Here is a 552,961-nt window from a genome sequence, read left to right on the forward strand (position 1 = left end):
TTAAATGTCACTATGTTTTCATATTTTAACAAGACCAAGGACCTTGGCAATACATAGTACATACACCCCTATACTGCTTCATTCAGCTCTGAATCAGGGTATCAAACAGCAACAACAGACAGCCATTGTTGCTCAATAGCCTAACTCAGAATTGATAATGCTGACAAGACATACGTCTATGGTCCCCAGTCTGAACATCAGCCATTGTTGTTCCTGAGAGAACGAGACTTAAATGACATTGAGAGGGTAGTAAATGAGAAATAGTGAAAAGGAGATATTTAAATGTAATGAGTGTGGCAGTGATAAGCTGATCCAGACACTGGGGGGCCCGTACCCAGAGATGAGGGCTCCTCCTGGGGTTGAATATCGACCTGTAAGGCCCCTCCTGAATCTGGATTCTGGATCTCCATGTTGTACGTTTATCTATATTGGAGAATGTGGATAACGAGTCATGTTGTGCGTTGGTGGGAGAAACAGGTACAGTAGATGTCTGTATGAGATTGGGAGATGGGGGAGGGGGGAGGGGTGCAAAACTACTGTGGGAGTTGATACAGTAAGAAGTTGGGGAATGGGGGATATCTTCTCCTCCTTCATATCTCGGAATGTCGCTGATATTAAAAAAAGTATCAAAAGTCAATTTACGATGTGAAAGGCACCCTCATTAAATATTGGCAGAGAGAAAACCAAATGGTTGGTTACACTTTTTCTCAATTGCTTCGACACAATTCCTGGAACAATTCACCATTTTCTCAAATCTTCGCACACAATTAAAAAAACTCACACCCAACGATACAAACATTTAACTTCTGGGTCCCAATTCAAACTTTGCCCTCAGACAACACACACAAAAGGTCAAAAACACAGACTACATGACTGTTCGTTACATACTGGAGGGATTCATTCAAAACACTGCTACCAAAATGTTTAGAATAGGTTTCAAATAAAATAATTTGAAACTGTAAAATCACAGCACTGACTCTCCAGATAACCCTTTCAGGATCACCCTGGCGAGAGAACTTAAACAGTACTGTAATAAATACCTCTTACATTAGTGGATAAGGGAATGCTACTGTATATGCTGTTTTGGTCAAAAACCTGACCTTTGAAATGTCCATGCACAGTAAAATACCCAATTTCCAACAGCTTTATTTCCGAATGCAGCAAATGTACAGGTTACTCAGCTTCAGCTTTCTCATCATCTCGTCTCAGGTCTGGGTCAGGCCACAATATCTCATCAACGTCACACATTATGTTTGCTCTTGCCAGGCAGCGTGGGAAGAATGCCCTTGTGTGCCTTAGAAAACCCTGGATAGACTCCACAGACACATCACCACAGGCATCCACCATTGCCTCCAGGAGGTTTTGCTGTGTGTAGGGGTTTCAGTCATACACTCTCCAGCGCCATGCTGAGAAAACTTCTTCAATCGGATTCAGAAATGGGGAATATGCTGGCAAAAAAATAACGGTGAACCTGGGGTGGTCATTGAACCAGGCGCGAACCAGAGCAGCTCGATGCGAACTCACGTTATCCCAAATGACAACATCTTGGGCTTGCTCTGGTTGCCCTGGCTCCCCTTCCTGTTGAAGAATGTTATTGTGCAGCTGATCTAGAAATTGAAGGAGTTGTGTCGTGTTGTATGGACCCACTTTGACATGGCGGTGGAGGACGCCACGATTGCTGATGGCTGCACATAGGGTGACTCCTCTCTGGCCAGGAGCTTGTATGATGACACGGTGACCAATGATGTTGCACCCTCTTTTGCGCCTTTTTGTCAGGTTGAACCCTGCCTTGTCGATGAAGATGTACTCCTGTAGGTCAGCCACGGCATCCAGCTCAAAGATTCTCTACAGAAGTAAAGAAAACTAAAAATGTACTGTACTACAAATATAGTACTGTATTGTACTACTGTACTGAAATTAAAGATTGTGTACTGCAGTTACTGTATCACATTACTATACAGTACTGTATTGATATGCTGGAGAGATAGGCCATACTCTACAAATTGTAAAAATTCTGTACAATAAAGCAGTTACCTGCACATATTGGAATCGTTGCTCCTTAACTCTGTTTGAATTCCTTTCAAAAGATACACGGTACAGCTGCTTTGTCCTTGTGGTTCTTCTGAACGATCCGGTCAATGATGGAAATGCTGATGCTGTCAATTCCTTGGAAGTCTACCCTGTCTTCAGCTATTTTGGGGTTTGAATTTACCATTACTGGTCATCCATTACTGTGGTAAAAACTACCCTGAGAACAAAGTGGAGATTCAGTCTATATGCACTACAACATTACATGTATCACAGTAACAACAAGGCAAATGACCTGTTTTCCTTTCTGAAAGTACGGACAATGGATGCAACCGTGTAGCGACTTAGGTTGGGTTCCACTAGCTGTCCAGCTTCTCTCATAGTCCTCCCATGTATGAGCACATGATGAACTAGGGTGGCACGGATTTCATCTTTTGTTGTTGTTGTCGTCCTCTTCCTCTCTGTTGTCTTGCAACTTCGGCATTGTTAGGATCCATTGTTCCAAAGCGCATGGACATGCCTCTAGGCCCTATTTATTGATCCTGCAAATCTGATTGGTGTGTTAACAATTTTGAGGCTTAGTGTGTACACCTGGAGAAAGGTGTGCTCTTTGAGTTTAGGTTGTGATGACTTCAGTTAATTATATTTAGAGCATGTGTTTGCTGAATGAATATATAGTGCAATTAATGATTTATTTGGCCACTTTTTTGTAAGGTTTTGCAGAAAGAGTTTTGAATATTGAAACATGTGGAAACAGGTGAATAGTGTTGACGGTTATGGGAAACGTGTGTTTTTGGGAATGACGTAAGGGTATGGGTTTTTGTTCTATTACAGGAACCAGTTTTTGTGTTTAAGCAATTGAGAAAAACTGTAATCGTGTCAAACAACTTGTTGGTGAGTGACGGTGTTATATTTTATGTCTTGTTATTTCCTCTTTTAGTATCTCTGTGTGTGTTTGTTCTTTGCTTGTTAATCCACCAGTCAACACAGTCTAATCCCAGTGATGAAGATTTATAGTCGGCCAGGCATCCCTCGTTGTGTTTGATCACAGCACCGCCACCTGCACCACCCATAGCCCCTATAGTGTGTGTGTGTGTGTGTGTGTGTGTGTGTGTGTGTGTGTGTGTCTCTGTGACTGCACTTTACATACACATTATATACTACTAAGGCACACACATATGCATGAAGACACAAACCCACACAGATACATACACACCAGTGGAGCCCTACCCCCCCTTTGCCCTCAGAACAGCCTCAATTCGTCAGGGCATGAACTCTACAAGGTGTCAAAAGCGTTCCACAGGGATGCTGGCCCATGTTGACTCCAATGCTTTCCACAGTTGTGCCAAGTTGGCTGGATGTCCTTTTGGTGCTGGACCGTTCTTGATACACACGGAAAACTGATGAGCATGAAAAACTCAGCACCGTTGCCGTTCTTGACACAAACCGGTGTGCGTGGCGCTTACTACCATACCCCAGTAAAAGGCACTTCAATCTTTAGTCTTGCCCATTCACCCTCTGAATGGCACACATACACAATCCATGTCTCGTTCATCTCAAGGCTTAAAAATCTGTATTTAATCCATTCTTCCCTTCCTCTACACTGATTGAAGTATATTTAACAGGTGACATCAATAAGGGATCATAGCTTTCACCTGGACTCACCTGGTCTGTCTGTCATGGACTGAGCAGGTGTTCATAATGTTGTGTACATGCACATGTGAAGGCTCTCACATAGAGACACATTCTCTGACACAGGCAAGCAACCCCCCCCCCCCCCCCCACACACACACACACACACACACACTGGAGCCCACTCCCTGACACAGACGTAGAGCCTCCATGGGCCTGGGGGAGCACTAATGGCCTTGTACAGTGCAGTCAGGGAGAGTGAGGGTGAAGAGCAGAGCAAGGTGAAGGCATGCAGCTTCCCCAGTTAATCACTCCCACACATACACACACACACACATACTAAAACGCACAAACACACACAGACTCACTCATACACACACACACATACTAAAACGCACAAACACACACAGACTCACTCATACACACACACACTTACTAAAACGCACAAACACACACAGACTCACTCATACACACACACACTTACTAAAATGCACAAACACACACAGATTGACACCCCCCCCCCCCCCCCCCACACACACACACACACACACACAGAGCATATCTCCAGTCAAATAGGCCTATCCTGATGAAGCTGCCGTTTCTAAAAGGAGCAGAGCATGAATTATGCAGTTCAGTCTTCACATGAGGCTTTTTTCTTCCTCTCCACTGCGTTTCTCTTAGCCAGCTGTTTTCTCTCTCATCTTTCTCTCTATCCTCCCCACTCTTAACCTCTTCTTCATCTTACTGTCCTGTAACTTAACCATCGCTGCTCTGCTCACTACTGTACCTTGTACACTTGACTTTACCTCTCTCTCTCTCTCTCGCTCTCTCTCTCTCTCTCACTCGCTCTCTCTCTCGCTCTCTCTCTCTCTCTCTCTCTCTCTCTCTCTCTCTCTCTCTCTCTCTCTCTCTTTCTTTCCATCCCCATCTCCTCTTTCTCTTTCTCTCTCTCTCTCTCTCTCCCCATATCTCCCTCCACTCCCTCTCTCTTTCGTTCTCTCGCTCCCTATCTTTATCTCTTCCTCTCTCTCTTTCTACCCCCCTCCCCCTCTCTCTCTCTCTATTTCCCTCTCTCTGTTGCTGGATGGAGTACTGGGTAGATGAAGGTGAAGGAGACTCACTGCTCTTGTCTGCTGTTGATAGTGTGTAAGAGGAAAAGTGAAAGCTTCACGTCATATAATATAATCTGCTCTGTCATCATATAATATAATCTGCTCTGTCATCATATTATATAATCTGCTCTGTCATCATATAATATAATCTGCTCTGTCATCATATAATATAATCTGCTCTGTCATCATATAATATAATCTTCTCTGTCATCATATAATATAATCTGCTCTGTCATCATATAATATAATCTGCTCTGTCATCATATAATATAATCTGCTCTGTCATCATATAATATAATCTTCTCTGTCATCATATAATCTGTTCTGTTATCATATAATATAGAGAGGAGGTCAGAGACCTGGCAGTGTGGTACCAGAACAACAACCTCTCCCTCAACGTCAGCAAGACAAAGGAGCTGAACGTGGACTACAGGAAATAGAGGGCCAAGAACTCTACCGTTCACATTGACAGGGCTGTAGTGAAGTATCTATCATGCTCCACACAAATTAACACAGTTGTGAAGAGGGCACGCCAATGCCTCTTCCCCTCACGAGGATGAAAAGATTTGGCATGGGTCCTCAGATCCTAAAAAAGTCATACAGAAGCACCATTGAGTGCATCTTGACTGGCTGCATCACCGCTTGGTATAGCAACTGCTTGGCATCCGACCGCAAGGCGTTACAGAGGGTAGTGCGTACAGCCCAGTACATCATTGGGGCTGAGCTCCCTGCCGTCCAGGATCTTTATACCAGACGTGTCAGAGGAAGGCCCTAAAAATTGCCAAAGACTAGCCACCCAAGTCATAAACTGTTCTCTCTGCTACCGCATGGTAAGTGATACCAATGCATCAAGTCTGGAACCAACAGGACCCTGAACAGTTTCTACCCTCAAGCCATATTACTACTAAAAATGTTTCCTAAATAGTTCACCTAATAGCTTAGTTCCCGGGGTTATTGTCATACTCAAAAACAACTACATCTCAAAAACAACTTTTTATTCAAACATGCTCACGTTCATCTGCCATGCCCTAGCAAAACCAGAACCTACTTGACTAGTTAAATAAAGGTTAAGAAAATGACCCATACGAACTGCACCAAAGGATGTACTACTGTACGCCTGTGTGTGTGTCACAGAAAGTAAGAGAGAGGGAGAGAAATAGTGACGCGAGAGAGAGAGATAGAGTGTCATAGCTGGAAACACACCAAGCACAACAAGGTCACCTCCTCCAGATCAGAAACATGGTGGGAAGTCTCAGTTAAGCCAATCAGAGAGTCCATCTCTCTTTGAGCTTTACTGTGTCCTTGAGGACTGGATCCAGAGTAACCTTGCTGTCCTGTTCTGTCATGTCACTACTGCCATGTTCCTGTCACCAAGGAAGCCAGGCATGGATAACTATAGAAACCCTTTAGGGCTGGTTCTAACGGTGGAACTTTGGAACCCATTGCCATTCATAGGCTATGCTGTACTATCAGCATGTCTGTAATGATTGGGCTACGGTGTGTGTGTGTGTGTGTGTGTGTGTGTGTGTGTGTGTGTGTGTGTGTGTGTGTGTGTGTGTGTGTGTGTGTGTGTGTGTGTGTGTGTGTGTGTGTGTGTGTGTGTCTCAGTCAAAAGTTTGGACACACCTACTCATTCAAGGGTTTTTCTTTATTTGTACTATTTTCTAAATCATTGAAAAATAGTGAAGACATCAATATTATGAAATAGCACATATGGAATTATGTAGTAACCAAAAAAGTGTTAAACAAGTCAAAATATATTTTATTCAGATTCTTCAAAGTAGCCACCCTTTGCCTTCATGACAGCTTTGCACACTCTTGGCATTCTTTCAAACAGTTTCACCTGGAATGCTTTTCCAACAGTCTTGAAGGACTTCCCACATATGCTGAGCACTTGTTGGCTGCTTTTCCTTCACTCTGGTGTCCAACTCATTCCAAACCATCTCAATTAGGTTGAGGTCGGGTGATTGTGGAGGCCAGGTCATCTGATGCAGCAATCCATCACTCTCCTTTTTGGTCAAATAGCCCTTACACAGCCTGGAGGTGTGTTGGGTCATTGTCCTGTTGAAAAACAAATGATAGTCCCACTAAGCGCAAACCAGATGGGATGGTGTATCGCTGCAGAATGCTGTGCTGGTTAAGTGTGCCTTGAACTCTAAATAAATCACAGACAATGTCACCAGCAAAGCACCTCCACAGCATCACACCTCCTCCTCCATGCTTCACGGTGGGAACCACACATGCAGAGATCATCCGTTCACCAACTCTGCGTCTCATAAAGACACGGCGGTTGCAACCAAAAATCTCACATTTGGACTCATTAGACCAAAGGACAGATTTCCACCGGTCTAATGTCCATTGCTTGTGTTTCTTGGCCCAAGCAAGTCTCTTCTTCTTATTGGTGTCCTTTAGTAGTGGTTTGTTTGCAGCAATTTAACCATGAAGGCCTGATTCACGCAGTCTCCTCTGAACAGTTGATGTTGAGATGTCTGTTACTTGAACTCTGTGAAGCATTTATTTGGGCTGCAATTTCTGAGGCTGGTAACTCTAATGAACTTATTTTCTGCAGCAGAGGTAACTCTGGGTCTTCCATTCCTGTGGCCATCCTCATGAGAGACAGTTTCATCATAGCGCTTGATGGTTTTTGCGAATTCACTTCAAGAAACTTTACAAGTTCTTGAAATTTTCCAGCTTGACTGACCTTCTTGTCTTAAAGTAATGATGGATTGTCGTTTCTCTATGCTTTTTTGAGCTGTTCTTGCCATAGCATGGACTTGGTATTTTACCAAATAGGGCTATCTTCTGTATACCACCCCTAACTTGTCACAACACAACTGATTGTGAAACTCATCAAGAAGGAAAGAAATTCCACAAATTAACTTTTAACAAGGCACACCAGTTAAATTAAAGGCATTCCAGGTGACTACCTCATGAATCTGGTTGAGAGAATGCCAAGAGTGTTCAAAGCTGTCATCAAGGCAATGGGTGTCTACTTTGACGAATCTCAAGAATCAAATGTATTTAGATTTGTTCAGCACTTTTTTGGTTACTACATGATTCCTCATGTTATTTCATGGTTTTGATGATCTTCACTATTATTCTACAATGTAGAAAATAGTAAAATAAAGAAAAACCTTGAATGAGTAGGTGTGTCCAAACTTTTGACTGGTACTGTATGTGTGCGTGCGTGTGTTCGTGACAAGGGACTGAGGGTGGGCACTCTGACCTTGTTCTTACCTGTAGAGAAACAGAAGGCTCTCACAAGAGGTGGCTGAACCATCGCAATTGAGGGGAACAAAGTTTGTCATTCTTTTTAAAACTCAGCATCTGTGACATTATGGTCCAGGATAGAATGTTGTTCAATGTGTTGAGGTTGTTTTGCTCTCACACAACCTCCACATAACCTCAAAATAAACATCTGATCACGGCAAAACAAAGGATCCATGTCAAATCAAATCAAATTGTGAAATGCTTACTTACCAACAATGCAGTTAAAATGCAGTTAAAAAATGCGGTTAAAAAAGAAAAATGGATAAGTATGAGAAATAACAGTAACAAGTAATTAAAGAGCAGCAGTAAAATAACAATAGCGAGACTATATACAGGGGGTACCGGTACAGAGTCAATGTGCAGGGGCACCGGTTAGTTGAGGTAATATGTACTGTACATGTAGGTAGAGTTATTAAAGTGACTATGCATAGATGATAACAACAGAGAGTAGCAGCGGTGTAAAAGAGGGCAGGGGGGCAATGCAAATAGTCTGGGGAGCCATTTGATTAGATGTTCAGGAGTCTTATTGCTTGGGGGTAGAAGCTGTTTAGAAGCCTCTTAGACCTAGACTTGGCGCTCCCATATCGCTTGCCGTGTGGTAGCAGAAGGAACAGTCTATGACTAGGGTTGCTGGAGTCTTTGACAATTTTTAGGGCCTTCGTCTGACACCGCCTGGTATAAAGGTCCTGGATGGCAGGAAGCTTGGCCCCAGTGATGTACTTGGCTGTACGCACTACCCTCTGTAGTGCCTTGCGGTTGGAGGCCGAGCAGTTGCCATACCAGGCAGTGATGCAACCAGTCAGGATGCTCTCGATGTTGCAGCTTTTGAGGATCTGAGGACCCATGCCAAATCTTTTCAGTCTCCTGAGGGGGAAAAGGTTTTGTTGTGCCCTCTTCACAACTGTCTTGGTGTGTTTGGACCATGTTAGTTTGTTGGGGATGTGGACACCAAGGAACTTGAAGCTCTCAGCCTGATCCACTGCAGCCCCGTCCATTAGAATGGGGCCGTGCTTTGTCCTCTTTTTCAAGTAGTCCACAATGATTTCCTTTGTCTTGACGGAGACTAAGGTTATTACGACTTAACAATGACAATCCATTCCATAGAACAGGCATGGAAGAACTATGTAATTAATTGTATTTCTATGGGATGAAGTACAGAACAGATATGAAGGTGTCTTAAACCTCTGATAAACCCATAACCCATCATTCTGCAAAAAATATCTATTAATTCTCCTTTTCTTTAGTTAATATTTTTATTTTTCTCCTTGTCCTCTTTCTGCTCCTCAACCTACAACCTCCCTACCCCTCCCATCAGAGTAGAATGTACACTGTGGGGCTGGCCTGTTGCATAACCTCTGTGCTGTTTCCAGCTCTTGTTAGGGACATCTTTTTGTGTTTAATCGTGGGAGATTTAGAAGATTAGATTATGTACGGACGGATTACACTGACCCCGATATCAGGAGGGTTGGCGGATGGGTGAGATGGGGGAAGAGACAGGGGAGGGAGAGTAGGGTGGGGGAGCCCAGGGGGAGGGGGTGAGAGGGTAGAGCTGTGGAAGGTTGGAAAAGAATGGAGGGGTGGGGGGGCAATGGTGCAAGGCTAATAAAGAGAAAGGGGGGAGGATGGGTGGAGGACAGAGCGCTGGGCTGGGCGAATGATGGATGGAGGACAGAAGGAGGGCTGGGCTGGGGGAATGATGGATGGAGGACAGAAGGAGGGCTGGGGGAATGATGGATGGAGGACAGAAGGAGGGCTGGGGGAAGGATGGGTGGAGGACAGAAGGAGGGCTGGGGGAAGGATGGGTGGAGGACAGAGGGAGGGCTGGGGGAATGATGGATGGAGGACAGAAGGAGGGCTGGGGGAAGGATGGGTGGAGGACAGAGGGAGGACTGGGCTGGGGGAATGATGGATGGAGGACAGAAGGAGGGCTGGGGGAATGATGGATGGAGGACAGAAGGAGGGCTGGGGGAAGGATGGGTGGAGGACAGAGGGGGGGCTGGGGGAAGGATGGGTGGAGGGCTGGGGGAAGGATGGGTGGAGGACAGAGGGAGGGCTGGGTGGAGGACAGAGGGAGGGCTGGGGGAAGGATGGGTGGAGGACAGAGGGGGGGCTGGGGGAGGACAGAGGGAGGGCTGGGCTGGGGGAAGGATGGGTGGAGGACAGAGGAAGGGCTGGGGGAAGGATGGGTGGAGGACAGAGGGGGGGCTGGGGGAATGATGGGTGGAGGACAGAGGGGGGGCTGGGGGAATGATGGATGGAGGACAGAGGGAGGGCTGGGGGAGGACAGAGGGAGGGCTGGGCTGGGGGAATGATGGGTGGAGGACAGAGGGGGGGCTGGGGGAATGATGGATGGAGAACAGAGGAAGGGCTGGGGGAAGGATGGGTGGAGGACAGAGGGGGGGCTGGGGGAATGATGGGTGGAGGACAGAGGGGGGGCTGGGTGAATGATGGATGGAGGACAGAGGGAGGGCTGGGGGAGGACAGAGGGAGGGCTGGGCTGGGGGAATGATGGGTGGAGGACAGAGGGGGGGCTGGGGGAATGATGGATGGAGGACAGAGGGGGATCTGGGGGAAGGATGGGTGGAGGACAGAGGGGGGGCTGGGGGAATGATGGATGGAGGGCAGAGGGAGGGCTGGGGGAAGGATGGGTGGAGGACAGAGGGGGAGCTGGGGGAAGGATGGGTGGAGGACAGAGGGGGGCCTGGGGGAATGATGGATGGAGGGCAGAGGGAGGGCTGGGGGAAGGATGGGTGGAGGACAGAGGGAGGGCTGGGCTGGGGGAAGGATGGGTGGAGGACAGAGGGAGGGCTGGGCTGGGGGAAGGATGGGTGGAGGACAGAGGGAGGGCTGGGGGAAGGATGGGTGGAGGACAGAGGGAGGGCTGGGGGAAGGATGGGTGGAGGACAGAGGGAGGGCTGGGGGAAGGATGGATGGAGGACAGAGGGAGGGCTGGGGGAAGGATGGGTGGAGGACAGAGGGAGGGCTGGGCTGGGGGAAGGATGGGAGGAGGACAGAGGGAGGGCTGGGCTGGGGGAAGGATGGGAGGAGGACAGAGGGAGGGCTGGGGGAAGGACAGAGGGAGGGCTGGGGGAAGGATGGGTGGGCAAAGGGAAAGGTTGTTGTCAGACCAACAAGCAGACCGTGAGATCTACTGGTTCCTCTACTTTGCCTGCAACCTATAGTGCTTGTTTTATTAACCACATGTTGTTCTCTAAATGTTTTGGTGTAGCATGTCTTTTCCTCCCCCAATACAAGGGGACTTCAGTAGTGGTCAACTGAATGCAACTGAGGAAGATTTAAAGCCACAATTTGTAATTTCTGAGCATTTCGATGAAGCCCTTCTGGGATGTAACATCAATGTTGTTATAATAATGAACTGATCTCTGCCACTTTTCTGCGATGCAGGATTTTGTCTGTTATAGCGGAAAGCCAATTGACCACAAGTCACCTTTATGTCCTGTAACGCAGTGAGTCACACACACACACACACACACACACACACACACACACACACACACACACACACACACACACACACACACACACACACACACACACACACACACACACACACACACACACACACACACACACACACACACACACACAGGTTTATTCAGTAGATTTGTGTATTTTTATTCAGTGTAATGTCCTCTTTTCCATGTTTTATTATATTAACAATGTCATGTTAATATCATGTCATGTCATGTTTAGACATGGCTGAGTCATGGTGAGAGAGGAGGTGGGAGGGAGGGAGGACAAAGAGTAAGAACGAGAGAGGAGTGAACGAGAGAGGAGTGAACAAGGGAGAGCGGGAGAGAAGGGGAGAGGAAAAGAGGGAGAGAGAGAAACTCAGAAGAGAGAGGGTTGTGTGTGAAAAGTGAGAAGGGAAGTCCTTAAAGTTAGTGCCTCTAGGGCGGGTCTCTCCAACCCTGTTCCCGAAGACCTACCATCCTGTAGGTTTTTGCTCAAACCCTAATCTAGCGCACCTGATTTGAATAAACAGCTGGTTGATAAGCTGAATCAGGTTAGTTACAACTGGGGTTGGAGTGAAAACCTCCAGGAGGATAGCTCTCCAGGAACACGGTTGGTGAGTCCTGCTCTAGGCAATGCAGGAAGAGGTTAGAGGGCCTTTTCCCTGAATGTTGGTTTCATATGATGGTGTTTTGCTTTTCGTATTTTGTGTTTTCTTTTCATGTATTGTGTAATTGATATGGATATAGATATGAATAGTGTAATTGATATGCATATAGATATGTATAGTGTAATTGATATGTATAGTGTAATTGATATGCATATAGATATGTATAGTGTAATTGATATGTATAGTGTAATTGATATGCATATTGATATGTATAATGTAATTGATATGTATAATGTAATTGATATGCATATTGATATGTATAATGTAATTGGTATGTATATTGATATGTATAATGTAATTGATATGTATATTGATATGTATAGTGTAATTGATATGCATATTGATATGTATAGTGTAATTGATATGCATATAGATATGTATAGTGTAAGTGTTGTTTATTGATGTGTTTGTGCAGGGCTCAACTGCAAAAGAGTCTGTGTCTGACAAACCACAACCACGAGACTTACAACATGAAAAAAACAACTTTTGTCTGAAAGTATGAAAAAGTGAAATTAATAAAAATACAGTCGATTTTTAGTAGATACAGTAGATTCAGTACATACCAGGAAATACAGGAGATACCATTAAATACAGTAGATACCAGGAAATACAGTAGATACCAGGAAATACAGTGGATATCAGGAAATACAGTAGATACCAGGAAATACAGTGGATATCAGGAAATACAGTAGATACCAGTATATACCAGTAAATACAGGAGATACCAGTAAATACAGTAGATACCAGGAAATACAGGAGATGCCAGGAAATACAGTAGATACCAGTAAAAAACAGTAGATACCACTAATGACAGGAGTTACCAGTACATTTCAGTAGATACCAGGAAATACAGGCGATACCAGAAAATACAGGAGATACCTGGAAATACAGGAGATTCAAATAAAATGTTATTTATCACAAGCGCCAAATAGAACTGGTGTAGACTTTACTGTGAAATGCTTGCTTACAAAGCTTTCCCAACGATGCAGAGAAAAAAATTATAATAATACAAAATAAAATAGCAACTAACACAGAAGGAACAAATACACTAGAATGGAGCCATATACAGGGAGTACCAGTACCAGGTAGATATGTACAGGAGATACCAGGATATACAGGAAATACCAGGAAATGCAGTAGAAACCAGGAAATACAGAAGATACCAGGAAATACAGTACCACAGATAGACGTCCCACTTCCCCTTCCATCCTCATCTCCGTCTTCTTCCTCCTCCCCTTTAATTCCAATGCTTTTCTCTCTCCTGCATTGGCTATGATACCTTGATGTGGCTCATCAATTGTCAGCACTTAGAGCCACGAAGCACCAAGGCCCTGATTAGCATACAATTAGGATTGTCCTGCAGCCCCTGGGAGAGGGATGGGCTGGAGGATGGAGAGACAGCACGGCTGACACGGTGGCTCCTCTTTCTGCTGACGCGAACTGGCCGGGACAGAGGTGGGGTCTCAGAGGGCACAGGCGGGACGAAGCATGTGCCAAGCTCGTATTGACTTCTGGGGGGAGGGGGGGGGGGTGTCGTCTCTGGCGCTGACAGTGGCGCTGACGGAGCCACTGTCACCCGCCTTAATGACCGGAGTGGGAGAGAGGGGGGAGAGGTGTCGTCTCATAATGACGGGAGTGGGAGAGAGAGGGGGGAGAGGTGTCGTCTCATAATGACTGGAGTGGGAGAGAGGGGGGAGAGGTGTCGTCTCATAATGACTGGAGTGGGAGAGAGGGGGGAGAGGTGTCGTCTCATAATGACTGGAGTGGGAGAGAGAGGGGAGAGGTGTCGTCTCATAATGACCGGAGTGAGAGAGAGGGGGGAGAGGTGTCGTCTCATAATGACCAGAGTGAGAGAGAGGGGGGAGAGGTGTCGTCTCATAATGGCCGGAGTGAGAGAGAGGGGGGGAGAGGTGTCGTCTCATAATGACCGGAGTGGGAGAGAGAGGGGAGAGGTGTCGTCTCATAATAACCGGAGTGGGAGAGAGGGGGGGGAGGTGTCGTCTCATAATGACCGGAGTGGGAGAGAGGGGGGGAGGTGTCGTCTCATAATGACCGGAGTGGGAGAGAGGGGGGGAGAGGTGTCGTCTCATAATGACTGGAGTGGGAGAGGGGGGGGAGGTGTCGTCTCATAATGACTGGAGTGGGAGAGAGGGGGGGAGAGGTGTCGTCTCATAATGACTGGAGTGGGAGAGGGGGGGAGAGGTGTCGTCTCATAATGACCGGAGTGAGACAGAGGGGGGGAGAGGTGTCGTCTCATAATGACTGGAGGGGGGGAGAGGTGTCGTCTCATAATGACTGGAGTGGGAGAGAGGGGGGGAGGTGTCGTCTCATAATGACTGGAGTGGGAGAGAGGGGGGGAGAGGTGTCGTCTCATAATGACTGGAGTGGGAGAGAGGGGGGAGAGGTGTCGTCTCATAATGACCGGAGTGGGAGAGAGGGGGGGGAGAGGTGTCGTCTCATAATGACCGGAGTGGGAGAGAGAGGGGGGAGAGGTGTCGTCTCATAATGACCGGAGTGGGAGAGAGAGGGGGGAGAGGTGTCGTCTCATAATGACCGGAGTGGGAGAGAGAGGGGGGAGAGGTGTCGTCTCATAATGACCGGAGTGGGAGAGAGGGGGGAGAGGTGTCGTCTCATAATGACCGGAGTGAGAGACAGGGGGAGAGGTGTCGTCTCATAATGACCGGAGTGGGAGAGAGGGGAGAGGTGTCGTCTCATAATGACCGGAGTGGGAGAGAGGGGGGAGAGGTGTCGTCTCATAATGACTGGAGTGGGAGAGAGGGGGGGAGAGGTGTCGTCTCATAATGACCGGAGTGGGAGAGAGGGGGGAGAGGTGTCGTCTCATAATGACCGGAGTGGGAGAGAGGGGGGAGAGGTGTCGTCTCATAATGACTGGAGTGGGAGAGAGGGGGGGAGAGGTGTCGTCTCATAATGACCGGAGTGAGAGAGAGGGGGGAGAGGTGTCGTCTCATAATGACTGGAGTGGGAGAGAGGGGGGAGAGGTGTCGTCTCATAATGACCGGAGTGAGAGAGAGAGGGGGGAGAGGTGTCGTCTCATAATGACCGGAGTGAGAGAGGGGGGGAGAGGTGTCGTCTCATAATGACCGGAGTGGGAGAGAGGGGGGAGAGGTGTCGTCTCATAATGACCGGAATGGGAGAGAGGGGGGGAGAGGTGTGAGGACCTTTTCACACCGCCACCTTGGTTTTCAACTCTCCCCTGCTCTCTAACCATATATACGAGAGGAAGCACACACACACACACACACACACACACACACACACACACACACACACACACACACACACACACACACACACACACACACACACACACACACACACACACACACACACACACACACACACACACACACACACACACAGATGCTTGCTAATACACACACATATAAGCTTGAACAAACCTATGCGTATAACTACACCCCTCCTCATTCACACATAGACAAACAGAGACACATAGACAAACAGAGACACAGGCAAACAGAGACACAGAGGCAAACAGAGACACAGAGGCAAACAGAGACACAGAGGCAAACAGAGACACAGAGGCAAACAGAGACACAGAGGCAAACAGAGACACAGAGGCAAACAGAGACACAGAGGCAAACAGAGACACAGAGGCAAACAGAGACACAGAGGCAAACAGAGACACAGAGGCAAACAGAGACACAGAGGCAAACAGAGACACAGAGGCAAACAGAGGCAAACAGAGACAGAGGCAAACAGAGGCAAACAGAGGCAAACAGAGGCAAACAGAGGCAAACAGAGACACAGAGGCAAACAGAGGCAAACAGAGACACAGAGGCAAACAGAGGCAAACAGAGGCAAACAGAGACACAGAGGCAAACAGAGGCAAACAGAGGCAAACAGAGGCAAACAGAGGCAAACAGAGGCAAACAGAGGCAAACAGAGGCAAACAGAGGCAAACAGAGGCAAACAGAGACACAGAGGCAAACAGAGACACAGAGGCAAACAGAGACACAGAGGCAAACAGAGACACAGAGGCAAACAGAGACACAGAGGCAAACAGAGACACAGAGGCAAACAGAGACACAGAGGCAAACAGAGGCACAGAGGCAAACAGAGACAAACAGAGGCAAACAGAGACAAACAGAGGCAAACAGAGACACAGAGGCAAACAGAGACACAGAGGCAAACAGAGACACAGAGGCAAACAGAGACAAACTCATGTATCTTGTGTACAGGGTGTTTTCTCCTTCAGGTCTGCTGAGGACAAACAGTACAGTGCTACGCTACTGGACTTCAAGTGGAACTGACAGTATTTTAGCAACATTAAATATGATTCAAATCTGTTAATATAGACCATAGACCCCCAGGAAGAATATTACACTTTTAAAAACATTTTTTGACAAGCGAGCACTTAGATATGGTCATTGTCACGTTTTCATAAATTCTTAGAATGTTTGGGAATGACGTATACTAGTGATGTGCAGTTGACTCATGAATTAACAATGTACATATTGCCAAAGCTCACTTTGGAGAGTTACAATATTAACATAATTAATATAATAATGATCAATATTGTCAATGCGACAACAATAACTACAATAATCAAGGGTCAAAATAACCATACATTGAACAATAACAATAAGCATAGAGGATATGTCAGGCAGTAATATAGTGCGCTGCCAACCCACAGCTCTCTGCGTCCTCCCCCAACAGGATGGGTAGCCTACTCTCATCAGAGAGGTCTTTAACCTTGAATAAGGGTTTCAAATTTGGGGAAATTACATACTAAATTATTTTTTATTTTTTACAGTTGTTCAGGAAATGCAGCTCCGTCTCAGGTTCTGCTGTGGTGCAGTGGTTGCACAGCCTTTCCTCTACAGGGAGCCAGGTTTTCCTGTGTCTACCCTTCTCAATAGCAAGGCTGTGCTTACTGAGCCTGTACTTTGTCAAGGTTTTGATCAGCAATCATGGTCAAATAGTTTGCCATGGTGTACTGTCGATTTAGGGCCAGATAGCACTACTTTGTGCTTGTGTTTCCCAATAGGTAATGGTAATGGTAATGGTAATCTATCTATCTATCTATCTATCTATCTATCTCTCTCTCTCTCTCTCTCTCTCTCTCTCTCTCTCTTTCTCTCTTTCTCTCTTTCTCTGTCTCTTTCTCTCTCGTCGGGAGAAGGAGAAGAGGACCAAGGTAAGTATTCATAATACTTTTAATAAATATGAACGCTTGAACAAAAACGACAAACGAACAGTTCTGCAAGGTGTAATACACAAAACAGAAAACAACTACCCACCAACACAGGTGGGAACAGGATACCTAAGTATGGTTCTCAATCAGAGACAACGATAGACAGCTGCCTCTGATTGAAAACCACACAAGGCCAAACACCTAGAAATACAAAACATAGAACAAAACAGAATGCCCACCCCAACTCACGCCCTGACCAAACCAAAATAGAGACATAAACAAGGAACTAAGGTCAGGGCGTGACACTCTCTTGCTATCTCTCTCGCTCTCTCTCTCTCTTCCTCCCACCCTTCCTGTCCCTCTCCCCCTCTCCCTCTCTGCAGTAAGACCCAGATAGAGGCAACATACCAGCAGAATCCAAGGCCTGGCCTTAATCAGTAAACACCTATCAATGCTATTGAGTCCTGGCACCCTTCTGGGGGCCTGTACATTTGTTCTGATGCATTGACGCGCTATTGACGAGAAGCGGGACGGGGAACAGTGACAAATTAAAATGTCAACGGTGGCAAAGGTGAGTCCCCTCTCCTCCCCTTGCTTCCTCTCTCTGCGTCCTTAAGGTGGGGTGATGGGCCAACGGTTCCAACGATTGCAGATGAAAATGCTGACACCAGAAACAACAAGGACATCAGAAAGAGAGAGACAGGGAGAGAGAGAGAGACAGGGAGAGAGAGAGAGAGAGAGAGAGAGAGAGAGACAGGGAGAAAGAGAGAGACAGGGAGAGAGAGAGAGACAGGGAGAGAGAGAGACAGGGAGAAAGAGAGAGACAGGGAGAGAGAGAGAGACAGGGAGAGAGAGAGACAGAGAGAGAGAGAGACAGAGAAAGAAAACAGTGTTAGAAAAGGGGGGAGCGAGATATAGACAGATGAAAGAGAGATGGAGAGAGAGCGAGAAATGGGGAGAGAGAGCGAGAGAGAGATAAACAGACGAAAGAGAGATGGAGAAAGAGAAATGCGGAGAGAGAAAGTGAGAGAGAGAGAGAGAGAAAGAGAGAGAGAGTGAGAGAGAGAAAGAGAGCAGAGCTAGAGGTGCGTTTTACATTTACCCTTCCTGCTGTATACGTCACCTTCTCTGACTAGAGGATAAGACATTACAGTAATACAGCATCTGAGAAACAAAACTCTTCTAACCAGGACACCTTCTCAGTGTCTTCTGGCCAGGACACCATCTCAGTGTCTTCTAGCCAGGACACCTTCTCAGTGTCTTCTGGCCAGGACACCATCTGCGTGTCTTCTAGCCAGGACACCTTCTCAGTGTCTTCTGGCCAGGACACCATCTGCGTGTCTTCTAGCCAGGACACCTTCTCAGTGTCTTCTAAACAGGACACTGTCTGGGTGTCTTCTAACCAGGACAATTTCTGAGTATCTTTTAGTCAAGACACCTTTGGAGTGGCTTCTAGCCAGGACACCTTCTGTGTGTCTTCTAGCCAGGATATAGATTCAGGAAGTTGACGGGTGGATCGTTGACAGCCGCCTGGCCTACCCGAGCGCAGCGGCATAGGAAGTCTGGCCACAGAGGAACCCCTGTCAGCCAACCAGAGTTAAGGGGAGCCTGTGATTGACAGCTCTGTCTCGGTTGCCTCAGTTACATCTACATTAAGTCATTTCTGTTTGCATGACATGCATTTTAATACTAGCGATATATCATTATTATGGGAACCGCTATAATTGGGTATTCAATAGTTTTTATCTGGCCTGGCATGGTATCGTTTTGTTTTAAGTAGTAGAATGTTAGCAGTAGTTTAATTTGTGGACGGTATTGATACAGCGTCTCAGAGTAGGAGTGCTGACCTACAGTGGGACCACTTTTGAATGAATGGATAGGGGGTATGATTCTAGATCAGCATTCCTACTCTGAGATATGTACCCTGATGTCAGATACAGATGTACCACAGTTGTTTGTTATATCTAGTCAGCTTCACCTGTACTGTAATGTTGTGAGTGGCAGTGTTAAGTCCAGTAGCTTCACCTGTACTGTAAATGTCACGCCCTGATCTGTCCCACCTGTCTTTGTGATTATCTCCACCCACCTCCAGGTGCCACCAGTTTTCCCCATTAGTCACTGGATATTTATTCCGGTGTTCCCTGTTTGTCTGTTGCCAGTTCATCTTGTCATGTCAAGTCAACCAGCGTGTTTTTCTGTGCTCCTGCTTTTTCTTATCTCTCTTGTCCTCCCGGTTTTGCCCCTTGCCTGCCTTGACTCACAGCTGGCCTGGTACGTGGTTTGCTGCCTCCATTCGGGATGCACTGTTTCAGTTTCAATGACTCAATATTTTGTACAAAAACAGAGGAATGTAACTAAGGCTGTGAATGTCAACATAATCTAACTAGCAAGGCAATGATCACAAGTCAGTCATAACGTAGCTAATAGGCTAGCGTATTTTTTTAGCAAGCTAAAAACACAGAGCCTAATGTTAGATGGCTACAGTAGCTAGCTAGCGGAGGATGACATGTCTTTGGAGGTGTGAGTGAGGGACTTTTTCCCCTCATATACAGTTTCAGTGGCTACCCTTACAAAACAAAATTGCAGTCAGAGTACACTATAACTGCAGTACACTAAAGGATAATTAATAAATAAGACGGTGTGGTATGTGGCCAATATACCACGTCTAAGAGCTGTTCTTAGGCACAACGCAATGTAGCCTACAGCATATAAATTGCACAATAATTATACGTCCTTCAGCCACACAATATACTGTATAATGATCCTAAACCAGTCCGGATATAACCGCTGATATAACCGCTGGGACTGCAGGTTATGAGTCAACTGCACATCACTAGTATATGTCATTCCCAAACATTCTAAGAATTTATGAAAACGTGACAATGACCATATCTAAGTGCTCGCTTGTCAAAAAATGTTTTAAAAAGTGTAATATTCTTCCTGGGGGTCTATGGTCTATATTAACAGATTTGAATCATATTTAATGTTGCTAAAATACTGTCAGTTCCACTTGAAGTCCAGTAGCCTAGCACTGTACTGTTTGTCCTCAGCAGACCTGAAGGAGAAAACACCCTGTACACAAGCCACAACTGATACAGCTGCCTCAGGAAAATAGTTGTTTTATCCCTCCCTCCCTCCCTCCCTCCCTCCCTCCCTCCCTCTCTCCTTCCCCCTCCCTCTCTCTTCCGGTGGTGGATGATTGGCCCAGACCCGTGAGCTAAAGTCTTCCAGATGGCCGGACTGGCACACCGACCACAACAACTGACTCAAGAACAGCTGATCTCCTATCCCACACACAACTTAATGGGTGTTACTCCAAGACACTGATCTAAGGTCCGTTGTATTCCCTCCCTAATGGTTAGGGGTTGGATTATGGAGGGGATGATGGCTCTAGGTCAGTGTCAATGGTCACAGAGGAGAGAGATTCACAAGAGGAGAGAGACTGAAACAGGGACTTTATGAATATTTGAGTCTACATTATCCCTAAAATGCGTTGTTTTTTAAAAGTGAAAATAGAGATGTACAGCCTATGTGTGTGTGTCCCAAATGGCACCCTATCTCCTATATAGTGCACTACTTTAGACCAGGGCTCCTAAGAACACACCCTATCACTCCAGGGTTGTTTAAGGTCAGGAGACCTGTGAAGAGAGAGAGAAAGAGATGGAGAGAAGGAGAGGAGACCGATAGAGTGCTCACCAGAGCACAGCTGACAGCTTGTGATGCCACATTAGTCATGGGTTGCGTCTCAAATGACACTCTCTGCTCTCACCCTATTCCCTATATATATAGTGCATTACTTCTGACCAGAGCCATATAAGTCTAGGTCAAAAGTAGTGAACTAAATAAGGAATAGGATGTGATTTGGGATGCACACATTGTGTGAGGAGTGGTGAAGAGACGTCTGGGGTGTCTGTCTGTCTGTGTGTACGGCCTGTTTAGCGGCCATCTACACTGTCCGTCTTTCTTAATGAACGTGTTGGAGCAGGAGCAGAGCTGATGGCCCGTGTCGTGTTACTTCACACACACACACACACACACACACACACACACACACACACACACACACACACACACACACACACACACACACACACACACACACACACACACACACACACACACACACACACACACACACTTACATAATGAGTGTGTTGGAGGAATAGAGCGGATGGCCATGTTCCTTCACGCCTCTCTCTGTGTTTAGAGTCTGTTTAGTAAATGGTTAGAGGGGGAAGGGGAGAGAGAGATCTGGTAGAGGGGGAAGGGGAGAGAGAGATCTGGTAGAAGGGGAGAGAGAGATCTGGTAGAGGGGGAAGGGGAGAGAGAGAGAGATCTGGTAGAGGGGGAAGGGGAGAGAGAGATCTGGTAGAGGGGGAAGGGGAGAGAGAGATCTGGTAGAGGGGGAAGGGGAGAGAGAGATCTGGTAGAGGGGGAAGGGGAGAGAGAGATCTGGTAGAGGGGGAAGGGGAGAGAGAGATCTGGTAGAGGGGGAAGGGGAGAGAGAGATCTGGTAGAGGGGGAAGGGGAGAGTAAGATCTGGTAGAGGGGGAAGGGGAGAGAGAGATCTGGTAGAGGGGGAAGGGGAGAGAGAGATCTGGTAGAGGGGGAAGGGGAGAGAGAGATCTGGTAGAGGGGGAAGGGGAGAGAGAGAGATCTGGTAGAGGGGGAAGGGGAGAGAGAGATCTGGTAGAGGGGGAAGATGAGAGAGAGCAGTAAAAGATGGAGAGAGGGAGGGAAAGAGAGTGAGACAGTGGAAGGGTGAGTAAAAGATGGAGAGAAAGGGAGCAGGGCAATGCTAATTGGGCCAGAAGAGGCCAGGATCAAGAGAAGGAGAGAATGAAGGAGAGAGGAGTCCTCTCCTCATCGTTTTGCTTAATGACGCGTCTCCGAGGTAATTAGCAGACTGTAATTAACGCCTGGATGACCCAGGTCTCTCTGGCTCTGGTCTCTCTCTCTCTCTATTTATTTCTCTCTTTCTTTATCTCTCTCTCTCTTTCTTTATCTCTCTCTCTCTCTTTCTTTATCTCTCTCTCTGACACTCTGCCTCCACCTCGGACTGGCATGGACACCACAAACAAACCCAGGTGCCAACCTATGGTTTAACAGCATTGTTCTCTTAGGAGTGTGTGTTAGGGATGTGTGTTGTGCGTGTGTGTGTGTGTGTGTGGGTGTGTGTGTATACGTGCATGTGTGTGTATGGCAGGCAGGCAACCAGTGTTTGGTACACATGGTCTATTATTGGCGTGTTGAAGTGGGTCTGACTCCAGGCTATTTTAAATATTAAGACTGAGTGGTGTCTCCACATGTATATTTAACACACAGGCTTTTGTGCTGATGGAGAAGTAGCAACGGCCCTTTGTGCAGATGGAGAAGTAGCACCGGCCCTTTGTGCTGATGGAGAAGTAGCACCGGCCCTTTGTGCTGATGGAGAAGTAGCACCGGCCCTTTGTGCAGATGGAGAAGTAGCACCGGCCCTTTGTGCAGATGGAGAAGTAGCACAGGCCCTTTGTGCTGATGGAGAAGTAGCACCGGCCCTTTGTGCAGATGGAGAAGTAGCACCGGCCCTTTGTGCTGATGGAGAAGTAGCACCGGCCCTTTGTGCAGATGGAGAAGTAGCACCGGCCCTTTGTGCAGATGGAGAAGTAGCACAGGCCCTTTGTGCTGATGGAGAAGTAGCACAGGCCCTTTGTGCTGATGGAGAAGTAGCACCGGCCCTTTGTGCTGATGGAGAGTAGCACCGGCCCTTTGTGCAGATGGAGAAGTAGCACAGGCCCTTTGTGCTGATGGAGAAGTAGCACCGGCCCTTTGTGCAGATGGAGAAGTAGCACCGGCCCTTTGTGCTGATGGAGAAGTAGCATCGGCCCTTTGTGCTGATGGAGAAGTAGCACCGGCCCTTTGTGCAGATGGAGAAGTAGCACCGGCCCTTTGTGCTGATGGAGAAGTAGCACCGGCCCTTTGTGCTGATAGAGAAGTAGCATCGGCCCTTTGTGCAGATGGAGAAGTAGCACCGGCCCTTTGTGCAGATGGAGAAGTAGCACAGGCCCTTTGTGCTGATGGAGAAGTAGCACCGGCCCTTTGTGCAGATGGAGAAGTAGCACCGGCCCTTTGTGCAGATGGAGAAGTAGCACCGGCCCTTTGTGCTGATGGAGAAGTAGCACCGGCCCTTTGTGCTGATGGAGAAGTAGCACAGGCCCTTTGTGCTGATGGAGAAGTAGCACAGGCCCTTTGTGCTGATGGAGAAGTAGCACAGGCCCTTTGTGCTGATGGAGAAGTAGCACAGGCCCCTTGTGCTGATGGAGAAGTAGCACCGGCCCTTTGTGCAGATGGAGAAGTAGCACAGGCCCTTTGTGCTGATGGAGAAGTAGCACAGGCCCTTTGTGCTGATGGAGAAGTAGCACAGGCCCTTTGTGCTGATGGAGAAGTAGCACAGGCCCTTTGTGCTGATGGAGAAGTAGCACAGGCCCTTTGTGCTGATGGAGAAGTAGCACAGGCCCTTTGTGCAGATGGAGAAGTAGCACAGGCCCTTTGTGCTGATGGAGAAGTAGCACAGGCCCTTTGTGCTGATGGAGAAGTAGCACAGGCCCTTTGTGCTGATGGAGAAGTAGCACAGGCCCTTTGTGCTGATGGAGAAGTAGCACAGGCCCTTTGTGCTGATGGAGAAGTAGCACAGGCCCTTTGTGCTGATGGAGAAGTAGCACCGGCCCTTTGTGCAGATGGAGAAGTAGCACAGGCCCTTTGTGCTGATGGAGAAGTAGCACAGGCCCTTTGTGCTGATTGAGAAGTAGCACAGGCCCTTTGTGCTGATGGAGAAGTAGCACAGGCCCTTTGTGCTGATGGAGAAGTAGCACAGGTTCCAAACACAACTAACTTACCATCTAGCGCTCACAGTCTCACGTCAGAATTAGATGTTCATCCATGTTTCTCAGACGTCAAATGTCAAAGTTGTTGCGAACATCAAATTAAAAATGTTTAAGGTTGTTAAGTCATTAACTCAACATTTTTAAAGGTTTGGGTTAAGTTTAGGCATTAACTCGGAATGGTAAAGGTTAAGGTTTGGGATAGGGTTAAAACAAACAACAACAAAACAGGACTTTCTATTGCTGGATTCAAACTGGCAACCTTTGAAATCAGAGGCAGATGCTTACGCCTATCCGCCATCCCTCTCCACAATGCCCTAGCAAAACCGAAACCTATTTGAAGGTAACAGCGCTCACTGTTGCCCCTAGTGGCCGGTTTCCACATCATCTACCGACATGCTCAGACATGGATGGACATTGAATACTGACTTGTATCACGGGTGACCTGGAGAGACTTACAGCCTCAACATATGTCATACTCTACAGTATCTTTCTCTCTTTTTCTTTCTCTAAACACAATACATTACATTTTAGATACAGTATAAGCTTGTTAAACTTAACATTTCTGTATGCTGTTGTATGCAGTGTACACTTTATAGGACACATATTGAGGAAAAAATTATCGGAGGACACACACACACATAGACTCACACAAACACAAACAACCCCCCCCCCCCCCCCCCCCCCCAATACTGTAGAAATACACATACAGATGGTGATACCAAATACAAATATGCCTTTGTTGGATCCCCCGTCTATTTAGCATTAATAAACCATGGTGTGTTGGGGAGACATTCATTTCAGACAAAACTCATCTCCAAACACACACTTTGTCGTTAATAATACAGGTAGGAATCTATCTATCCCCTCGCCTTCTCTCATTCCGTCTGTTTCTGTACCCCTCTTTATCCCCCTCTCCTCCTCTTGTCCTGTCTGTTTCTGTCCCCTTCTTCCTCTCTCCTCTTTATCCCCCTCTCCTCCTCTTCTCCTGTCTGTTTCTGTCCCCTTCTTCCTCTCTCCTCTCTATACCCCTCTCCTCCTCTTGTCCTGTCTGTTTCTGTCCCCTTCTTCCTCTCTCCTCTCTATACCCCTCTCCTCCTCTTCTCCTGTCTGTATCTGTCCCCTTCTTCCTCTCTCCTCTCTATTCCCCTCTCCTCCTCTTCTCCTGTCTGTTTCTGTCCCCTTCTTCCTCTCTCCTCTCTATCCCCCTCTCCTCCTCTTCTCCTGTCTGTTTCTGTCCCCTTCTTCCTCTCTCCTCTCTATCTCCCTCTCCTCCTCTTCTCCTGTCTGTTTCTGTCCCCTTCTTCCTCTCTCCTCTCTATACCCCTCTACTCCTCTTGTCCTGTCTGTGCTGTCCCCTTCTTCCTCTCTCCTCTCTCTCCTCTCTATCCCCCTCTCCTCCTCTTGTCCTGTCTGTTTCTGTACCCCTCTTTATCCCCCTCTCCTCCTCTTGTCCTGTCTGTTTCTGTCCCCTTCTTCCTCTCTCCTCTCTCTCCTCTCTATCCCCCTCTCCTCCTCTTGTCCTGTCTGTTTCTGTACCCCTCTTTATCCCCCTCTCCTCCTCTTGTCCTGTCTGTTTCTGTCCCCTTCTTCCTCTCTCCTCTCTATCCCCCTCTCCTCCTCTTCTCCTGTCTGTTTCTGTCCCCTTCTTCCTCTCTCCTCTCTATCCCCCTCTCCTCCTCTTGTCCTGTCTGTTTCTGTCCCCTTCTTCCTCTCTCCTCTCTATACCCCTCTCCTCCTCTTCTCCTGTCTGTTTCTGTCCCCTTCTTCCTCTCTATCTCCCTCTCCTGCAGTGAGATTGGGTTATGTAGGGGCGGCTCCATTACCCGTTCTAGTAATTCTATGTATTTGGCCTGCTCCTTCAGGGGTGATGAGGGGCACTGGGGATGTAATGTTGATCACTACTTAGTTATTAATTGAATTTTAAAGTGACCTTGCGCTGCTATTGATCTGCATTCATAAAAATATGACAAACACACACACACCCTCCACAGACTCAAGGTTACCGCATTAGCCAAGTAGCTAAGCGCAGTATCAGAATGCTTGGTTCTGTGGCAATGCTGTTGGGGTTTGGTGACGGCTGAAGTTTTAGAGTTTTGCTGAGCAGAGCAGTTAGGTAAGGGAGGGGAGAGGAGAGGAGAGGAGAGGAGAGAAGAGGAGAGGAGAGAGGAAAGAAGGGGAGAAGAGGAGAGGAGAAAACAAAGAGCAGAAAGGTGTAAACAGAGAGGAAGTGGAATGGTATTAATGAAGGCTGGAAAAGGGGGATAAAGAGATGGAAAAGAGTGTGTATGCGTGTGTGTGTGTGTGTGTGTGTGTGTGTGTGTGTGTGTGTGTGTGTGTGTGTGTGTGTGTGTGTGTGTGTGTGTGTGTGTGTGTGTGTGTGTGTGTGCGCGTGCGCGTGTGTGTGTGTGCCTGCCTGCCTGCGTGCGTGCGTGCGTGCGTGCGTGTGTGTCTGTGTGTAGGCAAAAGTGCCTGATAGTTCTCTGACCTATTTTACTGAAGTGGGAATGTATCTGGCCTGAAGACACACACTGAGACGCTCCCTCTGCTGTTTCACACTAGCACTGCAGCACAAACTGTCTCCCTCGTCAAACTCAACTCCTGGGCTCTGACTGAAAACGTTATGTAGCACTATATTAGATCACTCCAATATGGTATCCTTCAGCACGGCAGGATACATTCCGAGTAAGGTTTTCAGATTGGTCCTGTGTAACGGGTAGTGCTTAGGCTGTGGCTGAACCCGCACTACTTCCACCTCTTCCTTTTCTTTGCTCATTCCAGATAGGATTCGCTTGATAAGAGCTCTATTAGAGTGTACAAGAGCAGAAGTATACCCACAGCTATTCAATAGCTTGTAGCAGCTAGCTAGCTAGCTAGCCTCTCCATCAGAAGAGTCTATCAGAAGTAAACCTGCAGCTATTCAATAGCTTGTAGCAGTTAGCTAGCCTCTCCATCAGGGTGCTCTACTGTCCCCCCACTCAGTTTGGCTTGTGCCATTTCGTTTGGGTTTTGTCCTTGTTTTAATTGCTTGTTACAGTCTACCAACCTGGGTGGTATTGGTTTGGTGGCGCTGAGGGTTTGTCCTAGTTGTCTGTGTAACTTGTCTGTCCGCCGGAACCCTCCCAGTTTAACCTTCGGGCTCTGGCACCGTGCCTACCCCGCAAGATCGGGAAACTGTGTATGCTTCGCTGTGTTTTTGCCATTCTTTTTGCAGTTCTCCCCTAGGAGTAAGCTAGGTGTTGCGAGGCGCACCACGTTTCATCTCTCATAGGGCACAGCCATCTTGCCTAGACTCTTGTGTGTTCCACGGTGAATGAGCTATGCTGGACTAAGCACAGTTATTAATACTTCCCCTTAAGTCCTGCCAACCTGAACCCCCACCTATATAGCGGAGATAAGCTATAAACGTATGTGAGGTATAATGCCCTGTCCCTTCACCGTCAGGCAGTTCACACTCCACGTCTCCTTACTAAAAATACAGTATTGTGCAGTGTACACTATAGACACAGCAATATTACACTTTTGGCGTCATTTTCCACTATTGGGTTGAGTTTATGCTAGCCCCGCCATAGTGAGATTACACAGCTGATCTCCGATCCCAGTTGCTGGGTTGCAATACTTTCTATTACACTACTTTACAGTGCAGACAGTAACTATCATAGTTTCCCATGGAAACACATCTCAGCTCTATTACACTGGGTTTACTGTAGTTCTGTTGCACTACTTTACAGTACAGGCAGACACGGTCCTAGCTAGTTTCCCTTAGAAACTCACAACTCAGCTCTATTACACTGGGTTTACTGTAGTTCTGTTGCACCACTTTACAGTACAGGCAGACACGATCCTAGCTAGTTTCCCTTGGAAACTCACAACTCAGCTCTGTGACACTGAAGGTTTCAGGTTATAGCTGGGTTAACTACAGTTCTGTTACAATACTTTACAATACAGACAGTAACTATCCTAGTTTCCCTTCAGTGCCAACAGTTACTCGGCCTACTGACGGTGACTTCACTGTTGGTTTGGCTGGGCATTCTCCATCAGGCCACTCCAGCGATGGTTCAACTCCCACAACCGACACACAACATAACACAGACACCGTCAACTGTTGGTGATGAGTGCATGTTTGAGGACCCTATCGAAGTGACTATCCCACTCCTTGCTATTAAAGGGGGTGAGCCTTTATCAGAGTCCACCACAGAAAGCTGGTGTGTTCTGAAGCTTATCTCAGTGTAACAGTATAACTTTAAACCGTCCCCTCGCCCCGACAAGGGCGCGAACCAGGGACCCTCTGCACACATCAACAACGGTCGCCCACAAAGCATCATTACCCATCGCTCCACAAAGGCCACGGCCCTTGCAGAGCAAGGGGAAACCCTACTTCAGGTCTCAGAGCAAGTGACGTAGCTGATTGAAATGCTACTAGCGCGTACCCGCTAACTAGCTAGCCATTTCACATCCGTTACATCAGCACTACCCGGAACACAGGACCAATCTAAAATCCTTACTCGGAATGTATCCTGCCGTGCTGAGGGATACCATATTGGAGTGATCCAATAGCTCACATAACCATGGTTACATACGTAACCTTTGTTACTAGCTATCAAATCCTTGCTTCCTCTGTCCTTATATCCTTAATTCCTGTCAAAGCCAATTGAAGTCCAGGGGAGGGTTCTTGGATCCTCTCCTTCAATGAGTTTTGAGAGGAGTGGAGGAAACAAGGACAGAAGAAATAAGGATATTCTGTCTAGAAAACATTTAAATGTGTTAACCCTCGCAAGGCTGCCGGCCCAGACGGCATCCCTAGCCTCGTCCTCAGTGCATGCGCAGACATGCTGGCTGGTGTGTTCACGGGCATATTCAATCAATCCCTATCCCAGTCTGTTGTCCCCACATGCTTCAAGATGGCCACCATTGTTCCTGTTCCCAAGAAAGCTAAGGTAACTGAACTAAATGACTATCGCCCCGTAGCACTCACTTCTGTCATCATGAAGTGCTTTGAGAGACTAGTCAAGGATCATATCACCTCCACCCTATCTGTCACCCTAGACCCACTTCAATTTTCTTACCTCCCCAGTAGGTCCAGAGACGATGCAATCGCCATCATACTGCACACTGCCCTATCACATCTGGGCAAGTGGACAAGAATGCTGTTCATTGACTACAGCTCAGCAATCAACACCATAGCACCCATCATTAAGCTGGAGGCCCTGGGTCTCGACCCTGCCCAGTGCAACTGGGTCCTGGACTTCCTGACAGGCCGCCCCCAGGCGGTGAAGGTAGAAAACAACATCTCCATTCCGCTGATTCTCAACACTGGGGCCGCACAAGGGTGCGTTCTCAGCCCCTTCCTGTACTCCCTGTTCACTCATGACTGTGTGGCCGTACACGCTTCCAACTCAATCCTCAAGTTTGCAGACGACACAACAGTGGTAGGACAGCGGACGCCAGGACAGTGGAGTCAATCACCACCTTCCGGAGACACCTGAAACCCCACCTCTTTAAGGAATACCTAGGATAGGATAAAGTAATCCTTCTGACCCCCCCTTAAAAGATTTAGATGCACTATTGTAAAGTGGCTGTTCCACTGGATGTCATAAGGTGAATGCACCAATTTGTAAGTCGCTCTGGATAAGAGCGTCTGCTAAATGACTTAAATGTAAATGTAAGTGGTAGGCTTGATTACCACCAATGACGAGACGGCCTACAGGGAGGAGGTGAGGGCTCTCAGAGTGTGGTGTCAGGAAAATAATCTCCCACTCAATGTCAGCAAAACAAAAGAGATGATCGTGGACTTCAGTAAACAGCAAAGGGAGCACCCACCTATCCACATCAACGGGACAGCAGTGGAGAAGATGGAAAGTATTAAGTTCCTTGGTGTACACATCACAGACAAACTGAAATTGTCCAGTGTGGTGAAGAAGGCACAACAGTGCCTCTTCAACCTCAGGAGGCTGAAAAAATGGGGCTTGTCATCGTAAACCCTCACTACCTTTTACAGATGCACTACTGAGAGCATCCTGTCGGGCTGTATCACTGCCTGGTACGGCAACTGCACCGCCCACAACCGCAGGGCTCTCCAGAGGGTGGTGAGGTCTGCACAAAGGATCACCGGGGGCAAACTACCTGCCCTCCAGGACACCTACAGCACCCGATGTCACAGGAAGGAAAAAAAGATCATCAAGGACAACAACCACCCGAGCCACTGCCTGTTCACCCCGCTTCCATCCAGAAGGCGAGGTCAGTACAGGTGTATCAAAGCTGGGACCGAGAGATTAAAAAACAGCTTCTATCTCAAGGTCATCAGATTGTTTAACAGACATCACTAACACAGAGAGGCGGCTAACTACTTACAGACTTGGCCACTTTAATAAATGGAACACTAGACACTTTAATAACGCCACTTTAATAATGTTTACATATCTTGCATTACTCATCTCATATGTATGTATTGTATACTGTATCCTACACTATTCTATACTATCTATTGCATCTTATCCGCTCTGTCACTGCTCATCCATATATTTGTACATTTATATATTCTTATCCCATTCCATTACTAGATTGTGTGCATTAGGTTTTGTTGTGGAATTGTTAGATTACTTGTTAGATATTGCTGCACTGTCAGATCTAGAAGCACAAGCATTTCGCTACACTCGCAATAACATCTGCTAACCATGTGCATGTGACCAATAACATTTGATTTGATTTTAGAAACATTGTCAGACAGCCCTGAATGATTTGATTTTAGAAACATTGTCAGACAGCCCTGAATGATTTGATTTTAGAAACGTTGTCAGACAGCCCTGAATGATTTGATTTTAGAAACGTTGTCAGACAGCCCTGAATGATTTGATTTTGGAAACGTTGTCAGACAGCCCTGAATGATTTGATTTTGGAAACGTTGTCAGACAGCCCTGAATGATTTGATTTTAGAAACGTTGTCAGACAGCCCTGAATGATTTGATTTTGGAAACGTTGTCAGACAGCCCTGAATGATTTGATTTTGGAAACGTTGTCAGACAGCCCTGAATGATTTGATTTTGGAAACGCTGTCAGACAGCCCTGAATGATTTGATTTTGGAAACGTTGTCAGACAGCCCTGAATGATTTGATTTTGGAAACGTTGTCAGACAGCCCTGAATGATTTGATTTTGGAAACGCTGTCAGACAGCCCTGAATGATTTGATTTTGGAAACGTTGTCAGACAGCCCTGAATGATTTGATTTTGGAAACGTTGTCAGACAGCCCTGAATGATTTGATTTTGGAAACGTTGTCAGACAGCCCTGAATGATTTGATTTTAGAAACGTTGTCAGACAGCCCTGAATGATTTGATTTTGGAAACGTTGTCAGACAGCCCTGAATGGCTACAGTCTTTCTTTATGATTAGTTTCTAATTTAAACCTTTAAAACCAGCCAATCAGCAATGTGCATTGCCAGGGGGGAGATGAAAACCCACCTGCAGTCCTCGATGAGTATAGTCCGAGACGGAAGAGGAAGCGAGACATCTCCTTCGCTCCTTTCTTCTGGTTTATATCAGTCATTGAAGTTGACCAGACCAAGCTGCTATCACATTGGTGTCTACCGGAGACCCACCCCTTAAGTATACCGGAACGGTCTGAGTAAGACATCTTAATTTATCCACCATCTTTGGTACAGTTTGATACCCCCCACCCCCCATCTTTAGGATATATTATTTTGGCAAGTTATTGCAATGCAAAATTCACTCTAATGTGTGGAGCCCGTCTCTCTACTCAGTCAACTTGATTCCCCAACTGTGTATCCCTCCCTATGCATCTGTGCCAGAGGGCTCTGGTTAAAAATATATAATGTATGCTGTGCATACTCACGCAATTTCCCTCCTCTACCTCTCTCAGAGCAGTCACAAGCTTGCCGGGGACCACATGAAGTGAGACACATGATCAAGAGAAAGTGGGGGAATGACCTCCCAATCTCTGGTGTGTCTCACTACAGTATTTTTCTCTCTTTTTCTTTCTTTCTTTCTTTTCTACCCAGCAGCCTGCCACCTCCCCATCTTGCTCCTTGTCTACTAAAACTTAGCAGTAGAGTATTGTTTGACTATTTGTCGTCCATTTTGAATCAATAGCCTATATTTGCCTTGCGGTTTACTAAGCACTTTTTAAACGGATAAGGGAACTCACCAACTGATAATTAACTCAAATGTTTGAGGATTATATTAACAGTGGACTAATTACCGAAATACCTAAATATAGTTTTTGAGTAAAGTTATACTTTAAGTAGGCTGATTTCACATGAGTTGCCTGAAATCTGTTGGCTGTCATGTTTTACATAATCTATTAACTGTAGAAACGCTGGGCATCGATGGATCCCCCCTTCAAGATAATGAGTAGTGATTCTGACTGCAACATTCTAACAGGGTAATAAATATATGTAATATATGGTATCGCAAAAATTATGATTTTATTGTGTTTATGAAGGTCTTGGGTAACATTAGAATACGATTTGTATATTATTTCAAATAAAATAATAGCATTTTCATTCGTTTTTGTTACTGTAGGCTATATGTACAACAAACAAAAAAACACAAAAAACACCAAAATGCAAGTGTTCAATCAATTTAATTTGTGGTGTGCCTTTGTTACAACTATGAAACAGAAAGCATAAGTGTTGTAACATGGTAACAGCTTATTTTTTATAATCAAATCAAATCAAAAACAACCCCCAGGGCCCGGCCTGGTCATCAGGCAGGATTATGCAGCTGCCCAAGCCGGCAGATTGATGAGAGCAGCATTTTCTGAGCTAAACTGACAAAGACACACCTCCAACAACACATCAAATCTCACATAATTCTGCCCAAAAACAATGACAATTTCTCTCCACCAGTGACATATGGGCTTTTAAGGTGAGCACTGATGCCACCCTGTGATAAGCAGTGCCAACATTGTTAAAGGTACAGTGGTTGCTCAACTAAAAGTTTTGCGATTATGCTGTGGAATTTAGAGGTCATTTGTGGTTAGTATGGTACCCTGCGTCACTACTTCATTGCTCCAGACCAGCACAAGGGGGAGTAAGAGCACTGATTATGCTTTTGGGTCCCAAGGCGTTACCGTTTCTCTAACTGACAATAAATGGGCGACATAAACTATATAGAAACTGATAATTGTCCACGACTTCAAAATTGAATGTCATTGAACTGAATGATGAGGATGAAGAAGGTGATTGAATTTAGAATAATAGTGTAAGAATTTCATCACCCTGAAAAATACACATATTTTTTTGTTTCTACTCATCAGTATTACTTACTAAAACTGTTGTTACTCTAAGGGTTTTATTCTAATAGAAAATAAATGTTCAATTATAGTCCATGATATTCTTAAGATATATGTGTTGACTGAATATAAGCAATTGATGTCTGCTAAATAATCAAGTTGATGGTGCAGTCATATAGTCATATAGTCATCAGTCATATAGCCTCGGCACCTACATAAAGCTGAGTGACTCAGTCATATAGCCTCGGCATCTCCATAAAGCTGAGTGACTCAGTCATATAGCCTCGGCACCTACATAAAGCTGAGTGACTCAGTCATATACCACAGGGTACCACAGGGTTCAATTCTCGGGCCGACTCTTTTCTCTGTATACATCAATGATGTTGCTCTTGCTGCGGGAGATTCCCTGATCCACCTCTATGCAGACGACACCATTCTGTACACTTCCGGCCCTTCCTTGGACACTGTGCTATCTAACCTCCAAACGAGCTTCAATGCCATACAACACTCCTTCCGTGGCCTCCAACTGCTCTTAAACGCTAGTAAAACCAAATGCATGCTTTTCAACCGTTCGCTGCCTGCACCCGCACGCCCGACTAGCATCACCACCCTGGACGGTTCCGACCTAGAATATGTGGACATCTATAAGTACCTAGGTGTCTGGACCGCAAAGACTAGACCGCAAACTCTCCTTCCAGAGTCATATCAAACATCTCCAATCCAAAATCAAATCTAGAGTCGGCTTTCTATTCCGCAACAAAGCCTCCTTCACTCACGCCGCCAAACTTACCCTAGTAAAACTGACTATCCTACCGGTCCTCGACTTCGGCGATGTCATCTACAAAATAGCTTCCAATACTCTACTCAGCAAACTGGATGCAGTCTATCACAGTGCCATCCGTTTTGTTACTAAAGCACCTTATACGACCCACCACTGCGACCTGTATGCCCTAGTCGGCTGGCCCTCGCTACATGTTCGTCGTCAGACCCACTGGCTCCAGGTCATCTACAAGGCTATGCTAGGTAAAGTGCCGCCTTATCTCAGTTCACTGGTCACGATGGCTACACCCACCCGTAGCACGCGCTCCAGCAGGTGTATCTCATTGATCATCCCTAAAGCCAAAACCTCATTTGGACGCCTTTCCTTCCAGTTCTCTGCTGCCTGCGACTGGAACGAATTGCAAAAATCTCTGAAGTTGGAGACTTTTATCTCCCTCAACAACTTTAAAAATCTGCTATCCGAGCAGCTAACCGATCGCTGCAGCTGTACATAGTCCATCTGTAAACTACCCACCCAATTTACCTACCTCACCCCCCATACTGCTTTTATTTATTTACTTTTCTGCTCTTTTGCACACCAGTATCTCTTCTTGCACATGATCATCTGATGATATATCACTCCAGTGTTAATCTGCTAAATTGTAATTACTCGATTTATTGCCTACCTCATGCCTTTTGCACACATTGTATATAGATTCTCTTTTTTCTACCATGTTATTGACTTGTTTATTGTTTACTCCATGTGTAACTCTGTGTTGTTGTCTGTTCACACTGCTATGCTTTATCTTGGCCAGGTCGCAGTTGCAAATGAGAACTTGTTCTCAACTAGCCTACCTGGTTAAATAAAGGTGAAATAAAAATAAATAAATAAAAATATAGCCTCGGCATCTCCATAAAGCTGAGTGACTCAGTCATATAGCCTCGGCACCTACATAAAGCTGAGTGACTCAGTCATATAGCCTCGGCACCTACATAAAGCTGAGTGACTCAGTCATATAGCCTCGGCATCTCCATAAAGCTGAGTGACTCAGTCATATAGCCTCGGCACCTACATAAAGCTGAGTGACTCAGTCATATAGCCTCGGCACCTACATAAAGCTGAGTGACTCAGTCATATAGCCTCGGCACCTACATAAAGCTGAGTGACTCAGTCATATAGCCTCGGCACCTACATAAAGCTGAGTGACTCAGTCATATAGCCTCGGCACCTACATAAAGCTGAGTGACTCAGTCATATAGCCTCGGCATCTCCATAAAGCTGAGTGACTCAGTCATATAGCCTCGGCACCTACATAAAGCTGAGTGACTCAGTCATATAGCCTCGGCATCTCCATAAAGCTGAGTGACTCAGTCATATAGCCTCGGCACCTACATAAAGCTGAGTGACTCAGTCATATAGCCTCGGCACCTACATAAAGCTGAGTGACTCAGTCATATAGCCTCGGCATCTCCATAAAGCTGAGTGACTCAGTCATATAGCCTCGGCACCTACATAAAGCTGAGTGACTCAGTCATATAGCCTCGGCACCTACATAAAGCTGAGTGACTCAGTCATATAGCCTCGGCACCTACATAAAGCTGAGTGACTCAGTCATATAGCCTCGGCACCTACATAAAGCTGAGTGACTCAGTCATATAGCCTCGGCACCTCCATAAAGCTGAGTGACTCAGTCATATAGCCTCGGCATCTACATAAAGCTGAGTGACTCAGTCATATAGCCTCGGCACCTACATAAAGCTGAGTGACTCACTCATTCATGGCTTTGAATCAAAATAAATAAGTACCAACATTTTTTCTGATGGTCTTTAATAAAGAACTGTTTTGGTTATCCTGACCTGGACACCATGTATTATAATAGTCCATTATGGGCTATTAGCAGGACAATAGACTCTTGCCAACACCTCTCTGTATTTTCATATTTTGTGCAAGGCAATTGACCAGCATTAAAAACTTTGTGGATGGGGACTCCCGAGTGGTGCAGCGGTCTAAGACACAAACTGCGCTGCTACAGATGCTGGTTCGATACCCGTGCCGGCAGTGTGGGGTCTAGCTTGTATGCCTCCCTGGGCAACCCCCCCCCCCCCCCAACAACAACAAAAAAAAGGCACCATTCTACACTAATTGTAATTTTTATTCAGACATTTGGAACAACACAAATAAATAATCATAACTTTTAAAAACTATATAAATATAAAAATATGTTTTAAAAATAAGAAGTAAAGAAGTAACGAAGATGTCACGATCATCATAAGGAGTGGACCAAAATGCAGCGTGGTATGTTTCCATCCTTTTTATTAGGAAGAGAACATTCAAATAACAAAAACAGTAAAGCGAACAAACGAAACGTGAAGCTCAGAGTAGTGCTCACAGGCAACTATACCTAGACAAGATCCCACAAAGCACAAAGGGGAAATGGCTGCCTAAATATGATCCCCAATCAGAGACAACGCTAAACAGCTGCCTCTGATTGGGAATCATACCAGGCCAACATAGATATATAATTACCTAGATGACCCACCCTTGTCACACCCGACCTAACCAACATAGAGAGTAACAGGCCCTCTATGGTCAGGGCGTGACAGTACCCCCCCCCCCCCCTCCCCAAGGTGCGTACTCCGGCCGCAAAACCTGACTCAATAGGGGAGGTTCTGGGTGGGCATCTACCATCGGGGGCGGCTCCGGTGCGGGGCGCGTCGCCGGATGCTCTGGACCGTGGATCGTCGCCGGGGGAACCGGACCGTGGATCGTCGCCGGAGGAACCGGACCATAGATCGTCGCCGGAGGAACCGGACCGTGGATCGTCGCCGGTAGCACCGGACAGTGGATCGTCGCCGGAGGAACTGGACAGTGGGTCGTCGCCGGGGACTCCGGACCGTAGGTTGTCGCCGGAGGCTCCGGACCGCAGACCATCTCAGGAGGTTCCGGACCGCGGACCGTGTCAGGAGGTTCCCGACCGCGGACCGTCTCAGGAGGTTTCGGACCGCAGACCGTCTCAGGAGGTTCCGGACCGTAGTTGGAGGTTCCGGACCGTGGACCGTTGTTGGAGGTTCCAGACCGTGGATCGTCGCCGGAGGCACCGGACCGTGGATCGTCGCCGGAGGACCTGGACAGTGGGTCGTCGCCGGGGACTCCGGACCAGAGCTTGTCGCCAGAGGCTCCGGACCGCAGACCATCTCAGGAGGTTCCGGACCGCGGACCGTGTCAGGAGGTTCCGGACCGCGGACCGTCTCAGGAGGTTCTGGACCGTCGTTGGAGGTTCCGGACCGTGGACCGTTGTTGGAGGTTCCAGACCGTGAAACGTCACCGGAAGCTCTGGACTGGGAACTGTCGCCGGAAGCTCTGGACTGGGAACTGTCGCCGGAAGCTCTGGACTGGGAACTGTCGCTGGAAGCTCTGTGCATCGGGCCGGCACTGGTGGCACCGGGCTGATGACACGCACCTCAGGGCGAGTGCGGGGAGGAGGCACAGGACGTACTGGACTGGGGAGGCGCACTGGAGGCCTGATGCATGGGACCGGTACAGGTGGCACCGGGCTGATGACATGCACCTCAGGGCGAGTGCGGGGAGGAGCCACAGGACGTATTGGACTGTGGAAGTGCACTGGAGACCTGATGCGTGGGACCGGTACAGGTGGCACCGGGCTGATGACACGCACCTCAGGGCGAATGCGGTGAGGAGGTACAGGACGTACCTGACTGGGGACACGCACTTCAGGGAGAGTGTGAGGAGCAGGCACAGGACGTACTGGGCTGTGGAGGCGCACTGGAGACCTAGTGCGTAGAACCGGCCCACATGGCATCGGAGGGCTAACACGCTCCTCAGAACGAATGCCGTAATACTACGCCAAACCAATAGCTCTCTCGCTTCACTCTCCTCCAATGTGTCCAACAACTCCTCGAAGGTCTCTAACTCTCCCCTCCGTTCACTCTCCTCTAATTTGTCCAATAACTCCTCGGTCTCTGACTCACGCCTCAACTTCACCGACCACCCGTGTACCCCCCCCCCCCCAAAAAAAAGTTTTGAGGCGGCTTCTTTGGCTTGCGTCGTTGCTGCGAACCCCGGCGTTGTCGCTGTCCTTCCTTCACCGCTTGCACCTGCTTCCATTGAAGGCTTTCATCTCCTGCCATTATCTCCTCCCAAGTCCAGGATGTCTTTACCTCCTGGATATCCTCCCAGGCCCAGGATACCCTCTCCTCCTGTGCACGCTGCTTGGTCCGTGAGTGGTGGGATCTTCTGTCACAATCGTCATAAGTAGTGGACCAAAATGCAGCGTGGTATGTTTCCATCCTTTTTATTAGGAAGAGAAAATTCAAATAACAAAAACAATAAAGAGAACAAACAAAACGTGAAGCTCAGTAGTGCTCACAGGCAACTATACCTAGACAAGATCCCACGAAGCACAAAGGGGAAATGGCTGCCTAAATATGATCCCCAATCAGAGACAACGATAAATAGCTGCCTCTGATTGGGAATCATACAAGGCCAACATAGATATATAATTACCTAGAAGACCCACCCTAGTCACACCCCGACCTAACCAACATAGAGAATAACAGGCTCTCTATGGTCTGACAGCACTCCAAACTTCTCTCCCACATTTTCCAATGTGGAACATCTTTCCTAATGGGCTGAGGTTGCAGCATCAACAATGACATTGAAAAATGTCCCCTCCAGCTTCCTCAGGGCATCACTCAAAGGCTCATCAAATGATTCGTATGAAAAGTGCCGCTTTGTGGACCTCCGCCTTTTTTGTTGTAGAACGGCCTCTACATTCATGCCCTCACAAATATCGTTGGCTGACGTTTGTTCAGTCATAAAGCCTGTTGCCCTGTAGTTGCTGAGACCTCTCTCTGTCTTTCTGAGAAGACTGACTGCAACATCCACATGCATACTGGGAGACTGCATCAGCTTGCTCACATGTTGGATCTGGCTCAAGATGTCATACCACACCACTGTACAGATGCTGAAGCGGTATGATCCCACCTCCTCTGACAAGGACTGGGCCTCAGTCTTTATCACAGGGTCTTTGGTTTGATCCCTCACCTCAATCAGTGCCTCTCTCCGCTGCTGCCTGATACCTCAGTGGCTCGACACTCTTAACTTTACTCTCCCACCTCGTCTCAATCCACATCTTCAAAGTGATGTCCACATGTTTTTTTAGGATGGTCACCAAAGCCCCGACTTGTATACTCTAGTCGGCTGGCCCTCGCAACATATTCGTCGCCATACCCACTGGCTCCAGGTCATCTATAAGTCTACGCTGAAGTCTTCGCTGAAGTCTTATATCCCCCTCACTAACTTTAAGCATCAGCTATCTGAGAAACTTACTGATTGCTGCAGCTGTACACAGCCCATCTGTAAATAGCCCATCCAATCTACCTACCTCATCCCCATATTGTTTTTATTTACTTTTTTGCTCTTTTGCACACCAGTATTTCTACTTGCACATCATCATCTGCACATCTATCACTCCAGTGTTCATTTACTAAATTGTAAATACTTCACTACTATGGCCTATTTATTGCCTTACCTCCTTACTCCATTTGAACACACTGTATATAGATTTTTCTATTGTTATTGACTGTACTTTTGTTTATCCCATGTGTAACTCTGTGTTGTTGTTTTTTGTTGCACTGCTTTGCTTTATCTTGGCCATGTCGCAGTTGTTATATGAGAACTTGTTCTCAACTGGCCGACCTGTTTAAAAAAGGATGAAATAAAAAATAAAAAAATCCAATTGAGAATCTGTGGTATGACTTAAAGATTGCTGTACACCAGCGGAACCCATCCAACTTGAAGGAGCTGGAGAAGTTTTGCCTTGAATAATGGGCAAAAATCCATCCCAGTGGCTAGATGTGCCAAGCTTATAGAGACATACCCCAAGAGACCTGCAGCTGTAAAAGGTGGCTCTACAAAGTATTGACTCTGGGGGGGGGGGGGGGGGTGAATAGTTAGGCACGCTCAAGTTTTCAGTTTTTTTGTCTAATTTCTTGTTTGTTTCACAATAAAAATATTTTGCATCTTCAAAGTGGTAGGCATGTTGTGTAAATCAAATGATACAAACCCCCCAAAAATCTATTTTAATTCCAGGTTGTAAGGCAACAAAATAGGAAAAATGCCAAGGGGGTTGAATACTTTCGCAAGCCACTGTACATCACATTTACATAAATTAATTATATCTAACAAGCTTTCAACATTGTCTCCCATTGTTCCCTATCTTGGACATTTATCATGCACATCGCTCCCAACTGTCTGCTTAAACATGCAGGCACGCACGCACTCAAACACACACACACACACATACACACACACATACACACACACACACACACACACACACACACACACACACACACACACACACACACACACACACACACACACACACACACACACACACACACACACACACACACACACACACACACAGAAACACACACTTGTCCAGCGAGAGGTTAATGGTGGATTGATCAGCTGTTGTTAATCACCAAGCTTTGTGATTACCTGGCAGGGTACTATTGATCCTACATCGATCGGCCATCTTTGCTCCATCTCCCTGTCCCTTAGCTCACTGTCATTTAGCACTTCGCAGGCACAATATTGTAATTATGTCACCACAGGCGTCTGCTCTTGGTCAATGACTCCCTGGCTGATAGTTGTGTTATTATGCGCTCTGTCCACTCAGCTAAAGTCAGATTTGCAGAGCCGTGTCAGAGGGTTGAGTGTGAGTTGTAAATATTGGAATGAGGTAACTTTCTGTCTCTTAGGGAAACCTTGGAAATCTTTTTGTCTTTCAGACCTTACTGTTACTGAGAATGGTGTGGTTTTGCACACCCAATTGTAGAAAAGAGGCTGGACAAGAAAAGTGCCAATGTTGCCATCCCAGAAGTTTCCTTCCACCACATTCAGACAGGCCAGGTAAGAGGCACAATGTGGTGTCCAGCAGTTAAGTCATTTTCATGCTTTCTTATTGCTCCTGTGATCTTTCTCTGTCTCTTTATCCATGCCCCCCTTCCCTCTCTCTTTCTCTACCTCTCTGTCTCCCTCTCTCTTTCTCTATCTCTCTTTCTCCCTCTCTCTTTCTCTACCTCTCTGTCTCCCTCTCTTTCTCTATCTCTCTGTCTCCCTCTCTCTTTCTCTACCTCTCTGTCTCCCTCTCTCTTTCTCTACCTCTCTGTCCCCCTCTCTCTTTCTCTACCTCTCTGTCTCCCTCTCTCTTTCTCTATCTCTCTGTCTCCCTCTCTCTTTCTCTACCTCTCTGTCTCCCTCTCTCTTTCTCTACCTCTCTGTCCCCCTATCTCTTTCTCTATCTCTCTGTCTCCCTCTCTCTTTCTGGGCCCTGGTGGTGCTTTGGCTCCAGCCTCCATTAAAAGTCTGTCTGGAGTAATGAGTTTAAACTCAGAGCACCTGTCTCAGGACAGGAGGGAGAGATAGAGGTGTGTGTGTGTGTGTGTGTTTGTGTGTGTGTGTGTGTGTGTGCACATACATGTATGTGCATGTCTGTGTGTGTGTGTGTCAGAGCTTTAAGTGTGTTTGCGTGTGGGTGTGCAGCAAGGCTTTGAGGTATGCTTTGACAGCTGTGAATTTAATAAGCAAACGTTAAAGGTAGAAGGGAGGGAAAGAGGGAGGGAGGGAGGGATGCATGGGGTCTTGCATATGAAATATTAATGACTTGTTCTGCATTTTCCTCAACGCTGCTTGATAATGTCTCTACTTTCCAATTCTCCTGTTTGACCTGAGCAGGATATACTTTAGAGATATCTTTCTTTTGTTGTGTCAGTTTAAACTGTTCAGCTGTTAAGTGTGTGTGTATTCTTGGTAGCTTTGTATGGCATAAGGACTGATGTTTTGGTGCCTTTTCAGGTGACTGTGTCTATGATCATTTGTGTTTGAAAGAAGTATGTCAACATCAGCCTATGATGTAAAATAGAGAAAATACTGACTCCAAATCCAGCATAAGGGATATTCAATATTAGGAACAGTTGAATATATGTTTTTTAAGATGTTTTTTAAGATATTTAAATATGTACACATTGTGTTGGTGCTATCTCAGTGCTCTATCTATCTCTATGGTGCTATCTCGGTACTCTTATCTTATTGAGGGGATGTTCACTCAGAGGAAAAGTCTAATTTGTTTGCGATCACAGAAATCATTTTCCTGGCTAATTTATTGGGCACTTAAGCACTATGACGCTAAACTCTATCTCTCCCTCTATCCTTCACTCCATTCCTCCTTTCCCTCTATCCCTCCCTGCTCTCCCTCCATATCCATCTCATTCTTTATCTATTTTTCTCATCCTAGTGAGAGAGAGAGAGTGAAAGAAAGAGCGAAAGAGAGAGACAGAGAGAGAGCGAGAGAGAGAGAGAGAGAGAGAGAGAGAGAGGAATATTGTATTTTCTCTCACTTCATCTGCCAGTCATCTTCATCCCTTTAGAGTGTGTTCAGTTATCATCTCTCCAGTTATCTTGAGACAAGATAGGCCCTTTCATAGCTTCTGACCAGCTAGTGTGTTTCCAGCACCAGTTATACAGGACTAAATCACGTGTGTGGAACAGCAAGATGCTCCTCCTTTTAGGATCTGCTGGATCTATTGCATATGCATACGTTCTGCATCAGCATTGAATAGTCCCTGTGATATGCAACTTTTCAGGGAAGTTAGGAACCAATATACACAGGCAGTTAGGAAAGCTAAGGCTAGCTTTTTCAAACAGAAATTTGCATCCTGTAGCACAAAATCAAAAATGTTCTGGGACACTGTAAAGTCCATGGAGAATAAGAGCACCTCCTCCCAGCTGCCCACTGCACTGAGGCTAGGAAACACTGTCACCACCGATAAATCCACTATAATTGAGAATTTCAATGAGCATTTTTCTACGGCTGGCCATGCTTTCCACCTGGCTACCCCTACCCCGATCAACAGCCCTCCACCCCCCACAGCAACTCGCCCAAGCCTCCCCCATTTCTCCTTCACCCAAATCCAGATAGCTGATGTTTTGAAAGAGCTGCAAAATCTGGACCCCTACAAATTGTTCGGGCTAGACAATCTGGACCCTCTCTTTCTAAAATGATGTGCCGAAATTGTTGGAACCCCTATTACTAGCCAGTTCAACCTCTCTTTCGTATTGTCTGAGATTCCCAAAGATTGGACAGCTCACGCGGTCATCTCCCTCTTCAAAGGGGGAGACACTCTAGACCCAAACTGCTACAGACCTATATCTATCCTACCCTGCCTTTCTAAGGTCTTCGAAGGCCAAGTTAACAAACAGATTACCGACCATTTCGAATCCCACCGTACCTTCTCTGCTATGCAATCTGGTTTCAGAGCTGGTCATGGGTGCACCTCAGCCACGCTCAAGGTCCTAAACGATATCATAACCGCCATCGATAAGAGACATTACTGTGCAGCCGTGTTCATCGACCTGGCCAAGGCTTTCGGCTTTGTCAATCACCACATTCTTATCGGCAGACTCAAAAGCCTTGGTTTCTCAAATGATTGCCTCGCCTGGTTCAGCAATTACTTCTCTGATAGAGTTCAGTGTGTCAAATCGGAGGGCCTGTTGTCCGGACCTCTGCCAGTCTCTATGGGAGTGCCACAGGGTTCAATTCTTGGGCCGACTCTCTTCTCTGTATACATCAATGATGCATGCTCTTCAACCGATCGCTGCCTGCACCTACCCACCCGTCCAGCATCACTACTATGGACGGTTCTGACTTAGAATATGTGGACAACTACAAATACCTAGATGGTTGGTTAGACTGTAAACTCTCCTTCCAGACTCACATTAAGCATCTCCAATCCAAAATTAAATCTAGAATCGGCATCCTATTTTGCAACAAAGCATCCCTCACTCATGCTGCCAAACATACCCTCGTAAAACTGACCATCCTACCGATCCTCGACTTCGGCGATGTCATTTACAAAATAGCCTCCAACACTCTACTCAGCAAATTGGATGCAGTCTATCACAGTGCCATCCATTTTGTCACCAAAGCCCCATATACTACCCACCACTGTGACCTGTACGCTCTCGTTGGCAGGCCCTCGCTTAATACTCGTCGCCAAACCCACTGGCTCCAGGTCATCTACAAGTCTCTTCTAGGTAAAGCCCCGCCTTATCTCAGCTCACTGGTCACCATAGCAGCACCCACCCGTAGCATGCGCTCCAGCAGGTATATCTCACTGGTCACCCCCAAAGCCAATTCTTCCTTTGGCCGCCTTTCCTTCCAGTTCTCTGCTGCCAATGACTGGAACGAACTGCAAAATCACTGAAGCTGGAGACCCATATCTCCCTCACTAGCTTTAAGCACCAGCTGTCAGAGCAGCTCACAGATCACTGTACTTGTACATAGCCCATCCAACCACCTCATCCCCATTCTGTATTTATTTATTTATCTTGCTCCTTTGCACCCCAGTATCTCTACTTGCACATTCAACTTCTGCATATCTACCATTCCAGTGTTTAATTGCTATATTGTAATTACTTCGCCACCATGGCCTATTTATTGCCTTACCTCCCTTTTCCTACCTCATTTACACACACTGTATATAGACTTTTTTTCTACTGTATTGTTGCCTGTATGTTTGTTTATTCCATGTGTAACTCTGTGTTGTTGTATGTGTCGAACTGCTTTGCTTAATCTTATCTCATTTGCAGTTGCAAATGAAAACTTGTTCTCAACTAGCCTCCTTGGTTAAATAAAGTTGAAATAATTAAAATATATATATATATCAATATGATAATAATAGAATTGTAAATAATGTAGTACTTTTGTAATTGCTTTGTATTTCCATAGTAATGGAATTCATTGATGTTAATACAATTTTGTGACTGTAGTACAGCGTAACTAAACAGATATAAGATCAACATGATATAATATGTGACTGGATCACATTTACTAATAGGAAACTATGACATTGCTAAATTGTAGGCTTATACACACTGACACAGCAACATTTCAGAGGACCACAAAGCTTTAAAGCTGCAGTAGCGATGCGTGGGTACAATCACTGGAGAAGCCAAGCCAGAAAAAAGCGATATTACAACCTATGTGTTGTGATAATTGCATTGTTTGCTCTATAACCTGTTAGTTCATATGCCACCGTGATGTATAGGCCTAAGGCTGAGACAATAAGAAGACACAGTGGTAGAATAAATTTAACCACACCTTTGTTTCATCACAAAACCGGAGAGCAACCTCTGTCCAGTGAAGTCCACAAAACATATTACATGTTACAAACTGTTACATGACCTACAGCATGGTCAAGCTAGTTAATGTTTTTGTCATTTTCGGACTACTAAACAACTATTGATTTAGAACTACCAAAAGTTACTGCAAGTTGCAAAGAAAACAGGAGCTGCCTCCTATTCCAGCACCATTTCAACTTCAACATCATCAAATCACCACTGCTTTGTCTAATACAGTAACAACTAAAAGATACCAAAAACGATTTAGTGTGTGTGTGTGTGTGTGTGTGTGTGTGTGTGTGTGTGTGTGTGTGTGTGTGTGTGTGTGTGTGTGTGTGCGTGCGTGCGTGCGTGCGTGCGTGCGTGCGTGCGTGCGTGCGTGCGTGCGTGCGTGCGTGCGTGCGAGTGTGTGTGTGTATCTGTGCAAATGGGAAAAAATACGTGTTGATCCCCCTACTTGTGTAGAAATGCCATCCTTCTCTATCATGTTTGAAGAAACAGCCTATGACTGTAATAATGTACATGCTTTTAGTTTTTGTTGTCCTGGCCTACCTGGCTAAAATGCTTTCTCCCTTGCCTAACTTCCTTTCATGGGCAACGATGAGCCAGCTAGTTAACATTAGCCTACTACATCTAGCTACATATTGAACTTCCATCCTCTCAAACCAGGGGCACAATGTAGGAATTTATGGTTGGATGAGAATCGCTGTTTTAATCATTGGTCAGTTCGGAGAATTAAGTAAAACCACAAGTCCAAATCCCATTCTCCATCCATGGCTAATTTAGGAAAGGACCAGTTTTAGCTAGCTAGCCACCTTACCACCGCTCACAGTTTCACGTCAGAATTAGATGTTCATCCATGTTTCTCAAACGTCAAATTTCGAAGTGTTTAAGGTTAAGTTTAGGCATTAACTCTAATTTTTAAGGTTAGGGTTAAGGTGCGTGAGTGAGTGTATGCGTGAGTGTTACTAAAGTTATCTGTCCCCATCTAAGAATCAAATCAAATCAAATGTTATTAGTCACATGTGCCGAATACAACAGGTGTAGACCTTACAGTGAAATGCTTACTTACGAACCCCTAACCGACAGTTAAAAAAAATATGGATAAGAATAAGAGATAAAAGTAACAAGTAATTAAAGAGGAGCAGTAAAAAATAACAATATATACAGGGGGTGCCGGTACAGAGTCAATGTGCGGGGGCACCAGTTAGTTGAGGTAGTATGTACATATAGGTTGAGTTAGCTAAAGTGACTATGCATAGATGACAACAGAGAGTGGCAGTGGTGTGGAGAGGGGAGGGGGGGGGGGCAATGTGAATAGTCTGGGTAGCCATTTGACTAGATGGTCAGGAGTCTTATGGCTTGAGGGTAGAAGCTGTTTAGAAGCCTCTTGGACCTAGACTTGGTGCTCCGGTACCGCTTGCCGTGTGGTAGCAGAGAGAACAGTCAATGACTATGGGGGCTGGTCTTTGACAATTTTCAGGGCCTTCCCCCGACAACGCCTGGTATAGAGGTCCTGGATGGCAGGAAGCTTTGCCCCAGTGATGTACTGGATCATTCGCACTACCCTCTGTGGTGACTTGCGGTTGGAGGCCGAGCAGTTGCCATGCCAGGCAGTGATGCAACCAATCAGGATGCCCTCAATGGTGCAGTTGTAGAACCTTTTGAGGATCTGAGGACCCATGACAAATCTTTTCAGTCTCCTGAGGGGGAATAGGTTTTGTCGTGCCCGCTTCACGACTGTCATGGTGTGCTTGGACCATGTTAGTTTGTTGGGGATGTGGACACCAAGGAACTTGAAGCTCTCAACCTGCTCCACTGCAGACCCGTTGATGAGAATGGGGGGCGTGCTCGGTCCTCTTTTTCCTGTAGTCCACAATCATCTCCTTTGTCTTGATCACGTTGAGGGAGAGGTTGTTGTCCTGGCACCACACGGCCAGGTCTCTGACCTCCTCCCTATAGGCTGTCTCGTTGTTTTCGGTGATCAGGCCTACCACTGTTGTGTTATCGGCAAAGTTAATGATGGTGTTGGAGTCGTGCCTGGCTGTGCAGTCATGAGTAAACAGGGAGTACAGGAGGGGACTGAGCACACACCCCTGAAGGGCCCCTGTCTTGAGAATCAGCGTGGCGGATGTGTTGTTATCTACCCTCACCACCTGGAGGCGGCCCGTCAGGAAGTCCAGGAACCAGTTGCAGAGGGAGGTGTTTAGTCGCAGGGTTCTTAGCTTAGTGATGAGCTTTGAGGGCACTATGGTGTTGAACGCTGAGCTGTAGTCAATGAACAGCATTCTCACATTGGTGTTCCTTCTGTCCAGGTGGGAAAGGGCAGTGTGGAGTGCAATAGAGACTGCATCATCTGTGGATCTGTTGGGGCGTTATGCAAATTGGAGTGGGTCTAGGGTTTCTGGGATGATGATATTGATGTGAGCCATTACCAGCCTTTCAAAGCACTTCATGGCTACAGATGTGAGTGCTACGGGTCGGTAGTCATTTAGGCAGGTTACCTTAGTGTTCTTGGGCACTATGGTGGTCTACTTAAAACATGTTGGTATTACAGACACAGAAAGGGTTGAAAATGTCAGTGAAGAGACTTGCTAGTTGGTCAGTGCATGCTCGCAGTACACGTTCTGGTAATCCGTCTGGCCCTGCAGCCTTTTTAATGTTGACCTGTCTAAAGGTCTTGCTCACATCGGCTACGGAGAGCGTGATCACACAGTCTTCCGGTACAGCTGGTGCTCTCATGCATGTTTCAGTGTTATTTGCCTTGAAACGAGCATAGAAGTAGTTTAGCTCGTCGGGGAGGCTCGTGTCACTGGGCAGCTCTCGGCTGTGCTTCCCTTTGTAGTCTGTAGTGGTTTGCAGGCCCTGCCACATCCGACGAGCGTCAGAGCCGGTGTAGTACAACTCGATCTTATTCCTGTATTGACGCTTTGGTTGTATGATGGTTCGTCGGAGGGCATAGCAGCATTTCTTATAAGCTTCCTCGGTTAGAGCCCCGCTCCTTGAAAGCGGCAGCTCTAGCCTTTAGCTCAGTGCGAATGTTGCCTGTAATCCATGGTTTCTGGTTTCGGTATGTACGTACAGTCAATGTGGGGACGACGTCATCGATGCACTTATTGATGAAGCCAATGACAGATGTGGTGTACTCCTCAATGCCATCGGAAGAATCCCGGAACATATTCCATTCTGTGCTAGCAAAACAGTCCTGTAGCTTAACATCTGCTTCATCTGACCACTTTTTTATTGATCTAGTCACTGGTGCTTCCTGGTGCAGATTTGCCAAATGGAGCTGTCACGGCCGTCGTCGGAAGGAGACCAAGGTGCAGCGTGGTGAGCGTACATTTTACTTTTATTTTAATGTCGCCAACAAAACAAGAAACAAAGAAATGACTGTGAAGCTTAACAGGCCTAAGTGCCACTAACAAAGATAACTACCCACACTGAAAGGAGGGAAAAAGGGCTACCTAAGTATGATTCCCAATCAGAGACAACGATAGATAGCTGTCCCTGATTGAGAACCATACCCGGCCAAAACATAGAAATAAAGAAACATAGAAAACAAAGCATAGAATGCCCACCCCAAATGACAACCTGACCAAACCAAATAGAGACATAAAAAGGCTCTCTAAGGTCAGGGCGTGACAGGAGCGTGAGGGAGAGTTTTGTCTGTGTGGGGTGTATAGGTGGTCCAGAGTTCTTTTCTCTCTGGTTGCACATTTAACATGCTGATAGAAATTTGGTAAAACGGATGTACGTTTCCCTGCATTAAAGTCCCCGGCTACTAGGAGCGCCGCCTCTGGGTGAGCGTTTTCTTGTTTGCTTATGGCAGAATACAGCTCATTCAATGCTATCTTGGTGCCAGCCTCTGATTGTGATGGTATGTAAACAGCTACAAAGAATATAGATGAAAACTCTCTCGGTATGTAATGCAGCTTATCATAAGAAACTCCTGCCTCTCTTTCTCCGCCTCCTCTTCACGCAGATCACTGGGGTCGGACATGTTCCAGAGGGAGCCATATATCCTCCGCCTCGGGTTCGTCAGAGTCGTGAAAGAAGAAAAAGGATTCTGCTAGTCCGTGGTGGGTAATCACAGTCCTGATGTCTAGAAGTTATTTTCGGTCATAAGAGACGGTAGTGGCAACGTTGTGTACAAAAATAGTAAAAAAATAAGTTACAAACAATGCAGATAAACAAACAAAAACGTTGGGGGCACGTAAAACGGTGCCATTTTTACATCACTGTCACCAATGCATTCTTGTTGGCCGAGCTCACATACAGGTTGTTGTGTTCACTACGTTGTATCTACATACAGGTTGTTGTGTTCACTACGTTGTATCTACATACAGGTTGTTGTGTTCACTACGTTGTATCTACATACAGGTTGTTGTGTTCACTACGTTGTATCTACATACAGGTTGTTGTGTTCACTACGTTGTATCTACATACAGGTTGTTGTGTTCACTACGTTGTATCTACATACAGGTTGTTGTGTTCACTACGTTGTATCTACATACTCAAGTGTTGTGTTCACTACGTTGTATCTACATACAGGTTGTTGTGTTCACTACGTTGTATCTACATACTCAAGTGTTGTGTTCACTACGTTGTATCGACATACAGGTTGTTGTGTTCACTACGTTGTATCTACATACTCAAGTGTTGTGTTCACTACGTTGTATCTACATACAGGTTGTTGTGTTCACTACGTTGTATCGACATACAGGTTGTTGTGTTCACTACGTTGTATCTACATACAGGTTGTTGTGTTCACTACGTTGTATCGACATACAGATTGTTGTGTTCACTACGTTGTATCTACATACAGGTTGTTGTGTTCACTACGTTGTATCTACATACAGATTGTTGTGTTCACTACGTTGTATCTACATACAGGTTGTTGTGTTCACTACGTTGTATCTACATACTCAAGTGTTGTGTTCACTACGTTGTATCTACATACAGGTTGTTGTGTTCACTACGTTGTATCTACATACAGGTTGTTGTGTTCACTACGTTGTATCTACATACAGGTTGTTGTGTTCACTACGTTGTATCTACATACAGGTTGTTGTGTTCACTACGTTGTATCTACATACAGGTTGTTGTGTTCACTACGTTGTATCTACATACAGGTTGTTGTGTTCACTACGTTGTATCTACATACAGGTTGTTGTGTTCACTACATTGTATCTACATACAGGTTGTTGTGTTCACTACGTTGTATCTACATACAGGTTGTTGTGTTCACTACGTTGTATCTACATACAGGTTGTTGTGTTCACTACGTTGTATCTACATACAGGTTGTTGTGTTCACTACGTTGTATCTACATACAGGTTGTTATGTTCACTACGTTGTATCTACATACAGGTTGTTGTGTTCACTACGTTGTATCTACATACAGGTTGTTGTGTTCACTACGTTGTATCTACATACAGGTTGTTGTGTTCACTACGTTGTATCTACATACAGGTTGTTGTGTTCACTACGTTGTATCGACATACAGGTTGTTGTGTTCACTACGTTGTATCTACATACAGGTTGTTGTGTTCACTACGTTGTATCTACATACAGGTTGTTGTGTTCACTACGTTGTATCGACATACAGGTTGTTGTGTTCACTACGTTGTATCTACATACAGGTTGTTATGTTCACTACGTTGTATCTACATACAGGTTGTTATGTTCACTACGTTGTATCTACATACAGGTTGTTGTGTTCACTACGTTGTATCTACATACAGGTTGTTGTGTTCACTACGTTGTATCTACATACAGGTTGTTGTGTTCACTACGTTGTATCTACATACAGGTTGTTGTGTTCACTACGTTGTATCTACATACAGATTGTTGTGTTCACTACGTTGTATCTACATACAGGTTGTTGTGTTCACTACGTTGTATCTACATACAGGTTGTTGTGTTCACTACGTTGTATCTACATACTCAAGTGTTGTGTTCACTACGTTGTATCTATATACAGGTTGTTGTGTTCACTACGTTGTATCTACATACAGGTTGTTGTGTTCACTACGTTGTATCTACATACAGGTTGTTGTGTTCACTACGTTGTATCTACTTACAGATTGTTGTGTTCACTACGTTGTATCTACATACAGGTTGTTGTGTTCACTACGTTGTATCTACATACAGGTTGTTGTGTTCACTACGTTGTATCTACATACAGGTTGTTGTGTTCACTACGTTGTATCTACATACAGGTTGTTGTGTTCACTACGTTGTATCTACATACAGGTTGTTGTGTTCACTACGTTGTATCTACATACAGGTTGTTGTGTTCACTACGTTGTATCTACATACAGGTTGTTGTGTTCACTACGTTGTATCTACATACAGGTTGTTGTGTTCACTACGTTGTATCGACATACAGGTTGTTGTGTTCACTACGTTGTATCTACATACAGGTTGTTGTGTTCACTACGTTGTATCTACATACAGGTTGTTGTGTTCACTACGTTGTATCTACATACAGGTTGTTGTGTTCACTACGTTGTATCTACATACTCAAGTGTTGTGTTCACTACGTTGTATCTACATACTCAAGTGTTGTGTTCACTACGTTGTATCGACATACAGGTTGTTGTGTTCACTACGTTGTATCTACATACAGGTTGTTGTGTTCACTACGTTGTATCTACATACAGGTTGTGTTCACTACGTTGTATCTACATACAGGTTGTTGTGTTCACTACGTTGTATCTACATACAGGTTGTTATGTTCACTACGTTGTATCTACATACAGGTTGTTGTGTTCACTACGTTGTATCTACATACAGGTTGTTGTGTTCACTACGTTGTATCTACATACAGGTTGTTGTGTTCACTACGTTGTATCTACATACAGGTTGTTGTGTTCACTACGTTGTATCTACATACAGGTTGTTGTGTTCACTACGTTGTATCTACATACAGATTGTTGTGTTCACTACGTTGTATCTACATACAGGTTGTTGTGTTCACTACGTTGTATCTACATACAGGTTGTTGTGTTCACTACGTTGTATCTACATACAGGTTGTGTTCACTACGTTGTATCTACATACAGGTTGTTATGTTCACTACGTTGTATCTACATACAGGTTGTTGTGTTCACTACGTTGTATCTACATACAGGTTGTTGTGTTCACTACGTTGTATCTACATACAGGTTGTTGTGTTCACTACGTTGTATCTACATACAGGTTGTTGTGTTCACTACGTTGTATCGACATACAGGTTGTTGTGTTCACTACGTTGTATCGACATACAGGTTGTTGTGTTCACTACGTTGTATCTACATACAGGTTGTTGTGTTCACTACGTTGTATCTACATACAGGTTGTTGTGTTCACTACGTTGTATCTACATACAGGTTGTTGTGTTCACTACGTTGTATCTACATACTCAAGTGTTGTGTTCACTACGTTGTATCTACATACAGGTTGTTGTGTTCACTACGTTGTATCTACATACAGGTTGTTGTGTTCACTACGTTGTATCTACATACAGGTTGTTGTGTTCACTACGTTGTATCTACATACAGGTTGTTGTGTTCACTACGTTGTATCTACATACAGGTTGTTGTGTTCACTACGTTGTATCTACATACAGGTTGTTGTGTTCACTACGTTGTATCTACATACAGGTTGTTGTGTTCACTACGTTGTATCTACATACAGGTTGTTGTGTTCACTACGTTGTATCTACATACAGGTTGTTGTGTTCACTACGTTGTATCTACATACAGGTTGTTGTGTTCACTACGTTGTATCTACATACAGGTTGTTGTGTTCACTACGTTGTATCAACATACAGGTTGTTGTGTTCACTACGTTGTATCTACATACAGGTTGTTGTGTTCACTACGTTGTATCTACATACAGGTTGTTGTGTTCACTACGTTGTATCGACATACAGGTTGTTGTGTTCACTACGTTGTATCTACATACAGGTTGTTGTGTTCACTACGTTGTATCTACATACAGGTTGTTGTGTTCACTACGTTGTATCGACATACAGGTTGTTGTGTTCACTACGTTGTATCTACATACAGGTTGTTATGTTCACTACGTTGTATCTACATACAGGTTGTTGTGTTCACTACGTTGTATCTACATACAGATTGTTGTGTTCACTACGTTGTATCTACATACAGGTTGTTGTGTTCACTACGTTGTATCGACATACAGGTTGTTATGTTCACTACGTTGTATCTACATACAGGTTGTTGTGTTCACTACGTTGTATCTACATACAGGTTGTTGTGTTCACTACGTTGTATCTACATACAGATTGTTGTGTTCACTACGTTGTATCTACATACAGGTTGTTGTGTTCACTACGTTGTATCTACATACAGGTTGTTGTGTTCACTACGTTGTATCTACATACTCAAGTGTTGTGTTCACTACGTTGTATCTACATACAGGTTGTTGTGTTCACTACGTTGTATCTACATACAGGTTGTTGTGTTCACTACGTTGTATCTACATACAGGTTGTTGTGTTCACTACGTTGTATCTACTTACAGATTGTTGTGTTCACTACGTTGTATCTACATACAGGTTGTTGTGTTCACTACGTTGTATCTACATACAGGTTGTTGTGTTCACTACGTTGTATCTACATACAGGTTGTTGTGTTCACTACGTTGTATCTACATACAGGTTGTTGTGTTCACTACGTTGTATCTACATACAGGTTGTTGTGTTCACTACGTTGTATCTACATACAGGTTGTTGTGTTCACTACGTTGTATCTACATACAGGTTGTTGTGTTCACTACGTTGTATCTACATACAGGTTGTTGTGTTCACTACGTTGTATCGACATACAGGTTGTTGTGTTCACTACGTTGTATCTACATACAGGTTGTTGTGTTCACTACGTTGTATCGACATACAGGTTGTTGTGTTCACTACGTTGTATCGACATACAGGTTGTTGTGTTCACTACGTTGTATCTACATACAGGTTGTTATGTTCACTACGTTGTATCTACATACAGGTTGTTGTGTTCACTACGTTGTATCTACATACAGGTTGTTGTGTTCACTACGTTGTATCTACATACAGGTTGTTATGTTCACTACGTTGTATCGACATACAGGTTGTTGTGTTCACTACGTTGTATCTACATACAGGTTGTTGTGTTCACTACGTTGTATCTACATACAGGTTGTTGTGTTCACTACGTTGTATCTACATACAGGTTGTTGTGTTCACTACGTTGTATCTACATACAGGTTGTTGTGTTCACTACGTTGTATCTACATACAGGTTGTTGTGTTCACTACGTTGTATCTACATACAGGTTGTTGTGTTCACTACGTTGTATCAACATACAGGTTGTTGTGTTCACTACGTTGTATCGACATACAGGTTGTTGTGTTCACTACGTTGTATCGACATACAGGTTGTTGTGTTCACTACGTTGTATCTACATACTCAAGTGTTGTGTTCACTACGTTGTATCTACATACAGGTTGTTGTGTTCACTATGTTGTATCTACATACAGGTTGTTGTGTTCACTACGTTGTATCTACATACAGGTTGTGTTCACTACGTTGTATCTACATACAGGTTGTTGTGTTCACTACGTTGTATCTACATACAGGTTGTTGTGTTCACTACGTTGTATCTACATACAGGTTGTGTTCACTACGTTGTATCTACATACAGGTTGTTGTGTTCACTACGTTGTATCTACATACAGGTTGTTGTGTTCACTACGTTGTATCTACATACAGATTGTTGTGTTCACTACGTTGTATCTACATACAGGTTGTTGTGTTCACTACGTTGTATCTACATACAGGTTGTTGTGTTCACTACGTTGTATCTACATACAGATTGTTGTGTTCACTACGTTGTATCTACATACAGGTTGTTGTGTTCACTACGTTGTATCTACATACAGGTTGTTGTGTTCACTACGTTGTATCTACATACAGGTTGTTGTGTTCACTACGTTGTATCTACATACAGGTTGTTATGTTCACTACGTTGTATCTACATACAGGTTGTTGTGTTCACTACGTTGTATCTACATACAGGTTGTTGTGTTCACTACGTTGTATCGACATACAGGTTGTTGTGTTCACTACGTTGTATCTACATACAGGTTGTTGTGTTCACTACGTTGTATCTACATACAGGTTGTTGTGTTCACTACGTTGTATCTACATACAGGTTGTTGTGTTCACTACGTTGTATCTACATACAGGTTGTTGTGTTCACTACGTTGTATCTACATACAGGTTGTTGTGTTCACTACGTTGTATCTACATACAGGTTGTTGTGTTCACTACGTTGTATCTACATACAGGTTGTTGTGTTCACTACGTTGTATCTACATACAGGTTGTTGTGTTCACTACGTTGTATCTACATACAGGTTGTTGTGTTCACTACGTTGTATCTACATACAGGTTGTTGTGTTCACTACGTTGTATCTACATACAGGTTGTGTTCACTACGTTGTATCTACATACAGGTTGTTGTGTTCACTACGTTGTATCTACATACAGGTTGTTATGTTCACTACGTTGTATCTACATACAGGTTGTTGTGTTCACTACGTTGTATCTACATACAGGTTGTTGTGTTCACTACGTTGTATCTACATACAGGTTGTTGTGTTCACTACGTTGTATCTACATACAGGTTGTTGTGTTCACTACGTTGTATCTACATACAGATTGTTGTGTTCACTACGTTGTATCTACATACAGGTTGTTGTGTTCACTACGTTGTATCTACATACAGGTTGTTGTGTTCACTACGTTGTATCTACATACAGGTTGTTGTGTTCACTACGTTGTATCTACATACAGGTTGTTGTGTTCACTACGTTGTATCTACATACAGGTTGTTGTGTTCACTACGTTGTATCTACATACAGGTTGTTGTGTTCACTACGTTGTATCTACATACAGGTTGTTGTGTTCACTACGTTGTATCTACATACAGGTTGTTGTGTTCACTACGTTGTATCTACATACAGGTTGTTGTGTTCACTACGTTGTATCTACATACAGGTTGTTATGTTCACTACGTTGTATCTACATACAGGTTGTTGTGTTCACTACGTTGTATCTACATACAGGTTGTTATGTTCACTACGTTGTATCTACATACAGGTTGTTGTGTTCACTACGTTGTATCTACATACAGGTTGTTGTGTTCACTACGTTGTATCTACATACAGGTTGTTGTGTTCACTACGTTGTATCTACATACAGGTTGTTGTGTTCACTACGTTGTATCGACATACTCAAGTGTTGTGTGGTGCTGCAACTGTTCAATGATATACTACTGTTCATTGAAACAGGATTGTACAGTGAAATAGGGTATGTAGATGATTGTTTGATTTGGGATCTGTGGAAAACCATTCCATAGATGCGGGGAATGGGAGGCACACTTTATCTTCCTTTGTTTATATTAAATAAGTCAGATTCCAGGCCCCACTGCGCATACCTACACTACTCCTGATTGGATGTGATATGAGTGCGTGTGTGTGTAGCTTTCCTTTCGACTCAGGCCAGGGAGTTTGAGTCCTTTTGAATAGACGATAATGTTTGAGTCCTTTTGAATAGACGATAATAGGCAATAAACTATGACAGCCAGGACGGCCCTTGATCATTGTGCATTACGGGAGGGGACGTAAGGCCCTGAAACTACCAGAGTATGGTAATGTGTGAGGAGGGGAGAGGGGAGAATGTGTGGGAGGGGGTGTGGGAGGGAAGAATGTGTAGGAGAGGGAAAGTGGGGGGGGTGTGGTAGGGGGGAATGTGTGGGAATGTGTGTACGTGCATTTTATTATTAGGCATCAACTCCAGATGGTTAAGATAAGGGTTAAGGTTTGGGATAGGCTTAAAAAAATATATAAAACAACTTTCTATTGCTGGATTCGAACAAGCAACATTGACAACGCCAGAGCAAAACTTCCCAAGCAACAGCGTTCACTGTTGCCCCTAGTGGCTGGTTTCCACTTCATCTCCCGACGACCAGGGACATGGATGGACATTGAATACTGACTTGTATCACGGGTGACCTGGCTGAGCCACCGGAGGGCAACACCGGAGGGCAACTGTATATAGACTTTATTTTTTTTCTATTGTGTTATTGACTGTACGCTTGTTTATTCCATGTGTAACACTGTATTGTTTTTTCTGTCGCACTGCTTTGGTTTATCTTGGCCAGTTCGCAGTTGTACATTTTTACATTTACATTTTAGTCATTTAGCAGACGCTCTTATCCAGAGCGACTTACAGTAGAGTGCATACATTTTATTACATTTACATACTGAGACAAGGATATCCCTACCGGCCAAACCCTCCCTAACCCGGACGACGCTATGCCAATTGTGCGTCGCCCCACGGACCTCCCGGTTGCGGCCGGCTGCGACAGAGCCTGCGCGCGAACCCAGAGACTCTGGTGGCGCAGCTAGCACTGCGATGCAGTGCCCTAGACCACTGCGCCACCCGGGAGGTTGTAAATGAGAACTTGTTTTAAACTAGCTTACCTGGTTAAATAAAGGTAAAAAACAACACAACGAGATGCAACAATTCAATTTTTTTCAGTCAATGACGTTTTGCTTTTGATGTGATGTGATTGGTGTGAAGCCAAATCCATACTGGCTTCCCTTGACACTTTTTTGGGGTGTGCCAGGACCATTCAGAGTTGAGCTCACTCAGTTTAGCTCAATGCTGATTGGCCATTATTTTATACATTTTTTTACTAAGGGAGATAGATCAGATAGATGGGGTACACATACAGAGAGAGAGCGGCGCTGTTTCGCTTGCTGGGATGTTTTCTCCGGTGAGATACATTCAGCCTCTTGCGAATTGAAAGACAGTTAGCGAACACAGAGACGAAAGATGAATTATTTTATATATTTTTTTCTTTGTAAATTGTTGGGGGAAGCCTGGCTTCCCTTGGCATCCATGAATACACGCCACTATAAAACTAAGCATCCAACTTTAAATTAATAAATAAATAAAACACTTTCTGCACACAAGTAAAAGGAAGGCTAACAAGGTCATAAGACAATTAACTTTGTTTGTTTTCCCATCCTATTCCCCCATTCCTAATGTACATTAGGCATTAATTCCACCCCCTCAACCCTAAGATTAGACTTCCCAACACGTCCCAGTAGGGGCGCCCACCCCCTTTCCCACTTCCCGCCTCGCACTGCATCACACCACAATAATCATTTAAAAAATCCACTGTCCTTCTCTCTCATTTCCCAGATGCCCCAGTGCAGTCCCCCATAGTGTCCGTGTGTACCGTCTCTCTCCTCTATTTGTATAATAGCGAAAACTGGCAGTGAGCCTAATAATATTATAAGGCAGTGAATAGACGGTTCCACTCAAACACAAAAGCCCTCATTAGTAATCTCACAGCACTAAGACAGCAGATAAAAAGCTCTGGTGTGCCTGTGTGTATTTAGTATTGTTTTATGATGAGCTTACGCTATGCATTACACCACTCATCATCTCATCACAGTTAGGAGGCGTTGTGTGTGTTGTTGAAGCGCTGTTCGTAGAGACAATGTGACGTGGAGCAGAGGGGAGGATGGGAGGGTGTGTGTGTGCATTAGTGATGGGGGAAAAAAATTGATACGGTAACATATAAAAATATAATTTTTGATGATATATCATAGTCTTATAGTTTTGGGAATACTGCAATATCATTGTTGTCTGTACCAAAACTCCAGTATTTTCCTTCATAGCTTGTTCTCCATCTTCTTTTTAAACAGGGAGCCAATGTAATAGCTGTCGCTTTCCTCATCCTCAGATGAGGTGAGGAGAGAAGGATCTTCGGACCAAAATGCGGAGTCAGGGAAATATGCCATCTTTATTTATTAATAACGAAAACTGATGGCAACACGAAACAAAACAAACACTTTCAAAATTTACAAAATAACAAAACGATGTTGACGCAACCTGAACATAAACTTACATAGACAAACGTAAACTCACGAACAGGAACGTACATCGAAACAGACGAACAGCCAAACAGCTCCGAAAGTGAATATATCGAACACAACGACGAAAGACATCACAGGAGACAATCACCCACAAACACACAGTGATAATGCCCTACCTAAATATGACTCTTGATTAGAGGAAAATGCAAACCACCTGCCTCTAATCAAGAGCCATACCAGGCAAACCGAAACCAACATAGAAACAGGTAACATAGACTGCCCACCCAAAACACATGCCCTGACCATAAACACATAAAAACTAACATAAATAGGTCAGGACTGTTACAGTACCCCCCCCCCCAAGGTGCGAACGCCGGGCGCACCAGCACAAAGTCCAGGGGGGGGTCCGGGTGGGCAGTTGACCACGGTGGTGGTTCCGGTTCAGGACGCTGTCCCCGTACCACCATAGTCACTCCCCTCTTCTTTCTACCCCTTCCACTGACCACCCAAACATTACCTTCCCCTAAATAAACAGCTAGCACCGGAACAAGGGGCAGCACCGGGACAAGGGGTAGCACCGGGACAAGGGGCAGCACAACAACAAGGGGCAGCACCAGGATAAGGACCATCACCGGAATAAGGGGCAGCACCGGGACAAGGGGCAGCACCGGAATAAGGGGCAGCACCGGGACAAGGGGCAGCACCGGGACAAGGGGCAGCACCGGGACAAGGGGCAGCACCGGGACAAGGGGCAGCACCGGGACAAGGGGCAGCACCGGGACAAGGGGCAGCACCGGGACAAGGGGCAGCACCGGGACAAGAGGCAGCACCGGGACAAGGGGCAACACCGGGACAAGGGGCAGATCCCGGCTGAAGGACTCTGGCAGGTCCTGTTTGGACGGCTCTGGCAGGTCCATGCAGGCTGACGGCTCTCGACGCTCATGGCAGGCTGACGGCTCTCGACGCTCATGGCAGGCTGACGGCTCTCGACGCTCATGGCAGGCTGACGGCTCTCGACGCTCATGGCAGGCTGACGGCTCTCGACGCTCATGGCGCTCTGACGGCTCTGGCTGCTCATGGCTCTCTGACGGCTCTGGCTGCTCATGGCTCACTGACGGCTCTGGCTGCTCATGGCTCTTTGACGGCTCTGGCTGCTCATGGCTCTCTGGCGGCTCTGGCAGATCCTGTCTGATTGGCGGCTCTGGCAGATCCTGTCTGATTGGCGGCTCTGGCAGATCCTGTCTGGTAGGCGGCTCTGGCAGATCCTGTCTGGTTGGCGGCTCTGGCAGATCCTGTCTGGTTGGCGGCTCTGGCAGATCCTGTCTGGCGGGCGGCTCTAGCGGCTCCTGTCTGGCGGGCGGCTCTAGCGGCTCCTGTCTGGCGGATGGCTCTGTAGGCTCATGGCAGACGGGCGGCTTTGCAGGCTCATGGCAGACGGGCGGCTTTGCAGGCTCCTGGCAGACGGATGGCTCAGATGGCGCTGGGGAGACGGATGGCTCAGATGGCGCTGGGGAGACGGATGGCTCAGATGGCGCTGGGGAGACGGATGGCTCAGATGGCGCTGGGGAGACGGATGGCTCAGATGGCGCTGGGGAGACGGATGGCTCTGGCCGGATACGGCGCACTGTAGACCTGGTGCGTGGTGCCGGAACTGGAGGCACCGGGCTAATGATAAGCACCCTCCTACTAGTGCGTGGAGCAGGGACAGGGCACACTGAACTCTCAAAGCGTACTCTATACCTGGTGCGTGGTACCGGCACTGGTGGCACCTGGCTGAGGGCACGCACCTCAGGACTAGTACGGGGAGAAGTGACAGTGTGTACAGGACTTAGGAGACGCACAGGTGGCTTAGTGCGTGGGGCCGGAACTGGAGGCACTGAACTGGATACACGCACTATAGGGAGAGTGCGTGGAGGAGGAACAGGGCTCTGGAAATGCACTGGTAGCCTAGTGCGTAATATAGGCACTGTAGGTACTAGGCTGGGGCGGGGAGGTGGCACCGGAAATACCGGACCGTGCAGGCGTACTGGCTCTCTTGAGCATTGAGCCTGCCCAACCTTACCTGGTTGAATGCTCCCGGTCGCCCTGCCAGTGCGGCAAGGTGGAATAGCCCGCACTGGGCTATGCAGGCGAACCGGGGAAACCATGCGTAAGGCAGGTGCCATGTATGCCGGCCCGAGGAGACGCACTGGAGACCAGACGCGTTGAGCCGGCCTCATGACACCTGGCTCAATGCCCAATCTAGCCCTACCAGTGCGGGGAGGTGGAATAACCCGCACTGGGCTATGCACACGTACAGGAGACACCGTGCGCTCTACTGCGTAACACGGTGTCTGCCCGTACTCCCGCTCTCCACGGTTAGCCTGGGAAGTGGGCGCAGGTCTCCTACCTGCCCTTGGCCCACTACCCTTTAGCCCCCCCCCAAGAAATTTTTGGGAGTTACTCACGGGCTTTTTCGGCTTCCGTGCCAGACGCGTTCCCTCATAATTCCGGTTCCTCTCTCCGGTAGCCTCCGCTCTCCTAAGTGCCTCCAGCTGTTCCCATGGAAGGCGATCTCTACCTGCTAGGATCTCCTCCCATGTGTAGACACCTTTTCTATTCAATACATCGTCCCATGTCCATTGCTCCTTCTTCTGTCCCTTACTCCGTTTAGCATTCCCATACCGCTTGGTCTCTGTATTTTGGTGGGTGATTCTGTAATAGCTGTCGCTTTCCTCATCCTCAGATGAGGTGAGGAGAGAAGGATCTTCGGACCAAAATGCGGAGTCAGGGAAATATGCCATCTTTATTTATTAATAACGAAAACTGATGGCAACACGAAACAAAACAAACACTTTCAAAATTTACAAAATAACAAAACGATGTTGACGCAACCTGAACATAAACTTACATAGACAAACGTAAACTCACGAACAGGAACGTACATCGAAACAGACGAACAGCCAAACAGCTCCGAAAGTGAATATATCGAACACAACGACGAAAGACATCACAGGAGACAATCACCCACAAACACACAGTGATAATGCCCTACCTAAATATGACTCTTGATTAGAGGAAAATGCAAACCACCTGCCTCTAATCAAGAGCCATACCAGGCAAACCGAAACCAACATAGAAACAGGTAACATAGACTGCCCACCCAAAACACATGCCCTGACCATAAACACATAAAAACTAACATAAATAGGTCAGGACTGTTACAGCCAATTTGTTTTCAGCACTTTTATGTCCATGACTGATCAAAACTTGTGTTCTCATGGTTCCCTCTTGTCACTGTGCAGCAGATATATGATGAGCAATATGTTTGGAACCTCGAATCGAAATAAAATCACAGAATCGAATTGCAATACAGTGATCCCTCGCCACTTCGCGGTTCACTTATCGCGGATTCGCTATTTCGCGGATTTTCATAATGCATTTTTTTTTTTTTTTTGGTGCATTGTGCTCTGCATTCTGATTCGCTAAAAACTCACTCCCGCTTCTTGTATCAAAACATGCTACGAATTGTGCTATCATTTTGTCGTCTCGTGCAGTTATGTGTACGTACATAAAACAGCTTGGCAAATTTACATTAAGTTGTCCAAATTATCTTGTAATTTCGAACATCTCCTAAACCCATAATGTCGACGAAACGGCCTGGACCGACAAAAGCACCTGCGGATGGGCCCAAACGGCGGAAGATGCTACCTATCTCAGATAAAGTTAAACTTCTGGACATGCTAAGGGAAGGTAAAAGCTATGCAGCCGTTGCTCGCCATTACGGAAGTTGCTAATTGTAAAAAAAAAAAAAGTTTTCTATTTCGCGGATTTCACTTATCGCGGATCATTTTCGGAACGTAACCCCCGCGATAAACGAGGGATTACTGTACATATTGTATCGACACCAGAGGAGGCTGGCTGGAGGAGCTTTAGGAGGACGGGCTCATTGTAATGACTGGAATGGAATGAATGGAACAGTATCAAACACATCAAACATATGGAAACCACATGTTTAACTCTGTTCCATTTATACTATTACAGACATTACACTGAGCCATCCTCCTATAGCTCCTCCCAACAGCCTCCTCTGATCGGCACCAAAGTATCGTGATAACATTGTATCGTGAGCGTGCTGGCAATTCCCAGCCCTAGCTTGTGTGTGTGTGCGTGTGTGCGTGCATGTGTGTGTGAGAGAGAGCACAGTGAGGATGGGAAGGCCCACTGAGAGGCTTTTGTCTCTGAAATGTATGTGACGAAGAGAATGTATGAATGAAAAGAGGGAAGAAAGGATAAATGAAGTAAAGAAATAAAGATTAATTTGCAGGTGTCTAGGGCTCAGTGAACATTCCAGAAGACAAAGTTTGTGTAGTTAGTGATTGACACTGTAACAGTCTATCTGCATCAGATCATAGTCCTACACCTGTATCCACAGAAACCTGAAAGTTAACAATCTGCAGTATGTCATTTTCATATTTTGTTAATTGGATTGCCACAATCTTCCAGAAACTGAGTACATCCTTTTTGATCTATCAGTAAGTAGATTCTTGTGGAAACCAACCCCAGAAATGTGAGTAAATGTTTTTCCTCATTTACTCTTTCTATCTGTCTGTTTGTGACTGTTTTACTCCCTTTCTCTCACTCACACACGTGCACGAACACACACACTCAGACAAACATGTACACACACCTCTTTAGAGGTGTTAAAAGCCATTGTGGTGATTGGGTGGCTGTTGATCAAGCGGCTGATCAGAAGACCATACGTTGTACCCTCGTACTGGGGTCTGGTCATACTGTATGGTTGTGGTAAAATAGATAGATAGATAGATAGATAGATAGATAGATAGATAGATAGATAGATAGATAGATAGATAGATAGATAGATAGATAGATAGATAGATAGATAGATAGATAGAGAGAGAGAGAGAGATACTAAAGTTATCTGTCCCCATCTAAGAATCACTAAACTAATCACTAAAGAATCACTAAACCCATCTAAACTGTTCAATGATATACTACTGTTCATTGAAACAGGATTGTACAGTGAAATAGGGATGTAGATGATTGTTTGATTTGGGATCTGTGGAAAACCATTCCATAGATGCGGGGAATGGGAGGCACACTTTATCTTCCTTTGTTTATATTAAATAAGTCAGATTCCAGGCCCCACTGCGCATACCTACACTACTCCTGATTGGATGTGATATGAGTGCGTGTGTGTGTAGCTTTCCTTTCGACTCAGGCCAGGGAGTTTGAGTCCTTTTGAATAGACGATAAGAGAGGTAACTATGACAGCAGGGACGGCCCTTGATCATTGTGCATTACGGGAGCGGACGTGAGGCCCCGAAACTACCAGAGTATGGTAATGTGTGATTGTGAGGAAGGGAGAGGGGGGAATGTGTGGGAGGGAAGAATGTGTGGGAGGGGGGAATGTGTGGGAGGGAAGAATGTGTGGTAGGGAAGAATGTGTGGGAGGGGGGAATGTGTGGGAGGGGGTGTGGTAGGGAAGAATGTGTGGGAGGGGGGAATGTGTGGGAGGGGGTGTGGTAGGGAAGAATGTGTGGGAGGGGGGAATGTGTGGGAGGGGGTGTGGTAGGGAAGAATGTGTGGGAGGGGGGAATGTGTGGGAGGGGGTGTGGTAGGGAAGAATGTGTGGGAGGGGGGAATGTGTGGGAGAGGGTGTACGTGCATTTGTGCATGTAATTATCAGCAAATAAACCAGGTTTTCCCATTCACCACTTCATACACACAGATTATACACACAAATGCAAACATACTCGTACAGCAACACACACATTTAAATAAGCACATAAGCTGTCACATACATGCAGTATGCTCACGCAAAAAACAACAGGGTTTTAACGATACAAAATATACTAGGTGAATAATGAAAGAGTTTAATATTCAAAGTACAACAGAGAATTACACTGAGATTTAAAGTGGTTGCATCATCTACAACAGGGATGTCAAACTCATTCCATGGAGGCCCTCGTGTCTGTGGGTTTTGGGTTTTTCTTTTCATTTAAGATCTAGACAACCAGGTGAGAGAAGTTCTTTACTGATTAGTGACCTTAATTCATCAATCAAGTATAAGGGAGGAGCAAAAAGCCACAGACACTTGGTCCTCTGTGGAATGAGTTTGACACGTGATCTACAAGGAGCTGAACAGTGTTTGGAATGAGAAACTGAAACTTTACTGAAACTGAAGAAGAGGAAGACTATCAACTAGACCATCAACTAGATTATCAAATATTGTGTTTGCCTTTCAAACTTTTTGTCAGCGTTTTGTCACCTGTCTTTGTTTCTCGTGAATCAATGGTACATTAGTATGCGTTCAAATAGTGTTCAGTGATAACAATCAAAGTAAACTATACACTCCAGGCCAAGGATCAGAACATGGATCAGTATGTCGATGGTCATTACATCGATGGGCTCAGGTGTCCTTGGGACTCGGACGTCGATGAACGTGACAGATTATTAATTTAAATCTATCTTAATTTTCAACACATGGGGAGAATGTAGCTGTGCACCTTCCTTCCTTCCTCCCTCCCTTACTTCCTTCCTTCCGTCTTTCCTTTCATACTTCATTTTGTACTTATTTTCTTACTTCTTTCTTATTCCTTCCTTCATTGATCTGGCATGACTGAATAGGTGAAAGCTATGTTGTGAAACCTTTCCATTCATCCAGTGTTGTATAAAATAATATTCAGGAAGAGGTTTCAACATCTGTAGCATAAGCTGGGGCAACTTAAATCTGTACTACGTAACTAAGTGTGTACAGGTGTTTTTTGGAGACCCGTCTGGCGAGAAGTTCTAGATTTGAACATGATATCCCAGAAACAAAAGAGCTGTAATTGAAAACTCATACCAACATACTGTACACCACTAGTATACTACATACTACAGTTGAAGTCGGAAGTTTACATAAACTTAGGTTGGAGTCATTAAAACTTGTTTGTCAACCACTCCAAAAAATGTCTTGTTAACAAATTATAGTTTTGGCAAGTCGGTTAGGACATCTACTTTGTGCATGACACAAGTCCTTTTTCCAACAATTGTTTACAAATAGATTATTTCACTTTCACTGTATCACAATTCCAGTGGGTCAGAAGTTTACATACACTAAGTTGACTGTGCCTTTAAACAGCTTGGAAAATTCCAGAAAATTATGTCATGGCTTTAGAAGCTTCTGATAGGCTAATTTACATAATTTGTGTCAATTGTAGGTGTACCTGTGGATGTATTTCAAGGACTTCCTTCAAACTCAGTGCCTCTTTGCTTGACATCATGTGGAAATCAAAAGTAATCAGCCAAGACCTCGGAAAATAAATTGTAGACCTCCACAAGTCTGGTTTATCCTTGGGAGCAATTTCCGAACACCTGAAGGTACCACGTTCCGCTTAGGAAGGAGATGCCTTCTGTCTCCTAGAGATGAACGTACTCTGGTGTGAAAAGTGTAAATCAATCCCAGAACAATAGCAAAGGACCTTGTGAAGATGCTGGAGGAAACAGGTACAAAAGTATCTATATCCACAGTAAAACGAGTTCTATATCGACATAACCTGAAAGGCCACTCAGCAAGGAAGAAGCCACTGCTCCAAAACCACCATAAAAAAGCCAGACTACGGTTTGCAACTGCACATGGGGACAAAGATCATACTTTTTGGAGAAATGTCCTCTGGTCTGATGAAACAAAAATAGAACTGTTTGGCCATAATGACCATCAATATGTTTGGAGGAAAAAGGGGAGGCTTGCAAGCCGAAGAACTCCATCCCAACCGTGAAGCACAGGGGTGGCAGCATTGTGTTGTGGGGGTGCTTTGCTGCAGGAGGGACTGGTGCACTTAACAAAATAGATGGCATCATGAGGGAGCAGAATTATGTGGATATATTGAAGCAACATCTCAAGACAGTCAGGAAGTTAAAGCTTGGTCGCAAATGGATCTTCCAAATGGACAATGACCCCAAGCATACTTCCAAAGTTGTGGCAACACTACTTAAGGACAACAAAGTCAAGGTATTGGAGTGGCCATCACAAAGCCCTGACCTCAATCCTATAGAAAATTTGTGGGCAGAACTGAAAAAGCATGTGCGAGCAAGGAGGCCTACAAACCTGACTCAGTTACACCAGCTCTGACAGGAGGAATGTGTCAAAATTCTCCCAACTTATTGTGGGAAGCTTGTGGAAGGCTACCTGAAACAATTTAAAGGCAATGCTACCAAATACTAATTAAGTGTATGTAAACTTCTGACCCACTGGGAATGTGATGAAAGAAAGCTGAAATAATTCTCTCTACTACTATTCTGACATTTCACATTCTTGAAATAAAGTGGTGATCCTAACTGACCTAAGACAGGGAATTTTTACTATGATGAAATATCAGGAATTGTGAAAAACTGAGTTTAAATGTGTATGTAAACTTCCGACTTCAACTGTATATACTATTAGTTCATTTTAGTATACTGTAAACGAATGGTATCCTTTCAGTTGAGTGTACTAGCACTACGCCTGTCCACCAGAAGTTGATGCTGTTGCTATGTAACATTTTACGACTTCATTAACAATGCCCACTGAGAACACACAAAGGGATGTGTGGGATGGAGAACACACAATGACTATACCCACTAAATGTTGGGTAGTTAGTTAGATAGCATATAGTCAATATACTGGCAAGGTTGATGTATTAGTAGCCAACTAACGTTAGGTAGCTAGCTGACATACCGGTACATACTTCTGTAATGATATGCTATGCGGTTCCTAAGGATTGCGTAGCTAACAAATTGTCAGCCAACATAACATGTAATGTAATTTAATTAAAAGTCATGACTTTACTACATTGTTCAACATTTTCTTAACATTTGTCTTAATTAGCTAAAGCAATTAATTTGTATCTGCTCTCCTTGTACTTTGGCTGCATATTTTCCTCCATTTTCTTCAAATTTGAAAAAGTTGTGAAGCCACGCCCATTTCCGGAAGAATTGCATTATGGGCCCTAAAAGCACAGAAATAGTGTCCACTGCTTGTACACTTTGTATTTCAGCGAATGTAGTATGACAAACGGGAACTTTTGGCATACTAACTATATCCATACTATGACCAATAAGCATACTATATGTCACAAATAGTATTGTTAGTGTGGTTAAAATGAGTATTCGAACACAGCTCACGGCTGCATTCCAAACACTTAAAAGACATTCTCCCTCCCCTCAGCCCTCAAATTAAGTGGATACTTCTGATGACATATCATGACGTCTGACGAGTTGACACTTGCAGGGCAAGGGGCGAGGGAAGAATGAATTCAATTGAAATGGATCGCTCTTGCCCAGAAATGTGTCACTCGTTCGTTCCGCGGTTGTGTTTTCAGTCATCATGCAACAACCGGTAACTGTTGTGTGTGCATTATATGCGCTACAGTCAATTATGATTGCATTTCATATCTTGGCTAGAAGACAATGCATCCGCAGTCATCAAATGTTAACCATCTGACTATATGTAAATTGAAAATCACAATGTATAAGTGTGATGTCAGGGAAAATTGTATGCCAAGCTAATGTTTCCAAAAGCTAACCAAACAAAAACACAATTACTTACTCTGTCACGTTCCTGACCTATTTCTGTTAGTTTGTTATATGTGTTAGTTGGTCAGGACGTGAGTTTGGGTGGGCATTCTATGTTTTCTGTTTCTATGTTGGTTTTTGGGTTGCCTGGTATGGCTCTTAATTAGAGGCAGGTGTTTGGCGTTCCTCTAATTAAGAGTCATATTTAGGTAGGCGTTGTCACAGTGTTCGTTGTGGGTGATTGTCTTCCGTGCCTGTGTCTGTACACCACGTGGGACTGTTTACGGTTTGTTCGGTTTGTGTAGTCTATGTTCTCCTATTCGTGCGTTCTTCTTGTTTTATGTAAGTTCGTCGTTTAGGTCTGTCTACACCGTTTGTTGTTTTTGTTAGTTTAGTCAAGTTCGTGTTTTCGTTAATAAAATATGTCATTTCACTACGCTGCGCCTTGGTTCCCTCAATACTCCTCCTCTTCAGATGAAGAGGAGGAGGACTGCCGTTACAGAATCACCCACCAAATCTCCAGAACCAAGCAGCGGAGTAAACGGAGTAAGGGACAGAAAGAGAAGGAGGAATGGACTTGGGACGATGTATTGGACGGGAAAGGTTGCTACACATGGGAGGAGATCCTGGCTGGTAGGGATCGCCTCCCATGGGAACAGCTGGAGGCACTGAGGAGAGCAGAGGCTACCGGAGAAGGGAACCGGAGTTATGAGGGGACGCGTCTTGCACAGAAGCCCAAAAAGCCCGTGAGTAGCACCCAAAAATTTCTTGGGGGGGGGCTAAGAGGTTGTGGGCCAAGGGCAGGTAGGAGACCTGCGCCCACTTCCCAGGCTTACCGTGGATAGCGGGAGTACGGGCAGGCGCTGTGTTACGCAGTAGAGCGCACGGTGTCTCCTGTACGAGTGCATAGCCCAGTGCGGGTTATTCCACCTCCCCGCACTGGTAGGGCTAGATTGGGCATTGAGCCAGGTGTCATGAGGCCGGCTCAACGCGTCTGGTCTCCAGTGCGTCTCCTCGGGCCGGCATACATGGCACCTGCCTTACGCATGGTTTCCCCGGTTCGCCTACATAGCCCGGTGCGGGTTATTCCACCTCCCCGCACTGGTCGGGCGACCGGGAGCATTCAACCAGGTAAGGTTGGGCAGGCTCAATGCTCAAGAGAGCCAGTACGCCTGCACGGTCCGGTATTTCAGGCGCCACCTCCCCGCCCCAGCCTAGTACCTACAGTGCCTACACTACGCACTAGGCTACCAGTGCGTCTCCTGAGCCCTGTTCCTCCTCCACGCACTCTCCCTGTAGTGTGTGTATCCAGTTCGGTGCCTCCAGTTCCGGCACCACGCACTAAGCCTCCTGTGCGTTTCCAGAGCCCTGTACACACTGTTTCTTCTCCCCCTACTAATCCTGATGTGCTTGCCCTCAGCCCGGTGCCACCAGTGCCGGTACCACGCACCAGGTATAGAGTAGGCTTTGAGAGTCCTGTGTGCCCTGTCCCTGCTCCCCGCACTAGCACGAAGGTGCGTGTCCTTAGCCCGGTGCCTCCAGTTCCGGCACCACGCACCAGGTCTACAGTGCGCCTTATCCGGCCAGAGCCATCCGTCTCCCCAGCGCCATCTGAGCCATCCGTCTCCCCAGCGCCATCTGAGCCATCCGTCTCCCCAGCGCCATCTGAGCCATCCGTCTCCCCAGCGCCGTCTGAGCCATCCGTCTGCAATGAGCCTGCAAAGCCGCCCGTCTGCCATGAGCCTGCAAAGCCGCCCGTCTGCCATGAGCCTACAGAGCCATCCGCCAGACAGGAGCCGCTAGAGCCGCCCGCCAGACAGGAGCCGCTAGAGCCGTCCGTCAGACAGGATCTGCCAGAGCCGTCCGTCAGACAGGATCTGCCAGAGCCGCCAACCAGACAGGATCTGCCAGAGCCGCCAACCAGACAGGATCTGCCAGAGCCGCCAACCAGACAGGATCTGCCAGAGCCGCCAGCCAGACAGGATCTGCCAGAGCCGCCAGCGAGCCATGAGCAGCCAGAGCCGTCAGAGAGCCATGAGCGTCCAGAGCCGTCAGCCTGCCATGAGCGTCGAGAGCCGTCAGCCTGCCATGAGCGTCGAGAGCCGTCAGCCTGCCATGAGCGTCGAGAGCCGTCAACCTGCCATGAGCGTCGAGAGCCGTCAGCCAGCCATGAGCGTCGAGAGCCGTCAGCCAGCCATGAGCGTCGAGAGCCGTCAGTCAGCCATGAGCGTCGAGAGCCGTCAGCCAGCCATGAGCGTCGAGAGCCGTCAGCCAGCCATGAGCGTCGAGAGCCGTCAGCCAGCCATGAGCGTCGAGAGCCGTCAGCCTGCCATGAGCGTCGAGAGCCGTCAGCCTGCTATGAGCGTCCAGATTCGTCAGTCAGCCATGAGCTGCCCTTCAGCCAGAAACGGCTATATACCCAGAACTGCCCCTCAGTCCAGAGCTGTCTCTCTGTCCGGAGCTGCCCTTCAGTCCGGAGTTGCCCCTCTATCCTGATCTCCCTCTCTATCTTGAGCTACCTCTATATTCTGATCTATCCCTCTGTCTGGTGCTATCCCTCTGTCTTGATTTATCTCTCTGTCCCGGTGCTGTCCCTGTCATTGATGTTACTAAGAGGATTTTGTGGGGGTAAATTGAGGGTGGACATTTTTAGGGGGAGAGGGAGGCTAGGATTGATTATGGTGGGGTGGGGACCTCGCCCGGAGCCTGAGCCACCACCGTGGTCAGATGCCCACCCAGACCCTCCCCTAGACTTTGTGCTGGTGCGCCCGGAGTTCGCACCTTATGGGGAGGGGTTATGTCACGTTCCTGACCTATTTCTGTTAGTTTGTTATATGTGTTAGTTGGTCAGGACGTGAGTTTGGGTGGGCATTCTATGTTTTCTGTTTCTATGTTGGTTTTTGGGTTGCCTGGTATGGCTCTTAATTAGAGGCAGGTGTTTGGCGTTCCTCTAATTAAGAGTCATATTTAGGTAGGCGTTGTCACAGTGTTCGTTGTGGGTGATTGTCTTCCGTGTCTGTGTCTGTACACCACGCGGGACTGTTTACGGTTTGTTCGGTTTGTGTAGTCTATGTTCTCCTATTCGTGCGTTCTTCTTGTGTTATGTAAGTTCGTCGTTTAGGTCTGTCTACACCGTTTGTTGTTTTTGTTAGTTTAGTCAAGTTCGTGTTTTCGTTAATAAAATATGTCATTTCACTACGCTGCGCCTTGGTTCCCTCAATACTCCTCCTCTTCAGATGAAGAGGAGGAGGACTGCCGTTACATACTCAAACATAATGATACGTGTTTGAGCCGTCATGTGCATTAGTAGCACAATTTCTAACTTATTTACATTTGTTTTTACTTACACTGAAATGTTGACTTCTGAATATTAATGTTGGTTTTAAGTTTTGGCTGACTTTTCTTAGCGGATGTACAATCATTGCGAATTGAAATACGAGGCGTTTCAGGCCCGAAGTGAACATAACTGTAGACTCGCAAACTCGATCGAAAACGAGGGCTTATGTTGTCAACTTCTCTTGCTTGGCTAATCATTTGGACTGATGACAAAGATGGCCACGGGAATTCCCCCAAGGGCATAAGGCGAGGGTAAGTGGAGGAGGGTATGTCTTTTATGTGTTTGAAATGCAGCCCAGGTCTCAAGTTCCAGGAAGATGACAATGAGTGCAGACAGGATTTTATCTTGCTCCCAGTAACCTTAACTTTTATACCTCTCAAACTCACTTAAATGTAACAAAACTCGATTTATAGTAAACACAACAGAAAATAACACTCAGCAGACTGCTAATTTGATCTAAAAAAAATGTGCGAAAGAGCAAAGGGAGGAGAAGGCAGTTGCTAGCTGACCACTCATACACCAGAGAGAAACCGCCACCTGACTCATCAGGAGAAGAAATGGAGGAATCTGGACATTCAGTTGATTCAGAAACTCCAGTCAATAGTACTGCACCCCAAAAGACACAGAAAGAATTGCCTCCAGGTCAATATAATCGATGATGTCACTGCAAAGATAAACGAAAGAGCCGATGGTCTGGAGAAAATGATATGCGAAAACATATAAAAATAATTGACCTAGAGACATCTCTGAATCATGCATACGAGAGTATCAAAGAGCTTAAACGTGCAAACATTGCAACCTCTGATAAATGCACTGCACAGGAGAAGACCATCGCTTGTCCGAAGCAGAGCGATACCAGAGAAGGTGGAGGCTGCGACTTTATGGTGTCCCCGAGGACCAGGGTGAGAATGTGAAGTGCATAGTAAGTGACATCTTTAACTGCCATCAGTTAAAGATCAGCAGGCGCTCAATCATCATCCAGTTCGCTTTCCCACAGCGAGAGATACAGTTTGGAAGAAAGCAAAGGAAAGCGCCTTTCTGAAAGAGAGAAAATGTTGATTCGTGGAGAACCTGACTGCAGCAGACAAGGAAGCAAATGCAAAGTTGTGGCCTCTCATCCAACAGACCCGAAATCAAGGAAAGGGTGGCTACTACAGGGGAATCAGAGCCTTTTTCACCGATGGAAAATACATTTGACCGGGGTGATATACTCTGCTGGTAGGCTTACAAGGTAGCCCCTTACACACAACAAACTGAGCATTCTAGTTTTGAATTGTGGTCTTATGGTTTACAAGATAAGACTTCTGTTAATACATATATGAAGCACCTTTTTATAATGAGGGTAGAGTTGAGATTGCATAGAATTTTTCTTTCTATTTTGTATATATGGACTTGAAGTGTATGTCAATCAATGCCAAATCAAATCAAATAAGTTTATTTGTCACGTGCGCTGAATACAACAGGTGTAGACCTTACAGTGAAATGCTTACTTACAGGCTCCAACCAACAGTGCAATTTTTAAAAAAGGTATTAGGTGAACAATAGGTAAGTAAAGAAATAAAAACAACAGTAAAAAGACAGTGAAAAATAACAGTAGCAAGGCTTTATACAGTAGTGAGGCTATATACAGGCACCAGTTAGTCGGGCTGATTGAGGTAGTATGTACATGTAGATATGGTTAAAGTGACTATGCATGTATGATAACCAGAGAGTAGTTGTAGCGTAAAAGAGGGGTTGGTGGGTGACGGGTGACGGGTGACGGGACACAATGCAGATAGCCTGGTTAGCCAATGTGCGGGGGACTGGTTGGTCGGGCTAATTGAGGTAGTATGTACATGAATGTATAATTAAAGTGACTATGGGGGGAGGGCGGGGGGGCACACAATGCAAATATTCCAGGTAGCCATTTGATTACCTGTTCAGGAATCTTATGACTTGGGGGTAAAAACTTTTGAGAAGCCTTTTTGCTCTAGACTTGGCACTCCGGTACCGTTTGCCATGTGGTAGTAGAGAGAACAGTCTATGACAGGGGTGGCTGGGGTCTTTGACAATTTTTAGGGCCTTCCTCTGACACTGCCTGGTGTAGAGGTCCTGGATGGCAGGATGCTTAGCCTGTACTGGGCCGTACGCACTACCCTCTGTAGTGACTTGCGGTCGGAGGCCGAGCAGTTGCCAAACCAGGCAGTGATGCAACCAGTCAGGATGCTTTCAATGTTGCAGCTGTAGAACCCAGAGGATCTGAGGACCCATGCCAAATCTTTTTAGTTTCCTGAGGGGGAATAGGCTTTGTCGTGCCCTCATCACGACTGTCTTGGTGTGCTTGGACCATTCTAGTTTGTTGGTGATGTGGACGCCAAGGAACTTGAAGCTCTCAACCTGCTCTACTACAACCCCGTTGATGAGAATGGGGGCATGCTCGCTCCTCCTTTTCCTCTAGTCCACAATCATCTCCTCTGTCCTGGTTACGTTGAGGGATAGGTTGTTGTTCTGGCACCACCCGGCCAGGTCTCTGACCTCCTCCCTATAGGCTGTCTCGTCGTTGTCGGTGATCAGGCGACACTGTTGTGTCGTCTGCAAACCTAATGATGTTGTTGGAGTCGTGACTGGCCATGCAGTCGTGGGTGAATAAGGAGTACATGAGGGGACTGAGCATGCACCCTTGAGGGGCTCCAGTGTTGAGGATCAGCTTGGCAGATATGTTGCGACCTACCCTCACCACTTGGGGGCGGCCAGTCAGGAAGTCCAGGATCCAATTGCAGAGGGATGTGTTTAGTCCCAGGATCCTTAGCTTAGTGATGAGCTTTGAGGGTACTATGGTGTTGAACACTGAGCTGTAGTCAATGAATAGCATTCTCACAGGTGTTCCTTTTGTCCAGGTGGGAAAGGGCAGTGTGGAGTGCAATAGTGACTGCGTCATCTGTGGATTTGTTTGGGCGGTATGCAAATTGTAGTGGGTCTAGGGTTTCTGGGATAATGGTGTTGATGTGAGCCATGACCAGCCTTTCAATGCACTTCATGGCTACGGACGTGAGTACTATGGGTCTGTAGTCATTTAGGCAGGTTGCTTTCATGTTCTTGCTACAGGGACTATGGTGGTCTGCTTGAAACATGTTGGTATTACAGACTAGGAAACCTGTTGAAGAGGAAAGCTTTTTTTGTTTGTTTTGTAAGGCCTGCAATGCAGATCTTGTATTTGTTCAAGAAACACATTAATGCAAAGGAGTATAGAAGAATCTGTGGGGCAGTGACATTTTCTTGGCCCGCGGGACAAATCATTCAGCTGGGGATGCAAATTTTAGCACACAATTTCAAAGGGGCATTTTTGTTTAATCAAATGGACACTAATGGACAATGGCTAGTAGCGGTCATCAACCACATTAATAGATTATTTGTGTTGTGTAATGTATATTGATACTGTTCTAGTCCTCCAAAATACTTTCTTCTGGAGGAAGTTGAGGAAAATCTTCTGAGAAAATATCCATCCAGTCAGAATATAGTTGGATGTGTCATGACTCTCCTGTGACGATCTGATGGATCAGGTTACAGCAGGTCCGCTCTACAGCGTGCTCTCTCTCGTAGAGGGGGAGAGCGGGAAGTCGGCTGTTTTATGGCGGTCGTAAAATACGCTGCCTGAATGCTTTGTAGTGTTTGAGATTGTAATGTCAACTGTGGAACAGAGAGAGACACTTGGACATCAAAAGTTTGAATAATTAAACTATATTTCTATTTTTGAGAATGTGGGAGTGGTCCGTGGACACTTAAGGGGCAGTCATTTCGAGTGTGTTTTATTTGGTGATCTCATGAAGGACAGAAAACACACATTACGGTACACATTACGGTGCACTTCTCAATTTGGGGGTTTGCATCTGAATGTGGTATAAAGTATATGATTACATATGAAACTATTTGTGAGAATATATAATGTGATGTTGGCCTGCTAAACGAGATACAGTACTTGTTTAGATATAAAGTTTTAACTAGTCAGTGGCCACACCCCGTGAGTACAGACATTTACATCGGCGTCATGGAACCGCCCCTTCTTCCACAGAGTATAAAACCACCCGTGACAAAATGTACATTAGACCAGAAAATAAGGAGCTGTCGCTACATGGTAAAATGTTTGGCATCTCTACAAAAGGACTAGACTAGAGAATGTGGAGATCATTCTACAAACTAAAGAACAATTATTCAGGCTGCAGCTATTAAACTTCTTTGGGGTAGGGGGCAGTATTTTCACGTCTGGATGAAAAGCGTGCCCAGAGTAAATGGCCTGCTACTCAGCCATAAAAGCTAGAATGTGCATACTACAAGTAGATTTGGATAGAAAACACTCTGACGTTTCTAAAACTGTTTGAATGATGTCTGTGTGTATAACAGAACTCATATGGCAGGCAAAAAAACGGAGAAAAAATCCAACCAGGAAGTGGGAAATCTGAGGTTGGTCGATTTTCAACTCAGCTCCTATTGAAGATACAGTGGGATATTGGTAATGTTGCACTTCCTAAGACTTCCACTAGATGTCAACAGTCTTTAGAACCTTGTCTGATGCTTCTACTGTGTAGTGGGGCCGAATGAGAGGGGATTGAGTAGCTGAACCTGAACCATGACCTGAACATGCGCTGAACATGCACGTTCTTGTGAGAGCGAGCTCTGTTCCATCGCACTTCTGAAGACAAAGGAATTCTCCGGTTGGAACATTTTTCAAGAATTATGTTAAAAACATCCTAAAGATTGATTGAATACTTCGTTTGTCATGTTTTTACGGACTGTAATATAACTTTTTTAACTTTTCGTCTGTACTTTCCGCTGGACTTGCCCGCGCGTCGTGAGTTTGGAAAGTGTACTGAACGCTAGAACAACAAGGAGGAATTTGGACATAAATGATGGATATTATCGAACAAAACAAACATTTATTGTGGATCTGGGATTACTGGGAGTGCATTCTGATGAAGATCATCAAAGGTAAGTGAATGTTTATAATGTTATTTCTGACTTCTGTTGACTGCACAATATGGCGGATATATTTTTGTCTTGATTGGGCTCTGAGCGCCAACCTCAGATTATTGCATGGTTTGCTTTTTCTGTAAAGCTTTTTGAAATCTGACACTGCGGTTGCATTAAGGAGAAGTGCATCTACAATTCCATGCATAACACTTGTATTTTCATCAACATTTATAATGAGTATTTCTGTAAATTGATGTGGCTCTCCGCAAAATTACCGGATGTTTTGGAACTTCTGAACGTAACGCGCCAATGTAAACTCAGATTTTGGGATATAAATATGAACTTTACCGAACAAAACATACATGTATTGTGTAACATGAAGTCCTATGAGTGTCATCTGATGAAGATCATCAAAGGTTAGTGATTCATTTGATCTATATTTCTGCTTTTTGTGAATCCTCTCTTTGGCTGAAAAAATGGCTGTGTTACTCTGTGAATAGGCACTTACCTAACATAATCGTTTGGTTTGCTTTCATCGTAAAGCCTTTTAGAAATCGGACACTGTGGATGGATTTACAACAAGTGTATCTTTAAAATGCTGTAAATACATGTATGTTTGAGGAATTTTAATTATGGGATTTTTGTTGTTTTGAATTTGGCGCCCTGCAGTTTCACTGGCTGTTGAAGAAGTGGGATGCTACCGTCCCACGTACCCTAGAGAGGTTAAATGCTTTAGTCTGTTAAACGCATCTAATCTAAGAACATTTCCAAGTGGTACTCTGACGTATCCATTATAACAACCTACACCTCCGACAGACTTTGATCTCTGGTGGATAAACCAGACAACCTACACCTCCGACAGACTTTGATCTCTGGTGGATAAACCAGAGGCTTTCTGATGACTAACTATCCAGCAGAAGGACAGAAGGCCCACAGAGAGGGACAACAACGGCATACACTCGTAAAATATGTAAATTGCCATTTATTTTCGATTGAGCAGTTGTTCATGTTCAAGGTATAGGCATTTCCATGAGTGTAGTGTAGTCAACTGTATGTACTTAAATCCACTCTGAGTTCCCCACCCCCTTTCCTTTGTCTGCCAAGCCGTCATATCGGTTTAGTCCACCACTTTTTCTTTGTATAATGTAGTAACCAATGTATGACCTATTGTGTGTGTTTATGTAATTCTGTGATTGACAAAGTTAGTTAGTAAATAAATAATTAAGCCAATTTGTATATCGCTGATTCATGATTCTATGCTAGGGTTCGTGCAGATATCCAAGGGTTTGTGACGTTCAATAATGAGACTGATGAGGTCAAATTCATTAATAAGCGACTGTTTTGATAAGATTAAAATATCGGAAGAGTTCATTTGGGAAATAAAGAGTCTTTAAACATTTTTCCATGGTGCCCCGACTTCCTAGTTAATTAACGTTACATGATTAGTTTAATCGCATAATTAAATTACACATAGAGAATTGATTTGATAATAAATAGTCTTCACATTTAATGATAGTCAACGACAGTGGGAATTTTAATATGGTTTATTAAAATGAGACTGATACTTTAGATTGCCACATAGGCCTAACATTGGTGTGAACAAATTGGTGAATTTCTGCCAAAGCCTGGACTTAATTGACATATGGAGAGATAAAAATCCTGGAGAGAAACAGTACACATTCAGTAATAGAGATCATTCACTACAATCAAGAATTGACTTGTGGGTGATAACCTCTAGTCTTGAGCCCAACACTGTAGAGGTAAAAATACTGCCTGCAGTCCTTACAGATCATAAAGTCATATGGCTGACTGTAAGAATATGCAGTAATGATGATAAGACATATTCTGGTGCTTATTGGAAATTAAATAACTCATTGTTATTGCATGATTTAAAAAAAATGTGATTAAGAATATTTTTTCTGTTTACTGGAATTTAGCTACCTCTAATGCAGAATATGGGAAATATTGGGAACTGCTGACATTTAAAATCCACTCAACCTGCATTACTTATGGAAAACGGCTTGTTTTAAGAAGGAACGGGAGACAGCTAGTCAGTTGCACAACTGAATGCATTCAACTGAAATGTGTCTTCCACTTTTAACCCAACCCCTCTGAATCAGAGATGTGCGGGGGGCTGCCATAATCAACATCCGCGTTTTCGGCGCCTGGGGAACAGTGGCTTAACTGCCTTGCTCAGGGACAGAATGACAGATTTTTACCTTGTCAGCTCGGAGATTCAATCTAGAAACCTTTCGGTTACTGGCCCAACGCTCTAACCACTAGGCTACCTGCCACCGAGCTGTGAGGTAGCTGAAATCTCTAAGAACATTTCTGAAATCACAGAGATTTAGCATCTTGGTCTTATTGAGAAAGCTAAATTGAATGATTTACAGAATCAACTAGATACATTGTATGAGGAAGCGTCTAGAGGAGCTTTCATAAGATCCAGAAAACAATGGCTTGAAAAAGTCAAAAAGAACAGTAGATACTTTTTTAATTTGGAAAAGATGAGAGGGGAACTCAACACACTTCGGAAACTTAAGATTAATGAGTTAACCTCTGTGGATAGAGAGTTGTAATCAGACTTTACCAACAAGTTTTATGTGAATCTTCACTCCTTAGATAACAGTTTGAGTGACTCTAAGGATCTCCTTGATTCTATAGAGAATAACTGGCTTAGTGAAGAATTAAAATCGGTCTTGCTGTCAAGATTTATCCATTATGGACTTCCAATATGGGATTGCTAAATAAAAAAATAACAACAAATCTCCAGGTTGTGATGGATTAACTTCTGAATTTTACAAAACCTCTGAAGAAATAGCAACATTTTTACTTAAAACTTTAAGGAGGCTATAAAGAAGGGAGAACTACCTGCCTCTCTGAAGCAAGGGGTTATTACTCTTATACCTAAACCACACAAGGATCTCTTAATTATTGATAATTGCCATCCAATCACACTCCTAAATAACGACTAGAAAATTAAGCCTCAATCTTTGCAAAAAGGTTAAAGTCATGCTTGAAATGATCTAATTAATGAATGTCAATCAAGGTTTATGAAAGGGTGCCATATACTGTATATAAAAATCTGAGGCTGGTGTTAGATTTTGGTTGAGTATCTTGAATTTTCAGAAAGCATTTGATACCGTAAGTCACAATTTTATTTTTGATTGTTTAAAGCATTTGAAGTTTGCTAGTTTTTTTGTCGATGCTATTAGAACTCTGTATAATGGTGGCAATAGCTGTATCAAACTCTGTCCTGGAATATCCTCAAGGTTTAACGTTTACAAAGGAATACGGCAAGGTTATCCATTCTCACCTTCTTTATTTTTGTTAGTATCTCAAACCTTATGCTCATTAGTTTTTCAAAGTCAATTTGAAGGCACTACATGCCAGGCCAGAGAACAAGATATCCCAACTGGGGGATGACACCTCACTTTTTTTAAATAATGTGTCACAAACTAGATTAGCATTGGATATCGTGAAGCAGTTCTCCAAATGCTCAGGTCTGGTATTAAATCTTTCCAAATGTGAGATGTTTGTTCTGAAAGGAGCTGTCAATCCAGCAGATTGTAACATCTCTGAAAAAGATACTATATCCTACCTCGGTGTAAAGATCATCAAAAATCTTAAGGCTGTGAATGATCTTAATTTGAATCCTGTAACTGAATCTATGAATCTATCAAAAAATAAACGATCCTCGTGGTTAGGGAGGGATTTAAGTCTTCTAAGGAGGGCGCTTATATCCAAAAATGAGGGGCTATCTCGTGCATCCTATATTTTTTAATCTATTGATATTCCCAAATCCACTTGCTGTACCTTAGATATTGTAGAAAGCCACATAAGATAAAAATAGATGTTATCACCAACAGGGTTTGTGACAGCGGTCTAAATGTCTTAGTCTTCACTCTCTTTATTCAGACATCAAAGTCAACTGGGTTTAAAGGTACTTAAAAAATCCTCATAGTTTCTGGAATATTATACCTCATTTTATTTTTCAGAAGCTCGGAGGGCTTAATTATTTACTACAATGTCTCTATTTTGTGGGTAAACCTCCTGTGAAATTGGTGGCTTTTCACAAGCAGGCTTTAATGTGGTGTGCTTTGCTGTATAAACACAACTGTTCACCTCATAAATGTTTTATATGGAATAATGGGTCGATATTACAATATTACATATATGGTATTTTACCATAACTGGTCTCGAAAAACATTGTCCTTGTCAGCCAATTAGTTAGTATTAGTGGGAATCCATATACTTGGAGAGGATTTATAGAAGGAATATGACACTGTTATAAAAGCTATACCTAGTGGGTTACAATCTTTACTTCAGAATAATGCATATTTTGGAACATCTCCTATTGTAAGCGACATCCAGGTGAATGGCATAGGTTTACTAGATCAGAAATTCAACAATCGTTTATTAAGGGATATTTTCTACAGGAATTATATTCCTTCTGCTATATATTGTTGGTCTTCATCATTTAATGCAAACTGGCGCCATGCATGGCTCCCTCCACACACATATATGGTGACCAATAAAGTAAAGGAGATCTCCTTTAAGATTATCCATAGATTCTACTTGTGTAATAGCTTGATTTATACATATATACCCGATGTTAACATTGAATGCAGTTTTTGTGAACTAGAAACTGAATATATTGAACACTTATTTTGTAATTGTTTAAATAGTGAGGTTTTCTGGACTGATGTAAAACTATATCTTGGCATCAAAATGCATACAACCATTGAAATATCTAAGTTTGAAATATTATTTTACTACACCACAATTGAATGTCAGTATGTCATCAATCTCTTTATTTTATTGGGAACGTTTTTCATACACAAATCATCATTTATGAAGAAAAGCCAATTATTTAGTTTTTTTTATCTGATTTGGAAAACTATTTAGAATCATTAAAACGTATACAAAACAAAATATCATTGTTTTTTAATTCGCTACATGTTTGTATTTGATTTGATATAATGTGGATTTGTATTTTATTTTTAATTTTAGGATTTCTTTGTGTAATCTCTCTGGCTGTTCTGTTTTTTGTGTTTTGCATGTTACTGTTTAATATATAAAAAAAAAGTATCATAGTCGCCGCTGGGTTGACATTGCATCAACAGCCGCTCTGAGACTTTGTGGCTGACTTATCAAGTGGAAACCCAGTGTGTAGCCAATTTTGAATTTGTGGCTGTGGTAACTAGTGACAACCCAACAGAGTTGGGAAATTTGAGAATGTTGGATGCCAATGCAATAACAGTTACATGCTGACCAGACCGCACGCGTGCGTCTGCGTGCGCCATCACAAGCTTGCTGATTTTGTCCCCCTACACCAGATCAGCAATCAGGACACATAGGTTGAAATATCAAAACAAACTCAGAACCAATTATATTAATTTGGGGTCAGGTCGAAAAGCATTAAACATTTATGGCAATTTAGCTAGCTAGCTTGCTTTTGCTAGCTAATTTGTCCTGGGATATAAACATTGGGTCCACACAACCTAACGGAGGTCCACACAACCGACCGGAGTGTGGACCTCAGTTCATCTTTCAATCGCCCACATGGGTATGTGGTCCTAAAACCAATGAGGAGATGGGAGAGGTAGGACTTGCAGCGCATCGAGCGGCACAAATAGAACCAAGTTCTGTTTTAGCGCCTGGCCACACTGACGCGCGTGAGCAATTATTGAATAACATGTATGTGTACATTTTATTTTGCAATGCTCACAAACGCGACGTGTTCTGTCTGGTCAGCATGTTATGGACAAGATTTAAGATAACTTGATTCCATTTTGGCTGTAACAATGTGCGCTGAGAGTCGGGAAGCAAGTTCAGGGAGTGAGTGTTTGAAATAAATAAAAGGAAGATAATACAAAACAAGAAACAGAAACAGATTAGGTCTGCTAATTTGAAGTGTAAACCGTCAAGAGCAGAGATATCCAGGAAAAGAGAACAGTTTAGTAAATCCTTCTAAAAAATATTCTAAAAGTACAATAATGATAACTATATGCTAGATAAAAAATGCACAAATATTGTTTCTTACACAAGTTTATTGTTGCCCACAAAAACTTCCCTTATGTATATGATTCATATATTTGGTTGTAGGCCCACCTCATTCAACAACAGTATTCTGTAGGTTCTCACACTTCCCGAGAACCACCAAATCTGTCAACCGGAAAAGCTCTGGTCCTTCCTATTTCAAAGGTGTACTTACTGCACCCTGTGTTGCGTCTCTCCTGGAAGTTGTAGCATTACTATCAGTGCAGAACTGTAGTGTTGACATATAACAGCGATAACATGTATAATATTGTAATGAGTTCTAATAAACTTTTTTGTTTTACATTATTCAAATATTTTTCACAAACGAGAGGACAACTAACACTTACATCTTGTTGCCCTACGCATTCTCCAAGGCTGGACGATGGTTACAAAGGTTGTAGTCAAGTGCTACCAGGTCAACTCCAATCCTCGGGGGGGGGGGGGGGGGGGGGGGGGGGGCTTGATTGGTGGCATACCTTTGCCCCAGACCCAACTAACACATGACACCAATAATCAACTAATCATGGGCTTCAGTGTAGAATGCAATTAGTTTAATCAGGTGTGATAGTTATGGGTCTGGGGGAAAGTGTGACACCAGGTGTATGAGTACTTTCCGAATGCACTGTATATCTAGCAAGATATATTACCTAGATAACTATGTCTTACCTTTCCAGCAGAAAAAAAGCTAATTCTGGTTCGGTTTTGAATCCCTTCAATTGTCTTAGTTCTCTCCACTGTGTGAACACAAATCCGAGGTGTACTCTCTTCTTCACCCGGGCTCTATAGCTTTTCCCTTTTGCCTGTCTGCTTCCAAAAAATGTTTCAGTTTCTTTGGCTTAGATGGAAGAGTAACGCTAGTTGCTGCTAGGTCAGGTCATTTGCCCCTCGCGTCTGCCATGTCTGTAAGCTAGCTATCTCTGCTAGTCTTTAGCCAAGTGTTGGCCATGGACTGAAGGAAAACACATCACTCATTTTGCGCCCCATAAAATCTGGCGGGAAAATCCGACCTGACAGAGAAAATGAAAACCAATTAATAAAGTGGTTCTTAGGCAGACTAGAGGCGCAATATTGTTACTGTTGCATCACATTGGTTGACCACTAGCGAATTATTGGAGCTTTTGAACATAAAAAAATGCCAAAAGTTACATATTGTAACTTTAAATTAATAGTACTAATGGGTAGTGAGAATGATGTAATGGGCATTTCAATGTACAATACTCCAGAGAGACTTCTGCCCACTCCTCCCCATGCTACAGGCTGTGTTCAATGGATCATAATTCCCAGTTTCCCTGAGTATTCCCTGGTTCATCACTGTCAGTGGGTTTACTAATGCTGCGCTTGGAGGGCTGCTCCGGCACCCCACTATGTCCATATCCCTAGGGTCATATTTAGTACACTGATTAAAAAGCTAGTGTGTGTGAGTGTCTGTTCACATGACTACATGGGTGTGTGTTTGGAAACCTCGTTGTGTATGGAGAGAGGGAGCGAGGGAAAGAGAGAGGGAGATGGAGAGGGAGCAGAGAAAAGAGCGCTATCAAATGAGGACTTCAAAGACTATCAGCCGTGTCTCCAGGGTAATTTGAGATCCTGCATTCTTTCGAACTTCAAAGGGTCCACTGCGCGTTGGAATACTGCGAAGGGGGGGGGGGGGGGGGGGGGCGAGGGGGGGGGGGTGAGAGAATCTGATTTCTCTAATAAATGCTGACACCAGGCCTGTTTGATATTAGGTTCAGGGAACAGTTTGATTTGTTACAGCCTTTTGAAAGTGTTCGGATGTCCTTCAGAGAAACAATCTGACTAGTAGAGTACAACCGAGCTGCCGTGGAGGAAGGAAAGGCAGGTAGGGAGAGAGAGAGAGAGAGTGGATAAACTGATCCATTACGATACCCAGAACAAAAATGACTAGTAAATACATTTGATCAACCGATCAGTGTAACTCATTTATTGAATAATTAGCACAAAATCAATTGACCAAATTGACAGTAGTCTTGATAAATCTTTGTCTGGAGTCCTTGATGAGGAAAAAGCACAAGAAACACACATGCAAGCAAGCAAGCAAGCAAGCACCCACACACACACACACACACACACACACACACACACACACACACACACACACACACACACACACACACACACACACACACACACACACACACACACACACACACACACACACACACACACCTAATCTTGCAGTCTCATTAGTGTTACAATGTGAACACAGAGCCATATGGATGCTGCTACCTGCCAGCTCAGGTGGGTCTTTACAGGGGGGAAAGGCTGTGTTTTCCTCAACATCTGTTTCAACTGGATCAAAGAACCTTCTGTTTACTTCTCCGTCCCCCTCCCTCTGTCACCACTAAAACCTCCCTCATAGACACTTACAGACTAAACCTGTGTGTGTGTGTGTGTGTGTGTGTGTGTGTGTGTGTGTGTGTGTGTGTGTGTGTGTGTGTGTGTGTGTGTGTGTGTGTGTGTGTGTGTGTGTGAATGTCTGTCTCCTCCCCTCTGTCACTTTCTCGTTCCTTTCTTCCCTTCAGGATGTCACAAGCACTCTTCTACTCTAGTTTGTTTTGGTTCGTTTCTTTGTAGTGAATGTGTTTGACGTGATTTGGTAATTTATCTCCTTTTTCGTACCTCAGCTGTCATTTGAAGTCTAAATCTTCAAATGTTTGTCTTCTGTTTTGTGTTGGTGCAGATCTTCAAGTGGGAGAAAACCGATTTTTCTTCCAATTACAGTACATTTGCATTGTGTGTGTGTGTGTGTGTGTGTGTGTGTGTGTGTGTGTGTGTGTGTGTGTGTGTGTGTGTGTGTGTGTGTGTGTGCATGTGGGTATTTCTATGTCTCTGTAGGCACGTGTGTGTCTCATGATTGTCATATCAGTCTGTGAGCACATAGGTGTGTTTTCTCTGTCCAAACCACCCATGTCTACTTTGCGATTACTACACATGAAACCCTGAGCCTTACTGTCTACTTAGCGATTACTACCAGTGGAGGCTGCTGAGGGGAGAACGGCTCATAATAACGTCCGGAACTTAGCAAATGGAATGGCATCAAACACCTGGAAACCATGTGTTTGATGTGTTTGATACCATTCCACTGACTCCGCTCCAGTCATTACCACAATTAAGGTGCCACCAATCTCCTGTGATTACTACACATATGAAACCCTGAGCCTTACTGTCCAGCCAGCGCGGAATCATCCTCCAGATGTACAGCTTGTAATCAGATGCAAATGGCTCCCTTGCTGCTCTGCGAGACCCTAGTAAAACAGGACTATTGATATCAATCAATCAATCAATTTTATTTTATATAGCCCTTCGTACATCAAATAATATCTCGAAGTGCTGTACAGAAACCCAGCCTAAAACCCCAAACAGCTAGAATGCAGGTGTAGAAGCACGGTGGCTAGGAAAAACTCCCTAGAAAGGCCAAAACCTAGGAAGAAACCTAGAGAGGAACCAGGCTATGAGGGGTGGCCAGTCCTCTTCTGGCTGTGCCGGGTGGAGATTATAACAGAACTATGCCAAGATGTTCAAAAATGTTCATAAGTGACAAGCATGGTCAAATAATAATCATGAATAATTTTCAGTTGGCTTTTCATAGCTGATCATTAAGAGTTGAAAAACAACAGGTCTGGGACAGGTGGCGGTTCCATAACCGCAGGCAGAACAGCTGAAACTGGAATAGCAGCAAGGCCAGGCGGACTGGGGACAGCAAGGAGTCACCACGGGCGGCAGTCCCGACGCATGGTCCTAGGGCCCAGGTCCTCCGAGAGAAAGAAAGAGAGAAGGAGAAAATTAGAGAGAGCCAAGATTTTCAAAATGTTCATAAATGACAAGCATGGTCAAATAATAATCAGGAATAAATCTCAGTTGGCTTTTCATAGCCGATCATTAAGAGTTGAAAACAGCAGGTCTGGGACAGGTAGGGGTTCCATAACCGCAGGCAGAAGAGTTGAAACTGGAATAGCAGCAAGGCCAGGCGGACTGGGGGCAGCAAGGAGTCACCACGGCCGGTAGTCCCGACGTATGGTCCTAGGGCTCAGGTCCTCCGAGAGAAAGAGAGAAGGAGAAAATTAGAGAGAGCCAAGATTTTCAAAATGTTCATAAATGACAAGCATGGTCAAATAATAATCAGGAATAAATCTCAGTTGGCTTTTCATAGCCGATCATTAAGAGTTGAAAACAGCAGGTCTGGGACAGGTAGGGGTTTCGTAACCGCAGGCAGAAACAGTTGAAACTGGAATAGCAGCAAGGCCGGGCGGACTGGGGACAGCAAGGTGTCAGCATGCCCGGTAGTCCTGACGTATGGTCCTAGGGCTCAGGTTCTCAGAGAGAAAGAGAGAACGAGAGAATTAGAGAGAGCATACTTAAATTCACACAGGACACTGGATAAGACAGGAGAAGTACTCCAGGTATAACCAACTGACCCTAGCCCCCCGACACATAAACTACTGCAGCATAAATACTGGAGGCTGAGACAGGAGCGGTCAGGAGACACTGTGGCCCCATCCGAAGAAACCCCCGGACAGGGCCAAACAGGAAGGATATAACCCCACCCACTCTGCCAAAGCACAGCCCCCACACCACTAGAGGGATATCCTCAACCACCAACTTACAATCCTGAGACAAGGCCGAGTATAGCCCACAAAGGTCTCCACCACAGCACAACCAAGGGGGAGCGCCAACCCAGACAGGAAGTTCACGTCAGTAACTCAACCCACTCAAGTGACGCACCCCTCCTAGGGACGGCATGAAAGAGCACCAGCAAGCCAGTGACTCAGCCCCAGTAACAGGGTTAGAGGCAGAGAATCCCAGTGGAGAGAGGGGAACCGGCCCTGGAGAGACAGCAAGGGCGGTTCGTTGCTCCAGAGCCTTTCCGTTCACCTTCACACTCCTGGGCCAGACTACACTCAATCATATGACCTACTGAAGAGATAAGTCTTCAGTAAAGACTTAAAGGTTGAGACCGAGTCTGCGTCTCTCACATGGGTAGGCAGACTGTTCCATAAAAATGGAGATCTATAGGAGAAAGCCCTGCCTCCAGCTGTTTGCTTAGAAATTTTAGGGACAATTAGGAGGCCTGCGTCTTGTGACCGTAGCGTACGTGTAGGTATGTACGGCAGGACCAACTCGGAAAGATAGGTAGGAGCAAGCCCATGTAACGCTTTATAGGTTAACAGTAAAACCTTGAAATCAGCCCTTGCCTTAACGGGAAGCCAGTGTAGGGAAGCTAGCACTGGAGTAATATGATCAAATTTCTTGGTTCTAGTCAGGATTCTAGCAGCCGTATTTAGCACTAACTGAAGTTTATTTAGTGCTTTATCCGGGTAGCCGGAAAGTAGAGCATTGCAGTAGTCTAACCTAGAAGTAACAAATGCATGGATTAATTTTTCTGCATCATTTTTGGACAGAAAATTTCTGATTTTTGCAATGTTACGTAGATGGAAAAAAGCTGTCCTTGAAACAGTCTTGATATGTTCGTCAAAAGAGAGATCAGGGTCAAGAGTAACGCCGAGGTCCTTCACAGTTTTATTTGAGACGACTTTACAACCATCAAGATGAATTGTCAGATTTAACAGAAGATCTCTTTGTTTCTTGGGACCTAGAACAAGCATCTCTGTTTTGTCCGAGTTTAAAAGTAGAAAGTTTTCAGCCATCCACTTCCTTATGTCTGAAACACAGGCTTCTAGCGAGGGCAATTTTGGGCCTTCGCCATGTTTCATTGAAATGTACAGCTGTGTGTCATCCGCATAGCAGTGAAAGTTAACATTATGTTTTCGAATAACATCCCCAAGAGGTAAAATATATAGTGAAAACAATAGTGGTCCTAAAACGGAACCTTGAGGAACACCGAAATGTACAGTTGATTTGTCAGAGGACAGACCATTCACAGAGACAAACTGATATCTTTCCGACAGGTAAGATCTAAACCAGGCCAGAACTTGTCCGTGTAGACCAATTTGGGTTTCCAGTCTCTCCAAAAGAATGTGTTGATCGATAGTGTCAAAGGCAGCACTAAGGTCTAGTAGCACGAGGACAGATGCAGAGCCTCGGTCTGACGCCATTAAAAGGTCATTTACCACCTTCACAAGTGCAGTCTCAGTGCTATGATGGGGTCTAAAACCAGACTGAAGCATTTCGTATACATTGTTTGTCTTCAGGAAGGCAGTGAGTTGCTGCGCAACAGCTTTTTCAAAAATTTTTGAGAGGAATGGAAGATTCGATATAGGCCGATAGTTTGTTATATTTTCCGGGTCAAGGTTTGGCTTTTTCAAGAGAGGCTTTATTACTGCCACTTTTAGTGAGTTTGGTACACATCCGGTGGATAGAGAGCCGTTTATTATGTTCAACATAGGAGGGCCAAGCACACGAAGCAGCTCTTTCAGGAGTTTAGTAGGAATAGGATCCAGTATGCAGCTTGAAGGTTTAGAGGCCATGATTATTTTCATCATTGTGTCAAGAGATATAGTACTAAAACACTTAAGTGTCTCTCCCGATCCCAGGCCCTCGCAGAGCTGTGCAGATCCAGGACAGCTAAGCCCTGGAGGAATACGCAGATTCAAAGAGGAGTCCGTAATTTGCTTTCTAATGGTCATGATCTTTTCCTCAAAGAAGTTCATGAATTTATTACTGCTGAAGTGAAAGCCATCCTCTCTTGGGGAATGCTGCTTTTTAGTTAGCTTTGCAACAGTATCAAAAAGAAATTTTGGATTGTTCTTATTTTCCTCGATTAAGTTGGAAAAGTAGGATGATCGAGCAGCAGTGAGGGCTCTTCGGTACTGCACGGTACTGTCTTTCCAAGCTAGTCGGAAGACTTCCAGTTTTGTGTGGCGCCATTTCCGTTCCAATTTCCTGGAAGCTTGCTTCAAAGCTCGGGTATTTTCTGTATACCAGGGAGCTAGTTTCTTATGACAAATGTTTTTCGTTTTTAGGGGTGCAACTGCATCTAGGGTATTGCGCAAGGTTAAATTGAGTTCCTCAGTTAAGTGGTTAACTGATTTTTGTCCTCTGACGTCCTTGGGTAGGCAGAAGGAGTCTGGAAGGGCATCAAGGAATTTTTGTGTTGTCTGAGAATTTATAGCACGACTTTTGATGCTCCTTGGTTGGGGTCTGAGCAGATTATTTGTTGCGATTGCAAACGTAATAAAATGGTGGTCCGATAGTCCAGGATTATGTGGAAAAACATTAAGATCTACAACATTTATTCCATGGGACAAAACTAGGTCCAGAGTATGACTGTGGCAGTGAGTAGGTCCAGAGACATGTTGGACAAAACCCACTGAGTCGATGATGGCTCCGAAAGACTTTTGGAGTGGGTCTGTGGACTTCTCCATGTGAATATTAAAATCACTAAAAATTAGAATATGATCTGCTATGACTACAAGGTCTGATAGGAATTCAGGAAACTCAGAGAGGAACGCTGTATATGGCCCAGGAGGCCTGTAAACAGTAGCTATAAAAAGTGATTGAGTAGGCTGCATAGATTTCATGACTAGAAGCTCAAAAGACGAAAACGCCATTTATTTTTTTTGTAAATTTAAATTTGCTATCGTAGATGTTAGCAACACCTCCGCCTTTGCGGGATGCACGGGGGATATGGTCACTAGTGTAACCAGGAGGTGAGGCCTCATTTAACACAGTAAATTCATCAGGCTTAAGCCATGTTTCAGTCAGGCCAATCACATCAAGATTATGATCAGTGATTAGTTCATTGACTATGACTGCCTTTGAAGTGAGGGATCTAACATTAAGTAACCCTATTTTGAGATGTGAGGTATCACGATCTCTTTCAATAATGGCAGGAATGGAGGAGGTCTTTATCCTAATAAGATTGCTAAGGCGAACACCGCCATGTTTAGTTTTGCCCAACCTAGGTCGAGGCACAGACACAGTCTCAATGGGTATGGCTGAGCTGACTACACTGACTGTGCTATTGGCAGACTCCACTAAGCTGGCAGGTTGGCTAACAGCCTGCTGCCTGGCCTGCACCCTATTTCATTGTGGGGCTAAAGGAGTTAGAGCCCTATCTATGTTGGTAGATAAGATGAGAGCACCCCTCCAGGTAGGATGGAGTCCGTCACTCCTTAGCAGGTCAGGCTTGGTCCTGTTTGTGGGTGAGTCCCAGAAAGAGGGCCAATTATCTACAAATTCTATCTTTTGGGAGGGGCAGAAAACAGTTTTCAACCAGCGATTGAGTGCTGAGACTCTGCTGTAGAGCTCGTCACTCCCCCTAACTGGGAGGGGGCCAGAGACAATTACTCGATGCCGACACATCTTTCTAGCTGATTTACACGCTGAAGCTATGTTGCACTTGGTGACCTCTGACTGTTTCATCCTAACATCATTGGTGCCGACGTGGATAACAATATCTCTATACTCTCTACACTCGCCAGATTTAGCTTTAGCCAGCACCATCTTAAGATTAGCCTTAACGTCGGTAGCCCTGCCCCCTGGTAAACAGTGTATGATCGCTGGGTGATTCGTTTTAAGTCTAATACTGCGGGTAATGGAGTCGCCAATGACTAGGGTTTTCAATTTGTCAGAGCTAACGGTGGGAGCCTTCGGCGTCTCAGACCCCGTAACGGGAGGAGTAGAGACAAGAGAAGACTCAGACTCAGACTCCGACTCGCTACATAATGGGGAAAACCGGTTGAAAGTTTCTGTCGGCTGAATGAGCGACACCGGTTGAGCATTCCAACAGCATTTCCCTCCAGAAGCCATGAGAAAGTTGTCCGGCTGCGGGGACTGTGCGGGGGGATTTATACTAACGTTACTATCTGTACTTACTGGTGGCACAGACGCTGTTTCTTCCTTTCCTACACTGAAAATACCCTTGCCTAACGATTGCGTCTGAAGCTGGGCTTGCAGCACAGCTATTTTCGCCGTAAGGCGATCGTTCTGTATATTATGAGTACAGCGACTGCAATTAGAAGACATCATGTTAATGTTACTACTTAGCTTCGGCTGTTGAAGGTGTTGACGAACCATGTCCAGATAAAGCGTCCGGAGTGAAAAAGTTGAATGAGGGAAAAAGTTGCGATGGAAAAACTAAAAATATAAACGGTAATTAAAAACAGAAACAAAACAAAAAACGTAAAGTTGTCAGCTAGCAAAGTAAAGTAAAGTTGGCAGCAAAACGCACAGCAACAAAACGCACAGCAACACGTCTCATAATCCTTGTAATCCTTGTTATCTCAGGCTCTATCATCCACTTTTAGAAAATGGTCACGTTTGCTTTCGACTCGGTAACATAGCTGTTACCACATAGTGGTATTCAGCTCCTGTAATCTCTCCCTGGAGCCCAGTAGCATAACCTTTAAGCCAGGTGCTGTTGTTCAACAAGCTCTGATCCCGCTGACGGAAGGTTTTCCTTGCATGAAAACTCTGTTTACACAGTACACTGTTAGCACATGTATCCGACTTGGTAGAGGAGCTAAAGACTGTAGATAAAGCTTTAAATAAAGCTTTAGTGACATAGTAATCTCCTGGAGTGATAAATATACTTTTTGTCTTAATCTGTTGTTGTCTAGTACTGTCTTTTTGCTAGCTAAGACCATCTACTTTAAGTGATGCCTGTCGTCCCTGCTGTCTACTCATAACTTGCAGATGATTGATGACGCATCAACCAGGATTAAGGAGTGGGGCAATTTGGGATTGTTGTGGTTTTGGTAATCAGTGTCAGCCTTTCCCAGTTCACATTCAAGAACTGCTCTTCAGACCCTAGATGTTTTGGCCCTGACGGAGACATGAATCACCCCAGAGATCACTGCTACTCCAGCTGCTCTCTCTTCATCTGACAACGTTTTCTGAGAGCATCTGGTCGTCGCGGTGGTGGCACAGGGCTGCTCATTTCTCATAAATGGAGATTTTCTCTTTTGTCTCTCACTCACCTGTTCATCTCCTCATTTGAATTCCATGCTGTCACTGTCACTGTCACTTGTCCACTCAAGCTTAACATTGTTGTCATTTATCGCCCGCCAGTTGCCCTTAGAGAGTTCCTCAAGGAGCTTGACACCTTGATAAGATCATTTCCTGACGATGGTTAACGACTCTTTGTACTGCGCGACTTCAACCTCCTGACGTCTGCCTTCGATTAATTTCTTTCCAACTCTTTCTTTCCCCTCCTTTCCTATTTTGACCTCACCCTTTCCCAGTCCCCTCCCATGCACAAGGCAGGTAATACGCTTGACCTCATCTTTACTAGAGGCTGGATGAAATGCATGCTTCTCGGGCGCAGAAGATATGATATGCATATAACTGGTAGATTGGATAGAAAACACTCTAAAGTTTCCAAAACTGTTCAAATAGTGTCTGTGAGTATAACAGAACTGATTTGGCAGGCGAAAACCTGAGAAAAATCCATTCAGGAAGTATTTTTCTTTTGGTTTTGTAGTTTTCTATTCAATGCCATTACAGTATCCATTGACTTAGGACTCAAATTGCAGTTTCTATGCCTTCCACGAGATGTCAACAGTCTTTAGAAATTGTTTCAAGCTTGTATCCTAAAAATGAGGAAGTAAGAGCAGTCTGAATGAGTGGACCCTAAAGTGTCACAGAGCTTTTTCATGCACGAGATGGAGAGAGTGCGTTTCTTGTTTACCTTTTAAATTGACGACGTTATTGTCCGGTTGAAATATTATCGATTATTTAGGCTAAAAAGGATTGAATATAAACATTGTTTGACATGTTTCTATGAACTTTACGGATACAATTTGCTTTTTTTTGTCTTCCTGTTTTGACTGCGTTTGAGCCTGTGGATTACTGAAGAAAACGGGCAAACAAAACTGAGGTTTTTGGATATAAAGAGACTTTATCGAACAAAAGGAACATTTATTGAGTAAATGAATGTCTGCTGAGTGCAACCATATGAAGATCATCAAAGGTACGGGATTAAATGTATCTCTATTTCTGACTTGTGTAACTCTTCTACTTGGCTGGTTACTGTTTGTAATGATTTGTCTAGTGGGCTATGTTCTCAAATAATCGTAAGGTATGCTTTCGCCGTAAAGCATTTTTAAAATCTGACCTATGTAAAATATGTTTTGTTTTCTGAATTTTTATAATGAGTATTTCTGTATTTGAATTTGGCGCCCAGCAGTTTCACTGGCTGTTGAAGAGGTGGGACGCTAACGTCTCACGTACCCAAGACAGGTTAATCTTCCACCCCCTCCATCTCCGCCAACGATTTTGACAACCACTTGAAAAGAAGGTTGATGACATCCGCTCCTCATTCACTCAGCCTATTGAGTCCACTGGTCCCACTCACACAGAACTACCCTACGCCTTGACCTCTTTCTCCCCTCTCTCTACAGATGACATCCTGTGACTAATGAGGTCTGGCTGCCTGACAACCTGCCCATCTCAACCCCATTCCCTTCTCCAGACAATCTCTGGAGATCTTCTCCCACTCCTCACTTCCCTCATCAACTCATCCCTGACCACTGACTACGTCCCCTCTGACTTCAAAATGGCCAGAGTTGCTCCCTTCCTTGGGAAACCAACACTCCACACCCCTGATGTAAAACACTATAGACCGGTAACCCTTCTTTCTTTTCTTTCCAAAACACTTGATCATGGTGTCTCTGATCAACTCTATCTTTTTCTCTCACAGAACGATCTTTTTGACCCTAAGCAGTCAGGCTTCAAAACGGGTCACTCAACTGAGACTGCTCTTCTCTGTGTCATGGAGGCTCTCCACACTGTCAAAGCTGACCCTCTCTGTTCTCATCCTCCTAGATCTATCCGCTGCCTTCAACAATGTGAACCATCAGATCCTCTGCACACTCTTGGATTGCATCCTACCTGGCAGGCCGCTCCTACCAGGTGACGTGGAGAGGATCTGTGTCTGCGTCACGTACTCACACTACTGGTGTCCCCCAGGGCTAGGTTCTATGCCCTCTTCTCTCTATACACCAAGTCACTTGGCTCTGTCATATAATCACCTGGTCGCTCCTATAATTGCTATGCAGATGACATTCAACTACTTTTCTTCTTCCACCCTTCTCAAACCCAGCTCTGCGTGACTGGCAGATATCTCAGCTTGGATGTCAGCCCACCACCTCAAGCTCAACCTCGACAAGGTGGAGCTGCTCTTCATCCCGGTCAAGGCCTGCCTGCTCCAAGACCTCTCCATCACGGTTGGCCACCTCTGGCCTCTTGGGATCTCACAGCCCTAAATAAAAAAAGCCTTTCGTGAACTACCACTCGCACTTGACTCTTTTCCCCCTTACTAGCTGACTTTATTGAGGAAAAATGTACTTACTATGACTATGATTTGTGGTTGTCCCACCTACCTATCTTAAGATGAATGAACTAACTGTAAGTCGCTCTGGATAAGATTGTCTCCTAAATGACGAAAATGTAAATGATCCACTACAAGGGTTTATACATCTGTGTCTTCCTGTCTCTCTGTCTCTCCGTCTCTCTCTCTCTCTCTCTCTCTCTCTCTCTCTCTCTCTCTCTCTTTCTCTCTCGCTCTCTCTCGCTGTGTCTCTGTCTGTCTGTCTCTCTCTCTCTCTCAATTCACTTTCAATTTAAGGGGCTTTATTGACATGGGAAACATACAGTTGAAGTTGGAAGTTTACATACACTTAGGTTGGAGTCATTAAAACTCGTTTTTCAACCACTCCACAAATTTCTTGTTAACAAACTATAGTTTTGGCAAGTCGGTTAGGACATCTACTGTGTGCATGACACAAGTAATTTTTCCAACAATTGTTTACATACATATTATTTCACTTATAATTCACTGTATCACAATTCCAGTGGGTCAGAAGTTTACATACACTAAATTGGCTGTGCCTTTAAACAGCTTAGAAAATTCCAGAAAATTATTTCATGGCATTATAAGCTTCTGATAAGCTAATTGACATAATTTGAGTAAATTGGGGGTGTACCTGTGGATGTATTTCAAGGCCTACCTTCAAACTCTGTGCCTCTTTGCTTGACATCATGGGAAAATCCAAAGAAATCAGCCAAGACCAAAAAATTGTAGACCTCCACAAGTCTGGTTCATCCTTGGGAGCAATTTCTAAATGCCTGAAGGTACCACGTTCATCAGTACAAACAATCGTACGCAAGTATAAACACAATGGGACCACGCAACCGTCATACCGCTAAGGAAAGAGACGCATTCTGTCTCCTAGAGATGAGCGTACTTTGGTGCGAAAAGTGCAAATCAATCCCAGAACAACAGCAAAGGACCTTGTGAACATGCTGGAGGAAACAGGTACAAAAGTATCTATATCCACAGTAAAACAAGTCCTATATCGACATAACAAGTCCTATATCGACCGCTCAGTAAGGAAGAAGCCACTACTCCTAAACCGCCCTAAAAAAAGCCAGACTATGGTTTGCAACTGCACATGGGGACAAAGATCATACTTTTTGGAGAAATGTCCTCTGGTCTGATGAAACAAAAATAGAACTGTTTGGCTATAATGACCATCGTTATTTTTGGAGGAAAAAGGGGGAGGCTTGCAAGCCGAAGAACACCATCCCAACCGTGAAGCACAGGGGTGGCAGCATCATGTTGTGGGAGTGCTTTGCTGCAGGAGGGACTGGTGCACTTCACAAAATAGATGGCATCATGAGGAGGCAAAATTATGTGGATATATTGAAGCAACATCTCAAGACATCAGTGAGGAAGTTAAAGATTGGTCGCAAATGGGTCTTCCAAATGGACAATGACCCCAAGCATACTTCCAAAGTTGTGACAAAATAGCTTAAGGACAACAAAGTCAAGGTATTGGAGTGGCCATCACAAAGCCCTGACCTCAATCCTGTAGAAAATTTGTGGGCAGAACTGAAAAAGCGTGCGCGAGCAAGGTGGCCTACAAACCTGACTCAGTTACACCAGCACTGTCAGGAGGAATCGGTCAAAATTCACCCAACTTATTGTGGGAAGCTTGTGGAAGGCTACCTGAAATGTTTGAAGGCAATGCTACCAAATACTAATTGAGTGTATGTAAACTTCTGACCCACTGGGAATGTGATGAAAGAAATAAAAGCTGAAATAAATAATTCTCTCTCCTACTCTTCCGACATTTCACATTCTTTAAATTAAGTGGTGATCCTAACTGACCTAAGACACAGAATTTTTATTATGATTAAATGTCAGAAATTGTGAAACCCTGAGTTTAACCTGTCTAGGATGAGGGTGCCACTAGCGGCACACCCCCCCCACCCCCACTGAAAAACCAGTGCCGCGAAATTCAAAAAAAATATTTTTTAAAAATATTTAACTTTCACACATTAAAGTCCAATACAGCTAATGAAAGACACAGATCTTGTGAATCTAGCCAACATGTCCGATTTTTAAAATGTTTTACAGGGAAGACACAATATGTAAAGATGTACATCTATTACCTAAAAACACATTAGCATAATCCACCATCTTTTATTTGTCCACCAACACCAGTAGCTATCACCAATTCGGCTAAACTAAGATATTTATAGCCCCTAACCAAGAAAAAAACTCATCAGATGACAGTCTGATAACATATTTATGGTATGGGATAGGTTTTGTTAGAAAAAAGTGCATATTTCAGGTAGATGGCATAGGTTACAATTGCACCCACCGTCACAAATGGACTAGAAAAACTACATAGAGCAACGTGTTTACCTACTTACTAATCATCAAACATTTCGTAAAAATACACAGCATACACTAATCGAAAGACACAGATCCTGTGAATACAGACAATATTTCAGATTTTCTAAGTGTCTTACAGCGAAAACACAATAAATCGTTATATTAGCATAGCACATAGCACATAGCAGCCCAGCATTGATTCTAGCCAAAGTGGGCGATAACGTCAACATCGCCAAAATGTATTAATTTTTTCACTAACCTTCTCAGAATTCTTCAGATGACACTCCTGTAACATCATATTACACAATCCATATAGAGTTTGATCGAAAATGTTTATATTTAGCCACCAAAATCATGGTTAGACAATGTGAAATGTAGCCCAGCTGGTGAGAAAATGTCCGTGCGCCATATTAGACAGTGATCTACTCTTATACATAAATACTCATAAACGTGACTAAAAAATATAGGGTGAACAGGGATTGATAGACAATTTAATTCTTAATACAATCGCGGAATTACATTTTTTAAATTATCCTTACTTTTCAATACAGTTTGCGCCAAGCGAAGCTACGTCAAAAAACATGGCGTCCTAAGCCACTAACATTTTTCGACAGAAACACGATTTATCATAATAAAAATGTCCTACTTTGAGCTGTTCTTCCATCAGTATCTTGGGCAAAGGATCCTTTCTTGGGTCTAATCGTCTTTTGGTGGAAAGCTGTCCTCTTGCCATGTGGAAATGCCAACTGCGTTCGGGATGAACTGGAAGCGTGCCCAGCAATTCACAGCGTTTCAGAAATAAATGTCCCAAAATTGCACTAAACGGATATAAATTGCTATAAAACGCTTTAAATTAACTACCTTATGATGTTTTTAACTCCCATAACGAGTAGAAACATGACCAGAGTAATATTACTGCCTCCACTAATGCTTGGAACAAGTGCGGGTCGATGTCCTCCAGGCGCATTACGCAGCAAGAAAAGACTTGCTAGCTACAGGGTTTTTTAATTTATAGTGCCTGTGAACGCGCAATCGACCCCATTCAAATCGTCATCACGTAAAGGCATCCAGGGGAAGACGTAAGCAGTGTCCGTATACTCATAGCAATAACAGTGCCCTTTTAACTGACTCCAGATCAGGGGCCAAAATTTCTGAAATCTGACTCCATGTCAGGGAAATTGCTGTAGAATGACTTCTGTTCCACTTAGAGACAAAATTTCAACTCCTATAGAAACTATAGACTGTTTTCTATCCAATAATAATAATAATATGCATATTGTACGATCAAGAATTTTGTGGGAAGCCGTTTCAAAAATTACACGATTAGCATAAATAGTGACAACAGCGCCCCCATCCTCAACAGGTTAAATGTATTTGGCTATGGTGTATGTAAACTTCCGACTTCAACTGTATATATATACAGAGATAGATTGAAAATGTCAGTGAAGACACTTGCCAGTTAGTCCTAGTATGTATGTGTGATTGTATGCATGTTTATATTGCAAATTATTTTGGAAAGATGGCGCCGAAAGAGGATCACTGATGTTTTTTATACTCCTAACTAACTGTGCTATTTTGTTTGTTTTTTTTACGTTGTTTTTAACTTATTTTGGACATAATGTTGCTGCTACTGTCTCTTATGATCAAAAATAACTTCTGGACATCAGAACAGAGATTACTCACCACGAACTAGAAGAAGATTTTTCCTTTAACGAGTCCGACGAGACGAATATACTGCTTTCCTGGGAACAGGCCCAAATCCCCGTCATTTGTGTGAAGAAAAGACAGAGGAAAAGGGAGCGCCGGTCGGGCTGCCTTCTGAGAATCCGTAGGCGAGCCAGTAAACTCCCACTACCATCGCCTGAGGAAGAGTACCTTATGATAAGCTGTAGACCACACTATCTACCAAGAGAGTTCTCAAATATATTATTTGTAGCCGTCTATTTACTTCCACAGACCGATGCTGGCACTAAGACCGCACTCAACCAACTCTGCATTGCTTGCTGTTTGGGGTTTTAGGCTGGGTTTCTGTACATCACTTTGTGACATCAGCTGATGTAAGAGGGCTTTATAAATACATTTGATTGATATAAGGCCATAAGCAAACAAGAAAATGCTCATTCAGAAGTGGCGCTTCTAGTGGCCGGGGACTTTAATGCAGGCAAACAAATCAGTTTTATCACATTTTTACCATAATTTCACATGTGCAACCAGAGGAAAAATAACTCTAGACCACCTTTACTCCACGCACAGAGATGCAGACAAAGCTCTCCCCCACCCTCCATTTGGCAACTCTGACCATAATTCTATCCTCCTGATTCTTGCTTACAAGCTAAAACTAAAGCTGGAAGTACCAGTGACTCGCTCAATACGGAAGTGGTTTGATGACGCTACAGGACTGTTTTGCTAGCACAGACTGGAATGTGTACTGGGATTCATCCAATGGCATTGAGGAGTATACCACCTCAGTCATCGGTTTCATCAATAAGTGCATCGACAACGTCGTCCCCACAGTGACTGTACGTACATATCCCAACCTTCTCGTTTCTCCTCGTCAGATGAGGAGGACGAAGACAGTCGTTACAGAATTACCCACCAACCAAGGACCAAGCAGCGTGGTATCGGGCAGCAGCGATCGCAGGACTCCTGGACCTGGGAGGAGATTCTGGATGGGAAAGGACCCTGGGTACAGGCTGGGGAATATCGCCGCCCCAAAGCAGAGCTGGAGGCAGCGAAAGCTGAGCGGCGGCGATATGAGGAGGCAGCAAGGCAGCACGACAGGTACGAGAGGCAGGATTTTTGGGGGGGGCACACGGGGGGTGCGGCTAAGCCAGGTAGCGGACCTGAGCTCACTCCTCGTGCTTATTATAAGCAGCGCGTTACTGGTCAGGCACCGTGTTATGCGGTTAAGCGCACGGTGTCGCCAGTACGTGCCCATAGCCCGGTGCGCTATAGGGCAGCCCCCCGAAAGTGTCATGTGAGTGTGGGCATCCAGCCAGGGCGTATTGTGCCTGTTCAGCGTGTCTGGTCTCCGGTACACCGTTTCGGTCCAGAGTATCCTGCGCCGGCTCTGCGTGCTGTGTCTCGGGGGCGCTGGGAGGGTGCAGTGCGTCCTATGCCTGCGCTCCGCTCGTGTCGGGCAAATGTGGGAGTGGAGCCTAAGGGAGAGGTGCGTGTAGTAGGAACTCGATCTCCAGTGCTCACCCACAGCCCGGTTCAACCTGTGCCTGCACTCTGGAGGGTCCGGGCTAGAGTAGTATTCCAGCCTGGGGGAGTGGTGCCAAGGCTGCGCACAAGAGCGCCAGTGCTCCCCCAAAGCCCGTCCTTCAGGTGCCTCCTCCTAACACCAAGCCTCCTGTAGGTCTCCCCAGCCTGGTGGGTCCTGTGGCAGCCCCACGCACCAGGCTGTCTCTCTGTCTCCTCCCTACAGGTGTGCCCGTCTGTCCAGCGCCGTCTGAGCTGCCCGTCTGCTCAGCGCCGTCTGAGCTGCCCGTCTGCCCAGCGCCGTCTGAGCTGCCCGTCTGCCCAGCGCCGTCTGAGCTGCCCGTCTGCCCAGCGCCATCTGAGCTGCCCGTCTGCCCAGCGCCATCCTCCCGTCTGTCCTGAGCCGTCCGTTCTGTCACGTTCTGACCATAGTTCTTTTGGTTTTTCTTTGTTTTAGTATGGTCAGGGCGTGAGTTGGGGTGGGCAATCTATGTTTTCTGTTTCTACGTGGGGTTTCCTGTTTGGCCTGATATAGTTCTCAATCAGAGGCAGGTGTTAGTCTTTGTCTCTGATTGGGAACCATATTTAGGTAGCCTGTTTTGTAGTGTGTTTTGTGGGTGATTGTTCCTGTTCGTGTGTTCCTGGTTTTTTCTGTGTTCACTAGTTCGGGACTGTAGCGTCTTCGTTGGTTTTCATCAGTTTATTGTTTTTGTTCATTCCTGAAAAGTATTCTAATAAACATGGAGACGTACCACGCTGCGCATTGGTCCTCCGATCCTTCTCGTTTCTCCTCGTCAGATGAGGAGGACGAAGACAGTCGTTACAGAAATGCTCGTGCTTCTACAGTGCCTTGCAAAAGTATTCATCCCCCTTGGTGTTTTTCCTAATTTGTTGCATTACAACCTGTAATTTAAATGGATTTTATTTGGATTTCATGTAATGGACATACACAAAATAGTCAAAATTGGTGAAGTGAAATAAAAAAAAATACTTGTTTCCAAAAATTATAAAAAATAAAAAACTGAAAAGTGGTGCGTTCATATGTATTCACCCCCTTTGCTATGAAGCCCCTAAATAAGATCTTGTGCAACCAATTACCTTCAGAAGTCACATTATTAGTAAAATAAAATCCACCTGGGTTCAATCTAAGTGTCACATGATCTCAGTATATATACACATGTTCTGAAAGGCCCCAGAGTCTGCAACACCACTAAGCAAGCGTCACCACCAAGCAAGCGGCACCATGAAGACCAAGGAGCTTTCAAACAGGTCAGGGACAAAGTTGTGAAGAAGTACAGATCAGGGTTGGGTTATAAAAAAATATCTGAAACTTTGAACATCCCACGGAGCACCATTAAATCCATTATTAAAAAATGGAAAGAATATGGCACCACAACAAACCTGCCAATAGAGGGCCGTCCACCAAAACCCACAGACCAGGCAAGGAGGGCATTAATCAGAGAGGCAACAAAGAGACCATAGTTAACCCTGAAGGAGCTGCAAAGCTCCACAGCGGAGATTGGAGTATCTGACCATAGGACCACTTTAAGCCATACACTCCACAGAGCTGGGATTTACGGAAGAGTGGCCAGAAGAAAGCCATTGCTTAAAGAAAAAAATAAGCAAGCACATTTGGTGTTTGACAAAAGGCATGTGGGAGACTCCCCAAGAATATGGAAGAAGGTACTCGGGTCAGATGAGACTAAAATTTAGCTTTTTGGCCACAAAGGAAAACGCTATGTCTGGCGCAAACCCAACACCTCTCATCACCCAGAGAACACCATCCCCATAGTGAAGCATGGTGGCAGCAGCATCATGCTGTGGGGATGTTTTTCATTGGCAGGGACTGGGAAACTGGTCAGAATTGAAGGAATGATGGATGGCGCTAAATACAGGGATATTTTTGCAGGAAACCTGTTTCAGTCTGCCAGAGATTTGAGATTGGGACGGAGGTTCACCTTCCAGCAGGACAATGACCCCAAGCATACTGCTAAAGCAACACTTGAGCAACACCTAAGCATACTGCTAAAGCAACACTTGATTTAAGGGGAAACATTTAAATGTCTTGGAATGGCCTAGTCAAAGCCCAGAACTCAATCCAATTGAGAATCTGTGGTATGACTTAAAGATTGTTGTACATCAGTGGAACCCATCCAACTTGAAGGAGCTGGAGCAGTTTTGCCTTGAAGAATGGCCAAAAATCCCAGTGGCTAGATGTGCCAAGCTTACAGAGACATACCCTAAGAAACTGGCAGCTGTAATTGCTGTAATTGTTGTGTCTCTACAAAGTATTGACTTTGGGGGGGTGAATAGTTATGCACGCTCAAGTTTTCAGTTTTTTTGTCTTACTTCTTGTTAATTCCAGGTTGGGGCCACAGTGTCTCCTGACCCCTCCTGTCTCAGCCTCCAGTATTTATGCTGCAGTAGTTTATGTGTCGGGGGGCTAGGGTCAGTCTTTTATATTTGGAGTACTTCTCCTGTCTTATCCGGTGTCCTGTGTGAATTTATGTATGCTCTCTCCAATTCTCTCTTTCTCTCTTTCATTCTCTCACTCGGAGGACCTGAGCCCTAGGACCATGCCTCAGGACTACATGGCATGATGACTCCTTGCTGTCCCCAGTCCACCTGGCCGTGCTGCTGCTCCAGTTTCAACTGTTCTGCCTGCGGCTATGGAACCCTGACCTGTTCACCGGATGTGCTACCTGTCCCAGACCTGCTGTTTTCAACTCTCTAGAGGCAGCAGGAGCGATAGAGATACTCTTAATGATCGGCTATGAAAAGCCAACTGACATTTACTCCTGAGGTGCTGGATTGCTGCACCCTCGACAACTACTGTGATTATTATTATTTGACCATGCTGGTCATTTATAAACATTTGAACATCTTGGCCATGTTCTGTTATAATCTCCACCCGGCACAGCCAGAAGAGGACTGGCAACCCCTCATAGCCTGGTTCCTCTCTAGGTTTCTTCCTAATTTTTGGCCTTTCTAGGGAGTTTTTCCTAGCCACCGTGTTTCTTCACCTGCATTGCTTGCTGTTTGGAATTTTAGGCTGGGTTTCTGTACAGCACTTTTTCAAGCAGAAATTTGCATCCTGTATCTCTAACTCCAAAAAGTTCTGGGATACTGTAAAGTCCATGGAAAACAAGAGCACCTCCTCCCAGCTGCCCACTGCACTGAGGCTAGGTAACACGGTCACCACTGATAAGTCCGTGATAATCGAAAACTTCAACAAACATTTCTCAATGGCTGGCCATGCCTTCCTCCTGGCGACTCCAACCTTGGCCAACAGCCCCGCCCCCCCCGCTGCTACTCGCCCAAGCCTCCCCAGCTTCTCCTTTACCCATATCCAGATAGCAGATGTTCTGAAAGAGCTGGAAAACCTGGACCCATACAAATCAGCTGGGCTTGACAATCTGGATCCCCTATTTCTGAAACTGTCCGCCGCCATTGTCGCACCCCCTATTACCAGCCTGTTCAACCTCTCCTTCGTATCATCTGAGATCCCCAAGGATTGGAAAGCTGCCGCGGTCATCCCCCTCTTCAAAGTGGGAGACACCCTGGACCCAAACTGTTACAGACCTATATCCATCCTGCCCTGCCTATCTAAGGTCTTCGAAAGCCAAGTCAACAAACAGATCACTGACCATCTCGAATCCCACCGTACCTTCTCCGCTGTGCAATCCGGTTTCCGAGCCGGTCACGGGTGCACCTCAGCCACGCTCAAGGTACTAAACGATGTCATAACCGCCATCGATAAAAGACATTACTGTGCAGCCGTCTTCATCGACCTGGCCAAGGCTTTCGACTCTGTCAATCACCATATTCTTATCGGCAGACTCAGTAGCCTCGGTTTTTCTAATGACTGCCTTGCCTGGTTCACCAACTACTTTGCAGACAGAGTTCAGTGTGTCAAATCGGAGGGCATGTTGTCCGGTCCTCTGGCAGTCTCTCTGGGGGTACCACAGGGTTCAATTCTCGGGCCGACTCTTTTCTCTGTATACATCAATGATGTTGCTCTTGCTGCGGGCGATTCCCTGATCCACCTCTACGCAGACGACACCATTCTGTATACTTCCGGCCCTTCCTTGGACACTGTGCTATCTAACCTCCAAACGAGCTTCAATGCCATACAACACTCCTTCCGTGGCCTCCAACTGCTCTTAAACGCTAGTAAATCCAAATGCATGCTTTTCAACCGTTCGCTGCCTGCACCCGCACGCCCGACTAGCATCACCACCCTGGACGGTTCCGACCTAGAATATGTGGACATCTATAAGTACCTAGGTGTCTGGCTAGACTGCAAACTCTCCTTCCAGACTCATATCAAACATCTCCAATCCAAAATCAAATCTAGAGTCGGCTTTCTATTCCGCAACAAAGCCTCCTTCACTCACGCCGCCAAACTTACCCTAGTAAAACTGACTATCCTACCGATCCTCGACTTCGGCGATGTCATCTACAAAATAGCTTCCAATACTCTACTCAGCAAACTGGATGCAGTTTATCACAGTGCCATCCGTTTTGTTACTAAAGCACCTTATACGACCCACCACTGCGACCTGTATGCCCTAGTCGGCTGGCCCTCGCTACATGTTCGTCGTCAGACCCACTGGCTCCAGGTCATCTACAAGGCTATGCTAGGTAAAGTGCCGCCTTATCTCAGTTCACTGGTCACGATGGCTACACCCACCCGTAGCACGCGCTCCAGCAGGTGTATCTCACTGATCATCCCTAAAGCCAAAACCTCATTTGGACGCCTTTCCTTCCAGTTCTCTGCTGCCTGCGACTGGAACGAATTGCAAAAATCTCTGAAGTTGGAGACTTTTATCTCCCTCAACAACTTTAAAAATCTGCTATCCGAGCAGCTAACCGATCGCTGCAGCTGTACATAGTCCATCTTTAAACTACCCACCCAATTTACCTATCTCACCCCCCATACTGCTTTTATTTATTTACTTTTCTGCTCTTTTGCACACCAGTATCTCTTCTTGCACATGATCATCTGATGATTTATCACTCCAGTGTTAATCTGCTAAATTGTAATTATTCGATTTATTGCCTACCTCATGCCTTTTGCACACATTGTATATAGATTCTCTTTTTTTTCTACCATGTTATTGACTTGTTTATTGTTTACTCCATGTGTAACTCTGTGTTGTTGTCTGTTCACACTGCTATGATTTATCTTGGCCAGGTCGCAGTTGCAAATGAGAACTTGTTCTCAACTAGCCTACCTGGTTAAATAAAGGTGAAAAAAAAGAAGAAAAAAAAAGAAATATCAGCTGATGTAAGAAGGGCTATATAAATACATTTGATTTGATTTGTAAGACAACAAAATAGGAAAAATACCAAGGGGGTGAATACTTTCACAAGCCACTGTAGTTCCGACAGTGCAGTAATATCTAACAAGTAATCTAACATCCACAACAACTACCTAATACACACAAATCTAAAGGATGGAATACGAATATTAAGCTAACAAGGTGTAGGCCTGTGCAATTTTCTTTAATTAAAGGTAGGCCTATGGCATACCTTCTCATAACCCCCTCAATTCGAGTCTTGGTTTTAACTTAACAGCCCTTCACTGACACAGAGGTAGGCTATATAAAGAGTGCATTGTGTGTGGAGGAATTGGCTGACAAATCTATGGATATAGCAGCCTAAAGTCTAATTTATTTGGTCAAACATGTAGGCCTACTTCTTATTTCTTAAATGGAAGAAATAGGCTCCAATACAAAGCCCTCTTGTTGTTAGTAAAGTTAAATTAAAATGAAGATGGTTTAAATGAATTATGCCCACTCGAATTTGCCTACTTTCAGCATTTTTTAGCTCTCCTTCTCAAACTGAACAGAACATAGGTTATCTTCTTGAGAATACAGGGGGTGCTGTTTCGCATTAGCATAATTGCCTCTACAGATTAAACTGCCTCTTATTCAATTATTGCTGTTACTATATGCATATAACCATATGCCATTGGATAGAAAACAAGCTATGGTTTCTAAAACCGTTCCAATTTTGTCTCTGAGTCAAACACAGGTCATTTCACAGCACTTTCCCTGAGCCAGAAGAAGATTGCAAGATGTGTATGCTCGCTTCAAAGCTCTGCCTATATATGGTCACGCGACCTATGACCCGAAACACACTTCCTTCTTCTTCCTCTGGGTGTCTGGAAGACGTCAGAGGAGAAATTTTTTGTTTATCTTGTACTGACGTGAAATAAGACCTATTTCTTTAGCGTGACCGACAACTTCCGGTTTCTGAGATGCGCGTTTTCAGAGGTGCCATTGTCTTTTGTTATGCTGACGTTACGGATGAAAACTATCTCCGTGTCGAAGTTTGTTTGATACATGTGACCATATCACCGTAATGTATGTTTTTTCAATATAGTTTAATCAGATTATTAGAATTTTTTCGGGAGTTTTGCCGTGTTCCGTTCTTTGAGTTTTTTAACTTTGGACATGGACCGTGCCAGTCGACCAGTACCCAGGCTAAATGAAGAGGGGAGGTTGCCATTGTGAATGGATTGAACGACTCATCAGGACTAAGGACACCTTGATCAACATTCTGATGAAAGACCAGCAATAGTAAGACCCAATTTACGATGTTATTTCATGTATCTGTCGTGCATGTGAACTGGTCGGGCGCGTCCAGCCGGTTCTGGCTGGCCTGGTTATGCTAATTTAGCGATACATTTTGTTTTCGCTATAAAACATTTAAAAAATCTGAAATATTGTTTGGATTCACCAGATGTTGGGCTTTCAATGTCTGTACGCTGTGTATTTTTTCTGAAATGTTTTAAGACAAGTAATTAGTTATATAACGTTGGTCTCTGTAATTGTTCTAGCTGCATCAGCACTATATCAGATTGCAGCTGCAATGTAGAACTGTGATTTATACCTGAAAAATGCACATTTAAAAAAAACAAACTATGCTATACCATAAATATGTTATCAGACTGTCATCTTATAAATTTGTTTGTTAGTTAGTGCCTATCAATATCTTAGTTTAGCCGAATTGGTGATAGCACCTGATGGAGTAAGAAACTGTTGGAGTAAGAAAATGGTGTCATTTTGCTAACGTGTTTAGCTAATAGATTTACATATTGTGTCTTCCCTGTAAAACATTTAAAAAATCTGAAATGGTGGTTTTATTCACAAGATCTGTGTCTTTCATTGGGTGTCTTGGACTTGTGATTTAATGATATTTAGATGCTACTATTTAATTGTGACGCTATGCTAGCGATGCTAATCAGTGTGGGGGGTGTGGGGGGTGCTCCCGGATCCGGGTTAGGTACTCTGTAGAGGTTATAGGCTAGTCCGCACGCAAGATAGTGCATTTTTTGGAACAGGCCTGATCCTAAAAATAATCGGAAGAAGCTTTTGACTCTCCCCCTGAACTACCACTGTAGGCCTTACACAGCACAGTCATTGGTTAGGCAGCACACCAAAACGTTTTTGATTAGCAAGAGCAGAGCAGTCCGGGGCTCAGGGTTGGAATATTCATTGCAGTATGTAATGCAGACTAGTTTTATTTAAACCCTCCCAGCAGCTATCTTAGAAATATAATTTTGCTATGTGCTTCTCTTCATAGTTTATAGCCTATAGATCATGTGATTGAGACCATGCTAAATAGCCTATAGGCACACTTGATATTGCACACCTAGCAGAGAATCAGAGATGAGGGGCAGCATCGGGCACACATCGATATATAGCCTAATAAGCAACTAATTCTATAACTCTGAGAAATATAGAAATTTAATCTATTACAAATTATAATACCCTTCCCTCGACTAGATTTTAAAAATGCTAGCCCCTCCCTGTGACTGAAATTGAAAAAGCATGACACTCGCCCATTTTCCTCCAGGTACCCATTATGTCAATTTCCATGTTAATTTCGATCCATCCCTTAATCTCTGGGCCCAACCACACCCTAGCCGCCTTGCCCCCTGGAGCCCACCCAGGCTCTAGCCTCTTTAAGCCCTGGGGTCCACCCATACCTTACCCTCTTTAGCCCTGACAGCCCACCCTACTTTCTTTAGCTCTCAGGGACAACCCCTCTTTAACCTCCGGTGACCACGCACAACCTAGCCTCCTTAACCCGCCCCCTAGCCTTCTTAACCTGCCCCCTAGCCTTCTTAACCTGCCCCCTAGGCTCTTTAACCCACACCCTAGCCTCTTTAACCCGCCCCTTAGACTTCTTAATCCACACACTCCTTAACCCGCCCCCAAACTCCTTAATCCACACCCTCCTTAATAACCCGCCCCCTAGCCTCCTTAATCCACCCCCTAGCCTCCCTAACCTACACCATAGTCTTTTTACTACACTAGTGGACCCATCCGCTCATTGTTCAGTTGCCTCAGCATCATGCAGGAGACAGACAGCTGAAGTATAAAACTAGGCTGTGGTGTCCAGTCTGCAGTCTGGAGCTGCTACCCACCACCTCCGTCTGAGCTCACCTGCCAGTAAATTCACTGTGACAGGTGCGATCACAGCATCTCGGCAGGTGGCTGTAGGCTGTATTCTCCCGACAGGGAGGGAAAAGGAAGGTTGGAGTCATAGCTATGAGAGAGGAGCTCCCACAGCTGTAACTTGGAGGTATATTCTACCCAGCCAATGGAATAGGACAGTGAACATTGACTTTTGCCTGCTGTTGAATGTCTTTAGTCAGGTCTGTCTGGCTTGGGCTGCTATCTTAGGAGTTGGGATAACGCTCCCTTGGAAAGGGATTATTATAAATATGCTTATTTTTTCTTTTTTGGGGGGGGTAGATCAGCTTTAATTTGCAGATGAATTGTAGTTTCCATCAATGTAATTATCTGCGTCATTTCCAATCCCCCATATATTTCTTTGTAATATAGAGATATATATACTGTAGATGTGTCACGCCCTGACCATAGAGAGCCTTTTTATTCTCGATTTCGATTAGGTCGGGGTGTGACTATGTTGGGTGATCTAGTGTGTTTATTTCTATATTGGCCTGGTATGGTTCCCAATCAGAGGCAACTGTTTATTGTTGTCTCTGATTGGGGATCATATTTAGGCAGCCATTTCCCTACTGTGTTTTGTGGGATCTTGTTTTGAGTTAGTGCATGTAGCACCTCTTATGTTACGGTTTGTTGTTTGTTTCCTTTTGTTTTTGTAAGTTTCACAAAAATAAAGATGTGGAACTCAGACCACGCTGCGCCTTGGTCCGTCTCTACACACAACCGTGACAAGATGTCTCCTTTAAACATATTTTCCTTTATTATTTTCCCCAAACACTACCACCCCTCCCCTAATTGGAGTAAACTAATAGACAACAACACTTAGGCGTCTACTTCCAGCTTATACATGCTATATACATTTTATGACACAATGTATTTTACAATAGTTATCTTGTCACACTCGTCGTAACGTTGAAGAGAGGAGGACCAAGGCGCAGCGTGAAATGAATACATTCTTGATTTATTTAACGAAGACGAAAATTGAGAACACTTGACAAACTAATACAAAACAATAAACGACGAACATGAAGCTAATGAAAACTAGTGCTGACACAAACACTACACATAGACATAGACAATAACCCACAACCCACAATACAAAATAGGCTACCTAAATATGGTTCCCAATCAGAGACAACGCAAAACACCTGTCTCTGATTGAGAACCATATCAGGCCAAACACAGAAATAGACAAACCAGACAAACAACATAGAATGCCCACACAGATCACACCCTGACCAACCAAAACATAAAACATACAAAGCAAACTCTGGTCAGGGCGTGACATATCTTTTGTTTGTTTTTAATCCCATCCTCAACCCCTGCCATACATCTCTGAAGACCATCCAGTTTGAGTTTATTTTCCATATATTTTTTAATGTGCTGTTTCACAAAAGTTCTGGACCTATATACATTTTACAGACATAGCATATTTTACATTAGTAATCTTGTTGTTTTTAGTCCCATCCTTCAGCTCCACTCAACCCCTCCCATCTATCTCTTAACACCATGCATTTGTTTTATTTCTATTTGTCATATGTTTTTCAACTGTGCTGTGATGTTTCACAAAAGTTCTCAACCTTTCTATTCTCATAGTTTCTACAGATTGTAAATTAAAGATAAACCTTTTTAGTAAAAGTATTATTAAGCTATGGATCAATTGACTATGACTTTTTAAATCACCCAGCAGTGCTATTTGTAGAGTTAACTCCAGGTAAATGTTGCAATTCTTCAGCCATTCCTGGACCTGCGACCAAAAACAAGCTACATATGGACAGTACCAAAACAAATTATCTAATGATTCTGTCTCTTCGCAGCAAAATCTGCAGAGCTGGGATGGTTGTATCCCCCATACTCCGTAAATAACATTCTATTGGTTGCAATCATTTTGTATAATAATTTCAAGTCAAAGTCTCAGTCTTAGCCTCAGTCTCACTTGTATGGATAAAGGACAAAAAAAGAACAGTCAAAACCTAATTACCTACAATAAGGTAACCTGATGAGAAGTGGGGTCAAGGGGTCATATTGAATGTTGTCCCACTGCCATTTCATGACTATAGATCTCAAGCGTCGACTATCAGTAAAAACTCACTGAGGGGATTATCAGAATAGATTGTTTTGGTCAATCTCCCTTTCCTCTCTAGAATTTTAAACAATGCCACTTAATATAATGTTTACATACCCTACATTACTCATCTCATATGTATATGTATATACTGTACTCTATATCATCTACTGCATCTTGCCATCTTTATGTAATACATGTATCACTCGCCACTTTAAACTATGCCACTTTATGTTTACATACCCTACATTACTCATCTCATATGTATATACTGTACTCTATGCCATCTACTGCATCTTGCCTATGCCGTTCTGTACCATCACTCATTCATATATCTTTATGCACATATTCTTTATCCCTTTACACTTGTGTGTTTAAGGTAGTAGTTGTGGAATTGTTAGGTTAGATTACTTGTTGGTTATTACTGCATTGTCGGAACTAGAAGCACAAGCATTTCGCTACACTCGCATTAACATCTGCTAACCATGTGTATGTGACAAATAAAATTTGATTTGATTTGAGAATTACAAATGCAACTCTGAATGAGAGACTGAAGAGGACTTCAATCTGTGATGTTACTGCTGAGTGAACAGTTGCATTGGACAGTTTGTTCTTATTAAAATACACTTTGTGGTTGAATCAAACTGGTGCTTCGTTGCTACAACCATATACAGGTCTCAAATGGGATATAAGTCTCATGTGAAATACTGTTGAAGTAATATGCTACAGGTTCATCTGCCTCACCTAAAGCCCATTCTGGTGGGAAGCTGCTATAGACCACCAAGTGCTAACAGTCAGTATCTGGATAATATGTGTGAAATGCTTGATAATGTATGTGATATTAACAGAGAGGTATATTTTCTGGGTGATTTAAATATTGACTGGCTTTCATCAAGCTGCCCACTCAAGAAAAAGCTTCAAACTGTAACCAGTGCCTGCAACCTGGTTCAGGTTATCAGTCAACCTACTACGGTAGTTACAAACAGCACAGGAATGAAATCATCAACATGTATTGATCACATGTTTACTAATGCTGCAGAAATTTGCTTGAAAGCAGTATCCAGATGCATCAGATGTAGTGATCAAAATATAGTAGCCATGTCTAGGAAAACAAAAGTTCCAAATGCTGGGCTTCTACTTCCATACAATAAGTTTTGTAGTGATTCCTATGTTGTTCATGTAAAGAATATTTGTTGGTCCGTGGTTGTAATGAGGAGGCTGCACTTGACACATTTATGAAATTGCTTATTCCAGTCACTAATAAGCATAAACCAATTAAGACAAAGACTGTAAAAACTGTTAAATCCCTGTGGATTGATGAGGAATTTAAAAATTGTATGGTTGAGAGGGATGAGGCTAAAGGAATGGCAAAGAAGTCTGGCTGCACAACCGATTGGCAAACATATTGCAAATTGAGAAATTATGTCACTATACTGAATAATAATAATAAGAAACTACACTATGAAACACATATAAATGACATAAAGTAAAAAGCTTTGGAGCACCTTAAATGACATTTTGGGAAAAAAGGCAAACTCAGCTCAGCTCATTCATCACAAAACTACGTTCATCATTTTTTCATTGGCAAGGTTAGCAAATTAGGCATGACATGCCAGCAACAAACGCTGACACTACACATCCAAGTATATCTGACCAAATTATGAAAGACAAGAATTGTCATTTTGAATTCAGTAAAGTGAGTGTGGAAGAGATAAACATTTTTTTTGTTGTCTATCAGGATAATAGCGGACGATATTGCCACTCTAGTAGGCTTCAATTTAAGCCTACTAGAAACTGTGTGCCCTCAGGCCTGGAGCGATGCAAAAGTCATTCCGCCAAAAGCCCCCTTTACTGGCTCAAATTTCCAACCAATCAGCCTGTTACCAACCCTTAGTGAGCGTTTGATACAATGCTATTTTACAGTAAACAAATTGACAACAGACTTTTAGCATGCTTATGGGGAAGGTCATTCAACAAGAACTTACACAAATGACTGATGATTGGCTGAGAGAAATTTTAGGATAAAAATATTGTGGGGGCTGTTTTGTTAGACTTTTTACATGTCTAACAAACATATTTAGCAGGTGTGGCTTTTTACATGATCTATTTTAATCTGCTGCTGCTGTGTTATGGCTTTACACCCCCTGCTATATTGGGGATAAAGAAATACCTGATCACGGCCGGTTGTGATACAGCGCGGGATCGAACCCAGGTCTGTAGTGACACCTCTAGCACTGCGATGTAGTGGCTTAGACCACTGCGCCACTCGGGAGGCCCGCAGAGGGTGTTCTTTAATGGAAGCCTCACCAACATAATCCAGGTAGAATCAGGAATTCCCCAGGGCAGCTGTCTAGGCACCGTACTTTTTTCAATCTTTACTAACGACATGCCACTAGCTTTGAATAAAGCCAGTGTGTCTATGTATGCGGATGACTCGACACTATACACGTCAGCTACTACAGCGACTGAAATGACTGCAACACTTAACAAAGAGCTGCAGTTAGTTTCAGAGTGGGTAGCAAGGAATAAGTTAGTCCTAAATATTTCTAAAACTAAAAGCATTGTATTTGGGACAAATCATTCACTAAACCGTGAACCTCAACTAAATCTTGTAATAAATAATGTGGAAATTGAGCAAGTAAACTGCTTGGAGTAACACTGGATTATAAACTGTCATGGTCAAAACATGTTGATAGTAGCTAAGATAGGGAGAGGTCGGTCCATAATAAAGCGCTGGTCTACCTTTTTAACAGCACTATCAACAAGGCAGGTCCTACAGGCCCTTGTTTTGTTGCACCTGGATAACTGTTCAGTCGTGTGGTCAGGCGCCAAAAAGAGGAACTTTGGAAAATTGCAATTGGCTCAGAGCAAGGCAGCACGGCTGGCCCTTGGATGTACAGAGAGAGCTAACATTAATAATATGCATGTCAAAGTGAAGGAGAGATTGACTTCATCACTACTTCTATTTGGACATACCACTGTTGGCTTGCTTCTGAAGCTAAGCAGGGTTGGTCCTGGTCAGTCCCTGGATGGGAGACCAGATGCTGCTGGAAGTGGTGTTGGAGGGCCAGTAGGAGGCACTCTTTCCTCTGGTCTAAAAAATATCCCAATGCCCCAGGGCAGTGATTGGGGACACTGCCCTGTGTAGGGTGCCGTCTTTCGGATGGGACGTTAAACGGGTGTCCTGACTCTCTGAGGTCATTAAAGATCCCATGTCACTTATCGTAAGAGTAGGGGTGTTAACCCCGGTGTCCTGGCTAAATTCCCAATCTGGCCCTCAAACCATCATGGTCACCTAATAATCCCCAGTTTACAATTGGCTCATTCATCCCCCTCCTCTCCCCTGTAACTATTCCCCAGGTCGTTGCTGCAAATGAGAACGTGTTCTCAGTCAACTTACCTGGTAAAATAATGGTAAAATAAAATAAAATAAATAAATATTTGTGAGAGGTATTGACATGTTGAATGCACCGAGCTGTCTGTTTGAACTACTGGCTCAGACACCCATGCATACCCCACAGGACATGCCACAAGAGGTCTCTTCACAGTCCCCAAGTTCAGAACAGACTATGGGAGGCGCACAGTAGTACATAGAGCAATGACTACATGGAACTCTATTCCACATCAAGTAACTGATGCAAGCAGTAAAATGTGATTTAAGAAATAGATAAAAATACACCTTATGGAACTGCGAAGACGGTGATGCAACACCGTGGAATAGAGCATGTCCTGTGGGGTATAGACACAGACACATGCATACACACACACGATAACATACGCACTATACACACACATACACATGGATTTAGTACTGTAGATATGTGGTAGTGGTGTAGTAGGGGCCTGAGGGCACACAGTGTGTTTATGAAATCTGTGAATGTATTGTAATGTTTTTAAAATTGTATAACTGCCTTAATTTTGCTGGACCCCAGGAAAAGTAGCTCCTGCCTTGGCAGCCGCTAATGGGGATCCATAATCAATACAAATACAAACATTCTGACCTCAATAATGGCACTTCCTAGTTAAATAAAGGTTCATTTTAAAAAAAAGTTAATATTTAGCAGGTTTGTTGGAGTGTAAACATGTATTTTGATGCTTTATTTCATACAGGAGTGGTTCTTAAATATGTCATGACCCAGTGGGATGGAGGGGAGGAGTTCTGGTCTTTGCAGGGAGGGAATTAAGAGTAGGTTTCTAAAAATAGAGCCTGGAGCTCGGGGTCAGTCCAAATGTTTGGACGCTGGTGGTGGGGGAGGGGGGGGGGGGACGTGTGTGTGTGTGTTTGTGTGGAGGGGACATAACTAGGCTTATGGCTGGGGTTTATATCTCATCAACCGGGTACCAAAGTCAGTGGCCCAAAAACGACAAAACCCATTGCTCCCACTGCTTAGTGTTATACTCTTTCCCCAAATGAAAAAGTAAAGGAATAATCCCTTTGTTTATAATTATTCCCTTTTTTTCTGCCTCTGGCCTGCTTTTCCAGATCGAAATGAGGATGATGATGATGATGATGACGAAGAGAGACTGAAATGAAACAAGAGGAAAGTTGAGCATTGCATTCCATTACACCATTGTGTTCCTCTGTTAAACTTTGTTGTGCAGAGTTACTTCTCTCAGCTTTCCTTCCCGTTGCCAATGGAAGTGTTTTTTACTTCACTCAGGTACAAACACACTGGGGAGGGAAACCGCTTATCCCCTCCCACTCCACCCTCCCCACTTCCCCACCCCATCTCAGCTCCACCACCATTGCAACTCAGCAAATGTAGCAGAGATTGGTTTCATTTTCTGGCCCCGGCCTCAGCTCACAGACTCATGCATGTTTCATCACATCACCCAAGCCCCACCCCACCTCCTCACCCCTCCCACTCCCCACCCCCCATACCCTAAAGCCGCTGCTGCACAATGCTATTGAATGGTGTGATTAAGCTATCAAACTGTTATAGAGTTTAATATTTTAAAGGTGTTACCACTTTTTCCTCATTTACGGTAGGGTAACCTGCTAGAAGGGTTTGTTAGTTTCCACTTCGACTTCCAGTCCCATAGGAACATGATGCAGACTGACATCTTCTTATGCAATCATATGCCTATTGCAAGAGCTGTACTTAGTTTGATCAGCCAATCAGCTGACTTTGCCAAAGGTTCAAACTCATTAGCAAGAACGAGAGGTTCATATAGGTAACCACCTAAAACTGGGATGTCTGGGATGTCTGATTAGTTGACCTATTTGTTGACGGTAATTTTCATAGATCTCTGGAGACCGGCAGTATTGATAGTTCAGCTGTAATTGTAAGGAGTGCAGCTTGGAATCTGGAGTTTCCATTTGTAATGGATTTACTTTTTAGAAGTTAACCCCTGAGATGGATTCCTCTCTTCTCTTATCCTCCCCAGTGTGATACGTCTTCAGTTAATGGAATGGTATTCACAATAAATTACATTTTCCATAATTTTTTAATATTTATTTTTAAGTATTTTCTGACTTAGAGGATGACTGTGGAGAAAGATAGAGATAAATTGGGTCAAAGCGCAGTAGAGCAGATTCGAACTGTTTCTCTATTCAACTTCAAGTGTGTGTGTGTGTGTGTGCATGCATGTGTTACACATTAGTAAAGGCTATAAAGGAATACAGGACATACAGAATTATTTCAGGTCACATACATTGTAATAATAGTAAGGAAATGCCCATCCACCAGCTGAATGGCTTAGGATAGTACAGAGAGGTGATGCATATAATAAGACTGTTCTACGTTAGTACCAGACCATTGGCCTTGATTCAGTTATTCTGGTGTTCTACTTCAGGGCAGAAACACACACACACACCTGGTTAACACGCTTGAGCAGTGCCCCGATCACTGTGATCACATGTGACAAACCGCAGCGGCACCCAATCACTATACTACTGTTCTGGGGTAGAGGGATTAATGCTCTACCGGAGTGTGTGTGTGTGTGTGTGTGTGTGTGTGTGTGTGTGTGTGTGTGTGTGTGTGTGTGTGTGTGTGTGTGTGTGTGTGTGTGTGTGTGTGTGTGTGTGTGTGTGTGTGTGTGTGTGTGTGTGTGTGTGTGTGTGTGTGTGTGCATGCGCGTGCGTGCGTCCCTCTGGACCCGTTTATACCTTGCACTGTATCCTGATTTGGTCCACATTAGGATTGTGTCTATATTTTATGTACACAATAAAACGATTCTGATACATTGTATCTGGATAGATAAAGACAGGCTCTGGAGGTTCCACTCCCAGTTGCCATGGGGTACTGTGTGTTCCAGAGGCTCAACCCCCCGTTGCTATGGGGTACTGTGTGGTCCGGAGGCTCAACCCCCCGTTGCTATGGGGTACTGTGTGGTCCGGAGGCTCAACCCCCCGTTGCCATGGGGTACTGTGTGGTCCGGAAGCTCAACCCCTTGTTGCTATGGGGTAATGTGTGGTCTGGAGTCAAAAGCATTACCACTGCACCAGACTTCTTCAAATGGTTCCTGTCCACATCTGTCCTCCATAGTTCCTGTCCCCATCTATCCTCAAAAACAAATCCAAGATGTGGTAGCAGTCAGGCGTCTTTTGTCTTCGTCTTGTCGTGTCCCGTGTATACAGTTGAAGTCGGAAGTTTACATACACTTAGGTTGGAGTCATTAAAACTCACATTTTTCAACCACTCCACAAATTTCTTGCCAACAAACTATGGTTTTGGTAGGTCAGGTTAGGACATCTACTTTGTGCATGACACAAGTCATTTTTCCAACAATTGTTTACAGACAGATTATTTCACTTATAATTCACTGTATCACAATTCCAATGGATCAGAAGTTCACATACACTAAGTCGACTGTGCTTTTAAACAGCTTGGAAAATTCCAGAAAATCATGTCATGGATTTAGAAGCTTCTGATAGGCAAATTGACATAATTTGAGTCAGTTGGAGGTGTACCTGTGGATGTATTTCAAGGCCTACCTTCAAACTCAGTGCCTCTTTGCTTGACATCATGGGAAAATCAAAAGAAATAAGCCAAGACCTCAGAAAACAGAATTGTAGACCTCCATAAGTCTGGTTCATCCTTGGGAGCAATTTCCAAACACCTGAAGGTACCATGTTCATCTGTACAAACAATAGTATGCAAGTATAAACACCATGGGACCATGCAGCCGTCATACCGCTCAGGAAGGAGACACGTTCTGTCTCCTAGAGATGAACATACTTTGGTTCGAAAAGTGCAAATCAATCGCAGAACAACAGCAAAGGACCTTGTGAAGATGCTGGAGGAAACAGGTACAAAAGTATCTATAGCCCTGTCCGGGGGTTTCTTCGGATGGGGCCACAGTGTCTCCTGACCGCTCCTGACCGCTCCTGTCTCAGCCTCCAGTATTTATGCTGCAGTAGTTTATGTGTCGGGGGGCTAGGGTCAGTTGGTTATACCTGGAATACTTCTCCTGTCTTATCCAGTGTCCTGTGTGAATTTAAGTATGCTCTCTCTAATTCTCTCGTTCTCTCTTTCTCTCTGAGAACCTGAGCCCTAGGACCATACGTCAGGACTACCGGGCATGCTGACACCTTGCTGTCCCCAGTCCGCCCGGCATTGCTGCTATTCCAGTTTCAACTGTTTCTGCCTGCGGTTACGAAACCCCTACCTGTCCCAGACCTGCTGTTTTTCAACTCTTAATGATCGGCTATGAAAAGCCAACTGAGATTTATTCCTGATTATTATTTGACCATGCTTGTCATTTATGAACATTTTGAAAATCTTGGCTCTCTCTAATTTTCTCCTTCTCTCTTTCTCTCGGAGGACCTGAGCCCTAGGGGACCATACGTCGGGACTACCGGCCGTGGTGACTCCTTGCTGCCCCCAGTCCGCCTGGCCTTGCTGCTATTCCAGTTTCAACTCTTCTGCCTGTGGTTATGGAACCCAGACCTGCTGTTTTCAACTCTTAATGATCGGCTATGAAAAGCCAACTGAGATTTATTCCTGATTATTATTTGACCATGCTTGTCATTTATGAACATTTTGAAAATCTTGGCTCTCTCTAATTTTCTCCTTCTCTCTTTCTTTCTCTCGGAGGACCTGGGCCCTAGGACCATGCGTCGGGACTGCCGCCCGTGGTGACTCCTTGCTGTCCCCAGTCCGCCTGGCCTTGCTGCTATTCCAGTTTCAGCTGTTCTGCCTGCGGTTATGGAACCGCCACCTGTCCCAGACCTGTTGTTTTTCAACTCTTAATGATCAGCTATGAAAAGCCAACTGAAAATTATTCATGATTATTATTTGACCATGCTTGTCACTTATGAACATTTTTGAACATCTTGGCATAGTTCTGTTATAATCTCCACCCGGCACAGCCAGAAGAGGACTGGCCACCCCTCATAGCCTGGTTCCTCTCTAGGTTTCTTCCTAGGTTTTGGCCTTTCTAGGGAGTTTTTCCTAGCCACCGTGCTTCTACACCTGCATTCTAGCTGTTTGGGGTTTTAGGCTGGGTTTCTGTACAGCACTTCGAGATATTATCTGATGTACGAAGGGCTATATAAAATAAAATTGATTGAAAAAATTGATCCATAGTAAAACGAGTCCTATATCGACATAACCTGAAAGGCCTCTCAGCAAGGAAGAAGCCACTGCTCCAAAACTGCCATAAAAAAGCCAGACTACGGTTTGTAACTGCACATGGGGACAAAGATCATACTTTTTGGAGAAATGTCCTCTGGTCTGATGAAACAAAAATAGAACTGTTTGGCCATAATGACCATCGTTATTTTTGGAGGAAAAAGGGGGAGGCTTGCAAGCCGAAGAACACCATCCCAACCATGAAGCACGGGGATGCAGCATCATGTTGTGGGAGTGCTTTGCTGCAGGAGGGACTGGTGAAGGAAAATCATTTGGATATATTGAAGCAACATCAAGACATCAGTCAGGAAGTTAAAGCTTGGTCGCAAATGAGTCTTCCAAATGGACAATGACCCCAAGCATACTTCCAAAGTTTTCACAAAATGGCTTAAGGACAACAAAGTCAAGGTATTGGAGTGGCCATCACAAAGCCCTGATCTCAATGTTAGAGAACATTTGTGGGCAGAACTGAAAAAGCATGTGCAAGCAAGGAAACCTACTACCCTGACTCAGTTATTCCAGCTCTGTCAGCAGGAATGGGCCAAAATTCCCCCAACTTATTGTGGGAAGTTTGTGGAAGGCTACTTGTAACGTTTGACCAAAGTTAAACAATTTAAAGGCAATGTTATCAAATACTAATTGAGTGTATGTAAACTTTTGACCCACTGGGAATGTGATGAAAGAAATAAAAGCTGAAATAAATCATTCTCTCCACAATTATTTTGACATTTCACATTCTTAAAATAAAGTGGTGATCCCAACTGACGTTAAACAGGGAATTTTTACTATGATTAAATGTCAGGAATTGTGAAAACCTGAGTTTAAATGTATTTGGCTAAGATGTATGTAATCTTACGACTTCAACAGTATATCTTTATATATATATTTTTATATATGTTTTCTTTGCATATCTTTTTTATACTTTTCTTAATCCCAACTTCAACATACTCTCCTGCAATCCGCCTCACCCAATGTGGTATGGATCTTCTATTTTCTTTACTTTAGAACTGGAACCCCCAACAGCAGCTAGCCAGCTAACTAGCTACTAGTAGTCAGCTAGTCACTGCTAGTGGTCAGCTAGCCACTGCTAGTGGTCATCAGCTAACCTTTAGCCCGGACTACTCCTGCCAGTCTGCACAGTGCGATTCAGCCCAGAGCTTATCGGACTTCTTTTTTCCATATCTCCGTATTCCTACCGCAAGCTCTGAACCTCTTCATCTGGATAATCGCAGCTAGCTAGCTGCTATCCGATTGGCTTCTCCTGGCTAACGTCTCTGTCCAGAAGCAAGTACCAATTAGCCTGGAGCTAGCCTATGCTAGGCCCATCTCCCAGCTAGCTGAAGAGGTCCATCAGCCACTCCTTGGGCTACAATACCTATTTTGCCAATTGGCCTGGACCCCTTTTATTGCCGATACGGAGCCCTGCCGATCATCACGACTGGACTACCAACGTAATCCGCCCGAGGGGATTTTTCAACAGACTCCTCCGTCCCCTGAATGCCCATCTGTTAGCCTGCAAGACGCGGCCCGCTTGTTGTAAAAAGCATACCGGACTGTTAGCTGAAGAGGTCCATCAGCCAATTTCTTGAGCTACTATACCTATTTTGCCAATTGGCCTGGACCCTTTTACTACACGACCCCTGCTGACCAATAACAGCTGGTTTTCCGACATAACCGCGCGAGGGGGCAACAACAGACTTCTTCCATCGCGACGTCCCTCTAAGGCCCTTCTGCTAGCCTGCTAGCCCCGGCCTGCTGGCAGTCTGAATTGTAGTGTCTCCAGCCCGCCCAGCTACTCACTGTACCCTGTGATCACTCGGCTACGCATGTCTCTCCCTAATATCAATATACCTTGTCCATTGCTGTTTTGGTTAGTGATTATTGTCTTATTTCACTGTAGAGCCTCCAGCTCTGCTCAGTATGCCTCAGCTAACCCTCTTGTCCCACCTCCCACACATGCATTGACCTCACCTGGTTTAATTGATGTCTCTAGAGACAATACCTCTCTCATCGTCACTCTATGCCTAGGTTTACCTCCACTGTAATCACATACTACCATACCTTTGTCTGTACATTATGCATTGAATCTATTCTACCACGCCCAGAAACCTGCTCCTTTTATTCTCTGTTCAGAACGTACTGGCAACCAGTTCTTATAGCCTTTAGCCGTACCCTTATCCTACTCCTCCTCTGCTCCTCTGGTGATGTACAGGTTAATCCAGGCCCTGCAGTGCCTAGCTCAACTCCCATTTTCCAGGCGCTCTCATTTGTTGACCTCTGTAACCGTAAAAGCCTTGGTGTCATGCATGTTAACATTAGAAGCCTCCTCCCTAAGTTTGTTTTATTCACTGCTTTAGAATACCTTGCCAACCCGGATGTCCTAGCCGTGTCTGAATCCTGGCTTAGGATTGCAAACAAAAACCCTGAAATGTCCATCCCTAACTATAACATTTTACGACAAGATAGAACTGCCAAAGGGGGCGGTATTGCAATCTACTGCAGAGAGCAATCACTGCCCCATTGCTTGCGTCCGTAATGGGTCTGCGGTCAAGCGACCACCCCTCATCACTGTCAAACGCTCCCTAAAACACTTCTGCGAGCAGGCCTTTCTAATCGACCTGGCCCGGGTATCCTGGAAGGATATTGACCTCATTCCGTCAGTAGAAGATGCCTGGTTATTCTTTAAAAGTGCCTTCCTCACAATCTTAAATAAGCATGCCCCATTCAATAAAAAAAAACAGGAACAGATATAGCCCGTGGTTCACTACAGACCTGACTGCCCTTGACCAGCACAAAAACATCCTGTGGCCCACTGCATTAGCATCGAATAGCCCCCGCGACATGCAACTTTTCAGGGATGTTAGGAACCAAAATACAGTACCCAGGCAGTTAGGAAAGCAAAGGCTAGCTTTATCAAACAGAAATTTGCATCCTGCAGCACAAACTCCCAAAATTCTGTGACACCGTAAAGTCCATGGAGAATAAGAGCACCTCCTTCCAGCTGCCCACTGCACTGAGGCTAGGAAACACTGTCACCACCAATAAATCCACGATAATTGAGAATTTCAATAAGCATTTTTCTACGGCTAACCATGCTTTCCACCTGGCCACCCCTACCCTGGTCAACAGCCCTGCACCCCCAACAGCAACTTGCCCAAGCCTCCCCCATTTCTCCTTCACCCAAATCCAGATAGCTGATGTTCTGAAAGAGCTGCAACAGGTGCTGGGTCCCGGTGGAGGACGTGTTGAACCCTTCAATGCTGCGGGAGTTCCACCGTCTCCGGCCGGATCGCTCTGCGCCTCGCCCTCTGGGTCGTCCCCGAGGCCGGTGCCGGCGCGCTGCTGGAGCCGCGCGTCACGAGGGGGGTACTGTTACGACTTCCGCCAAGGTCGGTCCCTCTTCTTGTTCGGGCGGCGTTCGGCGGTCGACGTCACCGGTCTTCTAGCCATTGCCGATCCACCTTTAATTTTCCATTTGTTTTGTCTTGTTTTCCCGCACAACTGGTTTGCATTCCCTCATTACTCGTCTTGCATATAACCCTCTGTTTTCCCCCATATCTGTGTGTGGAATTGTTATATGTAAATGTATGTGTACTCCAGGCTGGTTTGCACCGGGTTATTGTAACCCGTGTGTGTTTAGTTTTCTGAGTGCCGTGTTTTGTTCGCCACAATAAAGGGCTCCGTTTGCTACCCATTACTGCTCTCCTGCGCCTGACTTCCTTGCAGCCAGTTACGCACTCCATTACAAAAGCATCCTTCACTCATGCTGCCAAACATACCCTCGTAAAACTGACTATCCTACCGATCCTTGACTTCGGTGATGTCATTTACAAAATAGCCTCCAACACTCTACTCAGCAAATTGGATGCAGTCTATCACAGTGCCATCTGTTTTGTCACCAAAGCCCCATATACTACCCACCACTGCGACATGTATGTCCTCGTTGGCTGGCCCTCGCTTCATATTCGTCGCCAAACCCACTGGCTCCAGTCATCTATAAGTCTGCTCGGTAAAGCCCCACCTTATCTCAGCTCACTGGTCACCATAGCAGCACCCACCCGTAGCACGTGCTCCAGCAGGTATATTTCACTGGTCATCCCCAAAGCCAATTCCTCCTTTGGCCACCTTTCCTTCCAGTTCTCTGCTGCCAATGACTGGAATGAATTGCAACATCACTGAAGCTGGAGACTCATATCTCCCGCACTAACTTTAAGCACCAGCTGTCAGAGCAGCTCACAGATCACTGCACCTGTACATAGCCCATCTGTAAATGGCCCATCCAACTACCTCATCCCCGTACTGTTATTTTTTTGCTCCTTTGCATCCCAGTATCTCTACTTGCACATTCATCTTCTGCACATCTATCACTCCAGTGTTTAATTGCTACATTTTAATTATTTCGCCACTGTGGCATATTTATTGCCTTACCTCCCTTATCTTACCTCATTTGCACAAACTGTATATAGACTTTTTTCTATTGTGTTATTGTTATGTTTGTTTATTCCATGTGTAACTCTGTGTTGTTGTTTGTGTGCACTGCTTTGCTTATCTTGGCCAGGTCGCAGTTGTAAATGAGAACTTGTTCTCAACTAGCCTACCTGGTTAAATAGAGGTGAAACAAAAAATAGAAAATTGGCACAGGGTGATCCTGTGCCAATAAACAACTCAGACTGCCTTTGACAGTTTTCCTTAAAGCATCATTTCAAGGAAGGTGTCAGAAGGGAAATACATTCCAATCAACCTGTCAACCTGCTTTATATCTTACAGATGAATCAGTTTCCTTTTACACAAAAAAACACAACTATGGCTTCTGATTACAGTATTGTCCTAATCAGTGAAATCCTCCTGGAAGGTTAGATTGGGAGATTTAGGCCTACAGTAGAAAGAAAAAAAGAAAAGAAAAAAAACATGGAAACTAAGACCAAAAGAATGAAGAAAATAAAAAAAGAAAGAAATAGGAGAGAAGGTAGGAGAGGTGGGTAGTCTTGGTAGAGAAAGTTAGAGATCTTAAGTGAGAGAGTGTGTGGGAGACATACTGTATACCGCTTGGTTCGGGCAGGGGGGAGTTGCAGAACTCAGCCGGTTTCTCCTGAGGGAGAATGTTCACAGCTATATTCACACAACTCAGAGGGAAGATTTAGTTAGAGATGGCTTTGTTTGTCTTGGGCTAACTCCCCCTCGCCACGATAATAGTTTTGTCAATATGGGAGAAGAAGAAGCTTGGAGAGGTTTTATTTCATGAGTTTTAATGAGAGTGTATCTACCAGATATTCTGTACAGTTGTGTTGTGATTGGGGTAGTATATTTGGATCATGTTGTTTTTGTTTATGACTTTCATTTTTCATTTTTATTTTATTAATGAGGGTTTTATTCAATGTAACCATCAGATATTATATTTTAAAGTAATAATAAAAACTAATTCTAGTGTATTCAGTCTAGTACAAACTGTCTAGTACAGTCAGTCTAGTACAGTCAGTCTAGTACAGTCAGTCTAGTACAATCAGTCTAGTACAGTCAGTCTAGTACAGTCAGTCTAGTACAATCAGTCTAGTACAATCAGTCTAGTACAGTCAGTCTAGTACAATCAGTCTAGTACAGTCAGTCTAGTAAAATCAGTCTGGTACAGTCAGTCTAGTACAAACTGTCTAGTAAAATCAGTCTAGTACAATCAGTCTAGTACAATCAGTCTAGTACAGTCAGTCTAGTACAGTCAGTCTAGTACAGTCAGTCTAGTACAATCAGTCTAGTACAGTCAGTCTAGTAAAATCAGTCTAGTACAGTCAGTCTAGTACAAACTATCTAGTAAAATCAGTCTAGTACAGTCAGTCTAGTGCAAACTGTCTAGTACAGTCAGTCTAGTAAAATCAGTCTAGTACAGTCAGTACAGTCAACAGCACAAAGGGCAAGAAGGTAGAGACAACAATATATCACGTAAAGCAGCCACAACTGTCAGTAAGAGTCCATGACTGAGTCTTTGAATGGAGAGATGGAGATTTCCTTCTGCGTAGATTTGACTCTTCCTCTGTTTCTTCTTCTTCCTCCTCACTGCTCTTTCAATAATCTGCTCTTTGCTGTTTAATCTTTCTCTCTCTTTCTCTATCTCTCTTCTCCCTCCATCTCTTTACCATTCTGTTTAAGCCATCCCGATGCAGTCGCCTCGACCCTCCCCTCCCACTCCTCTACCCCTTCCAAGAGTTTGTCCCTCATTATAAGATGATCCAATCCCTTATACGCTCCCTACTACCCCCCCTGCCAGCATGGTGTCATCACTACCGTACTGTAAAGTCTCAGTAGAATCATTCATGGACACCACTGCTGCGAGCTAGATAGACACAGTAGATGCAGTGCCTTGCAAAAGTATTCACCCCTTTGGCGTTTTTCCTATTTTGTTGCATTACAACCTGTAATTTAAATGGATTTGTATTTGTATTTCATGTAATGGACATACACAAAATAGTCCAAATTGGTGAAGTGAAAATAAAAATGATAAAAAATAAAAACAGAAAAGTGGTGCGTGCATATGTATTCACATCCTTTGCTATGACGCCCCTAAATAAGATCTGGTGCAACCAATTACCTTTAGAAGTCCCATAATTAGTTAAATAAAATCCACCTGTGTTCAATCTAAGTTTCACATGAGCTGTCACATGATCTCAGTATATATACACCTGTTTTGAAAGGCCCCAGAGTCTGCAACACCACTAAGCAAGGGGCACCACCAAGCAAGCGACACTATGAAGACCAAGGAGCTCTCCAAACAGGTCAGGGACAAAGTTGTGGAGAAGTACAGATCAGGGTAGGGTTATACAAATATCTGAAACTTTGAACATCCACGGAGCACCATTAAATCCATTATTAAAAAATTTTAAGAATATGACACCACAACAAACCTGCCAAGAGAGGGCCTCCCACCAAAACTCACGGACCAGGCAAAGAGGGCATTAATCAGAGAGGCAACAAAGAGACCAAAGATAACGCCACAGCGGAGATTGGAGTATCTGTCCATAGGACCACTTTAAGGCTGTTTTACGGAAGAGTGGCCAGAGAAAAATAAGCAAACATGTTTGGTATTCGCCAAAAGGCATGTGGGAGACTCCCAAAACATATGGAAGAAGGTACTCTGGTCAGATGAGACTAAAATTGAGCTTTTTGGCAGGAAAACACTATGTCTGGCGTAAACTCAACACCTCTCATCACCCTGAGAACACCATCCCCACAGTGAAGCATGGTGGCGGCAGCATCATGCTGTGTGGATGTTTTTCATTGGCAGGGACTGGGAAACTGGTCAGAATTGAAGGAATGATGGATGGTGCTAAATACAGGGATATTCTTGAGGGAAACCTGTTTGTCTTCCAGAGATTTGACACTGGGACAGAGGTTCACCTTCCAGCAGGACAATGACCATAAGCATACTGCTAAAGCAACACTCGAGTGATTTAAGGGGTAACATTTAAATGTCTTGGAATGGCCTAGTCAAAGTCCAGACCGCAATCCAATTGAGAATCTGTGGTATGACTTAAAGATTGCTGTACACCAGCGGAACCCATCCAACTTGAATGACATGGAGCAGTTTTGCCTTGAAGAATGGGAAACAATCCCAGTGTCTAGATGTGCCAAGCTTATAGAGACATACCCCAAGAGACTTGCAGATGTAATTGCTGCAAAAGGTGGTTCTACAAAGTATTGACTTTGGGAGGGTGAATAGTTATGCACGCTCAAGTTACCCGTTTTTTTGTCTTATTTCTTGTTTGTTTCACAATAAAAAATATTTTGCATGTTCAAAGTGGTAGGCATGTTGTGTAAATCAAATGATACAAACCCCCCAAAATCTATTTTAATTGATTGTAATTAAGTTGTAAGGCAACAAAATTGGAAAAATGCCAAGGGGCGTGAACACTTTCACTAGCCACTGTATAATGGGATGTGAGACACTCCCTCTTTGTGACAGAGATGCAGGACAGAGCCAACAGGTGATCAAATCAAATCAAATCTTATCACATACACATAGCAGATGTTAATGTGAGTGTAGCGAAATGCTTGTGCTTCTAGTTCCGACCATGCAGTAATATCTAACAAGTAATCTAACAATTTCACAACTACCGTTTACACACAAGTGTAAAGGAATGAATAAGAATATGTACATATAAATATATGGATGAGCGATGGCCGAACGGTATAGGCAAGATGCAGTAGATGGTATAGAGTACAGTATATACATATGAGATGAGTAATGTAGGGTCTGTAAACATTCTATAAAGTGGCAATGTTTAAAGTGACTAGTGATACATTTATTACATCCAATTTTTAATTGTTAAGTGGCTAGAGATTTGAGTCAGTATGTTGGCAGCAGCCACTCAATGTTAGTGGTGGCTGTTTAACAGTCTGATGGCCTTAAGATAGAAGCTGTTTTTCATTCTCTCGGTCCCTGCTTTGATGCACCTGTACTGACCTCGCCTTCTGGATGATTGCGGGGTGAACAGGCAGTGGCTCGGGTGGTTGTTGTCCTTGATGATCTTTTTGGCCTTCCTGTGACATCGGGTGGTGTAGGTGTCCTGGAGGGCAGGTAGTTTGCCCCCGGTGATGCGTTGTGCATACCTCACTACCCGATTAGTACAGGTCACGGGTCAGATGCCCATTGTCTTCAGACATGTGATGACGTTCCTATTTCTTAGTAGAATGTATTAACACGGATGTGATTCCACCACGAAACTAGTTAATTATTGCCAGAGTTGGATATATCTGGAGTAAATCAATGGGGTAGGTGTATGGTTTTTATCAAGTTCGTGAAGTTTTCTCTCTAATCATGAGGCTCAAGGGTATTGGGTTGAGCCCTATGTTTTTCCTGGCCCCACCATCTGACCAGGGGGAAATTCTGAACCCAGATGATTTTCTGGGTTCAGGGCCGTAGTAACGGGGGCCGTAGTAACGATGGCATTATGTGCCTGTGTTTAGTGTGGGAAGCTACAGTAGTGTGACACTGCCATTGGCTTACGCCTCATTATAACAGGAAGCTATTGACTCTGCTTAACAGACAATAAATTAGTCAAGTCCATGTGTTGTGAGGATTTAGGAACTAATCAGTGACTGACTGGAGCATAAACTGGTGTCATTGGTGTCAGTGACATACGATCTGTTGGACTGAGAAAGAGGTGAGAGATTAGGAGGTTGGATACAGTCAGAGATACACCATTTGTGAGTCAGATCTTGACATTGACATCACTGAGCCACCTGTTGCATGGGAAGGAGTTTACAGGGACAGGAGAAGTTCATGTCCTGGGAAGTTCATGTCAGCAGGAAAAACTCAGGGCACTAACTATAATAGTATTGAATCAAAGTAACAGTAACAAGTCAAATTAGAGAAAGTATCTTTATGTCTACGAGATAATATCCGTCTCCTCACTGAGTCATAGTCATCACTCTACTCCAACATGATCCTGAGTCCCCTCTGTTCACCAAACTAACACGCACCATCACATAACTGTTGCTCTGCTCCGTGCGTCTTCGCTCCTCACCATGGAAGGAGGCGGGCGGCGGGCGGCAGGGGAGAGGGTTGGTGGAAGGGGGGGTTGGAGTCTGTCCCTGGGAGACAGATGGCATAGGGCTCCTATCTGTGCCAGGCTGTGGAAGGTTCTGGAAGCGCTCCACGTGCTGGAAAGCGGGTAACTGGTGCCCGGGGCGGCCGTGGGCGTCACTCTGCTCCGCAGCTCCACAGTACAGCTCCTCAGGCGCAGGAGCCCTGCCTCCCCCGCCCCATCTGTTCCCCAAGTGTGTCCACACACACACACACACACACACACACACACACACACACACACACACACACACACACACACACACACACACACACACACACACACACACACACACACACACACACACACACACACACACACACACACACATGAACATACCCATGCACACACACGCATGCACACACACACACACACGTCAAAGACCGCTCCCTACTAATAAACAAGACAGTGCTGAGTTCAGTCACAGTGCAGCCGGAATCCCCCCTCCACCACATCCCTTCTGATGGCATCATATCCCCCACTTGTTTTGTAGCCTTAAACTTCAGTCTAGAAAGCTATCCTCACAGAATAATTTACCCACGAAATGATCATCAAAGAATCCCACTACGACCAGAGCAGCCTAATCCAAATGTCAGGACCTTAATTGGATTGTTTGCATCTGGGTAGTGTTCAGTAGAAATGTAACATTTTGAAATCGAGTGAAACGGAAAGGTTCTACCTGAATTTGTCTAATCCATGGTAACAGTCTAGTAAAATGTGTACCCTACTGAACACGACCCTGGACCCAGATTTCAGATGAGCTACTTCTCCCTCTGTGGAAGTGATGGATGATATGTAGCATAGGGACTTCCAGTAAATAGGGTGGGGGGAGGGGGAGAAACTGGAGGCTCCAGGGCCCTGATGGAGTCAGAGGAGAAACAGGAAGTCTCCATGTGTTTGGATCTGAACAGCAGACCAGAATGGCCGCCATAAGGCAGACACGTCTGAGGATGACAAGGCTCTATCTGTCACAGTCACAGTGACGATCATCTCAAGATCATGGGCCAACAAAAGTTTATCAAAATGACATTTTTAGACTGACTCATATTTATGATTATACATATACAAAACAGGATTGTTACATTAAAGACGATGAGACGATGGACGCAACTCATGTTCTAAAATCGGGTCATTGTAATGATTTCTAGTCAGAGATTTCATGACACTTCACTAGAACAATCAAACTGGATAGTGGCATTGAGTTGTACAAATTGTATTTAAAATGTTGCACCCCTTTTGCCCTCAGATCAGCCTCAATTCATCGGGGCATGAACTCTACAAGGTGTCAAAAGCGTACCACAGGGATGGGGGCCCATGTTGACTCCAATGCTTTCCACAGTTGTGTCAAATGGGCTGGATGTCCTTTGGGTGCTGGACCATTCTTGATACCCACAGGAAACTGTTGAGCGTGAAAATCCCAGCAGCATTGCAGTTCTTGGCACACTCAAACTGGTGCACCTGACACCTACAACCATACCCCATTCAAAGGCACTTAAATATTTTGTCTTGCCCATTCACCCTCTGAATGGCATATATACACAATCCATGTCTCAATTGTCTCAAGGCTTAAAAATCCTTCATTAACATGTCTCCTCCCCCTCATCTACACCGATTGAAGTGGATTTAACAAGTGACATCGATAAGGGATCATAGCTTTCACATGGTCAGTCTATGTCATGAAAAAAGCAGGTGTTCCTAATGTTTTGTACACTCAGTGTATGCACTGTATGTACATATCTACTTCAATGACCTCGTACCCCTGCACATCGACTCAGTACTTGTACCCCGTGTGTATAGCCAAGTTACTATTACTCATTGTGTATTCATTCATTGTGTTATTATTTTTCTCTCTGCAATGTTATGGAACGTCGTAAGTCAGCTTTCACTGTTAGTCTACACCTGTAGTTTACGAAGCATGTGACAAATATGGTTCTGAGCGAGCACTGCTGGTCTGTGTCCTAAAGTTGCTGGTCCGGGTCCTAACGTTGCTGGTCCAGGTCCTAACGTTGCTGGTCCGGGTCCTAACATTGCTGGTCCAGGTCCTAACGTTGCTGGTCCAGGTCCTAATGTTGCTGGTCCAGGTCCTAATGTTGCTGGTCCAGGTCCTAACGTTGCTGGTCCGGGTCCTAATGTTGCTGGTCCAGGTCCTAATGTTGCTGCTCCAGGTCCTAATGTTGCTGGTCCAGGTCCTAACGTTGCTGGTCCGGGTCCTAACGTTGCTGGTCCGGGTCCTAACGTTTCTGGTCCAGGTCCTAATGTTGCTGGTCCAGGTCCTAACGTTGCTGGTCCAGGTCCTAACGTTGCTAGTCCGGGTCCTAACGTTGCTGGTCCAGGTCCTAATGTTGCTGGTCCGGGTCCTAACGTTGCTGGTCCAGATCCTAACGTTGCTGGTCCGGGTACTAACGTTGCTGGTCCGGGTCCTAACGTTGCTGGTCCAGATCCTAACGTTGCTGGTCCAGGTCCTAACATTGCTGGTCCGAGTCATAATGTTGCTGGTCCGGGTCCTAACGTTGCTGGTCCAGATCCTAACGTTGCTGGTCCAGGTCATAACATTGCTGGTCCGAGTCATAATGTTGCTGGTCCGAGTCCTAACGTTGCTGGTCCGAGTCCTAACGTTGCTGGTCCGGGTCCTAACGTTGCTGGTCCGGGTCCTAACGTTGCTGGTCCGAGTCCTAACGTTGCTGGTCCAGGTCCTAATGTTGCTGGTCCGAGTCATAACGTTGCTGGTCCGAGTCATAATGTTGCTGGTCCGAGTCCTAACGTTGCTGGTCCGAGTCCTAACGTTGCTGGTCCAGGTCCTAACATTGCTGGTCCGAGTCATAATGTTGCTGGTCCGAGTCCTAACGTTGCTGGTCCGGGTCATACGTTGCTGGTCCGAGTCCTAACGTTGCTGGTCCGGGTCCTAACGTTGCTGGTCCGGCTCCTAACGTTGCTGGTCCAGATCCTAACGTTGCTGGTCCAGGTCCTAACATTGCTGGTCCGAGTCATAATGTTGCTGGTCCGAGTCCTAACGTTGCTGGTCCGGGTCATACGTTGCTGGTCCAGGTCCTAACGTTACTGGTTCGAGTCCTAACGTTGCTGGTCCGGGTCCTAACGTTGCTGGTCCGAGTCCTAACGTTGCTGGTCCGAGTCCTAACGTTGCTGGTCCAGGTCCTAATGTTGCTGGTTCGAGTCATAACGTTGCTGGTCCGAGTCATAATGTTGCTGGTCCGAGTCCTAACGTTGCTGGTCCAAGTCCTAACGTTGCTGGTCCAGGTCCTAACATTGCTGGTCCGAGTCATAATGTTGCTGGTCCGAGTCCTAACGTTGCTGATCCGGGTCATACGTTGCTGGTCCGAGTCCTAACGTTGCTGGTCCGGGTCCTAACGTTGCTGGTCCGGGTCCTAACGCTGCTAGTCCAGGTCCTAATGTTGCTGGTCCAGGTCCTAACGTTGCTAGTCCAGGTCCTAAGGTTGCTGGTCCGGGTCCTAACGTTGCTGGTTCGGGTCCTAACATTGTTTTTGCGCTGTCTGTCTGAACGGCAGTTAGAAAAACATCAGACCTGAAATATGAACGTTGCAACATGACATTGGACTGCAGCCTAAGCTGTGGTCTCCAGGCCTACTGGCAACGTGACATTGGACTTCTCACTGAGCTGTGGTCTCCAGGCCTACTGGCAACGTCACATTGAACTGCTCACTGAGCTGTGGTCTCCAGGCCTACTGGCAACGTGACATTGGACTGCTCACTGAGCTGTGGTCTCCAGGCCTACTGGCAACGTGACATTGGACTTCTCACTGAGCTGTGGTCTCCAGGCCTACTGGCAACGTCACATTGGACTGCTCACTGAGCTGTGGTCTCCAGGCCTACTGGCAACGTGACATTGGACTGCACCCTGAGCTGTGGTCTCCAGGCCTACTGGTAACATGACATTGGACTGCTCACTGAGCTGTGGTCTCCAGGCCTACTGGTAACGTGACATTGGACTGCTCACTGAGCTGTGGTCTCCAGGCCTACTGGCAACGTGACATTGGACTGCTCACTGAGCTGTGGTCTCCAGGCCTACTGGTAACGTGACATTGGACTGCTCACTGAGCTGTGGTCTCCAGGCCTACTGGCAACGTGACATTGGACTGCTCACTGAGCTGTGGTCTCCAGGCCTACTGGCAACGTGACATTGGACTGCACCCTGAGCTGTGGTCTCCAGGCCTACTGGTAACGTGACATTGGACTGCAGCCTGAGCTGTGGTCTCCAGGCCTACTGGCAACGTGACATTGGACTGCTCACTGAGCTGTGGTCTCCAGGCCTACTGGCAACGTGACATTGGACTGCACCCTGAGCTGTGGTCTCCAGGCCTACTGGCAACGTGACATTGGACTGCACCCTGAGCTGTGGTCTCCAGGCCTACTGGCAACGTGACATTGGACTGCTCACTGAGCTGTGGTCTCCAGGCCTACTGGTAACATGACATTGGACTGCACCCTGAGCTGTGGTCTCCAGGTCTCGTTTATTAGAGAGGTCTCAGCTATTAGAGAGGTCACGGCCATTAGAGAGGTCTCGTCCATTAGAGAGGTCTCGTCCATTAGAGAGGACACGGCCATTAGAGAGGTCTCGTCCATTAGAGAGGTCTCATCCATTAGAGAGGTCACGGCCATTAGAGAGGTCACGGCTATTAGAGAGGTCTCGGCCATTAGAGAGGTCTCGGCTATTAGAGAGGTCTCAGCTATTAGAGAGGTCACGGCCATTAGAGAGGTCTCGGCCATAAGAGAGGTCTCGGCTATTAGAGAGGTCACGGCCATTAGAGAGGTCACGGTCATTAGAGAGGTCACAGCCATTAGAGAGGTCTCGTCCATTAGAGAAGTCACGGCTATTAGAGAGGTCACGTCCATTAGAGAGGTCACGGCTATTAGAGAGGTCACGGCCATTAGAGAGGTCTCGTCCATTAGAGAGGTCTCGTCTATTAGAGAGGTCACGGCCATTAGAGAGGTCTCGGCTATTAGAGAGGTCTCGCTATTAGAGAGGTCTCATCCATTAGAGAGGTCACGGCCATTAGAGAGGTCTCGTCCATTAGAGAGCTCACGGCCATTAGAGAGCTCACGGCCATTAGAGAGGTCTCGTCCACTAGAGAGGTCTCGTCCATTTGAGAGGTCTCGTCCATTTGAGAGGTCTCGTCCATTTGAGAGGTCACGGCCATTAGAGAGGTCTCAGCTATTAGAGAGGTCTCGCTATTAGAGAGATCACGGCCATTAGAGAGGTCACGGCCATTAGAGAGGTCACGGCCATTAGAGAGGTCTCAGCCATTATAGAGGTCACGGCCATTAGAGAGGTCTCGGCCATAAGAGAGGTCTCGGCTATTAGAGAGGTCACGGCCATTAGAGAGGTCTCGTCCATTAGAGAGGTCTCGTCCATTAGAGAGGTCTCGGCTATTAAAGAGGACACGGCCATTAGAGAGGTCTCGGCAATTCCAAGATGGCGTAGCAGTGTAGACGTCTTTGTCCTGTCGTGTCCCGTGTCCCTTGTATATATCTTTTTACATATTTTTCTTCGCATATCTTTTAAAAATACTTTCTTAAACCTCAACTTCTAAATACTCTCCTGCAACCCGCCTCACCCAATGTGGCGTGGATCTGCTTTTTTCTAAAGTATTTCTATTTACTTCTGATCTGGAATCCATCTACTGAAGATAGCCAGCTAACTGCCTACCAGCTATCAGTTAGCAAACCATTGCTAGCGGTCATCAGCTAACCTTTAGCTCGGAAAGCTCTCGCTAGTTCGAACAACGTGACTAAAACCAGAGCATAACTGACCTATTTCTCTCCATATCCCCGGATTCCTACCGCAAACTCTGAACATTTTCATCTGGATCTTCGCAACTAGCTAACCACAATCCCGGGTGACCACTCCTGGCTAGCGTTTCCATCCCGGAGCAAGCACCAATTAGCCTGAAGCTAGCCCGGCTAGGGCTCCTGTGCTACCACTGAAGCCCACTCCTGGGCTACAATATCCGGACCCCTTTACTGCCGGTACGGAGCATGGAACCCCGCCGATCCTCTACGACTGGAATACCGACATAATCTGCCCGAGGACTTCAACAGGCCCCTCAGGCGTGACGCCCGCTGAAGGCCCATTCTGCTAACCTACTAGGCCTGTTAGCTACCTAGAGCTACCTGGAACCCTACTAATTCCACGACTGGTCTATCGACATCACCGCACGAAGAGGCAAAAACAGACTTCCCCCCCCATCGCGACGTTCCCCAAAGGCTAACTTGCCTGCCCCGGTCTGCTAACTGCTAGCTTATCTTGCAGCTAGCGCAGCCAGGAAGCTAGCACCAGTTAGCAAACACAATTCACAACCTCTCTTTCGCCATCGCTATCCGGCTTGGATTCTCTGTCGACACGACCACGTCTGGTCTGCAGACGTGCCCTCAACCCCCCGGGCTACTAACTTTAAACGCGTGCTAGCTTAGTGGAGGCCTCACTGCTCCATCTACGGCTGCCCCCTGGACACTATGATCACTTGGCTACATAGCTGATGCCTGCTTGATTGTCCATTAATTCATGGTACTCCATTCTGTTTATTTGTGTTTTATCTGTCGGCTCTGTGCCTTAACTCAGGATCTGTGTGTAGTTAATCCGACCCTCTCTGCCCAGTCGTCGCCATTTTTACCTTCTGTTGCTGTGTTAGCTGACTAGCTGCTGTTATCTCACCTTTGTTTTAGCTAGCTCTCCCAATCATGACCTGCAATCACTTTATGCCTTATTGTATGTCTCTCTCAAATATCAATATGCCTTGCATACTGTTGTTCAGGCTAGTTATCATTGTTTTGGTTTGCAATGGACCCCGTAGTTCCACTCTCCGTACCTCTGATACCTCCTTTGTCCCACCACCCACACATGCGGTGACCTCACCCATTGAGACCAGCATGTCCAGAGATACAACCTCTCTTATCATCACCCAGTGCCTGGGCTTGCCTCCGCTGTACCCGTGCCCCACCATACCCTGGTCTGCACATTATGCCCAGAATCTATTCTACCACGCCCATAAATCTGCTCCTTTTATTCCTTGTCCCCAACGCTCTAGGCGACCAGTTTTGATAGCCTTTAGCCGCACCCTCATCCTACTACTCCTCTGTTCCTCGGGTGATGTGGAGGTAAACCCAGGCCCTGCATGTCCCCAGTCACCCTCATTTGTTGACTTCTGTGATCGAAAAAGCCTTGGCCTCATGCATGTCAACATCAGAAGCCTCCTCCCTAAGTTTGCCTTACTCACCGCTTTAGCACACTCTGCCAACCCTGATGTCCTTGCCGTGTCTGAATCCTGACTTAGGAAGGCCACCAAAAACTCTGAGATTTCCATACCCAACTATAACACTTTCCGTCAAGATAGAACTGCCAAAGGGGGAGGAGTTGCAATCTACTGCAGAGATAGCCTGCAAAGTTCTGTCATACTTTCCAAGTCTATGCCCAAACAGTTCGACCTTCTAATTTTAAAAATTAATCTCTCCAGAAACAAGTCTCTCACTGTTGCCGCCTGCTACCGACCCCCCTCAGCTCCCAGCTGTGCCCTGGACACCATCTGTGAATTGATCGCTCCCCATCTAGCTTCAGAGTTTGTTCTGTTAGGTGACCTAAACTGGGATATGCTTAACACCCCGGCAGTCCTACAATCTTAGCTTGATGCCCTCAATCTCACACAAATCATCAAGGAACCCACCAGGTACAACCCTAAATCCGTAAACATGGGCACCCTAATAGACATTATCCTGACCAACTTGCCCTCCAAATACACCTCTGCTGTCTTCAATCAAGATCTCAGCGATCACTGCCTCATTGCCTGTATCCGCCACGGGTCCACGGTCAAACGACCACCCCTCATCACTGTCAAACGCTCCCTAAAACACTTCTGCGAGCAGGCCTTTCTAATCGACCTGGCCCGGGTACCCTGGAAGGATATTGACCTCATCCCGTCAGTTGAGGATGCCTGGTCATTCTTTAAAAGTTACTTCCTCACCATATTAGACAAGCATGCTCCGTTCAAAAAATGCAGAACCAAGAACAGATATAGCCCTTGGTTCACTCCAGACCTGACTGCCCTCGACCAGCACAAAAACATCCTGTGGCGAACTGCAATAGCATCGAAGAGCCCCCGCGATATGCAACTGTTCAGGGAAGTCAGGAACCAATACACGCAGTCAGTCAGGAAAGCAAAGGCCAGCTTTTTCAAGCAGAAATTTGCATCCTGTAGCTCTAACTCCAAAAAGTTCTGGGATACTGTAAAGTCCATGGAAAACAAGAGCACCTCCTCCCAGCTGCCCACTGCACTGAGGCTAGATAACACGGTCACCACTGATAAGTCCGTGATAATCGAAAACTTCAACAAACATTTCTCAATGGCTGGCCATGCCTTCCACCTGGCGACTCCAACCTTGGCCAACAGCCCCGCCCCCCCCCGCTGCTACTCGCCCAAGCCTCCCCAGCTTCTCCTTTACCCATATCCAGATAGCAGATGTTCTGAAAGAGCTGGAAAACCTGGACCCATACAAATCAGCTGGGCTTGACAATCTGGATCCCCTATTTCTGAAACTGTCCGCCGCCATTGTCGCACCCCCTATTACCAGCCTGTTCAACCTCTCCTTCGTATCATCTGAGATCCCCAAGGATTGGAAAGCTGCCGATGTCATCCCCCTCTTCAAAGGGGGAGACACCCTGGACCCAAACTGTTACAGACCTATATCCATCCTGCCCTGCCTAGCTAAGGTCTTCGAAAGCCAAGTCAACAAACAGATCACTGACCATCTCGAATCCCACCGTACCCTCTCCGCTGTGCAATCCGGTTTCCGAGCCGGTCACGGGTGCACCTCAGCCACGCTCAAGGTACTAAACGATATCATAACCGCCATCGATAAAAGACATTACTGTGCAGCCGTCTTCATCGACCTGGCCAAGGCTTTCGACTCTGTCAATCACCATATTCTTATTGGCAGACTCAATAGCCTCGGTTTTTCTAATGACTGCCTTGCCTGGTTCACCAACTACTTTGCAGACAGAGTTCAGTGTGTCAAATCGGAGGGCATGTTGTCCGGTCCTCTGGCAGTCTCTATGGGGGTACCACAGGGTTCAATTCTCGGGCCGACTCTTTTCTCTCACGCTCTTGCTGCGGGCGATTCCCTGATCCACCTCTACGCAGACGACACCATTCTGTATACTTCCGGCCCTTCCCTGGACACTGTGCTATCTAACCTCCAAATGAGCTTCAATGCCATACAACACTCCTTCCGTGGCCTCCAACTGCTCTTAAACGCTAGTAAAACCAAATGCATGCTTTTCAACCGTTCGCTGCCTGCACCCGCACGCCCGACTAGCATCACCATGATGATGATGGCTACACCCACCCGTAGCACGCGCTCCAGCAGGTGTATCTCACTGATCATCCCTAAAGCCAAAACCTCATTTGGACTCCTTTCCTTCCAGTTCTCTGCTGCCTGCGACTGGAACGAATTGCAAAAATCTCTGAAGTTGGAGACTTTTATCTCCCTCAACAACTTTAAAAATCTGCTATCCGAGCAGCTAACCGATCGCTGCAGCTGTACATAGTCCATCTGTAAACTACCCACCCAATTCACCTACCTCACCCCCATACTGCTTTTATTCATTTACTTTTCTGCTCTTTTGCACACCAGTATCTCTTCTTGCACATGATCATCTGATGATTTATCACTCCAGTGTTAATCTGCTAAATTGTAATTATTCGATTTATTGCCTACCTCATGCCTTTTGCACACATTGTATATAGATTCTCTTTTTCCTACCATGTTATTGACTTGTTTATTGTTTACTCCCTGTGTAACTCTGTGTTGTTGTCTGTTCACACTGCTATGCTTTATCTTGGCCAGGTCGCAGTTGCAAATGAGAACTTGTTCTCAACTAGCCTACCTGGTTAAATAAAGGTGAAATAAAAAAATAAATAAAAATTTCTTCAAGTGCAGTCGTAAAAACCATCAAGGGCTATGATGAAACTGGCTCTCATGAGGACCGCCACAGGAAAGGAAGACCCAGAGTTATATCTGCTGCAGAGGATAACTTCATTAGAGTTACATTAGAGAGGTCTCGTCCATTAGAGAAGTTTCGGCTATTAGAGAGGTCTCGTCCATTAGAGAGGTCTCGTTCATTAGAGAGGTCACGGCCATTAGAGAGGTCTAGTCCATTAGAGAGATCTCAGCCATTAGAGAGGTCTCGGCTATTAGAGAGGTCACGGCCATTAGAGAGATCTCGGCTATTAGAGAGGTCTCGGCTATTAGAGAGGTCTCGTCTATTAGAGAGGTCTCGTTTATTAGAGAGGTCTCGGCTATTATAGAGGTCACGGCCATTAGAGAGGTCACGGCTATTAGAGAGGTCTCGGCTATTAGAGAGGTCGTGTTACACTAGTGATGTAAACTCTCTCCTTCCTTCCTCTATCATTTCTTTCTGTTTCTTTCTCCTCCTTTCCTCCTCCATCCTCTGTCCTCATTGTGTGTTGTGTTTGTTGTCTTTTAAAGGTACGTATAGCCTTTATCTAGTTAAATAAAAAATAGAAACATTAAAATGATATAGGCCTGGGTTTCATACTGTACATTAGTGCACACCGTAGCAAAACATTTCAAAACTTTGTGCAACGGAAAACAAGCGTTTCTTATCAGAAAAGTTCAGATTTATTCGCATTTTCCTTGAAATGCCTTAAATGCTGATGTAAAATAACCAAAGGCTTGTTTTAACAGTAATTGTAGATAGAACAACGAGTTAGATGAATGAGACACGTTGTACCATTTGGCTCTGTGAATAACTCAGCAACAGATGGCCGAGGGAGAGAGAGAGCAGCAACACCTTTATTTTCTCTGTCCTTGATATCCACACTAATTCTGCCTAATTGGATCCCCATCATAACCCACATATTCCGGTTGCATTTTGATGTCTGTCCAACAGAAGATATTTTCATCTCTTTGACATCTCCATGACCAGATATCTGAAGGAAGATCCTTAATTGGCATTTGGAATCTTAGTTGTTTCTTGACATTTTTCTACTGAAATATAGAGAATATGCAAGACAAGGTCATTAGGGACATCATCATCATCAACATCATCAACGTTGTCAACATCCTTTCCATCATTGTTAACCACAATGGTTACTTCATGTTCAGTCTCCTCTTCATCATAAGCCCCGGCATTGTTCTCATGATCATGGTTCCTCAACTCCATCTTCCTCAGCCGTACACAGGAGGTTGCTGGGTAAGGTACGAATTCTTCATCCCCCCTCCTTCAGTCCCCCATACCAACTTTCTCAGTAAAAGAAAAGTGCTCACTTTTTTATTGAACGAACACACACACACACACACACACACACACACACACACACACACACACACACACACACACACACACACACACACACACACACACACACACACACACACACACACACACACACACACAGTGCTGTACTGTATATTAATTTGATCACGTCTCTGTCTCTGCATTCTCTCTCTTTATTGTCTCTGCTCTCTATCTCTCTCTCTCTCTACTGTCTCTGCTCTCTCTCTACTGTCTCTGCTCTCTCTATACTGTCTCTGCTCTCTCTCTCTCTCTACTGTCTCTGCTCTCTCTCTCTCTCTCTCTACTGTCTCTGCTCTCTCTCTCTCTCTACTGTCTCTGCTCTCTCTCTCTCTACTGTCTCTGCTCTCTCTCTCTCTCTCTCTACTGTCTCTGCTCTCTATCTCTCTCTCTCTCTACTGTCTCTGCTCTCTATCTCTCTCTCTCTCTCTACAGTCTCTGCACTCAATTCAATTCAATTCAATTCAAGGGGCTTTATTGGCATGGGAAACATGTGTTAACATTGCCAAAGCAAGTGAGGTAGATAATATACAAAAGTCAAATAAACAATAAAAATGAACAGTAAACATTACACATACAGAAGTTTCAAAACAATAAAGACATTACAAATGTCATATTATATATATGCAGTGTTGTAACAATGTACAAATGGTTAAAGCACACAAGTTAAAATAAATAAACATAAATATGGGTTGTATTTACAATGGTGTTTGTTCTTCACTGGTTGCCCTCTTCTGGTGGCAACAGGTCACAAATCTTGCTGCTGTGATGGCACACTGTGGAATTTCACCCAGTAGATATGGGAGTTTATCAAAATTGGATTTGTTTTCGAATTCTTTGTGGATCTGTGTAATCTGAGGGAAATATGTCTCTCTAATATGGTCATACATTGGGCAGGAGGTTAGGAAGTGCAGCTCGGTTTCCACCTCATTTTGTGGGCAGTGAGCACATAGCCTGTCTTCTCTTGAGAGCCATGTCTGCCTACGGCGGCCTTTCTCAATAGCAAGGCTATGCTCACTGAGTCTGTACATAGTCAAAGCTTTCCTTAAGTTTGGGTCAGTCACAGTGGTCAGGTATTCTGCCACTGTATACTCTCTGTTTAGGACCAAATAGCATTCTAGTTTGCTCTGTTTTTTTGTTAATTCTTTCCAATGTGTCAAGTAATTATCTTTTTGTTTTCTCATGATTTGGTTGGGTCTAATTGTGCTGTTGTCCTGGGGCTCTGTGGGGTGTGTTTGTGTTTGTGATCAGAGCCCTAGGACCAGCTTGCTTAGGGGACTCTTCTCCAGGTTCATCTCTCTGTAGGTGATGGCTTTGTTATGGAAGGTTTGGGAATCGCTTCCTTTTAGGTGGTTGTAGAATTTAACAGCTCTTTTCTGGATTTTGATAATTAGTGGGTATCGGCCTAATTCTGCCCTGCATGCATTATTTGGTGTTCTACGTTGTACACGGAGGATATTTTTGCAGAATTCTGCATGCAGAGTCTCAATTTGGTGTTTGTCCCATTTTGTGAAATCTTGGTTGGTGAGCGGACCCCAGACCTCACAACCATAAAGGGCAATGGGCTCTATGACTGATTCAAGTATTTTTAGCCAGATCCTAATTGGTATGTTGAAATTTATGTTCCTTTTGATGGCATAGAATGCCCTTCTTGCCTTGTCTCTCAGATCGTTCACAGCTTTGTGGAAGTTACCTGTGGCGCTGATGTTTAGGCCGAGGTATGTATAGTTTTTTGTGTGCTCTAGGGCAACAGTGTCTAGATGGAATTTGTGGTCCTGGCGACTGGACCTTTTTTGGAACACCATTATTTTGGTCTTACTGAGATTTACTGTCAGGGCCCAGGTCTGACAGAATCTGTGTAGAAGATCTAGGTGCTGCTGTAGGCCCTCCTTGGTTGGTGACAGAAGCACCAGATCATCAGCAAACAGTAGACATTTGACTTCAGAGTCTAGTAGGGTGAGGCCGGGTGCTGCAGACTGTTCTAGTGCCCGCGCCAATTCGTTGATATATATGTTGAAGAGGGTGGGGCTTAAGCTGCATCCCTGTCTCACCCCACGACCCTGTGTGAAGAAATGTGTGTGTTTTTTGCCAATTTTAACCGCACACTTGTTGTTTGTGTACATGGATTTTATAATGTCGTATGTTTTACCCCCAACACCACTTTCCATCAATTTGTATAGCAGACCCTCGTGCCAAATTGAGTCGAAGGCTTTTTTGAAGTCAACAAAGCATGAGAAGACTTTGCCTTTGTTTTGGTTTGTTTGGTTGTCAATTAGGGTGTGTAGGGTGAATACATGGTCTGTTGTACGGTAATTTGGTAAAAAGCCAATTTGACATTTGCTCAGTTTATTGTTTTCATTGAGGAAATGTACGAGTCTGCTGTTAATGATAATGCAGAGTATTTTCCCAAGGTTACTGTTGACGCATATTCCACGGTAGTTATTGGGGTCAAATTTGTCTCCACTTTTGTGGATTGGGGTGATCAGTCCTTGGTTCCAAATATTGGGGAAGATGCCAGAGCTAAGGACGATGTTAAAGAGTTTTAGTATAGCCAATTGGAATTTGTTGTCTGTATATTTGATCATTTCATTAAGGATACCATCAACACCACAGGCCTTTTTGGGTTGGAGGGTTTTTATTTTGTCCTGTAACTCGTTCAAGGTAATTGGAGAATCCAGTGGGTTCTGGTAGTCTTTAATAGTTGATTCTAGGATTTGTATTTGATCATGTATATGTTTTTGCTCTTTATTCTTTGTTATAGAGCCAAAAAGATTGGAGAAGTGGTTTACCCATACATCTCCATTTTGGATAGATAATTCTTCGTGTTGTTGTTTGTTTAGTGTTTTTCAATTTTCCCAGAAGTGGTTAGAGTCTATGGATTCTTCAATTACATTGAGCTGATTTCTGACGTGCTGTTCCTTCTTTTTCCGTAGTGTATTTCTGTATTGTTTTAGTGATTCGCCATAGTGAAGGCGTAGACTCAGGTTTTCCGGGTCTCTATGTTTTTGGTTGGACAGGTTTCTCAATTTATTTCTTAGATTTTTGCATTCTTCATCAAACCATTTGTCATTGTTGTTCATTTTCTTTGGTTTTCTATTTGAGATTTTTAGATTTGACTCTCTATCTCTCTCTCTCTACTGTCTTTGCTCTCTCTCTCTCTCTACAGTCTCTGCACTCTCTCTCTCTACTGTCTTTGCTCTCTCTCTCTCTCTCTCTCTACTGTCTCTGCACTCTCTCTCTACTATCTCTGCACTCTCTCTCTACTGTCTCTGCTCTCTCTCTACTCTCTCTACTGTCTCTGCTCTCTCTCTCTCTCTACTGTCTCTGCTCTCTCTCTTTCTACTGTCTCTGCACTCTCTTTCTCGACTCTCTGCTCTCTCTCTACTCTCTCTCTCTCTCTCTTTCTCTCTACTGTCTCTGCTCTCTCTCTCTCTACTGTCTCTGCACTCTCTTTCTCGACTGTCTCTGCTCTCTCTCTACTCTCTCTCTCTCTCTCTTTCTCTCTACTGTCTATGCCCTCTCTCTCCCTCTACTGTCTGCTCTCTCTCTCTACTGTCTCTGCTCTCTCTCTCTCTCTCTACTGTCTCTGCTCTCTATCTTTATTGTCTCTTCACTCTGTCTCTACTGTCTCTGCTCTCTCTCGCTCTCTCTCTTTAGTGTCTCTGCTCTCTCCCTCTACTGTCTCTGCTCTCTCTCTCTGTCTACTGTCTCTGCTCTCCATCTTTATTGTCTCTTCACTCTGTCTCTACTGTCTCTCCTCTCTCTCTCACTCTTTACTGTCTCTGCTCTCTCTCTCGCTCAACTCTCTCTCTCTCTCTCCACTGTTGCTGCTATCTCTCTACTGTCTCTGCTCTCTCTCTCGCTCAACTCTCTCTCTCTCTCTCCACTGTTGCTGCTATCTCGCTCTCTCTCTCTGTTTACTGTCTCTGCTCTCTCTCTCTCTCTCTGCATGCTGGGAGTGTTTGGTGCATGCTGGGAATTGTATGAGTGAGTGCGAGTGTTGTGTAGAGTTATATATCCTAGTTTTTATTTCACGTTTCCTTTTCTTGGTGGTATTTTTTTCCCTCTGCATGATTAAGGTTATCATAATTGTTATTTAGTTGTTGTGGTAGAATTAAGTATATTGTTTTCCGTGTCGAAATTACCCTGGCTTTGGCGGGGATGGCGACCCACATGGGGATGCCGTCCCTGTCACTGCGGCACGGCTTTAGGTGTGTTACTGAAGCTACTGTCACTGTGGAGGAGTTTCTGGTCGCCGTAGGAGAGAAGGTAGGATATGAGAATGTTGCTTATGCGTCACAGATGAATAAAGTGGTGGTGGTTTTTCTTAAAGAAGAGCGTCTTGTTGATCGTATGGTTGAGCATGGTGTACTTCTTAAAGAAGAGAGTCTTGTTGATCGTATGGTTGAGCATGGCGTACTTCTTAAAGGAATGTTTATTCAAGTTACACCGCTTTTTTCTCCATCAAAAAGGGTAACGATTTCAAATGTACCACCGTTTATTCCCAATGAGCTATTGGAGCGCGAGTTATTGCGCTTTGGGAAGTTTGCAAGTTCAATTAAGATTGTTCCGTTGGGTTGCAAACACCCGGCGTTGAAACAGGTTATGTCGTTTCGGCGACAGGTGTTTATGTTTTTGGACTCACTGGAACAGACTTTAGAGTTATCGTTTAAAGTCAAGTATGACAATAGACTGTATATGGCTTATGCTAGTACGGGTAGTCAACGGTGTTTTGAGTGTGGTGATGTTGGCCATAAGCGACATGCTTGCCCGAAAAGGGAGAAGGCAGAGGGAGGGGCGCAGGTGGTCATCGTAACGCCTGGGCCCACTGATGTAGGGAGAGGTGGGCCGACAGTGGTTGAGCAGCCACAAGCACCTGTTGCTGAGGAACAAGTTGTCCGTGTTGAGGGCACGGAGTTGCAACTTGTACCAGAGGGAAATGTTATGCAGCAGAAAAATATTGTTGCAGAAGGTAAGGATGGATCTGAAGAGCCAGTTCCTCAGACTGGTGAGGAGTTGCCCAGTACGAGTGCTGTGGTACAGGAGGGGGTTCATCTGGAGCTAATCTCCCAGGTAGTGGAGGAGATGCCCACTATGAGTAATGGAGTACAGGATGGGGTTCATATGGAGCTAATCTCCCAGGTAGTGGAGGAGATGCCCACTGTGAGTAATGGAGTAGGGGAGGGGGTTCATGTGGGGCTAATCTCCCAGGTAGTGGAGGAGATGCCCACTATGAGTAATGGAGTAGGTGAGGGGGTTCAGGTGGGGCTAGTCTCCCAGGTAGTGGAGGAGATGCCCACTATGAGTAATGGAGTAGGTGAGGGGGTTCATGTGGAGCTAATCTCCCAGGTAGTGGAGGAGATGCCCACTATGAGTAATGGAGTAGGGGAGGGGGTTCAGGTGGGGCTAGTCTCCCCACCTAGAGGAGATGCCCACTATGAGTAATGGAGTAGGTGAGGGGGTTCAGGTGGAGCTAATCTCCCAGGTAGTGGAGGAGATGCCCACTATGAGTAATGGAGTACAGGAGGGGATTCATGTGGAGCTAATCTCCCAGGTAGTGGAGGAGATGCCCACTATGAGTAATGGAGTACAGGAGGGGGTTCAGGGGGGGCTAATCTCCCAGGTAGTGGAGGAGATGCCCACTATGAGTAATGGAGTAGGTGAGGGGGTTCATGTGGGGCTAATCTCCCAGGTAGTGGAGGAGATGCCCACTATGAGTAATGGAGTAGGTGAGGGGGTTCAGGTGGGGCTAATCTCCCAGGTAGTGGAGGAGATGCCCACTATGAGTAATGGAGTAGGTGAGGGGGTTCAGGTGGGGCTAATCTCCCAGGTAGAGGAGGAGATGCCCACTATGAGTAATGGAGTACAGGAGGGGGTTCATGTGGAGCTAATCTCCCAGGTAGTGGAGGAGATGCCCACTATGAGTAATGGAGTACAGGAGGGGGTTCAGGTGGGGCTACTCTCCCAGGTAGTGGAGGAGATGCCCACTATGAGTAATGGAGTACAGGAGGGGGTTCAGGTGGGGCTAATCTCCCAGGTAGTGGAGGAGATGCCCACTATGAGTAATGGAGTAGGTGAGGGGGTTCATGTGGAGCGAATCTCCCAGGTAGTGGAGGAGATGCCCACTATGAGTAATGGAGTACAGGAGGGGGTTCAGGTGGGGCTAGTCTCCCAGGTAGTGGAGGAGATGCCCACTATGAGTAATGGAGTACAGGGGGGGGGTGCAGGTGGGGCTAGTCTCTCAGGTAGTGGAGGAGATGCCTGGTACGAGTGATGGGGCGCAAGTGGGGAGTGTTGAGAGGGATGTGGTAGAGGGGAGTCAGTGGTCTGTGGCCTCAGCTGAGGAGGATCAGGAGAAGGATATGGATATCTCTCCTGATATGATAGAAGCTGATGAAGACTCAATTTACAGAGGAGGTAAATGGGTTCCTGGATCAGACTTTTGGGAAATCTGTGAAATTGGCAAAATTATGTTGATAAGTTTGTGAGGTCAGCTGTGATGTTACAGAAGATGGTGGGGTTAGACCAGCTGAGTGAGAAGAAGCATTTTCACTTGAAATTTGCTACTGCAGTCACAGCAGCAAAGGGTAGTGGGAAACGTGGTCCGGTTAAGAGAAAATTAAAACAATGATGATTATGCCTCATAGGGTGTTTTTTTTTCCTGGTCTGGTTTCTCTTTGGTTTCTTCTGCTTCTCCTTTCTCTTTTCTATATGGAGGTACTAAGGGGAGGTTCTCTCAATATTAATGAGGGAAGGGACAGGAATAAGAGTGTTAGAAGTGTTAGAAGTAATAAAACAGAAAAGGCTTAATGTAGTTTTCCTACAGGAGACACATATTGATGGGGAAAATGAGGTTGACTGGGGTATGTGGTGGGATATACTCAGTCATGGTACTAATTTCAGTGCAGTTTTTTAAAAGTGTTTATGCTCCTAATGAGGGTACAGAGTGTATTGCTGTATTTGATAAAATAAAGGAAACCTTAAGACAGTGTGACCAAGAGGGGTGTATGGTTTTAGGTGGGGACTGGAACTGTACAGTGGATCACACTGCTGAAGAACCTCACCTGCGGTCAGCAACTTGTCTGTCTGGTTTATTAACTGAGTTTGAGCTTTCTGATGTGTGGAGAGTAAGGAATGTAAAAGTTAGGCAGTACACATGGCTAAAAGTTAATGAAGGTTGTGTCAGTGCAGCAAGGTTAGACAGGTTGTCTGTATCTGAGCACTACTGTAGTATGGTAGGAAGGTGTGGCATCACTCCTGTGGGTTTCTCTGATCACCATATTGTTACTGTTGATATTCACTTGTCCTGTCCACGAAGGTCATCACCTTACTGGTATTTTAATGTTAAATTGTTACACGATGTCATGTTTTGTGAAAGGTTTTTGTTGTTTTGGGAAAAATGGAGGGTTATCAAAGGGAATTTTGAGTCCTTGAGACAATGGTGGGAATCCCCAAGCTGACAAGGTACAAATCTGTCGTTCTGCCCCTGAACAAGGCAGTAGTAGTTCTAACTAGTAGCCTAGTTAAATAAAGGTAAAAAATAAATAAATACATTTAAAGGTTGGGAAGGTTGGGAAGGCTCAAATACGATTGTTTTGTCAACAGTATACTGCTCTGTCTCGAAACGAAATTAAAGAGACTATCAGGGCCCTTGAACAGGACATCAAATCTATTGAATTGAAGTTGCTCACTTAGAATGACCCCGGACTAGTCATGAACTTACAGGACAAGACTCTGACATTACTCTGCGCGAGCTGTCCACAGCAGTTATGCAGCTCTCATCAGGCCGAGCCCCTGGCTTCGATGGTTTACCATCTGAGTTCTATAAGCACTTTTGGGGGTCTATTGGGGAGGATTTTTATGAAGTAGTGTGTGAATCTTTTCACAAGGGTTCTCTTCCTGTATCCTGTCAACGTGCAGTGCTTTCATTGTTGCTAAAAAAGGTGGATTTGGCTCTTATAAAAAATTGGCGACCTGTTGCATTGCTGTGCGCAGAATATAAAATTGTATCTAAATGTCTCTCAAATAGGTTGAAAGAGTATCTGGGGCTGTTAGTCCACAAGGACCAGTCTTACTGTGTACCTGACCGTTCTGTTGTTGATAACTTCTTTCTAATAAGACATTTACATTTACATTTAAGTCATTTAGCAGACGCTCTTATCCAGAGCGACTTACAAGTACATACATTCATACTCTTTTTGTACTGGCTGAGATGTTTTAGACATTTGTAAACTGTCTGATGTGAATGTGGGTTTACTTTCTTTGGATCAGGAGAAGCTTTTGACAGTGTGGACCACCAGTACTTGTTCAAAACAGTGAAAGCCTTTGGGTTTGGGGATGTTTTTTTGTCTTGGATGAGTTTACTGTATGCTGGGGCCTCATGTATGGTGAAGGTGGGGGGTGGTTTGAGCTGCCCCATCCCCGTCCAAAGGGGTATCAGGCAGGGATGCCCAATTTCAGGACAGTTATATTGTCTGGCAATTGAACCAATGCTTTGTTTTTTAAGAGCGAGGCTTACTGGTTTCTCTGTCCTAGGAGTAATGAAGGGTCCCACGATAGCACTGTCTGCGTATGCAGATGATGTGACAGTTTTTATTACAGGGGGTGAAGATGTTAAGGTTCTCGCAAACGCTTTAAAGGTGTATGAGGGGGCCTCCTCAGCTAGAGTCAATTGGGAAAAGAGTGAATCGCTGTGGGCAGGTCAGCTTCAGATAGGGTCCACTCTACGGTTACCAGGGGGGCTTCAGATAGGGTCCGCTCCACAGTTACCAGGGGGGCTTCAGATGGGGTCCGCTCCACAGTTACCAGGGGGGCTTCAGATAGGGTCCGCTCCACAGTTACCAGGGGGGCTTCAGATGGGGTCCACTCTACGGTTACCAGGGGGGCTTCAGACGGGGTCCACTCTACGGTTACCAGGGGGGCTTCAGATGGGGTCCACTCTACGGTTACCAGGGGGGCTTCAGATGGGGTCCGCTCCACAGTTACCAGGGGGGCTTCAGATAGGGTCCGCTCCACAGTTACCAGGGGGGCTTTAGATGGGGTCCACTCTACGGTTACCAGGGGGGCTTCAGATGGGGTCCACTCTACGGTTACCAGGGGGGCTTCAGATGGGGTCCACTCTACGGTTACCAGGGGGGCTTCAGATAGGGTCCGCTCCACAGTTACCAGGGGGGCTTCAGATAGGGTCCGCTCCACAGTTACCAGGGGGGCTTCAGATGGGGTCCGCTCCACAGTTACCAGGGGGGCTTCAGATGGGGTCCACTCTACGGTTACCAGGGGGGCTTCAGATGGGGTCCACTCTACGGTTACCAGGGGGGCTTCAGATGGGGTCCACTCTACGGTTACCAGGGGGGCTTCAGATGGGGTCCACTCTACGGTTACCAGGGGGGCTTCAGATGGGGTCCACTCTACGGTTACCAGGGGGGCTTCAGTGGGGAAGAGATGGGATGAAGACTTTGGTTTTTTTTATAGGCTCCGATGTATTTCAGAAAAGTAACTGGGAGTTTGTAGTGGAGAAATTGTGTGCCAGACTGTCAAGGTGGAAATGGGTGCTACCCCAGCTGTCTTATAGGGGAAGGGTACTGGTAGATAATAATCTTGCTGCCTCTACCCTGTGGCACAGACTAATGATTTTACAGCCACTGGGGGGTCTGATAAAAGAGCTTCAGAGGACCCTTGTCATTTTCTTTTGGTCTGGACAACATTGGATTAAAGCTGCAAGCCTGTACCTGCCACTGCACGAGGGGGGGCAAGGTCTGGTGGACATTTCTTCCAGGATCATGGCTTTCCGGCTTCAAGCAGCCCAGAGACGGTTGTACAGTGACGGTTCTAGCTGGGTCGAAACAGCCTACACATTGACGAGGAGAGCGGGCTGTTTGGGCTTAGACAAGCATATTTTTCTCTTAAAGCTGGAGGGGGGTGATTTGTCTGGCCTGACTCCATCTTATGAGTCTGTTATGCAGGCTTGGAGAGTTTTTGTCAAGTCCTGTAAGGCCGGCACGCCACCAGGGATGTGGCTTTTTGAAGAGCCTCTTTTTTACAACACTGCCATCCAGTCCCGTACTCTGGGTTCAGCCAACCTACGTTCATGCTTGTTAGGCGTGGGGTTTACCAAGCTGGGTCATCTGATGCGGAGCAGGAGCAGATCGTTGGAGGAGCTGGGAGAAAGAGCAGGGATCTGATCATCTTGCCTACTGAGGAAGGTCGTAGATGAAGTCTGTAATTCCTTGCCAGTTCTTCATCTGCATTATGCGACTGACACTTCCAATTCTGATCGGTGGAAGGAGGGTCTGGATTATGTGTTCCCTGCACTGATTGTTAGTGCTGCGGCGGGTTCATTCGAGGAGGACGTGGGGATGCTGCTTTCCTTCGATACCCCGGACCTGGGGGAGTTCAAGGCGGTGGGAAAGAAGGCCATGTATAAAATCTGTGTAAAAGTGTCTTTTGCCTCTTCCCTGGAAGGGGTAAAATCGACGAGGTGGGCGGGTGTGTTTGGTCCAGGTGCCCCCCCAAAAGGCTGTTGGAGTTCTTTATACAAACTGCCTATTGAAAAGAGGACAGCTGACCTACAATGGAGGATAATACATGGAGTCATAGCCACAAATATGCATCTGGTACACCTGGATCCTACTGTTGAGGAAGGGTGTCCTTTTTGTGCCAGAGTCTGAAACTCTGGCACATCTGTTTTTAGTCCCAGGTTGGTCGGGATAATTGATCTGATCACTAATTGATTCTCAGTGTTGGGAGAGGTTTTCTCTCCCCAACTGTTTATATTTGGGCTATAGTACAGGTTTAGTCGAAAGGGTGTAGTTACTTTTCTTAATTTTGTGTCAGGGGCAGCCAAATTAGCGATATGGAAGACCCAAAAGAACAGTATTCGGGGACAGGGGTCTGTGGATGTGGTGGGAATGCTGGAGGGAATGCTGGAGGGAATGCTGGAGGGAATGCTGGAGGGAATGCTGGAGGGAATGGTGGAGGGAATGGTGGCAGCGAGACTGAGGGTTGAGTTTGCCTATTACAAACTGGTTAACAATATTGATCTGTTTATGAGTATATGGGGTATTCAGAGGCTGTTGTGTTTAGTTACTGTGGAGGAGGATTTGGGGTTGTGTTTTTAATTGATGTGTAACTATGGTTTTGTATGAGTGTTTATAGTGTTGTGGGCTCCCAGACCCAATAAAGATTACTTAAAACTCAAAACTCTCTCTCTCCCTTTACTGTCTCTTCTCTCTTTACTCTCTCTCTCTCTCTCTCTCTCTCTCTCTCTCTCTCTCTCTACTGTCTCTGCTCTCTCTCTATCTCTGCTCTCTCTCTCTCTCTCTCTCTCTTCTCTCTCTCTCTCTCTCTCTCTCTCTCTCTCTCTCTCCTGTCTCTGCTCTCTGTCTGTTTACTGTCTCTGCTCTCTCTCTACTGTCTGCTCTCTCTCTTTACTGTCTCTGCTCTCTCTCTCTATATATATACTGTCTCTCTCTCCCTCTCTCTCTCTCTCTCTCTCTCTCTCTCTTTACTGTCTCTGCTCTCTCTCTATATATATATACTGTCTCTCTCTCCCTCTCTCTCTCTCTCTCTCTCTCTCTCTCTCTCTCTCTCTCTCTACTGTCTCTGCTCTCTGTCTGTTTACTGTCTCTGCTCTCTCTCTACTGTCTGCTCTCTCTCTCTTTACTGTCTCTGCTCTCTCTCTCTCTCTCTCTCTCTCTCTCTCTCTCTCTCTCTCTCTCTCTCTCTCTCTCTCTCTCTCTCTCTCTCTCTCTCTCTCTCTCTCTCTCTCTCTCTCTCTCTCTCTCTCTCTCTCTCTCTCTCTCTCTCTCTCTCTCTCTCTCTCTCTCTCTCTCTCTCTCTCTCGCAGTGCATGCTGGGTGTTTTTGGAGTTTGAGTGTTTGGTGTGAAAAGCTCTATCCTAACTAACTTTCTTGATTCTTTTCTTTACATGTTATTTTCTATGGTGGAGGGTTAATGCAATATTTGTTTTAGCGGTATCCAAAGTTTTTTTTCAAAGTTAGGGTGGAAGAGGACAGAGTAACTTTCCTGGGGTTTGGAAGTTGTGGTGTGCGCGATGGCTTCTCAGCCTAGCGCGGAGGAGACGCTGTCTATACAGCATGGATTCAGGTGTGTTCCTGAGAACGGAGTTAAGGTGGAGGAGGTTCTGCTCGCGGTCGGTGAACAGGTAGGAGCTGAGTTTATACATTCTGCTTCTAGAATGAACAAAGCTGTGGTTGTGTTCATGAAAAGGGCTAATTTGGTTGGTAGGCTAATTGCTAGCGGAATATTTGTAAGGGATGTGTTGGTGTCAATTTCACCTCTCTCTACCCCTTCAACAAGAGTTGTAGTGGCAAATTTGCCTCCGTTTATTACGGATGATCAAATTAGGAAAGAGCTGAGTGGTTTTGGTAAGTTGGCTAGCGGTTTCCGTGTACTGTCAGCAGGATTTCAGGCAGATGCCGTTAAACATGTTGTTTCGTTCCGGAGGCAAGTGTTTATGTTTCTGAACAACAATGAGCAACAGCTAAATGTGCACTTTAAAGTGAGGCATGGGGAGGGGCTCTATGCAGGTTTTGCCAGCACAGATAGTCTACGGTGTTTTGAATGTGGGGATTTGGGGCACAAGAGTTTTGCGTGCCCACACAAAGGCCATAGAAAAGGTGAGGGTACAAGCGCCAGTGGGGGAAATCGAGGTCAAAGTGCAGGGGGTAAGGAGATGTAGACAGCAGAGGCTGGACCTAGTCAGGTTAGAGATGGTGGGGTAGCTGTAGCTGAGTTTAGTCAGGCTAGAGATGGTGGGATAGTGGAGGATGGGTCTAGTCAGGCTAGAGATGGTGGGGAAGCAGAGGCCGGGTCTAGTCAGGCTAGAGATGGTGGGGTAGCTGAGGCTGGGCCTAGTTATGCTATGGAGGGTGGTGTAAAGGGTGCTGGGTCTAGGCAGGATATGGATGGTGGTATAGCAGAGGCTGAGTCTAGTCAGGCTATGGATGGTGGGGTAGCTGAGCCTGGCCCCAGTCATGCTATGGAGGGTGGGGTAGCTGAGGCTGGGCCTAGTAATGCTATGGAGGGTGGTGTAAAGGGTGCTGGGTCTAGGCAGGATATGGATGGTGGTATAGCAGAGGCTGAGTCTAGTCAGGCTATGGAGGGTGGGGTAGCTGAGGCTGGCCCTAGTCATGCTATGGAGGGTGGGGTAGCTGAGGCTGGCCCTAGTCATGCTATGGAGGGTGGTGTAGATGATACTGGGTCTAATCAGGTTATTCTAGTGGATGAGGAGAGTATAGTGGGGAAGTGTAAGAGATTAGGGGGGGAGGAGGAGGGTGTCAAGCGGAAAAGGAAAAAGGGTGTGGACAAAGGCACCATGGAAATGTTGCCTGTTGCTGTGGGTGAGGCCCTAACCAGAGAGAAAGAGCAGGTGGTCAGGGTGGGAGATAGAGAAGAGGAGGAAAGTGAGTCTGAGGAAGAGGATGAGGAGTTATTTTTTTCAGACTCCTCTTCAATTGGCCCGGAGCTGACAGCCAGTCAACCAGAGGGGTCTAAGTACACGTTGAGAGAACTGACAAGGTTCCTGAATGAGACTAAGGGGAAAAAAGTTAATCTTGAGGCTTTTTTTCCTGATCCTAGAAAGTTTGTAAGATCAGTACAACATGCTATGAGAAATGAGGGGCATGGTGTCCTCTCACCCAAGAAACGGTTTAGGTTGAGGAAGTGGGTCACAACAGTGCGTAAAGGTTTACCTTCAGACACTGTTTAAATGTTTAATTTCTTTCTGACACTGGGGCTTTTTGAGCTTTGCTATTGGTCTATTTCTCTGCTGGCTTTTCTCCCACTTCTTATGGAGACTCTTCGGGTAGGCTCGCTTAATATAAATGGCGCCAGAGATGCGGGAAAGAGGAGTGTGTTGGGTGAATATGTAAAACAAAAGAAAGTACATGTGTTATTTCTGCAGGAGACGCATAGTGATGTGGTGAATGAAGTTGATTGGGGGCTCTGGTGGAAAGGGGCAAGTGTGTTGAGCCATGGGACAAATCTTAGTGCAGGGGTGGCAGTCCTTTTTGCACCGGGTCTGTCTGTAAAAATTTGCTCCTCAAAGGAAGTGTAAGGGTAGGTTGCTTGTTGTTAAAGCAGAAATTAACAGCATGGGTTTTGTTTTTATAAATGTGTATGCGCCTAACACAGGGAGAGAAAGAGGGGTTCTATTTGGGAGTCTTAGACAGGAACTCTCACAAGTAGCGCCTGAGGAGACGCTGGTGATCGGAGGTGACTGGAACTGTACAATGGATTTTACAAAAGGCAGAAATGGGGAAGAGCCTCATTCAGTGTCAGTGGGAGTGTTAGGGGACATCATTAATCAGTTTGACCTAGTGGATGTTTGGAGAACTAAACATCCAAACACAAGACAGTATACATGGGTGAAGGTTTTTGGGGCTAGGGTGAGTGCAGCCCGACTTGATCGTTTTTACATATCTAGGAATCAGAGCAATAGGCTGTTGGGTGCTACCATTCTCCCCGTGGGGTTTTCAGATCACCACATAACCATGGCTCGGCTGTCTATTTCACCAGGGCCCCGGCAGGCATCTTATTGGAAGTTCAATGTAAAGCTCTTACAAGATGCCACTTTTTGCTCAGTTTTCCAGACTTTTTGGGAAAGGTGGGGGCAGCGAAGAGAGGAGTATGAGTCTCTGAGTCTATGGTGGGATGTGGGGAAAGTGCAAATCCGGCTTTTCTGTCAACAGTACACAGCTCTCTCATCATCAGAGGCTAGGAGAGTATTGGGGGAACTAGAGCGGTGTATTAGTGATATGGAGGTAGAGATGGTGGGGCAAGGCAATGTAGGCCTCCAGGCTAATTTAGCCGAATTACGTAGGGACCTGGGCAGTTTTTTCCAGGTTAAAGCAAAGGGAGCACTTGTAAGAGCTAGGTTCTCCATGCTCAAGGAGATGGATGCTCCCAGCTCCTTCTTCTTTGGTTTGGAAAGACAGAGCAGTGAAGCCAAGGGTATGCATTGTCTACGGCTGTCTGATGGGCGGGTGACCTCTGTGGTGGGGGAGATGCGGGAGCGGACTGTGGAGTTTTATACTGAATTGTATAGGGCAGAAATGTGTGATCCTATGTATGCTCAGGTCTTGTTCGCAGGACTCCCTAAGCTCTCTCGGGCACAGAGGGATGAAATGGACATTCCTCTGTTGTCACATGAACTGGCAGAGGCCGTAACCCAGATGTCCCCCGGTCGTGCACCGGGGGTCGATGGACTCCCAGTGGAGTTTTACAAAAAATTCTGGGGAATAATTGGACAGGATTTCTTTTGCGTCTTGCGTGAATGCATCGGGGTAGGAGAGTTGCCGATGAGCTGCCGTCGGGCGGCTCTGACTCTCCTGCCCAAAAAAGGGGACCTGTGTGAACTTAAGAACTGGAGGCCTGGGGCATTACTCTGTGCGGACTACAAGATTTTTGCCAAGGTCCTCTCTAACAGACTGAAGTCCCATCTGGACTCTATAATACACAAGGACCAGACATATTGTGTACCGGGACGCTCAATCACGGACAACTTGTTCTTGATTAGGGACATGTTGGACTTGTCGAGAGGTTCTAATGTGAACTTTGGACTGGTCTCTTTAGATCAAGAGAAGGCCTTTGATAGAGTGGATCATGAGTATCTGTTTAATGTGATGTCTGTGTTTGGGTTTGGGAAGAGTTTTGTGACCTGTGTGAAGTTGTTGTATGCTGGGGCGTCATGTATGGTTAAGGTGGGAGGGGGGCTCAGTAGGCCAGTCTGGGTGAGACGGGGCATTAGACAAGGATGCCCTCTATCTGGGCAGCTATACACACTAGCCATTGAGCCTTTTTTAGGACTGCTACGCAGGAGACTGCAGGGAGTGTGCTGGACAGGCATGGGTGTGGTGACAGGAATAGCAGTCTCAGCATATGCAGATGATGTTTCTGTGATGGTCAGGGATGGGCAAGATATGCAGGAACTAGAGACCAGTCTGAAGGTGTACGAGGGAGCTTCATCAGCTAAGGTAAACTGGGGAAAGAGCAAAGCTCTGTTATGTGGGGCATGGGGGGATAGGGCTCCTCCTCTGCTTCCAGGGGGTTTGCAGTGGGGTTGTGAAGGGCTTAAAGTGTTGGGGGTGTACTTGGGCTCGGAGAGGTGGGTCAGGAAGAACTGGGAGGGGCTGTCACAGACAGTGGTGTCAAGACTGGCCAGGTGGAGGTGGCTCCTATCCCAAGTGTCATATAGAGGGAGGGTGCTGATAATTAACAACCTGGTGGCATCTTCCTTGTGGCATAAACTGGCTGTCCTCAACCCCCCCGCCGGTCTGCTTGCAGACCTGCAACGCAAGCTGGTGGACCTCTTTTGGTCGGGCCATCACTGGCTGAAGGCAGCAGTGTTGTACATGACCGTCCACGAAGGAGGACAGGGCCTGGTGGAACTGGAGAGCAGGATGGCTGCTTTCCGGCTAAAGGCGGCACAGAGACTGCTGTACCATACTGATGTTGGCTGGAGGGAACCAGAATGCACACTGCTGAGGAGAGCTGGCGGATTAGGGTTGGACCGGCAGCTGTTCCTCATGAAGCTGGAGAGGCTGAGTACAGCAGGTCTCTCAGAGTTTTACTCTGCGGTGCTGAGGACCTGGCAGCTATTAAGGCCCACACGAGAAGGGGGTGTGGAGCCTGGGCAGTGGGTGTGGGAGGAGCCTATTTTCCACAACCCAGCCATCCCTTTGAGATCGGTTCAGTCTGCCACCCTGCAGAGGCAACTGATGGCAGGGGGTGTACAAAGGCTAGGTGACCTGAGAATGCTGGGAGAGGAGGGGTGGAAAACCCCGGGGGTCTTGGCTCAACAAACAGGAATAACGTCTCTTAGGCTGCTGGAGGTCCAGGAGACACTGTCTGAACAGGTAAGGGGGGTGTTTGAGAGGCCAAAGGGAGAGGGGCCACCAACGTTTCCGCCACTGCAGGTGACGGCAGAGACTGGGGACTGGCAAGGGGGTCTGGAGGACTTGTTAGATTTTAACACTCCGAGCCTGGGGGAGTTTGAGGGGGTGGGAGGTAAAGCCCTCTACAACCTCTGTGTTAAGGTGAGGAACATTAGGAGCCTAACAGGAGTGAAGGCACATCAGTGGCAGGGGGTATGTGGGGTGGAGAGTATGGTGGGTTTTAGATGGAGGGCGCTCTACAAACCCCCAGTACCAAAGAGGTCAGGGGACCTCCAATGGAGGGTTCTTCATGGAGCCCTGGCCACTAACAGCTGGTTGGCACGGGTTGATCCGGGAATTGGGCAGGGGTGTCCTTTCTGTCAAATGAAAGAAACTGTGATTCATGTGTTTTCTGTGTGCACCAGGTTAATGCCATTAATGTCTCAGTTGGAATGTCTGTGTGAGAGATTGGGGTGGTTTTTGCTGTTGGGATGTTTATAATGGGATACAGGTATTCGAGTAAGGAGAAAGCAAAATGTGTGTTGTTGAATTTTCTGTTTGCTCAGGCAAAGTTAGCTATTTGGCTAACAAGGAGAAACAGGGTCAAAGGTGGGGGGATAACAGACTCTTTACTACTGTTTAATGGGATGGTCTCTGCGCGCCTTAGGGTTGAGTTTGAGTTCTATAAAATGATAAAATGTGTGGAGATGTTTGAGGAGATATGGTGTGTTGGGGGGGCTGTCTGTACAGCTGGGGAAGATGTTTTGGATATACAGTTGTAGGAGAGGGTATTGTTTTTGTGTATGGTGATTTGTATCATGTGGTAGATAGAAAGGTGAGTATGGTACATGTATGCAGTACAGGCTATATTTAGTTTTTTTATTTTAGGGGGGTTGGCGAGTTTGAAATGAAATGAGAATGTTTCAATAAAGAAAAACAAAAAGTCAAAAGTCTTTCTCTCTCTCTCTCTCTCTCTCTCTCTCTCTCTCTACTGTCTCTGCTCTCTGTCTGTTTACTGTCTCTGCTCTCTCTTTACTGACTCTGCACTCTCTCTCTCTACTTTCTCTGCACTCTCTCTCTCTACTTTCTATGCACTCTCTCTTTACTGACTCTGTTCTCTTTCTCTTTACTGTCTCTGTTCTCTCTCTCTCGCTCTTTAAAGTCTCTGCTCTATCAATTCAATTCAATTCAATTGACTTTATTGACATGGTAGGTTCGTTATTACTTACATTGTCAAAGTATACATATCGAAAAATAAAAATCAAATATATATGTATATATATACAAAATATATATATATTTATATATAAATAAATGGTGGGACCAACAGCAATAATAACAGTAGTAGTGGACATGGGATTACCATTAACAACAACTACAACAACAATATTAATCAGAACAACAATAAATTAAAGCAACAGTAGTATCTATCTCTATCTCTCTCTTTAAAGTCTCTGCTCTGTCTCTTTCTCTTTCTGTCTTTACAGTCTCGGCTCTCTCTCTACAGTCTCTGATCTCTCTCTCTCTCTCTTCAGTCTCTGATCTTTCTCTCTCTCTTTTCTGTCTCTGCTCTCTCTCTCTCTTTACTGTCTCTGCTCGCTCTCTCACTGTCTCTGCTCTCTCTCTCTCTCTGCTATCTCACTCTCTTCACTGTCTATGCTCTCTCTCTCTCTCTCTCAATTAAATTCAATTCAATTTGCTTTATTGGCATGACGTAACAATGTACATATTGCCAAAGCTTACTTTGGATATTTACAATATGAAAATAATAAGAATCAAAATTGTCAACGGGACAATAGTAACAACAATAACCAAGTGTCAAAATAACCATACATTGAACAATAACAATAAGCATACAGTAGAGGACATGTGATGACTGGAGTGTATTCACCTGCTGTTCCAGCTCCACCTGCCTTACCTCCAGCTGGGTAAATGTATCCTTCATTTCAACGAGGGAGTAGTACTCTGAGCTGGGATGTTGACTTTTCGCTTGGGGTTGCTCGTCTGTGGGTTTATATAATGAAGAGGGCTGTTCTGATCTGCTCGGGGTGGGAATATCTTTCTCAAGGGAGAGGTTCTCCTGCTGAGCTAATTCTTTGATTAGGTGAAAGTCCAGCTGAAACTGTTTGGGGTTGCCCTGTACCGATACTGTTCCAGACTTATAGAGATTTATATTAGCTGACTCAGAGTCCTCGTTGTCTAGTATCCTGAGTTTCCACCCCTCATTAACACCCCTCTCTTAACAGAGGGGTAGTGTGCTAATATAGCACTGTGCCATGCCAGGGGATGGTCTGGTTAATATAGCACTGTGCCATGCCAGGGGATGGTCTGGTTAATATAGCACTGTGCCATGCCAGGGGATGGTCTGGTTAATATAGCACTGTAGCATGCCAGGGGATGGTCTGGTTAATATAGCACTGTGCCATGCCAGGAGATGGTCTGGTTAATATAGCACTGTGCCCTGCCAGGGGATGGTCTTGTTAATATAGCACTGTGCCATGCCAGGAGATGGTCAGGTTAAAATAGCACTGTGCCCTGCCAGGGGATGGTCTGGTTAATATAGCACTGTACCATGCCAGGGGATGGTCTGGTTAATATAGCACTGTACCATGCCAGGGGATGGTCTGGTTAATATAGCACTGTGCCATGCCAGGGGATGGTCTGGTTAATATAGCACTGTGTCATGCCAGGGGATGGTCTGGTTAATATAGCACTGTGCCCTGCCAGGTGATGGTCTGTGTGGAAGATGAGGTTGCTGATGTTCCCATTTTTATAATAGTCAGCAAAAAGTGTTTCTTGATTTTCCATAAGGAGCTTAATTTTGTGCTCTTTTCGTGTCTTATCATTCTTTACATACACAGGGTACTGTATTTTAATTACCGCTGAACAGCGGGAGGCAGCTTCTAAGGCCTCTCCATTTGGTTGGAGTAGACAGAGTGACTCTCCTGCCATTGTTGGGCTAAAGGGCTTTGACACCTCTCACTTGACACGTCAGTGCTAATTGAAGTTATATCAAGCTTGGCAGCCTTCATTTAGCATTCAGTCCTTATAAAGTAATGTCATTTATTTTTCTTCTTGGCTTTTGGAAATAAAATATAGCTTCAGACTTAACATTACTCACTCAGTTCCAGGTTGGATGGTGTTTTCAGGTTTCTGTTGTTTTCCAGAGCGTTTGCTGTATAGCTTTGGAATAATCCTTCCAGGTGATTCCGTAATTCCGTCCAAAATCAGGTTGTAGGTTCTTTGATTTGGAGTGAAGGTTATGTTGTAGAGGGTAGCATCCGGTATATGTCCCTGACAAAAAATCCAAGTTTATCTAACTCTAAATCTATATTTCTTCAAGAACATGCTGAAAAATGCAGGAGCTCACCTGCTAATGACCTCTCTCTCTCTCTCTCTCTCGTTGACTTCTCTTTACTGTCTCTGCTCTCTCTCTCTCTTTACTGTCTCTGCTCTCTCTCTCTCTCTTTACTGTCTCTGCTCTCTATCTCTCTCTCTCTCTCTTTACTGTCTCTGCTCGCTCTCTCTCTCTCTCTCTTTAATGTCTCTGCTCTCTCTCTCTCTCTCTTTACTGTCTCTGCTCTCTCTCTCTCTTTACTGTCTCTGCTCTCTCTCTCTCTCTTTACTGTCTCTGCTCTCTATCTCTCTCTCTCTCTCTCTCTTTACTGTCTCTGCTCTCTCTCTCCCTCTCTCTTTACTGTCTCTGCTCTCTATCTCTCTCTCTCTCTCTCTTTACTGTCTCTGCTCTCTATCTCTCTCTCTCTCTCTCTCTCTCTTTACTGTCTCTGCTCTCTCTCTCTCTCTCTTTACTGTCTCTGCTCTCTCAATTCAATTCAATTCAATTCAAGGGGCTTTATTGGCATGGGAAACATGTGTTAACATTGCCAAAGCAAGTGAGGTAGATAACATACAAAAGTGAAATAAACAATAAAAATTAACAGTAAACATTACACATACAGAAGTTTCAAAACAATAAAGACATTACAAATGTCATATTATATATATACAGTGTTATACAGTCTCTCTCTCTCTCTCTTTACTGTCTATGCTCTCGCTCTCTCTTCACTGTCTCTGCTCACTCTCTCTCTTTACTGTCTCTGCTCTCTCTCTCTCTTTACTGTCTCTGCTCTCTCTCTCTCTTTACTGTCTCTGCTCTCTCTCTCTTTACTGTCTCTGCTCTGCTCTCTCTCTCTCTTCACTGTCTCTGCTCTCACTCTCTCTTTACTGTCTCTGCTCTCTCTCTCTTTAGTGTCTCTGCTCTCTCTCTCTCTCTCTCTCTCTCCCTCTCTCTCTCTCTCTCTCTTTCTCTACTGTCTCTGCTCTCTCTCTCTCTCTCTCTCTCTCTCTTTCTCTACTGTCTCTGCTCTCTCTCTCTCTCTCTTTACTGTCTGTGCTCTCTCTCTCTCTTTACTGTCTCTGCTCTCTCTCTCTCTCTACTGTCTCTGCTCTCTCTTTCTTTACTGTCTCTGCTCTCTCTCTCTTTACTGTCTCTGCTCTCTCTTTAGTCTCTCTGCTCTCTCTCTCTCTCTCTCTCTCTCTCTCTCTCTACTGTCTATGCTCTCTCTCTCTCGCTCTCTCTTTACTGTCTCTGCTTTCTATCTCTTTACTGTCTCTGCTCTTTCTCTCTCTCTGTACTGTCTCAGTCTCTGCTCTCTCTTTCTCTGTCTCTGCTCTTTCTCTGTAGTGTCTCTCTCTCTGCTCTCTCTGTCTCTGCTCTCTCTTGCTCTCTGTCCCTCTCTCGCTGCTCTCTTTATATCTCTCTGTCTCTCTCTGTCTCTATCTATCTCTGACTGTAATGTAATGAAGTCAACCTTGGAGACGCCCTGTGGTGCTCCAGGTTTGGAGAGCAACGCTGGCATTGATGTGTGCTGTGCATCCTCCTCTGACTCTGTTCTGCAGGGTATTAGAAGAGAGAGAGAGAAGAAACCAGGCAGACGCCGATACTCTAACTGGAAGTTCCACCCAAGAAAGAGATTGGGGGTTAGGAGAAGTCTGTGGGCCCATAATGGAGACAATATTGAGTGTGTGTGAAGGGTGGGAGGCGGTGTGTGTGTAGGTGTGCATGTGCATGTGTGTGCACCCCCCTGCCTGTCTGCGTGTGTGTGTGTGTGTGTGTGTGTGTGTGTGTGTGTGTGTGTGTGTGTGTGTGTGTGTGTGTGTGTGTGTGTGTGTGTGTGTAGGTGTGCATGCGCATGTGTGTGCACCCCCCTGCGCGTGTGTGTGTGTGTGTGTGTGTAGGTGTGCATGCGCATGTGTGTGCACCCCCCTGCCTGTGTGTGTGTGTGTGTGTGTGTGTGTGTGTGTGTGTGTGCGCGCGCATCACATTACGTTGTTACACTACATCATAGCCAGATAGCCAGCCGATCAGGCAGTTATGTAAAGAAATGCAAATATGAGAGGTGGGTTGAGACAGGGGGCCACCCAGAGTGACTGTAGAAAGTGCTGTGGTGTGTCCCGTGGAGAGGTCGGGGGGACGTGTGGGGGGTCAATGATGTGATTCCCATCGATCCCGGGCCCCCTGACAAGTGTTCAGTGATTTCCTGTCCCTGGCAGAAATATTGTGCTTGTTAATCCATTTGAGTCGGAGCACCATGGGGTCTCGGGAGGAGGGGTGAGGAGAGAGGGGTAAGGGGGGTGTAAAAGGCTACAGCGGGTGGGTGGAGAGGGGGGTGAGGGGCGAAGCGCAGGTCAACGCTAACAAGATGCTAATGAGCCTGCGCTAATCAATGTGTGCTTAATCAGCCATTCAGCACGGGAGCGAGGGGAGAGAGGGAGGGATGGAGTGAGGAGGAGGAGTTCATGAGGAAGTGTAGGCCCAGAACCCTTCACTCTGATTCATTCTCTCTTCTTTTTTGAGGATGTTCATCCTCCACTTCTTTCCCCTTTCCATCGCCGCCCGTGAAGGCAGGTTTCTAAATACACTCTGTTTCCTATGGACTTGATAATAGGTTGATTTATGAGTCATCCCATTAGTGATCCTCTAGTTTAACTATTGCAATCGGACCGAATATACTGCAGCATGATGATGTCATTATTGTTCATTCATTGGTCAATAGACAGGTCAATCAATAGTCATTAGCCAATAGATTGCCGAGGTCAGGAAAACCAGCATAAATTAAGTTGATTGATCACATTGGCAATGTAACTCCTCTTTTCCACTCGCTCTTATATTCCAGGATTCTATCTCCTTAACGTCCCATTTAGGCTGATCGAGCTAAGCCAGTTGATGAATGGAGGGTTCCAGGGATAATCTTATCTTAGTCATGTGCCAACCAGTATCTGTCTCTAGTGACTTACGAGGGGGGGGGGGGGATTGGGCTGAGTGAGTGTGAGTTTAGTCCTGCTAGACAAAGCATCAGTTAAACGTGGGACGGAGCGATGCGTAGAATGCTGCATTGACCTTGTGGCTCTTTATCCTTCAGGTGCATTAAGGCAATTTCGGTTACCAAGTTATATAGTCATAATTTACCTACAAGTATTCACCTGTACAGAGGAATCGCAGGTCAGTCATTCAACATACCTTTTGTAAAGTTATTTTAGACATGGAAGAAACATGTCTTTATCACCTCTCATATGATTTTTGGTTAATCCATGACACACACACACCTACCCCCCACACACTGGCGAGTAAGGGGGTAGGTGTACTTACATTACATCAGACTCCTGACTTAATCTAAGGTCATTTGCTTTTGTTGATCAACTACTATTATTTGACAATTCTTTTGCCTGTACGGCCTGCTTTACCCAGCTGTGTTTTCCAGGGAGATGGTTCTAGTGGTTGCACATTAATCCTGTTCTTTACCCACTCAGAAAAAGCCCACAACTCAATCAGTCTCCGTCCTCGGCAACGGCGGCCTGTAAAAAATGACTCAAAACCTGAAGTTGACAGCCAAGAGATGGGAAGAGAGAAATTAACCTGCTAAAAGATCCAGAATAAAAAAAGGGAAAATAACCTTAAAAAACTGCAGCGGGACAGCAGAGCTGCCACGTGTTTCAAGTGCACACCCGCATGTGTGCACACACACCAATGGACAGTGACAGACACAGTCTTGCACATCTAGCCACACACAAACACACACACACCAGCACCCCTGTGTGTGGAGATGAGTGCACTGCAGTGAGCTGTAGGGTTCTGTCAGGGCCGGGCCTGTCCACAATATGCTCTAATCTTTTATCACCCTGGGAACCAGGGAACACGGGGGCAGGGCAGTTTATGAAGTGGTGTAAACATGGTCTGATCCCAGAACAGCCGTAAAAATACTCCTGGTATGTTCAGGTGTTAGTTTTTTTTCAATTGTTTAAGCACAATTTTGAAAACAGGGCCCGGTTTGTCAAAACACTACACACAATTAGCACAACCCTTCACCAAAGTAGCACAACACTTCAGATCATTTGCAAAATGGAACACTTTTGTCAAAACTATACACGACTTCATAAAAATAATATTTTGTTACCATACGAAACATACACATTTAATTTCAGACTTCAATCTTTTTGAACAAGTTACACACTGCTGTTGCTAACCTAAAACACTTTTAGCAAGTCTAATTGTCAGTGATTAGAGTAGTGTAAATTAAGTACACAGAGAAAGTGCAACTATACAAACACTACACAAGACCAATGCTGCAGACTGAGGAAAATATCATTTATTTCTCTCCATATACTCAAATCAGTCAACATGTCAACATGGAGAATCACAACAAAACATGTCCCAGTTTTCATGCTACTACAGTAGTGTGCATAACACTGTTAGCTCAGCAAACGTAAAATACTGTATCCAGTACAGGTTACAATTATAGTAAATAACAACAAACATAAAATATTACCTGAAAAAAACGGACAATATTGTACAGAAAATACTACAGTAAACATACTATACATTATCTCTTCGCCTAGCTGGATCTGGCCAGAGAATTTCATCAACATCACAAGCAATATCGTCATTAGCAAGACAACGCGGGAAGAACCGTCTGGAATGTCGAATCCATCCTTGCACAGCTGCGGCGTCGACTTGGTCACAGGCGTCCTCCATGGCCTGATTGAGGGGTACCTGAGCCTGGGGCTGGAGATCGTAAACCTTCCACCGCCATGCAGAGAAAAACTCTTCGATAGGGTTTAGAAACAGAGTATGGTGGAAGGTATAGTACGGTCAACTGTGGATGGTGTTGAAACCAGTTCTGGACCAAAGCAGAGCAGTGTATACAATGTATTGCATCTGGTGCATTTCATTACCTGCTGTGACGATGTGGTGTAATCGGTCCAAAAATGCGAGGTGTGTTGTAAGGGCCCATTTTGGCATGACGGAGGACAACCCCATGCTGTGAAATGGCAGCGCAAAGGGTGATGTTACCCCCACGTTGCCCTGGGACATTGATTATAGCCCTGTGGCCAATGATATTTCTGCCTCTCCTTGCTTTTGTGAGGTTGAACACTGCCTCATCAATATATATGAATTCATGCAGGATTTCCTCAGCATCCATCTGCAAAACTCCCTGAAATACAGTGAAAGACAAGATTGTGTAGTTCAGGATAGGGCTAGTAAAGAAGTCATTTGTGCAGTATGCAACATCACAGTGCTAAAGTGAACAATACAATCCTCCACATACTCATGCCGCTTGACCCTCTGAAATCCGCTCAAAAGGCACTCGATAAAGTTGGTTCATCTGAACCTGATGTCTTTTCAGGATGCGTGCCAGTGTTGACAGAGACCTGATGGACATTATTGAAAATGGCCTGGTCACCGATAATGTTGGCTTGTAGTTTTCTGAGCCTGATAGCATTATTGGCCAAAACCATGTTTATTATCTCTCTCTCTTGTTCTTGCGTGAATATGGGCCCCCTTCCTCCTTGTCGTTCCCGACCTTCAATCCTATGTAGAGAATAATACATGTAACGTACTGTACAATGTCACAGGAAGGGGTATCACAAGTGCTGATATGGTGCATACAATAAGCGGCTGATTACTGTAACTGTAGACAGATCTTCTTTTACCTGTTTTCCTGTCGAAAAGTCCTTATGACAGATGCCACTGTATATCTGCTAAGATTTGGCTGAACTCTCAGTCCAGCCTCCCTCAGCGTCAAACCGTGATTCACAACATGGTCCACTAGTGTTGCACGAATGTCATTTGATAAGTTTGGTCCTCTTCTTCTTTGTGCACGTTCTCCTCCTGCTTCAGGTCTTCCTCGACCTCTGGCTCGGCCTCTGCCTCTCCCTCCTTCTCCTCCTCTGTGTACTCCTCCTCTCACCCTCACTCTTCTTCTGACTCCTTCCATTTTGGTTGAAGGCAGGTGAACCTACCTCCTGCATTTTTATAGTGCTTAAACCTGATTGGTGTGTCTACAATTTAGCAATCATGTGTTTGTGCACTTGATGGCTGTGTTTAACAGATTGGCTCATAGGTGTGGGAATTTGACAGTCAGTGCTTTTGAATTGCAAGGAAGTGACATCATGATATACTTCTGTGTCTGATGTATACAAGTGTGTTTAGTGTTTTGCAAATCACTGTGTGTAATGTTTTGCAAATGGTGTGAAGCTGACAATGTGCTTACAGTTGTGCAAATCTAGCCTTGTGTTTTGCTCCTTGAGTGTAAGGTTTTGCTAATTGTGGGAAAAGTTACATTTTAGTGTGTAAGCAATCGTAAAAAACTGTAATATTCTAGAGCAGATCTACATAGACATCCCAGTGAAGATGAGTGGTTCAACTCACACTGGTACAGTACCAATGGAATACCATAATTTGGTTTCTTTCCTCTGCTAAATGGGATATGAACTGGAGTGATGGTGGAGGGCAACAACTGTGGTCAGGTTTGGATGTGGGGGAATGGGAGGGTGGGTGGGGGTATGTGTGTGCGTGCGTGCGTGCATGTGTACCTGCGTGCGCATGTGTGTGTGTTTGTGCACCTCCATGTGTGTGTGTGTGTATATGTATGTGTGGCTGTGTGTATCCCATTCAAGCATTGTGCCAGCTCAAGTTCAGTGCTTGCACCTAAAGTGAGTGTGTGGGGTCTGTATTAGAATCTGGAAAGAGAAGAAAGAAAGAGATGGAGAGGCCGATTGGGGGAGAGATACGCTATATGACAAAAAATGTGTGACACCTGCTCGTCTTACATCTCATTCCAAAATCGTGGGCATTAATATGGAGTTGGTCCCCCTTTGCTGCTAGAACAGCCTCCACTATTCTGGGAAGGCTTTACACTAGATGTTGGAACATTGCTGTGGGGACTTGCTTCCATTCAGCCACAAGAGCATTGGTGAGGTCGGGAACTGATGATGGGCGATTAGGCCTGGCTCGCAGTCGGCGTTCCAATTCATTCCAAAGGTGTTTGATGGGGTTGAGGTTAGGGCTATGTGCAGGCCAGTCAAGTTCTTCCACACGATCTCGACAAACCATTTCTGTATGGACCTTGCTTTGTGCACAGGGGCATTGTCATGCTGAAACAGGTAAGGGCCCTCCCCAAACTGTTGCCACAAAGTCGCAAGCACAGAATCATCTAGAATGTCATTGTATGCTCTAGCGTTAAGATTTCCCTTCACTGGGCCTAGCCCAAACCATGCCCCAGGCCATTATTCCTCCTCCACCAAAATGTACAGTTGGTACTATGCGTTGGGGCAGGTAGCGTTCTCCTGGCATCTTCCAAACTCAGATTCGTCTGTCGGACTGCCAAATGGTTAAGCGTGATTCATCACTCCAGAGAATGCGTTTCCAATGCTCCAGATTCCAATGGCGTCGAGCTTTACACCACTCCAGCCGACGCTTGGCATTGCGCATGGTGATCTTAGGCTTGTATGTAGTTGCTCGGCCATGGAAACCCATTTCATGAAGCTCCAGACGAACAGTTCTTGTGCTGACTTTTCTTCCAGAGGCAGTTTGGATACTCAGTAGTCACTGTTGCAACCGAGGACAGATGATTTTTACACGCTACAGCACTCAGAGGTTTTGTTCTGTGAGCTTGTGTAGCCTCCGACTAAGCTGCTGAGCCGTTGTTGCTCTTAGACGTTTCCACTTCACAATAACATCACTTCCAGTTGACCGGGGCAGCTCTAGCAGGGCAGCTCTAGCAGGGCAGAAATTTGACGAACTGACTTGTTGGAAAGGTGGCATCCTATGACGGTGCCACGTTGAAAGTCACTGAGCTCTTCAGTAAGGCCATTCTAATGCCAATGTTTGTCTATGGAGATTGCATGGCTGTGTGCTGGATTTTATACACTTGTCAGGGTGTGGCTGAAATAGAGGAATCCACTCATTTGAAGGGGTGTCCACATACTTTTGTATATACACAGTGTAGATTCCTAAGATCCAAGCCAAAAGCTCAGGTCTTTGTAGAGGCAGCTGGGTGGGAGAACCCCCCCCCCCCCCCACAAACACACTCACCCTCACACACCTTTACGCACACACACCCTCACACAAACACTTTCACAAACAGAGGCAGTTTATCAATTGTGAATCATAACCTTCAATGCTCCAATGTCAATTTGTCACTCATTAAACATATATTACACACACACACACACACACACACACACACACACACACACACACACACACACACACACACACACACACACACACACACACACACCAGTCTATCATCCTTTCATAACAGTATGCATCTTCAGTCATTTCCTCACAACCACATAACGTTGTGAAATTTGTCAAGTCATTTGTCTCTTACTAAGCCGAGCCTGATTATAATACCAAACACTCTGTGTTGAGAACATCTGATGAGAGAACATCGTTACTGAGGGACTGACGGCTTTGTGAAGAAACAAATGAGCCAAGCTCTGGGATGTGTTTGAGAGAGAGAGCTTAGCCATCATTAGCGAGTGTCCACAAACACACACACGTGCACACACACACGCACACACACATGTGCACGCACACACACCTCTAATGATGCTTAAGCAGGCCCTGGCTACACACACACACAGAACACATACACACAAATGCAACCACCCACCCACCCACACACTTACACACACTGCCGGAGTCGTTTGATGACCGTGAAAAATATATATCTGAAGGAGTGTATGAAAAGGTGCATGTCCTAAGGTCTCCCATCCAGTACATCTAGTGAGGCTGATGACATTTTGTTGATGAAGCATGAGGGCTTTTTTAATTCATTCACTTACAAAGAAGAGAGGGTTTAACATGCCACACCGGGGCTGATTGCCTGTCAAGATGTTCTTTGATGTCTTGCTGCTTCTGCATCTTTTGAGAGGGTTTGAGTTAGAGTATCATCATTAAGGACTTTCAATGAGTCACGGGGTAAGAAGACCGATCCTTCCGCTAACGGTTTCATAATTTTTTACATTTTAGTCATTTAGTAGACATGCTTATCCAGAACGACTTACAGGAGCAATTAGGGCTAAGTGCCTTGCTCAAGGGCACATCAACAGATTTTTCAACTAGTCGGCTCAGGGATTCAAACCAGCGACCTTTCAGTTACAGGACCAATGCTCTTAACAACTAGTCTACCTGCCGTCTCATCCTCAGTATAAGACTTGGCTGTCCGCTCTTTTAAAGAGAAGTTGAGTTCTATGGGTTTTGTCCATTAGTGACCTAACATTTGCCAAATGTTACTTTTCTTTGATTGGTCCACAACACCATTGTTGGTCCCCTTTAGTTTTAGATGTCGTGTCATTGTTCATGCCTGTGACTTGATGTACTGTACAGGCATCCATTTTCTAGGTATCTTAGTATTGAACACTACAGTAGTATTTGCCTGTCACCTGATAAATTTGAGAACACACACACGCACACACACACACACACACACACACACACACACACACACACACACACACACACACACACACACACACACACACACAAACACACACACACACTAGCATTCCGTACTTGGAATCCGAACGAGGGGGAACACATTAAATATTCCTTTTGACTGGATCTCCAGCAGCATATTTTTACACAGAGGGATTTTGCTTTGCTGCTTTAACTCAATGTGCTGTACACAAGCACTTTGGTTAGCTGAACAAACTCTGTTCCCCCGGGCAATGTCTCAGCCCACCGGTGGTTTAGCACTTAATCCAACCCCTACAAATCCAGCCGACACATTTACAGCGAGGTGGGCGTGGGGTGGCGTTTTGCTACAAAGAGAATTATTGACATTATTAAGTTGTGTTTACAGTATACAACAAGCCTTTTTACTTCTTACACAAGCATGTGTGTGTGTGTGTGTGTGTGTGTGTGTGTGTGTGTGTGTGTGTGTGTGTGTGTGTGTGTGTGTATATGTATAATTTTCATTTCATAATTATAAAAATGACCTGAAATTCAGTGGATTGGATAGATAGGCCAGTTTTTGAGAATACTAATGTTTGTAGTAGAGGCATCGTCTTGCAATGTGGTTATCTTATACCCCAGGTCTTCCCCCAGAACCAAGGGTCCGTTTGAAAAGCATTGGTCTTCTCATCTCTGGCTCCGTTTTGAACACTCATTAGGAGCAGAGATCAAAGACTGGGGCAGAGGGGCCTGTGAATTGGGAAACTGTGGGGCCATTATCTATTTATCACTCATGGCTGCCATTTTGGCTCTGAAATGGCAGGCAATCTGCATCCAGATTTCATTCCCTCTGCTCTCCCTGTGAGGCTGCCATTTTGGGGAAGGCCTGCAGTAGTGGCACTCTACGGTTGCAGTGAGTTAGTTCATTGATTAAATGCCCATTTTAATGGGATGCTGGACTGAACATGAAGAGTTGACCCGCCGTTTGGAGCCACAAAAAAAACTCTGTTCCTGGCAGTCTCAACATCCTAACTGGTCGAGACTTGTGAGGCCGTGGTGGGTATTACTTTTTGTTATCTTGCTGTACAGTCGAAAAGTGTGAAAAGTGATAAGAAGTGATGTAATGATGATATGCATAGAGTATCAGTATAAACAACACTGGTCCTGTAGTGCAGGGTTTAGTTCCAACCAGGCACCACTTGACTCTATAATAATAATAATAATAATAATACATTTTACCAAATGAGTTAATTGATCAATATCAGTGACTAGCCAAGGGTGCCTGTGGTCCCCCGAAACCAGGGGTGGAAGCAAAGTGCAAATTATAGGGAAGTTTTTTGTGCAAGCATGAGACTCTCCCGAATGTCACGGAATAATTCGCACTCTGGGTGGAAGATCTTTACACCACTAAATGAGTGGTGATGTTCCACGGGGATGCGTCTTGAGGCCATTGCCATTCTGAGATCACTGAGGTGGCCTATTCTCCGCTGTCACTTTGTCTGGGTCCTACACCTGATATACAGTATCTCCTATGTATGTATAACTGTCACTCATATGGGGTCTGGTACCTGTCGTCCCCTGCTCCTGTGTTATTTGTGGATTTACTGAAACAACTCAAAACAACCGCCTTGAGGATTACTCCTCTGCATCTGAAATCACTGCACATCTATGTTCCAGCTATTGATCCTTCTCTAATCCCCTTTTCTACCACTCCTGATGATAATCTGCCTTTGTTCCAGTGGATGGATGGAGTGTTCAGATTAACGCTGGATCTAGGTGACTTTTAAGCCCTACTACTCTCTAGAACCATTTGCCCCTCTAATACCCCTTTCACAGTATCGTGCTGACCGGAAACGTAATGTGCTGGCTGGCTCTGATATTTTCTTTTAACAGAAAGAACCAGGCCAGCGCAGTACAGCTAGGCTCAGCTCAGTAGTGAGAAACGGGTCTACCGGAATGTAGGAATGAAGCAGCGGGTAATGGTTTTTATATGGGTCACACACACACACACACACACACACACACACACACACACACACACACACACACACACACACACACACACACACACACACACACACACACACACACACACACACACACACACACACACACACACACACACACACACACACACACACACACACACACACACACACACACACATACACACATACACACACATACACACACATACACACACATACACACACATACACACACATACACACACATACACACACACACACACACACACACACAGTCCCAGGGCAGTGACCTCAACCCGAGTAAAGAGCAAACACGTAGACAAGCCAGCAGACATCCTTCTTCGGCCATGGAATTTGGGCTTTGTAGATAGAGGGCAATTCCACTGTAATAGAATGACGCTGAGACTTCGATTTTCCACTTTAAAAGTATGCCAAACAAAAAAAACATTTTATTGCTAAGTTAAACAAACCACGGACTTGCACATGGACAACTTTTACAGTTTTTCTTGATTGCTTGAACACAAAAATTGGTTCCTGTAATAGAACAAAAACCCATACCCTTACGTCATTCCCAAAAACACACATATTTCCCATAACCGTCAACACTATTATCCTGTTTCCACATGTTTCAATATTCAAAACTCTTTCTGCAAAACCTTACAAAAAAGTGTCCAAATAAATCATTCATTGCACTATATATTCATTCAGCAAACACATGCTCTAAATATAATTAACTGAAGTCATCACAACCTAAACTCAAAGAGCACCCCTGTCACACCCTGACAATAGTTTGCTTTGTATGTTTTATGTTTTGGTTGGTCAGGGTGTGATGTGTGTGAGCATTCTATGTTGTATGTCTGGTTTGTCTATTTCTGTGTTTGGCCTGATATGGTTCTCAATCAGAGGCAGGTGTTTTGCGTTGTCTCTGATTGGGAACCATATTTAGGTAGCCTGTTTTGTATTGTGGGTTGTGGGTTATTGTCTATGTCAGGTGCCTGTATTGTTTATTTATAGCTTCATGTTCGTTTGTTGTTTTTGTATAGTTTGTCTAGTGGTCTTCGTTCATTAAATTAAGTATGTATTCAAACCACGCTGCGTTTTGGTCCGATCCTTACTCCTCCTCAGACGAGGAGGATTACGACGAACGTGACAACACCTTTCTCCAGGTGTACACACTAAGCCTCAATTGTTAACACACCAATCAGAATTGCATGATCAATAAATAGGGCCTAGAGGCATGTCCATGCGCTTTGGAACAATGGATCCTAACAATGCCGAAGTTGCAAAACAACAGAGAGGAAGAGGAAGAGGACGACAACAACAACAACAACAACAACAGATGAAATCCGTGCCACCCTAGTTCATCATGTGCTCATACATGGGAGGACTATGAGAGAAGCTGGACAGCTAGTGGAACCCAACCTAAGTCGCTACACGGTTGCACCCATTGTCCGTACTTTCAGAAAGGAAAACAGGTAATTTGCCTTGTTGTTACTGTGATACATGTAATGTTGTAGTGCATATAGACTGAATCTCCACTTTGTTCTCAGGGTAGTTTTTACCACAGTAATGGATGACCAGTAATGGTAAATTCAAACCCCAAAATAGCTGAAGACAGGGTAGTCTTCCAAGGAATTGACAGCATCAGCATTTCCATCATTGACCGGATCGTTCAGAAGAACCACAAGGACAAAGCAGCTGTACCGTGTATCTTTTGAAAGGAATTCAAACAGAGTTAAGGAGCAACGATTCCAATATGTGCAGGTAATTGCTATACTGTACAGAATTTTTACAATTTGTAGAGTATGGCCTATCTCTCCAGCATATCAATACAGTACTGTATAGTGATGTGATACAGTAACTGCAGTACACAATCTTTAATTTCAGTACAGTAGTACAATACTGTACTATATATATATATTTTTACTTCTGTAGAGTATCTTTGAGCTGGATGCCATGGCTGACCTACAGGAGTACATCTTCATCGACGAGGCAGGGTTCAACCTGACAAAAAGGCGCAAAAGAGGGTGCAACATCATTGGTCACCGTGTCATCATACAAGCTCCTGGCCAGAGAGGAGTCACCCTATGTGCAGCCATCAGCAATCGTGGCGTCCTCCACCGCCATGTCAAAGTGGGTCCATACAACACGGCACAACTCCTTCAATTTCTAGATCAGCTGCACAATAACATTCTTCAACAGGAAGGCGAGCCAGGGCAACCAGAGCAAGCCCAAGATGTTGTCATTTGGGATAACGTGAGTTCGCATCGGGTTGCTCTGGTTCGCGCCTGGTTCAATGACCATCCCAGGTTCACCGTTATTTTTTTGCCAGCATTTTCCCCATTTCTGAATCCGATTGAAGAAGTTTTCTCAGCATGGCAGTGGAGAGTGTATGACTGAAACCCCTACACACAGCAAAACCTCCTGGAGGCAATGGTGGATGCCTGTGGTAATGTGTCTGTGGAGTCTATCCAGGGTTTTCTAAGGCACACAAGGGCATTTTTCCCACGCTGCCTGGCAAGAGCAAACATAATGTGTGACGTTGATGAGATATTGTGGCCTGACCCAGACCTGAGACGAGATGATGAGAAAGCTGAACCTGAGTAACCTGTACATTTGCTGCATTCGGAAATAAAGCTTTTGGAAATTGGGTATTTTACTGTGCATGGACATTTCAAAGGTCAGGTTTTTGACCAAAACAGCATATACAGTAGTATTTCCTTATCCACTAATGTAAGAGGTATTTATTACAGTACTGTTTAAGTTCTCTCGCCAGGGGGATCCTGAAAGGGTTATCTGGATAGTCAGTGCTGTGATTTTACAGTTTCAAATTATTTTATCTGAAACCTATTCTAAACATTTTGGTAGCAGTGTTTTGAATGAATCCATCCAGTATGTAACAAACAGTCATGTAGTCTGTGATTTTTGACAGCTTGTGTGTGTTGTCTGAGTGCAAAGTTTGAATTGGGACCCAGAAGTTAACTGTTTGTACCGTTGGGTGTGAGTTTTTTAAATTGTGTGTGAAGATTTGAGAAAATGGTGAATTGTTCCAGGAATTGTGTCGAAGCAATTGAGAAAAACTAATAATTTCAACTGAACGTTTTGCAAAAACACATTTACTCAAGGAACAGTGCAGATGTAAATTTAGGTAACAGAATGAATGACAGTAAAATATACAGTACCAGTCAAAAGTTTGGATACACCTACTCATTCAAGGGTTTTTCTTAGTTGTACTATTTTCTACATTGTAGAATAATAGTGAAGACATCAAAACTATTAAATAACACATATGGAATCATGTAGTAACAAAAAAAGTATTAACCTCTAACGCCTACCAAACCCGAATCCGGGAGCACCCCCATCACAAAAGCTGACTAGCATAGCCTAGCCTAAAGCCACAGGGATATCATATAATAAAATGTTCATGAAATCACAAGTCCAAGACACCAAATGAAAGATACACATCTTGTGAATAAAGCCATCATTTCTGATTTTTAAAATGTTTTACAGGGAAGACAAAATATGTACATCTATTAGCTAACCACGTTAGCAAAAGACACCACTTCCATACTCCACCATTTTTTTACTCCATCAGCAGCTATCACAAATTCGACCAAATAAAGATATAAATAGCCACTAACCAAGAAACAACCTCATCAGATGACAGTCTGATAACATATTTATTGTATAGCATAGGTTTTGTTAGAAAAATGTGCATATTTCACGTATAAATCAGAGTTTACTATTGCAGCCCCCATCACAACTCTCACTAAAACGACTAGAATAACTACAGAGACCATCGTGTATTAGCTAATTACTCATCATAAAACATTTCTTAAAAATACACAACGTGCAGCAGATGAAAGACACAGATCTTGTGAATCAAGACAATATTTCAGATTTTCTAAGTGTTTTACAGCGAAAACACAATATAGCGTTATATTAGCTTACCACAATAGCAAACATTACAACAGCATTGATTCAAGCCAAACATAGCAATAACGTATAAACCACCAAAATATATTAATTTTTTCACTAACCTTCTCAGAATTCTTCAGATGACAGTCCTGTAACATCATATTACACAATTCATATAGAGTTTGTTCGAAAATGTGCCTATTTAGCGGCACAAATCGTGCTTATACATTGAGAATAGTGTCCAAATTCTCAAGCAATCTGTCCGGCGCCATCTTGGAACGGCACCTATTCTTATCGAAAACTATTCATAAACTTGACTAAAAAAATACAGGTTGGACAGCAATTGAAAGACAAATTAGTTCTTAATGCAATCGCTGAATTACATTTTTAAAATTAACTTTACTGCGCAATACAGGCTGCGATAACGCAAGGCTACACTGCAAGAAATGGCGTCTCATGAATTTTACTTTTTTCAACAGAACAAGGAATTAACAGCATAAAGACTGCTTACTATTAGCTGAGCTTCCATCAGAATCTTGGGCAAGGTGTCCTTTCTTCAAAACAATCGTCTTTTGGCTGAAAGATGTCCTCTTGTCCTGTCGAATTAGCCGCTAACGTTAGCCACCCACTGGAGAGGAGTCCAACTCGTGAACGTGCGTCACATTGAAATCCAGGAAAATCGCAATAAACTGCTATAAGTCGGTTTAAATTAACTACCTTATGATGTCTTTAACACCTATAACGAATAAAAACATGACCGGAGATATAGAACTACTAAAACGAAAGCGTTTGCAGGACGTCATTGTGATGTCTTCTTGCGCCAGGCGCACCGTTGAAAAGGACGGTACATCCGTTCCACGGTCTTATATAAGGCCCCAGATTGCGCAATCGACTCCATTCAAATTCTCACCGCTTACTGACATCTAGAGGAAGGCGTATGCAGTGCATGTAGCCCGATGGCTTACATGGGGACTTATAAACTGACCTTAGAACAGGGACCTCGATTTCTGAAATCTCACTCCCTGCCAGGAAATGTGCTGCAGAGAGTTCTGTTTCACTCAGAGAAATAATTAAAACGGTTTTAGAAACTAGAGAGTGTTTTCTATCCAATAGTAATAATAATATGCATATTGTACGAGCAAGAATTGAGTACGAGGCAGTTTAATTTGGGCACTATTTTTTCCAATGGTGAAACAGCGCCCCCATATTGACAAGACGTTTTAAACAAAACAAAATATATTTTTGATTCTTCTAAGTAGCCACCCATTGCCTTGACAGCTTTGCACACTCTTGGCATTCTCTCAACCAGCTTCACCTGGAATGCTTTTCCAACAGTCTTGAAGGAGTTCCCACATATGCTGATCACTTGTTGGCTGCTTTTCCTTCACTCTGCAGTTCACTACGTCATCATGTGCAGTTCAGGACTAGAGATTTGGTTTGTTTTACCAAGCTAGGCAACCTGGTCTACTACTGCTGGATACCAAGCCCGCTAAGCAGTTAGAAGTGCAGCCCTAGCCACAAGGGCTATTTGTCTGGGGCTTAGATCTACCGATTACTAGGGTTTTCTCCTGCCGGCGTCTCTCATTTTACGGAGTGAATAGTGGGCTCTCCCTACTATTAGTACTACCATGCCTCCAAAAAAAGATGAGGATCACATCTCTGCTGGGCAGGTACTTGAACTCTTGGAGAAACAGAAAGTATTCCATAAGGAAATAGGAAAATAGCAGTAAAATAACTTTATAAGCTTCATACAAATGATCATGGAGTCTACCAACAAATGGCTGGATGACCTGACTAAAGATGTACAAGACATTAAAACAAGCCTTCAGTTCACACAGAAGGATGTGGATGTATTGAAGACCACACAGGATACACTTCCCAGAAACTGTTCCTCGATGTGGAATGAAATCACCACAGTCAGGGAGAGCCTCCAGAACATGTCTGGAAATGGACAATCGAGGAGAAATAATATTGTAATAGATGGTATCCAGGAGAGCCAAAGTGAGACATGGGCTGAATCAGAGGACAAAGTTCGAAAGCTGTTTTCTGAGGAGCTACAATTGGATCAACAGGTTGAGCTGGAACGTGCTCACCGGTCTGGGAAACCAGGGGAAAGTGGTGGTGCCAATGGAACCAGGCCCAGGCCAATTGTAGTGAAATTCCTCAGGTTCAAGGATAAGCATGCAGTCCTTGAAAAAGCCAAATGCCTTAAAGGATCCTACATCTTCATCAATGAGGATTTCTTTGATGCAGTCCGCCAAAGAAGAAAGAAACTAATACCAGCTATGAAGGTATGACAAGCTGATTGTGTTCACCCTCCCTCCCAAGGAGTCAGGAGTAGCAACAAGTAATCCCCCCCCCCCCCCCCCCCCCCAAAAAAAACTGAATATCTCTCTCAGATTCCAACTGCTGATTCATGTTTGGACATATAAATACTGTAAATCTACCAAATAAAGGTATGTTAATAATTGCTCACTTGAATATATGCAGTTTAAGGAACAAGATTCATGAAATATAATGTCTAGTGTAGTAAAACAATATTAATGTATTGGCAATATAGTTAGATGGACACAATTTGTTCAGGAGGGACAGAAATAGATATCAGGGTGGAGTTGCAGTTTACATCCAGAGTCCAATATTCCAGCAACACAACGTAAGGACTTAACGTTGAATGGATTAGAGGCGCAATGGGTACAGGTGGATTTACCACATTTGAAACCTAGACTAGCTGGTTGCTGCTACAGGCCACCTAGTGCTGATGTGAAATATCTTGATGTCATTTGCGAAATGTTGGAAAAGGTATCTGATGAAAATATGGAAATATATTTTGGGGGAGATATGAATATAGATTTTTTTTTAACACCAACTGTCTAATGAGAAAGAAACATATTTATGTTGCCAATGTAAAGTTGAAATCGGCAGTTTACATTTACCTGAGCCAAATACATTTAAACTCAGTTTTTCACAATTCCTGACATTTAATCCTAGTAAAACTCCCTGTCTTAGGCCAGTTAGGATCACCACTTTATTTTAAGAAAGTGAAATGTCAGAATAATAGTAGAGAGAATGACTTATTTCAGCTTTTATTTCTTTCATCACATTCCCAGTGGGTCAGAAGTTTACATACACTCAATTAGTATTTGGTAGCATTGCCTTTAAATTGTTTAACTGGGTCAAACATTTTGGGTAGCCTTCCACAAGCTTCCCACAATAAGTTGGGTGAATTTTGGCCAATTCCTGCTGACAGAGCTGGTGTAACTGAGTCAGGTTTGTAGGCCTCCTTGCTCGCACACACTTTTTCAGTTCTGCCCACAAATTTTCTATGGGATTGAGGTCAGGGCTTCGTGATGCCCACTCCAATACCTTGACTTTGTTGTCCTTAAGCCATTTTGCTACAACTTTGGAAGTATGCTTGGGGTCATTGTCCATTTGGAAGACCCATTTGTGACCAAGCTTTAACTTCCTGACTGATGTCTTGAGATGTTGCTTCAATATATCCACATACTTTTCCTCCCTCATGATGCCATCTATTTGGTGAAGTGCACCAGTCCCTCCTGCAGCAAAGCACCCCCACAACATGATGCTGCCACCCCTGTGCTTCACGGTTGGGATGGTGTTCTTCGGCTTGCAATCTTCCCCCTTTTTCCTCCAAACATAACAATGGTCATTATGGCCAAACAGTTATATTTTTGTGTCTTTAAACCAGAAGACATTTCTCCAAAAAGTATGATCTTTGTCCCCATGTGCAGTTGCAAACCGTAGTCTGGCTTTTTTATGGTGGTTTTAGAGCAGTGGCTTCTTCCTTGTTGAACGACCTTTCAAGTTATGTTGAAATAGGACTCATTTTACTGTGGATATAGATACTTTTGTGCCTGTTTCCTCCAGCATCTTCACAAGATCCTTTGCTGTTGTTTTGGGATTGATTTGCACTTTTCGCACCAAAGTACGTTCATCTCTAGGAAACAGAAAGCGTCTCCTTCCTGAGCGGTATGATGGCTGCATGGTCCCATGGTGTTTATACTTGCGTACTATTGTTTGTACAGATGAACGTGGTACCTTCAGGTGTTTGGAAATTGTTCCCAAGGATGAACCAGACTTGTGGAGGTCTACAATTTTTTTTCTGATGTCTTGGCTGATTTCTTTTGATTTTCCCATGATGAGGCACTGAGCTTGAAGGTAGGCCTTGAAATATATCATCAGGTACACCTCCAATTGACTCAAGTGGTGTCAATTAGCCTAACAGAAGCTTCTAAAGCCATGACATAATTTTCTGGAATTTTCCAAGCTGATTAAAGGCACAGTCAACTTAGTGTATGTAAACTTCTGACCCACTGGAATTGTGATACAGTGAATTATAAGTGAAATAATCTGTCTGTAAACAATTGTTGGAAAAATTACTTGTGTCATGCACAAAGTAGATGTCCTAACCGACTTGCCAAAACTATAGTTTATTAACAAGAAATTTGTGGAGTGGTTGAAAAACAAGTTTTAGTGACTCCAACCTAAGTGTATGTAAACTTCCGACTTCAACTGTATGTAAGTCAGGTTGACATTACCAACCAGAATGTTCACTAATATGTTCGGTATCACATCAACTTGTATCGATCACAGTTTTACTGACATGGCTGAAAAATTTTCTAAAGCTGTATCAGTGGCACGAGGTTGCAGTGATCATAACTTGGTTGTGCTCACTAGGACAACTAAACTGGTTGAGGGTTCAATCAGGACTCATTTGTGGATGAGATTAAGAATGTGCAAAGTGTGTAGTAAGGGTGATCCTAAAATGTCACTAAGTTTGTTTATGAAATTATTTATGAGTATAGCTGAAAAGCATGTCCCTTTAATAAGAAAATGCACTATGAGGTCAAACAGTGCCCCATGGATTGATGATGAGCTGAGAAATGTAATGATTTAACGTTATGATGCCAATAAAGCAGCAGATAAACTGGCACTCTGTTTGATAAGCAAAGTTATTGTAAATTAAGAAATCTTATGACCAAACTAAACAAAGGACAGAAGAAGGGATTCTATCAGGACAAAATTTATGAAGTACAGAGTGATGGGGAAAGAACAGTGGAAAAAGTTGAACACTATTATGGGGAGGAATTCGAACACGTCCGCCTCTTTTGTTGAATCAGGGGGTATATTTAATACAAAACCACACGACATCGCAAACCACTTTAATTAATATTTTACAGGCAAAGTGGACAAGTTGAGGAATGCTATGATTCCAACTGATGGCTCCATGTCAAATACCCTTATAACAGATTGTATCATGAAGGAGAGGCAACGCATGTTTAAATTTCACCAAGTAGAAAGGGAAGAGTTAGAAAGGATGCTGTTGTCTCTTTCAGATGACAAATCATCTGGTACAAATCATCTGGTACAAATCATCTGGTACAAATCAAGGATTATTTCTCATGTATTTATTTATTATTTCGCACGAGGGGGCCACAACAGACTTTCTTCCGTCGCGACGCCCCTCAAAGGTCCTTCTGCTAGCTTGCTATCCCCGGCCCGCAAGCTGCCTGAAGCCACTCACTGGACTCCTATGATCACTCGGCTACACATGCCTCTCCCTAACGTCAATATGCCTTGTCCAATCGCTGTTTTGGTTAGTAATTATTGCCTTATTTCACTGTAGAGCCTCTAGCCCTGCTCAATACGCCTTAGTTAACACTTTAGTTCCACCTCCCACACATGAGGTGACTTCACCTGGTTTAAAGGATATTTCTAGAGACAATATCTATTTCATCGTCACTCTATGCACAGGTTTACCCCCATTGTGTTCACATCCTACCATTTCTTTGTCTGTACATTATGCCTTGAATCTATTCTACCGTGCCCAGAAACCTGCTCCTTTTACTCTCTGTTCTGAACGTACTAGACGACCAGTTCTTTTAGCCTTTAGCCGTACCCTTTTCCTACTCCTCCTCTGTTCCTCTGGTGATGTGGAGGTTAATCCAGGCCCTGCAGTGCCTAGCTCCACTCCCATTCCCCAGGCGCTCTCATTTGTTGACTTCTGTAACCGTAAAAGCCTTGGTTTCATGCATGTTAACTTTAGAAGCCTCCTCCCTAAGTTTGTTTTATTCACTGCCCTAGCACACTCTGCCTGCACGGATGTCCTAGCCGTGTCTGAATCCTGGTCTAGGAAGACCACCAAAAACCCTGAAATTTCCATCCCTAACTATAACATTTTCCGACAAGATAGAACTACCAAAGGGGGCGGAGTTGCAATCTACTGCAGGGATAGCCTGCAGAGTTCTGTCTTACTGTCCAGGTCTGTGCCCAAACAATTTGAGCTTCCACTTTTAAAAATCCACCTCTCCAGAAACAAGTCTCTTACCGTTGCCACTTGCTATAAACCACCTAACACCACGAGCTCTGAAGATAGATGGGGGGCAATCAATTCACATTGCCCCCCATCTATCTTCAGAGCTCGTGTTGTTAGGTGACCTATACTGGGACATGCTTAACACCCCGGCCGTCCTACAATCTAAGTTTGATGCTCTCAATCTCACACAAATTATCAATGAACCCACCAGGTACAACCCCAAATCCGTAAACATGTGCACCCTCATAGATATCATCATAACCAACCTGCCCTCCAAATACACCTCTGCATCTTGCCTATGCCTTTCTGTACCATCACTCATTCATATATCTTTATGTACATATTCTTTATCCCTTTACACTTGTGTGTATAACCTGTTTGGGCTGCAAGCCCGACGTCGGAACGAAAATGACAACAGCTGCAGGGCGCGAAATTCAAAATCTATTTTTTAAAAATATTTAACTTTCACACATTAACAAGTCCAATACAGCATTTGAAAGATAAACATCTTGTCAATCCAGCCAACATGTCCGATTTTTTAAATGTTTTACAGAGAAAACACCACATATATTTATGTTAGCTCACCACCAAATACAAAAGTGGACAGACACGTATGATTATGATTATGATGTATGAATTATGATTCAAGTAGCATGCACAAGCCAACCGAAATAACCTAAAACCAACCTAAAGAACCCAGAAAAAACTACCTCAGATGACAGTCATATAACATGTTACACAATAAATCTATGTTTTGTTCATAAAATGTGCATATTTTAGCTATAAATCAGTTTTACATTGATGCTACCATAAATGCTACCACATAGCTACAGTCTGAAATCAGACGGGAGTAGCCAGAGAAAATACAGACACCAACGTCAACTACTAATTACACCTCATAAAACATTTCAGAAAAACATATGGTGGATAGCTAATGAAAGACAGATATCGTGTGAATAGAGTCAATATTTCCGATTTTTGAAGTGTTTTACAGCGAAAACACAATAAATCGTTATATTAGCTAACAACATAAGCTAGCATAAGGCAGCATTGATTCTAGTCAAGCGCTAGCCTAGCACAGTTAGCACAGTTAGCATTGAACAGTTCGACAGATATATGAAAAAGCATCCCAAATTGGGTCCTTATCTTTGTTGATATTCCATCAGAATGTTGTAACGGGGTCCAATGTCCAGTACAGTCTTTAGTTGGGTTCCAGAACGAAATATTTCCCTCTTTGGTTAGCAAGCACCACGGCTGTGCGGCGCTAATCTTTCTGTCTTCAAAAAATTCTTCCAAAACATCACGTCTAAAGTCCAGAATAAATTGCAATAATATAATTAAAGTATATTGAAAAAACATACTTTAGGATGATTTTGTGACATGTATCAAATAATATCGAAGTCAGAGATCATATTCACCTTTATCGACCTTCTTCCAGTAGCCGAGTCCAAATTCTGCTTCGCGCCCGGATTTTTTTTTTAACTGCGCAGGTCTCACAAGAAGGTGTGGTATTCAGTCCATGGACAAGATATTCGACTCCTTTCAATTCTCACTTCCGCATTACACCCTGATGAAGGCGTATGACGTGTTTCTACGGTCCTAAGTGTAATGACCTTTTATAGACAAGGTCTTAAAGAGACACATTGCATTTTGGAAATCTCAATTCGGCTGGGAAAAGGGCTGTAAAAATAGTTCTGTTCGACTTAGAGAAATAATTCAAACCTTTTTAGAAACTATAGACTGTTATCTATCCAACAGTAGTAAATATATGCATATTGTAAAATCAAAAATTTCTTAAGAGGCCGTTTGAAAATGTGCACATATTTTCCAGTTTTTTCAATATTCACCCTGCAGCCTGAAGAAGATAAGGTAGTAGTTGTGGAATTGTTAGGTTAGATTACTTGTTGGTTATTACTGCATTGTCGGAACTAGAAGCACAAGCATTTCGCTACTGTTGATGTCACAAGTTTACTGGAGAACTGAGACGAAGTAGAGACTCTGGACAGGGTGGATATTCGTATAATAAAAAGCAGTTTTATTCAGAGGTAAAGATATCTGATACAAGCGTGCATGGACTCGTTCATTCAGCTCGTAAGGAACCTGCAGACAGAGCCCAGATAACAGAAATACATAGACATTTTATACAGCACAGAAAGTAGGTTGAGTCTGGTAGATCTGGTTTTCTGGTTGGTCCTGATCAGGTTGTTGTCTTCTCAGATTGGTCCTGATGAGCTGGGCGTCATCCTTCTTGAGTCTTGCAGCAAAAGTTCTTTGTTACCAAATGTTCAGCTAAAACAGGAGATTAGGTGTGTGCGTAGATGTTCCTATTTAATCAGTGTTTATGAAAGGTTTATGTCAGCCCTCTGTCCTTGGGTATGTGTGTGTCTCATTATCTCGTGAAATGCAGACCCAAGCACCCTTTTCTTATCAGTGTTTATGAAATGTCTGTGCCAGCCCTCTGTCCTTGGGTATGTGTGGGTCTCAGTTTCTGCTCATGAGTTTGTGAGAAACCCTGTTTAGAAAGAAGTTAGTTATAACAACGTAATAGCAATATGCTTGTGTTATTTTAAATGGTATTTATTACACTACACTCGCATTAACATCTGCTAACCATGTGTATGTGACAAATAAAATTTGATTGATTTGATTTGATTTGCTGTCTACAACCAGGATCTCAGCGATCACTGCCTCATTGCTTGCGTCCGTAATGGGTCTGCGGTCAAGCGACCACCCGTCAGTAGAGGAGGCCTGGTTATTCTTTAAAAGTGCTTTGCTCGCAATCTTAAATAAGCATCCCCCATTCAAAAAATGTACAACCAGGAACAGATACACTTGGTACACTCCAGACCTGACTGCCCTTGACCAGCACAAAAACATCCTGTGGCGTACTGCATTTGCATCAAATAGCCCCCGCGATATGCAACTTTTCAGGGAAGTTAGGAACCAATATACACATGTAACAGTTGTAACTTTACGTCGTCCCCTCGCCCCGACACGGGCGCGAACCAGGGACCTTCTGCACACATCAACAACGGTCGCCCACGAAGCACGGTTGTTACCCATCGCTCCACAAAGGCCGCGGCCCTTGCAGAGCAAGGGGCAACACTACTTAAGTCTCAGAGCAAGTGACGTAACTGATTAAAATGCTACTAGCGCGTACCCGCTAACTAGCTAGCCATTTCACATCCGTTACACACAGTCAGTTAGGAAAGCTAAGGCTAGCTTTTTCAAACAGAAATTTGCATCCTGTAGCACTAACTCCAAAAGCTTCTGGGACACTGTAAAGCCCATGTAGAATAAGAGCATCTCCTCCCAGCTGCCCATTGCACTGAGGCTAGGACACACTGTCACCACTGATAAATCCACAATAATTGAGAATTTCAAGCATTTTTCTACGGCTGGCCATGCTTTCCACCTGGTCACCCCTAACCTGGTCAACAGCCCTGCACCCCCCACAGCAACTTGCACAAGCCTCTCCCATTTCTCCTTCACCCAAATCCAGATAGCTGATGTTCTGAGAGAGCTGCAAAATCTGGACCCCTACAAATCAGCAGGGCTAGACAATCTGGACCCTCTCTTCCTAAAATTATCCGCCGAAATTGTTGCAACCCCTATTACTAGCTTGTTCAACCTCTCTTTCGTATCATCTGAGATCCCCAAAGATTGGAAAGCTGCCACAATAATCCCGTTTTCAAAGAGGGAGAAACTCTAGACTCAAAGTGCTACAGACCTACGATATATCTATCCTACCCTGCCTTTCTAAGCTCTTCGAAAGCCAAGTTAACAAACAGATCACCAACCGTTTCGAATCTCACCGTACCTTCTCCGCTATGCAATCTGGTTTCCGAGCTGGTCATGGGTGCAGCTCAGCCACGCTCAAGGTCCTAAACGATATCATAACCGCCATCAATAAGAAACAATACTGTGCAGCTGTATTCATCGACCTGGCCAAGGCTTTCGACTCTGTTAATCACCACATTCTTATCGGCAGACTCAACAGCCTTGGTTTCTCAAATGACTGCCTCGCCTGGTTCACCAACTACTTCTCAGACAGAGTTCAGTGTGCCTGTCGTTCCGACCTCTGGTAGTCTCTATGGGGGTGCCACAGGGTTCAATTCTTGGGCCGACTCTTCTCTGTATACATCAATGATGTCGCTCTTGCTGCTGGTGATTCTCTGATCTACCTCTACGCAGACGACACCATTCTGTATACTTCTGGCCCTTATTTGGACACTGTGTTAACTATCCTCCAGACGAACTTCAATGCCCGACAACTCTCCTTCCGTGGCCTCCAACTGCTCTTAAATGCAAGCAAAACTAAATTCATGCTTTTCAACCGATCGCTGCCCACACCTACCCACCCGTCCAGCATCACTACTCTGGACGGTTCTGACTTAGAATATGTGGACATCTACAAATACCTAGGTGTCTGGTTAGACTGTAAACTCTCCTTCCAGACTCACATTAAGCATCTTCAATGCAAAATGAAATCTAGAATCAGCATCCTATTTCGCAACAAAGCTTCCTTCACTCATGCTGCCAAACATACCCTAGTAAAACTGACTATCCTACCGATCCTTGACTTCTGCGATGTCATTTACAAAATAGCCATCCGTTTTGTCACCAAAGTCCCATATAGTACCCACCACTGCGACCTGTATGCTTTCGTTGCCTGGCTCTCGCTACATATCTGTCGCCAAACCCACCGGCTCCGGTCGTCTATAAGTCGTTGCTAGGTAAAGCCCTGCTTATCTCAGCTCACTGGTCACCATAGCAGCACCCACCCGCAGCACCCGCTCCAATAGGTATATTTCACTGGTCACCCCCAAAGCCAATTCATCATTCGGCCGCCTTTCCTTCCAGTTCTCTGCTGCCCAAAAAAATCACTGAAGCTGGAGACTCCCATCTCCCTCACTAGCTTAAAGCACCAGCTGTCAGAGCAGCTCACAGATCACTGCACCTGTACATTGCCAATCTGTAAATAGCCCATCCAACTACCTCATCACGATATTGTTATTTATTTGATTTATTTTGCTCCTTTGCACCCCAGTACCGCTACTTGCACATTCAACTTCTGCACATCTATCACCCCAGTGTTTAATTTGCCATACTGTAATTATTTCGCCACCATGGCCTATTTATTGCCCTACCCCCCTTATCCTACCTCATTTGCACACACTGTATATAGACTTTTTCTATTGTATTATTGAATGTATGTTTGTTTGTTCCATGTGTAACTCTGTGTTGTTGTTTGTGTCGCACTGCTTTGCTTTATCTTGGCCAGATCGAAGTTGTAAATGAAAACTTGTTCTCAAATAGCCTACCTGGTTAAATAAAGGTTAAATAAAAAAATTCAATGTAATGGTCTGATAACGGGTTTTCAATATGCATACAAAGAAGGGCATTCTACGAGTACGGCCTTAGCACAAAGACAGATGAATGGTTAAAGAGTATGGATGACAGGAAGTTAGTTGGTGCAGTGCTGCTAGATTTCAGTGCTGCTTTTGATGTAATTGATCATGAACTGTTACTAGGTAAACTCAAATGTTATGTTTTTAAGTCTGCAGCTCTATCCTGGATGGAAAGCTATCTATTAGGAAGATTGCAAAAAGTGTTATTTAATGGTACCTTTTCAAACAGTAAAGATATACTTCCTCAAGGAAGCTGCCTAGGCCCACTTGTATATCTTTACTAATGATTTACCTTCGGTTATGAACAAAGCAAGAGTGATCATGTATGCTGATGACTCTACAATATTGCACAGCATCAGAATGTAATGAGCTAACAGATGTACTGAGTAGTGAACTAAGAATGGTGTTTGAGTGGGTTGATATGAATAAATTGGTGTTGACCATGTACAGCAAGTGAAAAAAACAAAACTACTAGGCGTCATGGTCAGAACACATAGATAATATTGTTGTTAAGATGGGTAAGGGAGTTGGTGTTACAAGAAAATGTTCAGAGTATGTAACATATAGCACTGAATCAGGTGATTCAATCCTTGGTCCTATCACACTTAGAGTACTGTCCAGTTATATGGTCAATCCTTGGTCCTATCACACTTAGAGTACTGTCCAGTTATATGGTCAATCACTGGTCCTATCACACTTAGAGTACTGTCCGGTTATATGGTCAATCACTGGTCCTATCACACTTAGCGTACTGTCCAGTTATATGGTCAATCCCTGGTCCTATCACACTTAGAGTACTGTCCGGTTATATGGTCAATCCCTGGTCCTATCACACTTAGAGTACTGTCCAGTTATATGGTCAATCCCTGGTCCTATCACACTTAGAGTACTGTCCGGTTATATGGCCAATCCCTGGTCCTATCACACTTAGAGTACTGTCCAGTTATATGGTCAATCCCTGGTCCTATCACACTTAGAGTACTGTCCGGTTATATGGTCAATCCCTGGTCCTATCACACTTAGAGTACTGTCCAGTTATATGGTCAATCCCTGGTCCTATCACACTTAGAGTACTGTCCAGTTATATGGTCAATCCCTGGTCCTATCACACTTAGAGTACTGTCCAGTTATATGGTCATCTGCAGCAAAGAAAGATATAAAAAAGCTCCAAATGGCTCAGAACAGGGCTGGCAGATTAGCTCATCATTGCTCTATTTGTACGAATATTATCCAAATGCATCAGATTCTCTCATGGCTTCACGTCTAAAACAAATTACTATCCAGTCTTCTGATTTTCTTTAGGAATGTAATATTAAAAACAACTTTTTCAGTCCAGTTAAGCAACACGCATAACCACCAAAGCAAACACGTAAATGAACGGCATCCAAGACAACCCAAGCCAAGGACAAATCGCCTTGAAACTACAGTTTATACAGAGCCATAGCTGAATTGAACTCTTCACCAATCCATGTTTCTCAGGAAAAAAGTAAACCTACATTCAAGAAGAAAAAAAAAATCTAAATGCCATAGACCAAATGACTGGACAGGAAATAGAAAGCATCAACTGAATGTTAAATGTGTTTCCTGTCAGGTATTTTAAATTGTCTGTATTGTCTACTTGCTAAATGTTTGAAAAGTCTTAATTTGTAATTGTTTATAATGTCTTATTAATTGATGTTGGACCCCAGGAAGATTAGCTAACGTTACGGCGTCAGCTAATGAGGATCCTAATAAAAATTCACAAATTCTTCGGTCCAACTCATCCCAAACCATCTCAATTGGGTTGAGGTCAGGTAATTGTGGAGGCCAGGTCATGTGATGCAGCACTCAATCACTCTCCTTCTTGGTCAAATAGCCTTTACACAGCCTGGAGGTGTGTTGTGTCATTGTCCTGTTGAGAAAAGCAAATGGCCTTCTAGGCAGAGCAACAAAGAAAAAGCCATATCTCAGACTGGCCAATAAAAAAAAAAGATTAAGATGGGAAAAATAACACAGACACTGGACAGAGGAATTCTTCCTAGAAGGCCAGCATTCCGGAGCCGCCTCTTCACTGTTGACGTTGAGACTGGTGTTTTGTGGGTACTATTTAATGAAGCTGCCAGTTGAAGACTTGTGAGGCGTCTGTTTCTCAAACTACACACTCTAATGTACTTGTTCTCTTGCTCACTTGGGCACTGGGGCCTCCCACTCTCTTTCTATTCTGGTTAGAGCCAGTTTGCACTGTTCTGTGAAGGGAGTAGTACGAGATCTTCAGTTTCTTGGCAATTTCTCGCATGGAATAGCCTTAATTTCTCAGAACAAGAATAGACTGACGACCGTTCCACAGGTGCATGTTCATTAATTGTTTATGGTTCATTGAACAAGCATGGGAAACAGTGTTTAAACCCTTTACAATGAAAAACTGTGAAGTGATTTCGATTTTTACAAATTATTTTTGAAAGACAGGGTCCTGAAAAAGGGACGTTTCTTTTTTTGCTGAGTTTATTTGCCTTAATTTCTCAAAAGTAGACTCTTAGCTTTGACACCAAATCTGATGTGCTCATATGAACTTTGTTAGTGCTCATGTTTTTTTTTTTACATGAAAATTCCCCAGACAGTCTGAATTCTATAACACTGTAGAGATGGAGACAGAAAGAGACAGAGCCTCTGATGTCTGTGAGTCTACCGGTGTGTGTGTGTTTTGTTTGTGTGTATAGCTTTGGGAGGATCCCCTGTTTCATGTTTCTTATAGCAGGATTTGTTTTTGACAATTAAACAAACAGTATCCAGTGCAATACCATGGCTGTTCTATGAGGCTTCGGGGTTCCACTCCTACAAAGTGTAAACTGGGTTACTCAGTGTGCATAGAAGGAACCTGGAGTTCACCACACTACATCACAGTGAAAAGAGGCCTGAACAACCCAGTGTCTGTCACAGTCTGTCACGGCTCAACAGATGTACCTTCCTTCGCAAAATGAGCTCCTGGAAAGTTGTCAGCACAGCATAACAGTGCTGCCTGCCAGACTGACTGCTGCTGTTCGCTGGAGTTTGGCATCTGTGGTTCTCAGGGGGACATACAGTGCATTCGGAAAGTATTCAGACCCATTTACTTTTTCCATATTTTATTACGTTGCAGCCTTATTCTAAAATGGATTAAATAAAAATCCTCATCAATCTACACACAATAACCCATAAAGATAAAGCGAAAAACAGATTCACATTTATTTAAAATAAGGAACAGAAATACCTTATTTACATAACGATATTCAGACCCTTTGATATGAGACTCGAAATTGAGCTCAGGTGGATCCTGTTTTCATTGATCATCCTTGAGATGTTTCTACAACTTGATTGGAGTCCACCTGTGGTAAATTCAATTGATTGGACATGATTTGGAAAGGCACACACCTATCTATAAGGTCCCACAGTTGACAGTGCATAACAGAGCAAAAACCAAGCCATGCAGTCGAAGGAATTGTCCGTAGAGCTTAGAGACAGGATTGTTTCGAGGCAAAGATCTGGGGAAGGGTATCAAAACATTTCTGCAGCATTGAAGGCCCCCAAGAACACAGTGGCTTCCATCATTCTTAAATGGAAGAAGTTTGGAACCTCCAAGACTCTTCCTAGAGCTGGCCACCCAGCCAAACTGAGCAATCGGGCCTTGGTGAGGGAGGTAACCAAGAACCCGATGGTCACTCTGACAAAGCTCTAGACTTCCTCTGTGGAGATGGGAGAACCTTCCAGAAGGACAACAATCTCTGCAGCACTCCACCAATCAGGCCTTTATGGTAGAGTGGCCAGATGGAAGCCACTCCTCAGTAAAAGGCACATGACAGCCCGCTTGGAGTCTCAGATCATGGGAAACAACATTCTCTGGTCTGATGAAACCAAGATTGAACTATTTGGCCTGAATGCCAAGCGTCACGTCTGGAGGAAACCTGGCATCATCCCTACGGTGAAGCATGGTGGTGGCAGCATCATGCTGTGGAGATGTTTCTCGGCAGCAGGCACTGGGAGACTTGCCAGGATCAAGGGAAAGATGAACGGAGCAAAGTACAGAGAGATCCTTGATGAAAACCTGCTCCAGAGCGCTCAGGACCTCAGACTGGGGAGAATGTTCACCTTCCAACAGGACAATGACCCTAAGCACACAGCCAAGACAACACAGAAGTGGATTTGGGACAAGTCTCTGAATGTCCTTGAGTGGCCCAGCCAGATTCCGGTCTTGAACCCGATCAAACAGCTCTGGAGAGACCTGAAAATAGCTGTGCAGCAACGCTCCCCATCCAACCTGACAGAGCTTGAGAGGATCTGCAGAGAAGAATGGGAGAAACTCCCCAATACAGGTGTGCCAAACTTGTAGCATCATACCCAAGAAGACTCAAGGCTGTAATTTCTGCCAAAGATGCTTCAACAAAGTACTGAGTAAAGTGTCTGAATACGATATAAAAAAAGTGGAAACATTTCTAAAGATCTGTTTTTGTTTTGTCATTATGGGGTGTTGTGTGTAGATTGAGGGGGGGAAATGATTTAATCAATTTTAAAATAAGTCTGTAACGTAACAAAATGTGGAAAAAGTAAAGGGGTCTGAATACTTTCCGAATGCAGTGTATACTGAGAGGGAAGTTGAGGTGTGCTCTTGTTTAAAAATGTGTATCCGTTTCTAAACGGGTGCTGTGTGTATGCATTTATAAACGTGTGTGTTTGCGTGAGCAGGTAGGGCAGCTCTACATTAATAATGACCTGTCAGTGTGTGTTTTCGCCCGACAGTGGAAGCGATTAAGTCTGACTTGCTCTGCATGTGACAGTCTGAGCCACACATTAAATACGTCAAACAAAAAGCACCGCTTTCATTTTTCCACTGCAACACTTCATGAATTCATAAACCCCCTCACCTACCTCATCCCCCCCATCAAACACACTTTTCACACCCTTCCTCTCAACCAACTCTCACTCTTAAGAACAGTACATTTTGGTTGTCATTTACGATTATTTAATATATTATACAAGTAACAATGATTATACTAAGATTGATTGTTGACATCTGTGGCCTCTGCGCAGTGTGCAATTTTCTATTGGCAGAAAAACACCAAAATCTTATTCTACCCAAGGTTTGAATTGCGTGCAATACTATTCTTAATGGACCATTATAAACTGGGTGGTTTGAGCACTGAATGCTGATTGGCTGACAGCCGTAGTACATCAGACCGTATACCACGGGTATGACAAAACATGTATTTTTACTGCTCTGTTTACATTTGTAACAAGTTTACAATAGCAATAATGCACCTCTGAGGTTTGTGGTATATGGCCAATATACCACGGCTAAGGGTTGTATCCAGGCACTCCTCGTTGCGCCGTGTGTAAGAACAGCCCTTAGCTGTGGTATATTGGCCGTATACCACACCTCCTCGTGCTTTATTGCTTAACTAACTACATGATCCAATCCATTACTCACTTAATCAGTGGGCCTGGTACACTGATAGTCATTGAGAGAGTTGTCAGACCTACTAGGCAGTATAGCACCCCATGGGCAGACCACAGCAGGACCATAATAGATGAATAAACCACTACCTTCCACAGACTCCCTGCCTCTACAGACGCACAAACCACACTACTTCTACGGACCCACAGACCCCCCCACCTCAACAGACACCCATGCCTCTACAGATCCCCCTGTCTCTACAGACCACAGACCCCCTGCCTCTACAGATCCCCCTGTCTCTACAGACCACAGACCCCCTGACTCTAGAACCAGACCACCCTACCTCTACAAACCCACAGACTCCCCTTCCTCTAAAGACCCACAGACCACACTACCTCTACGGACCCACAGACCCCCATACCTTGACAGACACCCATGCCTCTACAGACTCCCCTGCCTCTACAGACCCAGAGACGCCCCTGCCCACAGAACCCCATCCTCTACAGACCCCCTGACTCTAGACCCAGACCACCCTACCTCTACAGACCCCCGTGCCTCTACAGACCCCATGCCTCCACAGACCCCCTTGCCTCCACAGACCCACAGACCCCCTTGCCTCTACAGACTCCCCTTGCCTCTACAGACCCCCTTGCCTTTATAGACCCACAGACTCCCTGCCTCTACAGACGCACAAACCACACTACTTCTACGGACCCACAGACCCCCCCACCTCAACAGACACCCATGCCTCTACAGATCCCCCTGTCTCTACAGACCACAGACCCCCTGCCTCTACAGATCCCCTTGCCTCTACAGACTCCCTTATTCTAGACCCAGACCCCCCTGCTTCCACAGACCCACAGACCTCCCTCCCTCTACAGACTCCCTTGCCTCTACAGACCCACAGACCCCCCTCCCTCTACAGACCCCCTTGCCTCTACAGATCCACAGACCCCCTTGCCTCTACAGACCCACATACCCCCCCCCCCCTCTACAGACCCCATGCCTCCACAGACCCCCTTGCCTTTATAGACCCACAGACCCCCTTGCCTCTACAGACTCCCCTTGCCTCTACAGACTCCCTGCCTCTACAGACCCACAGACCCTCCTGCCTCTACAGACCCACAGCCTCTACAGGCCACCCTGCCCCTGTTAAAAAAAACATTTTGAGGCAGTGCTTGTTGTTTTTTGCCACCGGCACTCACCCAAAGTGTATAGTTTAATTGAATTCCAAACAAAAATGAAAGGGAAGATATAGAAAACCTTGCAGAGAGCATATCCAACTGACAATCTCTAGAATTATTTTTACTATTGGAACCAAGTCTTAAAAAGAACTGATGTTGGAAAAAGATGGAGGGAAAGTTGGAGCATAACTAAGGAAATTAAAGTGTAAGCTAATGTATTACACAAGAGACAAAATTCAGAAATTCTACAGCACGATGGCAGAGTCACGTCTTAAGTGTAAAACTAATAATGACTCAATAATCAATGTTTTCTGGGATTACTATAAAGTCTGGAAGTTGTGGGCGGAGCTAGAAAGTTGGCTGTCATGTAAACATACTTTTAATCCGTCTGTCTGCATATTTCAAGACATGGTATATGGGGGTGTAGTGAGATACCCAATAGTTTGGACGATTCTCTTTTCATCACACATCTTGAAAAAACATATACTAAAAACTTTGAAATCAATAAATCCGCCATCATTAACACAATGGAAAAATCTAATGATTTATTATTTAAATATTGAAAGTGCGTGGTCTACTGAGAGAAACAACATGATGCAGTTTCAGGCCATGTGGTGGAAAGTGATGCAGCGCTGGAGATGGGGGTGTGTGCTAGTGGGTCTGGGCAGGTGGAATACAGTTGATGTTTGTATGATGTTGTCGTTTGTATGTGTATGTGTATGTTTTGTATTGTTAATAAAATATATAATCGTACAAAAAAAATCTTGAATTCCAAACAAAATCTCTGTTGCCTAGGAGGGTGTCCTGTATGGCAGAGGTGGCCTTTAGGGGTGACTTCAAATGCTTCATTAATGCTTCCGTCCTGCATAGCTGAATAAAGGACAGGATGAATGGATGACATTTACTAAATGAGTGGAGAGAGTTAAGTGGGGGTGTACCACAGAGATGTGTCTTGGGGCCGTTGCCACTCTATGGCCTATAGACCTCGGTCTGTGTCCCACCCTGGTTTTCTTCCATTGACCTCTGAGACTGAGGGTTCCTATGGGGCCTAGAGCTTGGCCTGGTTGCAGGCCTCTTTCTGCTCTGCTCTCGGAGTGAAATGTCAGTCAGGGGGTCTGGTGACGAAGACCACAGAGAGGGGTCAATCCCACCATTTGAATGTTCCACAGAGAGAGAGAGACAGAGACCGAGAGAGAGAGAGAGAGAGAGAGAGAGAGAGAATCCCCACTGTCAGGGCGATAGGACAGAGAGATCCTGAAAAGCAGCTCTGCTCTCCAAAAGCCAGGCAGGGCCACCACCCTGTAGCGCTGCAAAGAGCAGCAACACAATGCCTGGCTCAGCACAGAAATAATTCCTGTGTTAGAGCCTGTGTGAGTGTGTGTGTGTGTGTGTATGTCAGAGAGGGTGTGAGAGATTCTTTTAACCTTTGTGTGTCTTTGTCTGTCTGTGAATAGGTGTGTAAAAATAGTATTTCATACAGTGCGTGTGACCTTGCACGTCTGTCTATGTGTGTGTAAGTGCCTTTCTATAGCTCTCCTCCTCGTCTCCTGACCTTGTATCTGTGTGTATGTAGGTATGTTTGTGTCAGTGACAGAGTACTCTACTCTCATGCAGTATTGAGTGGGTTCCAACCTAGACACCTCATCCTCTTTGCCCATTCGGCTCAACCCTCCAATCTCCTGGCTGTATCGGCTAGGGTTCAAACCTCCCCCCAACGCTATCCTGGGCCGTTTATCTTAATTCCACCATTGAACAAAATGCTTCTGAGAAATGCAGTCGATGGCGTGTCATTGCAGAAGGGCCAAAGACAGAGGACTCCATTTGTTGTTGAGTGTTTTTTTCTCCTTCTGAAAATGTATTCAGTCTTTCTAAGCCCCACTGATCCCTCCCTCTCTCTGCAGCTCTCTGATGTGTGAGGGAGGGAGAGTCCCAGGTGGCTAGTCCAAGGTTAACGGACACCTAGACTGGGTTTAAGCTCTCCATTCTATGCTCACCATCGTGGAGATCAAACTTAGGCTACGTCTCTCTGCTCCCTCTGTACTAACATCCTACTATTCTAAAAAAATGCTCACTATGCTCCTGAGATCCAGACTAAACCACTTGTTATCTACTGGTGGCCTTCTGCAAAACAGATCCAGAACAGGTCAGTCCCGCAGTCAGAACCAAAACCAGTCCATCTCTGGAACTTCCACATCACCCCTGAATAACCGATTATGTGATCCATAATGTCGAATTTAAACCTCAGACCACAAACCATACCCAAACTTCTCACAGTCTCGTTAAAGCAGCATAATAGTCTGATTTATCAAATTCTGTGAGAACAGGCACTTTGAATATGGTTAGTGCTATCCGGGATCCTTGGGACATCCTGACCCTAAACCCTAACCGTTGTAAACTTCAGCGGTATGATATCAGTTAGAACTTCCCAAGGATTCCATTTAGACTTTTCCATTTGAATAATCAGAAAGTTCTTACAATACTACTTCCTTTGGGGGGGTTAGAGGTTTAATTAGATGTTACTACCATAGTAACAGTATACAGTACTGTTATTATTCTGAAACCGTGTCATACGGAATCCAATCCAACATTTTGCACAATGTCCTCCTCAAATGGAGACGCAGTGCAGTCCTCCTCCAATGGAGACTCAGTGCAGTTCTCCTCCAATGGAGACGCAGTGCAGTTCTCCTCCAATGGAGACGCAGTGCAGTTCTCCTCCAATGGAGACTCAGTGCAGTCCTCCTCCAATGGAGACGCAGTGCAGTCCTCCTCCAATGGAGACTCAGTGCAGTTCTCCTCCAATGGAGACGCAGTGCAGTTCTCCTCCAATGGAGACGCAGTGCAGTTCTCCTCCAATGGAGACGCAGTGCAGTTCTCCTCCAATGGAGACTCAGTGCAGTCCTCCTCCAATGGAGACTCAGTGCAGTTCTCCTCCAATGGAGACGCAGTGCAGTTCTCCTCCAATGGAGACGCAGTGCAGTTCTCCTCCAATGGAGACGCAGTGCAGTTCTCCTCCAATGGAGACTCAGTGCAGTCCTCCTCCAATGGAGACTCAGTGCAGTTCTCCTCCAATGGAGACTCAGTGCAGTTTTCCTCCAATGGAGACTCAGTGCAGTCCTCCTCCAATGGAGACTCAGTGCAGTCCTCCTCCAATGGAGACTCAGTGCAGTCCTCCTCCAATGGAGACTCAGTGCAGTTCTCCTCCAATGGAGACTCAGTGCAGTTCTCCTCCAATGGAGACTCAGTGCAGTTCTCCTCCAATGGAGACTCAGTGCAGTTCTCCTCCAATGGAGACTCAGTGCAGTTCTCCTCCAATGGAGACTCAGTGCAGTTCTCCTCCAATGGAGACTCAGTGCAGTTCTCCTCCAATGGAGACTCAGTGCAGTTCTCCTCCAATGGAGACTCAGTGCAGTCCTCCTCCAATGGAGACGCAGTGCAGTCCCGTTCTAAACATAGATGGATGTAACGCAGAACTTGAGCACCGCTTGGTGGAAAAGAAAATAATGGCAGTGCTTTGCTTTTCATCTGTCTTTTTTTTCTCACTAAGAGTGTGTTGTCAAAGTGTGGCCCCTAGGTGTTAGCCAGTAGCTATTCTATTCTGGTTCTAGCAGACGGGTGAAAACTGGAAACCTGACTGTACAATCTTTGATTCTACCAAAAATGGCGACAAACCATCACACCACTAGAAGCGGAAAGGCCAAAGTATGTTACATTGTCACTGTTTGGATTAAATGTGGCTGTAGCATCATGTACCAGGACCAGGATTGCCTAACACTGGAATACAGTACCCGTAATGCTCTGTGGAAAATATCCTTATTAATACAGTGACCAACCCTTGAGTTGACTACCCTGATATATATAAATATCATCATCATCAATATTCTACTTCCTCTTTCCTCTCTTTCCTAATAAATTCCCTGGGCAAAGTTGGTCATATCTACTACACGCCACACCACTATACAAAGTACACTAACGTCTCTACATACAAAATCACATTGTGGGTGACACTATCAAACAAATCTTACCTGCAGCGAATGAACAACACTGTGGGTGACAATCAAAATAAATAATGTGAACAATATTGAATGGAATGACTAATCACTCAGTGATATGGAGTAAATAGCAGGAGCTTAGAGCTACGTAGAAGAAACTGGCAGAGGCATTGGCTGTGCTGTATGTTGAGGCACCCGTAGGGAAGCAGCTAACTAGCAGACAATCATTCTGTCAATGAGCAGAGCGCTATCCTGTCCTGACAGGATAGTCTCTGCTCAGGAACTCACTGTTCCGTTTTTCCTCTCTGGGATTTCACCATAGCCCCTGGAAATGCATTCCAAACACAGTTTACACACAGTTTACACACAGTTTACACACACACACACACACACACACACACACACAACCTAAAGTCAGAAGGCAGACCTGCTGCCTGTGACTTAGTACACTCTTCTCACATTGCAAATATATCTGCTGCAATTACGATTGGCACCACACATTGATAGGACAATGTACTATAACTCAACAGTGATATACCAGAAATGCCAAAGATTTGAGAAAAAAGCTTGAGTCATGTCCATGTCAACCTCTCAGCTTGAGGTCCAAGATTCCACTCCATTCTTCTTCCCTGGCCCATCAGATCAGGATGACCCAGATCACTCAACACTGACAGGATGGAACGCAGATCCACTCTGCCAGTCATATAAATTATTCAGAACAAGAAGATAAGGGCATCCTCACACTGACTACTTCATAATATATCAGACTGCTTTGTGGGTGCTTTAATTTATGCACTAAAACCAGGATTATGTCTTTTAAGTAGGCATATGATTGTGTATTAGGACCACCAGGGCTGACAGACACTGAGCAACCACATACAGTATATTTTATGATTTATAATATATAATACTTAAGACTTTACAAAATATCCAGTAGAGGGCACTCTGACAACAGTTATCTGTATAAAGTCAACCTTGGCTGTATATATTTCAAATAAACCTAAATACAAATGTATACGCCTATTGTATTTGGTCGGAGCATTGTTATAAACGGTTTTATTGTATTGGTCAGCTCTGACCAGCCCAAAATGCTTTACAGATTGTTGCCACAAGGGGCACTTTCCATTGAAATCCTTCTTGTTGAAAGAATGACGTAGCTAATTCCATGCGCGAGGAGGTGCAGTTGTGCATCATGCCGAGGACGCGCGGTGCCAAGGCAGCGCTCCTGTGTTGGACTCTCCGCTCAGTGAAAATAGCTTGGAGACCGACAGAAACAGTTTCACACATCGATGTGTGTGCCACAAATCTGGTCTCGTACCTCCAACGAATTCATCTTACAGACACATGTGAGCCAAGAATACAGGAATAATCGAGGGAGACGCGTTGGTTTCTGGCTAGTTAATTTTTTTAAACATTTTTTATAACGAGTGAAATCACTGCTGGTCACGAAATGTCTGGGAAAATAGAGAGTAAGCAAGGTAAGCAGCCCAGCCGACTGGCCTCTCATCATACCCCTGCATAAAGTCAGGTACTGTGATATCACACATTGGGGATGGGTAGGCCCAGTTTGAAAGTCTCGTTCAGGGGTCTTCAAATTTTGTCCGGCACACAGGACAAGCTTTTTTGCTAGCCGTGCTTGTGTGTAGGAGATTGGTCTTCTGTCTTATCCAGTCGAACAAACGGGTGCTCCATGCTAAAGATGTGTGAGTCGGGATAGCGGCGTAGAAAAGCTAGCTAGTTAGCCAACATTCCAGCTAGCCAGTGCGAGCTCTTTACCTTATCCTAAGCAGCAAGCTTATATTTGGCTAAGTAGTCGAAGTAATGACTGTAAACATTCGTTCTCAGCTTCATCGATTTACCATTTCTCATTTTCAGATGTTTCAAACCTAAGGTTAGCTTAGCCCGTTGAAGAAGTTATCCGATGCCTGGATGGATGATAAAAACAGTGGGACCACAGCTGGCAAGCGTGTCTCGTGTGGTAGCCAATTACCTTGCAAGCTGGCTCAGTAACTTTAGCGCACTCAATTTAACCCACCAGCTGTAACTGGGGTTTCAATCAAATCGGAGTAATATCACACACTCCCTGTGTTGTCAAATTGACTTTCCATTGTGAACGTGGCATATCTGTTTTTCGAGCACTGTCTGGCACGCTATTGACGGTATATCCACATTGGGATGAAAACTTTAACAGTATGCAATATAAAGCATACACACGGTGTTCAGTGCAATGGGATGTAAACAGAGGGGGGTCTGACGCCGCTTTTGAAACTATTTCCCTACTAGTATCACACCCCTCCAGCTGTCTCCCGGTTTCGCCTCAACCTTGGGCGGTGATGCCTGCAGCTCACTGGGCGGGGTGTGAGTGTTGTCCATGGAGAGAGTACTCCAAACAGACGTAAAGTTTCTGATTGTTGGTCAATTAGTTGTTATGGCAGTAGCCATGGATTGGCTGAGCTGCCGTGATGTGGGCACACAGAGAGAGTATGACTTTAAAGGTCGTGTTTTGCACACAAATAAACTATAGTAATTGTTTTCTGTCCTATGAGTGAATACCGTAAGTGGGGGGCTGTCTTGCTGGTCTCTTGGGCTTTTTCTACCTGCTCGTGTTTACCGGGTCACCTGTTTGAGCGTCACTTTCTGTTCCACGTGTGCCCATCGATCCCAGACACTGTATGTCCCCCCCAGGGAAGAGCAACAGACTATGCTGGAAACGGGGACTAGGCCTGGCCCGTGCACCATGGAAACAATGGAGGCAGATGCACACCAGTGGCATAAGGACTGGGTGTGTAGCAGAGCTGGTGAAAACTAAGCATATGTTTTGTTTGAGAGATAATTTAAAGGAAGTGTCATGGTTAAGAGGAGATCATTTAACCAATAACATGACAGCAGTACTTGAACTGAAGCAGATAGGAAGCGTGTGTGCTTACATATGACACTGGGGTATTTTGCACAGTGTCCTGCTGCTGCTGTCTCAGGCCCAGTGGGGAGAAACACCATCACCTGTTTGGAAATGTTCTGTGTTTTTGTCTGCTGAAGGCACTAGGGATGGCATCCAGAGGGTGGCTGTCCTGACTGCAACCCAATCTTACACACACACACCACCCGTTCACTAGGAGGGCTTCAACAGTAACAAATGCTGTGCCTCTGGTGTCGCCCAAAAGCTAACAACAGCCGGAAGCCAATCTCACATCCTAGTGTTTTCCTCCCACAGTGAGAAAATTAACTGGGTGGAGGAAGAATTAAGTGTGTGTGTGTTTGTTGTGTTCTACTTATTTCTATTTCTTGTGTGTTTTTGTTGTACTCAACTTTAAAAAAATGCAGTACTGCATTGTTGGCAAAGAGCGAGCAAGAAATGCATTGCACTGTACTGGTGCACGTGACAATAAAACTTGAAACTTGTCTTAGCACGCAGAAGAATGTAGGGTAAACTGATGAAGGAAAGGGGTCCTCAAGGCCGTTTTGAAGTGCTTTCGAATGAATGGGGATGCTGCGTGTGTGTGACGGCCTGTTGATTTGAACTTTTTGCAACGGTAAATGTTTGTTGCTGTGACCGTTGTTCTTAAGGATATATTTTTAGTTTGTAAAATTTAAACAACTTCTATCCCTGGGGTGGAGGGGAACAGTGAAATAGGCCAGCAAGGGATTTCAACATCTTTCACTATTTAAAGAGACTTGTAGTTTGGGTCCAGTTTGTCACAGACTAGGTGGGGGTGGTGAGCAGCATTGGGCTGGACCATTGGTTTGACTCTATCTAGGAGTGGGTTGTTTCAGGCTATTTCCCTCATAGAGACAGCTGATATGAGTGGGTAGTAGGACTGGGAATTGCCAGTGACTTCACCATACGATATTATCATGATACTTAGGTGCCGATATAATATGTACTGCGATTCTATATGTATTGCGATTCGATAATGTGAGTTTATTGCGATTTGATATTCCAAACATATTGCTCATATATCTGCTACATCCACCACTACCCCCCAGGCTTTATAATTAGCTCAGTGACTTGTCTCTGATTGGACATAGCCAATGGAGCAGCCGGCCTCAGCGGAACATCGGTTCCTTATTTTAGCCACTCTGCCTGCCTTACCCCCAGCTGTGTGTGTGTGTGTGTGTGTGTGTGTGTGTGTGAACGCGCACACGCCTTACAGACCAGGCCACAAGTCGTCTGGATGAGCAGGTAGCACAGCGACTGCTGACTGCATTAAAAAAAATCATTTACAGATCTTTTGCCTCTTTGCTGCACTATATAGACAGACACAGACAGTATTCTCCCATCTCTAGTGTTCTACAAACTAACAGGGTACAGAGTAGAGTATCTGTTATTGTTATGACCAGAGTCATGTATTTAGAAGCTCTGGTTATGACTATAAGGTGTCTCACAGGGTTCATCTACATTTTGCTGACTACCAGACTCCTTAGCTATAAGCCCTGGTGCTGCAATGTTGAGGTTTGGTGGAAATTAAGTATTTTTACTCACCCTTGGAATGAGACTTGCATTTACTCTATAGACCTACGTGGGCTGTAATTATGTGTTTAGGAGCGCACAAGTGTGTTGAGGGAGACAGAGAGGGCGGAGACTGGAAGCCTGGTGGGAATGGAGTTACAAACAAATGGATGGAGGAGAGCGATGCAGAGCTGAATACTACATTGGAGGAAAGCAGACTTTCTCCAACAGAACATTTTCATGGCCAAAATGTTTTCTAGTAGCTACTGAAGGATGCACTCACTGTTGCATTTCTGGCATCAGTTGTGGAGCCCTATAATAAATGTTTCCAGGAGTCACAACCATCTTCTCTTTATGGAACCACTCTTGTACAGAAACTATTTAGCACTGAAGTGACTTCTCACACGGTTGTGCAACATCCAGCATCCACCCTTGTACCTGTTTCAGTGACTTCCTGGTTCTCCGGGGTGTTCTGGCATCTGATGCAGCAGGGAAAGTAATTTGATCACTGTGTTTACATCATGGACCCGGTCCTTGCGACCCCTGTGGTCTAAATGTCAATCAATATTCAATCAAGCCTTCTCTGGACGTCACTGATACAGACGGTCATGGACTAGCTTACTTTAGTGATGATTGTTCTGACTTGTTTATTGAGAAACACTGCTGAAGGAGACGAGAGTACGTGACTGCAGACATATTTCTCAAGACTTTAACTAGATTATTCTTCAACCTCTTGTGATTGGAGGAAACTTTTGATCCAGCTCATCGTTAAGCCTGCTCTATTTTTGATATTTCCGCCCATGTTATGTGGTCTGAGTCAAGCAGAGTCATGGGACGCCAGTTCAGTGACTGATTAATATGACTGACAGTCATAGACAGAAGATTGGCCAATTCACATTCTAAAGGAACTGTGGAGTTCATCACACAGCGGCGGCTTGACTGTAAACAACAGTTGTGAAATAATTTCTACTCTGTAAATTGGTTGGTGATCATCATCTAGCCTAGGTTGCCTACATTCCATTGAGGTGGCTGCAAACAGTGGTTGGACAGAACAAGTTCACAGTTGAATCAAACTGGACGACCTGGACCAAGTGTCTGATCAGAGGACTTCAGGTCTCCTGGATGGGAAACTTAAGCTGGAAGAGCCAAGGCTCTTCTGAAGATACAGAGTCCTTTTCACAGGGAGAACTAGATGAGGAACAGCCAGGTAAACCAACACACATGGTCGCATCAACAGGTATGGCTGTCATTTGACGACTACAGTGACATGTATGGTTAAATTATGTTTCCGTTTCAAGAGTTTGGCGGTACTGAACACAAGACAAACTCACTGCACATTTATCTGGTACTGTATATAGCTTGATTCTTGTGTATTTTATTCCTTGTTTGACTATTTTTACATACTTTTTTTTAGAACTCTGCATTTTTGGGAAGGGCTCTTAAGCAAGTCTTTCATGGCAAATTCTACACCCGTTGTATTTGGCTCACGTGACAAATAAAACTAGATTTGATTTGAAACTCTGACTGACCGTGTTTCATATTGGAATGTTTTTGCTATCTATATTAAATGGTTGTTGAATGGTTTTATTTGACCTGACAAGTGAGGCAGGTAGCCTAGCGGTTAAGAGCGTTGGGCCAGTAATATAAATGTCACTGGTTCGAATCCCCGAGCCGACTATACAACAAAAAAAAAGTTACCTTGAGCAAGGCACTTAATCCTAATTGCTCCTGTAAATTGCTTTGGAAAAGTGTCTGCTAAATGACTTAAATATAAAGCCAAAATGAAAAATTCTTCACCATTTCACCTCAGCAGGCCTATTTGTTCTTGCGCTAAATGTATCCATGCTTGCATTTGTTTTCTTTTTTGGGGGATGGATGGACAAACCTGGCTCTTGTGTTCTTTTCTTCTCAAAGACCAGCCTGTCAAAGCCATCCTGTTTTAGAGCTTTTATGTAAAGAAAAATAGAAGTGCTGGCAGAAATGAAGCGCTGGGGACATTCCTCCCTAGGTTTTTTATGTAGTGTGGCTTTTGTGAAGGTGCTCATTTGCTGTGCTGAAGTCTAGGGTGGACCCAGCCAGCCAGAGGAGGCCACTAGCCACAGCTCTCTACAGCCTGCCCAGACTAGACTGCATGGGCCTAGGCTCTCACCCCTGAGTTGTCTCACTGTTTCATCTGTACATCCACCAACTTCAGAAACTGTTTTTTTGGGGGGTAAAATTTTGGTTAGGCTATTCCAAAAAATATAAACTGAAAACCATTGATTTCGCTTGTTCTTGGTCAATTTTGTTTGGGGAGTCTCAAACTACTAGCCGGTGGCCTTGTCGATCTGTGCCATGTGAAAAGTAGCAGGAACATTTACAATATTTAGCGTTAGCCACATTAGCCCTATTTATTTAGCTTTGTAATCACTGCCTATTCGGCTCAGCCAGTTAGCAGTGTGTGAACCGAGAGACCCAGGTGTGCTGCTAGGCTTGCACAGAGAGAAGAGAGGCTCCGTGATTGAGGTGGTTGAGTCCATCGTGTAATTACATAGCACAGAGTGGCGTAATGCCAGGTTTTGAAAACACGCCGTGCGCCATCGAGCCTAATGAAACTTTGCTGCTGCGTTTAACCTGGCAGGTGGAAAAGAGTGTCTGAGGACCCCAGTTTGTGTGTGTGTGTGCGTGCCCATCGTGGCCTGTGCAGTCACCTCAGCTGTGGTGATGAGGCTAATTGGGGCTCAGCAGTGTGTGAGTAATAGTCTGTGTCAGACAGACTGGTGGGAGATCTGAAAACCCGCTAGCTAGTACAGTAGTTAGACAGTCACTATAGGCCTCACTGCAACCAAAGTTGAGCCACGCAGCAGTACAGGTGGGTCCCTGCCTGCGAATATCTTGCATAACCACTAATTCACTTTGTGCTTTTTGCTCAGGAAATGTTACCATCTCTATCACTTTTGAACTTTGCCACTCTGTCTTTGGATAATCAGTCATTTACTTGGTTTGGGTGCACATTGAGTGCGCACATCCTCTGACTGTACAAAACATGAGTTGAGTTGCACCCCCCTTTGCCCTCAGAACAGCCTCAATTCGCCGGGGTCTTGGAATCTACAACGTAGGGCTGGGCGACATGGCAGATAAATTATTACGATATCTATATATTTTTTTTCATTCGATAACGATAATTATCACAATATTAATCAAATAATGTTTAAAAGGTGCATATCTGCTTCAAACTCAAGAATGCCTGAACAAACTGGTTAGAGCGTTGGGCCAGTAACCGAAAGGTTGCTAGATCAAATCTCCGAGCTGACAAGGTAAAAATGTGTCATTCTACCCCTGAACAAGGCAGTTAACCCACTGTTCCCCGATAGGCCGTCATTGTAAATAAGAAGTTGTTCTTAACTGACTTGACAAGTTAAATAAGGTTACATTTTTTTTAAATGATGTGAGCTACACATAAAATTATACTTGAATGAAAATTGTTCCATGTTTGCGGCCAGAGAGCAAGTGCTTCTACACCTGCATTGCTTCTACACCTGCATTGGGGTTTTAGGCTGGGTTTCTGTACAGCACTTTGATATATCAGCTGATGTAAGAAGGGCTATATAAATACATTTGATTTGATAAGCCTCTTGAAACCTTCCTTTTTGACTGTGCTAATTGGTAGCATGTCCTTTGCAATGCATATTAGCATTTGTGACGTATTTTTGATGTTTGCTTGTAGGGCATAAGCGCTGTCAGTGTTGACTGCTTTGGGCAAACATCCCTAGATTGGCTGGTGCTTGTGGGGCGTTTATCAATACCGTGGCGCAAACTCAAACTTCCTGCATGTTCCATGAGTGATTTTGCTTCAGATGTTGAAAAAGGTCTGTCGTATTATCAGACTTCGTAGACACCTGTCTACGGCACAATTTGCACCGAACATTGCTCTGCTCTTAGTCGGACTTCAAAAAGCCCAACCACTTACAAATGACTGAAACAGTTGAACCCTTTTTATCAATAATTTCTTTGTTGGAAGCTGCTCCTTCTCCATGGCTATCACTGCCACTGTTTTCGCCTACATCACTCATTTGTCGTGGTTATCAGTGGCTACTCCATCACTTGAGGTGCTAAGTGGTTTTTAGTGGGCGTATACCTCTCCACGTGCATATTGTCACTTCTCCGCACGTTCCTGCTGCGTCAGAGGTGAAATGGACTGCTGGACATAATTATTCTATGTCGACATTATCGAAAATGAATCTAATCGTTTTTATATCGTTATTGAGGGAAGTAATTACCTCTAATTATTGATTTATCGGCCAACCCTACTACAACGTGTCAAGCGTTCCACAGTGATGCTGGCCGATGTTGACTACAATGCTTCCCACAGTTGTGCGAGATGTCCTTTGGGTGGTGGACCACTCTTGATACACACGGGAAACTGTTGAGCAGGAAAACCCCCGCAGCGTTGCAGTTCTTGACACAAACCGGTGCGCCAGGCACCTACTACCACACCCCGTTTAGAGGCACTTCAATATTTTGTCTTGCCCATTCATCTTCCAAATGGCACACCTACACCCCATGTCTCACTCCATGTCTCAATGCTTTAAAATATTTATTTTAACCTGTCTCCTCCCCTTCATCTACCGTTTTGATTTGACATTTTAACAGATCCTGTTATCCAGAGCGAACAGATTTTTCACCTAGACGGCTCGGTGATTCGAACTAGCAACCTTTCGATTACTTGCCCAACGCTCTTAACCACTAGGCTACCTGCCGCCTTGTATTGATTTAACAAGTGACATCAATAAGGGTTCATAGCTTTCACCTGGATTCACCAGGTCTGTCTGTCATGGAAAGAGCAGGTGTTCTTAATGTTTTGTACACTCAGTGTACGCGCACATCCACACACCCACTTTGTTGTCCTGCAGCAGACCCAGCACCAGGATAAAGTGACTTAAAGCTCTGCATGCTTCCCATTCGGAACAGTTCATGCGTATATTATGATGACATTTTGTGACGTTTTTGTTCATTTTGGTCTTTGGCAAGAGTTTTTTCCCCCCCGCTGTTCATGAACACTGTTTTTTTTTCGAGGCAACGTGAGTTCGGTAGCCAAAGTCTACACCCCTATGTCAGTCATTGGTCAACAGTAGTGATTATTCAGTGAAGTGTTTGTTGACATTCAATGATGGACAACTCGTTTTATGCACATTTTTTCACTTGAGAAATACTGTACCAAATACTGTACCAAATACTATCTTAGTTAGATGTAAAATCTCCTTGGTAAAAATGAGTTGTCTTAGATTTATTCTGACTATTTTGAAGAAGTGTATACTGACTACGGCACCTCAAGATGGACAAAGTAATATTGCCGCCTTTTCTCATGTTTCAAGCTAATGTCTTTTAAGGGAGTATGTGAGCGCACTCGTTTGTCTAGACGCCAGCCGAACCGAAGCATGCGGAGGTAAGGGGGCAATTGAAATTAGGGAGGGAGTAAAACTATTGTTGAGGTTCTTGCATTGGAATGATTGAATTCTGATTAAATCACGCAATACCACAATAAACAAGGTTAAAATGTTGAGACTCCGGGGTCATTGGTTACTGAATAGCAGTTTGGCTTAGAATACCGACACAACTGTGAATGTGAACAAATTAATGTGAACAGAACAGAGCTACCAAATAGTAGGCCTAGTCAACAAAATATCAGCTCGATAAAGGCTTGACACAATCTATATTTAGGCTAGTTACATTAACAGTAAACAAACGCAGTAAACATAAGGTGAATGGAGATCCAAATAACCAAAACAGTCTACAGCCTTCTACAGTGAGATGCAGCCTACAAGATGCAGCCTACAGGCTACTGCAGTGAGATGCAGCCTACTACAGTGAGATGTAGCCTACAGCCTACTGCAGTGAGATGTAGCCTACAGCCTACTGCAGTGAGATGTAACCTACAGCCTACTGCAGTGAGATGTAGCCTACAGCCTACTGCAGTGAGATGTAGCCTATAGCCTATTGCAGTGAGATGCAGCCTACAGCCTATTGCAGTGAGATGCAGCCTACAGCCTATTGCAGTGAGATGCAGCCTACAGCCTATTGCAGTGAGATGCAGCCTACAGCCTATTGCAGTGAGATGCAGCCTACAGCCTATTGCAGTGAGATGCAGCCTACAGCCTATTGCAGTGAGATGCAGCCTATTGCAGTGAGATGCAGCCTATTGCAGTGAGATGCAGCCTACTGCAGTGAGATGTAGCCTACAGCCTACTGCAGTGAGATGTAGTCTACTGCGGTGAGATGTAGCCTACAGCCTATTGCAGTGAGATACAGCCTACTACAGTGAGATGCAGCCATGCACAGCTGTCTTGCCAAATAAATAGGCCCACTTCAGACATGGAAAATCATGCCGCTCATGAGTTCAGCAACACGTTGTGATATGGCACAATACACTTCTGTGAATCAAATTCGACCCACGTAAGCAATGCCAGCCTACCATAAACACGTTTCCAATAAGGATAGTTCCATTACCTACCACGAAAACCAATTGGCCTCCAAGAAAACCATAATAGAATAGATCTATTTCTATGATGAAACATACCGATAAGTAGCTATATCATCATTTGGGTTCTTGCATTGGAATTATTTGGAATTCTGCTTGTATCACGCTATACCACCAAAAGCTCATGCTTTTGACCAACAATTGACAGGTTGGCGTGAAATCTGCTTTTTTTCCACTCGATCTGTCCAACTTAACACCTTATCGCCTCTAAAATGTAAATACAACACTATAAAGAGTTTATATAATGTGTCATTGCATACCTATTTGAAGGTTTGTGTCGAATTTGAATCGGGTTTTTAGGGCGGTGCTAAAGTGACCTTCAGAAGTAAACATTGTCTTTTGAAGGTCATGATCGCTTGCAGTGACAACGCAAAAAATGACTAGGTATCCCCCTTACCCACGTCACTGTCCATTTCTTGTTTTTAAATGATGAGAGAAGTGCTACACCTGGTGGAGAGAGATTGTAAGACAGAAATAGTTGCTTTACGCGTGCTGTACGTTACGGCATGACACGTCACGATGTAATGGAGGGTCAGTTTTTTAACTCTTCTCCAATACTTTAGCGTCATTACCATGCCGATCAACGCTTGAATAGAAACGTAGTTCACACCGCAGATTTTGAAGTCAACACAGTCGCTACAGTCCCATTAGTTTTCTTTGTAGCCTCGTTTGAATGTCGCGGTTGCGCACATTTGTACGGAATGGGGTGAGTTTAGTTAACTGGTATAAGACTCCTTGCCATCCCTCAAGTTATAACGCGTTAGTTGCTTACTGGAACCTGGAAATCTGTGTGAAATGTTAACTAGCTAACGAACTAGCTAACAAACTAACTACTAACCCCGGCCAAATGGTTTCTCTACAATATGTGGTTAATTTTCAGAATGAGACAATTAGGTGAAAATGAGGCGTTGCTTGTTAAACAAGTGGATTCAGGGGTCAAGTGTAGCTGAAGCTGGGCCTGGCTTAAGCTGGCTGCCACTGTAGAGGTGAAAGGAACACCACACACTTCCCTCTTTCTCACTTGTTCAATACAGTGGATAAAAAAGGGTATGCCAGGTGTACTCTGCCTGAAAGAGATCAATTATGCCAACAAAGGGTATCATAATCTGCTGGCACATTGTAGAACAGATGTCCAAAGGCAAAAAGTGTACAATATAATAATGTGCAGTGTAACCTGAAGATATTGCTTTTGTTGTGTTGAAATTGACAGTAACACTTGTGAGTGAGGGGGGATTTTTATATTTTTTTTACTCAGTGAATGCTATTTTTGCACACATGTAGCCTTGTTCACTTGATCGATGTCTACTATAGTGGCCACTATAATAGAGCAAAAATAGAATGCCTGTTTGTTTCATTCTATTTCTACTTTAAGATGGGGTTTTTTCTTCTCCCAAGTGCAGTGTGTGGGTGGGTGGTCACAAGCGTTCTATTATAAAGGCTCTCATGGCTAACTGCAATATTAGTGTATTATCAAGACTTGTGTCATTTGCAGTAAAGTCTAGGCAACAAATAACATTGGATTGCTTTCTTTACATTTTATATTGATATTTATTTTACAACGGGCCTACTGATATCCATTTTACAACTGGCCTACTGATATCCATTTTACAACGGGCCTACTGATATCCATTTTACAACGGGCCTACTGATATCCATTTTACAACGGGCCTACTGATATCCATTTTACAACTGGCCTACTGATATCCATTTTACAACGGGCCTACTGATATCCATTTTACAACGGGCCTACTGATATCCATTTTACAACGGGCCTACTGATATCCATTTTACAACGGGCATACTTATAACCTATCTTAAACTAAATACGGAGCACACTATTAAAAAGACAGATCAAACTTAATTTAGCTAAGGAAAATGTCTCAAAAGAATTAAACAATGCACGTTTTGCATATTTAAAGAAATGGTTTGGATTAATAAATATGCCTACAATAATAATGATATACAATAATAATTATCATTTAAAAAAATTACTAAATACGAAAAAATAAATACGTTTAAATTCCAAAACTGCATCCTACCTGAATAGGGAGTTGGTCAATAGCCTGCTTTGGCTGAGTCATCTTAGTCCACTACAATATCACAACTTTTCCATACAGACATTCCCCTTGTAGCCCGGCTTCAGACTAACAGACTCCCCTGGTTGCACTGGGGCACCAGCCCATAATTTGTTTCCACCACTTATTTTTTTGGGCATTGCGCAATAGAAAAAATGATTAGTCCTATAAAGGAAGTCACAGTGCTTTATTAAAAAGCGTAGTAGACTACTGAGAGATGGTGTTGAGTAAATGTTATTTCATTTTTTTTTTTATTTAACCCTTATTTAACTAGGCAAGTCAGTTAAGAACAAATTCTTATTTACAGTGACGGCCTACCCCGGCCAAACCCTCGCATCATCTTGTGATGTGATTGAAAATATTTTAATGTGCCATCTAATCCAGTGATTGTCATGCATTTTATACTATCGTTATATTATACTGTTAAAATACTCTACATGACCAAAAGTATGTGGACACCTGTTTGTCGAACATCTCATTCCAAAATCACGGGCATTAACGTGGAGTTGGTCCCCCCTTTGCTGCTAGAACAGCCTATTAGTCTTGTGTGCAGCTGCTCAGCCATGGAAAACACATTTCATGAAGCTCCTGACGAACAGTTCTTGTGCTGACATTGCTTCCAACGTCAGTGCTACGCGCTTGCTTCATCACTCGGTGGTCCCGTTCTGTGAGCTTGTGTGGCCTACCACTTCACGGCTGAGCCGTTGTTGCTCCTAGATGTCTCCACTTCACAATAACAGCACTTACAGTTGACCGGGGCAGCTCTAGCAGGGCAGAAATTTGACGAGCTGACGGTGCCACGTTGAAAGTCACTGAGCTCTTCAGTAAGGCCATTGTACAACTACTCTAAAGATAGCTCACTAACTCTCAAGATAATACCCACTCATAGTAGCCGTGTATAAATCGAACAGTACATTTAATTTCCTTATTTTCTTTGCAGTTGTAGCCTACCGTCTAATGAGGCCTAAGCACCCGCAATGACCAATGCGCATTTCGCATGCTCCATATCTCCAAGCCATATTAAATATATTTGTGAAATAGTTGCTATTGAGCTCATAGTTGAAAAACAAAACATTTACCTACAGAAAGCTGAGAACATTCTCTCTCCATCTGTGACAACAGGATAGCTGTGTTTTTCCAGCAATTGGATAAAAAAAATTGTTTACAATCAGAGCACGTCTTTGTCCGGGAGCATTTGAAACGAGAGAGAAAGTGGCTCGCTCGACACAGCAGCAGGCCCCAGTGAAACAGGTACAGGGGCAGACAGGCAGACACTTTCATTACAGGAATCATGAGGATAATGTACTTTACTTTTTGACCAAATCATGGTTTTAGCCTCCTAAAAAAAAAATAGGACATTTTCAGTGAGGGGAATGAATGTGCAGCCCGCATCAATGCAACCAGTACATTTTTTTACTACCACAGCCAGGTGTCCTATAGGTTGCAAAATACGACTAAATGTAGGCTTTTCACTATAGGAGTACTCTAACTTTCATTTTACTTAAATGAAAAAGGCCTCAATCTTTGCGATCAACAGTAACCTAGGCCAAGGCTCCTCTCTCGCTATGCTCACCAGCATTGCAGGCCTGGACAATTTGGCCAGCTATAATTTTATTCATCAGCTTTTCATTATTGTTGTCGTCCAAAAGCTGTCAATTACCGGCTAACGGAAACCCTGCACCCCAGTGGTTTTCCATAGCCCCCCTGCACACACCGCGCTCTGTCCATTGTGCTGACTTAGCGGAGATACAGATTTAGCAGGAACCTGTCACTTTTTGGGAATCTAAAACGAAAACAGAGGGGGAGCAAGTTTCAAATGAGGGGGCTAAGCCCTCTTGTAGAGCCGGGTACATCCTGCAGGAGTCGATGTATGTAGTGTATGTGGTGTAGTGTAAAAGACCTCATATTATGTGTAATGTTTCTGTAGCCGGAGAGGAGGGGAGCAGACATAGCACTGGCTTAGGCTGACTAGGGGATGGGACAAGGCATGTGGGGACGAGGCGTGTGGGGAATGTGGAACTTCAGGGCTCCCTGTTTAGGCATGTTGGGGGGGGTGTGAAAAGGGGTATTCCTTCCTCCACTAATCCATTTCCGAACCCAGTTGAAGTAGGAAGCAGAGAAGGGTGTGTGAACTCTCTCCCTCCTCTCTTCCCTTCCCAACACCACGGCAGCCCTGTGCCTGCTCACCAATCCCTCAGACACCTGTGTCAAACACTATGACACACAACCACGCACACACACTAGGTCATCCCATCAGGAAGTGCGGCGGGTGGTTGCTTTTAGCCCCTCTAGGCAGTGTGTGGGCTTTCTGCTTGAGTACATCAGGCTTAGCCTGACCCACTTCCTCATGTCCTCTTCCTCTCCTGTTGCAACAGGCCGTCTGGAGGCTAGACCACGGCAGGGATCTCTCCTGGCCAGTCCTGCCCACTCAGAACATCTCATATGTGGAAGGATTCCCAGCTGATGTCCCTATCTCTCGATAGTCCTCATCTCTCTCAGCACTGACAGAGTGTGAGCTGAATGAACAGAGGAGGATTGTATAGGGAACGAGGGAAAGCGAGAGAGCGACGGAGAGGAAGAAATAGGCTAGTAGTACTCTCTTCTCTCTAATGTGCTAAAGGTCATTTACTCATATCCTCATCAGTGCTTGCTCACACTTAAGCAGCGCTGAAGTACTTGGCTGATCTGGGGCTGTATGTGCTTTGAGTGTCTCTGTCTGAAGAGCTTTAGAGGCTGCCTCTCTCGCTCTCGCTCTCAGAAAGCCTTTGTCTTTCTGTCTACCTCTATTCCTCTGCCTCCCCCACCTCTCTGTCTTTCTCGCTCTCCACCACCAAACAACAGTGGTTCACATCATACAGACCTGCTTTCGGGCCTAGTGTTTATCTCCCTGGATCAGATGGTATATGTATCTCTGCTCTCAGCTACTGTTAGATCTACTGACAGTATTTATATCAATACAGAAAGTCCATAAACGAGAGGAAAGATGGCTAAAAAAGTGTCACCATTTCAGAATAAGAGACAAGAAGGACAAAGGGTCATCTCATTTTCCACCTCTCATTCATTTTCCTGCCATGTAGCTGACGTATGGACATTTCTATCTGAAGCTGACGTACGGACATTTCTGTCAGTTTGTAGCTGACGTACGGTACGCATATTTCGGTTCGCTTGAATTCCATGTTCTGGTTCACTTTTGTAGGACAATGTAAACTCAAAGCTCTCCAGGTTCGATTGTCATTATTCCTGCACCACGCACTAGACTACCGCAACACCATTTCCCCTGCCATAAACCCTCACATTGGTGCCACAAAAGAGATACATTTTTTTGGGGTATTGATTAGCGAGGACGCACAGACATTTTTAGTTCAGATTATTTGTTTGCAATATATGTGATCTATATACAGTACCAGTCAAAAGTTTGGATACACCTACTCATTCAAGGGTTTTTCTTTATTTTGACTATTTTCTACATTGTAGAATAATAGTGAAGACATCACAACTATGAAATAACACAAACTAAATCATGTAGTAACCAAGAAGTGTTTAACAAGTCATTCGTTTCAATTAACAGGTGTGCTTTGTTAAAAGTTAATTTGTGGAATTTAATGTGTTTGAGCCAATCAGTTTTGTTGTGACAAGGTAGGGGTGGTATACAGAAGATAGCCCTATATGGTAAAAGACCAAGTCCATATTATGGCAAGAACAGCTCAAATAAGCAAAGACAAACGACAGTCCATCATTACTTTAAAACATGAAGGTCAGTCAACCCGGAAAATGTCAAGAACTTTGAACATTTGTCCATTAATTCACGGTACTCCATTCCGTTTATTTGTGTTTTATCTGTCGGCTCTGTGCTTTAACTCAGGATCTGTGTGTAGTTAATCCGACCCTCTCTGCCTAGTTGTTGCCATCTTTACCTGCTGTTGCTGTGTTAGCTGACTAGCTGCTGTTATCTCACCTGTTGTTTTAGCTAGCTCTCCCAATCAAGACCTGCAATCACTTTATGCCTTATTGTATGTCTCTCTCAAATATCAATATGCCTTGCATACTGTTGTTCAGGCTAGTTATCATTGTTTTGGTTTGCAATGGACCCCGTAGTTCCACTCTCCGTACCTCTGATACCTCCTTTGTCCCACCCCCCACACATGCGGTGACCTCACCCATTGAGACCAGCATGTCCAGAGATACAACCTCTCTTATCATCACCCAGTGCCTGGGCTTGCCTCCGCTGTACCCGTGCCCCACCATACCCTGGTCTGCACATTATGCCCAGAATCTATTCTACCACGCCCATAAATCTGCTCCTTTTATTCCTTGTCCCCAACGCTCTAGGCGACCAGTTTTGATAGCCTTTAGCCGCACCCTCATCCTACTACTCCTCTGTTCCTCGGGTGATGTGGAGGTAAACCCAGGCCCTGCATGTCCCCAGTCACCCTCATTTGTTGACTTCTGTGATCGAAAAAGCCTTGGCCTTATGCATGTCAACATCAGAAGCCTCCTCCCTAAGTTTGCCTTACTCACCGCTTTAGCACACTCTGCCAACCCTGATGTCCTTGACGTTTCCGAATCCTGGCTTAGGAAGGCCACCAAAAATTCTGAGATTTCCATACCCAACTATAACACTTTCCGTCAAGATAGAACTGCCAAAGGGGGAGGAGTTGCAATCTACTGCAGAGATAGCCTGCAAAGTTCTGTGATACTTTCCAGGTCTATGCCCAAACAGTTCGAACTTCTAATTTTAAAAATTAATCTCTCCAGAAATAAGTCTCTCACTGTTGCCGCCTGCTACCGACCCCCCTCAGCTCCCAGCTGTGCCCTGGACACCATCTGTGAATTGATCGCTCCCCATCTAGCTTCAGAGTTTGTTCTGTTAGGTGACCTAAACTGGGATATGCTTAACACCCCGGCAGTCCTACAATCTAAGCTTGATGCCCTCAATCTCACTCAAATCATCAAGGAACCCACCAGGTACAACCCTAAATCCGTAAACATGGGCACCCTAATAGACATTATCCTGACCAACTTGCCCTCCAAATACACCTCTGCTGTCTTCAATCAAAATCTCAGCGATCACTGCCTCATTGCCTGTATCCGCCACGGGTCCGCGGCCAAACGACCCCTCATCACTGTCAAACGCTCCCTAAAACACTTCTGCGAGCAGGCCTTTCTAATCGACCTGGCCCGGGTACCCTGGAAGGATATTGACCTCATCCCGTCAGTTGAGGATGCCTGGTCATTCTTTAAAAGTTACTTCCTCACCATATTAGACAAGCATGCTCCGTTCAAAAAATGCAGAACCAAGAACAGATATAGCCCTTGGTTCACTCCAGACCTGACTGCCCTCGACCAGCACAAAAACATCCTGTGGCGAACTGCAATAGCATCGAAGAGCCCCCGCGATATGCAACTGTTCAGGGAAGTCAGGAACCAATACACGCAGTCAGTCAGGAAAGCAAAGGCCAGCTTTTTCAAGCAAAAATTTGCATCCTGTAGCTCTAACTCCAAAAAGTTCTGGGATACTGTAAAGTCCATGGAAAACAAGAGCACCTCCTCCCAGCTGCCCACTTCACTGAGGCTAGGTAACACGGTCACCACTGATAAGTCCGTGATAATCGAAAACTTCAACAAACATTTCTCAATGGCTGGCCATGCCTTCCTCCTGGCGACTCCAACCTTGGCCAACAGCCCCGCCCCCCCCCCCCCCCCCCCCGCTGCTACTCGCCCAAGCCTCCCCAGCTTCTCCTTTACCCATATCCAGATAGCAGATGTTCTGAAAGAGCTGGAAAACCTGGACCCATACAAATCAGCTGGGCTTGACAATCTGGATCCCCTATTTCTGAAACTGTCCGCCGCCATTGTCGCACCCCCTATTACCAGCCTGTTCAACCTCTCCTTCGTATCATCTGAGATCCCCAAGGATTGGAAAGCTGCCGCGGTCATCCCCCTCTTCAAAGGGGGAGACACCCTGGACCCAAACTGTTACAGACCTATATCCATCCTGCCCTGCCTATCTAAGGTCTTCGAAAGCCAAGTCAACAAACAGATCACTGACCATCTCGAACCCACCGTACCTTCTCCGCTGTGCAATCCGGTTTCCGAGCCGGTCACGGGTGCACCTCAGCCACGCTCAAGGTACTAAACGATGTCATAACCGCCATCGATAAAAGACATTACTGTGCAGCCGTTTTCATCGACCTGGCCAAGGCTTTCGACTCTGTCAATCACCATATTCTTATCGGCAGACTCAGTAGCCTCGGTTTTTCTAATGACTGCCTTGCCTGGTTCACCAACTACTTTGCAGACAGAGTTCAGTGTGTCAAATCGGAGGGCATGTTGTCCGGTCCTCTGGCAGTCTCTATGGGGGTACCACAGGGTTCAATTCTCGGGCCGACTCTTTTCTCTGTATACATCAAGGATGTTGCTCTTGCTGCGGGCGATTCCCTGATCCACCTCTATGCAGACGACACCAATCTGTATACTTCCGGCCCTTCCTTGGACACTGTGCTATCTAACCTCCAAACGAGCTTCAATGCCATACAACACTCCTTCCATGGCCTCCAACTGCTCTTAAACGCTAGTAAAACCGAATGCATGCTTTTCAACCGTTCCCTGCCTGCACCCGCACGCCCGACTAGCATCACCACCCTGGACGGTTCCGACCTAGAATATGTGGACATCTATAAGTACCTAGGTGTCTGGCTAGACTGCAAACTCTCCTTCCAGACTCATATCAAACATCTCCAATCCAAAATCAAATCTAGAGTCGGCTTTCTATTCCGCAACAAAGCCTCCTTCACTCACGCCGCCAAACGTACCCTAGTAAAACTGACTATCCTACCGATCCTCGACTTCGGCGATGTCATCTACAAAATAGCTTCCAATACTCTACTCAGCAAACTGGATGCAGTTTATCACAGTGCCATCCGTTTTGTTACTAAAGCACCTTATACGACCCACCACTGCGACCTGTATGCCCTAGTCGGCTGGCCCTCGCTACATGTTCGTCGTCAGACCCACTGGCTCCAGGTCATCTACAAGGCTATGCTAGGTAAAGTGCCGCCTTATCTCAGTTCACTGGTCACGATGGCTACACCCACCCGTAGCACGCGCTCCAGCAGGTGTATCTCACTGATCATCCCTAAAGCCAAAACCTCATTTGGACGCCTTTCCTTCCAGTTCTCTGCTGCCTGCGACTGGAACGAATTGCAAAAATCTCTGAAGTTGGAGACTTTTATCTCCCTCAACAACTTTAAAAATCTGCTATCCGAGCAGCTAACCGATCGCTGCAGCTGTACATAGTCCATCTGTAAACTACCCACCCAATTTACCTACCTCACCCCCCATACTGCTTTTATTTATTTACTTTTCTGCTCTTTTGCACACCAGTATCTCTTCTTGCACATGATCATCTGATGATTTATCACTCCAGTGTTAATCTGCTAAATTGTAATTACTCGATTTATTGCCTACCTCATGCCTTTTGCACACATTGTATATAGATTCTCTTTTTTTTCTACCATGTTATTGACTTGTTTATTGTTTACTCCATGTGTAACTCTGTGTTGTTGTCTGTTCACACTGCTATGCTTTATCTTGGCCAGGTCGCAGTTGCAAATGAGAACTTGTTCTCAACTAGCCTACCTGGTTAAATAAAGGTGAAATAAAAAAATAAATAAAAATTTCTTCAAGTGCAGTCGTAAAAACCATCAAGGGCTATGATGAAACTGGCTCTCATGAGGACCGCCACAGGAAAGGAAGACCCAGAGTTATATCTGCTGCAGAGGATAACTTCATTAGAGTTACAGCCTCAGAAATTGCAGCCCAAATAAATGCTTCACAGCGTTCAAATAAGAGACACATCTCAACATCAACTGTTCAGAGGAGACTGTGTGAATCAGGCCTTCATGGTCGAATTGCTGCAAAGAAATCACTACTAAAGGACACCAATAAGAAGAGACTTGCTTGGGCCAAGAAACACGAGTAATGGACATTATACCGGAGGAAATCCGTCTTTTGGTCTGATGAGTCCAAATTTGAGATTTTTGGTTCTAACCACCGTGTCTTTGTGATACGCAGAGTAGGTGAACGGATGATCTCCGCATATGTGGTTCCCACCGTGAAGCATGGAGGAGGTAGTGTGATGGTGTGGGGGGGGCTTTGCTGGTGACATTGTGATTTATTTAGAATTCAAGGCACACTTAACCAGCATGGCTACCACCACAGCATTCTGCAGCGATACGCCATACCATCTGGTTTGCGCTTAGCCCCACTATCATTTGTTTTTCAACAGGACAATGACCCAAAACACACATCCAGGCTGTGTAAGGGCTATTTGACCAAGAAGGAGAGTGATGGAGTGCTGCATCAGATGACCTGGCCTCCACAATCACCCGACCTCAACCCAAATGAGATGGTTTGGGATGAGTTGGACCGCAGAGTGAAGGAAACGCAGCCAACAAGTGCTCGGCATATGTAGGAACTCCTTCAAGACTGTTGGAAAAGCATTCCAGATGAAGCTGGTTGAGAGAATGCCAAGAGTTTGTAAAGCTGTCATCAAGGCAAAGGGTGGCTACATGATTCCATATGTGTTATTTCATAGTTTTGATGTCTTCACTATTATTCTACAATGTAGAAAATAGTAAAAATAAAAAAAAACCCTTGAATGAGTAGGTGTGTCCAAACATTTTACTGGTACTGTATATGTGATCTATAGGCTAAGAGCTTCATAAACTGCTTATGATTGTGGGGTTTGAATAGTGTGAGAAGGCTATATTTGGTGAGAATCACAGCATAAGGTTGTATAAACAACCATAGGGTATAAACATCTATTCTAGCTCTTAAAGGGGCAGCAGCCTACCTTGGGTGTACAATTTTCATTTATTATGCAGTTATTCTATTGCTATTTATTCTGTTACCAAACAAATTACAATTATGTCTCATATTTTAACTGAATGCAATCTATTAGCTTCCAAAATGTAGGTAGGTATATCTAGCTGTCCGATAACACATTCTGATGTAATGGCTTGTCCTGCACTTTGTTAAAACTCAGCCTGCTTGAGTGAATGTTGGAAAAAGATCTTGGTTCCTTTATAAACATAGCAATGTGAATGCAAAGAGGACTCTGGAGGATTTCTGCATGGTGCAGCTTTAAAGACCTGCTGGATGTAAAATATTGCCTGCTGTAGCTGGGAAAATATATACATGTATCTCTGGATGACAATATAATGATGTTTGTTTCCAACATTAGGGCTGTTTTCCTAAAGAAGTTAAATCTTGCCTCGATACGAGTATCTGGCATTGTCCCAGCCCTAATTTCTATATGTTTGTGATGCTTTAGTTAGTCTGCTTGTCTCAGGTGACCTGCTGCAAGCCCAGCCTCTCTCTCTCTCCTCACAACATTCTGCTGAAACACAAAGCAGGGCCAGCGGCCAAAATGCAAGCAACAGTACACAGAAGGTCACTTGAAGTGTGTACGTGTCGTGCATCTAATTTCTGTGTATGTGTTCATTGTGAGCTTGGGGATCCTAGGTTAGTCAGCATGTTGTATACCCAGGCAGTTAATGGCTGTGAAGCCGTGTAGAGAGGATGGGAGGGAGCCGGCAGGGGGGAGGGGCAGGAAATAGTGGCAGTGACCTGGCTGGCGTCAGGGGGGAAGGAGCAGGAGGGGTACCCAGGCTGGAATGATACACAACCAGGCCACACACACACACACACACATGCACATCCAGCTAGAACAGTAGAAAACGTGACCACGTGACAGGGTTTAGGCCTACTGACTGGAGGTCCTGTGACAGAAATTCTATAATAACCATAATCCTATCCTTGCCTATGGCTCTGTGGACATCATGGCGTAAAGGAGTTTCGGCCTACATGTATGTAATGTATGGTCTGTCTGTCTGAGAGAGTGTGCTTGTTGTGTTTATGCTAGCATTTGGGTCACAGACTCAATAGTAAAAGCTCTCTGCAAAGGCTTGTGAGCCATTTGACTGCAGTCCAGTTGGTCCATTCTTTCTTGTATTTGAGTCTTTTTGTTGAGTCAGGATGAATAGCCTCATGAATAGCCTAGATAGGTGTGTGTGTACAGGACAATTGAAGGACCCAGCACCCAGGCACCGTGCTGTCCCCATGGACACCCATACTGCCTCACTGGTGGCGTGCCAAGTGTTCCCATAAACAAACCCCCCCCCCATCCCTACAGTACATGATAAGACCTCAACCCAGATCTGATCCATATCAATAGATGGATGAACATTCAAGAGAACACAAAGACCCTCAAAAGGATCTGTCTTCAAAAGTACATTTTACATGGATTCTATGTAGGAGTACACACACAATGCTTGGGAAGCCCACTGCGCTTGGGAGCATTCAATCCAATTCATTTCACTTTATTGGGAGCATGTCGAAAAGGGTAAAGTCCTTTAGAACTTTAGTTTCATCCCTGCTATGGAATATAAATAGTTGCCAGATAATCTGACCTAGTGTTTTTCCAGTCAGTTGCATATGGATTGGTTATAGGCCCAGGAGGCTTGATGTTAGTTGCTGGGCTGTTTGAAAATGCTGGATAGGCTATACAGGACACACACAGGTCTTTCGTTTGTAGCACCAGGCTATTCTCTTTGATTGTGTGTGTGGAGAGATGCATAGATTTCATGTGTTTTGTGTTTTTGTGTTTTTCCTCACCTCCGGGCCCTCGTGGTGTAGTAGTATGTTAATACAGCTTGTGCCTTGCACCATTCAACCATATAATCAACACGCCATTAGTGAGAAATGACGCTCCCCAAGGCAGAGAGAGAGAGAGAGATATTGCGACTTTTGTTGGCTCCGTACTTAGTTGAACAGAGGAGGCATTGAGGCATGTCTCGGTCAATGTTTATGTGTGCCCCACACAATGTACACACAAGCCCTTATCCCAGCCTTTTCCTTACTGTCAAAGTGCTGCTGTCCTACATTTGACACAGAATGGCTCCTCTAAGTCTGAATAGGTGTTGAAGCATGTTTCTTAAGACTGTCTTGATGATAATATAATAGGCCTGTATTACCCTCAAGCACACGTCTCATAGTTCCACTCTTCCAAGGAAGACTTATGATTAAATGGGATCATTGTAGTCCTAACACAGTGTATTGGAATGTAATTAGTGGGCTATGGCTCATTCAGTGTTATACAACATGTAGCTTTTAAGTTACTTATTTTATTAACCTTATAAAGTTCTGTGGCGGTGGTTTCTTGATGTAGATAATATATTATCCAAGAGCTTTTAATTACCTGTTTTAGAGTAGGGGTGTGAAAGTTTAGACATTCAAACTTTTTAAAGGAAGTTGGGATCCTTAACGTTAGGAAAAATCCTTAACCGGAAACAATGTTTTTTTACTGCCACAAAGTTTAATTCTCAGTGTGCTTATCACAAAACATTATTTTTCATGTTATATCCTAGCTAGACGATAGGCTATAAAGGCCTGGGGAAAGTTGTCTAATTTTAAATAAAACCAGAGGGGAAGAGGTGAACTTTAGGCTACTTTGGTGAATTTGTGAGGCATCACGACAAGATATTGCGAGATACAGAGTACCAAGATATTGTTTGTCTGCCCCCATTTTCTCTCCCTCGCGCTGACTCAGCTGCTCTTGCTCTTCGCTAATGATGCAAGTGTGTGTTCAGTATTCGGTCGGTTGCATGTTGAATATTCTAGCCTATTCATTGATGATAAGCTTTGTTTTACTGAAGTTGCAAGACATTGCAAGCCCAAAAATGTAAAGATACAGCATTCCATTGCAAGATACAGCTTTTAATAGGCCTAGTGCACGGTTTTGACTGTCTGTCTGGTGGCCTACCTGCATATACAGTTGAAGTCTGAAGTTTGCATACACCTTAGCCAAACACATTTAAACTCAGTTTTTCACAATTCCTGACATTTAATACTCATAAAAATTCCCTGTCTTAGGTCAGTTAGGATCACCACTTTATTTTAAGAAGGTGAAATGTCAGAATAATAGTAGAGAGAAGGATTTATTTCATCTTTTATTTCTTTCATTACATTCCCAGTGGGTCAGAAGTTTACATACATTCAATTAAATCAAATCAAATTTGATTGGTCACATACACATGGTTAGCAGATGTTAATGCGAGTGTAGCGAAATGCTTGTGCTTCTAGTTCCGACCATGCAGTAATATCTAACAAGTAATCTAACAATTTCACAACTACCGTTTACACACAAGTGTAAAGGAATTAATAAGAATATGTACATATAAATATGTGGATGAGCGATGGCCGAACGGCTTAGGCAAGATGCAGTAGATGCTATAAAGTAGAGGTCGACCGATGATGATTTTTCAACGCCGATACCGATTATTGGAGGGCCCAAAAAAGCCGATACCGATTAATCGGTATGTGTTTTTTTATTTGTAATAAATGTTAAATGTTTTTTATTTGTAATAAGGACAATAACAACAATACTGAATGAACACTTATTTTAACGTAATATAATACATCAATAAAAATCCATTTAGCCTCAAATCAATAATGAAACATGTTCAATTTTGTTTAAATAATGCAAAACAGTGTTGGAGAAGAAAGTAAAAGTGCAATATGTGCCATGTAATAAAGCTAACATTTAAGTTCCTTGCTCAGAACATGAGAACATATGAAGCTGGTGGTTCCTCTTAACATGAGTCTTCAATATTTGCACGTAAGAAGTTTTAGGTTGTAGTTATTATAGTATTTATAGGACTATTTCTCTCTATACCATTTGTATTCTGCATAACTTTTGACTATTGGATGTTCTTATAGGGACTTTAGTATTGCCAGTGTAACAGTATAGCTTCCGTCCCTCTCTTCGCTCCTACCTGGGCTCGAACGAGGAACACATCGACAACAGCCACCCTCGAAGCAGCGTTACACATGCAGAGCAAGGGGAACAACTACTCCAAGTCTCAGAGCGAGTGACGTTTTAAACGCTATTAGCGCACACCCCGCTAACTAGCTAGCCATTTCACATCGATTACACCAGCCTAATCTCGGGAGTTGATAGGCTTGAAGTCATAAACAGCGCAATGCTTGAAGCACAGTGAAGAACTGCTGGCAAAACGCACGAAAGTGCTGTTTGAATGAATGCTTACGAGCCTGCTGCTGCCTACCATCGGTCAGTCAGACTGCTCTATCAAATATCAAATCATAGACTTAATTATAACATAACACACAGAAATACGAACCTTTGGTCATTAATATGGTAGAATCCGGAAACTATAATTTCGAAAACAAAAAGTGTAGTTAACTAGTGATTATGATTGATTGATTGTTTTTTATAAGATAAGTTTAATGCTAGCTAGCAACTTACCTTGGCTTCTTACTGCATTCTCGTAACAGGCAGGCTCCTCGTGGAGTGCAGTGAGAGGCAGGTGGTTAGAGCGTTGCACTAGTTATTAACTGTAAGGTTGCAAGTTTGAATCCCTGAGCTGACAAGGTAAAAATATGTCGTTCTGCCCCTGAACAAGGCAGTTGAAAATAAGAACGTATTCTTAACTGACTTGCCTAGTTAAATAAAGGTGTAAAAAAAAAAAAAACGGCCAAATCAGTGTCCAAAAATACAGATTTCCGAATGTTATGAAAACTTGAAATCGGCCCTAATTAATCGGCCATTCCGATTAATCAGTCGACCTCTAGTATAGAGTACAGTATATACATATGAGATGAGTAATGTAGGGTATGTAAACATTATATAAAGTGGCATTGTTTAAAGTGACTAGTGATACATTTATTACATCCAATTTTTAATAAAGTGGCTAAAGATTTGAGTCAGTATGTTGGCAGCAGCCACTCAATGTTAGTGATGGCTGTTTAACAGTCTGATGGCCTTGAGATAGAAGCTGTTTTTCAGTCTCTCGGTCCCAGCTTTGATGCACCTGTACTGACCTCTCCTTCTGAATGATAGGGGGGTGAACAGGTAGTGGCTCGGGTGGTTGTTGTCCTTGATGATCTTTTTGGCCTTCCTGTGACATCGGGTGGTGTAGGTGTCCTGGAGGGCCGGTAGTTTGCCCCCGGTGATGCGTTGTGCAGACCTCACTACCCTCTGGAGAGCCTTACGGTTGTGGGCGGAGCAGTTGCCGTACCAGGCGGTGATACAGCCCGACAGGATGCTCTCGATTGTGCATCTGTAAAAGTTTGAGTGTTTTTGGTGACGAGCCGCATTTCTTCAGGCTCCTGAGGTTGAAGAGGCGCTGTTGCGCCTTCTTCACCACGCTGTCTGTGTGGGTGGACCATTTCAGTTTGTCCGTGATGTGCACGCCGAGGAACTTAAAACTTTCCACCTTCTCCACTACTGTCCCGTCGATGTAGGAGGGTGCTCCCTCTGCTGTTTCCTGAAGTCCACGATCATCTCCTTTGTTTTGTTGACGTTGAGTGTGAGGTTATTTTCCTGACACCACACTCCGAGGGCCCTCACCTCCTCCCTGTAGGCCGTCTTGTCGTTGTTGGTAATCAAGCCTACCACTGTAGTGGCGTCTGCAAACTTGATGATTGAGTTGGAGGCGTGCATGGCCACGCAGTCGTGGGTGAACAGGGAGTACAGTAGAGGGCTGAGAACGCACCCTTGTGGGGCCCCAGTGTTGAGGATCAGCGGGGTGGAGATGTTGTTTCCTACACACCACCTGGAGGCCTCCCATCAAAGTCCAGGACCCAGTTGCACAGGGTGGGGTCGAGACCCAGGGTCTCAAGCTTAATGATGAGTTTGGAGGGTACTATGGTGTTAAATGCTGAGCTGTAGTTGATGATCAGCATTCTTACATAGGTATTCCTCTTGTCCAGATCAGTTAGGGCAGTGTGATTGTGATTGCGTCGTCTGTGGACCTATTGGGGCGGTAAGCAAATTAGAGTGGGTCTAGGGTGTCAGGTAGGGTGGAGGTGATATGATCCTTGACTAGTCTCTCAAAGCACTTCATGATGAAGTGAGTGCTACGGGGCGATAGTCGTTTAGCTCAGTTACCTTAGCTTTCTTGGGAACAGGAACAATGGTGGCCCTCTTGAAGCATGTGGGAACAGCAGACTGGGATAGGGATTGATTGAATATGTCCATAACCACACCAGCCAGCTGGTCTGTGCATGCTCTGAGGATGTGGCTAGGGATGCCATTTTGGCCGGCAGCCTTGCGAGGGTTAATACGTTTAAATGTTTTACTCACGTTGGCTGCGGTGAAGGAGAGCCCGCAGGTTTTGTTAGTGGGCTATGTCAGTGGCACTGTATTGTCCTCAAAGTGAGCAAAGAAGTTGTTAATTTGTCTGGGAGCAAGACATCGGGGGCTGGTTTTATTTTTGTAGTCCGTGATTGACTGTAGACCCTGCCACATACCTCTCGTGTCTGAGCCGTTGAATTGCGACTCGACTTTGTCTCTATATTGACAATTAGCTTGTTTGATTGCCTTGCGGAGGGAATAGCTACACTGTTTGTATTTGTTCATGTTTCCGGTTGCCTTGCCCTGATTTAAAAGCAATGATTTGTGCTTTCAGTTTTTTTCAGAATGCTGCAATCAATCCACGGTTTCTGGTTGGGGAAGGTTTTAATAGGCGCCGTGGGTACAATTTCACCGATGCACTTGCTAATAATTTCGCTCACTGAATCAGCCTATACATCAATGTTGTTGTTCGACGCTGTCCGGAACATATCCCAGTCCACGTGATCGAAGCAATCTTGAAGCGTGGAATCAGATTGGTTCAACCAGCTTTGAACAGACCTGAGCACAGGCGTTTCCTGTTTTAGTTTATGTCTATAAACTGGGAGCAGCAAAATGGAGTCGTGGTCAGATTTGCCGAAAGGAGGGCTAGGGAAGGCTTTGTATGCTAAGCGGAAGGTAGATTAACAATGATCCAGAAATTTTCCAGCCTGGGTCGCGCATTCGATATGCTGATAAAATTTAGGGAGCCTTGTTTTCAGATTAGCCTTGTTAAAATCCCCAGCTACAATAAATGCAGCCTCAGGATATGCGGTTTTCAGTTTACATAGAGTCCAATGAAGTTCTTTCAGGGCCGTCGAGGTGTCTGCTTGGTGGGATATACACGACTGTGATTATAATCTAAGAGAGTTCTCTTGGTAGATAATGCGGTCTGCATTTGATTGAAAGGGATTCTAGGTCAGGTGAACAAAAGGACTTGAGTTCCTGTATGTTGTTATGATCACACCACGACTCGTTTATTATAAGGCATACACCCCCGCCCTTCTTCTTACCAGAGAGATGTTTGTTTCTGTCGGCGCAATGCGTGAAGAAACAGGTCGCTATACCGACTCTGATAACGTATCCCGAGTGAGTCATGTTTCCGTGAAACAGAGAATGTTACAATCTCTCATGTCTTTCTGGAAGGCAACTCTTGCTTGGATTCCGTCTACCTTATTGTCAAGAGACTGGACATTGGTGAGTAGTATACTCGGGAGGGGTGGGCGATGTGCCCGTCTTCGGAGCCTGACCAGACTAGTATTTGGTAGCATTGCCTTTAAATTGTTTAACTTGGGTCAAACGTTTTGGGTAGCCTTCTACAAGCTTCCCACAATAAGTTGGGTGAATTTTGGCCCATTCCTCCTGACAAAGCTGGTGTAGTCAGGTTTGTAGGCTCGAGGTCGTAGAATTGAGGTCAGGGCTTTGTGATGGCCACTCCAATACCTTGACTTTGTTGTCCTTAAGCCATTTTGCCACAACTTTGGAGGTATGCTTGGGGTCATTGTCCATTTGGAAGACCCATTTGCGACCAAGCTTTAACTTCCTGACTGATGTCTTGAGATGTTGCTTCAATATATCTACAAAATGTTCCTCCCTCATGATGCCATCTATTTTGTGAAGTCCACCAGTCCCTCCTGCAGCAAAGCACCCCCACAACATGATGCTGCCACCCCCGTGCTTCACTGTTGGGATGGTGTTCTTCGGCTTGCAAGCCTCCCCCTTTTTCCTCCAAACATAACGATGGTCGGTATTGCTAAATAGTTCTATTTCTGTTTCATCAGACCAGAGGACATTTCTTCAAAATGTACGATCTTTGTCCCCATGTGCAGTTGCAAACCGTAGTCTGGCTTTTTTATGGCGGTATTGGAGCAGTGGCTTCTTCCTTGCTGAGAGGCCTTTCAGGTTATGACGATATAGGACTCGTTTTACTGTGGATATAGATACTTTTGTACCTATTTCCTCCAGCATCTTCACAAGGTCCTTTGCTGTTGTTTTGGGATTGATTTGCACTTTTCACACCAATGTACGTTCATCTCCTGAGTGGTATGACGGCTGCGTGGTCCCATGGTGTTTATACTTGCGTAATATTGTTTGTACAGATGAACGTGGTACCTGCAGGCGTTTGGAAATTGCTCCCAAGGCTGAACCAGACTTGTGGAGGTCTACAAATTATTTTCTGAGGTCTTTTGATGTTCCCTTGTTGTCAAGTAAATAGGCACTGACTTTGAAGGTAGGCATTGAAATACATTCACAGGTACACCTCCAATTGACTCCGGCTAATTTACATTATTTATCAGACGCTTCTAAAGCCATTATGTCATTTTCTGGAATTTTCAAAGCTGTTTAAAGGCACAGTCACTTAGTGTATGTAAACTTCTGACCCACTGGAATTGTTATACAGTGAAATATAAGTGAAATATTCTGTCTGTAAACAATTGTTGGAAAATGACTTGTCATGCACAAAGTAGATGTCCTAACCAATTTTCCAAAACTATAGTTTGTTAACAAGAAGTATGGCAACTAATTGTTCCAAAAATACTTGGGTATCTTCGTACTTAGAAATGGGAGTCGACACCCGGAGATGACGGACAAGGAGTCAAATAATCAATTCTGTTGGAGTCGACTCTCCACCACTACGGCATCGTCGTTAACAGTTGGAAAAATGGCAGAGAAAGGCAAGTGACAGCAGCTAAGTCATGTATGGTAATACTTGAGAAGTTAAATGAAAACGAAATGCTAACTTTGTGAGGTGAAATTGAGTGACAGTAATGGTAGTACAGGTGCAATGCTTAACCATCTGAAAGGGACCCTCCATGAGAGCCAAACCGTTGCTGGCAACAGTGCAGCTGCATTGTGATTTCATGTGGAATTTTTAACATTTTTCATATTGCTTTAACGGACCCCTCCCCCCAAAAAAGTATGTTTAAATGTTAAGAAAAATTGTAAATATGCCACAGCCGTAGTTTACATTCTGTTTCTTTTTTATCCTGAAACACCCCCCTGTTCTTAATGATTACAAGCATACACATAACATGATGCAACCACCACTATGCTTGAAATTATAGAGAGTGGTACTCGGTAATGTGTTGTATTGGATTTGCCCCAAATATAACTTTGTATAACTTTACTTTGCCACACTTTTTGCAGTATTACCTTAGTGCCGTTTTATTCTCTGCATGCTTTCTTCTTCTCACTCTGTCAGTTAGGTTAGTATTGTGGAGTAACTACAATGTTGTTGATCTATCCTCAGTTTTCTCCTATCACAGCCATTAAACTCTAACGGTTTTAAAGTCACCATTGGCCTCATGATGACATACCGTATTTTGCTATTGGTATTCATGCAACTCCGTATAATGTCAGTTTTTATAGTTTACTCTGTTTCCTACTTGAGTCATCTCTCTCTTTCTTCTCTTACTGCTGCATGCCGCTAACCAATCCAAGCACTGCCCCCTGTCACTCAAAGGGATAGCAGTTGCTGGATCACAGAGTCACAAGCACTTTATTGCCGTTTGCTCTGCATGGTTAGATGGATACAACAATGTTGGTGACATGCTGATTTCCACAAGCGTTCAATACGCTTAGTTCGTATCTTACTGTCTGCAAACTACTCTCTGCTAGTTTGTCTTGGTGTTGCTAAAATAATTTGTGTTAGCAGCTAATGCTAATCACTAGTTAGCTTGGTAAATGTACTAAGAGTCAGAGCAAGCGTAGCTAGTTAGCTAATACTGACTGGTATCAGTGCTGGTGTAGCCCTAAATAAGCATGTTTGTGCAATGGTATCCCATCAGAGAGGAATATGTTGGCTGGCAATCTAGCTAGCTACATGAAGTAAGAAAACGGGATATAACATCTAATTGGGGTCACCTGGAAACACTGACCAACACTTTGGTTCCTACCCTGTCAATAATTCCTCCCTGGTTTATTAATTTGTTGTCATGTCAAACGGCAATGTATTCAAGGTGCTGCCCACTATATTCCAACTATTCGAATTCGATTAATCCTTATATTTCCATGATTCCAACACTTCACCAATTAACTAGGCTTATATTATTTTCCCTTATCATACTGCGTGGCACAGTGTGGAAATGGATCAATATCCTGAAAATTATGTTTGTTTGGAGTTGGATTGAACAGTATAAATGGAAAAGCCTAATTTGAAAATCAATTATTTGTGTTTCCATCCTTGGGTCATGAACTACTCATAAAGCGTATTTAGAACTTTTATTATTCAAGAACCGGTTTCCTTCATCTCCGGCAACTGAGTTAGGAAGGACAAATTTATCTTTGTAGTGACTGGGTGTATAGATACACCATCCAAAGTGTAATTAATAACTTCAATATCTGCTTTTTTTATTTGTACCCCGTCTACCAATAGTTGCCCTTCTTTGCAAGGCATTGGAATAACTCCCTGGTCTTTTGTGGTTGAGTCTGTGTTGGAAATTCACTGCTCGACTGAGGGACCTTACAATTATCTGTATGTGTGGAGTACAGAGATAATGTAGTTATTCAAAAATCTTGTTAAACACTATTATTGCACACAGAGTGAGTCCATGCAACTTATGTGACTTGTTAAGCACATGTTTACTCCTGAATTTATGCTTACCATAAGAAAGGGGTTGAATACTTATTGACTAAAGACATTTCAGCTTTTCATTTTTTATTTATTTGTACAAATTTCAACAACAAAATTATTCCACTTTGACATTATGGGGTATTGTGTGTAGGCCAGTGACAAAAAAATCTAATTGTAATCCACAACAAAATGTGGGAAAAGTCGGGGCCTCTCGAGTGGCGCAGTGGTCTAAGGCTCTGCATCGCAGTGCTAGAGGCATCACAACAGCCGCGACCGGGAGACACATGAGGCGGCGCACAATTGGCCCAGCGTTGTCCGGGTTAGGGCAGGGTTTGGCCGGCTGGGATGTCCTTGTCCCATCGCGCTCTAGCGACTCCTTGTTTGGCCGGGCGCATGCGCGCTGACTTCGGTCGCCAGCTGTACGGTGTTTCCTCCGACCCATTGGTGTGGCTGGCTTCCAGGCTAAGCAGGCAGTGTGTCAGGAAGCAGTGCGGTTTGGGGGGGTTGAGTTTCGGAGGACGCATGGCTCTTGACCTTCACCTCTCCTGAGTCCATATGAGAGTTGCAGTGATGGGACTAGACTGTAACTACCAATTGGATATCACGAAATCGTGGAGAAAAATAAAAAGGGGTAATAAAACAAAAGTGGAAAAAGTCAAGGGGTTTGAATACTTTCTGAAGGCACTGTAACTGACAGAGCTGGATTTCCCCCTGATAGTCACATGGTAGGCGTACTCCCCTATCAGACTTGGGCATCTCCTCTTGTAGACATCTAGTTGTCATCTTTGAAACTTGAGGTTAGAGCCGAAGCATTTCAGGTTTGTCAAAAATAGATTGTATGGGGACATCACAGCCATAGAGGGACATCAAAAGACCGTAACACACTTGTTCATTATAATATTATACAATGGGTAGGTCTAATCTTGGATGCTGATTGGTTAAATCCTCATTCCAGCCGGTGTCTATTCCACAAGTTACCCCTGACTGAAGCTATGACGTTGAAATGCCTATTTTCTCTGTTCCATCTCACCGCACAATCCACTGTCTCATCAGCCCAGCCAGACAATTTATAAACTTGATCTCCACTATAAAAAGCATCTTGACAATATCTCCCATTTCTTTTAGACTAACATTTAGTTTTCGACAGCGGAGATTTGTATAATCCAAACACCGGCTTCTCTGGCATTATCACTTAAGTACGATAGATCCACACAGTATTAGTAGATATATCTGTGGTTTACATTCTCACTATGCTCTGTTAGACATGGTTCACCAATACGTCAGCTCCCAGTGTATTTATTTACTCGCTGTCAAATGTTGAACTGCATTAAAACTCATTGACGAACGGAGACCGTGTGTGTGTGTGTGAGCGCGCGTCACGTAGCCTGCGAATAATGAGAGTGTGTGATGGATGGAGGACATAACAGAGATGGAAAAGGAGAGGTTGTCTTGGGTGTTGTAGTTTGGGTAAATAAATTAAAATGTAGTCCTGAGTTGTTATGGTGCGTAGTTGGTAATTCTGTAGGGGATTAGAGTGCACTTACACAGTCAGGGTGTTGTATTTTATTTATTTCAATATAACATTTATGTAACCAGGCAAGTCAGTTAAAAACATTAAAGGAGCACAGTCCATACTGAGGGGAGGGATTGAGGAATGGGTAGACACACTGGAGGAAGACTTCACATGCCTACAAGTCATTTAGTTGACATGTGGCATAGTCACACTAGTCTCCTTCTCTACTATATGGGAGTGGATGGAGAGTGGTTGGTCACTGGAGTCCCAAAGGGGTGTGTACTGACACCACACCCCTTAACACAATCTGACTTCCTGTCTGCCCCAGTGCTCCTTCCTGTGGCTCATTGTTCTGGAGCGTGGCTCGAAACGGAATCCCACCAGGAAAAACCCCACCAATCACCGGACAGGACCCAGTCCTCCATGATCCCTGCCAAGCCTACCCCAATATGAGGCAACACATGTATAGACATCAAAACAATGGCGACGCATAAATCATTCACTCAGCATTCAACTTTTTTGGGGGGTCTCACACGTGCCTTGGGAAGTCTTCCATTTCTCTGTAGGTCTCTTATTTTAGACTTCACATCTGTTACTTGGTGAGGTCTTCATCTGTGACTAGAACAGCTTGAGTCTGACTTCAAATAGCAGCCTCTGTTCCGCCAGGTCACACTGCACTATTTTAGTAATATACTTAATATATCCTGTAGGGTATCATGATACCCGTATCGCGATACTACGATACCTGATTTTCCTTGGAAAAAGGAAAACACAAAGCAGACTAAACTCTTCAGTCCTTTAAAAACCCACTGTATGGGACATATAGTGTGCTATAGCTTGGAAAAGAAACATGGGATTCTGGGTGACAACATCAGGCTGCTTGTTACTAGCTTTAGGACTGTTTTCCTCAGGAAATTCAGTACGAGCCATGTTTTGTTTCCTTGCCATGATACCTCGGAGTATCGCAATACTGTTATCGTGACAACCCTAATATCCTGTATTATAATTAATTTAGCCATGAATATGTATACTATATTACATTACATTTACATTTAAGTCATTTAGCATATATGTCAGGTCTATGAATTATGTGGTACACCCATGATGATAGCATTCCAGTTCTATCCATTTCTAAGAAGAGTAGCGTGTTTATGAAGTTCTGGTGATAGCAGATTCTGCTCTCGTAACCAAACTACATCGAGCAGTGGTTCATTTTGAGCTGACAAGCTTTCCCTCCCTCGGCCTGCAACAGGAGTACGACTGCAACAGCTGATTTATCATCTCAATATAGTCAGGAATAAGAGTGTGTTTGTGTGTGTAGTCTCGTTATGTCAGTCACTTAGTGAAGCTGTTTTTAATGCTACTTATCGTGGGCTTTTAATTATGCACGTTTCTAAATCACTTGCGTTTTTATACAGTGACACACACACACACACACACACACACACACACACACACACACACACACACACACACACACACACACACACACACACACACACACACACACAGAGAGAGTCTGTAGCTCCCCGAAGAAGAGAACACTCCCCGGGAAGTGATCAGTAACTCTCTTAGTCATTCACCATGCATAATTTCTGCTAATATGTGCTTTGAGGAAATGAAGGGAGTCCCACTTTAAGCGGATGATTCACTCTCATTTAATCATCACCCAATCCTCTCTACTGCTTTTAGCTGATGTTCTCTCTCCATGTCTCTTCTGTGTTGCTCTTTCTCTCTGTTTTTTCACTTGCTCTCCTTCCCTTCTCTCTGTATATTGCTTTCGCTCTCTCTCGCTCGTGTGTGTGTGTGTGTGTGTGTGTGTGTGTGGGGGCTGCTTTGTACTCTTCCCATTACTTAACAGCTGGCACTGAGACCTCTGTGACTTACTGCTGTCATTTAGCCTAGCAACCTCCAATTCCACACATATACTTCCATTGAACATTTGAGCCCAACTGATAAATCGGTTGACTGATATTATCGGCCGATGTTAGCCTTTCACAGACATATTTGTATCAGTCTTTATTTCACAGATAAAGGGCCAACTGAGCAAGAGGACAAGTACATTAGAGTGTCTAGTTTGAGAAACAGACGCCTCACAAGTCCTCAACTGGCAGCTTCATTAAATAGTACTCGCAAAACACCAGTCTCAACGTCAACAGTGAAGAGGTGACTCCGGAAATGTCCCTTTTTCAGAACCCTGTCAGGACCCTGTCTTTCAAAGATAATTCGTAAAAATCCAAGTAACTTCACAGGGTTTCAACACTGTTTCCCATTCTTGTTCAACGAACCATAACCAATTAATGAAAATGCACCTGTGGATTTGTCGTTAAGACTCTAACAGCTTACATCTGGTAGGCAATTAAGGTCACAGTTATGAAAACTTAGGACACTAAAGAGGCCTTTCTACTGACTCTGAAAAACACCAAAGAAAGATGCCCAGGGTCCCTGCTCATCTGTGTGAACGTGCCTTAGGCATGCTGCAAGGAGGCATGAGGACTGCAGATGTGGCCAGGGCAATAAATTGCAATGTCCGTACTGTGAGACGCCTAAGACAGCGATACAAGGAGACAGGACGGACAGCTGATCGTCTTCACAGTGGCAGACCACGTGTAACACCACCTGCACAGGATTGGTACATCTGAACATCACACCTGCGGGGCAGGTACAGGATGGCAACAACAACTGTCTGAGTTACACCAGGAACGCACAATCCCTCCATCAGTGCTCAGACTGTCCGCAATAGGCTGAGAGATGCTGGACTGAGGGCTTGTAGGCCTGTTGTAAGGCAGGTCCTCACCAGACATCACCAGCAACAACGTCGCCCATGGGCACAAACCCACCGTCGCTAGACCAGACAGGACTGGCAAAAAGTGCTCTTCACTGACGAGTCACAGTTTTGTCTCACCAGGGGTGATGGTCAGATTCGCGTTTATTGTCGAAGGAATGAGCGTTACACTGAGGCCTGTACTCTGGAGCGGTTCTACAAGTTCCCATGATGAGATGATAGGTCTACATACATTGTGAACTGTGCTCCATACTGAAATGGGCTGTCTGTCCCCAGCCTGAGCGTTGATGATTGATCATGTAGAGAGAAGGCCGTAGAGAAGCCACATTTAGACATCGCGTATAATTTAACAGTTCCATTTCACGTCATGCTGTTCATATAAATCATTTTTTATAATTTATCGGTTTCTTGCAGTTATTTGTCCCGGGAAAAGGGAGTGGTTTTGGGCGGTAAATCTCAATAACCGATTTCCTGCCATTCAACCCTGGAATGCATGTGTTTTTTGTTGTTGACTGGAGGAAAAAGAGACAACACACTGAATGGAGGCCTATGTTGTTGTTTGCCCTAGTGGTTCTGCAGTGATGATGGTCGACAGCCAGATGTCTGTCACTACCATAGAAGTCAAGTCTGGATCTATTAATATGGTCACTACATTGTACAGGGGATTACATCAGCTAGAAGAGCAGCTCTGTCTAGCCTCCATCTCTTCTCTTTCTCGCTCTCCTGTCTCTCTTTTCTCTCATTCATTCTCTTGTTCTTTCTTTTATAACAGGGCTATTTAGTATTTATCTCCTACCTCTGTCTGTCTGTGTGTGTGTGTGCAGCCCAGAGATGGAGTTAGAGGGAGGGGGGAGGTTCTCCAGGGAGGAGAGAAACGGGGAGCACTGTCTTCTCTTCCAAACATCTTCAACACTCCGGCAGCGGCTTGGGGAAACTCCGCTGAATGACTCTGATATTATGAAGCTGCTGGCAATTATGCAGCATAAAGCGATTTTCATCTCTCCATCTCTTCTCCCACTAACCAGCCTACTCTCAATGGACAGTGGAGATTGAAGTGTGTGTGCATGTTTTTGTGTCTGTCTATCTCTCAGCTCCTGTATGCGTGCGCGTGCGTGCGTGTGTACTCCCGATCTGCCTGGCCTCTCAGAGATAGAATCGACCAGACCAGCAGCAATGTTATCAGCCGAGGGAAGTCTGTGGACAGACAGTGGAAATGAGAATGTGATAAGACCTGATAGCATCTCTGTTGCACCCTCAGCTGAACACAGACAGATAGGCCTACACCAGCCTGCCTGCTGGGCCAATGCTAGTACAACCGCTAGGACCTTCTGCACTGACAGAAACACTGCTACTGCAATGCCATTTTGTCAGGGTTATGATCATTTGATTGGCACTGTCTCTTATTAAAATCCCTCAGACTCTTATGGTTTCTCTATTTTAGCCTGGGCTGTGTTCATTAGGGTAAAGCATTAGAAATTGAAATGTAGTGTTTTTCCCCATTTCCGTCTGTTTTAAAATGTTTCTTTCCATTTTGTGCTGGGTTTTTGCTTTAGCCTACTTCTCTGACATTTACTGTGGTGCCTAAGTCCTACATATATACCAGGCTACTTCTATTTCGCCTCTCTGCCATTCTTTCTCCTCTGACTGACGTCTCATCTCTCTCTTCCTCTCCTACTCAGACTCGCAGCGCTCCCACCTCTCCTCTTTCACCATGAAGCTGATGGACAAATTCCACTCGCCCAAGATCAAGAGGACGCCATCGAAGAAGGGAAAGCAGTTGCAGGTCGAACCAGTGGTCAAGAGCCAAGAAAAACCTGTCAACAAGGTGTGTGTGTGTGTAGAATCGTCTACGTGTGTGTGTGTGTGCTTGCTGTGGGAAACCCAGCTCTCCCACCTATCCCATGCGCTTGTTTACCTACGTGTGTGTGTGGTTTTCCATCCAGTACCTTGCTTTGTATTGTATTGCTCTGCCCTATTGTGTGTGTTTGTGTGAGAGTTTCCTGTGGTTTCTGAGTTGTTGTGAGTGCTGCCTTTGGCTGGGTAACAGGTGCTACCACCAATAGGTCCCCCCCAAATGGCACCCTATCCCCTATATAGTGCACTATTACCCATAAAGCCCTGGTCTAAAGTAGTGCACTACTTAGGGGATAGGGTGCCATTTGAGGGACACATCCATACACATATGAATGGAACTGAAGCTGGCCAGTTTCCTAAATAAACTCCTCTCACTCCCAAGGCTTTAGTGTAATGACTTCAATTCCCTGACAGTTTTGTACGTACACTGAATGTACAAAGCATTAGGAACACCTTACTAATATTTAGTTGCACCCTCTTTTGCCCTCAGAATAGCCTCAATTTGTTGCGGCATGGACTCTAACATTCCACAGGGATGCTGGCCCATGTTGACTCCAATGCTTCCCACAGTCGTGGGAAGTTGGCTGGATGTCCTTTGGGTGGTGGACCATTCTTGATACACACGGAAAACTGTTGAGCTTGAAAAGCACAGCAGCGTTGCAGTTCTTGACACACTCAAACCAGTGTGCCTGGCACCTTCTACACCTACTACCATTCAAAGGCACTTAAATATTTTGTCTTGTCTGTGCATCCTCTGAATGGCACACATACACAATCCATGTCTCAATTGTCTCAAGGCTTAAAAATACACAATCCATGTCTCCTCCCATTCATCTACACTGATTTGAAGTGGATTTAACAAGTGACATCATTAAGGGATAACAGCTTTCACCTGGATTTACCTAATGTTCCTAATGTTTTGTACACTCAGAGTATGTAGGATCTTAATTTGAGCCAGTTTGCCCCAACAGGAAAATAATCAAACAGCAACGTGAAATGTGAATTATTATGTGGATTATATTTAATAGAATTTTTTTTGGGACAATGATAAATTACAATGTTGTTTTCGTCAAAAGGTGTGCTTTAATTTTAATCCCTGGATGAAGCTCTTTTTGGAAATGGCATTTTCTCCATCTATTATTATGTCACGTAGACAGCGGATTTCCTCCGAGCTTACCATGTTTCATTGTGTTCATTAGGGCCATTTTGCAACAGAAAACGACTGCGTGTTTCTCATTGGACAAGTTTAAATAGTACCTCCCCGTTTCACTCTGTTTCCATCCTTTTGGTGCCTACTGAACACAACCCAAGCTGAATGTGTCATTCTATTTCTTTCTGTTCTGTAGAAGGTGAGTCGGCTGGAGGAGCAGGAGAAGGAGGTGGTGAGTGCGCTGCGCTACTTCAAAACCATCGTGGACAAGATGGTGGTGGAGAAGAAGGTGCTGGAGATGCTGCCTGGCTCGGCCAGCAAGGTGCTGGAGGCCATTCTACCTCTGGTGCAGGTGGAGGCCCGGATAACACACAGGTACGTGGGCTGAGACGGGACAGGAGAAAGGCTAGTGTTCAAGATGGTATGGGCAGTACCACTCAAAAAGTTTGGACACCTGCTCATTCAAGGGTTTTTCTTTATTTTTATTATTTTCTACATTGTAGAATAATAGTGAAGACATCAAAACTATGAAATAACACATGGAATCGTGTAGTAACAAAAAAAAGTGTTAAACAAATCAAAATATATTTTAGATTCTTCAAAGTAGCCACCCTTTGCCTTGATTGCCTTGATGCACACTCTTGGCATTCTCTCAACCAGCTTCATGAGGGAGTCACCTGGAATGCATTTCAATTAACAGGTGTGCCTTGTTAAAAGTTAATTTGAGTTTGAGCCAAACAGTTGTGTTGTGACAAGGTAGGGGTGGTATACAGAAGATAGCCCTATTTGGTAAAAGACCAAGAACAGCTCAAATAAGCAAAGCGAAACGAAGGTCAGTCAGTCCGGAAAATTTCAAGAACTTTGAACATTTCTTCAAGTGCAGTCGCAAAAACCATCAAGCACTATGATGAAACTTGCGCTCATGAGGACCGCCACTGGAAAGGAAGACCTAAAGTTACCTTTGCTGCAGAGGGTAAGTTCATTAGAGTTAACTGCATCTCAGATTGCAGCCCAAATAAATGCTTCACAGAGTTCAAGTAACAGACCCATCTCAACATCAACTGTTTAAAAAAATATAAAGATATTTCACCTTTATTTAACCAGGTAGGCTAGTTGAGAACAAGTTCCCATTTACAACTGCGACCTGGGCAAGATAAAGCAAAGCAGTGCGACAGAAACAACAACACAGAGTTACACATGGAATAAACAAGCGTACAGTCAATAACACAATAAAAAATAAAAAAAAGTCTATATAAAGTGTGTGCAAATGGCATGAGGTAAGGCAATAAATAGGCCATAGTAGCAAAGTAATTACAATTTAGCAGATTAACACTGGAGTGATAGATGAGCAGATGATGGTGTGTAAGTAGTGATGCTGGTGTGCAAAAGAGCAGCAAAGTAAATAAAAACAATATGGGGATGAGGTAAGTAGGTTGGGTGGCTATTTACAGATCGACTATGCACAGCTGCAGCGATTGTTTAGCTGCTCAGATAGCTGATGTTTAAAGTTAGTGAGGGTCTCCAGCTTCAGCGATTTTTGCAATTCGTTCCAGTCACTGGCAGCAGAGAACTGGAAGGAAAGGCGGCCAAAGCAGGTGTTGACTTTGGGGATGACCAGTGAGATATACCTGCTGGAGCGCGTGCTACGGGTGTGTGTTGTTATCGTGACCAGTGAGCTGAGATAAGGCAGAGCTTTACCTAGCATAGACGTATAGATGACCTGGAGCGGAGCCAGTGGATCTGGCGACGAATATGTAGCGAGGGCCAACTGACTAGAGCATACAGGTCGCAGTGGTGGGTGGTGTAAGGCGCTTTGGTAACAAAAAGGAATGCACTGTGATAGACTCCATCCAATTTGCTGAGTAGAGTATTGAAAGCTATTTTGTAGATGACATTGCCGAAGTCGAGGATTGGTAGGATAGTCAGTTTTACTAGGGTAAGTTTTGCGGCGTGAGTGAAGGAGGCTTTGTTGCGAAATAGAAAGCCGATTCTAGATTTGCTTTTGGATTGGAGATGTTTGATATGAGTCTGGAAGGAGAGTTTACAGTCTAGCCAGATACCTAGGTATTTGTAGTTGTCCACGTATTCTAGGTCAGAAAGAGGAGACTGCATGAATGAGACCTTCATGGTCGATTTGCTGCAAAGAAACCACTACTAAAGTACACCAATAAGAAGAAGAGACTTGCTTGGGCCAAGAAACACGAGCAATGGACATTAGACCAGTGGAAATCTGTCCTTTGTTCTGATGAGTCTAAATGTAAGGTTTTTGGTTCCAACCGCCGTGTCTTTGTGAGACGCAGAGTAGGTAAACGGATGATCTCCACGTGTGTTTCCAACCATGAAGCATGGTGTGGGGGGGCTTTGCTGGTGACACTGTCTGTGATTTATTTTGAATTCAAGGCTCACTTAACCAGCATGGCTACCACAGAATTCTGCAGCGATAAGCCATCCCATCTGGTTTGCACATAGTGGGACGATCACTTATTTTCCAACAGGACAATGACCTAAAACACACCTCCAGGCTGTGTAAGGGCTATTTGACCAAGAAGGAGAGTGATGGAGTGCTTCATCAGATGATCTGGCCTCCACAATCACCTGACCTCAACCCAATTGAAATGGTTTGGGATCAGTTGGACCACAGAGTGAAGGAAAAGCAGTCAACAAGTGCTCAGCATATGTGGGAACTCTTTCAAGACTGTTGGAAAAGCATTCCAGGTGAAGCTGGTTGAGAGAATGCCAAGAGTGCAAAGCTGTCAAGGCAAAGGGTGGCTACTTAAACAAACCTCTCTGGACCACCCATCCCGGATCCGGGATCATAGCCTAGCCTAGTGCCACAGGGATATAATATAATTTCATGAAATCACAAGTCCAATACAGCAAATGAAAGATAAACATCTTGTGAATCCAGCCAACATGTCAGATTTTTTAAATGTTTTACAGCAAAAACACAACATATATTTATGTTAGCTCACCACCATATCCCAAACAACACAGCCATTTTTTCACAGGAAAGATGGCTTTCACAAAACCCACAAATAGAGATCAAATTAATCACTAACCTTTGAACAACTTCATCAGATGACAGTCATATGACATCATGTTATACAATACATTTATGTTTTGTTTATGTGCATATTTATAGCCACAAATCGTGGTTTTACATTGGCGCCATGTTCAGAAATGGCTCCAAAATAGCCAGAATAATTACAGAGAGCAACGTGAAATACAGAAATACTCATCATAAAACTTTGATGAAAAATCCATGTTGTACATATAATTAAAGATACACTGGTTCTTAATGCAACCGCTGTGCTAGATTTAAAAAAAATAACTTTAGTAAAAAGCACAGCATGCAATAATCTGAGACAGCGCTCAGCCATTCTCCGCCATGTTCGAGTCAACAGAAATACGAAATTACATCATAAATATTCCCTTACTTTTGATGATCTTTCATCAGAATGCAGTGCCAGGAATCCTAGTTCCACAATAAATCGTTTTTTGTTTGTTTTATAATGTCCATTACTTCTGTCGAATTAGCAACTTTGGCTAGCATGTGCAGTTCACGTGTCCAAACACTTGCGCAATTGAACGAAAACGTTGAACGAAAACTTCAAAAAGTGGTATTACAAGTCGAATAAACTGTTCAAACTCAGTTGAGAATCAATCTTCAGGATGTTTTTCTCATATATATCCAATAACGTCCCAAACGGAGCATTTCTTCATGTCTATCTAACGCAGTGCAGACAAAGACATCACATGCCCTCTGTGCGTGGCCAAGAACTGGCAATCTGCCTGACTTGTCACTCCAAAGGCTCTCATCCGGTCCCACATGAAGCTATATGCTTCAATCCATGTTCTACTGCCTGTTGACATCTAGTGGAAGGCGTATGAAGTGCATACAGATCCATAAATATAAGGCAATTGAATAGGTGATGCCTTTCACAGCGACCTATTTCAGATTTTTCACTTCCTGTTTGGAAGTTTGCCTGCCATATGAGTTCTGTTTTACTCACAGATATAATTCAAACAGTTTTAGAAACTTCAGAGTGTTTTCTATCCAATAGTAATAATAATATGCATATCATATGATCTAGGACAGAGTACGAGGCCGTTTAATTTGGGCACAAATTCATCCAAAAGTGAAAATGTCGCCCCCTATACCTAAGAAGTTAAACAAATATAAATATACTTTAGATTTTAGATTCTTCTAACACTTTTTTTTTGTTACTACATGATTCCATATGTGTTATTTCATAATTTTGATGTCTTCACTATTATTCTACAATGTAGAAAATAGTACAAATTGTGGTCCCGTGTGACTCAGTTGGTAGAGCACGGCGCTTGCAACGCCAGGGTTGTGGGTTCAATTCCCACGGGGGGACCAGGGTTCAATTCCCACGGGGGGACCAGGATGAATATGTATGAACTTTCCAATTTGTAAGTCGCTCTGGATAAGAGCGTCTGCTAAATGACTTAAATGTAAATGTTAAATGTACAAATAAAGAAATACCCTTGAATGAGTAGTTGTATCTTTTGACTGGTACTATAGGTAAAAGGAAATGGGCTTTGGTTAGTATTCAGCATTGGTGAGGGATCTTTGGCCCAGTATATGATCATACCGTATTTTGTTTTTATTTTGGTGAGGTTTTTTGTTACCAAATTTCTATTCACTTTGTTGTTTGTTGTGTCATATATACACATTTGAGCATTTAGGGGAGACCGTTGGTCATTCCTTACATATTGTTACCCAGTCATAGCCTAGGCATGTTGCCCCTTAGTGAGATGGGCTGCGTACTACATCCTCACAGAATGTTCTTGCTGTTTTGCCCCAAAATAATGTAAACAAATGGTGTCTCCATTCCCCAAGACGTTATGTAACAACCTAATTGAAGTGGTTTGATCATCAACTGCTATCTAGCTGCTTTTAACGTGTCCTGTTGGAACGTTGCTCAAAAAGGAGAACGGATGTTGTGACATCATCAGGAGCTACACTTGGTGACATCATGGTGAGACATAATCACCTCAGGCTTCCTGGAGTTTTCAGTGTGATTGTTCATCTCGAGTGCTCTGGTATTTCATATCTGGAAAGAGCTCCTGTTATTCTGACTGAGTTAATGTTTACCTATTTCTTCAGCACTGTCAACACTTTATTCAACACTTTTTTATGAGCCACACGCTTCTTCTTATCCCCTCGTGCTACAAAGTGTATCAATAGGCTTGTTTTGTTATTATTAGCGGCTTGTGTCTTTTTTTAATATAAAGGAATATTTCCCGTTCTTTGGTCATAGCACTTCATTATTTGTTACTCCTAACTCGACTTTCGCCACCAACCGGAAGACGTTGTCTCCTTTTTGGTCAGTCTTCCACCACTGAGACTGACCATCAGATGCAGGCACCATCAGTCCAGTAAAATAAAACATTTAGGAAATGATTTCAATTTATGCTCACTCAGCTCTGCCCCGCAAGTCATACAACGCATTTCAACGTCATAGATTTAGCGGGTGGTAACTTGTAAAATAGACACCAGCTGGATTGTGGTTTTAACCAATCAGCATTCAGGATTAGACCCACCCATTTTATAATACCAGTGTGATCATATACCTCAAGTTTTGAAATATAATATAAACATCTGAGAAGAACAACATTGCAATGTCATTGGCAGGGAAATTCAAGCATTGTATTGGGCCTATCGCCTACTGCACACACCTCATTGCTACAGAACTGGTTTTAATGTTGCATAGGCTTATGTTTTTCATGTCTTGTTTTTTAAATTCTGAGCGATAGATCTCAGCCTGCGTTTTGACTCAGAAACTGATCTTGGCTCGGAAAAGGTTGGTGACAACCGTCCGAGATCACAACCCGCCTCAGGGACTCAAGTCCTACACCTCTGCTTCTGGAACCACCTGGGTCCAGTATTCATAAAGTTTCTTAGACATAAAGTGTCTTAGACTAGACTCGGATCTAGGATCAGGTCCTCATTGTCCATGTAATCTTATTCAATGTGATCTAAAAATCAAATCTGATGCTAGATCATCTGCACTTCTACTTTGAGATGCTTTAATATGACCCCAGTTGTTATTGCTTAATTGTCTTTTGCTTGGCTCTCTCCTCTTGCCTACTTAGTTTGTTCATTGTGGCCACGAGCCTTAGCCCCGGTCTTAGGCTCCATTTTGCCCATACAGCCCTTAGCTCTACTGTAGCAGTATCATAGACATAGAATCTATAGAAAAGGCTTGGAACCTGTAACCCTTGAAATTTGACTGGTAAACTCATGGGGAGGACCGTTGTATAGATGCTATTTCTCTGAGCTGTATCCTGTAGAGACAGGAGGGATATTCCAGAGTTGTGAATCAGCTGCAGCGTGTTGTGACTGGTCTGAACCTCCACCACGCCCTACTGTTTCTCAAGGGTCCATTCAGCACAGCCACATTCACCTAGCCCAGAACAGACACCTCACACCTAAACCAGCACAGACACATTCTCCACTTAATACCACCACAAACACACTTTTTCCAGTCACACACACGCGCGCACACACACACTTCCTCAATAAATCCCCTCAGGGGAGACATTGAGTTAACGCATATGGCTGTCACAGTGCGGGAGAAGAGATGTAGTCCTTTAGTCTAGCTAGTTGTCCGTATTCTCAATCTATAGAACCTGACATTAAAGGTTGTATCCCTCGCTCCTCTTCCCTACACCCCCACTCTGTTCCCCTCTTCCATTCTCTGTTCCCCTCTTCCATTCTCTGTTCCCCTCTTCCATTCTCTGTTCCCCTCTTCCATTCCCTGTTCCCCTCTTACATTCTCTGTTCCCCTCTTACATTCTCTGTTCCCCTCTTACATTCTCTGTTCCCCTCTTACATTCTCTGTTTCCATCCTTCCTTACCTCTTCCCTGTAATCCTGCCATCACTCTACTGTTCTACGCCCTCCCCCCTTTTCTCCATTTGCTTCCCCCCCCCAATCTCAGCCTCCCCTTTCTGTCCATCTCTTCCTTCCTGTCATTTACTGTCACTTCTCTCCTTACTCTTCAGTTCGGCTGTGTCGTCGTGTCACAACCGGGTGTACCAGAGCCTTGCCAACCTGATCCGCTGGTCCGACCACGTCATGCTGGACGGCATCGACCTTGATGACAAGGACAACGTGGTCGCGGTCACGACAGTCATCAAAGCCGTCCTGGATGGGGTTAAGGTAAGAGGGACAGTCTGTGAAACGATAGCTTGCAGCTTTCCACGGCTCTCAGAGAGGGTCATAGTGTCTGTTTCTCCCTTGCCGAGCTGGGGCAAATACATTTGTCAAATAGGCCTACTTTCAAATACATATGTTGTGGTTTGGTTAGCTTGCCTCGTACAATGGCACCAAATGGAATGGTCCCGAAAGTGCAAATACTTCAAAAGTCTTTGCAACTGAATGCATTTGACCCAGGTCTGCTCTCTGACCACTCAGTTTTGTCTAAATTATGTAATGAAAACATCTTAATCTGATTGAAAACAGTATACTGTACACATTGAAGTTGTTGTTCTAACAGGAGCTGGTCAAACTCACCATAGAGAAACAGGAGCAACCCTCCCCCACCATACCCAACAAACCCCCACCACCACCTGTCACTACACCAGAGAGGTGAGTGAACGCACACAAACAACCCTACATACACCAGACTTTTTCCTGTCAGTCTATCTCTGTCACACACACTGCTGTTCCCAGCAGGTCAGAGTTGCCACTGACAGAACGGGAGAGGGAGATCCTGAGTAAGACCCCGCTCACCGAGGCTGTGACGGACATGGCAGAGGAGGACGTAGCTCCGCCCAAACCCCCCCTCCCTGGCCTGAAAATGGATGCACTCAGGTGAATGGAACACTGGACTCCATCTTTGGATATAATCGACAGTGGCATACCAATAGTATGCACCAGGGCCCACTAGACCAGACCGAATCTTTAGGGCCTTTTAGTTTTAGGGCCCAGAGTTTTTCCCTGGGTCTTAAATATGGTGTATTCAACATTTTCAGTTGTGTAGGGCTTCATCTTCTCATCGCCCTGTCCTCATCTGCAATTCATTGAATTGGCTTCTTCCAGATATTTTGAATGAGATATTTCTTTAACTTGGAAGAAGGCGAAGAAATTAGGAGATGAAGCTACTTGAGACTATTGAGATGCACCCATGTAGCGTGAGAGTGGTTTTTCAGTACTGTCCCGCTTAGACTCGCTTTACCTTAGTGAAACAAAAACAAATAATATTTCACTCTCTGTATGAGTTGTTGCACACTGATTTCAATGAGTGAAATTGTCATTCAATCGCTTTCAAGTTCCTGTTTCTGACTGTCTTAAAGCGGTCATGTTTGTTACTGTAAGTTCCCAGTGGAAAGAGAAGTTCCCCCCTGCCACAGTAATGAGAAGGAACCTGCAGTCTCGAGTGTCTGTAGTCAGAAAAAAAGCAGAAGCGGTCCAGTGCCACATGGTGTAAGTGACCGCTTCTGTGGTGCTGTTGCGTGAGCACTTCTGGAAGCTTTTTCTTTTTAGAATTCTGCCAAAGAGGAAGTGAAGTGAAGATAAAACTGAAACGTTTGTGCTGGTCAGCATAAATCATTTTTGGTGCTGTTGCATGAGACCTTCTGAATGTTTTATTTTAGAAATCTGCCAGAGAGGAGGTGAAGTGTAGATAAACTGAAATGTTGATGCAGTCATCTGACATGAGGTCAGGGTCTATTTATGAATTAGGTCTAATTGAGTCTGAAACATGTCATGGTATCTCGCAAATAGCACCCTATTCCCTGTGTAGTGCACTTCTTTTGACCAGGGCTGTAGTCTCTTTATCCATAATTTTCAAACAAATTTGGTAAACTTTTATCTTAAAGAGGAATTCTATTAATCTACAACATACAGTGCCTTCAGAAATTATTCACACACCTTGACTTTGTCCACATTTTGTTGTTACAGCCCGAATTTAACATTTAAATTGATTAAATTGAGATTTTGTGCCACTGATCCACATACACAGAATTTCCCACTGTCAAAGTGGATCTTTTTTTATTTTTTATTTTTACAAATAATAAAATTTAAAAAATGAAATGTCTTAAGTCAATAAGTATTCAACCCCTTTGTTATGGCAAGACTAAATACGTTCAAGAGTAAACATTTGCTTAACAAGTCACATAATAAGTTGTGTGGACTCACTGTGTGCAATAATAGTGTCTAAAATTATTTTTGAATGACTACCTCATCTCTGTACCCCACACATACAATTATCTGTAAGGTCCCTCAGTCAAGCAGTGAATTTCAAACACAGATTCAACCACAAGGACCAGGGAGGTTTTCCAATGCCTCAAAATGAAGGGCACCTATTGTTAGATGGGTAAAAATAATTAAAGCAGACAGTGAATATCCCTTTGAGCATGGTGAAGTTATTAATTACACTTTGGATAGTGTATCAAAACACCCAGTCACTACAAAGATACAGGCGTCCTTCCTAACTCAGTTGCTGGAGAGGAAGTTAGTTTAATGGCTGTGATAGCAGAAAACTGAGGATGGATCAACAACATTGTAGTTACCCCACAATACTAACCTAAATGAGAGTACAAATAAGGAAGCCTGTGCAGAAAGAAAAAAACTCAAAAACATGCATCCTGTTTGCAATAAAGCACTAAAGTATTACTGCAAAAAGTGTGGCAAATAAATTAACTTTGTCTTGAATCAAAGCATTATGTTTGGGGCAAACACATCACTGACTACCACTCTTCATATTTTCAAGCATGGAGGTGTCTGCATCGTGTTATGGATATGCTCATCATCGTCAAGGGGTAGGGAGTTTTTTTGGGGGGGTGGAAAAGAGCTAAGCACAGGCAAAATCCTAGAGGAAAACCTGGTTCAGTCTGTTTTCCACCAGACACTGGGAGACAAGTTCACCTTTCAGCAGGACAATAACCTGAAACTCAAAGCCAAATATACACTGGAGTTGCTTACCTAGACAACATTGAATGTTCTTGAGTGGCCTAGTTAAGGTTTTGACCTAAATCAGTTTGAAAATCTATGGCAAGACTTGAGATTGGCTGTCTAGCAATGATCTACAACCAACTTGACAGATCTTGAAGAGTTTAAAAAAGAATATGGGCAAATATTGTACTATATTTGAGACTTACCCAAAAAGACTGTAATTGCTGCCAAAGGGGGTTGAATACTTATCTAATCAAGATATATATATTTTTTAATTTATTCCATTCATCAAAAATAAATAAATACATGTGTAAATACATTTCAACGGGGCTATACATTTGGGTGAGTTTTTTTCCCTCTCGCCTGAGTAGCCTCGTTTCACTGCCAAAAATAAAATGAAACCATCTAGTGTTCAGCGAAATAACAACACAATGTCAAATACAGGTAGCCTAGGTAGCCTAGTCAAATAATTAACATCCAATCACATTAACTGTTACTCTCTCGTGGGAAACCTTCACTCTTGTGCAGACATTTAGAAACGAAACATGACAATTTGAAATATAAGCCACAGGAGTTTGAGTGAGAATAAAGACAACTTTCGAGTAGTAAGACATGTATAAAAGCAACAGATACCATTAATAAGAAGGCTAGAAGCATCTTATATGGTGAGCTACCGAGTGGCTAGGACAGGCAAGCCCCATGCTATTGTGGAGGACTTAATTCTTCCTGCTGCCGCGGATATGGCTGGGACAATGCTGGGGGAAAAGGCCCCCAAAAAAACTATACAGACAATGCCTTCATCAAACAACACTGTTTCATGACGCATCAGTGACATGGCAGGAGATGTTTTGAAACAATTACTGCGTTGCATACAAGCCAGTGAATTCTATGTGTTACAGCTGGATGAGTCAGCAGAGGTGCCGAGCATGGCACAGCTCCTAGTATATGTACGTTACGTTTATGGGGGGTCAATTAAGGAAGACATCCTCTTCTGCAAACCACTGGAAACCAGGACAACAGGAGAGGATATTTTTAAAGTACTGGACAGCTTTGTGACATCAAATGGACTTTGGTGGTCAAGATGTGTTGGTGTCTGTACTGATGGCGCAAAAGCCATGACAGGGAGATAATGTGGAGTGGTAACGTGCGTGCAAGCAGTTGCTCCCGACACCACTTGGGTACCCTGCAGCATCCACCGAGAAGCTCTTGCTGCCAAGGGAATGCCTGACAGCTTGAAAGATGTTTTGGACACTACAGTGAAAATGGTTAACTTTTTTTAAGCAAGGCCCCTGAACTCTTGTGTATTTTCTGCATTATGCAATGATATGGGCAGCGACCATGTAACGCTTTCACAACATACAGAAGTGCGCTGGTTGTCAAGGGGCAAAGTATTGACACGTTTTTTTGAATTGAGAGACGAGCTTAAAGTTTTCTTTATTGACCATAATTTTTACTTGCCTGACCGCTTGCATGATGACGAGTTTCTCACACGACTGGCCTATCTGGGTGATGTTTTTTCTCGCCTGAATGATCTGAATCTAGCATTACAGGGACTCTCCCCCAACTATATTCAATGTGCGGGACAAAATTGAGGCGATGATTAAGAAGTTGGAGCTATTTTCTGTCTGCATTAACAAGGACAACACAGGTCTTTCCATCATTGTATGATTTTTTTTGTGTGCAAATGAACTAAAGCTTAAGGACAATGTCAAATGTGATATAGCGAAGCACCTGAGTGAGCTGGGTACGCAATTACACTGTTACTTTCCCGAAACGGACGTCACAAACAACTGGGTTCGTTATCCCTTTCATGCCCTGCCTCCAGTCCACTTAACCATATCTGAACAAGAGCCTCATCGAAATTGCAACAAGCGGTTCTGTGAAAATGTAATTTAATTAGAAGCCACTGCCAGATTTCTGGATTGGGCTGCGCTCATAGTTTCTTGCCTTGGCAAATCGCACTGTTAAGACACTGATGCCCTTTGCAACCACGTACCTATGTGAGAGTGGATTCTCGGCCCTCACTAGCATGAAAACTAAATACAGGCACAGACTGTGTTGAAAATTATTTGACTGAGACTCTCTCCAATACAACCCAACATTGCAGAGTTATGTGCATCCTTTCAAGCACACCCTTCTCATTAACCTGTGGTGAGTTATTCACAATTGTTGATGAACAAATAAGGTTTTATATGTAAGATGGCTAAATAAAGAGAAAAATGATTGATTATTGTTATATTTTCTGCCCTGGTCCTATAAGAGCTCTTCATCACTTCCCATGAGCCGGGTTGTGACGACAAACTCACACTCATTCTTATGTGTAATAAATATATTGTATAGTGTGTGGCAGGCTTACAATGATGGCAAAAACAACATTTGAGAGTGCGCTGACCCTGGTGCTAGAGGGAGTATGCAGATGGAGATTGAATGTTCGAAGGGGTACGGGACTATAAAAAGTTTGGGAACCACTGGCCTAGATGGCCTTCTCCTCTTTAGTGGAAAAAGGGTCGTCATAAGAGGTGGCGAAACGGAAGGTGGTAGACAGGCATTAATTTTCTGTGGGCTTAAGGAAGTGGAGCTATGAAAAATCAATAGGCCTTGGACTTGGCCGGAAGATTAGATCAAAACCTTGAATACTACTACTACTAGGCTTTTGAGGTGCACTGCTGTCTTTCTCTTACTTTTTCTTCCTCTCTCTCTTTCACTCTCTTTATCTACTTTCCATCCCTCTCTCCATGTTGTCCTGGGAACAGAGCACACTTGACTACTGACCCCACTTTTGCTGGCCAACGGAGATCCACAAAGTCTGACACGTACGTTAGCCAGTAGGGTCATCCCCCTGCATTGTGACATCCTGTTTCCTTAATAACTGTCCAATCCCGTCCCGGAAGAATCTTGATAGGTTGAGTGCCTGATTGGTGGAGTGTCTTGTCTTGCATGCTTGAGTTCCTAATTATGCGTCATTGCATCACGCCGTACAATGAAGCCCTTATCCAATCAGGAGAAAGCTTGGTGCATGAGTGTGTACCAATGATGTCATATAAACATTCATATATGTATCTGTTTGGTTTGTACATATCATAACTGTCATCACTTTCCCAGTCATGGTCCCACATGTATCCTTGACCTGCTGATTTTATGTTGTGCCTTTAAATCTGCCATTGACTTGTGATGATTGCAGTGTGATAACCTGGAAAGCCCAACTTCTGTTTGTGCTACTCCAGAGGTGATTGAAAAAGAGGCATTAAGCAGGAAATGCTGACCATAACAACCCCTCAGTGTCATCTCACAATCTCTTTTTTGTCCGCCTGGTTGGGTATCAGAAGCCTAAAAACCTCTATTCTCACTGATTGTCCTATGTCCTACTTCTCTCTCTCCAGTCCTCCTCCAGCTTTGCCCCCAAAGAAACGTCAGTCGGCCTCGTCGCCCACTCGGGTGGCAGTGGTGGCCCCCATGAGCCGCGGCTCCAGCCTGCCTTGCAGCGTCCACAGACAGGTACCACCAACCCACACCAAGGGTTATGGTTGAATAACACCCACTTACTCGATAGTAATACTGTGATCTTGTACACTGGTCTACTATAGAGCATCTGCATCAGAGTATGATCAGGGTGGATTACCAGACTATAGTGAAATAACGTGATACAGTGATGGATACATAACTAGTGACTGACTAAATCAGACTTGATTAGGCCGGCCATCACTGGATCATATATCCACAAAGTTTTCTATTGTTTGATGAAACTGACTGTGTAGCCGACTTCACTGGTTTCTTCTTTGATTGTCTGTCTGTGTATATGTGTCTGTCTTTGTCTCTGTCTGTCTGTGTGTGCAGCAGCAGGACTATGAGCAGGAGTTCCTCCAGAGGCGTTTCTCAGGGGGCAGCCAGTCGTATGGGTGTGACTCTCCGCGCCTCTCGCCCTACAGCAGCATGGGGAAGCTCAGCAGGTCTGAAGAGCAGCTCTGTTCCATGGAACAGGACAGTGGACAGTGCTCCAGAAATACTAGCTGTGAGACACTGGGTAGGGGCACAAACACATATACATACAATTAGACAGTCATAATTGTCACGGTTGATCTTTATACACTGAATGTACTGAAATAGAAAAACACACATTTTTGAACATGTGCATACATTCTCACACAAAATGAAAATACACACAATAGAATGCACACAATTGTTTTAGTAAAGATGGACAAAAATACATAGACTGAACAAACACCCACTTTACATGTCAACAGCCTCACCTAACCACAAGCACTTGTTATTTTCTCTACAAATGTCCCCCTCTCTAACCTCTTGTCTCTCTCTTTTACAACACATTTCACTGCACCTATCTAGTGTATTTGACAGTAAAAACATATATATTTTTCTCCAGACAACACAGAGAGTTACGACCCCGACTATGACTTCCTCCACCAGGACCTCGCTGTCTTCACAGGGGACACCCACCTGCCCTCCACTGCCACCCCCTCAGGGGTCATGTCCCTGTCCCCCCTCCCCGAGTCCCACAGTGAGTGCTCCTCTCCTGTGCCTCCTCACCCCCGGTTCAGGTCACCACCCGCCCCCCACCACCAACAACCCCACCCACCCCAGTCTGAGTACTGGACACCCCAGCCCGGTTCCCATATCATCCCCTTACAACCATCCCGCATCAGTGCTCCTCCAGCATTACCCCAGAAGAAGCGGCGCAGCTCCCAGGTTTCGCCCTATCAGGACGGGTGTGGCTCCTCGGGGGGGCCCCTCAACGAGAGGTCCCCTTCCCAATACGATAACCTGTCAGAGGAGGAGCTGCTGCACCCCACGCCCCTCTTCACTCCCAACTCGCCCATGCCCCAGAGCAACGGGGGGGTGTTCGTGGACCAGTACCTGGCTAGCGAGAGCACCGACCTGCCCTCTAGTCCACCGCCACTGCCTGAGAAGAGGAGCAAGCACGGTGAGTGGCAGAGGGAGAGATGGAGAGGTGGGGGGGGTGCTGGAGAAAGGAAGGGATAGGACTGGAAGAGATGGAGGGAAAGAAAATTGAGGCTGGTAGTGTGCGTGTTTAACGTTTCACTTGAATCACTTTTAATCTCCTGCTATGTAATCTCCCTCCAGTCCTGGCGTACATGCAGTTTGTGGAGGACTACTCAGAGCCCCAGCCCTCAGTGTTCTACCAGACCCCACAGAATGAGAGCATCTATGAGCAGAGGAACAAACGCTTCCAGGACGTCTACGGCCTAAACGACTCCTTCAGTAGCACCGACTCGGTCCACGAACCCCTTCCCATACCCCTCTTCCCGCCCCCCGCCCTGCCCCCCAAGCAGAGGCAGCTGGTGAGTGTGTATGATCACCCTCAAGTCTTCACCCCCCACTCAAGCATTCTGGGAGCCCTTATTGGCTACACCACCTCAGAATTTCTCAATCCTCTGTAGAGGTCTTGTTTCAGAAGGACACTAGAGATTGATGCATTGGTTATGAAGGTGGAGCGTGCCAGTGCACACTACGGAAAAAGTGTGAAGAATTGGGGCCCAAGGTTCTTTGTGTGAAGTCTCCTCTCCAGGTGGACATCCATGTGGTCATGGTTGAGTGCTGAATGGTTAAATGTTTTACTCGTAGGGGTTGAAGGTTAATGATTTAACACTTCTAACTTAGTTCCATGTCAACAATTAAGCATGGTAATCTAAAAGGTGAAAGTTTAACCCCATGTGGTGAAACCAAAACAGTGAGGTCATGGTCATGCAACATTAGTTGCCTAGGGGTCAAAGGTGAGGTGTCGGATTTTCACTGGGGTCATTTATGCTGTATGACCCCCCCAGAAGACAGTTGACTGTCTATAGGTCATTTGCAACCAGAACACGTGTCAATGTAGAGCAGGGTCGTGTTCATTAGGGCATGTGATGGAAAATGTTTTAAAACGTGCAACAGGAAAGGAAAAGGGACCTTTCTTATTGGACCCTCTCTGTTTCAGTCCTTTTTGAACACGACCTAGAAGAAAAACTATGAGGTCATTTGTACTCGTCAGGTTGGTTATAGGCTGGTTGGCTGGAAAGGACAAGAGTCCAGAGGTTTGGTTCAGTCTGCCTAGTCTCTTGTTCTCTTGTTTTTTTTTTTCTCTTGCTCTCTCATTTTTCTCTTTTTCTCGGTCAATCAGTCTATAGAGGGGAGAGCTGTGGGGGAGGGGCTAGGGAGGTCAGATCGATTTTCAGGTTAATGGGGATTGGTTCAACATAACTGGGGATTGAGGTGTCAAGTGGTAAGGTTAGACTATGCATTAACCTGTAGAGATAAAACCTTTATGGTGTCACCAGTTAGACAAGTGTCATTTGATTTATCAGACTAGACCTGGGTAGAGACTAGCAGAGGCTGGTGGGAGGAGCTATATGAGGAAGGGCTCAGTGTAATGTCTGGAACAGAATAAATGGAACAGTCAAACATGTGGTTTCCATATGTTTGATGTGTTTGATACCGTTTCATCTATTCCATTCCAGCCAGTTGGATGTATTTTTCCTTCATAGCTTGTTCTCCATCTTCTTTTTAAAAAGGGAGCCAATTTGTTTTCAGCACTTTTATGTCAATGACTGATCAAAACTTGTGTTATCATGGCTCTCTCTTGTCCCTCTGCAGGAGACATGTGTTTAGCAATATGTTTGGAACATCGAATCACAATAAAATCACAGTATAGAATCGCAATACATATAGAATCAGCCCCCAGCCCTAACAGTAAGCAGACGTCACTTCGTACAGTAGGACTGAGAGAGACCGTCTGTGGTCTTTTGCCGTCCACTAACAACTCTATATTTTAACACTTTCCAGACCTTTATTTTCATGATTTCTGTTGTAAAGTATTATTTTCCTCCAACTATTTCTTTCCTCCCTCTCTCTTTCCTCTATATCCTCCTCCCTCTCTCTCTCTCTCCTCCATGTCCTCATCCTCTCTCTCGCCTGGTAATCTTGGCTGGTGGTGTAGTGGACTTAATGAGGTCGAGGCCCGGGTGGGAAAAGCCTGTTTACCTCCTCATCCTATTCCTCTTGTCCAATAAGCCACCATGTCACAGGATTTACACGGCTTTGTGAAAAAAATGTCATTTTGACGGTCTGCCAGTGCCAGTCAGATAAGAAGACTGATGGGGGAGGACAATCATATTTCAAGTGTGTTTTGGGCCTTGTAGTTGACCTGGTTTGTTTGAAGCTGTAGAGTTTGGACCGTAATCAGACCATGAGAGCTTGGTAGGTTTAGCGTGCCACAGTCAGATCTGAACACTGTGAGCGAATGCAGGTGTCTGGACTATTTGGTGACTTCTAAGCTTCTGACCCCTAATGATGACCTATGACTTTTGCTGACCGTGTGGCTGAACTAATTACACTGGATTCATGTTCAGTGTCAGCAACAAGGAGTCTTCTCCTTTCTCCATTGATTCCCTTCTTCTGTGGTAGATTTCTGCATGTCTGACAGTCACCATCATTACTGGTGCTGTCCTCTGCTTAACCCTCTTTTCTGTCTCTGGTTCTAAAACGGCTGCTCCATCTGCTCTATATCTAGGGTAATAAACTTTACTACTTTTCTCTCTTTGTCTCTTCTTAATCTCTTTCATGTATTTCTTTCTTCCTTTTCTTCCCCTATTCCTTTTTGCTCCCTATTCTCACTGCTTCTGTCTCTTTCTTCTTATCTATCTTTCCCCATTCCTTTGTTTTTCCATTTTCTCCTTCCTCTCCTCCTCAGGCCTCCCACTCTTCCTCCCCCTCTTCCTCCTCATCCTCCTCTCTGTCATGCCACCTCCAGCCGTCATTGGTGGTGGCGGCGGAGGAGGCGGGCTCTGGCCTAGGCCTCAGCCTATTGGTTTCTAGCTCCTCCTACCTGAGTGGACATGCCTCGCTGACCACGCCCATGGTGAGTCTACCTAATTGGCCCTAACGGCCCAAATTTGCAGGCCTCCAGGGCTGTGTTGTCTGGATCTGACTGTTGATAGCCCTGAATGATGTGGTTGTGTTTCTCCTGAGTGGCTCACGGCCCGCTGTTATGTTTATGCGGTTATGATGTGTTTTGTTGTTCGTCTCTGGGCATGGTTCTAACATTGATTATGATAAAGGTGTGCTCATGATGAACAGGTAACTTCCAAAATAATGGAAACACCAACATAAAGTGTCTTAATAAGGCATTGGGTCACCACGAGTCACCAGAACAGCTTCAATACACCTTGGCATAGATTCTGCAAGTGTCTGGAAATCTATACCATTCTTCCACCAGAAATTCCATCATTTGGTGTTTTGTTGATGGTGGGGGAAAACGCTGTCTCAGGCGCCGATCTATAATCTCCCATAAGTGTTTCATTGTGTTGAGATCTGGTGACTGACACACACACACTTTAATTTGATGGGATGCTGATTGCTTAATTAAGATGGCGCCAGAGAAGAAGGCTGACGTTTTACTTGTTCTTATTTTACGTGTTCCTATTGTGTTTTTTGCTTATTTTGTATTTTTTAAACTTATTTTGTACATAATGTTGCTGCTACTCTCTCTTATGACCGACAATATCGTCTGCACATCAGAACTGCATTACTCACCACAAACTGGCAGAATCCTTTTTTTTCTTTAACAAATCCGAGGAGGCCGATGTGAATGACATACTGCTTTCCCGGGAACAGGCCCAGATCCCCGTCATTTACGTCAAGAGAAGGCGGAGAAAAAGTGGCCGGAGGGCGGGCTGCCTTCTGAGAATTCGTAGGCGATCGAATAAACCCTCACTGCCTTCCATTCTGCTAGCAAACGTACAGTCTTTGGAAAATAAAATTGATGACCTACGCGGAAGATTAAACTACCAACTTGACATTTTCACCCTCTCCCTGTCCGAGTCTGTAATACCAACATGTTTTAAGCAGACCACCATAGTCCCTGTGCCCAAGAACACTAAGGTAACCTGCCTAAATGACTACCAACCCATAGCACTCACGTCTGTAGCCATGAAGTGCTTTGAAAGGCTGGTCATGGCTCACGTCAACGGCATTATCCCAGAATCCCTAGACCCACTCCAATTTGCATACCGCTCTAACAGATCCACAGATGATGTAATCTCTATTACACTCCACACTGCCCTTTCCCACCTGGACAAAAGGAACACCTATGTGAGAATGCAAATCATTGACTACAGCTCAGCGTTCAGCACCGTAGTGCCCTCAAAGTTCATCAATAAGCTAAGGACCCTGGGACTAAACACCTCCCTCTACAACTGGATCTTGGACTTTCTGACGGCCCGCCCCCAGGTGGTAAGGGTAAGTAACAACACATCCGCCACGCTGATCCTCAACACAGGGGCCCCTCAGGGGTGCATGCTCAGCCCCCTCCTGTACTCCCTGTTCACTCATGACTGCACAGCCAGGCATGACTCCAACACCATCATTAAGTTTGCAGATGACACAACAGTGGTAGGCCTGATCACAGACAACAACGAGACAGTCTATAGGGAGGAGGTCAGAGACTTGGCCATGTGGTGCCAGGACAACAACTTATCCCTCAATGTGATCAAGACAAAGGAGATGATTGTGGACTACGGGAAAAAGAGGACCGAGCACGCCCCCATTCTCATTGACGGGACTGTAGTGGAGCAGGTTGAGAGCTTCAAGTTCCTTTGTGTCCACATCACCAACAAACTAACATGGTCCAAACACACCAAGACAAAGAGGGCACGACAAAACCTATTCCCCCTCAGGAGACTTTAAATATTTGGCATGGATCCTCAGCTCCTCAAAAAGTTCTATAGCTGCACCATCGAGAGCATCCTGACTGGTTGCATCACTGCCTGGTACAAAAACCAAGATGGCGGAGCACTAAGACGTGCTTGTTTTCGTCCCATGTAAATATTGTCTTTTTCTTTTTGTGTACATTTCATTATATCTCAGTCTCTTTTTTCCATTTTTGAATTAAATATACCGTCCTGCAACGCGCCTCACCCAGTGTGGTACGGATCTGCTATTTTTTTTAGACCTTATAACTGAAACCTCCATCAGGAGCTAGACAGCTAATTAGCTACTAGCTTTTCAGTCATTGTTAGCCACTGCTAGCGGTCTTTACCTTTTAGCTCAAACTCCAGCCGCTTTAGCCCAGATAGCCTGGATAATACCTGCCAGTCTGCACAGCATGATATCAGCCCTGAGCATATCGGACTGCTTTTTTCCCCCACTACATCACCGGATTCCTGCCGCAAGCTCTGGACCATCACACCGGATCTTCGCAGCTAGCTAGTTGCTACTATGGCTAACGCCCTTGTCCAGAAGCATGCATCATCTAGCCTCGAGCTTGGCCCATTTCCCGGCTAGCAAACGAAGTACACCAACTACAATACCTCTCTTGCCAATTGGCCTGGACCCTTTGTCAACACGAGCCCCTCCAATCCATCACTACTGGTCTGCTGACGTAATTCGGCCGATGTGCGCTCAACCGGCCTCCTCGTCGTGGATGTTGGTGTTGATCCATCTGCTAGCCCCGGCCTGCTAGCTTCCTGAATGCCGTGTCTCCCGCTCGCCTTACGTAGTAATCAACTACCGAACAGCTCCCTGTCTCGTCTTTGCTGCTCATTGGACCATATGATCGCTCGGCTACACAGCTGATGCCTGCTGGACTGTTCATTAACACGGTACTTCATTTTGTTTATCTGTCGGCCCCTGCTCCTTTTATTCTCTGTTCCCAAAGCACTGGAAAACCAGTTCTTATAGCCTTTAGCCGTACCCTCATCCTTCTCCTCCTCTGTTCCTCTGGTGATGAAGAGGTTAACCCAGGCCCTGTGTGTCTCCAGGCGCTCTCATTTGATGACTTCTGCAGCCGTAAAAGCCTTGGGTTGATGCATGTTAACCTCAGAAGCCTGCTCCCTAAGTTTGTTTTATTCACTGCTTTAGCACACTCCGCCAACCCTGATGTCCTAGCTGTGTCTGAATCCTGGCTAAGGAAGGCCATCAAATTCCATCCCCAATTACAACATTTTCCGTCAAGACAGAACTGCTTAAGGGGGCGGAATTGCAATCTACTGTAGAGAGAGCCTGCAGAGTTCTGTCATACTATTCTCGTCTATGCCCAAACAGTTCGAGCTTCTATTTTTAAAGATCCATCTCTCCAGAAATAAGTTCCTCACTGTTGCCGCTTGTTATAGACCCCCCTCAGCTCCCAGCTGTGCCCTGGACACCATATGTGAATTGATTGCCCCCCATCTATCATCAGAGTTCGTACTGCTAGGTGACCTAAATTGGGATATGCTTAACACCCCGGCCGTCCTACAATCTAAGCTGGATGCCCTCAATCTCACACAAATTATCAAGGAACCTATCAGGTACAAACCCAAATCTGTAAACATGAGCACCCTCATAGATATCATCCTGACCAACCTGTCCTCTAAATACACCTCTGCTGTTTTCAATCAGGATCTCAGCGATCACTGCCTCATTGCCTGCATCCGTTATGGGTCCGCTGTCAAACGACCACCCCTCATCACTGTCAAACGCTCCCTAAAACACTTCTGCGAGCAGGCCATTCTAATCGACCTGGCCCGGTATCCTGGAAGGATATTGGCTTCATCGCGTCAGTAAAGGATCCCTGGTTATTCTTTAAAAGTGCTTTCCTAACCATTTTAAATAAGCACGCCCCTTTCAAAAAATTTAGAACTAAGAACAGAAATAGACTCCAGCCACCCTAGTCATAGACTGTTCTCTCTGCGCCAAGTCTAGGTCCAAGAGGCTTCTACCCCCAAGCCATAAGACTCCTGAACATCTAATCAAATGGCTACCCAGACTATTTGCATAGCCCCACCCCTCTTTTACACCGCTGCTAAGCTCTGTTGTTATCATCTATGCATAGTCACTTTAATAACTCTACCTACATGTACATATTACCTCAATTACCGCAACTAACCGGTCCCCCCGCACATTGACTCTGTACCGGTACCCCCTGTATATAGTCTCGCTATTGTTATTTTACTGCTGCTCTTTAATTACTTGTTACTTTTTTTTTTCTTTTTTTTTTTTACTGCATTGTTGCTTAGGAGCTCGTATTTAAGGTCTTCACTGTAAGGCGCCGAACACCTGTTATGTTCGGCGCATGGGACTAATACAATTTGATTAGATTTTTTTTTTTAAATAACTCAGGAACCACAGCTGTGTGGAAGCACCTGCTTTCAATATTCTTTGTATTCCTCATTTACTCAAGTGTTTCTTTTATTTTGTTACACGTACTACGTGTGCATTTGTTGCAGTGTGTTCTAAGCAACCTCAGGCTTTGTATCATAGGATACAAAGTAATGTGTTTTGACTAAGAAACAACTGACACAGAAGTGGGTGCATACTGTGGAAAAAAAGTGGGGCTAAAGAGGAGTCCCAAATGTCATTCATACAAAGCAAGCAGACCCTACGTGAGCAAGTGATAGTACTGTACTGTCTTTGCGTCAGGGACCTCCACAGCAGATGGACTATACCTGTTGATGAATGAGGTTGAGGTGGTTAGCTGCGCGCATGACTAACGCATTTATTTTGTTCTCAATGGCTCCAAGTTCAAGTTTCAACTTTAATGGTCCATAGTGCAATTGGTTTTGTAGCAAAGGAGCATAAAAACAACTTTGAACATATAGAATCCACAATGACACAGAGTTAAGTCAATACAATGGGCTAGTCCATCAAGTCATGGGGCTGACAGCCATCAATACTAGTATATACAGTAGGCCTACTAGTGATCCACATTAGAAGTAGAACAAAAGTATAGCAAGCCAAAGTTGTGCTCTGTGCATTCTTAGATCATATGGTCAACAACATATGATCAATGTGCTGACAAAAACAAAAAACATCACCATCCTCAACATATTGCTCCTCTATTGTTCATCAAGCAAAGGAGGGGGCCGATGACATCACAGATTTCCATCAGACCAACTCCTTGAATGCAACAACATTTTGCCCCCCCCCACTTTAGTTTTGTACTTTTTTATACTTAGGATATCACTTTTCAACACACAGTTTTTTTTTTAATCACTGGGGACATCTTTAACAAAGCTAACACTTGCTGCTGTTATACCGTGACCCTTGATCTCTAATGGATATGAAGCAGATGATCTTGGTCTTGGGTAGTGGGCTGACTGCGTATGGCCCCTGGGTGTGGGGGGGCACGCTGAAGAGATTGGGGAGAGGGGGTGTGTATCTCCCTGTGGAATCACTCCATTTGGACCTGGCCTGATGCAAAATAGATTCTCTCTCCTGCTCTTCTTCTTCCTCCTCTACCCTTCTTCTTCCTCTACCACTCTTCTCCTTTTCTCAGTCCTTTTCACCTCTAACCATTTGTGCCCACTAAATCAAATCCAACTTCATTTACACATTAAACATTACAGTAGACTTTACAATTTAAATCCCCGCTCCCCGTCTACTTCACCCTCCTCTCTCACACCTCTCATGCCTCCCCCAACCCCTCAATCCCCTCCCAGTGTTTGTGCCAATGGAATGTTCACATTCCTCAAGTCCTCGGGGCGTGATGTTTTGGGGGGATGCCATGAGGATGGGAGGTCTGGAAGGAAATAGAAAATATATGCAATATATTTGATTTAGTAATTCGATTTAGTGCCAACAATGCCATTTCAGTGGAAAATCTTTCTTCTCCGCTCTGTGTGTGTGTGTGTGTGTGTGTGTGTGTGTGTGTGTGTGTGTGTGTGTGTGTGTGTGTGTGTGTGTGTGTGTGTGTGTGTGTGTGTGTGTGTGTGTGTGTGTGTGTAGTATGTTATGGTTGTACATTTGTGGGGAATAGTATGTTGGAACATTTTGTTGGGTGGAAAGAATATAAACTGTTCTTAGTCTTCAGTGGAAACATCCTCATACGTTCTCACTACACTTTTGCATACTCATGTTGCTTTAGGTTTAGTGTCTCTTATATGTGTGTGTGTGTGGGATGGTGTGTGTGTGTGTGGGAGGGAGGGATGGTGTGTACACGCCCGCCTGTGTGTGGTGTTTATCAGTGATCTATGTAGGGTTGACCCCATTTAGTCTCGACTGGTCGATTGTTTGTTTTGTGGGGCGGCAGGTAGCCTAGTGGTTAGAGGGTTGCCGGAAGGTTGCTAGATCGAATCCCCGAGCTGACAAGGTAAAAATCTGTCGTTCTGCCCCTGAACAAGGCAGTTAACCCGCTGTTCCTAGGCGGTCATTGTAAATAAGAATTTGTTCTTAACTGACTTGCCTAGTTAAATAAAGGTTAAATAAAAACTTTTATTAAAATGTAAATGTTGGTTGATAGGCTATTCGTCTGCAGAGACAAAATGATGGCACGTCTTGATTGACGCCTGTCTCAGTGGACTAATCCATTGCGGAGGCTGCAGGGCTGGCACACCAATATCACCAGTAGTACACTACCGTTCAAAGTTTGGGGTCACTTAAAAATGTCTTTGTTTTTGAAAGAAAAGCCAATTTGTTGTCCATTTAAAATTACATCAAATTGATCAGAAATACAGTGTAGACATTGTTAATGTTGTAAATTACATTTGTAACTGGAAACGGCAGATTCTTTATGGAATATCTACATATTCCATTAAAAGAAATCAGCCGTTTCCAGCTACAATAGTAATTTACAACATTAGCAATGTCTACACTGTATTTCTGATCAATTTGATGTGATTTTAAATGGACAACAAATTGGCTTTTTTTTTCAAAAACAAAGACATTTCTAAGTGACCCCAAACTTTTGAATGGTAGTGTACATTTACAGTTAATTCCCATAATTTCTCATCTACAATGGTTGTTTGGTTACCGTAATTTCTAGTAGTGCATTCAATATATTATTATTATTATTCCAGTCTTTTACAGTTGTCATTGTCGGAGTGGGCACGTTGTTTGCAGAGCACACAAGCTAGGCTACACTAGTGAGAAACAAGTTTTGATTTATTTCATTCCAATTTACGAGTTGTCAATGTATTAATTGTTTTGTTTGGAGCACTCCTGTCAATGTTGAGTAAGAACGCACACCTGATTACGCATAGAAGTTGGTCTAGGGTACCAGGCTTGCGTGCAAATGTAGGCTTATACATTTGCCCATTTTTTTAGGATCTGATAGTATTTCTGATTGTCTTAATTCACCACCAATAATGAGCTGTGCAGCTTCTCAAAATACACATTTTCTTCACCTCAAACAGCAAGTAAACAGTCTGTTTTTACATCCATTGAGAATGACAATAGTTCCTGAATGTAGCCTATTTCAAAAATCTTTGTCTCTTTCCCTTTGATAACCACTAGGCGTAAAAGGGAAAAAATGTCATGCTTTGATCAGTCGAATATTTTATACAATGTTGCAAGTTTGTTAGTACAAGCTTCCTGCTCGACTAAGTTGATAGTTGATGCAATGTTTCATGTTGCTTTAAAAAAAAAAAAAAAAAAAACTTTATTTAACCAGGTAGGCCAGTTGAGAACAAGTTCTCATTTACAACTGTGACCTGGCCAAGATAAAGCAAAGCAGTGTGACAAAAACAACAACAGAGTTACACATAAACAAACATACAGTCAATAACACAATAGAAAATCTAAGTACAGTGTGTTCAAATGTAGAATATTAGGGAGGTAAGGGAATAAATAGGCCATAGAGGGAAAATAATTACAATTTAGCATTAACACTTGAGTGATAGATGTGCAGATGATGATGTGCAAGTAGAGATACTGGGGTGCAAAAGAGCAAGAAGATAAATAACAATATGGGGATGAGGTAGTTGGGTGTGCTATTTATAGATTGGCTGTGTACAGGTACAGTGATCGGTATGCTGCTCTGACAGCTGATGCTTAAAGTTAGAGAGGGAGATATAAGTCTCCAGCTTCAGTGATTTTTGCAATTCGTTTCAGTCATTGCAGCAGAGAACTGGAAGGAAAGGCGGCCAAAGGAGGTGTTGGCTTTGGGGATGACCAGTAAAATATACCTGCTGGAGCATATGCTACGGGTGGGTGTTGCTATTTTGACCAGTGAGCTGAGATAAGGCGGGGCTTTACCTAGCAAAGACTTATAGATGACCTGGAGCCAGTGGGTTTGGCGACGAATATGTAGCGAGGGCCAGCCAACGAGAGCATACAGGTCGCAGTGGTGGGTAGTATATGGGGCTTTGGTGACAAAACGGATGGCACTGTGATTAGACTACATCCAGTTTGCTGAGTAGAGTGTTGGAGGCTATTTTGTAAATGACATCACCGAAGTCAAGGATCGGTAGGATGGTCAGTTTAACAAGGGTATGTTTGGCAGCATGAGTGAAGGAGGCTTTGTTGTGAAATAGGAAGCCAATTCTAGATTTAACTTTGGATTGGAGATGCTTAATGTGAGACTGATATAACTGGTATATGCAGGTGATGTAACTGTTTGTTACATGCAGTATTTGCTTTGTGGACTTCACCGGACAGATGTTGCTCTACAGTTTTGTGATGAAACAAGCCTATGTGTAGTTGAATTTATTCTGCCACTGTGTGACTGTTGTCTTTTTGTTGTCACAGCCTTATTGCATACCACGGTGGCATCTGAACCAATGGGTTATAGAGCAAACAACGCAATTATCACACCATAGGTTGTAATATGGCTTTTCACTGGCTTGGCTTCCTCTATGATTTGGCTCATATACCGCTACTGAACGTAACAGGGTTGGTAGACAGTGCACAGCGTGTTACAGCAGGTTAATAGCTTTCTGCTTCTCCTCCTCACAGGAATCTGCTCACCTGGTCGCCATGACTACACAATCTCAGACAAACACACACTCTGATTCACACTTACACACATACAGTCACATAGAAGGCATGGAAAGATTGATATCAGTCCATTCATTGTTACAGTATGTTGAACCATACATCCACTTTAGTCCAGGAGAGGAGGTGCTAATGGGGACTTTTTTTCTTTCTACTTTTCAGCTTTGATTCTGTCTGATTTATTTTCTCAACCTGTCATAACACTGTCCTTCTTTCATGATTCCTGGTTTCCTTTCCTACTTCCCACCAATCGCAGAGTTCAGACCAGGTCGCCTTGACCAATGCCACCATATTGGAAGGCAGCAGGGGCGGGCCCAACGGTTCCCTGGCCGACTCATTGGGCTCTGTTGCCGTCTGTCTTCCTCCTCCTGAGACCACTTCTCTTCTAACTGACTCTCTCCTCCGCACCTCGGCAGTGGTGAGCTGACAGACAGACGGACGGACGGACGGGCGGACAAACGGGTGATACTGGTAGACAGACAGACAGACAGACGGGCGGGCAGACACGGAAGGGCGGGCGGGCGGGCAGACACAGACGGACGGACGGACGGGCGGACAAACGGGTGATACTGGTAGACAGACAGACAGACAGAAGATGATAACAGGGAGATATGTTTCAGTAATAAGGAGTCATTTTAAGGTGGATGCCCGTCAGACAATAACATTGTTAGTGACTCATTGATTTCCAGGACCATTTATCTTGTCATACCAGTAATCACAAAGCATCTAAACTGTGGACCATAGTGAAAGATTTCATCCTGTTTTGGTGATTCTTGACTACTGCTTATTGTATTATCCTGACTGATTGTAGTTGTGGGTCTAAATGGAACCCATAGAACTTTTGACTGTTTCACCTGTTCACCATGTGCAACGCATTATACTGAAATACTGTGCACTCATTAAACACTAATCATGTACACCAGTGCCACCTGGTGGCCAATTATTGACACTTCCAACCAGTAAAAACCATACAACTCAATGTAGAAGTGCTTCTCCATACCTCACCGTAGCTCTGAGTTTGCTGTCCCCACAGTATGTTCTATGCTAAATTATTCTGTGGCCGTCCCTCTCAATCATGGTGTCCCTCTTCTCTTCCTGTAGAGCGTCGACGAGGGTGGCGAGGGCGAGTATGTCAACCTGTACTCATCCAGCCAGGCCAATGGGGAGCTGGAGCTGCCTCCCTGCCTCAGAGTAAGTAACTAATGCACTCAACCTAGTAGGATTGTCACGATACTACAATACTCGATTTTCCATGGCAAAAAAATTAAAGCACAAAGCAGACTAAACTCGTTGATCCTTTAAAAACCTGCTTTATGCCAAACGTCGTGTGCTAAAGCGTGGGGAAATAAACACGTGACTACGTAAGGCAGTTTAGGACTGTTTTCCTTAAGAAATTACAACTCTAGGATCAGATTATTGCAACAATACTAACTGTAACCATTAAGGGGATGAGCAAATATCTGTATCAGTGGTTAATGACAACTTCTACCTATTACATTAGGGGTAGCTAACTCCATTTCAACTCTTTTGATGGAGACAGCCTTTGTGTAAATTAAGTGTTCCATGATTCCTGCTCCTCAACCTACCTTGACAGAGCTTACTCTGCCCCTCACAGCCAATCGCTGCTGACGATGTCATTCAAGACCCCGCGCCACAAATGCACTCCTCCAATAGCAAGGAGGCTCTGGACAAGGAGAGGTATGGGATAAAGTGACTGTTCGGGTCACATTGCATAAACACTCCCTCTCCAATTCAGGCGTAATGTCTTTACTTGATCTGGTGATCCTAGAAGGTAAAACAGCAATTGAATGAAATGGATACTGATTAATGACCAATGCTAGGTCTATGTAAGCATAGAGAGAGAATTACTAGAAGAGACTAAGCCCCTTCTGACCAGTGCAATTTGAATGGAACATTTATCATGGGTAACAATTTTATTCTAGGTAATCATTATGCATCTATGTATGTAAGTTTAGGTAAACAGACCTAATGGTGCTTCCATCGGTTTTTCTGTCAGCAGGAGGCAGAAGTCGACAGACTCGGTCCAGAGCGATGAGGAGGAAGTGGATGAGCTCTCTCTCATCGACCACAAAGAGATCATGTCCCGGATAACACTCAAACAGGAGGTAATGCTGCCCTCATTCATGACTGAACTAACATTATTACCCATGTCTATTGGCTAAGTAAGCATTGTCTCTAGAAAGCTTGTGGTTGTCTTTGGCTACAATTTCTTTAAATGCTATTTTGTTCATGTTACATACTGTATGTGAAACTCTGACATAAGACACCAACCTTCACACTGGTGATATTCACATTTCACTCACATTCCTTCTTTCTCTTAGTCTACTACTGACCTCTAGAGGAACTGCAGGGGATGTTTCTCCATTAAAATTCCCTTTCCTTTTTTCGGTTTGGTGCAGTCTGACAGACGTGTGTGTGTGTTGGTCCCCATTCTGCAAGGTCAGAAAGGGATAAAGAGAGAGGGGGAGGTCTGGTTAAACAACAAAGGACAACTGTAGCGGTAAATTAGAGTTTTATTGTTGGGGATCTGTCTGCTTGTGTGATCAGTGTATGTCCTGCGTATAGCAGCCCTCTCTCTCTCCCCCCTACTCTCTCATTCTCGCTCTCTCGTCAGTGGAGCTGCTGCAGGGCGAGAGAACATGGACAGAGAGGAGAGCGCTGCATTTTGGACTAGACTGCATTCCTGCCTTAATCCTCATAAAATCTCTCCCTAACCCTCTTTCTCTGTCTCTCTATCTGCCTCGCTTCCCTCTCTCCCCTCTCCTTTCTCTATCTGCCTCACCTCTCTCTATCGATCTGCCTTGCCTCCCTCCTGTCTCTCTCTCTCGCTGCTCTCTTTTTCTTCATCTATTCATCTCTCACTTCATCTCTCTCGTTCTGTCTCTCTCTCAGAATGACGATGGTCCTGATGTGCGTGCTGGATCAGGGGATATTCTGTTAGTCCACGCCACAGAGACAGACCGCAAAGGTAGGTAGCATTTATCACCGTTCGACATCAGCCCCTATTCAAATGTGTGTTACTGTTGTTCTGGGTCTGTGTGTGTGTGTGTGTGTGTGTGTGTGTGTGTGTGTGTGTGTGTGTGTGTGTGTGTGTGTGTGTGTGTGTGTGTGTGTGTGTGTGTGTGTGTGTGTGTGTGTGTGTGTGTGTGTGTGTGTGTGTGTGTGTGTGTGTGTGTGTGTGTGTGTGTGTGTGTGTGTGTGTGTGTGGTAGATGTAGTTCAAACCTGATCACGCTTTTTGTCTGTTAAATTGGTCTACAGTGAAATGTTAAGTTGTAGAACAGCTACAGTATGTCTTGACTTACAGTATGTCTTGACCAGCTTATATTTCTCTGAATATCAGAGGTTACCAGACGTGTCCCATCTATTCATGTCATCCATATTCTCTAAAGTTGAGATGATCCACCGTTAGTTGTCAACCTCGGATAATTTGGGGTGGACTTTTAAAAGGGTGCACTAAAGGGGTGGTGTTCTCCTCTGCTCCCTTACAGATCTGGTGTTGTACTGTGAGGTCTTCCTGACCACATACAGGACCTTCATCAGCCCAGAGGACCTCATTAAGAAGCTCCACTACAGATATCCTTTTTTGGTTGCCACCAGCTAGAATATTGTGTGTTGGAATACTAACAACTGAATGGATTTGGCTTGTGGTGATGAGATAAATACAGAAAAGGTGCGTAGGTAAACGTGATTACACTCCTAAAGTGACTTCTGTGAGAGTGGAAAATATATTCACTATTTTGTGAATGTGGGACGTAATACTTGAGAGTGCAGGTCATTTCAGTGTTCTCCTTGACCACGGACCACATACACCAGGTTCTGTCACAGTCCAGACACGTTTAAGAAGCGGGTCAGCAAGAACACCTTCTTTGTGCTCGTTAGACTGGTGGACGAACTGTGGTGAGTATGGATGGACATATTCTATAGAATCTATACAGTACCTTACTCAGACTCTCAGTACTGCCACATATTATATACAGTACCTTACTCAGACTCTCAGTACTGCCACATATTATATACAGTACCTTACTCAGACTCTCAGTACTGCCACATATTATATACAGTACCTTACTCAGACTCTCAGTACTGCCACATATTATATACAGTACCTTACTCAGACTCTCAGTACTGCCACATATTATATACAGTACCTTACTCAGACTCTCAGTACTGCCACATATTATATACAGTACCTTACTCAGACTCTCAGTACTGCCACATATTATATACAGTACCTTACTCAGACTCTCAGTACTGCCACATATTATATACAGTACCTTACTCAGACTCTCAGTACTGCCACATATTATATACAGTACCTTACTCAGACTCTCAGTACTGCCACATATTATATACAGTACCTTACTCAGACTCTCAGTACTGCCACATATTATATACAGTACCTTACTCAGACTCTCAGTACTGCCACATATTATATACAGTACCTTACTCAGACTCTCAGTACTGCCACATATTATATACAGTACCTTACTCAGACTCTCAGTACTGCCACATATTATATACAGTACCTTACTCAGACTCTCAGTACTGCCACATATTATATACAGTACCTTACTCAGACTCTCAGTACTGCCACATATTATATACAGTACCTTACTCAGACTCTCAGTACTGCCACATATTATATACAGTACCTTACTCAGACTCTCAGTACTGCCACATATTATATACAGTACCTTACTCAGACTCTCAGTACTGCCACATATTATATACAGTACCTTACTCAGACTCTCAGTACTGCCACATATTATATACAGTACCTTACTCAGACTCTCAGTACTGCCACATATTATATACAGTACCTTACTCAGACTCTCAGTACAGCCACATATTATATACAGTACCTTACTCAGACTCTCAGTACTGCCACATATTATATACAGTACCTTACTCAGACTCTCAGTACAGCCACATATTATATACAGTACCTTACTCAGACTCTCAGTACTGCCACATATTATATACAGTACCTTACTCAGACTCTCAGTACTGCCACATATTATATACAGTACCTTACTCAGACTCTCAGTACTGCCACATATTATATACAGTACCTTACTCAGACTCTCAGTACAGCCACATATTATATACAGTACCTTACTCAGACTCTCAGTACAGCCACATATTATATACAGTACCTTACTCAGACTCTCAGTACTGCCACATATTATATACAGTACCTTACTCAGACTCTCAGTACTGCCACATATTATATACAGTACCTTACTCAGACTCTCAGTACTGCCACATATTATATACAGTACCTTACTCAGACTCTCAGTACTGCCACATATTATATACAGTACCTTACTCAGACTCTCAGTACAGCCACATATTATATACAGTACCTTACTCAGACTCTCAGTACAGCCACATATTATATACAGTACCTTACTCAGACTCTCAGTACTGCCACATATTATATACAGTACCTTACTCAGACTCTCAGTACAGCCACATATTATATACAGTACCTTACTCAGACTCTCAGTACTGCCACATATTATATACAGTACCTTACTCAGACTCTCAGTACTGCCACATATTATATACAGTACCTTACTCAGACTCTCAGTACTGCCACATATTATATACAGTACCTTACTCAGACTCTCAGTACAGCCACATATTATATACAGTACCTTACTCAGACTCTCAGTACAGCCACATATTATATACAGTACCTTACTCAGACTCTCAGTACTGCCACATATTATATACAGTACCTTACTCAGACTCTCAGTACTGCCACATATTATATACAGTACCTTACTCAGACTCTCAGTACTGCCACATATTATATACAGTACCTTACTCAGACTCTCAGTACTGCCACATATTATATACAGTACCTTACTCAGACTCTCAGTACTGCCACATATTATATACAGTACCTTACTCAGACTCTCAGTACTGCCACATATTATATACAGTACCTTACTCAGACTCTCAGTACTGCCACATATTATATACAGTACCTTACTCAGACTCTCAGTACTGCCACATATTATATACAGTACCTTACTCAGACTCTCAGTACTGCCACATATTATATACAGTACCTTACTCAGACTCTCAGTACTGCCACATATTATATACAGTACCTTACTCAGACTCTCAGTACTGCCACATATTATATACAGTACCTTACTCAGACTCTCAGTACTGCCACATATTATATACAGTACCTTACTCAGACTCTCAGTACTGCCACATATTATATACAGTACCTTACTCAGACTCTCAGTACTGCCACATATTATATACAGTACCTTACTCAGACTCTCAGTACTGCCACATATTATATACAGTACCTTACTCAGACTCTCAGTACAGCCACATATTATATACAGTACCTTACTCAGACTCTCAGTACTGCCACATATTATATACAGTACCTTACTCAGACTCTCAGTACAGCCACATATTATATACAGTACCTTACTCAGACTCTCAGTACTGCCACATATTATATACAGTACCTTACTCAGACTCTCAGTACTGCCACATATTATATACAGTACCTTACTCAGACTCTCAGTACTGCCACATATTATATACAGTACCTTACTCAGACTCTCAGTACAGCCACATATTATATACAGTACCTTACTCAGACTCTCAGTACAGCCACATATTATATACAGTACCTTACTCAGACTCTCAGTACTGCCACATATTATATACAGTACCTTACTCAGACTCTCAGTACTGCCACATATTATATACAGTACCTTACTCAGACTCTCAGTACTGCCACATATTATATACAGTACCTTACTCAGACTCTCAGTACTGCCACATATTATATACAGTACCTTACTCAGACTCTCAGTACAGCCACATATTATATACAGTACCTTACTCAGACTCTCAGTACAGCCACATATTATATACAGTACCTTACTCAGACTCTCAGTACAGCCACAGAAGTGGCTTTTTACTGTTTAAGCAGTAGATCGCCCTGGGGATCCAACAGAATAGAAATTACTTCCAAAGAGTGTGTTGGAAGCAGACAACACTCAATGTTAACTTACCTTTCAGTGTTAAGTGAATTAACTTCTCCTCCCTTTAATGTTCTCCTCTCCCCCCTTTCCATCAGTCTGGTGGAGTTAACAGAGGACATCCTGAAGCAGCTGATGGACCTGGTGTTCAGGCTGGTGTGTAACGGCGAGCTGAGCCTGGCCCGCGTGCTTCGCAAGAACATCCTGGACAAGGTCTGTCCAACAACACCACTACCTTCCCCTCAACACCACTACCTTCCCCTCAACACCACTACCTTCCCCTCAACACCACTACCTTCCCCTCAACACCACTACCTTCCCCTCAACACCACTACCTTCCCCTCAACACCACTACCTTCCCCTCAACACCACTACCTTCCCCTCAACACCACTACCTTCCCCTCAACACCACTACCTTCCCCTCAACACCACTACCTTCCCCTCAACACCACTACCTTCCCCTCAACACCACTACCTTCCCCTCAACACCACTACCTTCCCCTCAACACCACTACCTTCCCCTCAACACCACTACCTTCCCCTCAACACCACTACCTTCCCCTCAACACCACTACCTTCCCCTCAACACCACTCTCTTCCCCTCAACACCACTCTCTTCCCCTCAACACTCTTAGCAGTTGATGTTATTCTTTAATAACGCGGAACCCAAAGCAAATCAGGGGGAGGAAAATAGGTTTATTCAAATCATAGATGTTATGCTGAGAGGTAGATGGTCGTTCCTTCCCTGTCATCAGTGATTCTCTCCAGGGATTCTCTCCACAGAACAAAGGGACAGGATGTACTTTATAGCCCAGCCCTAGCCTGTGGTTGACCAATTAGAATTCCTTGCAATAAAACTGGGCCGATGGCCAAATAACAAGTATCCTATTTCAGGTTGGACCAATGAGAACGTGCCACACGTAGCTATAAGTTCAGGACTGACATTCCTAACAGACGTTCCTAACTGAAAACCAACTATTTCCATTGATACTTCCCTATTGACCGTTAGTACCCTATTGACCGTTAGTACCCTATTGACCGTTAGTACCCTATTGACCGTTAGTACCCTATTGACCGTTAGTACCCTATTGACCGTTAGTACCCTATTGACCGTTAGTACCCTATTGACCGTTAGTACCCTATTGACCGTTAGTACCCTATAGACCTTTAGTACCCTATAGACCGTTAGTGCCCTGTTGTCCGTTAGTGCCCTGTTGTCCGTTGGTACCCTGTTGTCCGTTGGTACCCTGTTGTCCGTTGGTGCCCTGTTGTCCGTTGGTGCCCTGTTGTCCGTTAGTGCCCTGTTGTCCGTTGGTGCCCTGTTGTCCGTTGGTGCCCTGTTGTCCGTTGGTGCCCTGTTGTCCGTTGGTGCCCTGTTGTCCGTTGGTGCCCTGTTGTCCGTTGGTGCCCTGTTGTCCGTTGGTGCCCTGTTGTCCGTTGGTGCCCTGTTGTCCGTTGGTGCCCTGTTGTCCGTTAGTACTATATTAACTTTCAGCACTCTTGACCTCTTGTCTTCTGCGTGGTGAATTTATCTTCAACATATTCTTACAACACCTTCACCTCCCTCAACACCTTCACCTCAACACCTATCCCCTTCAACACCTTCACATTGTGTAGCACTTAATAAAAGTGCTGTCGTGTATAGATATATTGTTAATGTCAATTCGAATATTCAGGAAAGGCTCTCATTCTGCAGTAGCTTGTGATTGGAAGGCATTTTGAATGGTATGTCTGTAAATGAATTGTTGTTATTGTTTTGAAGGTGGAGCAGAAGAAGCTGCTGCGCTGCACCAACTCCCTCAAGCCGCTGGCTGCCCGGGGCGTGTCCGCCAGGTAGGCGTCAACCAGGGGTTAAGGGTTAGGAGACAATGGGAGGGGCTATGACAACCTCTTCTTGCATTTGCTTGTACCATCCATGTTTACTTTCTGTCATTAAGTGTTTTTATGTGTGTGACCACAGACCCGGAACCCTGCATGACTTCCGCAGCCATGAAATCGCCGATCAGCTCACGCTCCTGGATGCAGAACTTTTCTACAACATCGAGGTACCAGAGAGCCTTTTATACTGTCCTTGTTTTGCTTCCAATTCTCATTGTGCTCCAGTGATCTAACCCTATATCTCTCCCTCTTTCTCTCTCTGCTCAGATTCCTGAGGTGTTGGGGTTATTGACTATCCTAACTCTATATCTCTGTCTCTCCTTAGATTCCTGAGGTGTTGGGGTTATTGACTATCCTAACTCTATATCTCTGTCTCTGCTCAGATTCCTGAGGTGTTGCTTTGGGCCAAAGAACAGAACGAGGAAAAGAGTCCCAATCTGACTCAGTTCACAGAGCACTTTAACAATATGAGCTACTGGTGAGAGCTGGACCTGAGCCTATACTTACAGGCTGTCTATGCATTACATAACTCCCACTAGATAGACCTAATCACTCCTAAGTCACCTAGCTTTGCAATGGCTGTTCAACACCTCAAAATGGCAAAATAAATTACACACACAGTCTCACTTTCTCTCTCACAGAACACTGTTTGTGTTTGTCCTATAGGGTGCGCTCTCTAATCATTCAGCAGGAGAAAGGCCAGGACAGAGAGAAGCTGCTCCTCAAGTTCATTAAGATCATGAAGGTGACCAACCTCAACATTCATACAACCACAGCTCTTCCTGTTAACTAAATATGTATATTTTTTATTTAACCTTTATTTAACTAGGCAAGTCAGTTAAGAACAAATTCTTATTTACAATGATGGCCTACCCCAACCAAACCCTAATATAACTTCCTATATCTAGTTAATGACTAACTCTCTGGACAACTGTTCTTATCCTATTTCTCCTCTTCTTATGTAGCACTTAAGAAAGTTGAACAATTTCAACTCGTACTTGGCAATACTGTCTGCCCTGGACTCAGCCCCCATCCGCAGACTGGAGTGGCAGAAACAGACATCAGAGGTGATTCAAACAGTAGTGTATTAAGTCTAACATACAGATATGTGATATAGGTATAGTAGATATCCACACAAATTGTTTAATTGTATTTTTATGGCATCTCTTTTTAATATACTATGAGTATAACACATTGTGACACACTGTTGGTCTCTCGCAGGGATTGGAGGAATACTGCACTTTGATTGACAGCTCGTCGTCTTTCCGAGTGTACCGGGCGGCTCTGGCCGACGTGGAGCCTCCATGCATCCCATACCTGTAAGTCTGTGTACATGTACACCTGAGGCGGGTGATTTTTCATCACATTGGGTTTTAGTCTACTCTTCATAGGACTGTCTGTCTTTATCTCTATTCTTCTATCCTCTCTAAACTCATCCTCCTCTCTTCTCCCAGCGGTCTAATCTTGCAGGACCTGACATTCGTCCACCTGGGGAACCCTGATCTCATCGATGGGAAGGTCAATTTCTCTAAGCGCTGGCAGCAGTTCAACATCCTGGACAGCATGAGGCGCTTCCAGCAAGTGTGAGTAGAAAGGTCATCCCAGGAGAAAAGCATCCACAAATCTCCAAACAGATAGAGCGCATGGTATAAATATGGTCTATTTCAGGGATGGGCAACTGGCAGTGGCCCCCCCTTTTGTAGGCTTGCGGAGCCACTGTGCTCCTCATGAGTTCAGATTTTTTTTGTGGCACCCATCAGTTGCCTGCCTTGGTCTATTTCATGTCAATCAATAAGACTACAATAGTCATCCCACGTGAGGTAAGCAGTGACCAAAATCTTATATGAAAACCTTCATATTAACCCCCATACAACAGAAGGTGGACCATTTCCAGCGTTCATATTTATATGGCTTATCCATAGGCATCTAATTGATCAACTCGTTATGTCTGTGTTTCCGACCCACCCCAGGCATTATGAGCTGAAGCGTAACGACGACATCGTGTGCTTCTTCAACGACTTCAGCGACCACCTGGCCGAGGAGGCGCTGTGGGAGCTCTCACTGAAGATCAAGCCTCGAAACATCACCCGGAGGCGGACAGAGCGCGAAGAGAAGACCTAGGGGGTGTAGGGGCACGGCGTGGTGCCCAAACCCGGGACCAGGTCCCACCGAGGGACCACCACTGTGCTACAGACACTAACTCCACTTTACTATGGAAGGACATTCAGACATACAGACAGACGGACGGAAAGGATAGATGGATGGACACAATCAGTTGGACCTAACTAACATGGGACGAGTGACTGACTAGGGCCGGACCAGAGCACATACAGTAGGCTAGTATGGAGAAAAAGACTGGTTTTAAATTACTCTGCACTGCTCTGCTACACTGGGATATTATGGGGGTTTTATGGATTGACATGGGATTTTCTCCACCCCGAACTAATGTTGGCAGGGGAGAAACTCCTAGCCAATGGGAGGAGAGAGGAGAAAGACTTGTATAAGAGACGTCATGTAAGGAGGATGTGGAGATACCGCTCCCCGTCCTCTCCCATTTTAGTGTGTAAGTGGGAGGTGAAAGCTCCTCTACACCCTGATACCAACACCCTATTCCCTTCTCCTCCTCCCTACATAGTGTGTGCCACCATTGGGTCAGCCCCTACTGCCCCCCTCCCCTGACTTAACTTCCCTCCAACATTGAAGGAAGATAAAGTTCCTTGTATCCATGGAATCGTCAGTATTCTGGACTGCAGTCTAGGGAATGGGAATCTGAGGGTTAGTAGAGGTGGACTGGACTTGTAGCAAGTGTATTTGGGATATTGTGTATTATTATTAATCATGTATGGTTGTGATGTATTATACAGTGCTCCTTTTGTTCTTAAAAAGGATGTTTATTATGCTATTAAGAGAAGCGCTCAGCTTCTACCCAAGTGCCATAATGTGCACTCTAAAAAGCAACACAACAAAAAGAGAATGACTAAAGATGCTGTGATCTATGTATGTCATATTCAATCATTGTGTGCCATGTTTGAGTGAGAGAACTGCCAGTAGTGTGTGTGTGTGTGTGTGTGTGTGTGTGTGTGTGTGTGTGTGTGTGTGTGTGTGTGTGTGTGTGTGTGTGTGTGTGTGTGTGTGTGTTTGTCTGTCCATTGTGTGCTGTAGTTCTTCATTCTGATTCCTTTGGAATAATCCTGTCATCCTCATTACACTATGCAATAAAACTGCTCAGTTTCTATACATCAAGATCTTAAGAGGTTTGACAGACTATGCTGCTTATATGTTCCTTATGGGCAAAATCCCAACCAGATCGGCGCTCCTAACTTTGACTTTTGCATTATCATGCATTGATATCAATGGAAGTCTTGTTGCGCTCGCAAGTTAGGATTCAGCCCCAACTGGTCATTCTGGTTAGACAATAACAACCACAAGCCACTGATAGTGAACATAATATTTTTAATATTTCTTAAATATCATGGTCATTGGAAAATGTTTTACAAAATAAAGGCATGAATTTACCTTGGCATCGAGGAATGATCCAACAAATATACAGTTCATGAAGCAAAGTCTAAAGAATGCTTAAAATGTGATACATATTGTATGAAATCCTTCATTTGTCTATAATATTCGATACATAATCTGATTTCTACATGTTTCAAGCATCTTGATACATGTTGCATTTATATATTTGTTCAGTATGAAACAAAGACAGTGAATCATGGTAGTACATGAAGTCTACTACATTACTAGTTATTCATTGTTGGCTGTGAAAGCTCAACAGCTAAAACACAATGTGCAAAGCTAAAATCAAAACAGACATTAACTTGAAACTAACATTAAAAGGACAGCTTTCCTTCCTTCATCTCACCATCACTCCTATTTCAGCCACAGAGGTAGTCAAGCCACCGCAGGGTAAAACATAGAAGGCAGAGTAATTAAAAAGTGGAAGAGTTGTATTGTGTACCTGTGATTGCTCTGTTTCATTGATGCTTGCAATTTCAGTGGTATCTATTTCAGTAATATACTAATGAATCATTACTAATGTGTCAGACTCATTTTCCTCCAGACTTCCCTATCTGACTGGATGCTCTGCAGTCTGCAGGTGACAGGGGTGAGTTAAGGGCAGGCTAATCTCTCCCAGACAATGTCTGTAAAAGCATCAACGCTCAAATCCAACACACCATATAACACATATTAATATATACATATTCACACATTAATATATACATATTCACACATTAATATATACATATTCACACATTAATATATACATATTCACACATTATATACATATTCACACATTAATATATACATATTCACACATACATATATACATATTCACACACATACATATATTAATATACACACACAGTGCCTTCAGAAAGTATTCACACCCCTTGACTTTTTCCACATTTTTTTAAAGCACATGTCAAACTCATTCCACGGAGGGCTGAGTGTCTTAAAGCACGTGTCAAACTCATTCCACGGAGGGCTGAGTGTCTTAAGCACGTGTCAACTCATTCCACGGAGGGCTGAGTGTCTTAAAGCACGTGTCAAACTCATTCCACGGAGGGCTGAGTGTCTTAAAGCACGTGTCAACTCATTCCACGGAGGGCTGAGTGTCTTAAAGCACGTGTCAAACTCATTCCACGGAGGGCTGAGTGTCTGCGGGTTTTTGCTCCTTCCTTGTAATTGATGAAATAAGATCACTGATTAGTAAGGAACTCCCCTCACCTGGTTGTCTTAACTGAAAGGAGAAACAAAAAAACAGCAGACACTAGGCCCTCCATGGAATGAGTTTGACACCCCTGTGTTACAGCCTAAATTTAAAATTGTGTCACTGGCCTACACACAATACAATACCCCATAATGTCAAAGTTATGTCACCTGTTCAATCCAAGTATTCATCCCTGTTGTTATGGCAACCCTAAATAAGTTCAGGAGTAAAAATGTACTTAAGTCACATACGTTGCATGGATTCATTGTGTGCAATAAGTGTCTAGTAGGATTTTTTTAATGACTACCTCCTCTCTATACCCCACAGACCAAGGATGTTTTCCAATGCCTCGCAAAGGAGGGCACCTATTGGTAGATGGGTAAACATTTTAAAAGCAGACATTATCATTTTGAGCATGGTGAAGTTATTAATTACACTTTGGATGGTGTACCAATACACCCAGTCACCACAAAGATACAGGCGTCCTTCCTAACTAAGTAGGCAGAGAGGAAGGAAACCGCTCGGGTTTCACCATGGGGCCAATGGTGACTTTAAAACAGTTAGTTTAATGGCTGTGAAAGAAGAACTGAGGATGGGTCAACATTAGTTACTCCACAATACTAACCTAAATGAGAGGGAGAATAGAAGGAAGCCTGTGCAGAATAAAAATATTCCAAAACATGCATCCTGTTTGCAGTCAGGCACTAAAGTAAAACTGCGGTAAACAAATGAACTTTGTCTTGAATACAAAACATCATGTTTGGGGTAAATCCAACACAGCACATCACTCTGTACCACTATTCATACACTGAACAAAAACAAACGCAACATGTAAAGTGTTGGTCCCATGTTTCATGAGCTGAAATAAAAGATCTCAATGTGGTGTACAAATTTGTTTAAATCCCTTTTAGTAAACATTTCTCCTTTGCCAAGATAATCCATCCACCTGACAGGTGTTACATGTCAAGAAGCATGATCATTACACAGGTGCACCTTGTGCTGGGGATAATAAAATGCCACTCTAAAATGTGGTTTGGTCACAACACAATGCCACAGATGTCTCAAGTTGAGGGAGCGTGCAATTGGCATGCTGACTGCAGGAATGTCCAACAGAGCTGTTGCCAGAGAATTTAATGTTCATATCTCTACCATAAGAGAGTGGTTTTCTGACGTCAATGTTGTGAACAGAGTGCCTGATGGTGGCAGTGGGGTTATGGAATGGGCAGGCATAACCTACAGACAACAAACACAATTGCATTTTATCGATGGCAATTTGAATGCACAGAGATACCGTGATGAGATCCTAAGGCCTGTTGTCATGCCATTCAACAGCCACCATCACCTCATGTTTCAGCATGATAATGCATGGCCCTATGTCGCAAGGATCTGTACATAATTCCTGGAAGCTGAAAATGTCCCAGTTCTTCCATGGCCTGCATACTCACCAGACTTGTCACCCATTGAGCATATAGATGAGGGCCTAATGAATTTATTTCAAATGACTGATTTCCTTATATGAACTGTAAATCCATCATCTTTAAAATTGTTGCATGTTACGTTTATATTTTTGTTCAGTATATTTTCAAGCAAATTGTGGCTGAATTATGTTATGGGTATGCTTGTCATTGGCAACAACTAGGGATTTTTTTTAGGACAAAATAACTGAATAGAGCTAAGCACAGACAAAATCCTAGAGGAAAACCTGTTTTAGTCTGCTTTCCAACAGATATTGGGAGACAAATTCACCTTTTAGCAAGACAATAACTTTAAACAAGGCTAAATATTCACTAGAGTTGCTTACCAAAATGATATTGAATGTTCCTGAGTAGCCTAGTTATATTTGACTTAAATTGTTTAAATCTATGGCAAGACTTGAAAATTAATACTTATGTAAATGAGATTTCTGTATTTCATTTTCAATACACTTGTAAAAATGTCTAAACATGTTTTCACTTTGTCCTTTTGTGGTGTTGTGTGTAGAATTTAATAAATGTTGAATTCAGGCTGTAACAACAAATGTGGAATAAATCAAGGTGTATGAATGAATACTTTCTGTTATAAACACAGTGTACAAAACATTAGGAACACCTGCTCTTTAAATGACATTGACCAGGTGAATCCAGGTAAAAACTATGGTCCATTATTGATGTCACTTGTTAAATCCACTTCAATCAGTGTAGATGAAGTGGAGAAGACAGGTTAAAGGATTTAAGCCTTGATGCAATTGAGATAGATTGTGTATGTGTGCCATTCAGAGGGTGAATGGGCAAGACAAAATATTTAAGTGCCTCTGAACGGGGTATGGTAGTAGGTGCCGGGCTCACTGGTTTAAGTGTGTCAAGAACTGCAACGCTGCTGGGTTTTTCAAGCTCAACAATTTCCCTTGTTTATCAAGAATGGTCCACCACCCAAAGGACATCCAGCCAATTTGGCACAACTGTAGGAAGCATTGGAGTCAACATGGGCCAGCATCCCTGTGGACTGCTTACAACACCTTGTAGAGTCCATGCTCCAACGAATTGAGGCTGTTCTGAGAGCAAAAGGGGGTGCAACTCAATATTAGGAAAGTGTATATAGAAGTAGACTGTCAGTCAGAGTAAACACGCACAGAGATGGCTGCCTCAGTGGGGGCGACTGCTCGGCTCCAGTAGGACCCTCTTCCCTAGGAGAAGGTTGGAGGTGGCGTTGTCCAGGTCCCCCTGCTCCGAGAAGGCCCGCTTGAAGCCACGGCTGTGCCCGTTCACCACTCCTCCATGCTGCCACTTACAGAGGTCCCCATTCAGGATGTCCTGGATGTGCTGCACAATGAGGTTGATGGCCACTGAGAATGAGAGGAAGATTAATAAGAGGGATATGGAGAGAGTCTATAGGCTTCATCAGTGCTATAACTCACCCATGTTGTCAACTCCTCTAGGAATAATTACATCTGCATATTTGTTGGTCTGGGGAAAAATAACTCAATGTAAATTTGGTAGCTAATGCTTTCAAAAGACTGCATTTAGAACAGAATATACATGTCACAAATTAGTCACAGTGTTAAATGTGTCATATTTTAAGTGTCCATAATTAGCCCTATTAATAAAGAATGAAAGTGTCCATTATCTGTTATCATCGGTCTATGGTATCGGTGTGTGGCTCTGCTGGACATTTACAGGTAAACAGAACTCCTCGAAGGCTGGCTTGACGAACGTGGTGTACTGGTTAAGGATCTGCTCCAGGTCTCTGTCCCTCTTCATGTGCCGCAGAACTGCAGGTCAAAATCACAACCAGGTCAGGACCAAGACAACAACCACAACCAGGTCAGGACCAAGACAACAACCACAACCAGGTCAGGACCAAGACAACAACCACAACCAGGTCAGGACCAAGACAACAACCACAACCAGGTCAGGACCAAGACAACAACCACAACCAGGTCAGGACCAAGACAACAACCACAACCAGGTCAGGACCAAGACAACAACCACAACCAGGTCAGGACCAAGACAACAACCACAACCAGGTCAGGACCAAGACAACAACCACAACCAGGTCAGGACCAAGACAACAACCACAACCAGGTCAGGACCAAGACAACAACCACAACCAGGTCAGGACCAAGACAAATGTGACAATTCAGTGTATATACATCAAATATGCTAGAGAAAAATGTGTGTATGCATAGTTGGTGTATCCCCTTGTTAAGAGTTAGTTGTGTTTGTCAGTAGTACCTCTGTGGGAAAGCCTGACATCAGAGTCAGTGTCCACGAAGAGCTTCATGTGAAACATGTCCCTCACTTCTGAGAGCAGAATATCAGAATGCCCTCAAACAGAACCACATCAGCCGGGTACACCGTGATCCTGTCCTGCAGCCTGGAACACACGTACACACACATTAAGCACCAAATGTATAGTACACAGAGGTATTCTATAGACAGACTAACTTTCACCTGAATGCATGATTGGCATGTGTTAGTTCATCTGCAAATGCAATGACATGTCTGAGGCTGCACACATCAGGATGATGAGCGGCTGTTTGTGGTTAGTTCACACCCTTGAGCCAAATAAGCCAGAGTAGTAGGGTGCTCTTCCCCAGCGAAAACTAAAGTGAAGCTTAAGAAATACAAAGAAGGCTCCCGAGTGGCGCTAGAGGCATCACTACAGACCCAGGTTCCGCTCTAGCGACTCCTTGTGGCGGGCCGGGCGCCTGCGGGCTGACCCGGTCGTCAGGTGAATGGTGTTTCCTCCGACACATTGGTGCGGCTGGCTTCCGGTTTAAGCGGGGGGTGTTAAGAAACGTGGTTTGGTGGGCCATGTTTCGGAGCCCATTGGGGAGTTGCAGCGATGAGACAAGATTGAAATTGGTTAGAAAAGGAGGAAAAAAATACAAATAGCTTGAGTCTGTAGTCTGGGCAGTGCGTAAAGTGGAGCTGACCCCATTTAGTCGACTTGGCAATTGATTGGTGATATATTTTTTTTGTAGAGCAGTGGCAAATACATTTTTTTTTTTAATATATGGCACACGACACCTGTCTGATACACACCTGTCTCAGTGGACTAATCCATTGGAGACCACAAAGATGGCACATCAGTATCACCAGTAGTACATTTACCGTTAATTCCCATCATTTATAATTACAATGTCTGTTTTTGGTAGTTTCTGCTAAAGCTGTTTTTTTGTTAATGCATTCACTATATTATTATTACAGTCCTAGCGTTGTCATTGTAGGAGCGGACACGTTGTTTGCAGAGTGCACAACCTAGGTTTATTTCTGAGTTGTCAATTTATTCATTGTCTTTTGTTTGGAGTGCTCCTGTCAATCTTGAGTAAGGACCTGCACCTGGTAACTCAGAAGTAGGCCTAGGCTACCTGGCCTGCACGCAATTGTAGGCCTATAAATGTGCCTATTTAGGGATCTGATACTATTTCTGATTGTCTTAACTCACCATCACTGTGGAGCTTCTCAAAGTATTTTTTTCTTCGCCTCAAACAGAAAGTAAATGAAGTCTGTTTTAACATCCATTGAGATAACCACTCAGCATGAAAGGCAAAAGAAAATGTAAACCTCTGATCGGTGGAAACGTCACAATATAGGCCTGCCTGATTATTTCTTATCCCCTGTGCAAAATAGCCTACAGCCTACATATAGTTTACTTTATTCAAACATCTATCTAAGGAAAAATACATATTTTAAAATATCGACCAATTGATTGGTCGAAAGAACAGACGACTCTGTCGACCATGATTTGTTTTACTCGGGAACTGCCCTAGTGTGCAGTGTGTCAGAAAACATGTAAGAGATTGCAGCTGACAACTCAGACAGAGGCACTCTGTAGCAGGACTGTATTCATTAGTCTGATTCCATTGCAAAACATTTGGTCTTTTGCAACAGTAACCGTTTACTTTAGGGACCAAACGGTACACAGACTAAACAAAAAGGGGAAAGACCTATCTGAATTAAAATTGTTTTTATTGCACAAAGTTTTCCATTTGGAGTAAACGCTTTCATTTGGAGTAAACGCTAAAACATTTTGCAATGGACTAATGCAATGAAATCAGACTAATGAATACACCTAGTTATTTTGGTTTTTCTTTTCAGTCAAGGGTCATCTATCTGGGCTCTGTGGAATGTGGGCATTTTTTATCCCGTCTGTCTGAATTCAAGAATGGGATTTCTAACTCTGTTACACTGGGTCTGGATGGAATGTTTCCTTCTCACCTGGAATGCGTGACAAAGTCATATGTTGGCACCTCCACCACACTCCCCTCCACAATATCCTTCAGGGTTTGGTACATCAACTCGTTGTCAAAAGCGTCTGTAATAAACATTTCAAGGTTATTAACTCAATTACACTTTTCGGCCAGAACATTAGCTATTTATAATTCTAGCTAAGATTAATTAACCACCATGATGAACTAAATCCACGTTATCTAAGTGACTGATGGAGAGCTTATGTATTACAATGATCATACTTATATTATTACAATATTCATACAGGCCTGTAGTACATTTTACATTTAAGTTTTAGTCATTTAGCAGACGCTCTTATCAAGGACGACTTACAGGAGCAATTCAGGGATTCGAACCAGCGACCTTTCGGTCTAACACTCTTAACCGCTAAGCTACCTGCCACCCCTACCTGGGTGGTCAAAGTTGTACTGGCCCTTGAGTGCCTTGGCCTTCTGGTCAAGTGTCAAGACTCTGTAGAAACTGTCTTGGCTGACGATAGCAACTTTCCTCTGATGATGGTCCACCTTGTTCTGGCCCAGTAACTCCATGATTTTGGCACATACGGTAGACTAAAAAACAGACAGGTTTATTATTTCCTAGATTAGCACAATTTACCTAAATCTATCATATAGAAAGGGGTTGTGTATTTCAAGTTGTGAGTAGTTTCCATGAAGTGTGTGTAATATGCCATGTGAAAGACCTGTCACACGCAGAAAATGTATTGACATTTGGCATATTTTCAGTTTGATGAGGTCGGAGCAGAGAGCGGTAGTTGGCACATTTCAAAATAATCTCAGACAGAAAACAAGACACTAGTTGAATTGGTGGCAAGAGACATCCTGACAACCCCATCTCATTAGCGATGTCACATCAAGAGTTATCCTATTCCTGCATGACAACCAAGCTACGGCGCAATAATTCTAACTAGTTAGCTGCATACCATTAACGTTAGCTAGCTAACTTTAAGTGCCTTAAATGAATGAAAATAGACGCACGTCTTGGTACAGGGGCGTGTCTGCTCTCAGTTCGCGGGGAAACGAAAGCTAACGTTTGAGACTAATGTTACTGGTTGTTGACACGACCTAACGACCTAGGCGTTTGATGGTCAATTTGTTATCTGCAATGGCCGTGCAGCATTTACGGTGATATGGCCTCTACAGGAGTCAAGGCATTCATTATTCTTGCGCTTCGCAGAGCTGATGTGAAGAAGTTAAAGTGAGTTTGTGTTTACACAGGACCTTCCGCCATCAATAATGTCAATGCGGAGCAATACGACTCCTTCAGCATTATTACAACATTTGAGAGACGCAAAGCGATGCGGTACAGAGCTCAATTTGGCCTCTACGTGCCTCCAGAGGCTCCGCGATTGCGTCACACCATCAATACGGCGCCCCCGACCACATTTTTGGATCAAGCATAAACTGTCTCTTACTAACCCATACAGCTAGATACGGTACACTAGTTATTAGTTACCTACCTTGCCACTGGCAGTTCCTCCGCTAACACCAATCAGAAACGGACGGTGTCTTGGACGCTCCATCTCGAATGGTTTGATAGCAGTCATATCGGGCCAATTTGTCGATTAATAGCAGGCTTATCGTTGCTTGTTTAGAAAGCTTCCTTCTTGAAAGTTATATGGCAGACCACAAATTGGTGTATTGCTGTACGGGGACTTCTTCTTTGATATTATGGCGGTCCGCAAACAAATTATATTGGTGCATGCCGCCACCTACTGTTTTAGCTGTATATCTGGCCAAACAATTAACAAAATAAAACTGAACAAAAACAAAACTCGATGTACTCCTTTATTCCGATTCAACTGCCAACGCCTATCCCTACAGGCACCGGGGACAGAAAGAAATAGCATCTTCGGACAGTATTCTTTGCACTGAGCAGTGTAGACCTTGAAACCCAAAAACCTTTCAGCCGCAGATACTACGATGTCCAGTTTTTTAGTTCGTTTGTGCATTACAATTAATCACATGCGCGATAAACACCATATAATCCACCTTCTTCACAATCAGCCTATCAGTTTCCCTCAACTGTTGAACAACACTGAGTCTCCCCAGTCCACCTGCTTTACAAAACAATAAGATATTCACGTTCATATGAGAACACTGACATCTCTTCGTTCAGATTTTTTTGGGGAAAAACTCAATAAATAAGTGTGTAAAAAATCTGTAATGTTGCAATTATACATTCAATTGGCCACCATGTCGTTTTTGTAATAATGTTCTATTGCATAGGCATACTGGTTCCCTGAAGCATGCAGGAGAGGACTACAATGATTGCACTAGTGCATTTGAAAGAAAGTGGTCTTTTCGGGCCCAAATACACACAGGAGACCCCTCAGGAAATAAAAACAATTATATATATATATATATATGAAATAAAAACAATCATAATATGCATCAAAGTCCATGCTTCTAAAGGGATGTACAATGATGATTATCAACCACTCAACAGTTGTTCAAGTGTTCATTTTCTAAATGTATTGTAGTATAGTTTCTAAAGAACCCTTGATTTCAGGGGGGGTACAACAAGAGTTACCATGGAATCGACTTTGAAATTACAATGTGTAATTTTTTAAACTTATGAATACATTTTTTTCTTGTTGTCCCAGAATGTTCACTTAGCAAAAAATATTTAATATCAACACAAAACTGATCATGTGGACGAACAAAAGTCCTTTTTACATAGTCCCATGTATCCCAAATGGCACCCTATTGTAGTACACTACGTAGATAAAAAGAGTGCCATTTTAGGACACAGTCCTAGAGACATCCTGGCTCTCAGAGGACACCCACTCATGATGCATCATGGACAGTAGCTGTGAAGTGATACACATTGCTACAGTGTGGTTTTTACTATGTTTATGAGCTTACTAGTACTAAATATACTGTATTTTAAACATAGAACTGGATTAATTGGTTAACAGGCCTATGTGGCTCTGGTGTTTGCTGTCTGTCAGGGGGGGTGTGGTCTTCCATGGCACCACATTACATCACAATTGTGATGTCATAAATGAGTGTATTCTGATATGATGATAGCCTAAATGGTTTGCCATAGCGTTACTGTCACATTACGGCAACACTTACAAGTTCAATTCAGGGTCAAAATCATTGCTATATTTTGGATGGTTATTTTTGAAGTGATTGGTGGTAAGTAGTTGTGACCACCTGTGATTTAGTGTGAGTAGGCGTACTTTGTGACACAATTTAATTTAGATGAGTTAAATAATATAATCATATTTTGAAGCCATATTGTACCTTTTTCAGGATTACTGTAATTGAAGGAACTATGGGAAAGTTCTCCTTCCCAAGGCTCATCATAAGAATGGTTAGAATCTCTTTTCTCTCACCACCCTCATAGTCAAAACTCCAGTGATTTAAAATCATCACTTTGACATATAGGCCTATGAGCTTTTCTAGGATTGAAAATAACAAACTTGTATCACGATAACCTCATTACTGACTGCATGTTTGTCATCATTTTCATTTCTAGCCATGGGCAAAGCGGACTGCACAGGACGATTTCTGCACAGAAACTACTGAACTCCACAGGCCCAGAACACACCAGCCTCACAACTCCTCACAACTCCCCAGCCTTAATGTAAGTCCCATCTGCAGGCTAAATCTACGACCCACTAAAGTGGTCCAGACTAATCATGTATGGCCAATCAGTGTAAACTTTGTACTAACTACGGCTTGATCTAGTCTCAACATTATACCTTATTGATATTGTATATCAATGAAATACAATGGAAGGCACATAATAATCCAATGAGTAAAATAAAATATACCATATACCAACTTCAATATCCCTACTGCCCTAAAGGTGTGTAGGCAGGGCAAGGAGAAAACCGATTCAACCCAGAAGAAGAGGAAAAAGAAGAGGCTAAATGAGAAGCGAACCCAGGTTGAACTAGGCATGCGGGAGGATATCCATGACCTTGACCTCGCCCATTGGAGATTGGCTAGAGAGACATGGAGAACTGAGCGAGGAAACATGAGGGAGATTAAGGCGCTGTATGGAGAAATATTTAGGCTGCACCAACTCTTGGAGGAGGTAACAAGAGCAGTTTTCTTTAATCAGACTTTCATATAAGTAGATATACTGTAGTTGATTTAGATGTTCCCAATCCTGATACACAGAAATGAGCTCTAAATAGATAGAATAGTGAAATAAGAAGGCAAGAAAAAAACGGAACACTGGAAGTATTCAGAGGAAGGTCTGCATTCTGCACTGGTAGTATTATTAAGAAGGTCTACATTCTGCACTGGTAGTATTCTTAAGAAGGTCTGCATTCTTAGAATAAAGTTGAAAAAGAATGGAAGAATTTCTGAATTGGAATGATTCCAAAAGTTCATTTTCCTAATAAGCTAATATAAAGTAATAAAACGTGTTTTCTCTGTGATATTTATTACCCATACACATGTAATTGTTTTAAAAAAGTAATATCAATGACCATCAAGCTTTTAAGTAATACAAATGTGTCTGTCATCATACAGATTGGGGTGGATAAAGGGGTGATCAAGCAGCGCTCCACCTCCTCCATTCTTTGTCCCGTCTCCCCGACACTGCCAGCTTTCCACAGGTACAACCTCCATAGGTACCTCGCCAACAGCCAATCGGAGCCTGACCAGCATGCTGCCGGCACCCAGAAGGACCCATCTAAGAAACAGTCAATCTTTCCCCCTCTGGACACACAGAGCTGCACCTCCCCTGATAAATGGCCTCCTTCTCCGTCCAAGACGTCACACCCACACGCTTCACACCGATTTGCTGTCCCATCCCACCCCCTGGCTTCCGGCCCTCCTGCCCGGATGAGACAGACCCATCCGCATGTCCACCCCAGGTCCTCATTGACTGGCCAGGCAAAGGTCAAGAAAGAGGTCTATAGGCCAGAAATTACATCGTCTGAGGAATTGTCTGAGGAAGTTCAACGGCGAGGCGCAGAAATTGCGAATATGTATAAAGCACAGCTGAAAGAGAGGATGGCCCAAAAGAGAAAGGAAGAGATTCTGAAGAAAAAGGTAAACAACAATGACAAGAACGATGACACTGAGGCCTCCTGCTCCTCTGCAGTAGAACAATCTAATACCCCTTCCACAGCCCCCGAGCGCCCGGCCAGCCCAGACGCCACGCCAGTGGCCGCCCGAGAGGACACTCAGGGGGAAACCCAGCAGGACCTGGCAGAGGTTGTGAATGTGCTCAAGAGGCAATCATCTGATCTATACCTGCCTGACAACGTTTGTGAGGAGTCACTCACATGGAAGTCCATTTACGAGGAGCTGTGCCCGCTCGCTCACAGGGTGAACACAGAAGCTGACTACATCAAGGCGCTCCGCGTCATCACTGAGAAGGCTGTGACTCCCTCGTGCTCGTCTGAGGATGATGTGTCTCAGAGTGTGAGTGAGGTCACAAGTCAGGAGGGGAGTAGTGAAAGTGAGGAGAGCATGAGTGGACAACAGCAGAGATGTCTACTCAGGGAACCTTATGGTGAGAGGGACAGGAAGGAGATTGATAGTGGTAAAATGGAAGGGAGATATGCAACCGCCAATGCAATGTCTGTGATGGCAAGCCGAGGGAGAGAAGAACTTAATGCCATGAGCTACGCAGACAGGATCAAATATTTCAAGGACGAGGCTAAGAGAAATGAAGAGATGATGAAGATTGAAAGGAGGAAGGAAAAAGCCAGGGACGAAGAGCTCAAAAAGTGGGAAAAGAGACAGAAGAAATTGAATGAGGAGGAAAGGAAAAGGACAGAAAATATGGAAAAAAACAAGTTGGAGGAGCAGAGGAAAAGGGAGAAGGCAGAGATGAAACTGAAGATCGAACATGAGAAAAAGAGACAAGAGCAAGAGAAAAAAGAAAGAAAGAAGCAGGAGATGCAACAGAAGGCCCGTGCAAAAGAAGAGAAAAAGAGGGCAGAGGAAGAGAAAAAGATGGAGAAAAAGAGGGCAGAGAAGTTGAAAAAGATTGAGAAACAGAGGATGGAGGAGGAGAGGAACAGGGAAAAGGAGAGAATGAAGGTGTTGGAGATGCAGCAAAAGGCACGAGAGAAAGAAGAGAAGAGGAGGAAGGAGGAACAGAAAAGGAGATTGAAGATACAGCAGGAACAAGAGAAGGAGGAACAGAAAAGAAGGGCAAGGATACGGGACGAGGATAAGAAAAGAGCAGAGCTTCAAAGAATAAAAGATCACGAGGCCAGGTTCAAGATGGAGATGGAGAAACTGTATGAGAGAGAAGAGAGGAATGCACAGATTGAAAGAGAAAAGAGGCGTGCGCTGTGTCAGAAAAAAAGGGCCGACACAGAGAGCAAAACAGGTGGTGGCATACGAGGTCACAGCGTTTACATCTGACGCCTCTGTGCGGAGGGAAGAGAGGGAGCAGCGTCCAGAGACCGCTCACACACAGTCTGCAAAGAGGAGAACAAGGAAGAAGCAGAAGAAACGACGGACGAGGCATTGACAACTTTTGAGTAGATGACAAAAGAAAGGGAGCAGACAAAAGAAGAAATGTACAAGTCAATGCTCCTAGGTATGTTAATAGATGTAAATAAACAAAAACGAAATCGTTTTTTTAAAGAGAAAAAACGAACAAAAAACGAGAAAATAAGCAAAAGGAGGAAAAAATTATAAGGAAGCCAGGCATGAGGGTGAAGAGGAGGAAACATGAGAGAGGAGGAAGGGAGACCAGTGGTTTATCAGGAGGTAAGTAGGAGATATAGAATTCAAGTTCTGATGGTTAGACTCAGGAAGGACCATGGGTTAAAAGGTAAATGAGATTAGCAGTAAAAAAGAGCTGAGTGGATCAAAAGAAAGTAATGGAAAACACAAGGGGGGAGGCAAGATAAACAGAGACCCAGAGAAAAGAGGTGAAAACATTTTATACGAGTAAAAGAGAGGAGATTGAACTAGAATTCTGATGGACATATGGCCAAAATAACTATCTAAATAACTAAGGATGAGCAGAAAAGGAGAAGACCAAGAGCACAGGAAAAAGAGCCAACAGACATGTCAAAAAGAAATGAAGTCTGCCTCTTCTACTTCTCTTTTAAAGTTGCTTTGGTTTCCTTTTGTCCTCTTTCCAAGCCTGTTCAAGTCTGAGATAGATGAAAAGAGCAGCCAAAGAAACAGATCTGTTGAAGCATCAATTGGAAAGGATGGGAGGGTTGGAGGAGGAGCACAGCTGGATGACTACATTAGGTAAGTGTTTACTATCAACGCCTGTTCTCTGTAGACAACTGTATTAGTGTTGATAGACGTGCATTTATGCAATGTCTTTCAACTCAAACACTACAATTCCTGATCTCATGTGATTATTCACCTCATGTGAGTGGGCTTTCGGATGTTTTTTTCCTGAAACAGATTGTGGCATATGAGGTCACTTTATCTGTTGAAGCATCAATAGGAAAGGATGAAAGGGAGGGAGGCAGGAAGAGGAAAACACAGAAGAGCAGATGAGGTAAGTGCTTGGGCTTGTGATGAGAGGATAGGGGCTCCAGAACTGGGGTTCATGATTGACAATTCTCAGACAAATGTATTACTGTGAATCCCATTCGTTCAATGACTTTGATTCATTCCTGACGGGATATAATTGTTTTACAGGAGCACTCTATGTTCTGCTTCCATGTGGATTGACAGCATTGCTTTCATGAGCTGCTGGAGGACACCATGGAGGAAGAGGGAGAGGGTCTATGATAGGCAGTTTGCCATGGCCCTAAATGGGCTTTTGGATGTTAATTCTTCCTGCTTTATATCATGCAACTTTACAATAAAAATGAATTGCAAGCATCAGCCTTTTCTGTTTGATTGTGATCAGTGCAGTAGTAGTAAGATTGGTGTAAACCCAATGAATATTCTGGCCTTCTAGGCAGAGTTCCTCTGTCCAGTGTCTGTGTTCTTTTGCCAAGTGTCTGTGTTCTTTTGCCCATCTTAATCTTTTTATTGGCCATTCAGATATGGCTTTTTTTGCAACTGCCTAGAATGCCAGCATCCCGGAGTCACCTCTTCACTGTTGACGTCGAGACTGGTGTTTTGCGGGTACTATTTAATGAAGCTGCCAGTTGAGGCATCTATTTCTAAAACTAGACACTCTAATGTACTCTTGCTCAGTTGTGCACTGGGGCCTCCCACTCTTTCTATTCTGGTTATTGCCAGTTTGCACTGTTCTGTGGAATAGTACACAGCGTTGTACGAGATCTTCAGTTTCTTAGCAATTTCTCGCACGGAATAGCCTTAATTTCTCATAACAAGAATAGGCTGACGAGTTTCAGAATAAAGTTCTTTGTTTCTGGACATTTTGATTCTGTAATCGAACCCACAAATGCTGATGCTCCAGATACCCAACTAGTCTCAAGGCCAGTTTTATTGCTTCTTTAATCAGAACAGTTTTCAGCTGTGCTAACGTAATTGCAAAAGGGTTTTCTAATGATCAATTTGCCTTTTAAAATGATACATTTGGATTAGCTAACAACGTGCCATTGGAAAGCAGGAGTTATGGTTGCTGATAATGGGCCTCTGTACAACTATGTATAGTTGAAGTCGGAAGTTTATATACAATTAGGTTGGAGTCAATTAAACTCGTTTTTTAACCACTCCACAAATTTCTTGTTAACAAACTATAGTTTTGGCAAGTCGGTTAGGACATCTACTGTGTGCATGACACAAGTAATTTTTCCAACAATTGTTTACAGACTATGTCACTTATAATTCACTGTATCACAATTCCAGTGGGTCAGAAGTTTACATACACTAAGTTGACTGTGCCTTTAAACAGCTTGTAAAATTCCAGAAAATAATGTCATGGCTTTAGAAGCTTCTGATAGGCTAATTGACATACTTTTAGTCAATTGGAGGTGTACCTGTGGATATATTTCAAGGCCTACCTTCAAACTCAGTGCTTCTTGGCTTGACATCATGGGAAAATCTAAATAAATCAGCCAAGACCTCAGAAAATAAATTGTAGGCCTCCACAAGTCTGGTTCATCCTTGGGAGCAATTTCCAAATGCCTCAAGGTACCACGTTCATCTGTACAAGCAAAAGTATGCAAGTACAAACACCATGGGACCACACAGCCTTCATACCAAGGCCTACTTATAGCCAGCAACATACCACCCTGCATACCACTGCTGGCTTGCTTCTGAAGCTAAGCAGGGTTGGTCCTGGTCAGTCCCTGGATGGGACACCAGATGCTGCTGGAAGTGGTGTTAGAGGGCCAGTAGGAGGCACTCCTTCCTCTGGTCTAAAAAAAATAAAAAATATCCCAATACCCCAGGGCACTTCCCTGTGTAGGGTGCCGTCTTTCGGATGGGACGTAAAACGGGTGTCCTGACTCTCTGAGGTCATTGAAGATCGCATGGCACTTATCCTAAGAATAGGGGTGTTAACCCCAGTGTCCTGGCTAATTTCACAATCTGGTCCTCAAACCACCACAGTCACCTAATAATCCCCAGTTCACAATTAACTCATTTATCCTCCTCTCCCCTGTAACTATTCCCCAGGTTGTTGCTGTAAATGAGAATGTGTTCAGTGAACTTACCTGGTAAAATAACAGATAAACATAAAATACTGCTCAGGAAGGAGAAGTGTTCTGTCTCCTAGAGATAAGTGTACTTTTGTGTGAAAAGCGCAAATCAATCCCAGAACAGCAGCAAAGGACCATGTGAAAATGCTGGAGGAAACATTTACAAAGTATCTATATCCACAGTAAAACGAGTCCTATATCAACATAACCTGAAAGGCCGCTCAGCAAGGAAGAAGCCACTGCTCCAAAACCGCCATAAAAAAGCCAGACTACAGTTTGCAACTGCACATGGGGACAAAGACTGCACTTTTTAAAGAAATGTCTTCTGCTCTGATGAAACGAAAATAAAACTGTTTGGAGGAGAAAGGGGGAGGCTTGCAAGCCAAAGAACACCATCCCAACCGTGAAGCACGGGGGTTGCAGCATCATGTTGTGGGGGTGCTTTGCTGCAGGAGGGACTGATGAACTTCACAAATTAGATGGCTGCTTGAGTAACGAAAAGTATGTGGATATATTGAAGAAACATCTCAAGACATCAGTCAGGATGTTAAAACTTGTTCGCAAATGGGTCTTCCAAATGGACAATGACCCCAAGCATACTTCCAAAGTTGTGGCAAAATGGCATAATGACAAAGTCAAGGTATTGGACTGGCCATCACAAAGCCCTGACTTCAATCCTATAGAACATTTGTGGGCAGAACTGAGAAAACATGTGCGAGCAAGTAGGCCTACAAACCTGACTCAGTTACAACAATTCTGTCAGGAGGAATGGGCCAAAATTCACCCAACTTATTGTGGGAAGCTTGTGGAAGGCTACCCAAAATGTTCAACCCAAGTTAAACAATTTCAAGGCAATGCTACCAAATACTAATTGAGTGTATGTAAACTTCTGACCCACTGGGAACGTGAAAGAAATATAACTGAAATAATTCTTGATTATTATGACAGCTCACATTCTTAAAATATAGTGGTGATCCTAACTAACCTAAGACAAGGAATTTTTACTAGGATTAAATGTCAGGAATTGTTTAGAAAAGTTTAAATGTATTTGGCTAAGGCGTATGTAAACTTCCAACTGCAACTGTAGATAACTGTAGATACACTAAACCTGCCCTTTCCAACTAAAATAGTTTTTTACAACATTGTCTACACTATTTCTGATCAATTAATTCTAATGGACAACAAAGGCTGTCAAAAACAAGGATATTTCTAAGTGACTGCAAACCTTTGAACGGTAGGGTGTGTATACGTCTTTATGTATATTTGTTTAGTATTCCATGCTAAAAGTTGGGCCACTTTCATGGTACCGGTTATCCTGAATTGAGCTCAAGAGTTTACCAAAGTTCTCGTCAACTCAAACCTGTTTCGTAGTACACCCTTCCAGAGGGCGACATTCTGATTTTGGTGAGTCTATGATCCCTGCTGTCTAAGTCCTGTGTTACAGCGTCATCGTTTTTAAATAATTTGTTGCCTAGCTAGTCAGCCAAGTTTTATACCTTAATCACCATTAATTTAAGTCGTCTCTCCTATGCTAGATCTACTTTATCTCTGATCCCACCTTGGGATGTATGATGAGCATAGCTGAGAAGGTCCATTATAGAATGAAAGAGAACACTGCAAGCAACATCACACTGACTGGATTCTTTTCAGTCTAGGTCATTTTATTTATTTCCAAGACAAGTGCAGTGGAATAGGCCTAATTCAAGGCAGCAAGAGCACACAGGACAAATTAAACTACTGCCTGCTGCTGAACACACGTATAATACATCAGAAAGCTTTAAGGGACTAGTTCAACTTATTCATTGTTGAGAAGTTAAAATGTCAGTGCCATTTGTGTTGGAATCTTCAGTCGACAGCAGCAGTGTTGAAATCTTCAATGGTGTAATAAATGCTAAACTGTGCATTGTTATTCTGTGAAAGACAGGACATGAACATGGTTAGAATACAGCACGAGAATGACTGCATTTAAAAAGGCAGCCCAACTCTGATATTTTTCCTGTCTCTGTGTGTGCATGTCTTTACCACATTGATAGAGTTTGTTAAGGCGTGTTATGTCCAGGGGGCTCAGGTGATTTCTCTGTCCAATCTGGACTCCACTCTTCTTGGAGCCAATAGTGGGGTTCCGGTTTGATGAGAAGTAGTATCTGCCAGGAGAAACCCAACAATGGGGGATTAGAGGACTTGCTACTTTAACACAAGGACTGCGTCACAATGCCACCCTATTCCCAATATAGTGCACATAGTTTGACCAGAGCCCAGGTAAAAAAGTGACCTAAATAGGGAACCATTTGGTACGCACCGGGAAATGTTACTGGAGCTGGATACTGTACACAGGCCCAGTAAAACTAATATGTACTTATTGCCAGCAGTTTAAAAACAAGGTGAGTAAAATTAGGACTTAAGTGGGAATAAGGAGGAGAGGAGTGTGACTGACGTTCCATAGTGCATTATGGAGTCGTAGTCATAGGGCAGGTCCTGAGTGTCTCCTTTCTTCACCTTAAAGTTATCTTCTTTTCCTGGAAGTTAAGAGTTACAAGAGGCAGATGTGACTGGTGGACACTGCTGGGTGTGAATGTGATATAAAGGAATGAAAATGTAGACAAGTTGAGATGGAAACCATTAAGTTGAACCTCTAGCAGGAGGAAACTCTACAGGATTCAAGGCATGAATATTTCATCTTACCTAATGAAACCCATTGCGGGTGGTAATGTAACAAAACTGCCCTCAAAACGAGCTTACATGTTATCCCAGGATACCCATTACAGGTGACAACTGTAAAAAGGTATATTTTACACCAGGATACCCAATACAGGTGGTAACTGTAGATGACAATGTAGAGTTATTCGCGTCAGGTAAATTTAGTGAACAAGGTTGCTGCAGTCACGCCAGGGGAAATTCGCAGGAGTTAACAAGTTCAGTTAAATTCTACATAATTGGAAATGAGTGTATAAAATCCATAGTTATGCATAGTATTGGTCTCAAACTGAAGAACACTGATGGTTACTGGTGTAAGATTCTCTCTGGTGTTTACACAACTGGTGCTGTGAGATTAGGATGTCAGGATTCAAGGCTGCTATGATATTAGGCTATCAGGACCTGCTTAGACAAAGACATTTCAACAGTAGAGAAAAGGGTTGCAATGGATGGGGAAATGAATGGCTGCAGTATTTCCGTTTTAATAAGTACATGATAAATGGAACGTTAAGGCAGAAATGTATGAAAGACTATACTCATTTTAAACTAATGTTGCTCTTTCCTTGTGCTGTACTGTCTATTAAATGTTATATAGCGTTTCATGTTGTGTGGACCCCAGGAAGAGTAGCTGCTGCTTAGGCAGTACCTAAGAAAATACTAAATGTCAATAGTTATTCTATACGGTCTTCACTCCAGACCACAAAAAGCTGAATCTGGTATGTTAGTGTTGGGCTGGTACAAAAGCCTACACACTGCAGCGCTCCATGGGATAAATTGACCAGCCCTGCCCCTGATCCACATGCAATGCCCATGAGGTGGTTTAGTATGTTGTGAGTTACCTGGGACCACGTTGTCCCACTGTATAGTGACGTATTGGTCACGGTCTGGCCGTGTGTGTTCATGGTGCAGGCCCAGGGCATGCATCAGCTCATGACACAGGTTCCCCACGTTACAGGCTCTACCGAAGTACAGAGACTGGGCCCCGCCCTGAAAACCTACATACGACGCACAGCTAGAGTTAAGTGAAGATAAAGGTGAGAGAAGCGGGAGGAGAGAAATGGAGGAGAAAGAGGGGATATGACAGGAAGAGAGACAAATAAAGGATTGAACACAGGAAAAGGAAGGAGAGGTTGTGAGTTAACTAAACTGCTGGGAAGGAGAGAATGTGTTAATGTGCCCACTTTGGACTCACCCTGTCCCAGAGATGAACTCGATGTAGTTCATCTCATTGGTGTATTCGTGGAAGAAGATACACGTCTGGTCTGAAATCATCTTGAACGCTGCTAGTATAGTTTCCTTTCTGTCCACTGTGTGGATCAGAGACAATCTACCATTAGACGGTGCATACCATTCTCACTCTATTAGAAAACATCTAGTGTTACAGTGTTCATCTCTCCTACTGTATTCGACACTCACCCAGATAATCGTTGATCTTGTAGGGGATAGAAGTGACACCTTCATTCTCAGGCCAAAGTGACTTCACAGCTAATCGGTCTTCCTGTAGGACAAAACACCTAGTCTTAAATCCAGCTGTCGCTAGAGAGTATAGGCCTCAGATTAATTAAATTGTTATTTCTGCATTTCCCCTATGAATGTTTTTAAATTCTAAAATGGTAAAACTATTTCAGTATTAACTTAAATGACTAAAACCAGACTAAGTATGTAGAAGAAAAAAAAGATAGGAGCAATATACAGTGTACTTTCCATGACAGACTGACCAGGTGAATGCTGTGATCCTTATTGAGGTCACCTGTTCAATCAGTGTATATGAAGAGACCGGTTAAAGGAGGATTGTTAAGCCTTGCGACATGGATCATGTATATATGCCATTCAGAGGGTGAATGGGCAGGACAAAATATTTAAGTATCTTGGATCAGGGTATGGTAGGTACCAGGCTCACCAGTTTGAGTGTCAAGAACTGCAACGTTGCTGGGTATTTCACACTCAGTTTCCCGTGTGTGTGAAGAATGGTCCACCACCCAAAGAACATCCAGCCAATGGCAGTCCAGTGGTCAAAAATGGGTGACACGAATTGTGCAGAGCAACAGACTGCCTACAGTTATTGTCAATTGACAGTCCAGTAAAACATTTGTGCCCAAAGACCCAAAAAATGCTCAACTCGTAGAACCTTGACACAAATGGGGTATGGCAGCCGACAACCTTACAGAGTTCCACTTCTTTCAGCAAAAAAACTTGTTGCAGTGGACTAATGAAACACTGGACACAGGAGAATTGGAAAAACTTCTGGTCTGATGAATCCCGTTTTTTTTGCAATTTCACACTGATGGGAGGACTAGGGTATGAAGAAAACCACATGCATCCATCATGATGTTTGTCAACATTGCAGGCTGGTGAGTGGTAGTGGTGGTGTGATGCTGTGGGGTGCCTTTTCATGGCACACGTTGGGCCCCATGATAAAAGTTGAGCAACGTTTGAATGTCTGAACATAATTGAAAATCAGGTGCATCGCTTCATGCCAGCAGTGTATCCATCTGTGAATGTATTTTTTTCAGCAGGATAATGCCCCATGCCACAAGGCTAGGATTGTCCAGGAATGGTTCCACGAAGATTAGTGAATTCAGCTTAGTGCAGTGGCCTGCCCAGTCACCAGATCTCAATCCAATGAAGCATCTGTGGGATGAGATGGAACGAGCTATTTCAGATTAGAGATCCACTACCAGCCAACTGGGCACAATGGTGGCAAGCATTGAGGAAATCATGGGGCCAGCATTCCTGTGGAATGCTTGACACCTTGTAGAGTCCATGCCCTGAAATTGAGGCTTCTGAGGGCAAAGGGGGGTGCAACTTAATATTAGGTGTTCCTAATGTTTTGTAAACTATATATATTTTAGAAGAAAAATAAATAAACTAAAACCGTGCCATTGGCAACGCCCACTACGATTTAAATTGAGATTGTCGTCACTGGCCGACACACAATAAATCTATTATTTGCATGACTCACTGTGCAATAGTGTTTAACATGAATTTTGAATGACTACCTCATCTCTGTAACCCACACATACAATTATCTGTAAGGTCTCAAACAAGCAGTGAATTTCAAACAGATTTAACTAGAGCAACCTATTGGTTTTCAAATAACTTGCATAAGGCACCTATTGGTAGATGGGTAAAAAAGCAGACATTGAATATCCCTTCGAGCGTGGTGAAGTTAATAATTACACTTTGGATGGTGTTTCAATACACCCAGTCCATACAAAGATACAGGTGTCTTTCCGAAGTCAGTTGCCAGAGAAGAAGGAAACCGCTCAGGGATTTCACCATGAGCCCAATGGTGACTTTAAAACAGTTAGCCTTTAATGGCTGTGATAGGAGAAAACTGAGAATGGAACAACATTTTAGTTACTCTACAATACTAACCTGATTGACAGTGAAAAGGAAGCCTGTACAGAATAAAATTATTCAAAAATATGCATCCTGATGGCATCAAGGCACTAAAGTAACACTGCAGAAAATGTGCAAAGCAATTATCTTTTTGTCCTGAATACAAAATGTAATGACAGGCAAATCCAAAAGAACTGAGTACCACTTCATATTTTCAAGCATAGTGGTAGATGCATCATGTTATGGGTATCCTTGTAATCGTTATGGACTGGGGAGTTTCAGGATAAAAAAAGAAACGGAATGAGCTAAGCACAAGCAAGATCCTAGAGGAAATCCTGGTTTAGTCTGCTTTCTACCAGACACTGGGAGCATAATTCACCTTTCTGCAGGACAATAACCTAAAACACAAGGGCAAATCTGCACTGGAGTTGCTTACCATGAAGACAGAATGTTCCCGAGTGGCCGAGTTACAGTATTGACAAATCTACGGCAAGACCTGAACATGGTTGTTTAGTAGTGATCAACAACCAATTGGACAGCTTGAATAATTTTGAGAAGTTACACAATCCAGATGTGGAAAGCTCTTAGACTTACCCAGAGAGACTCACAGCTGTAATCGCTGCCAAAGGTGCTTCTACAAAGTATTGACTCTGGGATGCGAATAGTTGAGATATTTCTGCATTTCATTTTCAATAAACTAGCAAACATTTCTAAAACCTTTTCACTGTCATTATGGGGTATTTTGTGTAGATGGGTTTGAATTTGTATTTTATCCATTTTGAATTCAGGCTGTAGCAAAATGTGAAATAAGTCAAAGGGTATGATGCTTTCGGAAGGCACTGTACCAGCTTCTGGTATACACAGACTGCAACTAATGACTGCAAAATCGTTTAATGTTTCTTTACAAGACAGAATGCTGAATGAAATGACATTGAAACTTACTCTACTGGTGGTCCGTGGTGTTGATCCTTCAGATGGTTAAAAATATCCACAGGAAAGTACTGTTAACACAACTTTTTAGAGTGGCGGTACTAAGTTGAAATTTCTATCACCTGGCACTTCAGTTACTATGCATGCATTGTATATTTTCCTGTGGATATATTGGCTCAAATTTCAACCATCTGAAGGACCAACACCATGGACAACCGGTAGAGCAAGTTCAAATGTAATTCTGTTCAACAATCTGGCTTGAATGATTTTGCAGTCATTAGCTTCAGACTGTGTATACCAGAGGGTGGTATCAATCTGATTCATCAGCCTAAAAGATGCAGTAACAGGACAGAAAGCAAGGATACTAGACTCACCGAAACCAGAATGTCTCCCTCCATGATAGCAAGGTCAAACTGTAAGTCCTCTGTAACAGAGAGAGAGGGTCTGAAACAACCACACTGACATGACATGTACTAGTTACAAGTCACTACCTCCAGTGCCATTAAAGTCCAGACCTCATGGTAGAGGTCCAGGATTGTGCGCTTCATCTAATGAATGTGTTACCTTCTCTAGTTTCAGGCGTTTTAACCCAATCATTTTGTCTGTGGCGTGTCCCCATTGAGGCAGTAGAACCTAAAAGGAATTGCGAACAAACTCATTTTGTAATATCATTATGTTTATTGATAGACAAGCCATAAACTTGAAGACAACAGATTGAATTGTTTCTTTGGGCCCCATCATCCCAAGAGACTGACTTGAAAATCACAGTATAGGCCTACCTGTGGTAGAGAAAGTCACATTTGTAGAATTGTTGATGAGGTTTTTAGAATTGTCCACTGAAACACAGAAATAAAATATTACAAAGTGGAACAGTACAATAACAGTTTTGCAGTACAGCTGGCCTACATGAAATAAAAACATGGAAAACAGATAACAGGCCTAGCTTTCAGCCTATCACCTAACAAAATGACTGGTCCCAAATGCAGGCCTGCCTACCTGTGGCAGGGATAGTAGCATTTGAAGTAGTAGCATTTGTAAAATTGGTGATCGGAACACTGCCCACTGAAATACACAAAGGTAACATAATGCATGTTACATAATAACACGAAGAACCGATTCGCCTGCCCTACATCAAATGGAAAACACTCAAAAGCAGGATGTCACAAAAACAAAATGACTGGTCCTACCTTGGACAAACCAGATGAGAATCAGAAACCAAACCATGTTGCAACAACGATTGTCCCCCAAGATTTGGGAGAAAACAACCAAAGAAACAGTACAAACAAATGTGTGCAATAGCTCAACTTCCAGTCAAATAGTGGGCAGGGCAGCAATCACAAAAGAACAGGTGCATTCTCCTTCTTCTCCTTCTCCTTCTTCTTCTGTGAGGTTTAAAGACGGTTGGCATCCAATATGTTGCATTATCGCCCTCTACTGAACTATAGTATGAATCCATTACCTTTGTGATACAACATGGGAAAGGGGAAACGTGAAAAATGTAATGACTCTACTAACTAACCCTACACTCATTAAAACCCATCACCTTATTCCACTACTTTAACCCTGTCTTATCCTACCCCAGGCCAACGACCCGAGAGGGCGAGACACTACTACTCAACACACCCTGTAACACTTCTGAAATCGAATCTCGTACCCCCAAGTACATCTCTGCAGCTGCCACCACAACCTCTATTTTCTATGACTTACGTGTCATCTCTGCGTTACAGCTGATAACAATTGCTATGCATGCTAAGCCAACCTCACTGAAACATTTTTCACTCATTGGCCTATCCCTCTGTTCTGGCAAAGATCTTCTATTCACAGGGATCCTCTCAGAATCCCTCATACTTGATCCACCCTCCACTACCTTCTACACTTCCTCTGCATACAACACCTTCTACCCCTTCCATTTCACCTCCAGAACTCAAACTGGTGTCCGGCCCACTCTGTTATAACTTGATACCAATCTTCCTCGACATACCCTCTCCCTTGCCATTTCTATCTTCAACAGATACAAACCCATCCTCTGCCTCCCTCAGTCTTTTCAACCTCCTCTCTCTTTCCCTCCAATCCTCCTCCCTTAACCAATTACCCGACTCCTTCTGAAAATATTCAAGCCTCCTTGAAGGACTTGCTAAGCCCTGTACTCCCTCCACTTCAAACTCCTGTGTCACCAGAACAGATGCAGGTGTGACCACTTGTTGTTAAGTATTCAACCTCAACAACAGATTGTGCAGTATAGACAGTGTTAAGGTGCATCCATAGTATATAGTGAACAGTACTGTGCATAATGTAGCAGATGCAGGAACACCCTGAAATGTGGGCTGCAGTTGTACATTTTTGACAGAAAGACACATCAACCTCAGATAAAGCATCTGAGACAACAAAACAGCGCTCCTCTGTCTTAGTATGTGTAGGCCATGAATCTGATGCCGTCTGGTCAAAAAGAGTATGGCATGTCATACAGCCACAGTTGTAGAGCAGTCAGACTTTCTGGATGTTTAGTTCAGTCCTATGTGTTCTCTGGCCCATCTCTGATATCTTGTTGTGGATCTTGGCTATGATGGTGGGCTCCCCATTGACAGAAAATAAATATCTGCTGTGGGAATCAGTGTAGACAGTGTTAGTGTTCATGTATAGTGCAGTATAGACAGTGGTCATGTGCATCCATAGTATAGAGTAGTGAACAGTTCTGTCCATAATGTAGCATAGAGCCCATGTCGTAAGTCCAGGGTATTCCCAGAGTGGTATACCAAGAAGCAAGCTAAATCTACTCAGGGTCTATTAAATTTAGCCAGCTTCAGTTAGCTTCACATTCCAGCTCAGACTTCACCCGTACTACGATGGTGGATTTTGCTCGTCCACCTTCCGTAAAAGGCTGTCACATGCTTCCCAGTCGAAACAGTTTAAGCTTATACATTTTGTGAAGTTTATGTTCATTTTGGTGAACGCTGTTCGCGTACACCAATTTTTTTGTTGAGGCAAGTCGAAGTTTGGTAGTCGAAGTCTACACCCCTTCATCAGTGATTGGTTCACAGTAGGGGTGGGAACTATGGACGGGATTCTTCAACGAAGTGTTTGCAATCATTCACTTGAGAAGTACTGCACTAAACTGATGTGTAATTGCGTGACTAAGACCTCCTCTGCAAAAACATCAAAAATTCAATACAGATTTCTTGTTGTATCTATTTTGAGGAAGTGTTTATGGCTATATTGTTACTACGGTGGCTCAAGAGAGACAAACAGTAATATTGCTTCTTTCTTCTAGTTTCTCAAGCGAAGGTCTTTAGGTAGTGAGAGCACAGAAGTTTGCATCACCTAGCTGAGTTCTGCTAGGAGCAAACTGAACCTATGTATGGGGACGCCTTTACTCTAGAAAAGTTATTGCAAATTTCATCAGGCTATGTTGTAAAATAGTCAAAATTAGAGCCATCTTATGGGCAAAAGTGTCATATTTGATCGATTGTTAACGTCTTTGATGTGCTTATCAATACACAAGCCCCTTTTTCCCCCACTCCTATCGATCTGATTTCAATGGTCCTTAACTCGCAAATTAGCCACTTCTTTTTTTTTTTTTTTATCCCCAATTTTCGTGGTATCCAATCGCTAGTAATTACTATCTTGTCTCATCGCTACAACTCCCGTACGGGCTCGGGAGAGACGAAGGTCGAAATCTATGCGTCCTCCGAAGCACAACCCAACCAAGCCGCACTGCTTCTTTAACACAGCGCGCCTCCAACCTGGAAGCCAGCCGCACCAATGTGTCGGAGGAAACACTGTGCACCTGGCCCCCCTTGGTTAGCGCTTACTGCGCCCAGCCCGCCACAGGAGTCGCTGGAGCGCGATGAGACAAGGAAATCCCTACCGGCCAAACCCTCCCCAACCCGGACGACGCTGGCCCAATTGTGCGTCGCCCCACGGACCTCCCGGTCGCGGCCGGCTGCGACAGAGCCTGGGGGCGAACCCAGAGACTCTGGTGGCGCAGTTAGCACTGCGATGCAGTGCCCTAGACCACTGCGCCACCCGGGAGGCCCTGCAAATTAGACACTTCATTCAGGATATATGAGAAAGCTCAGAGTTAGCCTACCCCAGAGAAGTTTAGTTTATTCATTTGACCATTTTCAAAAACAAGCACACATAAAACTTAAAAGCCACACATGCACATGAATAAAATCATTGAGGATAACACACAAAAAAGTCTGGGACTTATTTCCATTGTGGTCCTCTTGAGACAAGATGGCTAGACAAGATCGAACACAGTATGGCAGTGAAATATTAAAACAAAAACATAAAAGAAGAACATCTATCTCATTCCAGTTACATCATAGGGGTTATTCATATGGGCACAGAGGACATCAAACATATTTTGACTTTATTTTTAAAGCTGTCCAGAGAGGACGTTGTTTTTATAGGCAGAGGTAACTCATTCCATTCTGAGGCTCCAGTATACAAGAAAGTACCTTTCCCAGCATTACTCCTGAACCTGTATAAGCACATATCAGCAACACCTGAGCTGGTGCTGTGATTGTGTGCATCCCTAACACGAGGAAAGTAATCACTTAGATATCTGGGCGCAGGACCATAAATACTCCTGTAAACCAAACCTAGTCTAATCTGGGACACCTTAGCCTCAACAGGCAGCCAGTTTAGTTCCTGAAAGCAGCTCCTGCCTATGTGAGTACGTGGACTCACCTTCAATACTACCCTGATCAGCTTATTCTGGGCTATCTGGAGCTTCCCCTTCATGAGTTTAGAAAAGCCCCCAAACCAGGAAGTACTAGCATAGTCAAAATGGCATTGAATGAGGGCAGTAGCTAGCACTTTCATGGAGTCCTTAACAAACAGCTTGGACTTTCTAGCCAAAAACTTAGTCCTGGCATTAACCTTCTCTAGCACCTTATTGGCCATGCTCACACCTCCCAAGCTTCCATCAAGGATACATCCCAAGTAGCTAACAGAGGTTTTAGTAGTCAGCACCTCACCCCCTAACTCCACTCTGATTTCAGACGACCTACACAGTTTAGGTCAGGATCCAAAAAGAATTGCTTCAGTTTTCCCTAAGTGCAGAGATAGCTTATTATCTCCAAGCCATTTGCTAATGTTAGTAAGCTCTGTGCTTACTAACATGTTAGTAAGTATGCTCTCCAACATAGTTTAACTTTTGTGAGACACCAGAAGTGTAGAGTCATCTGCATAAAGAAAAAGACGGCAAGAACAAGCATCTTTCAAATCATTAATATACAATAAAAACAGCAGAGGCCCAAGCACGCTCCCCTGTGGAACACCACAACTCATTGGTTTTGCCTGAGACAGTGAACCATTAACCTCTACTACTTGCTCCCTTCCTGATAAATAAGACTTTACCCAGCCTAAAGGGATACTGCTTAACCCCAGTGCCTCCAGTTTGGAGATTAGGAGACAGTGGTTAACTGTATCAAAGGCCTTCTGTAGGACAGCTTGCTAACCAGCTTGCTGGCAACAAAAGTTTTAAAAAAAGAGTTGAATTCATTAGCAACCTCTGCTTTTTCATATACCATCTCCCCTTTGATGTTCAGTCCAATACTGTTTAGTTTGTTTTTGGTAGGACTACTACAGCCTAGTTCCTTAAATGATTTCCAAAGCTTTTTAGGGTCATTTTTGTTTTCAATTATTTCCTCAGCAAAGTAACCCCTCTTAGCTTCATCCATCCTGCTCTGTGCTTCATTTCTGTGATGTGTATATAGGACAAAATCATGCTGCTCTTGAGAGTTCTTACATTTCTTAAAGGCCTTATTCCTTGCTTGGATAGATTCTAGAATATCATGATTAAATCAAGGGCTAGATCTCTGCTTTACCCTGACCCGTCTAATGGGAGCCATCACATTCACCACATCAAGGAATCTACATTTAAAGACTTCCCAGGCACTGTCTACCCCTACACTATCTAGCACAGGTGACCAGTCAATTTTACCCACTTCTTCCCTAAACTTTTCTATACAGTATTTTGTTGAGTCCTCTGGTTCTAACGGTTTTGTGACACTTAAATATAACTTTAAAAATCCTCCTTGTGCAAAATGTAATAAAATGATCACTGATTCCATAGACTATTACTCCACTCTGTGATATTTTAGATGTATCAGACACCAATATTAAGTCAATTGTACTTTGCACTGTTTCACATACCCTGGTGGGATCTTTTATAATTTGGGTCAGAGCAAGTGATCTACAAAAGTGCATAAATACTGTAGCGACCCGCACAGACAGCGTGTGTTATGTGTTAGGCTAGTAGGTGGTTGTGTTGTAATTACCAGTACCCAGTGTTCGCGGGGTCCGACATGCCAATCAACCTGCTATCTGCCAATCACGGGAATGCCTGGAATGTTCTGATGCCGGGCATCCTGGCGGAGTGGCGTGGAGGGGGATGGAACATTGGAAGTTAAGACCAGGTTTAGCCATTGTTCTCTCTCTTATGTCTGGCCTTCACAAGAGAAGGTCACGGTTGGCTTGTGGTTCTTTCATTTATTTGGCGTGGGCTACGGCCAAACAGTAGCCTGTGCAAAGTAGGGTTAATAAACCTTCAATTCGTAACCTCAATCCTCTGGACAATTGTTCCTTTATGATCTAGTCAGGTCATTACAATACATTGTGGGTTGGGCTATTCTTTTTGCATTCATTAGGTGAATGCACCAATTTGTAAGTCGCTCTGGATAAGAGCGTCTGCTAAATGACTTAAATGTAAATGTAAATGTAAACATCAGTATTGAAATCCCCTAACAAAATGATTTCCTTCAACAGGGAGGAAACATTACAGTTTGACAACACAATTTCATGACCTTCATAGAATGCATTCTGTTTGGGCGGCCTATAACACACCCCCAACAACATCGGCTTGGTTTTGGGAAGGCAGATATCCAGCCAGACAATCTCCAGATCAGCGGTGAAATCCGATCTGACGTTAAAAGCAATGTCTGGTCTTACAAACGCACATATTCCCCCACCATTCCGATTCCGATCCTTCCTGACAACAGAGTAATTACCTATCTCAATTTCTGTGTCACAAACAGATGAATCCAACCATGTCTCAGTAAAACATAAGACACCCACCTCTGATTTGCAAACCAACAGGCGTATCTCATCGATCTTCGGTAGTAGGCTTCGGACGTTAAAGTGCACAAAATGTAAGCCCTTCTTCCCAAAGGCCTCATTGAATTCCCGATCCACTTGTAACTCGCTTCCCACTGCGCTGCCATCTTCCGCCTGCCCTGCCTCCGGTGGCCGCTCTCTCGCCATGGAGCACCCCTCCCCAGGTGCTACTCCATCGTCCTCACCACCGTGTCCCCCGTCACTCGCCTTTGGTTGCCTCCGCTGTGGACCTCTCGGTAAGTCCTCTGGTCCCACTCCACCTTCAATGCTCACACACCTCGCGGGTACAGCACACCGACAGCAACGGTACATTTTATTGACCCCTTGCCCAAAGCTAGAATCGCTGCATTTTAAATGAATCCACTGCGCGCATTCCAAACATACCAAAGCTTTGCTGTTACTCTTTATCCACCGTTCGCAAGAGGAGCATGGGTGCATAGGCCGTTTAATGGGGTTCGTGATAAAGTGAGGTCCAGGGCATTGATGGATATCACCCGATAAGAGAAGGAATAGAGTTATTATAAGATCTCTACCATTATTTTGCGATTTCAGACTGGATTTCGATGATCGTTTTGGTTTGTGCCAAGGTGCTATGAAAGTTTGGTAAATAACATTCCTTCAAAATCCGAAGTGCTGGATGCCATCAAAAGTGTTTGCATGACTGAGAAGTTGCTGAGAAGTTACTATTCTTTCATCTAAATAGCAGATGCAATTATTTCCAGTAACATAAGGTTAGTTTTAGAGTTTTTGTTGCCTTGGAAATGTACATTGAACAAAAAAATACACACAACATGTAAAGTGTTGGTCCCATGTTTCATGAGCTGAAATAAAAAATCTCAAAAATGTTCCATATGCAAAGAAAGCTTACTTCTCTCATTTTGTGCACAAATTTGTTTACATCGCTGTTAGTGAGCGTTTCTCATTTGCCAAGGTAATCCATCCACCTGACAGGTGTGGCATATAAAGAACCTGATTAAATAGCATGATCATTACACAGGTGCACCTTGTGCTGGGACAATAAAAAGCCCCTAAAGTGCGCAGTTGTGTCACAATACAATGCCACAGATGCCTCAAGTTTTGAGAGAGTGTACAATTGGCATGCTGACTGCAGGAATGTCCACCAGAGCTGTTGCTAGATAATTGAATGTTAATTTTTCAACCATAAGGTGCCTCAAACATAATTTTTGAGAATTTGTAGCCACGCTGGGAGGGAGGCTGACAAGTATTTGCATATAATAATGACTTTTTGTGGGGACAAACTCATTCTGATTGGCTGGGCCTGGCTGCAAGTGGGTGAGCCCTCCAAGGCCCACCCAATGGCTGCACCCCTGTACAGTCATGTGAAATCCATAGATTAGGGACTAATGATTTCATTTCAATTGACCTCCTTATATGGACTGTAACTCAGTAAATTCTTTGAAGTTGCAGCGGTCTAAAGCACTGCATCTCAGTGCAAGAGGCGTCACTACAGTCCCTGGTTTGAATCCAGGCTGTATCACATTCTGCCGTGATTGGGAGTCCCATAGGGTGACACACAATTGTAAAAAATCTGTAATTTTGCAATTATACATTCATGGAGGAGGAAATACAATGATTGCACTAGTGCATATGCGTGAAAGTGGTCTGCACACAGCACATTATCCCCAGAGATGCCAAACTCGGGCAAAGTGTCCCCCATATGACATCACAGTGATGTCATAATGAGAGGGGGAAAAAACACCTGCATCAGAGACAGTGCAAAGGTTTTCATACTCTGCCACATCCTGAAGAGTTACCTTGTTGTACAATGTCTACCATTTACAACTGGAATCTACATTGAAATTACAACACGTACAATTTTTCTTATGAATACATTTCTTTGTTGTTGTCCCATAATTTTCACTAAGCAAAAATGAGTTAATGTCAACGCAAAATTGATTGTGAGGACGAACAAAGGTACTTTTTTTTTACATAGTCCTATGTGCATCCCAAATCAACCCTATAAAGTACATTATCGGCCATGGTCAAAAGTAGTACACTATGTAGGGAATAGGGTCCCATCAGAGGACAACCACTCATGATGCATCATGTACAGTAGCTGTGAAGTGATACACATTGCTACAGTGTGGTTTTTACTATGTTCATGAGCTTACTAGTACTAAATATACTGTATTTCAAACATAGAACTGGATTAATTGGTTAACAGGCCTATGTGGCTCTGGTGTTTGCTGTCTGTCGGGGGGGGTGTGGTCTTCCATGGCACCACATTACATCACAATTGTGATGTCATAAATGAGTGTATTCTGATATGATGACAGCCTAAATGGTTTGCCATAGCGTTACTGTCACATTACGGCAACACTTACAAGTTCAATTCAGGGTCAAAATCATTGCTATATTTTGGATGGTTATTTTTGAAGTGATTGGTGGTAAGTAGTTGTGACCACCTGTGATTTAGTGTGAGTAGGCGTACTTTGTGACACAATTTAATTTAGATGATTTAAATAATATAATCATATTTTGAAGCCATATTGTACCTTTTTCAGGATTACTGTAATTGAAGGAACTATGGGAAAGTTCTCCTTCCCAAGGCTCATCATAAGAATGGTTAGAATCTCTTTTCTCTCACCACCCTCATAGTCAAAACTCCAGTGATTTAAAATCATCACTTTGACATATAGGCCTATGAGCTTTTCTAGGATTGAAAATAACAAGCTTGTATCATGATAACCTCATTACTGACTGCATGTTTGTCATCATTTTCATTTCTAGCCATGGGCAAAGCGGACTGCACAGGACGATTTCTGCACAGAAACTACTGAACTCCACAGGCCCAGAACACACCAGCCTCACAACTCCTCACAACTCCCCAGCCTTAATGTAAGTCCCATCTGCAGGCTAAATCTACGACCCACTAAAGTGGTCCAGACTAATCATGTATAGCCAAACAGTGTAAACTTTGTACTAACTACAGCTTGATCTAGTGTCAACATTATACCTTATTGATATTGTATATCAATGAAATACAATGGAAGGCACATACAGTGGGGCAAAAAAGTATTTAGTCAGCCACCAATTGTGCAAGTTCTCCCACTTAAAAAGATGAGAGGCCTGTAATTTACAGGCCTGTAATAATTATTTTCCACCATAAGTTGCAAATAAATTCATTAAAAATCCTACAATGTGATTTTCTGGATTTTTTTTCCTCATTTTGTCTGTCATAGTTGAAGTGTACCTATGATGAAAATTACAGGCCTCTCTTATCTTTTTAAGTGGGATAACTTGCACAATTGGTGGCAAACTAAATACTTTTTTGCCCCACTGTAATAATCCAATGAGTAAAATAAAATATACCATGTTCTATTCTCAATATCTCTACTGCCCTAAAGGTGTGTAGGCAGGGCAAGGAGAACACCGATTCAACCCAGAAGAAGAGGAAAAAGAAGAGGCTAAATGAGAAGGGAACCCAGGTTGAACTAGGCATGCGGGAGGATATCCATGACCTTGACCTCGCCCATTGGAGATTGGCTAGACAGACATGGAGAACTGAGCGAGGAAACATGAGGGAGATTAAGGCGCTGTATGGAGAAATATTTAGGCTGCACCAACTCTTGGAGGAGGTAACAAGAGCAGTTTTCTTTAATCAGACTTTCATATAAGTAGATATACTGTAGTTGATTTAGATGTTCCCAATCCTGATACACAGAAATGAGATCTAAATAGATAGAATAGTGAAATAAGAACGCAAGAAAAAAACAGAACACTGGAAGTATTCAGAGGAAGGTCTGCATTCTGCACTGGTAGTATTCTGAGGAAGGTCTGAATTATACACTGGTAGTATTATTAAGAAGGTCTGCGTTCTGCACTGGTAGTATTATTAAGAAGGTCTACATTCTGCACTGGTAGTATTCTTAGGAAGGTCTGCATTCTTAGAATAAAGTTGAAAAAGAATGGAAGAATTTCTGAATTGGAATGATTCCAAAAGTTCATTTTCCTAATAGGCTAATATACAGTAATAAAACATGTTTTCTCTGTGATATTTATTACCCATACACATGTAAATGTTTTTAGATAGTAATATCAATGACCATCAAGCTATTAAGTAATAAAAATGTGTCTGTCATCATACAGATTGGGGTGGATAAAGGGGTGATCAAGCAGCGCTCCACCTCCTCCATTCTTTGTCCCGTCTCCCCGACACTGCCAGCTTTCCACAGGTACAACCTCCATAGGTTCCTCGCCAACAGCCAATCGGAGCCTGACCAGCATGCTGCCGGCACCCAGGAGGACCCATCTAAGAAACACTCAATCTTTCCCCCTCTGGACACACAGAGCTGCACCTCCCCTGATAAATGGCCTCCTTCTCAGTCCAAGAAGTCACATCCACACGCTTCACACCGATTTGCTGTCCCATCCCACCCCCTGGCTTCCGGCCCTCCTGCCCGGATGAGACAGACCCATCCGCATGTCCACCCCAGATCCTCATTGACTGGCCAGGCAAAGGTCAAGAAAGAGGTCTATAGGCCAGAAATTACATCGTCTGAGGAATTGTCTGAGGAAGTTCAACGGCGAGGCGCAGAAATTGCGAATATGTATAAAGCACAGCTGAAAGAGAGGATGGCCCAAAAGAGAAAGGAAGAGATTCTGAAGAAAAGGGTAAACAACAATGACAAGAACGATGACACTGAGGCCTCCTGCTCCTCTGCAGTAGAACAATCTAATACCCCTTCCACAGCCCCCGAGCGCCAGGCCAGCCCAGACGCCACGCCAGTGGCCGCCCGAGAGGACACTCAGGGGGAAACCCAGGAGGACCTGGCAGACATTGTGAATGTGCTCAAGAGGCAATCATCTGATCTATACCTGCCTGACAACGTTTGTGAGGAGTCACTCACATGGAAGTCCATTTACGAGGAGCTGTGCCCGCTCGCTCACAGGGTGAACACAGAAGCTGACTACATCAAGGCTCTCCGCGTCATCACTGAGAAGGCTGTGACTCCCTCGTGCTCGTCTGAGGATGATGTGTCTCAGAGTGTGAGTGAGGTCACAAGTCAGGAGGGGAGTAGTGAAAGTGAGGAGAGCATGAGTGGACAACAGCAGAGATGTCTACTCAGGGAACCTTATGGTGAGAGGGACAGGAAGGAGATTGATAGTGGTAAAATGGAAGGGAGATATGCAACCGCCAATGCAATGTCTGTGATGGCAAGCAGAGGGAGAGAAGAACTTAATGCCATGAGCTACGCAGACAGGATCAAATATTTCAAGGACGAGGCTAAGAGAAATGAAGAGATGATGAAGATTGAAAGGAGGAAGGAAAAAGCCAGGGACGAAGAGCTCAAAAAGTGGGAAAAGAGACAGAAGAAATTGAATGAGGAGGAAAGGAAAAGGACAGAAAATATGGAAAAAAACAAGTTGGAGGAGCAGAGGAAAAGGGAGAAGGCAGAGATGAAACTAAAGATCGAACATGAGAAAAAGAGACAAGAGCAAGAGAAAAAAGAAAGAAAGAAAGAAGCAGGAGATGCAACAGAAGGCCCGTGCAAAAGAAGAGAAAAAGAGGGCAGAGGAAGAGAAAAATATGGAGAAAAAGAGAGCAGAGAAGTTGAAAAAGATTGAGAAACAGAGGATGCAGGAGGAGAGGAACAGGGAAAAGGAGAGAATGAAGGTGTTGGAGATGCAGCAAAAGGCACGAGAGAAAGAAGAGAAGAGGAGGAAGGAGGAACAGAAAAGGAGATTGAAGATACAGCAGGAACAAGAGAAGGAGGAACAGAAAAGGCAGACAAGGATACGGGACGAGGATAAGAAAAGAGCAGAGCTTCAAAGAATAAAAGATCAAGAGGCCAGGTTCAAGATGGAGATGGAGAAACTGTATGAGAGAGAAGAGAGGAATGCACAGATTGAAAGAGAAAAGAGGCGTGCGCTGTGTCAAAAAAAAGGGCAGACACAGAGAGCAAAACAGGTGGTGGCATACGAGGTCACAGCGTCTACATCTGACGCCTCTGTGCGGAGGGAAGAGAGGGAGCAGCGTCCAGAGACCGCTCACACACAGTCTGCAAAGAGAACAAGGAAGAAGCAGAAGAAAGAGGCGGACGGGGCATTGACAACTTTTGAGTAGATGACAAAAGAAAAAACGTACAAAGAAATTAGAAAATAAGCAAAAGGAGGAAAATATTATAAGGAAGCCAGGCATGAGGGTGAAGAGGAGGAAACATGAGAGAGGAGGAAGGGAGACCAGAGTGGTTTATCAGGAGGTCAGTAGAAGATACAGAATTCAAGTTCTGATGGACAGATTCAGGAAGGACCATGTGATAAAAGGTAAATGAGATTAGCAGTAAAGAAGAGCTGAGTGGATCAAAAGAAAGTAATGGAAAACACAAGGGGGGAGGCAAGATAAACAGAGACCCAGAGAAAAGAGGTGAAAACATTTTATAAGAGTAAAAGAGAGGAGATTGAACTAGAATTCTGATGGACATATGGCCAAAATAACTATCTAAATAAATAAGGATGAGCAGAAAAGGAGAAGACCAAGAGCACAGGAAAATAGCCAACAGACATGTCAAAAAGAAATGAAGTCTGCCTCTTCTACTTCTCTTTTAAAGTTGCTTTGGTTTCCTTTTGTCCTCTTTCCAAGCCTGTTCAAGTCTGAGATAGATGAAAAGAGCAGCCAAAGAAACAGATCTGTTGAAGCATCAATAGGAAAGGATGAAAGGGAGGGAGGCAGGAAGAGGAAAACACAGAAGAGCAGATGAGGTAAGTGCTTGGGCTTGTGATGAGAGGATAGGGGCTCCAGAACTGGGGTTCATGATTGACAATTCTCAGACAAATGTATTACTGTGAATCCCATTCGTTCAATGACTGTTTGATTCATTCCTGACGGGATAATTGTTTTACAGGAGCACTCTATGTTCTGCTTCCATGTGGATTGACAGCATTGCTTTCATGAGCTGCTGGAGGACACCATGGAGGAAGAGGGAGAGGGTCTATGATAGGCAGTTTGCCATGGCCCTAAATGGGCTTTTGGATGTTAATTCTTCCTGCTTTATATCATACAACTTTACAATAAAAATGAATTGCACGCATCAGCCTTTTCTGTTTGATTGTGATCAGTGCAGTAGTAGTAAGATTGGTGTAAACCCAAGGAATATTCTGGCAGTAGTGTGATAAGAAATGATCAATATCTTATGAAAACAATATGGAGATAGAAATATCAAAAGAAGTGTTGCATTTACTTAGTAATAGCTATTTCTCCCTCATAGAGAATGGTGTCCTTGTTGTGATCAGTCCATCGACAAATGCATGTATGCGCGCACACACACCCACAGAGAGTTAGTCATTATTTCCCTGAGTCATCAGACTCTGGTGAAGGTTTCTTTGCATCTTGAGCAGTCTGTGTTGTATCCTTGCCGGACTCATCTATAACAATCTCGAAGGCCGCCTCTTCTTCTACCCTCTTCACTTTCTCCCCTTTCGCTGCAAGGATTTCCTCAATGTTCCTGTAGGGAAAAAAACAACATGACTCATTAAAAAAAATATTCAGGAATAATACTCCAGTCTTAAGGAGGCTACACACTTCATGCAAACAGAGCGAAGGAGCATCGTATATAGTTTGTTCCAAAACTCAAGTACCTACAACTGTGTGAGAAAATGATGCTGCATTTGCGTGAAGTGTGTAGGGCCCTTTAGTCCACACAAACGTTACAGCCTATTAATACGGGATTCACTTATGATTCACTCTGACTGCAGTTCCATTTCTCTTCTGTGCAAATCCCTATCAATAGGGATAATACATATCCTTGTAATACTGTACAATCGTGGCCAAAAGTTCTGAGAATGACACAAATATTAATTTTCACAAAGTTTGCTGCTTCAGTGTCTTTAGATATTTTTGTCAGATGTTACTATGGAATACTGAAGTATAATTACAAGCATTTCATAAGTGTCAAAGACTTTTATTAACAATTACATGAAGTTGATGCAAAGAGTCAATATTTGCAGTGTTGACCCTTCTTTTCAAGACCTCTGCAATCCACCCTGGCATGCTGTCAATTAACTTCTGGGCCACATCCTGACTGATGGCAGCCCATTCTTGCATAATCAATGCTTGGAGTTTGTCAGAATTTGTGGGTTTTTGTTTGTCCACCCGCCTCTTGAGGATTGACCACAAGTTCTCAATGGGATTAAGGTCTGGGGAGTTTGCTGGCCATGGATCCAAAATATCGATGTTTTGTTCCCCGAGCCACTTAGTTATCACTTTTGCCTTATGGCAAGGTGGTCCATTATGCTGGAAATGGTATTGTTCGTCAGCAAACTGTTCCTGGATGGTTGGGAGAAGTTGCTCTCGAAGGATGTGTTGGTACCATTCTTTATTCATGGCTGTGCTCTTAGGCAAAATTGTGAGTGAGCCCACTCCCTTGGCTGAGAAGCAACCCCACACATGAATGGTCTCAGGATGCTTTAGTGTTGGCATGACACAGGACTGATGGTAGCACTCACCTTGTCTTCTCCGGACAAGCTTTTTTCCGTATTCCCCAAACAATCGGAAAGGGGATTCATCAGAGAAAATGACTTTACCCCAGTCCTCAGCAGTCCAATCCATGTACCTTTTGCAGAATATTAGTCTGTCCCTGATGTTTTTCCTGGAGTGAAGTGGCTTCTTTGCTGCCCTTCTTGACACCAGGCCATCCTCCAAAAGTCTTCGCCTCACTGTTCGTGCAGATGCACTCACACCTGCCTGCTGCCATTCCTGAGCAAGCTCTGCACTGGTGGTGCCCTGATCCCGCAGCTGAATCAACTTTAGGAGACGGTCTTGGCGCTTGCTGGACTTTCTTGGGCGCCCTGAAGCCTTCTTCACAACAATTGAACCGCTCTCCTTGAAGTTCTTGATGATCCGATAAATGGTTGATTTAGGTGCAATCTTACTGGCAGCAATATCCTTGCCTGTGAAGCCCTTTTTGTGCAAAGCAATGATGACGGCACGTGTTTCCTTGCAGGTAACCATGGTCGACAGAGGAAGAACAATGATTCCAAGCATCAACCTCCCTTTGAAGCTTCCAGTCTGTTATTCGAACTCAATCAGCACAACAGAGTGATCTCCAGCCTTGTCCTCGTCAACACTCACACCTGTGTTAACGTGAAAATCACTGACATGTCAGCTGGTCCTTTTGTGGCAGGGCTGAAATGCAGTGGAAATGTTTTTTGGGGATTCAGTTAATTTGCATGGCAAAGAGGGACTTTGCAATTCATCTGATCACTCTTCATAACATTCTGGAGTATATGCAAATTGCCATCATACAAACTGAGGCAGCAGACTTTGTGAAAATTATTCTCTCAAAACCTTTGGCCACGACTGTAGAATGCATGCATGTAAAATGTTCAGACCAACATTAACTTGGCCACCAACCTCTTTCCCTTCAGATCAGAGAACCAACCCAAGTTGTCAGCAATAATGTGGTGTTTTTCACATCCTGGGCAGGTCACTAGGACAACACCTTTATGATAGGCTACCTTAGATATCCTCTTCGTTGACCTGGTTGAGCACACCTGCATACAGATCATTTACAGTCAAATAATGATACAGTTTGTTAGAAGAGTCAGGGTGAATCTGAACTTTATAAACTATCCATATAATCGTATTCATTATTATCTAAAAGGCTAAACTGATCTTTTCAGTTTGCTGCAGCAGGAGACAGAAACAAGCTGCAAATAAACACTCAACCTGGACAGTTTTATCTCAATCTCTTCATTCAAAGACTCAATCATGGACACTCTTACTGACAGTTGTGGCTGCTTTGCGTGATGTATTGTTATTGTGATGTGTGTTTTATCCTATATTTATATATATATTGTAATGAAACAGGCAGGGAGCAGGTCTCAAACCCTCGACCTTCTAACCCGAAGTCCAGCACGCTATCGTCCAGCACGCTCGTCCGGCAGAGTCGATTTCCGCGCTTATAAACCCAGGGTCGTTATATATATATATATATATATATATATATATATATATGACAAAACACAGATCACGACAACAATACATGTACATATACATATATTTTTATCCCAGCCCCCGTCCCAGCAGAAGGTATTTTGCCTTTTGGTAGGCTGTCATTGTAAATAAGAATTTGTTCTTAACTGACTTGCGTAGTTAAATAAAAATAAATACAAAATAAAAATCCATCACACTCCTACTCTGAGATGTTTTGTGGATACGGGCCCTGAGTACCAGTGTTTTGATCACCTCACCAATCAAATCTTCATTGCCAAATCATGCTATGACTGTCACTGTAGAAACATGATGTGAAAAAGAACTGATCTTCCATTTAAAATCTCATCCATTACCTTGCATGTGTAAACCAAGTGGTAATGCGTTGAATGAATCTTCCCAATGGAATCGCTGCAGACGTGTGTTGTAGTAGAGAATTGTTTATCGAGAGGTACATCTCTTTGATACTGCCTGAAAGCAACCGGCAAAGTCGGACCACTGCTGTGTCTTGACTGTGAAGAGGACCATTGACTGGTCCCTGATGCAAGTGGTTGTACGTGCAGTAGTCTTGTCCTTGATAACTGAGTCCATGATCTCGACAATGTATAACTTCTATGCCAGTGCCAAAATGTACCATTCGTAACCCGAATTGTATTCTGTTGAAACATTGACGAAAATTGCTACGAAAAGATTTTAAATTCGGTACCGTCAAGCGTCTGTTGTCCTCAACGTGGTTGAGTCGCAATCTAATGACGTAAAAGAAAATGGTTGATTGTTTCGAATAGAAGCCAATCGTTTGTTTCCATTTTAGTGACGGTTCTCATGTTACACCAATGAAAAACCACAATTTTAAGAAGGCGGGTTTATTGATCCGCAAGTGAACCAATTAAATAATCGCAAACATTACCGCATTAGTTTAGCTAGCGACATTTTTTGAATGTTTATATGACTGTTTATATGCATTGGTAGCAGATTATAAACAAAAATGAGCGACGAAGCTGTCTTTGAAACAATTGAAGAGGTCAATAAGCATATCTCACACGTCGAAGAGTCAACCTGTGTGAAATATATTTCTTACCGTGTGGACAAGCGATTCAATGACCAAGGTAAACTAGCTATAGACGTTAGCTAAAGAGTGTGCTGCCTGTAGGAAACGTGCATTGATCAAGTTGCAGACAGTGCAAACAATCACCAGGGTGACATGGCTATCTTTCAGCAGTTCCATACTATTTAGCTACCTACATTGATTGATTAATGTTCTTATGTAGTGATGTAACCTCCACAAACAACTGGTGTATTCATTAGTCGGATTCCGTTGCAAACGTTTGTGTTGCATTTTGCAACGGAAACAGTTTACTCCAAACAAAACGCTTTGCAACAAAAACGTAGTTTTCTATTGGACACATTCAGGTAAGTCCCTCCCCGTTTTAGTTCTGTTTGGTTCCTAGAAAGTAAACGGCTTCCGTTGACAAAACGTTTTGCAACAGAAAATGTTTTGCTGCAAATCAGACTAATGAATACACCTCTGGACTCATGGCTCTTTCAATGTGTTCTGCTAAACAGGTTGGAAACCACAGGACCACAAGAACCGGTTATACTGGGAATGGAACTACGGCAAGGGTACTCCCTCTATCCCCTTTGACAGCGTACCCTTCATGTTCATCGGACACAAACTGATGGGATGCCACAGGGGCCGGGCAAAGTGTGGATTCAAGAAGAGGCAGGAACTTGAGGATCAAAGGGTGCTACTATCTATGATATTCTGAAATGGCTTTGAAGTGTTCCATGTAGCTACAGATTGTTACACCAGATAATGTGATCTAACAAAATATTTTTGGTATCCATTACTGGGAGTTACAGGTTAGATACCGTTTGGTGTAGCACAGAGAATTTTCCACCAACCTTATATTGGCAATGCTGTCTTCATCCTTAAGTCTTTGGTTAGATCACATTATCAGGTGTAACAATCTGTAGCTAGGATGTATTTTGCATCTAATCCTGAATCGAATTCATTAGGGCACACTAAGGAAAAGCTTTAAAAAGCATTTTGCAACTGAAAACGTAAAGGAGCTTTTCTTATTGGAGTAGAGGTTGTCCCTCCCTATTTCGTTACATTTTCTTCCATATGGTGTCTAATGAATACCACCCTGGTTCCATCAATGCTTCTAGGTAGTTGACCAATCTCAACAATTCCATTCTTACCTACCACTGATTTTCTAGAAAATCCTCAAAACGTTCTACAGCTGTACCATTGAGAGCATCCTGACTGGCTGCATCACAGCTTGGTATGGCATTAGCTTTGTATACGACCGCAAGGCGCTACAGAGGGTAGTGCGTACGGCCCAGTACATCACTGTAGCAGTGCTACCTGCCATCCAGGACCTCTATACCAAATGGTGTAAGAAGAAGCCCCTAAAAATTATCAGACTCTAGCCACCCATGTCATAGACTGTTCTCTCTGCTACAGCACAGCAAGCGGTACCGATGCAACAAGTCTTGAACCAATAGGACTTTGAACCGCGTCTACCCCCAAGCCTTAAGACTGCTAAATAGTTAATCAAATAGCTACCCAGACTATCTGCATTGACCCTTTTTGCACTAACTCCTTTGACTCATCAAATACCCTGCTGCTAATGTTTATTATCTATCCTGTTGCCTAGTCACTTTACCCCTACCTATTTGTACATATCAACCTCAATAACCTCGTACATCGACTCAGTACAGGTACACCGTGTATATAGCAAAGTTGTTACTCATTGTGTATTCAATCCTTGTTATTGTTTTTGTTATTTTACTTTGTTGTTGGGGAGGGCCTGTAAGCATGTCGCTGTTGGTGTACACCAGTTGTTTACTAAGCATGTGACAAATAACATTTGATTTTGATATTTCAGGAAAAGGATGGCAAGGAAAAAAGAAACCTGTTGCTGAAAACCAAGAAGGTAGCATGCCCTGCTGTGTTCACAATCAGCCGCATTGTCAAGTTCCCTGGATTCAAGGTACGGGTGAAATACTGTGTTTATGTAACTCCAGTGACCGCGCACCACAGTCAACATTAGGATGCACATCAGACTAATATACATAATTATATCTGTGTGTGTGTGTGCGCTCGCTCCATACTGCATCAGTTGGAGAAGGACACATCACGGTTGAGGAGGGTCATGTCTATTTCCATCAAACAAGCTCTCCAGACAGACCCAGCCTCGGTGCAGTGGAAGATACAGTATTTCCTCAAAATACCCAGTGTCACTGACCACAAGGGCCATCCTATTGGAAAGGTATTACTATGTTATTAATATACTATGACCATGAGATCTATTGCATTGGACTCTCTTTAGGCTACATAACTAGTATCTGTATGCCTGTTCGGTACACAGATGTAATAAACCCTTGATCTCTTAAAATTCCCTGTGGAATACAAGTATCTGACCCTGTAACAGTGGTTAGGGGTATTTTCTCCCTACTTAACAAAAGCCACTCTCTACTCGTTCCCTCAGGGTGCAGATCAGATGGACGACAGGGTCAAAGGTTACATCCGAGCGTTGGTGCAGCAGGGGGTGAGGAAGGTGAAGGAGGTAAAGAACCAGATGGTCCAGTACGTGCGGACGGAACTGTTCCGAGACACGACCCCGCCACCGCTGAGGCGCTTCTTCCCCACAGAGAAAACCATCCATGCCGTCATGGCTCAGGTCATCGCGGAGGAACACTACAGCAAAATAGACCTGGTCAACCTGCTGGTGAGAAGGCTGTGCTGCACTCCATCATTCCCACCTATTCATCAGATATTTGGATTGTCTTCTGAGATAAGGCCATTGGGGCTTGTGGTGTTAGCTGTATTTTTTGCATGTCACCCACCCTCTTTGAAACACTTGTTTAAAGGGGCATTTTACTCACTATTGTTTCATTAGTCTACTTTTTGATATAGTCCCAAAACATTCTGCATGTCAACATTCATGCTTTCAGTATATATTGCTTTCAGTCTCCTGATGCCCAAAATCAAGCAAGTGAATATGTTGGGTAGGGATAAACCGACAGTTGTGCTGAGCACATGAGGCATTGATACGTTATATTCTTCTAGAATCAATTAGTAAATCATATCAAGAATTGAAATGACAATTGAATAGTTTCCAAAATCCCAGTCTGTAGCTTTCAGTTTGGTTGATTGTGTGTCAGTGCCTGTTTCTGTGCATGATAAAAAGAGACTTGACAAGCCTTTATTATACAATTCAGGAACCCACATGCAGAGTTTTCCACGGATTCAAGAAAAATAAATTCATAACAGCTTTGTGGTGCGTTATCCTTACATGGGAAGAGCAGAAAGCCACTGAAAATGTTTGTTGTCATCAGATCAGAGCCTGGAGTCTTTCCAGAGACTCCTTTCTCCACCAACAAAGGCTGTGTTTACTAATTGATATGTTTACATCAGATCTTTTTCAGAACTGATCTGATTGGTCAAAAGACCAATTAGTGAAAAAAATATCAGAACTGGGCTGCCTGTCTAAACGCAGCCAGAGTCACTGAATTGGATACATAGTCATTGCCTCCATTGCGATTGTATTTATATTTTAGTAATTTAGCAGACGTTCTCATCCAGAGTGACTTACATGAACAATTAGGGTAAAGTGCCTTGCTCAAAGGGCACAGACAGATTTTTCACCTAGTCGGCTGATTCTAACCGGCAACCTTTCTATTACTGGCCCAACGCTCTTAACCGCTAGGCTACCTGCCACCCTACTTGTTGACAGTAGATGCTGGCCATTTATTATGTAAATCTACAACAACAACTGGGTTGAGTGATGTCATTCTCCTGGACCGCACCACTCTCTCCCTGAGCCCATTCCCCAAACAGACAGAACAGCAACACCAGCAGAGCTAAAGCACCCCTCATTCTGGAACTGCTTTTTAGAAAGTATGTAGTCTGAAACTTCTACACACTGGGTATGGTGAATTAATACATGGGAACTTTAATAAGGTGTCCTCAGTGGAACATTTTGAGAACCAAGGACTGTGTGTGATGTAACAGAGCACAGATAAATATTACTCCATGACATAAGGCCATGGGAATATCACTGCTGTGGTTTAGCTCATACTGGCGCAAAAATGAGTTTGGTTAGCACTGAAATAATTGAAAGGACGCAAAAGTTTCACCTCAGCTATTAACCATAACCCCCCCTCCCCTCCCCCCCTTAGACCTTGGCAGAGAATTGGAAGGCGGAAGCTCCTAGAATCAACTTCCTGCTTAGGGTTCAATCAGAGAGCGAGAACCTGTTGCTCTGCTACCAGACAGACTGGCAGCGGCAGCTGCTTCGGCAGTATGGCAAAGAGGTGTGCTTCCTGGACGCGGCCTATAAGAGGACGCGCTTCCCCCTGCCACTCTTCTTCCTGTGCGTGCGCACCAATGTGAGCGTGGCGCCGGTGGGCCTGTTTGTGGTGCAGTCGAGGAGCGCCGAAGCCTTGGGGGAGGCGCTGGGGGTGTTCAGGCAGTGGAACCGGGGCTGGAGCCCAGCCTACATCCTCACTGAACACTGCCCTGTGGAGATGAAGGCGGTGGAGGCAGCATTCACAGGTGAACAGTGGTGAGGTTTTAATGTTAGCTATGAGGTGGGAAAAGCAAGTTAGCTTCATAATGTGCTCTCAACACTGTTGGCTGTGAGTTTCAGGATTTACTTTTGAAAGGACCTGTTGGTCAAGAACATGTTTAATCTTTTACAATCTCTAAATACAAGAGGATGAGGGTGGTAGAGTTTGATAATTACGGACTGTTTCTCATTCCAATCTCAGGTGCTCAGGCAGTCTTCAGTGATCACCTGCGGGAGAGGACCTGGACCAAGTGGCTAAGCAACCGGTCGCGAGCCATCACCAACCAGGAGGGGATCTTTGATATGATGAAGGCCATCGCTGGAGCCCTTACCAGAGAGCAACACCAGGGGGCAGTAGAACTACTACAGCAGAGCCCCATCTGGTTGGAAAAGAGACAACTTTTCAAGAACTGGTTCACTAACAAGTGGCTGTCAGAGGAGAAGGTTTGTAGTGCACATGTCAATTAATGAAATCGCAGGGGCAATGGGGCCAGGTCCTGGACCTGCTGTGTCTTCACCTGCGTATTAATGAAGGTCAGGGTGGTTAGACGGAAAGCAGATCTCAGACCTGTGCTTAGAGGTGCTTTCAGCCTGAAGCAGACAGCATGTTTAAACCACACCTACTGTATGTAGACAGTCTGTAGAAGTAACAGTAGCAAGTGTGTTATGTTTTTGCTAGCTGAATCCATGAAACGGTATCTAGCTATAGATCCATAATATGCTAGCTACAGGTCCATAATGTGCATCCTAGTCTAATGGGGCATACAGTGGTTGGCTACATGCTCTTGTTTTTGTTCATTCAGAGATGGGCGAACGCCGTGAGGGTTGATATTGTCAACTTTGTGTCTATGGTGAACGGAGGTCTGGAGATGCAGAGCGACTTTTTCACACATAATAACATGAAGGTCCATAAAAAAGACACCCTGAGCCAAATGCTGCAGTTCCTTGTTGACGACTACTTCCCACAGATGCACCAAAGGTAAGTTTGTTTTAGAATAGGATTCAATGTCATTTAGAATAGTATTTGCTGTCAAAAGTAGTCTTCTGTTGAGATATCTGCTAAATTTATGGAAGATAAACACCATATAATTTACAGTGCTTATCTTCTCCATTGGGGTTAAGATGTAGGATGTGGACTCATCTTGACATTTGACTACTTTTGTAAACTTTTATTTTGGAGTGTAATTCCCCTTTAATGTAAGTGTTTTGATGTTTGGTCAGTCTAAACCTGCTACACTCCCTGAACCTCCAGGTACACAGACCTCAACAGCCAGTCCTCTGGCGAGTACAGCCTCAACCCCACTGTGCCTCCGTTCCTGTGGCATCGCCCTTGGAGTGTGGTGGCCCTGGTGATGGATAACATGTCTGCGGCCCTGCAATACCCCGACATCGTGGTGGAGCAGGCCAGCGACGCCGCCAACGGCACCTTCCGGGTGAAGAGTCTGGCAGAGACCAGGGCAGCGCGGTCCTACACGGTCAGCTTCGGTTCAGAGTCCACCTGGCCCTCCTGTGAGTGTGAGGTGTGGAGGGACCAGCGCCTGCCCTGTGAACACTTCTGTCACGTTTTCAGGTCTGAGCCTAACTGGACCTGGGAGCACCTGTGTCCCAAATACAGGGACCACCCTTTGCTCACACTGCATTCACAGACCTCTCACACCACAACAGAGGAGATGGAGGAAGCCCTCAATGGTCTAATGCATCTCTCCCCAGCTTCCCCAGTCTCTCTTCAGTGGGATGGGCCTGAAGAAACAGTGCCACTGGTGCAAACTCCTCAAACTCCACAGTTACAACTGCATAGCATACAAACACAGTGGGTGGCCCCACAGGCTTCACAGGGTCTGCGGGAGAGGGAGGAACTGAGGAGGGAGTGTGTGGCCAAACTCAAATCCATCATGGAGAATGTGAGCGGGATCAACGACATTGACCACCTACAGGAGCTCAGGCAGAAACTGGACGTTCTCCAGGCTCAGAGTGAGGCCATGGTGATTCAGAAGGACGCTAGCGTCAAAACAGTTTCCACCTCCAAGGGGAAGAGAAAAAGGGCAGGGGTGGAGATTATCGTGGCCATGCCCAAACGCATCAAAGTACTCTCCCGGGTTGATGTAGAAAATGTTCAGAAATAGCTTTTTTCTAAAGAGGGAAAATAAAGAATGTTCAGTATTAAAAGGCAACTCTGCCACTTTTAATTTGTGGGTTGTTTTTATGTAGTATTTAGTGTTGTCCTACACAATTTGTATACTACTTTGTATTTGATGTCTATTGCCTTTTTGTGATGAGCAAAACTGGAAATTGCTTGTCTGATGCCTAAGTAAGATCGCTGAGATGACTAATAAAATAAATAGTCATTTTCATTTGTCTATATAACCCGTATGTAGTTTCTGACCATATGTGAACTCCCTGCTATATGTAACTCTGGTTGTCTTCATCTAACAAAGGTCTCTTTGTTAGGATGTGGTGACATTGTATCCAGTTCTGGGTCAGCTTGATTTAAGGCACTGCGCAGGTTCACAAATCTTTCCATAACAAATTAATAAATCAGTTATTGCACAGTGGTTTGGAAGTTAAGGTTATTTATTTTGTGATCGGATAATACGCACATTCGCTTGCTTAACCTGATTGAGTAATTGGCATCAATCAAAGCATTTCCCTTAAGTTAATTGATTGCGTCATTATTTCAGCTTTCCAGGGGCTCAAGTGTGTAAAATGAAGCAGAGCTAGCACCGGATTTTGTGATGAGCGTATACACTAATGCACGTGCACATCATTTCGACGTTACAAAATTGTATGGATTGACCTTAAACGCCTCTACTATATGGGCAGTGGTTCCCAATAATTTAGTTAGCTGTGCCCAGAGACGGCACAGTGTGAATATAGCCAGAAAATACTTATCAAATAGAAACCCCACTTGTAGGCGATGTCATGCCAACGTTTGCAAGCTAAATTCGTTGAACCCAATACAAACCCTGGATTGCTGATGCTATGTAGTGGTCATTGAGAGGCTTTGAAGCCACCGGTCGGCCATATTGGCACTCCGTAGTAGGAGCAGTCCTCCATAGGAATGAATGGAATTCTACAGTATTTCAATGACAAAATTACATGTATTTCGTTGTAGTGGGGACTAACATTAGTAATCTCTAAAAGTTATACATTGAGGAATATAAGTTATATATAAAGGTTTGGGGTCACTTAGATGTCCTTGTTTTTGAAAGAAAAGCATTTTGTTTTGTCCATTAAAATAACAGCAAATTGATCAGAAATGTTTTTTTTAAAGGCTAATTTATCATTAGAAAACCCTTTTGCAATTATGTTAGCACAGCTGAAAACTGTTGTCCTGATTAAAGAAGCAATAAAACTGCCCTTTAGACTAGTTGAGTATCTGGAGCATCAGCATTTGGGTTCGATTACAGGCTTAAAATGGCCAGAAACAAAGAACTTCCTTCTGCAACTCGTCAGTCTATTCTTGTTCTGAGAAATGAAGGCTATTCCATGTGAGAAATTTCCAAGAAACTGAAGATCTTGTAATACTCCCTTCACAGAACAGCACAAACTGGCTCTAACCAGAATAGAAAGAGGAGTGGGAGGCCCTGGTGCACAACTGAGCAAGAGAACAAGTACATTAGTGTCTAGTTTGAGTAACGGATGCCTCACAAGTCCTCAACTGGCAGCTTCATTAAATAGTACCCGCAAAACACCAGTCTCAACATCAACAGTAAAGAGGCGACTCCGGGATGCTGGCCATCTAGGCAAGTTGCAAAGAAAAATCCATATCTCAGACTGGCCAATAAAAAGAAAAGATTAAGATGGGCAAAAGAACACAGACACTGGACAGAGGACGATTGGAACAAAGTGTTATGGAAAGACTAATCTAAGTTTGAGGTGTTTGGATGACAAAGAACATTCGTGAGAGAGAAAAGAGTGCTTGACTCCAACTGTCAAGCTTGGTGGCGGCAATGTGATGGTCTGGGGGTGCTTTGGTGGTGGTAAAGTGGGAGATTTGTACAGGGTAAAAGGGATCTTGAAGATGGAAGGCTATCACTACATTTTGCAACGGTTCAAATCCAGGCTGCATCACACCCGGCCGTGATTGGGAGTCCCATAGGGCGGCGCATTGTAAATAAGAATTTGTTCTTATTAACTGACTTGCCTAGTTAAACAAAGGTGCCATTTATTACAACTTTTTTTTTTTTATCAAATGTGTATATATAAATCATTGGTAGAAAGCATAGAGATAAATAGGACTCAGCTTTATATCTGTGCCATTATAGCGACAGCATGCCCATGCTAAAATGGCTTGTTGGCCTCAATCATTTTAACAACAAATCAATACAGAAAGTACATAAGGGAACACAAGTATATATAGATTATATATAAATGGACAATCGAGCTAGGGGGTACAATATCACATTACAATTACACAAGGACCTTAAGGGACATACATACACTTACAATTCTAACAGCTTTTTTGTTAGTAGAGTATTTAATAGTCTTAAAATACAGTTCAATTTCTTTTTGTAGGGTAAGAAAATGTGGTTTTTTGTTAGTAAATTTACATTTGTGTATATGAAATTTGGCCAAAAGAATAATGAAATTAATTACATCAAAATGTTTCAGCTTATTTTTATCGTATGTAAAGAATTCAAGCAGTACATCTCTCCACAATAGTGTAAAATCTTCATAAATGTGTTCAATTATAAATCTACTGATGTCTTGCCACAGTTTTCTTACATGTATACAATGCCATAAAAGATGCAACACTGTTTCTGGGTGGTCATTACAAAAGGAGCAATTTGAGTTGATGTTTTCCTTAAACTTCTTCATATAGTGGTTGGCAGGATAATATTTATGAATAATTTTAAAGGAAACCTCCTAAATTGTGTTATCAAGTAGGTATGTGTGTGGCAACATCCAAACTTTTTTCCAACAGATATTATCAATAAATCCATTCCAATAAGGCATGACATAAGGTATAGATATAACATCCTGCTGAAACAAGGTTCGTATCGCTCTGTTGTTGAATGGGCCAAAAGAGAAACAAATCTTTCCTACTGATGAGTCAACAGGTTCAATAGAAGGTAGGCTCTGAGGGTCAGGTCTTGACACGTTCCTGAATAACAGAGCAACACCTGAGGGAATGGCATCTAAAACAATTGCAAAATCTTTAGGTGTTACAGGGACCTTGTAAAGAGATAAGAATTCCTTATAACTGAGTAAAAGACCCTCTGCATTTACCAGTTGGCTCACCAATATGATATTATTTCGGAACCAATATTCTAAAAACAAAGAGGTATTTTTATACAATATATCCCAATTATTCCATATATAATATATGTGTGGAGAAAAATTGTGTTTATAAATTAAGGACCATGACAAGAAAACCTGCCGATGAAAAGCAGACAGTTTCACTGGAATTTTGTCAGTATTATAATTGCACAACATGAAGTTAAGGCCACCAAAAGTAGACATGATGAGGAATAACATTCCAGATAGAAGTGGGTCTTCTTAGGAATTGTTTTGTCCAATTGATCTTAAAACTATTATTTAAAGTAGTAAAGTCCAGAAAATTCAGTCCACCATTCTCATAAGTGTTCATTACAACAGTTTTCCTAATGTAATGGGTACGGTTTCTCCTCAATCATTCTCTATGGTAAAAACACGTCCGCTGGTCTAAAGGCGTCTCGCGCAGAACTGCGCATTGACGTCTCAAACCACAACCCCCGGCCTGGTCGGTCTCGCAAACGTTTCCAGAAGCCTCGCGATGTTGTTCCTCTGGATTTAGAAACTCTGTGCTGGTACTTAGCTAGCTAGCTACATTATTTGAATGTTTACATGACTGTTTCTCTGCGTTGGTAGCAGATAATAATCAAAAATGAGCAACGAAGCGGTCTTTGAAACAATTGAAGAGGTCAATAAGCATATCTCACACGTCGAAGAGTCAACCTGTGTGAAATATATTTCTTACCGTGTGGACAAGCGCTTCAATGACCAAGGTAAGCTAGCTAGCAAGCTAAAGAGCTTCACAGATATAACAATGAGACAGACATTTCACCGGATGTATAAATGTGATGCATGCTGTTGGCGTTTCCTCTCTACCCCAAATATGGTGATGAGAGGAATCCCAGTGGCCGGCAGTGAGAGAAGATGGAGCGAGATGGATTTTCGCCAACATTGCAAATTTTCTCATTGATGAAACATTTGATCTTTATACAGTTCTTTTAGAAGTATAATCTGTAACAGATTGGACTGTGTTTTGTAGACTTCACCCTTTGCCACGGTTTTAAAAATATACGTTGTTTAGAAGGAGTGCAAGGGCACTTCACAGAGTAGTCGTTCCCTAAAGGAGATATGCAAATCAATGCTAGAACGCGCCAATAGGATCTCAGTAACTCGTGCTTGGCTCTGCCCATCTCCTTGCTTCTTCTGCTCACTATGATTAATTTGCTCCTATTGGAAACTACAGGCTCTAGTCTATCTTGGGTTAGTTATAAAACATCTTTGAGAGTGTTCTGGCGCAAACGTGCATTGATCAAGCTACTGCTATCTTTTATCCCTTCTATACTATTTAGCTACTGATACTACTATACTAAGTAGGCATTGATTGATTATTATTCTTATGTAGCTAGTGATGTATATTCTGCAAACTACTGGGGTGTATTCATTAGTCGTAAACCGTTTACTCAATACATAAAATGTTTTGCAAAATAAAACAAGTTTCTATATGACAAATTCAGGTAGGTCCCTCCCCGTTTTGTTCTGTTCTGTTAGCTTCTGTTTGGTACCTAGACAGTAAACGATTTCCATTGCAAAACGGTTTGCAACAGAATCCGACTAATGAATACACCCCTGGACTCATGGCTCTTTCAATGTGTTCTGCTAAACAGGTTGGAAACCACAGGACCACAAGAACAGGCTATACTGGGAATGGAAGTACGGCAAGGGTACTCCCTGTATCCCCTTTGACGGCGTACCCTTTGTGTTCATCGGACACAAACTGATGGGATGCCACAGGGGCCGGGCAAAGTGTGGAATCAAGAAGAGGCAGGAACTTGAGGATCAAAGGGTGCTACTATCTATGATATTCTGAAACGGCTTTTAAGTGTTCCATGTAAATGATTAGGACATATTGTGCATCTGAACCTGGATCAAATTCATTAGGACACATCATAGCAAAACTTTTCAAAACATTGTGCAACGGAAAAAGGAAAAGAGCTTTTCTTATTGGAGTTCAGGTTGTCCCACCTTATTTCAGTACATTTTCTTCCATATGGTGCCTAATCAAATAACATTTTATTGGTCGAATACACATATTTAGCAGATGTTATTGCAGGTGTAGCGAAATGCTTGTGTTCCTTGCTCCAACAGTGCAGTAATATTTAACAACAATATGCACAAATCTAAAAGTAAAAGCATGGAATTAAGAAATATATAAATATTAGGACAAGCAATGTCAGAGTCCGGAGTGTTGTGTGTGTGTGTGTGTGTGTGTGTGTGTGTGTGTGTGTGTGTGTGTGTGTGTGTGTGTGTGTGTGTGTGTGTGTGTGTGTGTGTGTGTGTGTGTGTGTGTGTGTGTATGTATGTATGTGTATATATATATATAGATATATATATATATATATATATATATATATATATATACACTGCTAAAAAAAAAGGGAACACTTAAACAACACAATGTAACTCCAAGTCAATCACACTTCTGTGAAATCAAACTGTCCACTTAGGAAACAACACTGATTGACAATACATTTCACATGCTGTTGTGCAAATGGAATAGACAAAAGGTGGAAATTATAGGCAATTAGCAAGACAGCCCCCAAAACAGGAGTGATTCTGCAGGTGGTGACCACAGACCACTTCTCAGTTCCTATGCTTCCTGGCTGATGTTTTGGTCACTTTTGAATGCTAGCGGTGCTCTCACTCTAGTGGTAGCATGAGACGGAGTCTACAACCCACACAAGTGGCTCAGGTAGTGCAGCTCATCCAGGATGGCACATCAATGCGAGCTGTGGCAAGAAGATTTGCTGTGTCTGTCAGCGTAGTGTCCAGAGCATGGAGGCGCTACCAGGAGACAGGCCAGTACATCAGGAGACGTGGAGGAGGCCGTAGGAGAGCAACAACCCAGCAGCAGGACCGCTACCTCCGCCTTTGTGCAAGGAGGAGCACTGCCAGAGCCATGCAAAATGACCTCCAGCAGGCCACAAATGTGCATGTGTCTGCTCAAACGGTCAGAAACAGACTCCATGAGGGTGGTATGAGGGCCCGACGTCCACAGGTGGGGGTTGTGCTTACAGCCCAACACCGTGCAGGACGTTTGGCATTTGCCAGAGAACACCAAGATTGGCAAATTCGCCACTGGCGCCCTGTGCTCTTCACAGATGAAAGCAGGTTCACACTGAGCACATGTGACAGACGTGACAGAGTCTGGAGACGCCGTGGAGAACGTTCTGCTGCCTGCAACATCCTCCAGCATGACCGGTTTGGCGGTGGGTCAGTCATGGTGTGGGGTGGCATTTCTTTGTGGGGCCGCACAGCCCTCCATGTGCTCGCCAGAGGTAGCCTGACTGCCATTAGGTACCGAGATGAGATCCTCAGACCCCTTATGAGACCATATGCTGACACATGCACATTTGTGGCCTGCTGGAGGTCATTTTGCAGGGCTCTGGCAGTGCTCCTCCTTGCACAAAGGCGAGGTAGTGGTCCTGCTGCTGGGTTGTTGCCCTCCTACGGCCTCCTCCACGTCTCCTGATGTACTGGCCTGTCTCCTGGTAGCGCCTCCATGCTCTGCACACTACGCTGACAGACACAGCAAACCTTCTTGCCACAGCTCGCATTGGTGCAGCTCATCATCCTGGATGAGCTGCACTACCTGAGCCACTTGTGTAAGTTGTAGACTCCGTCTCATGCTACCACTAGAGTGAAAGCACCGCCAGCATTCAAAAGTGACCAAAGCATCAGCCAGGAAGCATAGGAACTGAGAAGTGGTCTGTGGTCACCACCTGCAGAACCACTCCTTTATTGGGGGTGTCTTGCTAATTGCCTATAATTTCCACCTTTTGTCTATTCCATTTGCACAACAGCATGTGAAATGTATTGTCAATCAGTGTTGCTTCCTAAGTGGACAGTTTGATTTCAGAGAAGTGTGATTGACTTGGAGTTACACTGTGTTGTTTAAGTGTTCCCTTTATTTTTTTGAGCAGTGTATATATATATATATACACTTCCATTAAAAAGTTTGGGGTCACTTAGATATGTCCTTGTCTTTGAAAGAAAAGCACTTTTTTTGTCCATTAAAATAACATCAAATTGATCAGAAATACAGTGTAGACATTGTTAATGTTGTAAATGACTATTGTAGCTGGAAACGGCAGATTTTTTTATGGAATATCTACGTAGGTGTACAGAGACCCATTATCAGCAACCATCACTCCTGTGTTCCAATGGCACGTTGTGTTAGCTAATCCAAGTGTATCATTTTAAAAGTCTAGTTGATCATTAGAAAACCCTTTTGCAATTATGTTAGCACAGCTGAAAGCTGTTGTCCTGATTAAAGAAGCAATAAAACTGGCCTTTAGACTAGTTAGGTATCTGGAGCATCAGCATTTGTGGGTTCGATTACAGGCTTAAAATGGCCAGAAACAAAGAACTTCCTTCTGCAACTCGTCAGTCTATTCTTGTTCTGAGAAATGAAGGCTATTACATGTGAGAAATTGCCAAGAAACTGAAGATCTCGTACAACGCTGTGTACTACTCCCTTCACAGAACAGCGCAAACTGGCTCTAACCAGAATAGAAAGAGGAGTGGGAGGCCCCAGTGCACAACTGAGCAAGAGGACAAGTACATTAGAGTGCTTAGTTTGAGAAACAGATGCCTCACAAGTCCTCAACTGGCAGCTTCATTAAATAGTACACGCAAAACACCCGTCTCAACGTCAACAGTGAAGAGGCGACTCCGGGATGCTGGCCTTCTAGGCAGAGTTCGTCTTTTCTTTTTATTGGCCAGTCTGAGATTTGGCTTTTTCTTTGCAACTCTGCCTAGAAGGCCAGCATCCCAGAGTTGCCTATTCACTGTTGACTTTGAGACTGTTGTTTTGCGGGTACTATTAAAAAATTTGCTGTTTACAGCTTTAATTTACAACATTAACAATGTCTACACTATATTCTGATCAATTTGATGTTATCTTAATGGAAAATGTTTAAAAAAAATGTTTTAACCAAAAACAAGGACATTTCTAAATGACCCCAAACACGCGTGTGTGTGTGTGTGTGTGTATATATATATATATATATATATATATATATATATATATATATATATATATAGTACCAGTCAGATGTTTGGAAATACCTACTCATTCAAGGGTTTTGCTTTAGTTTGACTATTTCATACATTGTAGAATAATAGTGAAGACATCAAACCTATGAAATAACACATTGAATTATGTAGTAACCAAAAAAGTGTTAAACAAATCAAAATATATTTTATATTGGTAATTCTTCAAGGTAGCCACTCTTTCCCTTGATGACAGCTTTGCATACTCTTGGCATTCATGAGGACTGCCACAAGAAAGGAAGACCCAGAGTTACCTCTGCTGCAGAGGATAACTTCATCAGAGTTACCAGCCTCAGAAATTGCAGCCCAAATATATGCTTCAAAGAGTTCAAAAGACACATCTCAACATCAACTGTTCAGAGGAGACTGCGTGAATCAGGCCTTCATGGTCGAATTGCTTCAAAGAAACCACTACTAAAGGACACCAATAAGAATAGACTTGCTTGGGCCAAGAAACACGAGCAATGGACATTAGACCCGTGGAAATCTGTTCTTTGGTCTGATGAGTCCAAATTTGAGATTTTTGATTCCAACCGCCGTGTCTTGATGATCTCCGCATGTGTGGTTCCCACTGTGAAGCATGGAGGAGGAGGTGTGATGGTGTGGGGGTGCTTTGGGGACACTGTCTGGGATTTATTTATAATTCAAGGCACACTTAACCAGCATGGCTACCACAGCATTCTGCAGCGATACGCCATCCCATCTGATTTGCGCTTAGTGGGACTATTTTCAACAGGACAATGACCCAACACACTCTTCCAGGCTGTGTCAGGGCTATTTGACCAAGAAGGAGAGTGATGGAGTGCTGCAACAGATGACTTGCCCTCCACAATCCTCCGACCTCAACCCAATTGAGATGGTTTGGGATGAGTTGGAACACAGAGTGAAGGAAAATCTACATGATTCCATATGTGTTATTTCATAGTTTTGAAGTCTTCACTATTGTTCTACAAGGTAGAAAATAGCAAAAATAAAGTAAAACCCTGGAATGAGTAGGTGTGTCCAAACTTTTCACTGGTACTGTGTGTGTGTGTGTGTGTGTGTGTGTGTGTGTGTGTGTGTGTGTGTGTGTGTGTGTGTGTGTGTGTGTGTGTGTGTGTGTGTGTGTGTTGTATAGACATTATGGACAGTATGTGGATAGAATATTTAGTGTATCTGTTGAATACGTAGGATAGAATAGTGTGTTTATATACAGAAAAAGTTGAATAGGATGGCATTGACTAGAATACAGTATATAAACTCAGCAAAAAAGAAACGTAAAAAAAGAAACGTACTCACTGTCAACTGCATTTATTTTCACCAAACTTAACATGTGTAAATATTAGTATGAACATAACAAATAACAACTGAGACATAAACTGAAATAGTTCCACAGACATGTAACTAACAGAAATTGAATAATGTGTCCCTGAACAAAGGGGGGGTCAAAATCAAAAGTAACAGTCAGTATCTGGTGTGGCCACCAGCTGCATTAAGTACTACAGTGCATATCCTCCTCATAGACTGCACCAGATTTGCCCGTTCTTGCTGTGAAATGTTACCCCACTCTTCCACCAAGGCACCTGTAAGTTCCCGAACATTTCTGGGGGGAATGGCCCTAGCCCTCACCCTCCGATCCAACAGGTCCCAGACGTGCTCAATGGGATTGAGATCCGGGCTCTTCGCTGGCATGGCAGAACACTGACATTCCTGTCTTGCAGGAAATCACGCACAGAACGAGCAGTATGGCTGGTGGCTTTGTCATGCTGGAGGGTCATGTCAGGATAAGCCTGCAGGAAGGGTACCACATGAGGGAGGAGGATGTCTTACCTGTAACACACAGCATTGAGATTGCCTGCAATGACAACAAGCTCAGTCCAATGATGCTGTGACACACCCGCTCCAGAGCACAGGCCTCGGTGTAACGCTCATTCCTTCGACGATAAACGCGAATCCGACTCTCACCCCTGGTGAGACAAAACCGTGACTCGTCAGTGAAGAGCACTTTTTGCCAGTCCTGTCTGGTCCAGCGACGGTGGGTTTATGCCCATAGGTGACACTGTTGCCAGTGATGTCTGGTGAGGACCTGCCTTACAACAGGCCTACAAGCCCTCAGTCCAGCCTCTCTCAGCCAATTGCGGACAGTCTGAGCACTGATGGAGGGATTGTGCGTTCCTGGTGTAACTCGGGCAGTTGTTGCAATCCTGTACCTGTCCCGCAGGTGTGATGTTCGGATGTACCGATCCTGTGCAGGTGTTGTTACACGTGGTCTGCCAATGCGAGGATGATCAGCTGTCCTTCCTGTCTCCCTGTAGCGCTGTCTTAGGCGTCTCACAGTACGGACATTATAATTTATTGCCCCGGCCACATCTGCAGTCCTCATGCCTCCTTGCAGCATGAGCAGGGACCCTGGGCATCTTTCTTTTAGTGTTTTTCAGAGTCAGTAGAAAGGCCTCTTTAGTGTCCCAAGTTTTCATAACTGTGACCTTAATTGCCTACCGTCTGTAAGCTGTTAGTGTCTTAACTACCGTTCCACAGGTGCATGTTCGTTAATTGTTTATGGTTCATTGAACAAGCATGGGAAACAGTGTTTAAACCCTTTACAATGAATATCTGTGAAGTTATTTGGATTTTTACGAATTATCTTTGAAAGACAGGGTCCTGAAAAACAGATGTTTCTTGTTTTGCTGAGTTTACATATGAAATGAGTAAAACAGCATTTAAACACTATTAGTGACCAGTGTTCCATTTTTACAGTGACCAGTAATTCCATGTCTATGTACATAGGACAGCGGCCTCTAAGGTGCAGGGTTGAGTAACCGGGTGGTAGCTGGCTAGTGACAGTGACAATTCAGGTCAGGGTACTGGGTGGAGGCCGGCTAGTGATGGCTATTTAACAGTCTGATGGCTTTGAGATAGAAGCTGTTTTTCAGTCTCTCGGTCCCAGCTTTGATGGACTTGTACTGACCTCGCCTTCTGGATGATAGCGGGTTGAACATGCCTTGTCTCGGGTGGTTGATGTCGGGTGGTTATGGTCCTTGATGATAATGAATATGACTCTGGTTTCATCAATGCTTCAAGGTAGTTGTGGGGTTCACAACCAATCTCAACAATTCCATTCTCACCTGCCACTCATTTTGGTCTTTCAGGCAAAAGATGGCAAGGAAAAAAGAAACCTGTTGCTGAAAACCAAGAAGGTAGCATGCCCTGCTGTGTTCACAATCAGCCGCATTGTCAAGTTCCCTGGATTCAAGGTACGGGTGAAATACTGTGTTTATGTAACTCCAGTGACCGCGCACCACAGTCAACATTAGGATGCACATCAGACTAATATACATAATTATATCTGTGTGTGTGTGTGCGCTCGCTCCATACTGCATCAGTTGGAGAAGGACACATCACGGTTGAGGAGGGTCATGTCTATTTCCATCAAACAAGCTCTCCAGACAGACCCAGCCTCGGTGCAGTGGAAGATACAGTATTTCCTCAAAATACCCAGTGTCACTGACCACAAGGGCCATCCTATTGGAAAGGTATTACTATGTTATTAATATACTATGACCATGAGATCTATTGCATTGGACTCTCTTTAGGCTACATAACTAGTATCTGTATGCCTGTTCGGTACACAGATGTAATAAACCCTTGATCTCTTAAAATTCCCTGTGGAATACAAGTATCTGACCCTGTAACAGTGGTTAGGGGTATTTTCTCCCTACTTAACAAAAGCCACTCTCTACTCGTTCCCTCAGGGTGCAGATCAGATGGACGACAGGGTCAAAGGTTACATCCGAGCGTTGGTGCAGCAGGGGGTGAGGAAGGTGAAGGAGGTAAAGAACCAGATGGTCCAGTACGTGCGGACGGAACTGTTCCGAGACACGACCCCGCCACCGCTGAGGCGCTTCTTCCCCACAGAGAAAACCATCCATGCCGTCATGGCTCAGGTCATCGCGGAGGAACACTACAGCAAAATAGACCTGGTCAACCTGCTGGTGAGAAGGCTGTGTTGCACTCCATCATTCCCACCTATTCATCAGATATTTGGATTGTCTTCTGAGATAAGGCCATTGGGGCTTGTGGTGTTAGCTGTATTTTTTGCATGTCACCCACCCTCTTTGAAACACTTGTTTAAAGGGGCATTTTACTCACTATTGTTTCATTAGTCTACTTTTTGATATAGTCCCAAAACATTCTGCATGTCAACATTCATGCTTTCAGTATATATTGCTTTCAGTCTCCTGATGCCCAAAATCAAGCAAGTGAATATGTTGGGTAGGGATAAACCGACAGTTGTGCTGAGCACATGAGGCATTGATACGTTATATTCTTCTAGAATCAATTAGTAAATCATATCAAGAATTGAAATGACAATTGAATAGTTTCCAAAATCCCAGTCTGTAGCTTTCAGTTTGGTTGATTGTGTGTCAGTGCCTGTTTCTGTGCATGATAAAAAGAGACTTGACAAGCCTTTATTATACAATTCAGGAACCCACATGCAGAGTTTTCCACGGATTCAAGAAAAATAAATTCATAACAGCTTTGTGGTGCGTTATCCTTACATGGGAAGAGCAGAAAGCCACTGAAAATGTTTGTTGTCATCAGATCAGAGCCTGGAGTCTTTCCAGAGACTCCTTTCTCCACCAACAAAGGCTGTGTTTACTAATTGATATGTTTACATCAGATCTTTTTCAGAACTGATCTGATTGGTCAAAAGACCAATTAGTGAAAAAAAGATCAGAACTGGGCTGCCTGTCTAAACGCAGCCAGAGTCACTGAATTGGATACATAGTCATTGCCTCCATTGCGATTGTATTTATATTTTAGTAATTTAGCAGACGTTCTCATCCAGAGTGACTTACATGAACAATTAGGGTAAAGTGCCTTGCTCAAAGGGCACAGACAGATTTTTCACCTAGTCGGCTGATTCTAACCGGCAACCTTTCTATTACTGGCCCAACGCTCTTAACCGCTAGGCTACCTGCCACCCTACTTGTTGACAGTAGATGCTGGCCATTTATTATGTAAATCTACAACAACAACTGGGTTGAGTGATGTCATTCTCTTGGACCCCACCACTCTCTCCCTGAGCCCATTCCACAAACAGACAGAACAGCAACACCAGCAGAGCTAAAGCACCCCTCATTCTGGAACTGCTTTTTAGAAAGTATGTAGTCTGAAACTTCTACACACTGGGTATGGTGAATTAATACATGGGAACTTTAATAAGGTGTCCTCAGTGGAACATTTTGAGAACCAAGGACTGTGTGTGATGTAACAGAGCACAGATAAATATTACTCCATGACATAAGGCCATGGGAATATCACTGCTGTGGTTTAGCTCATACTGGCGCAAAAATGAGTTTGGTTAGCACTGAAATAATTGAAAGGACGCAAAAGTTTCACCTCAGCTATTAACCATAACCCCCCCCCCCCTCCCCTCCCCCCTTAGACCTTGGCAGAGAATTGGAAGGCGGAAGCTCCTAGAATCAACTTCCTGCTTAGGGTTCAATCAGAGAGCGAGAACCTGTTGCTCTGCTACCAGACAGACTGGCAGCGGCGGCTGCTTCGGCAGTATGGCAAAGAGGTGTGCTTCCTGGACGCGGCCTATAAGAGGACGCGCTTCCCCCTGCCACTCTTCTTCCTGTGCGTGCGCACCAATGTGAGCGTGGCGCCGGTGGGCCTGTTTGTGGTGCAGTCGAGGAGCGCCGAAGCCTTGGGGGAGGCGCTGGGGGTGTTCAGGCAGTGGAACCGGGGCTGGAGCCCAGCCTACATCCTCACTGAACACTGCCCTGTGGAGATGAAGGCGGTGGAGGCAGCATTCACAGGTGAACAGTGGTGAGGTTTTAATGTTAGCTATGAGGTGGGAAAAGCAAGTTAGCTTCATAATGTGCTCTCAACACTGTTGGCTGTGAGTTTCAGGATTTACTTTTGAAAGGACCTGTTGGTCAAGAACATGTTTAATCTTTTACAATCTCTAAATACAAGAGGATGAGGGTGGTAGAGTTTGATAATTACGGACTGTTTCTCATTCCAATCTCAGGTGCTCAGGCAGTCTTCAGTGATCACCTGCGGGAGAGGACCTGGACCAAGTGGCTGAGCAACCGGTCGCGAGCCATCACCAACCAGGAGGGGATCTTTGATATGATGAAGGCCATCGCTGGAGCCCTTACCAGAGAGCAACACCAGGGGGCAGTAGAACTACTACAGCAGAGCCCCATCTGGTTGGAAAAGAGACAACTTTTCAAGAACTGGTTCACTAACAAGTGGCTGTCAGAGGAGAAGGTTTGTAGTGCACATGTCAATTAATGAAATCGCAGGGGCAATGGGGCCAGGTCCTGGACCTGCTGTGTCTTCACCTGCGTATTAATGAAGGTCAGGGTGGTTAGACGGAAAGCAGATCTCAGACCTGTGCTTAGAGGTGCTTTCAGCCTGAAGCAGACATTACATTACATTTACATTTAAGTCATTTAGCAGACGCTCTTATCCAGAGCGACTTACAAATTGGTGCATTCACCTTATGACATCCAGTGGAACAGCCACTTTACAATAGTGCATCTAGATCTTTTAAGGGGGAGGGGGGGGGGGGGGGCAGAAGGATTGCTTTATCCTAGGTATTCCTTGAAGAGGTGGGGTTTCAGGTGTCTCCGGAAGGTGGTGATTGACTCCGCTGTCCTGGCATCGTGAGGGAGTTTGTTCCACCATTGGGGTGCCAGAGCAGCGAACAGTTTTGACTGGGCTGAGCGGGAACTGTACTTCCTCAGTGGTAGGGAGGCGAGCAGGCCAGAGGTGGATGAACGCAGTGCCCTTGTTTGGGTGTAGGGCCTGATCAGAGCCTGAAGGTACTGAGGTGCCGTTCCCCTCACAGCTCCGTAGGCAAGCACCATGGTCTTGTAGCGGATGCGAGCTTCAACTGGAAGCCAGTGGAGAGAGCGGAGGAGCGGGGTGACGTGAGAGAACTTGGGAAGGTTGAACACCAGACGGGCTGCGGCGTTCTGGATGAGTTGTAGGGGTTTAATGGCACAGGCAGGGAGCCCAGCCAACAGCGAGTTGCAGTAATCCAGACGGGAGATGACAAGTGCCTGGATTAGGACCTGCGCCGCTTCCTGTGTGAGGCAGGGTCGTACTCTGCGGATGTTGTAGAGCATGAACCTACAGGAACGGGCCACCGCCTTGATGTTGGTGGAGAACGACAGGGTGTTGTCCAGGATCACGCCAAGGTTCTTAGCGCTCTGGGAGGAGGACACAATGGAGTTGTCAACCGTGATGGCGAGATCATGGAACGGACAGTCCTTCCCCGGGAGGAAGAGCAGCTCCGTCTTGCCGAGGTTCAGCTTGAGGTGGTGATCCGTCATCCACACTGATATGTCTGCCAGACATGCAGAGATGCGATTCGCCACCTGGTCATCAGAAGGGGGAAAGGAGAAGATTAATTGTGTGTCGTCTGCATAGCAATGATAGGAGAGACCATGTGAGGTTATGACAGAGCCAAGTGACTTGGTGTATAGCGAGAATAGGAGAGGGCCTAGAACAGAGCCCTGGGGGACACCAGTGGTGAGAGCGCGTGGTGAGGAGACAGATTCTCGCCACGCCACCTGGTAGGAGCGACCTGTCAGGTAGGACGCAATCCAAGCGTGGGCCGCGCCGGAGATGCCCAACTCGGAGAGGGTGGAGAGGAGGATCTGATGGTTCACAGTATCAAAGGCAGCCGATAGGTCTAGAAGGATGAGAGCAGAGGAGAGAGAGTTAGCTTTAGCAGTGCGGAGCGCCTCCGTGATACAGAGAAGAGCAGTCTCAGTTGAGTGACTAGTCTTGAAACCTGACTGATTTGGATCAAGAAGGTCATTCTGAGAGAGATAGCAGGAGAGCTGGCCAAGGACGGCACGTTCAAGAGTTTTGGAGAGAAAAGAAAGAAGGGATACTGGTCTGTAGTTGTTGACATCGGAGGGATCGAGTGTAGGTTTTTTCAGAAGGGGTGCAACTCTCGCTCTCTTGAAGACGGAAGGGACGTAGCCAGCGGTCAAGGATGAGTTGATGAGCGAGGTGAGGTAAGGTAGAAGGTCTCCGGAAATGGTCTGGAGAAGAGAGGAGGGGATAGGGTCAAGCGGGCAGGTTGTTGGGCGGCCGGCCGTCACAAGACGCGAGATTTCATCTGGAGAGAGAGGGGAGAAAGAGGTCAAAGCACAGGGTTGGGCAGTGTGAGCAGAACCAGCGGTGTCGTTTGACTTAGCAAACGAGGATCGGATGTCGTCGACCTTCTTTTCAAAATGGTTGACGAAGTCGTCTGCAGAGAGGGAGGAGGGGGGGGGGAGGGGGAGGAGGATTCAGGAGGGAGGAGAAGGTGGCAAAGAGCTTCCTAGGGTTAGAGGCAGATGCTTGGAATTTAGAGTGGTAGAAAGTGGCTTTAGCAGCAGAGACAGAAGAGGAAAATGTAGAGAGGAGGGAGTGAAAGGATGCCAGGTCCGCAGGGAGGCGAGTTTTCCTCCATTTCCGCTCGGCTGCCCGGAGCCCTGTTCTGTGAGCTCGCAATGAGTCGTCGAGCCACGGAGCGGGAGGGGAGGACCGAGCCGGCCTGGAGGATAGGGGACATAGAGAGTCAAAGGATGCAGAAAGGGAGGAGAGGAGGGTTGAGGAGGCAGAATCAGGAGATAGGTTGGAGAAGGTTTGGGCAGAGGGAAGAGATGATAGGATGGAAGAGGAGAGAGTAGCGGGGGAGAGAGAGCGGAGGTTGGGACGGCGCGATACCATCCGAGTAGGGGCAGTGTGGGAAGTGTTGGATGAGAGCGAGAGGGAAAAGGATACAAGGTAGTGGTCGGAGACTTGGAGGGGAGTTGCAATGAGGTTAGTGGAAGAACAGCATCTAGTAAAGATGAGGTCAAGCGTATTGCCTGCCTTGTGAGTAGGGGGGGAAGGTGAGAGGGTGAGGTCAAAAGAGGAGAGGAGTGGAAAGAAGGAGGCAGAGAGGAATGAGTCAAAGGTAGACATGGGGAGGTTAAAGTCACCCAGAACTGTGAGAGGTGAGCCGTCCTCAGGAAAGGAGCTTATCAAGGCATCAAGCTCATTGATGAACTCTCCAAGGGAACCTGGAGGGCGATAAATGATAAGGATGTTAAGCTTGAAAGGGCTGGTAACTGTGACAGCATGGAATTCAAAGGAGGCGATAGACAGATGGGTAAGGGGAGAAAGAGAGAATGACCACTTGGGAGAGATGAGGATCCCGGTGCCACCACCCCGCTGACCAGAAGGTCTCGGGGTGTGCGAGAACACGTGGGCAGACGAAGAGAGAGCAGTAGGAGTAGCAGTGTTATCTGTGGTGAGCCATGTTTCCGTCAGTGCCAGGAAGTCGAGGGACTGGAGGGACGCATAGGCTGAGATGAGCTCTGCCTTGTTGGCCGCAGATCGGCAGTTCCAGAGGCTACCGGAGACCTGGAACTCCACGTGGGTCGTGCGGGCTGGGACCACCAGGTTAGGGTGGGCGCGGCCACGCGGTGTGAAGCGTTTGTATGGTCTGTGCAGAGAGGAGAGAACAGGGATAGACAGACACATGGTTGACAGGCTACAGAAGAGGCTACGCTAATGCAAAGGAGATTAGAATGACAAGTGGGCTACACGTCTCGAATGTTCAGAAAGTTAAGCTTACGTTGCAAAAAAATAAAAATAAAATACAAGATCTTATTGACTAAAATGATATAGTACTGCTGGCTGGTGAAGTAGCCTGGCTAGCAGTGGCTACGTTGTTGAAAGTGAAGCTGGCTAGGTAACCTCGACAATTTCACTAAATTTCTCTAAACTACACAATTATCATGGATACAAGGACAGCAAAGACAACTAGCTAACACTACGCTAATCAAGTCGTTCCGTTGTAATGTAAGTTTCTACAGTGCTGCTATTCGGTAGAAGTTGGCTAGCTAGCAGTGTTGGCTAGGTAGGAGGACGGCAGCGCGGCAGGCGAAAAATAGCTGGCTAGCTAACCGATAATTACTCAAAGCTACACAATTATCTTAGATAAAAAGATAGCAAAGAAAACTATGTAGCTAGCTAACACTACACAAGTCAAGACAGCATGTTTAAACCACACCTACTGTATGTAGACAGTCTGTAGAAGTAACAGTAGCAAGTGTGTTATGTTTTTGCTAGCTGAATCCATGAAACGGTATCTAGCTATAGATCCATAATATGCTAGCTACAGGTCCATAATGTGCATCCTAGTCTAATGGGGCATACAGTGGTTGGCTACATGCTCTTGTTTTTGTTCATTCAGAGATGGGCGAACGCCGTGAGGGTTGATATTGTCAACTTTGTGTCTATGGTGAACGGAGGTCTGGAGATGCAGAGCGACTTTTTCACACATAATAACATGAAGGTCCATAAAAAAGACACCCTGAGCCAAATGCTGCAGTTCCTTGTTGACGACTACTTCCCACAGATGCACCAAAGGTAAGTTTGTTTTAGAATAGGATTCAATGTCATTTAGAATAGTATTTGCTGTCAAAAGTAGTCTTCTGTTGAGATATCTGCTAAATTTATGGAAGATAAACACCATATAATTTACAGTGCTTATCTTCTCCATTGGGGTTAAGATGTAGGATGTGGACTCATCTTGACATTTGACTACTTTTGTAAACTTTTATTTTGGAGTGTAATTCCCCTTTAATGTAAGTGTTTTGATGTTTGGTCAGTCTAAACCTGCTACACTCCCTGAACCTCCAGGTACACAGACCTCAACAGCCAGTCCTCTGGCGAGTACAGCCTCAACCCCACTGTGCCTCCGTTCCTGTGGCATCGCCCTTGGAGTGTGGTGGCCCTGGTGATGGATAACATGTCTGCGGCCCTGCAATACCCCGACATCGTGGTGGAGCAGGCCAGCGACGCCGCCAACGGCACCTTCCGGGTGAAGAGTCTGGCAGAGACCAGGGCAGCGCGGTCCTACACGGTCAGCTTCGGTTCAGAGTCCACCTGGCCCTCCTGTGAGTGTGAGGTGTGGAGGGACCAGCGCCTGCCCTGTGAACACTTCTGTCACGTCTTCAGGTCTGAGCCTAACTGGACCTGGGAGCACCTGTGTCCCAAATACAGGGACCACCCTTTGCTCACACTGCATTCACAGACCATTCACACCACAACAGAGGAGATAGAGGAAGCCCTCAATGGTCTAATGCATCTCTCCCCAGCTTCCCCAGTCTCTCTTCAGTGGGATGGGCCTGAAGAAACAGTGCCACTGGTGCAAACTCCTCAAACTCCACAGTTACAACTGCATAGCATACAAACACAGTGGGTGGCCCCACAGGCTTCACAGGGTCTGCGGGAGAGGGAGGAACTGAGGAGGGAGTGTGTGGCCAAACTCAAATCCATCATGGAGAATGTGAGCGGGATCAACGACATTGACCACCTACAGGAGCTCAGGCAGAAACTGGACGTTCTCCAGGCTCAGAGTGAGGCCATGGTGATTCAGAAGGACGCTAGCGTCAAAACAGTTTCCACCTCCAAGGGGAAGAGAAAAAGGGCAGGGGTGGAGATTATCGTGGCCATGCCCAAACGCATCAAAGTACTCTCCCGGGTTGATGTAGAAAATGTTCAGAAATAGCTTTTTTCTAAAGAGGGAAAATAAAGTACGGTATTAATCAGGTTGTTGCTCTTATTTCTTTCTAACTCTTTGTTAGGATGTTATCACTTTGTATCTAGTTCTAGAAAGTGTTTGACTTTTTGTTCACAAGAGTCAGCTTGATGTAAGATGCTGCGCACGTTCACAAACCTTTCCATAACAAATTAATAAATCAGTTAAATTGCACAGTCCAGACTATTTCGAAATTAGTCAAGTATCTCAACTCCATGCGGAGTTGAGTGGAACCTAGAGTTTTTGGAGTGAACCTCCAACTTTTCTTCAAGTCGCTGTACAATCGATACTTCAAAATTGTAAATTCTTAAACCCTTACCGTGTACCTATTTTTGTCCTCTCTGGCTTTGTTTGTTTGCTGAAATCCATACCTTTTAAATAAAAAGTTAATCAAATACAACCACTGATTGTTTCCTCATTGAAATTCATTTGGCATATTTGCGCTGAGTTGCCATGTTTGAGCAACAGCCAGTGGCACCATGCCCATAGGGGGCACAAAAGCACGTGCCCCCTCAGATTTTTCCATTTTATTTATTTTTATTAAAAACTAAACTTAAGTTTTAAGCCCACGTTTTATCATAATTATTTATAAAAATATCTGTCAGTGGTATTTTGCATCGGGAGCACACTGAATGGACCAGGCAAAGAGTACCCCCTTCCTCCATTCTCCCTAGTAAGTGTGTGATTCCAAGGTGCACAACGCAAAGAGATGCCTAGGCAGGACACACGATACTGTAGTGCATGCAGTATCATCAGTAGAGGAGGAAAGAGAGCGTACAGCAGTGGACAACGACCTGCTCTCAGAAGTTCAAGGCCGACCACGGTACTGCAGGCACAGTTAACAGAAAACAGGATCCCCATTATCGTGAATGCAAAAATGGCAGTCTTCGTGGTGAATCATTGTGTAAAGAATTGTTTTTCGAAGACAATCATGGTATCAATAATTGCTTCTAATACATCAGATGTACCCTGGTCGGCCTTCAACGGACCCTTCTCATTGAGTTACTCAAGGAGAAGGGTCAGCATTGAGCTAGCCTGCAATGTCACTTCCTGGAGTAGTTCAAACTGTGCATGTTATCAAATACAGTACAGTAAGCAGAAACTGCTTCTCCAATATAAATTCCCCGATAACGCTTGTAGACGATGTCATGGTGACGTTGGCTAGCTAAGCTCATGCACAGAAACAGTCATTGGTTCTAACCGTCGTGCAGGCCGTCAAATCAAAGGCACTCCTTCCATATACAGTGTTTTTGGAAAAATGTTGACGTATGCAGTTTGTCATTTTCACGAGGTTGGAGTAATAATTATAAATAATTTGTACATCGCAAATTGACAGCATGAAACCCACAGATATAGTATTTGACAAAAACATAATAATTTTGAACCTTACATTGAGAAATAGATGTATATAAATGAAAATCACTTTGAGCTGATTTCCTGTGATTTATTTTTTCATATCACTTTTTCACGATATCCAATTGGTAGTTACAGTCTTGTCCCATCACTGCAACTCCCGTACGGAATACGGGAGAGGTGAAGGTTGAGAGCCATGCATACTCCGTAACAACACCCTGCCAAGCCGCACTGCTTTCTGACACACTGCTCGCTGAACCTGGAAGCCAGCTGCACCAATATGTCGAAGGAAACACTGTACAACTGTCGACTGTGTCAGTGTGCATGTGCCCGGCCCGCCACAGGAGTTGCTAGAGCGCGATGGGACAAGGACGTCCCGGCCAGCTAAACCCTCCCGGAACCCGGAGAATGCTAGGTCAATTGTGCGTCGTCTCATGAGTCTCCCGGTCGCGGCCGGCTGCGACACAGTCCGGGATTGAACCCGGATCTGTAGTGTACTCAAATCTGTACTCAATCTGTACTCAAACACTGCAATGCCTTAGACTGCTGCACCACTCGGGTGATTTTACAGCCTTTAATGTCCAACAATGAAATAAATATATATTTACTGTATATATATACACTGCTCAAAAAAATAAAGGGAACACTTAAACAACACAATGTAACTCCAAGTCAATCACACTTCTGTGAAATCAAACTGTCCACTTAGGAAGCAACACTGATTGACAATAAATTTCACATGCTGTTGTGCAAATGGAATAGACAAAAGGTGGAAATTATAGGCAATTAGCAAGACACCCCCCAAAACAGAAGTGATTCTGCAGGTGGTGACCACAGACCACTTCTCAGTTCCTATGCTTCCTGGCTGATGTTTTGGTCACTTTTGAATGCTGGCGGTGCTCTCACTCTAGTGGTAGCATGAGACGGAGTCTACAACCCACACAAGTGGCTCAGGTAGTGCAGTTCATCATGGATGGCACATCAATGCGAAATGTGGCAAAAAAGGTTTGCTGTGTCTGTCAGCGTAGTGTCCAGAGCATGCAGGCGCTACCAGGAGACAGGCCAGTACATCAGGAGACGTGGAGGAGGCCGTAGGAGGGCAACAACCCAGCAGCAGGACCGGTACCTCCGCCTTAGTGCAAGGAGGTGCACTGCCAGAGCCCTGCAAAATGACCTCCAGCAGGCCACAAATGTGCATGTGTCAGCATATGGTCTCACAAGGGGTCTGAGGATCTCATATCGGTACCTAATTGCAGTCAGGCTACCTCTGGTGAGCACATGGAGGGCTGTGCGGCCCCACAAAGAAATGCCACCCCACACCATGACTGACCCATCGCCAAACCGGTCATGCTGGAGGATGTTGCAGGCAGCAGAACGTTCTCCACGGCGTCTCCAGACTCTGTCACGTCTGTCACATGTGCTCATGTGCTCAGTGTGAACCTGCTTTCATCTGTGAAGAGCACAGGGCGCCAGTGGCGAATTTGCCAATCTTGGTGTTCTCTGGCAAATGCCAAACGTCCTGCACGGTGTTGGGCAGTAAGCACAACCCCCACCTGTGGATGTCGGGCCCTCATACCACCCTCATGGAGTCTGTTTCTGACCGTTTGAGCAGACACATGCACATTTGTGGCTTGCTGGAGGTCATTTTGCAGGGCTCTGGCAGTGCACCTCCTTGCACAAAGGTGGAGGTAGCGGTCCTGCTGCTGGGTTGTTGCCCTCCTACGGCCTCCTCCACGTCTCCTGATGTACTGGCCTGTCTCCTGGTAGCGCCTCCATGCTCTGGACACTACGCTGACAGACACAGCAAACCTTTTTGCCACAGTTCGCATTGATGTGCCATCCTGCATGAACTGCACTACCTGAGCCACTTGTGTGGGTTGTAGACTCCATCTCATGCTACCACTAGAGTGAGAGCACCGCCAGCATTCAAAAGTGACCAAAACATCAGCCAGGAAGCATAGGAACTGAGAAGTGGTCTGTGGTCACCACCTGCAGAATCACTCCTGTTTTGGGGGTGTCTTGCTAATTGCCTATAATTTCCACCTTTTGTCTATTCCATTTGCACAACAGCATGTGAAATTTATTGTCAATCAGTGTTGCTTCCTAAGTGGACAGTTTGATTTCACAGAAGTGTGATTGACTTGGAGTTACATTGTGTTGTTTAAGTGTTCCCTTTATTTTTTTGAGCAGTGTATATATACATTACCAATCAAAAGTTTGGACACACCTACTCATTCAAGAGAATTTCTTTATTTTTACTATTTTCTTCAATGTAGAATAATAGTGAAGACATCAAAGCTATGAAATAACACTTATGGAATTATGTAACCAAAAAAGTGTTAAACTGTCACGTTCCTGACCTTATTTCCTTTGTTTAGTCTTTGTTTAGTTGGTCAGGACGTGAGCTGGATGGGCATTCTATGTTTTGTGTTTCTATGTTGGGTTTGTTGTTTGGCCTAATATGGTTCTCAATCAGAGGCAGGTGTTTGTCATTGTCTCTGATTGGGAACCATATTAAGGTAGCCTGTGTTCACTGTTGGTTTGGGCTGCCCCTCAGTCCGGAGCTGCCCCTCAGACCGGAGCTGCACCTCAGTCCAGAGCTGCCCCTCCGTCCAGAGGCGCCCATCAGTCCAGTGGGGTTAATTTGGAGGGTCGCCGTTAAGAGGAGGCCACGGAAGCGAGGATTAACTATGGTGGGGTGGGGGCCACGTCCAGCGCCAGAGCCGCCACCGTGGACAGATCCCCACCCAGACCCTCCCCTATAGGTTCAGGTTTTGCGGCCGGAGTCCGCACCTTGGGGAGGGGGGGGGTGGGGTACTGTCACGTTCCTGACCTTATTTCCTTTGTTTAGTCTTTGTTTAGTTGGTCAGGACGTGAGCTGGATGGGCATTTTATGTTTTGTGTTTCTATGTTAGGTTTGTTATTTGGCCTAATATGGTTCTCAATCAGAGACAGGTGTTTGTCATTGTCTCTGATTGGGAACCATATTAAGGTAGCCTGCTTTCACTGTTGGTTTGTGGGTGATTGTTCCTGTTCGTGCGTTCATGTGTTTTATGTTCTCTAGTTCAGGACTGTAGCTTCGTTGGTTTTCGTTTGTTTATTGTTTTGTTCGTATTGAAGAAGTATTCTAATAAATATGGATACATACCACGCTGCGCTTTGGTCCTCCTCTCCTTCTACCCACGGAAGCCGTTACATAAACAAATCAAAATACATTTTATATTTGACATTATTCAAAGTAGCCACCCTTTGCCTTGATGACAGCTTTGCACACTCTTGGCATTCTCTCAACTAGCTTCACCTGGAATGCTTTTCCAACAGTCTTGAAGGAGTTCCCACATATGCTGAGCACTTGTTGGCTGATTTTCCTTCACTCTGCGGTCCAACTCATCCCAAACCATCTCAATGGGGTTGAGGTCGGGGGATTGTGGAGGCCAAGTCATCTGATGCAGCACAGGTAGTCACCTGGAATGCATTTCAATTAACAGGTGTGCCTTGTTAAAAGTTAAGTTGTGGAATTTCTTTCTTTAATGCATTTGAGACAATTAGTTGTGTTTTGACAAGGTAGGGTTGGTATACAAAAGATATCCCTATTTGGTAAAAGACCAAGTCCATATTATGGTAAGAACAGCTCAAATAAGCAAAGAGAAACGACAGTCCATCATTACTTTAAGTCATGGTCAGTCAATCCGGAAAATGTCAAGAACTTTGAACGTTTCTTCAAGGGCAGTCGCAAAAACCATCCATCGCTATGATGAAACTGGCTCTCATGAGGACCGCCACAGGAAAGAAAGACCCAGAGTTACCTCTGCTGCAGGAGATAAGCTCATTAGAGTTACCAGCCTCAGAAATTGCAGCCCAATAAATGCTTTACGGAGTTCAAGTAACAGACACATCTCAACATTCACTGTTCAGAGGAGATTGCGTGAATCAGTCCTTCATGGTTGAATTGCTGCAAAGAAAACACTACTAAAGGACACCAATGAGAAAAAGAGACTTGATTGGGTCTATAAATATGAGCAATGGACATTAGACCGGTGGAAATCTGTCCTTTGGTCTGATGAGTCCAAATTTTAGATTTTTGGTTCCAACCCCTGTGTCCTTGTGAGACGCAGAGCAGGTGAATGGATGATCTCTGCATGTGTGGTTCCCATTGTGAAGCATGAAGGAGGAGGTGTGATGGTGTGCGAGTGCTCTGCTGGTGACACTGTCAGTGATTTATTGGGACACCCAATCACGGCCGGATGTGATACAACCTGGATTCGAACAAGGGACTGTAGTGACGCCTCTTGCACTGAGATGCAGTGCCTTAGACCACTGCGTCCATGTGTGTGTGTTAACTATTTAACTGTACTCGAACGCTTGAAAGGCCACAAAAAATTTAAATATCGGTTATCGGTATCGCTTTCTTTGTCAAGGAAAATATTGGATATCGGTATCGGCCAAAAATGTCATATCGGTGCATCCGATATATCCCAACCAGAAGCCATGGATTACAGGCAACATCTGCATCAAGCTAAAGGCTAGAGCTGCCGCTTTCAAGGAGCAGGACACTATTCTGGACACTTACAGTATAAGAAATAAGTGACCATCAAACAGGCAAAGCGTCAATACAGGATTAAGATTGAATCCTAAAGGGAAACCCAGCCGCCAGTTTCCCAGTGATGCAAGCCTACCAGATGAGCTAAATGCCTTTTATGCTCGCTTCGAGGCAAGCAACACTGAAGCATGCATGAGAGCACCAGCTGTTCCAGACGACTGTGTGATAACGCTCTTGGTAGCCGATGTGAGCAAGACCTTTAAAACAGGTCAACATTCACAAAGTCGCAGGCCGTGACAGATTACCAGGCTGTGTACTCAAAGCATGTGCGTACCAACTGGCAAGTGTCTTCTGACATTTTCAACCTCTCCCTGACCGAGTCTGTAATACCTACAGTACATGTTTCAAGCAGACCACCATAGTCCCTGTGCCCAAGGAAGCGAAGGTAGCCTGCCTAAATTATTACCGCGCCGTAGCACTCACGTCGGTAGCCATGAAGTGTTTTGAAACGCTGGTCATGGCTCACATCAACAACCTCATCCTGGATACCCTAGACCCACTCCAATTCACATACCCCAACAGATCCACAGATGACGCAATCGCACTCTATATTGTCTTTTCCCACCTGTACAAAAAGAAAACCTATGTGTGAATGCTGTTCATTAACTACAGCTCAGCGTTATTAAACACCATAATGCCCACAAAACTCATCACTAAGCTAAGGACCCTGGGACTAAACACCTCCCTCTGCAACTGGATTCTGGACTTCCTAACGGGCCGCCCCCAGGTGGTAAGGGTAGGCAACACCACATCTGCCACGCTGATCCTCAACACTGGGGCTCCTCAGGGGTGCGTGCTTCACTGTTGGCGTTGAGACTGGTGTTTGCGGGTACTATTTAATGAAGCTGCCAGTTGAGGACTTGTGAGGCGCCTGTTTCTCAAACTAGACACTCTAATGTACTTGTCCTCTTGCTCAGTTGTGCACCGGGGCCTCCCACTCCTCTTTCTATTCTGGTTAGAGACAGTTCTGTGAAGGGAGTAGTACACAGCGTTGTACGAGATCTTCAGTTTCTTGGCAATTTCTCGCATGGAATAGCCTTAATTTCTCAGAACAGACTGACATGTTTCAGAACAAAGGGCTTTGTTCCTGGCCATTTTGAGCCTGTAATGAACCCACAAATGCTGACGCTCCAGATACTCAACTAGTCTAAAGAAGGCCAGTTTTATTGCTTTTTTAAATCAGAACAGTTTTCAGCTGTGCTAACATAATTGCAAAAGGGTTTTCTAGTGATCAATTAGCCTTTTAAAATTATAAACTTGGATTAGCTAACACAACGTACCATTGGAACACAGGAGTGATGGTTGCTGATAATGGGCCACTGTACGCCTACTTAGATATTCCATTAAAAATCAGCCATTTCAAGCTACAATAATCATTTACAACATTAACAATGTCTACACTTGTCTACACCCTGACCTTAGTTATCTATGTTTTCTGTATTATTTTGGTCAGGTCAGAGTGTGACGAGGGTGGGTATGCATGTTTTGTATTGTCTAGGGGTTTTGTATGTCTAGGTGTGTTTGTAAGTCTAGGCATATGTAGGTCTATGGTGGCCTGAATTGGTTCCCAATCAGAGGCAGCTGTTTGTCGTTGTCTCTGATTGGGGATCATATTTAGATTGCCATTTTCCCTTGGGTATTTGTGGGTTCTTGTCTATGTGTAGTTGCCTGTCAGCACTCGTTTTATATAGATTCACGGTCGTTTTGTTTATTTGTTCAGTGTTCTATCTTCATTAAAGAAGAATGTATGCATATCACGCTGCGCCTTGGTCTAATTACGACAATTGTGACAACACTGTATTTCTGATCAATTTTCTGTTATTTTAATGGACAAAAGATGTGCTTTTCTTTCAAGGACATTTCTAAGTGACCCCAAACTTTTGAACTGTAGTGTATATAATATATCAACACAATACCGTTTTAAAAGTTAACACCCAATTGCCTTGTGTGAAAAAATTATTGCCCGCTTTCATGCAATAACCTTTAGATGCAATGACTGCAACCAAATGCTTCCTGTAGTTGTTGATCAGTCTGTCACATTGCTGTGGAGTACTTTTGTCCCACTCTTGCATGCCGAACTGCTTTAACTCAGCGACATTTGTGGGTTTTCAATCATCTGTTCGTTTCAAGTCCTGCCACAACATCTCATTTGGGATTAGGTCTGGACTTTTTGTGGGTTTTTAAGCATGAACTGCTCGTTTCAAGTCCTGCCACAACATCTGTTGTTCATCTGTTGTTCTATGCACAGATGATTCAAAAGTTTAACTTTTTGGACGACATGGGTACGCCTATTGGGAAACCCTGGTGTAGAGTGACACACATCGTCTGATTTTATTTTAGCTGCTGGTGATGGGCAGGAGGAGGTATGTATGTAAATTAATTTGATCAAGTTATGAGCCTAATAATTCCTTCTTGATAAATAGAACAACAAAAACATCTCTGTAATACTAGCATCCAAGAAATGTTATGAAGTTGGACATTCATAGACAGCAAATTCAAATTCACTGAATTCATTGATATTTTCCACTGGGAAATTCATAGACAGAGCTATGCAAAGATTGACAGACTGGCAATAAATAGATCCACAATTGATTAAAATTGCTTAAATTCTTGGGTCATGATACAACACTGAACAAAAGTACAGGGGTGCAACTTTCACTGGGGACGGGACCCCTCCCACCCCAACATTCTGAAATTGCATTTTTGGCCCCCTCAGTTATATCATAATACAAAATGCAGCCTCTGTGTGCTTTCGGACCATGTGGATGCATCAGAGCTGTCGGGTAGGCTGTTTTCCGGTTTCAGCAGGCTGGATTTAGGACCACACGGACACCACAGAGCGTGCGGACAGGCTGTGTTAAGGGAAAGCTTCTGAAAGGCTGGCGTATAGGACCAGCATGGGAGAGATGATCAGAGGCAGCTGCTGTCTGTGTCACTAATTTTATCAGAGTTGTGAGCAGAGCAGAAACTGGCAACTCTTTAGTTGACTGATCTAGCTGGCAAGGTAACTGTTGTTTGAAAGAAAACAATTTTAAAGTATTTATTCCTAGTGCTGAGCTCATGTTACGTTCGCTAATGTTTCATCCCCTCTCGACTGAATTTAATTAACTACTAGCAGCTAGCTAGTAGCTACCATGACAAGTTCAGCTCCAGCTAGCCTCTGTCTGTCAGGTAGCAGTATCTAACAGCTGTAGTGTGTATGGTTGTCACGCCCTGACCTTAGTTATCTATGTTTTCTTTCTTATTTTGGTTAGGTCAGGGTGTGACGAGTGGGTATGCTTGTTTGTGTTGTCTACGGTTTTTTGTATGTCTAGGGGTTTTGGTAAATCTAGGTATATGTAAGTCTATGGTGACCTGAAATGGTTCCCAATCAGAGGCAGCTGTTTATCGTTGTCTCTATTTGGGGATCTTATTTAGGTTGCCATTTCCCATTTGGTTTTGTGGGTTCTTGATCTATGTTTAGTTGCCTGTCTGCACTATCCATATTAGCGTCACGGTTAGTTTTGTTCAGTGTTCGTTCTTTTAATAAAGAAGAATGTACACTTACCACACTGCGCCTTGGTCTCCTCCTTACGACGGCCGTGACAATGGTAATGTTTTGTATCCTTTGTTTGTCGCATTTCAACAGAAGTAAATTTGATAATGTACCATTAGCTACAACTAGCCAAAAGTTGGCTAATGTTAGCTAGCTAGCGCACTAACTTTAGCTATAGGTTTTGTCTCAATTACCCTAGACTTGAATCAAATGTTGAAGCCACGGCCAAACCATTGAAAACCGATAATTTTTTATTAGTCAGTATAGCAGCGTAATGTTATTGATCTGTCCTTTTCCCTAGTTAATTCCCTACTTTTCACACTGACATGGTATAAAAAGCTTTACATGCTTCACTGTCATGGTGCACAGTCAGTACACAACAATACTCTGATCATGCCAGATGGATCAGGTGGTGACAGGGGTCCCTGCAGGGTCAGACAGCCAGGGAAGACCAGTCTATGGAGCTCAGGTGAATTTTGTAGTATTGTATAACAATCAGTAAATGATACAAAGTTCCATCTTGAGTTGATGGGTATACCTACAGTAGCTACAGTACAGCAGTTTAAAGATACAGTCTGGGATTTGGGAATAATGGTCATTTCAATTATTGTACTATTTCTATTCTTGGATAATATAATGTATAAATGCACACCAAGGTAATTCTTTGTCATGTCTCCTCTGAGCAGGATCAGATGAGGGGTCTCATCAGGCTCAGGCAGCCAGGGAAGAACAGTCTGACGGCACAGAGGTGAACATTTCCTGACACAGCACTTTATTCTCTCTGTGCAGTAAACACTGGACAAGCAAGAAGCTTCATTGATTGAAACTATGTTAAGGCAGTCTGACAAACCTCTAAAGTTGATTTCCAAAATGGAAATCAACTTGAGGTTGAAGGCTTTTCTCGATGGTACAAAACATGCAAAACAAAATTGAGGAAGACCTGGAAGACATTGATGAAGAATGGATACAGATATGTTAGAATGCCCAGTCATTCAGAAAGCTCATCTGAGTGCTTGTCGTCCTGACCAGGGACTTGAACTGACTGCAGTTTGGTGTCGTAACCGACTTCAGTGGGCAAATGCTCACCTTTGATGACCACTGGCATGCTGGAGAATGGCCACTGGCATCCAGGTTTCAACTGTCCCGGGCAAATGGCAGACAGTATGTATGGCATCATGTGGGAGAGTGGTTTGCTGATGTCAACCTTGTGAACAGAGTTCCCAATGGTGGCAGGGGGGTTATGGTATGGGCATGCATAAGCTAAAGATAAACACAATTGCATTTTATCGATGGCAATTTGAATGAGCAGAGTTACCGTGATGATCCTGAGGCACATTGTCATGCCATTCATTTACTGCCATCACATGTTTTCAGATTGCAATAAATAGCTGTTGTCGTCACCCCCCTCATCCATCCGCATGTACTTCGTGCCCCCTCTCGGAATAATGTGCATGACGCCCCTGGCAACAGCATGGAGGAAAAATGTGCTTGTATTTGATTGTTTTATTAAAAAGTATGGATTTCAGCTAACAAAGAAAGGCATGCAATAACAGAGGAGAAAAATATGTAGGTCCATGGTAAGGTTTAAACATTTACATTTTTTAAGTATTGACTGCACAGAGGAGGTTCACTCCAAACACTCTAGTCTCCACTCAGTTCAGATATGTGGTTATTTAGAAATCAGATAATAAGCACATTAGCTTGCTCAGCCTGATTGTCATGAATAATTGGCATCATTACTTCAATCAACGCATTTCCCTTCTAGTGAATTATTTGCTTTATTACTACAGCTTTTCAGGGAGCATGTGAATGGGCGCGTTCGAGCGGATAACTTTTGTCAAGTCGGTGACAATCGTTACATTGTCAACGGCAACAGGCAAAACATTTCGTCTTTCAATCGCCCACGTGTGTATAACCAATGAGGAGATGGCACGTGGGTACCTGCTTCTATAAACCAATGAGGAGATGGGAGAGGCAGGACTTTCAGCACGATCTGCGTCAGAAATAGAAAGGAGTTCTATTTTAGCCCTTGGTGACGCTCGTTGGCGCGCACAATAATTGAATAACATGGATTTCTAAATTTATTTTGTGACGCTCGCGCACGCGACGTGTCCGGTCTGGTCAGCATGTAACACCTTGCCCAAACCGGCTGTGCGCTATCGTGTATACATTTATTTTGCCCCCCCCCCCACACCAAACGCAATCACGACACGCAGGTTAAAATATCAAAACAAACTCTAAACCAATGACTAATTTGGGGACAGTTCGAAAAGCATTAAACATGCATGGTAATTTAGCTAGTTAGCTTGCACTTGCTAGCTAACGTTAATTCGTCCTATTTAGCTAGCTTGCTGTTGCTAGCTAATTTGTCCTGGGATATAAACATTGAGTTGTTATTTTACCTGAAATGCACAAGGATCTCTACTCCGACAATTAATCCACACATAAAACGGCCAACCGAATCGTTTCTAGTCATCTCTCCTCCTTCCAGGCTTTTTCATCGTTTAAATTATATGGTGATCGCATCTAAACTTTCATTGTATTACCACGACTACTGGAAAAACAGTTGGTCTTTCTATCACCCACGTGGGTATAACCAATGAGGAGATGGCACGTGGGTACCTGCTTCTATAAACCAATGAGGAGATGGCACGTGGGTACCTGCTTCTATAAACCAATGAGGAGATGACTTAAATAAGATTGGAGAGGCAGGACTTGCAGCGCGATCTGCGTCAGAAATAGGAACAACATCTATTTTAGCCCTTGGTGTCGCAGACGCTCATTGGCGCGCGCAAGCAGTGTGGGTGCAATAATTGAATAGCATGGATTTCTAATTTTATTTTGCGACGCTCGCGCACGCGACGTGTCCGGTTTGGTCAGCATGTAAGACTTACCACCCAAACGAGCCCAGTGGAAACCCTCTGGTACCATGTTATTATGATCCAACTTCCTGGGTGGAGACAGCTGCCTCTCCCGAGTATTTTATGTTGCTGCGAATGGTGTGTGAACGTAAATATGTCCATTCTGTGAAACATTAAGAAATGTATCACTTATGTGCGGAAGAGGCGAAAGACCGTTATTGTAACAAATTAGGTGAGTACAAACTTTAAAATGCTACATTACGACAGTCCATATCGCAGCATGTTCATAGAGAAATGTCGACTCTTGTGTATATACATCGTTTCTGCCGCCCTAGGCGAGACAAAAAATGTGCCACCCTCCCCCGCAAAACCAGAATAGTGTGGCCCGCAATGGAATTTTATGAATACACATCAATGTAGTAGGCCTATCGTTTAAATCGGCAGCTTCATTGGCTTTATTAGTCCTGATTTCCGTTACTAATAATTTTGTCTCTGAATATCAACTACCCAACTTTATCAGGATTTATCCTGAGAATCCATGAAATCAATGTCTTTACACAGCGAGACATGCAGAAGTCTTTTTTTTCTCGCTATGATGCAGTTCCTCAAAAATTGATAAATAGGTCTACAAACCTGAAATCACTGATTAACATGACAATTTAGCACACGGGGCGAATTTCCTGGGCAGTTTAGCCGTTGTGAGTATCCAGATTATTATTATTTTTTCTTTTTTTCCATTCCAGATATTGTCAATTTTACTTTGATTTGTCCTGTTTTTTTTAGGATAATATTGTTTGGTAACATGTCATATTCACAACTAAGCACATTGTTATTGATTGGGCGCCATTTAGGTTAGGCTATTTGCTCGGATTAACGTGCATGATGTAAAACGTGTATCTCATGATATTGTGATTAAATGTAATTCTCCAGCCAGTAGGCTACAGAAAACGACACTCTTTCTACCGTAGGCTAGTAGGGGTTTTCAAACTTTTGGGGGCCGGGGAACCCTTTTGTGATGGCAAATTCATAAACATAATCAGCACAACTCGAGTGAGAAAAAAATAGCATACAGGGAAGGGAGTGCATGGCCGGAAGAACCAAGTCTCTCGGACCCTGGGAAGAACTTTTTTAAAGGCCAGCTTCTAGGCATTAGAGAGAATGTTACAAATTTCCTGCAATTCTACACATTTTGCCATGAAGCAGAGAGAATTTTGCAGTTTTAAAGCTTAAAGTAACTGTCCAGTGTTCCATGAAATATGACCTATAATTAGTTATAATATGAGTGAAATAGTTTTCCGCACAAAAAAATGCAATTAAGTATGATAAAAAATGATATTTTCTGTTTTGGAATGGTGTGGGTGTACCCCAACAACAGAATGGTGTGAGCATATATCAGTCATTCAAAATATTCATGCAGGTAGACTGCTGATTGGCCAGCATCATCCTCAATTAGGAAATGGAAAGCATTTTTGAAAAAGTCTGTGAGAGAAGTTAGAGATGTAAAAATAATAATAATTATCCATTTATGATTTGACCATTAAGTATAGGATGAGCCAACAACATTATTTGGGTATGAGTTAACAGAATATGAACTTTTAAGTGAGATTTTCACTGGACAGTTACCTTAAATTATAGTGCATTATCTATTCAAAAAATAACTAATAATAATAATTGTGGAAATACAGAAAGTATTGCGTTAAAATGTATATCTGGGGGAGTACTGTGGATTCCAATATCCCTGTGAGCCTCACAGGCCCATGTTTCCCATGGTTAAGAACATAAATTGTAGATTAATAATATTGTATTACTAAACTTATTCCATGGATCCCTTGGCCTAAATTTGTTTAATCTGTTAGTAACATTCATTTACAAATTATATATTTTTTTATATTTCGAGATCTATCCGCAGACCCCCTGCAGTACCTTGTCCTCGGACCCCACTTTGAGAACCCCTGGGCTATTGGCTATATGATTTATGTTTGATAATTTTTTTTGAACATTGGTGGAGCACAGCAGTGGTGCTTCTCTCCAACAGCATCCTGGAGAGGCATGCAGGCATGGACAATATTTGACAAAGTTGGTACTGCTTATCATGGGCCGGAATCAGCGTTCACCGAAATAGCCCATATATGCCACTGGGTGAGAAACTAGCTAGTATTCTGTGAATATTCTAAAATCTGCATAAAACAAATGAGCATTTTCCTACCAGAGTTTAGCCCTGCTGCTATTATTCCTTACGTCGTTTGTCATTTGCTGCACAGCCAGTAGTACACTCGTGTAACCTGGTGTCCGGTTCATACATAAAACATCCTCCATTCAGGCTGCAAAGGCGTCAGTTTCTTTCCTTAACTCGATTTAATGGCCTTTCGGTGGGAAAAAAATCTGAAAAATATGTGTACTGTCTTTATTAAAACAAAATGTTCCACCACCATGCTAGGGTGGCTAATGGTACTTCCTGATGTTGCCCTAGGTTGAAGATAACAAAATAATTACATGCAGAAGTGTAAAAAAATTAACAAATTCATTGGACCAGCGCCGGACTTAAAACGAAGTGAATGTTAGCAGTACAGAAAGTTCACTATCAAAGTGGAAAATAAACACAATCAAAGTGAATTTCAGCGAACTACTCAACAAACTCGTACCATACCTGTTTTAGTCATTCTATTCATTTAAAAAAAAAATAATAAATGATCTACAGCCACTTTATTACTTGCTTTTCTGACCGCCGGTCACTTTTTAAATGCTAATCCTGTAGAATCTTTAACGCCACTGGTCCTATGAATGTTTGTTTTCTTTATGCTCTGTATAGAATTGTCACATTGTCTAAACTTGTGTGTATTTTTCCTCCCCCTTTTTTCCCCCCAATTAACTGTTTACGATCTTGTCTCATCCCTGCAACTCCCCAATGGGCACGGGAGAGGCGGAGGTTGAGTACATGACCCGCCAAACCACGCTCCTTAAAACACCCGCCTGCTGAACCTGGAAGCTAGCCGCACCAATGTGTCGGAGGAATCACCATTCAACTGGCGACTGGGGTCAGCCTGCAGGCACCCGGCCCATCTCAAGGAGTCACTAGAGCGCGATGAGCCAAGTAAACCCCCCCCGGCCAAACACTCCCCTAACCTGGACGACACTGGGTCAATTGTGCGCAGCCCTCTGGGACTCCCGGTCACGGCTGGTAATGACACAGCCTGTGATCAAACCCCAGGCTATAGTGACGCCGCAACACTGTGATGCAGTGCCTTAGACTGCTGCGCCACCCGGGAGGCCAACTTGTATTTTTTCAACCTAGATGTCGCCCACTGTGTTCAGCCAGGGGTAAACTTCCGCAGTGTGCAACATCCAGAAGTTGTCTGAAAATGGTGGTGGATTTTTTTCCCACTACGGGTTAGTAAATCGAGTTAAGGACAGGTCTGCATTTTTTGTTTGACCTTCCTGCTGATTTGTAATTTACATAGGCTTTCTAGGGCAGACCAGGGCTTTTGGCACTGCTAGGTTGCTATGCAGTAACCCACCAGCAGAGCTCATGACTTGGCTCTCCAGACCGGACACTGGGGGCCAGCTTTTTGAATGCGTCCACAATAAATGGAAACCTGGTTGGTCCATTGAATTTACCCCAGATTTTCATGCAAATATGATTAAATCTGCTTTAAAACATATGCAAATTTCCACATCAGAGGTGTTTCCACCAGACTGACTTTGTTGCGGCTGTGCGTCATGACGTAGTGCACATAACACTGTTGCGCTTAAGTTTTCATGTACTGAATATAAAACATGAGTTGAATGTGTTTCCATTTAATTTTCCACTCTGATGATAGTTTTCTCAGACAAACTGTTGCGATAAATGGCAAACTTGCCCAATCTGGTTTTCGCGCATACTCTTTAGACAAGTTTGCTGATTTAAGTGGACATTGGACAGATTATATGTTGAGATGGATAAGTGGCAGCTAATCACCGATCATCTTGTCCCTAGCATACAAGTTTAAGACCCTTGATAGTTATTGGAAAGGAGCATCAAGCTCATGACTACACTTTCACCACCCTGTTGCCTAAACTGTGCATGCTTTTCCAAGTCACAGCAAGTAACCCAGGCAGCCGCAAATGGAACGGGGCGGAGTTGCTGTGGGGGGCATGTTTTCTTTGGTTGAGGTGCATTCACATTCCACCATGCTCAAAAGAACGTATCCTGGGTGGTGATATGTCAGCACGTACATGTCAGCTAGCTAAGCTTGCCACTCTTGCTAGCTAGTTAGCTGGCTAACATGATTTAACAAAAAGGGTTTTACAGAGTCACCGACTAAAATCATTATTTTCTAATCTATATTTGGGTTAATCATTTCTGTTGCCTGTAAATACTTTTTTATGCATGTTGGTTCACTTTGTATCAAAGTGCTGTGAAAATTGTGTCCTGTGATTTATCCCCTGTACTCCCATTTTTACACAAGGGCCCTTCTGTTAGTTTGCTTTTAGCTTGCTGCAGCCCAGAGGATCAGATTACCTTGATCAATCCACCTGGGGAATAACTTAAGTTAAGATTCTACAGTACCTGCCTTAACTTGAATACTAACCCAATTCCGTCTCAGGCAACTGTCAGGGAAACTTTGAACTGCAGTTGCAGTTCTATCAGACATTCTTGGAGTTTAATTAAGTAGGTGTGCCAGGGGACCAGACAGATGGGGAAGACGGAGAGGAGGGATATTGAGTGTACTGTTGTTGGGCAGATCTCCATATGTTTTATACAGTCTGAACCTGAACAGACTGGACACATCTAGGTTACTCTGACCCACACGGGGAAACAGAAATTATTTATCAAGCTGCTATATAATGATCTGAGTGATGTACCCTTAAAGTGTCAGATCTGTCTGATCGTGCGCACTGTGAAGCTACTGTAGGTGAACTGAAAGGCTGTGTGACGGGGTGTTTGAGTCACCCAGGCTCGCACACAGTATCAGTAATTTATTCGCTCTGACGCAAACGTAGAAGTCTATGACTGGCAATATGAGAACTAAAACGTCACTTTCTATGCAACTTGATTCTGTGAATTAAAAAAAATAAGAGTAGAGGGAAACACAGGCTAGTTTTTGTTCGGTCTCAGTGTTTTAACTAGACTTCTGACAAACTGGGAGTTGCTGCATGAGAGGGCAGTGATCCAAAGAGAGCGAGAGGCAGACTTAAGATGGCTACATGGCTCAGGCTCCTGCCTGGCATACTGATTTGGACTCGATGAGCCTCTGTTAACGTCCATCAACCATGGGGAGGGGGAGGGGGCAGATGGAGAGTGGGAGAGACAGAGTTTATAACTTCTTCAGTTAATGTCTACACCACCCACTCCACCACATCTGACCACATACAAAGAGGAAACAGGAAATGTCTTACTGCGAGGGTTATCTAATCAGCAGTATCACGGGCTCTGCTGAGGGTGGGCTCTCTAAGCTTCAGTATATTGGGATGTTTTCATTAAGTAGCGTGTCTGGGTTAAACAGCAGTGTATCCCCTATATGCATTTATGCCACTGCTAAATCGTGGCAGCCACAATTTTTTTGTGTATAGGTTTTTAAACAGTACCAGTCAAAAGTTTGGACACCTACTCATTCAAGGGTTTTTATAATATTTTTACTATTTTCTACAATGTAGAATAATAGTGAAGACATCCAAACTATGAAATAACACATGGAATCACATAGTAACCAAAAAAGTGTTAAACAATGTCAAATATAAAATTTTGAATTGTTTGAATTCTTCAAAGTAGCCACCCTTTGCCTTGATGACAGCTTTGCACACTCTTGGCATTCTCTCAGCCAGCTTCATGAGGTAGTCACCTGGAATATATTTCAATTAACAGGTGTGCCTTGTTAAAAGTTAATTTGTAGAATTTATTTCCTTAATGTGTTTGAGCCAATCAGTTGTGACAAGGTAGGGGGGTATACAGAAGATAAGACCATGTCCATATCAAGAACAGCTCAAATTAACAGAAGCAACAGTCCATCATTACTTTAATACATGGTCAGTCAATCCAGAAAATTAAGAACTTTTAAAGTTTCTTCAAGTGTAGTCGCAAAAATCATCCATCGCTATGATGAAACTGGCTCTCATAAGAACTGCCACAGGAAAGGAAGACATAGAGTTACTTCTGCTGCAGAGGATAAGTTCATTAGAGCTACCAGCCTCAGAAATTGCAGTCCAAATAAATGCTTCAGTGTTCAAGTAACAGACACATCTCAACATCAACTGTTCAGAGGAGACTGCATCAATCAGTCCTTCATGGTTGAATTGCTGCAAAGAAACCACTACTAAAGGACACAAATAATAAGACTTGCTTGGGTCAAGAAACACGAGCAACAGACATTAGACCGGTGGAAATCTGTCCTTTGCTCTGAGTCCAAATGTGAGATTTTTGGTTCCAACCTCTGTGTCTTTGTGAGACGCAGAGTAGGTGAACGGATGATCTCTGCATGTGTGGTTCCCACCGTGAAGCAGGGAGGAGGTGTGGGGTTGCTTTGCTGGTGACACTGTCTGATTTTTATTTAGTGTTCAAGGCACGCTAAACCAGCATGGCTACCACAGAATTCCAACGAGTGCTCAGCACTTGAGCATTCCTCATGAAGCTGGTTGAGAGAATGCCAAGAGTGTGCAAATGGTGGCTACTTTGAGGAATCTCAAATATAAAATATATTTTGATTTAACCCTTTTCTCCTTTTTTTTTAATGAGTAGGTGTGTCCAAACTTGACTGGTACTGTACATCTTGTTGAGTGTGGTCTTAGTGCTAGCATCGGGTTGTGGTGGTAAATAGATGTCGACCGATTAATCGGCATAGCCGATTTAATTAGGGCCGATTTTCAAGTTTTCGTAACAATCGGTAATCTGCATTTTTGGACACCGATTATGGCCGATTACATTGCATTCCACGAGAACTGCGTGGCAGGCTGACCACCTGCTACGCGAGTGGAGCAAGGAGCCAAGTTAAGTTGCTAACTAGCATTAAACTTATCTTATAAAAAAACTACCAATCTTCACAATCACTAGTTAACTACACATGGTTGATGATATTACTAGGTTAACTAGCGTGTCCTGTGTTGCATATAATCAATGCGGCGCCTGTTAATTTATCATCGAATCACAGCCTACTTCGCCGAACGGGGGATGATTTAACAAAAGCACATTTGCGTAAAAGCACAATCGTTGCACGAATGTACCTAACCATAAATATCAATGCCCTTAAAATCAATACACAGAAGTATCTTTTTTTAAACCTGCATATTTAGTTAAAATAAATTCATGTTAGCAGGCAATATTAACTAGGGAAATTGTGTCACTTCTCTTGCGTTCATTGCACACAGAGTCAGGGTATATGCAACAGTTTGGGCCGCTTGGCTCATTGCGAACTAATTTGCCAGAATTGTACATAATTATGACAACATTGAAGGTTGTGCAATATTTAGACTTAGGGTTGCCACCGGTTCGATAAAATACGGAACGGTTACGTATTTCACTGAAAGAATAAACTTATTTTTTTCGAAATGATAGTTTCTGGATTTGACCATATTAATTACCAAAGGCTCGTGTTTTTGTGTTTATTATAATTAAGTCTATTATTTGATAGAGCAGTCTGACTGAGCGGTGGTAGGCAGCAGCAGGTTCGTAAGCGTTCATTCAAACTTTACTGCGTTTGCCAGCAGCTCTTAGCAATGCTTGAATCACAGCGCTGTTTATGACTTAGAGCCTATCAACTCCTGAGATTAGGCTGGCAATATTAAAGTGCCTATTAGAACATCCAATAGTCAGTTATATGAAATACAAATGGTATAGTGAGAAATAGTCAATGCGTCATAATTCCTATAATAACTACAACCTAAAACTTCTTAACTGGTAATATTGAACACCAGCTTTCAAATGTTCTGAGCAAGAAACTTTAACGTTGGCTTTTTAACATGGCACATATTGCACTTTTACTTTCTTCTCCAACACTGTTTTTGCATTATTTAAACCAAATTGAACATGTTTCATTATTTATTTGAGACTAAATACATAAATAAAATCTATTATATTAAGTTAAAATAAAAGTGTTCGTTGTTCATTCAGTATTGTTGTAATTGTCATTATTACAAATATATATTTGTAATAACCGATTTGTGATTTTTTTTAACGCCGTTACCGATTTATTGGAGGACCCAAAAAAAACAATACCGATTTAATCGGCCGATCGATTAATCAGTATCGGCTTTTTTTGGTCCTCCAATAAATCGGTATCAGTGTTGAAAAATCATAATCGGTCAACCTCCTAAACAGCTTCTAAAAAATATAGATAAATAGTGTGGTTGTTACGTCCGTCGTTAAATGAATGAGACCAAAGCGCAGCGTGGAAAGTGTTCATGATATTTAATACTGAAACACCAACAAAATATAAACGAACGCAAAGTTCTGCAAGGCTAGACAGCAACTGTGCAAAAACAAGATCGCACAAACTAGGGTGGAAAACAGGCTGCCTAAGTATGATTCCCAATCAGAGACAACGATAGACAGCTGCATCTGATTGGGAACCATACCCGGCCAACAAAGAAATAGAAAACTAGAATGCCCACCCAAATCACACCCTGACCTAACCAAATAGAGAAATAAAAAGGCTCTCTAAGGTCAGGGCATGACAGTGGTCTACAGCTAATAATGAGATACTCTACCTCAGGCGAGCAAAACCTTGAGACTTCCTTAATATTACATTTCGTGCACCAGCTGTTGTTAACAAAGACACAGACCGCTGGCACTTATCGGATGCAGCTGTTTTATCTTGCCGATGCACAGAAAACCTAGCCAGCTGTATGTTATTCATGTCGTTGTTCAGCAACGACTCTGTGAAACATAAGATATTACAATTTATGTCCCTTTGGTAGGATAATCTTGATCGGCGCTCATCCAGTTTATTAGCCAATGATTGCACGTTGGCTAATAGTACGGAAGGTAGAGAAGGGTTACCCACTCGCAGTCGGATTCTTACAAGGCACCCTGACTTACGCCCCCTATATATCCTTCTCTTCATGCAAATGATGGGGATTTTGACCTTGTCAAGTGTGTAAATCCTTCATGTCTGACTCGTTAAAGGAACCAATCTTTGTCCAGTATGAGGAGACTAGTCGTTGTTCTGATATCCAGAAGCATTATGTACAAAACAAGTTACAAAGAACGTGAAGAAACACACAGTAGCACAATTGGTTAGGAGCCCGTAAAACCGCATCCATCTCCTCCGGCACCATTAGATGGCACAAGAACAAGGCTAAGAATTATTCCCATTTTTTTGTCACTGTGCAAGTTTCAGGTTTGCTGAGTGCAAACTTGAACATTGAAATTTCTGTGCCACTTTTGGCGCACGTTTACTGTGAACACTGAGACTGTATCCGCTTTAAGTTAGTTTTAAGTGGTCAAGTAAGCTACTATTTGATCATAATGTAGGCCTGCCAGCGTGGCCTACCATCAAAAACGATGGAGAACTCCTGAGTGGCACAGTGGTCTAAGGCCCAAGGGGCTGTGCCACTAGAGATCCTGGTTCGAGTTCAGGCTCTGTCGCAGCTGGCCATGACTGGGAGATTGGCCCAGCGTCGTTCGGGGAGGGTTTGGTCGGCAGGGTTGTTCTTGTCCCATCACGCCCTAGCGACTCCTGTGGTGGGCCGGGCGCGATGCACGCTGACACGGTCGCCAGGTGCACAGTGTTTCCTCCCGACACATTGGTGCGGCTGGCTTCCGGGTTAAGCAGGCATTGTGTCAAGAAGCAGTGCGGCTTGGTTGGGTTGTGTTTCGGAGGACGCACGGCTCTCGACCTTTGCCTCTCCTGAGTCCGTACGGGAGTGGCAGCGATGGGACAAGACTGTAACTACCAATTGGATACCACGAAATTGAGGAGAAAAAAAAAACTATGGAGAAAATGCATCCCATTTTAACATTGAAATAGCTGTTGTATGGTTCAGCCTACTGTAGCGGTCAATGTAGGCCTACACTCCATGAGTCTCTTAACTAAAAAAACATGCAGGGCTTGACATTAACCACTTGTCCATCAGACAAGGAAGTGACTGAAATTGTTGTTTGATGCAAGAAACCACTTCACAAAATAAAATGCCTCATTATTTCCATACCCTTATTCCAGAGAATCAAACAAATTATTCTACCCTTTGCCAATTGAATACTTGGCTTATTCAAGCCTGGCTCAAAATACTGCCCCTTTAAGACAAAAAAAGCTATTTTACCTGACTTGCTTTTCAAAGATGTCTAGAAATATACATGTTTTGTGCTCTTGTAGGAAGCAATTACTCCCCCATTGCTGACTACAAATAATCTAAAGTTGGGCTAATAACTCACTAACTTGCAAAGGATATGAACAAAATTTCACATGTGCACACATCGCTACATGTAGCTCTCACTTTGATCTCAAAACAAGAGCGTTGACTCACGACCACTCATGCTGTAAAAACAGTCTAGTTCAAAGTGAATGGCACATCCATATGGCAATGGTCTATTTGCATACACAGTGCATTCAGAAACTATTCAGACCCCTTGACTTTTTCCACTTTTTTTAACGTTACAACCTTATTCTAAAATTGATTCAATAGTTTTTTTTCTCAATCTACACACAATACCCCATAATGACAAAGCAAAATGTATTGCAAATATATTAAAACTAAGACATTATTTTCATAAGTATTCAGACCCTTTGCTATGAGACTTGAAATTGAGTTCAGGTTCATCCTGTTTCCATTGATCATCTTTGTTTCTAAAACTTGATTTGAGTCCACCTGTGGTAAATTAAATTGATTGGACATGATTTGGAAAGGCACACACCTGTCTATATCAGGTTCCACAGTTGACAGTGGATGTCAGAGCAAAAACCAACCTATGAGGTCGAAGGAATTGTCCGTAGAGCTCCGAGACAGGATTGTGTCGAGGCACAGATCTGGGGAAGGGTACCAAAACATTTTTGCAGCATTGAATGTCCCCAAGAACACAGTGGCCTCTTCAATTGAAGAAGTTTGGAACCACCAAGGCCAAACTGAGCAATCGGGGGAGAAGGGCCTTGGTCAGGGAGGTGCCCAAGAAACCGATGGTCACTCTGACAGAGCTCCAGAGTTCCTCTGTGGAGATGGTTGTCCTTCTGGAAGGTTCTCCAATTTCTGCAGCACACCACCAATCAGGCCTTTTTATGGCAGAGTGGCCAGACGTAAGCCACTTCTCAGCGATAGGGACTGGGAGACTCAGGATTGAGGGAAAGATGAATGAAACAAAGTACAGAGATCCTTGAAAACCTGCCCCAGGGCGCTGAGGACCTCAGACTGGGGCTAAGGTTCACCTTCTAACAGGACAATGACCCTAAGCACACAGCCAAGACAATGCAGGAGTGGCTTTGGGACATGAGTAGCCCAGTCAGAGCCCGGACTTGAACCGGTTCGAACATCTCTGGAGAGACCTGAAAATTGTTGTGCAGTGACGCTCCCCATCCAACCTGACAGAGCTTGAGGGATCTGCAGAGAAGATTGGGAGAAACTCCCCAAATACAGGTGTACCAAGCTTGTAGCGTCATACCCAAGACGACTCGAGGCTGTAATCACTGCCAAAGGTTCTTCAACAAAGTACTGAGTAAAGGGTCTGAATACTTACGTGAATGTAATATTTCAGTTTTTTACATTTGCAAACATTTCTCACTTGTTTTTCCTTTGTCATTATTGGGTATTGTGTATAGATTTTTTTTGGGGGGGGGGGACTATTTAATACATTTTAGAATAAAGCTGTAACATATCAAAATATGGAAAATGTTTAGGGGTCTGAACACTTTCCGAATGCACTGTAGGCCTACTGCAGCTCTGATTTGGTTATGGTGCACCGGTCTGTGTAGAGTACAGGCCTGAGTCGTGCCTGTCAATGCAATAGAATCCTACTCCAATGTGTTCTGCCTACCACAAGATCTCTTGCATAGTTTGTTTTGGTATGTTGCCCTGGAAGGGGTTAAATATTGCGTTGATTCGATCACAATTCCCTCAGTAAAGAAACGTTGATAGTTTTAACTAACGGAGAAAACTCTAAAGTTGAGTGAAGTTCAATCTTGTGCTTTTCTGCACGGGCTGATATTTCTTCTGTGCGGCAGTCCCAGGGGAGATGCACTCCCGCGCACAGCTTAGAGGGAACATTGAACACTGGGAATAAGCCTTGGCAAAATGTGTAATTGCAGGAAATTTGCTTTAAAACACCAAAACGTTGTCTCTGCGGCCAAGAGGCGGGCCCCTAAAACTGTGCCATTGGCAACGCCACTAACGCTGCTTAAAAAAATACTAGGGGAAACACTGAAATGGTACAAATGCAGAGGACTTTGTACTTGACTGGTTCATTTCCCAAGGAATGCCCTATTAAATGTGTGGTTTTCCCCATACACCGTAGTAGTAGGGCAATTCCACAGTCACAGAATTTGTTAAACTTTTTAAATCAATGGTCTCAACGTAAATCTGTTACCGTGGAATTGGCAAGTAGTAGTAAATTCTCAGGCCTGAAGGTTTTCCTGACCAGAAAAAAATGCAAGTCCTTAGTAATAGGCTATAACTACAGCCAAAAGTCTTTTTCCTGGCCAAAAAACCCCTGACCCCAACAATGTCCTAATAAATGGGTTGTTTTCCCGTGTTTGAGAGATCACTGGTGGTGATAGACTAATGCTGAGCTAGACATAACAGGTTAAACACCATGACGATGCAAGGCTTTTCTGGCAAAACAACTTTGCAGCCGTGTTAATGGATTCCTCTTTGGTTATTATAGTCTGTGACATTTCGCTGTTGCCCCATTGAATACCATAATTAAACGTCACGCATTGAGTAATATTTCTTCAGAACGTAAACAGGAAGAAACATGTTTTTAAAATTATTTCACCTTTATTCAACCAGGTAGGCTAGTTGAGAAGTTCTCATTTACAACGGCGACCTGGCCAAGATAAAGCAAAGCAGTGTGACACAGACAACAACACAGAGTTACACATGGCATAAACAATAAACAAGCCAATAACACAATAGACAAGTCAATGACACAGTAGAAAAAAGTCTATATACATTGTGTGCAAAAGGCATGAGAAGGTAGGCAAGAAATAGGCCATAGGAGCAAATAATTACAATTTAGCAGATTAACACTGGCGTGATAAATGAGCAGATGATGATGTGCAAGTAGAGATACTGGTGTGCAAAAGAGCAGAAAAGTGAATAAAAACAATATGGGGATGAGGTAGGTAGATTGGGTGGGCTATTTACAGATGGACTATGTACAGCTGCAGCGATTGGTTAGCTGCTCAGATAGCTGATGTATAAAAACACAGCCATTTTTCCAGCCAAAGAAAGGAGTCACAAAAAGAAGAAATAGAGAAAATGTATCACTAACCTTTGATCTTCATCAGATGACATTCATAGGACTTCATGTTACACAATACATGTATGTTTTGTTCGATAAAGTTCATATTTATATCCAAAAATCTAATTTTACATTGGCGCGTTACGTTCAGTAATGTTTTGCTTCCAGAACATCCGGTGATTTTGCAGAGCCACATCAATTTACAGAAATACTCATAATAAACATTGATAAAAGATACAACTGTTATGCATGGAATTATAGATTAACTTCTCAATGCAACCGCTGTGTCAGATTTAAAAAAAGCTTTACCGAAAAAGCACACCATGCAATAATCTGAGTACAGCGCTCAGACAACAAAAGAAGCCATACAGATATCCGCCATGTTGTGGAGTCAACAGAAGTCAGAATAGCATTATAAAAATTCACTTACCTTTGATCTTCATCCGAATGCACTCCCAGGAATCCCAGTTCCACAATAATGTTTGATTTGTTTGATAAAGTCCATAATTTATGTCCAAATACCTCCTTTTTGTTTGCGCGTTTTAGTAAACAATCCAAACTCACGACGCGCGGGCAAGTCCATGCGAAGGTTTAGACAAAGTCATATTACAGTTCGTAGAAACATGTCAAACGATGTATAGAATCAATCTTTAGGATGTTTTTATCAAATCTTCAATAATGTTCCAACCGGAGAATTCCTTTGTCTGTAGAAATGCAATGGAACAGAGCTAACTCTCACGTGAACGCGCGTGACCAGCTCATGCCACTCTGCCAGACCACTGACGCATTCAGCTCCCATTCCCCCCTCCTTCACAGTAGAAGCCTGAAACAGGTTCTAAAGATTCTAAAGACTGTTGACATCTAGTGGAAGCCTTAGGAAGTGCAATAAGACCAAAATTAAACTGTATATTCGATAGGCGATGAGTTGAAAAACTACAAACCTCAGAACCCCTTCCTGGTCTACTAATAATATGCATATATTAGAAACTGGGCCTGAGTAGCAGGCAGTTTACTCTGGGCACCTTATTCATCCAAGCTACTCAATACTGCCCCCAGCCATAAGAAGTTAAAGTTGGTGAGGGAAATTAAAGTCTCCAACTTCAGTGATTTTTGTAATTTGTTCCAGTCACTGGCAGCAGAGAACTGGAAGGAAAGGCGGCCAAATAAGGTGTTGGCTTTGGGGATGATCAGTGAGATATACCTGCGGGAACGTGTGCTACGGGTAGGTGTTGTTATCGTGACCAGTGAACTGAGATAAGGCGGAGCCTTACCTAGCATAGACTTATAGATGACCTGGAGCCAGTGGGTCTGGCGGCGAATATATAGCGAGGGCCAGCCGACTAGAGCATACAGGTCGCAGTGGTGGGTGGTATAAGGCGCTTTGGTAACAAAACGGATGCCACTGTGATAGACTGCATCCAGTTTGCTGAGTAGAGCATTGGAAACTATTTTGTAGATGACATCGCCGAAGTCGAGGATCGGTAGGATAGTCAGTTTTACTAGGGTAAGTTTGGCGGCGTGAGTGAAGTAGGCTTTGTTGCGAAATAGAAAGCTGATTCTAGATTTGATTTTTGATTGGAGATGTTTAATATGAGTCTGGAGGAGAGTTTACAGTCTAACCTGAAACCTAGGTATTTATAGTTGTCCACATATTCTAGGTCGGCACGTCCAGGGTGGTGATGCTAGTCGGGCGAGCGGGTGCGGGCAGCGACCGGTTGAAAAGCATGCATTTGGTTTTACTAGCGTTTTAAGAGCAGTTGGAGGCAATGGAAGGAGTGTTGTATGGCATTGAAGCTCGTTTGTGGGTTAGTTAACACTGTGTCCAAGGACGGGCCAGAAGTATGCAGAATGGTGTTGTCTGCGTAGAGGTGGATCAGGGAATTGCCCGTAGCAAGAGCAACTTCATTGATATATACAGAGAAAAGAGTCCGCCCGAGAATTGAACCCTGTGGTACCCCCATAGACTGCCAGAAGTCCGGACAACATGCCCTCCGATTTGACACACTGAACTCTTTCTGAGAAGTAGTTGGTGAACCAGGCGAGTCACTGTTTTCTTAATGGACTTTTAAATGCCAAAGTTCTAGAAAACTCTCCTTCCTTAAAATGTCAAGTCCTCCTACATGATGGGTTTGTCCTTTTTATTACTTTGATTTCACATTTTTGTGATGGGTCTTTTCACAGAACATTGATTCAGAGATGTTACTAACTTTAGTGTGTTGATGCGTGCTGTGTCAGGTTCTGTGCCCCTCTGTATCCAGCTTGCTCTGCATTCTCTGAGCCACATAGTGTTCTGGCCGCTCACTGGATGTCTGGGTTGTCCCTGACGAGTAGCAGACTCTCCATAGCTGGGAAACATAATAACTGCTTTCCCTGCACCAACCTGGCAACCCACAGACATAATGCCCCTAATCATCTGGGAATGGGTACAGATATGGGTACATATTTCCCATAATAAGCTTCCTTGGGTTTTGCATTCTGATATAAATAAGATGTTGGGTTACAGATGAAATATAATAATTGAAGCAATTGTGGAGTTGTTGTGTTAGACATAGTTGAATGTAAAGAATGGTCTGTGTTTGAGGCGCAGGTAACTGATTTGGTTCTGGGTGCTGAGATTAGCTGACTCATAACATTGCAAAGGAAGTCACATTTAATATATGTAGGAGGTCTGTGGTTTAGTTCACTGGAACTGGAATAAAGTAACCACACGCAGGCAGTCGGGTTTGTGTTTAGCTGTCTGCACTTGTGCTGAAAAATCAGTGGTTGAAGAAGGCTTATAAGTTCATTGAGAACGCATGCTGATGTAACCGATGTGAAATGGCTAGCTAGTTAGCGGTGGTGCGTGCTAATAGCGTTTCAATCGGTGACGTCACTCGCTCTGACACCTGAAGTAGTTGTTCCCCTTGCTCTGTGGCGCGATGGGTAACGATGCTTCGTGGGTGTCAGTTGTTTATGTGTGCAGAGGGTCCCTGGTTCGAGCCCGGGTCGGGGCGAGGGGACGGACGAAAGTTAAACTGTTACACTGACATGACGTGTCTCCCCACGAGTCAGAGTATCTGATGAGCAGTGTCTGTGGTTCGATGAGCTATGTTTGTAGTTCAAGATAAAGCATGTTGGCACAAACCTGTAAATATTTTGCTCTAATGAACTTTGAAATATACTATACATGTAATGCAAGACATTCACATTTATATTTAGTCTCTTTCTCTCCCTCTCCATAGGTAAACCATCATGATCCCCATCACAGAGCTCCGGTACTTTGTTGACACCCAGCCGGCGTACCGCATCCTGAAGCCATGGTGGGACGTCTTCACAGACTACATCTCCATTGTCATGCTCATGATCGCCGTGTTCGGGGGCACGCTGCAGGTCACCCAGGACAAGATGATTTGCCTGCCCTGCAAGTGGGTGGTCAATAAGTCCTGTGAGTACCTCAATGTGAGCTTCCCAGACCCATTTGCCGCTGAGCCCAAAGGCATCAAGTATGAACTCGATCGGCACCAGTACAACTACATTGACGCGGTCTGCTACGAGAACAAGCTACACTGGTTCGCCAAGTACTTCCCCTACCTGGTGCTACTGCACACCCTCATCTTCCTGGCCTGCAGTAATTTCTGGTTCAAGTTCCCCCGGACTAGCTCCAAATTGGAGCACTTTGTATCCATCCTGCTCAAGTGTTTTGACTCGCCCTGGACCACCAGGGCTCTGTCCGAGACGGTAGTGGAGGAAAGTGACCCCAAGCCCCTGGGGAAGATGAACGGTTTGGTGGACAAGAAGGCATCTTGTGTCAGCGAGGACGTGGAGGCCAGCATTCCTATGCTCCAAAGGACTAGGTCCCGCATCGAACAGGGCATCGTGGACCGCTCCGACACCGGCGTCCTGGACAAGAAGGAAGGCGAGCAGGCCAAAGCTCTGTTTGAGAAGGTGAAGAAGTTCCGGATGCACGTTGAAGAAGGGGACATCGTTTACCGGCTCTACATCCGCCAGACCATCATCAAAGTCGTCAAGTTCATCCTGATCATCTGCTACACGGCCTACTATGTGCACTACATCAAGTTCAGTGTGATCTGCAAGGTGGACATTGAGAAGCTGACAGGCTATAGGATGTACCACTGTGCTCACCCCCTGGCCACCCTCTTCAAGATCCTGGCCTGTTTCTATATCAGCCTGGTGGGGATTTACGGTCTCATCTGCATGTACACCCTCTGCTGGATGCTCAGCCGCTCCCTCAAGCGCTACTCTTTTGAGTCGATCCGTGAGGAGAGCCACTACAGCGACATACCCGATGTGAAGAATGACTTTGCCTTCATGCTGCACATGATTGATCAGTATGACCCGCTCTACTCCAAACGGTTTGCCGTTTTCCTATCGGAGGTGAGTGAGAACAAACTGCGTCAGCTGAACCTCAACAACGAGTGGACGCTGGACAAGCTGAGGCAACGCATCACCAAGAACTCCCAAGAGAAACTGGAGCTGCACCTGTTCATGCTTAGCGGAATCCCTGACACAGTGTTTGACCTCCTAGAACTGGAGGTGCTCAAGCTGGAGCTCATCCCCGATGTCACTATCCCCCCCATCATTGCCCAGCTGGTCAGCCTGAGAGAGATGTGGCTCTACCACACACCAGCCAAAATCGAGGCCCCAGCTTTGGCCTTCCTGAGGGAGAACCTGAAGTCCCTCCACATTAAGTTCACAGACATCAAGGAGATCCCTCTGTGGATCTACAGCCTGAAGAACCTGAGTGAGCTGCACCTCACAGGGAACCTGAGCGCAGAGAACAACCGCTTCATCGTAATCGACGGGCTACGGGAGCTCAAGAGGCTCAAAGTGCTCCGTTTGAAGAGCAACCTGACCAAGCTGCCTCAGGTGGTGACAGACGTCGGAGTCCACCTCCAAAAGCTGTCCATTAACAACGAGGGCACCAAGCTAATGGTGCTCAACAGCCTGAAGAAGATGATGAACCTGACAGAGCTGGAGCTGTTGCGCTGTGACCTGGAACGAATCCCGCACTCAATCTTCAGCCTACACAACCTGCAGGAGATCGACCTGAAGGACAACAATCTCAAGACCATCGAGGAGATCATCAGCTTCCAGCACCTGCACCGGCTGGTAAGCCTGAAGCTGTGGTACAACCAGATCGCCTACATCCCCATCCAGATTGGCACCTTGACGAACATGGAGAGGCTCTACCTAAACCGCAACAAGATCGAGAAGATCCCGGGCCAGCTCTTCTACTGCCGCAAACTGCGCTTCCTGGACCTGAGTCACAACAACCTGACCAGTATACATGCCGATGTGGGCTTCCTCCAGAACCTGCAGTACTTTGCTGTGACGGCCAACAGGGTGAGTAGGGATCTAGTATTTGAGTGTCCCTGAGAAAATGTTAGCTACACACCAGTGGAGGCTGCGGAGGAGAGAACGGCTTGTAATAATGGCTGAAATGGAGCAAATGGAATGGCATCAAACACATTGAAACCATGTTCCACGTATTCTGCTTCAGCCATTACCACGAGCACTTTCTCCCCAATTAAGGTGCCACCAGTCTCCTGTGCTATACACCTAGAACTAACACAATTTCTTATTTCCTCTATCTAGCTATTTCATGGTCAGGTCAAATGGTCACCAAACACTTGTTAAGGCCTTTATCTGTGTGTCATAGGAACATTTTAGACATTTTTCTTGAAATGCCCTTCTTTCTTCCTCTTTCACATGTGAATGGGGTCAAAGGTCACACTGCGTAACAGGAAGGTAGGGGTTAGCATTATGAATACAGTTATGTCCCTAGGGTTGTTCCACCTCAAAAAGCACAAAGAGGATTTTGAAACCCACCATCTGAGATTGAGCTGAAATTGTGTCTGTAGTTAAACAGATAAGATCAGCATTCCTGAAACATTATTGTGTTGAAATATAATTTGATCTCTGTGAAATTAAGGTAATTGATTGCACCCAAATTGTCTATTTTAATTTATTGGATTCATATAATCGTCAATAAATATAGTACCTAACATCCGATTTGGACCATAATTCTTTCTAACAATGAGTGAGACATGAGGAATCCAATAACATGGTGAAAAGCCACCCATGGACCCCAATAGCTTTTGCTTATGTTGTCACAATTCAAGCCAGTCAGTCATCCATGAAAGCAATTCAGTTTGTCCTTCTCTTATCCTTAATCTATGTCCAGGAAACGGCTCCTCTGTGTGGTTTATCCCCTTAAAAAAAAAGGTCTGTATTAGTTAGACCATTCCTGGTAAACCCAGCAGTTCTAATGACTTCAATGTTATGGTCTCTAATGTTCTTTAATGGTAAACGACCCAAACACACAGTGGCCGTGTCTAAATACCCATACCTGCCACTAAATATTATGTCATATATTTTTTTAATAGTATATCCAATTTCTAAAATAGTACTCCGAATGTGTCATCTTATGCACTATTGCGTTGACTCCTGCCATTCGTTCATTTTGGTACAGTGCAATAAATTTATCAGCTGTTGTAAAACACGTGAGTCGGGAAAGACGAGTGAATTCCACTAGATCAAACCCTGAAATTAGTATATGCAATTTAAGTATGTAGTACGCTACTATGGGTGTTCATTCAATCAATCAAATGTATTTATAAACCCCTTTTTACATCAGCCGATGTCACAAAGTGCTATACAGAAACCCAGCCTAAAACCCCAAACTGCAAGCAGGGTCAAATTATTATCATCATCACAGTGGTTGTAGAGGGTGCAACAGGTCAGCACCTCAGGAGTAAATGTCAGTTAGCTTTTCATAGCCGAGCATTCAGAGGTAGAGAGGTCAAAAGAGAGGCATGAATGAATGTCCGGTGAACAGGTCAGGGCTCCATAGCCGCAGGCAGAACAGTTGAAACTGGCGCAGCAGCACGACCAGGTGGACTGGGTACAGCAACGAGTCATCAGGCCAGGTAGTCCTGAGGCATGGTCCCAGGGCTTAGGTCCTCTGGGGGAGAGAGAGAATTAGAGGGAGCATACTTAAATTCACAGGACACCGGAGAAATACTCCAAACATAAGACTGACCCTATCCCCCCAACACAAACTATTTCAGCATAAATACTGGAGGCTGAGATAGGAGGGGTCGGGAGACAGTGTGGCCCCATCTGCTGATACCCCCGGACAGGGCCAATCAGGCACGATATAACCCCATCCACTTTTCCAAAGCACAGCCCCCACACCACTAGAGGGATATCTTTAACCACCAACTTACTACCCTGAGACAAGGCTGAGTATAGCCCACAAAGATCTCCCCCACGGCATGAACCTGAGGGGGGCGCCAAACCCGGACAGGAAGATCACGTCAGTGACTCAACCCACTCAAGTGACTCACCCCTCCTAGGGACGGCATGGAAGTGCACCAGTAAGCCAGTGACTCAGCCCCCGTAATGGGGTTCGAGGCAGAGAATCCCAGTGGAGAGAAGGGAACCGGCCAGGCAGAGACAGCAAGGGAGGTTCGTTGCTCCAGTGCCTTTCCGTTCACCTTCGCACCCCTGGGCCAGACTACACTCAATCATAGGACCTACTGAAGAGACGAGTCTTCAATAAAGACTTAAAGGTTGAGACTGAGTCTGCGTCTTTCACATGGATAGGCAGACCATTCCATAAAAATTGAGCTCTTTAGGAGAAAGCCCTGCCTCCAGCTGTTGGCTTAGAAATTCTAAGAACATTAAGGAGGCCTGCGTCTTGTGACCGTAGCGTATGTGTAGGTATGTATGGCTGGACCAAATCCGAGAGGATAGGTAGGAGCAAGCCCATTTAATGCTTTGTAGGTTAGCAGTAAAACATTTAAATCAGCCCTAGCCTTTACAGGAAGCCAGTATAGAGAGGCTAGCACTGGAGTAAAAGGATCACAGTTTTTGGTTCTAGTCAAGATTCTAGCAGCTGTTTAGCGCTAACTGAAGATTATTTTGTGCTTTATCCGGGTAGGCGCAAAGTAGAGCATTGTAGTTGTCTAGAAGTGACAAAAGCATGGATTAACTTTTCTGCATCATTTTTGGACAAAGTTTCTGATTTTTGCAATGTCACGAAGATGGAAAAAAGCTGTCCTTGAAATAGTCTTGATATGTTCGTCAAAAGAGAGATCAGGGTCCAGAGTAACGTCGAGGTCCTTCAGTTTTATTTGAGACAACTGTACAACCATCAAGATTCATTGTCAGATCCAACAGAAGATCTCTTTGTTTCTTGGGACCTAGAACGAGCATCTCTGTTTTGTCTGAATTTTTTAAAGTAAAACATTTTCCCCCATCAACTTCCTTATGTCTGAAACACAGGCTTTCAGGGAGGGCCATTTTGGGGCTTCACCATGTTTCATTGAAATGTACAACTGTGTATCATCCGCATAGCAGTGAAAGTTAACATTATGTTTTCAAATGACATCCCCCAAGAGGTAAAATATATAGTGAAAACAATAGTGGTCCTAAAACGGAACCTTGAGGAAGTCCGAAACTTAGTTGATTTGTCAGAGGATAAACCATCCACAGAGACAAACTGATATATTTCTGACAGATAAGATCTAAACCAGCCCAGAACTTGTCCTTGTCCAGAACTTGTCCAATTTGGGTTTCCAATCTCTCCAAAAGAATGTTATGGTCGATGGTGTCAAAAGCAGCAAGCACTAAGGTCTAGGAGCATGAGGACATGGCCACAGTGTTTTTGTAATGGTGTTGTATTAAATGGTAAATGTCACTAATCACACTACATATAGAGATGTTTTAATGATTTTATTGAAAAACCTATGACTGCCGTGCAGTGGTTCATAATTGTATTATTTTATTAGGTTTGTCGCAACAGTTTTAGTCACTAGCCCATTCCTCCATCAAAGTTTTAGGCTGGTAGGAAAAGTCTTCATATAGAATTTGCACCATCGGGATAGCCATCTCATAAAGCTGACATTTGTTAAACTGTTCAAGGAGAGTTGGCTTGAAGCATTAGGTTGCTAGAAGGACAAACTGAATTGCTTTCATGGAAGACTGTCTTGTGCGTGATCACACACTGTATTTTCATCATGAGCAAAAGCTATTGGTTTTCTATCCAAGGTTGCAATTTTTTTGTTGTAGTTGATGCATTTAAAAACTCAAGAGAGCCCATCAAAATTGATAAAATGGTGTAGCAGGAACAGCAGCATCTATTGAGCAAAACATGGTACTTTCAGAGTAATGTATGGTAAATATTGACTAAGTGACTTTAATGGCACATTTTTCATAAAGGCTGGAAAAACACCAGATTCACAGGGAATATATTACATAGGATGAAGAAACAATACTCCAAGCCGCAGCTCCATACTGCTTGTCAGACATAGATACCTAATGACCTTGTGTACCTATTGTAGAGTTGTGTAGTAGACTGGAATGTCTACTTAGTCAGTGCCATTGAGATAAACTGGTCACTTGAATAGTTCACTATTCTGAAAAGTAACAGCCTACCCTGCTAATAATGTTTGAAATTAGTTAAAATAGGGGAAACTGCTTGACCTACTACACACTGTTGGTTAACTGAGACTATGTGCCGGAGTTCTAAAAGTACAGACGAGCAGTTATATTATGCTAATGAGTTTGTCACACTTCTGGCTGCAGATCAAGAGGTCGTGTCCCTGGGGTGATTTTCATGGCAAACTGTTTTCATTCTGTATTGTTTTATTTGTACTATTCCCCACCCTGTTAGATGCAATTCATCTTTGTTAAGCAGATGGCTGGAAAAGGTTTAGTGTGTCCTGTACAGAATACCTCAGGGAGATGCAATCTTACAAACAATTCACAAAACACCCGACTGAGTCGGAGATCATTAACATGAACTTTGACTTATGTGAATTCTTGTCTGAGTGCTGACTTCTAGATTTTTGAGATTCATTTAAGTGTAGGCTAACTCTTGTAAGTGTAAAGCTTGTAAATTCAAGTGTAACACTTTAGTGGAATGTATCATGTAAAATATAATTTGTGTAATATCATATGTAAATGCATTATAGGATTTCATATATTTTAATCATGTAAATGTGAAATGACTCCGCTATAGCAATGGCCATTTTGTGTTTTTGCATTGGCCGATTTGTGTATCTTGCGTCAACGACACTCTGACCATTGTGACTTCCTGTACATTCCTGACACAGGCTGACTTCAGTCTCCTTACAACGAATTTGCTTGATTTTGGTGGACATTGTCTAATGCTGAGCCAGTTCATTAACTGAACACACTGTTCATCCAATACATTTTTTAAAGAATCAAGTTTAGTGTGAAAAATAAGGACTTGCAAGGAATTCTGGGAGGTTATACAACATTTCCCCCATTACCTACTGGTGGTCATGTGCTGTGTGAGGAATCAGATGGTTTGAGTAAACAATACTATTATGTTTTTTTATTTTACTGCACTCACTCACCCATATATGTAGTTCCATACTGAGAATAGGCCACAAACAGGGTGGTATGCTGCTCAAAATAGCCCCGTTTACAAGGAACCCCTCTGGTGTGTTCTGTGTTTTTATGCCTTTCTCCAGAGTCTTCTCTTTGCCATTAGTACATTATCGACCTAAATGAGTTGTGAAATTTGTAAAACATTATTCCCAGGTGGGCCCCTAACGAGGACCCGACGCTCACCACTGTACTCCAATGTTCTAAAGTGTTCTAGGTTTTTGTTTTTCTCTTGAAGAACAATGCCTGGGTAGCTCCAGCTGCCTCACATCTTCAGTGTTTTGAAGCTAAGAAAAGCATTTGTAATTTGATAAGGCTATTTTAAGCTCGGTGAATCAGCTTACTCTGATCAGATGCTGTTAATTTAAGCCAAAATATATGTAAAATGCACTCATTGTGCTGTTGCCTCAACAGATGACTGAACTATTAATAACAGGTGTTGGTGTAAGCATAAGTAATTATACAAATATGTATGGTACTCTAAGACTGTGACTGTATGTCTGTACCTCTATGGCTCGATTGGCTCCCTTCTTTAGGGCAGAGTGCCTAGGTTTGTTTCTGATTGGCTTAAAGTCCTATGGGCTGGTGTGACTGTTTTTCGATTGGGTAGCTACAGTCGGAACAGTATGTACTGAACTCTCCTTTCTCCCCTCTTTTGCCAAGTCTGTTCTTGAGAACATAGCTGTTCACTGGGGAGGAGTTCAACTTTAAGCACCTTTCACAGCCTAAAGCAAGAAACAGTATGCCTGTTTTAAACCATACACTATAGTATGCATAACCTATGCACAAATACAGTTAAATTATATTTTATGAGGTCAAAAACAGACAAAATAAACATTTCTCCTATTTCAACATTCATCCTCTCTGATCTCCCTCCTTGTCACTGTCAGATCGAGTCGCTCCCGCCGGAGCTGTTCCAGTGCAAGAAGCTGCGCACCCTGAACCTGGGCAACAACTGCCTGCATACTCTACCATCGCGCTTCGGCGAGCTGACGGGCCTGACCCAGCTGGAGCTGCGGGGTAACCGTCTGGAGTGCCTGCCCGTGGAGCTGGGGGAGTGCAGGCAGTTGAAGAGGAGCGGCCTGGTGGTGGAGGAGGACCTGTTCAAGACGCTGCCCACAGAGGTCAAAGAACAGCTGTGGAGGGCCGACAAGGAGCTGGTCTGAGGAGAGAGTCCAGAGAGAGAGAGGGAGCCTAAGGAGAGGAGGAAAGCGGGAGAGAGGATTGGGCAGTGGAGGCTGATTAACTTTCAATTGGAAGCCATTCTCAAATTTCTCCCTCCTTCCAGCCTCCACTAGTATGGGGTAGGAGAAAGGAGGGAGATGTGTCCGTATTGCTGGACACGCATCCAGAGAAGGATGGATGGATGGTTGGTTGGTTGTTGTCTTGGCTCTCCTGGCTGAATTAGTCTTTTTTAGGGTAACTGGTGGGACTGCCACAATTACAGTATAACCGTGTAACCGATGAAGACAGTCATAACCATTTAAAAAATAAATAAAAAAACAGCTGGCTGAATAACCACAATGCAGCAGCATCAGCACACAGAAATAGAACAGTCTAGGAAAATCTAACCTTGGCAATTTGACTGGTAAACTTGTAGGTACACTTGCAATGGCTGCCTGATATTGTGATGCAATAATTTCCATGGTAATGTAGAATGTTCATTCAAATTATGTTAACTGATGTAGCTCATGCAATGTATTTTTTTGTAATGTCAGTTGAGTTGATTGAATCAAATCGCAGCACAAATTATTTCCTGCTTTGAAACTATGGGTACACTGTCAATAACCGCCACTCCACCCATTATGCCATCATTTACTTGAATTGGGATGCCTGTTCTATTCATTATATTTCTATAGCAGCACATGCAGTCCGGAGGAGAGGAGAAAATGTAAATCTACCAAAAAATTATAAATGTTTTGCTATTCAAACATTTATTACGGTGACCGCGGTAATTGGCCAATTACCGTTATCCAAAATTCCATGACCAAGTCCCTAGTCACAGGGTCACAAGATGTTCATTAACAGACTAACCAGATGGAGACCTCTCCTCGCCAACTTTGTCGTTCTTTTCCCCCTTTTTGTTAATGAAACGATGTGCAAAGTCGATCCTTGTCGAATGCTGATTAGGAGAGGATGAGAGACAGAAATGAAATGCTTGTGAGTGAGGATTTTATTTTGTTGTTGTACGGTGTCATCTCAGTATGGATCAGGGGTGTCAAACTCATTTTGCTCTGGGGGCTGCATTTGGTCTTTAAGGTTAATCCTCCCGGACTGTCTAGCTTTAATTTCAGTGATTTAATAGCGAGTTGGACACAGTTAAACTGTATGAATGTAAATCCATTATCATTTCTACACCGTTTCCATTAGGTTTTTGTCATTTTAAACTATATTGAGTATGTTTCCCCACCAAAAAGAAAACAATATTTATATATATTTTTTCTCAACCGGCAGGCAGTATGTTTTGACACTTCTGGTATAGACAGTGGCCACAGAAGGACAACATAAAAGAGTTGGTGTGGGAGTGGAATGTTCATGTAGCCTACAAAGCAATATATGTGTGTGCTCTGTTTTCCATCTTCACTTGGAAGTATACAGTCTAGAGGTCGACCGATTATGATTTTTCAACGCCGATACCAATACCGATTTATTGGAGGACCCAAAAAAGCCGATACCGATTAATCGGCCGGTATATAAAAATAATAATAATACATTTAAAAAAAATGGAAATGTATTTGTAATAATAACAATTACTACAACTACTGAATGAACACTTATTTTAACTTAATATAATACATCAATAAAATCAATTTAGCCTCAAATAAATAATGAAACATGTTCAATTTGGTTTAAATAATGCAAAAACAAAGTGTTGGAGAAGAAAGTAAAAGTTCCTTGCTCAGAACATGAGAACATATGAAAGCGGGTGGTTCCTTTTAACATGAGTCTCTTCAATATTCCCAGGTAAGAAGTTTTAGGTTGTCAGAATTATAGGACTATTTCTCTCTATACCATTTGTATTTCATATACCTTTGACTATTGGATGTTCTTATAGGCACTTTAGTATTGCCAGTGTAACAGTATAGCTTCCGTCCCTCTCATCGACAACAGCCACCCTCGAAGCATCGTTACCTATCACTCCACAAAAGCCGCGGCCCTTGCAGAGCAAGGGGAACAACTACTCCAAGTCTCAGAGCGAGTGACGTCACCGATTTGAAATGCTATTAGCGCGCACCCCGCTAACTAGCTAGCCATTTCACATCGGTTACACCAGCCTAATCTCGGGAGTTGATAGGCTTGAAGTCATAAACAGCTCAATGCTTGAAGCATTGCAAAGAGCTGCTGGCAAAATGCACAAAAGTTCTGTTTGAATGAATATTTACGAGCCTGCTGCTGCCTACCATTGCTCAGACTGCTATATCAAATCATAGACTTAATTATAAAATAACACACAGAAATACAAGCCTTTGGTCATTAATATGTTCAAATCCGGAAACTATCATTTCGAAAACAAAACATTTATTCTTTCAGTGAAATACGGTACCGTTCCGTATTTTATCTAACGGGTGGCATCCTTAAGTCTAAATTTGCTGTTACATTGCACACCCTTCAATGTTATGTCATAATTATGTACAATTCTGGCAAATTAATTACAGTCTTTGTTAGGAATAAATGGTCTAAACACAGTTCAACGAGCCAGGCGGCCCAAACTGCTGCATATACCCTGACTGCTTGCACGGAACGCAAAAGAAGTGACACAATTTCCCTAATTATAAGAAATTCATGTTAGCAGGCAATGTTAACTAAATATGCAGGTTTAAAAATATATACTTGTGTATTGATTTTTAAAGAAAGGCATTGATATTTATGGTTAGGTTTGGTGCAACGACAGTGCTAAATCATCACCTGTTTGGCAAAGTAGGCTGTGATTCGATGAGAAATTAACAGGCACCGCATCGATTATATGCAACGCAGGACACGCTAGATAAACTAGTAATATCATCAACCATGTGTAGTTAACTAGTGATTATGTGAAGATTGATTGTTTTTTATAAGTTTAATGCTAGCTAGCAACTTACCTTGGCTTCTTGCTGCCCTCGCGTAACAGGTAGTCAGCCTGCCACGCAGGCTCCTCGTGGAGTGCAATGTAATGCAGGTGGTTAGAGCGTTGGACTAGTAACCGGAAGGTTGCAAAAACGAATCCCCGAGCTGACAAGGTAAAAATCTGTCGTTCTGCCCCTGAACAAGGCAGTTAACCCACCCATGCCATCATTGAAAATAAGAATGTGTTAACTGACTTGCCTAGTTAAATAAAGGTATAAAAAAAAAAAAAAAAAAATCCGCTTTGTTATGAAAACTTGAAATCGGCCCTAATTAATCGGCCATTCCGATTAATCGATCGACCTCTAATACAGTCCACGAGTCTGTTTATCCAAATGCCAGTGAGAGGACGCAGGATCTGACTGTTTAAAGAAACACTATGGCCGATGCAACAGGGCCCTGTTTTATTATGCACCAAATAGTGGGAAATGGACTGAAACTACCTGGACTTGTTCAAAAATAACACAAATTTTAGTTTTCTGCAAAACATTTATAAATGTTTGTTACCGTGTGCCCTAATGAAAACAACCCAGATATTTGCACTCCAAAACAGTGACCGTGGATACATCATTGGCTTATACAGAACACATTTGTGCTGTATATTCTGCATGAATATCGAAGAGATACTTTTTTATTGAATGGACTTGGAGTAGAGAACATTAGAGGTCAATTGCCACCAAAGGTGATTCCTTTAAGACCAGCCAGGCAACTCTTGTTACTAATATGGCCTTCCCTTTCTGGTACTGTAATGTATGTCCCACGCTGTGTCATTACAACCATCATGTTCATGATTTTGCTAAATATGCAGACAAATGTATAGCTGATAATGTTGTACATTTATGTTTCAAGACTTTACATGGTATTATTATTCTTACCAGCTGTTCCAAGTTATTTTAAAAGGAGAGGGAAGCCTCACTTTGGAGGAAAGTGAGATGAATTCATATTTGTTGACAATTTTTTAAATGTAATAAGTACATACATAACTGCCCTTTTTGCAAGGTTACCAATGGGTGTTTTGAGTCCAGCTCCGTTCTGAAAAGGCCTCAGTCTTGCATTTGTTAGTAAAGGCTAGAGCCCAGCTCTAAAAGGCTGGAGCAACGCTCAGAGTAAGAGTGCATCAGAGAAGAACACACAATCCCAGAGCAGAGGCTCGCTGGTCGAGACTTGGGTGGTTGAATACAGACCTACTTTAATGTGGAAGTATTATTCTCTGACATGTTCCAAACTTTTCGAAACATTTGAAAACAACTGCAAACAGCTACACCACAGGTCATTCCTTAAACGGGCTGTTATGATTGATGTGGTTGAGCTATCTTAACAAACTGTTTTGAGAGTACCATAGGACTATCTCAGGGCTTCACTGGAGAGCTCATTGATTCACAGCGGCACAGGTTTGAAGGGGTAAATATGGTAACAGTTAGCGCTGACTGAATCGGAGAAGAAAATTGAGATTCTGATAATTAGAACAGGATAATATATTTAAGAATATATTGTTGTATATAATTACTGTCATTCTTTAAAAGCCATATAGCGTCAAAGAATCCCCCTCTTTGTGTAAGCCTCTTTCTGTTCAGCTGAGGTAGTGGTTACATGCTATTCTTCTGTATCACGTCTAACTCTATAAATGTATTGTTTTTACACTGAACTATTTGTATCTAACCAGATCTAATGCTCCAGCTTTTTATCCTTTTCCATAGCCCTCCCCAACAAATTAAAAATCTGTTTTTATCCTGACCTGTACTTGTACTGACCTTCAACACAGTGGGAACACTGTCACTTCCCTTAATCACAAGATTAGGCATTCCCCCCTAAAAAGCACAGAGAGATTTCAAAGTTCTATTTCACAACCCCCCTCCCCCTCCAGTATGTCGCCATGGAGGAAACAGGTGGAGGGTGAGGTCAGCAAAGTGTTTACAGAGCAGTGGAACTAGGAAGTGTGGTAACATTTTATTTGGATAGTCCATCTGTATATGTTCTACAGACTAAGTTACATTTCAGCTTACTATCTGCTAGCCCTAACCAATTACATTATATTTTAGTCATTTAGCAGAGGCTCTTATCCAGATCTACATACAGGAGCAAATAGGGTTAAGTGCCTTACTCAAGGGCACATCAACAGATTTCTCACCTAGTCTGCTTGGGGATTCAAACCAGCGACTGGCCCAACGCTCTTAACTGCTAGGCTACCTGCCGCCCTAACCTTAACCCTTAACTTAGACCTAACCCTTATTCTATCCCTAACTGTAACCTTCGCAAGCAGTTGCTTATCAACAAAGTGTGACCCACAGAAAATACTGTAGGAACGGTTTCTGTTCGGCTCAAGGTACATGTTGCATGGTCTAGGGTCAGATAGCAGTACCCTCATGAGCTTAGTCATTAGGGAGATTAAATAAGATCTGATCCTGTATCAGTGGTTGGAGACAACCTCTACTGTACATAACCCCCCCCCCCCCCCCCCCCCCCCATCTGTATAGGACTGTGCCAGTATGTTCGGTACTGTAGGTAGTCATGCCATGGTCACAACAGTTGACCGCAAAGGTAGCAGGTAGCCAAGCGGTTAGATCTGGAGGCGAAAGAAACACACACCTATTTAGGCGGGGTGCTGGCCAGCAGAGTGGAACACTTAAATAAAGGCGAGGAGCTCGGATGCAAAAATATTTATGTCCAACGTTTCGACAGACAAGCTGTCTTCATCAGGGTATAATGTAACATCTGTATAGGATCTATATAGGACTGTGCCAGTATGTTAGGACTGTAGGTAGTCATGCCATGGTCACAACAGTTGAACGCATGGGTAGCAGGTAGCCAAGCGGTTTGAGCATTGGGCCAGTAACTGGAAGGTCACTGGTTTGAAGTCCTGAGCCGACAAGGTGAAAAATCTGTCTGTGCCCTTGAGCAAGGCACTTAACCCTAAAGTGCTACAGAGGCACCATATTACTATGGCTGACCCTGTAAAACAACACCTTTCACTGCACACATCATATTTTTATTTTATCATCCCATCACTAATCTCCCATCAGCAATGTGACTGTTGTGAATGTTATTTTACATGTATGCATCCCAACATTCCTTTATTTAATGTGTTTTTATGCAGAGTTACTGAATGCTTGTTTTCATAAGCAACATTCAAGTTCTCAGACTGGTCAGAAATGGTGTTCAGTGCTCAAGCTATGCAACGCTCGCCTTATTTCAACAGTCCTGTGCATCCAGTGTGGGTGGAGCGCCCTCCTGCGGGAGGTCTGAGTAACAGAGGAAAGTGTTCACTGTCATTTTCTCCATTTTCTTTTTTGTAATGTAAAAAATAATGCTGTACGGTTGTGTGTATTACCATCAAAATATTAGAATTTTCTGACTTAATGGCCAGTCATTTAACCACATTGTGTATCATTTAAGTCTAAGCAGCATTGATGCTTCTCATGATTATGTATTTTACCTGTTTTGGGGAATAGTTTCTAGGTTAACTCTTATTGCATATGCATAAATAGGCAAACTACCTACTTTTTAATAGGGGGTTCATGATACTACACGATATGGTTCATGATAGAGTTCAAAAGTTGGTCTAAAAAACACAGCCTATGGAAACAGTTCAGGGAGTCTGAGATAAAGGCTTCTTATTACATATTGTACTTGGCTTAGTTGATAATAACATAGCCAAGTTATCACCTAACTAATGCCATCTTTATTCATTGTGTATTCATTCATCGTGTTATTTTTCCCTCTGCGATGTTATGAAGGGTCGTAAGTAAGTATTTCACTGTTAGTCTACGAAGCATGTGACAAATACAATTTAGTTTTGTGATATCTCCGTTGCATTAACAAATGACACGGACATGGCATGCTCTCAATATTGGGTAGGGCTACAGAAATGCACATTGTCTGTAAAAAATGCTTTTTATTTCTTATAAGCCATACTTTGGGTGGTCAACAGGACAATGATACATATTTCTGTCAGTCAACTGAATGAGATCAGTTGGTACAAGCCTGTATCTTTTTCTTTCTTTGATGTTTTGCTGGCTGGCATTGTAAGGGCCCTGATGTGTGCTGGCTTTAGTTCCTGTCAGGTTTTGGTTCCTTTCCATCTGCTTGGACAGTCTGGTCAACATCTCAACCCACACATTTTATGTCATGTTCATATACTGTACGCCACCCACATTGGGCGGCACTATAATGTTGCTCTTGTTTCATTTAAGTGTAAAAACATAACATGGACCTGTCAAAAGTTAATGGGCAAATGACAATCTGTATCTCTTCTACATCAGTGTTGCCCATGTAATGATGGTTTTCACGTCGTTGCCAAAATGAGTGAACACTGGCTTTCTTAGTGGAGAAATGATGAATGCCCCAGACTCTTGTAACAATGGAATATTTGAGCCTTGACAACACCACAACAGTTGTTTTACTGTGCCTATTTGTTTTTTACCATTCTGATATAAATGATCAAGTAAAACGCTTATCACTGTCTCCATGTATTCATTTCCATTAATGACTTGCCTACTGATATCGATCCCCAATTCAAAACAATTGTCAATGGAGAATCTCCATTCAAAGTACCCTTTTATTCCAGAACTATAGGCCTAATCTGGGAAACCAGCCTTTAAAATCTCAGCAACAGCCAACGTACAACAGTCTTAAAGAATGCCCACTATCCAGTTCAAGCGTTTGGATGGGATGGCGTTTGGGGATGAATTTCAGATACAGGTAGGCCTAGGTCCTGAGCAGCAGCATCGAAATGGTTAAAAATCCTGTTACATTTTAATCGAGTTAGACGTCTACATCACGTGTTACTTCTAAGCAGTTTAGACCAGGAGAACCCGGTTAAATTGGATACGGAGCTTAATTTGGAGTTTTCAGCATGGACTTTCTAACAGATCAAGATGCGAAAAAGGTCAGCCTAAAATGTAGACCTAAGCGTATATATTTATTATTTTGTATTGTATTTACTGTCAAGCCTGCGTAGTAATGGCTCTCATAGCGATGGCTGTCGTCACTTATATAATTTCAGTAAATCCGTTACTTATCCTGTAGGCTGCACAGATATGAGAAGCATTTAATTTATAGGCTACATTTTTGTCCATACAGTGAAAATGCAACTTGCATGCCCGTGACACAAGTGATTTACTACGTAGCAGATGCGGCCTACACACTGAATTCATTGTAGACCATCAGCGACCCTTACATAACTTCAGCTGCTGCCAAGACCTCGGCTACAATTCTAATTAAAAAACGAAACTAACTTGTGAAAATCCAAATAATGTATTTCTATAGGACTCAAGTGTGCATATACTGTGGTGGTGAATACTTTCTGGACCTTTTCAACAGTACCAGGAGGACGGGTACCTGATCCTGGATGGGCTCCTCAGTCCGGCGGAGTGTGATGAGCTCCGGCTGAGGATGGGAGAGATCGTGGACCGGATGGACGTTCCAGAACATTGTCGGATCCAGTTCTCCACCAATCACGACGAGCAGTTGAAAACACAGGTTAACATCCCACTGGGCAAAACTGGTCGATTCAACGTTACTTCCACGTTATTTCAAGAAAAACATTAAATGTGTTGACATTGAATCAACTTGGAAAACTGATTTCGATTTGCAAAAAGTAATCAACATAAGGGTCATTTTTTCTCACCCAACTTTTCCAGTGAAAGGGTAATTTATTTTTTGAGGGGGGGTTCATGTTGAATTCACATTAGTTGACAACTCAACCAAATGTAAATCAAAACCAGATGTTGAGCCGACATCTGTGCCTGGTGGGATTGCACAGGAATTGATTATGTCTGCTGTAGCCTACATTGAGTGAACAGGTTTGCTTTCTGCACCATTTGACCCAACCATGTGTCTTCTCCATGTCTACCTATTCAAATTATAAAGATGCAGGTAAGGTTCTTTATTCCCTCCTATGCATTTCCTCCCTCTAGAATTGTCTTTATAGTAATTCCTTTGCCAACGCTCATGTGTGACCCTGGCTGTCACCTGTGTTACATTATCGCACTCCACACTGCCCTTCCCCACCTGGACAAAATGAACACCTATGTGAGAATGCTGTTCATTGACTTCAGCGTTCAACAACACATTTGCCACGCTGATCCTCAACACGGGGCCCCCTCAGGGGTGCGTGCATAGTCCCCTCCTGTACTCCATGTTCACCCACGACTGCATGGCCAAGCACGACTCCAACATCACCATTAAGTTTGCTGACGACACAACAGTGCCTGATCACCGACAACGATGAGACAGCCTATAGGGAGGAGGTCAGAGATCTGGCAGTGTGGTACCAGGACAACAACCTTTCCCTCAACGTGAGCAAGACAAAGGAGCTGATCGTGGACTACAGGAAAAGGAGGGCCGAATACACATCGGCGGTGCTGTAGTAGAGTGGGTTGAGAGTTTCAAGTTCCTTCGTGTCCACATCACCAAGAAACTATCATGGTCCAAACACACCAAGACAGTCGTGAAGAGGGCACGACAACACATTTTCCCCCTCAGGAGACTGAAAAAATTTGGCATGGGTCCCCAGATCCTCAAAAGGTTCTACAGCTGCACCATCGAGCATCCTGATTGGTTGCATCACCGCCTGGTATACCAACTGCTCGGCAGCCGACCGACCGTCAGGCACTACAGAGGGTAGTGCGTACGGCCCAGTACATCATTGGGGCCATGCTTCCTGCCATCCAGGACCTATATACTAGGCGGTGTCAGAGGAAAGGCCAAAAAAATGTCAAAGACTCCAGTCACCCTAGTCATAGACTGTTCTCTCTGCTACCGCACGGCAAGTGATACCGGAGCGCCAAGTCTAGGTCCAAAAGGCTCCTTAACAGTTTCTACCCCCAAGCCATAAGACTGCTGAACAATTAATCAAAAGGCCACCTGGACTGTTTACATTGACACCCTCCCCCTTTGTTTTTACACTGCTGCTACTCGCTGTTTTATCTATGCATAGTCACTTTACCCCTACTTACATGTACAAATGACCTCGACTAACCTGAACCCCCGCACATTGACTCGGTACCCCCTGTATATAGCCTCGTTATTTTGTTACTTTTTATTTCATTGTTTACTTTAGTTTATTTAGTAAATATTATTTAGTAAATCTTGAACTGCATTGTTGGTTAAAGGCTTGTAAGTAAGCATTTCACGGTAAGGTGGGAAGGTAAGGTAAACCTGTTGTATTCGCCACAAAAAAAATGTGATTTGATCTTACAGCTGGAATACCTTATCCTTATCTATCTGCAGGGAAACGCTGACTACTTCATCACCAGTGGAGATAAGATCCGCTTTTTCTTTGAGAAAGGAGTTTTTGATGATAAAGGTGAGGCCTTATTATGAGTCAAGGTTAATCTCTCAACTCACTGAAATGTGATGCAATATAGAATGTGTTGGATTTATTTGACATTGATTGACAGCTAAGTGTCACTTGCTTTATAGGAGATTTCACCGTGCCAAAAGAACGATCTCTCAACAAAATTGGACATGGTGAGTTTCAAATCTTTGATTCGATGTTGTGCTTATCTTTCAAAAGTTTTGATAACATTTTTTGCCAAGACTATCAGATAGATCTAGTATCCAGTAATCTACAGTATTCATGATCCTATTTCATCTCCAATAGCACTCCATGCCTATGAGCCTTTATACAAAACTGCCACTCATTCACCCAAGATTCAGGTGAGAATTCCTTAAGCAGCTAGTCAGTAAAGGACACAACAGAAACTGTTACAGTTAGACTAACACTGAATAATACAGACTTATCTCTTATCTGTATTTTTTTTTAAACTGGACTGTCGGTTAGGGGCTCGTAAGTAAGCATTTCACTGTAAGGTCTACACCTGTTGTATTCGGCGCATGTGACTTATAAAATTTAATTTGATTTGACTGCTCTGTTTGTCTCCCAGGGTATAGCCAAGAAGCTTGGTCTGAAGAGTCCTGTGATTTTGCAAAGCATGTACATTTTCAAGGTAGAGTGCACACCAGCTTTTTACCTTTCACTAGTCTGACTTTGTCTTTAGAAAGTGTGGTAACTGGTTCTGACATTACTTTGTTGTGTTTTTCAGCAACCAGGGATCGGTGGAGAAGGTAAGAATCGTGGTGGAGAAGAAAAGAAAACAACTGTTTACGAATACTGTAGAGTTTCTGTGTCTGTGATTTTGTGTGTGTGTGTATTTTGAACCCCATATGGCACTTTGCCTGCCTGTTTGTCAGTGATGCCCCACCAAGATGCTACATTCCTCCACACGGAGCCCCTGGGCAGGGTGATGGGCGTGTGGATCGCCCTGGAGGATGCCACCCTGGACAATGGCTGCTTGTGGTTCATCCCCGGCTCACACAACAGTAAGGCACTAATGATTCATTAGTCATTGGTGCCAAGACCCGGGACTGGTTATTTATCTCAGCTCCTCCTTTGAGATTTCAAAACAAGTTCAAGTAAATTGAGAACCACTGCCTTCATCAGTCTCAACCAGGTTTTGAATAACAGGGGTGCCCCCCTAAGGAGTTAGCATGTAATTCAAACCATGATCTCCCCCTTCCCTCTAGATGGTATCACCCGACGTATGGTTCGGACCCCTGAAGGCACCTATCCCCTGACAGACTTTGTTGGGAGAGAGGCAACCTATAACGATAAGCTGTTCATACCTGCACCTGTCAAAAAAGGTATGTTGCTCATTTCTACTGCTGACTCAACTGGCCTGTAATGGTGGGTCACATAATATTTACATAAAATAAACCAAAGTGTGCCCCGCTCTTGACATCAGGGTCACTGACCTCAAAAGGGTTGGTTAGTAACTGCAAAACAGACCTCAGTTTGTAGTGTCTGCACTGTTGTCTTTTCCACTGTGTTAGAGGGAGCAGGGTGGAGTGGGGGTCAAAGGGTACTGAGTGGTACAGACTGAAGCACACAGCCAGTTAACACTTCATTGACCTTTGAGTCTTTAGTAACCGTTAAAGCTGAGTTACAATCAGAAAGTATCAACATGCACAGTTGACTTAAAAACTGGTCTGTCAGGTTCATGACTGTTCCGTAGAGAAACATTGATAGCAGGTTAGTAAGTAACTGTCTATCTATTTTGTCTCTGCTCAGGTGGGGTGGTTTTGATTGATGGAGAAGTTGTCCATAAAAGTGAGCAGAACGTGTCAGAAAAATCGCGACATGTCTACACGTTCCACATCATGGAGTCTCAGAAGACAAAATGGAGCCCTGAGAACTGGTGAGTGTATGACAATGTTCTCTTCCTATGAAGTCAAACACACATAATCCAGGAAAATATGTAATAGAGTATGTCCTGCATAGTCAATGCTCAATTATGAACTGGGTGGTTCGAACCCTGAATTTCTTATTGGCTGACAGCCGTGGTATATCAGCCCATATACAGTGCATTCGGAAAGTATTCAGACCCCTTGACCTTTTCCACATTTTGCTACGTTACAGCCTTATTCTAAAATGTATTAAATCGTTTTTTCCCCCTCATCAATTTACACACACTACCACATAATGATACATCAAAAACAGGTTTTTGCAAGTGTATTAAAAATAAACTTAAATATTACATTTACATAAGTATTCAGACCCTTTACTCAGTACTTTGTTGAAGCACCTTTGACAGCGATTACAGCCTCGAGTCTTCTTGGGTAAGATGCTACAAGCTTGGTACACCAGTATTTGGGGAGTTTCTCCCATTCTTCTCTGCAGATCCTCTCAAGCTCTGTCAGGTTGGATGGGTAGTGTCGCTGCACAGCTATTTTCAGGTCTCACCAGATATGTTCGATCAGGTTCAAGTCCGGGCTCTGGAAGGGCCACTCAAGGACATTCAGAGACTTGTCCCGAAGCCACTCTTGCGTTGTCTGCGCTGTGTGCTTTGGGCTGTTGTCCTGTTAGAAGGTGAACCATCGCCCCAGTCTGAGGTCCTGAGTGCTCTGGAGCAGGTTTCAATCAAGGATCTCTCTGTACTTTGTTCCAGTCATCTTTCCCTTGATCCTGAGTCTCCCAGTCCCTGCCGCTGAAAAACATCCCCACAGCATGATGCTGCCACCACCATGCTTCACCTTAGGGATGGTGCCACGATTCTTCCAGACGTGATGCTTGGCATTCAGGCCAAATAGTTCAAACTTGGTTTCATCAGACCAGATAATCTTGTTTCTAATGGTCTGAGAGTCCTTTAGGTGCCTTTTGGCAATCTCCAAGCAGGCTGTCATGTGCCTTTTACTGTGGAGTGGCTTACGTCTGACCACTCTACCATAAAGGCCTGATTGGTGGAGTGCTGCAGAGATGTTGTCCTTCTGGAAGGTTCTCCCATCTCCACAGAGGAACTCTGGAACTCTGTCAGAGTGACCATCGGGTTCTTGGACACCTCCCTGACCAAGGCCATTTCTCCCGATTGCTCAGTTTGACCAGGCGGCCAGCTCTAGGAAGAGTCTTGGTGGTTCCAAACTTCTTCCATTGAAGAATAATGGAGGCCACTGTGTTCTTGGGGACCTTCAATGCTGCAGACATTTTTTGGTCCCCTTCCCTAGATCTGTGCCTCGACACAATCCTGTCTCGGAGCTCTACTGACAATTCCTTCGACCTCATGGCTTGGTTTTTGCTCTGACACTCCCTGTCACCTGTGGGACCTTATATAGACAGGTGTGTGCCTTTCCAAATCATGTCCAATCAATTGAATTTACCACATGTGGACTCCAATCAAGTTGTAGAAACATCTCAAGGATGATATATATATATATATATATATATATATATATATATATATATATATTCTAAAATGGAATATATATATATATATATATATATATATATATATATATATATATATATATATATATATATATATATATATATTCCATTTTAGAATAAGGCTGTAATGTGGAAAAAGTGAAGCGGTCTGAATACTTTCCAAATGCACTGTACACCACGGGTAGGACAAAGCATTTATTTTTACTGCTCTAATTACATTGGTAACCAGTTTATAATAGCAATAAGGCTCCTCGGGGGTTTGTGGTATATGGCCAATATGGCCAGGCACTCCGCGTTGCATCGTACATAAGAACAGCCCTTAGCCGGGGTATATTGGCCATAGACCACACCCCCTCGGGCCTTATTGCTTAATTATAAACTGGGTGGTTTGAGCCCTGAATTCTGAAGGCTATGGTATATCAGAACATACACCACGGGTAGGACAAAATATTTTGTTTTACTGCTCTAATTACATTGGTAACCAGTTTATAATAGCAATAAGGCTCCTCTGGGGTTTGTGATATGGCCAATATACCACGGCTAAGGGCTGTGTCCAGGCACTCCTCGTTGCGTGTAAGAACAGCCCTTAGCCGTGGTATATTGGCCATATACCACACCACCTCGGACCTTATTGCTTAAATATACACCTTGTTATTGGTTAGTGACAGTGTTCCAAATGGATCTTCGTCAGGTCTTTCACAGAATAGCACACATCTGAGGCATTGGCGTCACGCTGTACACTTCTGATACATTGAAATAAATACAGTAAGCGATTCGGGGGGATATAAGAAGGTGTTGAGATAAAGGTGTTCCTCACTCTTTTTTGACAGGTTACAGCCCACAGAGGAGCTTCCTTTCCCTGCCCTGTACACCAAGTAATCCTGGTTCCCTCTGTCTGCCACTACACTGAATGGATGGACAGAGGCAGACACCTTCACTTGTCCCTAGAGAAGATTAAATAAACAAATTATCCCCTCCATATTAAATGTTTTTGACGTTCTCTTTTCTGGTATTATAAACTTTTCTACTACTTGACAGCATCGTTTTTTCAGCATCACATTGTTTTCTCAGCCTCACTCCTGAAAAAAAACTAAAACATTCTTGACTAGGGCCGGGATTCAATCTGATCGCGCATTGCGGCTTTTAAAAGGATATTTACGATCGAGAAGACATGCCGTGTTTACCGTGAATCGAACAACAATGGCTTAAAATATGCAACGCCTATAACCTGCAATCGGATTGATCCTGGGTTAACGCCATGATAAAGTGACCAGCAGAGCCCAGGTTGCCAGTGGTAGAGGGTCAGAAAGGGGCTGTTGAAATGTGGTCATGGTTTAGTCAACCTAAATATGGTTATATTTGGACCCAGTGATATAAAGACACCTCTGTTATTTCCCAGGTGTGTGCGCCTCAGGACATTGGTCAGAAGATTTGCAATTAGGCTTCTACAATAAAATGAGTGGGCATCTAGGGTTGTTTACACAGGTAGCCCAATTCAATTTTTTTCACTAATTGGTCTTTTGACCAATCAGATCAGCTCTGAAAAAAAGCGTATGTGAAAAGATCTGATTGGTCAAAAGACCAATTTGTGGAAAAAAGATTGGGCTGCTTAAACACAGCCGTAGTGGGACACTGTTGTGAGCAATGAATCAACATGGCAATGTTTACACAGACAGACAATTCTAATCTTTTTACCGATCACATCAGATCTTTCAGAGCTGATCTGATTGGTCAAAAGACCAATTAGTGAAAACAATTATCAGAATTGGGCTGCCTGTGTGTGTGCACGTGCTTCAGGGTATTAGTCAGAAGACATGTAATTAGGCTTTATAAGATGAGTGAACATTTAGTAGTAGCACACTGAAGTGAGCAATGAACCAATGTGTTTGTGTGTAGAACAGTTCATTCAAATCACATGTGTTTTAGCAGTTAATCTCATTCAGATTCCCTTAAGTATCCAACATATCTTCTATTTGATCAGAAACACCGTTTGCCTTATCAAGGTATGTCTTCCTGATAGATCAATGTGAGACATTATGCCCACAAATATACCCTGCTATCTCTGGATGAAAAACAGACAAACATCTAGCATAAAAGGCCTTTAATGATGCAACAATCTGCCATGCAATACAAGTGTTTCCCGTCAAAGGCAAGAACAAGCTCATAAATTATCATTACGGATTATTGGAAAAGGCAACAAACAAAATACTACTTATTTATTACAGATTCATCAAATACTGTCAGTTCCATGCTGAAAAAACAAGTAAACAAACATTATAAAAAGAGGTCTCTCCAGAATGCACAGTAAACTGGAGGAAGTGGAATTGGAGACTGGCTGTACCAGACTCAATGTGCACTCTATTGTTTGAGTGCCAATTTCCGTCTAGTTTAACTAGGCTATGGGAACGCAGAGGCTCCTATGGACCACAGGCGGTTGGTGGCACCTTATTTGGGGAGGATGGGCTTCTGGTAATGGCTGGAGTGGATTGGTATCAAATACATGGTCCCCATGTGTTTGATGCCATTACATTCACTCCATTCCAGACATTATGAGTTATCCTCCCCTCAGCAGCCTCCACTACTATGGACAGTTGTAGTTTGATGTCACATGTCTGACTCAGAGGCAGATCAATTCTGATATTTTGCCCAATTATTGGCAAAAGAGCTGATCTGATTGGTCAAGACTAATTAGTGGAAAAAGATCAGAAGAATTGGGCTGCCTGTCTAAACACAGCCAGATAGCGAAAGATGCATCTACAGATAACTAGTATAGCATCTCAATGTTAGCTGATTTAATTTTTAAAAGGTACATGTAGTTACTTTCATTACACCATAAATACATACCTTCCTGCAGCTTATAAACACTGTCAGGAAATGAATTGAATCATTTCTAAATTTAACAAAACATGAATTCAATATGTTCATGATACATGTGGCCCTGTTATATAATCTCTACAATTTATTTCCAATATACAAATCAGATTTTTTGGGGGGATGAACGTTAAGGAAATTCATGTATATTTTGGAGAGGGTCCTATCAAAACACCCGGATAAAAGACAAAGGATTCATACAAAACTGAAAAGATACTGTAGGGTAATTTCTGTATACAAGTTACAGTAAAGGATTTCAAAATGTTTAATGTCATGCTAAAGTGTATAAACTGCTGCCATATTGAAGAATCAATCAGTCTACTTCAACACAAACCATGCTGTCAGCTAGAGTATCTACAGTACTAGGTAATGTGTGATACAAAATATACTTCTTTAAGGCAAATATGTCCCGCAATCAGTCCGTAATATTGCCACAAGAAATGTAAATAAATTATAGTCAGATGAAATTAACAAAAAATCCTCTGAAAAACAAATTATCAAATTATGTTCTTCAAAAGGCTGTACAAAGGTAGTTTTCCTTTAGCAAAAAAAAAAGCCCATCACAATTTATTAAAACGTGCCATTTACCAGTGTCTGCCATGACAGCTGATCAGGGCAGGGAAACTTAATTCCGGCTAAAATACATTTTGTCCAATGTACTGAACTCCATCTCCTGTTGTATAATTCAGGAGTTTGGGATTTCAGAGTGTTACAGTGACTCAGGGACATTCATCCTCTGTCCCTCAGGGGAATCCCCCACCTCCCCATTAAGACAGAGCTGGGTCATATTCACTAATAATAATAATAATAATGTGGGTGCTTCTATTTGTCCTATTTCACACATGTACAAGTGTGTTAATACGCATGTGTGAATTGGAAATGTATTATTTTTTTGCATATCCCAACTCTGAGACACCTTTGCAGAGTGGGGTCATGGCCAGGGTCAGCAATTATCAACAGTGGTTAGGCACCAAACAGAAGAAGACAGCCTGAAACAAGGCAGGACTACCCCAAACTTGTCCAATGAGGAATGCTCGTTTTCATTTTCCGTTGCCAAACATTTTGCTACGGTGTGCCCTAATGAATACGACCCTGCTCTCAAACAAAATTATTTAACTTCCCTTATCCTCAACCAAGCAACTGAAAAGAAAAAAAATGAAAAACAGTAGTGTGCATGTTGAACCGACTTGTTGTATTCTAGCTGAACATCACTGATTCTATTGTCATGCTGTTGTCCCACAAAATGAAGAGCAAAATCTAGAGTGTATGTTCCGGCTTCATGTATTTCTCATAATGTTTGCAAGCTCATTCCCTAGCTAGCAGTGCTATCAGATTGTACTTCATCCTTCTTTGTGCCAGCCATATTGATTTTCCCACACACGGTCATGTTAGTGGAGAGATTATCAATGCAACGGATCATAACTTTTACTCTCACAAAGCAACAAAACAAAAAAATCCTCAGTCATCCAATGAGGATTTCCATACATTCCCTTAGACTTTAAAATTCAGAAATTACATTGGTTAGCCTATCCAATCTGACCTCTGGTCAAGAGGTGACCGTGTGGCTGTGTTTAAGTGCATCTGCTCAGCCGCTGATCACAGACTGAGAAGACCAACTGATCTACAAATCGCCTTGCATCCTAAACGGATACTCACTATGATTTGCAGATCTGTCAGTCTGCCGCCGCCGACTGCAAGGTAGTCGATCTCAAACATGACCTGTGTGCGGTGCTCCACGGGGGTCATCAGAGCAGCAGCAGGATGAAGAGGTAGAGCGGCAGCAGCAGGTTGTCTATCTGTGAGGTGTAGGCCTCCAGCATGGCTACCATGGTGATGGAGCCCACGATCCATGAGTAGGTGGAGTTCAGATTGATGGTGGGGTCGAATATGAGGAAGATGGCCACAGCGATGATCTGGGCGAATACCGACGTAGCTGTGCCCTCCACTGTCTTCTTGGTGCCCGGCCAGCGGATCTCGCCCATGCTGCTGCCGAACACCGACGCCACTGTGTCCCCCACACCCACCGCCAGCACCCCGGCGTAGGGCACCAAGCCCCCCGCCCCGGGCAGGATGCCTTTGGGGGCACAGGGCCCCGGAAACAGCCAGATAGGCAGGGACATGCCCAGGAGGAGGTAGATGTGGGTGAGGATGAGAGGTCCAGAGTCACGCTCGTCCAGGAACAGGGTGAGTAACTGACGGAGGAGTTGACCCAGCGGGCGGATGCGGAAGTAGCGCACATACTCCAGGAGCAGGAAGGCCCCCAGGCAGCCCACGGACGCCACGTGTAGGAGCTGGCGGTCATACACCAGGCCTGGGACGAAGGTGGCTACTACAATGAGGTGGAAGTACTTTCTGACTATCGTAGAGGCCTGGTGCTTCTTGGAGCCTGACTGGCGCTGGTAGTTCTGGTGCAGCACAACCAGGGTGGCCAGCGTGGCCAGCAGCACCCAGTAGCCCAGCAGGCACAGACGCTTGTCGTTCAGAGTCACAAAGTCCAGAAGCCACATGATGGGGTGGCGGCGGATGAGGAGGGAGAGCCAGGGCATGAGGATCCCCAGGCCCAGCACAGCCGTCATCATATGGAAGAAGAGCGACGACACCCAGGTCTCAGACTCCATGAAGCAGAAGAGCAAGGCAAAAAACACCCCTAGGAGAAGAGATCCTACCACCACCACGGGCAGGAAGTAGTGGACTGGCTCCCCTTTGACCTCAGCCATGTTGAGTGAGCGCTTTATGAGCTGGTTGACGATGAAGCTGATGCCCCCGACGATGAGGAGGGCCTCGCCGGGCGTGAAGCAGCGCGGTAGCAGGTAGAGCACGATCAGACTCAGGTAGACGAATATCAGCAGCACCTCCAGAACCTCAATCACCTCCGACACCGTTAGGGTCTGCTTCACCGTGTACAGGATGGCACTGCTCGCCACGCCCGCGATCACGCATGTGTTGGTGGGCACGGGCCTCGTGATGCCCAGCGCGAGGAGCGACAGGAACAGTGCCAGCATCATGCCTGTCACTGTGACCACCATGGAGAAACGCTCAAAGTAGACGTTCCCCGAGGCGGCGCACTTCTCCCGCAGCGCCACACCCAGCAGGGGCATCACCATGACGGCTGGGACGATGCCGCTGTTGGCTGACAGGCGCCACTGAAAGACGGCGTTGCCATTACGGAGCAGGCGGTCCCACTTGTGCTGCACGTAGAAGGCCTGGATGACCAGGGCCACGCAGCACCAGGAGTGCTGGTTCCACACGGCCATGTGGACACACATCACCACAGAGAAGACCACCGCAGACTCCACCAGTACCGGGTTGGTCTGCATGGTTGCAACCGGGGGAGAAGACAGGGAGGGAGGGCGGTTCACGGCAGAGGACTCCAGCTCGAATACAAATCTTTATTTAAAAGGTCTGTCAGTTCCTTTCCGCGGCACACATCATGGTTAGTTCTTATTTTTGTCCACAATCTTAGGCCTGTCCTGTATCTGTGAAGACAAAGTAGCAAAATGGCTGAAGCAAAATACAGTGAAAAACGATTTAATGAGAATCAAAAGTTGAATATATTAGAAATATTAAACAATTTTTTCCCCATTACACTCACACTTATTTCAAAAGATCCACACCCACATCGACTGTTGAAATACCACTGAACCGTGGCCCACTGACTAATGCCGCGTTCAGTCGCCAGTCGAATTAGGAAACTCGGAAATGTCCGACATGCTAACTGGTTAAACACCACACGTGTATAACTACAACCGGAAATGTCCTAGATTCGACTAGTACGTGAACGCGGCATAATGCCCATGACCGATTGCCACACTTAACATTCACTCCCAAATTAACTGTCAGGTAGCTAAAAGTGATCATGGCTAATAATTGCTATGGATGAATTATTTACCAGAAATTGTACTAGACAGTAAAGTCTAGAGATGACAATACAAAAGGGCAAGTCTAGACAAGTAGAAATGTCTTAACTCCAACCTTTTTCTCATACAAGAGGTGGTGAGGGTTGAAATTATTTATACAGTATCTTTAAAACGAACGACTAATGGTAACAAGCGTTAATTCATGATCATTCGAGATATCAAATAGCTTTTTGGCTATAAGCATATGAACTGCTACATAACGTGGCCTTGCTACAGATCCCTCTCACTGTAGTGAGAAATGCTTGAATGCAATTTCGGCCGATGCAGCGATCCCGCATCCTAGTTAACGTTAGCAAAAATTAATCTGACAAATGTACTGAGTTGAGTTCTCGTTCAGATAGCCGGTATTCGACCATTAAACGGTTATTTAAAATGAATTGAAAGCACCACAAATAGACTTACCCGGTAAATACTGCACATATCAGGATAAATGAGTGAAGCGATATCCGATCTTTCGACTATTATATTCTGCCCAATCAGCTGGCGTCCCTCATACCCGTAGGAGGTGGCCATATTGACAGCCAAGTCACGTGGTACATGGAAACCTTTATTTATGGTGCACGACGTGCGATATTTTCTTATTATATATTTAATTTCATGTGAATGGCAAATGTTTGGTATTTATATACATTTAAAAGCATAACTATAAAAACTACATCTACAGGTCACGTGATGGGGTCCATGTCGCAGACAAGTTACGTCACGTTGCAGGGAGAAGATGGCGGACTCGGAGATGTATGTGAGGTAACTAAATGAAATACAATTTATGTATATTTTGACCATTATAGCTTTCAAATTCATGAGTAAACTTTAAGATGTGTTTTAATTTAGAAATTGTACTTACATTTGTACAGCAATGTGAAAGCTTCCCTTGGAGGGAACTAGCTGCTAGTAGTAGCAAGCTGCTAGCTCGTTAACATGCTTGCTAACGTAACGTTGACGTTACTTGCTAACTACATTTGAATGGTATGATAGCGCGGTCTGTTACAGTTCCAAACGCATGACGACAGCAGCATGTATCAACGAGACGTGAACTAGCAAGCTTAGTTAGCGTACAACTGACATTTGTCTGGGAATAAACTTTCAGACATGTATTCGTAATAAAAACATTTACTTGATAATTTAGCTAACTAACTCAACATAACGTTGATGCTGATTTTGCGTATTAAACTGTCTGGTACAGCTAATTAGCTAGCTAGAGGGAGTTGACAGCTGGTTCACAATAACAAACATCATAGCACACTTGTTATTAGTTAGCTTTGTTCTAACTGTGGCCACTCACTGCACTTTTAATAGCTATGTCTAACTTAAACCATATTTGCCGTTATGCCACAACTCAGACTTGAACAGTTAACTATGAGTTTAACCACCTGAAAAATACTATCTAGGGAGCTATGGAATTGTTTTGCTTTTGCAGGAGCAGCCGAGAGTTATGGACTATCTTACTGGGGAGATCTGCATTGAGGGAACCGGTATGTAGCCTTTTTATTTCTTCACCTATCATATTTCTTTTATATTTCAACAAAGTCTTACAATGTCTGCCACTGTGCTTTTTCTTCTAAAATATTACATCCATCCTGGATCAAGGCTCAAATAGAGGAAGAACTAGATCGAAATTGGGAACGATTACTTCAAGGGCTGAGTTACTACAAAACACCCAGGTATGCGATGCAATCTAACTATTTAAATGTTTCAATACGAAATGTTTAAGCTTGTAGATAGACCAATGCTTGACATTTTTCCTTGTTTTAGTTCATCAGCGGCGGAAAAACTGAAAGCGGACAAAGATGTGGCCCAACCATTGAAGGACGTTGGTCTGAGGATCAGTAAACTGCTGGTAAGGAATGCTTAAATGATCTGACGGGATAGTGAATGAAGTAAGATATACTGATACTGTATAGTGTAATGATGCATGGCAAAAGCAGGTATTATTTTGAATACTACAGTGGCTCGCGAAAGTATTTACCCCTTTGGCATCTTTCCTATTTTGTTGCCTTACACCCTGGAATTTAAATTCATTTTTGGGGGGGGGGTTTGTATCATTTGATTTACACAACATGTCTACCACTTTGAAGATGCAAATTATTTAGTGAAACAAAACAAGAAATAAGACAAAAACAGAACTTTAGCATGCATAACTATTCACCCCCCCAAAGTCAATACTTTGTAGAGCCACCTTTTACAGCTGCAAGTCTCTTGGGGTATGTCTCTATAAGCTTGGCACATCTAGCCACTGGGATTTTTGCCCATTCTTCAATGCAAAACTGCTCCAGCTCCTTCAAGTTGGATGGGTTCCGCTGGTGTACAGCAATCTTTAAGTCATACCACAGATTCTCAATTGGATTGAGGTCTGGGCTTTGACTAGGCCATTCCAAGACATTTAAATGTTTCCCCTTAAACCATTGGAGTGTTGCTTTAGCAGTATGCTTAGGGTCATTGTCGTGCTGTAAGGTGAACCTCCGTCCCAGTCTCAAATCTCTTAAAGACTGAAACAAATTTCCCTCAAGAATCTCACTGTATTTAGCGCCATCCATCATTCCTTCAATTCTGACTAGTTTCCCAGTCCCTGATGAAAAACATAACCACAGCATGATGCTGCCACCACCACCATGCTTCACTGTGGGGATGGTGTTCTCAGAGTGATGAGGTGTTGGGTTTGTGCCAGACATAGTTTTCCTTGATGGCCAAAAAGCTCAATTTTAGTCTCATCTGACCAGAGTACCTTCTTCTATATGTTTGGGGAGTCTCCCACATGCCTTTTGGCGAACACCAACCATGTTTGCTTATTCTTTTCTGGCCACTCTTCCTTAAAAAGCCCAGCTCTGTGGAGTGTACAGCTTAAAGTGGTCCTATGGACAGATACTCCAATCGCCGCTGTGGAGCTTTGCAGCTCCTTCAGAGTTATCTTATATCTCTTTGTTGCCTCTGATTAATGCCCTCCTTGCCTGGTCTGTGAGTTTGTGGGCAGCCCTCTCTTGGCAGGTTGTTGTGCCATATTCTTTCCATTTTTTAATAAGGGATTTAATGGTGCTCCGTGGGATCTTCAAAGTTTTTTATATTTTTTTATAACCCAACCTTGATCTGTACTTCTCCACAACTTTGTCCCTGACCTGTTTGGAGAGCTCCTTGGTCTTCATAGTGGTGTTGCAGACTCTGGGGCCTTTCAGAACAGGTGTATATATACTGAGATCATGTGACACTTAGATTGCACACAGGTGGACTTTATTTAACTAATTATGTGTCTTCTGAAGGTAATTGGTTGCACCAGATCTTATTTAGGGGCTTCATAGCAAAGGGGGCGAATACATATGCACGCACCACTTTTACATTTTTAATCTTTTTTGAAACAAGTCATTTTTTTCACTTCACCAATTTGGACTATTTTGTCAATGTTCATTATATGAAATCCAAATAAAAATCTACTTCAATTACAGGTTGTAATGCAACAAAATAGGAAAAACGCCAAGGGGGGTGAATACTTTTGCAAGGCACTGTATATAGTGTAATGATGCATGGAGACGCACCACCAATTAACTTGAATACAGTACATGAACAGGGTATGATTAAGTTGTAATTCCTTTCCTTTGTAGAATTTATTAACACGCTTCTCTTTTTTCAGGGTCTGGATCAACAGCAGAGTGTACAGATTTTACAATGTTACCTTCAAGAAGATTACAGAGGGACCCGCAACACACTGAAGGTAGTCTCTCTACTTCGCTCTCTCTAGCTCTGTGTGGTGATACTAGATTCAGAAAAAAATATCAGAAGACTGTGAAGGAATTCTATACTACTAAATATTGTCAATCTAGACACATGTTTGTATTTTTTAACCTTTATTTAACTAGGCAAGTCAGTTAAGAACAAATTCTTATTTTCAATGACGGCCTAGGAACTGCCTTGTTCAGGGGCAGAAAGACACATTTTTACCTTGTCAGCTCTGGGATTCAACCTTGCAACCTTTCGGTTACTAGTCCAATGCTCTAACCACTAGGCGACCTGCCGCCCCATGTACCTTGACTAGAGATATCTTATCTGCCCTCATAGGATGTTTTGCAGGATGAGAGACCGAGCCAAGCCCTACTTCTGAAGGTTAGTACAAGCTCCCAAAAGCTACCCAAGTTTGCTGGTATTCTATTTCACCAGCTCATAAAGCATAATCAGGTCAATTGATAGGCTTATACACTGATTCTTTGAGTGTGTGTGTGTTCAGATCGCTGACTATTACTACGAGGAGCGTGTGTGTCATCTGCGATGCGTTCTTCTCCTGCTGACGTACTTTCAGGATGAGAGACACCCTTACAGGGTAAGGAGCTCCCTTATGTCTGCTAGGACTTACACTGTGGTCCAATGTTACACTAGACCCATCTGTATGTATGGGTAATGGGGGGTGGGGTCAGGCTGGTAAGGTCATTTGCTGGTAAGCTCATTTGATGCTCATGCTAATACAGTACAGGCCAATGTTCCTGATTGGCTATTTGTAGTAGCTATGATCTTTTACAGTATATCTAACACATTGTAACCTTTGTTTACATTTATTGATACCATTTATGGGAAACAACAGTGAAGCATACAATGGTACAGGTTACAAATAGTACAGTTTAGACATGGAAGTGTGTAAACATAAAAATAAAAAAAACGTATGACAACTTTGAATCAATGGATTTTTTTTTTGTGTTGCTTTGGGTGCAGGTGGAGTACTCCAACTGTGTGAACAAGCTGGAGAAGGATCTGGTCAACAACTACCAGAAGCAGTTTGAGACCCTGTTCAAAGCTGAATCCCCGACATGGGAGACGCATGGCAACCTCATGGTTAGAACTACATTCTTTACTACCCTATTCCAAGTTACACATTGAGTTTAGGATCTGATTGACTCCTCAATGCTTGAAGTAAATATGGGTATCTCAAACTCCCCATAAGTTCTTATCTTAATGTTTTCAACATTATCTTGTGGAAATATTTTCCACCTACAGTACCAGTCGAAAGTTTGGACACCTACTCATTCAAGGGTTTTTCTTTATTTTTACTATTTTCTACATTGTAGAATAATAGTGAAGACATCAAACCTATGAAATAACATGAGGAATCATGTAGTAACAAAAAAAGTGTTAAACAAATCAAAATATATTTGAGATTCTTCAAGGTAGCCACCCTTTGCCTTGATGACAGCTTTGCACACTCTTGGCATTCTCTCAACCAGCAGCACCTGGAATGCTTTTCCAACAGTCTTGAAGGAGTTTCTACATATGCTGAGCACTTGTTGGCTGCTTTTCCTTCCCTCTGCGGTTTAACTCATCTCAAACCATCTTAATTGGTTTGAGGTCGGGTGATTGTGGAGGCCAGGTCATCTGATGCAGCACTGTATCACTCTTTTTCTTGGTCAAATAGCCCTTACACAGCCTGGAGGTGTGTTTTGGGTCATTGTCCTGTTGAAAAACAAATGATAGTCCTACTAAGCACAAACCAGATGGGATGGTGTATCGCTGCAGAATGCTGAGGTAGTCATGCTGGTTAAGTGTACCTTTTTGAATTCTAATTAAATAACCGACAGTGTCACCTCCAACGCACCATCACACCTCCTCCATGCTTCATGGTGGGACCCACACATGCACGTTCACCTACTCTGCATCTCACAAAGGCACGGCGGTTTGAACCAAAAATCTCAAAGTTGGACTCATCAGACCAAAGGACAGATTTACACCGGTCTATTGCTCGTGTTTCTTTGCCCAATCAAGTCTGTTCTTCTTATTGGTGTCCTTTAGTAGTGGTTTCTTTGCAGCAATTCAACCACAAAGGCCTGATTTACGCGGTCTCCTGAACAGTTGATGTTGAGATGGGACTGTTTACTTGAACTCTGAAGCATTTATATGGGCTGCAATTTGAGGTGCAGTTAACTCTAATGAAGTTATCCTCTGCAGCAGAGGTAACTCTGGGTCTTCCTTTCCTGTGGCGGTCTTCATGAGCGCGAGTTTCATCATAGCCCTTGATGGTTTTTGCAACTGCACTTGAAGAAATTTTCAAGTTCTTGACTTTTCCGGGTTGACTGACCTTCATGTCTTAAAGTAATGCCGGACTGTCGTTTCTCTTTGCTTATTTGAGCTGTTCTTGCCATAATATGGACTTGATATTTTCCCCCTACCTTCTATAATCTTCTATTATGTGCATCTTTCTTAATCAATCATGTTTCTCTCTGGTCAGACGGAGAGGCAGGTGTCCCGCTGGTTCCTGCAGTGTCTGAGGGAGCAGTCCCTGCTGCTGGAGATCCTGTTCCTGTACTATGCCTACTTTGAGATGGGTCCCGGAGACCTGCTCAGCTTCACCAAGATGTTCAAGGAGCAGGGCTTTGGCCTTCGCCAGACCAACAGACACCTGGTAGACAAGAGCATGGACGCCCTGGTCGACCGCATCGGGTCAGTCACAGCACTAATACACTGGAGTGGATGGAAATATTCATGGCTAGCTACTTCTTGTTGGCCTAATATTGATCTGGGGTTAGGGACATGGCCTACAGTTTAGAAGATTGCAAGCTACATTTGTTTCCTTTAGCAATTCATTTGTAAACAGAATGGCAGAGCACTAGCGAATGCACTGTACTGGATGTAAATCTACATAGCCAGCTAGCTACTTCCTAATGGCATCTTTATTGGCCAGACAGATTTAAGTAGGTTACATTTTCAGGATAATTGCTACATTTGTTGCTTTGGCTTGGGCAAGGGATTCAGCTTAATTAAAGAACAATAATCTTTTCTAAAGGTATTCCCTCTTGTTAATGTATCTCTCCTTCTGTCTTGCAGGTACTTCAGCTGTCTGATCCTGGTGGAAGGCATGGACATAGACTTCCTCCACAAGTGTGCCCTAGAGGAGCGCACGGAGCAGCACCAGTTCTCCAACACCCCTGCCATCAGCAAGGTAAACACTGAGCACCTTTACATGTACTGTTGGAATTGACATGTATACACTCCCGTTTTGTTATCAAGTCATCAGAATGAACTAGTTCAGATTGAAATGTTCTGGAAGTAGTAGTTTTTATGATCCGTTCGATGGGGGAATACTTTGCAATTGATCAATAAGTGACTCTCATTGTCAACTTTGTCACCAACCAGGAGATGGACCAGATGCTGCTGACGTTTGGTGACATCCCTCACCACGGGCCAGTGCTGCTGGCCTGGGTTCTGCTGAGACACACCCTGAGCCCAGATGAGTCCAGCCCCGTCATCAGACGCATCGGGAACACCTCCCTACAACTTGGGGTGTTTCAGTACCTCACTACGATGCTGCAGGGTCTGGGAGGCACTGGGAATAATGTAAGGACACACACATTATAATAAAAATACACACACACACACACACACACAAAACTCTCACCTAGCACAGGACAGCACACGCAAACACATATTTTACATACGCATACAGCACAACACACACAACCTGCAAGAATTATTCACACAATGTTTCAGAAATATGCTGCTTTCATTTTTTTGTATTTATTGAACATTTATTTATCTAGGCAAGTCAGTTAAGAACAAATTGTTATTTAGTGACGGCCTAGGAACAGTTGGTTAACTGCCTTGTTCAGGGGCAGAATAACCAATTTTTACCTTGTCAGCTCAGGGATTCAATCCAGCAACCTTTCGGTCCAATGCTCTAACCACACCTGCCGCCATGTTATGTTTCCTCCTCCCACAGTGCACAGCCAGTACAGCCAGGATGTGTATCTACGGCCTCCTCTCCTTTGTCATAACCTCCTTTGAAGAGGAGACGCTGGGCAGCCAACAGGTACCAGGCCTTGCTATCTCACATTGAGGCTCAGCCAAGTAACGATAATGTTGAGTTGTAGCACAGACTGATCAGTGATATCACAGAAATCTGCATAGTTTCACATTCCTAATGATGCTGATAAATAATATCACAGATTAATGATTGAATGGTCCCCCCCATAGCATCTGATAAATGCAGCGTGTGAAGTTCTCTCTGCGCCCAGTCTGGCTGAGCTCTTCTGGGAAACGGTGAGGAGAAATTCTTTAAACCAATTCTTCCTCGTGAAGGATGTGAAATCACTCCAAGAATATGCCTCTAGCTAAATTTCCTAATATATGGCTTTTTGAATGCTTTCCCAGAAGCCCACTATGGGATTGGGAATGATCCTGGATAGCGCAATGGGAATGTTCCCACACAAGACTGGTCTGCTGTTGCAGCTCCTCACTGCGCTCCTGTCAGATAAGTCCACCGCAAAGAAGGTATTGATTACACACACAGTTCTGCTGGCCTGTGGTTACACTTGATTAATGTGTCTGTGGTTACACTTGATTAATGTGTCTGTGTGTTAGGTGTACATTTTCCTGGACAAGATGTCGTTCTACACCGAGGTCTACAAAACGAAGCCCAATGACGTCATCTCTAGAGAAGACGAGACACTGTGGAGGAGACAAGCACCAAAACTGCTCTACCCTCTCGGTGGGTTTAGGCTGCTTGTTAGAAGAAACAGACTAATGGGTGCACATTAGTATTTTTGTGATGCTATAGTCTTTAAGTAATTGTCTTTCATTACATTTCTTCAAATATCTCTGATTGAGATCTCTCCCTCTGTCCGTCAGGCCTGGGCCAGACTAACCTGCGGATGCCTCAGGGTGTGCTGGGTCAGGTGGCTGTGGGGGAGCAGGGCTACGTGGTGCGCTGGGACTACTCCTACAGTGCCTGGATCCTGTTCACCTGTGAGATAGAGATGCTGCTCCACGTTGTCTCTACTGCAGGTAACTAGATAAATACAGGCACATTTACAGACCCACACACATACTTACACAGGCCAAGTCATACTGTATACCCAAATGCATCCTCAAACATACAGTACACACACTCAAATAATTTCTCTATCGGCAGAGATCCTTCAATACAAGAGTTTTTGTTTCAGAGTATGTGAATATATGTGTGTGTGATTCTCTCCCTGGTCCAGATGTGATCTTACACTGTGAGCGTGTGAAGCCCATCCTGGACCTGGTCCATAAGATGATCAGCACAGACTGGACCGTGTCTGACTGTCTGCTGCCCCTCACCTCACGCATCTACATGTTACTGCAGAGGTGAGATGCAACACACACACACATCTCTTTATCACTCTGTCATGGGCAGTAATCATATATTTCACATGGAATAATGATAAGCTTGTTTGGGCTCTCTTCAAAGTTGATTTGTAAGTATTTTGTATTTGTTGGTACTTTGTATTCATGGATTATTTGAGAATATTGTGGTATCTTTGAGTTAGGTTGACGTCAGTCATCAACCCTCCAGTGGATGTGATAGCGTCCTGTGCGAACTGCCTCATCGTCCTGGCTGCTAGGATGCCTGGCAAGGTGGGTTACAGATGGTCTGGTAGAGCAGTGTTTCCCAAACGCAGTCCTGAGGCTACCCCTGGGTGCACGTTTTGGTTTTTGCATTAGAACGACACAGCTGAGTTTAAATAATCAAAGCTTGATGGTGAGTTGGTTATTTGAATCAGCTGTGTAGGGGGGCCCAGGACCGAGTTTGGGAAACCATGCTCTACGTGGCTCTGAGGGGCCTCATAGCCTTCAACAGACATAAAGGACCTGTGCAGTCAAAAACATGATATCCTGTGTGTTTTATATATATTTACACACTGAGGTTTGAATAATACTGTGAAAATGATAAGGCCTTGTTTATTCTAAGAGCTGTTTGAAAAGACAACCTGAAATGTCATCCTGTTTTGGTGGGATGGAGGGTGGTACATTTGTGATATCACCAGGTGGTACATTTGTTAATAGACCAATAGGAAAGAGTTCCAAACCTCTCTGCCAACAACAGCTGTTTTCAGTTATCCCCTCCTAACCACTTCCAGATAATCCTAGCAAAATTATTGCTTGAGAAATTGCTCTTTGATAAGAAACTATTTTTGATCATTTAATTGAAAACAATCACAGGTACTTAATTGTTAACAAGAAAGTATTTGATATTGAGATAAAAATTGACCTTTACCATTCCTTAATGTGTGTGTATTGTTATGCCCCCTCTACTTTCTGAGTAGGTTTGGTCCAGCTTGCACCACACTGGTTTTCTGCCCTTCGCCTCCTCCCCTCTGACCAATATGGCACAGTCCATCAGGTAGGTTGTGTCACGCCATATCATATTCACAGGGGGGGAAGTCTTTGAGGGGTCTTGTTTCATCATAGTTAATATTATGTATTTATATATATATATATATTCAGTGCTGAGGGGATGAAGGCAGGTAACTACGGCAACCTGCTGGTCCTGATAGAGCAGCCCAGAGGGGAGTACGCTGTGACCATCGCCTTCCTGCGCCTCGTCACCACCCTGGTCAAGGTATCTCGCTCTCTCTATTCTATTAACAGTCTAGTAATGGCTCATCACCCCCCAAAAAAACAGCTTACTGAACAGCTTACAGCACTGAATATATACCATCTCAATGTCTTTCTTTTACATGGGGCATTAATATAGCCGTTTCAAGTAAATCTGTTTTTAAAGGGGGGAAATAAAATAAGCATACAGACAAGACAAAAACAGACAATACATTATCATAACACTTCTCCACGCCTCAATCTCCACAAAGGTCTTGTGTTTAGGGGATAGCAGTTTATTTGGCATTGAGCGGCTGGCTGACTGACTATCAGTAGTTGTAATAACGGTGTTTCCCTCCTGCCCTCAGGGCCAGCTGGGCAGCACCCAGGACAAGGGCCTCATCCCCTGTGTACTGCTGGTGCTGAAGGAGATGCTACCCACTTACCACAAGTGGCGCTACAACACCCACGGAGTCAGAGAGAGGATCGGTGAGTACCTTCACAAGTCTATGGTGGTCAACTACATCAGTGATATCCCTTTTAGAATATGTGCAGTGTGTCTGTCTCAAATTGCACTCTGTTCCCGTTTTATAGTGCACTACTTTTGACCAGGGTTGAGGGTGGCCTTAGCCGTATTGAAAGGGCTGGCTGTAAAACTACTGTCAGACTGAAAAACATTCTGAATCCTCTAGGTTGTCTGATCCTGGAGTTGGTCCATGCCATCCTGAACCTCAGTCCAGAGGGAGAGGCTAGTGGCAGGTAGGGCTGCTGTGCATATCAAAACAACATTCCTTATTCTACCTAAACAGACATTACATCACTAAGAAACAAAATGCTTCTCGTCCGTCTGAATTGCTTGTTATTGAATTTGGGACTGAGTAAAACGCACATCTGAATAGTGCGTTGCAGACTGACAGGACTCTGTAGACCCAGATGGCACCTAACCCCATAGTATTACTATCAAACAGAAAAGGATTGGTGTCATATTTTAACCTATCTCTATCTCTCCCCCAGCACGCCAACCCTCCAGTCTCTGTGTATCTACAGTCTGGCTAACACCGAGGCTGGCCAGGCGGTGGTTAATATCATGGGGGTGGGAGTGGACACCATAGACGTGGTCCTGGCTGCTCAGCCCAGCAGGTAACGTGTCACTCTACACCTTGGCATGTCTACAGCTGACCACTCTACTACACCAGTGGTCTTTGTATCATAGTGTCTCAGGAGGGGGAGACCGGTTCAGAACATTGCATGTAGATAGAAAAGCAGTGGATATAGAGTTGCCACAGCTTTCTTTTGTTTAAGAGTGGGGCAGTCCCACTCAAGTTTTTAAAAAATTTTATTGGAGAGGACAGAAGTACAGAGGAAAGATGGAGCGTTTTCTGAAATGCAGTGGGATGGATTGAAATCCATGCTGCAGCGGTAATATGTGCTTCGGAGGCAGCAGCTTAGACCGCTTGACCACCCTAGACCACTTACAATGAATTCTGTTTATATAACTGAATAAGCACATGGGCCCCATTGTATGTTCTATTGTTTGTGAATTAGAAACTGATGATTTCCATGTTAATTTAAACTTTTCTGTGTCTTCCTCTAGTGGTGGCTCGGAGGGCCCAGGTCAGATCCTTATCCAGACGGTCAAGCTGGCCTTCTCCGTCACCAACAACGTGATCCGCCTCAAGCCACCGTCGAGCGCTGTTTCGCCCCTGGAGCAGGCGCTGACGCAGCACGGTGGCCACGGCAGCAACCTAATCGCCGTGCTTGCCAAGTACATCTACCACAAACACGACCCGGCCCTACCGCGCCTCGCCATCCAGCTGCTCAAGAGGCTCGCCACGGTAACTCAACACACATTGCACATATGATCAGAGCAATCAACTAAGGTAGTGAAAACCCCAACGTAGTTCTAGCAGCATAATAAGTTACACTTGCCACATTCTCTGTTGGGTAGTGTTTGGAGGTTAGCGAGCAAAAACATGAATCAATCAAATTTATTGAGCCTTTTTTACATCACCAGTTGTTCCAAGGCTTATAAGTAGAGGGCAAGAGAACGCAGTGAGACACTGTTGAAGTAGATGTAAACAGAAATGGGGACAAGACTACAGTACTAGTCAAGATATTGTGTAATATTTATGTAACCATCTGGTTTCCAGGTGGCTCCCATGTCGGTGTACGCCTGCCTGGGCGGTGACGCGGCTGCCATCAGGGATGCCTTTCTGACGCGGCTACAGAGCAGGACGGAGGACATGAGGATCAAGGTGATGATCTTGGAGTTCCTCACCGTGGCCGTGGAGACCCAGCCGGGCCTCATCGAGCTCTTCCTCAACCTGAAGGTCAAGGACGGCGCAGAGGGGTCAAAGGTAAGAGCTGGGCGAAGCAGGCAGTCGAAGCGTAGGACAGGAACATGTTAGGACTTAGACTTGTGTGTTGATGTTTAATACGTATAGTTAACTTAAGTTTAATACGTATAGTTTTCTTTTTGTGAGTTTCTGAATCTTTATACCAGACTCAGTTCAGTAATTTAATGGACAAGTCTTCTTTTCTCTCTCCCTCCCAGGAGTTTCTGCTGGGTGAGTGGAGCTGTCTGCAGGTTGTGTTGGATCTGATTGACTCCAGGCAGCAGGGGAAGTATTGGTGTGTCCCCCTGCTGCACCGCGCTGCCCTGGCCTTCCTCCACGCCCTGTGGCAGGACCGACGGGATAGCGCAATCTCTGTCCTACGTACCAAGTGAGTGAGGTGACACTGCCTGGGCGCACACACACAGCCAGAGACACACGCTTGAACATGCACATACACACACACACCAACATGAGAGATTATGCCATAACATTCTTTTTGTTGTGTGTTTCAAGTGATTTCATTTAACACCTCATGGCACAACGTCTCCCCCTTGTTACTTACTTTTGGTGTGCATGTATTGACATGTATGTGTAACTGATAGATGCACACACACTACGTGTTTTTATATGCGTGTAAATTATGTCTTATGTCTTTTACATTATCTGTCGGACCCCAGTAAGACTAATTGTCGCCATCGGTGTTGGCTGACGGGCATCCTAATAAATGTATGACGTTTCCTCCCACAGAGAGAGGTTTTGGGAAAACCTGACCACGCCTCTGTTTGGAACCCTTCCCGCCCCCTCAGACATCACTGAGCCTTGTGTTCTGGAGACCTGTGCCTTCGTCATGAAAATCATCGGCCTTGAGATCTACTATGTGGTCAGGTAACAAGGCTACATATTTCTAGAGCTACATACAGCAATCCAAGCCAGTATATTTGGTGTATTGAGTTGTTAGTGGTATCAATGGCTTTATCTACCGAACTGCATATGATATGTGTCAAGCTGTCTGCATTACGTATTATTCTGTGTGTAAATCCGGGTCACTCCATTTATTTGTTATGTATTCATTTGTGGATGTCCATCATCCATTTTGCATGACATGTTATGAATTACAATTCGTATGATATGTTACGAATTTGCTAAACTTACAATTTGTTGCTAATGTTGGCTAGGTGGCTAACATGAGCTAGCTGGCTAACGTAAGGTTTAAGGCTTTATTTTTATTTTACCTTTTATTTAACAAGGCAAGTCAGTTAAGAACAAATTCTTATTTACAATGACGGTCTACACCGGTCAAACCCTAACCCGGACGACGCTGTGCCAATTGTGCGCCGCCCTATGGGACTCCCAATCACGGCCGGTTGAGATACAGCCAGGATTCGAACCAGGGTGTCTGTAGTGACGCCTCTAGCACTGAGATGCAGTGCCTTAGACCACTGCGCCACTCGGGAGCCAACAGTAGAATATATTGGGGTAAGGTTTGGCGTTAGGTTAAAAGGTTAGGGTTAGCCAACATGCTAAGTAGTTGCAAAGTAGCTAAAAAGTATTTGAAAAGTTGTTAATTAGCTAAAATGCTGAAGTTGTCCTTGATGAGATTCGGGGACACAACCTTTGGGTTGCTAGACATTCGCGTTATTCGCCCACCCCGACCAACCACCCTCCTTTCGGTTTTGCCTTAACCTTCTGTCATATGTAACCATAACAAACGTAACATATCATACTAATTTCAGTGTCCCAGATTTCCATTTATTATGTTATGTCTAGTCTGAGACCAGGCTGGTGTGAATTGATGGTGTGAAATGCTAAACAAATTCCTGTGACAATAAATGAATAAAATATACATTGAGATATGAAATAAACTAGGCTAAATGAGATTGACTTGAGTTTAAATTTTTTAAATGTAATGGATAGATCAGACACGATTCGCTATTCTACCTGACAGACATTCATCTGTTCCACACAGTATACTTCTATCTGAATGGCCCTCTCTTTTCCCCAGTGGCTCTCTGGAGCGCTCTCTGAAGGATGCACTGCAGAAGTTCTCCAGCGGGCGGCGCTACGAGTACTGGTCCCAGTATGTTAAGTCCCTGGTGGTCCACGTGGCAGAGACGGAGGAGGAGGAGGGCGTGCACTCTTTCTCCGAGACCCAGATGGTCATCTCAGCCTGGCGGATGCTGCTCATCCTCTCCACCAGTCATGTATGTCACACCACTCGTCACTGTGGTGTTTAAAAACATTCACTAGAATTCTGTCAAACATGGCAGAGGAAGTCGTCCTATGAATTCCATGATGAATACATGCATAAGCGATAAACAATACCCCATAAATATATGGGAGGTATAAAAAAAGAAAGATACTATGCTGATCAGTGTGACTGGCTGCAGTGTGACTGGTTGGTTGATTCATTGATGTTTTCTGATGTTTACAGTCGGATGTGATGCAGTTAAAGGAGGACTCTGCCAGACTTAAGCTCTTCATGGACGTGCTGGATGGGACCAAAGCTGCTGTGAGTTAGTCACCATGACAACTGCTCATCTCTTTCATCTGTCCTCTTCTCACTCACTAGCTATCACCTCCCCCTTCTCTCTTTCTCTAGTTGCTAGTGCCCATGTCTGTGCCCTGTCTACGTCTGGGATCCATGATGGCTACTCTTCTGCTGATCCTACTTAAACAGTGGAGAAGGTTTGTGTGTGCCCACATGTTGAAATATCAGGATAATGAAAATGATCTCAAAGCTGTTATAATTCCGTGAGGTAGTACATTGGTTGTTAATAATCAAACTCTTTCTGCACATCGTAGCACTAACGCCTTTGTTGCCTGTCCTGCTTACCCATGCAGTGTGGTTGCCACGGCCCCTGACGTACTGGCCCCCCTCTCTTTGATCCTGGAGAGTGTCCTGCAGGCCGACCAGCAGCTGATGGAGAGTACAAAGGCCAAGGTGTTCTCTGCCCTCATCTCTGCACTGCAGATACAGGGACTCAACGGTGAGGGGGACTAATCGCTGTGTGTGCAACTCAATATTAGGAAGGTGTTCTTAATGTTTTGTACACTCATTGTACATGACTTGTCGAGTACTCTAGCAGTGTTGCTCATTACATTGATCAGGTGGGGAGATCTCCCAACTGCCCCAGCTGCTGCTGTGTGTGTGTGAGACGGTGCAGGACGAGGCGCTGGCACTGATTGACAGCACTCGTCACGCGGCTCATGTGAGGGACGTCCCGGATGACAAAGACAGCATGGAGACTGATGCCGTCCGCAGCATCCAGAAAGACCAGAGAGACGGGGTGAGTCGCACAGCGCCGGCAATTTAGAATGAGATTAACTTTTTATTATTCACGTAATGTGGAGATTTCTCTTCAACTTAACCGCATAAAAACAGACCTTAAGCAACACTAGAATAATTGTACTCTTCTAAACGCACACAGTGCATAACTGTTGCTCCAAGTGTTTTGAAAAAGGGCACATCCAACCAAATAGTAAGCTGCAATGAATTACCTCTGCACGTGCTGAATAAATTCTAATCTTTGATCTCGGTCAGGGCAGCTCAGCATGTCTGTGGTGGATCATCTCTAGCTTTGGTTTATGTGAAGCAAAAGTGGAATCGGAAGTTTTGATTTAAAGAGATTTGCACGATTTCTTGGTAATTCATTGAGTGATGAGGCAATTCATATTCACACCCCTCTTTCTCTCACCCTCTTCATCTCTGTCTCAGGTGTGTGTGCTGGCCTTACACCTGGCCAAGGAGCTGTGTCGTGCCGACGAGGACGGGGAACACTGGGTTCTAGTGATGAGGAAGATTCCTGCTCTCCACTCTATTCTCAGCGCTCTAGAACTCAGCCTACGCTCCAAACAGAACCTCTACTTCACCGAGGCTGCCCTGCACCTGCTGCTCACGCTAGCCCGCACACCACAGGTACTCACACACTACTACATTGCCATATAAATGACTAAGACAGATATATTAGACACGATTTCTAATGCAAAAATAACTAAATGCTTTATCAACCACATTAGTAATAAAGGATATTTCATCCCTCCTGTCTTCCAGGGTGCAGCAGCAGTAGCCGGGGCCGGCGTCATCCAGAGTATCTGTCTCCCTCTGCTCAGTGTCTACGAAGTGCCCTCTAATGGAGCCTCACAGGTAACACACAAGCACAACATTGTACGTCCCAAAGGGCACCCTATTCCCTGTATAGTACACTACGTTTGACCAGGGCTTATATGTCTGGTCAAAAGTAGGGCACCACGTAGGGAATAGGGTGCCATTTGGAACACATACTAAACCGTTCATTAATTGACACGGCATTGAAGAATTGTTGTAGTGTTATTTTAATGTTAGGCGCTCGTGCTCTCTCGGTGGTATTATAACATTAGTTTCTCTTCATCTCCCTGGTCAGGGTTTCTCCCGTAAGTCCCAAGATGCTCCCTGCTGGCCGGGCGTGTACCGCCTCTCTATGTCCCTCATGGAGATCTTGCTCAAGACGCTGCGCTACAACTTCATCAACGAGGCCCTGGACTTTGTCGGAGTGCACCAGGAACGCATACTGCAGGTGTGTTTCTGTCAGTGAATTGTCATCTGTGTGTACACCATCTCTTCTTTTCTGTATATGGAACCTAAAGTCTCTTTCTCTGTTTCTGTCAGTGCCTGAATGCGGTGCGGACGGTCCAGAGTCTGGTGTGTCTGGATGAGGCTGACCACACAGTGGGCTTCCTGCTGCAGCTGTCCAGCTTCTGTAAGGAGTGGCAGTTCCATCTGCCCCATCTGCTCCGAGATGTACAGGTCAGTCAGCACTGAGCATCATCAAATGTACACTTCAACTCTAATAATGAATGAAATGCCCTGTTTATTGTGATTGTTTTATTTTTCCCCAAAGTATATATTTTTAGCTTACAACAATGAAAACTCAGGTTTTTACTTTTTGTCTACCTGCAGATCAATCTGTGTTACCTGTGTCAGACGTGCACCTACCTCCTCCACAGCAGGAACATGCTTCATCACTACCTCCAGGTCAGACAGACATTACCATGTTGTTACTGGGGTTATACCAGGTTGAATTCATGTCCACAGAACTCATTATTTCCATTTATTTCACCGGACGTCTTATCATTGTCCCCCAGGCTAAGAATGGGGAGGCGCTGCCCTCCGGCCCCCGTGCCCAGAGAGATCATCAGACACCCTCCAAAGCTGCAGCCGAAGGAGGGGGCGGGGAGAGGGAGGAGGCGGAGCAGAAGGCCCTGCTGGCGGTGCAGTGCAGCCTGCTGAAGATCCTCAGTAAAACTCTGGCCACACTGCAGCACTTCACCCCTGACTGCTGCCAGATAATACTGGACCAGGTGAGAATAACACACTGTCTCTAAAAACTATCTGCACTGTTTGAACTGACTCCATTAGCGCAATCTTCTAACAACTTACCAAACACTCACATCCTGCACCATCAGCCTCTACATAGTTTTCATACACATAAAGAATGTGGTTGAAATGTGTTAGCATATGTTCACTGACTGAGATTGTGTGTGACAGTGTATGGACCTGGCTGAGTACAGGACCTTGTTTGTGCTGAGCTTCACCACCTCGGCCTTTGACGCTGACGTGGCACCCTCTTTTGGAACCCTGCTGGCAACCATCAACGTGGCCCTAAGCATGCTGGGAGAGGTTGTCCTCCCAATAATTTCAAATCCATTCAGTTCGATCTAAGATGACATTGAAATTATTTTATTTCTTGCAAATGAGGAAATATAAATTGTACTGTACATTTGACTTTCTGTGTTCTGTCCATATTTAGGTAGAGAAGAAGGAGCCAGCCTCTCTGAGTGTGGCCTCCCTGGCCTCGTCAGAGGAAACCCAAGCCCTCAAGTAAGGAGACATAGAGAAAGTTGTTCTCACTGGTGGTAATATTGGTCATTTCTAACTGGTATGTGTGACTGTCCTTCCAGGTCTCTGCTGATGTTCACCATGGAGAACTGTTTCTACGTGCTCATCTCACAGGCCGTCCGCTGTCTGAAGGACCCCACCATCGCCCCCAGAGACAAACAGAGACTCAAACAGGAGCTTGGCTCTGAACTGGTGAGTCATTCTCCTCATTCAAACTCGAAGCACCAGACTAGTTCTTTGTCCTATTTTGCCGTTCCACTCTAGTCCCATCTGTTCTCATCAGCTCAGTGTCTTGTTTCTAATAGCCTGCAATTAATTTTTTAAATGCTCTTTTAATATTATGTGATGCCTGTCTCCCCTCCAGAGCACCCTCCTCTCCAGCCTGTCCCGTCACTTCCGCCGTGGCGCCCCCTCGTCCCCGGCCAGCAGCCTGCTACCATCTCCCCAGCCCCCAGGGGCCAAGGCCAGCCACGAGGGTCAGGAGCCTTTCATCCAGCTGGTGCAGGCCTTTGTACGCCACATACAGAGGTAGACCCACCACGTGGAGTGTACGACTAGGGCCAGGAGGTGTTCCTGTTAAGAAATTATGGGCCTGAAACTCTTGGCACACATGGCTATCGTATTCTGCTCACACGGCACCGTAACCATTCTCTTCTGAATTATACTTTTTAGTTGAAGTGATATTTGTCAAGCCGGTCACCTTTAGAATCTGCTGTACGAAGTCCTGACGTGCTAGATTCTAACAAATCGGGCGTTCAGAAAATGCTCCCATCTCAAATTTGTCATGCTTATAGCCTACTATACTTCAGTGGGAATGTCAAAAGAGGACACAGCTGCTTACAAGGGCTAGCTAAAAAAAAAGTCAATTTTGAGATACTGTAGACATTTACCTCTAAGGGAATCAGTAGTAACACATCTTGGTGCTATTGAACATCAGTCTTGTTGAGTGTCCAGTCTTTCCACCGGCCTAGTTTTATAGGCCATTTGACAATAGACCTTTCTGTATTGAAAAATCAACCCCATATGTCAAATTTAATCAATTTATACATTTGTAATGAGCTGCCTAGTTACTTTCTGCTGTTTTCTATATCATTTTGATTTTTATAACGCTTGGACAGAGGGATGTTTTCTCCTTTTAAAAATGTTATTTGCATCTGCTTGGATTTTCTGACTTCTGATCATTTGTGCATCAAGTACTGCTACATTAAAACAGGTTTGCTAATAAAATACCTTTTAGGTAGAACATGACATTTTGATTGTGTCTTCATGTTTTGAGGACATTACATTGAGATTTGTACATTACTCTGAAGCCCAGGACAATATACAAACAAGAACCCACAATTGACAGGTCAAGGGAAAGACTTTTCATAAAATACATCCATTGTATAAAAAGGATATTACAATCTTAAGAAATTAAGGGGGAGGAGACATTAACTTTTGTACCGAACATAGGTCTCAAGATAGTACTGTATTTGCACAGGTCAGGGTAAGGTTACTCGACAAGCAGACAGTATTAGAACAGGGGACTGAAGGCAGTGTGTCCCATCTCAATAGTGAGGTGTAAAGTGGCTACTTCTCCTTGTCCCTCTTCCTTAATTTGAACAGATTAGGGGGAAACCAGTATAACACATCAGTGCAGACAAAGGTACCGTAGACTATTATTGGACCGGCAGCTCTAGTAGCTGCAGTGGGATGAGGCGTCACTGTTCATCTCCTCTGGGGATTCAGTGTATCTGCTGGCGGGGCTGAGGACGCTCAATCCCTTGGAGGATCCTGAAGGACCGATGGTCACTGACCATTGACCGGGACCTCCTGTAGAGGCAAGGATACGTCAGTTAACCAACCATACACATACATTGGCAACGTCCTAACAATAGTTGATCAATGTGTCTCTTCATTATGATCCATGCTGATAGCTTTCAAATTGAGGTGTGAAATACCCCTATAATTCCACTGATCAACATTTCCCCATGTAAATACATTTGTGGTAAATCTTAGACAACAGAACATGCAATATATGAATCCAAAAGACCAACCGAGTCAGCATGGGCCTGTGAGAATGACCAGCATGCAATTGGGCCAGGTCCTTCTCATGCAACACTAAGGCTGCACTAAGGCAGTTCACGGATATTGCGTTTGCAGCAATGTCGTCTCAAGCATCATTCTTACTTTTAATAGTGAAGTACAGTGCAAGCAAACCAGGTCATAAAAGCTATGGAACAAACCAAATCACGGAACAAACCAAGTCATGCATCAGAACACTCAAACTCTGTCCCCTCACACACTTACCTTCCTCTGGTCCTCCAGACAGGCCTTTCAGCCCAAAGACGGTATAATAATTTGTCTGAGATTTGCCCACATTTTTAGACAGAGTGAGAAGAAAGACCAATAAGAGATGGCACATTAGAGAAAAGGCTAAGGAGTTGGTCTGACTGACAATACTGGTTGGTGTCTGTCTAAACTGATTCTTTGACTCACCTCTAGATTCCCTCTGGCCTTCTTCAGCACTCCATGGGTTAACGACACTGGTTTGAAAGAATAACAAATCATGTCAATTCAAATGTTTGGATCTGCTTCCACCCCTGCATTGCTTGCTGTTTGGGGTTTCTGTATAGCATTGATATCAACTTATGTAAGAAGGGCTTTATAAATTTGATTGATCTCAATCAAATGCATTAATTATTCTCAGAATAGGATCTGAATAAGTTACTGAACTAAAATATAAAACGCTGTTGGTTTCATGAGCTGAAATAATCCTAGACATTTTCCATACGCACTAAAAGCTTATTCTCCCAAATGTTGTGCACAACTTTGTTTACATCCCTGTTAGTGAGCATTTCTCCTTTGCTAAAATAATCCATCCACCTGACAGGTGTGGCATATTAAACAGGTGCACCTTGTGCTGGGGACCATTAAAATGTGCAATTGTGTCTCAAGTTGAGGGAGTGTACAATTGGCATGCTGACTGCAGAAATATCCACCAGAGCACTGAATGTTAATTTATCTACCATAAGTCACCTCCAACATCATTTTAGAGAATTTGGCAGTACGTCCAACCGGCCTCACTACCGCAGACCACATGTAACCACTCCAGCCCAGGACCTGCACATCCGGCTTCTTCACCTGCGGGATAGTCTGAGACCAGCCACCTGGACAGCTGATGAAACTGGGTTTGCACAACCGAAGAGCTTCTCAGGGAAGCTCATCTGCATGCTTGTCGCCTTGGCCTGACTGCAGTTTGACGTCCTAACCAACTTCAGTGGGAAAATGCTCCCCTTTGATGGCCACTGGCACGCAGGAGAAGTGTCATTTTCAATGATAAATCCTGGTTTCAACTACTGGGCAGATGGCATGTATGGGCGAGAGGTTTGCTGATGTCAACATTGTGAACAGAGTGCCCCATGGTGGTGGTGGGGTTACGGTATGGGCAGGTATAAGCTACAGACAACACACACAATTGCATTTGAACGCACGCACAGAGATACCGTGATGAGATCCTGAGGCCCATTGTCGTGCCATTCATCCGCCGTCAGCACCTCATGTTTCAGCATGATAATACACAGTCCCATGTCGCAAGGATCTGTACACAATTCCTGGAAGCTGAAAATGTACCAGTTCTTCCATGGCCTGCATACTCACCAGACATGTCAACCATTGAGCATGTTTGGGATGCTCTCAATCGACGTGTAAGACAGCATTTTCCAGTTCAAGCCTATATCCAGCAACTTCGCACAGCCATTGAACAGGAGTGGGACAACATTCCACAGGCCACAATCAACAGCCTGATCAACTTTATGCGAAGAAGATGTGTCGCACTGAATGAGGCAAATGGTGGTCACACCAGATACTGACTGGTTTTCTGATCCACGCCCCTACCTTCTTTTTCTTTTAAGGTATCTGACCCACAGATGCACATCTGTATTCCCAGTCGTGAATCCATAGATGAGGGCCTTTAATGAATTTATTTCAATTGACTGATTTCCTTATATGAACTGTAACTCAGTAAAATATGAAAGCGTTCCGTTGATTCTCAATCAAATGCATTATCATTCTCTCAAGCATGGGAGGTGAAGTAAGTTCTTACGCTGGTCAATAATGACCCTCTCCATGCCCTCTTTGAGCTGGTTGGTGGTCCGCAGCCGCTTGACCGCACCGCTCAGCATCCGCTCCTGCTGGGACAGACGGCTCTTCAGACTCGCTATCTCATTCTTCAACAGCTCATCCTGGGAGAGGGAAGAGTGGAGGGAGACCATTTACACTGGTCTTATCAGTACCCCCAATTAGTATGGAAAGTGGATTACGTCACAATCAGTCAAACGTAAACACGACTGAGACACCCTGGAGACATAGTTAGCAAACGTGTAGCGCCAGCAAACATGCATGCAGTCAGTCTCCTCAACTGATAAGGTGTCTCCGCTAATGTTTACTTTTGAACCTTTGTGACATCTCCACTTTCCACACATATTGACCAATTTATTCCAATTGCGTCATTCTAATTACATGTTTGTGTGGACAGTATTAATATATTTATAATTTGTGGAAAAAATGTGTATACTTATCATGTAGAGAGCCTTGTTTGTGTGTGCACTGAAGACTGAGTTGAGAGGGTGTGTGTATAACTGGTGTGTGTGTGTGTGTATGTGTGTGTGTGTGAGAGTGTGTGTACCTGCTGGTTGCTGGTTGCGGTCACGATGCCAGAGGGCAGGGATACCCTCCAGACCAGTTTGAGCAGCTGGCCAGCCTCCTCCAGGACCTGCTGCATGGTGTTCACACTGCTGGACAGAGCCTTCAGGTGACCGTGTTCCACCACCTGGACAATAACACAGAACACTGGCTCAATATTCAATATAAACAGTTGAACACTCATAATGAACACATAGGAAATGTAATTAATTATTACAGCAATTTATTGTATGAATGATTTTCAAATATTACATGCACATTATAAATACTAAAAGGTAGTTGTCTGGACTTCACCTGAGCAGGAAACAGGAAAGTCTGACATGTATTAAACAAGGGAATGTGCTCATAAGAGACTGTTGTATTTACCCTGTTGTCAGTCCCCTGCTGGCTGAGTGTGCAGACACACTCCTGCAGGTGTGTGTCCATGGTGCGGGTGAGCCTCCTTCCCTCGGAGATCTGCTTCCGCAGGGCATTGTGGTCCTCGATAAGACCCAGGATGTGGCGCCCTTGGCGGTTGGCCCACAGACGGTGGCCGGGCACCAGGCGGGATGGAGGGGGAGCCGAGCCAGAGATACTGTCCCCAGAACTGTTACTACACTGTGACACGGCGTCCATCTCCGACTGGGCTTGACGCTTCAGATCTGGCAGAGAGAACACAAACACACACACACATATGTATATACTGTTAATGACTGACAACTGACACAGACGTACATTGATGTTATACACAGTTACTCACCTAACATATTGACATTATACAAATGTGACATTTGTTGTGGTGTACCTACAGGCCAGTAACATACAGTACATTGTGGATTGGGTGTGCTGTGGGTTCTCACCGTGAGAGGAGGAGTGGCGGGGAGGATCACAGCCTTCACAACCAGGAGACCTGCCTGTATCCTCTGGAACACACAACATAGGACAAATGTTTATGCCACGGGACTTTATGGTTGAATATGGATGTGCATGCGTTCAGTGAGAGAGCCTGTACATATATATCCTACCTGACGTGGGTAGTACATGATAGTGTATGGATTTCTACCTCTATACTACATACACTCCATGACCAAAAGTTTGCCCGTCGAACGTCTCATTCCAAAATCATTGGCATTAATAAGGACTTGGTCCCCCCTATGCTGCTATAACAGGGAAGGCTTTCCACTAGATGTTGGAACATTGCTACTGGGACAGTGAGGTCAGGCACTGATGTTGACCGATTAGGCCTGGCTCGCAGTTGTTGTTCCAATTCATCCCAAAGGTGTTTGATGGGGTTGAGGTCAGGGCTGTGTGCAGGCCAGCCAAGTTCTTCCACACCGATCTCGACAAACCATTTCTGTATGGACCTCGCTTTGTGCATGGGGGCATTGTCATGTTGAAACAAGAAAGGGCCTTCCCCAAACTATTGCCACAAAGTTGGAAGCACCGAATCATCTAGAATGTCATTAAGATTTCCCTTCACTGGAACTAAGGGGCCCGAACCATTAAAAACAGCCCCAGACCATTATTCCTCCCACCAATCTTTACAGTTGGCACTATGCATTGGTGCAGGTAGCATTCTCCTGGCATACGCCAAAACCAGATTCGTCCGTCGGACTGCCAGATGGTGAAGCGCGATTCATCACTCCAGAGAACATGTTTCCACTGCTCCAGAGTTCAATGGCGGCAAGCTTTACACCTCTCCAGCCAACGCTTGGCATTGAGCACGGTGATCTTAGGCTTGTGTGCAGCTGCTCGGCCATGGAAACCCATTTCATGAAGCGCCCGACTAACAGTTATTGGGCTGACGTTGCTTCCAGAGGCAGTTTGGAACTCGGTAATGAGTATTGCATCCGAGGACATACGATTTTTATGCACTACGCGCTTCAGTACTCGGGGGCCCTGTTCTGTGAGCTTGTGTGGCCTACCACTTCGTGGCTGAGCCGTTGTTGCTCCTAGATGTTTTCACTTCACAATAACATCACTTCCAGTTGACCGGGGCAGCTCTAGCAGGGCAGCAATTTGACGAACTGACTTGTTGAAAAGGTGGAATCCTATGACGGTGCCACATTGAAAGTGACTGAGTTCTTCAGTAAGGCCATTCTACTGCCAATGTTTGTGAATGGAGATTGCATGACTGTGTCCTAGATTTTATACACCTGTCAGCAACGGGTGTTGCTGAAATAGCCGAATTCACTCATTTGAAGGGGTGTCCACATACTTATGTGTTTAGCTCCAAAAGTATTGGGACAGTGACACATGTTTTGGCTCTGTACTCCAGCACTTTGGATTTGAAATGAAACAATGACTATGAGGTTGAAGTGCAGACTGGCAGAGGGTATTTGTATCCATATCGGGTGAACCGTTTGTGTATGTACAAAAAGTGCTGTCAATTCTAGAGTGCACTAAACATTAGGAACTCTGCTCTTTCCATGACAGACTGACGATGTGAATGCTATGATCCCTTATTTATGGTACTTGTTAAAGGACTTTTAAGCCTTGAGACAATTGAGAATGTGTGCCAATCAGAGGGTGAGTACAGTTGAAGTCGGAAGTTTACATACACTTAGGTTGGAGTCATTAAAACTAGTTTTTCAACCACTCCACAAATGTCTTGTTAACAAACTATAGTTTTGGCAAGTCGGTTAGGACATCTACTGTGTGCATGACAAGTAATTCTTCCAACAATTGTTTACAGACAGATTAATTCACTTATAATTCACTGTATCACAATTCCAGTGGGTCAGAAGTTTACATACACTAAGTTGACAGTGCCTTTACACAGCTTGGAAAATTCCAGAAAATTATGTCATCGCTTTAGAAGCTTCTGATAGGGTAATTGACATAATTTGAGTCAATTGGAGGTGTACCTGTGGATGTATTTCAAGGCCTACCTTCAAACTCAGTGCCGCTTTGCTTGACATCATGGGAAAATCAAAAGAAATCAGCCAAGACCTCAGAAAAAGAACTGTAGACCTCCACAAGTCTGGTTCATCCTTGGGAGCAATTTCCAAACGCCTGAAGGTACCACGTTCTTCAGTACAAACAAACACCATGGGACCGCGCAGCCGCCATACTACTCAGGAAGGAGACACGTTCTGTCTCCTAGAGATGAACGTACTTTGGTGCGAAAAGTGCAAATCAATCCCAGAACAACAGCAATGGACCTTGTGAAGATGCTGGAGGACACAGGTACAAAAGTATCTATACCCACAGTAAAACGAGTCCTAAATTGACAATCTAAAAGGCTTCTCAGCAAGGAAGAAGCCACTGCTCCAAAACTGCCATAAAAAAGCCAGACTACGGTTTGCAACTGCACATGGGGACAAAGATCATACTTTTTGGAGAAATGTCCTCTGGTCTGATGAAACAAAAATAAAACTGTTTCGCCATAATGACCATCGTTATGTTTGGAGGAAAAAGGGGGAGGCTTGCAAGCTGAAGAATACCATCTCAACAGTGAAGCACAGGGGTGGCAGCATCATGTTGTGGGGGTGCTTTGCTGCAGGAGGGACTGGTGCACTTCACAAAATAGATGGCATCATGAGGGAGGAAAATTATGTGGATATATTGAAGCAACATCTCAAGACATCAGTCAGGAAGTTAAAGCTTGGTCGCAAATGGGTCTTCCAAATGGACAATGACCCCAAGCATACTTCCAAAGTTGTGGCAAAATGGCTTAAGGACAACAAAGTCAAAGTATTGGAGTGGCCATCACAAAGCCCTGACCTCAATCCGATAGAAGATTTGTGGGCAGAACTGAAAAAGCGTGTGCGTGCAAGGAGGCCTACAAACCTGACTCAGTTACAACAGTTCTGTCAGGAGCAATGGGCCAAAATTCACCCAACTTATTGTGGGAAGCTTGTGGAAGGCTACCCGAAACGTTTGACCCAAGTTAAACAATTTAAAGGCAATGCTATCAAATACTAATTGAGTGTATGTAATCTTCTGACCCACTGGGAATGTGATGAAATAAATAAAAGCCAAAATAAATCACTCTATTATTCTGACATTTCACATTCTTAAAATAAAGTGGTGATCCTAACTGACCTAAAACAGGGAATCTTTACTAGGATTAAATGTCAGGAATTGTGAAAAACTGAGTTTAAATGTATTTGGCTATGGTGTATTTAAACTTCCAACTTCAACTGTAGGTGCCAGGCGCACCGGTTTGTGTCAAGAACTGCAAAGCGGCTGGATTTTACACGCTCAACAGTTTCCCGTGTGCATCAAGAATGGTCCGACATCCAGCCAACTTGACACAATTGTGGGAATGCCTCCAACTAATTGAGGCTGTTCTGAGGGTAAAAGGGGGTGCAACTCAAGTGTTCATGATATTTTGTACACTCAGTGTAGTCCCCCCATTTTAGGGGACCAAAAGTATTGGGACAAATTCACTTATGTGTATTAAAAAGTCAGAAGTTTAGTATTTGGTCCCATAGCACACAAGCTTGTGACTCTACAAACTTGTTGGATGCATTTGCTGTTTGTTATGGTTGTGTTTCAGATCATTTTGTGCCCAATAGAAATAAATGGTAAATTATGTATTGTCATTTTGGAGTCACTTGAATTGTAAATAAGAATATAATATATTTCTAAACACGTCTACATTAATGTGTATGCTACCATGATTACGGATAATCCTGAATGAATTGTGAATAAATGACGAGTGAAACATTTTAGATGCACAAATATCATACTCCCAAGACATGCTAACCTCTCACCATTACAATAACATGGGGGTATGATATTTATGCATCTAACTTTCTCATTCATAATTATTCACGATTCATTCAGGATTATCCTTAATCATGGTAGCAATCATATTAATGTAGAATTGTTTAGAAATATATTATATTCTTATTTACAATACAAGTGACTCCAAAATGACATAATACATATTTTACCATTCATTTCTATGACAAAATATTTCTATTGGGCACATCTACTAAAAAGTGCTGTTCTTTCTTAGAGTTCCCTTGACATGGATAAAAATACCCTCAAATTAAAGCTGACAGTCTGCACTTTAACCTCAGTCATTGTTTCATTTCAAATCCAAAGTGTTGGAGTACAGAGCCAAAACAACAAAAATATTGTCACTGTCCCAATACTTCTGGAGCTCACTGTACCTGAAGTAGCCAGTAGATAGTTGATATTGATGGTATCTGGGCGGTTGGGACCTCTGAGCAGCTGTTCCTCCAGTCTCTGCCTCAGGGACGTGTTGGTCTGGATGCTCCTTTCCAGCTGCAGCCTCAGGTGGCGGATCTCTGACAGCAGCTCCCCCAGGTCCACTTGGTTCGACCCAGACCCTGAACCAGGACCAGACTGTTGGGCTGTACCACTGGACTCTAGAGAGGGAATGTCAGAAACAACTAAGCGACAAGTGTGTGTGTGCGCACGCTTGTAGGACACTACCTGTGTGCTTGTAGGACACTACCTGTGTGCTTGTGTGTCCCATTGCCAGTTTTGATCTGTTCGTAGACCTGCAGCTCCACGCGTAGAGACTGGAGGAGGTGTTGACTGTCTGACAGTTGCTGTCTCTGCATCTTCACCTCACACTGCAATCTAGAGGAACACACATTTAGGATGGGTATACAAGCAAGTTGCACACACACGCACGTACAGACTGACACACAGTATAGGGAATACCTAGTCATTTGTAAAACTGAAATGTGTCTTCAGCATTTAACCCAACCCTTCTGAATCAGAGCTGCGGGGGGCTGCCATAATCGACATCCACGTCTTCAACACCCGGGGAACAGTGAGTTAACTGCCTTGCTCAGGGGCAGAAAGATAGATTTTTAACTTGTTAGCTCGGGGATTTGATCCAGCAACCGTTCGGTTACTGGCCCAACGCTCTAACCACTAGGCTACCTGCCACCCCAGTAGCAACCCAATGAAACACCCACATTTACCATCACATCTACAGTGCACCATCACACTGTAACACGTCACATCTACACTGCACCAGTGACTAACACATCACATCTACACTGCATTAGCGGACACAAGACAGAGACCAGTCACAGTATACACTGAGAAAATCAGCACTTCAATCTTGCCATGCAACTTGAAAGTACACAAATTAACCAATGTCATGACATTGTACGTTCATCATTACCATAACCAACACATTACACATCATCATTACTGAGAACACCATTATACTCTGCAATCTGAGAACACACAAACAAACTAATGTGGAATCCCTTACATTTGTGGTTCACAAACGTTATATTTTCCCATACCCCTTCAAACATTTAACCTCCAGCTACGTACCCCCTCTAGATCATTTTGTGCCCAATAGAAAAAAACAGAAATGCACCAGGGTCAGCACACTCTCAAATATTGTTTTTGCCATCATTGTAAGCCTGCCACACACACACTATACGATACATTTATTAAACATAAGAATGAGTGTGAGTTTTTGTTACCACCCGGCTCGTGGGAAGTGACAGAGCTCTTATAGGACCAGGGCACAAATAATAATAATAATCAATAATCTTGCTCTTTATTTAGCCATCTTACATTTAAAACCTTATTTATTCATCAAGTACTTAAAAGAATATCCTCTCATGTTGTCCTGGTTTCCAGAAGAGGATGTCTTCCTTAAATTGACCCCCCATAAATATAACAGACATATACCAGGAGCTGTGCCAGGCCCGCCCAATCTGTTGACTCATCCAGCTGTAACACATAGAATTCACTGGTTTGTATGCGAAGCAGTAATTGTTTCAAAACATCTCCTGTCATGTCACCAATGCGTCGTGAAAGTGTTTGATGAAGGCATTGTCTGTATAGTTTTTTTTGCCCTTTTCCCCCAGCATTGTCCCAGCCATATCCATGGCAGCAAGAAGAATTAGGGTCTCCACAACAGTATGGGGCTTGCCTGTCCTAGCCACTCGGTATCTCACCATAAGACGCTTCTAGCCCCTTCTTATTAATGGTATCTGTTGCTTTTATACATGTCTTACTACTCGAAAGTCGTCTTTATTCTCGCTCAAAAAACTTCCGTGGCTGACTTTTTTGAAATGGTCATGTTTCGCTTCTAAATGTGTGCGAAAGAGTGAAGGTTTCCCGCGAGAGAGTAACAGTTAATGTGATTGGATGTTAATTATTTGACTAGGGTACCTGTATTTGACATTGTGTTGTTATTTAGCTGAACACTAGATGGTTTAATTTTATTTTTGGCAGTGAAACGAGGGTACACAGGTGAGAAAACTCACCCAAATGTATAGCCCTGTTGGAAAATACAATTGTACTGTTTGAAAAATGTGAAGAAAAAACACGTACCCCAGTTTGGGAAAACCTGGCTTACATGACCTTGGTGACCCATGACCTTGGTCTCCCAGTGACACAGTTGAGTGAGGATGACACCCAATACCAGGAGTCTACTTCTCCACAGCAGTATCACCTCTCCTCTCCCTTTCCACCTGGGGTTTGTGTGTGTGTTTAGTATGGTGTACACTGTGTGAGTGTGTGTTTATGCACCCTGTGTGTATGTATTTAGGAGTTTGTATTTGTATTTATTATGGATACCCATTAGCTGCTGCCAAAGCAGCAGCTACTCTTCCTGGGGTCCAGCAAAATTAAGGCAGCTTATACAATTTTAAAAACATTACAATACATTCACAGATTTCACAACATACTGTGTGCCCTCAGGCCCCAACTACACCACTACCACATATCTACAGTACTAAATCCATGTGTGTGTGTATATAGTGCGTATGTTATCGTGTGTGTGTGTATGCATGCGTCTGTGCCTATGTTTGTGTTGCTTCACAGTCCCCGCTGTTCCATCAGGTGTTTTTTTATCTGTTTTTTAAAATCAAATTTTACTACTTGCGTCAGTTACTTGATGTGGAATAGAGTTCCATGTAGTCATGGCTCTATGTAGTACTGTGTGCCTCCCATAGTCTGTTCTGGACTTTGGGACTGTGAAAAGATCTCGTGGCATGTCTTGTGGGGTATGCATGGGTGTCCGAGCTGTGTGCCAGTAGTTTAGACAGACAGCTCGATGCATTCAACATGCAATACCTCTCATAAATACAAGTAGTGATGAAGTCAATCTCTCCTCCACTTTGAGCCAAGAGAGATTGACATGCATATTATTAATATTAGCTCTCTGTGTACATCCAATTGCAATTTTCTAGTCCTTTTTTGTGGCACCTGACCACACGACTGAACAGTAGTCAAGGTGCGACAAAACTAGGGCCTGTAGGACTTGCCTTGTTGATAGTGTTGTTAAGAAGGCAGAGCATCGCTTTATTATGGACTGACTTTTCCCCAACTTAGCTACTACTCTATCAATATGTTTTGACCATGACTGTTTACAATGTAGGGTTACTCCTAGCAGTTTAGTCATCTCAACTTGCTCAATTTACACATTATTTATTTATTATAAGTTTTAGTTGAGGTTTAGGGTTTAGTGAGTGTTTTGTTCCAAATACAATGCTTTTATTTTTAGAAATATTTAGAGCCACCCACTCTGAAACTAACTGCAGCTCTTTTTAAGTGTTGCAGTCATTTCAGTAACTGTAGTAGCTGACGTGTATAGTGTTGAGTCATCCGCATACATAGACACTCTGGTTTTACTCAAAGTCAGTGGCATGTCGTTAGTAAAAATTGAAAAAGCAAAAGGGGCCTAAACAGCTACCTTGGGGAATTCCTGATTCTAACTGGATTATATTTGAGAGGCTTCCATTAAACAACACCCTCTGTGTTCTGTTAGACCAGTAACTCTTTATCCATATTATAGCAGGCGGTGTAAAGCCATAACACATACGTTTTTCCAGCAGCAGACTATGATCGATAATGTCAAAAGCTGCACTGAAGTCTAACAGCCCCCACAATAATTTTATCATCAATTTCTCTAAGCCAATCATTAGTCATTTGTGAAAGTGTTGTGCTTGTTGAGTGTCCTTCCCTATAAGCATGCTGAACGTCTGTTGTCAATTTGTTTACTGTGAAATAGCATTGTATCTGGTCCCCCCCAAAAATCCAGAAGTTTACTAAGGGTTGGTAACAGGCTGATTGGTCGGCTATTTGAGCCAGTAAATGGCTTACCATTCTTGGGTAGTGGAATGACTTCAGCTTCCCTCCAGGCCTGAGGGCACACACTTTGTAGTAGGCTTAAATTGGAGATGTGACAAATAGGAGTGGCAATATCGTCTGTTATTATCCTCAGTAATTTCCCATCCAGATTGTCAGACCACGGTGGCTAGTCATTGTTGATAGACAATTTTTTCACCTCTTCCACACTGACTTTACGGAATTAAAAAGTACAATTCTTGTCTTTCACAATTTGGTCTGATATACTTGGGTGTGTAGTGTTAGCGTTTGTTGCTGGCATGTTATCCCTAAATTTGCTTATCTTGCCAATGAAAAAAATCATTAAAGTAGTTGGCAATATCAGTGGGCTTTGTGATGAATGAGCCATCTGATTCAATGAACGATGGAGCCGAGTTGGCTTTTCCCACCAAGATTTCATTTAAGGTGCCCGTAGCTTTTTACTATCATTCTTTATATAATTGATCTTTGTTTCATAGTATAGTTTATATTTATTTAGTCACTCTATTTCTTAATTTATATTTATATTGCATTTATTTTTTTAAATCCCAGGCCCCGTCCCCGGAGAAGGCCTTTTGGTAGGCCGTCATTGTAACCGTCATTGTAATTAAGAATTTGTTCTTAACGGACTTGCCTGGTTAAATTAAGGTTAAATAAAATTACACCCCACAGACCAGAAAATATTCTTTACATCATCAACATATGAATCACTACAAACTTGCGTGTCCTGTGTGTGTGTTTCTGTATATTACCTGTGGATCTCCTGGCGGCTGTAGTGCAGTGTGTCCTGGAGGTGTGTGTGTTCCAGGATGCTCCTGTCCAGGCGGTCCTGAAGACGTGTGTGTTCCTGTCTCAGGACCTCACACTCCTTTCTGCTCTGCTCCAGCTTGGCCGTCCGTCTGGCCAGCGCCTCACGCAGCTTCTCGTTCTCCTTCTGCTTGTCTGGAGAGTTCATAATAATATTTAAATATAATATTAATAGGATAGACAACAAAATGGGCTATTATTCTCCCTCTGCTATATTGGGGACATTTTGTGGCTCAGTTGGTAATAGCAATGCCCAGGTTGTGGTATCAATCAATTCAGGAATCACAAACACACTAGTATGTGGGGAAAGCGGCTATTCGTTAGTGGTACCTCTGGAGCCCAGGTTGAGCTGCTCCTTCAGGGCCTGGTTCTGTCCCCAGAGGAACCGCAGCTCGCTGGTCAGCTGGCCCTGCTCCTCCGTACCGTGGATGAAGATGTTGGTGGCTGCTAAGTTCATCATTGAGGAGGAAATCAAACATAATATGCTCTGTGTGAGTATCCATCTCAGCCAGTCAGTGTGACTATGCAAATATGAACATAGAGAGAGAGAGGTAGAGGTGTGTGTACCTGGGTCTCTCTCCACCTCGCCCAGTCTTCTCTCCAGCTGTTCTCTGAGCCGGTCGTTGTTGTAGATGGTCTCCTCCAGACGCTGTCTCAGGGCTCTGATCTCCAACAGGTGTTCTGCTAACAGGTCTGACAAAAATGTCAGTCAAAATATACACACACTTTTCTAACCTTGTGAGGACAAGTGGCACTAACACATACAGATCCAATGAACATACCATTAGAAGCAACTACAGGCCTATAATCCCCATTCAGACGTGACGATCACCCCCCACTCCCGGCTCTGTACCTGGGTTCATGCTGCGTAGCTGGGCAGTGTCCTGCTGTGAGGCTGGGTGTCCCTCTCCCATCTGGTCCTCCCTGTTCTGTGGTGACCCCCCAGCCTGTCCCTGGCTCTGCCCCAGCCCCTCTCCCTGGGTGTGTAGTGGCGTGGAGATCCCCTGGACCAGGATAGAGCGGTGGAGGTCCAGCTCGCTGCGCAGCGTGGCATTAAGCTCCTCGCTGCTCCTCAGCTGCTCCACCAGGCGCCCATTCTCCCTCTGCAGGCCCTGGAGCTGCCTGGCTCTCCCTTTATGTTCAGAAACGACCCCAGGGCCAGACACACCCCCATCCTTAGCCACGCCCCCAGTCTGCTGGGCTGCAGAGTCTGGAGCCGACGTTGAGCCCCCGTTGGACTCTTTCATTCCTGGATGGATGAAGTATAGGACAAGAGGAAATTTGAACAAGTTGTTAACAACATTTTTCTTTGTGCGACGTAGCCTAAACATTTTTTAAACAAAACCCTAGAGAGAAAAAATATAATGTCAGTCCACACAATATCCCTATGTACCCATGCATTCATCTTTGGTAGCATCAAGTGCCATTTTCCACCATCCTCGAATTATGTCATTTGGTTTCACTTTCTCCTCCTTTACATCCATGGTATCAGTTGGCCTCGATACCTACACTGACTGGCTGAAGGACAGCTCTGATGGTTAGCCTAGCCTAGCCCCTTCAAACTAATACTATAGAATGCTCCCCGTTAGCTCAGTCTCCATGCACAACAAACTCGTCACCAAATGAGCCTCTGCTAAGTTAGCCTAGCCTATGAACACTTTGCCCAACACTCAGGAGCCCTATGAGTAAAAAACTGCAACTCGCTAGCATCTGCAGTGCCGCAGGACTAAGCTAAAAGAGAGTTCTTCTTCAGTAGCCCTGCTCTTCTCTCACTTGTCCTCCCACAACACATCATCTATCTTTGTAATAGCCCTCTTTGTCGACACTCAAAGCGAAACACAATTTGAAGAATAAACCAGATAGGCGGAACTACTAAATAATGCAGTTTTAAGTGGAGAGAGAGGGGAGGGGATGGAGGGGGGAGAAAACAGTAATGGGTGTAACCGGACACCCGTACTGCCCTTGGCTGGCCCTCTTTGTCCTTTCGAGATCCCTGACTGGTCCACAATGGGCCTGAGTGGAAAATAAGTACCATTAGACTGACTGGGATGCAAAGGCAATCTCAACGACACTGACCCGGCTGGGCCGCCAGAGGGGAACAATAACCATATTTAATGGAGAGCTAAAAGTTAATCCGGCACAAGCCCAAAATAGCTTAACTCTGCACTACTCACATACCACACCTGGTTCGTATTCATTAGGCACCGAATGGGAGAAAACAATCTGAAACAGGGAGGAACTAGTTGGACTAAGGGTGCTCATTTTCATTTTCCATTGCAACAAAGTTTTAAAAAGTTTTCCATTGTGTAATGAATGCGACCCTGGCAAAAAATAGAGGAAGAAGGAGAGACTCGTGGACAGTGACCGGACCTGGGTGACATTCAAAGAGTAGCTTCTCTTTAGCATGGACCTTTCTCTGCTTCCCTGCACTCGATAGCAAGTCTGGGGACATCGGTTGAGCTCATTCTGAACAACTGACAACTCTTGACATTGTTCATTTCATACAACCTTGATGACGAACTGAAAACTGTCTGGGTTTTCAGCTACACGTGGCATAATACAACAGCATGAAGTTATTTTGTCTGTTCAGCATGTTATATCTAGTAGCTTGATGATCTCTTACCATGATAGGCCTGGTTGCCATGGAGTTTGCTGCAGGCTGGCAGGGTGGGGCTGTTGTGGTAGGAGGCTGTGGCCTGGTTAGAGACCCTGTCCGACAGGTCCGAGTCTGAGCTGTGGTGGCTGCTAGGAGTTTGGCCTCGCAGCTGAATCTGTAGACTCTGGACCAGACGGGTCTTCTCCTGTAACTCTTTAGACAGCCTGGGAGAGGAAATAAGAGAGAGAGCCAGAGCGGGGAGAGAAAGAAAGGGAGAGTTAGAGCAGGTTATAAGGCCACGGGGGGAGGCCGCTTCCACACAGTCTGAAGTAGTCTGAAACAAAGTCCAAAATAGTGAAAAAACACTTAAAAATCCCTGTCGGAAAGAGGGGGGTGAGTGCCTCAGAGAGAAGTGTTTCTTTCACGTGACTGTAGATGTAGCTGTTCTCTCGACAGACAAGAACAGCAAACTCAGAAAAACACACACAGAGGACCCAAAACACAACATACCAACATACGAAACGCCTACTATCTAGAAAGGGTCTATTTTGACAGGTCTCGAAACATTCCAAAAGAAATGACCAGCTGAAGGAAGACATGTCGAAAGAGTCATAAGTCAAGAAGAGTTCACAGCAAACTCATGCTTCCAACCTCGCAGAATCCCTCTTGGTGACCGGCCACTCACAAATCTAGCTGCTCCTTGGCACACTCGGCCAAACTCTGGTTCTGTTGGACCTGGCAGCAGACCTGCTGCTGCAGCAGCTCCCTCTCGCCTTCTAGCTGCAGCCGCAAGTCCTCTATCCCCTGCTGCAGCAGCTCCCTCTTGTCCTCTAGCTGCAGCCGCAAGTCCTCTATCCCATGCTGCAGCAGCTCCCTCTTGCTGCAGCCGCAAGTACTCTATCCCCTGCTGCAGCAGCTCCCTCTCGCCCTCTAGCTGCAGCCGCAAGTCCTCTATCCCCTGCTGCAGCAGCTCCCTCTTGCTGCAGCCGCAAGTACTCTATCCCCTGCTGCAGTAGCTCCCTCTTGCTGCAGCCGCAAGTACTCTATCCCCTGCTGCAGCAGCTCCCTCTTGCCCTCTAGCCGCAAGTACTCTGCAGCCTGGTAGCGGCCGGGCTGTCTTGCTGCTGTAGCTCCGTCACTTTCGCCATCTAGCTGGGAGCGCAGGTACTGCAACTCCTGATGGAGCACGGTGTGGCTGTCCAGTAATAATGTTAAGAGACAATATTCCTCTAAATGTTGACATTAAGTTGACAACCACACAGTGTTGAGTAAGACAGCTGTAAGCCTATGGATGTCTGTGAAATGTGAGTGTTTTAAGCAGCTGAGGTAGAAGAAACATTGGACTCTCTTGGGGCGGCAGGTAGCCTAGTGGTTATTGCGTTGGACTAGTTAACTGTAAGGTTGCAAGATTGAATCCCCGAGCTGACAAGGTAAAAATCTGTCGTTCTGCCCCTGAACAAGGCAGTTAACCCACTGTTCCTAGGCTGTTATTGAAAATAAGAATTTGTTCTTAACTGACTTGCCTAGTTAAATAAAGGTAACATTTTAAAATTAACAGATCAGTGACTGTCTAAGCAGGTCAATAGAACTTGGTTGGCTGGAAAACATACATCTCACATAAAAAGGCTCCATTAGTGATGGAGGGTGTTTGTGTGGTACAGGAGGAAGGGAGACTGCAACTCCGTATGGTCTCTTTCAGTCTATCACACCTCACTCTCTTCTGTCTATTTCAGCCCCCTCTTTTCTCTCCTAACCTCTTCAGGTAGCCTATATGCTGTGTCCTTATGGTTATCACACATGATATCTAAATTATACACACACACACACCTTTGCGCCAGCTCCAGTGCTGCCCCGTCCTCGTTATCCAGTTGAGCGTCTCCTAGAGACAGGGAGAGAGGGATGGTGAAAGGCTTGTCTCTTTCAGTCTATCACACCTATTTTAAAGAAGCAATCTGTCTATTTCAGCCGCCTCTTTTCTCTCCTAACCTCTTCAGGTAGACTATGTGCTTTGTCCTTATGGTGATCACACCCCCCAATGATATCTAAATGATAGTTTTAGCTAAATAGTGTTTATTTGCAAACAATGGGAGTAAAACAAGCTCATATTTTTGGTTCTGATGGGGTACGACAGTTAAACTAAGCTCATGACTCTAGCGTTCTATAATGACACAATCAGTTTGTTTCTTACATCAGCAAACAGCTAGTTTGTCTTTTCTTAACAAGTTGCCCTGAATCTTGTGAGACGCTAATTGTTAGCCGCTAATGCTAACAGTTAGCGAATAAATGTACTGAGTAAGAGCAAACGTAGCTAGCTAATACAGCCTGATAATACCAGTGATGGTGTAGACCTAAATCAGCATGTTGTTTGTGCAACAGTATCTTCTAAATCAAAGAGGAATATGCAAAGCAAGAATATGTTAGCTACATGAAGTAGCTAAGAGAGAACATGCACTGTAGCCAAAGCTTATAGGGTCCCCTAGGAAACACTTATCAACACTTTAGTTCCTACCATGTCACAATTGCTCCTCCCTGGCATTTTACTTCGTTGTCATTAATATAAGGAATTTGAAATTATTTATACTTTTGATACTTAAGTACATTTTATCATTTACATTTAATACTTAAGCATATTTAAAACCAAATACTTTGTCTTTTACCCAAGTAGTATTTTACTGGGTGACTTCCACTTTTACTTGAGTCATTTTCTATTAACGTATCTTTACTTTTACTCAAGTACTGTAAAATAACGTCATAACGTCATTTTTTAAATATTTTTTATTATTATAAATACCGTGATATAATATTTTGGCCATATCGCCCATCCCTAACCTGTATTCTCGTGCTTGCCAAGTGGTGAGAGGCCTGTATTCTCGTGCTTGCCAAGTGGTGAGAGGCCTGTATTCTCGTGCTTGCCAAGTGGTGAGAGGCCTGTATTCTCGTGCTTGCCAAGTGGTGAGAGGCCTGCGTGTGGGGTATCTGGTATTGGATGATGTGTGGTTTGGCTAGAACGTGTATTACACTACAAAAGTAGTGCAACTTTGATCTTTCATTTTAGGAAAATGAAACCCTCACAGATGTTCGCAATCCCAACATCGCATCTCTGCATTGGTGAGTAGGTTATGAAAGTATATACAATTTCAGAATGGGTTGGTGAATGGAGCATCTCAGAACAGTCTCAATAGACTCCATTCTGTAGCTCTTTGGCTCTTTAAGAGTCCTTAGTACATGTTTGTATAGCTGCTTTTAAAATCCTATTACTATTATCAATGTCAACTATGACTATCTTCAATGTCTACATAGAATGTTTGTTGTGCTTACCTTTCTCCAGCCGGCCCTCCAGCCTCTCCAGGACGCCCAGGCTCTTGTCCAGCTGCTCTCGGAACACCTCTCCCACGTAGTAGTCTACGTCGCTGGCCTGGAGCAGCTCCTCGAAGGCCAGCGACAGCTCCTCCAGCTGCATCCGATGCAGTGCCCCCAGGCCCCGGCTCTCCTGGATCTGACAACGCAGCTGGGACAGTTCCCTCGCCTGCGACTGCACCAGGGAGTCGATCCTATAGGGAACAGATGAGATCATTAAAAAAAAATACTTTTTAACCAAACAGAGGTTTAGTGGTGATGATAATAACTAGATTACTAGACAGATTTATCAGACATTTCTAAACAAATACACTGTAGAGAGCTGACCTCACAAATTAGACCCCAGGGCTCTCTGGTTAAATTAAGGTGAAATAAAAGATACAACTATAAACAAACATTCATTTGAGTCCATAATAATACAATGAAATAGTAACTGAACAGCCATTCAGAGTTCAACTTTTTACCATGTCAAATATACATCTTTAGGACTTTATAATGAAGAAAGTTAGGAAACAACTACTTAGCAACCTGGCAGGTGAGGCTGATCGACTCCGCTGCTGGGCCTGCAACAGCTGCTCGCTCATACTCCTGTTCACGCTCCTCTCCCTCTCCAGCTCCATGCTCATACTCTTCATCTTCTCCTTCGTCACCTCCCCCTCTCCCTCCAGGCTCCTCTCCTCCTTCCCACCCTCCTCCCCCCTCTCGGAGCCCGTGTGACCTCCCGTGGCAGTGTGGGAGTCAGATGTGGCAGTCAACAGTTCGCTGGACAGGGAGGCACGGCGGCGTAGCATGGTCTGCAGGTGGAGGATGACCTGGTGTTGGCTCTCTAGCTGGGTCTTTAGCTCCCTCACCTGGGCCTTGAGCTGGGCTGGGTCTTCACACAGACCATAGGAGTCAAACGTCTGGAGACTCTTCAGACTCACCTAGTGAGAGATGGGGGATGGGGATGAGAAAGAGAGATAGAACAGGAAAGCACAAAAGTGAGAGAGGATAAAGAGAAAGAAAGAGCATAAAGGTGAGGGTTTAAGAGAGACAATACAATCAAACCAAAACACAGGACGAGGACCATGTCCAATAAAAATGTGAAAAGCAGTAACTAGGGCGGCAGTAACTAGGGTGGCAGTACCTTGGGGGAGCTGAGAGTGGGGGAGCTGGGGTAGGAGGCACTGGAGGCCGTGTCAAGGTTCTCTGTGGAGGAGAACGAGGGCTCCTCCTGGTTCTGCTTCAGCAGGCAGGGCAGGCTGCTGTTAGCACTGCCAGGGACAAGCTGCATATCTGGAGGGATCATCGTCAACCACACACAAAAGGATCAAACAGGGGTCTACAGTATATACCTAAAATAAGCAAGTCTGACGAAGATGGTACAATGTGAAAGGAGAGAGGATCGGTTTTGTGCTGCTGTTTTACAGTTGACCGTGGTCAAATAAGGAGGAGTTAGTGTCCCATAGAGCAAGCCATTCCAGAGTACAACAACCAGAGTGCACACATGCAGGAGAGACACAGGCAGCGAGAGACAGACAGGCAGAGGCACAGGTGTGCCGTACAAGTCAGTGCCCTGGTTAAACCACATAGGAGAAGGTGTGACTATCAGACCCATACAACACAGTGGGGTTATCACCACAATGTTCCAGCCCAGTGTTCATTCCCCATGCAGTCTTTAGGGCTGAGTCTCAATAGTCTAAAGTCACTTCCTCTCCTTTTCTCCTTACCTCTCTCTGCACTGACCTGAAAACACAGGCTAGAGGAAAACAAAATGTCGGATGCCCGTGAGCTGCTTTCACCTGTCCAGTCCTTTTTATGTCAGAGCAGATGGAGAGGAAAGGAAGCCACTTTAGACTATCGAGACGCACCCGGACGATGTGTGACTATCAGACCAGAAAAGCACAGTGGTGTTATTATCAAACAGTCTTACAGCCCAGTGTTTTCATTCCTCATGCAGCAGACGCCACTCCACCACTGTGATTATTAGTGTCCACTCGACAGACAGACAGACAGACATGCTCCGTCTAGACGTGGTCGTCTACCTGTGCTACTGCTCTCCTCCCTATCCACCTCGGCCTCACTCTTGCCACTGGTTTCGTAACCCAGGTCTTGCAGGTCCACCTGCACGCTCTTGTCTTCCTGCTCCAGAGGGGGCGCTAGAGGCAACACGCAGGCAGGCGGGGATTAACAAGAAGGTTCAGGTTCTCTCTCTTTCGGCTTGATCAGATGCCGAGGACGTGATGTCATCATTGCATTTGGATTGTGCAGTCAAACGTTGATATTTGATGTAACAATTGAATCACACAGGCAGTAGTTTAATTCTACACAGAGCCAGTCACTGTCATTCGTTGTCATGCTATGCGAAGCTCCCTTTAGTGCATCAAAAACAGTAACCGAAAGGCTTGGCTGTCATGCTCGACACACCAGTACATGCACTTCTTGCAATAGAGGTCTATGCACATTTATAAACACACAGCTCAGCAAAGTGCAGGTTGCACACATTCCTCTAAGAACGTATGTCAAGACAAACATTTTCAAACAAAAAGCTGATTCCAAATTCCTGACGTTGTGTTGTTGTTCTGTCTAGATCTGTGCTTTAAATGAATCTTGAAAAACAAAGTAGCCAACAGATCCAGCTCAAAGGGCCATATAAGAAATAGTAGGAAGGAATGTCATTTTTAAATGTATGTATGAATCTTATCAACAATTTCACCTCAATTACTGTTCCCTTACCTCTCTTTGTTGCTACATGACTGGTCTTCTTGGAGGAGTTCTGCAGAGCTATGATGGACTGAGCCGTGGCCAGCTTCTCCTCCAGGCTCTTACAGGCCCTCTTCCTCTCCTTCAAAGCCTTCTGAAGGCTCTCCAGCTGGGCCTGGACATCTCGTGGTGGTACCCAAGCTCCAGGCTCCATCGTCTGGGCTTCCCTCTCCCTGCGTCCCCTCTCCTCCTGCAGGTCGTAGAAGGCCTTCTGGAGGAGGCAGATGTTATGGTGGAGCTCTAGGGGAGAGGGGGTTTCAGCCCCAGGAGTGGTGTGTCGTGTGGGGGTCCTACTGGTCTGTTGGTGGGTGGGTTCGGTGGAGCCCAGGTCGTCCAGCGCTTCTCTCTCCTGTAGTGCTCTCTGTAATCTGTCTAGCTGCTGTTGTAAGTCAGAGCTGCTTTGAGATGCTCTGGTCGTGGTAGAGGTGCTAGGGCTCGTGTTGGTACAGTGAGCTGTGAGTGAGCCTATGGCCAACTCGGCTGCTCTGAGACACTCGGAGAGATGCTGGGCAACCTGCTCAGATCCTAGGCTGCTCTTCTCATCGGACGCAAACTTGCTTCTTCCATGATGTTTTCCCCAACCTCTCTGTCCCTTTGTTTCATTCCCTCTCGGAAACTCATTCAGGTCTTCTTCTGGCTGCCTGCCGTAATTGCCCTCCAGGCCTGTGGGGGCAGTGTTGGCAGTGCCCTGCTGTGCTGCGACAGCCTCCTCAGCTGACCTCAGCCTCTCCTGCAGCTCGACGTTCAGCCGGCTCTGCTCCCACAGCGTCTCCTGCAGGGAGTCCACTTGCTGCTGCAGCTCCGCGTCGAGGCCCAGGGGGCACCCCGAAGGCCCTGGAACCGAGGTTTTCAGGACCAGAGGGTCAAGAGAAGCACTGACCTGCCGTAAGGTCGCCTCCAGCCTTGTGCACAGCACCTGGGGGTCCAAATGACCGTCCAGGGCGTTGGCAGATGACGAGGTGCCGGGGAGCGAGGCAATGGCCGCTTCGACCATGTTGAGACACTCCACCAGCTGGGTGTTGAGTCTCTCTTTCTCGTCAAGGGCTTTCTGGAGCTCAATGCACTGTCTCTGGAGTATGTACTCTGAACCAGGGGACCCAGAGCCTAGTACTCCACCCTGGCTGTTTCTGTCCAGGTTGCAGGCTGTAAGATAAGTGATGGTGGACTCGGCGGCCTGCAGGGCTTCCATATAATGACGGTTGAGCCGGTCTTTCTCCCGGAGCTGGGCCTGAAGTTCGTCCCACTCGGCCATCTGCTCCTCCAGACGGTCTATCAGCTGCTCCTTGTCCTGGCACTCCTGGTGGAGGAGCTCCAACTGGGATAGGAGTTCGGCGTCGGTGGGAGCCTGAGCTCGGAGGAACTCCGTCTCCAGGCCCTGTCTGGTGGTCCCCATAGTGGTGCTGCTATGGTTAGAGCCTGGGCTGCAGTGCTGGGCGGCTCTAGGAGAGCTGTGGGAGTCGGAGTCTGAGGTTTGCTGGTCATGGTGGTGGTCCAGGCCTAGTTGATGTAGTACGTCTCCTCTCAGATGTTCAGAGAACTCGTCTGACGCCTGGTTTACCGACTCCCTGCTGCCAGCAGTGTCTGGTTTGTTGTGTCGCACAGGGACGGGCAGGCGAGATTTGACACCAGCCTGCAATACAGAAACAAACAGCAGAGCAGGAATATTAAAATGTGTGCAAGTCTCCTCTTCACTTCATGTTTCTTTCTCATTTCAATGACAGTACGTACCCCTTGTCTTGCGATGCGATATGAATGTCTCTTGGCAGGCTGTGTGTGGCTGTTCCCCTGTGTGGCATGACCATCTCCCTGTGCTTTCCCTCTCGCTTCTCCTTCAAGCAGTTTCTCTCTACCATGAGCTCCTCCCTCCTGCTCCAAACGCAGCCTCTCCATCTCCCGGGTCATCGTCACCATCATGTCCGGCTGACTATCCGACCGGGTCTCTACGTCCACCACCGCTTCAGTCCTCTCCAGCTGCTCCTTCAGCAACTGGATAATCTTGCGGTGACCTTTGGCCTCTGACCTCAGCCTCTCCAATGTCTTGCGGAGGTCGCCCTGTGCATCGCCGATGTCGCCCAAGGTGTCGGCGCTCTCCTTGGACTCTGTGGATTTCTCCTCCTTTAATTGACCCCTCAGGTCCACATTCTCTGACCGCAACCTCTGTAGCTCCTCCCTAAACACACATAATTATTAGTGGAAAAGCACAATCGCTTTCCTCCTCCTTATGAAAATGTACCCACCCCCCTTAAAACACAGTAATTAGATAGAAGATGAAGGTGACTCACCTGAGGTGGTTGACTGATAAGGCCCCACAGTCGGACAGAAGAGAACAAAGCTGCTCCCAGTCTCTGTCCCTCTCCACCTCTCCCTGCTGGCTGCTCTGTGACTGGCTCTCACTGGTGGCTTTGGAAGACCAGGGAGGCCATATCCCTCTCTGGATCTGGGCCAGGGTACTGCTCACAGTCACATCAGCAGATTGGTGGCCGTCATTCAGCTTTCCATCTACCACCTGAAAGGGGAATTTTTCAGAGTGTATGAGAAGTACTATACGTGGTATGGTGCATAATGCTCAATGTATACTTTCTCACGGCAAAATTCCAAGGAACTCCTCAGATTAGGAAAAACATACCCACAACACATATTTAATGTGCTCTAATTGCTATGGTTCTTTAAGATGCATAAAACAACTAAACATTTATTTTCCTTATCACCCATCTTTAAATCAGCCCTGCTTACCTGTCCAAGGCCGCTGTCCGTCTGGCTCCCTTTGTCCTGGCCAGAGTCACTGTGGACTCTGTCACTGTGCGGTGACTTTTTCTCCTGTCTCCGCTCTAGATGCTGCTATAGTAATGGGATGGGAGGCGTATGTGACACATGGCTTTGTAACGGAAAAAAAATGCAATGAGGGAACAGAATTCATAAGACAACACGGCACCACAGCAAAGGCAGAATGGCGTGACAGCGACGTGTCTAATGTGGCATGGGGTAAGAAAAGACTGTTTCATGGGACACATAAGAAAGAACAGGGACGAAGTTAGGAGGGGTGGAAAGAGATGGTAAATGCTGTATACTACAGAGACATAATGCATTAGTTAAGAGGTAAAACAGATATAGGACACAGTACTGCAGATGTAAAAGTGTTTGGTAAGGAGACAGAACAAACTAACATACATCAGTGAGGGTTCAGGGTCAAAGGTTAGATTAGTAAGAGGTTAGGGGAGAGGATTAGAATGAAGCTGTGCCCAGGGCTCTAAATTAAAATGTGCCATATGAAATGTAGGAGCATCAGAATAGTTTTATTGATTGAGATACAGCCTGTATTGGGCCTGGATGCATTCTAGCTACTTTTAAAGCACCTATTACCCAAGAAACTAATATGTAACGCTGTAAATATGTTTATTATAAAAGCTAAAATGTTGATACAAATACCGGTCATTGAATTTACAGTAATTTGTGGAATATTAGATTTCTACAAAGCACTATTTTCCTATTGAGATGCATTACTTTGAACATTTTAAACAGTCTCTTTAAAAACGTCAGGTTTGTGATGAAGACATGCAAGAGATCTGTAGTTCATTCATTGCTGTGATCATTGATCTCCTGAAGAAGATATCCCGTTCCTTTCCTTCTGTGCCACCAGATGTTTGGATATACTGCTGAAGTTACCTGGTTGTTAGCTAGCTAGTCAAAGGTCTAACATGCTTGAACAAAGTGTAAACAAATGGTAAACAAATGGTAGCGAGGCTCGCAAGTAGTTTTTGAACGGCACACGACATGGTTTTTGAATGTAAAATGAGATCCCAGCGACCCGCTGAAATGTGGGTCAGATATTTTGACCTGGTTGGGCTAGAAGCCAGACGTTTTCGCTGTAGTAATGGTACAACCATGACGCTAATGAATCTGCACTCGTGTGTATCTCTTAGGCACATGGAAACAACTGTACAGCGAAGCCTCATTACAACAATTATAATCTGGGAGATTTTTTTCATAGTCGCACAGTGCTCCCAAAATAAAACTCATGGTTTCACAGCAAAATATTTATTTGTATATCGCACTTTAAAGCCCTGCCCTGAGAATCAGGAAGCACTACTTCTATTCTGGAACGTTCAATTGAATGGAAACGGTGCTGTACTGAACAACCAGTTTAAAAAATGGGTAGGGTTTGGGGAACGCTGTCAGTATGGCTAATGCCCTTTAAATAGGTCACTCATTTCTTCAAGCCACACCTCGCCACACCCAGCAAATAGGAGCAAACGTACCGGTCTGTTCAATAACGTTTGTGAAATATGTTGTTCAGTATAAACCGTTCCGCAACGTAGCAAACATTCAAGAAACTGAACACACCTCCGAATTCCAAATCGACCACGAGCACTAAGCACAAGAGCCTACATATAGATCTACACGGATCTGTCAGCTAGAAACAATACAGTAATAACTTAACCTTCCTCTCTGATAGAATTTCCACCATATTAAATGCACTTTTCCAATCATTTATGATCTACAGAAGTGCCAGCGTGAATGCCAAATGGGTCGATTTGAAATTGGACATACCTCTTTCCCAGAGCTGCTTTGTGATAGGTTGTGGTCTGAGCCCTCGGTCAATGAGAGCATCCTCTGCAGGTCCTCATTCAAAGCCTGCAGTCTACTGACATAGTCCTGCAGCTCCATCACCTACAGGAGATACAATGACGTTAGCAACTCATCAGTAGTGATGTACATCTTGCCTTAACCACTAGCATTGGATACTTAGAAACAATAAAAACGGTGTTTTCCTCCAGTTTAGCTCTTCGGCTCGATGCCAGAATAAAACATTATTTACAGGAAAGAGGTATGATAATGAAACATTAAGTATGATCATGTATGAATCAAATATGAAGTATGCTAATGCAGTGAAGTAAAAGCTGACCTTCTGTCGGAGCTCCTCTACAGACAGATGGTCCAGGCCCTCCCCCTCTCCTACACAGATACTCATGTAGGACGTCTGGTCGGCCATGAAACTACCCAGGGTGTCAGCTGGAACAGAGGAGTTATTTACTACCAATATACAGACTGCACTTTAACTTCAGATATGCGCCACTTTATATTTAAAGAAACACTCCTTTAAGTCTGTGACTAACACCAAGGAACCCAGGGTTGTGCACTCTAAAGAGACCCTGCAGTTCAAGCGTCTCCTCGAGTTTCCCATCCCAGCTCTACTGTCTTTGTCAATGTGCTGAGACATCGTCAGGGTTTGTGATGATGCGATAGTACAGTATCCTGGTTCTCACCAGTGTCGTTGGTGGCACCCACCCCTCCCCCGCGGTTCTTGATGACTCCAAGGCGGGCCTGCAGGGAGGCATTCCAGCGCTGGGCGTCCTCCAGCTGATGCCTGACACTCTGCAGCTCCCTGGGGTCAACGTGGCCCTGGCCCTCGCGTCCTGCAGAGACATGATTGGGTTAGAGAGAGACGGAGGACCAGGGTGTTCTTTAGGCACTAACGTAGCAGGCGCAAAAGAAAACGCCTGAGCGGAGTTCCCACATCCGGTTTTAGGTGGAAAAGGAAGCTAGGTTGAATTAGCTGTATTCATGTAAACCGGATACATCCGGTAGTTGGCAACTCTGCTAAAGATGTTTAGGCACCAAACGGAAGAATAAGGACTAAAACAGGCAGGGACTGCCTGGACTTTACATCTTAAAAAGTTTTTCTATGGTGTGTGCTGATGAATACACCGCATATGTTTTTACAATGTGTCCCATCTTAAAGCAATGTGAATGTTCTTGGTCCACTAAAAGTCATATTTCTAACCATAACCTAGTCTTTATTTAACTGCAAAGAGTGACTGGCTGCAACCCACCAACCCATGATTCCTAGTTCGAGAGACCAAGACAGATGAATAAAACCCTATCTACTGAATCTACTCTTAGAAAGGTGGGGTGAAACACTTGAAAAACTAAGAAATATGTTCACTGTTTGCTACTCCAAAATGTGATCTTTAGTAAAGCTTCTGTTCTTCTATGTTTGTCACCATACTTCATTTAAGATCACCTCTGGGAGCAACACACATTAGTTTCTGCCCTTTCCAGTTCCTATGTTACGTTTGGAAGTGTATATTTAGTTTGTGTTTATCAAGATCACATAATCGAGCATGAATAGAAAGCTTATGCACAGGTGAACTATGCATAGAACAGAAATATCAACAGCCTGGGGTTTGGGTCACTGCATGTAGAGTTACATAAGGAAAGAGTCAGTGGAATAACGCTTCAAGCACAGGATCATAAAGAATCATTCTACATGCTGTACTGAATTCAACCACCTAGATTGGAATACTCAGTGTACATCTAACATTAGGAACACCTTCCTAATATTGAGTTGCACCCATCCCTCAGAACAGCCTCAATTCGTCGGAGCATAGACTCTACAAGATGTCGGAGCGTTCCACAGGGATGCTGGCCTATGTTGACTCTAATGCTTCCTTCCCACAGTTGTGTCAAGTTGGCTGGATGTCCTTTGGGTGGTGGACCATTCTTGATACACACGGGAAACTGTTGAGCTTGAAAAGCACAGCAGCGTTGCAGTTCTTGACACAAACCGGTGCGCCTACTACCATACCCTGTTCAAAGGCACTTATATTTTTGGTCTTGCCCATTCACCCTCTGAATGGCACACACAATCCATGTCTCAATTGTCTAAAGCCTTGAACACCCTTCTTTTAACCTGTCTCCTCCCCTTCATCTACACTGACTTAAAGTGGATTTAACAAGTGACATCAATAAAAGGATCATCCAAGTGAAAAACCTGGATTTACCTGTTCAGTCATGGACAGAGCAGGTGTTCTTAATGTTTTGTACATTCAGTTTATGTACAAGTCACTCTTACAATGTATCCAATTTCAGTTTGTGTATTTGTTGCTTTAGCTTTCTGTAACTTTGTAGCAAGTACGGTCTGCATGTGTAGGTGCATATCATGTCATGATTGCAAGGTGTCCCAATATCTTTTACATTCTAGAATGCCCTTCTAGCCGATAAGAAATTATTATTCAACAATGCTGTGGTATAAAATATAAATAATGGCCAAAATAAAATGTATCGTATACTGAACAAAAATATAAACGCCATAGGTAAATTGTTGGTCCCATGTTTCATGAGCTGAAATAAAAGATCCCAGAAATGTTCCAAATACACAAAAAGCTTATTTCTCTCAAATTGAGCACAAATTTGTTTACGTCGCTGTCAGTGAGCATTTCTCCTTTGCCAAGGTAATCCCTCCATCTGACAGGTGTGGCATATCAAGAAGCTGATTAAACAGCATGACCATTTCGCAGGTGCACCTTGTGCTGGGGACAATAAAAGGCCACTAAAACATGCAGTTGTGTCACAACACAAGGTCACAGTTGTCTCAAGTTGAGGGAGCGTGCAATTGGCATGCTGACTACAGGAATGTCCACCAGAGCTGTTGCCTAATAAGTGAATGTTCATTTCTCTACCACAAGCCACGTGTTTTAGAGAATTTGGCAGTACGTCCAACCGGCCTCACAACTGCAGACCAAGTGTAGAGTGTCGTGTGGGCAGTTTGATGATTTCAACGATGTGAACAGAGTGCCCCATGGTGGCGGTGGGGTTACGGTATGGGCAGGCATAAGCTACGGACATGTACGCTACCGATGTATTTTATCAATGGCAATTCGAATGCACCATGACAAGATCCTGAGGCCCATTTTTTGTGACCAACAGATGCATATCTGTATCCCAGTCATGGGAAATCCATAGATTAGGGCCTAATTTATTTATTTCAATTGACTGATTTCCTCATATGAACTGTAACCCCGTCAAAATCAATGAAATTGTTGTTTTTCCCCCCAGTATTTTATATTTAACCTTTATTTAACTAGGCAAGTCAGTTAAGAACAAATTCTTATTTACAATACCGCCTAGGAACAGTGGGTTAACTGCCTTGTTCAGGGGCAGAAGTACAGATTTTTACCTTGTCAGCTCGGGGATTCGATCTAGCAGCCTTTCGGTTACTGAGCCAACGCTCTAACCACTAGGCTACCTGCCGCCCCGTATAAATATAAAGCCACTATAAAGAGCAATGCCCTCTACTGAGCAGCATTCAATACGAGCCCAAGGCATCTTACCTATATTATATAGCTGGCTCTCTTTATAGGGGAGGAATGGTATGAACTGGAAGGTAGATGGGCGCATGCACACACAGGCTGCACCATAGATGAATAAATCATCAGGTTCAGACTGTCACATCTATACAGAGCTCTCTAACTGGCACCTGGCCTCATCAATCAAGGTTCTATGATGGTATGTGTCCTAACACTGCATCCACTGAAGCCTTGCACTACTAAACAGTGACATCCCATCACTCCTTGTCGTTGAATTCAGTTCAGCATGTAAGATGATTTTATCAACCTGTGTTTATGTTTTGGAAACAACTTGGGTAATATGCTTGAAACGAAAGCACGCTTCACAAGCAAGTGCACACTTTGGAAGAAGGGTAGAGAACAGGGAAGCAGCCACAGAGAGGTATGCTCTGTAACTGCCCCAACCCTGTAGGCTGTAATTGAATCAGCTTACAGATGGCTTAATAAGAGTGTGTGTGTGTGTGTGTGTACACTAATTGCTATGTTTCTAATAAAGCAGACATTGGATAAGTGACAATGATTTCATGTGATATGCGAGTGAAGTGATGCAACGAGACAGACATGGCTTTTTAATGGATAAACAAAGAGTAGAAGATAAGCAAATGAGTAAAGGTAAGCTGTAAGTGAGGAAGACAAACAGAGACACACGCATTATGTTTTATTGTGCAGAGTAGCTCATAACCAGGACAAAGGAAATGACTTTCCAGGTGAGAGGATGAGTTTATAGGAGGTGCCAGTGGGGACATTAACAGAATAGAGAAAAAACGTAGGCTATTGCGGTCGTGTTAGACATGCAGATGGGGAGGATGCTAATGATGAAGATGACAGTGAACAGAAGACAGCAAACAGATGAAAAAATGACCAGGTGGACAGCAGGCTTGGCAACACCAGGCAGTGTTAGAACATGTAGCGACCAAACTGACCATGGTTGATAGCATGCATGCATGTGCCTCTCCCTCTTTCTAAGAGAGTATAACTTCCTATTAAAGTACCATGAATAACATAGTGGGTCTCTACTTCCTCAACTCAATATAGACATTGTTCATTCACAGCTGAGCTTCAGCCAGCTGTCTAGTTCAAGAAACAAAGGATCAGAACCTCTCCTCCCTATCATTCTTTCCTCCCTTGTCTCCCCCTCTGTGCCCTTCCTAGGTCCCTTCCTCTCTCTAGTATCCCCCTCCTCTGTGCCCTTCCTAGTTCCATCTCTCTAGTCTCCCCCTCCTCTTCTGTGTACTACTACTGCACCTTCTCTTGAGAGCTTGGCTCTGGCGATCTCTCTTTCCAGGTCTTCTCTGAGCTCCTCGTTGCTCCGGATCCCTTCTTCCAGCTGCTGTCTGAGGAGCGTCACTGCTGTCAGCTCCATCTGGAGGGCGTGAAGACGCTGGGCACTGCAAAACACACAATGTATGAATTACTATTCCACATATACACACACAAGGAGACAAATCTAATTGTATTTGTCACATGCTTCGTAAACAACAGGTGTAGACTAACAGTGATATGCTTACTTATGGACCCTTCTCAACAATACAGAGAATTATTTTTAAATAATAGAAAAATAACAACATGAGGAATAAATTAGTAACGATAACGTGGCTATGTACACGGTGTACCAGCAGACAATATGGATGGTACTCCCGGGTACTCCCACTGCGCCACCCGGTACTCCCGGGTGGCGCAGTGGTCTAGGGCACTGCATCGCAGTGTTAGCTGCGCCACCTGAGTCTCTGGGTTCGCGCCCAGGCTCTGTCGCAGCCGGCCGCAACCGGGAGGTCCGTGGGGCGACGCACAATTGGCATAGCGTCGTCCGGGTTAGGGAGGGTTTGGCCGGTAGGGATATCCTTGTCTCAGTATGTAAAAAAATGTAATAAAATGTATGCACTCTACTGTAAGTCGCTCTGGATAAGAGCGTCTGCTAAATGACTAAAATGTAAATGTAATGTAAAATATCTATGGAGACACTGGGTATTGCAACAACAAAAAAGAAACCCTCTTGAATGCCACACCAACCAAAGCATATAAAAAGGGACTTTGGTAAGACTATTTAAATTACATGGCAATAAAATATGTGGAATAAATCCAATCTGTGATAATCGTCCAGATACCTGTCCTGTTCTTTGACGGTGCGAACCAAGCTGGAGTAGAGCTGCTGCTCGGCCCTCAGGGCTCGGTTCAAAGAGCGGTGCTCCACCTGCAGGTCAGCCAACAAGGGCAGGACCTGGGGAGGGAGGGGGGCACAGGTCAAAGGTCAGATGCCACTCAATCAGTTGCTATACAAGGGTCATGTTCATTGTGCATGCAATGGGAATTGTTTTAAACCGTTTCGCAATGGAAAACGAAAATGAGAGATCGTTATTGGACAGGTCCAGGTAGTCCCGTCATGTGTCAGTCAGTTTTGGTGCCTAATGAACAGGACCCAGGTCACGGTGGGTTTATTCTCATGCTTGACTGTTTTTGACATGCAAACCAAAGAGCGAGCCTTTTGAAATTGTGACTTTGTGTTGTTGAACACTTTATTTTCACACAATTAAACCAGACATCACAAAAGGTTGTGACTTTATTGATTTTTGATGTAACACTCGACTACGGTACATTCAGACATGGCCATTCTTCTGAAGATAGATGGCACACTACAGCTCATAAATACGTTTCAGGCAGGGCTTGCTTTTGCGTGGGGCTACCTCTTGCTGGCTGTCACCACCGATGATGGTCCTCTCCCGCTGAGGGAGGCCAGGGAGTGAGTGCTCCACCCCGGCTTCAGCAGCCTGATCCTGGGTCTCCCTGGTTTGACGGTCCCCTCTCTGGCCCAGACGCTGGTGGAGGTCCTGTCAACAGATAAAACAGCAGAGAGACTCTGAGGTCAAACTAGTTACAGCAAATGAAAAAAGTGCCCTCAAAGGGAAAAAAAAAAAAAAAGAATGTATTGAAGTGAAAGTATCGCTCAGATGTCTTAATTTCCTTTCGGAATTTACAATGACTGCAATAGATTATTTATAACTGAGCCATGCTCAAAAGAGGTAGCACAGGTGGTGATGGCCAAAATCAGTTCAAGGTCAGCCAGGTGGATTAACCCTGTGCAAGCTACCCATGAAACCAAATGGCACCAGGTAACCTCCTGAGCCTGCTTGAGTGTGTGTATGAGTGTCTGTGTAGATTAGTAGCAGTGTGTGAGGAGACCACTGGCCATCCACTCACGTTTATAATCTCGTCCTTGGTCTCCAGGGTGGTGGTGAGGGAGTCTATGCTGGCCGCCTGGCCCTCGATACGCCCCTCCAGCTCAGACAGCACTGACTGGAGATCAGCCAGGGACATCTGGAACACAAGAGAACAATGGGATAGAATGAAGACATTGACCCACGGTCCATTTTCTATTATCCACCTAATAGTCAGGATTTAGACTTGTGGAGGGTAATCTAATGATTCTGATCTGTACCCAGAGGTTATTTTTACCAAGAGCAAAGAAAAAAAACAATGTTAACTCAATGACAAACCAACAACGGATCAAGAAAGTGAATCATTTCTTATTCCTCAGTCAAAAATAGTGTATTCTTTGACCAGAGTAAATGGGAAAGGGGGATACCTAGTCAGTTCCACAACTGAATGCATTCAACCGAAACGTGTCTTCCGCATTTAACCCGACTCCTCTGAATCAGAGGTCGGGCGGGGGTGCTTTAAATCGACATCGATGTCATCGGCGCCCGGGAAGCAGTTGTTGTTGGGGGTTAACTGCCTTGTTCAAGGGCAGAACGGCAGATTTTTTCCCCACCTTGCCGGCTCAGGGATTTGAATCAGCTGCAGTATGTACTGTTCTCACCTTGAGCTCATTCTCCCTCCTCAGAGCCTTGTTGAGAGCCTCAGTCTTCTGAGCCAACTCCTTCTTCAGGATGACCACTGTCTTCTTGATGAGAGGGACCTTCTCCATGCTGTCTTCGTTGTTGTTCCTCTTGGAGAGGTCACCTACAGAGGGAACAAAACCAGTAGAGGACATTAGTGGGGTCAGGGTGTTGGTGGACAAAGACAGTTTGTACTTCAGCCAACTGCTGTTTTGTTCATTGGCATGCCAAACTGTTCAGCACAGCTTGCAGCTTTAAGAGGTAAAACCTCTCACCTTCCCTCTCCTCCAGTCTTTCCTGCAGCAACTGGATGGTCTGTCTGAGCTCCAGCACCTGGGACGGTTCAGGTTCCTTCTGCCTCAACTCAGCCAGGAACTGGTCCCTCTCCCGGCCTCGCTCCAGAAGTTTCTGGCAGAGGAAATCAAAAGCTAAACACACCGGAGCTAATAACCTTGCCATTAACTTTATTCAACGTTATTCTACCAAGACAAATCAAGGATGGCCAATGTGCAGGTTTTGTTCTAGCCCAACATTAACAAAAAAATATGTTTTTTACTTTTTTTTATTTTATTTTTATTTTATTTTTTTACTTGTGAGGTGCGTTAGAGCTGGGCAGGAGCAAAATGCTGCACATATTGTAGCCAGCCATGATTTAAATCCTAAACTATCAAAAACACAAAATAGTAGTGTACTCTGCACCTATCCAAATAACTCTGTCCAAACTCACAATGATGATGGATTCCTTCTCGGTCAGCAGAGCCCTGAGCTTGGCAGTCTCCAGGTAACCCTCCTGTGTTGCAGTGGAACTAAGTTTCTCGGCGGAGGCCAGCTGCTGCTGCCGAGTACACAGCTGTCGCCTCAGCTCCTCGATCTCCTGGATGCGCTCAGACAGCGTCCTGTTATAGTGCTCTGCTGACTCCTGGAGGGACAGGAGAGAAAACATGAGATAATAAACACTAACCCTCCTGTAAAAATATTACAAGGTTAAGACAAATAGAATGTGAGTGTGGATGTTATTAGACAGAAACTTTCTCATCACAATAAATCAACCAGTAAAAATGCCTCCAGTGTGTGTGTGTGTGTGTGTGTGTGTGCGTGTACCTTGAGAAGCTGGTCCTTGCTGCCGATTGTGGCCAGCAGGCCCTCCACGGCGCTCTCGTTGTCCGCCACCAGCCTCTCACGGGCCTTGACCGCGTCCACCAGCATGGCCTCTGCCACCTTTAACCTCTGACCCATCTGCTCCGCAAGGTCACGGGCCTGAGACTGGGACTGGCTCAGCAGGGCACTTGCCATCGCCTACACACACACACACAGACAGAGAGAGGCAGAGAAAGACCGAACAAAAGAAAAAGAGATTTGTTATTTGTCAATCTTTACTTATCCAACTTTATCCTTCTGGGATTAACCTCTTTTCCAAGATATACTAGGTTAATATTATATCAAATCAATATATCATTGAACGACAGCGTGTTTGGTGAATGATGTCACTGTTTTGTGAGTATTGATGCCTGTGTTAAAACTCTTTATGTTCAGGTAATATTTTGTGAGTGTCAGCTAGGTAATACATGGGATTTACTTTCTCCTTATGTGTCTTCCTACCTCCATGTCCTTGGTCTTGCCCTCCAGGGACAGCTGCAGCTGACTGATGATGGAGTCCTTCTCCCTGCAGGCTCGGTTCAGGTTGTCCTCCACATCCTGCTTGGCACGCTGCAAGTTCTTCAGTGTGTTGGCAAGGTGCTGCAGCTCCACGTCCTTCTCCTTGATCAACGTGTCAAAACTCTGCAGGGAGCAATGGAGAGTGAGAGACCAGTGTTAGACTGGTCTCCAGGTAGACTCTCCATTCAACATGATGTTGACCCTAACAGTCCTTGCAACAACTCCCTATTGGAGGTAGTGTGCGACTTAAATATGATATGCAGGGTTGGTGTCAATTCCATTTCAGTCAATTTAGTAAGTATATTGAAAATTCAATTCTCCTCATTGAAAAGCAATGAGGGAAATTGGAATTTACATTTTTGTTGACTAACTAAACTGACTGAATTGAAATGGAATTGACTCCAACGCTGGTGGGGTGATCATGGTCCCTTACGTTGATGGTGTCCTCATTGTGAGACAGCAGGTTGTTGAGTCTCTCCAGGTCCCTCTCTTTCTCCCTGAGTGACAGATGCAGCTGGTGGATCTCGTTGTCTTTCTCTTCTAGCGCTGAAAACTTCTCATCCAGCGCTTGCTGTGGAGGAGCCATACAGAATATTGAAATTAAAAGACCGAAGGCATACAATGTTCATCAGATCAGAGCGAGAGAGAAAGATCGACATCCTGTTTGTGACAATCTTCATTTTTAATGACGTTCATTGACTTCTTATGGCTGCAGGGGCAGTATTGAGTAGCTTGGATGAAAAGGTGCCCATAGTAAACTGCCTGCACCTCAGTCCCAGTTGCTAATATATGCATATTATTATTAGTATTGGATAGAAAACACTCTGAAGTTTCTAAAACTGTTTGAATGATGTCTGTGAGTATAACAGAACTCATATGGCAGGCATAAACCTGAGAAGAAATCCAAACAGGAAGTGGGAAATCTGAGGTTGGTCGATTTTCAACTCATAGCATATCGAATACACAGTGGAATATGGATCAGTTTGCACTTCCTACGGCTTCCACTAGATGTCAACAGTCTGTAGAACCTTGTCTGATGCCTCTACTGTGAAGTGGGGCCGAAGGAGACAGGAATCAGTCAGGTCTACCATGACCTGACCATGCGCGTTCATGTGAGGGAGCTCTGTTCCATCACACATCTGAAGTCAATGGAATTCTCCGGTTGGAACGTTATTGAAGATTTATGTTAAAAACATCCTAAATATTGATTCAATATATCGTTTGACATGTCTCTACTGACTATTACGGAAATTTTTGACACTTCGTCTGCTTTTAGTGAACGCGCTTCCTGACTTTGGATTTGTTTACCAAACACGCTAACAAAAATAGCTATTTGGACATAAATGATGGACATTATCGAACAAAACAAACATTTCTTGTGGAAGTGGGAGTCCTGGGAGTGCATTCCGACAAATATCAGCAAAGTGAAGATTTATAATGCTATTTATGACTTTTGTTGACTGCACAATTTGGCAGGTAACTGTATGTCTTGCTTTTGTGGCTGAACGCTGTTCTCAGATTATTGAATATTGTGCTTTTGCCGTAAAGCTTTTTTGAAATCTGACACAGCGGTTGCATTAAGAACAAGTGTATCTTTAATTCTATGTAAAACATGTATCTTTCATCAAAGTTTATGTTATTTGACGTGGCTCTCTGCAATTTCTCTGGATATTTTGGAGGCATTTCTGAACATGGCGCCAATGTAAACTAAGGTTTTTGGAAAAAAATATGAACTTTATCGAACAAAACATATATGTATTGTGTAACATGAATTCCTATGAATGTCATCTGATGAAGATCATCAAAGGTTAATGATTCATTTTATCTCTATTTCTGCTTTTTGTGACTCCTGTCTTTGGCTGGGAAAATGGCTGTGTTTTTCTGTGATTTGGTGGTGACCTAACGTAATCGTTTGTGGTGCTTTCGCTGTAAAGCCTTTTTGAAATCGGACACTGGTGAGATGAACAAGAAGGGTATCTTTAAAATGGTGTGAAATACTGGTATGCTTAAGGAATTTTCAATGAGATTTCTGTTGTTTGAATTTGGCGCCCTGCACTTTCACTGGCTGTTGTCATTTCAATCCTGTTAACGGGATTACAGCCCTAAAAAGTTAGATCATTCCATTTCCAAAGTACACTTTGACAATATGTACATTTTCACATCATGCCAATAAAGCAATTGAATTGAGCGAGAGAGAAATATTTTACATTTCAAACATTGATAGAAAGCCCACCTCCAGAGCCTTTTCTTTTTCTTTCAGTCTTTCTCGCAGCTTTGACAGCATGGTGTCGCTTTCCTCAGGACTTCTACTCTGCTCCATGTCTCTCATCATGTTCATGTACTCCTGATAGAGGGAGAATAGAGAGAGGAGGCAGACAGAGAAAGGAGGGAAAAAAGCAAGAGAAAGAACAAGATCGAATAGAGGGACAGAAAGAAAAAAAGTTTTTCCCCAGTTCCCGTGCTACATTTTTACATTTTAGTCATTTAGCAGACACCTCTTATCCAGTGACTTATAGAGCGCATACATTTTCATATTTACACACTACCGCTCAGAAGTTGAGTCACTTAAAAATGTCCTTGTTATTGAAAGAAAAGCAAAAAAAAATTAAATTAACTTAACATCAACTTGATCAGAAATACAGTGTAGAGATTGTTACTGTTGTAAATGATTATTGTACATGGAAACGGCTGATCTTTTTATGGAATATGTACATAGGCGTACCGAGGCCCATTATCAGCAACCATCACTCCTGTGTTCCAATGGCACATTGTGTTAGCTAATCCAAGTTTAGCATTTTAAAAGGCTAATTGATCATTAGAAAACCCTTTTGCAATTATGTTAGCACAGCTGAAAACTGCTGTGCTGATTAAAAAAAGCAACAAAAAAAAAAAAAAAACTGGCCTTTTTTGACTAGTTGAGTATCTGGAGCATCAGCATTTCTGGGTTCGATTACAGGCTCAAAATGGCCAGAAACTCGTCAGTCTATTCTTGTTCTATTCTTGTTCTGAGAAATGAAGACTATTCCATGCGAGAAATTGCCAAGAAACTGAAGATCTTGTACAACGCTGTGTACTATTCCACAGAACAGTGCAAACTGGCAATAACCAGAATAGAAAGAGTGGGAGGCCCCAGTGCACAATTGAGCAAGAGGACAAGTACATTAGTGTCTAGTTTGAGAAACAGACGCCTCACAAGTCCTCAACTGGCAGCTTCATTAAATAGCACCCGCAAAACAGCAGACTCAACGTCAACAGTGAAGAGACGACTCCGGGATGCTGGCCTTCAAGGCAAAGTTGCAAAGATAAAGCCATATCTGACTGGCCAATAAAAAAAGAATATTAAGATGGGCAAAAGAACAGACACTGGACAGAGGAACTCTGCCTAGAAGGCCAGCATCCCAGAGTTGCCTCTTCACTGTTGACGTTGAGACTGGTGTTTTGTGAGTACTATTTAAGGAAGCTGCTAGTCAAGGACACGTTATTTTAATGAAAAAAAATATATATGCTTTTCTTTCAAAAAACAAGGACATTTCTAAGTGACCCCAAACTTTTGAACGGTAGTGTGTAAAAACAATATTTAAAAATATATATATATATATCATTTTTTTTCTTTCGTACCGGTCCCCCATGGGAATTGAACCCAACTGCCACACGGGACTACCATATTGTGGTGTACTATCACCACAATATGGTGCTAGTACACCATATTTACCTAGTTCCATAGAAAAGGAATATATAGAACAGGCCTCACAAAATTGCTAGTGTTTGATACTCTAAGCCCCCTTCTATAGATTATATTTCTATGGTTTCACTTATAGTTTCTCGAGCTCTGACTAGCTACCTGTAGCTGCTGCTCCTTGTCGGCCAGGCAGGTGGTAAGGCGCTGGATGGTGACGTCGTGACTCTGCAGCCTCCTCTTTGTCTGCTCCAGCTGCTCCTGGTACTGCTGCTCCAGACTGCTTTCCCTCTCGCCCAGCTCCCCGTTAAGCTTCTTTAGCTGGTTCTGCATCTCCTGCATGGCGTAGATAGTTTACCCAGTAAGCACAATACATTGAAAATACATCTCTTCAACATCTTCTCAACAAAAAAGGGTCAAGAGTTCATTCCTGGTTGGGTCATGTGGTTTAGCAAAAGCACAGAAAATAAGTTGCCTTCAACTTTAGGAAAAATTGATGGCTTTGGGGAATATATTCTGCATTCTATTATGTGCGGGTAAAACCAAGTAGTTACATGGTAGTAAAACAAGCAGCCGTACTAAACCTACAGAATGGGTTAAATAGGACAGCTTTTATACCTGCTCCCAGCTTGCCCATATCAAAGCTTTTCCACACAACAAAGTAGGACTGGGCAATATGGCCAAAATATCATATCACAGTATTTTCTCATTTTTGACACTTCTGAATAACAAAAGTTCTAAATATGCTTCATGGGTAGTGCATGACCCTAGGATGGCAACAAATTAATCCTAAGTGGTTTTATTAAATGGGCTTTCTCCATTCTGATTGCATTGCTTTATACTGTTCAACCAAACTTCAACTAAAAATAATAGGACAAAACTGACAGTGGTCTTATTTGTAGAACATTGCATAGGAATCAAAATCCTATTTTGTAGCCTCTAACTCTGGTACTCGACCAATGGTTGCCATTTGCAAAGTTATTTGTTGAATTCCAACACTCACTTCCAGCATTTTAATACATTTCTTCATTTCCTTCATTAATTTGTTATTATTTACACACTGCGTCACGTTTTTTACCCCCCTCTAGTCCTTGCACTTCTTACTTTCGCCACAGACGATTTCCGGGAGTTTATTTGGCAAGGTTACCCTCCTAAAGTTGTTGACTTGTTGTGCTAGCAAGTTAACTATTCATTCTCAGCAGTTAGTAGTTTCTTACTGGCAATAAAAATGGATGATTGCCATAACTTTGAGTAATTACTGAATTATTTAATGTAACTAATCAAACATTAAAATACTGCTATAGAAGGTGAAGTAAAAATCCAAACCGGTCCGTGAATGGATAATGGTATATTGTTTTTATTTATTATTGCTACTGAAGGTAGTGTTAGTCGGCTGTATATGTGCCAAAACTCCTGTATTTTTCTTTGTGTAGCTCAGGGATCATCAAGTAGATTCAGCTGTGGGCCCATTTTTTCTTGGTCGGATGGCCAGAACATAATTACAAATCATTTGTTGACCGCAAGTAGCCCAAACAGATAATATTTTACTAAAACAATCATTTCAAACCTTGTTTCATTTGTATACGATCACATCTCTATTATGTCTGGATATACTTGTGAACAGATTTCATAAATTGATATCACTTGAAGGTGTTTTTACACTCAAGTCCAACAATGATTTATTTATTTTTATTTTTTTTACTTAGGGGGCCAAATAAAAACTCCCGGGGGCCGCCAGTTGGGGACCCGTTATTGCTTGTTCTCCATTTTCTTTTTAAATAGTGAGCCAAAATGTTTTTTGCCACTTTCATTTCCTTAACTGATCAAAACTTGTTTTCTCATGCTCTCTTGTCTCTCTGCAGCAGACATATAGTGAACAATATGTTTGGAACATCAAATCACAATAAAATCTGTTTTGAATCGCAAAACGGATAGAATCTTGAGAAACACAATAGATATATTATCAGCAACTAATTATCATGATAACACCATATCGTTAGGTCCCTGGCAATTCCCAGGAAAACAATAGATATTCCTCCTGTGGCCTTACATTGAGAGCTTTGTCCCCCTTCTTCTTCTGCTGCTGCAGCTCCTCTAGCTCCTGCTCCAGCTGCTCCTTGGCCTGCTGCAGATCAGCCAGCTCCTGCTCCCTCCTGCCCAGGGAGCGCTGCAGCTTCTGCGCCTCCAGCCGCTTGGTGTGGTGCTCGCCCTGGAGCTGGGACAGCTCCGCCTGCTTCTCCATCAGCAGAGACTGGTGCTCTTCTGCACCCTGGGGGGAAAGCATGAATATGGATAGTTAGAGAAGCAGGAGACTTATTTTGGTATTTTGAGTGCATGTGTGTGCAACGCAGAAGTCTGTATTGATGTGACCTCTGGCAAACACGCACAGATAGACATTACAGCCCTAAAGCAGAGTACGGTAGATACACACACTGCAGCTGCCTGCCAGATCTCACAATACCTTTAATGGTGTTTAGCGAATAACATCATACGACATAGCACTTCCATGCCCGACTGCGCAGTGAATGACGTGGCACACAGCCATTGGTTGATGCATGCAGCGCGACTGATGTATTGGGCCTGGAACGCGGCCAATGCTGTGTCTGATCTGACTTGCCTGGTATTTCTGGAGCTGGGCTTTGTGCGCTGCCTCCCTGGCTTTAGCTAATGCCTCGTCCCTGTCCTCAATCTCATGGCACAGCTCTTCAATCTGGAACACACAGACAGAGACAGACGTGTTGGTGTGACAATGTTACATAAGCCCTCAGTCTGCGCAGCACAGAGATGGCATAGCATATGAGGCGATATATTTTTTAGTGGTCAACAATAGTTGGTTACAGCAGTATTTTATCAAATGAGGTTATCACCCTCAACATTTATTACAGTGTGAATATTATCTAATGAACCGCACCTCTTTTTCCTTTTCTTTGAGCACCAGACTGAGTCCCTGGATGGTTTTGTCTCGTTTCAGAGCGTTCTTCTTCTCCGAGCTCAGCTCGTTCTCAGTCTTCTCCAGCTTACCAGACAGTACCTGTTAAAAAAAAATAACAAGTGGTCACTTGTGGTCATCTATAGCTAAGGTCGTGAGAGAATGGCACTTGCGTCGCCAAGATTGTGGGTTTGATTCCCAGGGCCACTCAAATGTAAAATGTATGCACACATGACTGACAGTCACTTTAGATAAAAGCATCTGCTAAATTGCATATAATTAAGTAGCCAAAACAAGAGACACTAAATTCATCTTCCTCCAACATGTTCGATTAATCACAACGGTACATTTTGAATCCACCCTAAATATGTGCTCCTACCCCATAGCCATCTCTGTAGAACTGAAAGGATTGCCTAGGTGTATTCATTTCAAAATAGTGAAAATTCCATGATGAAGACATTTACCGGTATGTATGTATATTTTCACTATTATTCTACAATATAGAAAATATTTAAATTAAGAAAAACCCTGAAATGCATTTCTCCCCCCCCCCCCCCCCCAAATCACCTTGTTGTTATTCTGGATGTCCTCCAGGGTCTTGGAGAGGTTCTGGTTCATTGCTCTGAACTGGTTCATCTCCTCACTCAGCTGCCTTTGGGCTGTCTCCAGCCTGCTCACCTCATTCAGCTGCTCAGTGAAACCCTGGGGAAGGGAAACAGAATTCTGGGAAATTAGTCAAAGAGAATGAGTTGGCTAAGAAATGAAAATAGGACATCAAAAGGGGAAGGAAAAACTTTCACAGGGGCAGAGAACACCTGTGAATCCCTTTTATTGCTACATTTATTTATTCACATATACTTTATTTCCCATTATCAACAAAAATGTATCCTTTTACTGCGACGATATCCAACCTCACAACTGGTAGATCTTTTTTAGTCAAATAATTATCCATTCAGTCTAAAGCTACACTTCCATGGCCTTCCAAGTTCTCTACAGAGGATCGGTCTGAGGTGAGATGACTTGACTACCTCAGCTCTGAGAGGAATGTAACCATCATTAAACTCCTCTGTGAGGTCCTGGAGGGACTTCCACTCAGCCTCCTTCCGTCTGCGTCGGGCCCCAGGGGTGATGCTGCATCCTGGGGGGAGTGGCTGTCCCACCCTGGGCTTCCTCCGCAGGACAGGGATGCGGCTCCCGGGGGTCCCTGGGATTGGTCGTCTGGGGATGGAGCGCAGCAGCTGCAGCAGGTCAGAGATGGGAGGCTGGGCTGGGGAGTGCCCTCTCTGGTTTCTGGTGGTAGTATGGCCCACTGAAGGAGAGCATTCCCTCACTGATATCTTTGACTCTCTGCACGGTCTCTGTGACAGGGGGCCCAGGGGTTCTGTCTGAGGGTGGTCAGGGTTGAGGGACTGAAGCGATGCCGAGCGGAACCTGGAACTGGGGGAGGAGAGGGTGCCTTTGCGGTAGACCAGGTCCTGGTACATCATGCTCCGGGAGCGAAGCCCAGGGTTCTTCTCCGGGCAGGGATCCCCACCAGACTGCACACTCCTGTGGGCTGAGCTTGACCGACCTGCGGCTCCCACTGGACCACCCAGGAGGTCCATACTCACAGAGCGCCTCACCCGCCCATCCCCTCCATCTTCCTTCCTCTGCCCTTCTAACGTAAACTGATCTCCCCTGCACTCATCGGGACTTCCACCTTCAGAGGACCTCCAGAGGGGGGTCATAATGGTGCTCACCTCCCCCACGTCGGGCCTCTCCGGCAGGGGGTTGTGGCGTCCATAGACGTGGGCCACACACTGCTTCAGATTCTCTCTTTCCTGCTGCAACCGCTGCACCTGGGCAGCATGCTCCTCCTGCAGCCTGCCGATCTGCACGTCGCACTGCACTATGCGCTCCAGCGTGAACACGCACTTGCCGCACAGGAACTCTGACGCTTGACCGTCAGGGTCGCGGTCGACCTGGCGCCCCAGCACGTGGGACAGGATGACTTGGAGCTGCCGTTTGCCCGACGGGTTGAAGATCCAGCGGCACTGGCTGCCAATGAGGCGTAATCTGCATACGCGGCATGGGTCCTTCATGGTGATGGTTTGGTCCAACAGAGAAACACATTCAGATTGGAGCGTTTATACACAGAGCCTATCTCCCGCAATCGTCAGCTTGCCAGCCATGGCACAGAGAAAATGTGCTCTCCATTTCTTTGACAGGAACAGTGCAGTAAGCTCACAGTTCAGTCCAACACTCAAAAATGCTCCTTACAGACCCTAAACACAAAATCTCTCTGCTTTCCCATGGTCGTCAGTCTGCCAGCCATGGCATACAGCAGACTCTCCCGCTCTGATTGAAGAGGAGAGACTGACAAAGTTCTTCCTGGTGAGAGCAGCGTAAGCGTTAAGCCCCATCTTCTAATCCCTCCTCCGCTGTCCCACACATTCAATCAGACCAAATCCCCTGGACTGGACCCGCGGTGATCTCCTGTGTTACGGCTGACTGCTGGCCTCGTAATCCAGCCCCATCTGAACCCAGGACTATCTACTCATCCTGGCTGCCCCAACAAGGACAGCAGGGCCTGGGCGGGCCCTAGGTCTGTGACATTGACCGGGGGCTGGTTAAGGTGTGTTGGTCTCCTTGGCAAGGCTAAGGTAAATCTGATTTGAGATGGCCTCACCTGGTCCTCAATGCCACCACCTGCCTCACTTTAGAAAACATGATAGAGCTACAGTGATGAACTGCCTGGCCCCTTAGACCTCTGTGTGTGTGTGTGGCTCTCTGATACACACTACTGACCTAACAACCCAGAGACTGGACTCTTTTTACCCAGCTTTACCCCTTTTACACCATGTAATCTGACAGACAGCCCAGACAGAATCCAATAGAAACCTATAGGGGTTGTGGTGTTTAATATAAAGTTAGTCCATAAATAACCCTAAGGGCAACTCTCTCCTGCCGGGATGCTAATCCTGTATTAACACAGAAACCTGGGCCGAGAGAGGAGGAAACATGGACACTGACAGCTTCCGCTACTGTCTGACAGAACAAAATAATAATACTATATTTGTCCATCTTGTAGATGAAATCCATCTTTTGATCTGCTATCAACAGTGCTTAATTTGAGCCGGATCCTGATGGAACAGGATCTGGCAACTCTCAATTTTGGACTGTTTCATTCCAGAACCCATTTGCCAGGAGGCGGTACCTCTCGTGGTACGAAAAAGTATTCATCATATGCAATGTAAAAATTCTAATCACAGTTCATTCAATTTAGCCTACTCTGTAATTCTCCTGCCCCCTAAAAATAATGTAATGTGAAAAGAATTGATATTCTAACAACTGATTAGTGTTGGGCTGACCCGGGTTTATGGTTTGCACAACATTGTAGTCTAGAATGATATTAACTTTCTAGGATCTCTCTCCGCTCTAATAGACATGAGCCCGCAACTGATCTCTCCAGCGTTGCAATTCATCTATTTCCTTATAGAATCATAGCGTGCTGGAGGTGCCGCAACTCCTCTGATAAATTGAAATACATTTGTCAAAAGTTATAGAATTACTGCTTCCGTTCAGGAATAGAATTTTTTTCTTTCGGAATACTACTTCAGGAGTAGGCCTTTAAATTTAGCCACAGAGGATCAATAGCTTTTTTTCTTCATAGATTAGCTGTGGATGGTGTGTAGTCCAATCACAAGGCATGCCTACGGCTGGGAACGCAAGGCAAATCTGTCAGCGAACGGCATGCAGCCAAAACAGGCCTTTCGCAATATTTCATATGCAATCGTGGGAAAACACCGGTTGGAAAGCAAATGGAAAGAAGACTAATCTGTTTGTAGGCTACTAAATATGTTATCAACTTGCAAATAGGCCTATTGATCGAACAGCATTGTTTTACATAGTAAAAAAAAAAAAAAAAAGAGATAGGCTTCTGGCACGAGCGCATCAGCCATCACCGGTGAGTGAGCTGTGCATCATTGGGTGAGTCAGTGAAACCGGAAAGCTTTTTCAGGAATAATTTCCTCCTCATAAATGTACAATATCTGTCTCTCCACACACCTAGGCTAATGGATTTTTTTTTTTAAATTCAGATGCCACCCGGTTACTTATCCCTGCACCTTCTATGTACATAGATGTGGAACACTGGTCACTTTAACAATGTTCACATACTGTTTTACCCCCACAGTAGTCAAGTCCATACTATTCAACTATTGCTGTACATACACTATCCACGTATTCTTCAGATATAGTATATATTCTATCCCCATACTGACAATAATGTCTATACATCACACTTAATCTCCCGATTCCGACATTGCGCATCCTAATATATTTCATAATACCATTATTTTACTTTGGATTTATGCGTATTATGTATGGTTAGATATTACTGCACTGTTGGAGGTAGGAACACAAGCATCTAATTACACTCGCAATAGCATCTGCTAAACATGCGTATGCAACAAATAACATTTGATTTAGGTAATTTAGCAGACGCTCTTATCCAGCGCGGCTGACAGTCAGTGCATTCAACTTATTGTAGCTAGTTAAGACAACCATACATTACAATCATTTTACATCATTTAGGTTAATAAAGTAGACAAATTCTAGCAGTAGATTCTAGTGTTAGCTTGTAGATGGTTGAGAAGAATAGAACAGACATCTGACAACTCTACTTCTCTCCCTGGGGAACCAATGACGTCAGCTTCCTCTGATGACGGCAACTTCTATAAACTACAAAGCTCTTGCCTGCCACAACAAAGCAGAACACACACAGAGAAACCAACAGCACTGTAACCAACAAAGAACATAAGAGGAGGTATACGGACGTAAAAAGGGCAACACAATAGACAATCATTTCAGAATGCATTTCCTCTCATGGAGCAGATTCAGAGTCAAACCGCCTGACAGATTGTGTCTGTTCCATGTCTCACACAGAGATATATGGTCAGAGGACATGCGTGTGTGTGTGTGTGTGTGCGTACACTTGAATTACATGAATGCAGGCGACAGCTAAGAGAGGGTAGCTAATGCCTGGTGGGCACACCGTGACCTGTCACTAAATAAAAGCGCCGCCACAGAATTAGACAAAAGGAGTGTCATACAACCCAACAAAACAGACAATCACAAGCAAGTACACTCTAGTTGGACACTCAGAGAAGTTTAATACACATTAGTGTATGCACTGTCAGACACTATGGGAAGATCTCCCCAAGTCCCCACGTCCTGTCTCCTCCTCCTCAAAACCCATTGGAGGAAAAGGTCAGAGGGGAGGGACCACTGGCTTTCTCATCCAACGGGTTTTGAGAAGGAGATGAGGAAGAAGATGCAAGGAGTATGCATTATTGAGATCTTCCCCATGGCCCCATCCAGAAACAACCTCAACCGGCTCCTACCCCCTTAGGCACTCATTCTGAGAGTCTGGCTCCTTCTCAATACATATTTTCTTGATTCCTGGCACTCTCTCTCCTCAATTTGTTCTCAAAATGAACTGGAGCAGGAGGGAATGGACCTTAGGCTTTTTCCTCCAATACGGTCGAGAAGGAGCCTAGGAAATACTGGATGGGAAGGAATCATAGATTCCGGTGCGGTCTGTCATCACATGATGTAAGAGGGTAAAGTTGGTAGATTGAGATATTGAGCTGATATTCGTTAGGCAATATGGCAACAGAAATCAATTTTTTTTAAACACCTGATGGTCCTTCTCCGCCTTGCCCTTCTCGCGGACCAGCTCAGCCCTCAGAGTCTGCAGTTCCTTGTCTTTCTGGCCAATGAGAGCAGAGAGTTGTAGGGTGGGCTCTGTGGTTGGTGCGTCCGTCCCCTGGTCTCTGCCAGTACTTTGTAGCTGTTGGATCACAGCTTCCTGGTTCGTCACAGATATCCTCAGTTGATCTATGACACTGGAGGGACAAAAAGTAGGCTACGTTATGTTTACATTATCAAAACAAATGGCATATTGTCCTTACATTTAGGTGCCATTGGATAACACAAAAGTATTAGGTTTCATACTCAAGGCAGGTGAAATGGAAGAGACAGTGTACATCAGAGCTACATAATCATCTAATTTCTCCATGATCAACATGTTGGTGTCAGTGTAGAATATCACAGCAGATATTAAATTAAAAGTACATGGGCTGCAATTTAAATGGAACCCTATTCCCTATATAGTGAACTACTTTTGAACGGCCAAAAGCACTTACCCATATAGGGAATCATTTCGTACACAGCCTAGGTTTTACACTTTGTTGAAAAGCCCCTTTGTATCTGTCCTTACCTGTTTTTCTCCTGTAGAGCCTGCTGCAGGTCGTAGCTGGGAACATGGATGGGGGTGAAGGTTCCCGACCGGCCTAGGGCCAAGAGCTGCTTCTCCATACCAATGCTTCTCACCTTCTCCTGCTCAGCAATGGCGGCCATCTTGTCGACTTCCTTCTCGGCCGCTCTCAGACCCTGACATGGAAGAGAAAATTGATGGGAATGTCCCAAGACTAGTCACTGACCTTTTCCAAAAGTCTCTTAGACACATGGTAAGACCAGTGGAGGCTGCTGAGGGGAGGACGGCTCATAAGAATGGCTGGAACGGAGCAAATGATACCATTTGATACCATTCCACTGATTCCGCTTCAGCCATTACTATAGAGAGATCTGGCAGGCTCACCTGCTCCAGCTCAGCGATGCGCTTGTTGAGAGTGTCTCGGAGTGCATCCATCTCTCTGTGGGCTCGCTCTCTCACACGCAGGGAGTCACCAGACTCTCTACCTGCCAGGCTCTCCAACGCTTTCCTGATAATAAATCAACTTTGATCACTCCTGTCTTGTTATTTGGATTTTCAATATTTGACAGAATTGACAAGTAAAGGTAAAAAATACACAACTGGCTCTAACACACACACTTGGATCAATGACAGTCAATGTTTACCAACTAATGAACTAGTGATTAATCAAAGAGTGAAAAGTGAGTCAGGACTATTGATGACCGATAGCGTCGGCCGCAGTCTGTACTCACAGACCGATAGCGTCGGCCGCAGTCTGTACTCACAGACCGATAGCGTCGGCCGCAGTCTGTACTCACAGACCGATAGCGTCGGCCGCAGTCTGTACTCACAGACCGATAGCGTCAGCCGTAGTCGGTACTCAAACAGTATCAGTAGGCTGTACTCACGATGCAGACACCAGTAGCTCATGCTTCTCTGCCAGATCTCTCTTCATAGACTCCACCTCCACCTTCAGCTCAATGTTCTGAGGAGGACAATCATTCAGTCAAATTCCATTCACTTTAACACAGATGTTTTACATGGAAAAATCTGGCACACCGTAGCTTAGATCCAATAGTTCATTCCTGCATTGTATTTTGTTTGGAGTGGTTCCTAAAGCACTCCAAGTATGGTCTGAGAATATGTTGAGTATGGTCCTCAACTGCATACTTCAACAATGTAATTCGCTTTGGCACTGAAAGCTATGTGTTCATATCGTAACAATGAGTAGGTGTGTACTCAATTGCAGGCGGATCGTAAAATAGAATACAGAAATAAATGAAGACAATATTTTTCTATGAAGAAGACAGAGACTTGTCTCAGAGATCAGTGGAATAAATGTGAGATATGTTGTGTATTTAGTAGTGAAACTGGTCTGAGTTCAGTGGGCTAAATGTAAGACACCAGTTTCTCCAAAGGATTTTTTAAAAAGGTGGTGCTGCTGCTGCGTACGGCAGTGGGAGACCCACAAGGTGGAGCAGCGCCACTCTTACATTCTTTGGAGAGAACACTCATGGTAGATGAGTATTTAGTAAAGTAGTGAGACTGGTCTGAGATCAGTGGGCTAAACTCTGGTGGGGGTTAGCTGTGTTTTTGGGTGGAAATAGGGCTGGAAGATATGGACAAAATATCATATCCATATTTTTCACATTTTTGACAGTATGACAGTATTTGACGACATTTTATGTTTTGGAATAATAAAAAAGTTCTAAATATGCTTTCCAAGTAGTTCATGACCCCAGGGTGGCAACACACACATTATAGGCTTTCTCCATTTATACTGTTCAATCCAACTCCAAACAAAAATAATGGCCAGCATTTTCCTGCACTTCCATTATCATTTTGACACTGTGCCACAGGCAAAAAATGAGGCAAAAAAATATAGGCCTAGTTCATTGAACTGTTGGAGTCATGATATATAATGCCTACTCTAATTCTATAGTTGGAATATCGTGGGCAGTACAGGAGGTTGGGGGCACTTTAATTAGGGAGGACGGTCTTGTGGTAAGTGGAATGAGCGGAGTAAGTGGAATGGTATCAAATACGTCAAAACACGGTTTCCTTCTGTTTGATGTCATTCCATTTGCGCCGTTCCAGCCATCCTTCCCTCATGACTCTATTCATATCCCCGGAGAAAAAGCAGCCATCCTTCCCTCAGTAGCCTCCACTGGTGGGCAGCACCTTGAATACATTGTTTTTTGACATGACAACAAATAAATATATCACGGAGGAATTATTGACAGGGTAGAGACCAGTGTTGATCAGAGAGAGTGAATCTAGCCGCACATTTGAATTCACGGGCAATAAAGATAAAACACCATGTTAAAAACGTAGGTGTTATTTTAGATCCTGAACTAAATTTTGAATTACACATTAGGAATGTGACCAAAATAGCTTTTTACCACCTGAAACACTGCCATGCTTTTATTACAAGCAGGCTTGACTACTGTAATGCTCTCATGTCTGGTCTACCCAAGAAAGCCATTGGTCAACTGCAAAACATGCAGAATGCTTAAGCACAGGTACTGACCAGGACCAGACGAAGAGCATACATTATGCACCGGTTTTAAATTCTCCGCACGGGCTGCCTATGAGTTTAAGAATTAATTTGGAGATTATTCTCTTGTTTTTTAAAAATCAATCCACGATTGTGCACACCAATACATGTCAGACATGCTTTTAAGTGATGTACCCAGTGATGTACCCCTCAAGTCCTCTGGCACAAAGCCTTGGACCAAGAGGCCTGGCGAGGCAGCCTTTATGCCCCCAGCCTCTGTAATAGCCTGTCAGAGAACCTGAGGGGGGCAGAAACCGTGGATATATTAAAGAGAGATCTTAAAACATTTTTTTTTATCTTTGCTTTTCCTTGGGGTGCTTTTTAGTTGTTGTGTTGTTCTTTAGTTGTTTTATCTTATGTTTGTTGTGTAGTAAATATTTCAGCTTTTATTTTTATTGTTTACTAGTTTTTCCTGTAAAGCACATTCCATGTTTGAAATGTGCTGTATAAATAAAGCTCGGTTTGATTTGAGTCCGTGTTTCCATGGGGCCCTAATTAGATGTTACATTACATGTTGTTTTCTTACTTTCATGTAGCTAGCTAGACAAAATATTCATGCTTCACCTATTCCTCTCTGATAAGATACCGTTGCACAAACATGCTTATCTAGGCCTACACCAGCATTAGTACTAGGCAGTATTAGCTAGCTAGGTTTGCTGACTCGTATTACATTTGTCAAGCTAAATAGCCAGCTAACTAGTGATTAGCATTAGCGGCTAACACAAATTATTTTAGCAACAACTTGCTAAGACAAACTAGCAGACAGTAGTTTGCAGACAGTAAAATACACTAATAGTGTAATTCTAGAATGCTTGTGGAAAGCAGCATGTCACCAACATCTTGTTGCATCCATCTGACCATGCAGAGAGAACAGGAAGAAAGTGCTTGTAACTCCGTGGTCGAGCAACTAATCTCTCCTTGAGTGACAGGGGGCATGGCTTGCTGTGTTTAGTGGCATGCGGGAAGAGAGGGAGATGACTAAAGTATCAAACTAAAGCAAATGACCAAATACGCAGATTTGTTGAGTTGCGGATCACATTTAACAAACCAAACATTGAAATACCATTATAGAGGGTAAAGTAAAAACTCAAACCGGTCCCTACATCAATACCGGTATATAATAAAATACAGTATACCGCCCAGCCCTAGGTGGAACAATGGCCTGTTGTATTCATGGCTGCTGGGGCCATGTGGTCATTGTTCCTAATTATGAATGACTGAGTCACATATTACATTATCATGGCACTGACGGGTGTGAATGACGTAACACATGACCACACCCCCCTCCACACACACACCGTTTTGTAGATGTCCTCTGTGGAGTCGTCGCATTTCTGCTGCATGCGCTCCTCCATGAAGTAAATACGCAGCTTCAGGTTGAAGTTCTCCTTCTTCAGAGTCATGATTTGCTGAGAATAGAAGGAGATGAGAAGAAACACAGACTTATGTAACCTCGGACTTCATTTGATTTGAAAAGGAGACACTGTTGGACAATGAAAACTAAAAGTTATGACCATTAAAGCTACTACCTTCTTGAAAATCAGACCATTGTAATAACCATCCGATGTATAACTGCCTATACAGTCTATAACAAGGCTACTGCAAATACAGTAAATGAGGTCAAAATAACATAGCAGCTGAGCAATTTATCCCCAGAGAAAAAGCACTCATTTCACATGGTCCAGTGGAGAAGCACACACACAGAGAGACAGAGAAAGAGAGAAAGAGGACGGGGGGTGGGGGTAGTGTAATAAGCCATGTTTGAGAGAGTTTTTGTGGTCTGGGAAAGGAGAGAGGTATTCAGCTTCGGCAGACTGTGCATCACTGTGCTACAGGGCCTTTAACTGCACACATCTGGAGTGGGAGATGGAGTCCAGATGACCACTCTACCAACATCTAATCATCAAGCATAGGGAGAAGAGAGAAATCTGAGTAAACCACTGAATTTCAGCAGGCTTCCCCTACTGTAGGCTCTCCCCCCATGCTTGGAACAAGGCTAAGTGTTGTCCTGTTCTCCTTGGTTTGGCTAGACACTGGATCAGGCTTATTAAAAACCATAATATCCGACATGTCTGTCGCTGATACTGGGATAAGGCTTGGCTCCATAGTGCTTAGCCTACATGCATGCTGCAGTGGTCTGTATTCCCATTCAATGGTTTACCATGAAATGATTACCATTTTAAATGGAACATATTAGGATAAATAACTAGTTTGAGACAGACAATGCTGGTTAGAGTCTCAGAGGATCCTTTTTATTTAACCTTTATTTAACTTGGCAAGTCAGTTAAGAACAAATTCTTATTTACAATGACGGCCTACACCGGCCAAACCTTAACGATGCTGTGCCAATTGTGCGCCACCCTTTGGGACTCCCAATTACAGCCAGTTGTGATACAGCCTGGAATGGAACCAGGGTCTGTAGTGACGCCGCTAGCACTGAGATGCAGTGCCTTAGACCGCTGCGCCATTTGGGATCCTGACACATGAACAGCCCTCTTGAAATGGTATCTACAATGGTTGGAGACCTTGTCAGGTAAGGCAGAAAACATCTCCATAATAGGGATTGAAGTGATGAAAATCCCTCACATTCTCGTAGTCTTTTAGAGTGAGAGCGGCCTTAACGGGGGACATCTTATCTGGAAACGTAGGGGCTGTAGAAGAACAAGAGGGAGAATTGACATTAGTTCAGTTCACATACGGTAATGACCACAGAAATAAGAATGAATAGAAAGGCTGTCTACATTCAAGTCAATGATGTCATAATGGGAGGACTGGCAGCCATTTTGAGTGTACTCATGCCATGAAGTAAAAGGAGGAAGTGCACCCTGTGGTGTAATTTGTTGAGTCAGCTTAACTTACATGACAAAAAATACATTCCACTGCATGAGGGATATAAGTTAGCATCATTTGAATTAATATTCTACATTAACAATCAGTTGACAGAACATTCCAAAATACTCTGGAAATTATTGCGCCACAATACCAGGCAGCCATTGCAAGTGTACCCATGAATTTGCCAGTCAATTGCCAGGGTTAGAGCTTCCAAGCCCGTTCTATTCATTCTTATTTATATGATAATGACATAGTTCATCTTAAAACCTTTGGTACAGTACCAAGCTTTTATTCTGAAAAACACCAGGGTAAATCATAGTGATGATAAACACACACAGATCAGAGGTGAAATAGACTGAGTGTTATCTTGGAAAGCTGCCCCGTTTAGCACTCCTGGGGTCAGTGAGCCAAGCCAACCACAGACTGACCGACTCCACCACTGCTCATATAACACTAAATAAATTAACAGCACATTTTTATACTACACTAATAACCTGTTCACAGTCCCACTGTGTTAAGCGTCCCCGTCCCCCCCAGTCCCAGAGGAGAGTCCAGTCTGCAGCTTGGAGTCACGGTGGTGTGTCAGCTACAGGCTGCAAAGAGACGCTATAATTGTCTCAGGTGTCTGGTTACCAAGGGGTTTAGTACAGCTGAGCCTGACGGAAAGCCCTGCTAAAAAGGTGTCTGGATCAGGTGGCAAAAAATAAAAAAGAAAATGCAGATTCTTACCTGGAGTCAGTAAATCAATTGATTGTACAAGGCAGTTGCTCTGCATATACTCTGCGATTGTATGTTCAACAGAAAATAACTCCATACAAAATCAAGCAGATGGTGAAACCATTTAGGGGTAGTATTCTCTCACTCTCAAAGTCACAACACTCAAGGGTAGGTAACCTAGGTAGTGGTACCATAGAGGAGCACACGGAAGCAGGTACTGTACCTGTCATGTTGTCCATGGAGAAATCCCCGACGTCTATGGAGTCTGGGAGTTTGGACATGCTACAGCTGGAGACAAAATAAATCCATTAGGGAAAGAAACAAACAGCCAATCTGAGTCTGGATCCAACATGTGAAGACTCAACATTGTAGGTAATAGGCTGTAAAACACAGCCAAAGTATCAGTCAATACCACAATCAAAAATACAGAAAACCTCCTCTCTAGCACAGCCAATGCAAAATTGTGCAATCAAATGTCCTGCAAAAAGATCAAAAATTCAAATACAAAAAATGTCCTGATGTAGTTCAGGCATTAGCCATGCTTGGCTCGCCTGTTCCCTAGCCCCTAAGGAAGCTCCAGAAATAGCAAGAGAATTAGTCTCTGCTTCTTTTGATTCATTATGACAGCGCAATGCTTTTCTCTCCCAGGTCATTGTTTAGGTTATTCCTCAGTGTGCCATGCAGAGTAGACTGGACTGGAGAAGACCATGTGCCAATGGCAGGCTGGCTCTCAGGTCCAGAGCAGAGGGGACAGACTTAGAGGGCTTTCATTGCTAAACAAGCAGCTACTGTGGACCTGCTCAGCCAAACATCACTCAGACAAAAAGGGAACACAGTGCAGTCACACAGTCAGGCACACAACACAATGCACACATCTGGACAAGGCTGATGACATTGGGGAAATAATAAGATTGCGATGAAAACAGTGCTGTCAAAGCCAGTGATGGGGAAGCTCTGCTACCACTAAGCTAAGCTCACAACTAACCAATATTAGATAGCTGCCCCTACAATCGGCTCCAACATCTCTCAGGCCTTCCTAACCCAAGTGAATATTACCCAACAATTTGGAGAAAAACCATGTCTAACACACTGTTAAAGAGTGTCCACATTCTCTCAGCCATTTAAGCTGCCCTGACTTTTGGCTCTAACAATATGACCAGCTCTGTAGGACTTCCTCCCCTCTCTTCCCCTGGCAGTGCCGCTGATCCCAGAGCCCAGCAAACACTCATGTCCACCGCAGTGGTATTGTCTACACACCCTGGGTGCCTAGTGCCCAGGAGCATAATACTTGTCAACAGGTTTGAACTAAGACAGACAAATTACAAGTGTTAACCACAGGGCACTCACAAACTCAGTCACAGCAGCAATGACGCAAACAACTCAGGGACAACACCACAACAGAGAACAGACCCAGATATTAACAGGACAGTTCAGTGTTTTGACAACTGATCTGACAACACTGTGGCAGACCCAGCCTTCGTGTGTCACTGAGCACTATTTAACCACAAAGTCAGTGCTTACCAAAAGTAGGAGGACTAACGGGCTGGCATAGGATACAGCTATGATGTCGTCTTGTTCACTGTGTGATAGGTGTGTGTGACAGGTACACAGTTATAGCTCAGTGTCTATGAAAATAAAGCATTGTAGAGTAACAGTACCAAAGACTTGACACATGCCAACTCTGTTACTCAGCGTACTATGAGCCGGAATGAGGCAGCCAGTAAACATCGACTTCCTCTTTGTACATTTTAATTTTCCTGTTTAGCATTCCAATGCCAGCTACAAAGCCTAACATTACATAACGAGTAAGAATAGTTGTAGAGATCTTTGCTCTGGAGTAACCAAATTGCACTGTTTAATGGCTGATTTAAGCGAGTCAGGTTTCAGAATGAAGTCATTTACACCACTCCTGTTGCTTATGTCTTGAATTACTGTGGAGACTTACCACCTGGATGATCCCATTCAACACACGCACCCACCTTATTTATTGGTGGGATACATAGTTAAACAATTCTCTGGAACACATTGACGCTCACGCAGCTATTATTTTAACCTTGGCCAGGAGTCTAAGGATAGCAATATGTCCAACAAATTACAACTAAAACCAAACAAATAGGTTTATCTACAACTAGACTCTCTCTAGCTTTCAATGGGGTAAAATGAGAGGCTCACCTACCAATATTAGACGGTGACTCACTTCATGGCAAGCATACAGGAAGAAACAAATATCCGTATTGGCTAGCCTAAACATTACATAGTTGCAAGGAAGAAGCAATTTCACAACCACATGCGTGGTTTCCGCTTTTCACATGGACTCTCCGAAAATTATTAGAGGGGAGGACTTTGCTGATTTGTTGTGACAGGGAACTACTCAGCCACATGTGAAGTCATCATCCGTGGTGTTTAAAAATAGGCTAGTATCACAAGCAATAAACCACATGACCTTGCCAGTAAATCCAAGATCAACTGTACTCAATAATAGAGCTAGCTGGTGTAGCTAAATATGAAAGAACAAATGGGGCTAGTTTGCCTGACAGAATGATACCTCTGGTTACAGTCAGAGGTTATCGTCATACATTTGTTTGGAAATGTTCTCTACCCAAGCCAGAATGTTGAATATAATTTCACTTTACTCTACCAGTTACATGTGGTCTGCGGTTGTGAGGCCGGTTAGACATAATGCCACATCCTATAAAAGGACAGAGGCAGTTTATGGTAGAAAAATGTACATTCAATTATCTGGCAAAAGCTCTGGTGTAGAATTCTGCAGTCAGCATGCAAATTGCACGCTCCCTCAAAACTTGAGACTAGAGGTCGACCGATTAATTAGGGCCGATTTCAAGTTTTAATAACAAACGGTATTCGGCATTTTTGGACACCGATTGCGGCCGATTACATTGCACTCAATGAGGAGCCTGCGTAGCAGACTAACTACCTGTTACCGAGTGCAGCAAGAAGCCAAGGTAAGTTGCTAGCTAGCATTAAACTTATCTTATAAAAAACAATCAATCTTAACAAAATCACTAGTTAACTATACATGGTTGATAATATTACTCGTTCATCTAGCTTGTCCTGTGTTGCATATAAATCGATGCGGTGCCTTTTAATATCTCATCGAATCACAGCCTACTTTGACAAACGGGTGATGATTTAACAATCGCATTCGCGAAAAAAGCACCGTCGTTGCACCAATGTGTACCTAACCATAAACATCAATGCCTTTCTTTAAAATCAATACACAAGTATATATTTTTAAACCTGCATATTTAGCTAATATTGCCTGCTAACATGAATTTCTTTTAACTAGGGATATTATGTCACTTCTCTTGCGTTCCGTGCAAGCAGTTAGGGTATATGCAGCAGTTTGGGTCGCCTGGCTCGTTGCGAACTGTGTTCAGACCATTTATTCCTAACAAAGACTGTAATTAATTTGCCAGAATTGTACATAATTATGACATAACATTGAAGGGTGTGCAATGTAACAGAAATATTTAGACTTAGGGATGCAACCCGTTAGATAAAATACAGAACGGTTCTGTATTTCACTGAAAGAATAAACGTTTTGTTTTCTAAATGATATTTTCCGGATTCGACCATATTAATGACCTACGGCTTGTATTTGTGTGTGATATTATGTTATAATTAAGTCTATTTCATATTCGATAGAGCAGTCTGAGCGGTGGTAGGCAGCAGCAGGCTCGTAAGCATTCATTCAAACAGCACTTTTGTGTGTTGGCCAGCAGCTCTTCGCTGTGCTTCAAGCATTGCACTGTTTATGACTTCAAGCCTATCAACTCCCGAGATTAGGCTGGTGTAACCGATGTGAAATGGCTAGCTAGTTAGCGAGGAGAGGGACGGAAGCCCTACTGTTACACTGGCAATACTAAAGTGCCTATAAGAACATCCAATAGTCAAAGGTATATGAAATACAAATGGTATAGAGAGAAATAGTCCTATAATAACTACAACCTAAAACTTCTTACCTGGGAATATTGAAGATGTTAAAAAGAACCACCAGCTTTCATATGTTCTCATGTTCTGAGCAAGGAACTTAAACGTTAGCTTTCTTACATGGCACATATTGCACTTTTACTTTCTTCTCCAACACTTTGTTTTTGCATTATTTAAACCAAATTGAACATGTTTCATTATTTATTTGAGGCTAAATTGATTTTATTGATGTATTATATTAAGTTAAAATAAGTGTTACAAATAAATAAATAAAATTGGCCGATTAATCGGTATCGGCATTTTTTGGTCCTCAAACTCGGTATCGGCGTTGAAAAATCATAATTGGTCGACCTCTACTTGAGACATCTGCGGCATTGTGTTGTGTGACACAACTGCACATTTTCGTGGCCTTTTATTGTCCTCAGCACAAGGTGCACTTGTGTGATGATCATGCTGTTTAATCAGCTTCTTGATATGCCACACTTGTCAGGTGGATGAACTATCTTGGCAAAGGAGAAATGCACACTAACAGGGATGTAAACACAATTGACATGCTGACTGCAGGAATGTCCACCAAAGCTGTTGCCAGAGATTACAATGTTAATTTTTCTACCATAAACTGCCTCCAAAATCATTTTAGAGAATTTGTCAATATGTCCAACCGGCCTCACAACCACAGACCACGTGTAACCACACCAGCCCAGGACCTCCACATCTGGCTTCTTCACCTGCCGGAAAATCTGATCATCTAATATTTCTGTCTGTAATAAAGCCCTTTTGTGGGGAAAAACTAATTCTGATTGGCTGTGCCCCTGCCCAGTCCTGTGAAATCCATAGAATAGAGCCTAATACATTTATTTCAATTGACTTTTTCCCTTATATGAACTATAACTCAGTAAAATTATATAAATTGTTGCATTTTGCATTTATTTTTGTTCAGTATAGTTATCCTAGAGATTAACTTTGTGTTTATGCATGTTTTTTGGGACATAGTGTATATAATGTATGTATACTGCCTACCTGTTAAGAGTAACTCACAAACGGGGGTAATATGCCTTTACTTCTCACAGAAACCACTTCATGACATCCCCCTCAACACTTTCCCTGGTTGCCACTACCCATGATCAACTAAAAATATGTTTCATAATTTATCTGTGACTTTAAATTGTCTAATGACAATTTAAGTCACTCCAAACAAATTATTTTGAGGTAGAGTGGCATTGTACCCCAAGTTACCCTACAATTGACATGTGTTACATTTAGCCCCACTCTCCCCTATGCACTTACTGCTAATTGCAAAGCTGTAAAGTGCATAACCATGCCACTGCTAAAAAACTGTTTAAAATGGTGCAGTTCGTGCAGATTTAGGAGTTGAGAAATAAAGTAAGAATCGAAAGCTGGAATCCCTTTTTTTTTTTTTTAAAGGCCATTAAAACTGCTGTTCTGGCGATTGCAAGAACTGTTGTGCATTGACTGTGTATGTCCGAATCCATTTTTTCCTCCCTATGGCTCACATAACTAGAATAGGCAACGAGAGGAATATTTATCTTGCATAGAAAACACACAAGCCGATTCGGGTAAATAGATCAACTATTCTACTATGGGGGAATAGATCAACTATTCTACTATGGGGGTTTCCGATTTTTCTATGAATTAGTCGTTTTGTTTGACCAGGAAAAGCAGGGAAACACTGGTTAGTGCGCGTGCTTTAGGTGATGAGCAAACAAATCGTGATAAACACTGGTCACTGTGTGTGGCTAAGTCGTTTTAATAATACTTTCCTGTGGATATGTTGTCTAATTTAAACCCACAAAAAGTCCAAATTAGCTAACAACAGGTAGAGTAAGTTCAAATTGAATTGTATTCTACATACGCGTCAGAGGAGACGTATTGGATCTCATCAATACAAATGAACGTGACTGTCAAGGAACAACATCGGAACGTCGTGGTTTGTTAGTTATGGGAATTCACAATAAATCAACTGCCTTGTTGGTTGTTTAGTTAGTTAACATTAACTAGCTATGAATATTTCACCACAACCGAGTTCATGAGTTGCGCAACTGTGATGGCTTAAATCAAATTATATGTCACCTGCTTCGCAGACAGGTGTAGACCATCAGTGAAATGCTTACTTACGGGTCCATTTCCAACAATGCAGTTAAAAATAAATGACACGAGGAATAACTAAGTAAAATAAATAACATGGCTATAGTGAATACAGTTGAAAATAACATGGCTATAATATACAGGAAGTACCATTACCATACCCCTTAGAAATTGAGGTAGCTAGCTATGTAAATTAGGGGTAAAGTGACTAGGAAACAGGATAGATAAGACAGTAGCAGCAGCGTATGTTGTGAGTAATCAGTATGCACATGTTGGGGTGTCAGATTCCTGTGTGCATAGTCAGCAGGCTCAGGTAGTCATTTGACTAGCTATTTAGTAGTATTGTTTAGAATACTATTTGGTTTGAATGAACGTTAATGACAACACTGTCAACAACCGTGGCTAACTAGCGTTACTAGCCAGATAACCAGTTGGCAACCAGCTACCATAAGATTTGTAACAACTAAGTTAACGGAAATACGTTAGCTAGCTTGTGCAAAGTCAAGTGAGGAGTTAAAATACGTGGGAAGCTAACGCTAGCTATTAGTTTCAGCCCTATTGTCGTACCCGTCTGAAACAAATGCCACAGACCACTTGAGCTAGCTAGCTTTAACCCCAGTAAGTTAATAACGTTATATCAACACCAATTTTGAACTAACTTTAGTTGAATAACGTTAGCTAGATATGCTAGCTAGCTAGCTTTAACGTGATTGGCAGGCAAATCGCGTACCTTCCATTGATGTCAAAGGGAAGCGTCTGATCATCTCCAACGACGGAATCCATCCTGAAATGGTATTCCCTTTTAATTAATATCAATATTTACGAGTAAACCTCAATATGAAGCGGGTATAAAATTCAAAGCAGTCGTTACTACCGCCATTTTGATTTAACGTCATTATGGGTGTATTCATTATGTCTTGCAACGGAAGTCGTTTAACATTTTAAATAACCAAACGAACCGGTGAAGGACGTACTTGAATTTGTCCAAGAGAAACTCTGGTTTTCGTTTGAAAACGTTTTCGTTTGGAGTAAACGTTTTCTGTTGCAGAACTTTTACAACAGAATAGGTGTAATGAATACATCCCAATGCCACCTCGAAATTCTAGGGTGGAGCCCAAAAGCAGGCGCGCAGTGTCCGATTGGTCAAAACAAATACACTTTCCTAATGATTGGTGGGGAGGTTCATGGGAAAATGTAGTGTGTATATATATAGTGTGTGTGTATGAAGCTGGCCTAGTTGTTAGGTACGCAAATACTTGGAAAATGAATCCATAATTTTTATTTAAAAATTTAAGGGAAAAAATGAGTTAAAAACAATTATTGCTTACATTATATTTGACCATGGATATTTGACACTTTTTCATAATGACACCACTAGTGATATTATACAATTGAAATAACACTTATGGCTTTTCTTTTCTAGTTCTCCTTGATTCCTCTTGTCGTCTCTGCTCCCTTACAAAACATGTCCTGTAGTAGTGTTATCACAAACAGTTTTTAAATATTGATGTATTTCCCCTGTGGTAGCTACATTTACTCAAAATGTTAACATTTTAGGTTTACTAATCTCATATTCTAATGTTGTGACATTTGATGCCTCCACAGATTATAGCTGACTATGGTGGTTGCCTGATGAGTGGGGGAGTTTGGTCATGATGGTTTTACCTGGGTTCATAGCACCCTCTGCTGACCATCTATGGCAGTGGTTTTCAATCCTGGTCCTGGGGACCCAAAGGGGTGCAGATTTTTGTTTTTGCACTCGCACACTACACCTCATCAGGATTTGAATCAGATGTGTAGTGCTAGGGTAAACACAAAAATGTGCACCCCTTTGGGTCCCCAGGACGAGGATTGAGAACCACTGATCTATGGGAATGCTTGCTTCTTTAATTACAGGTACAAAGCAAACCTTATTCTAATGATCACCAAATCGTCAAGTCTATTAGTTCTGGAATAGATTAAAAAATGTGGACTGCTAGGTTAGGGGTACTTCAGCAGAGTGATCTTAGTGGACTTGGTCAATCAGGTCACTTTAGGGCAGGGGTGTCCAACATCCTGCCTGTGGGTGGTGTAAAATGACTAAAACCAAATTGAAACTGTAGAAATTATACTAGACATTCAGGGAGCTTTAAAAAAAAAACAAGCTATGGATAGAGGACTATTTTTTATGGAGTGGATATAAAGTGCATTCGGAAAGTATTCAGACCCCTTTACTTTTTCCACATTTTGTTACGTTACAGCCTTATTCAAAAATTGATTCAATTGTTTTTTCCCCTCATCAATCAACACACAATAACCCATAATGACAAAGCAAAAACAGGTTTAGACATTTTTGCAAATGTATTGAAAATTTAAAAAACTTTGTACATTTACATAAGTATTCAGACCCGATAGACAGGATTTTGTTGAAGCACCTTTGAAAGTGATTATAGCCTCAAATCTTATTGGGTATGACGTTACAAGCTTTGCACACCTACATTATTTGCGGAGTTTCTCCCATTCTTCTCTGCAGATCTTCTCAAGCTCTGTCAGGTTGGAGGGGGAGTGTCGCTACACAGCAATTTGAGGTCTCTCCAGAGATGTTCCGGGCTCTGGCTGGGCCCCTCAAGGACATTCAGAGACTTGTCCCGAAGCCACTCCTGCGTTGTTTTGACTGTGTGCTTATGGTCATTGTCCTGTTGGAGGTGAACCTTCACCCCAGTCTGAGGTCCTGAGTGCGCTGGAGCAGGTTTTCATCAAGGATCCCTCTGTACTTTGCTCTGTTCATCTTTCCCTCGATCATGACTAGTCTCCCAGTTCCAGCCGCTGAAGAACATCCACACAGCATGATAATGCCACCACCATGATTCACCGTAGGGATGGTGCCAAGTTTCCTCTAGACGTGACGCTTGACATTCAGGCCAAAGAGTTTAATATTGGTTTCATCAGACCAGAGGATCTTGTTTCTCATGGTCTGAGAGTCTTTAGGTGCCTTTTGGCAAACTCCAAGCGGGCTGTCATGTGCCTTTTACTGACTGGTGGAGTGCTGCAGAGATGGTTGTCCTTCTGGAAGGTTCTACCTTCTCAGAGGAACTCTGGAGCTCTGTCAGAGTGACCATCAGGTTCTTGGTCACCTCCCTGACTAAGGCCCTAATCCCCCGATTGCTCAGTTTGGCCGAGTGGCCAGTTCTAGGAATTGAATACATTTTTAATTAACCTTTATTTAACTAGGCAAGTCAGTTAAGAACAAATACTTATTTACAATGACGGCCTACCCCGGCCAAACCCTAACCTGGATGACGCTGGGACAATTGTGCGCCGCCCTATGGGACTCCCAATCACAGCCGGTTGTGATACAGCCTGGAATCGAACCAGGGTCTGTAGTGACGCCTCTACCACTGAGATGCAGTGCCTTAGACTGCTGGGCCCCTTGGGAGCCCATGTAGAAGAGTCTTGGTCGTTCCAAACTTCTTCCATTTAAGAATGATGGAGGCCACTGTGTTCTTGGGGACCTTCAATGCTGCAGAAATGTTTTGGTCCCCTTCCCCCAATCTGTGCCTCGACACAATCCTATCTCGGAGCTCTGCGGAATTGGACAATTCCTTCGACCTCACGGCTTGGTTTTTGCTATGACATGCACTGTCAACTATGGGACCTTATATAGACAGGTGTGTGCCTTTCCAAATCATGTCCAATCAATTGAATTTACCACAGGTGGACTTCAAACAAGTTGTAGAAAAATCAATGGAGCTCAATATCGAGTCTCATAACAAAGGGTCTGAATACTTATTTAAATAAGGTATTTCTGTGTTTTATTTTTAATAAATTAGCAACATTTTCTAAAAACCTGTTTTCACTTTGTCATTATCGGTACTGTGTGCAGATTGAGGAAAACCTTTTTTGTTTTGTCCATTTCAGAATAAGGCTGTAACGTAACAAAGTGGAAAAAGTAAAGGGGTTTGAATACTTTCCGAATGCACTGTATAACACACAGTGCGGCCCTACGGGCTTTGTTGAAGATCGAATGCGGACCCGGGACAAAATTAGTTAAGACACCCCTGCTTTAGGGTTTAATTCATTAATGATCGACTGTTGTATTTGAATCACCTGAGTAATATAATGATCAAGAAACGTGGAATGGCTTGGTCCCTTGAACCTGTTGCTTCTTTGGGGCAGCAGGTAGCCTAGTGGTTAGTGTTGGGCCAGTAACTGAAAGGTTGCTTGATCGAATCCCCGAGCTGACAAGGTAAAAATCTGTCATTCTGCCCCTGAACAAGGCAGTTAGCCCACTGTTCCTAGGCCGTCATTGTAAATAAGAATTTGTTCTTAACTGACTTTCCTAGTTAAATAAAGGTTAAATAAAATAAAACATTCTATCTCCTATTTACAGTTGAAGACGGAAGTTTACATACACGTAGGTTGGAGTCATTAAAACTCGATTTTCAACCACTCCACAAATTTCTTGTTAACAAACTATAGTTTTGGCAAGTCGGTTAGGACATCTACTTTGTACATGACACAAGTAGTTTTTCCAACAATTGTTTACAGACAGATTGTTTCACTTAAATTTCACTGTATCACAATTCCAGTGGGGCAGAAGTGTACATACACTAAGTTGACTGTGCCTTTAAACAGCTTGGAAAATTCCAGAAAATGATGTCATGGCTTTAGAAGCTTCTGATAGGGTAATTGACATAATTTGAGTCAATTGGAGGTTTACCTGTGGATGTATTTCAAGGCCTACCTTCAAACAGTGCCTTTTTGCTTGACATCATGGGAAAATCTAAAGAAATCAGCCAAGACCTCAGAAAAAATTGTAGACCTCCACAAGTCTGATTCATCCTTGGGAGCAATTTCCAAACACCTGAAGGTACCACGTTCATCTGTACAAACAATAGTACACAAGTATAAACACCATGGGACCACGCAGCCATCATACCGCTCAGGAAGGAGTCGTGTTCAACTCGATCAGGCACTTCTCAGTGTTGTGTGTGAGGTTGTGTGGGCTGAGTGAAGAATGCTTACTGACGTTCATTGTGGATGGCAATGTTGTCCAAGTAGACGGCCACTCCAGGGACCCCTGCAAGGATGATGGATATTATTTTCTGAAAATAGCTGGGAACCGAAATGAGACCAAAAGGCGTTATCGTGTAATGGAATGGATTATACCCCTTCATGAGTCACAAATGCTGGTAGGTCCCTCCCAACTCTCTGGGTCTAGGAGATCTTGACGAAGGTTCAGCTTTGGAAACTCAACCGTAGCCGACTATGTGCTCTGTTATTTCTGTTTAGGGTAAGTGTTATCATTCCATCTACAACATTCAGTGACTAAGAAATTCAGACGAAGTGAGTCAGAGGAAAAAGCAGGAGACAGGGTGCAAGAAAGATTCCGCAGAAGGGAGAGAAGTGGGACATGTATGACATTTTTTATCCTTAGGTTGTAGATCACCTTTAATATTGCAGATACTGTAGATTGTGGCTTCTAACAATGTAATTATCTGCATAATTTCCAATCCCCCATATCTTTTTTGGTAAATATATACAGTACCAGTCAAAAGTTTGGACACACCTACTCATCCAAGGGCTTTTCTTTATTTTTACTATTTTCTACATTGTAGAATAATAGTGAAGACATCAAAACTATGAAATAACACATGGAATCAGGCACTGGGAACAGGCACTTCTATTAACCAAAAAAGTGTTAAACAAATCAAAATATATTTTAGATTCTTCAAAGTAGCCACCCTTTGCCTTGATGACAACTTTGCACACTCTTGGCATCACCCTGGACCTATCTTCCTCTACTACTCTCTTCACTGCCTCAGCATACGACACCTTCTGCACTACTCTGATCCTGGCAACCTTAACCTGCCTTTCTTTCACCGGACACCTCTGATCTAAAGCACCATGGGTACCCCTACAATTTATGACACAACCTTTTCCACCAATACTACACATTCCTTTGTCTCATGTACTCCTGCACACTTCTCACATCTAGGAATCTTTCTACTACACACTGCTGCCACATGACCATAAGCTTGACACCTAAAACACCATAATGGTTCAGGACAAAAGCTCTCACAGGATACCTGACACATCCTAACTTAACTTTATCTGGTAAAAATTCTGCATCAAAACTCACTAGTACAGACAGTGTTTCACCACGCTCTCCACCGGGTCTGCGTTGCACCAAACAGCGGCTGTCACAGACACCGAGAATCTTCAACTTCCGTTGACCCAACTCAACAGATAACACCACTTCAGTTATCACTAGTTCAATGGTGCCTTGCTCCAGAAAATACCTCTGGACGGCAGAAACTGAAAAAATCCACATGATTCCACTCCGATTCACTTTCACTGACACATTCCCCATCCTCTTTTCCATCTAACCTGACACAACAAATTGATTAGCAAGAAGGAAAGGATCCATTCTCTCAAAAAAATCACACCCCCACTGGGCAAAAAACCCCATCTTCATCCCCATCGAGACAAGGCTCAAACTCGGCGTTCTTCACCGCACATGCCACCGGAGCTAATTCATCCTCACTCTCATCATGTTCAATCCATATTTACTCTTAATATGTTCCACCTTCTTCCTTTTTTCCCTGTCCGCTTTCTTACCAACCTGAATGGCTTCCCCTGACTCCATCTCCAGGTCCGACAACCATTCTGGCGGACACGCCATCTTGTCCAAACCCCCCCCCCCCCCCGAACTGTCCTAGTCGCCTTTCAAAGTGTGCTGCACTATGGTGATAAAAATTGTCTGACTTGCAGCTACATTTTGACTGCAGTCGACTTCAATTTTCTGCAGTTGATTTTCACCAACTTCATTTTGCTGTGATTCATATAATCAGTGTGGTGTGGCAGAATTTGGGGTGAGCTGTTGTAACTTCTCAAGTGATATGTTATGTGTTGGACTGTGATGTTATGCCTTTCATAGACTCCTGGACCTAGATTCACGAAACCTTCTTAAAACCTCTTAGGGCTGCAATCCCGTTAACGGGATCGATATGACAACAGCCAGTGAAAATGCAGGGCGCCAAATTCAAACAACAGAAATCTCATAATTAAAATCCCACCACAGTGTCCCATTTCAAAAAGGCTTTACAGCGAAAGCACCACAAATGATTATGTTAGGTCACCACCAAATCACAGAAAAACACAGACATTTTCCCAGCCAAAGACAGGAGTCACAAAAAGCAGAAATAGAGATAAAATGAATCACTAACCTTTGATCTTCATCAGATGACACTCATAGGACTTCATGTTACACAATACATATATGTTTTGTTCGATAAAGTTCATATTTATATCCAAAAACCTCAGTTTACATTGGCGCCATGTTCAGAAATGCCTCCAGAATATCCGGAGAAATTGCAGAGAGCCACATCAAATAACAGAAATACTCATCATAAACTTTGATGAAAGATACATGTTTTACATAGAATTAAAGATACACTTGTTCTTAATGCAACCGCTGTGTCAGATTTCAAAAAAGCTTTACGGCAAAAGCACAATATTCAATAATCTGAGAACAGCGTTCAGCCACAAAAGCAAGCCATACAGTTACCCGCTAAATTGTGCAGTCAACAAAAGTCATAAATAGCATTATAAATCTTCACTAACCTTTGCTGATCTTCGTCGGAATGCACTCTCAGGACTCCCACTTCCACAATAAATGTTTGTTTTGTTCGGTAATGTCCATCATTTATGTCCAAATAGCTACTTTTGTTAGCGTGTTTGGTAAACAAATCCAAAGTCACGAAGCGCGTTCACTAAAAGCAGACGAAATGTCAACAATTTCCGTAACAGTCAGTAGAGACATGTCAAATGATGTATTGAATCAATCTTTAGGATGTTTTTAACATAAATCTTCAATAATGTTCCAACCGGAGAATTCCTTTGTCTTCAGAAATGCGATAGAACAGAGCTCGCTCTCACATGAACGCGCATGGTCAGCGCATGTTCAGGTCATGATAGACCTTACTCAATCCCCTCTCCTTCGGCCCCACTTCACAGTAGAAGCATCAGACAAGGTTCTAAAGACTGTTGACAACTAGTGGAAGCCGTAGGAAGTTCAAACGGACTCATATCCCACTGTATATTCGATAGGCGATGAGTTGAAAACCTACAAACCTCAGATTTCCCACTTCCTGGTTGGATTTTCTTTTTCAGGTTTTTGCCTGCCATATGAGTTCTGTTATACTCACAGACATCATTCAAATAGTTTTAGAAACTTCAGAGTGTTTTCTATCCAATACTAATAATAATATGCATATATTAGCAACTGGGACTGAGGAGCAGGCAGTTTACTCTGGGCACCTCTGGGCACCTTTTCATCCAAGCAACTCAATACTGCCCCTGCAGCCATAAGAAGTTATTAAGAAATTTCTTCTTAACTGCCATTTTTTCCTTAACTATAGACTTTTAGAATAGCAAAGTTGCTATTCCTCAAAACGGTTCTTGAACATTTTCTTGCGCTATTTCTTATCTTTCTCCTTAAGCAAAAAGTGTTAAGAAGAAATTAGATTCTTGACACAAAAGTTATTGGAAATTTCCTTAATTCCAAGATATCTAAACCCTTGTCTTAAACTCAGCGCAGTGAGAGAAAAAGATATTGAAAGCAACTGAACATGTTTAATTCACTCACAAACTTCATCTTAAAGTTTCAGTATTGATTGTTTTAGAACAGTAATCTCAGTAAGAAATATGCTAACATGATTGCAATTGCTAGCTAGATAGCTAGCTAAAATGGTTGCCTAGCAACATACATCTTAAAAAGATATGTAAGAAGATATTTGAGAAGTTCGTAAGAAAATCATTCAATCTTAAGATATTGTTGAGGAATTGGATTTACGAACTATCTTTTTTTATTAAGAAGCTTAAGTTTTTGCGTAAGAAATGTTTTGTGTCTATGAACATTTGAACATCTTGGCCATGTTTTGCTTTAATCTCCACCCGGCACAGCCAGAAGAGGACTGGCCACCCCTCATAGCCTGGTGCCTCTCTAGGTTTCTTCCTAGGTTCTGGCCTTTCTAGGGAGTTTTTCCTAGCCACCGTGCTTCTACACCTGCATTGCTTGCTGTTTGGGGTTTTAGGCTGGGTTTCTGTACGGCACTTTGTGACATCAGCTGATGTAAGAAGGGCTTTATAAAGAAATTTGATTTTCATTTTATTTGATTTCAAAAGCTTCCAAACATTTCCATCCTTCTGCATACCCAATTTAAAACTGAATTGATAAGACCGCAACCAAAATAAATCCCACAGTATCATCACCACTAACGCATATTCGTAACTGGTAAATTGTGTGTGCGCGCTGGTGTGTGTGGTTTACCGTAGGTCAAAAAAACACACATGAACAAGCCTTACTTATCTGGGAACTCCATTTATGGCTTAATCCAGATACTTTTATACTTAAAACTGCCGAATATCACTAACTGCTCTCCCCAATACCACATGCTAATTTCTCGTGACCCCTCCACCCTTTTGTCCATTCTAAAAATCTATTTCATAATAAGACGACATAAAATGTAAATCTATTTAATAATAAAATCACATAAAATGTCTCATGAGAAACTTTCATAATGTCATAATGTCCTAACTTTCATAATGTCCGTTGAGTGTTTTACTCTGAGAATTAGAGAATTAGAACCTATCCTTATGAAACCTGTTTTACAAGGTTATATTCTTGTTAATCTCACTGTGTTGTCTGATTTACAATAGGCTTTACAGCGAAAGCATACCATGCGATTGTCTGAGGACAGCGCCCCACATCAACATATTTTTAACCAGCACAGGCTTCACAAAATCACAAATAGCGATTAAACAAATCACTTACTTTGAAAATCTTCCTCTGTTTGCAATCCCAAGGGTCCCAGCTACAACAAGAATTGTCGTTTTGTTAGATAAAATCTTTCTTTATATCCCAAAAAGTATGTTTAGTTGGCGCCATCGATTTCAGTAATCTACTCTTTCAACATGCAGACAAAGGAGTCCAAAAAGCTAACGCTAAATTTCGTCCAAACAAGTAAAACGATGTTTCTATTTAATCCTCAGGTATCCTAAAATGTAAATCAACTATCATATTTCATACGGAAAGTAGTATGTTATACAGGAAGGTAAAATTAGTAAACGCGGGCCTTCTTCCACGAGCGCCGAAAGACTGATATTGTTCCGGTGCTCTCTTCACCAAACTCCAAATTCTTGCTCGTTTTTCAAAAAACAACCCTGAAACCTTGAATAAAGACTGTTGACATCTAGTGGAAGCCATAGGAATTGCAATCTGGGAGCCAGAATTACATAGGACCCATAGCTTTCCATTGTAAGAGCCTGGGACCTCAAAAAATCCCAATTCCGGTTGATTTTTCTTCTGATTTTCGCCTGCCATATCAATTCTGTTATCGTCTCAGACATTATTTTAACAGTTTTAGAAAAACCAACGAAGTGATTTTCTATCCAATGCTACCAATTATATGCATATCCTGGCTTCTGGGCCTGAGTAACAGGCAGTTTACTTTGGGCACGTCAGTCAGGTGGAAATTCAGGAAACAAGGCCCTATCCCTAACAAGTTTTCAAAGTAGTAAACTGTGTGGGACTTTCTATGGGTTAAGGATGGATCAAATGATTATGTCTGGGTCATTAAGAGGGATCAGCCAATTAATTATACTTGTGAGCAAACAGAATTATTAGAAGAAAATTGACTACTTCAAAATGGAGATTGCCTCAATGGTGCTGCCGGTGCACTCACAGATGCTATGGAACTTTGAACTTTGAGTTGAGAACAAGTTCTCATTTGCAACTGCGACCTGGCCAAGAGAAAGCATAGCAGTGTGAACAGACAACAACACAGAGTTACACATGGAGTAAACAATAAACAAGTCAATAACATGGTAGAAAAAAAAGAGAATCTATATACAATGTGTGCAAAAGGCATGAGGTAGGCAATAAATCGAATAATTACAATTTAGCAGATTAACACTGGAGTGATAAATCATCAGATGATCATGTGCAAGAAGAGATACTGGTGTGCAAAAGAGCAGAAAAGTAAATAAATAAAAGCAGTATGGGGGGTGAGGTAGGTAAATTGGGTGGGTAGTTTACAGATGGACTATGTACAGCTGCAGCGATCGGTTAGCTGCTCGGATAGCAGATTTTTAAAGTTGTTGAGGGAGATAAAAGTCTCCAACTTCAGAGATTTTTGCAATTCGTTCCAGTCGCAGGCAGCAGAGAACTGGAAGGAAAGGCGTCCAAATGAGGTTTTGGCTTTAGGGATAATCAGTGAGATACACCTGCTGGAGCGCGTGCTACGGGTGGGTGTAGCCATCGTGACCAGTGAACTGAGATAAGGCGGCACTTTACCTAGCATAGCCTTGTAGATGACCTGGAGCCAGTGGGTCTGACGACGAACATGTAGCGAGGGCCAGCCGACTAGGGCATACAGGTCGCAGTGGTGGGTCGTATAAGGTGCTTTAGTAACAAAACGGATGGCACTGTGATAAACTGCATCCAGTTTGCTGAGTAGAGTATTGGAAGCTATTTTGATGACATCGCCGAAGTCGAGGATCGGTAGGATAGTCAGTTTTACTAGGGTAAGTTTGGCAGCGTGAGTGAAGGAGGCTTTGTTGCGGAATAGAAAGCCGACTCTAGATTTGATTTTGGATTGGAGATGTTTGATATGAGTCTGGAAGGAGAGTTTGCAGTCTAGCCAGACACCTAGGTACTTATAGATGTCCACATATTCTAGGTCGGAACCGTCCAGGGTGGTGATGCTAGTCGGGCGTGCGGGTGCAGGCAGCGAACGGTTGAAAAGCATGCATTTGGTTTTACTAGCGTTTAAGAGCAGTTGGAGGCCACGGAAGGAGTGTTGTATGGCATTGAAGCTCGTTTGGAGGTTAGATAGCACAGTGTCCAAGGAAGGGCCGGAAGTATACAGAATGGTGTCGTCTGCGTAGAGGTGGATCAGGGAATCGCCCGCAGCAAGAGCAACATCATTGATGTATACAGAGAAAAGAGTCGGCCCGAGAATTGAACCCTGTGGTACCCCCATAGAGACTGCCAGAGGACCGGACAACATGCCCTCCGATTTGACACACTGAACTCTGTCTGCAAAGTAGTTGGTGAACCAGGCAAGGCAGTCATTAGAAAAACCGAGGCTACTGAGTCTGCCGATAAGAATATGGTGATTGACCGAGTCGAAAGCCTTGGCCAGGTCGATGAAGACGGCTGCACAGTAATGTCTTTTATCGATGGCGGTTATGACATCGTTTAGTACCTTGAGCGTGGCTGAGGTGCACCCGTGACCGGCTCGGAAACCGGATTGCACAGCGGAGAAGGTACGGTGGGATTCGAGATGGTCAGTGATCTGTTTGTTGACTTGGCTTTCGAAGACCTTAGATAGGCAGGGCAGGATGGATATAGGTCTGTAACAGTTTGGGTCCAGGGTGTCTCCCCCTTTGAAGAGGGGGATGACCGCGGCAGCTTTCCAATCCTTGGGGATCTCAGATGATACGAAGGAGAGGTTGAACAGGCTGGTAATAGGGGGTGCGACAATGGCGGCGGACAGTTTCAGAAATAGGGGGTCCAGATTGTCAAGCCCAGCTGATTTGTATGGGTCCAGGTTTTCCAGCTCTTTCAGAACATCTGCTATCTGGATATGGGTAAAGGAGAAGCTGGGGAGGCTTGGGCGAGTAGCAGCGGGGGGGGCGGGGCTGTTGGCCAAGGTTGGAGTCGCCAGGAGGAAGGCATGGCCAGCCATTGAGAAATGTTTGTTGAAGTTTTCGATTATCACGGACTTATCAGTGGTGACCGTGTTACCTAGCCTCAGTGCAGTGGGCAGCTGGGAGGAGGTGCTCGTGTTTTCCATGGACTTTACAGTATCCCAGAACTTTTTGGAGTTAGAGCTACAGGATGCAAATTTCTGCTTGAAAAAGCTGGCCTTTGCTTTCCTGACTGACTGCGTGTATTGGTTCCTGACTTCCCTGAACAGTTGCATATCGCGGGGGCTCTTCGATGCTATTGCAGTTCGCCACAGGATGTTTTTGTGCTGGTCGAGGGCAGTCGGGTCTGGAGTGAACCAAGGGCTATATCTGTTCTTGGTTCTGCATTTTTTGAACGGAGCATGCTTGTCTAATAGGGTGAGGAAGTACATTTTAAAGAATGACCAGGCATCCTCAACTGACGGGATGAGGTCAATATCCTTCCAGGGTACCCGGGCCAGGTCGATTAGAAAGGCCTGCTCGCAGAAGTGTTTTAGGGAGCGTTTGACAGTGATGAGGGGTGGTCGTTTGACCGCGGACCCGTGGCGGCTACAGGCAATGAGGCAGTGATCGCTGAGATCTTGATTGAAGACAGCAGAGGTGTATTTGGAGGGCAAGTTGGTCAGGATAATGTCTATTAGGGTGCCCATGTTTACGGATTTAGGGTTGTACCTGGTGGGTTCCTTGATGATTTGTGTGAGATTGAGGGCATCAAGCTTAGATTGTAGGACTGCCGGGGTGTTAAGCATATCCCAGTTTAGGTCACCTAACAGAACAAACTCTGAAGCTAGATGGGGAGCGATCAATTCACAGATGGTGTCCAGGGCACAGCTGGGAGCTGAGGGGGGTCGGTAGCAGGCGGCAACAGTGAGAGACTTATTTCTGGAGAGATTAATTTTTAAAATTAGAAGTTCGAACTGTTTGGGCATAGACCTGGAAAGTATGACAGAACTTTGCAGGCTATCTCTGCAGTAGATTGCAACTCCTCCCCCTTTGGCAGTTCTATCTTGACGGAAAGTGTTATAGTTGGGTATGGAAATCTCAGAATTTTTGGTGGCCTTCCTAAGCCAGGATTCGGACACGGCGAGGACATCAGGGTTGGCAGAGTGTGCTAAAGCGGTGAGTAAGGCAAACTTAGGGAGGAGGCTTCTGATGTTGACATGCATGAGGCCAAGGCTTTTTCGATCACAGAAGTCAACAAATGAGGGTGACTGGGGACATGCAGGGCCTGGGTTTACCTCCACATCACCCGAGGAACAGAGGAGTAGTAGGATGAGGGTGCGGCTAAAGGCTATCAAAACTGGTCGCCTAGAGCGTTGGGGACAAGGAATAAAAGGAGCAGATTTATGGGCGTGGTAGAATAGATTCTGGGCATAATGTGCAGACCAGGGTATGGTGGGGCACGGGTACAGCGGAGGCAAGCCCAGGCACTGGGTGATGATAAGAGAGGTTGTATCTCTGGACATGCTGGTCTCAATGGGTGAGGTCACCGCATGTGTGGGGGGTGGGACAAAGGAGGTATCAGAGGTACGGAGAGTGGAACTACGGGGTCCATTGCAAACCAAAACAATGATAACTAGCCTGAACAACAGTATGCAAGGCATATTGATATTTGAGAGAGACATACAATAAGGCATAAAGTGATTGCAGGTCTTGATTGGGAGAGCTATGTGTATAGATGATATCTATATCAGTGTTTTAGTGCTCGAGACCACATATTGAGTGTCTCGGTCATATCCCGGTATCAGATACATTTGTACTTGGTCTTGACTCGGCCTAGGACAGTGAGGACTTGTAATTTCTTCCCGGGACCAGTGGAGTATAAAACTCATAATTATCAGCTTCCTTCGATTGAGTCAGCGCATAAAAACCGCCACGCCAGGCCAAATATAATGACTCCTTTCTTGAAACATTAATATCTTAACCGCCTTATCTATTACATGTTTGCGCAGTGCGAAACTATACTGTACCTACACACGTATCTACCTACACACGGTTAATGTTCTGAAAAAAATATATATATATAAACTCAGCAAAAAAAGAAACGTCCCTTTTTCAGGACCCTGTCTTTCAAAGATAATTCGTAAAAATCAAAATAACTTCATAGATCTTCATTGTAAAGGGTTTAAACACTGTTTCCCATGCTTGTTCAATGAACCATAAACAATTCATGTACATGCACCTGTGGAATGGTCGTTAAGACACTAACAGCATACAGACGGTAGGCAATTAAGGTCACAGTTATGAAAACTTAGGACACTAAAGAGGCCTTTCTAATGACTCTGAAAAACACCAAAAGAAAGATGCTCAGGGTCCCTGCTCATCTGCCTAAACGTGCCTTAGGCATGCTGCAAGGAGGCATGAGGACTGCAGATGAGGCCAGAACAATAAATTGCAATGTCCGTACTGTGAGACGCCAAAGACAGCGCTACAGGAAGACAGGACGGACAGCTGATCGTCCTCGCAGTGGCAGACCACGTGTAACAACACCTGCACAGAATAGGTACATCCGAACATCACACCTGCGGCAGAGGTACAGAATGGCAACAGCAACTCCCCAAGTTACACCAGGAACGCACAATCCCTCCATCAGTGCTCACACTGTCCGCAATAGGCTGAGAGAGGCTGGACTAAGGGCTTGTAGGCCTGTTGTAAAGGCAGGTCCTCACCAGACATCACCGGCAACAACGTCACCTATGGGCACAAACCCACCATTGCTGGACCAGACAGGACTGACAAAGTGCTCTTCACTGACGAGTCACGGTTGTGTTTCACCAGGGGTGATGGTTGGATTTGTGTTTATCGTCGAAGGAATGAGCGTTACACCGAGGCCTGTACTCTGGAGCGGGATCGATTTGGAGGTGGAGGGTCCGTCATGGGCTTGGGCGGTGTGTCACAGCATCATCGGACTGAGCTTGTTGTCATTGCAGGCAATCTCAATGCTGTGCGTTACAGGGAAGACATCCTCCTCCCTTATGTGGTACTCTTCCCGCAGGCACATCCTGACATGATCCTCCAGCATGACAATGCCACCAGCCATACTGCTTATTCTGTGTGTGATTTCCTGCAAAGACAGTAATGTCAGTGTTCTGCCATGGCCAGCGAAGAGCCTGGATATCAATCCCATTGAGCACGTCTGGGACCTGTTGGATCGGAGGGTGAGGGCTAGGGCCATTCCCCCCCCCCCAGAAATGTCTGGGAATTTGCAGGTACCTTGGTGGAAGAGTGGGGTAACATTCCACAGCAAGCACTGGCACATCTGGTTCAGTCCATGAGGAGGAGATGCACTGCAGTACTTAATGCAGCTGGTGGCCACACCAGATACTGACTGTTACTTTTGATTTTGGCCCCTCCCCCCTTTGTTCAGGGACACATTATTCAATTTCTGTTAGTCACATGTCTGTGGAACTTTTTCAGTTTATGTCTCAGTTGTTGAATCTTGTCATCTTCATACAAATATTTACACATATTAAGTTTGCTGAAAATAAACGCAGTTGACAGTGAGAGGACGTTTCTTTTTTGCTGAGTGTATATATATATATATATATATATATATATACAGTTGAAGTCGGAAGTTTACATAGACTTAGGTTGGAGTCATTAAAACTAGTTTTTCAACAACTCCACAAATTTCTTGTTAACAAACTATAGTTTTGGCAAGTCAGTTAGGAGATCTACTTTGTGCATGACACAAGTGATTTTTCCAACAATTGTTTACAGATTGTTTCACTTAAATTTCACTGTATCACAATTCCAGTGGGTCAGAAGTTTACATACACTAAGTTGACTTGTGCCTTTAAACAGCTTGGAAAATTCCAGAAATTTATGTCATGGCTTTAGAAGCTTCTGATAGTCTAATTGAAATCATTGGAGTCAATTGGAGGTGTACCTGTGGATGTATTTCAAGGCCTACCTTCAAATTCAGTGCCTCTTTGCTTGACATCATGGGAAAATCAAAAGAAATCAGTCAAGACCTCAGAAAAAAAAGTCTGGTTCATCCTTGGGAGCAATTTCCAAACGCCTGAAGGTACCATGTTCATCTGTACAAACAATAGTACGCAAGTATAAACACCATGGGACCACGCAGCCGTCATACCGCTCAGGAAGGAGACGCGTTCTGTCTCCTAGAGATGAATGTATTTTGGTGCGAAATGTGCAAATCAATCCCAGAACAACAGCAAAGGACCTTGTGAAGATGCTGGAGGAAACAGGTACAAAAGTATCTACACTGCTCAAAAAAATAAAGGGAACACTTAAACAACACAATGTAACTCCAAGTCAATCACACTTTTGTGAAATCAAACTGTCCACTTAGGAAGCAACACTGATTGACAATAAATTGCACATGCTGTTGTGCAAATGGAATAGACAAAAGGTGGAAATTATAGGCAATTAGCAAGACACCCCCAATAAAGGAGTGGTTCTGCAGGTGGTGACCACAGACCACTTCTCAGTTACTATGCTTCCTGGCTGATGTTTTGGTCACTTTTGAATGCTGGCGGTGCTCTCACTCTAGTGGTAGCATGAGACGGAGTCTACAACCCACACAAGTGGCTCAGGTAGTGCAGCTCATCCAGGATGGCACATCAATGCGAGCTGTGGCAAGAAGGTTTGCTGTATCTGTCAGCAAACCTAGTGTCCAGAGCATGGAGGCGCTACCAGGAGACAGGCCAGTACATCAGGAGACGTGGAGGAGGCCGTAGGAGGGCAACAACCCAGCAGCAGGACCGCTACCTCCGCCTTTGTGCAAGGAGGAGCAGGTGGAGCACTGCCAGAGCCCTGCAAAATGACCTCCAGCAGGCCACAAATGTGCATGTGTCTGCTCAAACGGTCAGAAACAGACTCCATGAGGGTGGTATGAGGGCCTGACGTCCACAGGTGGGGGTTGTGCTTACAGCCCAACACCGTGCAGGACGTTTGGCATTTGCCAAACACCAAGATTGGCAAATTCGCCACTGGCGCCCTGTGCTCTTCACAGATGAAAGCACGTTCACACTGAGCACATGTGACAGAGTCTGGAGACGCCGTGGAGAACGTTCTGCTGCCTGCAACATCCTCCAGCATGACCGGTTTGGCGGGGGGTCAGTCATGGTGTGGGGTGGCATTTCTTTGGGGGGGCCGCACAGCCCTCCATGTGCTCGCCAGAGGTAGCCTGACTGCCATTAGGTACCGAGTTGAGATCCTCAGACCCCTTGTGAGACCATATGCTGGTGCGGTTGGCCCTGGGTTCCTCCTAATGCAAGACAATGCTAGACCTCATGTGGCTGGAGTGTGTCAGCAGTTACTGCAGGAGGAAGGCGTTGATGCTATAGACTGGCCCGCCCGTTCCCCAGACCTGAATCCAATTGAGCACATCTGGGATATCATGTCTTGCTCCATCCACCAACGCCACGTTGCACCAAAGACTGTCCAGGAGTTGGCGGATGCTTTAGTCCAGGTCTGGGAGGAGATCCCTCAGGAGACCATCCGCCACCTCATCAGGAGCATGCCCAGGCGTTGTAGGGAGGTCATACAGGCACGTGGAGGCCACACACACTACTGAGCCTCATTTTGACTTGTTTTAAGGACATTACATTAAAGTTGGATCAGCCTGTAGTGTGGTTTTCCACTTCAATTTTGAGTGTGACTCCAAATCCAGACCTCCATGGGTTGATAAATTTGATTTACATTGATCATTTTTGTGTGATTTTGTTGTCAGCACATTCAACTATGTAAAGAAAAAAGTATTTAATAAGAATATTTCATTCATTCAGATCTAGGATGTGTTATTTTAGTGTTCCCTTTCTTTTTTTGAGCAGTGTATATCCACAGTAAAACAAGTCCTATATCGACATAATGTGAAAGGCCACTCAACAAGGAAGAAGCCACTGCTCCAAAACCGCCATATAAAAGCCAGACTACGGTTTGCAACTGTACATAGGGACAAAGATTGTACTTTTTGGAAAATGTCCTCTGGTCTGATTTAACAAAAATAGAACTGTTTGGCCATAATGAACATCGGTATGCTTGGAGGAAAAAGGGGGAAGCTTGCAAGCCGAAGAACACCATCCCAACCGTGAAGCACGGGGGTGCAGCATCATGTTGTGGGTGTGCTTTGCTGCAGGAGGGACTGGTGCATTTCACAAAAAGGAAAATGATGTGGATATGTTGAAGCAACATCTCAAGACATCAGTCAGGAAGTTAAAGCTTGGTCGCAAATGGGTCTTCCAAATGGACAATGACCCCAAGCATACTTAAGCCATACAAAATGGCTTAAGGACAACAAAGTCAAGATATGGGAGTGGCCATCACAAAGCCCTAACCTCAATCCTATATAACATTTGTGGGCAGAACTGAAAAAGTGTGTGTGCCTACAAACCTGACTCGGTTACACCAGCTCTGTCTGGAGGAATGGGCCAAAATTCACCCAACTTATTGTGGGGAACTTGTGGAAGGCTACCTGAAACATTTGACCCAAGTTAAACAATTTAAAGGCAATGCTACCAGATACTAATTGAGCGTATGTAAACTTCTAACCCACTGGGAATGTGATAAAATAAATAAAAGCTGAAATAAATCATTCTCTCTACTATTATTCTGACATTTCACATTCTTAAAATATAGTGGTGATCCTAACTGACCTAAAACAGGGAATTTATACTAGGATTAAATGTCAGGAATTGTGAAAAACTGAGTTGAAATGTATTTGGCTAAGGTGTATGTAAACTTCCGACTTCAACTGTGTGTATATATATATATATATATACACTGCTCAAAAAAATAAAGGGAACACTTAAACAACACAATGTAACTCCAAGTCAATCACACTTTTGTGAAATCAAACTGTCCACTTAGGAAGCAACACTGATTGACAATAAATTGCACATGCTGTTGTGCAAATGGAATTGACAAAAGGTGGAAATTATAGGCAATTAGCAAGACACCCCCAATAAAGGAGTGATTCTGCAGGTGGTGACCACTGACCACTTCTCAGTTCCTATGCTTCCTGGCTGATGTTTTGGTCACTTTTGAATGCTGGCGGTGCCTTCACTCTAGTGGTAGCATGAGACGGAGTCTACAACCCACACAAGTGGCTCAGGTAGTGCAGCTCATCCAGGATGGCACATCAATGCGAGCTGTGGCAAGAAGGTTTGCTGTGTCTGTCAGCAAAGGTTTGCTGTGTCTGTCAGCAACCAGACGTGGAGGAGGCCGTAGGAGGGCAACAACCCAGCAGCAGGACCACTACCTCCGCCTTTGTGCAAGGAGGAGCACTGCCAGAGCCCTGCAAAATGACCTCCAGCAGGCCACAAATGTGCATGTGTCAGCATATGATCTCACAGGGGCTCTGAGGATCTCATCTCGGTACCTAATGGCAGTCAGGCTACCTCTGGCGAGCACATGGAGGGCTGTGCGGCCCCTCAAAGAAATGCCACCCCACACCATGACTGACCCACCGCCAAACCGGTCATGCTGGAGGATGTTGCAGGCAGCAGAACGTTCTCCACGGCGTCTCCAGACTCTGTCACGTCTGTCACATGTGCTCAGTGTGAACCTGCTTTCATCTGTGAAGAGAACAGGGTGCCAGTGGCGAATTTGCCAATATTGGTGTTCTCTGGCAAATGCCAAACGTCCTGCACGGTGTTAGGCTGTAAGCACAACCCCCACCTGTGGACGTCGGGCCCTCATACCACCCTCATGGAGTCTGTTTCTGACCGTTTGAGCAGACACATGCACATTTGTGGCCTGCTGGAGGTCATTTTGCAGGGCTCTGGCAGTGCACCTCCTTGCACAAAGGCGGAGGTAGTGGTCCTGCTGCTGGGTTGTTGCCCTCCTACGGCCTCCTCCACGTCTCCTGATGTACTGGCCTGTCTCCTGGTAGCGCCTCCATGCTCTGGACACTACGCTGACAGACACAGCAAACCTTTTTGCCACAGCTCGCATTGATGTGCCATCCTGGATGAACTGCACTACTTGAGCCACTTGTGTGGGTTGTAGACTCCGTCTCATGCTACCACTAGAGTGAGAGCACCGCCAGCATTCAAAAGTGACCAAAACATCAGCCAGGAAGCATAGGAACTGAGAAGTGGTCTGTGGTCACCACCTGCAGAATCACTCCTTTATTGAGGGTGTCTTGCTAATTGCCTATAATTTCCACCTTTTGTCTATTCCATTTGCACAACAGCATGTGCAATTTATTGTCAATCAGTGTTGCTTCCTAAGTGGACAGTTTGATTTCACAGAAGTGTGATTGACTTGGAGTTACATTGTGTTGTTTAAGTGTTCCCTTTATTTTTTTGAGCAGTGTATATATTTTGGCAGGCCAGGGGGTTTGGTCAAGACGTTTACACAGATCAGACACGGACAGAGTTTGATTAGCTTGGTTTCAAGTTTCAGTCTCCCCCATGAGACCCTCCGGGATACCGTCTTCTGGGTATTGCTATATCCTGTCAGTCACACAAACTAAACTCCCTCGTCTTAGCTCGGGTAACCGTCTCCAACCACATGGAAGTCACCTCACTTCCCCCAGTCCTCTCCTGTGTGCTGCCCTTCTGGCAGCTTTATGGGGCTTGTACAGCTGGTGAGCAATCAGCCCTTGATTACTCACCAACTCCCCAATCAGCCCCAATTAGTCCTGTGCGGAGAACCCGCCGAGACCTGGCACGTCCAGCAGATGGAGCCATTCCCTCGTGATGTAGACTCCGTCTGTCACCAGGCCTCGCCCCTGGTGGGTGACCTGCTGTTCGCCACACAATATACAGTTGAATTCGGAAGTGTGTGTGTGTGTGTGTGTGTGTGTGTGTGTGTGTGTGTGTGTGTGTGTGTGTGTGTGTCACAATTGGCCCAGCGTTGTCCAGGGTTGGCCGTCATTGTGAATAAGAATTTGTTCTTAACATACTTGCCTAGTTAAATATAGGTTACACACACACACACACCACACTGACCAAAAGGTTATTTTGTTGGCATTTACATATGTGCCCATTACCAGTAAAACAATCACCTATTTCTGTCACTTACTTGATGTGCTGTTTCGTTGTTCATTTGTTCAGTCGTTTCATTCTCAAACAGGATTTCTATGGAACGCCGTTTGTGTCTTTGCTATGGAACGCAGTTTGGTTCTTTGCGTGTCAAAAAATATGCTATTTAACACTATTTGACGTGTCACATAAGCTTTTTAACCAATCAGGACCTGAATATGACTACACATCACATAATAATTTAACGCGTTCATGAATTTTTACGTAGTTACTACACATTGATTACACTATCACTCCTATTTCATGTCACAACGATTTATCGATATGTGTGCTATGATGCTGGTAAAGTTGTCTCGCACAGCTACAGTGCTGATAATAAAAAAAGCTAAACATAGCAAAACGACAATCTGTTTCAGTATCTATATAGTTAGCTAGCTTTATTGTGGCTAGCTTCACAACACATAACCCGGTCCGGTCGAGCCTCACTAGCCAGATGAAGCTATCTGGTTGCTTATAACGTTAGCTTTGGTCAACAGTTTTAAGTAGCTGATTAGCTATTTATTTTCATAAACTGAAGATCAATTTCAATAGGCGAATAACAAATGGCAACCTAGCTAATACTTACTCATAAAGATTCATAAATCATTGCTAAGAACAATGAAAATTACTGTAGTTTCCACTGGTCATAGTTTTCAGGTTGGTTGTATTGGTGTTAGCTAGGTACCAAGCTGAAGCTAGCTACCCCAGAAGTTGCGGTCGAACAAATGGTGCTTTATTACCAACGCGGTATTGTAAACACATTGTTCGTGGCCGGTGTTTGCTTGCAATGAATTCCATTACCTTGGCTTTAATGGATTTCGCCTTTGAGTAGTCTCGCTGAAATGTTGTTACTCTTAAGTGACTGCTTGACTTGTTGACTACTCGATCCACACAGCAGACATTGTGGGCTAGTTTAGGAATGCTGTGTTGCAAGTTTAGTGCAACATTTTATGTGGCGTCATTACTTCATGTACCTACGTAGGTATGCACGTCAGCTTTGACATCGGTTTTCCACATCGGCGTTAAACTAGACATCCGATATGTTCTCCGATACATCGTGCATCCCTACTTTAAATGCAACAATGTTTCACACACATTATTTCCAAAGAGAAGCCTAACAGCAAGTGTGCTGCAATAAAAAACACAGTTCCACTCACCAGATGATGATAATTTGAAATATAACTTTTAGTTGAAAGGTATTCTTGAAAAGGCAGAAGCTGACAAATTAGCAACAACATCTTCTTTGATAAATCAAAACAAATAAAATTTTATTTGACACATACACATGGTTAGCAGATGTTAATGAGAGTGTAGCGAAATGCTTGTGCTTCTAGTTCCGACAATGCAGTAATAACCAACAAGTAATCTAACCTAACAATTCCACAACTACTACCTTATACACACAAGTGTAAAGGGATAAAGAATATGTACATAAAGATATATGAATGAGTGATGGTACAGAACGGCATAGGCAAGATGCAGTAGATGGTATAGGGTACAGTGTATACATATGAGATGAGTAATGTAGGGTATATAAACATAAAGTGGCATAGTTTAAAGTGGCCAGTGATACATGTATTACATAAAGATGGCAAGATGCAGTAGATGATATAGAGTACAGTATATACATATACATATGAGATGAGTAATGTAGGGTATGTAAACATTATATTAAGTGGCATTGTTTAAAGTGGCTAGTGATACGTTTTTACATAATGTATTTTCATTATTAAAGTGGCTGGAGTTGAGTCAGTATGTTGGCATCGGCCTGCTGCGCCTTCTTCACAACGCTGTCTGCGTGGGTGGACCAATTCAGTTTGTCCGTGATGTGTACACCGAGGAACTTTCCACCTTCTCCACTACTGTCCCGTTGATGTGGATAGGGGGGTGCTCCCTCTGCTGTTTCCTGAAGTCCACAATCATCTCCTTTGTTTTGTTGACGTTGAGTGTGAGGTTATTTTCCTGACACCACACTCCGAGGGCCCTCACCTCCTCCCTGTAGGCCGTCTCGTTGTTGTTGTTAATCAAGCCTACCACTGTAGTGTCTTCCGCAAACTTGATGATTGAGTTTGGAGGCGTGCATGGCCACGCAGTCGTGGGTGAACAGGGAGTACAGGAGAGGGCTCAGAACGCACCCTTGTGGGGCCCCAGTGTTGAGGATCAGCGGGGTGGGGATGTTGTTACCTACCCTCACCACCTGGGGGCGGCACGTCAGGAAGTACAGGACCCAGTTGCACAGGGCGGGGTCGAGACCCAGGGTCTCGAGCTTGATGACGAGTTTGGAGGGTACTATGGTGTTAAATGCTGAGCTGTAGTCGATGAACAGCATTCTCACAAGTATTCCTCATGTCCAGATGGGTTAGGGCAGTGTGCAGTGTGGTTGCGATTGCGTCGTCTGTGGACCTATTGGGTCGGTAAGCAAATTGGAGTGGGTCTAGGGTGTCAGGTAGGGTGGAGGTGATATGGTCCTTGACTAGTTTCTCAAAGCACTTCATGATGACGGAAGTGAGTGCTACGGGGCGGTAGTCGTTTAGCTCAGTTACCTTAGCTTTCTTGGGAACAGGAACAATGGAGGCCCTCTTGAAGCATGTGGGAACAGCAGACTGGGATAAGGATTGATTGAATATGTCCTTAAACACACCAGCCAGTTGGTCTGCGCATGCTCTGAGGACGCGGCTGGGAATGCCGTCTGGGCCTGTAGCCTTGCGAGGGTTAACACGTTTAAATGTTTTACTCACCTCGGCTGCAGTGAAGGAGAGTCCGCAGGTTTTGGTAGCGGGCTGTGTCAGTGGCACTGTATTGTCCTCAAAGCGAGCAAAAAAGTTATTTAGTCTGTCTGGGAGCAAGACATCCTGGTCCGCGACGGGGCTGGTTTTCTTTTTGTAATCCGTGATTGACTGTAGACCCTGCCACATACCTCTTGTGTCTGAGCTGTTGAATTGCGACTCTACTTTGTCTCTATACTGACACTTAGCTTGTTTGATTGCCTTGCGGAAGGAATAGCTACACTGTTTGTATCCGGTCATGTTTCCGGTCACCTTGCCCTGGTTAAAAGCAGTGGTTCGCGCTTTCAGTTTCACGCGAATGCTGCCATCAATCCACGGTTTCTGGTTTGGGAATGTTTTAATCGTTGCTGTGGGTATTACGTCGCCGATGCACTTTCTAATGAACTCGCTCACCGAATCAGCGTATTCGTCAATGTTGTTGTTGGACGCAATGCGGAGCATATCCCATTCCACGTGATCGAAGCAGTCTTGAAGCGTGGAATCAGATTGGTTGGACCAGCGTTGAACAGACCTGAGCGCGGGAGCTTGCTGTTTTAGTTTCTGTTTGTAGGCTGGAAGCAACAAAATGGAGTCGTGGTCCGCTTTTCCGAAAGGAGGGCGGGGGAGGGCCTTATATGCGTCGCGGAAGTTAGTATAACAATGATCCAAGGTTTTACCAGCCCTGGTAGCACAATCGATATGCTGATAGAATTTAGGGGGTTTTGTTTTCAGATTAGCCTTGTTAAAATCCCCAGCTACGATGAATGCAGCCTCAGGGTGTGTGTTTTCCAGTTTACATAGTCAGATAAAGTTCGTTCAGGGCCATCGATGTGTCTGCTTGGGGGGGAATATATACGGCTGTGATTATAATCAAAGAGAATTCCCTTCGTAGATAATGCGGTCGACATTTGATTGTGAGGAATTCTAAATCAGGTGAACAGAATGACTTGAGTTCCTGTATGTTGTTATGATCACACCACGTCTCGTTAATCATAAGGCATACACACCCGCCCCTCTTCTTACCAGAAAGATGTTTGTTTCTGTCGGCGCGATGCGTGAAGAAACCAGCTGGCTGCACCGACTCCGTTAGCATCTCTCGAGTGAGCCATGTTTCCGTGAAGCAAAGAACGTTACAGTCTCTGTCTCTCTGGAATGTTACCCTTGCTCGGATTTCATCAACCTTGTTGTCAAGAGACTGGACATTGGCGAGTAGTATGCTAGGGAGTGGAGCGCGATGTGCCCGTCTCCGAAGCCTGACCAGAAGACCGCTTTGTTTGCCACTTTTACGGCGTAGTTGTTTAGGGTCGCCGGCTGGGATCAGATCCATTGTACTGGGTGGAAGGCAAAACACAGGATCCGCTTCGGGAGTCATATTCCTGGTTGTAATGATGGTGAGTTGACGTTGCTCTTATATTCAGTAGTTCCTCCCGACTGTATGTAATGAAACCTAAGATTACCTGGGGTACCAATGTAAGAAATAACACATAAAAAAACTAAATACTGCATAGTTTCCTAGGAACGCGAAGCGAGGCGGCCATCTCTGTCGGCGCCGGATCAACACCTGCTGCAGCCACTGCAAACTAGCCGACAACCAAAGCTAGCTAGCTAGATAGTGGGAAAACTACTACTCGCTATTGCACAGGAACCTGTTGGCCTTCAAGAAGGCAGAAGTTTCCATACGTTTTTGTAAAATGGGTTCCACCCATTAAGTCACAATGTGATTGGTTGTTTCCACTGTCACTCAAATGTTGCCCTAATACAGTTGAATGGCACATGCCTTTATCTAGCTTCATTTTAAATATTATTATTTTATAAGTCCTTAGCCATTCTCTGAAAGCGTAGAAGGCCCATTGTTCCCCACTGTGTTTGGGTGGCTCTATTTTCCCTCAGCATGAATTTGTTCACTATTCTGAATGTAGCCTATACTCTACAGTGGATATATACAAATGAATTTGATATTTGAGACTCACTAAGTGATTGTGTAATGTACACACATTTGATTTCAGTTTGTGTGTGATATGGGATGCGTTAGAGACATTCTACAGAACAACCTTTATAAACAATGGCAACACTGCCACGTTGATCTGAGCCTTGCTGTTGGAAAACCACATTAGTGTCCGACTTTCGGCTGTTGCAGATGCATCTGACCCCGACTTCACTCCTCAACTCTTGTCTAAAATTGGTTGCTTCAGCCTTACCACTCAAACGAGCCCACATTATACGGTGCATTCAGAAAGTATTCAGACCCCTTCCCTTTATCCACTTTGTTACATTACAGCCGTATATTTTTTTCTCATCAATCTACACACACTACCCCATAATGACAAAGCAAAAACAGTTTTTTTGAAATGTGTGTTTGTGTGTTGGTCTTGGAGGGCTGGTGGCCCGGCGGTTGGAAGCTTGGGCCGGTGACTGATGGGTCGCTGGTTCGGGTCCCTGTTTTTGACCTTGTGGGAGATCTGTCGACATGCCCTTGAGCAGGGTGTTGACTGCAAGTAGATTGTATGTTTTATATATTCAATAAAAAAAATAAAATGTAACAAGTCATGAGATCGAAGGAATTGCTTGTAGAGGTCCGAGACAGGATTGTGAGGCACAGATCTGGGGAAGGGTACCAAAAAATGTATGTAGCATTGAAGGTCCCCAAGAACATGGTGGTCTCCACCATTCTTACATAGAAGAAGTTTGGAACCACCAAGACTCTTCCTAGAGCTGGCTGTCCAGCCAAACTGAGCAATTGGGGGAGAAGGGCCTTGGTCAGGGAGGTGACCAAGAACCCAATGGTCACTCTGACAGAGCTCCAGAGTTCCTCTGCGGAGATGGGAGGACCTTCCAGAAGGACAACCATCTCTGCAGCACTCCGCCAATCAGACCTTTATGGTACAGTAGCCAGACGGAAGCCACTCCTCAGTAAAAGGCCCATGTCAGCTCGTTTGGAGTTTCCTAAAAAGGCACCTAATGGACTCTCAGACCATGAGAAACAAGATTCTAGTAGTGGAATTTGCAGTTTTCCCTGAAAATAAAAGTCCCTCTTTGAAAGTGATAGAAATGGTTACAAGTGGTGGAATCATGCCATATTTAGACTACATAATGTTAAACAAGGTTGGAGTTTTGGAACGTGGAGAAATGAAATGGGGTATCAGTCTAGTCGGTGACATCCACAGAAGACAATTGTGAAGAGTTTCCGCAAATATTACCGTTGTAGCTCTTATTTCAGGACTTTGTGGGAAATCACTTCCCCAATCAGCCTATTGTGCATATTGACATTAATATTGCACTGTACCTACCGCCTTACCTAATGGTTGGAGCTCAATGAAATGGGGTATCAGTCTACTCAGTACCCAAGTGCTTTTTCCCCAAAGCCCCCCTCAGAGTTATCAGACTCCAAAACATACACATTGTATTGTTTTTCCTCTGGAATAGTGTTCAATACATATTGTAGGTTGACTGGTACAATAAATGTGGCTAATTTCACAGTGGTTTCAGAGTCCCGCAATAAGAGCTAAAAAGCTAATGTTCTGTGGGTGTCACTGAGTAGACTGATGCCCCATGTCATTGATCCACAATCCATAGGTAAGACTGCACAGTGAAATATGTAGGTCCCCAATGCAATTCTAAAGTATAATACATCCACAGTGTAATTTCAACAGATTTTTGTCAAATGAACAAATTATTATATTTTGTTACATTTATATAACATTCCAACATCGTTTAGCATGATCTATTCTAATATGGCACTTTTTGTATTAATTTGCATCACTTCCAATAATATGCTTTTATTTTGAAGTCAAACTGCAAATTCCACTATTGTGGCTAACCCTTATTGTGTCTAGCTTCACTTAGGTGGGTCTGACCATCATTAATCAAATAACTGTTTTATAAATTAGGGGTATTTTAGATTATATCGTTTTGATATGTTTTTGGGGAAGAACATTGTTTGCATCCATCAGCTAGCTAGCTTTTTTTGTATGACCAGTACTGTTCCAAAGCTTGGGCAAGTGTGACAGCAGGCAGGTGTGTGAGACAACTTTACCAGCATCATGGCATAGGTATCGGTGAATCGCTGTGGCATATGAAATACGAGTGATAGTGTAATCGATGTGAAATAATTTAACACGTGCATTAGTAGGTATGTGATGTGCAGTCATATTTATGTCCTGATTAGTCTGCAAGCTTATTTGACACACAAAGACGAGAATGGCGCTCCATACCTGGCTACGCAGCTTGTTGACGCGCGCGAGCAGTTTGGAAGAAATTGAAGGCTGAAGCGCAAGAGGCGAAAGGTGAGGCAGAGGTCCAAGTAGACTGCCTCCCCCTACAACACCATGGCTGTGACCCTTTTGGACACAACACAGAACAAGGGTCTCATGTTCAAAGTCTGATCTGAGCTGTGCCATCCATGCCAATGAGAGGCTGCAAAGAGACAGTGCTACTGTTGTCTTGGTCAAGAGACTCCACCACCTGCCTAGGAAATTTGATATGGGGACATTCTGGATTCTCTACTCTTCTACCAAACCTACCCTACTCCATTGCTTTTGTTTATACTTTCCCAATAAAGTTTTTGGTTCAAAAAAAAAAAGTTTGGAAGAAATGATTGAATAACATGCATGTTTACATTTATTTTGCAACGCTTGCCAGCGGTGTGGTCAGCATGTTACATGCTGACTAGACCGAGGACGCGTGCATACATCCGCATGTTGATTTTGTCCATCCACACCAGATGTGATCAGGACACGCAGGTTGAAATATCAAAACAAACTCTGAACCAACTATATTCATTTGGGGACAGGTGGAAAAGTACTAAACATTTAATTTAGCTACCTTGCTTGCTGTTGCTAGCTAATTTGTCCTGGGGTATAAACTTTGGTTTGATGTTTTACCTGAAATGCACAAGGTCCTCTACACCGACAATTAATCCACGGATAAAAGGGTAAACCAAGTTTTTCTAGTATCTCTTTTTCTAGTATCTCTCCTCCTTCAGGCTTCTTCTTTGGACTTTATATGGCGGTTGGCAACCAACTTTAAGGTGCATTACCACCATCAATTGGACTGGAGTGTGGAACTAAGTTCATCTTTCACTCACCCACATGGGTATAAGCCTCTAAAAACCAATGAAGAGATGGCACGTGGGTATATGCTGCTAAAAACCGATGGGGGAGGTGGGACTTGCAGCACATCAAGTGTCACAAATAGAACCAAGTTCTATTTTTAGCACCCAAGTTCTATTTTTAGCGCCTGATGCAGGCGAGCAGTGTGGGTGCAATGATTGAATAACATGTACGATTAGTTATTTTGCAATGCTCGCACATGCAACGCGGGCGGTGTGGTCAGCATGTTGCCCCTCGTGTTCACTAGTACGCGGTAAATTGCCGCTTAGGCCGGCCAGAGTGGCTCGCTTGTGGGCGTGCTAGCAGCGTATAGCAGCATATAGCAGCACGTTCGATTGTGCGTCAAGAACTCAGCATAGTAAGTTTGTATGAGGGTTTGATAATTTAATGGGTAAATAGTTCAATAGTAATATGCTCTAAAACAATCTGGTGACAAACAAACTTTGCTGATCCACATGGCTAGGAGAACCTATTCAAATAAGTTAATACATTTCGATAAGGTAAAAAAATATGTATTATTAGCTAACTAGCTACAGTGCAGGCTAACTAAAATGAGCTGCTAAATGAGCTAGCTAGTTGGCTAGCTAGCTATCTAGCCAACTTTCATACTGTATAGATAGCTAAGTTAAAAAAATTTTTTTAGATTTTGTTATTTAATTAAGTATAACTCTGACTTGTGTGATAAGTTTGTCTCTCTCTCGAGAGACAAACTTAGTTAGGTAACTTCATATTAGCTAGCTATATTGCTGTATTTATCACTGTAAAAAAAAAAAAGATTCGCCATTTCCAATGAACCGTTGAGTGACATTACATTTACATTTAAGTCATTTAGCAGACGCTCTTATCCAGAGCGACTTACAAATTGGTGCATTCACCTTATGACATCCAGTGGAACAGCCACTTTACAATAGTGCATCTAAATCTTTTAAGGGGGGGGGGGTCAGAAGGATTGCTTTCTCCTATCCTAGGTATTCCTTAAAGAAGTGGGGTTTCAGGTGTCTCCGGAAGGTGGTGATTGACTCCGCTGTCCTGGCGTCGTGAGGGAGTTTGTTCCACCATTGGGGTGCCAGAGCAGCGAACAGTTTTGACTGGGCTGAGCGGGAACTGTACTTCCTCAGAGGTAGGGAGGCGAGCAGGCCAGAGGTGGATGAACGCAGTGCCCTTGTTTGGGTGTAGGGCCTGATCAGAGCCTGAAGGTACTGAGGTGCCGTTCCCCTCACAGCTCCGTAGGCAAGCACCATGGTCTTGTAGCGGATGCGAGCTTCAACTGGAAGCCAGTGGAGAGAGCGGAGGAGCGGGGTGACGTGAGAGAACTTGGGAAGGTTGACCACCAGACGGGCTGCGGCGTTCTGGATGAGTTGTAGGGGTTTAATGGCACAGGCAGGGAGCCCAGCCAACAGCGAGTTGCAGTAATCCAGACGGTAGATGACAAGTGCCTGGATTAGGACCTGCGCCGCTTCCTGTGTGAGGCAGGGTCGTACTCTGCGGATGTTGTAGAGCATGAACCTACAGGAACGGGCCACCGCCTTGATGTTAGTTGAGAACAACAGGGTGTTGTCCAGGATCACGCCAAGTTTCTTAGCGCTCTGGGAGGAGGACACAATGGAGTTGTCAACCGTGATGGCGAGATCATGGAACGGGCAGTCCTTCCCCGGGAGGAAGAGCAGCTCCGTCTTGCCGAGGTTCAGCTTGAGGTGGTGATCCGTCATCCACACTGATTTGTCTGCCAGACATGCAGAGATGCGATTCGCCACCTGGTCATCAGAAGGGGGAAAGGAGAAGATTAATTGTGTGTCGTCTGCATAGCAATGATAGGAGAGACCATGTGAGGTTATGACAGAGCCAAGTGACTTGGTGTATAGCGAGAATAAGAGAGGGCCTAGAACAGAGCCCTGGGGGACACCAGTGGTGAGAGCACGTGGTGAGGAGACAGATTCTCGCCACGCCACCTGGTAGGAGCGACCTGTCAGGTAGGACGCAATCCAAGCGTGGGCCGCGCCGGAGATGCCCAACTCGGAGAGGGTGGAGAGGAGGATCTGATGGTTCACAGTATCGAAGGCAGCCGATAGGTCTAGAAGGATGAGAGCAGAGGAGAGAGAGTTAGCTTTAGCAGTGCGGAGCGCCTCCGTGATACAGAGAAGAGCAGTCTCAGTTGAATGACTAGTCTTGAAACCTGACTGATTTGGATCAAGAAGGTCATTCTGAGAGAGATAGCAGGAGAGCTGGCCAAGGACGGCACGTTCAAGAGTTTTGGAGAGAAAAGAAAGAAGGGATACTGGTCTGTAGTTGTTGACATCGGAGGGATCGAGTGTAGGTTTTTTCAGAAGGGGTGCAACTCTCGCTCTCTTGAAGACGGAAGGGACGTAGCCAGCGGTCAAGGATGAGTTGATGAGCGAGGTGAGGTAAGGGAGAAGGTCTCCGGAAATGGTCTGGAGAAGAGAGGAGGGGATAGGGTCAAGCGGGCAGGTTGTTGGGCGGCCGGCCGTCACGACGCGAAATTTCATCTGGAGAGAGAGGGGAGAAAGAGGTCAGAGCACAGGGTAGGGCAGTGTGAGCAGAACCAGCGGTGTCGTTTGACTTAGCAAACGAGGATCGGATGTCGTCGACCTTCTTTTCAAAATGGTTGACGAAGTCATCTGCAGAGAGGGAGGAGGGGGGGGGAGGGGGAGAAGGATTCAGGAGGGAGGAGAAGGTGGCAAAGAGCTTCCTAGGGTTAGAGGCAGATGCTTGGAATTTAGAGTGGTAGAAAATGGCTTTAGCAGCAGAGACAGAAGAGGAAAATGTAGAGAGGAGGGAGTGAAAGGATACCAGGTCCGCAGGGAGGCGAGTTTTCCTCCATTTCCGCTCGGCTGCCCGGAGCCCTGTTCTGTGAGCTCGCAATGAGTCGTCGAGCCACGGAGCGGGAGGGGAGGACCGAGCCGGCCTGGAGGATAGGGGACAGAGAGTCAAAGGATGCAGAAAGGGAGGAGAGGAGGGTTGAGGAGGCAGGATCAGGAGATAGGTTGAAGAAGGTTTGAGCAGAGGGAAGAGATGATAGGATGGAAGAGGAGAGAGTAGCGGGGGAGAGAGAGCGAAGGTTGGGACGGCGCGATACCATCCGAGTAGGGGCAGTGTGGGAAGTGTTGGATGAGAGCGAGAGGGAAAAGGATACAAGGTAGTGGTCGGAGACTTGGAGGGGAGTTGCAATGAGGTTTGTGGAAGAACAGCATCTAGTAAAGATGAGGTCGAGCGTATTGCCTGCCTTGTGAGTAGGGGGGGAAGGTGAGAGGGTGAGGTCAAAAGAGGAGAGGAGTGGAAAGAAGGAGGCAGAGAGGAATGAGTCAAAGGTAGACGTGGGGAGGTTAAAGTCACCCAGAACTGTGAGAGGTGAGCCGTCCTCAGGAAAGGAGCTTATCAAGGCATCAAGCTCATTGATGAACTCTCTGAGGGAACCTGGAGGGCGATAAATGATAAGGATGTTAAGCTTGAAAGGGCTGGTAACTGTGACAGCATGGAATTCAAAGGAGGCGATAGACAGATGGGTAAGGGGAGAAAGAGAGAGTGACCACTTGGGAGAGATGAGGATCCCGGTGCCACCACCCCGCTGACCAGAAGCTCTCGGGGTGTGCGAGAACACGTGGGCAGACGAAGAGAGAGCAGTAGGAGTAGCAGTGTTATCTGTGGTGATCCATGTTTCCGTCAGTGCCAAGAAGTCGAGGGACTGGAGGGAAGCATAGGCTGAGATGAACTCTGCCTTGTTGGCCGCAGATCGGCAGTTCCAGAGGCTACCGGAGACCTGGAACTCCACGTGGGTCGTGCGCGCTGGGACCACCAGGTTAGGGTGGCCGCGGCCACGCGGTGTGAAGCGTTTGTATGGTCTGTGCAGAGAGGAGAGAACAGGGATAGACAGACACATAGTTGACAGGCTACAGAAGAGGCTACGCTAATGCAAAGGAGATTGGAATGACACGTCTCGAATGTTCAGAAAGTTAAGCTTACGTTGCAAAAATCTTATTGACTAAAATGATTAAAATGATACAGTACTGCTGAAGTAGGCTGGCTAGCAGTGGCTGCGTTGTTGGCTTTGTTTGAAAGTGTAGCTGGCTAGGTAACCTCGGTAACTGGTCAGATAATTAGTCTAAAACTACACAATTGTCTTAGATACAAGGACAGCAAAGACAACTATGTAGCTAGCTAACACTAGCTAGCTAACACTACACTAATCAAATCGTTCCGTTGTAATGTAATAGTTTCTACAGTGCTGCTATTCGGTAGAAGTTGGCTAGCTAGCAGTGTTAGCAGTGTTGACTAGCAGTATTGACTAGGTAGGAGAACGGCAGCGCGGCGTACGAAAATAGCTGGCTAGCTAACCAAAAATTACTCTAGACTCCACAGCTATCTTAGATACAAGGACAGCAAAGACAACTATGTAGTTAGCTAACACTACACTAATCAAGTCGTTCCGTTGTTCCGTTGAATGTAATAGATTCTACAGTGCTGCTATTCGGTGGCTAGCTGGCTAGCTAGCAGTGTTGATTACGTTACGTTACGTTAAAAGGACGAAAATAGCTGGCTAGCTAACCTAGAAAATCGCTCTAAACTACACAATTATCTTTGATACAAAGACGGCTATGTAGCTAGCTAAGATCAAACAAATCAAACCGTTGTACTGTGATGAAATGAAGTGAAATGTGATACTACCTGTGGAGCGAAGCGGAATGCGACCGGGTTGTTGAATGCGGAAGTCCATGTCCAATTCACAAAGTGACAACACAATGGCTACTGAGATCTTTTAGAGTAAAGATCCACCCCCTAGTCGACATAACAAACCACAGATATTAGGGACAATTCACAAAGGAAGACTTTATAAATGAGAGAGGAGTATCCCGTAGCCAGATAGCATTCGCTATAAATTATCGTTCAGTTTGGCCCCTAAAACGAGGTTCTAATCCCGTTCCTGGTACTTCATATCACAAAAACACCAACTCATCCAATGGCATAACTCAATTGTCAACTGTAGATACTCCCATCTCAAGTAAACCCCTTCTTGACCCCACTCCTGGACAAGCTCACTGAGGGGAGTGAGCATCTAGGTCATTGATAAGGGAATTATATGCTTAAAGGTAATGATTAAAGAACCCCACCCTGAAACGTAACTAATGAGTGATTATTAGTTTGTTGCATGTATAATGAATAATTCAAGTATTAAACGTAAGTCCAACAAGGTTCAGAAGAGACCTGTGAGGGAGAGAAATGTGTGTGTATGGGTGTGCCTAAGAAAATACGGTGAACAATTCAACTGTGTTTGACCCGACCTGGCTAGAACTCTGAGAAACGTATGATAGGACAGGGAGTCCTTCTCAAGGTTCCTCTAATCTCGGGGGAATGGAACTGTTGGCTGGTTAGTGATAAACAGTGGTGAGAACTCTGGGGAAGGATACAATTCACCTGTTACGCACGCCTCTGTGAAGAGGGAATGCAACACCCTGCTGCAACTCAACTCTCCGTGAAGCAAAAGAGGTATGAACTGTAGGTGCGAGAAAGGACGACAAAGGCAGAATTTACCGTTTACTAGGATTTATTTCCTACACGGTAATATGGGGAAAAGGGGCTGGACGGAACCAAAGCAAAGAACCAAAGCTCTCTCTCTCTCTCTCGATCTCTCTCGATCTCTCTCTCGATCTCTCTCTCTCTCGATTTCTCTCTCTCTCGATTTCTCTCTCTCTCGATTTCTCTCTCTCTTGATTTCTCTTTCTTTCTTTCTCTCTCTCTCTCTCTCTCTCGATTTCTCTTTCTCTCCCTAATCTACCGCCGAACACTGGCTTTTATAGCTTCAGGTAGCAATAGTAATTAGAGTCAGCTGCTTCTTGACGAGGGGGCGGGGTCAGCTCTCCAATCATCAATTAGCCATTGAGTCGACCAATCAGCTGGTTGGGGAGAACTCAGGAAGCTATCTCCTGAAACACACACACTCAAATACAAAACACAACACAGAAACTGGGGAACGTAACATCACCTACTGTTCGTGTGTATGTTTGTGTGTAGATTATCTACTGTTTGTGTGGAGGTATGTGCGTAAGTAGGGAGCAAGTTATAAAATGGATGTCTTTGTATTATGGACTTCAGAACATTCTCGTGAATAAACTGTACGAACCTTTTGCATAAGCTGAGTCTTTGCCTAATTATTATTAAACCCAGGGTCTTACAAACCTTGGGGATTGGTCAAAGTTTATTGATTGTTAGTTATTATCATTGTGATTGAAAATTCTCGTGACAGTCATACACTATCCCAGGATAAGTGCAACATCAGAGAGGACATACAATGGTTCCAGACACTGCTATACACCTCCCCCCAATGCCAAAGGAGCGAGTGACTTGCGCACAGACATTGTGGAGACAAGTAATTGGTTCCCCATTAATCACGCCATCCCTTCACATGGTTTAAGAATAGGTAAAGACACATTCACATATGAAAACAATGTTCCATCCTGTTCTCTTCCCTTTCTGATATTCTGCATATCACCAGGGGCATGTGAAAGACAACCCTGACCTCTCCCCTCTCTGGGCCCCAGGTGACTGAGCCCCAGCTGAGGGAAGAAGTGCAACTGCCAACACCAGAGTCCAAGGGATACATTCTAATAACAAGTATATCACATAAGCATATTATGCAGATAAGACATCTTAATTATCTGTTACCCAACTAATTCTGATTCATCCTCCACATTCCCCTCTCAAGGGACTCCGTCCCTTCTGGAGAATCAGAAAAGTAACATGATACCTTACTAACAGCAGTTGCAGAGTATATGAATTATAAAAATTAAAAAAATATATAATCAAAATTGAAAGAAAATAGAGAATCAAATCCCTTCAATGTTGAGTACCTTATTTCCATGTAAGCTTTCTCCCTTCAGAAACTGAGTTTACAACCTTTATACCACAAGACAGACTTGCACATGTTTAGTCATACAGAATAATACATTGAGTAAAATACAAAAAAAACAGAACATAGAAATGCTCCCTAAATTACAGGAGAACCAGTGTCTAAACACAGTCCTCATCACAACAGATAGGACAGTCATCCCTCTGAGTCCTCATGCTCAGAATTGGGTTCCCCGCCATCAGAGATGTAGTCAGGAATCACATATACACATATACTGTGAACCCTCTATCTACACTGTCCAGTGAGAATATTTCCTGATTGTCTTCCATCAATCTCAGATTCTTCATCTACACCTACTTTATTTGCAAGCAAGGGCATAGTAAGAACAACATCAACCACTTTATTAAACAATTTCTTCACACAAATGATAATTAGCAACAGAGCAATCAGTAATATTAGACCATAGATGAGCCAGTGGAAAAAAGTTACTCCCCAAGCACCAAACACTGACTGAACCCACCCTAACAGATTCCAGTCGATGTCAGGCTGGTGTTCCCTTTCGAGAACACCACTAAGCTCTTTCAAATGTTCCACTACAATAGTCAAATTGTCATCTCCCTGGGGTATGAATGTACAACAGTGATCTCCTATAATTTGCCACACCCCTCCTTCACGTGCTAGCAACATGTCAAGAACCAACCTAATTTGTTTTTCAATGAGTCGAGTGGCTTGCAACTCTCGTTTTATAATAGAAAATCCTGAAGTGGTCAAATTTACCAGGGATTCCAAATGATATCCTAGCCTATCCAACTCATGTGCATTCTCCGATGCCCCATACCAGGGATTCTAGATGATATCCTAGCCTATCCAACTCATGTGTATTCTCCGATGCCCCATACCAGGGATTCCAGATGATATCCTAGCCTATCCAACTCATGTGCATTCTCCGATGCCCCATACCAGGGATTCCAAATGATATCCTAGCCTATCCAACTCATGTGCATTCTCCGATGCCCCATACCAGGGGATTAAACCACGCCAGAACTTTTCCAATTTCGAGGATTGGATTGCGAGATGCCCCTCTTAATTCATCTTAACCTGCTTGGAATGGAGGAATTTGTTTTATGCATTACCACAAGGGAGATGTTTAGTTTACCAAAAATACAGCACCATGCCCAATTTGTTGGTAGGTAGAGATAGGCTTTATCACCGCAGATCCAATAATGATCAGTAAATGTTGCCGAGCCAAATTGATGAGGAGAACGATCGTCAGTTTCCGCATCAATAATGGTGTGCCCCACCCTCAGTCTAATGGGGTTTCCAGAGCTGCATGTTCCCGGCTACATCCTGTTGGGAAAACACTATAATTGACACATGTTGACATTCCCAGATAGGATTCATTAAATTGTGGTATGGAAATATTGCTTGGGTTGTGACAATGACAGGTCCTGAATGGGGTTCGCCGGGGTTGGACTTGAATAGGTTCTGGTACACGGGATCTAGGTTCTAAGATGATTCTACTGCACCAATGTGAACAATCAAATCCCCCTCGTAAATCTTTTGTTGATGACAAATTACCATTAATGCATTTATCCCTCAGTGTTCTACCTAGTGAGGGTTGACCCCCTGTGTTCTCATTGGACAAGAGCACTTCTAGTGCACATCGAGTGTCATTAATGCTGACCTCTACTGAATACTGTAAGAATGGGGAGATCACTGAATGTGGAAACAAGCTACATACATAACAGGAGGTATTTCCTAACATCAGTTCAGTTTTTACTGTATAATTAACTTCTTGTGGATGCAGGGGCAGTATTGAGTAGCTTGGATGAAAGGTGCACAGAGGTGCCCAGAGTAAACGGCCTGCTCCTCAGTCATAGTTGCTAATATATGCATATTATTATTAGTATTGGATAGAAAACACTCTGAAGTTTCTAAAACTGTTTGAATTATGTCTGTGAGTATAACAGAACTCATATGGCAGGCAAAAACCTGAGGAGAAATCCAAACAGGAAGTGAGAAATCTGAGGTTGGTAGGTTTTCAACACAGTTCCCATTGAAATCCCCTTGATATGAATGAGTTTGCACTTCCTACGGCTTCCACTAGATGACAACAGTCTGTAGAACTTTCTCTGATGCCTCTACTGTGAAGGGGGGCTGAATGAGACAGGAATTAGTCAGGTCTGCCATGACCTGACTATGCTTTCCCCATGCGCGTTCACATGAGAGGAAGCTCTGTTCCATCACTCATCTGAAGTCAATGTAATTCTCCGGTTGGAACGTTATTCAAGATTTATGTTAACATTCTAAAGATTGATTCAATACATCGTTTGACATGTTTCTACTGACTGTTACTGAACTTTTGGACATTTCGTCAGCTTTTAGGGAACGCGCTTCGTGACTTTGGAATTGTTTACCAAACGCGCTAACAAAAGTAGCTAATAAAAATCAAGCATTTATTGTGGACCTGCGATTCCTGGGAGTGCATTCTGATGAAGATCATCAAAGGTAAGGGAATATTTATCATGTAATTTCTGGTTTCTGTTGACTCCAACATGGCGGCTAATTTGACTATTGTTCTGAGCGCCGTCTCAGTTTGCTTTTTCCGTAAAGTTTTTTTGAAATCTGACACAGCGGTTGCATTAAGGAGAGGTATATCTATAATTCCATGTGTATAACTTGTATTTTCATCTACATTTATGATGAGTATTTCTGTTGAATGGATGTGACTATGCAAAATCACTGGATGTTTTTGGAACTAGTGAACGTAACACGCCAATGTAAACTCAGATTTTTTTATATAAATATGAACTTTATCAAACAAAACATACATGTATTGTGTAACATGAAGTCCTATGAGTGTCATCTGATGAAGATCATCAAAGGTTAGTGATTCATTTTATCTCTTTGTGCTTTTTGTGACTCCTATCTTGGGCTGGAAAAATGACTGTGTTTGTCTGTGATTTGGCGGTGACCTAACATAATCGTTTGTGGTACTTTCGCTGAAAATCCTATTTGAAATCAGATACTTTGGTGGGATTAACAACAAGATTACCTTTAAAATGGTATAAGACACATGTATGCTTGAGGAATTTTAATTATAAGATTTCTGTTTGAATTTGGCGCCCTGCACTTTCACTGGCTGTTGTCATATCGATTCCCGCTACCACGATTGCAGCCATAAGAAGTTAAGCATTGACCACCAAGTGTTTCCCTCGTGATTCCTACTGTGATGCTCATCCAGTGGATGCATCGACCTTCTTCTTCTTTCGATATGGGAGCGGCTATTGTTTGCTGGACTCATGTCCTGAGCCTGCCGTTGGCTCGAGCTGGAGTGGCTGTTATTTAAGTCCCGCAATGGGACTGAACGGTCATCAGTCGAGTCCGTACCATGTTGTCCTTCCAGAACCGGTTGTCCTTGAGTCACTGTCCATATGGCAACTGTAATGAGACGGCTCAAGACAAGAGCAAGAAACATGATGCATAGAGTCTGGGCCTGATCCTCCAATGGCCATCTAGTCGGTGACTTCCGGCATCTCTTGTCCTCCCTCATCAGGGTCTGGTGGGCAGTATGGCACCTTCCTGCAGTGGCTGGCGTGGATCCAAGTAGACCTCTCAGCTACGCGAACAGCAGTGGGGGTAATCAGCATCACCTGGTATGGTCCAGTCCCCCTCTGCTGGTTCCAATGCTTTCGTCTCAGGCCTTTCACCACCACCCAGTCACCTGGTTGCAGTTTGTGCAGGATCCCCACCAGAAGCCCTGTCTCTGCCATAAGCTTCACCATCTTAGATTTTAGGGTCTGATTAGCGCGTTCAACTAAACCGCCTGATTGCGGCCTATAGCTACAATGGGTCCTGAGGTCTATCTGCAGACTCTTAGACATGTTCTTTATCACCAGGTTCACAAAGTGGGAGCCATTGTCGCTGGTTAATTTAGATGGTAACCCCCACCTTGCGATGATCTCCCTAAGGAGATTCTTGGCTACTGCCATAGCAGGGGAATGTCGACATGGGAAAGCCTCTACCCACTTGGAGAAGGCATCCACTATCACCAGACAATATTTGTAACCCTGACATGGAGAGAGTTCAATAAAATCTATCATTATGTGTTCAAATGGTCCTTCAGGGGTTGGATGAGCCGACAGTGGCATGGGAATCCCTCTTCCCATGTTGTTAGTCATACAAATCACACATTTTGCACAAAATTGTTCAGCAAACACAGAAAACCCAGGTGCAAAACAAAATGTATTTACAAAATCAACAACTCCCCCCTGTGACACATGATCCCTACCATGTGACAACTTAGCTAAGTAGGGGAAACATGAACGTGGTAAAACTGGTAGCCCAGCCGGGCACAGCCAGAGTTTCTGCACCTGGTCATATGTACATAGTCGTTTCCACTTCCTCAACTCAACAGGACCCACAGAGGATAGCAAGTCAGAGATATCAGTGGGAGAGAAGAGGTTATGATCAGGAAGTAAAACCATCTGTAACACAGGGGCCTCCAAGGAGACAGCTGCTGCCTTAGCTGCCAAGTCAGCCATTGCATTACCTTTGGAGACAGGGTCGGAAGAGTTAGCATGAGCAAGGCACTTACAAACAGAAACTTCAGAAGGGAGCAAAATAGCCTTTAGCAAGTTATCAACAAGTTTTGAATGAGAGATTGTTTTACCAGAGGAGATCAGGAAGCCACGCTGTTTCCACAGAGTACCAAAATCATGTACCACACCAAAGGCATATCTGCTATCTGTATAGATAGTAGCAGACTGGCCTTTAGCTAATATGCAAATTCTAGTGAGTGCAAAGAGTTCTGCTGCTTGAGCAGAAAGGTGGGAGGGTAATTTAGCACTTTCCAGTGTGGTTGAGGCAGTAGTAACCGCATACGCAACCAATGGTTCTCCTTTCTCAGAACGCTGAGCAGAGCCATCTACAAACAGTTACAAATGTGCATTTTGCAAAGGGACATCAGTTAAATCCGATCTTGGTTTAGAGACAAGCTCCACCAGGGCAGCACAGTCGTACGGCTCTCCATCGTCCTCGGTGGGCAACAAAGTAGCAGGATTTAACTCAGTGCACCTCTTCAGGGCCACATGACACATTGTCAGAAGAACATTCTGATAATGGAGCAGTCGAGCTGGTGTTAGATGGGCCGTCTTTGCCTGTGAAATAAAAGCATGTACAGCATGAGGAACGTATACAGTGAGTTCACACATGGCAACAATGTCTGCACAAGCCAACACAGCTTCAGTAGCAGCAGCCACAACTCTCAAACAACAAACCAGACCTCTGGCCACACTGTCCAGCTGTTTGGAATAATACCCAACCGGGCGCTGCTTTCCTCCATGATCCTGTGTGAGAACAGATGACATAAAACCATTTTTCTCACAAACAAAGAGGTTAAAAGGTTTAGAATGGTCAGGGAGTCCCAAACAGGGAGAAGTAGTCATGAGTTGTTTCAGTCTGGTCAGAGCAGGCAGTCCCTCTGGTGTCCACTTAATTTTGTCATTCATAGCCATTTTGTGGCCATAAATAAGGTCACCTCAGCATAGTCAGGTAACCATGCCCTACAATACCCTGCCATTCCAGTCAATGACACCACGTGTCATTTAGTAACCGGCTGTGGGATGGAGAGAATAGCCTGTATCCTCTCTTTACCCAGCTGCCTGCCATTGGGAGAGATGTCATGACCCAGATACTTCACCATCTGTGAAACCAACTGTAACTTCTTCTTTAAAACTTTGTGGCCATTTTCAGCGAGAAATATCAACAGAGTATCAGTTTCACAAGCTTCCATTGAGCTGGAGCACAACAACAAATCATCCACATACTGAATCAGAGTGCTGCCCTCAGGGGGTATAAAACCCTCCAAATTTTGCGCTAAAGCTGCTGAAAAAATTGCGGGGGATTCCACGTAACCCATAGGAGCAACAGTCCACGTAAATCTCTTACCTAGAAACTTGAAGGCAAACCAGAACTGAGATTCTGGTGCCACAGGAATACTGAAAAATGCATTTGTCAAATCAATCACAGAGAACCACTCTGCTGTGGGTGGTACCGCCCCCAACAGAGTAGTAACATTAGGAACCACCTGTGCACAAGCAAAAACTGCATTGTTCACAGGCATTATTAAGGTAACTTGGTCACGAAAATCAGAAAAGCAATCAAATTAATCGTTTACCTTTGATGATCTTCGGATGTTTTCACTCACGAGACTCCCAGTTAGACAACAAATGTTCCTTTTGTTCCATAAAGATATTTTAATATCCAAATACCTCCGTTCGTTTGGCGCGTTATGCTCAGAAATACACAGGAAAAAGCGGTCACGACAACGCAGACAAAAATTGTCAGATAATATCCATAATGTCCACAGAAACATGTCAAACATTTTTTATAATCAATCCTCAGATATCTATTCGATAATATATCAACCGGGAGTGTTGGTTTTTCAATAGGACCAGGAGTAACAATGGCCGCCTTTCTCTGTTGCACACAACTCACTCTGAGAGCCCCCATCTATCCACTTACGCAATGTAATCGTTCTCGCTAATTTTTCAAAATAAAAGCCTGAAACTATGTTTAAAGGCTGTTGACACCTTAGGGAAGCCATAGAAAAAGGAATCTGGTTGATATCCCTTTAAATGGGTGATAGGGATGCATAAGAACAGAGAGGTTTCAAAAACAGAGGCACTTCCTGATTGGATTTTCCTCAGGTTTTAGCCTGCAATATCAGTTCTGTTAAACTCACAGACAAAATTTTGACAGTTTTGGAAACTTTAGAGTGTTTTCTATCCTAATCTGACAATTATATGCATATTCTAGTTTCGGGGGCTGAGAAATAGGCAGTTTCAAATGGGTACGTTTTTTTAGCCAAAAACAAAAATACTGCCCCCTCTACGTAAGAGGTTTTAAGTCCTGGACCAATCTCCAATCACCTGAAGGTTTTCTAACAGGCAAGATAGGGGTGTTACAGGGTGATTCTGGACCGGGAATTAAAGTGCCATTAGCTAACAGAGATGCATGAACAGGAGTAATACCTGCTATTGCCTCCCTACTGAGTGGATACTGTGCTCTTGATGAGTATCTTTAGGAGTGACCACCATTGGCTCAGCTCCCTTTATTCTCCCAAAATCATATTTGTCCCTTGCCCATAGGCATTCAGGGACCCCTCTCAGGAGTCTTCACTCACCAACATGATATTGTTAGAAAAATAAACCTGATCAACACCATGCACACCCCTCTCATTTGGCGTTTTCCAACTGAGTGGGTAACAACTTGTCAGTGTGCTCGGTGAATATGTTGACCCATCAGGGCGCATCTCCCAGTCTATAGCATCAACCAGGCATTTCATCCAAATTCCAGTATCCACCCATTCTACTATGTCTGATTTTGCCAGGGACACATGTGGTGCGCTATCCTCTAACAGGTAGAGCTCTTTCTGTGCAGGGGTTAGATTAACCCCTAAAGCACAGAAATCACTGCTACAGTATAAACTCTCACACTGCACTCATTCTGTAATGTATCACACAGCCATTGTTTCTCATAATGGAGATCTCTTGTCAATGGTGAAAAATGGGAGGTGCAATGTAATTGTTTTGAAAAATGAGCAAGTTTTTTTAAAAGTAGTCAGGTGCGCGCAAGAGAGGGGCACCCCATTTTCCTTTTGTCTCTTAATGAATAGGTTATGGTCCGGGTGAAATATTATCGATTATGTTTGTTAAAAACAACCTGACGATTGATTAGAAAAAACATTTGACATGTTTCTACGACCATTACGAATACTTTTTGGAATTTGTCAAACGGAACACGGCTTTGATTTTCTGAACATAATGCGCAACCCAAATGGTGTTTTTTTGTGATAAAAGTAATATTTATCGAACAAAAATAACATTTGTTGTGTAACTGGGAGTCTCGTGAGTGGAAACATCCGAAGATTATCAAAGGTAAGCGATTAATTTCATTGCTTTTCTGACGTTTTCATCTTCCTTTCAGGACCGGAACGAGGCTGTAGTTTTCTCAGCATAACGCGCAACCCAAATGGCGTTTTTTTTGTTATAAAAGTAATATTTATCGAACAAAAATAACATTTATTGTGTAACTGGGAGTCTCGTGAGTGCAAACATCCGAAGATTATCTAAGGTAAGCGATTAATTTTATTGCTTTTCTGACTTTCGTGACCATGCTAATTTGGGGCTAGCTGTTGTAGCATTGAAAGCTACACTCACAAAAGCTTGGATTTCTTTCGCTGTAAAATATATTTTCAAAATCTGACACGATAGGTGGATTAACAACAAGCTAAACTATGTTTTTGTATATTTCACTTGTGATTGCATAATTATAAATATTTTGAGTAATATTTGTGCAGTTGGCGCCCTGCAATTCTAGCGGTTGTTTAGGAAAGGGATCCCGTAAAAGGGATCCGTAGCGCAGAGAAGTTAATGACAGACATAGCAGCCCCAGTATCAACAAGAAAAATTTGTGACTCACCATTGACGCAAGCATCCACGGTTGGCTCTACTCTCGGAAGGGTGTGACACTTTAAAAACAAATGCTCTTGTTGCTCTGAGGATTTTAGCACAACTGTCCCTTTCTCCTCATCACGTCACGACTCCTCCTCCTGTCCCTGTCCTGGATTATACAGGGTTGTCTGTGCCGGCGGCCCCGTCTGCCAGGCTCCAGGTTGTCCTCGGCCTGATGGGACTCCTTGTGGACCCCACTGTTGCTGTTGCTCGACCACTTGAGGTGGCCCGACCTGCCATTGGTTGGGAGGTGGCTGCCACGGCTGTTGTTGGAATGGGGCTGTCCATGCAGGTGCTCCTTTTCCTCCTCTTCTTGCCCCCTCCCTTTCGCCCCCCCCCCCCCCCCCTTCTCGGTCCATCCCTGTCTGTGTTCCTCTGTGGATTCGTTGGCTCGGAGCAGTCAGCAGCAAAATGACCCGGCTTCCTACAATTGTATCACTTGCGCACGCCACCCCCTTGTCCTGTCCCTGCTGGGGCTGCTCCCTGGTAAAACATCTTCTGGGCAGCCTGTAGTTTCTGTGTCTTCACTTTTTCTTCCTTCTGAGTATTTTGTTGTCTCTCAGCATGCTTGCAGTGCTGTACCACCGTTGCTAATGGCTCAGTCTCCCAACTGATGCAGGTAGTTCTCACAGCTTTCTCCAGGCTCGGTGTCAGACCCCTCACCAGGGCGTCTTTCAGCAGATCCCCATATGCATGTTCGTTTGGTCTGATACCACTGTGTAGCCTGAAACAGGTCTCAAGTTTCTTTCTGAAAGTCTCCAGGCCCTCCTCTTTCTTCATAGTGCATTCTCTAATTGCAGTCCAGTCGATCTTAGTTGGATACATCTCCACAATCCTGGCCAGCAGCGCCGTTATCTGGTCCTGATACGCACCATTCTTAGCCCATAGGTAGTTGCAATCAAACTGTCCCTGTACATCCGCCCACCTGAGTCCCAGTTTTGTTTTACAGATATGGGCTATCTCAGCAGCAGATGGTTTGTACTGACCCACCAATACCCTCATCTCTGCTGAATATTTTACAGCGTCCTTACTTGGGTCTGGTAAGTCTTCTACAATGTCTTTGATTTCATCATGTCTCCACGTCCTCTGGACATACACAAAGGGGTTCCATGCTGCGGCGGCAGCAGCATTAGCATCATCAGGTCGAGGCTGAGGGTTGGGACAGGCTATCAGAGGGTATTGTCGATACATGTCTGATGCTGGGTCGTATGGGGAGGGGGTAGAGACACGCCTCTCCGTCCTGGTCCGTAGACGGTCCTTCAGCCTGGGAGTCAGCTGGAGTGCCCCTCTGTCCTCACTTTCCTCACTGGAGCTGAGTGGAGGAGCCTTGAGAAAAGGATTGTTGATCTTCTTACCCTTCTGGAGTGTTCCCCCCGACCGCCCCTCCAGTGGGACTGGCCGGGGTCACTCCAGACCCTTTCAGGACTTCAGCCAGGCTCCGTGCCAAACGATAAATCACTGTGGTGTTGGGAGAGACAAGTGGTGGGGCTGCAGGTTGTAGTGGTCTTGCTTCCAGCGGACCAGCAGGAGGCGAATGAGGAGGAGGGAGGTCCGGTAACACTGGGTAGAGAGTTTGAGGGCTATCAACTGCCTAGCCAGTTGTAGCTCAATCTTGGGTGCAATGTTGACGTTCCCGCACTGACTGACGGTGTGGAGGCTCATTGATTTAATGTTACGTTAGCCAACATGCTACACTAGCAAAGATATAAATTATATAGCTGTCGGCTGTATTAGCTGCGACTTACCGTTCTTTGTGCAGCTTCAAATGTCGAACAAAGTTGGAAGTTGTTGCGCCTCCGTCTGTAATTTTCTTTGCGCATGTTTTGCAAGTTGCAATCTGTTTTTTTTGTTGATACAGCGTAGTCTTTATATCTGAAAATAATAATTTGGGGTATCATCTTTCCAAGGGCTCCATCTGAATTCACACTTTTTTTAATGGCATCATTTTTTATATCTGGGCTTGGGGAGGGTATCAAGTCAGTTCGAGTCAAAAGGCTCAAGTCCAAGTTAAGTCACGAGTTATTGAGGTTAAAGTCAAAGTTGAGTTGCAAGTCATCATATTTGTGACTCGAGTCCACACCTCAGTGTATATATGACTTGCATCATTGGCACAAAGTTATATTACATTCTACTCAATCCATAGGCTTCATTAATGTCATTCAGACTGTTTTGAAGTTGATACAACTGGCTATGATAGCTGAGGTTCATAGCTAGGTTCTGAACTAATATGTATATCAAACGTTTACGGTCCATAGACAGATCGGGCTACATAGCTAGCTACGCATCCATAGGCATACAGGTATTTTTATCAAGAAACTCAGGAAACTCTCTATTAATAGCTAGGTTAAGGTTAGGCTTAGGAGATAGGTTAAGGGTTAACTTAAGGTTAGAGTTGGGGAAAGGTTTAGCTAACATGTTAAGTAGTTGCAAAGTAACTAAAAAGTAGTAAGTAGTTGCTAATTAGCTAAAATGATAAGGTTGTCCGTGATGAGATTCGAACACTCAACCGTTATATTCTACAAGACTCAATGGGTATATATCACTCATTTAAAAGTCCAAAAATGGATGTAGCAATAGCAGATTACCCGTTTTAGAGCTTATCATGAAGGGGAGACCAGAGGGGGATACTACAAAGCAGGATAAAGGAGTTTGCCAGCTAACTTGCTTAAATATTCTGATATAACTTTAAAGAGAAGCTTGAAATGGGCATAGTCTAACACATAAACACATACCGAAGTTTAGCTGTTTTAATTAACCAGAAAATCTAGTTATTTCTGGTTGCGTATCAAAGTTAGCTGGCTAACTTGTTGATCATGCTTTGTAATATACCCCTCAGTAGTTAGGTAAACCATATGGAGTGATTCATTATGTTTTAGATCAGAGGGGAAAGAGTAATCCATTTAACTGCAGTGTAGAAACATCTTTCCATTACACACACTGTGACCACATCCACTGACTAAGAAATTGAAAACTTCCAGGGATGATGACACAACCTTTTCAGGCCAGGATTCACACTTAGGAACCCACGCACAGGGATAGTTCAATTGTCATCTATCCAACTTTCACTGCTTTGCCTCAGGTTTCTCTTTCATTCAAGGAAGAATCCCAAAGTAGAAATATGTTTTTTACAGAAATTAAATACTTTATTCACAGAAAGGTCAATATAAAGTGTTTACTTGGTAACATATTTAAAAGGATAGTTCACCCAAATTACAAAACTACATATTGGTGTCCTTAACATGTAAGCAGTCTATGGACAAGCGAAGATTTCCTACAGGGGAAGGAAACGAATGTGCAATTTTGTAATTTGGGTGAACTATCCCTTTGAGGAGCAGTTTTAACATAAAATCTACCAAATGGTGCCTCCAGACAGAATAACATAAAACCTATGAAGTGGTGCTTCCAGACAGAATAACATACAGTAAAGGGAGTTTAATACCTTTCCCTAGGGCTACGGCCACACAAAGATTTTGTGTTAGAAAATTGCTTATTGAGCCAATGGGTTTGTATGGGAGTAATCCATTGACAGGTGATGGACAACAGAGATGTGTATGCAACTCTGAAAATAATTTACTTGCGTTTTTGAGGGACACAAAAATAAAAACGTCATATGTCTGTAGTGGCTGTAGCACAAAACTCATGTGTTAAATTAGGCAAAAGTTTGAGTTAGGAATTGACCCCACTCTATAAAATCATAATAAGTTATTTAATTTAACAACAATTATTGAACAACAATTTAATTCATCTTGATCAAGAAAGGAAATGTGTAGCAAACAGTATGAAATTAATGTATGAATACATTCATATTGTACCTTATTTAACAAGGCAAGTCAGCTAAGACCAAATTCTTATTTACAATGGCAGCCTAGGAACAGTGGGTTAACTGCCTTGTTCAGGGGCAGAACGACAGATTTTTACCTTGACAGCTTGGGGATTTGATCTAGCAACCTTTCGTTACTGGGCCAATGCTCTAACCACTAGGCTACCTGCCATCCTGAAATAAGGTCAGCTTTGTCAGAAGGAAAGCCTTAACTAATACCTGCAATATTATTGTATCCACAAAATGTGCCTTGAAACATGCACTGGTCCTACTAAAAGTAAGCATGGAAATAAATAATATAAATCCACACAGACTGCATATTTTTGGAATAGACATGTTCTCCTTTTCTAGAGGAGAAAAGCACCAATATACATGGTAGTCTCTGCTGAACAGTCAATCAGTTCATAATTGTCTTCATTAATGGACACCCTCAGGAGGTCCCCTTCCTCCAGAGCAACCACCTGTCCCGTGTACACAGTCCTCGCTCCTCTCCTATTGTCTGGTATGCTATCCTTGACTTCCATGATAGGCCAATCATCTGGGTATCTATTTGAGAATTTCCAGACTTTCAGGCTAAGAAAATGGATCTCGCCAGATACCTTGTCTTTATCCGGCATTCGAAAGTTGACCCCTACGTAGACAAAGTATCGGCCTCCCTGAGGGACAACCAGAGCATGCTTCTTCTCATCATAGGTGAAATGTTGCATGTGTACCAAGCCAGTTTTCTGGTGTTCCCATTGGATGTAAACTTCAGGCACGGAGTTGCACCTTGATGATGCTGGAGGTAGTAGAAGATGGAGAGGATCAGAGGAAATATATAAACGATTGTGATTCTGGAAATATATCCACTTGATATTCAACACACAAAAAGCCAACATTCCTGACTGCTGCCCTTGCACAATATTAGCACAGCTCAATGTGCACACTATAGCCTATTTGCAAACTAAACAGGAAGTTTGATTAGGCATGTGAATAACACCATACCCATACACTAGGGATTTCTCAGTGATATCCAAAAAGAATGTGGTTCCTAAAATAGAATCATTAAGGCACATCTAGGCTACATTAGATAATACAATTGTATAACAAAAATAATTGGTATAAATCAGCAAACTTTTTTTTTTTTACAAAGTTGCAAACCCACACATCCGGTCCATTCACATGCAGGCATATATATATATATATATATATATATATATATATATAATAAAAACACGCTTTACTAAGACATACTTGTCAGGTGAGCGTTTGGCTTCAGGTTCTGTTCTTGACGATCTGGTAGGAAAAAGAAAAAAACAATCAGCGCATGCTTGCTTTACGCTGCTGATAGAAGCGCCTCTCGAGGCTTAAATCATAAAATCAAAGGAATGTACTATGGAAGCCATATCATACGAAATAGTTGCATACCTATAGCTTGCTGTCGTGAGTATTCAGCTGGTTTGAATGAATCCTACAAACACAAGTTAATTATTAATGGTCACCCACAGTAATGAAAGTTAAAGTTCCATTAAAATCCAATGCTAAAGCTCTCCGGCAGTTCTGTGCCCCGGTAAAAACATATGGATGTCGCATTGCTTACCTTCTCATTGCAGTCTCTATTCACACGCTGCGTAAAGACAAATACAGCCGCACAGCCCAGAACCAAGAATAACGTGACAAGACGCAAGCGACTCTCCTGTCGCTTCATTTCTTGACAGTGTTTGAGCAAAAGAACAACAGACTCTTGCTGCGCAATTGAAATCACCGTATCGTGAGGAATCTCGCTGTTTCTTGCACACTTATCCATTTCAAACCACCACTACGAAGTCTAAAGTAACGTTTTATCTTCTTCATGAAATACATCCGAATTTATAGTTCTTCTACCGCCTACGCGACTCGGCTGTCAGTGCCTTTCCCTGCACATGTGCCCCGGGAAAATCCCCCAAGTCTTGCATTAACAGACTATCCCTCATGCTGCTATAAATTACCACTCTCAAATTAATCGACAGAGCTGTGGGTGTAAAGGTAGTATTTTATCATGCGCAAATTAAGGCAGTTCAATGTAGACAAAATAATTCGTAACATCATATGCTTTGCAAGTTCATAACATAATGTATGAAATGTAATTCGTAACATATCATATGAAATGGATGATGGACATCCACAAATGAATGCATACCTTACCAAACGTAACATATACTAATTGGAGTGTCCCGGATTTATGTTTACTATGTTATGTCTACCCCTGAGTCCAGGTTGTGGTGGTAGGTTTTTACAGTACCCAAAACCAACTGGGATTGTATTTGACCATGGGGAAAAGGCTACTGGGTTTAACCAAATTGTATGTTATTGCACTGTGCAACATTTTATCAATATTTCTGATCAGTGGCATTGAATACTAGGAGCAAAAAGGATAGTGGTCTACTATGGTAATTGGGTATAGAAAACAGAAGTAAATCGTTGGACTGTTTCGTAAGGGAAATGTACACACATGGCAACTCAATATATTTCATGTTTTGTTCGATGACAGCTCCTGAGACACAAACAAATAACTGATTTCCTCCACCTACTGATCACAGTACCCTTGGCAAGAGAAAGTGTTTACATGGAGGTTTTATGTGGGTGTGAATGTAGCCTACATGTTGTGTCAATGAAAATCTTCAGTTTGTGGTTATAAGGAGAGAGTGTGTGGTTGTGTGGGAGAAAGATATCTGTTTAAACAGCTACCTAGAACCGGTTTGTGTGACGCAATAGCCAAAGGTGTCATCCTGGTTTATGCTATTTGATTTAGTATTAACATTTTATGTCACTGATGTTTTCCAGCTTTTGTATTGGTGTGATTCAAATGTTGTTCTGTTTAGTTTGCTGTAGGGTCTTTTATTTAACCTGGTAAATTGACTGAGAACACATTGTCATTTACAGCAACAACCTGGGGAATAGTTACAGGTGAGAGGAGAGAGCCACTTGTAAGCTGGGGATGATTCAGCAGCATGAGGGCCAGATTGGGAATTTAGCCAGGACACCAGGGTTAACACCCCTACTCTTACAATAAGTGACATGGGATCTTTAGTGACCACAGAGACCACATCCCATCCAAAATACAGCACCATATCCCAATCACTGACCCGGGGCTTTGGGATATTTTTTTTTAGACCAGAGGAAAGGGTGCCTCCTTCTGGCCCTCCAACAGCATCTGGTCTCCCATCCAGGAACTGACCAGGACCAACCCTGCTTAGCTTCAGAAGCAAGCCAGCCGTGGGATGCAGGGTGGGATGCTGCTGGCCAGGGTGATTCCATTCTGAATGCAAAAAAGGACCATTTAGACTTTAAGGAGAATAACAATGTGTGCTTATGGGACTACAGCACTACTACTGAGTCCCACACAACCCCTTTTCATTTGAAAAACATTTCATGTGTAGCGAAATGGTTCATGTGAATGTGATTTTTGGACCTGTATGAAAACCATTTATAGACAAAGGTGACCCATATACTATGAAATCCATATCCTTATCACAGGATTGTCAAACTAAAATGGGTTGCATTTTTTATGTGTTATCTAAAGTTATCTAAAAACATGTTTAATTTTGTATATCTTTTTCTGTAAGCCAGTTATATTCTAGACTAGAGTTTTGCTAAATTGGTTGCATATTGAGTTTTGCCTGGGCCAGCTGGCTGGGTGTCATCTTTATCTGGATCATAGTAGTAAAGAAAAACATACAGTAAATACATGTATCTATCTGTATATTTCACTTTAATAATAACTCTGTATGTTAAAAGGGAATTTGAACTAATGACATCACTTGTACAATGGAAATACAAACAGCACTTGCCATTCCAAACGTGAATCTTAACTACATCCTAAGGACCAGTTGAAGTGGACAACGTCAGAGGTGATTGTTATTAATGATCGTAGAGTGATGGAAAAACACTGTTAACTTAGCCACAGTTGTCCAAAGGAAGTGACAGTTGGCTGACATCTGACTATCATACCTTTCCCAGTGTTAAACAATTAACATGAAAGGCAAAAGAAGAGCCTTGTTCTTAAAAATAGCCCAGTGTGGCTGGCTATAATAGGGTTGCGTGGGTGAAGACACGCTGGTGGGCGTGTATGTCTGCCTGTATCTATAATGTCTGCCTGTGTCTCTACTCCAGCATGGGTGTTCCCCTCTGGTGTACTGCACATTAGGTCGCTACAGACAACGCCATCTCTTAATTCTCATCAATCATTGATATATGGACAGTTAAGAATGTAAGCAGCACCTTGTGACTATTAGTCTTATAGAGAAAGCTAGACTAACAACTTTCTGCAATAACACTGCAACTCAATGCCATGAACGACAGTTGGCTTAAGATCTCAGGGAAGGTGATATCACTGATGTACTCTAGCCAACAATCTATTGTTTCACCTCCACTACATGAACCGCCCTTTGACGTCCTCCTATTCCTCTGAACCTCAGCGGCCGGGCAGGGTCTTCTTGTTGGTGTTTTTTTAAATTCTTTATTTAATCAGGGGACAACAACATTGAGAGCATGGTCTTATTCCAAAGGGTGCCCTGATCACAACAATACAATGTAAAACAAAACAACAACATTTATGAAAAACATTTACAGTCCACAGCTACTAGGTCCTCAATTAACACCCTTAACTGCCCGAGTGGCACCAGAACATCTAATTGTAATGAGTCCTGCAAATTGTTCTAGCAGTGAGGCGCATTAAAACTAAATACGGATTTACCTAATTCAGTGGGGACCTGAGGAACCTCAAGAGTTAACCAACCCTATTTTTATACTTCAACAATGAAGATAGGTAAATAGGAAGCTTGTGTAGTAGAGCTTGGTAAACAAAAAGGGAATAGTGACGTGATCTACGGGACTTTAATGAAGACTAACCAAACTTTTGTTACAGGATGCAGTGACTAGTATTAAAACTGTCACCTGTGATAAAGCGAAGGGCGCTATGGTAGACGGCATCCAAAGGTTTAATAGTAGTGGCTACTGCATTCTGGTAAATTGTGTCACCATAGTCAAGAACTGGCAGGAAAGTTGACTGTACAATCTGCTTCCTGCTATTCAGGGAGAGGCAAGCCCTATTTCTAAAAAAAGAAGCCCACTTTAAATCATAGCTTTTTAAGTAGCTCATCAGTATATCTTTTTTTAAAGTTAAATCCTTGTCAATTCAAAAGCCCATATATTTATAGACTGGAACCCGATCGATTGGAGAACCATTCAATTAATAAATAGGTAGTCCATCAACAATTTTGCCAGAATTAGAGAACAACATATATTTAGTCTTGCCCACTGTCGTAATGTTGGTATCATTAATGTGACGACTGCTGTTTATCAAATAATGAACTATGTTTATAATTACCTGATTAAATTAATCAGGTAATAATTAACTCAGTAACCTGGGGCACCATGGGTAAAGTTTGTTTTAATGAGTTTCCATTTCCCAAATTAACTCAAAAAGAAAACCAGCCCCGTCGCGGACCAGGATGTCTTGCTCCCAGACAGACTAAATAACTTTTTTGCTCGCTTTGAGGACAATACAGTGCCACTGACACGGCCCGCTACCAAAACCTGTGGGCTCTCCTTCACTGCAGCCGAGGTGAGTAAAACATTTAAACGTGTTAACCCTCGCAAGGCTGCAGGCCCAGACGGCATTCCCAGCCGCATCCTCAGAGCATGCGCAGACCAGCTGGCTGGTGTGTTTAAGGACATATTCAATCAATCCTTATCCCAGTCTGCTGTTCCCACATGCTACAAGAGGGCCACCATTGTTCCTGTTCCCAAGAAAGCTACGGTAACTGAGCTAAACTACTACCGCCCCGTAGCACTCACTTCCGTCATCATGAAGTGCTTTGAGAGACTAGTCAAGGACCATATCACCTCCACCCTACCTGACACCCTAGACCCACTCCAATTTGCTTACCGACCCAATAGGTCCACAGACGACACAATCGCAACCACACTGCACACTGCCCTAACCCATCTGGACAAGAGGAATACCTATGTGAGAATGCTGTTCATCGACTACAGCTCAGCATTTAACACCATAGTACCCTCCAAACTCGTCATCAAGCTCGAGACCCTGGGTCTCGACCCCGCCCTGTGCAACTGGGTCCTGGACTTCCTGACGGGCCGCCCCAAGTGGTGAGGGTAGGTAACAACATCTCCACCCCGCTGATCCTCAACACTGGGGCCCCACAAGGGTGCGTTCTGAGCCCTCTCCTGTACTCCCTGTTCACCCATGACTGCGTGGCCATGCACGCCTCCAACTCAATCATCAAGTTTGCGGACGACACTACAGTGGTAGGCTTGATTACCAACAACGACGAGACGGCCTACAGGGAGGAGATGAGGGCCCTCGGAGTGTGGTGTCAGGAAAATAACCTCACACTCAACGTCAACAAAACAAAGGAGATGATTGTGGACTTCAGGAAACAGCAGAGGGAGCACCCCCCTATCCACATCGACGGGACAGTAGTGGAGAAGGTGGAAAGTTTTAAGTTCCTCGGTGTACACATCACGGACAAACTGAATTGGTCCACCCACACAGACAGCGTTGTGAAGAAGGCGCAGCAGCGCCTCTTCAACCTCAGGAGGCTGAAGAAATTCAGTTTGTCACCAAAAGCACTCACAAACTTCTACAGATGCACAATCGAGAGCATCCTGTCGGGCTGTATCACCGCCTGGTACGGCAACTGCACCGCCCACAACCGTAAGGCTCTCCAGAGGGTAGTGAGGTCTGCACAACGCATCACCGGGGGGAAACTACCTGCCCTCCAGGACACCTACACCACCCGATGTCACAGAAAGGCCATAAAGATCATCAAGGACAACAACCACCCGAGCCACTGCCTGTTCACCACTATCATCCAGAAGGCGAGGTCAGTACATGTGCATCAAAGCAGGGACCGAGAGACTGAAAAACAGCTTCTATCTCAAGGCCATCAGACTGTTAAACAGCCACCACTAACAAAATGGGGATTTAGAAAGAGAGAGTGCAAGAGAGAAAAGCACACTTGGATACATTTATAAACTTTGTTTAGTTTAGCCTGACACCTTGCCCCGAACTGTCGCTCTTATGGGTCAGAATATAATGATATAATTACTTGTCGAAGGTCTCCATTGGGCTCTCTCTTCGTGGACTGAGTTCCGCCTTCTCCTCTAATGGCGGCACCTCTTTCATCACCGGGTGTAAGTCTTTGATTGTCCACACGATGTCAGTGACCTTTCTCTTCGTGGTCTGTTTCCTCACCCTTGTTCTGTAAGAGGGGTCTTCTGAGGACGGCTAAACAGCCATGTAAATGGTTCCAGCGTGGGAATGAAAGCAGTGTAGACACAAGATTCCTTGGAGAGAATAACCGGGTGGTCCTGCTTGAATTCACCTTCTAAGATACAGATACAGCTACTTAACTGTAGCATTGATTGTTAAGAGGTTACTTTGCCTTCTTCAACCTTGTGTTGCGTTTTGGGGTTGCGACTAATTGTAGACCTTGCCTGCAGCGCGTGGTCATCTAGTCTGAATTGTAAATTCTTAACTCACACGTTTTATACCTTCGGGTCAGAAAGGGCCGTTTCTGTTCTCTGGGGTGTATCTAGTTACGAGGCAAGGTATCACAATATACTTTGATCTCATTAGACAACAAAATTTAACAGTTCACTTTTACAAAAACATTCTCTTTTGATCTGGACATTTCCCACACAACGCACAGTATGCAAACATCATGTAAATATTATGAAAACTCTTCAAGTTACAATGTTTTCATTATAACTGTCACGCCCTGACCTTAGTTATCTTTGTTTTCTTTATTATTTTGGTTAGGTCAGGGTGTGACATGGGGGATGAATGTGTTTTGTCTTGTCTAGGGGTTTTGTATGTTTATGGGGTGTTTTCTAGTCTAGGTATTTGTATGTCTATGGTTGCCTAGATTGGTTCTCAATTAGAGGCAGCTGTTTATCGTTGTCTCTGATTGGGAACCATATTTTGGCAGCCATATCCCATTGGGTATTTCGTGGGTTACTGTTTATGTCTAGTTGCCTGTGTCTGCACTTTTGTATGATAGCTTCACGTTCGTTTTGTTATTTTGTATAGTTTGTTAAGTGTTCATCTTCATAAATAAATAGAAGATGTATTCATATCACGCTGCGCCTTGGTCCTCCTCTCTTCATCCAAACGACGAACGTGACAATAACATTGTCCTTTAACTTTCCTAACATAACAAACATGACAAAAATGTTCATATTACATCTATCGTTATTACCACCGTTTTGGCTAATTAAATATATTGTCCCAAAGTCCATTTAGTGCATGTTACTGTTCTGAGGTAGATTCTCCATAGGCCCACACAAACATTCCAATCCTCCACACTGAGAGGACAAAGGATTCGTCTGCTACCTTAAGATTTACAATGGGTGTGAGGTGTCACCCCCCTCCCGACTACAGTTTACAACTGCCCATGGGGACAAAGAGTTGTGTGGTCAGAGGTTCTGTGGTTGTGGTCTAGTTGTGTTATGGTTAGTAGCTGTGGTCAGTAGTTGTGTGGTTGTGGTCAGTAGTTGTGTGCCGCGGTCAGAAGTTGTGTGGTTGTGGTCAGAAGTTGTGTAGTTGAGGTCAGTAGTTGTGTGGTTTTAGTAAGTAGATGTTATTAATTAACAACCTATTGTTAATTGCTTAATTGGAGGTAAAGAACAGTGCATGCTAATTGATACCGGTTGTACCTGGTCTTCTGTTCAAACATTATACCCACTCACTAATAAGACGCAAGCTTTCTCAGGGTCTCGGGAACAATTATGAGAAAGCCATTAACTGTCCCACTGGATGTTTACTGGGATTACCAAAATGTTACCCATCAATTCCTATACAACCCAGAGTGTTCCATAGGACTGATGGGAAGGGACCTACTCTCCAAGCTCAGATGCTGTATCTAGGGGACATGGAAGAGCCAGTGGACAAGACGTACATCTATTGGCTCAGACTCCTGGATTGCGATCCAGACTCTCTAAGAGTCTGTCGAATTTTCCAGAAGTGGAAACCATGGATACAGACACTGAAGACTTACTATCCCCCCGAAGAGCCCCCACATGTCAACCATGAACTACTCCCGAGAAAAAGACGATATATACAATGAGGCATGGTATGAGGATATGGTTGACAGGTGGCCTATTGTTTTCAGCCATCACATATATGTGCTTAAAGAACTGGTGGCTGCGTCTTGCCTCATGAATGATGGAGATGTGGATCTGGTCGAAAAATGGTTCACATTGGACTCTGATTCAGCACCACACGTTACGTTACTTGTTGGTTTCGGCTACGAGGCCCGTTCACTGGGTCCCGCAATCAAAGTGGCTGTAGACCTAGCCTGGACTGACACCAGTTTGAACCATGTATCCACTGCCTTCATGGGAGATCATCAGGTATGGAGGATAAGGATTAATGAAGAGGACACATCCATCCCGGAGGTTGCCAGAAGAACCAGGTTTCATGGACGAGAAATGACTGATCATCCTGACACTGATAACATGCTCTCTAGGATTCCGGACCAGCTGTGGACCACCAGTCCAGAAGATGTGGGTCTGGTAGATGTGGAGCCTATTAAAATCCTGCTCAAGACTGATACTCCTGCCCACCTTCTTGTCTACAGGCCTCAATACCCTTTGAGTGAGGAGAAGGTGAGAGGAATTGAACCTACTATTGCTGGGTTACAGAATAGTAGTGTGCTGTTCCATACTACGTCACCTTGGAATACACCCATTTTACCTGTTAAAAAAAGGAAGTACGGGTAAGTGGAGGATGGTTCAAGATTTCAGGCCCATAAATTATGTTACCATTCCTGACGTGAGGCCTGTCCCCGATCCTTACCTGGCACTGCAGAACATCTCCCCAACACAGGACTGGTTCTCCGTTATAGACCTGGCCAACACATTCTTCTGCATCCCACTCCATGAAGACTCACAGCCTCTGTTTGCTTTCACCTACCAAAATCAATGTCTTACTTACTTACTCCAGGCTGCCAATGGGGTACCGGGATTCGCCCGGAATTTTCAATTCTATCCTGAAGGACCACCTGGAAGAACTCACCTTGCTAGAAGGGGTCACCCTTCTCCAATACGTTGATGACCTGTTGTTGGCCGCGCCAACTGCTGAGACCTGTCTTCAGGCAACCGAGCTCCTGCTCAAACATGTGGCTGATAAAGGATACAAAGTTAAACGAGAAAAAGTTCAATGCTGCAGAAGAACCGTTCAATTCCTGGGAAGAGTTCTCTCTGGAAGAGGTCAGGCGGTGTCATCAGCCCAGATGACTTCTATCCTGGAGCACCCAAAGCCCACAACTGTACAACATCTCTTGTCATTCCTTGGACTCACTGGGTATAGCAGAACCCATGTACCAGAATACTGCTTGAAAGTTGAACCACTCAGGGCCATTCTCCGAGAGGCAGGTAACAGGAACCTCACAGCCAAGCTCACTTGGACCACAGAAGCCGAAGCTGCTTTCATTGCACTGAAACAAACCCTTGCCCAAGCTGAGGCTCTGTCCCTGCCTGATTACACCATCCCATTTAGGTTGGATGTTTCTGAACAGGATGGGTATGTTCATTCCATCCTTTATCAGAAACAAAAGGGGGAGAGAAGAGTGTTACATTACTACAGTGCACAATTGGACAACATTGAATGTGGCCAAACGGATTGTGCAAGACACATTGCTGCCCTGTCTAAGGCAATTGGTAAAACTGCCCATATCGTAATAAGACACCCTCTAGAAATCAACACAGATCATGGAGTGGCCGCCTTTATTGGCTCTAAACTGTTCACCCTATCGAGCAAAAGGAAATCAAACATCACAAAAATGATCACGGCCAAACACATCACCTATGTGACAGAGGTGACCAACATGACTGATGGGATGGGGAACGGGGAACCACACATTTGTGAGGACAGGGCAGCAAAACAAGTAAAGGTCAGGATGGACCTACAGAATGTCCCATTGGAAGGAACAGCAGAGACCCTGTTTACGAACGGCTGTTGTTACAGGTCACAGACACCAGGAGAAGGTAACATAGCATCATATGCAGTGGTGAAGCAAGGAGGAATGGCAGGAACACACGAGGTGGTAGAAGCAAAGAAATTGGACCCATCTGAGGCCTCAGTCCAGTTGGCCGAACTCAGAGCACTAAGGAGAGCACTGGAACTGAGCAAAGGAAAAATAGTGAACATCTACACAGACTCTGCATACGCCCACGGCATTGCACACATTGATGGCCCACAATGGATGAGGAGGGGCTATCTGACCAGCTCGAATGAACCCATAAAACACAAACAAGAAGTACAGAGATTAATTGAATCAATCCAACTACCAACAAGTGTGGCCATCATGAAATGCAAAGGACACAGCAAGGAGAACACAAAAATCAGGGAAGGAAATGACATGGCAGATCAAGTGGCCAAGGAAGCAGGTGGCTATACTACCCAACAGATGATACAACGGACTGAAGAGACACAAGATGAATTAACCATAGATACTGTGAGACAGTTACAGGAGGCAGCAGACGTGTATGAACAAACTGTGTGGAAAAGACATGGAGCCAGAAGAGACCACCAAGGAATCTGGAGATCCCACAATGGGAAAACAGTGGCCCCCATTAAGCTGCTCAGATCAATGATACGGGAGGAACACAACAAAGCACATGGGGGTTGGACGAGCGTGGCAAAGGCCCTGGAAATTGTGTGGTGGCATCCACACATGCAAGACATGACAAGAGAAGTTTCAGAAAGCTGTGAAATCTGCCAAGGTTATAACAACAAGGTTTCACTGGGAGCAGTGATTGGGAGTTTTCCCATACCAGATGCACCTTTTCAGGACATATGCATTGACTTCACAGACATGGGACAAGACAACCGAGTAGAAAGGAAAAGATACCTGTTAGTGATGGTGGATAGGTTCACCAGGTGGGTGGAAGCCATTCCAACTGCAAGAGAGGATGCTAAGGCAGTCATCAAGTGGCTAAGAAGGGATCTCATTCTAAGATTTAGGGTCCCTCGAATGATTCGATCCGACAATGGGTCCCACTTCAAGAATGAACACCTGAATGAGGTCGAGCAGGCATTGGGGATCACCCACAAGTTTGGGTCAGTATATCACCCCCAATCTCAGGGCCTCGTAGAGAGGGCCAACCAGACTCTGAAATGAAAAATGGCCAAAATAATGTCAGGAACTAAGCTAAAATGGGTAGACGCGTTACCTCTGGCTTTAATGTCCATGAGAAATTCACCAGGGTCAGACACACACCTTACACCACATGAATTGTTGACAGGGAGAAGAATGCCAGGTCCACCTGCTGATAACATGAGTTTGCCTAGACTAGACATTGCTAAAATCAGATACACAGACTACATGCAGGCTTTAACCTCTCTGTCCAAACAGGTGGTGGAGGTCCGCACTCCTGCAGCTGAAACCACAGACGAGAACAGAGACATCCTGGTGGGAGACTGGGTGAGAGTGAAAGTGCATTCGAGGAAGTGGACAGAGCCCAGGTGGAAAGGCCCGTTCCAGGTGAAAGAGGTAGCGAGCCACTCCCTGAGGGTAAGCACTGAGCATAAAGACACGTGGTACCACCGAACTCACTGTGCCAGGGATTCAGCCCCAGGAAGAACATTAGATCAAGTAGGTGAAGCCCTAGCCGAAGTACAACCATAGGATATGGGATGCCCAAGCTTCCTGTTGATCTCCATACTGTCAGGGCTAGTAACCCACTCTGCAGGGAGCATAGTTATCACTCTAGAGGAAGGGGAATCTCAGGTGCTAACTTTAGAACCTTGTAAGATATGGGCATGGAGAAATGGAGCAAAAAGGATAGGGGATATCTGCCCAATACTCACACCAGGGAGCGGCAATACATTGGTGTCCTATGCAAGACAACGACCGACTTATCTGTGCAATGGAGAGTGGTGTCCCTATTGGGACTACATGATAACTAATGTGGGGGAGTTTTGGGAGTGGAGGAGAGGTTACCCATATAGTATTTGGGATCCCACTAAGATGGAGAGATTCTCAATGATTTGGAAATCTCCCGGAAGGAACGTTTGTAAAGGTGATGAAATCCTACTAACCATTAAAACCATCCAGCTCTCTGATACAGGAACATATACCCTCGGACAGGAAAGGTCTGGGGCTGACACGATGGCGTGTTTTCTATTAAGGTACTGCCAAAACCACAGAGGTCCCAGATGAGCCAGACCCAGACACACTCCTCCACCACTCCAAACCCGAGTCCCACCTCACCACCCAAGCTCTTCAATCCAGTACAGGTAGTAAATGTAAGGGACATATCAGACAGTGACCAACTAGGAACGGAAACTGGTTATGAGGGAAGGGAGAACATGTGGTTAGCCTATATGAGATACACTGCCAAAACACTTAATATGAAGGACTGTGTTGTTTGTGTGCATGCTAGACCCATTTTGGCTACACACCCTTTTGCCCTAAGCGGTGGGGAGGGCTGGATGTGCATACTGGAAGGTTTCTATCATAACTAGCCAAACTCGACCCTATGTAAAGCTCTGGGTCTTGTGTTCCCAGAAGTCCCCCCTCAGAAGGCACCGTGGGGGGTTAAGGTGGTCTTCCCGGGTGGCGCAGTGGTCTAGGGCACTGCATCGCAGTGCTAGCTGCGCCACCAGAGTCTCTGGGTTCGCGCCCAGGCTGGGCTGGGTTCGCGCCCAGGCTCTGTCGCAGCCGGCCGCAACCGGGAGGTCCGTTCGGCGACGCACAATTGGCATAGCGTCGTCCGGGTTAGGGAGGGTTTGGCCGGTAGGGATATCCTTGTCTCAGTATGTAAAAATGTAATAAAAATGTATGCACTCTACTGTAAGTCGCTCTGGATAAGAGCGTCTGCTAAATGACTAAAATGTAAAAAAATGTAAAAAATGTTAAGGCATATGGGGGAAATTACAGCTGTATCACGGGTACGGGTAGGGGCATAAATTATGGGAGGCTCCCCGTTGCTGACTGCATGACCAATGTTACCATTAATGACACGTGGCCAGTAGAAGGGTTGAACCAAACTAAAGGTGTTGCTGATGTATGGTGGATGTGTGAACCTGCCAGGCGATTGATCCCCATGTTAAAGGGAGACTGGCAAGGCACCTGTGCGTTGGCCAGCCTAATTACGCCATTAACTATTATTGAAGTTACAGCTGACCAACTCCTGGGAACTGCTCATGATTCAGAGGCTCGGGACCGATCCAGGAGGCTGCAGAAACGTGAAGCTCCTTGGTCTGAGGGTACAGATAATATCCACACCAATCTGTTGGGGGTCCCAATAGGGGTCACCCACGAATTCCAGGCATTAAACAAGAATGATGGGCTGTGGCATTTGTTGCCCATTATTTGCCCAGCTATTGTAGATGCTAAACAGACGTCCTGGATTAACTACATCTACTACAACCAACAACGGTTCGTTAATTATTCCCACACCGCCCTTACAGGGATGTCTGAACCGTTAAAGGCTACCTCCCGAACGAGTAGACAAAATCGATTAGCCCTTGATATGATTCTTGCCAACCAGGGTGGTGTTTGTAAGATGTTTGTAGAACAATGTTGTACGTTTATTCCTAACAATACCAGTCCTGATGGGAGTATTTCCAAACCACTGAGTGGCTTGGACAAGTTATCGGTGGAAATAAAGGAGTTTGCAGGTGTGGCGGAGGGTGGACTGTACCCCTGGCTGGGTGGTTGGTTTGGTAAGTACACTGCATTAATGGTTACTGGATTTCTGACCCTAGTAGTTGTATTCCTTATGCTAATGTGTTGTGCTGCTTGCATCATACCTTGTTTGAAGAAATCTGTTACAGATGTAGCAAAGGCTTCTGGAATGATGCCTTTGCTTGATGTTCCGGAGGAAGATGCTGATACTGAGTCAAACTTCAGGAGAAAGATGGGTCTGACTGAGGATGACCCTTGGTTTGCTGTGGGTAAGGTTGTAGAATAAAAAATAAAAATAAAAAATTCTTACTAATAAATAACGAGTGGAAACAATATACTTTTTATCCAGATCAATTGTCCTCCCTGTTGTGAAGGTGTGAAGTTCCCGGGTGGCAAGGAGCCCACCTGGTACAAGATGTATAGCGGGAGGGACCAGAGGGTTTAATTTTCTAACATATATACTCTGTGTGTAATCATATTGTTTTGATGACACCCTTGGGGGTGTCAAAAGGGGGAATCTAAAACTCCACCGATGTTTTTATCTTGTTTTGCCTAAAAATTATGCATTTCATGAAAATAACTATCCTCCTAGGTTGAAGGTTTCAAGTTCCTGGGTTCAACGGCAACCCAGTATATGGATACATGAGTTGGTTACACCCCATGAGGGTGTAAAAAGGGGGAATTGTGAGGATCTGAGTTTATGCACTATAGCCCGCCACCATATCGTTTGTGATTGAATATGGTTTGCTATATCTGCCTTGTTTGTGTGTGTGTGTGTGTGTGTGTGTGTGTGTGTGTGTGTGTGTGTGTGTAAAGATTGAGCAACATAGAGTGACTTGCTGCAAAAGCTGTGGTTAATCTGGGGAGGGGAGGGGTGCACATCTCCAAGCTTAGTAGAAATGGAAGAACACTGGACAATACCATAAAAGGAACTGTTTGAGTGTAGCATCTGGGGTGTGGCACAAGACAGATCTAATCTACCCAACGACCAGATGCGGACATCAGAGAGCACCAAGAGGCTGGGACCAGCCTGAGTGCCAGCGATAGACTGAGCAAGTTTAAACCACGCTCAGCCTCTACTGTGATAGGCCAACGGACGGGTTGGAACTATTTCTATCACAGTATAATAACTGTTGTTTGTGCAAATTCCAGAGTTCCTGTTTTTGCACTGCGTGGTGACACAGAGGACCCGTATATACGAAGATTGCATTTGCCATTTATTGCTTAAGTTAATTAAAAATAATGAAAGAAAGTTAGCAGACCTTGCTTTTTATTTATCCTGATACCGGATTCGATTAACGCAGCGCTTTCAGTCAGTAGTCAACAGTGAAGAGGCGACTCCGGGATGCTGGCCTTCTAGGCAGAGTTCCTCTGTCCAGTGTCTGTGTTCTTTTGCCCATCTTAATATTTTATTTTTATTGGCCAGCATCCCGGAGTCGTCTCTTCACGGTTGACGTTGAGACTGGTGTTTTGCGGGTACTATTTAATGAAGCTGCCAGTTGAGGAATTGTGAGGCGTCTGTTTCTCAAACTAGACACTCTAATGTACTTGTCCTCTTGCTCAGTTGTGCACCGGGGCCTCCCACTCCTCTTTCTACTCTGGTTAAAGCCAGTTTGCGCTGTTCTGTGAAGGGAGTAGTACACAGCGTTGTACAAGATCTTCAGTTTCTTGGAAATTTCTCACATTGAATAGCCTTCATTTCTGTATTGGTGCACATTAGGAACAGAGTGAGAAGTGTCGTGGCAATTTCCTGTATTACCAAATGAGGAGAGTTATAAACCACACACCAGTCAGAGTTATACTTAAATGTCATCTTTAATTATATGAGCTTCAAAATCGCCCTTTGACTCTCAGATCAATTCACTGTCTATAATGAATTCTGAGAGTGCCTACAAAATAATACCAAGATCTTTTATAGCCAAGATACACCCCCCTAGTCGACATGACAAACCACAGATCTTAGGAACAGTTCACAAAGAAATACTTTTACTTGAGATAGGAGTATCCCATAGCCAGATAGCATTAGCTATAGATTATCGTTCAGTTTGGTTTCTAAGACGAGGTTCTAATCTCGTTCCTGGTACTTCATAGTACCAAAACATTACCTCATCCAAGGCATTACTCAATTGTCAACTCTATCTTCTCCTATCTCAAGTAAAAACCCCTCTTCTCCCCACTCCTGGGCAAGCTCACTGAGAGGAGTGACTTGCGCACAGACATTGTGGAGCCAAGAGATAATTGGTTCCCCCTTAATCATCCCTTCACATGGTTTCACAGATACATTCACATATGAAGACAATGTTCCATTCTGTCCTCCTCCCCTTCTGATATTCTGCATAGCACCAGATGGTTTAACAGATACATTCACATATGAAGACAAGCCTGACCTCTCCCCTCTCTGGGCCCCAAGTGACTTTTCCCTAGCTGAAAAGGGAAAAGTGCAACTACCAACAGTATAGTCGAAAGGGAGACATTCTAATGACAAGTCTCTCACATAAGCATATTCTGTAAATAAAACATATTATTTATCTATGTTACCCAACTAATTCTGATTCATCCCCCACAGAAGTTAAAAAGTTCTTAGCTGACAGTTGGCCAGGGATTCTAAAACTGGTCCCACTGTAACAGAAGGCATTATTTTCTGCCCTGAATGGGGATCGAACTAGCAACTTTCTACACAACACACAACTCAAAGTCAATCGTCTTAGTCAACAGAGATAGAGTGATTGTCACCAATCTACTCAGGAGTGGAAAAAATTAGACATTCCCATGTACAATCCTTGAATTCAGCACATTTTGACATGTCTCTAACAATTCCAATAATTAAAAAAACAACATATGTAAGGGGAATGGGATTTCAATATACTGTAGAATGGTAGAGGTCACATCTTTTTCTTGAGGTGTGACAATTTAAAACTAGAGAGAAAACAATGGGAAACAACTACTTACAGTTCAGTTAGCGTCTAACGATATGTTTGGTTACATCTACTTGTGGAAGTAATTTCAAGCAATCAATTTTGCATGACAAACTTCAGCCAAAGGTGTTTTTCCATCATACTAGACTGGAAATGATGGCATATTTTGGTTGTAATCTTTTCATCATCTGATCTGGTTGCAAGCATAGCGATACCTGTGGCACATTAACTACAGCCATCGTTTTCTTTCTCAATCCCCAGTATTCCACAATGGAATACAGAGAAGTTATTACGTGTACATTATCTTGCTTGCACAACAGTTGGCAGGACTAGCCCAGACATGAGTAATGTGGGGGCGAAGTGAAATTGCTCTGACCTTTTTGGAATCTTGAGGAAAGATGGTGGGATGTTTATGATGAAAGCGTTTGAGTGAGAGGGATTCTCTCTAGGGTATGACACATGGTTCTGAAATAGAAATCCATTGGTTTTGAGTGACGCAAAGAGAGGAAACCCGACAGAAAAAAACAAGTTTTAACAGCATCAGCCAGTGATGCACTGCTGATATGTGGGTGTTATGAGGGCTGATTATATTACATGAATATTTAAAAAATCGGACTGATACTTTACAGGCTGGTAGTGTAGTGCAGATAAAAATGGAGTGATGTACTCGTGCCTTTTAGAGTTGGTTAAAATGTGTGCTGCAGTTGTAGGTTTTTAATAGTGGAGTATGTCTGTGCTTACGGATGACATAACCAAGGCCAGGGTAGCATGTATAAGTGAAATAAAAGAGGTTATACCACAAAACTGTGACGAATGTCAAATTCAACCTTGGAACGTTCCAATGACTTGTTACCCAGCTGAACTAATTAAAAGTGCTCATAGAGGTATGATTTAAACCAGTTAAGAACCTGTCTTCGCAGAACAACTAAGCCTTCTGGTCTCAATAAGAATAGTATAATCAATAGTGTAAAAGGGAGAACTTATTTCTAAAAGAACGAGAATAGAGACATGACCACGGTCTTAGGACAGCAGTAGGTCATTTAATATCTTGACAAGGTTTCAGAGATACTGTTTGAATTTTTAAATAATGTTATCTACTGGGCTACATTATTCTATAGTATGTTGGAAAGGCGATTGAGGTTTGGTTTCTTTAAACATGGTTTAATTACAGACAATTTAAAGAACTCAGGAACTACAGTTGAAGTCAGAAGTTTACATACACCTTAGCCAAATACATTTAAACTCAGTTTTTCACAATTCCTGACATTTAATCCCAGTAAAAATTGTAGAGAGAATGATTTATTTCAGCTTTTATTTCTTTCATCACATTCCCAGTGGGTCAGAAGTTTGAATACACTCAATTAGTATTTGGTAGCATTGCCTCTAAATTGTTTAACTTCTTAAGGCTAGGGGGTGCTGTTGTCACTATTTATGGTAATCGTGTAATTTTTGAAACGGCTTCCTACAAAATTCTTGATCGTACAATATGCATATTATTATTATTATTATTGGATAGAAAACAGTCTATAGTTTCTATAGGAGTTGAAATTTTGTCTCTAAGTGGAACAGAAGTCATTCTACAGCAATTTCCCTGACATGGAGTCAGATTTCAGAAATGTTGGCCCCTGTTCTGGAGTCAGTTTTAAGGCCAATGTTATTCCTATGAGTATACGGACACTGCTTACGTCTTCCCCTGGATGCCTTTACGTGATGACGATTTGAATGGGGTCGATTGCGCAATCACAGGCACTATAAATAAAAAAAACCTGTAGCTAGGAACTCTTTTCTTGCTGCGTCATGCGCGCGGCGGCCACCGACCCGCACTTGTTTCAAGCATTAGTGTAGGGAGTAATATTACTCTGGTCATGTTTCTACTCGTTATAGGAGTTAAAAACATCATAAGGTAGTTAATTTAAAGCGTTTTATAGCAATTTATATCCGTTTAGTGCGATTTTGGGACATTTATTTCTGAGACGCTGTGAATCTCTGGGCACGCTTCCAATTCATGCCGAACGCAGTTGGCATTTCCACATGGCAAGAGGACAGCTTTCCACCAAAAGACGATTAGACCCAAGAAAGGATCCTTTGCCCAAGATACTGATGGAAGAACAGCTCAAAGTAGGAACAATTTATTATGATAAATCGTGTTTCTGTCGAAAAATGTTAGTGGCTTAGGACGCCATCTTTTTTGACGTAGCTTCGCTTGGCGCAAACTGTATTGAAAAGTAAGGATAATTTAAAAAATGTAATTCCGCGATTGTATTAAGAATTAAATTGTCTATCAATCGCTGTCCACCCTATATTTTTTTGTCACGTTTATGAGTATTTATGTATACGAGTAGATCCCTGTCTAATATGGCGCACGAACATTTTCTCACCAGCT

General features: G+C 44.0%; 11 protein-coding genes and 4 pseudogenes across 24 annotated transcripts; 10 read left to right on the top strand and 5 right to left on the bottom strand.

Annotated features, from left to right (window-relative positions):
- The first annotated feature begins 197,554 nt into the window (after positions 1 to 197,554).
- Positions 197,555 to 198,421, top strand: LOC129818279 (insoluble matrix shell protein 4-like). Its single transcript, XM_055874024.1, has one exon. It carries the CDS (start codon positions 197,555 to 197,557, stop codon positions 198,419 to 198,421), a length of 867 nt encoding a protein of 288 aa, XP_055729999.1.
- Positions 198,422 to 200,103: 1,682 nt separating this feature from the next.
- Positions 200,104 to 278,637, top strand: LOC129818884 (rap guanine nucleotide exchange factor 1-like). 8 transcript variants are annotated; one of them, XM_055875195.1, is made up of 28 exons: positions 200,104 to 200,425; positions 237,730 to 237,875; positions 239,251 to 239,429; positions 246,089 to 246,245; positions 246,583 to 246,674; positions 246,759 to 246,899; positions 251,735 to 251,794; positions 252,362 to 252,476; positions 252,816 to 253,002; positions 253,360 to 253,917; positions 254,079 to 254,296; positions 256,684 to 256,851; positions 265,936 to 266,097; positions 266,781 to 266,870; positions 267,295 to 267,377; positions 267,697 to 267,805; positions 268,593 to 268,668; positions 269,191 to 269,275; positions 269,507 to 269,599; positions 272,823 to 272,937; positions 274,487 to 274,557; positions 274,685 to 274,769; positions 274,986 to 275,080; positions 275,269 to 275,347; positions 275,568 to 275,669; positions 275,824 to 275,921; positions 276,057 to 276,185; positions 276,573 to 278,637. In XM_055875195.1, the coding sequence occupies exons 1-28, from the start codon at positions 200,398 to 200,400 to the stop codon at positions 276,721 to 276,723; spliced, it is 3,672 nt and encodes a 1,223-aa protein (XP_055731170.1). In that variant the 5' UTR covers positions 200,104 to 200,397; the 3' UTR covers positions 276,724 to 278,637. The 8 variants fall into 8 exon arrangements, with proteins under 8 accessions (XP_055731170.1, XP_055731171.1, XP_055731172.1 ...); XM_055875196.1 differs by having other exon boundaries at positions 267,700 to 267,805; XM_055875197.1 differs by having other exon boundaries at positions 246,762 to 246,899.
- LOC129818891 (uridine-cytidine kinase 1-like) lies at positions 278,039 to 286,739 on the bottom strand (annotated as a pseudogene).
- A 1,571-nt stretch (positions 286,740 to 288,310) lies between these two features.
- LOC129818889 (golgin subfamily A member 6-like protein 6) lies at positions 288,311 to 292,829 on the top strand (annotated as a pseudogene).
- Positions 292,830 to 296,199: 3,370 nt separating this feature from the next.
- Positions 296,200 to 308,684, bottom strand: LOC129818890 (astacin-like metalloprotease toxin 5). The gene is made up of 12 exons (XM_055875207.1): positions 308,609 to 308,684; positions 302,713 to 307,902; positions 302,522 to 302,587; positions 302,305 to 302,361; positions 302,090 to 302,158; positions 301,900 to 301,949; positions 298,670 to 298,751; positions 298,446 to 298,560; positions 298,093 to 298,265; positions 296,994 to 297,075; positions 296,582 to 296,703; positions 296,200 to 296,470 (listed from the first exon to the last, which is right to left on the bottom strand). Exons 2-12 carry the CDS (start codon positions 302,747 to 302,749, stop codon positions 296,466 to 296,468), a joined length of 858 nt encoding a protein of 285 aa, XP_055731182.1. The 5' UTR covers positions 302,750 to 307,902; positions 308,609 to 308,684; the 3' UTR covers positions 296,200 to 296,465.
- Positions 308,685 to 311,016: 2,332 nt separating this feature from the next.
- Positions 311,017 to 316,068, top strand: LOC129818887 (golgin subfamily A member 6-like protein 22; annotated as a pseudogene).
- Positions 316,069 to 319,477: 3,409 nt separating this feature from the next.
- On the top strand, positions 319,478 to 326,727 carry LOC129818885 (uncharacterized). The gene is made up of 9 exons (XM_055875204.1): positions 319,478 to 319,705; positions 320,163 to 320,341; positions 321,491 to 321,595; positions 321,725 to 321,874; positions 322,094 to 322,333; positions 323,787 to 324,162; positions 324,378 to 324,619; positions 324,979 to 325,154; positions 325,428 to 326,727. Exons 1-9 carry the CDS (start codon positions 319,585 to 319,587, stop codon positions 326,296 to 326,298), a joined length of 2,460 nt encoding a protein of 819 aa, XP_055731179.1. The 5' UTR covers positions 319,478 to 319,584; the 3' UTR covers positions 326,299 to 326,727.
- A 3,003-nt stretch (positions 326,728 to 329,730) lies between these two features.
- Positions 329,731 to 346,488, top strand: LOC129818886 (uncharacterized). 2 transcript variants are annotated; one of them, XM_055875205.1, is made up of 9 exons: positions 329,731 to 330,162; positions 331,054 to 331,232; positions 337,630 to 337,734; positions 337,864 to 338,013; positions 338,233 to 338,472; positions 339,930 to 340,305; positions 340,521 to 340,762; positions 344,739 to 344,914; positions 345,188 to 346,488. In XM_055875205.1, the coding sequence occupies exons 1-9, from the start codon at positions 330,042 to 330,044 to the stop codon at positions 346,056 to 346,058; spliced, it is 2,460 nt and encodes an 819-aa protein (XP_055731180.1). In that variant the 5' UTR covers positions 329,731 to 330,041; the 3' UTR covers positions 346,059 to 346,488. The 2 variants fall into 2 exon arrangements, with proteins under 2 accessions (XP_055731180.1, XP_055731181.1); XM_055875206.1 differs by lacking the exon at positions 329,731 to 330,162 and having other exon boundaries at positions 331,139 to 331,401.
- An 11,829-nt stretch (positions 346,489 to 358,317) lies between these two features.
- Positions 358,318 to 390,767, top strand: LOC129818894 (volume-regulated anion channel subunit LRRC8A-like). Of its 2 annotated transcripts, none has more exons than XM_055875215.1 (3): positions 358,318 to 358,669; positions 375,016 to 377,137; positions 383,104 to 390,767. In XM_055875215.1, the coding sequence occupies exons 2-3, from the start codon at positions 375,026 to 375,028 to the stop codon at positions 383,377 to 383,379; spliced, it is 2,388 nt and encodes a 795-aa protein (XP_055731190.1). In that variant the 5' UTR covers positions 358,318 to 358,669; positions 375,016 to 375,025; the 3' UTR covers positions 383,380 to 390,767. The 2 variants fall into 2 exon arrangements, with proteins under 2 accessions (XP_055731190.1, XP_055731191.1); XM_055875216.1 differs by lacking the exon at positions 358,318 to 358,669 and adding an exon at positions 358,853 to 359,135.
- A 299-nt stretch (positions 390,768 to 391,066) lies between these two features.
- phyhd1 (phytanoyl-CoA dioxygenase domain containing 1) lies at positions 391,067 to 398,020 on the top strand. Its single transcript, XM_055875219.1, has 11 exons — positions 391,067 to 391,199; positions 391,634 to 391,792; positions 393,545 to 393,620; positions 393,737 to 393,784; positions 393,918 to 393,973; positions 394,201 to 394,263; positions 394,360 to 394,381; positions 394,508 to 394,636; positions 394,841 to 394,957; positions 395,385 to 395,511; positions 397,865 to 398,020. Exons 1-11 carry the CDS (start codon positions 391,167 to 391,169, stop codon positions 397,911 to 397,913), a joined length of 879 nt encoding a protein of 292 aa, XP_055731194.1. The 5' UTR covers positions 391,067 to 391,166; the 3' UTR covers positions 397,914 to 398,020.
- Positions 398,021 to 399,120: 1,100 nt separating this feature from the next.
- On the bottom strand, positions 399,121 to 404,333 carry dolk (dolichol kinase). The gene is made up of 2 exons (XM_055875218.1): positions 404,225 to 404,333; positions 399,121 to 403,381 (listed from the first exon to the last, which is right to left on the bottom strand). The coding sequence occupies exon 2, from the start codon at positions 403,220 to 403,222 to the stop codon at positions 401,651 to 401,653; it is 1,572 nt and encodes a 523-aa protein (XP_055731193.1). The 5' UTR covers positions 403,223 to 403,381; positions 404,225 to 404,333; the 3' UTR covers positions 399,121 to 401,650.
- A 131-nt stretch (positions 404,334 to 404,464) lies between these two features.
- nup188 (nucleoporin 188) lies at positions 404,465 to 423,586 on the top strand. The gene is made up of 42 exons (XM_055875214.1): positions 404,465 to 404,566; positions 405,240 to 405,294; positions 405,410 to 405,483; positions 405,575 to 405,659; positions 407,442 to 407,522; positions 407,867 to 407,911; positions 408,033 to 408,125; positions 408,512 to 408,631; positions 410,019 to 410,230; positions 410,615 to 410,729; positions 410,924 to 411,124; positions 411,507 to 411,596; positions 411,761 to 411,826; positions 411,938 to 412,057; positions 412,148 to 412,274; positions 412,415 to 412,570; positions 412,771 to 412,897; positions 413,080 to 413,167; positions 413,857 to 413,933; positions 414,038 to 414,152; positions 414,496 to 414,616; positions 414,820 to 414,886; positions 415,142 to 415,267; positions 415,722 to 415,962; positions 416,278 to 416,484; positions 416,682 to 416,851; positions 417,211 to 417,348; positions 418,466 to 418,664; positions 418,895 to 418,972; positions 419,063 to 419,148; positions 419,305 to 419,450; positions 419,572 to 419,750; positions 420,179 to 420,379; positions 420,515 to 420,607; positions 420,864 to 421,016; positions 421,109 to 421,246; positions 421,400 to 421,474; positions 421,585 to 421,800; positions 421,988 to 422,119; positions 422,250 to 422,320; positions 422,401 to 422,530; positions 422,703 to 423,586. The coding sequence occupies exons 1-42, from the start codon at positions 404,541 to 404,543 to the stop codon at positions 422,868 to 422,870; spliced, it is 5,208 nt and encodes a 1,735-aa protein (XP_055731189.1). The 5' UTR covers positions 404,465 to 404,540; the 3' UTR covers positions 422,871 to 423,586.
- Positions 422,159 to 485,104, bottom strand: cdk5rap2 (CDK5 regulatory subunit associated protein 2). Of its 5 annotated transcripts, none has more exons than XM_055875210.1 (50): positions 484,920 to 485,104; positions 478,356 to 478,420; positions 477,170 to 477,234; positions 475,882 to 475,992; positions 472,935 to 473,011; positions 472,432 to 472,555; positions 472,051 to 472,223; positions 471,469 to 471,676; positions 466,356 to 466,490; positions 465,771 to 465,890; positions 465,477 to 465,569; positions 464,910 to 465,128; positions 463,025 to 463,195; positions 461,417 to 461,527; positions 459,617 to 459,754; positions 459,127 to 459,306; positions 458,629 to 458,823; positions 458,255 to 458,446; positions 457,803 to 457,935; positions 457,509 to 457,651; positions 456,890 to 457,006; positions 456,376 to 456,519; positions 455,800 to 455,912; positions 454,940 to 455,082; positions 450,833 to 450,982; positions 450,472 to 450,578; positions 450,117 to 450,236; positions 448,302 to 448,406; positions 447,851 to 448,074; positions 447,297 to 447,738; positions 445,542 to 447,198; positions 444,851 to 444,964; positions 443,953 to 444,101; positions 443,355 to 443,749; positions 442,788 to 443,020; positions 441,297 to 441,348; positions 439,497 to 439,693; positions 437,727 to 438,122; positions 437,441 to 437,566; positions 437,204 to 437,317; positions 436,819 to 437,008; positions 432,435 to 432,562; positions 432,127 to 432,345; positions 427,861 to 427,923; positions 427,388 to 427,662; positions 427,005 to 427,148; positions 426,423 to 426,561; positions 424,817 to 424,863; positions 424,628 to 424,682; positions 422,159 to 424,150 (listed from the first exon to the last, which is right to left on the bottom strand). In XM_055875210.1, the coding sequence occupies exons 1-50, from the start codon at positions 484,970 to 484,972 to the stop codon at positions 424,014 to 424,016; spliced, it is 9,201 nt and encodes a 3,066-aa protein (XP_055731185.1). In that variant the 5' UTR covers positions 484,973 to 485,104; the 3' UTR covers positions 422,159 to 424,013. The 5 variants fall into 5 exon arrangements, with proteins under 5 accessions (XP_055731185.1, XP_055731184.1, XP_055731186.1 ...); XM_055875209.1 differs by having other exon boundaries at positions 437,204 to 437,320; XM_055875211.1 differs by lacking the exon at positions 484,920 to 485,104 and adding an exon at positions 480,309 to 480,371 and having other exon boundaries at positions 437,204 to 437,320.
- A 47,180-nt stretch (positions 485,105 to 532,284) lies between these two features.
- On the bottom strand, positions 532,285 to 537,625 carry LOC129818897 (tumor necrosis factor ligand superfamily member 15). Its single transcript, XM_055875220.1, has 4 exons — positions 534,565 to 537,625; positions 534,393 to 534,435; positions 534,219 to 534,260; positions 532,285 to 533,763 (listed from the first exon to the last, which is right to left on the bottom strand). Exons 1-4 carry the CDS (start codon positions 534,769 to 534,771, stop codon positions 533,333 to 533,335), a joined length of 723 nt encoding a protein of 240 aa, XP_055731195.1. The 5' UTR covers positions 534,772 to 537,625; the 3' UTR covers positions 532,285 to 533,332.
- A 4,561-nt stretch (positions 537,626 to 542,186) lies between these two features.
- LOC129818280 (uncharacterized) lies at positions 542,187 to 545,659 on the top strand (annotated as a pseudogene).
- Positions 545,660 to 552,961: the final 7,302 nt, after the last annotated feature.

Source organism: Salvelinus fontinalis, chromosome 21 (genome assembly GCF_029448725.1).
Source record: "Salvelinus fontinalis isolate EN_2023a chromosome 21, ASM2944872v1, whole genome shotgun sequence".
In the NCBI taxonomy this organism is placed as follows: domain Eukaryota; kingdom Metazoa; phylum Chordata; class Actinopteri; order Salmoniformes; family Salmonidae; genus Salvelinus; species Salvelinus fontinalis.

Coding starts and splice junctions, on each gene's coding strand:
- LOC129818279 (XM_055874024.1), top strand. CDS start 197,555: ATGTCCTCCTCAAATGGAGACGCAGTGCAGTCCTCCTCCAATGGAGAC.
- LOC129818884 (XM_055875195.1), top strand. CDS start 200,398: ATGTCTGGGAAAATAGAGAGTAAGCAAG. Junction 267,378..267,696: donor GAGGCTCTGGACAAGGAGAG/GTATGGGATAAA, acceptor TTTTTCTGTCAG/CAGGAGGCAGAAGTCGACAG. Junction 269,600..272,822: donor AGACTGGTGGACGAACTGTG/GTGAGTATGGAT, acceptor CCTTTCCATCAG/TCTGGTGGAGTTAACAGAGG.
- LOC129818890 (XM_055875207.1), bottom strand. CDS start 302,749: ATGGTTTGGTTTCTGATTCTCATCTGGTTTGTCCAAG. Junction 298,561..298,669: donor CAAGATCAACGATTATCTGG/GTGAGTGTCGAA, acceptor TGATCCACACAG/TGGACAGAAAGGAAACTATA. Junction 297,076..298,092: donor GTGGGACAACGTGGTCCCAG/GTAACTCACAAC, acceptor CTTAACTTCCAG/GAAAAGAAGATAACTTTAAG.
- LOC129818885 (XM_055875204.1), top strand. CDS start 319,585: ATGAGCGACGAAGCTGTCTTTGAAACAATTGAAGAGGTCAATAAGCAT. Junction 319,706..320,162: donor CAAGCGATTCAATGACCAAG/GTAAACTAGCTA, acceptor TCTGCTAAACAG/GTTGGAAACCACAGGACCAC. Junction 324,163..324,377: donor GGTGGAGGCAGCATTCACAG/GTGAACAGTGGT, acceptor TTCCAATCTCAG/GTGCTCAGGCAGTCTTCAGT.
- LOC129818886 (XM_055875205.1), top strand. CDS start 330,042: ATGAGCAACGAAGCGGTCTTTGAAACAATTGAAGAGGTCAATAAGCAT. Junction 331,233..337,629: donor AGGAACTTGAGGATCAAAGG/GTGCTACTATCT, acceptor TTGGTCTTTCAG/GCAAAAGATGGCAAGGAAAA. Junction 340,306..340,520: donor GGTGGAGGCAGCATTCACAG/GTGAACAGTGGT, acceptor TTCCAATCTCAG/GTGCTCAGGCAGTCTTCAGT.
- LOC129818894 (XM_055875215.1), top strand. CDS start 375,026: ATGATCCCCATCACAGAGCTCCGGTACTTTGTTGACACCCAGCCGGCG. Junction 377,138..383,103: donor TTGCTGTGACGGCCAACAGG/GTGAGTAGGGAT, acceptor TGTCACTGTCAG/ATCGAGTCGCTCCCGCCGGA.
- phyhd1 (XM_055875219.1), top strand. CDS start 391,167: ATGGACTTTCTAACAGATCAAGATGCGAAAAAG. Junction 393,974..394,200: donor CTCATTCACCCAAGATTCAG/GTGAGAATTCCT, acceptor TTTGTCTCCCAG/GGTATAGCCAAGAAGCTTGG. Junction 395,512..397,864: donor AAATGGAGCCCTGAGAACTG/GTGAGTGTATGA, acceptor CTTTTTTGACAG/GTTACAGCCCACAGAGGAGC.
- dolk (XM_055875218.1), bottom strand. CDS start 403,222: ATGCAGACCAACCCGGTACTGGTGGAGTCTGCGGTGGTCTTCTCTGTG.
- nup188 (XM_055875214.1), top strand. CDS start 404,541: ATGGCGGACTCGGAGATGTATGTGAG. Junction 412,275..412,414: donor AAAACTGCTCTACCCTCTCG/GTGGGTTTAGGC, acceptor TCTGTCCGTCAG/GCCTGGGCCAGACTAACCTG. Junction 415,963..416,277: donor TGCTCAAGAGGCTCGCCACG/GTAACTCAACAC, acceptor TCTGGTTTCCAG/GTGGCTCCCATGTCGGTGTA.
- cdk5rap2 (XM_055875209.1), bottom strand. CDS start 484,972: ATGGATTCCGTCGTTGGAGATGATCAGACGCTTCCCTTTGACATCAAT. Junction 473,012..475,881: donor CAGAGGACATCTACAAAACG/GTGTGTGTGTGG, acceptor TGTCCTCCTCAG/AACATTGAGCTGAAGGTGGA. Junction 448,075..448,301: donor CGGACAGCGGCCTTGGACAG/GTAAGCAGGGCT, acceptor TTCCCCTTTCAG/GTGGTAGATGGAAAGCTGAA.
- LOC129818897 (XM_055875220.1), bottom strand. CDS start 534,771: ATGGATAAGTGTGCAAGAAACAGCGAGATTCCTCACGATACGGTGATT. Junction 534,436..534,564: donor ATAGAGACTGCAATGAGAAG/GTAAGCAATGCG, acceptor TTGTGTTTGTAG/GATTCATTCAAACCAGCTGA. Junction 533,764..534,218: donor GCCAAACGCTCACCTGACAA/GTATGTCTTAGT, acceptor TACTACCTCCAG/CATCATCAAGGTGCAACTCC.